The sequence below is a fragment of the Asterias amurensis genome, chromosome 16 (assembly GCF_032118995.1).
Source record: "Asterias amurensis chromosome 16, ASM3211899v1".
Taxonomy (NCBI): Eukaryota; Metazoa; Echinodermata; class Asteroidea; order Forcipulatida; family Asteriidae; genus Asterias; species Asterias amurensis.
The window spans coordinates 5,877,137-6,453,852 of record NC_092663.1 but is presented as its reverse complement, the minus strand read 5'-3'; the positions used below and the strand labels follow the sequence as shown (position 1 = coordinate 6,453,852).

Below are 576,716 nucleotides of genomic sequence, written 5' to 3'. Positions count from 1 at the left end.
TCAACCAGTAACTTCACAAAGCCCATGTTTCTTTGTACAGAATTCATCTCAGCCCAATCTGAGCAATTTAAAAAAAATAAATGTCTCGTATCTTGGTTAGATTCAACGAGTAGCTTCAGACGCCCATGTTTCTTGGTACAGAATTCATCTCAGCTCAATCTGAGCAATTTGAAAAAAAAAAAAAAAAATGTGTCAGATCTCGCTTAGATTCAACCAGTAACTTCACAAAGCCCATGTTTCTTGGTACAGAATTCATCTCAGCCCAATCTGAGCAATTTAAAAAAAATAAATGTCTCATATCTTGCTTAGATTCAACGAGTAGCTTCAGACGCCCATGTTCCTTGGTACAGAATTCATCTAAGCTCAATCTGAGCAATTTGAAAAAAAAAAAAAATGTGTCAGATCTCGCTTAGATTCAACCAGTAACTTCACAAAGCCCATGTTTCTTGGTACAGAATTTATCTAAGCTCAATCTGAGCAATTTGAAAAAAAAAAAAAAAATGTGTCAGATCTCGCTTAGATTCAACCAGTAACTTCAGAAAGCCCATGTTTCTTGGTACAGAATTCATCTAAGCTCAATCTGAGCAATTTGAAAAAAAAAAAAAAAATGTGTCAGATCTTGCTTAGACTCAACCAACAGCTTCAGAATACACATATTCTCTAGTGCAGAATTCATCTCAGCTCAATCTGAGCAATTAAAAAAAAATAAATGTCTCATATCTTGCTTAGATTCAACGAGTAGCTTCAGACGCCCATGTTCCTTGGTACAGAATTCATCTAAGCTCAATCTGAGCAATTTGAAAAAAAAAAAAAAAATGTGTCAGATCTCGCTTAGATTCAACCAGTAATTTCAAAAAGCCCATGTTTCTTGGCACAGAATTCATCTAAGCTCAATCTGAGCAATTTGAAAAAAAAACAAAAATGTGTCAGATCTTGCTTAGACTCAACCAACAGCTTCAGAATACACATATTCTCTAGTGCAGAATTCATCTCAGCTCAATCTGAGCAATTAAAAAAAAAAAAATGTCTCAGATCGCGCTTAGATTCAACGAGTAGCTTCGGAACACCCATATTTCTTGGTACAGAATTAATCTAAGCTCAATCTGAGCAATTTTGAAACTATTCATCTCAGATCTCGCTTAGATTCAACCAGTAATTTCAGAAAGCCCATGTTTCTTGGTACAGAATTCATCTAAGCTCAATCTGAGCAATTTGAAAAAAAAAAAAAAAATGTGTCAGATCTCGCTTAGATTCAACCAGTAACTTCAGAAAGCCCATGTTTCTTGGTACAGAATTAATCTCAGTTCAAGCTGAGTAAATTTAAAATTATTCATCTCAGATCTCGCATAGATTCAACCAGTAAGTTCAGAAAGCCCATGTTTCTTGGTACAGAATTCATCTAAGCTCAATCTGAGCAATTTGAAAAAAAAAAAAAAAATGTGTCAGATCTCGCTTAGATTCAACCAGTAACTTCAGAAAGCCCATGTTTCTTGGTACAGAATTAATCTCAGTTCAAGCTGAGTAAATTTAAAATTATTCATCTCAGATCTCGCATAGATTCAACCAGTAAGTTCAGAAAGCCCATGTTTCTTGGCACAGAATTAATCTAAGCTCAATCTGAGCAATTTGAAAAAAAAAAAAATGTGTCAGATCTTGCTTAGACTCAACCAACAGCTTCAGAATACACATATTCTCTAGTGCAGAATTCATCTCAGCTCAATCTGAGCAATTAAAAAAAAAAAAATGTCTCAGATCGCGCTTAGATTCAACGAGTAGCTTCGGAACACCCATGTTTCTTTAGTACAGAATTAATCTAAGCTCAATCTGAGCAATTTTGAAACTATTCATCTCAGATCTCGCTTAGATTCAACCAGTAACTTCAGAAAGCCCATGTTTCTTGGTACAGAATTCATCTAAGCTCAATCTCAGCAATTTGAAAAAAAAACAAAAATGTGTCAGATCTTGCTTAGACTCAACCAACAGCTTCAGAATACACATATTCTCTAGTGCAGAATTCATCTCAGCTCAATCTGAGCAATTAAAAAAAAAAAAATGTCTCATATCTTGCTTAGATTCAACGAGTAGCTTCAGACGCCCATGTTCCTTGGTACAGAATTCATCTAAGCTCAATATGAGCAATTTGAAAAAAAAAACAAAAATGTGTCAGATCTCGCTTAGACTCAACCAACAGCTTCAGAATACACATATTCTCTAGTGCAGAATTCATCTCAGCTCAATCTGAGCAATTAAAAAAAAATAAATGTCTCAGATCGCGCTTAGATTCAACGAGTAGCTTCGGAACACCCATGTTTCTTGGTACAGAATTAATCTAAGCTCAATCTGAGCAATTTTGAAACTATTCATCTCAGATCTCGCTTAGATTCAACCAGTAATTTCAGAAAGCCCATGTTTCTTGGTACAGAATTCATCTAAGCTCAATCTGAGCAATTTGAAAAAAAAAAAAAAATGTGTCAGATCTCGCTTAGATTCAACCAGTAACTTCAGAAAGCCCATGTTTCTTGGTACAGAATTCATCTAAGCTCAATCTGAGCAATTTGGAAAAAAAAAAAAAAATGTGTCAGATCTTGCTTAGACTCAACCAACAGCTTCAGAATACACATATTCTATAGTGCAGAATTCATCTCAGCTCAATCTGAGCAATTAAAAAAAATAAATGTCTCAGATCGCGCTTAGATTCAACGAGTAGCTTCGGAACACCCATGTTTCTTTGGTACAGAATTAATCTAAGCTCAATCTGAGCAATTTTGAAATTATTCATCTCAGATCTCGCATAGATTCAACCAGTAAGTTCAGAAAGCCCATGTTTCTTGGCACAGAATTAATCTAAGCTCAATCTGAGCAATTTGAAAAAAAAAAAAAATGTGTCAGATCTTGCTTAGACTCAACCAACAGCTTCAGAATACACATATTCTCTAGTGCAGAATTCATCTCAGCTCAATCTGAGCAATTAAAAAAAAATAAATGTCTCAGATCGCGCTTAGATTCAACGAGTAGCTTCGGAACACCCATGTTTCTTTGGTACAGAATTAATCTAAGCTCAATCTGAGCAATTTTGAAACTATTCATCTCAGATCTCGCTTAGATTCAACCAGTAACTTCAGAAAGCCCATGTTTCTTGGTACAGAATTCATCTAAGCTCAATCTCAGCAATTTGAAAAAAAAAAAAAAATGTGTCAGATCTCGCTTAGATTCAACCAGTAACTTCAGAAAGCCCATGTTTTTTGGTACAGAATTCATCTAAGCTCAATCTGAGCAATTTGAAAAAAAAAAAAAAAATGTGTCAGATCTTGCTTAGACTCAACCAACAGCTTCAGAATACACATATTCTCTAGTGCAGAATTCATCTCAGCTCAATCTGAGCAATTTGAAAAAAAAAAAAAAAATGTGTCAGATCTTGCTTAGACTCAACCAACAGCTTCAGAATACACATATTCTCTAGTGCAGAATTCATCTCAGCTCAATCTGAGCAATTAAAAAAAAATAAATGTCTCATATCTTGCTTAGATTCAACGAGTAGCTTCAGACGCCCATGTTCCTTGGTACAGAATTCATCTAAGCTCAATCTGAGCAATTTGAAAAAAAAAAAAAAAATGTGTCAGATCTCGCTTAGATTCAACCAGTAATTTCAAAAAGCCCATGTTTCTGGCACAGAATTCATCTAAGCTCAATCTGAGCAATTTGAAACTATTCATCTCAGATCTCGCTTAGATTCAACCAGTAACTTCAGAAAGCCCATGTTTCTTGGTACAGAATTCATCTAAGCTCAATCTGAGCAATTTGAAAAAAATAAATGTCTCGTATCTTGCTTAGATTCAACGAGTAGCTTCAGACGCCCATGTTCCTTGGTACAGAATTCATCTAAGCTCAATCTGAGCAATTTGAAAAAAAAAAAAAAAAATGTGTCAGATCTCGCTTAGATTCAACCAGTAACTTCACAAAGCCCATGTTTCTTGGTACAGAATTCATCTAAGCTCAATCTGAGCAATTTGAAAAAAAAAAAAAAAAATGTGTCAGATCTCGCTTAGATTCAACCAGTAACTTCAGAAAGCCCATGTTTCTTGGTACAGAATTCATCTAAGCTCAATCTGAGCAATTTGAAAAAAAAAAAAAAATGTGTCAGATCTCGCTTAGATTCAACCAGTAATTTCAAAAAGCCCATGTTTCTTGGCACAGAATTCATCTAAGCTCAATCTGAGCAATTTGAAAAAAAAACAAAAATGTGTCAGATCTTGCTTAGACTCAACCAACAGCTTCAGAATACACATATTCTCTAGTGCAGAATTCATCTCAGCTCAATCTGAGCAATTAAAAAAAAAAAAATGTCTCAGATCGCGCTTAGATTCAACGAGTAGCTTCGGAACACCCATATTTCTTGGTACAGAATTAATCTAAGCTCAATCTGAGCAATTTTGAAACTATTCATCTCAGATCTCGCTTAGATTCAACCAGTAACTTCAGAAAGCCCATGTTTCTTGGTACAGAATTCATCTAAGCTCAATCTGAGCAATTTGAAAAAAAAAAAAAAAATGTGTCAGATCTCGCTTAGATTCAACCAGTAATTTCAAAAAGCCCATGTTTCTTGGTACAGAATTCATCTAAGCTCAATCTGAGCAATTTGAAAAAAAAAAAAAAAGGTGTCAGATCTTGCTTAGACTCAACCAACAGCTTCAGAATACACATATTCTCTAGTGCAGAATTCATCTCAGCTCAATCTGAGCATTTAAAAAAAAAAAAATGTCTCAGATCGCGCTTAGATTCAACGAGTAGCTTCGGAACAGCCATGTTTCTTGGTACAGAATTAATCTAAGCTCAATCTGAGCAATTTTGAAACTATTCATCTCAGATCTCGCTTAGATTCAACCAGTAATTTCAGAAAGCCCATGTTTCTTGGTACAGAATTCATCTAAGCTCAATCTGAGCAATTTGAAAAAAAAAAAAATTGTGTCAGATCTCGCTTAGATTCAACCAGTAAGTTCAGAAAGCCCATGTTTCTTGGCACAGAATTAATCTAAGCTCAATCTGAGCAATTTGAAAAAAAAAAAAATGTGTCAGATCTTGCTTAGACTCAACCAACAGCTTCAGAATACACATATTCTCTAGTGCAGAATTCATCTCAGCTCAATCTGAGCAATTAAAAAAAAAAAAATGTCTCAGATCGCGCTTAGATTCAACGAGTAGCTTCGGAACACCCATGTTTCTTTGGTACAGAATTAATCTAAGCTCAATCTGAGCAATTTTGAAACTATTCATCTCAGATCTCGCTTAGATTCAACCAGTAACTTCAGAAAGCCCATGTTTCTTGGTACAGAATTCATCTAAGCTCAATCTCAGCAATTTGAAAAAAAAAAAAAAATGTGTCAGATCTTGCTTAGACTCAACCAACAGCTTCAGAATACACATATTCTCTAGTGCAGAATTCATCTCAGCTCAATCTGAGCAATTAAAAAAAAAAAAATGTCTCATATCTTGCTTAGATTCAACGAGTAGCTTCAGACGCCCATGTTCCTTGGTACAGAATTCATCTAAGCTCAATATGAGCAATTTGAAAAAAAAAACAAAAATGTGTCAGATCTCGCTTAGACTCAACCAACAGCTTCAGAATACACATATTCTCTAGTGCAGAATTCATCTCAGCTCAATCTGAGCAATTAAAAAAAATAAATGTCTCAGATCGCGCTTAGATTCAACGAGTAGCTTCGGAACACCCATGTTTCTTTGGTACAGAATTAATCTAAGCTCAATCTGAGCAATTTTGAAATTATTCATCTCAGATCTCGCATAGATTCAACCAGTAAGTTCAGAAAGCCCATGTTTCTTGGCACAGAATTAATCTAAGCTCAATCTGAGCAATTTGAAAAAAAAAAAAAATGTGTCAGATCTTGCTTAGACTCAACCAACAGCTTCAGAATACACATATTCTCTAGTGCAGAATTCATCTCAGCTCAATCTGAGCAATTAAAAAAAAATAAATGTCTCAGATCGCGCTTAGATTCAACGAGTAGCTTCGGAACACCCATGTTTCTTTGGTACAGAATTAATCTAAGCTCAATCTGAGCAATTTTGAAATTATTCATCTCAGATCTCGCTTAGATTCAACCAGTAACTTCAGAAAGCCCATGTTTCTTGGTACAGAATTCATCTAAGCTCAATCTCAGCAATTTGAAAAAAAAAAAAAAATGTGTCAGATCTCGCTTAGATTCAACCAGTAACTTCAGAAAGCCCATGTTTTTTGGTACAGAATTCATCTAAGCTCAATCTGAGCAATTTGAAAAAAAAAAAAAAATGGTGTCAGATCTTGCTTAGACTCAACCAACAGCTTCAGAATACACATATTCTCTAGTGCAGAATTCATCTCAGCTCAATCTGAGCAATTTGAAAAAAAAAAAAAAAATGTGTCAGATCTTGCTTAGACTCAACCAACAGCTTCAGAATACACATATTCTCTAGTGCAGAATTCATCTCAGCTCAATCTGAGCAATTAAAAAAAAATAAATGTCTCATATCTTGCTTAGATTCAACGAGTAGCTTCAGACGCCCATGTTCCTTGGTACAGAATTCATCTAAGCTCAATCTGAGCAATTTGAAAAAAAAAAAAAAAATGTGTCAGATCTCGCTTAGATTCAACCAGTAATTTCAAAAAGCCCAGGTTTCTGGCACAGAATTCATCTAAGCTCAATCTGAGCAATTTGAAACTATTCATCTCAGATCTCGCTTAGATTCAACCAGTAACTTCAGAAAGCCCATGTTTCTTGGTACAGAATTCATCTAAGCTCAATCTGAGCAATTTGAAAAAAAAAAAAAAAATGTGTCAGATCTCGCTTAGATTCAACCAGTAACTTCACAAAGCCCATGTTTCTTTGTACAGAATTCATCTCAGCCCAATCTGAGCAATTTAAAAAAAATAAATGTCTCGTATCTTGCTTAGATTCAACGAGTAGCTTCAGACGCCCATGTTCCTTGGTACAGAATTCATCTCAGCTCAATCTGAGCAATTAAAAAAAAATAAATGTCTCAGATCGCGCTTAGATTCAACGAGTAGCTTCGGAACACCCATGTTTCTTTGGTACAGAATTAATCTAAGCTCAATCTGAGCAATTTTGAAACTATTCATCTCAGATCTCGCTTAGATTCAACCAGTAATTTCAGAAAGCCCATGTTTCTTGGTACAGAATTCATCTCAGCTCAATCTCAGCAATTTGAAAAAAAAACAAAAATGTGTCAGATCTTGCTTAGACTCAACCAACAGCTTCAGAATACCCGTATTCTCTAGTGCAGAATTCATCTCAGCCCAATCTGAGCAATTTAAAAAAATAAATGTCTCATATCTTGCTTAGATTCAACGAGTAGCTTCAGACGCCCATGTTCCTTGGTACAGAATTCATCTAAGCTCAATCTGAGCAATTTGAAAAAAAAAAAAAAAATGTGTCAGATCTCGCTTAGATTCAACCAGTAACTTCAGAAAGCCCATGTTTCTTGGTACAGAATTCATCTAAGCTCAATCTGAGCAATTTGAAAAAAAAAACAAAAATGTGTCAAATCTCGCTTAGATTCAACGAGTAACTTCACAAAGCCCATGTTTCTTGGTACAGAATTCATCTAAGCTCAATCTGAGCAATTTGAAAAAAAAAAAAAAAAATGTGTCAGATCTGGCTTAGATTCAACCAGTAATTTCAAAAAGCCCATGTTTCTTGGCACAGAATTCATCTAAGCTCAATCTGAGCAATTTGAAAAAAAAAAAAAAATGTGTCAGATCTTGCTTAGACTCAACCAACAGCTTCAGAATACACATATTCTCTAGTGCAGAATTCATCTCAGCTCAATCTGAGCAATTAAAAAAAAAAAAATGTCTCAGATCGCGCTTAGATTCAACGAGTAGCTTCGGAACAGCCATGTTTCTTGGTACAGAATTAATCTAAGCTCAATCTGAGCAATTTTGAAACTATTCATCTCAGATCTCGCTTAGATTCAACCAGTAATTTCAGAAAGCCCATGTTTCTTGGTACAGAATTCATCTAAGCTCAATCTGAGCAATTTGAAAAAAAAAAAAATTGTGTCAGATCTCGCTTAGATTCAACCAGTAACTTCAGAAAGCCCATGTTTCTTGGTACAGAATTCATCTAAGCTCAATCTGAGCAATTTGAAAAAAAAAAAAAAATGTGTCAGATCTCGCTTAGATTCAACCAGTAACTTCACAAAGCCCATGTTTCTTTGTACAGAATTCATCTCAGCCCAATCTGAGCAATTTAAAAAAAATAAATGTCTCGTATCTTGCTTAGATTCAACGAGTAGCTTCAGACGCCCATGTTTCTTGGTACAGAATTCATCTAAGCTCAATCTGAGCAATTTAAAAAAAAAAAAAAAATATGTGTCAGATCTCGCTTAGATTCAACCAGTAACTTCACAAAGCCCATGTTTCTTGGTACAGAATTCATCTCAGCCCAATCTGAGCAATTTAAAAAAAAAAAATGTCTCATATCTTGCTTAGATTCAACGAGTAGCTTCAGACGCCCATGTTCCTTGGTACAGAATTCATCTAAGCTCAATCTGAGCAATTTGAAAAAAAAAAAAAAATGTGTCAGATCTCGCTTAGATTCAACCAGTAACTTCAGAAAGCCCATGTTTCTTGGTACAGAATTCATCTAAGCTCAATCTGAGCAATTAAAAAAAAAAAAATGTCTCAGATCGCGCTTAGATTCAACGAGTAGCTTCGGAACACCCATGTTTCTTGGTACAGAATTAATCTAAGCTCAATCTGAGCAATTTTGAAACTATTCATCTCAGATCTCGCTTAGATTCAACCAGTAATTTCAGAAAGCCCATGTTTCTTGGTACAGAATTCATCTAAGCTCAATCTGAGCAATTTGAAAAAAAAAAAAAAAAATGTGTCAGATCTCGCTTAGATTCAACCAGTAACTTCAGAAAGCCCATGTTTCTTGGTACAGAATTCATCTAAGCTCAATCTGAGCAATTAAAAAAAAAAAATGTCTCAGATCGCGCTTAGATTCAACGAGTAGCTTCGGAACACCCATGTTTCTTGGTACAGAATTAATCTAAGCTCAATCTGAGCAATTTTGAAACTATTCATCTCAGATCTCGCTTAGATTCAACCAGTAATTTCAGAAAGCCCATGTTTCTTGGTACAGAATTCATCTAAGCTCAATCTGAGCAATTTGAAAAAAAAACAAAAATGTGTCAGATCTCGCTTAGATTCAACCAGTAATTTCAGAAAGCCCATGTTTCTTGGCACAGAATTCATCTAAGCTCAATCTGAGCAATTTGAAAAAAAAACAAAAATGTGTCAGATTTTGCTTAGACTCAACCAACAGCTTCAGAATACACATATTCTCTAGTGCAGAATTCATCTAAGCTCAATCTGAGCAATTTGAAAAAACAAACAAAAATGTGTCAGATCTTGCTTAGACTCAACCAACAGCTTCAGAATACACATATTCTCTAGTGCAGACTTCATCTCAGCTCAATCTGAGCAATTAAAAAAAAAATAAATGTCTCAGATCGCGCTTAGATTCAACGAGTAGCTTCGGAACACCCATGTTTCTTGGTACAGAATTAATCTAAGCTCAATCTGAGCAATTTTGAAACTATTCATCTCAGATCTCGCTTAGATTCAACCAGTAATTTCAGAAAGCCCATGTTTCTTGGCACAGAATTCATCTAAGCTCAATCTGAGCAATTTGAAAAAAAAACAAAAATGTGTCAGATTTTGCTTAGATTCAACCAGTAACTTCACAAAGCCCATGTTTCTTTGTACAGAATTCATCTCAGCCCAATCTGAGCAATTTAAAAAAAATAAATGTCTCGTATCTTGCTTAGATTCAACGAGTAGCTTCAGACGCCCATGTTTCTTGGTACAGAATTCATCTAAGCTCAATCTGAGCAATTTGAAAAAAAAAAAAAAAAATGTGTCAGATCTCGCTTAGATTCAACCAGTAACTTCACAAAGCCCATGTTTCTTGGTACAGAATTCATCTCAGCCCAATCTGAGCAATTTAAAAAAAATAAATGTCTCATATCTTGCTTAGATTCAACGAGTAGCTTCAGACGCCCATGTTCCTTGGTACAGAATTCATCTAAGCTCAATCTGAGCAATTTGAAAAAAAAAAAAAAAAAATGTGTCAGATCTCGCTTAGATTCAACCAGTAACTTCACAAAGCCCATGTTTCTTGGTACAGAATTTATCTAAGCTCAATCTGAGCAATTTGAAAAAAAAAAAAAAAATGTGTCAGATCTCGCTTAGATTCAACCAGTAACTTCAGAAAGCCCATGTTTCTTGGTACAGAATTCATCTAAGCTCAATCTGAGCAATTTGAAAAAAAAAAAAAAAATGTGTCAGATCTTGCTTAGACTCAACCAACAGCTTCAGAATACACATATTCTCTAGTGCAGAATTCATCTCAGCTCAATCTGAGCAATTAAAAAAAAAAAAATGTCTCATATCTTGCTTAGATTCAACGAGTAGCTTCAGACGCCCATGTTCCTTGGTACAGAATTCATCTAAGCTCAATCTGAGCAATTTGAAAAAAAAAAAAAAATGTGTCAGATCTCGCTTAGATTCAACCAGTAATTTCAAAAAGCCCATGTTTCTTGGCACAGAATTCATCTAAGCTCAATCTGAGCAATTTGAAAAAAAAACAAAAATGTGTCAGATCTTGCTTAGACTCAACCAACAGCTTCAGAATACACATATTCTCTAGTGCAGAATTCATCTCAGCTCAATCTGAGCAATTTTGAAACTATTCATCTCAGATCTCGCTTAGATTCAACCAGTAATTTCAGAAAGCCCATGTTTCTTGGCACAGAATTAATCTAAGCTCAATCTGAGCAATTTTGAAACTATTCATCTCAGATCTCGCTTAGATTCAACCAGTAATTTCAGAAAGCCCATGTTTCTTGGTACAGAATTCATCTCAGCTCAATCTCAGCAATTTGAAAAAAAAACAAAAATGTGTCAGATCTTGCTTAGACTCAACCAACAGCTTCAGAATACCCGTATTCTCTAGTGCAGAATTCATCTCAGCCCAATCTGAGCAATTTGAAAAAAAAAAAAAAATGTGTCAGATCTCGCTTAGATTCAACCAGTAATTTCAAAAAGCCCATGTTTCTTGGCACAGAATTCATCTCAGCTCAATCTGAGCAATTAAAAAAAAAAAAATGTCTCAGATCGCGCTTAGATTCAACGAGTAGCTTCGGAACACCCATGTTTCTTGGTACAGAATTAATCTAAGCTCAATCTGAGCAATTTTGAAACTATTCATCTCAGATCTCGCTTAGATTCAACCAGTAATTTCAGAAAGCCCATGTTTCTTGGCACAGAATTCATCTAAGCTCAATCTGAGCAATTTGAAAAAAAAAAAAAAAGGTGTCAGATCTTGCTTAGACTCAACCAACAGCTTCAGAATACACATATTCTCTAGTGCAGAATTCATCTCAGCTCAATCTGAGCATTTAAAAAAAAATAAATGTCTCAGATCGCGCTTAGATTCAACGAGTAGCTTCGGAACACCCATGTTTCTTGGTACAGAATTAATCTAAGCTCAATCTGAGCAATTTTGAAACTATTCATCTCAGATCTCGCTTAGATTCAACCAGTAATTTCAGAAAGCCCATGTTTCTTGGTACAGAATTCATCTAAGCTCAATCTGAGCAATTTGAAAAAAAAACAAAAATGTGTCAGATCTCGCTTAGATTCAACCAGTAACTTCAGAAAGCCCATGTTTCTTGGTACAGAATTCATCTAAGCTCAATCTGAGCAATTTGAAAAAAAAAAAAAATGTGTCAGATCTCGCTTAGATTCAACCAGTAACTTCAGAAAGCCCATGTTTCTTGGTACAGAATTCATCTAAGCTCAATCTGAGCAATTAAAAAAAAAAAAATGTCTCAGATCGCGCTTAGATTCAACGAGTAGCTTCGGAACACCCATGTTTCTTGGTACAGAATTAATCTAAGCTCAATCTGAGCAATTTTGAAACTATTCATCTCAGATCTCGCTTAGATTCAACCAGTAATTTCAGAAAGCCCATGTTTCTTGGTACAGAATTCATCTAAGCTCAATCTGAGCAATTTGAAAAAAAAACAAAAATGTGTCAGATCTCGCTTAGATTCAACCAGTAATTTCAGAAAGCCCATGTTTCTTGGCACAGAATTCATCTAAGCTCAATCTGAGCAATTTGAAAAAAAAACAAAAATGTGTCAGATTTTGCTTAGACTCAACCAACAGCTTCAGAATACACATATTCTCTAGTGCAGAATTCATCTAAGCTCAATCTGAGCAATTTGAAAAAACAAACAAAAATGTGTCAGATCTTGCTTAGACTCAACCAACAGCTTCAGAATACACATATTCTCTAGTGCAGACTTCATCTCAGCTCAATCTGAGCAATTAAAAAAAAATAAATGTCTCAGATCGCGCTTAGATTCAACGAGTAGCTTCGGAACACCCATGTTTCTTGGTACAGAATTAATCTAAGCTCAATCTGAGCAATTTTGAAACTATTCATCTCAGATCTCGCTTAGATTCAACCAGTAATTTCAGAAAGCCCATGTTTCTTGGCACAGAATTCATCTAAGCTCAATCTGAGCAATTTGAAAAAAAAACAAAAATGTGTCAGATTTTGCTTAGATTCAACCAGTAACTTCACAAAGCCCATGTTTCTTTGTACAGAATTCATCTCAGCCCAATCTGAGCAATTTAAAAAAAATAAATGTCTCGTATCTTGCTTAGATTCAACGAGTAGCTTCAGACGCCCATGTTTCTTGGTACAGAATTCATCTAAGCTCAATCTGAGCAATTTGAAAAAAAAAAAAAAAAATGTGTCAGATCTCGCTTAGATTCAACCAGTAACTTCACAAAGCCCATGTTTCTTGGTACAGAATTTATCTAAGCTCAATCTGAGCAATTTGAAAAAAAAAAAAAAATGTGTCAGATCTCGCTTAGATTCAACCAGTAACTTCAGAAAGCCCATGTTTCTTGGTACAGAATTCATCTAAGCTCAATCTGAGCAATTTGAAAAAAAAAAAAAAAATGTGTCAGATCTTGCTTAGACTCAACCAACAGCTTCAGAATACACATATTCTCTAGTGCAGAATTCATCTCAGCTCAATCTGAGCAATTAAAAAAAAAAAAATGTCTCATATCTTGCTTAGATTCAACGAGTAGCTTCAGACGCCCATGTTCCTTGGTACAGAATTCATCTAAGCTCAATCTGAGCAATTTGAAAAAAAAAAAAAAAATGTGTCAGATCTCGCTTAGATTCAACCAGTAATTTCAAAAAGCCCATGTTTCTTGGCACAGAATTCATCTAAGCTCAATCTGAGCAATTTGAAAAAAAAACAAAAATGTGTCAGATCTTGCTTAGACTCAACCAACAGCTTCAGAATACACATATTCTCTAGTGCAGAATTCATCTCAGCTCAATCTGAGCAATTAAAAAAAAAAAAATGTCTCAGATCGCGCTTAGATTCAACGAGTAGCTTCGGAACACCCATGTTTCTTGGTACAGAATTAATCTAAGCTCAATCTGAGCAATTTTGAAACTATTCATCTCAGATCTCGCTTAGATTCAACCAGTAATTTCAGAAAGCCCATGTCTCTTGGTACAGAATTCATCTAAGCTCAATCTGAGCAATTTGAAAAAAAAAAAAAAATGTGTCAGATCTCGCTTAGATTCAACCAGTAACTTCAGAAAGCCCATGTTTCTTGGTACAGAATTCATCTAAGCTCAATCTGAGCAATTTGAAAAAAAAAAAAAATGTGTCAGATCTTGCTTCGACTCAACCAACAGCTTCAGAATACACATATTCTCTAGTGCAGAATTCATCTCAGCTCAATCTGAGCAATTAAAAAAAAATAAATGTCTCAGATCGCGCTTAGATTCAACGAGTAGCTTCGGAACACCCATGTTTCTTTGGTACAGAATTAATCTAAGCTCAATCTGAGCAATTTTGAAACTATTCATCTCAGATCTCGCTTAGATTCAACCAGTAATTTCAGAAAGCCCATGTTTCTTGGTACAGAATTCATCTCAGCTCAATCTGAGCAATTTGAAAAAAAAAAAAAAATGTGTCAGATCTCGCTTAGATTCAACCAACAGCTTCAGAATACACATATTCTCTAGTGCAGAATTCATCTCAGCTCAATCTGAGCAATTAAAAAAAAATAAATGTCTCATATCTTGCTTAGATTCAACGAGTAGCTTCAGACGCCCATGTTCCTTGGTACAGAATTCATCTAAGCTCAATCTGAGCAATTTGAAAAAAAAACAAAAATGTGTCAGATCTCGCTTAGATTCAACCAGTAATTTCAGAAAGCCCATGTTTCTTGGCACAGAATTCATCTAAGCTCAATCTGAGCAATTTGAAAAAAAAAAAAAAAATGTGTCAAATCTCGCTTAGATTCAACCAGTAACTTCAGAAAGCCCATGTTTCTTGGTACAGAATTCATCTAAGCTCAATCTGAGCAATTTGAAAAAAAAAAAAAAAAATGTGTCAGATCTCGCTTAGATTCAACCAGTAATTTCAAAAAGCCCATGTTTCTTGGCACAGAATTCATCTAAGCTCAATCTGAGCAATTTGAAAAAAAAACAAAAATGTGTCAGATCTTGCTTAGACTCAACCAACAGCTTCAGAATACACATATTCTCTAGTGCAGAATTCATCTCAGCTCAATCTGAGCAATTAAAAAAAAAAAAATGTCTCAGATCGCGCTTAGATTCAACGAGTAGCTTCGGAACACCCATATTTCTTGGTACAGAATTAATCTAAGCTCAATCTGAGCAATTTTGAAACTATTCATCTCAGATCTCGCTTAGATTCAACCAGTAACTTCAGAAAGCCCATGTTTCTTGGTACAGAATTCATCTAAGCTCAATCTGAGCAATTTGAAAAAAAAAAAAAAAATGTGTCAGATCTCGCTTAGATTCAACCAGTAATTTCAAAAAGCCCATGTTTCTTGGCACAGAATTCATCTAAGCTCAATCTGAGCAATTTGAAAAAAAAAAAAAAGGTGTCAGATCTTGCTTAGACTCAACCAACAGCTTCAGAATACACATATTCTCTAGTGCAGAATTCATCTCAGCTCAATCTGAGCATTTAAAAAAAAAAAATGTCTCAGATCGCGCTTAGATTCAACGAGTAGCTTCGGAACAGCCATGTTTCTTGGTACAGAATTAATCTAAGCTCAATCTGAGCAATTTTGAAACTATTCATCTCAGATCTCGCTTAGATTCAACCAGTAATTTCAGAAAGCCCATGTTTCTTGGTACAGAATTCATCTAAGCTCAATCTGAGCAATTTGAAAAAAAAAAAAATGTGTCAGATCTCGCTTAGATTCAACCAGTAACTTCAGAAAGCCCATGTTTCTTGGTACAGAATTCATCTAAGCTCAATCTGAGCAATTTGAAAAAAAAAAAAAAAATGTGTCAGATCTCGCTTAGATTCAACCAGTAACTTCACAAAGCCCATGTTTCTTTGTACAGAATTCATCTCAGCCCAATCTGAGCAATTTAAAAAAAATAAATGTCTCGTATCTTGCTTAGATTCAACGAGTAGCTTCAGACGCCCATGTTTCTTGGTACAGAATTCATCTAAGCTCAATCTGAGCAATTTAAAAAAAAAAAAAAAAAATGTGTCAGATCTCGCTTAGATTCAACCAGTAACTTCACAAAGCCCATGTTTCTTGGTACAGAATTCATCTCAGCCCAATCTGAGCAATTTAAAAAAAAAAAATGTCTCATATCTTGCTTAGATTCAACGAGTAGCTTCAGACGCCCATGTTCCTTGGTACAGAATTCATCTAAGCTCAATCTGAGCAATTTGAAAAAAAAAAAAAAAATGTGTCAGATCTCGCTTAGATTCAACCAGTAACTTCAGAAAGCCCATGTTTCTTGGTACAGAATTCATCTAAGCTCAATCTGAGCAATTAAAAAAAAAAAAATGTCTCAGATCGCGCTTAGATTCAACGAGTAGCTTCGGAACACCCATGTTTCTTGGTACAGAATTAATCTAAGCTCAATCTGAGCAATTTTGAAACTATTCATCTCAGATCTCGCTTAGATTCAACCAGTAATTTCAGAAAGCCCATGTTTCTTGGTACAGAATTCATCTAAGCTCAATCTGAGCAATTTGAAAAAAAAACAAAAATGTGTCAGATCTCGCTTAGATTCAACCAGTAATTTCAGAAAGCCCATGTTTCTTGGCACAGAATTCATCTAAGCTCAATCTGAGCAATTTGAAAAAAAAAAAAAAAATGTGTCAGATTTTGCTTAGACTCAACCAACAGCTTCAGAATACACATATTCTCTAGTGCAGAATTCATCTAAGCTCAATCTGAGCAATTTGAAAAAACAAACAAAAATGTGTCAGATCTTGCTTAGACTCAACCAACAGCTTCAGAATACACATATTCTCTAGTGCAGACTTCATCTCAGCTCAATCTGAGCAATTAAAAAAAAATAAATGTCTCAGATCGCGCTTAGATTCAACGAGTAGCTTCGGAACACCCATGTTTCTTGGTACAGAATTAATCTAAGCTCAATCTGAGCAATTTTGAAACTATTCATCTCAGATCTCGCTTAGATTCAACCAGTAATTTCAGAAAGCCCATGTTTCTTGGCACAGAATTCATCTAAGCTCAATCTGAGCAATTTGAAAAAAAAACAAAAATGTGTCAGATTTTGCTTAGATTCAACCAGTAACTTCAGAAAGCCCATGTTTCTTTGTACAGAATTCATCTCAGCCCAATCTGAGCAATTTAAAAAAAATAAATGTCTCGTATCTTGCTTAGATTCAACGAGTAGCTTCAGACGCCCATGTTTCTTGGTACAAAATTCATCTAAGCTCAATCTGAGCAATTTGAAAAAAAAAAAAAAAAATGTGTCAGATCTCGCTTAGATTCAACCAGTAACTTCACAAAGCCCATGTTTCTTGGTACAGAATTCATCTCAGCCCAATCTGAGCAATTTAAAAAAAATAAATGTCTCATATCTTGCTTAGATTCAACGAGTAGCTTCAGACGCCCATGTTCCTTGGTACAGAATTCATCTAAGCTCAATCTGAGCAATTTGAAAAAAAAAAAAAAAAATGTGTCAGATCTCGCTTAGATTCAACCAGTAACTTCACAAAGCCCATGTTTCTTGGTACAGAATTCATCTCAGCCCAATCTGAGCAATTTAAAAAAAATAAATGTCTCATATCTTGCTTAGATTCAACGAGTAGCTTCAGACGCCCATGTTCCTTGGTACAGAATTCATCTAAGCTCAATCTGAGCAATTTGAAAAAAAAAAAAAAAAATGTGTCAGATCTCGCTTAGATTCAACCAGTAACTTCACAAAGCCCATGTTTCTTGGTACAGAATTTATCTAAGCTCAATCTGAGCAATTTGAAAAAAAAAAAAAAAATGTGTCAGATCTCGCTTAGATTCAACCAGTAACTTCAGAAAGCCCATGTTTCTTGGTACAGAATTCATCTAAGCTCAATCTGAGCAATTTGAAAAAAAAAAAAAAAACGTGTCAGATCTTGCTTAGACTCAACCAACAGCTTCAGAATACACATATTCTCTAGTGCAGAATTCATCTCAGCTCAATCTGAGCAATTAAAAAAAAAAAAATGTCTCATATCTTGCTTAGATTCAACGAGTAGCTTCAGACGCCCATGTTCCTTGGTACAGAATTCATCTAAGCTCAATCTGAGCAATTTGAAAAAAAAAAAAAAAATGTGTCAGATCTCGCTTAGATTCAACCAGTAATTTCAAAAAGCCCATGTTTCTTGGCACAGAATTCATCTAAGCTCAATCTGAGCAATTTGAAAAAAAAACAAAAATGTGTCAGATCTTGCTTAGACTCAACCAACAGCTTCAGAATACACATATTCTCTAGTGCAGAATTCATCTCAGCTCAATCTGAGCAATTAAAAAAAAAAAAATGTCTCAGATCGCGCTTAGATTCAACGAGTAGCTTCGGAACACCCATGTTTCTTGGTACAGAATTAATCTAAGCTGAATCTGAGCAATTTTGAAACTATTCATCTCAGATCTCGCTTAGATTCAACCAGTAATTTCAGAAAGCCCATGTCTCTTGGTACAGAATTCATCTAAGCTCAATCAAAAAAAAAAGAGAAACACAGAATCTGAGCAAAAAAAGAAAGATGAAAAAAAAAAAAAAAAAAACAAAATAGAAAAAAAAAAAAATCAAGAGAATCAAAAAAAGCAAAGAATAAAAAAAAAAATTAAAGAACAAGAATAAAAAAAAATAGATACAACCAACAGCTTCAGAATACACATATTCTCTAGTGCAGAATTCATCTCAGCTCAATCTGAGCAATTAAAAAAAAATAAATGTCTCAGATCGCGCTTAGATTCAACGAGTAGCTTCGGAACACCCATGTTTCTTCGGTACAGAATTAATCTAAGCTCAATCTGAGCAATTTTGAAACTATTCATCTCAGATCTCGCTTAGATTCAACCAGTAATTTCAGAAAGCCCATGTTTCTTGGTACAGAATTCATCTCAGCTCAATCTCAGCAATTTGAAAAAAAAACAAAAATGTGTCAGATCTTGCTTAGACTCAACCAACAGCTTCAGAATACCCGTATTCTCTAGTGCAGAATTCATCTCAGCCCAATCTGAGCAATTTAAAAAAATAAATGTCTCATATCTTGCTTAGATTCAACGAGTAGCTTCAGACGCCCATGTTCCTTGGTACAGAATTCATCTAAGCTCAATCTGAGCAATTTGAAAAAAAAAAAAAAAATGTGTCAGATCTCGCTTAGATTCAACCAGTAACTTCAGAAAGCCCATGTTTCTTGGTACAGAATTCATCTAAGCTCAATCTGAGCAATTTGAAAAAAAAAACAAAAATGTGTCAAATCTCGCTTAGATTCAACCAGTAACTTCAGAAAGCCCATGTTTCTTGGTACAGAATTCATCTAAGCTCAATCTGAGCAATTTAAAAAAAATAAATGTCTCATATCTTGCTTAGATTCAACGAGTAGCTTCAGAATACACATATTCTCTAGTGCAGAATTCATCTCAGCTCAATCTGAGCAATTAAAAAAAAAAAAATGTCTCAGATCGCGCTTAGATTCAACGAGTAGCTTCGGAACACCCATGTTTCTTGGTACAGAATTAATCTAAGCTCAATCTGAGCAATTTTGAAACTATTCATCTCAGATCTCGCTTAGATTCAACCAGTAATTTCAGAAAGCCCATGTTTCTTAGTACAGAATTCATCTAAGCTCAATCTGAGCAATTTGAAAAAAAAAAAAAAAATGTGTCAGATCTCGCTTAGATTCAACCAGTAATTTCAAAAAGCCCATGTTTCTTGGCACAGAATTCATCTAAGCTCAATCTGAGCAATTTGAAAAAAAAAAAAAAATGTGTCAGATCTTGCTTAGACTCAACCAACAGCTTCAGAATACACATATTCTCTAGTGCAGAATTCATCTCAGCTCAATCTGAGCAATTAAAAAAAAAAAAATGTCTCAGATCGCGCTTAGATTCAACGAGTAGCTTCGGAACACCCATGTTTCTTGGTACAGAATTAATCTAAGCTCAATCTGAGCAATTTTGAAACTATTCATCTCAGATCTCGCTTAGATTCAACCAGTAATTTCAGAAAGCCCATGTTTCTTGGTACAGAATTCATCTAAGCTCAATCTGAGCAATTTGAAAAAAAAACAAAAATGTGTCAGATCTCGCTTAGATTCAACCAGTAATTTCAGAAAGCCCATGTTTCTTGGCACAGAATTCATCTAAGCTCAATCTGAGCAATTTGAAAAAAAAAAAAAAAGGTGTCAGATCTTGCTTAGACTCAACCAACAGCTTCAGAATACACATATTCTCTAGTGCAGAATTCATCTCAGCTCAATCTGAGCATTTAAAAAAAAAAAAATGTCTCAGATCGCGCTTAGATTCAACGAGTAGCTTCGGAACAGCCATGTTTCTTGGTACAGAATTAATCTAAGCTCAATCTGAGCAATTTTGAAACTATTCATCTCAGATCTCGCTTAGATTCAACCAGTAATTTCAGAAAGCCCATGTTTCTTGGTACAGAATTCATCTAAGCTCAATCTGAGCAATTTGAAAAAAAAAAAAATTGTGTCAGATCTCGCTTAGATTCAACCAGTAACTTCAGAAAGCCCATGTTTCTTGGTACAGAATTCATCTAAGCTCAATCTGAGCAATTTGAAAAAAAAAAAAAAAATGTGTCAGATCTCGCTTAGATTCAACCAGTAACTTCACAAAGCCCATGTTTTTTTGTACAGAATTCATCTCAGCCCAATCTGAGCAATTTAAAAAAAATAAATGTCTCGTATCTTGCTTAGATTCAACGAGTAGCTTCAGACGCCCATGTTTCTTGGTACAGAATTCATCTAAGCTCAATCTGAGCAATTTAAAAAAAAAAAAAAAAAATGTGTCAGATCTCGCTTAGATTCAACCAGTAACTTCACAAAGCCCATGTTTCTTGGTACAGAATTCATCTCAGCCCAATCTGAGCAATTTAAAAAAAAAAAATGTCTCGTATCTTGCTTAGATTCAACGAGTAGCTTCAGACGCCCATGTTCCTTGGTACAGAATTCATCTTAGCTCAATCTGAGCAATTTGAAAAAAAAAAAGAAAATGTGTCAGATCTCGCTTAGATTCAACCAGTAACTTCAGAAAGCCCATGTTTCTTGGTACAGAATTCATCTAAGCTCAATCTGAGCAATTAAAAAAAAAAAAATGTCTCAGATCGCGCTTAGATTCAACGAGTAGCTTCGGAACACCCATGTTTCTTGGTACAGAATTAATCTAAGCTCAATCTGAGCAATTTTGAAACTATTCATCTCAGATCTCGCTTAGATTCAACCAGTAATTTCAGAAAGCCCATGTTTCTTGGTACAGAATTCATCTAAGCTCAATCTGAGCAATTTGAAAAAAAAAAAAAAAATGTGTCAGATCTCGCTTAGATTCAACCAGTAACTTCAGAAAGCCCATGTTTCTTGGTACAGAATTCATCTAAGCTCAATCTGAGCAATTAAAAAAAAAAAAATGTCTCAGATCGCGCTTAGATTCAACGAGTAGCTTCGGAACACCCATGTTTCTTGGTACAGAATTAATCTAAGCTCAATCTGAGCAATTTTGAAACTATTCATCTCAGATCTCGCTTAGATTCAACCAGTAATTTCAGAAAGCCCATGTTTCTTGGTACAGAATTCATCTAAGCTCAATCTGAGCAATTTGAAAAAAAAAACAAAAATGTGTCAGATCTCGCTTAGATTCAACCAGTAATTTCAGAAAGCCCATGTTTCTTGGCACAGAATTCATCTAAGCTCAATCTGAGCAATTTGAAAAAAAAACAAAAATGTGTCAGATTTTGCTTAGACTCAACCAACAGCTTCAGAATACACATATTCTCTAGTGCAGAATTCATCTAAGCTCAATCTGAGCAATTTGAAAAAACAAACAAAAATGTGTCAGATCTTGCTTAGACTCAACCAACAGCTTCAGAATACACATATTCTCTAGTGCAGACTTCATCTCAGCTCAATCTGAGCAATTAAAAAAAAATAAATGTCTCAGATCGCGCTTAGATTCAACGAGTAGCTTCGGAACACCCATGTTTCTTGGTACAGAATTAATCTAAGCTCAATCTGAGCAATTTTGAAACTATTCATCTCAGATCTCGCTTAGATTCAACCAGTAATTTCAGAAAGCCCATGTTTCTTGGCACAGAATTCATCTAAGCTCAATCTGAGCAATTTGAAAAAAAAACAAAAATGTGTCAGATTTTGCTTAGATTCAACCAGTAACTTCACAAAGCCCATGTTTCTTTGTACAGAATTCATCTCAGCCCAATCTGAGCAATTTAAAAAAAATAAATGTCTCGTATCTTGCTTAGATTCAACGAGTAGCTTCAGACGCCCATGTTTCTTGGTACAGAATTCATCTAAGCTCAATCTGAGCAATTTGAAAAAAAAAAAAAAAAATGTGTCAGATCTCGCTTAGATTCAACCAGTAACTTCACAAAGCCCATGTTTCTTGGTACAGAATTTATCTAAGCTCAATCTGAGCAATTTGAAAAAAAAAAAAAAAATGTGTCAGATCTCGCTTAGATTCAACCAGTAACTTCAGAAAGCCCATGTTTCTTGGTACAGAATTCATCTAAGCTCCATCTGAGCAATTTGAAAAAAAAAAAAAAAATGTGTCAGATCTTGCTTAGACTCAACCAACAGCTTCAGAATACACATATTCTCTAGTGCAGAATTCATCTCAGCTCAATCTGAGCAATTAAAAAAAAAAAAATGTCTCATATCTTGCTTAGATTCAACGAGTAGCTTCAGACGCCCATGTTCCTTGGTACAGAATTCATCTAAGCTCAATCTGAGCAATTTGAAAAAAAAAAAAAAAATGTGTCAGATCTCGCTTAGATTCAACCAGTAATTTCAAAAAGCCCATGTTTCTTGGCACAGAATTCATCTAAGCTCTATCTGAGCAATTTGAAAAAAAAACAAAAATGTGTCAGATCTTGCTTAGACTCAACCAACAGCTTCAGAATACACATATTCTCTAGTGCAGAATTCATCTCAGCTCAATCTGAGCAATTAAAAAAAAAAAAATGTCTCAGATCGCGCTTAGATTCAACGAGTAGCTTCGGAACACCCATGTTTCTTGGTACAGAATTAATCTAAGCTCAATCTGAGCAATTTTGAAACTATTCATCTCAGATCTCGCTTAGATTCAACCAGTAATTTCAGAAAGCCCATGTCTCTTGGTACAGAATTCATCTAAGCTCAATCTGAGCAATTTGAAAAAAAAAAAAAAATGTGTCAGATCTCGCTTAGATTCAACCAGTAACTTCAGAAAGCCCATGTTTCTTGGTACAGAATTCATCTAAGCTCAATCTGAGCAATTTGAAAAAAAAAAAAAATGTGTCAGATCTTGCTTCGACTCAACCAACAGCTTCAGAATACACATATTCTCTAGTGCAGAATTCATCTCAGCTCAATCTGAGCAATTAAAAAAAAATAAATGTCTCAGATCGCGCTTAGATTCAACGAGTAGCTTCGGAACACCCATGTTTCTTTGGTACAGAATTAATCTAAGCTCAATCTGAGCAATTTTGAAACTATTCATCTCAGATCTCGCTTAGATTCAACCAGTAATTTCAGAAAGCCCATGTTTCTTGGTACAGAATTCATCTCAGCTCAATCTGAGCAATTTGAAAAAAAAAAAAAATATGTGTCAGATCTTGCTTAGACTCAACCAACAGCTTCAGAATACACATATTCTCTAGTGCAGAATTCATCTCAGCTCAATCTGAGCAATTAAAAAAAAATAAATGTCTCATATCTTGCTTAGATTCAACGAGTAGCTTCAGACGCCCATGTTCCTTGGTACAGAATTCATCTAAGCTCAATCTGAGCAATTTGAAAAAAAAACAAAAATGTGTCAGATCTCGCTTAGATTCAACCAGTAATTTCAGAAAGCCCATGTTTCTTGGCACAGAATTCATCTAAGCTCAATCTGAGCAATTTGAAAAAAAAAAAAAAAAATGTGTCAAATCTCGCTTAGATTCAACCAGTAACTTCAGAAAGCCCATGTTTCTTGGTACAGAATTCATCTAAGCTCAATCTGAGCAATTTGAAAAAAAAAAAAAAAAATGTGTCAGATCTCGCTTAGATTCAACCAGTAATTTCAAAAAGCCCATGTTTCTTGGCACAGAATTCATCTAAGCTCAATCTGAGCAATTTGAAAAAAAAAAAAAAATGTGTCAGATCTTGCTTAGACTCAACCAACAGCTTCAGAATACACATATTCTCTAGTGCAGAATTCATCTCAGCTCAATCTGAGCAATTAAAAAAAAAAAAATGTCTCAGATCGCGCTTAGATTCAACGAGTAGCTTCGGAACACCCATATTTCTTGGTACAGAATTAATCTAAGCTCAATCTGAGCAATTTTGAAACTATTCATCTCAGATCTCGCTTAGATTCAACCAGTAACTTCAGAAAGCCCATGTTTCTTGGTACAGAATTCATCTAAGCTCAATCTGAGCAATTTGAAAAAAAAAAAAAAAATGTGTCAGATCTCGCTTAGATTCAACCAGTAATTTCAAAAAGCCCATGTTTCTTGGCACAGAATTCATCTAAGCTCAATCTGAGCAATCTGAAAAAAAAAAAAAGGTGTCAGATCTTGCTTAGACTCAACCAACAGCTTCAGAATACACATATTCTCTAGTGCAGAATTCATCTCAGCTCAATCTGAGCATTTAAAAAAAAAAAAATGTCTCAGATCGCGCTTAGATTCAACGAGTAGCTTCGGAACAGCCATGTTTCTTGGTACAGAATTAATCTAAGCTCAATCTGAGCAATTTTGAAACTATTCATCTCAGATCTCGCTTAGATTCAACCAGTAATTTCAGAAAGCCCATGTTTCTTGGTACAGAATTCATCTAAGCTCAATCTGAGCAATTTGAAAAAAAAAAAAATTGTGTCAGATCTCGCTTAGATTCAACCAGTAACTTCAGAAAGCCCATGTTTCTTGGTACAGAATTCATCTAAGCTCAATCTGAGCAATTTGAAAAAAAAAAAAAAAATGTGTCAGATCTTGCTTAGATTCAACCAGTAACTTCACAAAGCCCATGTTTCTTTGTACAGAATTCATCTCAGCCCAATCTGAGCAATTTAAAAAAAATAAATGTCTCGTATCTTGCTTAGATTCAACGAGTAGCTTCAGACGCCCATGTTTCTTGGTACAGAATTCATCTAAGCTCAATCTGAGCAATTTAAAAAAAAAAAAAAAAATGTGTCAGATCTCGCTTAGATTCAACCAGTAACTTCACAAAGCCCATGTTTCTTGGTACAGAATTCATCTCAGCCCAATCTGAGCAATTTAAAAAAAAAAATGTCTCATATCTTGCTTAGATTCAACGAGTAGCTTCAGACGCCCATGTTCCTTGGTACAGAATTCATCTAAGCTCAATCTGAGCAATTTGAAAAAAAAAAAAAAAATGTGTCAGATCACGCTTAGATTCAACCAGTAACTTCAGAAAGCCCATGTTTCTTGGTACAGAATTCATCTAAGCTCAATCTGAGCAATTAAAAAAAAAAAAATGTCTCAGATCGCGCTTAGATTCAACGAGTAGCTTCGGAACACCCATGTTTCTTGGTACAGAATTAATCTAAGCTCAATCTGAGCAATTTTGAAACTATTCATCTCAGATCTCGCTTAGATTCAACCAGTAATTTCAGAAAGCCCATGTTTCTTGGTACAGAATTCATCTAAGCTCAATCTGAGCAATTTGAAAAATAAAAAAAAAATGTGTCAGATCTCGCTTAGATTCAACCAGTAACTTCAGAAAGCCCATGTTTCTTGGTACAGAATTCATCTAAGCTCAATCTGAGCAATTAAAAAAAAAAAAATGTCTCAGATCGCGCTTAGATTCAACGAGTAGCTTCGGAACACCCATGTTTCTTGGTACAGAATTAATCTAAGCTCAATCTGAGCAATTTTGAAACTATTCATCTCAGATCTCGCTTAGATTCAACCAGTAATTTCAGAAAGCCCATGTTTCTTGGTACAGAATTCATCTAAGCTCAATCTGAGCAATTTGAAAAAAAAACAAAAATGTGTCAGATCTCGCTTAGATTCAACCAGTAATTTCAGAAAGCCCATGTTTCTTGGCACAGAATTCATCTAAGCTCAATCTGAGCAATTTGAAAAAAAAACAAAAATGTGTCAGATTTTGCTTAGACTCAACCAACAGCTTCAGAATACACATATTCTCTAGTGCAGAATTCATCTAAGCTCAATCTGAGCAATTTGAAAAAACAAACAAAAATGTGTCAGATCTTGCTTAGACTCAACCAACAGCTTCAGAATACACATATTCTCTAGTGCAGACTTCATCTCAGCTCAATCTGAGCAATTAAAAAAAAATAAATGTCTCAGATCGCGCTTAGATTCAACGAGTAGCTTCGGAACACCCATGTTTCTTGGTACAGAATTAATCTAAGCTCAATCTGAGCAATTTTGAAACTATTCATCTCAGATCTCGCTTAGATTCAACCAGTAACTTCAGAAAGCCCATGTTTCTTGGTACAGAATTCATCTAAGCTCAATCTGAGCAATTTGAAAAAAAAAAAAAAATGTGTCAGATCTTGCTTAGATTCAACCAGTAACTTCACAAAGCCCATGTTTCTTTGTACAGAATTCATCTCAGCCCAATCTGAGCAATTTAAAAAAAATAAATGTCTCGTATCTTGCTTAGATTCAACGAGTAGCTTCAGACGCCCATGTTTCTTGGTACAGAATTCATCTAAGCTCAATCTGAGCAATTTAAAAAAAAAAAAAAAAAATGTGTCAGATCTCGCTTAGATTCAACCAGTAACTTCACAAAGCCCATGTTTCTTGGTACAGAATTCATCTCAGCCCAATCTGAGCAATTTAAAAAAAAAAAATGTCTCATATCTTGCTTAGATTCAACGAGTAGCTTCAGACGCCCATGTTCCTTGGTACAGAATTCATCTAAGCTCAATCTGAGCAATTTGAAAAAAAAAAAAAAAATGTGTCAGATCACGCTTAGATTCAACCAGTAACTTCAGAAAGCCCATGTTTCTTGGTACAGAATTCATCTAAGCTCAATCTGAGCAATTAAAAAAAAAAAAATGTCTCAGATCGCGCTTAGATTCAACGAGTAGCTTCGGAACACCCATGTTTCTTGGTACAGAATTAATCTAAGCTCAATCTGAGCAATTTTGAAACTATTCATCTCAGATCTCGCTTAGATTCAACGAGTAGCTTCAGACGCCCATGTTTCTTGGTACAGAATTCATCTAAGCTCAATCTGAGCAATTTGAAAAATAAAAAAAAAATGTGTCAGATCTCGCTTAGATTCAACCAGTAACTTCAGAAAGCCCATGTTTCTTGGTACAGAATTCATCTAAGCTCAATCTGAGCAATTAAAAAAAAAAAAAATGTCTCAGATCGCGCTTAGATTCAACGAGTAGCTTCGGAACACCCATGTTTCTTGGTACAGAATTAATCTAAGCTCAATCTGAGCAATTTTGAAACTATTCATCTCAGATCTCGCTTAGATTCAACCAGTAATTTCAGAAAGCCCATGTTTCTTGGTACAGAATTCATCTAAGCTCAATCTGAGCAATTTGAAAAAAAAACAAAAATGTGTCAGATCTCGCTTAGATTCAACCAGTAATTTCAGAAAGCCCATGTTTCTTGGCACAGAATTCATCTAAGCTCAATCTGAGCAATTTGAAAAAAAAACAAAAATGTGTCAGATTTTGCTTAGACTCAACCAACAGCTTCAGAATACACATATTCTCTAGTGCAGAATTCATCTAAGCTCAATCTGAGCAATTTGAAAAAACAAACAAAAATGTGTCAGATCTTGCTTAGACTCAACCAACAGCTTCAGAATACACATATTCTCTAGTGCAGACTTCATCTCAGCTCAATCTGAGCAATTAAAAAAAAATAAATGTCTCAGATCGCGCTTAGATTCAACGAGTAGCTTCGGAACACCCATGTTTCTTGGTACAGAATTAATCTAAGCTCAATCTGAGCAATTTTGAAACTATTCATCTCAGATCTCGCTTAGATTCAACCAGTAATTTCAGAAAGCCCATGTTTCTTGGCACAGAATTCATCTAAGCTCAATCTGAGCAATTTGAAAAAAAAACAAAAATGTGTCAGATTTTGCTTAGATTCAACCAGTAACTTCACAAAGCCCATGTTTCTTTGTACAGAATTCATCAAAGCCCAATCTGAGCAATTTAAAAAAAATAAATGTCTCGTATCTTGCTTAGATTCAACGAGTAGCTTCAGACGCCTATGTTTCTTGGTACAGAATTCATCTAAGCTCAATCTGAGCAATTTGAAAAAAAAAAAAAAAAATGTGTCAGATCTCGCTTAGATTCAACCAGTAACTTCACAAAGCCCATGTTTCTTGGTACAGAATTCATCTCAGCCCAATCTGAGCAATTTAAAAAAAATAAATGTCTCATATCTTGCTTAGATTCAACGAGTAGCTTCAGACGCCCATGTTCCTTGGTACAGAATTCATCTAAGCTCAATCTGAGCAATTTGAAAAAAAAAAAAAAAAATGTGTCAGATCTCGCTTAGATTCAACCAGTAACTTCACAAAGCCCATGTTTCTTGGTACAGAATTTATCTAAGCTCAATCTGAGCAATTTGAAAAAAAAAAAAAAAATGTGTCAGATCTCGCTTAGATTCAACCAGTAACTTCAGAAAGCCCATGTTTCTTGGTACAGAATTCATCTAAGCTCAATCTGAGCAATTTGAAAAAAAAAAAAAAAATGTGTCAGATCTTGCTTAGACTCAACCAACAGCTTCAGAATACACATATTCTCTAGTGCAGAATTCATCTCAGCTCAATCTGAGCAATTAAAAAAAAAAAAATGTCTCATATCTTGCTTAGATTCAACGAGTAGCTTCAGACGCCCATGTTCCTTGGTACAGAATTCATCTAAGCTCAATCTGAGCAATTTGAAAAAAAAAAAAAAAAATGTGTCAGATCTCGCTTAGATTCAACCAGTAATTTCAAAAAGCCCATGTTTCTTGGCACAGAATTCATCTAAGCTCAATCTGAGCAATTTGAAAAAAAAAAAAAAATGTGTCAGATCTTGCTTAGACTCAACCAACAGCTTCAGAATACACATATTCTCTAGTGCAGAATTCATCTCAGCTCAATCTGAGCAATTAAAAAAATAAAAATGTCTCAGATCGCGCTTAGATTCAACGAGTAGCTTCGGAACACCCATGTTTCTTGGTACAGAATTAATCTAAGCTCAATCTGAGCAATTTTGAAACTATTCATCTCAGATCTCGCTTAGATTCAACCAGTAACTTCAGAAAGCCCATGTTTCTTGGTACAGAATTCATCTAAGCTCAATCTGAGCAATTTGAAAAAAAAAAAAAAAATGTGTCAGATCTCGCTTAGATTCAACCAGTAATTTCAAAAAGCCCATGTTTCTTGGCACAGAATTCATCTAAGCTCAATCTGAGCAATCTGAAAAAAAAAAAAAGGTGTCAGATCTTGCTTAGACTCAACCAACAGCTTCAGAATACACATATTCTCTAGTGCAGAATTCATCTCAGCTCAATCTGAGCATTTAAAAAAAAAAAAATGTCTCAGATCGCGCTTAGATTCAACGAGTAGCTTCGGAACAGCCATGTTTCTTGGTACAGAATTAATCTAAGCTCAATCTGAGCAATTTTGAAACTATTCATCTCAGATCTCGCTTAGATTCAACCAGTAATTTCAGAAAGCCCATGTTTCTTGGTACAGAATTCATCTAAGCTCAATCTGAGCAATTTGAAAAAAAAAAAAATTGTGTCAGATCTCGCTTAGATTCAACCAGTAACTTCAGAAAGCCCATGTTTCTTGGTACAGAATTCATCTAAGCTCAATCTGAGCAATTTGAAAGAAAAAAAAAAAATGTGTCAGATCTTGCTTAGATTCAACCAGTAACTTCACAAAGCCCATGTTTCTTTGTACAGAATTCATCTCAGCCCAATCTGAGCAATTTAAAAAAAATAAATGTCTCGTATCTTGCTTAGATTCAACGAGTAGCTTCAGACGCCCATGTTTCTTGGTACAGAATTCATCTAAGCTCAATCTGAGCAATTTAAAAAAAAAAAAAAAAAATGTGTCAGATCTCGCTTAGATTCAACCAGTAACTTCACAAAGCCCATGTTTCTTGGTACAGAATTCATCTCAGCCCAATCTGAGCAATTTAAAAAAAAAAATGTCTCATATCTTGCTTAGATTCAACGAGTAGCTTCAGACGCCCATGTTCCTTGGTACAGAATTCATCTAAGCTCAATCTGAGCAATTTGAAAAAAAAAAAAAAAATGTGTCAGATCACGCTTAGATTCAACCAGTAACTTCAGAAAGCCCATGTTTCTTGGTACAGAATTCATCTAAGCTCAATCTGAGCAATTAAAAAAAAAAAAATGTCTCAGATCGCGCTTAGATTCAACGAGTAGCTTCGGAACACCCATGTTTCTTGGTACAGAATTAATCTAAGCTCAATCTGAGCAATTTTGAAACTATTCATCTCAGATCTCGCTTAGATTCAACCAGTAATTTCAGAAAGCCCATGTTTCTTGGTACAGAATTCATCTAAGCTCAATCTGAGCAATTTGAAAAATAAAAAAAAAATGTGTCAGATCTCGCTTAGATTCAACCAGTAACTTCAGAAAGCCCATGTTTCTTGGTACAGAATTCATCTAAGCTCAATCTGAGCAATTAAAAAAAAAAAAATGTCTCAGATCGCGCTTAGATTCAACGAGTAGCTTCGGAACACCCATGTTTCTTGGTACAGAATTAATCTAAGCTCAATCTGAGCAATTTTGAAACTATTCATCTCAGATCTCGCTTAGATTCAACCAGTAATTTCAGAAAGCCCATGTTTCTTGGTACAGAATTCATCTAAGCTCAATCTGAGCAATTTGAAAAAAAAACAAAAATGTGTCAGATCTCGCTTAGATTCAACCAGTAATTTCAGAAAGCCCATGTTTCTTGGCACAGAATTCATCTAAGCTCAATCTGAGCAATTTGAAAAAAAAACAAAAATGTGTCAGATTTTGCTTAGACTCAACCAACAGCTTCAGAATACACATATTCTCTAGTGCAGAATTCATCTAAGCTCAATCTGAGCAATTTGAAAAAACAAACAAAAATGTGTCAGATCTTGCTTAGACTCAACCAACAGCTTCAGAATACACATATTCTCTAGTGCAGACTTCATCTCAGCTCAATCTGAGCAATTAAAAAAAAATAAATGTCTCAGATCGCGCTTAGATTCAACGAGTAGCTTCGGAACACCCATGTTTCTTGGTACAGAATTAATCTAAGCTCAATCTGAGCAATTTTGAAACTATTCATCTCAGATCTCGCTTAGATTCAACCAGTAACTTCAGAAAGCCCATGTTTCTTGGTACAGAATTCATCTAAGCTCAATCTGAGCAATTTGAAAAAAAAAAAAAAAATGTGTCAGATCTTGCTTAGATTCAACCAGTAACTTCACAAAGCCCATGTTTCTTTGTACAGAATTCATCTCAGCCCAATCTGAGCAATTTAAAAAAAATAAATGTCTCGTATCTTGCTTAGATTCAACGAGTAGCTTCAGACGCCCATGTTTCTTGGTACAGAATTCATCTAAGCTCAATCTGAGCAATTTAAAAAAAAAAAAAAAAAATGTGTCAGATCTCGCTTAGATTCAACCAGTAACTTCACAAAGCCCATGTTTCTTGGTACAGAATTCATCTCAGCCCAATCTGAGCAATTTAAAAAAAAAAAATGTCTCATATCTTGCTTAGATTCAACGAGTAGCTTCAGACGCCCATGTTCCTTGGTACAGAATTCATCTAAGCTCAATCTGAGCAATTTGAAAAAAAAAAAAAAAATGTGTCAGATCACGCTTAGATTCAACCAGTAACTTCAGAAAGCCCATGTTTCTTGGTACAGAATTCATCTAAGCTCAATCTGAGCAATTAAAAAAAAAAAAATGTCTCAGATCGCGCTTAGATTCAACGAGTAGCTTCGGAACACCCATGTTTCTTGGTACAGAATTAATCTAAGCTCAATCTGAGCAATTTTGAAACTATTCATCTCAGATCTCGCTTAGATTCAACGAGTAGCTTCAGACGCCCATGTTTCTTGGTACAGAATTCATCTAAGCTCAATCTGAGCAATTTGAAAAATAAAAAAAAAATGTGTCAGATCTCGCTTAGATTCAACCAGTAACTTCAGAAAGCCCATGTTTCTTGGTACAGAATTCATCTAAGCTCAATCTGAGCAATTAAAAAAAAAAAAAATGTCTCAGATCGCGCTTAGATTCAACGAGTAGCTTCGGAACACCCATGTTTCTTGGTACAGAATTAATCTAAGCTCAATCTGAGCAATTTTGAAACTATTCATCTCAGATCTCGCTTAGATTCAACCAGTAATTTCAGAAAGCCCATGTTTCTTGGTACAGAATTCATCTAAGCTCAATCTGAGCAATTTGAAAAAAAAACAAAAATGTGTCAGATCTCGCTTAGATTCAACCAGTAATTTCAGAAAGCCCATGTTTCTTGGCACAGAATTCATCTAAGCTCAATCTGAGCAATTTGAAAAAAAAACAAAAATGTGTCAGATTTTGCTTAGACTCAACCAACAGCTTCAGAATACACATATTCTCTAGTGCAGAATTCATCTAAGCTCAATCTGAGCAATTTGAAAAAACAAACAAAAATGTGTCAGATCTTGCTTAGACTCAACCAACAGCTTCAGAATACACATATTCTCTAGTGCAGACTTCATCTCAGCTCAATCTGAGCAATTAAAAAAAAATAAATGTCTCAGATCGCGCTTAGATTCAACGAGTAGCTTCGGAACACCCATGTTTCTTGGTACAGAATTAATCTAAGCTCAATCTGAGCAATTTTGAAACTATTCATCTCAGATCTCGCTTAGATTCAACCAGTAATTTCAGAAAGCCCATGTTTCTTGGCACAGAATTCATCTAAGCTCAATCTGAGCAATTTGAAAAAAAAACAAAAATGTGTCAGATTTTGCTTAGATTCAACCAGTAACTTCACAAAGCCCATGTTTCTTTGTACAGAATTCATCAAAGCCCAATCTGAGCAATTTAAAAAAAATAAATGTCTCGTATCTTGCTTAGATTCAACGAGTAGCTTCAGACGCCTATGTTTCTTGGTACAGAATTCATCTAAGCTCAATCTGAGCAATTTGAAAAAAAAAAAAAAAAATGTGTCAGATCTCGCTTAGATTCAACCAGTAACTTCACAAAGCCCATGTTTCTTGGTACAGAATTCATCTCAGCCCAATCTGAGCAATTTAAAAAAAATAAATGTCTCATATCTTGCTTAGATTCAACGAGTAGCTTCAGACGCCCATGTTCCTTGGTACAGAATTCATCTAAGCTCAATCTGAGCAATTTGAAAAAAAAAAAAAAAAATGTGTCAGATCTCGCTTAGATTCAACCAGTAACTTCACAAAGCCCATGTTTCTTGGTACAGAATTTATCTAAGCTCAATCTGAGCAATTTGAAAAAAAAAAAAAAAATGTGTCAGATCTCGCTTAGATTCAACCAGTAACTTCAGAAAGCCCATGTTTCTTGGTACAGAATTCATCTAAGCTCAATCTGAGCAATTTGAAAAAAAAAAAAAAAATGTGTCAGATCTTGCTTAGACTCAACCAACAGCTTCAGAATACACATATTCTCTAGTGCAGAATTCATCTCAGCTCAATCTGAGCAATTAAAAAAAAAAAAATGTCTCATATCTTGCTTAGATTCAACGAGTAGCTTCAGACGCCCATGTTCCTTGGTACAGAATTCATCTAAGCTCAATCTGAGCAATTTGAAAAAAAAAAAAAAAAATGTGTCAGATCTCGCTTAGATTCAACCAGTAATTTCAAAAAGCCCATGTTTCTTGGCACAGAATTCATCTAAGCTCAATCTGAGCAATTTGAAAAAAAAAAAAAAATGTGTCAGATCTTGCTTAGACTCAACCAACAGCTTCAGAATACACATATTCTCTAGTGCAGAATTCATCTCAGCTCAATCTGAGCAATTAAAAAAATAAAAATGTCTCAGATCGCGCTTAGATTCAACGAGTAGCTTCGGAACACCCATGTTTCTTGGTACAGAATTAATCTAAGCTCAATCTGAGCAATTTTGAAACTATTCATCTCAGATCTCGCTTAGATTCAACCAGTAATTTCAGAAAGCCCATGTTTCTTGGTACAGAATTCATCTAAGCTCAATCTGAGCAATTTGAAAAAAAAAAAAAATGTGTCAGATCTTGCTTAGACTCAACCAACAGCTTCAGAATACACATATTCTCTAGTGCAGAATTCATCTCAGCTCAATCTGAGCATTTAAAAAAAAAAAAATGTCTCAGATCGCGCTTAGATTCAACGAGTAGCTTCGGAACAGCCATGTTTCTTGGTACAGAATTAATCTAAGCTCAATCTGAGCAATTTTGAAACTATTCATCTCAGATCTCGCTTAGATTCAACCAGTAATTTCAGAAAGCCCATGTTTCTTGGTACAGAATTCATCTAAGCTCAATCTGAGCAATTTGAAAAAAAAAAAAATGTGTCAGATCTCGCTTAGATTCAACCAGTAACTTCAGAAAGCCCATGTTTCTTGGTACAGAATTCATCTAAGCTCAATCTGAGCAATTTTAAAAAAAAAAAAAAAATGTGTCAGATCTCGCTTAGATTCAACCAGTAACTTCACAAAGCCCATGTTTCTTTGTACAGAATTCATCTCAGCCCAATCTGAGCAATTTAAAAAAAATAAATGTCTCGTATCTTGCTTAGATTCAACGAGTAGCTTCAGACGCCCATGTTTCTTGGTACAGAATTCATCTAAGCTCAATCTGAGCAATTTAAAAAAAAAAAAAAAAATGTGTCAGATCTCGCTTAGATTCAACCAGTAACTTCACAAAGCCCATGTTTCTTGGTACAGAATTCATCTCAGCCCAATCTGAGCAATTTAAAAAAAATAAATGTCTCATATCTTGCTTAGATTCAACGAGTAGCTTCAGACGCCCATGTTCCTTGGTACAGAATTCATCTAAGCTCAATCTGAGCAATTTGAAAAAAAAAAAAAAAAATGTGTCAGATCTCGCTTAGATTCAACCAGTAACTTCAGAAATCCCATGTTTCTTGGTACAGAATTTATCTAAGCTCAATCTGAGCAATTTGAAAAAAAAAAAAAAAATGTGTCAGATCTTGCTTAGACTCAACCAACAGCTTCAGAATACACATATTCTCTAGTGCAGAATTCATCTCAGCTCAATCTGAGCAATTAAAAAAAAATAAATGTCTCATATCTTGCTTAGATTCAACGAGTAGCTTCAGACGCCCATGTTCCTTGGTACAGAATTCATCTAAGCTCAATCTGAGCAATTTGAAAAAAAAAAAAAAAATGTGTCAAATCTCGCTTAGATTCAACCAGTAATTTCAAAAAGCCCATGTTTCTTGGCACAGAATTCATCTAAGCTCAATCTGAGCAATTTGAAAAAAAAACAAAAATGTGTCAGATCTTGCTTAGACTCAACCAACAGCTTCAGAATACACATATTCTCTAGTGCAGAATTCATCTCAGCTCAATCTGAGCAATTTTGAAACTATTCATCTCAGATCTCGCTTAGATTCAACCAGTAATTTCAGAAAGCCCATGTTTCTTGGCACAGAATTAATCTAAGCTCAATCTGAGCAATTTTGAAACTATTCATCTCAGATCTCGCTTAGATTCAACCAGTAATTTCAGAAAGCCCATGTTTCTTGGTACAGAATTCATCTCAGCTCAATCTCAGCAATTTGAAAAAAAAAAAAAATGTGTCAGATCTTGCTTAGACTCAACCAACAGCTTCAGAATACCCGTATTCTCTAGTGCAGAATTCATCTCAGCCCAATCTGAGCAATTTGAAAAAAAAAAAAAAATGTGTCAGATCTCGCTTAGATTCAACCAGTAATTTCAAAAAGCCCATGTTTCTTGGCACAGAATTCATCTCAGCTCAATCTGAGCAATTAAAAAAAAAAAAATGTCTCAGATCGCGCTTAGATTCAACGAGTAGCTTCGGAACACCCATGTTTCTTGGTACAGAATTAATCTAAGCTCAATCTGAGCAATTTTGAAACTATTCATCTCAGATCTCGCTTAGATTCAACCAGTAATTTCAGAAAGCCCATGTTTCTTGGCACAGAATTCATCTAAGCTCAATCTGAGCAATTTGAAAAAAAAAAAAAAAGGTGTCAGATCTTGCTTAGACTCAACCAACAGCTTCAGAATACACATATTCTCTAGTGCAGAATTCATCTCAGCTCAATCTGAGCATTTAAAAAAAAATAAATGTCTCAGATCGCGCTTAGATTCAACGAGTAGCTTCGGAACACCCATGTTTCTTGGTACAGAATTAATCTAAGCTCAATCTGAGCAATTTTGAAACTATTCATCTCAGATCTCGCTTAGATTCAACCAGTAATTTCAGAAAGCCCATGTTTCTTGGTACAGAATTCATCTAAGCTCAATCTGAGCAATTTGAAAAAAAAACAAAAATGTGTCAGATCTCGCTTAGATTCAACCAGTAACTTCAGAAAGCCCATGTTTCTTGGTACAGAATTCATCTAAGCTCAATCTGAGCAATTTGAAAAAAAAAAAAAATGTGTCAGATCTTGCTTAGACTCAACCAACAGCTTCAGAATACACATATTCTCTAGTGCAGAATTCATCTCAGCTCAATCTGAGCAATTAAAAAAAAATGTGTCAGATCGCGCTTAGATTCAACGAGTAGCTTCGGAACACCCATGTTTCTTTGGTACAGAATTAATCTAAGCTCAATCTGAGCAATTTTGAAACTATTCATCTCAGATCTCGCTTAGATTCAACCAGTAATTTCAGAAAGCCCATGTTTCTTGGTACAGAATTCATCTCAGCTCAATCTCAGCAATTTGAAAAAAAAACAAAAATGTGTCAGATCTTGCTTAGACTCAACCAACAGCTTCAGAATACCCGGTTTCTCTAGTGCAGAATTCATCTCAGCCCAATCTGAGCAATTTAAAAAAATAAATGTCTCATATCTTGCTTAGATTCAACGAGTAGCTTCAGACGCCGATGTTCCTTGGTACAGAATTCATCTAAGCTCAATCTGAGCAATTTGAAAAAAAAAAAAAAATGTGTCAGATCTCGCTTAGATTCAACCAGTAACTTCACAAAGCCCATGTTTCTTAGTACAGAATTCATCTAAGCTCAATCTGAGCAATTTGAAAAAAAAAAAAAAAATGTGTCAAATCTCGCTTAGATTCAACCAGTAACTTCAGAAAGCCCATGTTTCTTGGTACAGAATTCATCTAAGCTCAATCTGAGCAATTTAAAAAAAAAAAAAAAAAAATGTCTCAGATCTCGCTTAGATTCAACTAGTAACTTCAGAAAGCCCATGTTTCTTGGTACAGAATTAAGCTCAGCTCAATTTGAGTAAATTTAAAATTATTCATCTCAGATCTCGTTTAGATTTAACCAATAGCTTCGGAACACACATGTTCCTTGGTTGAGAATTCATCTGAGCTCAATCCGAGCAATTTAAAAAAAATCAAATGTCTCAGATCTTGCTTAGATTCAACGAGTAGCTTCAGACGCCCATGTTCCTTGGTACAGAATTCATCTAAGCTCAATCTGAGCCATTTGAAAAAAAAAATGTGTCAGATCTTCCTAAGACTCACCCAACAACTTCAGAATACCCATATTTCTTAGTGCAGAATTCATCTCAGCCCAATCTGAGAAATTAAAAGAAACTGTCTCAGGTCTCGCTTAGATTTACCCAGTAGCTTCGGAACATTTATGTTTCTTGGTACAGAAATAATCTAAGCTCAATCTGAGCAATTTTGAAACTATTCATCTCAGATCACGCTTAGATTCAACCAGTAACTTCAGAAAGCCCATGTTTCTTGGAACAGAATTCTTCTAAGCTCAATCTGAGCAATTTGAAAAAAATAAATGTGTCAGATCTTGCTTAGACTCAACCAACAACTTCAGAATACCCATATTTTCTAGTGCAGAATTCATCTCAGCCCAATATGAGCAATTTAAAAAAAATAAATGTCTCAGATCTCGCTTAGATTTAACCAGTAGCTTCGGAACACCCATGTTTCTTGGTTCAGAATTCATCTAAGCTCAATCCGAGCAATTTAAAAATTTCAAATGTTTCAGATCGCGCTTAGATTTGACCAGTACCTTCGGAACACCCATGTTTCTTGGTACAGAATTCATCTCAGCCCAATCTGAGCAATTTTTAAACTATTCATCTCAGATCTCGCTTAGATTCAACTAGTAACTTCAGAAAGCCCATGTTTCTTGGTACAGAATTCATCTCAGCCCAATCTGAGCAATTTTTAAACTATTCATCTCAGATCTCGCTTAGATTCAACCAGTAGCTCAGAACGCCCATGTTCCTTGGTACAGAATTAATCTTAGCCCGAACTGAGAAACTAAAAAAATAAATGTCTCAGATCGCGTTTAGATTTAACCAGTAGCTTCGGAACACCCATGTTCCTTGGTTCAGAATTCATCTAAGCTCAATCCGAGCAATTTGAAAAAAATAACTGTCTCAGATCGCGCTTAGATTTACCCAGTAGCTTCGGAACACCCATGTTTCTTGGTACAGAATTAATCTAAGCTCAATCTGAGAAATTTTGAAACTATTCATCTCAGATCTCGCTTAGATTCAACCAGTAACTTCAGAAAGCCCATGTTTCTTGGTACAGAATTAATCTCAGCTCAATTCGAGCAATTTAAAAAAATCAAATGTCTCAGATCTTGCTTATGTGACCCGACAAGATTGGTTCTTTATACAAGTATTTTATTCACAAGCACAAAAGATTAAAAAAAAGGTTGATGCGTAAGTCTATAAAAGAACAGAAAAGAAAAAGATTATAAGCAAACATAAGATTATACAATAGAAATGTAGAAAATACAAACATTAAATCAAAATAACCAAAGTAAACCTGAAACATTAAATTCTATGGCAAAGAGAAAATGTCTCAAGCGCAAGAAGATTAACTTTTACAATAGAGAAACACATTTATTATTATACCCTTTTAGCCAAAGATAAAATAGTTCCTCAGTCCACCTTATTAAATATTCACGATACTCTAGAGTCCAGCAAAGAACACTAAGTTTAACACTGCTATACACAATAGACACAGCTGTCCAGAAAGACAAATACATACTGAGCTAGCAACATGCCTGTAACATAAACAATCTAAGTAGGATTTGAAACTTTGCATGGTGGAGATAAGATATAGAAGAGTTTGCGGTAACACCATGTAATAACAATCTCTAAATGAGTTGGGGTGGTTCTGAAAAGAACCGTTGGGTTAACTCGACGTTTCGATCAGTATGCTCTGATCGTCTTCTGGAGAATGCTGGACTCTGATGCTGCATGCTGCTTAAGTACTAGGCGGTGGATCAGCGGTGATGCACGAAGGCGGGAAATGTAGGCGGGAAGTGAACTCGATGATGCGTGGTGAAACCTGTTGTGGAGCCTTTGGGGGTTGTGTGGGGGGTGTGTGCTCACTGAACCGTGTCAGTAGGAACAAGCACAGGGGACAGTGAGGGTGTGGGGCCTAGGTGACTGAGGGTATAGATGACCCAAAGCAGTCTAATAGTTGGGGCCTAGGGGGGTGACCGTGGATATAGAAGATCCATTGGTCGGGAGAAGGGGGAGCCAGATGTCGCTGATGTGGAAGCCGATGTCTTGGGGTACGGTGTCATGCTTGTGGATCTCGATGGCCTCTCTAATGCGTCTAGGGTGCCACGCCTGGATGGGAGCGATGATCTCAGCAGCATCCCAGTTCACTCGGTGGTCAGCGATGTGGGAATGCTTGACGATGGCGGATTTATCGAAGTCCCCCCTCCTTCCGTGTGCTCGGTGTTCCTTAAGTCTAGTGGGAAGGTTACGCCCGGTTTCCCCGACATAAACCTTACCACATTCGCATGGAATGCGATAGACTCCGGCACGGGCGGAGGGGTCCTTCTTGTCCTTGTGCGATTGGAGAGAGCCATGGAGTTTCTTCGGGGCGGAGTGATACACCTTGATACCTGCTTCCTTGAAGATGCGTTGGAGGCGATGAGAGGGGGGGACCTAGGTATGGTAAACTAACTGTGGGTGTGTGTGTTTGACCTTGGGTATAGGAGACCCTTTGGTCGGGGGGGACGGGCTTGCTAGTCTTGACTTGCTTGGCGTTGTATCCATTCCGCTGTAGAGAAGTGGTGATGTGCTGCAACTCATGCTGGAGGCTATCCGGATCACAAATGGTATAAGCCCGTTGAACCAGCGCACATTTGACTGACGACTTGATGGCTGGATGATGGAAAGACCGCTGATGTAGGTAGCGGTCGGTGTGGGTGGGTTTCCGGTAAATGCTGTGATGTAGGGTGCCGTCTTGGTTTCTTGTAATGAGAACATCCAGAAAGGGTAACTTTCCGGAATGTTCTTGCTCCATGGTGAACTTGATACTGGAGTGTTGTTGGTTGAGGTACTGCAGAAATTCATGGAGAGAGTCCTGACCGTGGGGCCACACGACAAAGGTGTCGTCAACGTAGCGGAGCCACAGGCTGGGTCGGAGGTCAGCGGTGAGGAGTGATGAGGACTCGAACTCTTCCATGAATATGTCAGCTAGAACCGGGGATATAGGGGATCCCATGGAGGTCCCAGCTGTCTGCTCGTAGTACTTGCCCTGGAATTGAAAACAACTGGAGGAAACGCATGTGTAAAGCAAATCATGAATTTGGTCAGGTGAAAGACCAGTACGATCAGGGAGGGATGGGTCATGTGATAATCTCTCCTTGGCCAAGAAGCAAGCTTCATCAGTGGGCACATTGGTGAAGAGAGATTCCACATCAAAACTTACCAAGATATCAGTGGGTTGTAGGGTTAGGTTGCGGGTAATGTCAACAAACTGGGTGGAATTGGAAACATGGTGTTCAGTGAGACCCACCAGGGGTCGAAGTACTTTAGCTAGGTACTTGGCAGTGTCGTAGGTGGGGGAACCCCTCGAGGCAACTATGGGGCAGAGGGGAACTTCCGGCTTGTGAATCTTGGGATTGCCGAAGAACCTGGGACAGGTGGAGCTGGATGGGCGGAGCCTACGATAGAGTGGGACGGAGAGAGCTCCAGACCGGTGGATGGAAAGGAGTTTGCTGGCAACCCTCTTCTCGATGCTAGGGGTGGGGTCCTAGTACTTAAAGGAACACGTTGCCTTGGATCGGACGAGTTGGTCTATGAAAAGCGTTTGAAACCGTTTGTTATGAAATGCATATGGTTAGAAAGATGTTTTAAAAGTAGAATACAATGATCCACACAAGTAGCACTCAACATTGTACGGTTTTCATTTTACATCGCGGACTAACACGGTCGGCCATTTATGGGAGTCAAGTTTTTGACCCCCATAAATGGCCGACCGTGTTTGTCGACGAGGTAACACGAAAACCACGCAATTTCGAGGCATATTTGTGTAGATCATTGTATTCTACTTTTACAACATCTTTCTAACCATACCGATTTTATAACAAACGGTTATAGAACGCTTTTCAAAGACCAACTCGACCGATCCAAGGCAACGTGTTCCTTTAAGCAGCATGCAGCATCAGAGTCCAGCATTCTCCAGAAGACGATCAGAGCATACTGATCGAAACGTCGAGTTAACCCAACGGTTCTTTTCAGAACCACCCCAACTCATTTAGAGATTGTTATTACATGGTGTTACCGCAAACTCTTCTATATAAACAATCTAGATAGTGGTTCTGGATGTAAGCCACCTGTGCAGTGATCACATAGCAATTAACTATACCATGCCCTCACACACACAGCACAGAGTTGTGTGATGATGTAGCTAAACCTAGTATGTCAATCAACCAAACACACAGCCATGAACCTTGGAAGTTCCTAAGACATTCCACAGCTGGTGTACTTAATTACTTAATCTCTACTTCTCTAGCTACTTCTCTGCAATAAACAACCCATAGCATACAGCACTAGGAATCTCATGTGGGGTTTATGCTAGAACCTTACACAAGAAACTGTAAATCTCTGAAGTTTCATGGAGTAGAAACACAGAAATCTAATGTACAAAAGAAACAATAGCTTAATCATAACTGAAAGACCTTTATGGCAAAAAAAGCAAAACAAGCAATAATAACAATTATCAAAAGTGACTCAGTCAAAGTTATCCTAGCAAGAACTTTGCAATGAACTAGGTAAATCAAATAACAAGAAAAACCAATAATGAAATGAAATCCATATAACTAATTTAAACTTCTCTGTGACATGAACACTAAAAGAATGGACATGGAAGAGTCTAAAACAACAAATAACTATACACTCCATCTTCAATGAAATGTTAAGCTAATTATAATAAACCAAACTATTTCTAAAGGAAACTTGTAAAAGAACTCTTTTCCTTTCTCCACATAGCAAGGTAAATTAATCCAAGGAAACATTATCCTCAACTGTTTCAAATATAAACAAAACAGAGTAAAGACAATCCAAAAAGGACAAGTTTGGGCAAAACACTGGCTTAATTAGTGCTTCCAAACTAAAACAAAAGTAACAACATATGCAAAGAACTACAATTGTATAGACAAAGGAAACTTATCCAAACCCACTTAAAATACAAGGAATCTCCTCAGAAATGGCAATAATTATAAACACAATTATGGATTGTAGTCTAGCAGTAATAAGAAACAAAGAAAGATTTGGTACTTACATAACAAGGATGGGAATAACTCTGAAAACTGGAATAGCTCTGAAACTCTTGGAAAATGACTTGTTCACACGATGATAACTTGCAATGAAATGACTTAGTTGCACAATAGCTACTCTATACCTGGGGTAGAGCTGGGGCTGACCATACCCTGGGAAATAAGACCCTCAGCAGGTGGGCTGCTGCTAAGTCAACCATCAGTTAACTTAAGAGGGGGCAGTCACTTAAAGTGCCTGGTCACAATCTCCTCTGCTAACCTATTGGGTTCCACACAAATATTTAACAGTAAAATGACAGAAAAAACGCAAAATATTAATCTTGAAGCGCAACAACAACCTTTTAAAAACTGAGTTTATATAAAACTACCATTTTGCGGTACAACGCCAATTTGTGCATTTTTGCGCATAAATGAAAAGCAAAAACAAAGTCCAAAAGAAAAAAATGTTTCATAAGGAAACTTTTAAAACAAATCCCATTCACCAGGAGTGCCGAATAATGCAAAACCAAAATTAATAAAATACATAGCAAAACTACAATCCCTAAGATGAAGAGTTCTAAGAGCTGTCTTCATAGCTCTGACGTCTGGAGTGGAGTAGTAAGAGTAACCGCCTGTTGTAGGAAACCATCGATCCATCCCTCTAAACGATTGCTCAGAAGAGTAGAGTTTGCTGATATACATGAAGTAGACATAAGTCGATGATTGGTTGTCCTGGGAAGGTTGAAAGGATTGGAGTGTTTACCGGCTCCTTGGCGAGTGGATTGCCTCAATGGCTTGCTCACAGGCTCGTCTGGAGTCGAAGTAGACTGACTGTTGAGTGTCATCTGCGGTGTTAACGATGGGATCGACGTTAGATACGACTGGATCGACGTCAGATACGACTGGATCGACGGAAACTGCTACCATAGCAGGCTCCGCTGCTATGTGCGTACTCTCAGGATGAATATCAGCCTTTGTCGTCTTAGGTTCCGAAGGAGAATCGAAGGAGACTGCATCCACTGCAGGCTCCGCTGCTATGTCCGTTCCTTGGGGCTGAATGTTTAACACAGGCGTGTTGTCATCCTGGTCTTTGGTTTCAGGCATCACTGAATTGACAACTGATGACATGGGGGTCGCTTCCTCTTGTTGGTCTTCCTCGCTAGGGACAACTTCTTTAGTGTTAAGGATCTCCGTCCTTGTAACGCGCTTCAGTGGCCCAGTGCTGTCGGCCAGTTGAATTTCATAAACATTCTGCTGAGGTTGAGAAACAACATAGGGGGTTGCCTTCCAGTGGTCAGCGATCTTGTTCCTTCCAAGGGGGTGACTTCGAAGAAGAACTCTTGTCCCGATGGGTATTCCCCTGTCGTTAACCCTGACGTCATTACGTTTAGACCTACTCTTTGCCTTCTGGTGCATCTTTCCTCTGGCCAATGCAGCAGCATCTTTCAAGTTCTGTTGGTGTTGTTTCACCCACGCGTCTAGATCTGGTGGTGAAGTGGTCACCGTCTCTGCTAAGCCAAACATCAGATCAATCGGTAGGGTTGGCTCTCGGCCCATGTACTCAAAGAATGGTGACAAACCCGTGGATGAATGTGGCGTACAGTTATACATGAAAACCAGCTCTTGCAGGTGCTCAGGCCATCGCTTCTTCTGCTCTGAGGGTAGGGTTAGAAGGAGATTATGAAGGGTCCGGTTGAAACGTTGGCACTGCCCATTTCCTTGCGGGTGGTAGGCAGTGGTCCGGCTTTTGGTAATCCCATACACAGAGCAAAGGTCTCTCACCAGCGCCGACTCGAAGTTCCTCCCTTTGTCGCTGTGAATTCTCCTTGGTACACCGTACTTTTGAAACCATTCCTTGGCAAGTACCTTCGCGACAGTTGATGCCTTCTGGTCCCGGCAAGGTACCGCGATGGAGAATTTGCTGAAAACATCAGTCATGACCAGAACGTTTTCTTTGCCATCTGAAGATTTCTCCATCAGAGTGAAGTCGATCGCAAGGACGTCAAGGGGATGTTCAGCAAGAAGGGTTCCCATGGTGGGTCTGATGTTTGGAACTGGTGCCTTTGCAACAGTACATCACTCACACTTCTTACACCACCTCTCTACGTCTGCAGCAATGCCTGGCCAGTAGAACCTCTGTCTTACCAATGCAAGGATGCGCTCCTGTCCCTGGTGTCCAGCTTGGTTGTGAAGAGCCGTTAGTGCCACTGGCTGTAGCTTGGTGGGCAGAATTAACTGAGTACGATCACCTTCCAAAGGATCTTGGGAATGCAGATAGAAAACACCATCCTTCTCTCTGATTCTATCCCATTTCCGTATGAGGTTTCTCGTGGCTGTCGTCTCTCGTCTCAATTGGGTCAAGTCGGGTTTGGCTCCATGCTTCCAGAACACCAAAAGTCTGGAGATCACTGGGTCCTCACTCTGCAGTCTGGCCAATTCTTCAGGAGTGTACCCTGGGAGGGTAGTCGTTGCTGGGGTAGCCTCTACAGCAATGGCTGAGCGGACGCTTACTAGGTTTACCTTGGGTGCTGCGTCAGAAATCTCCTGTAGTGATGTAGAGTGGGTTACCTCTGGCAGAGTCTCTTCGGCATGAGCTGTCTGGCGACTTAGAGCATCAGCATTCGCGTTGGACCTGCCAGAACGATACTTGATGTTGAAGTTAAATTGGGCAAGCTGGCTCACCCATCTCATCTCCGCTGCAGCAAGCTTGGCCGATTTAAGATAGGACAAGGGGTTGTTGTCCGTATAAACCGTAAACTCTCCTCCCAGAAGATAGTCCCGAAACTTCTCAGTTATGGCCCATTTGAGACCCAGCAACTCCAGCTTCATTGAACTGTAGTTTGACATATTCCTCTCGGGTGGACGAAGACTTCTACTGGCATAGCAGAGAACCACCTTGCCGTGCTTCTGCTCTTGGGACAAGACAGCTCCCAAACCATCAAAGGAGGCATCAGTCTCGACGATGAAAGGCAGAATGAAATCTGGATAACCCAAGATAGGAGGGGACGTCAGTCGCGCTTTCAACTCCTCGAAGGCCTTGGTGCAGTCTACGCTCCACCGTTGTCGAAAATCCTGCCGTTGACTTGACGAAGGACGTTTCCAGGCAGCTCCCTTCTTACACCCATTTTTAGTGAGAAGTGCATGGAGAGGTGCTGCAACTTGACTAAACCGTTTCACGAACTTCCGGTAGTAGCCAGCAATTCCGAGGAAAGCTCGCAGTTGCTTCTCTGTTTGTGGTTGCTTCCATCCACCAATGGCTGCGGTCTTGGCAGGGTCAGTAGCGATACCCTTCGCAGAGACAACATGGCCCAAATACTTGCACTCCTTTCGGAAAAAGTAGCACTTCTTGGGTTTCAGCTTCAGGCCATGCTGTCTAAGTCGTTTAAACACTACCTCCAGTCTCGCTAGGTGTTCCTGGAAGGAGCTGGAAAACACCAGGATGTCGTCGAGATATAGAAGAAGACTCCCAAAATTTAGATCTCCGAGAACAACCTCCATCAGCCTCTGGAAAGTCGCTGGGCTGTTACTGAGTCCGAATGGCATGCGAGCATATTCGTAGAGACCACTAGCCTTGCTCAAGGCAGTCGAATTATTCACTCCGAAAAAAGACCGCCGCTGTATAAAAACCCACCCGTATTCACTGTGCGTAAAACCCACCTGTATTCACTGTGCGTAACATCGCACGACACGATGCCCCCGTACACTATCCGCATGCGGAGGCCGTCAGGCCGACAGCCTTGTAGGATCTGTGTTGAAGCCACTGACCTCATTACTATAATAAGCGAAGAGTTCCCACGGTCAGCTCATTACCATAATGCCCGCGAAAGACGAGACATGTTTACCTCACACACCACCACCACGGACGCATGATAGGGTCCAAAGGTCGTGATAAGGGAAGTGCGTGATTGGACGTCAAAATGAATAATTCATTTGCCTCACATCCTGTGTTGTCTGATAGGTCTGACGAACGATATACATATTCATGAGCTGCATACTAGCATATCCTCGAGCCCCCCCAATTTCGTCCACTATTGGAATTTTTTCAATACAACACATTAAAACGGGAAGGTACAGATCCGACAAGGCTGTCGGCCTGATGGCCTCCGCATGCGGTTAGTGGTGTACGAGTGCGATGACTTGTGTGAACAGTATTCGTGCGATGTGACAGTGTGTATACGGGTTGTTCATTCAGTGTGATCGCACACACCATGCACAGGGTATACGGCGGGTGGGTTTACAGCTGCGTCTTTTCGGAGCGAATAATGCGACTGCCTTGAGCAAGGCTAAGAGACCACCGGTGCCTGCACGGAAGGCTGTCTTTGGGATGTCCTCCTCGGCAACAGCTACCTGGTGGTACCCCTGCACGAGATCCAATGAGGAGAACATTCTCGCACCACCTAGGGAATCCAGGGCCTCGTCAATTCTTGGGATGGGGTAAGCGTCCTTCCTGGTTTGTTCGTTTAGTGCCCGATAGTCTACGCAGAGGCGTATGCTACCATCCTTCTTGCGTACGATGACAATAGGTGCAGCGTATGGGCTGGTAGAGGGTCTAATAACCTTCTGATCAAGCAATTGTTGTAGATGAGCCTTGACATCTGCTATCTGGTGTGGGGGTACTCTTCTGTGGGGCACCCGGACAGGTTGGTCAGTGGTCACGGCGATCTTGTGGGTAACGGTTGTAGTGAACCCCAGGTCATCTGCTCCTTGGGAGAAAACATCTTTGTATCTACCCAAGAGCTCCATCAGCTTCCGCTGTTCGTCACAGTTTAGTTCTGTATCTTCAAGGTCGATTTCGAAGGGCAGGTGTTCTTGCATCTGTGGCTCCGTTGTGGAAAGATGATTGGACTCTACTTCTGTCACATCTAGATGAATACCGTTGCTTGTCGCCGGGGTCGCATCAGTACTGGATTTAAGCATCCGAATGGGGGAAACGATGCCAATCCTGCTCCTAGGCTGCAGCCACACATCCTCTTCGCCTAGGTTCACCATCTTTGCTGACACGGATCCGTTAATTGATGGGGATGGAACAAGTGTCTATGACTGCCACATTTCTTGGGAGGTTGCCATGGTTTCCCTGTACAGCCTGGATCAGAACCGCCGGGTTATGTCGAAGTTGTCGTGTCGTACAAGTTATGACCATGCTGCTACGGGCTGGAATGCAGATCGGCCTTCTCCCCTTTAACCTTGCAAATTCTAGCTTGGGTGACTGTTGTTCGCCTAGCTCGAACGCTAGTAGTGCCTCGGCCCAACAGTGGTTTACGTTCCGCTGCGCTGTCTTTAGGTAGTTCTTCCCGTGCTTCTCCTCCAGTGCTGCCCTCACCTCACTTATCACGTTGCAGCCAAGAAGACCAGTAGGTGGGGCCATCTTTTCAGACTCCTTCGATATGAGTACACCAACACCGCCAAGTTTGACTCCGCAGACGTCCATGTCAAGCTCGGTGTATCCGACATACGGCAGCTCCGTTCCATTGGCAGCATGGACTCGCAGCCAGTTCGAGCCATCCTAAACTCTGGGCGGCTGGGGTGTCTGGGGAATCTCTTGGTTGGGGCGGGTTGAAGGGCGTGGTCTCAGTCCAGGTATGGTGGGAAGTGTGGGTGGCTTTAGGGGGTGTTCCTCTCGGGTCTCTTCTGGGTCTGCGACAAAATCTGGCGATGTGGCCTACTTCGCCGCAGTTATAGCAGGTCTGCGGGCCTCTGTTGACTGCCATGGGGCTGGGGGTCTTCTGGTTTGACAGGAGTAAGGACACCTGTCCACAAAGTTGGCTCAAGGCATCCTGGGTGGCCTTTCAGCTGAGTCGCCTGATGGTCCAGCTGCTTCTGGAGGCTGCTGTCTACTTTGTCTGTCTTCACCCTAGTTGCACGGGCCTCTGCAACAGGTGGTGGTGGGGTGCTCTCCCACGACAGAACAGTGTTCCGGAGGTCGGCAAATTCATCGCCTCCTTCTCTTGCGTGTACCGTCTCACCTCACGCCGTAGAGACGCATCTGCCAGCCCTGATGAAAATCTCTCTATCAAGATGGCGTTTTTGTTCTCCAGTAGGGGGCTGTCCTCTGAAGTGGCGGTCTCCACCTTACGGAGTAACTTCAGGAGATTGAGGGAGAATTCTTGGATGCTCTCCCCTCTACGCTGACGTCTGCCGTAGAACTCCTCCCACCGTGTGGACGGCGTCTCGTGGCATGCATATGTCAGCATAATGTGCTCTATGATGCGTGTGGGGGTACTTCTCACCAAAGGGGGGCAGAGACGTACCTCAGCTCGGGCACTGCCAGCGAGATGATCCAGGACTATCTGGGCGCCCTCTTCATCAGACATGTCCTTTGTCAAACGGAGCATGTCTTCCGCCCACTCACGGACTTCCGGATCTCTGTCGCTTGTTGGCTTTCCGGACAGCTTCGTTCCCCGGTCCCGAGGCATGACAACAATCTTGGGTGTCGCGGCCTTCGCCAACTTCAGCTCCTCCAACGTCGCTGTCAACATCTTCACTTGATCTTGCAGCACCTCCATCCTTGTTGCGTCACACCACCAACCCTTTTTTGTGCTTGCTTACTTGTATCCTGTCTACGACGCCTGTGACCCGACAAGATTGGTTCTTTATACAAGTATTTTATTCACAAGCACAAAAGAATAAAAAAAAAGGTTGATGCGTAAGTCTATAAAAGAACAGAAAAGAAAAAGATTATAAGCAAACATAAGATTATACTATAGAAATGTAGAAAATACAAACATTAAATCAAAATAACCAAAGTAAACCTGAAACATTAAATTCTATGGCAAAGAGAAAATGTCTCAAGTGCAAGATTAACTTTTACAATAGAGAAACACATTTATTGTTATACCCTTTTAGCCAAAGATAAAATAGTTCCTCAGTCCACCTTATTAAATATTCACGAAACTCTAGAGTCCAGCAAAGAACACTAAGTTTTAACACTGCTATACACAAAAGACACAGCTGTCCAGAAAGACAAATACATACTAAAAGGAGTCTATCACTGAAAAAAACTTTGAAATCGGCTGTACACTTCTTGAGATATAGTGCTGCAAAGAAAAACTCATTAAAGCTTCTAATTAGCATAAATTAACACGTGATGACGTCACAGTCTTTAAATTGTGTTTTTCGTACTAATAAATTTCATAAGGTACAAGATGGTATGTAACTTACCCCAATCCAATGACTTCTACAAAAACCCAATTGTGTATAGCACTAACCATAGGGAAGATGTATGAATGCAATGATCAATGCATATTACGTCGTACCCATGATGCCAAGATTTTTAATTAATAATTAATTATTGACGTACTTTGACTGATTTTAATAAACTGAAACATCTTTTATTAGAATCAGTAAATTTTTCTACACAGAATATGAAATTTTGAAAAATGAACAGATAAATTATTTTGAAGTTATTGTCAATTATTGTGTTTTTGACGTGTAAAACGTTTCCACTTTTAGCTCCATATGTTTTGTACACAGAAAATGAAACGTGCAAACGTATGACGTCATGATGACGTGACTGAAATTGTTAGGCTGGAAGTCTTATCTACACTTCAAGACAAGTCCATAACCGAAAAAATAAACTGGATTGGATGTTTAATTCTTGAGATATGATGGGAACAATTATGCCTAATTAAATATTCACACGGCTGTAACTTGAATAATTAATTAAGAATTTTAGTCTAATTAAATCTAAAAATTAAATTAGGCCATAAACTTTCGTACGATATATGATTTGTCACTTTCTGATAATTATAATTTGACATTTGACAATTTTAAAAGTCAAGTGTTAAGTCAATACGATTTTGAGGAAAGAAAGAATACTAATAATAACTAGAGATAGTGATTGTAAACAATCACACAGCTGTTCCCGGATGTTTTGTTAATAAAAGTTCCCTATGCTACAAAAAACACACACACATTACATCTCTATGAAATGTGATTACCTGGTCTTGTATCTGATACGGAATCAAAAGGAGCTTTAACACAAAAAAATAAAGGTCAACATGGCGCCATGGTCATTGTGCTGAATAAAAAAATTGATTGTGTACTTCTTGAGATAGGATCCCACTTCCGGTTAACCCGGAAGTAAAGGTCAATTCTGGGTCACGGAAACCCATGCTTGATTTCCAATGCCCAAAGAGTCCATAACTGAAAAAAGTGTGAAAATCTGCTGTGTAGTTCTTGAAATAAGGTCCCACTTCCGGTTGACCCAGAAATAAAGGTCAACATGGGGTCATACCAACCCGATACGATTGTCCAATGCCAAAGGAGCCCATAACTGAATAAAGTCTGAAAATCGGTTGTGTTGTTTTTGAGATAAGGTCCAACTTCCGGTTGACCCGCAAACAAAGGTCAGAATGGCGGTCTTAGTTTTCAAAGTTAATATTTAATGCCTAAAGAGTCTATAACTGAAAGAAGTTTGAAAATCAGTTGTGTAGTTCTTGAGAAATGGTCCAACTTCCGGTTGACCCGGAAGAAGAGGTCAAAATGGGGTCACGGATTTCCCCGACAAAATTTAATGCCTAGGAGTCTATAACTGAAGAAAAAAATTAAATATGTTGTGTAACTCTAGAGATATGGTCCCACTTCCGGTTGACCCGGAAGTAGAGGTCAAATCGGGGTCACGGTTACCCGAGGCAAATCTCCTATGCCTATGGAGTCTATCACTGAAAAAAAAATTGAAATCGGCTGAACACTTCTTGAGATATAGTGCTGCAAAGAAAAACTCATTAAAGCTTCTAACTAGCATAAATTAACACGTGATGACGTCACAGTCTTTAAATTGTGTTTTTCGTACTAATAAATTTCATAAGGTACAAGATGGTATGTAACTTACCCCAATCCAATGACTTCTACAAAAACCCAATTGTGTATTGCACTAACCACATGGAAGATGTATGAATGCAATGATCAATGCATATCACGTTGTACCCATGATGCCAAGATTTTTAATTAATCATTAATTATTGACGTACTTTGACTAATTTTAATAAACTGAAACATCTCTTATTAGAATCAGTAAATTTTTCAACACAGAATATGAAATTTTGAAAACGAACAAATAAATTATTTTGAAGTTATTGTCAATTATTGTGTTTTTGATATGTAAATCGTTTCCACTTTTAGCTCCATATGTTTTGTACACAGAAAATAAAACGTGCAAACGTATGACGTCATGATGACGTAACTGAAAGCGTTAGGCTTGGAAGTCTTATCTACACTTCAAGACAAGTCCATAACCGAAAAAATAAATTGGATTGGATGTTTAATTCTTGAGATATGATGATAACAATATTGCCTAATTAAATATTCATACAGCTGTCACGTGAATAATTAATTTAGAATGTTAATATAATTAAATCTAAAAATTAAGTTAGGCAATATTCTTTCATATGGTACATGATTTGTCTCTTTCTGATAATTCTAATTTGAAATTTGACAATTTGAAAATCAGGTGTTAAGTCAATACGATTTTGAGGAAAGAAAGAATAATAATAATAAACTAGATCTAATGTGATTGTAAACAATCACACAGCTGTTCCTGAAATGTTTGTTAATAAAAGTTTTCTATGCTACATTAAAACACACACATTACAACTCTTTGACATGTGATTACCTGGTCTTGTATCTGATACTAAATCAAAAGAAGCTTTAACACACAAAAAAAGGTCAACATGGCGCCATGGTCATTATGTTGAATAAATTTAACCCCAGTTCAAAAATCGATTGTGTAGTTCTTGTGATAGGATCCCACTTCCGGTTAACCAGGAAGTAAAGGTCAATACTGGGTCACGGAAACCCATGCTTGATTTCCAATGCACAAAGAGTTCATAACTGAAAAAAAAATTGAAAATCTGTTGTGTAGTTCTTGAAATAAGGTTCCACTTCCGGTTGACCCGGAAATAAAGGTCAACATAGGGTCACACCTACTCGATGCAATTGTCCAATGCCAAAGGAGTCCATAACTGGAAAAAGTCTGAAAATCGGTTGTGTTGTTTTTGAGATAAGGTCCCACTTCCGGTTGACCCGGAAATAAAGGTCAACATGGCGGTCACAGCTTTCAAAATTTAATACATAATGCCTAAGTAGTTTATAACTGAAAAAGTTTGAAAATCGGTTGTGTAGTTCTTGAGAAATGGCCCCACTTCCGGTTGACCCGGAAGAAGAGGTCAAAATGGGGACACGAATTTTCCCCAACAAAATTTAATGCCTAAGGAGTATATAACTAAAGAAAATAATTAAATCGGTTATGTAACTCCTAAGATATGGTCCCACTTCCGGTTGACCCGGAAGTAGAGGTCAAATCGGGGTCACGGTTACCCGAGGCAATTCTCCTATGCCTAAAGAGTCTAATACTGAAAAAAACTTCTAAATCGGCCGTACACTTCTTGAGATATAGTGCAGCAAAGAAAAACTCATTAAAGCTTCTAACTAGCATAAATTAACATGTGATGACGTCACTGTCTTAAAATTGTGTTTTTCGTACTAATAAATTTCATAAGGTACACGATGGTATGCAACTTACCCACATCCAATGCCGTTTACAAAATCCCAATTGTGTATTGCACTAACCACAGTGAAGATGTATCAATGCAATGATCAATGCATATCACGTTGTACCCATGGTGCCAAGATTTTTAATTAATCATTAATTATTGACGTACTTTGACTGATTTTAACAAACTGAAACATCTCTTATTAGAATCAATAAATTTTTCAACACAGAATATGAAATTCTGAAAACGAACAGATAAATTAGTTTTAGGTTACTGTCAATTATTGTGTTTTTTACTTGTAAAACGTTTCCACTTTTAGCTCCATATGTTTTGTACACAGAAAACAAAACGCGCAAACGTATGACGTCATGATGACGTGACTGAAATTGTTAGGCTGGAAGTCTTATCTACACTTCAAGACAAGTCCATAACCGAAAAAATAATTTGGATTGGATGTTTAATTATTGAGATATGATGATAACAATATTGCCTAATTAAATATTCATACAGCTGTCACGTGAATAATTAATTAAGGATGTTAATCTAATTAAATCTAGAAATTAAGTTAGGCAATATGCTTTCATATGGTATATGATTTGTCTTTTTCTGATAATTCTAATTTGACATTTTAATAATTTGAAAAGTCAAGTGTTAAGTCAATACGATTTTGAGGAAAGAAAGTATAATAAAAAAAACTAGACATTAGGTGTTTGTGAACAAACACACAGCTGTTCCGTGTTATTTTGCTTGGATTAAGTGCTAAAATGACCAAGGAGTCTGTGACTGTAAAAAAAGTTTGAAAATCGGTTGTGTACAGGTTAAATTTGGGGCACGGTTGTTCTAATTTTATTTTTGATGCCTAAGGAGTCTAAAACGGTTGTGTAGTTCTTAAGATATGGTCCCACTTCCGGTTGACCCGGAAGTAAAGGTCAACATGGGGTCACGGCCAGCCAATGCGAATTTCCAATGTCAAAGGAGTTAATAACCACAACAAATTGAAAATCGTTTGTGTAGTTCTTAAGATATGGTCCCACTTCCGGTTGACCCGGAAGAAAAGGTCAACATGGGGTCATGGTTTTCAAAGTTAATATTTAGTGCCTAAGGAGTCTATAACTGAACAAGTTTAAAAATCGGTTGTATAGTTCTTGAGAAATGATCCCACTTCCGGTTGACCCGGAAATAAAGGTCAACACAGGGTCACAGTTTTCAAAGTTAATATTTAATGTCTAAGTTGTCTAAAACTGAAAGAAGTTTGAAAATCGGTTGTGTAGTTCTTGAGATATGGTCCCACTTCCGGTTGACTCGAAAGAAGAGGTCAAAATGGGGTCACGAATTTTCCCCAACAAAATTTAATGCCTAAGGAGTCTATAACTGAAGAAAATAATTAAATCGGTTGTGTAACTCTTGAGATATAGTCCCAATTCCGGTTGACCCGGAATAAGAGGTCAAATCGGGGTCACGGTTACCCAATGCAAATCTATCATGACTAAGGAGTCTATTACTGGAAAAAACTTTGAATTTGGCCGTTCACTTCTTGAGATATAGTGCTGCAAAGAAAAACTCATTAAAGCTTCTAATTATCATAAATTATCACGTGATGACGTCACAGTTTTAAAATTGTGTTTTTCGTACTAACAAATTTCATAAGGTACACAATGGTGTGTAACTTACCCCAATCCAATGCTTTTTACAAAAAAACCTATTAGAACGTACATTCGTTTTAACGAAAACCCTGAACCATCGTAGGATTCCAATGTATGCCTATTTGTTGTGTACAAATCCAATAGAGTATGTCCATAACACGGTTAGGAAAAAAAAAATACAATGATGCCAACATCAGGACAGCGTGGTAGACTCCCCTCAAGTAAGTCCTCAATGCAAACAGGTCCACACTGTATTGCAAACACCCATAGAGACAGTGTACAGTCACATGAAAGCGACTGCACCCAGTTTAGTGACTACATCCAGCAGTACTACGTTGTACCCATGACGGCAAGATTTTAAATTATTCGTTAATGATAAACGTCCCTTGATTGGTTTTAATGGACGGAAACCATTATTTTTAGAATCAGTATATTTTTTGACACAAAATATCAAATTTAGAACACAAACAGATAAATGTTTCTGAAGTTATTTAGTTTTTGACCATTTAAATGTTGACATTTGAAGAGCCATTGTGTTTGTGCACAGACACAAAACGTGCAATACATGACGTCATGGTGCTGTCGTCCGGATTCTAAGGCCATGGAATAGTTATACAGTACCCAAAAAGTACAAAATTGAAAAAAAAATTGCGATCGGACGAATAGTTTGTGAGATATGGCAGTCTAAAGATTGGCTAATTAAATATTCATGTCGTTATAACTTAGTTAATTAATTATTTAATTTATGCAAATTACATTTAACTGAAACTTCAAGACCTAAGCTTTAATATGATATAGGGTCTGACTCTTTTATACTAAGCCAAGTATGATTTTTGGCTATAACAAAATGCCCTGGTTAAACCTATGGGCTTTTGACGGAAACAAATAATAACAATAACTAGAGATTGTGAACAATCACAAAGCTGTTCCAGAATGTTTTGTTAAGAAAAGTATTCTATGCTTTAACAAAACCCATACATAACAGCTTTATGAAACGTGATTACCTTGTCTTTTATCTCATACTGAATCGAAATAAGCTTTAAAATTAGAATTTAAGGTCAACATGGCATCGTGGTCATTATTTGAAATAAATTTAATTAATGTTAAAAAATCGGTTGTGTAGTTCTTGAGATATGATCCAACTTCCGGGAAGTAAAGGTCAATACACCTGTACTGGGTCACGGTAAATCAAGTTCGATTTTGAATGCCTAAAGAGTCTAAAACTGAAAAAGATTGAAAATCGGTTGTGTAGTTCTTAAGATATGGTCCCACTTCCGGTTGACCCGGAAGAAAAGGTCAACATGGGGGTCATGGTTTTCAAAGTTAATATTTAATGCCTAAGGAGTCTATAACTGAAAAAGTTTGAAAATCGGTTTTATAGTTCTTGAGAAATGATCCCACTTCCGGTTGACCCGGAAATAAAGGTCAACACAAGGCCACAGTTTTCAAAGTTAATATTTAATGTCTAAGTAGTCTACAACTGAAAAAAGTTTGAAAATAGGTTGTGTAGTTCTTGAGATGTGGTCCCACTTCCGGTTGACCCGGAAGAAGAGGTCAAAATGGGGTCACGAATTTTCCCCAACAAAATTTAATGCCTAAGCAGTCTTTAACTGAAGAAAAAAAGTAAATCGGTTGTGTAACTCTTGAGATATGGTCCCACTTCCGGTTGACCCGGAAGTAGAGGTCAAATCGGGGTCACGGTTACCCAATGCAAATCTATCATGCCTAAGGAGTATATTACTGAAAAAACTATGAATTCGGCCGTTCACTTCTTGAGATATAGTGCTGCAAAGAAAAACTCATTAAAGCTTCTAATTATCATAAATTATCACGTGATGACGTCACAGTTTTAAAATTGTGTTTTCGTACTAACAAATTTCATAAGGTACACGATGGTGTGTAACTTACCCCAATCCAATGCCTTTTACAAAAAAACCTATTAGTACGTACATTCGTTTTAACGAATACCCTGAACCATCGTAGGATTCCAATGTATGCCTATTGGTTGTGTACAAATCCAATGGAGTATGTCAAGAACACGGTTAGAAAAAAAGAATACAATGGTCTAACATCAGGACAGCGTCGTAGACTCCCCTCAAGTAAGTCCTCAATGCAAACAGGTCCACACTGTATTGCACCCACCCATAGAGAAAGTGTACAGCCACATGGAAGCGACTGCACCCAGTTTAGTGACTACATCCAGAAGTACTACGTTGTACCCATGACGGCAAGATTTTAATTTATTCGTTAATGATAGACGTCCCTTGATTGGTTTTAATGGACGGAAACCATTATTTTTAGAATCAGTATATTTTTTGACACAAAATATCAAGTTTAGAACACAAACAGATAAATGTTTCTGAAGTTATTTAGTTTTTGACCATTTAAATGTTGACATTTGAAGAGCCATTGTGTTTGTGCACAGACACAAAATGTGCAATACATGACGTCATGGTGACGTCGTCCGGATTCTAAGGCCATGGAATAGTTATACAGTACCCAAAAAGTACAAAATTGAAAAAAAAAAATGCGATCGGACGAACAGTTTGTGAGATATGGCAGTCTAAAGATTGGCTAATTAAATATTCATGTCGTTATAACTTAGTTAATTAATTATTTAATTTATGCAAATTACATTTAACTGAAACTTCAAGACCTAAGCTTTAATATGATATAGGGTCTGACTCTTTTATACTAAGCCAAGTATGATTTTTGGCTATAACAAAATGCCCTGGTTAAACCTATGGGCTTTTGACGGAAACAAATAATAATAATAATAACAAATAAAAATCTTGACGATTTCAATAGCTGTTCCGACTAAAGTTCGGAACAGCTAATAACAAATAAAAATCTTGACGATTTCAATAGCTGTTCCGACTAAAGTTCGGAACAGCTAATAAAAATCTGGACGATTTCAATAGCTGTTCCGACTGAAATGTCGGAACAGCTAAAAACTAGACATTAAGTGTTTGTGAACAAACACGAAGCTGTTCCGTGTTTTTTTGCTTGGATTATGTGCTTCATTGCCCAAGGAATATATAACTGAAAAAGGGTTTCAAAAAAGTTTTAACTTTTTTGAAAAAGTAGCTCTTGTTATAAAGTCTTACTTTCCGGTTGACACGTAAGTAAAGGTCAACATGGGCCCACAGCTACCAAAGATTAATCTGCAATGCCAAGGAGACTATATAGTCCCACTTCCGGTTGACCCAGAAGTAGAGGTCAACTTGGGGTCACAGTTTTCCAAAGCTAATATCTATTGCCTTAGAGTCTATAACTGAAGTTTGAACATTAGCTTTTTACTTTTTTAGATATGGGCTCACTTCCGGTTGACCCGGAAGTAAAGGTCAACATGGGGTCAAAGTTGTTCCAAACTAATCGTGAATGCCCAAGGAGTCTATAACTGAACAAAAATTGATAATCTGTTGTATAGTTCTTGAGATATGGTCCCACTTCCGGTTGACCTTGAAGTAGTAGTCAACTTGAGGTCACGGTTTTTTAAAGTTAATATTTTATGCCTAAGGAGTTTATAACTGAAAATATTTTGAAAATCTGCTGTATAGTTCTTGAGATATGGTGACACTTCCGGTTGACGCGGAAGTAGAGGTCAACTTGAGGTGACAGTTTTTTCAAATTAATCTCCAAACCCCTAGCAGTCTTTAAGAACAAACAGTTGAAATGTCGGCCGTGAAGTTCTTGAGATATGATGCTGCAAAGATTTCCTAATTAATATGCAAATGAGGGTCACTGGTGGTTAATTAATAAAGAATTTTAATATGTTTTATGATAGGAATTAAGCTAAACATCCTAAAGCTTCCATTTGATATTATTTTACGTGTTTAAAAACACATAATTAATTTGTAGGCTACTCCTTTATTTTCCTACTCCTGCTGATAGGGGGCGCTCTGATGAGACGATTCAATTGCACGATTTGTGCACGGTAATGTCTGTATCTGACTCTGTATTTATATGTGTACGTCGCAAAGCCCAAAACTGTCATAAAATGTCAAGCTACAATTTCCCCTTTAGAACACGGCCCAGTTTTATGGCTCTGTCTGCTTCAACCAAACTCTGCCCATTTATTATACAACCACCATTCTTTGCTTACTGTTCAGGCGCTGAAATATCTGTGCAATTAGTTCAAAGCAAAGATTATATATGAAAAGCTTCCCCGCGCACAAGCAAAAATATCCCTGCTAAGCTGTGAAATATGCAAGCTTGGAAAGCCCACAAACAAAAGAAATCCCTGCTATAAGCAGTCTATTTCACTTGACGTAAGCGCAAAATTCAATTCTTCTGCAGAGCACTGAATCTTTTTCATAAGCAAGTTCCCATCATGACTCGACTAGTCGCACCTCAAACCTAACTACGACACTTGTCGTGATTAAGTACGGATTCTCAAGATTTGTGCCGCTATGCCGCAAGGGCGATATAATTTATGTTGCGAATAGTAGTAAGCAACACAACTGGTTCACCAAACAGGTAGTCGGGACAAATGTTTAATTATGTTGCGAATGGGTGTGCCTAGTGAAATTTACTACTCGACTAGCCACACTTTAAACCTAACTATGACACTTGTCGAGATAAAGTACGGATTCCCAAGATTTGTGCAGCTATGCCGCAAGGGCAATATTAATTTAAGCAACACAACTGGTTCACCAAACAGGTAGTCGGGACAAATTTTGTAGTCGATGTGTGGACACGATTATAACGGGAGTAGAGAAAAACAGTAGTCGCGACTCAAATAATAATTTGTAGTCGCGACTTTAACACCAAGCACACTAGTCGCCCCTGCCTACTTTTGTCTAAAGTAAAGCACGGTTTTTCCTGCGAATACAAATCAAATTTTTAAGTCACTGTTTTCGCAGTGAAAGTTTCGCAGGAGTTGAGCACAATTAGTCAACTGTAGCAAATTTTTTTATGCGCACCTCAAACCTGAATACAACACTTGTCGAGATAAAATACAGATTCTCAAGATTTGTGCCACTATGTGCCGCAAAGGCAATATTAATTATGTTGCGAATGGGTGTGACTAGTAAATTTTACTACTCGACTAGTCGCACCTCAAACCTGACTACGACACTTGTCGAGATAAAATACGGATTGTCAATATTTGTGCCGCTATGTGCCGCAAAGGCAATATTAATTATGTTGCGAATGGGTGTGACTAGTGAATTTTACTTCTCGACTAGTCGCACCTCAAACCTGACTACGACACTTGTCGAGATAAAATACGGATTGTCAAGATTTGTGCCGCTATGTGCCGCAAAGGCAATATTAATTATGTTGCGAATGGGTGTGACTAGTGAATTTTACTACTCGACTAGTCGCACCTCAAACCTGACTACGACACTTGTCGAGATAAAATACGGATTGTCAAGATTTGTGCCGCTATGTGCCGCAAAGGCAATATTAATTATGTTGCGAATGGGTGTGACTAGTGAATTTTACTACTCGACTAGTCGCACCTCAAACCTGACTACGACACTTGTCGAGAAAAAATACGGATTGTCAAGATTTGTGCCGCTATGTGCCGCAAAGGCAATATTAATTATGTTGCGAATGGGTGTGACTAGTGAATTTTACTACTCGACTAGTCGCACCTCAAACCTGACTACAACACTTGATATAGTCGTGATATAGTACGGATTCTCAAGATTTGTGCCGCTATGCCGCAAGGGCAATATGGGCAATATAAATTATGTTGCGAATAGTAGTAAGCAACAGAACTGGTTCACCAAACAGGTAGTCGGGACAAATTTGTAATTATGTTGCGAATGGGTAAGCACACTAGTCGCCCCGCCTACTTTTGTCTCGAGTAAAGCACGGTTTTTCCTGCGAATGCAAATCAAATTGGCCCAGGACAAAACTACATAATAGCTTTTTAAACACAAAAGCAGCTTAACCATGCCTCATGTTTAAGTTGTGAATCCAGATGTTCTGCTCAATTTCTGCAATGTAAAGCAAAATGTTTTCCCTGTTTATTATAAGCAGCTCTATAAAACTGAGCCACTCAACCACCAGAGAAACGTCACCATAATAAAATCTCTGCCTTTGTATACCTGTCAAAGAGTTTTTGTTTGTCATGGTCTAATTTCCGAACGTAACGCAAAATATTGGAATTAGTTTAGGCAAATGGTCCCCGGCGCGAACGAGGTGACTTTACCCGTAAATAACTCCAAAACCCGGGCGGTCTATTTTCGTCGTCCACGCTCGTCGCCTGAAATGAACCCGGTCCACGACGCACCATGTTCAGGCTTGTCAAATTTTTGGAACAAGTTTAGACTTGTGCTAGTCAGTGACCATAAGAAATCTTTGTATATTGAACAAAAAAACGCAATAACACCGGTCGAAAATGGGAAAAGGACTTGGTCAAGTCAACAATTTACAATTTTGACTATTCAAATCAAGTTTTACGCCGTACCCATGATCTTTGAAAAAACTTCCCCGGAAAAACAGGTTTTTTTTAAATAGTTACACTGTTTCTATAAGTTCTGATGCTTTTAAAATGACCATCAATAAAATATATCTTAATCTAGAGCAGTTTTGGGAAGTGTACAACATGTAATTTAATTTTAATCGAATAAACTATGTTTCCGGAAGCTGGGTTTGTTTACACTTCAAGAGCCATTGTGTTTGTGCACAGACACAAAACGTGCAATACATGACGTCATGGTGACGTCGTCCAGAAGTTTAAGTCGGAAATCACATTAACAGGACCTGACTAGTGTATAGCTGAAACAAGTTTAAGGATCGGCGGTCTACTTTTGGAGATATGGTGTTAACTAGGTTTGCTAATTAAATAAAAAATTTTACGATAAGAATTAAGCTTATGTTCTAAGCTTCAATTTGGTATAATAAACTCACTCTTTCGTATTATGGTTTAGGAGATTAGGCTGCCGCAAAAACGTGTACAAACGCTATGGGATTTAGGGAGAAACAAAGAATAAGACATTAAGACTAGACATTAAGTGTTTGTGAACAAACACGAAGCTGTTCCGTGATGTTTTGCTTGGATTATGTGCTTTATTGCCCAAGGAATATAAAACTGGAAAAAAAAAGTTTCAAAAAAGTTGTGTAGCTCTTGATATTAGGTCACACTTCCCGGTTGACCTGCAAGTAAAGGTCAAAATGGGCTCACAGCTACCAAAGACTAATCTGCAATGCCAAGGAGTCTATAACTGAAAAAGTTAAAACAATCGGTTGTGAAGATCTTGATATATAGTCCCACTTCCGGTTGACCCAGAAATAGAGGTCAACATATGGTCACAGTTTTCCAAAGTTAATATTTATTGCCTTAGAGTCTATAACTGAAGTTTGAACATTGGCTTTGTACTTCTTGAGATATGGGCCCACTTCCGGTCTACCCGGAAGTAAAGGTCAACATGGGGTCAAATGTGTTTCAAACTAATCTTGAATGTCCAAGGAGTCTATAACTGAAAAAGTTTGAAAATCGGTTGTATATTTCTTGAGATATGGTCCCACTTCCGGTTGACCCGGAAGTAGAGGTCAATTGAGGTCACGGTTTGTCAAAAGTAATATTTTATGCCTAAGGAGTTTATAACTGAAAAAAGTTTTAAAATCTGTTGTATAACAGTTGAGATATGGGTCCCACTTCCGGTCGACCCGGATGTAGGGGTCAACTTGAGGTCACGGTTTTTCAAAATTAATCCCCAGTCCCCAAAGAGTATTTAGCCACAAACAGTCTTAAAATCGGCTGTATACTTCATGAGATATGGTGCTGCAAAGATTTTCTAATTTAATATGCAAATGAGGTCATGTGGTTAATTAGTTACAAGTTGACATTTTTCAGACACAAATAAAAGATGCCAACATCACGACATCATCTTCTCAGACTCTCCCCGAGAGTCCTCAATACATACATGTCCGCAGTGTGTTGCAAGAGCCATAGAGAGGTTTAAACAATGTAACGAAAGTGACTGCACCCAGTTTATGAAGTACTACGTTGTACCCATGATGTTGTACTCAAAGTTAATCTCCAATCCCCAAAGAGTCTTTAGTTTACAAACAGTCTTAAAATCGGCTGTGTACTTCTTGAGATATGGTGCTGCAAAGATTTTCTAATTTAATATGCAAATGAGGGTCATGTGGTCAATTAGTTAAAAAAGTTGACATTTTTCAAAAACAAATAAAAGATGCCAACATCACAACATCATCTTCTTAGACTCTCCCCGAGAGTCCTCAACCCATACAGGTCCGCAGTGTGTGACATGAGCCATAGAGAAGGTTAAACATAGCATTGAAAGTGACTGCACCCAGTTTATGAAGTACTACGTTGTACCCATGATGCCAAGATTCTAATTGATTAGTTAATTAATAGACGAACATTGATTGCTTTTATGGACTGAAACAAATCTTATTGGAATCAGTGTATTTTTCTACACATAATATGATATTTAGGAAACTAACAGATAAATTATTTTGAAGTTATTGTGTTTTTGACCAGTTTAAAGTATAGATTTGAAGAGCCATTGTGTTTGTGCACAGACACAAAACGTGCATTACATGACGTCATGGTGACGTCGTCCGAAATTTTATGTCAGAAATCACCTTAACAGGACCTGACTAGTGTATAGCTGAAAAAAGTTTCAGGATCGGCGGTCTACTTTTTGAGATATGGTGTTAACTAGGTTTGCTAATTAAATATTCATAAGCTTAATTACGGCTTAGTAATTAAAAAAATTAATATTTTTTTACAATAAGAATTAAGCTTATGTTCTAAGCTTTAATTTGGTATAATAAACTCACTCTTTCGTATTATGGTTTAGGAGATTAGGGTGCCACAAAAACGTGTACAAACGCTATGGGATTTAGGGGAGAAACAAAGAATAATAATAAAAACAATAAAAATCTAGACGAAAACAATACCTGTTCCGACGGACGGTCGGAACAGCTAATAATAATAATAATAAAAATAATAAAAATCTCGACGAAAACAATAGCTGTTCCGACTGGATCGGAACAGCTAATAATTATAACTAGACATTAAGTGTTTGTGAACAAACACGAAGCTGTTCCGTGTTGTTTTGCTTGGATTATGTGCTTCAATGCCTAAGGAATATATAACTGAAAAAAAGGTTTCAAAAAAGTTGTGTATAGCTCTTGTTATAAAGTCTTACTTCCCGGTTGACACGTAAGTAAAGGTCAACATGGGCCCACAGCTACCAAAGATTAATCTGCAATGCCAAGGAGACTATAAAATTGGTTGTGTAGATGTTGATATATAGTCCCACTTCCGGTTGACCCAGAAGTAGAGGTCAACTTGGGGTCACAGTTTTCCAAAGCTAATATCTATTGCCTTAGAGTCTATAACTGAAGTTTGAACATTAGCTTTTTACTTTTTTAGATATGGGCTCACTTCCGGTTGACCCGGAAGTAAAGGTCAACATATGGGGTCAAAGTTGTTTCAAACTAATCGTGAATGCCCAAGGAGTCTATAACTGAACAAAAATTGATAATCTGTTGTATAGTTCTTGAGATATGGTCCCACTTCCGGTTGACCTGGAAGTAGGGGTCAACTTGAGGTCACGGTTTTGTAAAGTTAATATTTTATGCCTAAGGAGTTTATAACTAATAATATTTTGAAAATCTGCTGTATAGTTCTTGAGATATGGTCCCACTTCCGGTTGACGCGGAAGTAGAGGTCAACTTGAGGTCACAGTTTTTTCAAATTAATCTCCAACCCCCAAGCAGTCTTTCAGAACAAACAGTTGAAATGTCGGCCGTGAAGTTCTTGAGATATGATGCTGCAAAGATTTCCTAATTAATATGCAAATGAGGGTCACTGGTGGTTAATTAATAAAGAATTTTAATATGTTTTATGATAGGAATTAAGCTAAAAACATCCTAAAGCTTCCATTTGATATTATTTTACGTGTTTAAAAACACATAATTAATTTGTAGGATACTCCTTTATTTTCCTACTCCTGCCGATAGGGGGCGCTCTTATGAGACGTTTCAATTGCACAATTTGTGCACGGTAATGTCTGTATCTTACTCTGTATTTGTATGTGTACATCGCAAAGCCCAAAACTGTCATAAAATGTCAAGCTACAATTTCCCCTATAGAACACGGCCCAGTTTTATAGCTCTGTCTGCTTCAACCAAACTCTGCCCATTTATTCAACCACCATTCTTTGCTTACTGTTCAGGCGCTGAAATATCTGTGCAATTAGTTCAAAGCAAAGATTACATATGAAAAGCTTCCCCGCGCACAAGCAAAAATATTCCTGCTAAGCTGTGAAATATGCAAGCTTGGAAAGCACACAAACAAAAGGAATCCCTGCTATAAGCAGTCTATTTCGCTTGACGTAAGCGCAAAATTCTATTCTTCTGCAGAGCACTGACTCTTTTTCATTAAGCAAGTTCGCATCATGACTCGACTAGTCGCACCTCAAACCTAACTACGACACTTGTTGAGATAAAATACAGATTCTCAAGATTTGTGCCGCTATGTATGGGGCGCCGTTTGTCCATTAATTGTTTGACAATTTTAAGGCATGTTTTTACCATGGTTTACAGCAATTAGATGTAAACCATAAAAACTGTTGCCACATCCTGTTATGGTTTACATACCAGTAAAGTATTTGTTGTGTCTAAGTTTATGGTTTACAAACCATGAACATACAAAAAACATTTACAAATCGTGGTTCATAAACCAAGAAAATTTACGCATCTTAAAAACATGGTTTATAAACCATAAAAAATAAAGCATCAAATTCATGGATTACAAATCATGGTTTACAAACCATGAAAATTGAGACATCTAAAAACATGGTTTACAAACCATGAAAATTTAAGATAAAAATCGTGGTTTACAAATCATGGTTTATAAACCATAACAAATGAACCATAAAATCATGGTTTGTGACAATGGTTTATAAACCATGAAAATCGAGACTTCTTAAAAAACATGGTTTATAAACCATGAAAATTGAGACTTCTTAAAAAACATGGTTTATAAACCATGAAAATTTACACATCTCAAAAACGTTGTTTGTAAACCATAAAAAAAGTGCACTTACAAATCATGGTTTACAAACCATAAAAAATGTGCACTACAGAAATCATGGTTTATAAACCATAAAAACGTGCACTCAAAAATCATGGTTTGTAAACCATAAAAACGTGCACTCACAAATCATGGTTTACAAACCATAAAAAATGTGCACTCAAAAATCATGGTTTATAAACCATAAAAACGTGCACTCACAAATCATGGTTTACAAACCATAAAAAATGTGCACTCAAAAATCATGGTTTATAAACCATAAAAACGTGCACTCACAAATCATGGTTTACAAACCATAAAAAACGTGCACTCACAAATCATGGTTTACAAACCATAAAAAATGTGCACTCAGAAATCATGGTTTATAAACCATAAAAACGTGCACTCACAAATCATGGTTTACAAACCATAAAAAATGTGCACTCAGAAATCATGGTTTATAAACCATAAAAACGTGCACTCACAAATCATGGTTTATAAACCATAAAAACGTGCACTCACAAATCATGGTTTACAAACCATAAAAAAGTTGCGTACACAAATCATGGTTTACAAACCATAAAATTCTATTACGATCGTCTCTAAAACCTCCTTCCCAACTCTGATCGGTTCCCATTTCACCCCCATTTCCCCCCATGCCACGTGCGAGCCAGCAATATGCAATTCCCCGTGTGTGTAAATGCTGTGATCAATGCACCGTGTGTGTACTGCTGATGCAATAATTATGGTGGCCCTGAAGGGACATCGCATATCGTAAACGTGTGCGCATACGTATGCAATGTCGTGAAACAATTCGCAAATATGTGCGCACACGAATGCAATGTCGTGAAACAAATCGCAAATATGTGCGCACACGTATGCAATCTCGTGAACCAAATCGTGAATATGTGCGCACACGAATGCGATTTGTTTTGCAATGTCGTGAATTTTATTGCATACCATGTTGCATACCATTAGGATGATGTCATAGTTGTGGATAATTTGTTACCGAACTAGGGAGTACTGTGGCGCTACAGCAGGCTCCCTCTGTAAAGCATGTGTATACCCAGGAACTTGGCACCAGGCCAAGGAAGACCACCCGCCTCGCTTGCCTCACAACAAAGACTACTGCTGCAATGACTACCGCTTATCTCACTGTTGGAAAGAAACCCCCCAGATTATTAGATATTTTATTCAAAGGTATGCAACATGGTATGCAAAAAAATTCACGACATCGCAAATAATATTCACAGACGTGTGCGCACATATTCGCGAATTGTTTCACGACATTGCATACGTGTGCGCACATATTTGCGAATTGTTTAACGATATTGCATACGTGTGCGCACATATTCGCGAATTGTTTCACGACATTGCATACGTGTGCGCACATATTTGCGAATTGTTTCAAGAGATTGCATACGTGTGCGCACATATTCGCGAATTGTTTCACGACATTGCATTCGTGTGCGCACATATTTGCGAATTGTTTCACGACATTGCATACGTATGCGCACACGTTTACGATATGCGATGTCCCTTCAGGGCCACCATAATTATTGCATCAGCATTACACACACGGTGCATTGATCACAGCATTGACACACACGGTGAATTGCTATTGCTGGCTCGCACGTGGCATGGGGGGAAATGGGGGTGAAATGGGAACCGATCAGAGTTGGGAAGGAGGTTTTAGAGACGATCGTAATAGAATTTTATGGTTTGTAAACCATGATTTGTGTACGCAACTTTTCTATGGTTTGTAAACCATGATTTGTGTGAGTGCACATTTTTTTAATGGTTTGTAAACCATGATTTGTGAGTGCACGTTTTCATGGTTTATAAACCATGGTTTGTGAGTGGAGTTTTTTTATGGTTTGTAAACCATGATTTGTGAGTGCACGTTTTTATGGTTTATAAACCATGATTTGTGAGTGCACGTTTTTATGGTTTATAAACCATGATTTGTGAGTGCACATTTTTTATGGTTTGTAAACCATGATTTGTGAGTGCACGTTTTTATGGTTTATAAACCATGATTTTTGAGTGCACGTTTTTATGGTTTATAAACCATGATTTCTGTAGTGCACATTTTTTATGGTTTGTAAACCATGATTTGTGAGTGCACATTTTTATGGTTTGTAAACCATGATTTGTAAGTGCACTTTTTTTTATGGTTTACAAACAACGTTTTTGAGATGTGCAAATTTTCATGGTTTATAAACCATGTTTTTTAAGAAGTCTCAATTTTCATGGTTTATAAACCATGTTTTTTAAGAAGTCTCGATTTTCATGGTTTATAAACCATTGTCACAAACCATGATTTTATGGTTCATTTGTTATGGTTTATAAACCATGATTTGTAAACCACGATTTTTATCTTAAATTTTCATGGTTTATAAACCATGTTTTTAGATGTCTCAATTTTCTTGGTTTGTAAACCATGATTTCTAAACCATGAATTTGATGCTTCATTTTCTATGGTTTATAAACCATGTTTTTAAGATGCGTAAATTTTCTTGGTTTATGAACCACGATTTGTAAATGTTTTTTGTATGTTCATGGTTTGTAAACCATAAACTTAGACACAACAAATACTTTACTGGTATGTAAACCATAACAGGATGTGGCAACAGTTTTTATGGTTTACATCTAATTGCTGTAAACCATGGTAAAAACATGCCTTAAAATTGTCAAACAATTAATGGACAAACGACGCCCCATAGCTATGTGCTGCAAAGGCGATATTAATTATGTTGCGAAAGGGTGTGTCACATATCCACCCGCCAACAGAGGGCGGTGTTATTCAACATGGCTGATTAAACAGTTGTAACAGCTCAGAAGTCTCCTCGTTCCTCAATCCTTATTTAGGCCACATGCCAACATGGTGGCAGCGGTAAACTACTATACATGAAAATACATAGTAAAGACAGTACTTTTAGACACTTTCTGGCGAAATTCTCTGTCAGGAAATTGAAGTTTGACATTGTTTTTGTGCACCAAATCATACGGAGCCAACACAGCGTTTTGTGTACATCACTACACGTACACACACAGTCACAGACAACGTGCATCACCCGTTCAGTGGCGACCTCAACCCGATCCCGAGCTCCTGCTAACTTGGTAAGCCGTGCAATCTCCTTCATATTTTAACCACAGTGTCTCAACTAAAGTACCGCCATGTCAGAGAACGCAGGATTAAGCCCCAGAATGAACTGGGAAGATGCTGACCAAGCCAACTCAATACAGTTATTTCAGCAGCAGTGTGCCTTATATTTTTCTGTCAAAGATATACCTGTTGACAAGCAAGTTGATCACATTCTATTGTTCATGGGAGCCACAGGCATAAAGATCTACAACTCATGGAGCCTAACAGAGCCCGAGAAAAAAGACCCTACAGTTGTGTGGTCCAAATTCATGGCACAAATTCAGCCCAAAGAGAATTTTCGTGTGGCTAGGCTGTACCTACAGAAGTTTGCTCAACGTGATAGTGAAACAATAGATGATTTTCTCTCTCGACTCAAACTTCATGCCCAAAAGTGTGAGTTCAAGGATGATGCTGAGTTCCAGGACCGGGTCATTGAACAGTTCATAGCGGGTGTGAAGTACACTGAAGTCCAGAAAGATCTCCTCGGCAAGGACAAAACGCTTACAATACAGCAAACCCTTGACCTAGGACGAACACATGAAGCTTCGATCAACCACATGCGTCAGCTTGCCCAAGTCCAACCGACAGCACCACCTGATGCTGCAACAGTTGATGCCATCCGCTCCAAGCGAACATGCCGTAACTGTGGAGGCACACACCCCTTCCGCCCGAGAGACTGTTGCCCGGCATACAACTCAACTTGCCATAAGTGTGGCAAGAAGAACCACTGGCAAAACGTCTGCCGTTCCACTGGTTCCAATGATAGGCAGCCCAGAACACGTGATAGACCACCCTCTCGTCGTAAGCCCCGTACTCCCTCTAGAGGGCGCAAGAGGCCTAATCCAAAAGTACACTACATCTCTGAGCAAGATTACGAGAGTGAGTTTGAAGATGACTTTAATGAGATGGTCATAAGCCCAATCCTTGTCTCAAACATCAGTGCCATACACAATGCTGAGCAGCACGACAGCCCTGACACACGAGATGAGGTTTTCACTTTCATCGAGGTGAAACGTGACCGGAAAATGCTGGTGAAGCTCCGCGTCAAAGTCGATACAGGAGCCCAGGGCAACACAATACCCCTGAGAATGTACCGCCGCATGTTTCCAGACAGACTTGACTCTGGTGGATTTCCAAGTTCTGACTCTACATCCAACCATAAAGCCATACTGACTGCTTACAACAACACAAGCATAAAGCAATATGGTTCTACTTCCCTTCCCTGCCGGTATGATGGAAGTGCCTGGGTGACAGCAGATTTCTTCGTCGTGGACTCTGACGGCCCAGCAATCCTTGGTTTGCCCACTTCTCGCAAACTGCAGCTTGTGACTCTGCACTGTGCAATAACGACACCACAGTGCCCCTCTATCAGCTGCACTCAGGATCTACAACGCCAATACCCTGACCAGTTTGACAGGATTGGTAACTTCCCTGGCAAATACCACATCGTCCTGGATGAAAATGCCCACCCTACAATCAGTGCTCCCCGCAAATGCCCCATAAAGATCAAAGATGAATTGAAGTCTGAGCTAGAGAACATGGAGCAACAAGGAGTGATCAGACGCGTCACTGAGCCGACTGATTGGGTAAGCAGTTTGACAGTCTCCAGACGAGAGAATGGGAAACTGCGTGTCTGCCTCGATCCGAAAGATCTTAACAACGCAATCAAAAGATGTCACCACAAAACTCCGACCATAGAAGAAATCACCCATAAGTTCTCAGGTGCCAAATTCTTCAGCAAGCTAGATGCCAAGAATGGCTACTGGTCGGTGAAACTGGATGACAAAAGCGCTCTACTCACAACATTCAACAGCCCCTTCGGTCGCTATTGCTACTTGAGACTACCCTTTGGCCTAGTGATGAGCCAAGACGTGTTCCAGCTACGCATGGACCAATTTCTTGAGAGCTGTCCTGGTGCAATTGGCATTGCAGATGACATTGTAGTTTTTGGCGCGACTGAGGCAGATCATGACAAAAATCTTCATCATCTGATGAAAGCCGCCAACCAGTACGGACTGATGTTCAATAGCTCAAAGTGTGCGATCAAGACCCCACAGATAAAGTTCTTTGGTATGATCTACGATAAGCATGGTGTACACCCCGACCCAGCGAAGGTTACAGCCATCAAACAGATCAATCCACCTCAGGATAAGACAGGACTCCAGGAATTCCTTGGCATGGTGACCTATCTCAGTCCCTTCATCCCGAACCTGTCCGACCATACATCTGACCTAAGGGCTCTCCTAAAGAAAGACATTGACTTCATCTGGTCTCCTTCACATCAGAGGGCTTTCGAGAAAGTCAAAGACCTCATCTGTGCTGAGACGATCCTCACTTACTTTGACCCCTCCAAAAAGACGACCATCCAAGTAGATGCCTCCATGAAAGGCCTGGGTGCAGCTCTAACCCAAGACGGCAAACCGGTCGCCTTTGCTTCAAAATCCCTCAGTCCGGCAGAACAACGGTATGCCAACATAGAGCGTGAACTCCTTGCAGTTGTCTTTGGATGTGAACGTTTTCACACATACATATATGGCGATCATTTCACTGTAGAAAGTGACCACAAGCCCCTGGAGATGATTCAGCGCAAATCACTAAAAGCCGCTCCTCCGAGACTGCAGCGAATGCTTCTCCGTCTCCAACCCTACGATGTCACAGTAACCTACAGACCAGGGAATGAAATGCTCCTGCCTGATGGCTTATCTCGTGTCCCTGTACCAGACGCCAATCACATAGACCTTGACCTGCATGTGACCTTTGTCCAGTTCACACAACCGCGCATTCGCTCTCTCCAACATGAAACAGCCTTGGATACCACCCTCATGACACTCAAAGATATAATCATAAAAGGATGGCCAGAGCGACGTCATGACGTCCCCAAAGCTCTCCATCAGTACTGGCCCTTTCGTGACGAGCTTGCAGTCGAAGATGGACTTATTGTTAAGGGTGAGTGCATTATCATCCCCGCTTCACAGCAACAACATGTCCTCCTCCAGCTCCATGAAGGCCACCAGGGTAGCGAAAAAACCAAGCTGAGAGCCAAAGAGTGTGTCTTTTGGGTAGGCATAACCAAAGACATCGACACACTTGTGAAAAACTGCCCAACTTGCCAGCGGTTCCAGACAGCACAACCACGAGAAACTCTTCTTCAACACACTGTCCCCACTCGCCCGTGGCAAGTTGTCGGTACTGACCTGTTCTTCTTCGAAGGTGATAATTTTCTCATCGTGGCTGACTACTACTCAAAGTTTCCATTCATCCGGAAGCTACCAGTGCCATGCACAAGCCAAGCAGTTGTAAACGCCACCAAACAAATCTTCGCCGAACAAGGTATCCCTGAGAGAGTTGTCAGTGACAATGCCAGGCACTACGACTCAAAACAGTACAAAGATTTCTCCGTCTCATGGTGTTTTGACCATATCACTTCTTCACCCCACTACCCCAGATCCAACGGTTTCATCGAGCGCACAATCCAAACAGTCAAGAAAACCATACGAAAGGCTCGATCCAGTGACAGTGATGTAAATATGGCACTCCTCTGTCTTCGAACGACCCCAGTTGACCATACTATTCCCAGCCCAGCTCAAATCCTCTACAACAGAAAACTCAGAGGCAACTTACCTGCGAAAATCCGCAAATTCCCTCGCAGCTCGTGCCAAGATCCAAGAGCGTTTGTATGAGCGTCAGAGTACCCAGAAACAATACCATGACAGACAAGCCAGAGATCTCCCTCCCCTACGGTCCGGTCAAACCGTCTCCATTCTTGACCCCAACAGTGGCCGTTGGACACCAGCCACTGTAGCGGAGAAATGTCATGAACCGAGGTCATACATAGTCCGCACCCCCAATGGAAGTATCCTCCGTCGCAACCGCAGACACATTCGTGACTTGGAACCAGTCAAGAAGCGAGTGACCTTTGACATTGACCCTCAGACACCCTCACAGTCATCGCCCCAACCTCCAGTCACCACCCCCCCCACGTGTCAACACACCAACCCCACCACCTCTCCATCAACCAACGGTTCAACATCCAGAGTACAAAACTCGCTCTGGAAGACTTGTGCGGAAACCTGAGAAACTCTCATTGTGAACATTGAACATTGAACACTCCATCATGATGCCACCCATGATATACTCAAACTTTTACTAAAAAATTTTTTCTTGCAAAAACTGATAATCAGTTTCTTACAAAAAATTCTTCTTTTTGACAAAACCAAAGTTTCTTTTATTTAAACCACACCAGACTCCTCTAGCAACCAAAGACCACAATGCTTCAAACTTTTGAGTTCATTCACAGAAAACTTTTTATTTTATTTCTAAACCTCATGTGATAGACTGGAAAAAACCTCCAGTGGAATCCTAAAATACAGGATCATTAACCAACCATTTTTCTACGGATGAATGCAGTTGATTCATCATGAATTTGATCAAAGAGCACAAAAACCTGTGTTCAACATTATAATTTTGTTGTATTTAAAATCTGTGATTTTACACTGTTCTTGGATTCAAATTTTTTTTTTAAAAGGGGGATGTCACATATCCACCCGCCAACAGAGGGCGGTGTTATTCAACATGGCTGATTAAACAGTTGTAACAGCTCAGAAGTCTCCTCGTTCCTCAATCCTTATTTAGGCCACATGCCAACAGGGTGTGACTAGTGAATTTTACTACTCGACTAGTCGCACCTCAAACCTGACTACGACACTTGTCAAGATAAAATACGGATTCTCAAGATTTGTACCGCTATGTGCAGCGAGGGCAATATTAATTATGTTGCGAATGGGTGTGACTAGTGAAATTTACTACTCGACTAGTCGCACTTCAAACCTAACTACGACACTTGTCGTGATTAAGTACGGATTCTCAAGATTTGTGCCGCTATGCCGCAAGGGCGATATAAATTAATATGTTGCGAATAGTAGTAAGCAACACAACTGGTTCACCAAACAGGTAGTTGGGACAAATTTTTAATTTTGTTGCGAATGGGTGTGACTAGTGAAATTTACTACTCGACTAGTCGCACTTCAAACCTAACTATGACACTTGTCGAGATAAAGTACGGATTCTCAAGATTTGTGTAGCTATGCCGCAAGGGCAATATTAATTTAAGCCACACAACTGGTTCACCAAACAGGTAGTCGGGACAAATTTTGTAGTCGATGTGTGGACACGATTATAACGGGAGTAGAGAAAATTAGTAGTCGCGACTCAAATAATAATTTGTAGTCGGGACTTTAACACCAAGCACTAGTCGCCCCTGCCTACTTTTGTCTAAAGTAAAGCACGGTTTTCCTGCGAATGCAAATCAAATTTTTAAGTCACTGTTTTCGCAGTGAAAGTTTCGCAGGAGTTGAGCACAATTAGTCAACTGTAGCAAATTTTTTGATGCGAACTGTGACGTGAAGAACTCATTCCCTGTAAAATACGCTTAGCGTAAGCACAGTTCCCTGATTACGTAAGCGCTGCGATTCTTTCCTTTAAAAGCCATTGGCCCAGGACCAAACTACATAATAGCTTTTTTAACACAAAAGCAGCTTTTAAGCTGCTGCTGTTAAAACCATGCCTCATGTTCACGTTGTGAATCCAGATGTTCTGCTCAATTTCTGCACTTTTTGTAATGTTTTCCCTGTTTATTATAAGCAGCTCTTTAAAACTGAGCCACTCAACCACCAGAGAAACGTCACCATAATAAAATCTCTGCTTTTGTATTCCTGTCAAAGAGTTTTTCTTTGTCACGGTCTAATTTCCGAACGTAACGCAAAATACTAGAATTAGTTTAGGCGAATGGTCCCCGGCTTGAACAAGGTGACTTTACCCGTAAATAACTCCAAATCCAGGGCGTTCTATTTTCGTCGTCCACGCTCGTCGCCGGAAACGAGCCCGGGTCAAAGACGCGCGACGCTCAGAGCTTAATACGTTTTTACATGCTTTGCTAAAACCATGTGCCATTTCTACCTCCATGCTAAAACCGAGACTTAAATAGTTTTCGTGACATTTAATTTTTACTCCTTAATTTCTCAAAAACTTCAACAACACGGCAAGCTTTCAACTATCATTATCTTCCCTCCATGCTTCGTAACGTAGAACCATGTACATGTATGTAGACTCTCCTCCATACAATAACGTATACCAAAGATCGTGCTGCGCGAGGACAAAATCAGGACCGTTTTATTTTCCAGGAAAGAAGCTTCTCATGAGCCAAAAATTTTGGGAAAAAGAACATGTTGTACAGATCGTTTTAATGTAGGTACATATTTCTGATTGTAAAAAAAAATGTAAAATGTTCACCTTTAAATATTGATTTCGTCGAGGCTCCTGGAGAATTCGAACTCAGATCACCTGGGTAATAGCACCCGCGAATAACAGCGGCCCCGTTGGATCTATCAACACGAAAGTAGCGATTTTATTCCTCATATAATAACTGTATACATTTAATAAAAGTAATTACAAGATGACGTGAGATATAAAATTACTTCATTTTGCATATCTTCAATACCCAGAGAATCAATATATGAAGAATTTTTGAAAATCGGACGTTTATTTTGAGAGATATGCTGTTAACAAGATTGCCTAATTAAATATTCATATTTTTAATAACTCGGCTAATTGATTAAGAGATTAAAAATCATACGTAGAAAAACTAAGTTACGTACTAAGCTTCGATTTAATATAGAACTCAAGTCTGTCATTTCTACCGTTTCTGAGATTATCTTGCCACAAAAAAGTCGTGCGTTAAACCTATGGCGTTTTGAAAAAAAACGTTTCTAAAACGTTTTAAAAATCTCGACGAAAACAATACCTGTTCCGACGGACGGTCGGAACAGCTAACTGTAACTGGCGGCTTGGCGCATTAGCTAAATCATTCACTCGACTTAAGGAAGTCTTTCACTAGCGCCCTCTCGTAATCATGGGTTTATATTTTTTGTCATGCTTGAAGGTTGTAAACATTAACTTTCCGTTAGTTTTGGATGAACGTTTTTGGCTACTTGCCCCCTTTTGAATCGTGTTTATGGGCTAAATAGAGTCGAAGTAGTCATTAAGTGATCAGGGTTGAATGCTGGAAGTTTATCAGCTGGTCTCAGGCGTGAACGGTGAGGATTATGTTGTTATTATGTTAATTAATGACTATACACGGTGTGTTTAAATGATTGAAAAGGTCAAGTCATTAAGATGGTTGTAGAACTCGTAGGTTCAATGCAGACGTTTATTTCTACACTGTATTAGGGAACTTAATTTCCAACTGACTAATGCTAGGTGCATTATAAATACAGTTTTTTAGTAGTATGTTATGATGAATGCATACCTTCTTATTGTTACTTATCAAATGGTAATTTGTTTTCTGTTATTCATCTTGTTACAGTTTTCACGGTGATTTGAAACAATAAACCAGTTTCAACATCAGTAGAAGCTTCACAGCAGATTTGTTACAGACCAGCCCCCCCCCCCCCCTTTGAGTGCTCATAGTGCGCTACAGTGAAAACGGTGCCTTCATGTGAATGTACTACAATTCTACCCTGCCTCACCTTGTGTTTGTTTCTCCATGCTGTTGGCCATGATGTGCTACATGTACTTGGAGCTGCTTACCCCTGTGCTCTGATCTTTGCTGTTATCAACTCGGATGTCCAAGCCATAGTTCTGATGCTAGTCTAAACTCTACCGTCTTGATCTCAAGAACAATATTGGTCTACAGTGTACTATACGGACTTGATGCAGTAAAGTTCCACAAGGACTTGAAATGAGTGACTGATTTGTATTTTGTTGTTGTAAATATACTGCTATAAATCAGTTTAAGCTATAGTTAATTTAGCAGTTCTTGCCTTTTGAACATTCCCAGCAGGCACAAGTTGGTCATAGTAACGTTAAACCGACGTCACATCCCGACGTCGGATGACGGTCGGCTCATGGTTCTATGTGAAAGTTTGTAGGACGTCTGTTACCGACCATTACCGACGTCTGTTACCGACCATGATACAACGTAATTTGTCCGACCACAAACCGACGTCGACAGACGGTCAATAAATAAACGTCATTTAGACGTCGGCAAATTTCCCAAAATATGACGTCAAATCCCGACGTTGGATGATGGTCGGTTCATGGTTCTATGTGAAAGTTTGTAGGACGTCTGTTATCGACCATGATACAACGTAATTTTTCCGACCACAAACCGACGTCGGCATATTGTCAATTAATGACATCGTTTAGACGTCATTGGAATACCCCAAACCTGACGTTACATTATCTACGTTTATTATTTATTAGTTAATTGATTTTTAATTATTAACATTATCAACTAATACGATGCATACTTACATTCAATCCGCTTGATCTCCCTTCGTTGACCTCTAGTCACCGCACCTATTATACTATTTTATGGTACTGCATGTGTATATATACCGATCGGTTTCAAGATTTTTGCATTCATGGGTGTTATAGATTGTAATTAAACTTTGTAGTTTTAATTAATATTTTGGAAATAAGCTGTCAAATTTAGTTCACACATTTAAGTTATTACAAAATCTATTGATATTTAACACATGCAAAACAAAACATGTGTTTGTAGTATCTAATTACCGCTTAATTTGTTGTATAATTGTTGCAGTATGTAACCACATCTAAGTCTGACCTCAAAATTTGCATAATATGCAAATGATGTCGTGACGGTAAATTGCCGTCACTAGCTAACCATAATAAGACGAAATACTGATGTACATATTATGACGTCATAATAACGTCACAGGTTGACCAAAATATAATGACGCTACTAATTGGTTATGATACAAACAATAATATGACGTTTGTTTATGGTCGGCTTATGGTAATACAATTATGGTTACAAAGGGACATACAAAAAACGTCTATGCAACGTCTGCTCAATGACGTTACTATCTGGTTAAAGTACAAACATTAATGCGACGTCTTATTATGGTCAGACTGTTGTAATAAAACGATGGTTAGACTATGACAATAAAACTACGTCTAAGCAACGTCTGATCAATGACGTTACTATTAAGTTATAAATCTACCTAAAATGTAACGTTCATTTTCAGTTACATTTTAGTTATTATAGTCATGACCATCTTACGACGTCCATACGACGTTATTAATTTACGTTTGATTCTTGTCGCCAATCTGACGTTGTATTTAAGTCACTTTTTGGTAATCTGACGTCGCGACTCAAAATCAACCATAATATGACGTCAGAAAGACGTTGTGTGCCTGCTGGGTTAGTTTCCCACATTCCATAACAGTGTGTTTCTCCATTTTAGCCTTAAAGTAACAAAAGGTTTTGCATAATTTTCTCAAGTCATGTCAACTGAAGACCAAGAAAGGGAAATTGCTGCTGCTATGGATCAAGGTCCACGTCGCAGTGAACGAGAGAGAAAGAAGACAGAGAAAGCCCAAGTACATCTTGAGCAAGCCATACAAGACGAAGAACGAAGGTTCAACAACGCATACTCAAGATGGAAGGCCGAAGCACAGTTAGTCAGAGACGCCCTTAAGAACTTTTTGTCAGAAGAAGAACTCGAAGATCAATTACGTAAGATCCACAATCGCCTTCACTTCGTAATGAATGATTATGAAGAACTACGAAACCTGAGAGCACTAAATCCGCAAATTCTTCGTCAAGTAGACTGCGCCTCTCAGATATCGGAGGACATTGAATTACTGATCAAGAAACGACTCAGAGAAGTCAAGGAACAATACTTTAATACAGAAGTCGCCTTGTTCAATGTTCGTGCTAGTCTAGACAAGAAGCATCACCGAGTCTCATGTCTCGTCATGTGTTTCCAAAGCATCACATGCTTCGTCAAGTAAAACTGAGGCAGCTGCTGAACTAGCTGCAAAAAGGGCACAATTTGAAGCAGTCCAAGAAATCCAGGCCCAACGTGATAAATTGGTCCAAATTCAGGCAGAATTTGAAAGAAAGGTAAAAGAAGAGGAACATAAGTTAGAAAAAATCAAGGCAGAGAAAGAGATGCAGATTGCTGCAGCCCGATATAAGGTATATGAAGAGGAAGAGGAAGAGCAATACACCTCCAGTGGTGATAGTCATGGAACACCAGGATGTCAGGAAGAGAGTAGCCCAACTCACACCTCTCTCTGCTGCAAGCTTTCCAGGAAAGTATCTCCCTTGGAAGACTGCCTGTACCGGAGCCAAACATATTCAGTGGAGATCCCATGCAATTTCCTGAGTGGAAGAATGCATTTACAGCGCTGATCGCACGCAAAAATATTGGAGCTGCAGATAAGTTGTTTTATCTCCGAAAGTACACCTCCGGAGCCGCAGCTAAGATGATTCAAGGTGCTTTTCTTCGCTCAGATGAAGCAGCCTATAAGGATGCCTGGTCTAAATTGAACACTACGTATGGAGATCCCTTCATCATCCAGAGGGCCTTTAGGGAAAAAATTGCTCACTGGCCAAAGGTGGAAGATAATGATGCCAAGGCACTTCGAGACTATTCTGACTTTCTCTCAGCTTGCAATGATTCCATACCACATGTCAAGGGTTTATCCATCTTAGATGACTGTGAAGAGAATAGAAAAATGGCAATTAAACTACCTGCATGGGTCGGGAACCGATGGAATCGTCGGGTGACTACTTCACTGAAGAAGCAGGAGTATCCTTCCTTTAAGGTTTTCTGTGACTTAGTAGCAGAAGAAGCTGAGGTAGCCTGTAACCCGATCACATCGCCATTTGGGTTATGTTTCAGGAGAGTAAAAGGAAGGAAGCACGACAAGACAAACCAAAACATCAAGTTATGGTAACACAAGCATCTAATCCAATCGCACCATCTCCTTCAACCACTCCTCAATCTCAGGCATCTACCAACCAAGCCAACCCTCCTCCCCCCTGCGCATTTTGCGATGGCACTCACTCCATCCACAAGTGCTCAAAGTTCGGAGACAAGTCTATGGAGGAAAAGACAAAGTTCATTCAAGAAAATAGTCTCTGCTTCGGATGTTTGAGAAAGGGTCACTACTCCAAAAACTGTAAGCGGCGATCCACATGTGCGAAGTGCAAGCGATCTCACCTGACTGCTCTCCATTATGATAAACCGCTACAAAGTAAGATACCCGCTAAGGAGACGAATGAAAAACACGTCTCTGCTGTGTCATGCGTCACAAACAAGGGAGATAGCACAACATGTACGTCTATGATAGTACCAGTGTGGGTAGCTGCTACCTCGGATCCAGCTCGTGAAGTTCTCACCTATGCCATGTTGGATACACAGAGTGACGCATCCTTTATTCTGAATTCTACGGCAGAGAGTCTTGGAATCAAAGGGCAACCAGTTCAGCTGAAATTAGCAACAATGACTGGGAGTTCAACAGTATCAGAATGCAGTCTCCTTAAAGAAATCACAGTTAGAGGTCTGCATTCAAGCAAGGTCATTTCCGTCCCAAAGGTATACACCAGAGACTTCATTCCTGCTGAAAGGTCACTCATTCCAACTACTCAAACTGCCATGATGTGGTCTCACCTTGAGCCGATTGCTGGAGAAATTTCACCTATGCAAGACTGTGAAATTGGTATGCTGATAGGGTTTAATTGTCCAGAAGCCCTTACACCCAGAGAGACTGTGACTGGTCAACATAACCAGCCTTATGCCGTGAAGACCGATCTTTGGTGGTCAGTGGTGGGAGGCCGATCTAGAGTTACAACCATGTGTCATAGAGTGATGTCTAAAGAGAGCCCCGCTGTTTTCAGGAGCATTTTGTCAGTGCTTGAAAGGGACTTCTCAGACGACAAAGGGGCCAAAGTGTCACAGGAAGATCTCCAATTTTTGCACATCCTAGAGTCTTCCATCACGCAGCTTAAGGATGGTCATCTGCAAATGCCCCTGCCATTCCGCTCTCGTCCATGTCTACCGATTAACAAAGCTCAGCCATCTCTCCGTCTCAGCCATCTCAAACGCAAGTTCGAAAGAGACAAGAAATATAAAGATGATTATGTCAGCTTTGTTCAGGATGTCATCGCTAATGGTGATGCAGAGGAAGCCCAGTCTGATGTGAAGGAGGGCGAAGTGTGGTATATTCCCCACCACGGTGTTTACCACCCAAAGAAGCCAAACAAGATACGAGTTGTGTTCGACTGTTCAAGTCAGCACCGGGTAACATCCCTGAATGATCATCTACTGAGTGGCCCCGACTTGACGAATGCCTTGGTGGGAGTATTGAGTCGATTTAGGATTCATCAGGTAGCCATATTCTGCGACATTGAAAGGATGTTCCATCAATTCATCGTCAGACCCGAAGACAGAGATTACTTGCGATTTCTTTGGTGGAAGGATGGGAACCTCAAACGAGAGCCGACAGAGTATAGGATGAAGGTCCACTTATTCGGAGCTACTTCATCACCAGGTTGCGCAAACTATGGTCTTAAGTATTTGTCTAAGAAGTACGAGAAAGAGTTCCCCTCCGCAGCCCCGTTCATCAGACATCACTTCTACGTAGATGATGGACTGATCAGTACTGAGACCAACAACGAGGCAATCCAACTCATTGATGAAGCCAGAGAGTTGTGTAGCAAAGGCGGCATTCACCTACATAAGTTCATCTCCAATAGTAGAGAAGTACTGGAATCGGTCCCTCTAAAGGAACGTGCTGCATCAGTTAAGGAAGTAGACCTTAACAAGGATGAGCTCCCCCTGCCCACCACACTGGGGATACAGTGGGATGTGGAGAATGATGAATTCTTCTTCAAGATTGAGACCAAGGAGGCAACTTTTACTCGTCGAGGAATTTGTCGTTAGTTGCGTCAGTTTACGACCCTCTTGGACTGTTAGCTCCATTCGTTCTCACAGGCAAATTGCTGCTGCAGCATATGTGTCGCAATGGGACTGGATGGGATGATCCTCTGCCTGCAGAGTTAGGACCACGGTGGGAGAAGTGGATGTCAGACCTTCCGAAAATTGCAGCGATCCGAATTCCACGCTGCCTAGAGCCGAGTCAATTTGGTGAGGTTAAGTCTACTCAGTTGCACCACTTTTCAGATGCCAGCACTTTGGGTTATGGCCAATGTTCCTATCTCAGAATTCAGGATCATCAGGACAGAGTATGCTGTACACTTCTGATGGGCAAGTCGCGAGTCGCTCCAACCAAGATCACAACAATTCCCCGCCTGGAGTTGACTGCAGCTGTTGTATCGGTGAAAATAAGTCAAATTCTGAAGGAGGAGCTCCACCTGCCAAAGGGTGAAGAAATCTTCTGGACTGATTCTAAGGTAGTCCTAGGATACATCAACAATGAAGCGCGACGCTTCCATACATTTGTGACCAACCGTGTGCAAATGATCAGAGAGAGTACAGATGTTGGTCAGTGGTTCTACATTGAGTCTAGTTCTAATCCTGCTGACCATGCTTCAAGAGGGCTCACTGCAACAGCTCTTCAGGAGTCATCCTGGTACACGGGTCCTGATTTCCTGTGGAGCCCAAAGTTCAAGATCCCGACACAATCGACAACTGAACTGTCACTTGAGGATCCAGAAATAAAGAAATCGACAGTACTCAGCACAACCACAATGGAGTCAAATGATCCATTTCTCCTACCACTACTGTCCAAATTCTCCAGCTGGCCTGTGTTGGTTCGAGCTATTGCTAGACTTCGTAGAAGAGCAAAGGGAGATACAGATAGCAATATGAGCAGTGTTGAAGAACGAAAGGAATCGGCCTTATTCCTGGTTAAGTTGGTGCAGAAGTTTGAGTTTAAGGAGAGACCCCCCAGTAAAGATCTTGATCCCTTCACCGATGACTCTGGGATTCTGCGCGTGGGAGGTCGCCTCAGGAATTCCTCACTACCTCTCTCCGTCAAACACCCAGTAATACTTCCAAAGGACAGTCACATTTCTCGACTGATCGCCGCTCACTTCCATGAGAAAGTTCATCATCAAGGACGTGGAAATACTCTGAATGAACTTAGAGCCAATGGGTTTTGGATCATCTGCGGTGGCGGTCTAATATCGAGTCTTATTCGTAAATGTGTGATCTGCAGGAGAAATCGACGACCCACTCAAGAACAGAAGATGGCGGATCTACCTGAGGATCGTGTGGAATCATCTCCACCATTCTCGTATTGCGGCATGGACTGTTTTGGTCCTTTTATAACCAAGCAAGGTCGCAAGAACTTCAAGAGATACGGCCTACTGTTCACCTACTATGCTCAAGAGCAGTTCACGTGGAGTTGCTTGATGATCTATCCACTGATGCCTTCATCAACGGACTGCGATGTTTTATTGCTATAAGAGGAAAGGTTCGTCAAATCAGGTCGGATCAAGGCAGCAACTTTGTTGATGCAAAACATGAACTACATTCAGCCTTGAAGGAGCTTGATGCAGATAGAGTGGAGGCCTACCTAGCAAACCAAGACTGTGACTTTCTCATGAATGCTCCCTGTTCCAGCCATGTCGGTGGAGTATGGGAACGTCAAATTAGGACAATCAGAAATGTCCTTAGCGGAGTAGTTGCACTATGTCCTGGAAGATTGGATGACTCGTCACTTCGAACACTGTTTTACGAAGCGATGGCTATTGTAAACAGCCGTCCTCTAGCAGTCGACACCATCTATGATCCAACCAGTGTAGAGCCTTTTACGCCAAATCATCTCGTCACAATGAAATCCCACGTACCACTGCCACCTCCGGGTAAATTTGTACCACAAGACATGTACCTTCGGAAGAGATGGAGGAGAGTGCAGTACCTTACAGAACAATTCTGGAGTAGGTGGCGAAAAGAGTATCTTCAGAACTTAAATCGCAGACAGTGCTGGGCCAAGCCAAGAAGAAACATTGAGGTTGGAGACATCGTCCTCATACTGGAACCAGAGGTGGCTCGGAACAGATGGCCCATGGGTGTAGTAGTAGTAGCTGCCAAAGACAAGGACAACTTAGTGAGGAAAGCCAAAGTCCAAGTTGGGACAAGGAAGCTCAATCAGCAAGGGAAGCGTGAAGTGAAGCTAACTTTCCTAGAACGCCCGGTGCAGAAGCTAGTACTCCTTCTGGAAAGCACTTAGGTCGTACCCTCTCTGGACAGTGACATTTTGGAATTGATTCTTTGTTGAGTTGTTGTTTATGACCTAGTTGTTTAAACACCTATTGTAAAGAGTTACTTATGATTTATTTCGCAGTTAGGAATTTTAGTTTTGGAAATCATAAATCAGTTAAGTAACTGGTGGTGTGTAACTGGCGGCTTGGCGCATTAGCTAAATCATTCACTCGACTTAAGGAAGTCTTTGACTAGCGCCCTCTCGTAATCATGGGTTTATAGTTTTTGTCATGCTTGAAGGTTGTAAACATTAACTTTCCGTTAGTTTTGGATGAACGTTTTTGGCTACTTGCCCCCTTTTGAATCGTGTTTATGGGCTAAATAGAGTCGAAGTAGTCATTAAGTGATCAGGGTTGAATGCTGGAAGTTTATCAGCTGGTCTCAGGCGTGAACGGTGAGGATTATGTTGTTGTTATGTTAATTAATGACTATACACGGTGTGTTTAAATGATTGAAAAGTTTAAGTCATTAAGATGGTTGTAGAACTCGTAGGTTCAATGCAGACGTTTATTTCTACACTGTATTAGGGAACTTAATTTCCAACTGACTAATGCTAGGTGCATTATAAATACAGTTTTTTAGTAGTATGTTATGATGAATGCATACCTTCTTATTGTTACTTATCAAATGGTAATTTGTTTTCTGTTATTCATCTTGTTACAGTTTTCACGGTGATTTGAAACAATAAACCAGTTTCAACATCAGTAGAAGCTTCACAGCAGATTTGTTACAGACCAGCCCCCCCCCCCTTTGAGTGCTCATAGTGCGCTACACTAACTAGATCTAATGTGATTGTAAACAATCACACAGCTGTTCCTGAAATTTTTGTTAATAATAGTTTTCTATGCTATATTAAAACACACACATTACAACTCTATGAAATGTGATTACCTGGTTTGTATCTGATACTAAATCAAAAGGAGCTTTAACACAAAAAATAAAGGTTAACATGGCGCCATGGTCATTGTGCTGAATAAATTTAACACAAGTTCAAAAATTGATTGTGTAGTTCTTGAGACAGGATCCCACTTCCGGTTAACCCGGAAGTAAAAGTCAATACTTGGTCACGGAGAGCCATGCTTGATTTTCAATGCCCAAAGAGTCCATAACTGAAAAAAGTTTGAAAATCTGCTGTGTAGTTCTTGAAATAAGGTCCCACTTCCGGTTGACCCGGAAATAAAGGTCAACATGGGGTCACGGATTTTCCCCAACAACATTTAGAACCTAGGGAGTCTATAACTGAAGAAAAAAATTAAATATGTTGTGTAACTCTTGAGATATGGTCCCACTTCCGGTTGACCCGGAAGTAGAGGTCAAATCGGGGTCAGGGTTACCCGAAGCAAATCTCCTATGGCTTTCCGTGACCCAGTATTGACCTTTACTTCCGGATTAACCGGAAGTGGGATCCTATGAACTTGGGTTAAATTTATTCAACGTAATGACCATGGCGCCATGTTGACCTTTTTTTGTGTGTTAAAGCTTCTTTTGATTTAGTATCAGATACAATACCAGGTAATCAACTGTCAAAGAGTTGTAATGTGTGTGTTATATTGTAGCAAAGAAAACTTATTAAAAAAATTCAGGAACAGCTGTGTGATTGTTTACAATCACTATCTCTAGTTATTGTTATTATTATTTGAGCAGCGTGAACATGAACGCGGTCAGAAATTGTGTCGTTTTTCGTTAAAATTTCGCGAGATGCAGTTGGCCCAAAGTGACAATAAACAAAACACTTTTTTGACGTGCAGCCTATTGACCAGAAAGATTACAAGACCAGTTCAGATGGGAATAAACTAAGAAGAGGCCTACGCTCTTACCGCCCCCCCCCCCGAAAAAAAAGTAGATAAATTAGACTTGTGGCACAGCATGTTCCGAAAACTCGCTTTACTTATAGTGCTGTAGCAACGCTGTGTATCGTGGGACGTGAAAATCTCATTTTTTGACGATGTTTTTTAAAAAGGAAATGCAAGCATTATGAATGCAGAATGAGTGTGTGGGGAAAGTTTTGGTAGTGTAGTACCAAAGAAACTTGAGTTATTGCTGGCTAACGGTCAGTTTGACCTATCAACGCTGATATGAAAAACGTGTAGCGTTAAATATTAAACCCCTAAGGCTCACAGGGGAGCCTTATAGTTTCTAAAAGTATGCATAAGGTACGTCGTCTAACCCAAAACGAGGTGGGCGCAGCCACTGCAAGTAGTGGCGCACGTGCGAAATAGCTTCATTTTGGGTTATAATTATGACGCCATACATAAATATTGAGAGAGGCGATAACACCCTCACCCACATTACATTTCAAAATATTTGTGTAAAGGATTTTCATCATCTAGCGGGGTGCCGCGCGAAGCGCGGCATCCCGCTAGTAAATATAACGGAGCTTTATAAAATTATGATAAAATCAGTATTGCTTTGTTTAGGTTATGACAGTCTTTGATTGGCTTAATTTGAATGATACCGTATTGATAAACCGTTTAAAGGAACACGTTGCCTTGGATCGGTCGAGTTGGTCTTTGAAAAGCGTTCTATAACCGTTTGTTATAAAATCGGTATGGTTAGAAAGATGTTGTAAAAGTAGAATACAATGATCTACACAAATATGCCTCGAAATTGCGTGGTTTTCGTGATACCTCGTCGACAAACACGGTCGGCCATTTATGGGGGTCATGCAAAAACTTGACTCCCATAAATGGCCGACCGTGTTAGTCCGCGACGTAAAATGAAAACCGTACAATGTTGAGTGCTACTTGTGTGGATCATTGTATTCTACTTTTAAAACATCTTTCTAACCATATGCATTTCATAACAAACGGTTTCAAACGCTTTTCATAGACCAACTCGTCCAATCCAAGGCAACGTGTTCCTTTAACAAATCGACCCGTGGCGTTGATGAAATTGTCAACTGTACGCACAGCAGTGTTCTACACGCGCACAGTATGCTGCAAAGGGACTCGGGATGTGTAACCTTCAAAAATCTGAAATAAATATAACGGAGCTTTATAAAATTATGATAAAATCAGCAATGCTACATGACCGCTTTGTTTAGGTAATGACAGTCTTTGATTGACATAATTTGAATGTACTGATAAACCGTTTTACAAATAATTGACCCGTGGCGTTGATGAAATCGTTATACTCGCATCATTTTTAAACACACGCGCAGTATGCTGCAAAGGGACTTGTGGTCTTTAATTTTCAAAAATCTGAAATAAATATAATAGAGCTTTATACAAAATATGATAAAATTAGCAATGCTACATGAATGCTTTGTTTAGGTACTGACAGTCTTCGATTGGCTTCGTTGGAACATGGAGGTTCCTCCATGGTTGGAATGATAAGGTGTTGATAAACTGTTTTACATATCGACCCGTGGCGTTGATGAAATCTCAAAAAAATGCACAGCAGTGTTGTACACACGCACAGTATGATGCAAAGATGCTCGTGGTCTTTAATTTTCAAAACTCTGAAATAAATATAATGGCGCTTTATAAAAAAAATATGATAAAATCAGGAATGCTACATGAATCCTTTGTATAGGGAATTGCAGTCATAGATTGGCTTCATTTGAATGATACCGTATTGATAGTCCGATTTAAAAATCAACCACTTTTACTTAGTTGATGAAGAGTTCGTATTCTGTGGTTACGCATTGCTTTGTTGTAAATATAAAAATCTTGAAAATAAACTTTAAAAATCAACAATAAAACATGACCCTTTGTATATTAATGGTAGTGAATTAAGTAAATGTGTGAACTAAACAGCGAAACTCCAAGCATTGGTAAATCTACCATAACAATACACAAACAAATCTTAGGGCGAAAAAGCTCAAGGAATTGTAGCGAGTCTACGTATTACATCGGATCGAACTGGCGACTTCGGCTACAGCTACGGCTAGATCAGCGCGTCTGTCAGTGTTGAAGAATAGCAGACGCGCAGCGCCCTAGCCGTAGCTGTAGCCGAAGTAGCCCATTCGGATATGGCGTGTCAAACGTATTATTCGATAATGTACAATGTATGTGCGATGTTTCTCATTTATTCATTGGGGAAGGGGGGGGGGCATGTATTGGAAACTGACCAAGACCTGATTTTGTATTGTGTGACAGAAATCTTGGCAGATGTTCAACTGCGTAGGTGTGAAGAGTGTTTGCCTTTACATTCTAGAGGAAACAACTTTTTAACCAAGCGTGTCTTCAGTTTAGATATAAGTGAAGTTGTTTGTTTCATTACTTGAAATTGAATACATGAAACCATTGCTCCCGGTCCATCACCAGCTATCTTTTTCTGCATTCGTGTAAGTTGTAGGACGACATAACCGAAGGACCATCAAAGGGCGGGTCCTTTTGATAAAAAGTTTTACAAATCGACCCGTGGCGTCGTAAACTGTAAACTGTACACACAGCAGTGTTGTACACACGCACAGTATGCTGCAAAGGGACTCGTGGTCTGTAATTTTAAAAAATCTGAAATAAATATAATGGATCTTTATAAAATTATGATAAAATCAGTAATGCTACATGAATGCTTTGTTTAGGTAATGACAGTCTTGGATTGGCTTCGTTTAATCGATAACGTATTGATAAACCGTTTTACAAATCGACCCGTGGCGTTGATGAAATTGTAAACTGTACGCACAGCAGCGGTGTAAACAGGCAAACTAGGCTGCAAAGGGACTCGTGGTGTGTACTTTTCAAAAACCTGAAATAAATATAACGGAGCTTTATAAAATTATGATAAAATCAGTAAGGCTACATGAATGCTTTGTTTGGGTAATGACAGTCTTTGATTGGTCTAAGTTAAATGATAACGTGTTGATAAACTGTTTTACAAGTCGACCCGTGGCGTTGATGAAATTGTAAACTGTACGCACAGCAGTGATGTACACCATAAAGTATGCTGCAAAGGGACTCGTGGTGTGTAATTTTCAAAAATCTGAAACAAATATAATGGAGCTTAATAAAAATATGATAAAATCAGTAATGCTACATGACTGCTTTGTTTAGGGAATGGCAGTCTTTGATTGGTTTAATTTGAATAATACCATATAGATAAACCGTTTTACAAATCGACCCGTGGCGTTGATGAAATTGTAAACTGTACACACAACAGTGTAGTACACACGCACAGTTTGCTGCAAATGGACTCGTGGAATGTAATTTTCAAAAATCTGAAATAAATAGTTTGGAGAGTTATCAAATTATGATAAAATCAGTAATGCTACATGAATGCTTTGTTCAGGTAATGACAGTCTTGGATTGGCTTCGTTTGAATGGTAACGTGTTGATAAACTGTTTTACAAATCGACCCGTGGCGTTGATGAAATCGTTAACTGTACGCACAGCATTGATGTACACCATAAAGTATGCTGCAAAGGGACTCGTGGTGTGTAATTTTCAAAAATCTGAAACAAATATAATGGGGAATTTTAAAATTATGATAAAATCAGTAGTGCTACATGAATGCTTTGTTTAGGTAATGACAGTCTTTGATTGGTCAAATTTGAATTAAACCGTATTGATAAACCGATTTACATATCGACCCGTGGCGTTGATGAAATCTTAAACTGCGCACAGCAGTGCAGTACACGCGCACAGTATGCTGCAAAGGGACTCGTGGTGTGTAATTTTCAAAAATCTGAAACAAATATAATGGAGCTTTATAAAAAATATGATAAAATCAGTAATGCTACATGAATGCTTTGTTTAGGTAATGACAGTCTTGGATTGGCTTCGTTTGAATGATAACGTGTTGATAAACTGTTTTACAAATCGACCCGTGGCGTTGATGAAATCTTAAACTGTGCGCACAGCAGTGTAGTACACGCGCACAGTATGCTGCAAATGGACTCGTGGTGTGTAATTTTCAAAAATCTGAAACAAATATAATGGAGCTTTATAAAATAATAATAAAATCAGTAAGGCTACATGAATGCTTTGTTTTGGTAATGCCAGTCTTTGATTCGCTTCGTTTGAATGATAACGTATTGATAAACCGTTTTACAAATCGACCCGTGGCGTTGATGAAATTGTAAACTGTACGCACAGCAGCGATGTACACAGATAAACTAGGCTGCAAAGGGACTTACGGTGTGTACTTTTCAAAAATCTGAAATAAATATAACGGAGCTTTATGAAATTATGATAAAATCAGTAATGCTACATGACTGCTTTGTTTAGGTAATGACAGTCTTGGATTGGCTTCGTTTGAATGATAACGTATTGATAAACCGTTTTACATATCGACCCGTGGCGTTGATGAAATCTTAAACTGTTCGCACAGTAGTGTAGTACACGCGCACAGTATGCTGCAAGGGATTCGTGGTGTGTAAATTTCAAAAATCTTAAATAAATATAATGGAGTTTTATAAAAATATGATAAAATCAGTAATGCTACATGAATGCTTTGTTTAGGTAATGACAGTCTTTGATTGGTCTAATTTGAATGATAACGTGTTGATAAACTGTTTTACAAATCGACCCGTGGCGTTGATGAAATCTTAAACTGTGCGCACAGCAGTGTAGTACACGCGAACAGTATGCTACAAAGGGACTCGTGGTTTGTAATTTTCAGAAATCTGAAATAAATATAACGGAGCTTTATAAAATTATGATAAAATCAGTAACGCTACATGATACTTTGTTTAGGTAATGACAGTCTTTGATTGGTCTAATTTGAATGATAACGTATTGATAAACCTTTGTACAAATCGACCCGTGGCGTTGATGAAATCGTTGACTGTACGCACAGCAGTGATGTACACCATAAAGTATGCTGCAAAGGGACGCGTAGTGTATAATTTTCAAAAATCTGAAATAAATATAATGGAACTTAATAAAAATATGATAAAATCAGGAATGCTACATGAATCCTTTGTTTAGGGAATGGCAGTCTTTGATTGGTTTAATTTGAATGATACCATACAGATAAACCGTTTTACAAATCGACCCGTGGCGTTGATGAAATTGTAAACTGTACACACAACAGTGTAGTACACACGCACAGTTTGCTGCAAATGGACTCGTGGAATGTAATTTTCAAAAATCTGAAATAAATAGTTTGGAGAGTTATCAAATTATGATAAAATCAGTAATGCTACATGAATGCTTTGTTCAGGTAATGACAGTCTTGGATTGGCTTCGTTTGAATGGTAACGTGTTGATAAACTGTTTTACAAATCGACCCGTGGCGTTGATGAAATTGTTAACTGTACGCACAGCATTGATGTACACCATAAAGTATGCTGCAAAGGGACTCGTGGTGTGTAATTTTCAAAAATCTGAAACAAATATAATGGGGAATTTTAAAATTATGATAAAATCAGTAGTGCTACATGAATGCTTTGTTTAGGTAATGACAGTCTTTGATTGGTCAAATTTGAATTAAACCGTATTGATAAACCGATTTACATATCGACCCGTGGCGTTGATGAAATCTTAAACTGTGCGCACAGCAGTGCAGTACACGCGCACAGTATGCTGCAAAGGGACTCGTGGTGTGTAATTTTCAAAAATCTGAAACAAATATAATGGAGCTTTATAAAAAATATGATAAAATCAGTAATGCTACATGAATGCTTTGTTTAGGTAATGACAGTCTTGGATTGGCTTCGTTTGAATGATAACGTGTTGATAAACTGTTTTACAAATCGACCCGTGGCGTTGATGAAATCTTAAACTGTGCGCACAGCAGTGTAGTACACGCGCACAGTATGCTGCAAAGGGACTCGTGGTGTGTAATTTTCAAAAATCTGAAACAAATATAATGGAGCTTTATAAAAAATATGATAAAATCAGTAATGCTACATGAATGCTTTGTTTAGGTAATGACAGTCTTGGATTGGCTTCGTTTGAATGATACCGTATTGATAAACCGTTTTACAAATCGACCCGTGGCGTTGATGAAATTGTAAACTGTACGCACAGCAGTGTTGTACACGTGCACAGTATGCTGCAAAGGGACGCGTGGTGTGTAATTTTCAAAAATCTGAAACAAATATAATGGAGCATCATAAAAATATGATAAAATCAGTAATGCTACATGACTGCTTTGTTTAGGTAATGACAGTCTTGGATTGGCTTCGTTTGAATGATAACGTGTTGATAAACTGTTTTACAAATCGACCCGTGTCGTTGATGAATCTCAGCGGTGTAATACACACGCCCAGTATGCTACAAATGGACTCGTGGTGTGTAATGTTCAAAAATCGTAAATAAATGTAATGGAGCTTTATAAAAAATATGATAAAAACAGGAATGCTTCATGAGTCCTTTGTATAGGGAAGGGCAGTCTTTAATTGACTTCATTTGAATGATAACGTATTGATAAACCGATTTAAAAATCGACCATTTTTAGTTGATGAAGAGTTCGTATCCTGTGGATACGCATTGCTTTGTTAAATCTTGAAAATAAACTTTACAAATCAGCAAAAAAACATGACCTTTTTGTATATTAATGGTAGTGAATAAAAATAAATTAAACAAATGTCTGAACTAAGAACGAAACTCCAAAACATCGATATATCTACCATACAAAAATACACAAACAAATCTTAGGGAGAAAAAGCTCAAGGAATTGTAGCGAGTCTATGTATTACTGCTCCGTTTGACGACTACCGATTACATCGGATCCTTTCGAGAAGCAATCGACTCCTGGCGTTTGGAAACTAACATCTACCGAAAACTATGGTTTCAATGACATGGGCGTAGGGTTTAACTGATGAGACTCGAGCCGCGTATTTCCGAAATAGCCAGCCGCGTATTATTGGAAAATATAACACATACAGTACAGGGTGGTGACAAAAGTTGCGTTTTGCTCGTGAAGATCTGTTATTCGAATGAATTCTGAAATAGTATAACTTAGAAATTGTTTATTGATAATGTGTGAATTTCATAGCTTTACATGATTAAAAATATCAGACAGACCAGTAGCAGTAGGCTATCTTTGGGTGAAATGCTATCCCAAGATTTTCTAGTTTGCAAATTCAGTGCCAAAATGCCTGCAATTAATATCCAACGGTCTTTTGAAGACACCTCCGTTTGCAACGCTTAGCCTCCAGAGTTTGTCTCCTGCTAATGGCCGTAAGTTCACTGTCCTAACATGATAAGAGCCTACATGTTCAAGAAAGAGATTGTTTTCTCTTAACCACCAAGTAGAAATGTGGAATTTACTATTTGCTTAGTGCTTCGTTTTTTATTTTTTAACTTAGTGTATTTATAATTGAATTAGGTTTTAGCAAACTGATTCAACGTAATATTTTGTGGCAGAAGTTAAGATTATATGTACATGTATATTGGCATAGTTTTGGTTATTATTTCATATGCTTTTTACCCGGTCTCTACGTGCCGCAGAGACCGGGTAACAGTCCGCGAGACAACCCGATGAAGTACACCGGCACTAGAACCGGGTGCGTGTTAAGAGAGAGCATTTAGAGTGGCAACCCATGTTGACCGGGCAGTCTGGAAAACCTTTTCTTGGCCCCTTTTACGGAAGGGTACCCGAAGCAAGATTTTATGAGAGAAACCTCCAGGATATAGAGGAAAGTTAATATAACTGGCGGAACATTGACATAATTGTATCTACATTGAATTGCGGATTTAACTTAGTGTTAAACGTTGAAAGAGTTGAGTGAACAAACACTCAAGCGAAGGAAAAACTGAATATTACTTTCAGTGAGTAATTTTAACAGCTGTTTTTAGGTTTGGATTGAAGTCAAAACGATACCAAAAAGTAAAGTGTATGGACAAATAGTATTTCATGCAAGCCAGTGTTTAAATTGTAGAACAGTTAAAGTTAGTAAATTACCGAGCTATATCTGAAACACTCATGATTGATTAGTTTAATTGTTGTCAATAAATTTTAAAAGTTGTTGTACTGTAAAAATTCAACTGTGTCTTGTTTGCAAAATCATTTTTCATATTTTTGGAATCTTAGTCACCACATTTATAGTTATGTCAGCCGCGAGCAAAAGGTGGTGACACCCTTCGTTAAGACAAACATTTTCTTTTTATTGCAGAATCAATAATAGTTGACCAATTTAGCCAGCTCAAACTTTGGTACGTCCAATCTACCTTCCTTCAAGATTCTGGAATAAGAAAGCAACTTTTTGTCTTAACGAAGGGTACAAATTCTTTTCAAATTTTGTTTAAGTCCACCGCCTATGTAATTGGGCGGAATGTACATTGACAATGACGTCAGAATATCTGTGGTTAATTAACCACTAATTAGTAAATCAAACTAGCCAGCTCAAAAATTTGTTACGCCCACTATATTTAGTCTTGAAATTTCTGGATTACAAATTAAATGTTTTGTTTTTACGACGGGTATAAATTCTTTTCAAGTTAAGGTTTTGTATTTAAACAGTGATGATTTTTTGATATATTAAAAAACGCAAAAAAAAAATGTTTTTCACTTTTTATAAATTATTTGTCAATCATGTAAAGCTATGAAATTGACATATTATCAATTAACAATTTCTAAATTATGCTAATATTGCAGAATTCGTTCGAATAAAACAGATCTTCACTTTCAGATTTGAGCAAAATGCAACATTTTGTCACCTCCCTGTACTGTATGTGTTCTATTATCCGAATACGCGGCTGGCTGTTTCGGAAATACGCTGCTCGAGTCTCGTACTCTGACTCTTTCTAATTCTCTGTACACAGGAACACTGTAGTACAAAACGAAAGTGTAAGGCCGCCAGGGTTACATAGGAACCATAATATACCGTCCACAGTTTTGTCTGGCCCGATCTGAAACATTACGGATACGGGGATCAAGTGGACAGGTATGGCGTGTCAAACGTTGCATTATTCGATAATGTACAATATATGTGCGATGTTTCTCATATACATGCGATAATTGTCACATATGTGCGATATTCATTTGATGTATGCAATAAATGTAATATATATGCAATAAATGTAATATATATGCAATAAATTGTAATATATGTGCGATAAATTGTAATATATGTGCGATAAATTGTAATATATGTGCGATAAATTGTAATATATGTGCGATAAATTGTAATATATGTGCGATAAATTGTAATATATGTGCAATAATTTGCAATATATGTGCGATAATTTGCAATATATATGCGAAAATTTTTAATATATGTTTGATAATTTTGTAGTATATTATATGCGATCATTTGTATGCGATGTTTTGTGACGGTATACATATGCGATAATTTAATATACATGTGCGATGGTCGTTCTTATATATGTGCGAAAGCGGAATTGTGGGATATAGTATGGCTTCCTGTCCACTTGATCCCCGTATCCGTAATGTTTTAGATCGGGCCAGACTATACTCTGGACGGTATAGTATGGTTCCTATGGTTCAATGAGATTGGCGTAGGGTTTATAGTGATGGTCAGGGTACGAGACTCGAGCAGCGTATTTCCGAAATAGCCAGCCAGCCGCGTATTCGGATAATAGAACACATACAGTACAGGGAGGTGACAAAATGTTGCATTTTGCTCAAATCTGAAGGTGAAGATCTGTTTTACTCGAACGAATTCTGCAATATTAGCATAATTTAGATATGTTAATTGATAATATGTCAATTTCATAGCTTCACATGATTAAAAAAATAATTTATAAAAAGTGAAAAACATTAACAAAACGTCAAAAAATGACCCGCAAACAAAAAGGCAAAAAATTTTATTTTGTATTTTTTGCATTTTTTAATATGTCAAAAAATCATCACTGTGAAATACAAAACCATAACTTGAAAAGAATTTATACCCTTCGTTAAAACAAAACATTTAATTTGTAATCCAGAACTTTCAAGACTAATATAGTGGGCGTATCAAATTTTGGAGCTGGGTAAATTTGGTTCACTATCTAGTGGTTGATTAACCACAGTTATTCTGACGCCATTGTCAATGTACATTCCGCCCAATTACATAGACGGTGGACTTAAACACAATTTGAAAAGAATTTGAACCCTTCGTTAAGACAAAAAGTTGCTTTCTTGTTCCAGAATCTTGAAGGAAGATAGACTGGACGTATCAAATTTTGAGCTGGCTAAATTGGTCAACTATTATTGATTCTGCAATAAAAAGAAAATGTTTGTCTTATCAATTACTAAATAAATTGTTTTATTGTTCGTAAGCATATACTCTTATGTTTGAAAGAAAAACACTTCTATTTCCAGGTGACTTTAAATTGTAGAACAGTTAAAGTTAGTAAATTACCGAGCTATATCTGAAACACTCATGATTGATTATTTTTAATTGTTGTCAATAAAATTTAAAAGTTCTTGTGCTATAAAAATTCAACTGTGTCTTGTTTGCAAAATCATTTTCAAATTTTTGGAATCTTAGTCACCACATTTATAGTTATGTCAGCCGCGAGCAAAAGGTGGTGACACCCTTCGATAAGACAAACATTTTCTTTAAACATTTTCTTTAAACATTTTCTTTTTATTGCAGAATCAATAATAGTTGACCAATTTAGCCAGCTCAAAATTTGATACGTCCAGTCTATCTTCCTTAAAAAATGCAAAAAATACAAAATAAAATGTTTTGCCTTTTTGTTTGCGGGTCATTTTTTGACGTTTTGTTAATGTTTTTCACTTTTTATAAATTATTTTTTAATCATGTGAAGCTATGAAATTGACATATTATCAATTAAAAATTCTAAATTATGCTAATATTGCAGAATTCGTTCGAGTAAAACAGATCTTCACCTTCAGATTTGAGCAAAGTGCAACATTTTGTCACCTCCCTGTACTGTATGTGTTCTATTATCCGAATACGCGGCTGGCTGGCTATTTCGGAAATACGCTGCTCGAGTCTCGTACCCTGACCATCACTATAAACCCTACGCCAATCTCATTGAACCATAGGAACCATACTATACCGTCCAGAGTATAGTCTGGCCCGATCTAAAACATTACGGATACGGGGATCAAGTGGACAGGAAGCCATACTATATCCCACAATTCCGTTTTCGCACATATATAAGAACGAACATCGCACATGTATATTAAATTATCGCATATGTATACCGTCACAAAACATCGCATACAAATGATCGCATATAATATACTACAAAATTATCAAACATATATTAAAAATTATCGCATATATATTGCAATTTATCGCACATATATTACAATTTATCGCACATATATTACAATTTATCGCACATATATTACAATTTATCGCACATATATTACAATTTATTGCATATATATTACATTTATTGCATATATATTACATTTATTGCATATATATTACATTTATTGCATACATCAAATGAATATCGCACATATGTGACAATTATCGCATATATATGAGAAACATCGCACATATATTGTACGTTATCGAATAATGCAACGTTTGACACGCCATAGGCGGGGGGTCAAAAAATTTCAGATCAAATAAACATTCTTGTCCCAGAGTTTTTCTTTTGTCTGTACATAAATTATAACCTATTAATTGCATAAATATTTAAAAGCTGAAATTTAATTAAATAAAATTAAAAAAGTATTTTTGTTCTTCAAGTTTGGTATTGAAACTAATCTAAAGCAAAGATTTGATTTGGTCAAAAACAAGTCTTTCGTTTGTAGTGACTCCGGCGTACGCGTACACGCAAGACTTGCAGTCTATTATTTTTGGCTCGGCTACCATATTTCGGCCACTGCATATAAAAATGCTGTGTCTTTCTTTCGGCCTGAAGTGTGACGTCAGATGTGTGGGCTATGCTTTCAAAAACAATTTAGAGTAAGGCAAAAACCAAGGTAAATAATGCGTTGGATCGTTGGATGATGCCCTGCTGGGGATAGCTATAATTGTCTTGTTTGTTTTATCGGAAAAGTTTCCGTATGGCGCCACCACTTTTTCATTCGAAATAAAATAATATAGTATCTAATTTACCTGATTGATATATCCCTTTTTGTAAAAATGAGTGAACAAGTGGTGGCGCCATACGGAAAGTTATCCTATTATTATTAATAATTAAGTAATAACTCTTAAAATAATTATTTTTTATTGGCATCCTGCCCTGGGCAGCCTGGTTGGTGTCACAGGTTTTTTACTTTAAAGGTCGATGAGGTCGATAGGATTTATTAACCGGAAAATTGTTCACAATAAAAAGCGAAATGATTTTTTTTTTAAATCATCTGTTTTTTAGTTGTGATATAACGTAACCCTCCAGCCTGGTGGCCGTCGCGAGGAGGGTTACGTTATCGCAACTACTGTACTAGTCTAGTCTTTATATATAGAGCACATAGTCGATTCGTTCGCGTATGAATAGCGTGATTAGCTTACTAGGGTTTCATCATCGTAGAGGCTGATACATGAATATTCATCCTGCTGTAATGAATCATAAAAAAGGAAACATGTGCAACGTTCGTCCTGTATCGTAGCGTCATACGTTATCGACCCTCATATGTTTTGATTCCTGTTTCCCGCGAAATTGTGCAAGCTGCACCGGTGACGGAAGCTATGCAGTTTACTCACGATCTGTATTTTCATCAGTGTTAATCATGCTGAGAATAAAGTTTCCTGTCGTTGGTTATGCTCAAACATTTATAAAATGATTGATTTTTGGTACTAATCACTAGTGCATTATTATGCCAACATTCAAGTGAGTCAAAGAAACATCATCCAACCTCGAAAGTTCAAAACAAAATTACTATCTGCTAGATTGAGTTTCATTCTGCTTTAGTCACAAGATGGATCACGTGAGGTGGATACTATTTTGGATTCTATGGTGTGCAAATGTGGGGCAAATATTGAAATATTTTAAGTGAAAATGACAACAATTTTTTTATTTTATGTACTGCATAACTGTTATAAATTCCGATAAGCGTAATAGTTATTAAGTCTACATTAAAGATAAAGTATCATAGATTGGTTTCTTATCTCCTGAAACCAAACATTACTGGTCTGAAATGGGGGAAAAGGTGAAGTGTGAGTGCATCAAGGGGGTGGGGTGTGTTACTTTCATGCCTTATGATATCTCTGGATTCTAATATAGTAGCCATAATGCCTCAGGACAAAAATGTAATTAAATTTGTGAAGTAGTAATTGAATAACAATTTTGATTTATTTTGCCCGCGGTACTAGCTTCTGAATATTCAATAAAATACCAACCAATAAAAGGTGTGAAAACATATGACGTTGCTCCAATGTCGTGCATGCATAAGCACTGTTAATGACGGACTGTCTCTCGCAATGTAAAACCAAAACTTAAAAAATTTCAACACACCATGAAGTGAAATGGTTATTGTTAAAAAATTTGATAGATTATTTGAATTTTCTTTTTTTAGTTTTTGATTGTGAACAATTTTCCTGTTATCCTACTGAAAACGACACCAGGGTATGTATATTGTGGGTGTAGCTACCCAGGGAGAGCTGTTCATTGGCTCTGACGTTGCTGACCGGCCGACGTACCTCCAAAACCTATGAACACTACTACTACCACTAGGCTAGGCCCTATCCAACTTTTTTTTTCACAATGACACTAAGAATAAGATTTCAACACACTACCTCCATGAAATTCATGAACACACGATGAAGTGCACCACTGCAAGTGTCATTCATGTCATTGTATTTGTAAAAAGGTTGGGTAGATGATTTAAAATGAAAAATATTAGTTGTTGATGTGAAAAATTTTCCCGAGTCACTGAAAACTCCTGACACCAGGATATAAAACTTTTATAAAAGATTGTGAGAAACGGCTCCCCCTAAAACCTGAAACGTAGTTTGGAGAAAGAAGTAACTTTCCACTAATTCAGGTGAATTTGATTTTGAGACGTCAGAATTAGATTTTGTCTTTGAGGTCTCCAAATCAAGCATCTAAAGCAAACAACTTTGTGTGACAAAGGATTTTTTTCTGTCGTTATTATCTCACAAATTCGGCGACCAACTGAGCTCAAATTTTCACTGGTTTGTTATGTTATGCATAAAATGTTGAGATACACCAAGTTAGACGATTGGTCTTTGAGTGACAATCACCAATATTGTCCAGTGTCTTTAAGACAGTTTAAATTTTGTTGGCTCCTCTACACTACAGCCTCAAAATGTCCAAATACTGACCGTCATCTCTGCCAAATACTGTCCATAATCTGTCAAATAGGCCTACTGTCTGTGTGCATTCAAACGTGCACTCAGCATGGCGCCACTATTTGCCGGGCGGACGTACTCTTTGTCACGTAAAACTTGCCAAATACTAATAGTGTCCACGAGGGTCCACTGCGCATGCTCAGCAGACACTTATGGCCAGCGGACACTTTTTGTCATGACACCGGGTCAAATAAACCAATATCCTGAAAATTGGTATGGGCACGTCTAGGAGTTTATTCAGACATTCCAAATTGCGGTTTTCCATTTTGGCTGCGCCTATGTCTGACTGCTCGAAGTGTGACAACAGATGTTCAGGCTAACAAAAACCAAGGCCCGTACCGCACCTTTAAGTCTAGCTCTAGCTCTATCTTAGCTAGTGCTAACCTTACCTTATGCCCTGCTGGGTTTAGCTAATTAATTGTCTTGTTTCTTATCTTAGCTGTGTGTCGCCATCGTGTTTGTGTTGTCGCTGCCATCCCACTTAATAAGTCAACGTCACACGGTAAGTATACTTTTAAAAGACAGTTTCAAATTAATGGGCCTTCCTGGTCAATTTCTGAAAATTGGTACGGGTAACGTTTCAGAGTTTTTTAAGCCATTCCAAATTGCTGTTTTCAATTTTGGAAAATTTTCCACACCTCGCCACCAATTTATCTGCCCTTAATTAGCTATAATTACACTGAATTGTGTCTGATAGGAAGAGGGGTTACCTCAAAACATCCGAGTAAAGAAAGAGGAAAAATAACAGATCAATTGAAAAAAATATTGTCAAAATCTGCATTGTTTTGCCTTGCAGTGGGACGAAAATTTGCCATCTTTCTGGTGTGTGTGTTTGTGTTGTCCAATACTCCAATCAGTCGGTCATCGTCCATGCGCAATGGAAGTTTTGCTAGGCTCTGTTCATTTCAAAAATGGGAAGAAAAAGACTATTTTTAGGAGGGAGGGAGGGAGGGAAGTTCGAACAAACTACAAAGTGTTACATGCGTTGATGAATGGGCTAAATCATTGTCTATTGTAGTCTTGGCCCAATACTATGGTGCTTGATTTTGGATAGTGTACTACGTGCGGTTGAATCGCCAAAGCACGTCCGCCACGGTATGATTTAGTTAGATGGACGGTTTGAAATCTAGACTACGCTCTGCCAGCTACCATAGTCTTGATAATCCTGCAGCGCTGTGTTAACTTTTTCATTGTTTTCTGCTTCAGCTTTGCAACGGACCAATCAGCGTGAGATTGTTGTAATAAATTAACATAATGTATTAGTTGACCCCGGGGTCTTTCATGTTATGATTACAAGGCAATGGCAGCTCCGTGTTTGTTGTGGAGGAAAAATCGTAAGAAAATAGGAAATGATATATACAACCAACGTTTGCAACTGAGCAGGTCATGGATCCCAAGTCATTATGTAACTGTCAAGTGTCACAAAGTGGTGAGTGGAGAGAATCTTGTTTATTGATCGAATCTGTATAAAATAAGAAAACGTAAAGTCATTTTATAAGTATAATAGTAATAATAGTAATTGTTTGTCATGTTTGTGAATACCTAATTTGCTCTGAAATGAAAAATACTTCAAAACTTGTTGTTATTTTTGTAGGTAGACCTCAGGAGTCTGCTTTGAGAGAACTGCTGCATGACCACCTTGGAGTACTGATACTTTTTAAGCCTCGTCTTGTCAGATGAATGGGCAATCGACTGCTCTGCAATTAAGGAATGGAGTTCTTGATTCAAGAGAGACAAATCTGTGACAGAATCAAAATTCAAGCATACATGTAGTTGTGGAAGAGATATTTTGCTGTTTTGCAGAGGAAGCGTCAAGAGAAAATGAAAAGATGGAACATATTAACTGAGTACCAATACAGAGATTGACTTTCAAGATGAGTTTACATAGCTTTTTCAACCCTGAGGGAGCTGTGTGCATACGCTTAGCAACCGATGCTTTTGGACTGGGGTTGATGTTTGTCATTATTTTGAACACCAGTATGAAAATGTACAACTAAGTGGAAGAGTTGGTCGATATGAGCAAAATGGTCTTTCAACTGCCATTAAACTATCTAAGACACAGAGAATCAGATGAAAACTGCATTGCACCCCACAATGTAGAATAGTGGTCGTAGGCTCAGCCGCTCACACAAGTAAATGGTACAAACAGTATTGTGTATAACTGCTGTGATAACTTACTGTGCACTTTAAAGGCTGCTGTGGGAAAGCCTGTGATGGGCGACTATAGTCACTGGTGTCACTGAATGTGTTTCGTAAGTAAATTATGTTGCCATGAATTGTCGTGAGCGATACAATAGACAGTTCACCAAACAGGAAGGTGTTACTATTTTTGTTGTACTCTTGGCAGCACGATTATTCAATTAGGAATATAAAAAAAGTAGTCGCAACACGACTAGTGATTTTAATAATTTCGACTGTGCGACAAGTTTGACAGTGTTGTCGCACTAGTCGCCCAGCCCTAGACATAAAGTGACACAATCCTTTAATCCTTTCAGCGTGAGTTTTACTATCTTGCACCGGCAGCAAATAATACGCTGCAGTGCATTTTGGAGCTTGAACAATTTATGACTAGTGTGTTGAAGTTGACACTATTTGAGGCACGAATAGTTGAGAATCAAGTTTCACCAGCCGCTCAGGCTTTAATTGTGGGGTATTTCTTGTTATATAGCCTGTTCTCAAACCTGATCATTTTAATAACCACTGTTCTGTGAAAATTTGTGTTTGGCAATAAAGAAATAAATTTTATGAACAAGTACATTGTAATTTGTGTTGGCCTTTATTTAGAAATATTATGAGTTCATGTGATTGTGACACAATTAGTAGTCCTAACATTAAATACATGTGCAAAGTCGATGCATGAACGACAATTAGATTGTACATGTACAGTGAATAGTGTTTGCTGTAGTAAATCTACTATACACGGTAGTATCATGGAGGTTTCTACCTCCATGGTAGTATTATATGCACTGCGGGCAGCCCGTCTCTGTCTGTGGCTCATGTGATCTGCCCACGACAAATCATTCAGGGAAGTATGAAACCATGAAACAAACACGACATGTATAAACGAAGATGCAAGCATTTTGCCAGACATTCTGTAGTCAGCTATATTTCTTCAGAATAACCACAATAATTATAATATTTGGTTGCCTGGGAAAAGGAGATGTAGAATTTAAATCCCTGCATTTTGTTCGTTTTGTATGGCCAGGCAAACCGTACTATCACTCGTTCGTCCCGTACGTCTGACCATGGCCCAACCATGCGACCGTGGCCAGACTTCATGCTGCTGGGCGCTGCCATGTTGTTCACATATTGAATATGCATTAAACAACCTTGACAACGACCTTATTTACATAGTACGGCAATGCCCACAGTGCACGCAGCGCTGCAGGATTACCAAGACTATGGTAGCTTGCAGAGTGTAGTCTAGATTTCGAGCCATCCAGCTAACTAAATCATACTGTGGCGGGCGCGCTTTGGCGATTCAACCGCGCGTAGTATACTATCCAAAATCAAGCACCATAGTCTTGGGCCAAGACAGTGTCTATTGCTGTATTGGACCGCCGTTGATAAGCTTGTTGAACTTGTCTACAGGACTATAGTGCAACATTTATTTTTGACAGGTCATCACAAAGGCGGACGCCCCGCACCACACAGACAGCCAATTACACTGCCCTGGAACGTTTTGCTAGGATAACTAACTTTGCTATTGGGTAGGAACATTTCATTACACTTGACTGTACACTGAATCAGCCAATGTGCTGAATTTAGACGCAGGCACATATTTGCTATTGTGAACTTTTCGTTCTGATGCGTTCGCTGTGTTCGTCAGTCAACTTCGGAGTTTACTCGTACACAATTAAAAAAGTAAATAGACTCACAATAAACATTTGGATCATTGTAAAGGAATGTTGTTTATTTTTCAGTTGACCATGTATTTTTTTTTTTTGGTAGACGTTAACAACAGTAAACCCAATTAGTCACCTATTACTGTACTCATCAATCATCATTATATTCTCGCCCGTGTCCTGAGCCCCAATCCCATTCTGCCCGACCCCTATCCCCTACTACATAATCTCAGTTGCAGATCAGTTATTCAAGGGCATTCTCGGGATCTTCATTGAAATAGTTGTCCACCACCATCGCTTCTGCCAGGTCTGCCAGGAGAAAGATGCAGATGTCATTGAAAACCTGTGACATAAGATAAGTTTTGAGAAGAGACTTGAATTTTGCGGTACAAACACAAGATCGAAGATGGTAGAGAGTTCCAGATGCATGGGGCGGCTGAAGAAAAAGACCTGTCACCCCATGAGTGTCGAGACTTGGGTTCAATGAGGAGAAGCATGGAACTTGATCGGAGACTCCTTGATGGAGTGTAAACTTGAAGCAGTTCAGAAATACAGTGGGGAGCCTTGCTATGTAGAGCTTTGTACACAATGAGCATCAGCTTGAAGATGATTTGTTGAGAGATAGGGAGCCAGTGTAGTTGTTTCAGAATGGGGGTGATAGAACAGGATTTTCTAGACAGTGTCACAATGCGGGCAGCAGTATTTTGGAGCCGTTGAAGTCGGGAAATCTGGTTGTTAGGAAGACTGTAGAGAAGAGCATTGCCGTTGTCAAGACGAGAAGTAACAAATGCGTGAATGACCTTTTCAGTGGCACTTTTGTCCAAGTACTTGCGAATCTTACCTATATTCCTGATGTGATATGATGATAAACGAACAATATTGTTGATGTGTGGCTGAGGTGTCATGGATGAATCAAAAATAACCCGAGCTTTCAGCGAGGGAGCTATCCGAGCATCACCGATGGAGATGTATGGCACTGAAACCTTAGTTAACTGTTGACGTGACCCAAATAAAAGGAACTCTGTCTTATCATCATTTAACTTTAGGAAGTTTTGTTGTGTCCAACGTCGAATCTCTTGGATGCTGTCTTGTAATAGATGTCTTGAAAAATCATAGCTGAAATGGAACAACTGCGAAGACACTTATGGCCTCCTGGTTTTTAATACTCACCTGCAGTGGATACAGGAATCACCAGAGTTGCTGAGGCTATTATCGCCAAGTTTGGGTAGATCTTCAAAGAATGCAGATGCTGCAGAGTTTCCCTAACGTTTGCTTCAAAGTTACCTTGGTTGTTGATCATGTTCGATCTTAGGGACACCCACTCTGCAGTCGCAATCCTAAGGATCGTCGACAAACCCGGACCTGACCTCATCGCACTGTGAACACTGTGGACTATGTCATGCAATAAGAACTGTAAGAACTGTGATACTTTTAACTCTGAACTCTCGATAATTATCCAAACCAATTAATCTCATGTCATATTGGGAACAAGCAGGATGGGACGTCTGTTGCGACGATACTCTGCACCATCAACATGGATGATGTATTGTAAGAACGTGATGGTCCAGCCGTTCGCATTACTTCTTCCACACTCCACCCGGTTTAGGTGCGGAATCTGACATTGTCTCCCGGTTTTTAATTCATCCAGTTGTTTGCACCATTGGTTTCATTGAAGTAGGATGCACTCTTGGATTTGTACAGTTTGTTGGCTTTCTGTACACTTGTTTGTAGCTAGCGATCTTAGGCTGAAGATTGCGTGGTAGAATTGTTAATGTTTTGCGCATTTCGCCACCCATCATGAGTCGTGAAGGAGACACACCGAGAGTTGGGATGGGTGTGGAACAGTAGGTCATCAATGCTAGGACCGGATGGTGTAGAATCATCTTAAATGCGATGTGGACTGCCTTTTCCGCTTGACAATTAGATTGCGGTAATACTCTTTCGAGAACTCCTTGAATTCGCTTAAAAATTGCGATCCATTATCTGTCACAACCACCTCAGGTAGTATTCCATAGTGTGCAAATGTTCCTTTTATATAGTTGATGATAGCAAGTGAAGTTGTCTTATGTAGCTGATAGACTTATGAAGCTCAGCCATTCCGTGGTATTTGCGCTTCATAGTAAACATTTTAAAATGGTTGTCGTTGAAGTTTTTACATTTATTTTGAAACAAGAACTCCTAGTGCTTCTTCTTCTAAAAAGACTTTATAAAAATATTCTTTATTGTTTTTGCGACAGCCTTGGGAGTAAAGGGTAAAAAATCATTGAAATTCAGGTTTTTAAAAGAAAATCATGAAACAATATAGGTGTTCAGATTTAATCATTATAAAATGTATAAACAACAAGAGTCATTAGTAAGGACAGCCAAAATTAAATATGCCTTTTTGAACTATTAACTTTTTGAAAAATGGGAGTTAATTTTTACCCAAGGTTGTTTTACTCTCACGTGAGTCACCAAAAAAATAATTATAGTATTTTTTCAATTATAGAACCTCAACATTGTTTTTCTTCTCTCTCATAAAAGTGGTCTTTTCAAAGGGTCTTTCAAGAATTAGAAAAAACCACCCTCGAGCATGTCGAGTTTGTCACATGAGTCACGGCAAATGCACTTAATGCACGTGGTTAGCAAAAGCTACCAAAGTATTCTGGGGATGATGTCTATGGAATATTACAAAAGCACCCCAGCCCATTGGAACATACTACTATGCCGATTAATTTATAATTTTGTTTTAGAACAAGGAATTATTACAGTGTACAATACTGTCAGAAGATCATGTTGAACTACATGTACACTGCATTCTGCACTGTGCAATGTGCTCACATCTGAATAGTTTACCTGCATTATTTAAATAATACAAGGAATGATAAACTTGAAACAAGAACAAACAAAAATAGTTGATGAAACTGTGTATTTTAAACAGCTACCTGTGTGGAGTGTTTTCAACATAAATGGTATTTTTACTTGTTTATAATGCACTTGTTCACCATTTTAATGTAATTTTGATATGTGTACACTTCTGAACTTTTCGTAATTATCAAATAAAAAATCAGGCCCCTACCTAAAGGTTTTTTGAAAAACTAAAAACACTTCTGCCGTTGAGAGCGGGCGTCAAAGGACAATGCCGCTGACGTCATTTGTGGGAGTTTGCTTTGTTATACATCCATGCTGCAACAAAGCGGCTTTATCTACTTATGACGTTTTGAGAGTGATTACGTAACAGGGCTTTTCGCAAATCTCGCAGAAAAGCTCTGGACAAGGCCATACAAAATGATTTTTGTTTTACACAATTGAAACCTACATTGACATTTTCATTCAAGCAGGTCTTTAATAGTCTAGGCGATTGGTGCAAAGTACTGTAAGAATTGCTCAGAAAGTGATAAAAGCATGAAACTTGGCACAAGTATTCTTCAACCCATACTGGGTGTTTTTAGGGGTGGAGCCATTGAAAAATGTATTTCCCTTAGCAACAGTTGCTAGGTAACAAATTTACCATAGCAACGGCGCTTTTAAGCCTCCCTAGTGCACCCGAATAGCTTGTTCTCATGTTACAGATTATTCAGAACTATCGGTGGGCATGTTTCAAAGACGACCAGCGGCATCAGTAGACAAAACAATACTTTAAGCGTCACCATAAAACAAGAGAAACAATTGTTTTGTTGCTAGGGAGTTATAAATAGAACAAACCGTCTATCTTCTGTTTGTCAGAATGTTGCTTCTATTTCACATTGCCTCTTGGTCTAGAGAAGAGAATAATTATTGGGTAAAATAATCTTCAAGATTGTCATAATTGTTATTAAAAAAAACATGTTTTTTCTCAATTTTGCGTTGCTTGGTAGCATATTTACCGTAGCAACTATCCTAGTACACATACAAGACTGTCTGTGAACACGGGTTTCACTTTCACTGAACTCATTCATTCTAATGTTGAAAAAAAAAGTGTTTACCTGAATATACCGGGAGTGCAATGGCTTTTGCACACCTTAAGCCTATATGGAATCCAAACATTGTTGATACGTAATACATCAAAGGTAGCAAACAGAAACTAGCAACCGACAAAGTTGCCACCTTTAGGCTTTCACTTAATCATCATCACAATCTCTCCTGCTTGTTCGTTAACAATGTATCTATACAATTAAAAGCGTCATCTTGGATTGAAAATTAGAAGGTCCAGTGGCATGGCATCCTTGTGGAAATCAACATGGTTAAGTGTGTGGAATTCAATACGTTTGTGTGGTTTCAGACGTCTACAAAACCCTGACCCAAACTCCCACTTACCAGTCATCTGATTTGAGAAAGTTTATCAGACTTCCTTGAAATCCTTATGACAGGTGACTCATTTGTTGAAAGATTTAATGGGGAATATTTATAAAAAAAACTATTTACTTCCAAATGGCATTTATAAAAAAGCAGTCAGTTCCAAACGGCATGAGAATTATGGACAAGGCGGATGGGATCAAACGGAAGCTTTATAATTTGGACACATTGGGTAGGGCTATAGGTTGGAAGGAGCCTGAAAGGTGTCTATTAATAACATTTTGGGGTTGGGGGCAGGGGCTTACACAAATAAAGTAAGCATGTGAAATCGAGCCCAACCTCCTTACATTCTGGTCAGTGTATTGTGAGTGGTGTGTTGTCTGGTTTTGAGACAGGCCACCTGTTGTTTGGTGCAGGAGGTCGCTGTGGGACCAATTAAGGTTGAAAGTGGGTGGTGACCTCGGACTTACAATAAATCTCCAAACAGAAATTGCACTATTGATGTAAAACGTATCTTGCTGTTTTTAAACTATAGAACAAATTATTTACAAGAAGAGTGTGCATATACATTCTGATTCTTTTTGCCAGTAAACTCAAATGAGTACATGAATATGGTTTTAGAATACGGTTTGTTCATGGAGGTATAGTGTTGCAGTTCAGAGTTTACCCCATCACAGAAGTTTGTGAATTTGTGAAACTTGTACACGTATGTCAAAGGCTGTTTTAAGGCTGTAAAAAAAGAACTTTGCATTTGGTCAAAGTTGTGGAGCAAAACGACATTAAGTTTCCTTTGAATAAGTCCATTCACAAAATGGGTTAGAGCAGTGTGTCGGTCAGGTCTCAGAATGTACATTTTGCCAAATCCATTTTGTAGCCTCCTTAAGCGATCGGCCCGTCGGGTTGGTTACCGGATATAATGTTAACAAAAGAGCCCTCCGATGCGGATGAATGGGGTACATTTTTAGGAGTTTTACAAATTTGACCCAAACTGGACATAACAAACCCTAAAAATAACTTGACATGCTTTCTGAAAGCGAAATAAGTTAAACAAAATTAAGGAGTGGGGACGAATTTTCCGTGTTAGTTTGTACTATGTAGGGTTCCAGAGATATGGGATGTATTGAGGTTTGTTCCTAGAGCAGTGTGAACATGAACGGTCACTAAATTGTGTCGCTAAAATTTCGCCAGATGCAATAAGCCAAAAGTGACAATAAACAATACACCTATTGGCCAGAAAGTTTACAGGACAAATTCTGATGAGAATAAACTAAAAAGAGGCCTACGCTCTTACCGCCCCCCCCCCCCCCCCCGAAAAAACCCCAAAGGCAGCGGTGGTAAAAAAAACCCCAGTAGATAGGTTAGATTTTTGGCACACCGCATGTTCTTAAATCTCGCTTTATTTAGTGCTGTAACAACGCTATGTATAGTGGGACGTGACGCTCCATAAATTGTGATGATTAAAGTAAAGGGCCCAAGATAGACTGGGTAAACTTTCAAAAAAAAAAAAAAATCAACCCTGAAGGCAAATTGTGTTAATTTATGGCATACAAGTATATAAGGGGTGTAGAGGGGTGCTGAGCTCGAATTTGCTGTTTTGCCAACCTAAAAAGTGTCCCATAATGCCTCAAAACCCCAAATTCAATATGGCCGACACAGTGCGTGCAAGCTTTATGCGTGAATGGCGGGTATTGTAAACGGACAGCACCCATGCACTGCTGCACTGCCTTGTAACACCGCTTTCACAGTTCGACTCGGCCGCCGCTCAGCAATTTGTCGATTTACATGTAGTAGGCTGGTGCGATGCGGCAGAAAAACAACAGTGAGTACCGAGCAGAAAATGTCATTTTTTGATGATGTTTTTTAAATTCACTCAACAAAGAGGAAATGCAAGCATTATGAATGTATATTGAGTGTGTGTGGAAAGTTTTGGTAGTGTAGTACAAAAGAAACTTTAGATATTGCTGGCTAACGGTCGTAAAACTTTCACCTATCAACGCTGATTTGAAAAAAGGTATAGCGTTAACGAGGCCCAAAACATTAGACCCCTATAAGGCTCACAGGGGAGCCGTATAGTTTCTAGAAGTATGCACAAGGTACGCGTCCAACCCAAAACGAGGTGGGCGCAGCCATTGCAAGTAGTGGCGGACGTGCGCAATAGCTTCATTTTGGGTTAGAATGATGACGTCAGAATGCATAAATATTAAGAGAGGCGTATAACACCCTCACCCATATTACATTTCGAAATATTTGTGTAAAGGATTTTCATTATCTAGCGGGGTGCCGCGCGTAGTTGATGATAAGTAACAGTAAACAGTGAAATTGAGGGTACAACAGTGTGTATACATGTAGCCCTTTGGCCCTTTCACACTGCATCTCTTATCCCTGTGGAAAACAGCCCCGGAGGCCCTGGGAGGCCCGGGACTTGTTTTACCCTACGATGACCCCAGCGCACTTTCACACTGTGCCTGGACTCTATGGGGGTCCGGTTGCGTGTTTCAAGAACACCCCAGGATTTTACCTTTTTCCATGCTCCAGAGCAGTTGGAGCAGGCATGGCATTTCACCAAGGTTTGCCCATTTTCAGAAGTAGACAGACTAGAGGGCATACTGAGGAAAAAGCAACCATAGTGTGAAAAGGCCGGCTGTTAATCCCTGGGTTAAACCCTGGGGAATAGAGTAGTGTTAAAAGAGCTTGGCTTCAAAACGAGGCAGTTTGGTCTCGACCTTTGGAACAGTATACTCTGCTCATCTTCAGGGAACGCTGGACTGCTGGTGGTTGCAGCTAAAGCAAAGCAACGCACATTTTGGGCAGAAGGTAGCCAAGTATCCAAGTGGTTGATCGTTGTTGCTTTGGAGTTGTCCGCTGGCTGGATTCGTTTGAGCTGGTGTGTGGTCAGCTGCTGCGGGTCTGCAAATGTCATTGATGAAGACAATGGATTCTTTTTGGTACTGTGTTATGTGCAACGATTTTGAATTCCATTTGATGAGATGATCTTCTGCTTGTGAATGCTAGATGGATGTTTATTTTGTTCAGGTGTCCCAGTGTGCCATGTGATTGATGCTCATTGATTCTCCAAAGCATCAACGATCAACAACTTGGATACAGTGCATATAACTTCCCATAGGCAGTGAGTGCAGTAAAAAACAGTCTTGTCTTGGGTGTCTCGCTTTTCCGTTAGTGTATGAAGTGCTGCATGAATCAAGTTGGGCAATGTGTGGTAAGTCTTGACTTGAGCTTGCATGAAGATTACGTTGTAGCTTGTGTGATTGTCGTTCTGGTGGGAGTCTTGGCTGATGGGCGAAGATCTTGGTTCTCGACAGTTCAAACTCTTCCATGAACAAATTCAGCAGGACCGTTGACAGAGGGATCTCATGGCGGTCTCATAGGTTTGCTGTTACAACTGGTCCCTTAATCGGAAGCTTGATGAAAAAACCCAGGTGATGATAAAATCAGCAACTTCTTGAAGAGTAGGCTATGGCTTGTGTACGGTCAGTCATTGTGGGATCAGCTTGAAGTGACGATGTGCTTCTCTAGTAGGTATGTTGGTGAAGAGAGAGACTTCCTCAAAACTGACAAGAAAGTCGGGGTGACCGAGTTAAATGTCCTTTGTGATTTCGACGATCTGCCAGTTGGTGATAATGGTGATGTGTGAGGCCCACTAAGGGTGAGACTTGAGACGTCTGATGTTGGTGAGACGTTGGTTTGCCAACCGGCTTTGTTGTAGGTTGGTGAACCACCTCCCTGGAGCAACGCTGGGGCAGAGAGAAACATCAGCATTGTGTATCTTGGGTTGACCGAATAAACGAGGGCAGGAGGATGCAGAGGGCTTGATATGACAGTACTTAGGTGGGTCTTTGGCTTGGGACTAGAAGAGAGAAGGGAGCTGGTAAGGGATATGCAACATACATGCTTGCTAAGAGAGGATGCACTTATGGGAAGACTGACTTGTGCCCCCGCTTTACTAGACCTTCAATGGATCGCTTCGACATCCACCTGTGTCAATCCAATTATTTGGCAGCATAGTACTTGTTCCTAACAAGGTTACACACTATTAGTAGACTGACTATAATGGTTAAGAGTGGTACAACTCAATTTCAGCCGTACACAATGAACGCACCAACACAAGTAATTTAAGTTAAAGATATGTGGGCTTGTTGGGCATGTGGGGTACAGGAGACATGGGACACCTTCAAGATTGATTCCACGATGTCAGTTGACATCCCCAAGACATGACCAAACTACATGCAGTCCTCACAACACAGCCTCTTCATAGACGATGTACTGCTTTATATTGGCAAACGGGGCTAATAAACAGTTTTAACTGGAATCTGGCTTAGAGTTGACATGGTGTATGCACGGCTGCCTGATTAACTTCAAAGCAGTCACCCGTCATTGAGGGGTGTGGTCGCCTCAGCAAAAGGGGGCGGCATAGTGTTGATGGACGTGTTGTCTAGTAAAGTAATGCAGCATTCTATAGGAAATTTTTTTACCATTAGTGACGTAAGCATCCAAGGAAATTTGTTTTGAAATTATTAAAAATGTTTATTGCATAACAATCGTATTGAAACATTAGAACGTATAGACATCCTACGTACTGGTTGTTAAGGACAATATGTTGCCTAGCAACCATGTTAAGCCTTCTCTGTTTGCCATGTGCTCAAGATTGATGTTAACATGGTAAGGTTGAATTTAAATTAAAAAAGTGAAATACTTGAGTTAAATTTGTCTGTTGGCAGTTTCTTTTGGTTGCTATGGAAAACTTGGTCGTTGCTATGCAGGATACAATTTACAGTGGCTCCACCCCTGAAAATGTGGAGAATGTTGTTATGATCATGTGTGTCAAGTTTCATGCTTTTATCACATTCTAAGCATTTTTTTTCACCAATCTCCTAGACTATAAGACAAAGAAGTTACTTAACAGATTTACACGTGTACTCAGCCTAACACATTCTAATGCCATTAGAACTTGACGCCAAAATTTGTGGTTTCTTATCATCCTACTGTGCCAAGTGCAGTGAGAAAAAAAGTCCTTTCGCTGATCAGAAAACAATATAATAATTTCTAGTAGGCCTAAGGGTTCTCTCTATGGGTTTGAGTGGTTCTTAAAAGAACCGATGGTTTAACAAATCAACGTTTCGACCAACCGTGTTGTAAAAACCACCAATTTTACCATGGTTAAAGGCAGTGGACACTATTGGTAATTACTCAAAAAAGAAATTATCAGCATAAACCTCTCCTGGTAATGAGTAATGGGGAGAGGTTGATAGTACATGTATAAAACCAGGCCTGGAATTACAATTTTTTTTAGGGCAAGGCCACTTTGGCCTTGGAGCAGGCCAATTTTTGAAGGGCACCAAGGCCAGTAGAAAGGGCACCAAGGCCAAAACAGTGAAAATAAAAAAGGCATCAAGGCCACTCAAATACGAAAGACGAAAACAGAATCAAACTATCGGCGAACCATTTTCAATAAGGCTTTAAAAAAAAAAAAAAAAAAATCTTTTCTTACCCCAAAAAGAAGTCAAGTTTCTTGCATTTTGCAGCAGAGCTTTTGTACTCATCCCTTTCAGAATGCTTCAAACGCTCTTTTCGCGGCATTATTCTATTATGAAGTTGACCAGAAAAGTTTTTGCAAGCGACAGTACCAAAAAAGTTTTTCAGATCACGCGGTGTAACAATGCCACCAGCAGAGGGCGGTCGAAAAACAACAGCGCCCGCTGTCGTTTAATGATTCATGTAATAGACGGGTCCCCTGTGAAAATGGGACGTCAGATGTGCGGGCATTGGAGGATTATATTTTTTTACACTTCACAAGCGAAGTTTCGTTGGACGAATACTAAACACGTAAAATATATATATATTTTTTTTAATGAAAATAAAGGCATGACGGCCCTTTTTTTTAAGAAGATAAAAAAGGGCCAACGGTCAAAAGGAAAAAAGGGCACGGCAATTATGGCTGAGAAAAGCGGAAATTTTGGAAGGGCATCACGGCCAGTTGGAAGGGCATCGACGGCCATGGCCATCGTGGCTGCCGTGTAATTCCGGGCTTGTAAAACAATGTGAGAATAGACTGTGCAAGTCTCTCGCGCACCGGAGCGAGAAAACACGACAACTGAAGAACTTTATTTTTTGTATGAATCAAATCTTTGCTTTAATTTATTCTTAATGCTGAATCTGAACAACAAAAATACCCTATAGAGCTTGTTTAAATTAGTTTTAGCTTTTTAAACAAACACAATTATCGCTTAAAGTCGACAAAAGTAAAACTCTGGGACAAGGATGATTGTTTGATCTTAAATTTTTTGAAACCCCCATTTGTAAATGTACGCCCGAATGTGAAACTACTCAAAGCTGGTTTATACGCGGACGCACGATGATCGCAAGGGCGTTATATAAACGCGTGACGCAGTTTAAAGAGGAAGCCGACGCCTAAACGACCAATGAAAAAGCTTTTCACCCCGCGCGACCAAAACAAGCGTCGGTGTACGTTTCGTGATCGGAGATGGGCACAAATTCTTAATTTTTACCAAGTAACCTGACCTGAGGTCAAGTTTAAATATCGGTTTTTCTTCGTTATTATGTTGACTTATTTTTATTTTCATATAAGATGTTAATTAGTATTACATTTGTAATTTTTATGGTCATAAACTACATTGAACTAAAGTAATGGACGAAACAAAATCTCCCCAACGTAAAACTCCATAAGGTTGGGACCACAATGGTCCCGGAAGTTCAAATCCGCGCGAGACTTGCACAGTCTATTTCTGTCAAACGAGTCAAGTGCATTTTAAAAAAAATCAATTTTTTTTCAACTTTTTGTTTGTACTTCTTATTGTATAATCTAATGCTTCTCTTGTACTAAAAGTTCCGTGATCTGGAACTAAAAAGTTCCTCTGAGTTCTCACGAATGGGCAACGGCATACAGGGATGCAACATCTTTCATTTTTTGGCATTCACGCAAGTCACATTTTTGGAACTCCTATAAAAACATGATACCTGTACACGGTACACAATTTGTTTTCATTTTTTTTCAATATTATAGGGCTCAATCACTAAATTGAGTTAAATGAGAGCCAGTTATATTTTGGAGTATAGATCTTTCAAAAGTTGAAAAACCAGTAAGATTGTCATGCGAGTCACAATGGAGTGGCTGATCTGATGATCCTTTTGGAGTAACAATCCACAAGAACAATGAACTGCTTCCCTTTCACATCAGCTAAGTCACACGCTACTCGTTGCCATGGTCTCTCTGGCGTTGGTGATGAGATCAGTGGTTCAACTTTTTGGGCTGATTGTTTCTGTTGGCAGTGGTAACACATTTTGACATATTGGGCTACAATGTACGTGTATGTCTGTTCCAATGCTTGGCCACCAAACTGCTTGGCCAGCACGGAGTCTACATTTGGAGATTCTTTGTTGACCCGCATGTATTCTTGTCGCATCTTTAGTGGGATTATCATGCAATCACCATATATGTCAGGATTCCATGGATTTCACTGATGTTGTCTTGTTCCTCCCAGTAGCGAAGAACACTTGTAGATTCAAGATCTTTCGTATACTTAGGCTATCCATTTGTGACGTAAGATTTGACATGTTTCAAGCTGTCGTCAAGCGCAGTCTTGTGCTTTATCTCTGCAAGTTTTCCGTCGGAGACTGGTCAGTGCTTCGTGATAATGTCAATGTGGGCCTCTATTTCCTCTTCAAGATGATCAGTCCCATCTTCTGTTGATTTCAGGGGTTCTCTTGAGAGGGCGTCCGCTACAACAAGAAAGTTCCCTGGTGTATACACAGCTGTGCATTTGTACTTCATCAATCGCATGAGAGGACGCTGACACCGTAGGGGAATGTCACAGAGATCTTTGTTGTTTATGAGAGGAATAAGCGGCTTGTGATCTATTTCCACTGTTAAGTGAAGGCATCTGAGGTATATATACATAAAACCTTTCACATATGACCACACTGATTCGCAGCGAGTAGTTCCTTCTCTATTTGGGCTTTTCGGCTGAAGTAAAACTTCTAGAGCAGTATGCAACAGGTTTCCACTGTTCATTGTGGCGTTGAAGGATACAGCGTTCAATCCCAGAACTGCTTGCGTCTGATCAATAAGATATGAACGGAACCATTTTAAGGCTGTCCCATCCAAACCGTAGCGATGTTCCAAGCGATCGAGTTGAATGTCATGGTCGATGGTATCGAATGCTGAACTAAAATCAAGTAAGAGAAGTGCTGCTTCACAATGCTCATCAATGGCTCGTAAAACATCGTTTTGGACCCTTGAAGTAGAGCTGTTTCAGTAGAGTGATGAGACCGATACGAAGATTGTGCACTTGGGTACAGATCGTGAGATGCAAAGTAGCCTTTTATTTGCTCCATACAGCATCTCAACAGCAGCTTAGACATGAAACTGGGGAGTGACACCGGTCGATAGTTCAGGACTATGATCAGGATGTTTTGATCAAGCTTAGGAGTCTTAATAAGTGGTACAACTCTTGCAGATTTGAAGCTTTGTGGTACAATCCCAGACATGAGTGAAGAGTTAATTATACAAGTGATAACCGAAAGCAGACTGTCTGTACACTTCTTGAGTAGTGTGGTTGAGATCGGGTCGAGTTGGCAGGTCTTTGGTGGTGAATCTATTATCAACTTCCGCACCTCGTCCTCTGATACCGTGTCAAACTGTGAAAATGAAAAGGTGCACAGCTCTTGGGAGGAGATTAGCGATCCTGGATTGTTCGCTGCATCCAATGTTCTCAGCTCCTTCGTGCCACTACCAGTAATTCCGGGAGTTTAGGTAGATTGCGTTTACCTCAAGGTTTTTTCTTGTAGACTCTGCAGTGCTCATAGTCTTGGTGCAAGATGTTTCTCGTTTCCCTTTCACGCACACCGTTGGCAATTCGCGGACAGCGCGCGCACCGACTCACCTGACTAATAGTCCACTCACCATCCTGGAGAAACGTCTTGGTCTGTTTGCTGATCGCCTGGGAAATTCCGAGCACAGAAACAGCCAGGCTTCCTCGTATGTTTGTTCTTGTGTAGGGCTTACAGTATATTTACGATCATGTATGTTTAATTTTTGTAAACATTATTGCTGCTGAACGATGTGCAAATTTTAGTTTGTCCTAAAATACGTTTTTGGGGAAGATTTGGGGAATTTTTGTAAGTGCAATTAATTGAGGGGAATAGAATCTAAAAATGTTATGAACGAGGATGTTTGGCAACAGAGCCAACAAAATTATATCGATGTACACGAACATGGGATTTTCTGGCATCTATAGTCTTAGTCCAAAGGGTAACTTTGTAGGTAAAAATAATTATAGGGTCACAGTGCCGGAAAGTACTTATTATGCAGAAAAAACTAACAGAATGTACATACGAAACTTCCGTATCATACTCACACAGCTTGGTCAAAATCAACCGGTGGTCGACCACCATTAAATATCTAAGCCTATGAGTAATTTGACAAGTCTTCGCGAAGATTAAAAGCCCAGCCACAACACCACGTTGTCATTCGGTTGTGTACTGTGCATGTGTACAAGAAGGTACATGTACTGTCAGACATCCTTTGCCCACGCACTTGGCCACAAGTAGATGTGACATTGTTCACAAGGTATTCATGGAGGACAATTTTGGCGAACGATTGTTCGCCCAAAACTGTGCTTTATAGTTAAGTGCCGATAGCCATGCAGGATATCTTTCTTTATTTTCGAAATAATGTGCAAATATACCCATACAAGTTATAAGTTCTCTCATCTGCAAACAAAACACTCGACTCCTCGAGTCTTGCCGATGCGGTCAACAATATTGTTATAATATTTTTTGCATTGACTGACAATTTCTTCCCTCAAACAATCTATCGCAACTGCTGATCTCGAATTAATAATAACATAAAGAACAGTGATCCCCTTTGCATGCGCAACAAAACGCACATGGTGTGTATTTCCCCGGGTTCCCGCCGTAGCATGATGCAGCGAGGCAATTTTACTCGACACGGACGGGTGTATGCAAGTAACCAGGCTGGCCCGCTTGTCTGTTTCCAGTTGTGTGGGTGCGTAGTATTTTGTTAACCCACACGTTGAATATGTGTGTGAGGTCACATAACTCAAACATAACTGTGGAAGGGCAAGAGCAGAAATGAATTACGAATGTTTTCTGGTAAACTAGACCACAAAGTCTGGGGAAAAGATAAGGAGCAGACAAATGCAAAGCATCGGTTCAAGCATACAGGTGTTTGAAGGTGAGAACATAAGGATATCTATGGTTGACAGAAATGATGTCTGCCACATCACAATGAATAAGGTTCAACTTACACTTGGTGATAAAATACAAAACAGAAAAACAGAAAAATTAGGACATGTGTATTCCCTGCGAACATTATCTTTGATCGTAAATCACAAACAGCTTGTATACTCGATATCCAGTAATTAGGTATCAGGAAAACACTTTGAGCACCTCCTCTCTTCCTGTGACCTCCCGACCTGGATCTGGGGCAATAGGCTGAGACTGTTGACTACTCTCCCACTGACCAGTAGCTTCACCAACATGATCCGTTCACTTACTCGCTGAAACCGCCATCACCTGTGGTCAATCCACGCCATGAGATGTTCTGTACCCTCATCAGAAGCCTGGTGTATGTGCCTTCGAGGCGATCTCCAAACTCCTTAAATTCATGGTCCAGGTTTCCGCTCCATACAGAAGGATGCTCTCTACACAGGCTCTGAAGGAGACCAGCTTCGTTGTATTCACTATGTTTGAATGCCAGATGTTATGAAGCTTGTTACAGGTATTCCAAGCTAAATCCGTGCAAATCAGGAAATCCTTCTTGGTATCAGCAACAAAGGCCGCAAGGTATCTGAAGTCGCTGTCATCTTTGATTGGTGTGCCATCACTGGAACATATTGGCAGGTGGTTATTGTCTTCATTGATTGTCATACGTACTTGGTCTTCTAAATGTTGAGAAACAGACCGGCCTTGGCTGTGGCAGTCTCGAGGGATGTTAAGAGGGCCTGTGCATTGCACAGTTGATCGGCCATGAGGGCAAGATTGTCTGCATAGTCAAGATCAGTTAGGTGCAGTCCCTGATGACGTCTGGATTGCTTGTGATTGATGGTAAGGCCTTTGTGTTGGATGGGGGTCAAGACTTTTGCCTGAGGATAAGCTTGGGCGATATCGATTTATTTTATTCACGATATATCGCCAACAATATATCGCGATATTCGATATAATCACGATTAATGAAATTTGACATCATCAGTCCAAGTGAAACTCCAAGTGAAAGTTGTAGAAGAGACAGTCCTAGCATAAGAGAGGTGTTCTAATGACCTATTCTTCTGGTTTTATTCCAAACCTATGGGTTGCAAGGTGTCTCAGCTAGCAAATACATCGCGATATTTAATCGATATATCGCGATAATCGCGATATATCAATATTGCGATTAAAACCAAATCCATCCAATATCGAATTCATGTCCAAATTAATATCGCGATATTCGATAATATTGTGATATCGCCCAAGCTTAGCTGAAGATCATCTTTGGAAGAGGAATGGTGGCAGATAACGAGAAGGCTGCTGGTTTATTTCCCTTATAGGTCTTGTTACAGAAGTTTAATAGATGGCTGTGATTCCAAATGAAAGCTGGGATGTTGTCGGGACCAGGTGTCTTGGTGTTGCTTAAAGTCACCTGGAAGTGGTATTTTGTCAAAATAAAGCTTGTGTCACTAAAATATGTTTTGATGAGTGAAATATGAATAAACAATTAACTAAGGTTTAAGAAAATTAGTTTCCATGTTATTTACAAATTTGAAAAAAAGCCTGACCCGAGAGGGCGCTGTTCGTGATGTCATTCGAGGCGTGATGAATCGCATGCAGTGCCAACACAAGATAGTGACGCTTGGCGCAAGCTAAAAACATGCCCTCGAAGTTGAAACAATACCTGATTTTTCACGTTAGGCAAATGCTCCTTTAGTTTCGGTACTTCTTTCAGGTTCCTTCTTTGGCTTCCCCACTAGCTGGAAAAATTGTGTGGATGGCGTCATGTTTTAGAAAAGAACTTTTCTTTTCATGTCAAAATGTGTAGTGTATTCCGGATTCTCGAAGCACAATGGCTCGAAGTGTTTGCTGCACAGCGCTGGAAAAGATGTTGGACCGGACCACTTTGCCAACTGACCCCATCTTTTGTTGTTTTGCTGCATCCAGCAGCAATACACCTGGTCAACATTGCTGGAAAATTGCAAGAAAAAAACTGTTTTGAAACGTCAAACTCACGCCTAGGACTTTCATGTACTTGCACGTACGTGTGTTCTGTGTTCGATTGAGGCAAAGTGTGCCTCGATTGACATCACAAAAGGGGTAGGCGGAGTCACCCCCACATATAAATCATTAAAAACAATTACTCAAAAAAATTATGTTATTGTTCAGAAACATAAACTCTAATGTTTGAGAAAAAAAAAATCTATTGCCAGGTGACTTTAACCTTTTCAGACAGGTGTTAACCTCCGCCCTTGTGAAAGGGCCAGTCTTGATTGGCAGGTTATCTGCTACTTTGAGACTAAAGAAAGGATCATCGTCTGGCTCGGAGTGGCATTGCACTTGTTTACCAAGAAGTGAGCTGAAGTGCTGAAACCATGTATCTCAGGCGTTGTTCCGTAGTTTCATCCGCAACGCGGATTACTGGGGAGGATTACTGGGGAGGCCCTTTGGTTGGTAAGCTCAGAATCACCTAGGCAGCAGCATGTTTGTTTTCTTTGTGCAGGATGTTGAGTTCCTCAGATTTGGACTTGACTTGTGCTTCCAGAGTTTTAGTGTAAGCTTCGTCGAGTGAGACTGTTGCTGTGTTAAGGTTCCTCTCAGTATTTCTAGTAGATCTAGACTGATGTTTCTATGCTGCCTTCTTCAGTTCTTCTCTTGCCTTAGTTACAGTCTCGTTGGAGGCAAAGGGTAGTGACTTTTCTCTCTTGCTTTACCTAGCTGGGCTGCCTTCCATGGTTAATGAGCCCCACCAATCAAGGGTTGAAATCAGAGTTCTCCTTCTCCTACACTTCCATCCAAGGCCTCGAGCCTCACCAACCCGAGTTTGAAATCCGTGACTCTCTCCTTCCAAGGTTAACTTGCCTTCATACTTTGGCACACCGTTTGCAACAGGATCGACACACAATAGTTGCTCAATCCACCTCTCATTTGATCCCTTTAATAACATTTCTTCTCAAAAGTTATTCAAGAGTGTACATTTTAATTTAAACGGTGTTCACCTTAAATAAAAAAGTTCAACCAGATTGTGCATTTAAGTTTAAATGAAATACATCAAGAGCAATAGCGAAAATTGATTAGATTTGTTTGCAAGGTGTATCACATCACTGTTTACCCCCCCACCTCCCAGTAAAACTAAATTTATAGAAACAATCACTTACTGACATTGGCTTGATTGTAAACCAGCTGCCTATCTTTGTATTATTGCCATATTCACCTTTTATACCAGCATAAATGAGTTTATGCCAAAGGAATGTACATAAACTGCACCAACAAAGTATCTAAACACTTGCAAATTGTCAGAAATATCGGAACCTCAAATAGTAACAAAAAAATGAATAAATTAACCCGATACAAATTTTCACTGTTTGTTATTTCATGCATATGATTAGATACACCAAGTGAGAAGACTGGTCTTTGACAATTACCAATAGTGTCCAGTTTCTTTAATGGGAAAACACAAAACTAAGAAAAACAGAGACTGAACTACTTATTTGGAGATGCGATCACATGTACATGTATTTGTACTTAATTTGATGCTATAAAGCATTTGGTACCATTTATTTTTCGCTACCTCAGGGGGTACCAATATCTGGTCTGGCCCATGGACAACTGTACATTGTAGCATCAGTATTTTTGCATGATGGTTGTAGCATTGAAACACAAAAACTAAATTCTCCGAAGCTGTGAACCATTTTGTTGATATTGTCCTTAAAACTAGGGTAATATATCTGTCTTGTACACATTAACGATCTCACCACTCCTTGCCCAAACTACAAATATTTGTGGATGATAGTATCATCTTCCAGATCTGCAAAAAAGGTTAAGCATCGATACTGCAGGAGTCAGCCAACATGTCTGTCTGTCTGTCTGTCTGTCTGTCTGTCTGTCTGTCTGTCTGTCTTTGGTTGTGTGTAAACATATCGTGTTTGTCTTGTTTTTCTATCAAACAAATTAAGTACATGTTTTAAGAAAGTTTTTTTTTCTTTCTAGTATTTTAAATTTGTTGCTGTTTATCTCACTTACTATATAATATTGTAATATTGTTACTAGTCATTCTTTGATATTTTTCATTTACTTTTTGTACCTTTTTCCTGTAAACACATAATTTAATGATTTTAAAGTTTTTGTGATGTATTTTGTAAGTTTTAGTATTTTTTTATATAATGAATCCAACCGTATGTGGTTGCAAATAAAATGAACCTTACTTTACTTTACCTTACCTTACCTATGTAGATAGAGTATATGAAAAAGGTTGTACCAAAGCAGAATATCACTTTTTCAATTTCGACCCCGTGTCACACTTTTTGCCTGAACTAAATGGACACTCCTAAATACTAAGTACTGTTCTGATGGCAATGTGATATGCACTGACATTGATGTATCCAGTGACAATTAAACATGTAGGAGGTTAATGAAACTTGTCATACATGTATCTGTAGATTGGCACCTATGGGCGATTCCACGGTACGCTTTTGAGGGTCCTTCATAATTCTCCATTCTCTGGCTGCAAGACTACTTTGATTTAAGTGTTCATCTTTTGTATTTTAAAACCTGAATATCTAGGCTAGATCCCCATGTTCACACAAAAGTGAAAGATCAACTGGTTTAGCTGAGAGAGCTCTGCAAAAATCGGTAACAAGCGTTACGCTGAATGGAAAGACCCCAAAAATACCAAACTTCATTTCATCTTTGTCCTAAAACTAACCAGTCACTACAAATTTGTTTCTATTGTCATCAAGTACTATGCTAAGGTTTATTATACCATAACAATTACAATAATCCAAGTGTAACTTTGTTAGTAAATTGCAAAATAGTCGGTAACACGCGTTGCGGTAATACGCCGCGAGACTTTTTGAAAGCTCTGCCACTAGAGGGCAGCAGACCTACCAACTAAGGGTGCACAACTCCTATAGAAAACAATGGTAAATGCTAACAATTCAAAAATACTCAAAAAATATTTAGAAGTCTCTCAGCCTCTTGAGAATTAAATCAGATACATTGTCATACAACTAAACTTCAGATTTCTTCTCAAGTTTTGGTAGGCCAGCATTTTGGAATTTTTGTTATACCCTAGGAGAAACACTCCCCAAAACTCATGCACACCGCTTGTTATCCTTGGGGAACTTGTGTCCAGTACGTCCTGTTCCAGAACAATTTGGTTTATGCTGGCAATGCTGTATGAAAAACAAAGTTGGCTAAATCTAAAATCTAAAAACACGCAAAACACAAGGTATTTGCTGTCAGTGACCGTCACTCAAGCTTCTCCTATTCCTAAGTTGTTGACATTACCTGGTGAAGAGCGCCCTCTCTTGGTGATTGGCAGATAGTCAAAAGTTTCCCATTGTTAAGTTACAAATTCTCAAAAAAATATTAACTGATATCAGTTGCACATCATATTTAAAGAGCAAAAAAATAATTAGACCTTTTTCTTAACGTTTTGCTCTACATATCACAAAATTTAAGGTAACACACGTTACAATTTGTCTTGCTACATTATTGATGTTATTTCAATTGTTGAGTTACAATTCTCAAATTTATCAACCAATATCAGTTGCACATCATACTTGAAGCGCAAAACAGTAGCTATAAAGCTTTTTATTTATTTATTTTTTTAGTTGCTCTACATACCCCAAAATTTGTAGTGCATGGGAATTCTCGGGTTCTCAAGTTTCCTAATAATATGATTCCTAAAACAAAATGTTTTGTCATCTTTAGGACTTCCAATTCCTTCAAGCAGGGGGCATCCCTAAAACACTGAAAGTCACCTGGAAATAGAATTGTTTTCTTTCAAACATAAGTGTATATGCTTACGAACAATAAAACAATTTTTTTAGTAATTGTTTGTCACGATTTATACGTTTAAAAAATATATCAAGTTGTTTGGGGGGCTGACTTTTGTGACGTCAATCGAGGCAGATTTTGCCTGCAATGCTTATAGTAATGCAAAGTACATGTACGTCCAAGTCGTGAGTTGGTACATTTCAAAAGTGTTTTTCTTCATTCAGCAGCAATACACCTGGTCGGCATTGGCGGAAAATTATAATTATTTTTTTTTAAACGTACAAACTCACGACTTGGTCCGTACATGTACTTTGCAATTGTGTTAACTCTACGCATTACAGGCAAAGTCTCCCTCGATTTACGTCGGGGTCTACTCTTAAATTTGTAAATAACATAAGAACTGATTTTTTAAAACCTTAGTTAACTGTTTATTCACATTCAACTCATCAAAACACATATGTGACAAAAGCTTTATTTTGAAAAAAATACCACTTCCAGGTGGCTTTAAGTCATTTCTTCACTTACTTGCATTACTTCACCACGGAAATATCCCAATCATTAACCACAAAATACTCCCCACGCTTAAAACCGTTAATTTGACCCCCCCTATTCCATCCAAATGTCCTTTGCCATGGGATGTTTAAAAGTAATTCCACCTCATTCAGATTATGCTTGCCTACCAGGTCATGGAACGTGGCAGGAATATTTTAGTTTTTAAACTGTGCTGTGCCCATCTGACCATTGTATACAGTGTATTGAGCTCGGTAACACGCATTACATTGGTAACACGCGTTACATTGGTAACACGTGTTTCAGTTTTCGGAGGCTCATTGTGAAGCGGTGGTTAAGAATTCATCTAAGATTTTACTGTTTTTACATTAGCCCTTTTTAGTAGGAAAATTAAAAGTAGCAGCATTTGAAACCAGGTTGTTTAGTAATTATATTTAAAAGGGTGTGTTTTGGTAACGCGCGTTACGCTCTCTGAAAGTACCTCAAACCACGTGTTGACATAAGTGTATATTGAGTTGTATTGAAATTTTCCATATTTTTTCTAAAAGAATACTGCCCATACTTGCTCTCATTTATACTTTTTTAAAGAAAATTGATACTGACTATAAAAAAAGGTCAAATTGATAAAAACATAAAAAACATTACTTTTTGCCCACCAAAGTGCATTATTGGAAAAGTAATTTTTTTCCTAGTTAACAATTTCCGAACAGAATAAAAAACATTCCCCTGACACTTGGACATGTTTGGAATGATATAAAGATAAAAATTCAATTCTGGGAGCAAGTTTTAAGAAAATTCCACCTTTTCATGGAATTGCCCCTATGTACATGTACTTGGCAATGGGGTGGGCATTAAAGGAATGCTGGTTGAATTAACTACTGGTTTAATACTGCCAAAGATATGGACTTTTAAATTTTTGTGTGAGAGCATTATCAAAAAACAATTTTATTTTCTAAAAACAACAGCCAGTAAGTTTTATACAAAACAATACTGTATGGCTATGTAGGAAGTTTTTGAAGTAGGGGAAATTTGGAGGAGGCTAAAATCTCAGAGAAAGAAAACAAAACGGGGGAAAAACAAAAAAAAAGGGAAAAGAAAATAGCTGGCAGCAAGAGAACCGAATAGCATGTCAAATCCCTAGCAGTCGGTGCTTCTGGGCAACACTGGAGTTGTCTAGCCTCTTTTACAATTTGTACTGATATTTGTTTAAAAAAATAGATAAAATTTGTTTTGTGTTGAGCTGTCAATATAAAATTTCCCTATAGGAGCACATTCAATGAATGAATGAATAAATGATGAAGGTATGTATATGTACCTAAACAGGGAATGACTTTTTCAACCACTTTTTTTTTTTTACTTAAGGTGTATACAAGCAGGTGAAGTGAAACTGGTTTGAATGTTTTTGGAACTACACGATCATCTGTGGGTTGAATATCTTTGTGTTGGAGGGTATCATGGCTGAAAAAATGGAGTTTGAATTTGATAACCCAAGCAAGGTAAGCAGTTTCTTGTAAAGGCCGGTTTATAGTCGGTCGCGCGATGGAAATTTTGATGCGCAATCAGAAAAAAACAACACAGTTTTTAGGCCTCATTCTTAGGATCACGCGCAAGATTTCCATTGCACGACCATCGCGCTACCAACTATAACTGGATTTAATGATCAAATTCTCAATGTAAAATGCTGTACCACCTGTCATCGTAAAAAACAAACGGATGAGTCGGCATGGGGTGTTGAATTCAATGGAGGGTTTCAAAATATAGTATGTAGTTAGCAATGACATGAACAACAATGTAATTTTCAGACTATAAAACAACATTCTCTGGTTTAAAGGGACACGTTGCCTTGGATCTGGCGAGTTGGTCTTTGAAAAGGTCTCTTGGGGATTCCAAAACCAATCCAATTAAATTTAGAAAGTCCAATCCACAAACCAAGTCTGAAGTTGGGACTTGTAAGTACTTTTCTAGGTATTGCACAGACAACAGTTTCTTTGTTTTAGCCATAAATGACATTTGTTTGCCTATAGTGCAAAAAGGACAGACCACTTGGTAGGGGTTGGGGATCCCAGGACCAATCCACATGAACAGTTTTTAGTCTTTCTGAGTTAAAATTTGTACACATGCACCCAAGTGTGTTTACACCTGCAATCCACATAAACATCCTTTGAAATTGCACAGTTTTCTGTCTACATCGGTACTAACATGGTTGGTCATTTTATGGAGTAAAAATTTTGACTCCACAAAATGGCCAACTGCGTTTGTTTGCGATGTAACATGAAAACCCAGCAATTTCTAGGCTTGTTGTGTTAATCTAAAGTCACCTTGAAGTGGTATTTTGTCAAAATAAAGCTTTTGTCACTAATGTGTGTTTTGATGAGTGGAATGAAAATTAACAGTTAACTAAGGTTACAAAATTAGTTCTTATCTTATTTACAAATTTAAGGGTAGGCCCCGATCAAGAGGGCACTGTTCGTGACGTCAATCAAGGCACAATATTTTAAGAGAAAATGCTACACAGCGCTGAAAAAGACGTCAGACCGGACCACTTGGCACTATTGCTCTTATGATTCTGACCAGCCATGTTTTGCTGCATCCAGCAGCAATAGACATGATAGACTGTGCAAGTCTCGCACGTAGCGAAAACGAGAACTTAATTTTTGTACAAAACCAAATTGTATTGAAATTGTTATTTGTTAAAAAATTCTAATAGATTATTATTTTTAACGTACTTTTTGTGCTCTGTCTCACGCTCACACGCACAGCAACCATTTTCTCACGCATTGGAGCCAGACAGGGAAATGATAAAAATGAACGACAATGTATTGCCAAATCGCAAAATCCCAATCTAGAAAGTTTGCACAATCTTCAGATTGAAAAATCTTCAGCTTTTAAGAATCTCACGCATAGCTGGCCTCTGGACTTGGCATCTCTGTGAATTGGATTGCATGTTATTTGCACATGTGTTTACTCTATGCATCAAGGCAGAGTCTGCCTCGCTTGACATCACAAAAGGGGTAGGCGGAGTCAACCCCCTAAATAACTTTATCGATTTTGTATACATATAAATCGTAACAAACAATAACTAAAAAAAATGTTTTATTTTTACTAAACATAAACTCTTATGTTTGAAAAAATAAAAATTATATTTCCAGGTGACTTTAAGGGTAGAATAAACTACTATATCCATATATATGAATGTCGCAACACACAGTTTCAAAAGCTTTTCAAAGACAAACTCGACTGATGCAAGGCAACGGTTCCTCTAAGCATGATTTAATTCTTGATTTTTTATGGCATACTGTTTCCGAAATGTCCTTCCGTGTGTGGCGGGGTAGGTATCCACGTTCAAACTGTAGGTCACAAAGAAAAGCATTGTAAGAGTTGAACAAAGGAGGGTCCACAACTGCAGATGTGTTTACACACTTTTAGTTTATTAAGACTAAAACAAAGAAGCGTTGTCAGTGCAATATCTCGAGAATTACTTGTCAATTAACTCCAAACTTAGTTTATGGATTTGTCTTTGTTTGTGGATTTGTCTTTTGTCTTGGGATCCCCCATGTACCTCATAGGTCTGTCAATGGTGGACTATAGTAGTATACATGTACCAGCCAAACTTGAAAAAGTGCTCCAGAAAAAAAAAACACGGAATAGTTTGTTAATGGCTGACATCCATGCTAGATTTAAATCATGGGCTCGGGAAGACAATTAGGGTGGATGGCCAGCTTGTGTTTGAGTTTTAAGGTTTGTTGGGTGATAAGGTGTCGTGTGGCAGGCCTAGAAATCCGACGCGAATACGCGAACCCGCAAATCGATTCGCGCCCGGCAAGGACGCCGCGAATCTGAGTAGATTTGCGTGAAATTGCCAGCATTTAGAAGGGGAAAATCACTTTCTCAGCCTTATATTTGGGTCAACATGAATTTATTTTTACTTAGACCCACTATTTTTAATATTTTTATTCCGTTTATCCGACACACAAGTTAGTTTTTTAAACCATTCACGTCGCTGTCGAGTCGAGTTGTTGTCTGATCCTTAACCCTAAACGGCCGTCATCGTTCGTCACACACCACTCACTCCCTGCCTGTAATACATGATGTAGTTCGGTTGAATTTAAGTCGCCGGTAAACACAAGCCAAGGACTGAAACAGTTATTGGTTCCAGCTGCAAAAATGAACCCCATTACATTTTGTTGTATCCTGTCCGCGGATTGGTTGATAGCCCAAAAGATCCCGTTTTGGACCAATAGTCTCCCTGGATAGTAAGCTCACAGAATCAATCTGTTTGTCAAAAACTTGGGCAATTGTATCCTGTTGTGACAGTACTGCCTCAAAACTAGACTTTTTTCCCAAAAATGTGAAAAATGCCTTTTTAAGGGTCTTTTCACATAATATCGAAATACGTGTCCACGGTAAAAATAAAAGAGAATATTTTTCTTATACTTTGTGGATGGTAGGGACTTGGGGTCCAAATAAACAACATTTACATTTCAAATCATAATATAACACGTTGCCATGGTAACAGTTCATTTGTGTTTAGGCAACTTTAGGCCGATCTTTTGGCGGGTATGAAAAACTGTTTTTTTTAGTTAATATTTACAACTCCACCCCACCAAAAAACAAAAATATTTCATAAAACCTTTTACATCACTACAGTGTATCATCCTTGGCTTTACTTGAGACAAAAAAAATATTGCTATAAATTTTACCCTTGTGCTATTTTTAGAACGTGCATTAGAGTATGTTTTTAGAACTTGCAAAATCAACATTTTTACCATATTTTTTGCCCTCAAAATTTCATTTTTTTCAGGGGTCTCAGAATATTTTCCTTTCGGTTTTGATCAGGGCCAAAATTTGTCTTTTTTATTTCTGGTAAGAAAAACTTGGGCAAGTGTATCCTGATGTTAACAGTACTGTCTCAAAAATAGACTTTTTTCCCCAAACAGAAAAATGCATTTTGAATTGTTTTTTCTTCATATTGAATTTCTAACAATAAAAAGTAATAATTCTATCAATCTTGCGGCTTTTCATAAGCACTAGTGGATTACCCAACATTGATCAGGAACTGTTGATGACCTTAATTTTACAATTTGCCCAGCCCAGCCCCAATCATATTTCTTGACATTGCATAAAACAATGTTTTGTGAATAGCGCCTCTTTTTTTGAAAGTGTTCCCTTTCGGTTGTTTCATGTCTTCTGGGTAGAAACACTGTGTTTATTGTATCCTGTTGTGACTGATCATGCCTTAAGTATAGTAATTTTTCCAAAAACAATGCATGCTTGTTAAAAATCTGGCACTGTTTCCATGCCCTTTGAGTAATGAATACAAAGTTTTTATTCAAACATAATGGTATCCAACCAAACCATAACCAATGCTTTGCCACTGAGAGTTCTTGATTTGGCTACTTTACCTATTGTACAGGTATGATTCCCATTGCAAGTAGAGTGCGATGAGCATTCTTTACAAGTTGTCTTTAATACAGGGCCTACTCTCCTTGGTCCCTGCCTGCTACCAAATGTAAAACTTTTCATAGAGATAGAGATCATAAACAATGTAGTTTCTGTGCTTGAGGCAGATGGTTTGGAGCATCCAATCATGTCCAACACAAATGTGGGAAATTAAAAAGCCCGCTTAAAAGTGTTGGAAAAGTATGCCAAGATCTTATTAAAAACAATGATACTAACGATTTGCAAGATGAGCATAAGAGATCATTTAAAAGGAACACGTTGCCTGGGATCGGTCAAGTTGGTCTTTGAAATGCGTTTGTAACCGTTTGTTATAAAATGCATGGTTAGAAAGATGTTTTTGAGTGATACTTGTGTGGATCATTATATTCTACTTTTAAAATATCTTTCCAATCATATGCATTTTGTAATAAACGTTTACAAACGCTTTTCAAAGACCAACTCGACCGATCCAAGGCAACGTGTTCCTTTAATGAAACAACATTGAAAGAAGTTGTAAATACTTGCACCTGCTCAACATAAATAAGTAAGATGCATTTGCAGTGACAAAAGTCTGTTCAGGCTAGTTTGATTATTTTTTCCATTCACTATCTTACTAATTCATTATTATTATATATGTCTCTGAGAACGATCAACAAAAAACATTGTCAAACATTACCTGCTTTTATTGTTTGCAACAGTACAATTGAAAGGAACCCCACCATAGATGGGGGAACTGCTTACAGAAGGCCAAAGCAGGTGAATGGCCATTTAGATACTTTGGATACAGTACTTGCTCACTTTTAGAGCCTCTTGGTTCTGATAGGGATGAAAATGTTTAGTTTGGTAGCGGGCAGGGGACCAAGAAGACTGTTATAAGGCCATGTATAGACAAGAATAGTAAAGGATGCTCATCGCACTACTTCTCTTCTTGCAATGTGAATCATACCTGTACAACTAGGTAAAGTAGTCATGACAAAACAAGAACTCTCAGTGGCAAAGCAGGGTTATAAACTTTTTATTTGTTACTTAAAGAGCATGGAAACAGTGCCATACTTATTTAACAAGCATGCTCGTTTTTGTTTTTTATCAATTCAAACTAAGGGATAACTTCAAAATGCATGTATATTGTTTTTGGAAAAATTACCATGTTTGAGGCAGAAGTGTCACAACAGGATACAATAAACCAAAGTGTTTCTCCCCAGCAGACATGCAAACCATAACGATAGCCCAACCACAACAAAAAGGGAAATATTCTGAGAACCAATAAAACATTAAGACAGTACAAACTTTCTTGATGTGCAAGGGGAATTAAAAAATGTGACTTTCAAAAAAGAGGCGCTGTTCACAAAACTTTTGTTTATTTTATGCAATGTCAAGAAATATGATTGGGCCGGGGCCGGGGTGGAGCAGGGGCGGGGCAAATTATAAGATTTAGGTCATCAACAAGTCCTGATCAATGTTTGGTAATGCAATAAGCCTACTGAGTGCTTATGAAAAGCTGCCAGATTGATGGAATTATTACTAACTTCTTAATGTTATAAATTCAAAATGAAGCAAATATTTCAAAACGCATTTCTCTCTGTGTTCGGGGAAAAGGGTCTATTTTTGAGACAGTTCTGTTACATCAGGATACAATTGCCCAAGTTTTTCTTACCAGAAATAAAAAGACAAATTTTGGCCCTGATCAAAACCGAAAGGAAAATATTCTGAGACCCCTGAAAAAAATGAAATTTTGAGGGCAAAAAATATGGTAAAAATGTTGATTTTGCAAGTTCTAAAAACATACTCTAATGCACGTTCTTAAAATAGCACAAGGGTGAAATTTATAGCAATATTTTTTTGTCTCAAGTAAAGCCAAGGATGATACTTTGTAGTGATGTAAAAGGTTTTATGAAATATTTTTGTTTTTTGGTGGGGTGGAGTTGTAAATACTAACTAAAAAACAGTTTTTCATACCCCAATATCGGCCTAAAGTGGCCTAAACACAAATGAACTGTTACCATGGCAACGTGTTATATTATGATTTGAAATGTAAATGTTGTTTATTTGGACCCCAAGTCCCTACCATCCACAAAGTATAAGAAAAATATTCCTTTTTTTTTACCGTGGACACGTATGTCAATATTATGTGAAAAGACCCTTAAAAAGGCATTTTTCACGTTTTTGGGAAAAAAGTCTAGTTTTGAGGCAGTACTGTCACAACAGGATACAATTGCCCAAGTTTTTGACACCAGATATGGAAAGACCAATGTTGGCCCTAAACACAGCCGAAAGGAAAATTTTCTGAGACCCCTGGCAAGTTGACATTTTGGGGTCCAAAAACAGGGTAAAAATGTTGATTTTGCAAGTTCCAAAAACATACTGTAATGCATGATGCAAAAATAGCACAAGGGTGATATTTAAGAGTCCCTGCCTGTAAGAATGTACCAAATTAGGGGGGGGGGTGTGATTTATGGGTTCGCAGATCTTCTTCCAAAAAATTAGAGTGATACACCATCATACCAAACGAATAAATCCAAAATTTTAGTTTGCTGACGCTTTCGGTTTTGGAGTTACCAGTTATCAAAGTTTGGGCCAAAAAGCCCTCGAGAAACGAATAGTACATTCCCTGTAAACACAAAAACCAGCGCCAAGGTCATCCCAAAAAAAGTAAAACATTTTTTGAAACCTCCAGTCGGGCTTATATCAAAAGTAAAAAAAAAAAGTTGGGATCTCGTTGGCGCGTCATGTTACGCGCACCTGAACCTTTGACGAACAGTGCCCTTGTGCCATTTTCAACGCCTCATAACTCAGCGCGCCTATAGGATCCCATGAATTAAACAAGTTCAAATGAAAGAGCTTGCATCCCTAAAACAAATTTAAGTGCAAAGTGAGTGGGATCTCGTTGGCGCAGAGAGATAATAGAGGTCAAAGTTCAAATTTTACCAATATATTGCGTTTTCGCACCTCCGTAACTTCGCGCGCCAACAACAAAAAATTGTTTTTATGGCAACTGGGTATTGGAACAGTTTTCATCTAATGACAAATGGAAAAAGAATCTTGGGATCTCTGCAACTTGCATGTCAAAAGATTTTTTGAAAATTTTCTAAAGTATTGCCATTTCACACATTTTTGCCTAAATTGGGACAACATTCACTTTTCTCATCACTGTAAGTATCTGTGCCAAACAAGATCCCATCAATTTTTTCTTGTATTTGGTTAAGTTGAGTGTTCCTTAACAGAATTCAATTGAAAAATAATTGAGATCATGTTGGCCCAACAATATAACAAAGGTCAAAGGTCATATGAAACTACACTACTGCCTATTTTGGGCGATTTTGCGTCGTCTAGAAATCCACGCGCCAATATGATCCCATTAAGTTGTCTGCATTTTATGATTATATAGATTCTCTGCAACACATAAAAAGCAAAAATCAAATGGGATTTGAGTGGCGCTAACAAATATTACAGATCAAAAGTTTGCAATACATGCCTATACTTATGCATTGCTGTGGCAACCGAAAGCGAGAAATATCCCCCAATTTGAAAATGTTGGCAAACCATAAAGGGGATAGGTCTCCAAAACGAATTTTGGTCAAGAGATAGACTGGACTTGTTTTTACAAATGGTGTTAGTTTAATGTTGGTGGGTAACTGTTGCCAAGGTCAAAGGTTACAAAGAATATGGCTGTTTTTGATATTTTCTGTCAAGAGTCAACTTCAGAGCCTTTTCAAGATTTTATTTAATGAACAAGGGCTCTATCCTTTATGTTGGGGAAAACCACTTATAATATCTAGGCACATGTGATTGTCCCAAATTAATTATAGAGCCCTTGTTCATTTGATAAAATGTTGACATGGCTTTGAAGTTGGCTCTCCACAGAAAATATTGGTGTTTTGTAATTCATTTTCTGTGGAGAGCCAACTTCGAAGCCCTGTCAACATTTTATCAAATAAGGAAGGGCTCTATAATTAATTTGGGACAACCATATGTGCCTAGATATTATAAGTGGCTGTCCCAAACTGAAAGGATAGAGCCTTTGTTCTTTAAATAAAATCTTGAAAAGGCTCTGAAGTTGGCTCTTGACAGAAATATCAAAAACAGCCATATTCTTTGTAACCTTTGACCTTGGCAACAGTTACCCACCAACATTAAACTAACACCATTTGTAAAAACAAGTCCAGTCTATCTCTTGACCAAAATTCGTTTTGGAGACCTATCCCCTTCATGGTTTGCCAACATTTTCAAATTGGGGGATATTTCTCGCTTTCGGTTGCCACAGCAATGCATAAGTATAGGCATGTATTGCGAACTTTTGATCTGTAATATTTGTTAGCGCCACTCAAATCCCATTAGGTTTTTGCTTTTTATGTGTTGCTGAGAATCTATATAATCATAAAATGCAGACAATTTAATGGGATCATATTGGCGCTGGATTTCTAGACGACGTAAAATTGCCCGAAATAGGCAGTAGTGTAGTTTCATATGACCTTTGACCTTTGTTACATTGGTGGGCCAACATGATCCCAATTATTTTTCAATTAAAATCTGTTTAGGAACACTCAACTTAACCAAATACAAGAAAACATTGATGGGATCTTGTTGGCACAGATACTTACAGTGATGAAAAAAGTGAATGTGGTCCCAATTTAGGCCAAAATGTGTGGAATGACAATACTTTAGAAAATTTTCAAAAAATCTTTTGACATACAAGATGCAGAGATCCCAAGATTCTTTTTTCATTTGTCATTAGATGAAAACTGTTCCAATACCCAGTTGCCATAAAAACAATTTTTTGTTGTTGGCGCGCGAAGTTATGGAGGTGCGAAAACGCAATATATTGGTAAAATTTGAACTTTGACCTCTATTATCTCTCTGCGCCAACGAGATCCCACGCACTTTGCATTAAATTTGTTTTAGGGATGCAAGCTCTTTCATTTGAACTTGTTTAATTCATGGGAACTTATAGGCGCGCTGAGTTATGAGGCGTTGAAAATGGCACGAGGGCACTGTTCGTCAAAGGTTCAGGTGCGCGTAACATGATGCGCCAACGAGATCCCAACTTTTTTTTTTTACTTTTGTTATAAGCCCAACTGGAGGTTTCAAAAAATGTTTTACTTTTTTTGGGATGACCTTGGCGCTGGTTTTTGTGTTTACAGGGAATGTACTATTCGTTTCTCGAGGGCTTTTAGGTCGAAACTTTGATAACTGGTAACTCCAAAACCGAAAGCGTCAGCAAACTAAAATTTTGGATTTATTCGTTTGGTATGATGATGTATCACTCTAATTTTTTTAGGAGAAGATCTGAGAACCCATGAATCACCACTTGGTACACTCTTACAGGCAGGGACTCTTAAAGCAATAATTTGTTTTCTCAAGGAAGGCCAAGGATGATACTTTGTAGTGATATAAAAGGTTTTTTGAAATAATTTTGCATTTTGGTGGGGTGGAGTTGTAAATATGAGCTAAAAACCAGTTTTTCAGACCCCAAAATCGGCCTAAAATGGCCAAAAAACAAAATGAGCCGTAACCATGGCAACGGGCTATATATAGAATTGAAAATGCAATTTTGTTTACTTGCACCCCAAGGCCCTTCCACCCACAAAGTATAAAAAAAATTCATTTTTTGACCGTGAGCAACTATGTCAATTATTTACCTGAACTGACTCATACATGTAATTGCTTTATTTTAAACACACTTGTGGATTAGGTCACTTGGGGCTGGCCCGAGGTGCACTGACATCACCACGGGAAGGCTCACGCGGTGACGTGTCTGGTTTTTTTTTTCTGGTTTGAAGACGAACGTGGGGTAATTGTGTGTCAACGTTCGTCCTGGGAAAAAATAAAATACGCAACATCGGGGTCGACCCAGGGAAGCTAAACGAACGCACCCTGTATCAATTACCTCCCCTGTGTGGGAGCCTTGTGCACCGCCTCGCCGCCGAACTGCAGACCACATTGGGATCATATTACACAAACCACAACCCATCCACAACCGTTTTATGAATGAGAGGTCACCCCATGTGCATTATGGATGCTTATTGGTTGAAATGGGCAGGATATACACACGTAAGAACAGCCATGCGCAGTAGACACTTTAAAAGACACTTTATGTGTGTGTAACTCATAGAGCCACAACACCATGGGTAGACAGTACACTTCACAGATCCATACTTCGATTTGTTTGAACTTTCAAAGTATGGAAATTGGGCATAGTAATTGACAGAACTTTATACTTCAAATATACATCGCGATTTAATCAAATATCGCGATACTCTTTTGACGATATATCGTGGGATAATCGCCCAATATCGCCCAAGCTTAGTCATTCGTCACCCGGTAGAGGACATTGTTGGTAACCTGGAGCTTCCCCCAATCAGACACAAGCCACTTGGACATGTGAGCTAGCTTCGCTTGTTCTTCTGCGTCCGGTCGTCTCCTTAATATGTTGTATAACTGGGCCAATGATTGAGTCTTTGTGTTGTTCAGTAGACATCTGATGGAGACTTATGCCTTGAATGGTGCTCATGACGTTGACACGAGCTGGTGAATCAGGAGAAGGATTGGGACAATAACCATCAAGGCAACCTCAATCGTCACTTGTCCCTCCCACACGTCTGTCTCCTGATCTTCTACTTCAGGCTGGGGGAGTCTAGAAAGGGTGTCAGCATTGTCGTTATTTTTCCCAGGACGATATTTGATGTCAAACTGAAAGTTTGCCAACTGGGCAATCCAGCGCTGTTCTACCGCTCGTAGTGTGGCTGTCTTCAAGTGTACGAGTGGGTTATGGTCTGTGAAGACTGTGAACTTCCCTCTCATCAAATACTCTTTGAACTTATCCGTAATAGCCCAATTCAAGGAGAGAAGCTCCAGCTTGAATCACTATAGTAGGCGTCATTGCGTTCAGCCTTGCGCAGACCTCTACTTGCGTAGGCAATCACTCGCTCCTTTCCACCAAGGCCTTGATTGCTGGCATCCGTTCACAATAGGAACGGCTTGGTGTAATCGGGGTAAGCAAGTATTGGTGGGGACATCCGGCATTGCTGGAGCTTGTAAAATGCCTGTTGGCACTCTGTGGTCAATTGGAAGGGGAGCTATGTTGAGGCTTCTTGTTTTTCTTTGGTTGACCTGTCAGGGCAAATAGTGGTTGGGAAATTTTTGAGAAATCCCTCACAAAACGCTTGTAATAACTTGACAAAGCCAAGGAATCACCTCACTTCTTTTAGGGTTGAAGGAGTTGGCCAGGTCTCCAATGCTAAACATTTTTCTGGGTCAGTCTAGATACCCGGTTCTGTTGCCACATGACCGAGAAAACTGATGGACTTCTTCAGTAGGTGACACTTAGAGGGCTTAGCTTTCAGTCCATGTTCAGCGAGTCGGGAAAACACCATCAAGCCTCTCCAGATGTGTGTTGAAGTCAGGGGAGAAAACAATAATGTCATCTTTAGAACATCGGGGTTTCACAAGATTGATCTCCAAAATATCGCTCCATAAATCGTTGGAATGTGGCTGGTGCATAACTAAGGCCAAAAGTAAGCTTGGGCGATATTGCTTTTATTATCCCACGATATATCGTCAAAAAAGTATTGCGATATTCGATTAAATCGCGATGTATATTTGAAGTATAAAGTTCTGACAATATACTATGCCCAATTCTCATACTTCAAACAAATCGAAGTATGGATCTGTGAGGTGTACTGTCTACCCATGGTGTTGTAGCTCTATGAGTTACACACATAGTGTCTGTTAAAGTGTCTACTGCGCATGGCTGTTCTTACATGTGTGTATATCCTGCCCATTTCAACCAATAAGCATTCATAATGCACATGGGGTGACTCTCATTCATAATATGGTTGTGGATGGGTTGTGGTTTGTGTAATATGATCCCATTGTGGTCTGCAGTTCGGCGGCGAGGCGGCGCACAAGGCTCCGTCACAGGGGAGGTAATTGATACATTGTGTTACTTCTTAAGTGTCTGTGGGAGACCGCCTGGGGCGCTAAAGTGTTTGATGTTATTTTTTTTTCAATTGGGGGATCTTGGGGTGTTGGTTCTGGGACTTAAATTTTTTTTAAAACAACCAGTTATGGTTGCAAGACGTCTCAATTAGGGAAGACATTGTGATACTTCATCAAAACCACGATATGCCGATAGTTCGATTAACAAAAAAATCAAGATGATATGGTAATCGTTTTAGAAATGGTATCGCGTATTTCAATTATATCAAGATATCGCCCAGCCTTAGCCAAAAGGCATTCTATTGAATTCGAATAGACCCATCGGTGTGGTGAATGCTTTCTTGGACTGTTCATCGGATCCATGGTTATCTGCCAGTAGCCACTCACAAGATCGATAGTTGAGAAACATTTCGCACCGTGCAGGGCATTAAGGGACTCATTGATTCGGGGGAGGCGGTATGCATCAAGGACTGAATTGAGTCGTCGATAGTCAATGCATAGGCGAAGTCCACCACACTTCTTCCGTACCAGCACTATTGGGGATAATAGGACTGGACCTTCTCTGGATGGGGACTATGGAGCCTCCCAGGGATTATAACTTCTGTACCTCCAGGAATCACAATGGGTCGGTGGTTAGCAGCATATATGAAGTTATCAAGGTCATCTTCGGCTCGGTCATTAGGGAGGGGAACATCTGTTTCCACTGTTCTCGGGAGTCGTTGCCATGCCTGCATTGGCTTTGACTGTGGCTTGGACTGGAAATGGGTGGAGTGAGGGTTCTTGAAAAGGACATCTTGGCATTGTGGTAGTATATTCATGCCAATGATACATGTACTTGTTGCAGTTGATTTTCTAAGCACAAAGAACACCGCTTTCTCAATGTTAGTCCATGGGATGTCTAGTCCATTTGTTGCAACAAGACGAATGAATGGGTTAGCTACATCTACACTGCTAGAGTCGATGTTGTTGAGGACCATGGATAAATTAAAAATGCGGCCGCCCGCGGTCAGACTCGTTCTAGAACGAGTCCATCCCAAAATTGTCACGCGGCTGTCCCCAGATGGATTATAGCGCTTCATTGATTTTTAAATTCCCTCATTATCGAACTCTATTGTTGCTACCTTTTGTTGTTTAGATTACATGGACAAGGCAGCTCGTAAGTAAGATCAAATATGTACATGTACAGCCAACCTTCGAGTTTGCCAAAGCCAATACAATGATATGCTACTGCTATAACAAGTTGAACTGGTGACAGTTCTTAAATTTGAAATCCCTGCCAACTTATTGCGACTTTTTGTTTCAGATATCAATATAAACCACAAGGGAAACTGACTGGGTAAATTTTTAAATGATTTTTGGGGTTGAACAAAGAATTGACTAGAGTGGGATTCGAACCAACGACATCCGGATTAACGTGCCGGCGCTCTACCAACAGAGCTATCTAGCCCTATATTGGCGGTGTCCCTATTTTGTCAATATCTTAGTTCGGGGGTGCCAGTCAGAAGCTATACAACCGTTAACTGCCGTGTAGCCAGGGATCACACCCAAATTACGATACAACCTGGGAAGCGGCAGCTAGGGGACCACCTTAAGGGGATGCAACTTTTTGTTTCAGATATCAATATAAACCACAAGGGAAACTGACTGGGTAAATTTGTAAATGATTTTTGGGGTTGAACAAAGAATTGACTAGATTGGGGTTCGAACCAACGACCTCCGGATTAACGTGCCGGCGCTCTACCAACTGAGCCCGAACAAAGATATTGACAAAATAACGATAACGATAACGATAACGATAACGATAACGATAACGATAACGATAACGATAACGATAACGATAACGATAACGATAACGATAACGATAACAGTATTTATATAGCACAATGTGAATTGGCATTCCTCAGAGCGCTTAACAGCAAAATGAACAGCATTACAAACAAACAAATACTTTAATATTTCCCAATAAAAGCCCAAAACAAACAAACAAATACTTATAAAATTAAGCCAGACCAGCTGTTACCTAAATGAAACCATTAAAAATACTACAAACAAGTTAAGGATCTGAACAATTACTCTTAATACTAAAAGTTAAAATTTCAAGTATAAAAAGCCAAAAAGATTAAAATGGACTACACTGTAGCTCGGGGCATTTGTGTTTCCTTATATAAACACAACTCTCTTCTTTGATTTTCTATGTTTGATTTTGCTACCAGTGAGGTTGGAAAAGGTGTAGATAAAAAATAATACTTGGTGTTTAGAGTAGTCCTCATTCCATTGAGTTTAGTGTTCATCATTGGTGGACACGTGGGTTAAATGATTTGAAGGGTAGAGATGTATGTTTTAGCTGTGTTGCATGTGGTCAAGTACACATGGTTGTATTTGTTGCTTGCAAGTTGTTAATCATGGTGATAAGACCAATGTTTATTCATTCATGTTTCTTACACCTAACTCCATTCATTACACTATGTAGGACAGTCAACAGTTTCAAAGTTGTGAGGAGCAAAGTACAAGTTCACAAAGTTTGGTAAGCAATTGTGTGTGTTACATGTACATACGATGCACTTCAAGCAATTGTGTGTGTTACATGTACATACGATGCACTTCAAGCAATTGTATGTGTTACATGTACATACGATGCACTTCAAGCAATTGTGTGTGTTACATGTACATACGATGCACTTCAAGCAATTGTGTGTGTTACATGTACATACGATGCACTTCAAGCAATTGTGTGTGTTACATGTACATACGATGCACTTCAAGCAATTGTGTGTTACATGTACATACGATGCACTTCAAGCAATTGTGTGTGTTACATGTACATACGATGCACTTCAAGCAATTGTGTGTGTTACATGTACATACGATGCACTTCAAGCAATTGTGTGTGTTACATGTACATACGATGCACTTCAAGCAATTGTGTGTGTTACATGTACATACGATGCACTTCAAGCAATTGTGTGTGTTACATGTACATACGATGCACTTCAAGCAATTGTGTGTGTTACATGTACATACGATGCACTTCAAGCAATTGTGTGTGTTACATGTACATACGATGCACTTCAAGCAATTGTGTGTGTTACATGTACATACGATGCACTTCAAGCAATTGTGTGTGTTACATGTACATACGATGCACTTCAAGCAATTGTGTGTGTTACATGTACATACGATGCACTTCAAGCAATTGTGTGTGTTACATGTACATACGATGCACTTCAAGCAATTGTGTGTGTTACATGTACATACGATGCACTTCAAGCAATTGTGTGTGTTACATGTACATACGATGCACTTCAAGCAATTGTGTGTGTTACATGTACATACGATGCACTTCAAGCAATTGTGTGTGTTACATGTACATACGATGCACTTCAAGCAATTGTGTGTGTTACATGTACATACGATGCACTTCAAGCAATTGTGTGTGTTACATGTACATACGATGCACTTCAAGCAATTGTGTGTGTTACATGTACATACGATGCACTTCAAGCAATTGTGTGTGTTACATGTACATACGATGCACTTCAAGCAATTGTGTGTGTTACATGTACATACGATGCACTTCAAGCAATTGTGTGTGTTACATGTACATACGATGCACTTCAAGCAATTGTGTGTGTTACATGTACATACGATGCACTTCAAGCAATTGTGTGTGTTACATGTACATACGATGCACTTCAAGCAATTGTGTGTGTTACATGTACATACGATGCACTTCAAGCAATTGTGTGTGTTACATGTACATACGATGCACTTCAAGCAATTGTGTGTGTTACATGTACATACGATGCACTTCAAGCAATTGTGTGTGTTACATGTACATACGATGCACTTCAAGCAATTGTGTGTGTTACATGTACATACGATGCACTTCAAGCAATTGTGTGTGTTACATGTACATACGATGCACTTCAAGCAATTGTGTGTGTTACATGTACATACGATGCACTTCAAGCAATTGTGTGTGTTACATGTACATACGATGCACTTCAAGCAATTGTGTGTGTTACATGTACATACGATGCACTTCAAGCAATTGTGTGTGTTACATGTACATACGATGCACTTCAAGCAATTGTGTGTGTTACATGTACATACGATGCACTTCAAGCAATTGTGTGTGTTACATGTACATACGATGCACTTCAAGCAATTGTGTGTGTTACATGTACATACGATGCACTTCAAGCAATTGTGTGTGTTACATGTACATACGATGCACTTCAAGCAATTGTGTGTGTTACATGTACATACGATGCACTTCAAGCAATTGTGTGTGTTACATGTACATACGATGCACTTCAAGCAATTGTGTGTGTTACATGTACATACGATGCACTTCAAGCAATTGTGTGTGTTACATGTACATACGATGCACTTCAAGCAATTGTGTGTGTTACATGTACATACGATGCACTTCAAGCAATTGTGTGTGTTACATGTACATACGATGCACTTCAAGCAATTGTGTGTGTTACATGTACATACGATGCACTTCAAGCAATTGTGTGTGTTACATGTACATACGATGCACTTCAAGCAATTGTGTGTGTTACATGTACATACGATGCACTTCAAGCAATTGTGTGTGTTACATGTACATACGATGCACTTCAAGCAATTGTGTGTGTTACATGTACATACGATGCACTTCAAGCAATTGTGTGTGTTACATGTACATACGATGCACTTCAAGCAATTGTGTGTGTTACATGTACATACGATGCACTTCTTCAGCAGACCTGCCTCCCAGTATTTTATACTTTTTTTTTGGTTTAAAATCTAAAATGTATAAATCAGATAAAAACAATGCATATTTCCCCGATTTATGCTTCCAAATTCTGTGTTTTTAAATTAAAAAAACTTGAAAATCGCTGTTAAAACCATTGCGAAACTAACACAGTCCTGTCTGGTATCATCCGCAATCATGCGATTCACAACGCATTGCACCGGGTCTTACTAAGTGCCATCAACTCGCCATCATTTTGCTTGTGTCGTCAACTCTCAACTACAACCCTGCAGATGGCAGGCATGGGTTAGTTTTAATCTTGACCCAAGACGGCACCGAACAATTTACAAGTAGTGCAGTAGATAAAGCGCCCTCTGTTGTCGTGTTGTACAAGCATAGGCTTGTTGTACAAGCCTATGGGCATGATAGGCTTGTTGTACAAGCCTAGCCTGTGAAAATGCAAGATGGCGGCCGACTGCTCTGCTGAGAGATAATTTTTTCACGAGAAAATAAACCCCATATTTTACACCGAAGTGTTACCCAAAACTTATGAAACTTCTCCTTTAGCCAACACAGTTCAGTTCTATGCCTCTTTTGTGGATTTTAAAAACATATCGGAGCAGTTGACGGCACCAAGCAAGTTGACGGTGAGTTAACAGCAAGGAAGTAGTTTAGGTACGATCCTATGTATTTCTACCGTGTCTTTGATTGGCTATCATATACGCGCAAAATTTGAAACGCCGTGCGTCTCCAAAAAGCTCTATATGCCGAAACGTGTGCGTACGTATTCACTTTTTTTGTCACACAACACTGAACGCCAAGGCAATTTTATGACTTTTATTACACACAGCGCATCCAACGCCCAACACAGAACGAATTAACCACAGGACTAATTGTAATATCCCTTATGTTTGGATATTTTGGTGTTAAACTTCCAGGGGTTATGATCAAGCAAGGCATGCTGGGAAAAAATGGCGCGGTGAGATCGATCACCCCTGGGAATAAGGTTGACCTCGGCGCTATTTCCAAGTGAGCTATGCTGACCGAACATTTTTATTCCAAAAGAAGTTTTTTATACAATCGATCCTCAAATAATAAATCCATACAAATGACTGTTATTAAGGGGAGAAATTTGAACCCTTATCGTCCAAAAATGGAAAGAAAAAAACCTCAAAAACTTTTTTTTTTAATGTTTTGAAAATTGTTTGCATTAATATTACAAGTGGGCTAGTGAAACTTTTGTTGCCAACCAAAAGTTTGTTTGACCCTAAACTAGCAAAGTATACAGATTCTGTATGTTCACCTCTGGCGACTGCAACAAAATCAGTCCAGGTTTGTCCCTACTTTTGGGATACATTACTGGCAGGTCTGTAAGGTTGGGAGTGTCCAAAGCGTCACCACAAAATTTTTCTATTTTTTTTTTCAACACCTGGTTGCATCTCTGCTCTATTAAGTACGATTTTCCAAAAATCTAATTAGCCAATTCTGATATACACATTTACAAATTTGTAGTTGGAATACAGGTAAAAATATTCACTCTAAACTGCCGCAAAACGCTGACCGCACTGCACAACACATCGCACACTCACCCACTCACAACATAAAAACCCACACTACACACAGACATCATTTTCAGGCCTGTAGTCTCTTTTACTCTGCGTGCGCCAAAAAATGCAAGAATCTAGAGGGCGTTTTGGGAACCAGCAACAATTGCTTTGAGGCAAAGACACGTTTGCGAATGCTCTGGAAAATAGTTTATTCCCCCATTATTTGTCCAGCATGGTAGTCGCATTGTCTGGAGCAGTAACTTGTGAATTTAAGCATCCTTACGAAAAACTTTAGAATAAGTACTGTAATTTACTGTTGATAAAACGTTAGGCGGACAAGAACCAGTACCCAAAATTTCAGAAAAATATTTAAATTCCAATGAACAAGGCACTCGCCGTACAAGACGCAACATGTCAACTAACGGAGGCTAGCAAATTTTTGTTTATGCTTGCATAGGATCCAATTAACTGCTTGCTTTTACTTTGCTGCAAGTACATCTGGCGATGTTTTGCTGCTGCCAACTAGCTCTTAAATGACATGCTTTTTCAGCTGTTTTTTGGGGTGGGTACACTGCTTCGTAAAATTTTAACAGGACAATTAACAGGAAACTTTTCTCTACCATGTCTACTGGAAAATGGCATGTGAAGTTTTAACATAATTTTGATGACTTTTCTGACTGTGAATATACACTACTACAGCTTGCATGTATTCATACAAGCCCTTTTTGTTCATGCTGTCACTCACAACATAGGAGTGCAGCAGCTAACTACAGCCATTGTCCTAAGGATTCCAATTGTAAATAGATAACTAGACATTGAGAGTTTGTGATCAAAAAGTGTAAAAAAACAAATGTTGCACCTTGCTTTGTTCTCAAGACTCATAATAAATGATCAAAATTGCAATTATTGTCAAAACAACACGATGACGTTATCATGATGTCATTTCGAGTTCAAGATGTTAATGTCCTTTACTAACAATACACCAAGTTTCACCTCAGTCAAACTTTTGGTTTGGCAGACACACAGCTTTGAAAAGTGCTAGGAAACCACAAATAGTATGTTTCTATTATGAAGGAAAATATGAATAGAAATTTTGAAACAATTATTATAAACTCTGACACAGACATCTAGTAAAGTGAATTTGTGTATTTTTTAATCTGCCGTAAAAGGGCACACTTATATTTGTTGACATCATCGGTATATTTGTTTTTTACCCTGACCTTTGCCCGACTTGTGTTATGTGAAGGTAAAGCATCAAAAGGTGTACATTTAAACATAAAACCCCATTAAATAATGCCTTTTCAAAGCATTTTACAGTCATTTCCGGTTTAGACAGATCAAAAGGTCAAGAAAAGGTCACCAACATATCAATTTTTAGGTGAAGTTAGTAAAGCCCTTTCATGTGATGTGAAAAGATTGACAAAATAGCTTGTGTGATTGAGGAAATAATTATGAAATATTGAGGACTGTAGAAGAGACTAACTAACCGTGAGGGACATATACGTTTAAAAGGCCTGGAACGAAGGCTATTATGCACGAAGCATCGCGCTGTATGGATATGAGCAGTTGAGCGTGACCCTGCACTGCTTACTACACGTGTTGTACATGTACAATTTTACACACGACAAATGGTGGAATTTCGTAGTTCTTTAGACATGAATTTTTGAATTTTTCAACGTCATATTTTATTGTTAGAATCCCTAGTGTGGATCAAAAGTTATGATTTCTTGAAATAATAAACTTTGAGTTTTCATAACTCAAGAATTGATGATGTCATTATGAGGTAACTTGAACGGTTTCCTCTCCTAATGAATATCTAACAATGTGTGAAGTTTCAAGTTCATACGCTCTTTGGAAAGTTGTTTCTATTAGCAGACAAGGGACGTAGATAAGAAGAAGAAGAAGTATCAACTAGACTTAAGTTTTTTTCATAACAAAAACAAGGTGCTCGGCTTCTGGGAGTACAAAAATACACCCTGGTGGACAATTATCAAAAGAAAAACCCATGAAATTAGGCCTTTTCAAAGCATTTTATATGCACTTCTGGTTTAGACAGGTCAAAAGGTCAAGAGAAGGTCACCAACATATCTATTTTTGTGAAGTACGTAAAGCCGTTTCATATGATGTGTAGATTGCTAAAATAGCTTTTGTGTTTGAGGACATAGGAAGTTATGAATAATGACGACTGGAGAAGAGGTTAACTAAACGCAAGGGAAATGTTTATGGAAAACGCCTTGAAAACAGCCTACGTACGTCATTATTTATTGAGTTCCTAGTTTCCTCGACCACAATTCAGCAATCATTTGATCATCATAAAACAAAGTATTGTTTAAATTATTGGCACTTCATTGTGACATTATTCTTACTATTATTTATACAATCTATTAATCCCAAGACTGTCACAACGTACAATCAAAAATAACTTGTAGGCCTATGGGATAAGCTTGCATGAACTTTGGCCTATAGTGAGGTGCACCCCTCTGGCCTTTCTCAAATATTATTTCCATTTTTTGAGACAATTTTATAACACTGGAGGCTGTGTTATTGTTACAATAGTGTTTTTAAAATAACAGGTTGTTTTTCCGTCCTTAAATCTGGATTGTTTTATATACTTGTTTGTATAAAAGTTTTGTTTAATCCGGCAGTTTATTTTAGCATGACCCCTCCTAAATGCTTGTGCCTTACACTTAAACCATTCTGTTTTCTTTGAATGTTTTGTATTGTAACATCCATGTCCGTGCATGGAGGTAGAAATAGATTAGTTTACAGAACATCTTTTCCTACATAGAGAAAGTTCAAAAGGGCTTATGTTATTCCAGAGATTTTTTTTCTGCAAAATATTTAACTCAGAATAACGTGGATGGTCGTTTTAACAAATAATCAATACAATTGATGGTTATGCTAAGTTCAAGAAGTAATAGATATTGTAATACTGTCGTGAATTCCGTGGGTCCAAAACGCCCTTCACCCGGGGGGAGTGGTCGATCGATGTAACGTCTCTGCTTCCAGGTGTTTAACCAAAACATGACCAATGTTCGTCATTTTGTACTGTTGTTTTCTCACATAGTTAAAAGTCCCATGAATCACTGAAGTAGGTGGCCATCTTAGCGAAACTTCGTCTTCAATTCCACATTGACCACTCAGCCATCAGAAGGGTAACATTTGAACAATTTGACGCCGTTGAGAGGAAATCGTTTTCGCAGCTTTCTGCATAAATAGAGCTATATAGCTCTATGCATATCACGCTATGGCACAGAGTACAATTAACTTGGCCGCATGCCACCAAAATATACCTAATACACTACGCGTGTATTACTTGTTGGTATAAAAATTTCGAAAGTTGAACAATTTGACGCCAAAGATTTTGAGTAAATTATTTTCGCAGCGTTCTTCATGCCCATAGAGCTATATCGCATATGGCACAGAGTAAAATGAACTTGCCACCCCACCAATGAAGGCCTGTAATATGCACATACATACACCAGAAACCGCGTGACTGCATCGCATAAATGATGTACATGTACACGAGAACTCTTTATGCGCAACCAATGGGGGAATCTCGTAGTTCGTTATACATGAATTTTTGAATTTTCAACCTCGATTTTGAACCCGATGACAAGGTCAAAATGGGGTCATGTCTGTGAGGCGTTTATGGAGTTTCTAATAACCTTTCAGATGATGTATCGATTGTAAGAATCCATTGTGTGGATCAAAAGTTATGATTTTTTGAAATAATAAACTTTGAATTTTTATTACTCAAGAATGGCTGACGTCATCATGACGTATATGTACAATGTAACTAACACAGTATTCCACTCCTAATGCATCTACATTGTAACTAGTGCAAAGTTTCAAGTTCATATGAGTTTTAGAAGTGTACTTTTAGAGGACAAGAGAAGAAGAAGATGAAGAAGTAAAAAAACAACAAAAACTAGATAGTGTTTGTAGAAACAAACACTAAGTGTTCAGCTATTGTTAGGTCAGTGTTTGATGGTAAAGCATCAAAAACTGTACATTTCAACATAACAGCCTTTAAATAATACCTTTTCAAAGCATTTTACAGGCACTTCCGGTATAAAAAGGTCAAGAGAAGGTCACCAACATACCCATTGTGTTGAAGTACGTGAGGCCCTTTATATGATGTATAGATTGTCAAAATAGCTTTTGTGGTTGAGGAAATGTGAACTGATGAATAATGGCGACTGGAGAAGAGACTAACTAACCTGAAGGGAAATGTTTGTTGACGCCTTGAAAACAGACTACGTACGTAAAGCCCTTTCATATGATGTAGATTGTCAAAATAGCTTTTGTGGTTGAGGGCATAGGAACTTATGCATAATGACGACTGAAGAAGAGACTTACTAACCGGAAGGGAAATGTTTGTTGAAAACGCCTTGAAAACAGACTAAACACTTAAAGCCCTTTCATGTGATGTATAGATTGTCAAAATAGCTTTTGTGGTTGAGGACGTTATGCATAATGACGACTGAAGAAGAGACTAACTAACTGGAAAAGAAATGTTGGTTGAAAATGCCTTGAAAACATTTTGGTTGAAAATGCCTTGAAAACGGACTAAAAAAGAAGCTATTTATAGGACCCGAAAAAACAAAAACCAAAAAATAAAAATATAAAAAAAATTAAAAATTTGGTCGCCAATTGGTCTCCCATCCAAGTACTGACCAGGCCCGATTTTTTGAAATAATAAACTTTGAATGAGTGTATCTCGTCAACTGATGACGTCATCGTGACGTAGCAACTTTTGCATCATCTACTGGTTATTGTTTACCTGTGTGCAAAGTTTCAACTTTATGCAAGCTTCTCATCGATGCTTTTTCTTGCGGACAAGCGACTCTGAGAGGAAGAAAAAAAAAAAAAATAACTAGTCAAGTGTTTGGAGAAACAAACACTAGGTGTTCAGCTTATGTTTGGTCAGTGTTTGAATCAATGAAAAGAGTGTTGTTAATAGCTCGTTAATGGCTCGTCAAAAACATAACAGTTTTCTCGATGTGTAATAATTTTATTGTAAAGCATCAAAAAGTGTACATTTCAACCTAAAAGCCTTTAAATAACGTGTTTTCAAAGCATTTTACAGGCACATCTGGTTAAAAAAGGTCATAAGGTCAAGAGAAGGTCACCAACATACCCATTTTTGTGAAATACGTAAGGCCCTTTCATATGATGTATAGATTGTCAAAATAGCTTTTGTGGTTGAGGAAATGTGAACTGATGAATAATGACGACTGGAGGAAAGACTAATTAACCGGAAGGGAAATGTTTGTTGAAATCTCCTTGAAAACAGACTACATGTATGACGTAAATCTCTTTCATATGATGTATAGATTGTCAAAATAGCTTTTTTGGTTGAGGAAATGTGAACTGATGAATAGTGACGACTGGAGAAGAGACTAACTAACCGGAAGGGAAATGTTTGTTGAAAACGCCTTGAAAACAGACTTGTAGCGCCTTGTAAAGCCCTATCATATAATGTATAGTGAATCAATGAAAAGAATAAAAATGGATTACTTTTATACATTTCAATTTTTTATTTCTACCACCATATTCAACAGGAACTGTAAACAACATGCATACAACAATTATTCACAAGAAAAAGCCAAGCTGAAAATCTTTTTGCTCGTGACAGGATTTTTCAAATCAACAAACTTTCGTTAAACAGATTTTCTAAACTTTTGATGTCATAGCTAAGTTCTTATTGAGAGATTTGATTGTATTTGTATTTACACACTTGCACACATTTATTTCATTGCTGCCCTACATTTAAACTTACACATTTTACAAAGTTTTATAAGTATATTCAAATTATGAGTGAGTACGTTTACAGTATTACTTAGTATCTTAGGATATGAAAGTTTACAATGATTTAGATAGTTATATATTAGGAAGCTTTTAAAGTAGGATTAGGTTAGGGTGAAGTAGAGGCATAGTGCCTTTACCTATGGACAGACAAACAACATAAAATACTATACAGAAGAAAGAAAACACAAGACAGACTAGACAAACAAAATACACGACAGAGGCTAATATATGATGGTGAGTAAGTTAACAATATACTTAAATATGAATAAGCATCAAGAAGTTTTTTTTTAAATTTTATTGTGAATGCAGGAAGAGTGATTGAAGATTTAATTGAGTAACTCAAATGATTCCAAAACATAACGCCATGTTGAACAAGACTTTTTTGGTATAATGTTGTTCTCTGGCGGGAAACGAACAGGGTTTTCTTGGCAGTGCTACGAGTATAGTGTGAATGGATGTTGGAAGTTAGTGTGAAAAGTGAATTAATGCAACTTGGCAATGCATTATTCATAGCTTTATACATAAATTTACCCAAATTTAGTTGGTAAAGGTCAATAATTTGTAGTAATCTAAGATTACAAAATAATGGAGCCGTATGGTCACGGGCACCAGCATTAGAAATAATATGAACAACTCGCTTTTGCAAGGTGAGAATTCTACTGTTTTGTGTTAAGGAACCACCCGAAGTACATTGTAAGAATGGAATAATTTAAAGACGGTAGAACCAAAGAGTTATACAGGGTCAGCAAAATAAACCCACAAACGAATTTTCTTAGACGGTTAATTAGACCAATTTTTTTAGCTACTTTATTGGTAACGTGTGATTCTTCCAGGATAAATTCTCATCAATTTCTACACCAAGAAACTTGGTATGTGTCACTTGTTTGAGCACTACACCATCCAAAACTAGGGGTACAGATTGAATATATCTACATTGAGCTTGACAGAATATAATATAATTGGATTTTAGGAAATTAAGACAAAGTTTGTTTGCTTTAAGCCATTTACTTATTTTTGCGGCTTCAATATTTAAAATGTTCACAGCTGCATCAACGCATCTGTAACTAAGAACTAAACTTGTGTCATCAGCAAAAAGGCAAAATGATGTAATATCGGATGTGTTACAGATGTCATTAACCCTTAGCATGCTACGAGGCTGTACACACAGTATTCCCCTGGTGCTGAATTTCCTGTGTGGCGCTACTAAAATGCACATACATTTTTCCTCAAAGACCTTTACTCTGTGAAGAAAGTGTTTTGGGCTAAATTACAAAATAAGTTTTATACTCAGTATTTTATTCCCAATCCAATGCAGTAAACATTATGTTTTTTGGATAAAGAATAACCGAGATACGCTTGTTTCATTACCACTATTCTATCACCGGCCGCCAAGCCTAGTTGCTGGCGATTTTTATCGGGGCCATCGACCGATCCAGACCCATCGCTGCTGCCATCCGACCCATCACCGTGTTCATGTACATCGTTATCGTTGACACATACACAGTACACGTACACAGTACACATACAGCATTCTCAACATATCAGAATCTCTCAAAAAAGCTCTTCAAAGAATGATTCTCCGGAGTCCTGAAAATTTTCCAGGAATGCCGCATGGACGTCCATTGTGTCCGCATTTTGTCTTAGCGTACAGCTTTTTGATCGGAAATTGTGAGAAAATTTGGGACAAAAGATTGTTTTTTCAAGATGAAATATCGTTGCATACATGTACAGCTAGATACATGCAGCTGGAGGAGGGTCAGGGGTCAATAGTTTCCCAGATTTCCTCATCTATTTACTTGCAGTACTGCTGGGCGACTGAAGTCGCCGACAGCGCGCAGGGAATAAACACGCTCGGCGACTGCGGTCGCCGATAGCGTGCAAAGGGTTAATATAAAGAATGAATAGCAAAGGTCCTAAAACAGAGCCTTGGGGCACTCCACAGATGATATTTTGTTTTGTTGAAGTTGTAGAATTATATGAAACAACTTGTGTTCTGTTAGATCCACTGTTTAAACCACTCCAACGCTATTCCGCGAATTCTGCGAATTCCGCGAATTGTAAGTGCATGCAAAAATTGTCAGCAGACGAAAGCAAAATAATATTAATTTGTTCACGCCATTATCAGTAAATTTAAAAGATGGGTCAAACTTTGTTTCATACAGTGCGAACTTGTCGAAAGTCCAGATACTTTACACCGCTCACCAGATTTTGTTTAAATCATCTTCAGAATTGAAGGGGTCAATAGTCATAAGTCATACAGAGCAACATGATTTTCGACTTCCTTTTTATCATCTTCGCTGCATGCAGATCTTGAAATTACCCTTCAGGGTTACTCACAAGTACATGTACATTGTATCACGTTCAATGAAGCTTATAGTATATAATTTTTCAAAATAAGCCATGCCATGGTTAACTTTAGACTATTGAAAGAGGCACTTGTTTTAAATCAAAATGTAAAACGAAGACAAATCGAGGAAATGGCAAACCTAAGCCCCTCGTGAATTTTGACTTAAAGGGAAGGTACACTATTGGTAATTGCCAAAGACCAGTGTTCTCACTTCCACATATGCATAAAATAACAAACCTGTGAAAATTTGAGCTCAATTGGTGATTGGAGTTCGGAGAAAATGATGAAAGAAAAAAAAACCTTGTTGGACAAATCCGTGTGCTTTCAGATAGAAATAAAAGATTTCTACTTTCTAGCTAGAAGTCATTGATTATTTTAGTGAGACATTACAGCTTTCTCAAAAACTACGTTACTTCAGAGGGAGTCGTTTCCCACAATGTTTTATACTATCAACAGCTCTCAATAGTTTTTAAGTTAATATTTGTTTTGAGTAATGACCAAACGTGTACCTTCCCTTTAAAACATTTAATGAGTTAAGCAATATTTCTACCAGTGGCTGTAGGTTGTATCATGGAAATAAGTAATGCAACACAGCGAGTGGAAATCTGTCACTGGATCAAAAACCATTCGGCTGAATTTTTCATAATTTGCTGTATTCTGAAGAGGCAAAAATAACAAGAAAGTTAAAGTATCTCAAGGAAAATCAATTCAAGCTGAAACTGTTAAAAATAAAGTCTTTAAATTTAATATGATAGATAAATCAGTAAACCAGCTGTTTGAGGGGCTAGTAAAAAAAATCAAAGTTAGAAGTTGACACAAGGAAAAGTTAGTGGAAAATGCAAGTATACTGTTTTTGAAATGAACAACTTACAAACGATACAAAAGGAAAACGTAACCGCAGGCTTTTTTAAACACGCTTAATTGTCATAAGACATGACTGACATAAAACTTAAAACATGCTGACCATTATTTCTTACAAGTCACACAGTTTTACCTCACCGTTCGACATCCAATGGTCATGAATACCAAACGTTCCGTAGTTTAAAAACATCACCACATTCACCAATTAATAAAGGATAGCCTTTATAACGCTCGTTTTGAAAGCATTGATTTTCACACAAAGCTTACCATTATCACCGTGTAGACTGCCGTTACTGACAGATTGATAGCTGCTCACACCTCTCTCTGATATAATTCGCTGTTTTGCTGAGTTTCAATGCTCTCCACATTAATTCTCATGTACCAGCTGAATTGTAATGTAGCACTGGTACCACTGGACTATTGTTCTTCCGAATATTTCACTACATATTTAACTGTGATTGAATCATCGATTTTGAGCAACATCAACCACTACTCCATGTAGTAGCCATTACTACCTTTTCCATATCTGCATGGTATACATTGTTGAGTGCCTTTAAAGACCCGGCTACTTGACAATGAGGATATCACAATGGCTTTCTATGTACTGTGTGCTTCTATTGGGATTTGCTCAACTCTACAATGGAGGATTTCCAAGAAACACTCAGTGGATTAAACCCTCTTTAAGCAGATGCATTGTCCTTTCACAATACACTGGCAGGAGGGTTTCCTACTACAGCAACTCCACTTGTACACTCCAGGTACCTCTAATTCGATCTGGTGATGTGCATCCAAACCCTGGTCCAGGGCGTCATGAGGCTAGTGCCTCTCATGACAACAACTCCACCTTGTATCCACAGCAGCTGGGAACCAGGCAACAACAGTCCATCATAAAATATGATAAGGCAGCACTAATCAATCTCAACTATCATCCGAGAACTGAGTACACTGTTTGGGCCACCATACGATCTCTTGGAATTACTGCCAAACGTCCAACTCGACGAGGGAAAAGAGGTGGACAAGGAAACAGAAAGAGTAAACGCAACCGAAATGAACTTCCTGTCACAATTGCACATGAACATTGCCAAAGATCTATGTTTTCCAACTTTGCACTGTGGAATGCAAGATCTATGAGAAATAAAATTCCCTTGATTTCTGATCTTATTATCTCCAACCATCTCGATATTCTTGCTCTGACTGAGACTTGGTTGAGTGGAGATGAACGGGACAATCGATCACTTGCAGATTTAAATGCTACTTTACCTTCGCACCAGTTTCTCCATGTTCCTCGGAAGATCAGGTGGTGGCGTTGGAATCTGTTTACGCAAAACTTTCGATATTTGTTCAAAGGAGTTTGGAATACTTGAGTCATTTGAGTATGTTAACCTTCTTATTTCAGCTCGTAAGCAAAAACCGCTTCGCTTAGTTATTGTCTATAGACCCCAAATTACAAAAGATCGTCGATTGACTGGTCCTATATTCCTTCATGAATTTGTTTCTTTCATCGAGAAGTTATTAACAGAACAGAATTACCTTCTCATTGCAGGTGACTTTAACTTTCATGTTAACGACGAGAGTAATCGTGAGGCCCAGAAGTTTCTTGATTTGGTTAATGCATTTAATCTGAAGCAACATATAAACTTCCCCACTCATCAACAAGGTCACACGCTTGATCTTATTTTAACGCGTGTACCCGATGAATTTGTTTTTGGTGTTTCTGCAACTTGCTCTGATTTAAATCAAATTGTCATTCATTATGAATCTGTCCTTACTGGTCTATTGGACAAACACGCCCCACTTACAAAGAGATTGATAACTTGCCGGCCACACGCACCTTGGTTTTGCAAGGACTTGCGCACTGTCAAACAAAATCTTAGGCGACTAGAACGTCGGTGGCGATCTTCAAAGCTGGTCATTGATCACCAAATCTTCAGAGTTGAGTGTAGAAAATACAGTCACTTACTATCCGAGAAAAAAACAAACTACCATTCAGGACATCTGCAAAACTGTGACTCACGGCAGTTTTTCCAAAGAATTGATCGGCTCTGCACTCCAAAAACAACTAAAGTTCTTCCTTCAGACAAAGACAGCATTGTGCCGCTCACAGAACGCTTTCTAAAATATTTCTCTGACAAAATTGAAGTCATAGTCAGAGATCTGAACGAAATTCCTCATCGTGACATTTCTGGAATAGCTATCTGTTCTACAGCTGCGGAAATTTTCGACTCTTTTTCACCAGTTCGAGAAGAGCAGCTGATAACACTTATTGCAAAATCTAAGTCCACAACGTGCAGTCTTGATCCTGTTCCTACCTCCTTGATAAAGCTGTACATCAATGAACTGGCTCCCAAACTGACCCGCATCGTCAACATGTCATTAGAGACAGGTTATTTCCCAGACCCACTCAAACATGCTCACATTTCTCCGCTCTTGAAAAACCCCAAACTTGACCACGAGGAACTCAAAAACTATCGACCCATTGCCAATATAAAGTTTTTAGGGAAGATAATAGAACGTCTGGCTGTTCAACAAATTCAGGATCATCTGTCCTATAATCATCTACATGCGGCTACTCAATCAGCCTACAGGAAATATCACAGCTGCGAGACGGCTTTGCTACTGGTGTATAATAATCTACTTCTTGCACTCGACAAAGGACAGGAGGCCATTTTGGTACTCTTGGACTATTCGGCTGCTTTCGAACACCATCAGTCATAACACCCTCGTTCACCGCCTTAAGGAGAGATTCGGTATTTATGGCAGCGTGCTGAACTGGGTCAAGTCCTACCTTATAGACAGATCTCATTCTGTGGTGATTGGCAAAAACGAATCTCCATTGCATTATCCGGGTCAAGGCGTTCCACAGGGGTCAGTAGTCGGACCTTTGCTATTCACTTTGTATTCTTCTCCATTGGAAGACGTCATTAACCATCATAGCATCGGCAGCATGATGTATGCTGATGACACTCAAATATACATCACCTTCAAGCAAAGGGAAAAATCTTCAAGCATCTTAGATATACAAAATTGCTTGAAAGACATCAAAATTTGGTCAAACAACAATGGTCTGAAACTCAACGATAACAAAACCAAATTCATTCATGTCACCAGTCGCCATAGATCCTGCTCTCCAATTAGCAATATTGCCTTAGATAATATCTCCATTTCCTCAGTTCCTAGGGCTCGCAACCTAGGAGTGACCTTCGATGCTCATCTTTCTATGAATGATCATATTAATAATGTTTGCCGGGCTGCTTCATTTGCCCTTCACAAAATTGGTAGCATTAGACATTATCTAGATCAGAAATCTGCTGAAAAACTGATCCATTCATTAGTTATGTGCCGTATTGATTCTTGTAATAGTTTACTGTATGGTTTACCTGATCTTCAAATGAGTAAATTACAACGGATTCAAAATACTGCTGCTAGGCTTGTCACTCGTTCTCGCACTCATGATCATATCACCCCTATACTGCAGAATTTACACTGGCTTCCAATTAGGTCTCGTATTGCATTTAAGATATTGGTGTTAACTTATCATTGTCTTTATGGTACAGCCCCTGCTTATCTCCAGGATTTAATTCAACAGTATCAACCGGCTAGAAACCTACGTTCTAAGAACAAACATCTTCTCTCAGCCCCGGCTATCACATCAACATCCTATGGTTCTCGCTCTTTTCAGAACGCTGCTGTACATCTTTGGAACAGTTTACCCAACAATGTCAAGCTGGCTGAAACTACTGACCTATTTAAAACCCGGGTTAAGACACATTTGTTCAATCAATGTTATCACAATTAATTTATTCTTTTTCGCCTTTTCAGTTATTTCATTCTCTTTCTAAGCGCATAGGGACCTCACAGTGATATGCGCTATATAAGAACCGTCTATTATTATTATTATTAATTCGGTCCAAAGCACCCTTCACTTTTGGGGACTGGTTGCTCAATGTTACGTCTCTGCTTCTCTGTGTTTGATCAAAACACGACCGTCTTTCTCTGCTTGTATTTTCTTATGTAATCAGAAATCTTACGAACCACTAAAGTAGGTGGCCATCTTAGCGTACCTTTGTCTTCAATTCCACCCTCACCATTATGCCATCAGAAGTGCAAAAAAAGAAACAATTTGACGCCGAAAAATTTAGTGGCATTCGTTTCCGTTGCGTAAGTTCCGCCATTTGATATAAATGATCATCGTTACAGTGTAAAACTTGCCATCGCGCCAATTCAGTGAATAATACGCACGGAGTTATAACAACAGCGTAAACAGATGACATTTTCATTACTGTTTTGTTCGTGCTGTATGTAGGCGCATCCAACAGGCGTCGGCTATAGAGCTGTTAAATCTTCAACTAGTGTTTTGAACATGAAGTGAAGGTCAAAGTGGGGTCATGTCTGTGAAGCGTTCAAAGCTCTTTGCAAGACCTTTCCGATGATGTAGTGATTGTAAGAATCCTTCAGTTAGATCAAAAGTTATGATTTTTTGAAATAATAAACTTGAATTAGTGTATCTCGTCAAATGATGACGTCATCGTGTCGTAACAACTTTTGCATCATCTACTGGTTATTGTCTACCTGTGTGCAAAGTTTCAACTTAATGCAAGCTTTGCATCTATGCTTTTTCTTGCGGACAATCGACGAAAAGAAGAATAAGAACCCCCCCCCCCATAAAAAAATGAACAAAATGAAAGAGTTGTTCGGGCTGTTGCCCGAACATCTAACTAGATATAGTGTTTGTAGAAACAAACACTAGGTGTTCGGCTATGGGAAACTTTAGACTATCTGCCAATCACCAAGAGAGGGCGCTCTCCACCAGGTAATGTCAACAACTTAGGAATAGAAGTAGTATGAGTGACGGTTACTGACAGCAAATACCTTGTGTTTTGTGTGTTTTTGATTTTGTATTTAGATTTAGCCAAACTGTATTTTGTTTCTCAAAACACAATGCCAGAAATGTTTTGTCACCATTTATATGTTTAAAAAATATATAAAGTTGATTGGGGGGCTGACTCTGCCTACCCCTTTTGTGACGTCAATCGAGGCAGACTTTGCCTACAACGCGTATAGTAAACACACTTGCAAAGTACATGTACGTCCAAGTCGTGAGTTGGTACGTTTCAAAAAGTGTTTTCTGCATTCAGCAGCAATACACCTGGTCGGCATTGCCAGAAAACAAACAAAATCTTTTTTTGAAACGTACAAACTCACGACTTGGTCCGTACATGTACTTTGCAATGGTGTTTACTCAACTCATTACAGGCAAAGTCTGCCTCGATTGACGTCACGAACAGTGCCCTCTCGGGTCGGGGTCTACTCTTAAATTTGTAAATAACATAAGAACTGATTTTTTAATGTCGTATAATAATCACACAGGGTTTCTTGAGGAAGTGTTATATTTGTACTAGAGTTAATGTAACTCACATTTAAAAAAAAAAAAAAAAACTGCAACTTAAAACATCTAAGATCAAAAACTCACCCTGATCTATGGCTATGATAACCAAAATCTTCCATCTCACAGGTTTCAATTCACCACTGTGCTCGTCAATTCGAAATGACTCCTGCTCCTCTGTGCATCGCCTTTTAACCCCTAACTTTACTAGTCACTGACGCTAGACCAATCTTCAATTGGTTAGTTTGAAAGTTCACTGAATATGTATACAATTAAGTTTGAATTTGATGTTTGCTATTGGTCAACTAATCGCTGACAAAGGAATTTCTCCTTGTATCAATTTACCTCAACTTGACCCACAAAGTCACTGTAAAGGCCATGGCTCAGGACTAGCAGTCCTTGAGGGACACTAAACCTTTCCAATCGACCAAGAGAATATATAGCAATAAGGAAGTGGGTTTTCTCTGAAAACTCCCTTAAAACAATGAGTTTACATAGAAGTTGTTCTAATAAGCTTGTCGGGAGTAAAAGCCTGATCTAAAAAACAAACATTGCACCTTGCTTGTTTTCAAGATTTGCAATAAAATTATCAAAATTGTCAAAACAACATGATGACATCAACATGGTGTCTTTTTGAGTTCAAGAAGTCAATATCCTTAGTTAAACTCTGACACAAACATCAGTAAAGTTTTTTTTTAGAGGTTTTTAATCTGCCGCTAGAGGGTGCACTTATCTTTGGTGGCGTCATCGTTATCTTTTTTTAAACCAGACTTTTTCCAGACTTATGGTAAAGCGTCAAAATGTGTACATATCAACATAAAATCCATTACATAGCTTATGTGATTGAGGAAGTAGGAACTAATGAATGACGACTGTAGAAGAGACTCAAGGCAAGGGGGAAATGTTGGTTGAAAACGCCTTGAAAAAATACTAAACACGAAGTTTAAAGGAAAATAATAATAATGTCAAAATGTTAAGAAATCCTAATGGAACATGTAGGATTTTAAAACTCTAACTTTTCATTTCTAACACAATGGTTTCCGCGAGAACTAAAAACGAAGTGCATAAAACAAATATTCACAAAAATGCCAAGCTTAAATTCATAATACATGTGTTGCACGTGTATTTACTTTTGTTAAATGGATTTTTAAACCTATGACGTCACTAAGTTATGTTTCTATTGAGTCGGGAGATTGGTAAGTAAAATGTCGTCAGCAAAGAAAGAAATATTTAAGTGGGTGCTGCTCACGTCATTATCTTGAAAATTAAAGGCTGGGTTAAACTGTATTTCATACAGTGAGAACATTTTGAATGTCCAGATATATACAGACCTTTAAAATGGGGCGCAGGAACATTTTGTTAAATTTATCTTCAAATTATCTTGAAAGGGTCAGATTGTCATAAATCATACAAAGCAATATTATTGTTGACTTCCTTTTTATTTCGCTGCAGATCTCGAAGCTGCCCGCAGAATTTGTTACTCGGCTATTAATATAATTTAATATTTTTCAATGCCTTTAGTTTGATTCGTTATTGCTTTGATAAACCACAACTTTACATTAGCCATGCTTACATGTACGTTTACATTATCAAGTTATACTTCAGATCAATGATGTCATCGTTGGTCATGTGACGCGGCATTAAAGGTGCACTGTTTGAAGTCATATAACTCTCAAAGTAATGATACGATTACATGTATGTTGAAACTTTGTAGATTGCTAGATATTGGCAAGTTCCCGTGAATGGTTAAATGACGTCATGATCACATGATTTGTTATGATTTTTTTTCATTTTTGCACCTTTAACACAGAAATTGCTATCTGAACATGGTATGATCAAAATGTTTGTTTTTATTTATGCCACATTGGGCAAATGGCTTTATATACACTACGAATTTCAAACTCAGTTGAGAAATCTGAAAATTTTATTGACGAAACAGCCCTGCATTTGTGCACAAATGCAATCATGTCTAGTTTTTATTTTATTTGTCTGATTCAGTACTCGCATTTATTTGAATAGTTCTCAAAGAGAAATTGCTATGAAACTTTTAGGGATTGAAGGTTATGGTGCAATTATGATCCTAAAGCAAAGATGTCATGATGACATCATCACTGGTCACGTGACGTCATCTTGAAGGTGTTTTATGTTAAATAATTGAAAATCTTAATCAAATCGGCCAAAATAGACCGTAGGTTTCTGTTTGCGGGATTGGGTAGGGATAAATTAGATCTTCATTTTGTTTAGTGTGCGTGACCTCACATGACCTCTACTTCCAGTCGTAACCGGAAGTGCCCTTTAATTCAAAAGTGGCAAAAGTTATGAAGTTGCTTTCCAAGACGTAAGTGTTTAGCAAACAGAATATCGATGACGTCACAAATTGCAACAGCGCCCTCTAGCGCCAGGTGGAAAACTCTTCAAAATTGACTTTGAAGATGTCTGTGGTGAAGTTTTTTTGTAACTTCAAATTTTACACACACGTTAACTGTCAGGCAGGCATCATATTTGTGAAGTTTCAGACCAATGGCGTTGTGGGGGGGGGGTCACATGACGTGGCCTTTAATGTGCACTTTTTAACCTAATATAACTCCCGAAGTAAAAATGTGATCATGTTGAAACATAGTAGGTTGTTAGATATTGGTAAGTTCTTGTGAATTGTGAAATGACGTCATGATCACATCATCATGTAATTTGTTATGATTTAAAAAAAAATTGGCGTCATCAATTCCTAACTGAACATGGTTTAATCTGAATTATTATATTTTTATTTATGCCAGATTGAGCAAATTGCTTGGAATACACAACAAATTTCAAACTCAGTGGAGAATATTGGAATTTCATTGATGTTTAGGTATGCATTTGTGCACAAATGCAATCATGTCTAGTTTATATATTTTTGTTTCTTGCTGTTTCAGTGCTCGCGATTTTTTGCATAGTTCTTAAAGAGCAATTGCAATGAAACTTTCAGGGATCAAAGGTTATGGTGCAATGATGATCCTAAACATGCTAAAGGGCGATTCCAAGCAAACATGGACATGACACCAAAAAGTAAAAATTGTGTAACAACTTTCTTTCCACATAAAAGTTATAGCTAACATATGAAAGGAAAAATTCAAGCTGTGAACAGACCCTAAAAGTGAGCACATTAAGGTGATTTCTTCAAAGTTAAATATTGTCCCCCACAAAGGTTCTTCCAGCAAAACTTTATTAGTTGTGATTAGCAGCAGGTACAACTATTTAAAATCCAGAATGAATTTTAATTTGTGTTTCTCATTTAAGCAATATGTGAGTGTACTTGTGGGAGCTTCAACAGGGCCACTCAACTAACCGAGAGGAAGTTATTTCATTTGCACGAAAAATTCACTGGCTATCTTCATGGCAATTCAAAATATGCTTCTACCCTTATTACCAAGTCTGAAATGAGTAAAGAAATCAACACTCTAGTTGGTGTATTTTAATAACGAGTCATCAAAAAGTGTAATGCAACTAACCGGTAATGCAACTAACCATGCAATGTAATGCGACTAACCAAATCTTTTTTCAAGAGGAGGACGCTAAGAGGTCAGCAAAGCTGTATATCTTGGTTTTGACTTACTAGAGGACAGTATTACATGAATTAAGAGATCTGGAGCTCTGCAGATGCCACTCATGCCCTACCCACAATGCATTTTTCCATGCTGAAAACTATAAAATGTGTTGTACATGTGCCACTCCAATCTAGAAAAGCAACATTTCTGAGAATTTTGAGTAGAAAAGTGAAGTAATGGAACTAATTTACTCCACAAATTGTAGACATATGTACATGTTGTACCACTGCCTAGGCTGAAAAAGCAGAATGATGTTAAAATACAAGGGTCTACTTCACTCTACTTACCGGTAGAGTCGAATTACTAATTTGCATATTCCCTATGCCGCGAGGCAGAATGCTAAGACTTTTACACACAATAGCGCCCTCCACCGTCCTACCCATAACGCCCCGCGACATGCCCGTCACAGAGTCGTCCTCTTTTCTCTTAGCCGCGAGTGAGTGAGGTTGTGTTTTAAATCTGTTCCACAGTTCAACCGTTGTCTAAACCTTTCCTCACTAAGAGTGCTTAAAAAGACTTGAACAATTGTAGAGTTGTAGTTGTTATTGTTGTAGTGGGAGGTTGCTTGGGGTGTGCTGGATCAGGGTGATGTGCGGTCACGCACGGGTGCACGCCCACAATCCCAGACGGGGATTAGCATACACCCCTCTGGATCCTTTGTATCCGATCGGGATGCAGAACACCATGATTTGTTAGGCACAGCCCTGCCTTTGGGTAAACAATCAGTGAGTGTATCCGACGCCCCCGGGTCCGGTGACTCGTCCCCGGAAGAGGACGAGTTGACCACGGCAGTTCAACGGCTTTCGATTGCCGAAACTGAATTGTGCCTTGTCCAAAGGGACATGGCCCGGGTCTCCCCGCCAAGGAAGCGGGGGACGCCCCCAATGAACGATGGTCTTTTAAGAGGAGTCTTTAAGAGGAGGACTGGCCCCGCCCCGAGGAGTGGTAATATTTTCCCGGCGATACCGCTCGACCGTGTATGCGCGAACCGCATCGAGGGCATCATGTCGGACCCTCTCAAGCACCGTGCCCTCGAAGGGGAGATCAGTTCCCTTCTCCTAAAACGGGCAATACGCGTTGTCACCGACCAGGGGACACGGACGGGGTTCATGTCCACTTTCTTCTTAGTTCCCAAGAAGGAGGCGGATGCTTGGCAGCCGATCCTAAATTTAAAGCCCCTAAACCGTTATATCGGCCCAAAGCGCTTCCGCATGGAAACACTGCGGGCAATCCTCGAATCAATCGAAACGCCGGCATGGGGGGCGAGCTTGGACCTTCGGGACGCTTACCTCCATGTCCCCATCAGGGCCGAACACCGCAAATTCCTGCGCTTCCTCTACAACGGAACACTATACGAATTTGGGGTGCTCCCCTTTGGGCTGTCGACCTCCCCTCAGGTTTTCACCCGAGTGGTACGGGCGATCGGGGCAGCACTTCAGAGACGAGGACTGCTGATTTTTCAATACCTCGACGATTGGCTGATTGTGGGCCGATCACAGGAGGCAACGGACGCGGCACTGACACTTACTTGGCGCCTCACGTCCAGACATGACCCCATTTTGACCTTGTCTTCTGGCTCAAAAGAGAGGTTGAACATTTAAAAATTCATGTCTAAAGAAAACGTTAATCCCCCATTGGTACATGTATGTGCATACACATTTAACACGTAGGCCTGCACCACGTGTATTGAACTAGCCATGCAGCAGAGTCACGCCCCAGTGATCACCGTACAATAGTCTTCGTTCAAGGCATTTACGGTTACTTGGTCTCTTTGTTAGTCTCTTCTACGGTCGTCAATATTTCATAAGTTCATATTTCCTCAACCACATAAGCTATTTTGACAATCTATACATTATATGAAAGTGCTTTACAAACTTCACAACAATGGATATGTTGGTGACCTTTTCTTGACCTTTTGATCTGTCTAAACCAGAAGTGACTGTTAAAACGCTTTGAAAAGGCGTTATTTAAAGCTTTTAGGTTGAAATGCACACCTTTTGATGGTTTACAATCACTACATACAAGTCTGGCAAAGGTCTGGTTTAAATAAAAATAATACCGATGACGTCACCAAAAATTAGTGCGCCCTCTCGCGGCAGATTTAAAACATCTAAAAACACACTTTTACTAGATGTTTGTGTCAGAGTTTATGACAATTGTTTCAAAATTGGTAATCATAATCTCCCACATATTAGCAACATATCTGTGAAGTCAACCTTAGCTTTATGGCATCATCATGTGTCACGTGGTATTGCTTTTAAGGTGCACTTTTCAAAGCTGTGTGTCTGCCAAACCAAAAGTTTGACTGAGGTGAAACTTGGTGTGTTGGTAGTCAAGGACATTAACTTTTTGAACTTGAAATGACGTCATGATGTCGTCACGTTGTTTTGACAATGTTTGCAGTTTTGATCATTTATAACAAATCTTGAGAACAAAGCAATGTGCAATAATTGTTTTTTTAAACCAGGTTTCAATGTACTTCCGGAAACCGAACACCTAGTTTTTCTCAAAAACTGCCTGGGTATATTTACCTTTCAAAAAAAGTTGTTTGAAACCAATATATGCGTCAATGAGGATGAGGAGTGCAAAAGCAATTGGTGTACTCAAAATGTACCCTTTTCGAGATAATCACACTTTTACATTTTGTTTTGCTATACATTTGTGTACAAGGTCAAAGTTTATACTTAAATTACACTAGCGGGATGCTGCGCTTCGCGCGGCACCCCGCTAGATGAGGAGGATTCTAGTATACAAATGTTGTAAAAGGTAATGTGGGGGCGGGAGGTGTTCTTACAGGTAATAATCCTTTCGTAGGATTGGATACGAAATTGTGTTTATGATCGGTATGGAAATTTGTCATTAATGTTGTATTTTTATAAAAATTAATTGTTGAGCGTGCACAACTTAGTGAAACGTCGCGACGCGTCGCCTCCTCTCCTCACCTTCTATCTTGCGTTCTCCAACTAAAGGAATTGGTGTTTATTTCTGGAATTGAGCTTTAATATTGGGGATGGGTATACTTGGCATGATATGTAGGGTATTTCGTAATATTTTAGTGTTGATCGAGCGGGCCAAAGCATCATCCGTAATGTGGATTATGTTTCGCCTCTTTTACGCATAGTTTTAGTTCAATCGGCTTTTGTCATTGTGTCAATTTTATCCACTGCACTGAGTATTTCCCAGCTAAGATGACTGTAAGGATAATAATGCTTAGTTGACTAAAAATATAGCACGTACACTGCTCCAATGACACACTTATTTTATTGTTTTGAGCACATTGGTATAATTCAGTTACACTTTTGGCAAAAATAATGTACACACTGAGTCCCACCCAAACTGCTTTCATTATAGCTACGAACTTTGTGAAACATTTGCTTTGTTATGTTGAGGGTCTGTACATCCAGTTTTGGTTAATTTATATGGAGATGGTCCAATCGGACAATGTATAACACGCTGAATGTGGAATCAGGAGTGGTACAAAATTGGTTCCCTTAGCAACAAATCCATAGTCACCGATAGCCACGAATTTGAGTGGTCTAAGTCTGGTCTCCCCCCGCAACAATATTATCACCGCTGCTAATAGTAATAGCAGAGGGGAAATCCGACTAAAAAGGCTTGTATGAAAGTGGTACCCTCTTTTAAAACAAACTCATAATCACAGCCACTAATAGCCGCGGAGGTTATCTGACTAAAAAAGGAAGCTTCGAAGAAGTTCTGGTATACAGCAGAAAAGAAAAAAAAACGCGTCAGTTGGTATGGACTTTAACCACAAAGTCAATTTCTGCAAAATTGTATTGAAAATAAAAATATTTAATGATTGGTTGCTATAACTGTTGAATGATTTTTGCTTTGTTTCCAATGAGGTGTACACGATTTTAGAATCTAAGGCCCCATTCATCGTGATTTATTGAGCGTACGTCCAACGACACAAACAAAGTTGTCTGAGCACCAAATAAAGCGAGTTTTCTGAAACATGCTGTGCAACATCTAATCTACTGTTTTTACCACCGCTTTTGTGAGTAACAGTGCAGGGGCCTAATTAATTTTTAGTTTATTCTCATATCAATTAATTCTCATGTAAACTTTCTGGTGAACATCCGCCGGGGCGCGCGCCCGCGTGACGAAGTCCCCTGATAAAGCATCCAATTATATATGTTATCATAATTATCCGTGGAACCTTAAACGAACTAAAATAATAGAAATGGTAATTTTATTGGTCTTTAATAACTACTCCGACATTCTCTCACTTGATTCACTTTCAGAAAACATTTGCCTGGTTATTTTGAGGGTTTGTATGCCAGCTACCCCTACATCCTCTCACTTAATTCACCTCCAGAAAACATGTGCCTTGTTGTTTTAAGGGTTTGTAGGCCAGTTTGGTTAATTTTGTAAGGAGAAATTCGTAAAAAGTACCCGATTCAGCTGCACATGAGGGCTCTTTCGAAATTCGATAACAAAACCCGATGGCCGATTGCTTAATACAAAACGGATTTGGCAAAATCTACATCCTGAGTCCTGACCAAACTACGTTCTAACAATTTTGTTGGTTCAGAACTTTGAATGGAATGTTCGTTTACAGCTTCAAAACAGCCGTTGATGTTTCACAAAGTTCGTAACTATGAAAGCATACTATTCTTAAACGGTGATTTCATGTACTCGTTTGTAGGTTTAACTTGCAAAACCTATACAATGTATATGAAAAGAATCAGTAATGTATTTACTTTCTTTTTGAAAATGTTTCAACTTTTGCGTGTGTACGTTCTGTGTGTGTGTGTGTGTGTGCGGGGGGGGGGGGGGGTCGACGTATGGACTGTACCACTAATGGTGCAGAGTTAAATGGAACAAAATAAAGTTTCACAACAATGGGTTGCTGATGTTTGATGCGTTTAAAAAATGCTGGAAAGTTGGGTAGGCCTACATGAGTGACTTAATGGTAAGAAACACATACGTAACAGATGCATGTATTCAAGCCTAATGTTTTTTATTTAACACGCGAAATTACCCCCCCCCCCCCCCCAAACCCGACGTCTGTAACGACACAACCGTGTTGGATATCACAAGGATGCCATACCACTGGACTTTCTAATTTTCAATCCAAGATGGCGCAGGTTACGCTTTTAATAGTATAAATAGGTTTGTAGTATCAATATCAAGTTGAAAATACATTTTATTGATAGATGTATCAAATGTGATCAAACTTGACTCAAATTTTGAAAATATTGATTTTTGACCTTTTTTGACCCCAAAATTGTTGACCTTAAAAATCAAAATCAAGCTGGGCATCCACACTAATTGTCTATCTGAGCCCATCATCTATAAATCTAGCATGGATGCCAGTCATGAACAAACTAAGGTGTCCAAATTTCACACTTTGGCTGGCCTACTAGAATGCACTCTCCATACGTCCAATCCAATCCGTGTCCTTGGCCCCTTCACCTTTGATATCAAATTTATTGGGATTTTTGGTAGGGTTTTCATAACAACTTATCAACAATGGTACGATTAATTGCAACAATTGAAGGAACCCGAGTTGCTATGAGAATGTCCCTGTGTGCACTCCAAACTTGAGAAAGTTCATACTCAAAATTCAATCGATTTTTACTCAAAACGTGTGATGTTATTTTGAACAAATCCAGGCGTAGGGCTATATACAGCTTCATAACCATAAGATTGGTAAGTTTCATGATGCAGATCGTTGCAAAGAATTTTATATCAAGGTGCATGCTGGGGCCAAGTATACGGAGTGGATTGGACCAATTTATGGGGCTAGTTTTTCCCCATCCGTGACCCTGCAGGTAGATGGCAATCAGTGTTATGCAAATTTTATAATTGCGATCTCAAAATTTGAACTTCAAGACAGTTTCTCTACTCCTATTGGCGGAGAGCCCGTCGCGTGGGGGTGTTTAAACGGTTGATAATGACCAGTGTTTATAACCGACTGTCAGGCATGCAAGATTATCACACAGAATGCAATTCATTAGTAACTGCGTGTAATCTACTTCTAAGCGTGCACGCGTAAACCATTTCTAAGTGCAGGTGCGTTAACAAAAGGGCATTTATGAATGGGAATAAAAGAATAGTGACTTGTACGGATAAAACCTTGCAGGGTCATTGCCGTGCACTAAAGGCCCTCGCCTTTGACTCGGGCCTTTAACACACGGCAATTCGACCCTGCCGGCTTTAAACAGCCTTGTAAGAACTCGTTGCTACCCTTTTATTCCCTCGTTACTGATAGAAAATAAGTTTTATTCGCACAAGTGTGGATCCTCCTTAAATCAGGGCTGGTCGCTGGAAGTGGAATGGTGATCGCAAGCAATGAATTCACGCTGGTAAATAGAGCTGAAATTAGGCCCAGGCGTTATGCCCTAATGTTCATTTTGGGAAACACGCTGTCCACACGCACACATCCACTCTCAATTTTTCATGAGACAATTTATGTGAGTGAAACAACAGTGGTCCACATTGAAACAGTGTACAAGGTAGGCCTACGACGGAATGTTAATAGCTTTTTTGATAACAAATACCCAGGTAATTTATACTGTGTCGTCCCTCATCCCTTTTTTGGTTAAAAACAGTTCCACGACGCTATAGTAGCCGAAACCCAATACATGCATTAAATGAACACACTCTGTGTTAACACTACAATATTTTCTCATGTACAGTGTATAATATTGAAAAAGGTCATCATAACCCATTAAGCATCATGAAAAGGGTCTTTTATATTAAATAGCAATTACGTAAATACAAATAGTAAATAAATGAAATGCTACACAGAGTATTACTCCATTTGACTTTGACTTCCTTTCTAAAGCAAAATTTGAAAAATCTCAAATGACAACATTTTGACAGTGTTAAAAGTGCACGTTTGTGTTCACCAACATATGAATACATTCAACAAAACTGTTGTATGTTTTATTGACCATCCAAAAAGGTTTACACAGAACAACCTTCTTGTATACACAATCTTATAACTTAAAAAACAAATTTAACTGAATCTGCAAACTTATCAACAATTAAACCTCAATATCAAGACTGCACCTGAATGTCATGATGGCGTAATCAGTGTCAAATAATTTTACCTACCGAACAGACGATTAGATTTTTACAACCCCTTTTGCATTTTAAATTAAATTCACATAATTAAAAAACAATAAGTTGCATGTCTCCTTTTAGAAAATATGTTTCAGAAAGCACGTTTCAGTTTGCGCATCTGGTAAAAAAAAATACACTTACTTTCTGTGTAATGAAACTTATAGGATACAATTTGTTTTTATCTTCAAAGGACTTGGGCTCCTTTGCAATGCCGTTTCTGGAGAGTGAGGAACATATGGAAGAACTGGATGGGGAGAAGAAACCACTTGTTACTAGTGGAGGAAGTCCAAGTGGCTCATCATCACCACAGAGTCCATTAGAAACAAGAAGATATACATTTCCTTCTAACCCTAACAAACATGTAAGTATAGCAGTTTCATTCTTGGTAAACTTGGAGTTTTTATTTATTATCTTAATGTAATCTAGTATAATCTAACATCTGGGTGCTGTTGTTGCATGCTAGGGTCTGGACGTGTCGTGTTTGTGCTCGTGAGAAGTGCTTCTTTTTTCACCTTTCTTAGCTTCAGCCATCATTTACACATGGTTAATTAGTGACATTTAAGTCTGGTCATCATCCCTGGCTGTTTTTGTCTCTGTAGTGTTTCATTTTTGGCAAGCTGCAGAGCAGTGCGAGCCTATGTAAGACCAATTTCCGTCCAGCGTCCGTCCGTCCGTCCGTCTGTCCATGCCGCCCGCATGGAAATGTAAAAGTTTTGTTTTAAGTTTAAGTCTTTGAGTTGAGTTGTTTTTGGTATACAAGCCAAAGTGAGATTGTTGTATATACAATTGACAGTAATTTTCAGAAATGTTCAGCTATGTTTTCAAATAACGTTGACGTTTTTGGAATAATTTTTTGTTAAAAAGTTCTTTTGGAATAAACAAAAGTGTTAAAGTTTTTGAAATAACAACAATGTTTAAAAGAAAATTTCAGGCTAAAACATTGACATCTGGATTTAAAAGAAACAAACTTAAATGTACATCTTAAATTTTTGAAATTATGTATTAAAACAAAAATCAAACTCTCTGTCACTGGTTCCAGTTGAATGGGCTGCAACAATGAAAAACATAAATGGACATAACTCCTGATTGCAATGGTGTACTGACTTAAAAAGCTTAAGTCAAATATTGTTTCTTACATGTAGATCATATATGAAAAGAGATACTTAAAGAAATAATCACAGGTTACAGTTGAATGAGCTAAAACAATGAGTCTAGTTCACTCATACTTAGCTGTAGAGCACAACACTATTTTTGCATATTTCCATTTACCAGCAGGTAATATCGCCAAGAATTAAATAGTGCCCTCTATTGGCTGCTCCATATTGCCCCACGGCGTACTGAGTGATATTCTTTTATTCTCTTAGCGGCAGAACGGTGAGACGTGTTATTAGAAACTAGCGAAGATTTGCTCTAAAACGTCCCCATATTTGCTTAGAGAAGCTCGATAATATAACTCTACGACCACAAACAGTTCGTGGAACTGTCAGAGTTACTGTCTTTTGATTGTTGTTGTTGTTGATTGTGAATATGAAGCGTTTTGGGAGGGCAAAGTCTGTCGTTACAGAGGGAAACTACACCCCCTCGGGACAGTCTGAGTCCTCCGTAGGCTGTTTTGGCGACACTACGTTGCCGACCCAGTCTACCGCCCATTATCCACAGCCACCGGTGATGTTGCAGGGCCGAGTACTTGATCCCCGGCGTCAGCCAAGGATAGTGGAGTCTGGAAAACCAATGCTGTTTCGAAGGGGCGAGTTACCCGAGCCCCCAAAACGGAACATAAGCCGAAGAAAGGTCAAGTGGGCAAGCAAGACGTTGTACCGGGTATCCTTCCCACCGACCAAACCCAGAGCACCAGGCAGCCCATTGTGGCTAGCCGTCATGGGTCAATGGGTTCTGGCCCCTTGGGCCCCCCCCCCCCCAGCACAGTGCAATAGACCGTTCCGGCTTTCTACTAAGCTCCGCCCACAGCGCACTTGAGCAAGACATGTGTACGAGCGATCCCAATGACATTCTGCACGATTCTGCTGCGCGTGCCAAATATACGCGCAAGCATGACCGAGTTTGTCCGACCACAATTATTGCTGTGAGTGGTCAAATGGGTGAGCGCGCACAGTTTAATTGACTGGCCGAATCGGTCCGTACAGCACGGGTGATCGGGGTGGGTTGTTAACCGGGTTTCCAGACCACTCAGCGCCCGCCAACCCAATGGGTGTTGGGGCGCCGGGGGAGGGCTAGGCGGACAATTGTCCCTGAGCGGGTCACGCTCTGACGGGCGCTCCACGGCATCGGTTTTGGGGTGTTCGGGGGTGCCTGTTCTTCAGCCATCTGACGTGTCTTCGGGGATTCCCTAAGACAATACGTCACACAAGGGCGGAAGAAAAGAGAAGTCGCGGCATGCATGCTGCTCTTTTTCTTCGAGTAGCTCAAGTTACGATCCGTCTACCCACGGCAAACACCATTAAGGGGGAAGACTTGATATTAAAGGCTGATCTTTTTCAAGCTTTTCAGTCCTTTTCGGCACCCCTGACTGGCCTCTCTGCCCCCCCCCCCCCAGCAGATGCCCGTCGGGTTTGGGCCGCCGATTGAGATTACTCAATCCCCCAAAACATCGTTCGTTGGCCATGGTTGGTTCGGGGCGGTGCAGCGGGACTTACCGCACACGGTTAGCCGTGTTCGGGTTTCCCAGCCAGCGTTGAGCATCCACCCATCGTCTACCTCTCACGCTAATGTGGCGTCTGGTAACTGAGCTGGGGTTTCTCATCAACATCGAAAAATCCCAGCCGACCCTATCCATTGTGGTTCTCAAATGTGTTTTGATAGCTTTGAGCTTGCTGAAGCTCCTCTCACAGCCTACTGTACTTACTGGGAGGGTCATGGAGATCTTGATCGCTTTATAAAGTTCTGTGAAAGCCATATGTAGAGGTTTCAGGTGTTCTGCCAATTCCTCCACTCTATGGAACTTTGCCCCTGGACGTTCATTCATTCGCTTTGATTGTCTTAGTTCCATTATTATGTCTTCAAGATTGAGTTTATAATTGGTCGCTAGAGGTCTAATGCTCTCAAAATTGAGAAACCATTTTGACGTTGAATCTGTTGCCGTGATCGGAATATTTGGATGTTTTCCCCACTAAATCTTTTGTTGAGTTCTAAAAGAAAATTGTCAATAGTTGGATACAATATAGCTCGTTTCATATCAGATGAATCCGTTACCGTGTCCCAATTTCCAAGTGCACTCAGTACTAAAAAATAGTCCATCTTTGAAGGGGTAGACTTTTGGCGGCTCTTTCTCGAATTGCAACACTTCAACCCATATTATTATTATTATTATTATTATTATTATTATTATTATTGGTTTATTAAAAACATCCACCTTGGCAGCCAGAGGCTGATTTGCATTTAAAATTACAGAGCATAAGAAAATATATATACTTCAACCCATATTATTATTATTATTATTATTATTATTATTATTGGTTTATTAAAAACATCCACCTTGGCAGCCAGAGGCTGATTTGCATTTAAAATTACAGAGCATAAGAAAATATATATACTACTTTTAAAATTACAGAAAACCATTAGGATATAAAAATATTTAAGTGCAAATACAAAATAAAAAAATACAAAATGACAGCAATATCACATGAGCACTCAAAATATTCATTGGCCTTTTCATCACATCTACTATGAGTTTGCAGTTCTCCAATGAGGCTTTTAATTAGACCTGCTGCTTTCAGGTAGTCAAGTTTGGAACTTTGTAGCACATCAGAAGCTCCCTTGGCTTCGTGTAGAGTGTCATTCATGAGAAGCATACAATGTGAATGTCTGGTCTAGCTGTGCTAAGATTGATCTGGCATTTAATGCACGGTCTCGATTGCTGTCGGATAATTCTACATGCTGCAGAAATTTTACAAAACAGCCAAACCTTGATAAAATTGCACTTACAGCATGCACTTGCCATGCCTATCGCGTGTCCGACATTGTCTTGGTTTTTCTTTTGGAAACATGTCTTCTCTCTTTTGAAAGGTGATCCATTGGGCGTGTACATTAGAGCCGCTTAGAAAATTGTAGCAGGTTTGAAACGTTGAAAAAAAATCAGCCACGGGAATAACAGATTTCACGCTGTCAACAATAACCAAACTGAGACGATGGGCAAAACAATGGATGTATATTGCCTGAGGGACAATTCGCTGTATCCTCTCTTGAACTCCAGAACACCGTCCGCTCATGACAGAAGCGCCATCGTAACCCTGACCAACTAGGTTCTGGACGTCCAGCCCATTGTCCTCTAACTCTTGAAGAATATATTGTGCCAAGGATTCTGCATCAAGTTCATCGGCTACTTTAAATCCAAAGAATTCTTCCCGAATTTCAGGATCTTCAAAGTATTTAAAAACAAAGCTCATCTGTTTTGTTTTACTTTAAAAAAAAAAGTTTTTTGCTCATTTGGATGCAAGCCTGACAAAAAGTGAAGACAGACAAAGCAGTAACCTTTGTCTGTAGTTGCTGAATATAATAATAATAATAATAATAATAATGATAATAATAATAATAATAATAATAATAATAATAATAATAATAATAATAATAACAATAACAATAACGATAACGATAACGATAACGATAACGATAACGATAACGATAACGATAACGATAACGATAACGATAACGATAACGGTAACGGTAACGGTAACGGTAACGGTAACGGTAACGGTAACGGTAACGGTAACGGTAACGGTTACGGTAACGGTAACGGTAACGGTAACGGTAACGGTAACGGTAACGGTAAGAAGTTGCGAAGGGCACGACGGCAATTTGAAAAAAACATAACTTCAAGATGCCAGTAAAAAATAGTTCTTTATTTTTGTCCACTTCAATTTATTGCCTCATATTATACCCAATGTCAATGAATGCACTAACAACTAACCCACAGAAAAAGAAAGCATTCATCCAACTCAACAAAATTAACAAGATAAAGAAAAAATCTTACAAAATTACACAATAAATCAATATCATGGAGATGCTAAAATTCCCATGTACATGTAACTGCTCCATTTTGACACAATGTTGACAAAATGAATACACATCCATGCGGTGCGCGACTACTATGCTGCATGTACATGGTGTATGTTACATGTACTACTATGCATGCATCGTAGGGAGCATGTGCAGACACGTCAAGTCGTTGTCTCAAGGCGTGTGTTGCTGGTTCGCGTAATTTTACCAATAGAGGGCATTTAGTCTCACGCTATCGCATTGTTCTTAAACGTCCTCTAGCGTTCAGTGTTTCTTGTATTATTTTGTAGCACGTAAAGAACAACGACTAGCAGGCTTGAAATCTGCTGTCGTTGTGCATTACGAGCGTGAAATTGGGTGCGATTTCTACTGTGCGTGAAATTTACACAAACATAGTACATCGGGACTTTGTGGCTTACTTTTGAACTCGGAAATCGTTGAATATAATTTTTTTTGAGAGAGAAAGGGCACTGCCGTCGTCCCCGTCGTGAAGTATCAGGGCTGATTATGTGCCCGAGGTCAATCCCTTTATCTCAGCAGACACATAAGGAACAGTAGACAATATTTTGATCTACATCTGTGGAGAAATCTGCGCTGGTCATGGTCCATTGTTATGCATGATACTGTATGCGCTGCACTGAGCCGAGGTTTGTCGGGCTGCGGCCTGCCGACCCTTGGCGCTTCTCCCGCCGATAAAAATACTTTTAACGCTGTCCCTAAGGGTAATGGCAATGCAGTCTGGCACACGGAACAAGACCAATAGACCGATCCAGTATGAGAAAGAACGTGAGAAAGAACACTTGGGCTCTCCAATGCCTTTCTGCACAACTCTGCTGTGCGCGCCAAAATACGCGCATGCATGTCGGACCTTATTTGTCGGACCTTCGTTGCATTGTGATTGGTCAATACGCAATGGGGCGGAGCTTAGTGGATCGGTCTATCGTTTGGTGTGTCAGAGGGAACTAGATAAAACTGTTTGCCGCACTATGGGCAGATTAGTGACTGTATGGGAACACTGGGCAGTCTTGCAATACGGGGTCAATGGTTTTACTGCCACTTGGGTCGTATGCCTTTCAGTTTTTTCCCGCATGACTTTAAAAAAGAATGTATACACACATGCTGTATGTATAGCCAAAAGTGATCTTCTAAGTCACTAAAATTGTTACATCAAAAAGTCATTCAACCCATTTTACTGATGAACAACCCAGATCAAACCTCAAGATCAAATGCATAACATGTTCACCTGTCAGTGATTACTATGCTTTGCATTGAGAATATCCTCTTGTTCTGGTTTGAGACTTTTTTAAGTATTATTTTAAAAAAAGGACGTTCCTAATTTGTTTTTTAACCGACAAAGTCATCGATTGATACTTTTTGCTTTTTACTCTTTTTTTTTTCAGAGTAAAAAAAGATGGCACAGTGGTCCTTCTGCTCAAACTTCAAGTTTACCAGGCAAGGTTATGTATACAAGCCCTCAGCCTAGAACAGGTAAATAGTATGGAATTATTGACTGCTATGAGGGGCACAGTTAAAATTATAGGCCCTTGGTGATGTCAAAACAATGACTATGCCCGAAGCGAAGCTGAGGGCATAGTCATGGTTTTGACATCACCGAGGGCCTATAATTTCAACTGTCCTCGAATAATAAGCAGTCAATATTACTTTTATATACCAAACAATATAGATTCTTCTAATCTGATTGGTTAAAAGATGTCATGAACTGGGCCTTGATTTTGAAGTTTATACAAAAAAGTGTAACTAGTGACTTACCAAAATCATGTCTTTCATTTCGTATGAAGATACCAACAATGTTGGTAACAGTTAAAATCCAACACGGGTAAAAGTTAAAATCCAACACGGGTAAAAAATATACCAATCCAACTGGGATAACAGTTAAAATCCAACATCAGTCAACGTTAGCAGAAACATTTACTTGTGGTTGATTTCACGTGGTTGTCAACGAGATAAAATCTTGCTTCAGCCATTTTACGTTGCAAGTTTAACATGAACACAAACAACCAAATTTCCCACACAAACTACGTTGAAAAGTCGTCTGCGAAGAAAAGGTCACAGCTATAGTTCATGAACGAGTAGTGTCATTACATTTTTCTGATCACGTTCATACTTTCAACTTGTCCGACGTGTTCCAGTCCGCATACAAGCCTTTCCATGGGACCGAGGCTGCACTAGTCTGTGTGAGCAACGATATTCTCTCTTCTATGGACAATGGTAACCTTACAGCACTAGTCCTGCTAGACTTGAGTGCTGGTTTTGACACTGTTGATCATAACATCCTTCTCTCTCGGCTCCAGAATCACCTTGGCATAGTGGACACAGCCCTAGCATGGGGCAAATCGTATCTCCACAATAGAACTCAGCATGTATGTATTGGCACTGCGATATCCGACCCTTTTGTTTTGAACTACTCTGTGTCACAGGGTTCGGTACCCAGCCCGCAGTGGTTTACGCTGTACACCTAACCGATTCGTGACATCATTCTTAAATTTAATCTGAATTACCATGTGTACGCAGACGACACTCAGCTATAGATCACGTTTAAATCTTCTCAATGCATCTATTGCAAGACTTGAGAAATGCATCCAAGAGATTCGACGTTGGACACAACAAAACTTCCTGAAGTTAAATGATGATAAGACAGAGTTCCTTTTATTTGGGTCACAGCAGCAGTTAACTAAGGTTTCAGTGCCATACATCTCCATCGGTGATGCTCGGATAGCCCCCTCGCTGAAAACTCGGAACTTGGGGGTTATTTTTGATTTACCGATGACACTTCAGCCACACATCAACAATATTGTTCGTTTATCATCATATCACATCAGGTTTATAGGTAAGATTTGCTTGTAAAAAAATGTTCCCCAACTCGAATACCGTCAATGTTAAAAGTGGGAAAACGTACATTCTACCTTTTAAAAGAAAATTGTTAAATGCATTTTCCCACAAGGGCAAAAATATAACAACAAGGGTAGGTTTGGCATTATTAGCTTGATGAAAATGTTCCCCAATACTGGAATGCCGGCAATTATAAAAGACGGAATACGGACATTCTACCATTAAATGCATTTTCCCACAACAGCAAAAATATAAACGAGGGTAGGTCCGACATTATTAGCTTGTAAAAAAATGTTCCCCAAACTCGAATGCAGGCAATATCTAAAGACGGAGTATGGACATTCTACCTTTTAAAAGAAAAATATTAAATGCATTTTCCCACAACGGCAAAAATATAACAAGGAGGGTAGGTCCGACATTATTAGCTTGATAAAAATATTCCCCAATACTTGAATGCCGGCAATATTAAAAGACGGAATACGGACATTCTACCATTTAAAAGAAAAATATTCAATGCATTTTCCCACAATAGCAAAATATAACAACGAGGGGAGGTCCGACATTCTGAACAAGTAAAAAAATGTTCCCTAACTCGAATGCCCGCAATATTAAGACGGAAACGGACATTCTACCTTTTAAAAGAAAAACATTTAATGCATTTTCCCACAATGGCAAAAAATATAACGAGGGGAGGTCCAACATTATTAGCTTGTACAAAAATGTTCCCCAATACTGGAATGCGGGCAATATTAAAAGTTGGAAGATGGACATTCTACCATTTAAAAGAAAATATTAAATGCATTTTCCCACAATGGCAAAAATATTACAACGAGGGGAGGTCCAACAATATTAGCTTGTAAAAAAATGTTCCCCAACTCGAATGCCAGCAATGTCAAAAGTCGGAAAACGGACTTTCTAGTTTTTAAAAGAAAATTATTAAATACATTTTCCCCCAACGGCAAAAATGTAACAACGAGGGTAGGTTCAGCATTATTAGCTTGTAAAAAAAACTGTTCCCCAACTCGAATGCCAGCAATGTCAAAAGTCAGAAAACGGACTTTCTAGTTTTTAAAAAAAAATGATGTAATGCATTTTCCCCCAACGGCAAAAATATTACAACGAGGGTAGGTTCGGCATTATTAGCTTGTAAAAAAATGTTTCCCAACTCGAATGCCAGCAATGTCAAAAGTCGGAAAACGGACTTTCTAGTTTTTAAAAGAAAATTATTAAATGCATTTTCCCACAACGGCAAAAATATAACAACGAGGGTAGGTTCGGCATTATTAGCTTGATAAAAATGTTCCCCAATACTGGAATGCTGGCAATATTAAAAGACGGAATACGGACATTCTACCATTAAATGCATTGTCCCACAACAGCAAAAATGTAACAACGAGGGGAGGTCCGACGTTTTGAACTTGTAAAAACATGATCCCCAACTTGAATGCCGGCAATATTAAATGTCGGAAGACGGACATTCTACCATTTAAAAGAAAAATATTAAATGCATTTTCCCACAACGGCAAACATAAAAACAATGAGTGTAGGTCCGACATTATTAGCTTGTAAAAAAAAATCCCAAACTCGAATGTCGGCAATATTAAAAGACGGAAACGGACATTCTACCATTAAAAAAATTTCACACAATTAACGAAAGTTTGCGTCATTGGTACAGTGAAAACAATTAATAACAACATTCCAATAATTCAATTATCTCATTGGTTCTGTGATGAAAAATTGAAATGTGAATAAAAAAATAATCATGAGTGACATTTTTGGTACAAAATTATTAATTAAAACTTGAATTATTAATACTTACAACAATGGAAGATCTTATAGGGAAAACTTGAAGTGAGATGGATTTAACTTGTACAGTTCTCCTGCAAAAGCAATCTTAAGCCAGCTCGTTTTCTTGTTTCATTCATCTTGGGATGTTTCCATCTTTCCCAGAGTTTCTTTCCTGCTTGGAGTTTCATGGCGTAAAGATCACTTGCTATCTTTTCTTTACTGATTCTATGTAGTATGTGTTCAGCCTGGGTAGTTGTAGGTCAATCTGTCTACCGGTTTTCATAGTCGCTTCGGTCTCGGTTTGTTTGAAGAAGATAGTTCTGACTCTTCAGATGATGTGTGACTGTACAGATTTTCATCTTGGTTGACGGAGATATTGTCTTCAACTTCTTTTGATGTGTGTGATACTTCAGTTGTGTCTTTTGATGGAGAACAAGTAGTTGAAGGAGAATCGACGAGTGTTGTTGTTTGCTCAGTCTCCATGGTTACAGATGGAGAATCCATAGACTTGGGAGAGTCGGTGACTGTTTTGTCAACTTCTTCGTATGTAGTTGACTCATTCTGACTATCAATGGTTTCTTCATCGACTTGTTTAGGTTGGTCATCTTTGAAGTGAGACTGTGTTGGTTCTTCTCTGCTTTATTCGATCTCTTCATTGATGGGAGGAACATGCAGGGTGTTATCAAATTGCGATGTACTGTTCACTCTCTGCCGTCATCAACACAACGAACTGTATAGACAGGAAGGTCTGGTCTCTTAGCGATGATTGTGTACGGTTCTGCCTCCCATCTATCTGCGAGCTTTTGTGTTGCGATTATGTGTTTACGTTGGACTAGAACTCTGTCCCCAGGATGAAGTGGTGCTTCTCGCGTACCTCTATCGTAAAGATGTTTCTGTTTCACTTTTGCTTTGTTGGAGTTTTCATTGGCTCGTTTGTATAACAAACATGGTCCTAGAACCGTACCTTATGAGGAACCTCGCCACTATCCAAGGACTGCTGAAAGATGGATGTGAGAATAGGTGCAATTTCATCTGCCATCTCTTTCAAGATCCGAGCTGGGATTGAGTCAGCACCTGTTGCCTTGGAGATGTTAGTTTCTTTCAGCAACTTGTGCACACCTTCCACTGAAACCTGTATGTGCTGGGTATCAAGAAAGGGAGACTCACCCAGTGATGGTAAGTTGGATAGAATTTCTGAGGTGAGTGCAGATTTGAACTGCGTGTTTAGAATCTTAGCCTTCCCTTTATTGTCAGAGACTGTCTTATTGTTGTGTATTGGGGTGAAATACCAGTGTTTTCTTGCCGTTTGGCTTTGATGAAGTGTTTATCATCAGGATCATTGTAGCATACTGATGGTGTATGACCATTAGGAGGAACAGATCTTCTTCTGTACACTCTTCCAGAATGACTTGAAGTGGTCCCAGTCGGTTCTAGAGTTTGAAATCTTCACCTTCTTGTACATTCTGGTCTTCTTTCTAATCATACGTTTGATGGAGAGAGTAATCCAAGCTTGGTTGGCACAAGATTTTTGGAGTTTACTAGGAATGTCTGCCCCATCGTCCAATGGATGAAGTTTTTTTATCAACAACCAGTTCTCATTGGTGGACCGTTGAGATAGCTGGCTGAAAAAATTTCATGAAATATTTTGAAGTCAGAATTTACACCTGCCATATTCGCCTTGCCGTAGATTCTTCTAGGTTTTTTCTCTTTGATTTTTGGATGTAGGTCAAAGTCGCTCAGAACAGCATCATGATCACTGATTCCTTCCACTACGTTGGTTTTCTTGATGGAGTTATGATGAGTCGTTAGGATCAAATCCAAGATGATGCTGGCTCGATCCTTGGTTCCTGTGGGTTCAGAAACCTGCTGTTCCAACGTGTGAGCATTACAAATATTTAGGAGAAGTTGACATTTAGTGGATTCGTTTGCATACTGTTTGACAGTGCTGTTAGACCAGTCAGTGTCACCCAAGTTGAAGTCACCTTTAAGAAGGATGACAGTAGATTTAAACTTGGAGTGGATGTCTGATAATGCGGCATCAAGCTGTCTCAAGTTGTTGGGACTGGGCCCTGGTGGTGGATGGAAGGATCCTATCACAAGCGCCTCGATCCTTGAATAGTGATGTGGATCTATATCAGTTCTGCACTACTGACTGCATGGTTACTTCTGTGACAATAAGATGGTCTTTCACCCTCACAAAGACGCCACCGCCATGTGTGTTTCGGTCTTTTCTCATAGTGGTGAAGCCGGGAGGAGTGATCTCTGGACTTAGGATAGAATTATCCAGCTTTGACGCAGTACCTACAATGATATCAGGTTTGTGGGCTTCAATCATGGCTTGTAGTTGGAGGACTTTATTCTTCAATCCATAGCAGTTGATGAGTAGTGTTCTAAGTTTACCCTTTGCTTTACATGACTGACTCGGATGCATACTACATTGTACATGTATGTTTCTTGCTTGCACTGAGGCCTTTGGGAGATGAGGTTGCAAGGGGTGGGTTTTCTGAAGTAATGGAGCAGGACAATAAAGAACCATCATCATTGGCATTTGAGTCAGACAGTCCGCTAAAGGAGTTTGATGTTGAGATACTAAGTGAACTATTAAACGATGATGTTGACAGGTTTGGCATACCACTGGAACAGCAGATCCATGTAAAATTAGTATTACAAATGGGGTTGTATACTGCATCTGGAATATTCATGCAGCTGGCATGGAACCATTCTTGACAATCTTTACATTCAATAGCTCTCTGACCCCACTTTGCAGCCTTACCACAAAGCATACATGGATAAACAATCTTACGTGGAGGGGAATGACTTTCAACATCGGCGCCAAGTAGGAGTTATATAGCCAGCCCCTGATTTCACAAAGCACTGCGACGCGTCGCAAGTGCAGGTTGCGACCGGTTACACGTCGTAAGTTGAGAACTCGTCGCAGCCGCGACGTGTCTTACTAGGTCTGCGACGCATCGCAAACCCTACGATGCGTCGCTACTTGCGATGAGTTTCGTGAAATCGGGGGCAGGTAGCGTAGCTCACGCCTGGAATATTCTGTAAACCGGATTGGGTGATGCTTATATGGCAAAACAGAGCACGACAAATGGAGATGTTTTCAACCCACTATCAGAGTATGATACAAGGTGGTTGGATTCAATCTTGTTGTAGTGAAGGAGATCACACTAGTTTCCATCAATAGGTCTAAAGTTCAGATTAGTGGGTGGTCTACTGCTGGACTGCAGAAACTCCAGTCTACATATGCCAATATCCAGAAGCATTCAGAATCATGAGTATTTGCACAGCAACGGCTACAGTTAAATTGAATGAGAATTTATGCTCAGGATTAGTACCAGTCATGAAGGGAAATATATTGACAGGCAAAACAAAAAAAGGATTGGTCTCACCCACGATGTAGAATTTAACTAAGGATGAAGTCAACAATGGACTGCAGGGTTATTAGCAGGATCCCATGATGAGTTGGTAGCCATCGTAGAAGTCGCCTTGTCACACCACCATGGAACAATAGATTGGCGATTCAATAGACTGATGCCTAGGATGCACCAAATGGCAACCACGCACTTGCACACAAGACAAAACACGATTGATCCTAAAAAGCCTCAAGAAATGATCAGAAAGAAATGGAAATCACTGGAAAAGCTCCTAGGTACTGGTCAATGATGATTATGGATGTAAAACTACAAACATAAAATGGATTTAAGATTTAAAGAGAGAGACAGCACAACACGTCCACACCGCTTCACGCACATTTCTTTTAACGCATAACCAGCAGAAGTCAAACTGAGACAGGGCAGCAACCCATCGCTGACCAATAGCATCTAACTTAGCTGAAGTTGTGATGTAGATCAATGGGTTATTGTCCGTCATGATGGTCAAGCGGTGACAAAGCATTTTACAGCAAGGAACTCAAGTTTGTGTGGTGGATATTTGGCTTCTGCCTTGTTCAGACTTCTGCTGGCGTAAGCAACGACTCTTTCTTGACCATTCTGCATCTGGCTTAGTATGGCTCCAAGCCCAGTCCCTGAAGCATCAGTCTGCAAGATGAAAGGCAGGGAATAGTTGGCAAATGCTAGGATAGGAGCCAATACCATGTTATGTTTGAGGAGTTCGAAGGCTTCTTGGCACTCATCTGTCCATACGAAAGGTTCAGCAGGATGCTTTCTACTGGTTTTCTTGTGTTTTCTTGGGTTTCCGGTAGTCAGCTTGTACATGTATCTCCTTTAGTAACCAGTGAAGCCAAGAAATTGAAGGACTTCTTTTCCATAGGTAGGTGTTTGCCATTCTTTTACTTGTTCTATTTTGGCGGGGTCGGTTGATATCCATCCTGTGAAGACTATATGGCCTAGGTAATTACTTCTTCCTGAAGAAGATTGCATTTCAATGGCTTCAACTTCAGGCCCTGTTGTCGCAGGCAAGCAAACACTTTTCCCAGTAGCTGGATGTGTTCCTCGAATGTTTCCGAGAATACAATGGTGTCATCTAGGTAGAGGAGTACAGTCGAGTAGTTCTGACCTGCTAGGCAGGTTTGCATGAGTCTCTGGAATGTGGCGCATTTTGAAGGCAGAATGGCATGCAATTACATTCGAACAGCCCCATCGATGTAGTAAAATAATGCAGTTTGGGCGTTGTCTTGTTCTTCCATCTCAACTTGCCAGTAGCCGCATGACAGGTCCAATGTTAAGAAGAATTTGGTCTTGCCCAGCGCATCCAGAGCCTCTTCAATTCGCGGAAGTGGGTATGCGTCTCGAACTGTTCGGTTGTTCAGCTGATGATAGTCAATGCAAACTCGCAGTGATCCATCCTTCTTGTTTACCATAACCATTGGTGATGCGTAAGGGCTGCTATTACAACGGATAACTTCTGTCTTATCCATGATACTGAGCAGGTGGGATCCTTCGGTGTGGAAGTCTAAATGGGTGGTTGTCTGTCAGTGGTATCGTATGTTTCACCGTGGAGGTTCGGCTGCAGTCAAATGAATTAACTGAGAATATATCTACGTATTCACAAAGGAGAGCATGAAGTTGATCCTTCTGATGAGACCCTCCTTCTGGATAGAAATTGGTGAGGTTCAGTGAGTTGAGCACTTGGGTGAAATCTTCGGTTTCTTCAGCATTTCTTAGTTGTCTGCATGGTGTGTTTTCAGCAGAGGGTAAGACGTCGCTTTCTCCATGTTTGTTACTCTTTAAGTCTTAAAGGCGGTTTGTAGTTGGCATCTTGCCACTCTTATCTCCGTGGAAATTTGGGCTAGCTTGCAGTTCCTTGGCACAAAGATTGGTTTAGCTGTTGCAGATTCGGACTGGTACTCGTCGATCCTTGACGATATCGGGAACAAGGTGTGCAATTATCAAGGAGGCGTTTTGGGGAAGGTCCTCGACAACAGCTGTATAAGGTAGGCCACTTGGGTTTGGTGGAGCTTGACAGATGATGTAGACTTCACTACCAGGTTGAATTTTGCAAGAATAACGTCCCGCATATTTGGCATAGCCAACTCTTCCTTGTTTATCACCAGACTCGGGTACTACAGTGTGTATGTATGCAGTTTGCCATGCTGTGTTCTCCAATTGTTCTTGCTGCATGAAGTAGATTCCCCGTTTGCTGATCTCGTTTTGATGCTCGTATAACGTTTGTACCGATGAGGACTGGCACTCTTCTTCTGTAGCTGTCTGTCCTCACTACAAACACAAGAACCTCATCAAAAGTTATACCTAGGATTGTTAGAGATATAAAATAAAAATAGCCCCAAAACGGCGATTGGCAACAACAACAAAAACATCACAAACATGGTACATGTATGATTGAAACATATTTTTATGTATTGTGCACGTAGCGGCAGCATCACTCATACCATGCACATCCTGTTGCACCTTGGTTTGTCCGGGTCAAGTTTTGAATCATCGTGCATCAAAACTAGTTTTCTGCTCGATATTGTGAACAAGAAATAATGGCAGGTTTCCCTATCGACCTGCAGGTGGGGCCTATCGGCCCACAGGTGCGGCCTGCAGCGCTGAAACGTTGAGTTTGCCTAGGGGTAATGCTGCTTAGACATTTGAAGTGATTTTCCATTGTTAAATAGTGCTGAACAATGGATTTATTTTAGGTATGTACATGTAGGCGTACATGTAGCTTCCATCGTGCCCCATTCGCATTTATTTATTTGTTTATTTCCTTTGTTTACCCAGGGTAAGCCAAATCAGTAAAAAAATAACTGGTTTCCATTTGGGCCTTGCAAACAAACTAACATATTAAAAGTAAACAGAAAATCACGTGATAAAATTATGATATAAAATTTACGTAAAATTAAAAGCAATATGAACAAAAATAAAAGTTTAAAATATCACAAGATTAAATTTTTATAAAACTCACAGTAAGAGGAGGTTAAAAAAAATAAAATAACTGGTTCCTATATAGATATTCAGGAACTTAAATAGAATTTGATTTATACGAATGTACAATAATAAAATGCGATTAAGAATTGAAAAAGCTCAGTTTTAAAAACATACAGAGACTCAATTTTCCTCAGACTAACTGGCGGATCATTTCACATTTTGGCCCCAGAAAAGGCAAAGCTTGAGCACAAGCTATCTTTCTTTGCCATGGGAACTCTCAGAGTAAGGTTGTCATTTTGTCTAGTGGAACAGCTATTGGTGAAATGACTGAATAGTTTTGCCATGTACTCGATGTAGACGATGAATGCATTTATACATGAGAACGATTATTTTCAAACAAAGTCACTCGGCAAAAGCTAACCAGTTCAAATCATTACATGTAAACATATCAGTCGAGGAAGCTCAGTAGGGGCAACCAAGGATTTATCTGGCGGCTCTTTTCAATAGGTTGTTCAACAGGTTACTATGTGTGTTGTATCGACCTCCCCAAACCGTACAACAATAGTCCAAACTCAGTAACACAAAAGTTTTAACCAGCGTGTGCAGACTACTTTTTGGGATGTTGTGGCGAACTCTACTTAACATGGCTAATTTAGAAGAAACTTTCTTTTTAATGTAATCAATATGAGGAGACCATGTGAGTGATTCGTCAATAATAACACCTAAACACTTGTAAGAGGAAATCTGTTCAACTGGATCATTATTAATGACAATGTTGAGGTCAGTTGAAGCTACCTTGTGTTTAGAGCCGATGATCATTGACTTAGTTTTGGTAGCATTAATTGTCAATATTGGCATGTTGTTGAATCTCACTGTTTTTATTATCACAGCTCATTTCCTTCAAATAAGTTAAAGCATTAGTTTTGTTTTCAAATTGAAAATTGTTTGGAAAATACGAAGAGTATAGAATGTTCTGAAAATTTACAATAACAAAATATATAGGCCTGCCCATGTTATAAGCCGGCTCTGTTTTACAGAAAAATTTCCTAATTTTTCTTAACTGAAAGATCATTTACATCTTTACAATTGTTTTCCATATAGCAAATGTACAATTTTGTGTTTATCAGGATTGTTGATATCATATTTAAGTTGCTGCTCTAGTGAAGCATAACAACCATCCTCCTTCTATAGTCAAGCTTTTAAAGGAACTGGACACTATTGTTAATTACTCAAGTAACCTATTAGCATAAAGACTTTAATCGGTAACGAGCATGGGAGAGCTGTTGATAGTATAAAACATTGTGAGAGACGGCTTACTCAGAAGTAACATAGTTTTTGAGAAAGAGGTAACTTCTCACTCAAATAATAAATGACTTTAGCTAAAGCCTTGTATTATTCTTCTGAAAGCACACAAAGTTGTGCAACAAGGGCATTAACCTTCATGATATTTTGCAACCTCAACGACCAATTGAGCCCAAATTTTCACAGGTTTGTTATTTTATGCAAATGTTGTGATACACCAAGTGAGATTACTGGTCATTGACAATTACCAAATGTGTCTAGTGCCTTTAAGTTTTAGATATGCTTAACAAACTAGTCTTATTCCCTTGACCAAAGATAAATTCTTATAAATTTCACATTTCATTTTACACTGCTGCTGTAACAACTGTTAATTTTAAAGATGTGCCAAACTAATTGTCCTGTTACAGCTGGAAACTCACCTCAGGCGCTTGGCCTAGAAAGACTGAAACTGAAGGATTATCAAAAAGAGCCAGAAAGACGAACACCTCGAAAGAATCTGCAAAGACAATTTTCAGAAGGGGAGAATTTTACAATGGGATTCCATCCGGTAAATTATGTGTTTTTAAAGACCTACATGTACACATGTACAAGAATTTGACTTACTAAGAGTCAGTTCAGGTAAATAATTGACATAGTTGCTCACGGTTAAAAAATGAATTTTTTGTATACTTTGTGGGTGGGGTGGAAGGGCCTTGGGGTACAAGTAAACAAAATTGCATTTTTATGCCCCGCCGGCAAAGCCAGCCGAAGGGGCATATAGTGTTTGCCTTGTCCTTCCGTACGTGTGTGTGTGTGCGTGGGTGGGTGTACTTGTCATCGCTGCAAACCGAGCTCTTCGGTGTGAATACACACTCGCGAATCGAGGACTTTTAGCACAGCGAGGACGTCCTCGCTTTGAAAAATTGTGATAAATGCAGCATTATAGCCAGTTTGGACGCCACTGAGATATCTAAGCTTTTGGGACTAATCCTCGGTTTACGTCATTTACGAGAGGAGTATGTGTGAGTTAACACAATTCTGTTGCCGGAGCGGTGGGTTAGCACTCTTGGATGGTTACATCGCCCTCTGTTGATATGAAGTATCCTTCTTGTAGGTAGTAGAGGCGGCCATTTCTAAATCTGAACTCATTTATGCATGACGGTTAGCTTATTCGATTTGAGTCGGGTAGCGTGGCCGGTTGCAGCTGTCATGGGGACGCATCATAAACATTGAGTGCATTGCATCCACCAGGACCCTAGAGTCAACCATTCGACCCATGGCAGCTCTCGAGAGAAGACAAGAAATGGTGAGTGATCTGAGTGTAAATAAATTTGCATGTGATGTAGGCCTAAATAAATCCTTACTGTACTGACTACATCACTATACTATATACAGTCGTTTGACCAGTTAACAATTCCTTACACTTGTCAACAAACACATAGTTAAATGATTTAGGACATGACCAATTAATGTTTATGATTGTTTCTTTCTTGTTAGTAACTAAGCCGCCACTCTGGAATTCGGAGTTAAAAGGGGAAACTAAAACATAATATAGTTTTAAACTCCATGAAAGACATTTTTCACAAGAGGAAATACTCATGTTGCATATTGTATCACCTCTGCGGTATCATAGAATCGTCCAAGTGCGTTGAAAGACAACGTGGCGGATATTGCCGTTCGTTACTAAATTCGAGGTCACAAACACCTTTTCTACAGTTAAAAATACAATTGTTTCCACAGTTTTAAAGTGATTTGGGTGCATATGACTCTTGTGCATATATTGAATGTTTGACTTATGTTAAAATGTTCTGTGAAAGTGCACTGAAATATTGTTGTCGTGAGGGGTCGTGAGTTGTCGGTATTTAGTGCGACCCTTATGACATGTTCCACTAAACCGATCGACTTTTGTTCGATGAATAACGTATATGTGACATCATTTTTATGTCTTCTTTCTAGTATGAAGAAGGGGACAGCGTCATGGCACTGTGGCCTCCAAACTCGTCATGGTATCCAGCTGTAATCACCTCCATAACCAAAGGTATTTAAAGCCATTGCACCCTTTCGGTACATAAAAAAAAGGAACAGTTCACAGATTTACAAATAATTTACAGGGTTTACAGAAGGTAATGGTGAAAGACTTCTCTTGAAATATGAGTCCATGAAATGCTTAACTTTTTGAGACAACGGTAAAACTATATAAATTCTCGTTAACGAGAATTACGGATTTGTTATAAACACATGTCATGACACGGCGAAACGCGCGAAAACAGGAGTGGGTTTTCCCATTATTTTCTCCCGACTCCGATGTCCGATTGAGCCTAAATTTCCACAGGATTGTTATGTTAGATATACGTTGTGATACACGAAGTGTGGGACTTGGACAATACTGTTTACCAAAAGTGTATAATGGCTTTAAACAAGTATCATTACTTTTGTACTGTGGACACACGAAATGACAGTTCCACACCCTTATTGTGATCCACATTACGTGAAGAGCACGTTTTAAAGATGGCACAAAGTTGTATGTTTCCCCCACCCCCCCCCCCCCACCCCCCCAAATGAAATGAAAATTAATCAACCGTTTGCCTTTCATTTTTCAGGGAAGTCACTAATCAAGTACTGTGTGCCTTACACTGATGATGGCATCACACGCTCCTTATTTGAGCACCAGGTGAGTAAATGATGATGTCATGTATTAATTCCGTCGATATTAATTGAATAACATGCTATGTGTCTTCATAATATTTTATGTTCTGTACAATTGAGACGTTTTTCCAAGGTTGACGTGTTGAGGCAAACAAATGTCCTCTCTAAATGTAACAGAGTGCAAAAACACTTGCTGTTTACGGCAAGCGGCTCGCTTTATAGTAACAGCTGGATAATAACCAATCCGTGCCACATTGAGTACAATGATCAACACAAATATGGCTCACAATTGCGTGGTATTCGTTTTACCTCGTCGACAAACACGGTCGGCCATTTATGGGAGTCAAAACTTGGACTCCCATAAGTGGCCGACCGTGTTCGTTCGCGACGTAACATGAAAACCGTGCAATTTGGAGTGATACTTGTGTGGATCATTATATTCTACTTGTAAAACATCTTTCTAACCATATGCATTTCATAAGAAACGGTTTCAAACGCTGTTCATAGACCAACTCGACCGATCCAAGGCAACGTGTTCCTTTAAGTTCTGACTAGCTTAGTGCTTATGTATTATTTGCCTATCAATTTAAGGGCACGCTGATCCACTCAACCGTATATATTTAATTCGTGTCACAATCCTAATCATATCTCAGTGGTGTTAATTATGTCATTTATCTTTTCCTTGCTAGCTGGCCCATCAAACATCAGGTTTTCAGTCTGATACTTCAAGGTGTGTCAACCCCAACACCAATTGCAGGGATGACGATGACCCACAAGCTATTTTTCAGTCTGATCCTTCAAGGTCTGTCAACCCCAACACCAGTTCCTGGGATGACGATGACCCACAAGCTATTTTTCAGTCTGATCCTTCAAGTTGTGTCAACCCCAACACCAGTGCCTGCGATGACGATGACCCACAAGCTATGTTAGAAACTGCCGAGCTTCACCAAAGCAATGAAGCTGTAGGATGTGAAACAAATGATTCGAGTGAGAAGTGTGCCGTAACAGTCATGCAGACCGATAATGTCGGTAGACAAAGGAAATGGGACAAAAAACACTATTGCTTTTACTGTGATGAGCCTCAGGCCAAGTTACCCCGTCATCTTCAGTCGCGTCACAAAGAGGAGAGGGAAGTTGTAGAGATAGCATCGGAGAACGACGTTAGTGCCCGCAAGAAACTTCTGTTATACATCCGCAATATTGGTAATCACAGACACAATTGCCAAGTCCTTAGAGAGGGAAAGGGTGTCCTTATTATAGTATACAGACCAAATCATGAGGCATCTCCACACGCATATGGACCATGCATACATTGTTATGGCTATTACGTGCGTCTTGATCTTTGGCGTCATCAGTGCCCACTTAAGCCTGCGCTCCCTGCACAGACTGATGGTAGCAGTAGGAGAGGTCGTGTTAGGGGGCGAGTAGCTAACAAGAGTGATTTGTTAAAACCACCCCCTGCTGTGAAATAAAGTGGCCAGAACTTGTGTCAACGCACGCCCACAGAACACTGTACCAAGGAAAGCGCAACAAACCTGCTGATCTCCCCACAAATGCAGATGTGGTGAAAATCTCATCGTTCCTTCATGAAACTGGCAACCGGGAAGTGCAGCTCCTACACTCTGCTAAGGGCCATGAAATTACACCAGCTTGGAAGAAATTGAATGAAGTCACACTGTGCCATCTCATTATCTTCAACCGCAGACGACAGGGGGAAGTATCCAAAATGAAACTTGAAGATTTTCAGAAGCGAAGTAGTGCAGCCATTGTGAATGGTGATTGCGTGATGACTGATCTTGAACGGCACCTCTGTAAAATGTTCAAAGTCATTGAAATAGTTGGTAAGAGGGGCAGAACTGTTCCTGTGCTTCTTGGTACTGATGTGATGTGGCGTGGTTGAAGGCTCTGGTCGCAAATAGAAATGCAGCTGGAGTGGCACAAGACAATATATTCTTATTCGCACGAAGTTGTTACGGAGGCTCAGGTCATATACGAGGAAGCGACTGTCTACGAGCATATGCAAATCAGGCGGGCCTTGAGAATGCTGATAGCATGCGGTCTACAAAGCTTCGTAAACATGTAGCGACTGTTTCGCAAATTCTGGCCTTAAATGAACATCAGCTTGAAACACTTGCAGACTTCATGGGTCATGATTTGCGGGTCCATCGTGAGTACTACCGGTTGCCAGACACTGTCCAGAGGGTTACCAAACTGTCTAGACTCTTCCTCAGCTTGGAGAGAGGCAACTTGGTTTTGCAACATGGCAAATCTTTGGAGGAGTTGCATGTTACTGGAGGTAAACAAACCCGTTTTTAACTTGTCTTTCCAAATTAATTCAAACTGTGGTAACTCCCCCCCCCCCATAACATTCATTCACTGTACAACCTCCCCCCCCCCCATCCCCCCCCAATGGATTGGCCAACATGTTTAGGTGTGTGCGCCAAAAAACAAGCATACCTAAATGTTACAATTGCTCTTTGTTTTTGGGGCATGATAACTCGGCCTGTGGCCGTCATCACCTAACCCCCCCCCCCCCATTTTGAACATCATTCACTGTACACCCCAAACCCCACACACCCAACCCAACGGATTGGCCCACATTTTTATTTGTGTGCCAGAAAGCAATCAAAGCTAACTGTAGAAGTTTTATTTCTTTTTATTGCAGAAGGCTTCAGCAGCGATGAGGACAGCAGTGATTCAGGTGACTCGTGTGACCCAGCTTTGGAGGACAGTGTTGATGACAGTAAGTTTGTAATATTTGTGACTGCCTATATCTCTTGTAGGTCTCTTGCATATGCTGGTCCTATTCCCTGTTGACCGACCCCCCTAGACCCAAATGCGATAAGATGCCAGACTCCGTTTGCTGTCAACAAATTTAAGGTGTCATGCACCACCAAAGTACAGTCATAACCTAAAGTCACTCTGTAGGCACAGCTGAGTGATTAGCCCATCTCGGCAACTCATTTTGTACGGTAGCATGAAACAAGATGGCTGCTTCTTGTCAGGCATTTTCTGCAGGTACCTTTATCGCATTCTTTTGTGCTCAGTTGCGTATTGATTTACTCGAGGAGTAAATGTCACATCGGTAACTTGAACATATTTAGGTTATGTATACGCCCCATTTGATTATGTTGACTAATTTACCTCTTCTTTCCTGTGTGTTGTAGGAAGGCCACCAACCCAAACGGATCCAGCTCCAAAAGATCGACAAGTCAAGCGTCGACAATTCAAGCGACGCCCCTGGACTGCCCAGGAAAAGAAAGACGTCACCGAGGGCTTGCAGAGATTCTTTTTGCTGAAGAAGATTCCAGGGAAACGTGACATTGAATCGTCCTGTCCTGTGGCATTGCAGACCAGAACTTGGAGAAACATTAAGGACTTTTGTAGAAACACAATGACACTTCAACAAATTTAAGGTCTCATGCACCACCAAAGTACAGTCATAACCTAGAGTGACTCTGTAGGCACAGCCAAATTATTAGTCTAGACCTTTGGCCTGCCCCCCCCCCCCCCAAGAACAAGAAAATACATGTACCACCCCCAACAACATTTCCTAGAAGGCCAGTATACACATTGACATTAGTGAACCGCAAGAACAAGGATTCATGTGTTATGTCCTCACATCGATAGGTACCATTCGACTTTTGGCAATGTCCTCCATTGGATAGTATGAAAAGTATGTCCTCAATCTGCAGTGTACACATGTATTGGTGTGTGTGTGTGTGTGTGTGTGTGTGTGGACATCATCCTTGTCGAGCGATATCTCAAGAAGGACGTGGCGTATCGACTCCAAACTTGGTTTGTGGATTGGTCATGGAATCCCCTAGAAGCCTATTGATTTTGGACCCCCTCAGATTACAATTAAGCTCGTTATGGCTAAAACAAAAGAAATGTTGTCCAAGCGATATTTCAAGAAGGACGTGGCGTATCAAATCCAAACTTGGTTTGTGGATTGGTCATGGGATCCCCTAGAAGCCTGTTGATTTTGGACCCCCTGAGATAAACATTAAGCTAGTTATGGCTAAAACAAAAATAATGTTGTCCAACGATATCTCAAGAAGAACTTGACATATCAAATTCAAACTTGGTTTGTGGATTGGTCATGGGATCCCCTAGAAGCCTATTGATTTTGAACTCCCTCAGATTAATATTAAGCTTGTTATGGCTAAAACAAAAGAAATGTTTCCTAGCGATATCTCAAGAAGGACTTAGCGTATCTACTCCAAACTTGGTTTGTGGATTGGTCATGGGATCCCCTAGAAGCCTATTGATTTTGAACCCTCTCAGATAAATATTAAGCTCGTTATGGCTAAAACAAAAGAAATGTTGTCCTAGCGATATCTCAAGAAGGACTTAGCGTATCAACTCCAAACTTGGTTTGTGGATTGGTCATGGAATCCCCTAAACACCTATTGTTTTTGGACCCCCTCAAATATTAAGCTCATTTTGGCTAAAACCCTAACTAAAAAAGGACTTGGTTTAGGAACTCCTATCTCAGCGGGGCATTTGTGTAGTTATTTCTATTTATAGCCCATTGCCATGGTTACGGCTCATTTTGTTTTTTTGGCCATTTAAAGCCGATTTTAGGGTCTGAAAAACTGCATCTACATCTCCACCCCACCTAAATGCAAAATTATTTCATAAAACCTATCACTACAAAGTATCATCCTTGAAAAATTAAATTATTGCTTTACATATCACCCTGGTGCTATTTTTGCAAAATCAACATTTTTAACCTATTTTTGGACCCCAAAATGTCAACTTGCCAGGGGTCACAGAAAATTTTCCTTTCTTCTGTGAGTAGGGCCAACATTTGTCTTTTCATATCTGGTGAGAAAAACTTGGCAATTGTATCCTGTTGTGACAGTACTGCCTCAAAACTAGACTTTTTTCCCAAAAACGTGAAAAATGCCTTTTAAGGGTCATTTTACATAATATTGACATACGTGTCCACGGTAAAACAAAGGGAATATTTTTCTTATACTTTGTGGATGGTAGAGACTTGGGGTCTAAATAAACATATTTTCCTTTCAATTTTGATTAGGACCAAAAGTGGTCTTTTTATTTCTGGTAAGAAAAACTTGGGCAAGTGTATCCTGATGTAACAGTACTGTCTCCAAAATGCATTTTGAACTGTTTTTGTCTTCATATTGAGTTTATAACATTAAAAGTAATAATTCTATCAATTTTGCAGCTTTTCGTAAGCACCCTGTAGGCTTAGTGCATTACCCAACTTTGATCAGAAACTATTGATGATACATATATTTGCCTGGCCCAGCCCCAACCATATTCCTTGACATTGCATAAAACAATGTTTTGTGAATAGCGCCTTTTGAAAGTGTTCCCTTTCGGTTGTGATTGGGGCGATTATTTTTGTTTTCATGTCTTCTGGGGAGAAACACTTGGGTTTATTGTATCCTGTTGTCACAGTACCTGCCTTAAAGCCATTGGACACTTTCGGTAAACAGTATTGTCTAAGGCCCACACTTCCTGTATCACAACTTCTATATAAAATAACAAACCTGTGAAAATTTAGGCTCAATCTGTCATGGGAGTCGGTAGAAAATAACGGGAAAACCCACCCTTGTGTCCGCACGTTTCGCTGTGTCATGACATGTGTTTAAAATAAATCTGTAATTCTCGCTATCGAGAATTGATATTGTTTAAATGTTTTCTCAAAAAGTAAAGCATTTCATGAAATAATATTTCAAGAGAAGTCTTTCACCATTACCTTCTTTAAACCCTATAAGTAAGTAACTTGTAAATCTGTGAACTTTTTTTTTCCTGTACCGAAAGAATAATAATAACAATAATAGCTTATTCTTACATAGCGCATTTCATAACTGAAAGAAATACCGGTGCCCTTTACAAAAAAACAATAAGCAAATAAAAAGCAACCAATTATTAACAAAAAATACACTAACAATAAGCAAACAAAAGGATTAAACTGAACAATAGGCAATAGAAAACAAATGTGATTTAAGCAGAGTTTTGAATTGTTCCATGCTCTGTGGAGAGCGGATGTAGCCGGGAAGAGAGTTCCAGAGTTGGGGGGCGGCACTAGAGAAAGTCCTTGAACCGAAAGATTTAGTTTGTACAGATGGTATGGTGAGAAAGGGTCCAATGGCTTTAAATATAGTAATTTTTCCAAAAACAATGCATGCTTGTTAAACATCTGGCACTGTTTCCATGCCCTTTGAGTAATGAATGGTATCCAACCAAGCCATAACCACTGCTTTGCCCACTGAGAGTTCTTGTTTTGACTACTTTACCTATTGTACATGTACGATTCCCATTGCAAGTAGAGTCTTCACAAGTTGTCTTTGCAAGTTGTCTTTAATACAGGGCCTACTCTCCTTGGTCCCTGCCTGCTACCAAATGTAAAACTTTTCATATATAGATAGAGATCATAAACATTATAAGTATCTGAAAAAGTTTGCCATGATCTTATTGAAAACAATGATACTAACTATTTGCAAGATGAGCGTATGAGATCATTTAAAAGGAACACGGTGCCTGGGATTGGTCAAGTTGGTCTTTGAAATACGTTTGTAACCGTTTGTAAAATGCATATGGTTAGAAAGATGTTTTCGGTTGATACTTGTGTGGATCATTAAATTCTACTGTTAAAATATCTTTCTAATCATGTATTTTGTAATAAAACTCGACCGATTCAAGGCAGCGTGTTCCTTTAATGAAACAACATTGAAAGAAGTTGTAAATACTTGAACCTGCTCAACATAAATAAGTAAGGTGCAATTGCAGTGACAAAGGTTTATTCAGGCTAGTTTGATTACTTTTTCCATTCACTATCTTACTAGTTCATAATTGTTATATACGTCTCTGAGAACGATCAACAAAAACATTGTCAAACATTACCTGCTGAATTGTTTATCACGTTGAATAAACCAATTCTTTTATTGTTTGCAACAGTACAATTGAAAGGAACCCCACCATGGATGGGGGAACTGCTTACAGAAGGCCAAAGCAGGTGAATGGCCATTTAGATACTTCGGATACAGTACTTACTCACTTTTAGAGCCTCTTTGTTCTGATGGGGATGAAAATATTTTGTTTGGTAGTGGGCAGGGACCAAGGAGACTGTTGTAAGGCCCTATATAAATAACTTGTACTTCTCTTCTTGCAATGTGAATCATACCTGTACAACTAGGTAAAGTAGTCATGACAAAACAAGAGCTCTCAGTGACAAGTAGTGGTTATGGCTTATGTTTTAATAAAAACTTTGTATTTGTTACATAAAGAGCATGGAAACAGTGCCAGATTTTTTAACAAGCATGCTCGTTTTTGTGTTTTATCAATTCAAAGTCAGGTATAACTCCAAAATGCATTTTTCTTGTTTTTGGAAAAATTACCTGTTTGAGGCAGAAGTGTCACAACAGTCACAATAAACCAAAGTGTTTCGCCCCAGCAGACATGCAAACGACAATGATAGCCCAATCACAACCAAATGGGAAATATTCTGAGAACCAATGAAAATTAAGACGGCACAAACTTTCTTACTCTACAAGATGTGCAAGGGGAATTAAAAGATGTGACTCTCAAAAAAGAGCAATGTTCACACTGAAATTTTGTTTTATGCAATGTCAAGAATTATGAGTGGGGCGGGGCCGGGGTGGGGCGGGGCAAATTATAAGATTTAGGTCATCAACAAGTCCTGATCAATGTTGGGTAATACACTAAGCCTACAGAGTGCTTATGAAAAGCTGCCAGATTGATGGAATTATTACTTCTTAATGTTGTTAATTCAAAATGAAGCAAAATATTTCAAAATGCATTTCTCTATGTTTTTGGGGGAAAGGGTGTATTTTTGAGACAATACTGTTACATCAGGATACAATTGCCCAAGTTTTTCTTACCAGAAATAAAAAGACAAATTTTGGCCCTAATCAAAACCGAAAGGAAAATATTCTGAGACCCCTGAAAAAAAATTAAAAAATTTGAGGGCAAAAATATGGGAAAAATGGTGATTTTGCAAGTTCTAGTAACATACTCTAATGCACGTTCTAAAAATAGCACAAGGGTGAAATAGCATTAATTTTTTGTCTCAAGTAAAGCCAAGGATGATAATTTGTAGTGATGGAAAAGGTTTTATGAAATATTTATGTTTTTTGGTGGGGTGGAGTTGTAAATTTTAACTTAAAACCCGCCCCAGTTTTTCAGACCCCCAAAATCGGCCGATAGTGGTCTTAACACAAATGAGCTGTTACCATGGCAACATGTACCCACTACAAAGTATTATAAAAATATTCCTTTTTTTTACCGTGGACACATGTCAATATTATGTGAAAAGACCCTAAAAAGCATTTTTCACGTTTTGGGGAAAGAAAAAAGTCTAGTTTTGAGGTAGTACAATGTACTGTTACAACAAGATACAATTGTCAGGTTTTTCTCACCAGTAATGAAAAGACCAATGTTGGCCCTACTCACAGAAGAAAGGCAAATTTTCTGAGACCCCTGGCAAGTTGATATTTTGGGTCCAAAAATAGGGTAAAAATTTCGATTTGGCAAGTTCTAAAAACATACTGTAATGCATGATGCAAAAATGGCACAAGGGTGATATTTAAAGCAATGAATTCTTTTCTCAAGGAAGGCCAAGGGTGATACTTTGTAGTGATATTAAAGGTTTATTGAACTAGTTTTACATTTTGGTGGGGTGGAGTTGTAAATATGAGCTAAAAAGCAGTTTTTCAGACCCCAAAATCGGCCTAAAATGGCCAATAAACAAAATGAGCCGTAACCTTGGCAATTAGCTATATATAGAATTGAAAATGCAATTTTGTTCCACCCATAAAGTATTTCTTTTAAATTTGACGGTGAGCAACCATGTCAATTATTTACCTGAACTGACCCTTAAAAGGAATTTGACTTCTTTGATTTTTTAATTATGTTCTGGAGCCTTATTTGCTTACCCTTATCAACTATTGCAAGAGCTTGAAATAAATTATTGCGTAAGCTCTAAAAAATCATTTGCAAAAGCTTTTCGTACATTCACAAAATGAGTTTCCTAAATGTTTTATTCCAAGCTCCAATAATAAAAAAAAAACACATCAGAACTCTTTTTCTTTAGCTGTTTCTGGAATCTACTGCTTTGTTTGCCTTTCATGATACAAACTTACATAAATGTTGTTTTAAAAAAGAGAAGATATCAGCCACAGGACAAATGTGAAATGCATAGAGACAAATATTCAACAGTCTGTAGGGTGACATAGTGCAAGGGTGCACCAAGTGCGACAAAAAAAACATGAGAACTTTTACTTGCATGTGCAACCAAATAACCCTTCGGTCATTCACTATCAACTATATTTGTTGGTTAGCAGTTTGCAATTCTTTTTCCCTGGCCAAGTAATAACTTAACAAAGATTAAGAGTAAAACTACTTTAAGTGATTGCATTCAAGTTGATATTTAGTACAGTATGATAACCTGTGTGTATACATTGGGCCAGATAAATAAAAACTAGCATTTGCTTTTACTAGTCTTTTACTTAAATCCTTATAAATAAAAGTAAGGCTTAATACTGCTAGTAATTGGTCCAACTAGTAGGTAAAATCAATGCTTGAGGGACTCTTCTTATTGAGATGTAAATAAAACCAACATTTTACTATTATCTGATAGTTTCACAAGATACTGGGACGTATAAAGGCCAGCATTAACAAAATGTCGATAAGTTTAAGATCAGGCATGAGAATTTGCTCAAATCTCTATAAATAACCTTTTACTGGAAAAACACCATTTACTTGAACGGATTAGTAAGTGGTCGGAGAAAAGCACAATAGCGGGGTATTCAGGAGTATAACAATAGAGGCATGGACTCGCAGATCAATAGCGATTAACTGCAGGCGGGCAGTTTCCACTTAGTCAAGTTTTTGATGGCGGCAGTGGCTATGAGGAAACAGCCTCTCCACGCCAGCGCTCCAGAGATTGGTTCTTTTAGAGCAATTAAAGTACACAACAAATTTATAAGTAACATTTGAAGTTGGATCATTAGGCCAAGGGAAAAAAACCTTAAATACTGACCCGATACCGAGCCATATACATGTATGCAACACTGTTGTGTAAGTAAAATCTCAAGCTCCTCATGCAGTAGCTTGTAAAAATACAAGTAATTGCTACAGTATGTTAGTAAAATGTCGTTTTTATTTATATGGCTATAAGTGAAAGGTAATCCAGCGAGCAAAATGTTCATGCCTGATCTTTTACTTTTTAGTCTGCTTGCTAATGCTGAACCTTTAACTTGATAAGTTATTGCTAGTTTTTATTTATCCGGCCCATTGTATGCGACTTGTCTTGTTTTTATTTGTATAATTATTAAATGAATGATAAATTTATTTTAATGTATTAATTAATAACAAACCCTTTTATTTCAGGTGAAAAACTACCTTCCCTCCCCTCCCCCCCCCCCCCAAATTCAACATGCAAGGTTTCTATTTGAAAAACTTTGACAGATTAATCCTTGATGGACGTTCACACGAATGGCAAAAGTTTTCTGGCTACAAATTGAAAACGAAGCATACCTGATTCGCTTTTGCTTTTGCATGAAGTGTTTACCAGGCTTTTGAAAACTTAATGACCTTTGACCAGGAGCTATACCCTTGTTGTTTGTGGTTTTACTTTAGTATCTTTAGGATGATTGCAAAAATCATGATTAGAAATTATTATAACGATGTGAAATAAAAAAAGTCAAAAACAAGGTTGAACCTAAGACATGTAAGATATACTTGTTGAGTTGCAATGAACATCAAACTTTTGACTGAGGGGACACAAAGAATTCAACATGATGTATGTTTGAATTGCTAACTACACAACATTTTCTTTATTGCAGCGGTGTTATTCAGAATCTTATGTGAAAATCAAAGGTCAGTTACTTGATTTCTTTTGTGTAGTAATGACTACCCACTCATAACTGCTTCATTGTCACTGCGCTTAGCTCCATATTCCCACTATTCCACTGTTAAGCAGTCACTCACCTTCATTCCAATCTGACAAATCTTTGATTTTTTTTTACCAATGTTGGTGTTTTGTTTGATTTTCTACCACCTCATGACCTTCCTCGTTTCTGTTTGTTTATTTGTTTGTTTGTTGCAGTTACAGGCCATTGCTGATAATGATATAGGAAGTATGGAAGTAGATTTCTCAGGTAATAACCTCCCAACCTCATTCTAACACATGACACAATTGTTCAAACTAACTCATTATTAACGATGCATGGAATGGTTTTGAGAAACATATTTCTGCACAAATGTTTTGAGAGATACCTGTAATTGCCTATTGGAAAACATATTTTCCCGCTTTTTGCAGTAAAATACTTAGCTACAGTTCATTAAATATGCTTAGCCCAACTGGACTATTTTGATTTAACCTGGGGTGTTGTGTAAAGCAGACATATGTCAATGCAAGTTACATTAACACAGCTAATTGAAGGACTTGATCTGGCATGTGTGATTGTGCAGGGGCGTTGTTTTACTGATGTGCCATCTGACCCTGCAGTGCAGGGGTTGTAGGTTTTAATCCAACCCTGCCAATTTTCTCTAGGACTCTGAAAGCACCAAGTACGCAGGTTTTTTTTTTTTACAAAAACAAAACAAACACAAAATATCAACAACATGTAATAGTCGTTTTAAATAATGGCTACTTAACGTAATTGATCAAAATATGAATGGTTGTTTAACATAACGAGTAAGACTTACAATGTTAAATACCGTACTAGTAACTTACATAGAATGTTTTCATAACCAATGGAAGTGTATTGCCAGCATTCAAAATATTATGTCCTACAATAAACTAACTACAGCATAGCGTGCAATATTGATTTCCGCTGATCACATGTAGTAGCCTACAAAGAGGGTGCCTCTCAACGATTGAAATAATGAGTACAATTGACATCAGAGTAATCCTCCTGCAAACTCAATTTTTATGTACCGATTCCCTTAAATACTGCCAATACGCCATTGTACAGTTACTGTCACGCTCAGTAAATTCTGTGGTCGTCCGGAACACGTCAGATACAATTGACCTAGGTTCAAAGCAGGTTACCTATAGGTTATAAATACCATTTTGAGTCTGCTAGACATTTTCTTGTCGTACGTCGACTTATGATGAACTTACAAGTTACGTTTGTCAACAATGGAATAACTTACCTACTACTATGCGGAACTTATGAGCCACACGCTGGTATTCGTCAAGAATTTTTGTGCATGCACAAAATTTCTCAACGACCTCATCTTACTTCGACTTGAATCAGTGTGTTTCAGCTTTCAGCGTGCTCTTAACTTAAAAAAAACTTACCCGTAACTTATCAGCGTGCGCTAGTGTATTCGCAATTTTTTTTATACGACAGCATATGCTTGCCAAAAAGTGAAGGTGTGACAGGGCTTTGAGAAAGGGAGTGAATGATACATGTATGTATCTTGAAGCTAACTTCCAGAAGAAGGTTTCTTTTTCTGAATTCCATAAACTACACTGTAAGAAACTGAAAGAAGGCTACACGGCATAGTTTCTCTTCGTACATGTACCTCACTTGCATATGGTAAATTTCTCTCGGCGGTACTTCAAGACATGTTCAGGGGCCATATTTGAGCTTTTTATGGTTCCCATCTCTTTCATGCGTTAATCACATTACTGATGTTTGAGATCAGTGACTCTTTTAAATAATGATTTGTTCAGCGCCTTCGCTGGGGTCAAAGGAGGCAAATGATTGGACGATAGCTGTTCCTTGTGCATTAAAATGCGCACATGAGCTCGGCGTTAGTTCATACATGCGCACATGTTATACGTGCGCACTGAAAATTGATACATTTTCAGCGCGCGTACGTGTAAGTGTGCGAAGTTGCAATGAACTAACAGGGTTATAAATAAGCGTGCGATACAGTGTATCGCGCAAGGTTTACACAATGTATGCTGATTTAGTGGCCACTTACTCGCTATTTTTCAAAGCGGTCTTTATACCACCGTTAACACTCCCACACATGACGGGTTTTTACCAATCAGAGATTGGAACCCGTCCAAGGTATTTATTAATATAAGCTAAAACAATGTGTTTACCCCAAATCTGCCTAAAGTGGCCAAAACACAATTGCAACAGGCTGTATAGTGATTTCAAAAGTTTGTTTTGTTTAACAAGTCCCTTCCACTCTCAAAGTATATACAAACAATCATTTACCAGGTAATAGCTAATATTAAATGTAGAATTTTTGCCCATTTGTTTCATTTGCCTCTGCCAAAGTGCTAACTTTCCGGCAACACTGTTTTCACGCACTTGAAACACCAAACATGTTTTGTAGGTTGGGTATCTTCCAACTTTAAAAGTGGCATTAAAAGTGGCGTTTAAAGTGGCATTAAAAGTGCCACTTTTAGATTTATGAGCCACTTCAATACCCAAATTTTTCACTATAAGATAATATGACAAAAACACCCCTATTTGAAATAACAGTTTGATCCAAAGTTTTCAATATGTTTGTGCAATACATGTATGTGTGTAAGACAAACCCTTACTTTTCCCTCTTCAGACGTACCAGTGCTTTCATGTTATCTATATTTCAATACTTAACTAGTTGTATTTTTGTCCCAGATCAAAAACATTTCCCACGGAATTGCTTTCACTGGTATCGTGCTAGATATTGACAGATTATTTAAAAGTTATTTGCACGCAAACAATGAGAAAATGCAGTGTTTTAAGCATGGGGGCTCTATCAGTTATGTTTGATATAAAAACACTCATGATGGATGCGAGTGCACTCAAATAAAACATACATGTACCAATAGTTTGTGAAACAAAAATCCAACACGCAGTTGGCGTGAATGGATACGGTTATCATATCCGTATGTGTATTTGTACCCACGCTTGCAAAAACTCTCTAATACATGTGCCCACACCTACTAGGAGTTTTGCCAAAATCCATTTTGTTTTAAGTCTGTCACCTTTTTAAAATTATCTTTGATTTTAACAGCGACCCAGTCCGGGAGTATTCTAATGTGTTCATAATGCACCGCTTTTGATGTAGTGACTACCAGTTGTTTGTGTTTCTTAAAACCTCATGTCTCTTACAGATGTATCCACCTTTTGTCAACAGTCATCTGATAAAAGTTTAAGTTTAGGGGGGTTGTGTTTCTGAAATTTGCACTCACCTTTAGAGGTTTCTTGTAAAGTTTGATTTACTAACATCTCTTTTGCACAGAACAGATTTACATTAGAAGGATATTTTAGCATCAAACTTTTAATTTCAAACCTTTCAATGCAATTTTACACATTGTGTGCACATATGACAAGATTTCTATATAAAAACATAATTAAAATTTCTCTTGCCATCGGAAATTGCAGGAATATCACATGGTACAAGACATGGAACGATGGATAAACACAGGGTAATACATGTACATATGCAAATAACGTATTGGACTGTAACAGGTCTCCCTCCCTCCTTCAGTTACTACAATAATGTGAACATTTAACATAATAGGATAACTGCAAATAACAGGACAGAAAATTAATTTGTAGTGAAACCTAAGCCTCCTAAATACTAGTCTTCAAACTGTCAAGTAAATAAGTTTTTTATTTCCTTTGGGGCAAGAATAAACCTGACAATTTATGTAGTGGCTTATTCTTTTAAATTCAATTAAATCAGAAGTACAGTGTATTTGACTTGGTTAACACAGCTAAATATGACAAGAATATAAAATAATCACTTACAGGGGCGACACACAAAGTCGAAATTTGCACTGGCTTTGCAACTACGGTTCATGAGAGTGAATTGATGCTGCTGGAGTAGCATAGACTATCGCATTAACCTGTTGTTTTGGTGTTTCATGGTTGCCAGGAGAGTGGTTTTTGATCAAACTGGACATTGAAATGTGTGCAATAAAAATAGTATACTTGCTCTGTTCATTAAAATAGATTGCGTAAAGTTCGCATTCTATTGTTGACCACTTTCATTTGTGTCTCGTAAAGTTTCTATGATCTAAATGCTTCTGGCTCAGCACAGCACCATTTCAACCAGGCATAGCACCTAAACTGAGCTTGTGATTAGCAATTAGGAGAACTGGAACTTTGGTCAAATCCATGTTCCTGCCATCAGGGTACCAGGCAACTTGATTAGGCTGGTTCTTTTTCAAATAATCAGTCAGAGGGGCAACTTTTGAAGACTGAGTTTGCAAGTGATCTTTGTAATATTTTAACCACCCCGAGGAAGTATCACTTGTGTCTTGGTCTTAGGCCTTGGGAACTGGCAAACTTCTTTCATCTTACCAGTCAGAGGACTTTCTCCCTGGCCCACTAACTTCCCAAAATGCTCAGTCTGTGTTGCAGCGATGTAGCACTTCATTGGGTTAGTTGTTAGTTCAGCCTTATGCAGTCTGCACAGTGTTTCAGTAAGCCTTGCCAAACTCTTCCCACCTGTCATTATAGATGATCACATCATCAAGAAAGGCTGGACTCCCCTCGACCCCCTCAAGAATGTCATCCATCATACGCTGGTAGCATGCATGTTTTAAGTCAAAAACCATCCGGGTAACTGGAACTGCCCATATAGGCTGTCACTCGCTAACAAGTATATCGGGGGGTTGAGTTTCGGAGTTTGAGTTGGCAAGCCTCTAATGAGAGTATAGGCCAATCCTGGCAGATGTTTGACGGCCACAGTATCTGCATTGGCGGGTATGCTTCTTTGGAATAAACAGCTCTCTCGTGACACTCCATCTGCAGCTTCTGCCCTGGCATCCTCAGCTGACGCAGCCCCACTCTTGGTTTGTGAATGCCATGTGGGCCTCTCCTTAGCCATGTCTTCCCAGGTGTTGGTTGGAATGCCAGCTGCTTGGAGGTGACGTTTCGGACAGTCCTTGAAACGAAGTTGAGGGCCGCCTCTATGACGAACCCCATCCACCAGTTTTTCGTAGAGTATCTGCTTGGGTAGTCGTGAGTCGTCCATACGTGACCACTCCAACGCAGCTGTCTGGCAAGCAACATGGACTCAACACTGGCCATACCAGCCCTGTGAAGAACCTCGTTAGTGATATGGTCAGACCACTTGATGTTCAGGATGGTACGAAGATGGCAGAGTTAAATTTGATTTAGTTTCCGGATATGTCTTTGGTATACTGTGTATGTTTCAGTTGAGTAGAGAAGAGATGATAGTACCACTGCCCTGTACACCATACATTTAGTAGAGGTTTTGATACCACAAGGTTTTGGAACTGCCCAAATGGTGTGACAAAGGCTCTTTTTGGTTTTGCGTCTTAACAGATAGGTATTTGGTAGTATCCCTTTGTAAAGTCAAGAGTAGAAACGATTTTCGACTGTCCAACTTTATTCATGATTTGGTCAAACTGAGACATGGGTTACGCATCAAGCTTGAAAGTATTCTAATCATAACCTTCAGAATCTGGAACATACGTGTATTCAGTACCAATTTGGCATGTTTCTGTTGCAGCGATCAGCAGTGAGTCAGTGCATTAAATTTGAGAAATCCCCAACTCCTGAACTGAATAGGCTGTCGATTTAAATAAAATAGTTGATTATCTGCATTTCATATGTTAACTCATTTTGATCATCTTTTTATCTTACTTTTTATCATCACCCTTGTTCTGCTGAAAAGGGTTTTACATGTATGTATTCAAATTAATCAACAAGAAAATTTACAGTATTTTTCAGAAAAATATCAGTTTAGTTTAGCATTTAGGGAGTCAGCAGTGTAACTTATACAAATGTTATGTTGATAATTGACACCGGGTATTTAACAACCTTTTATCTAATTTAAAAACATGAACAGAATTTATTGTGTAGGAAATGGAATTTGTACTTTTCTGAAACGGAAAATCATTGGCCCTACTTTGGATTCACACCAGTGTATACTCGATGGAGAACTAGCATCAACTCATGTTTAGATTTCTCTTCCGTAGTGCATGTAATACCCCTAGTTGATAATTCGCCCATCAATTCAGAGACATTCATTGTGGAAGAACGCCAAATCATTAACACCACAGTTAACATGTCAGAACTCATCCACAAACACGCGAACGCCACAACATACGTACCCCTACCACAACAAACGTACCCCTACCACAACAAATACACCCCTACCACAACAAACGCACCCCTACCACAACAAACGCACCCCTACCACAATAAACACACCCCTACCACAACAAACGCACCCCTACCACAACAAACGTACCCCTACCACAACAAACCCACCCCTACCACAACAACTGTACCCCTACCACAACAACTGTACCCCTACCACAACAAACACACCCATACCACAACAAACGTACCCCTACCACAACAAACGCACCCCTACCACAACAAACGCACCCCTACCACAACAAACGTACCCCTACCACAACAAACGCACCCCTACCACAACAAACGCACCCCTACCACAACAAACGCACCCCTACCACAACAAACGCACCCCTACCACAACAAACGCACCCCTACCACAACAAACGTACCCCTACCACAACAAACGCACCCCTACCACAACAAACGCACCCCTACCACAACAACTGTACCCCTACCACAACAAACGCACCCCTACCACAACAACTGTACCCCTACATGTACCACAACAAACGCACCCCTACCACAACAAACGCACCCCTACCACAACAACTGTACCCCTACCACAACAAACGTACCCCTACCACAACAAACGCACCCCTACCACAACAAACGCACCCCTACCACAACAAACGTACCCCTACCACAACAAATGCACCCCTACCACAACAAACGTACCCCTACCACAACAACTGTACCCCTACCACAACAACTGTACCCCTACCACAACAAACGCACCCCTACCACAACAAACGCACCCCTACCACAACAAACCCACCCGTACCACAACAAACGAACGCTTGCCACAACAAACCCACCCCTACCACAACAAACGCACCCCTACCACAACAACTGTACCCCTACCACAACAAACGCACCCCTACCACAACAAACCCACCCCTACCACAACAAACGCACCCCTACCACAACAACTGTACCCCTACCACAACAAACGCACCCCTACCACAACAAACTTACCCCTACCACAACAAACACACCCCTACCACAACAACTGTACCCCTACCACAACAAACGTACCCCTACCACAACAAACGCACCCCTACCACAACAACTGTACCCCTACCACAACAAACGCACCCCTACCACAACAAACGCACCCCTACCACAACAAACCCACCCGTACCACAACAAACGAACGCTTGCCACAACAAACCCACCCCTACCACAACAAACGTACCCCTACCACAACAACTGTACCCCTACCACAACAAACGCACCCCTACCACAACAAACGCACCCCTACCACAACAAACGCACCCCTACCACAACAAATGTAACCTTACCACAACAAACCCACCCCTACCACAACTAACGCACCCCTAACACAACAAACGCACCCCTACCACAACAACTGTACTCCTATCACAATAAACGCACCCGTACCACAACAAACGTACCCCTACCACAACAAATACACCCCTACCACAACAAACGCACTCCTACCACAACAAACGCACCCCTACCACAACAAACGTACCCCTACCACAACAAACCCACCCCTACCACAACAACTGTACCCCTACCACAACAACTGTACCCCTACCACAACAAACACACCCATACCACAACAAACGTACCCCTACCACAACAAACGCACCCCTACCACAACAAACGCACTCCTACCACAACAAACGTACCCCTACCACAACAAACGCACCCCTACCACAACAAACGCACCCCTACCACAACAAACGCACCCCTACCACAACAAACACACCCCTACCACAACAAACGTACCCCTACCACAACAAACGCACCCCTACCACAACAAACGTACCCCTACCACAACAAATGCACCCCTACCACAACAAACGTACCCCTACCACAACAACTGTACCCCTACCACAACAACTGTACCCCTACCACAACAAACGCACCCCTACCACAACAAACGCACCCCTACCACAACAAACCCACCCGTACCACAACAAACGAACGCTTGCCACAACAAACCCACCCCTACCACAACAAACGCACCCCTACCACAACAACTGTACCCCTTCCACAACAAACGCACCCCTACCACAACAAACCCACCCGTACCACAACAAACGAACGCTTGCCACAACAAACCCACCCCTACCACAACAAACGTACCCCTACCACAACAAACCCACCCCTACCACAACAAACTTACCCCTACCACAACAAACACACCCCTACCACAACAACTGTACCCCTACCACAACAAACGTACCCCTACCACAACAAACGCACCCCTACCACAACAACTGTACCCCTACCACAACAAACGCACCCCTACCACAACAAACGCACCCCTACCACAACAAACCCACCCGTACCACAACAAACGAACGCTTGCCACAACAAACCCACCCCTACCACAACAAACGTACCCCTACCACAACAACTGTACCCCTACCACAACAAACGCACCCCTACCACAACAAACGCACCCCTACCACAACAAACGCACCCCTACCACAACAAATGTAACCTTACCACAACAAACCCACCCCTACCACAACTAACGCACCCCTAACACAACAAACGCACCCCTACCACAACAACTGTACTCCTATCACAATAAACGCACCCGTACCACAACAAACGCACCCCTACGCAACAAACGTACCCCTACCACAACAACTGTACCCTTACCACAACAACTGTACCCCTACCTCAACAAATGTACCCCTACCACAACAAACGACCCCTACCACAACAACTGTACCACAAATTCCCCCAACCCCAAAATTCCCGATCCCCCCTTAAAAAAAAAACCCAAAACCAAGCAAACACACCACCACCACAAACAAGATGCAAAAACACAAACAAGCCAACACCTACAGAACACCAAATCATTAACACCACAGTTAACATGTCAGAACTCACCAACAAACACGCGAACGCCACAACATACGTACCCCTACCACAACAAACGTACCCCTACCACAACAAATGCACCCCTACCACAACAAACACACCCCTACCACAACAAACGTACCCCTACCACAACAAACGTACCCCTACCACAACAACTGTACCCTTACCACAACAACTGTACCCCTACCTCAACAAATGTACCCCTACCACAACAAACGACCCCTACCACAACAACTGTACCACAAATTCCCCCAACCCCAAAATTCCCGATCCCCCCTTAAAAAAAAAACCCAAAACCAAGCAAACACACCACCACCACAAACAAGATGCAAAAACACAAACAAGCCAACACCTACAGAACACCAAATCATTAACACCACAGTTAACATGTCAGAACTCACCAACAAACACGCGAACGCCACAACATACGTACCCCTACCACAACAAACGTACCCCTACCACAACAAATGCACCCCTACCACAACAAACACACCCCTACCACAACAAACGTACCCCTATCACAACAAACGTACCCCTACCACAACAACTGTACCCCTACCACAACAAACGCACCCCTACCACAACAACGAACCCCTACCACAACAAACCCACCCGTACCACAACAAACGAACGCTTGCCACAACAAACCCACCCCTACCACAACAAACGTACCCCTACCACAACAACTGTACCCCTACCACAACAAACTTACCCCTACCACAACAAACGCACCCCTACCACAACAAACGCACCCCTACCACAACAAACGCACCCCTACCACAACAAATGTAACCTTACCACAACAAACCCACCCCTACCACAACTAACGCACCCCTAACACAACAAACGCACCCCTACCACAACAACTGTACTCCTATCACAATAAACGCACCCGTACCACAACAAACGCACCCCTACGCAACAAACGTACCCCTACCACAACAACTGTACCCTTACCACAACAACTGTACCCCTACCTCAACAAATGTACCCCTACCACAACAAACGACCCCTACCACAACAACTGTACCACAAATTCCCCCAACCCCAAAATTCCCGATCCCCCCTTAAAAAAAAAACCCAAAACCAAGCAAACACACCACCACCACAAACAAGATGCAAAAACACAAACAAGCCAACACCTACAGAACACCAAATCATTAACACCACAGTTAACATGTCAGAACTCACCAACAAACACGCGAACGCCACAACATACGTACCCCTACCACAACAAACGTACCCCTACCACAACAAATGCACCCCTACCACAACAAACACACCCCTACCACAACAAACGTACCCCTACCACAACAAACGTACCCCTACCACAACAAACGTATCCCTACCACAACAACTGTACCCCTACATGTACCACAACAAACGCACCCCTACCACAACAAACGCACCCCTACCACAACAACTGTACCCCTACCACAACAAACATACCCCTACCACAACAACTGTACCCCTACCACAACAAACGCACCCCTACCACAACAAACGTACCCCTACCACAACAAATGCACCCCTACCACAACAAACACACCCCTACCACAACAAACGTACCCCTACCACAACAAACGTACCCCTACCACAACAAACGTACCCCTACCACAACAAACGCACCCCTACCACAACAACTGTACCCCTACCACAACAACTGTACCCCTACCACAACATACGTACCCCTACCACAACAAAGGCACCCCTACCACAACAAACGTACCCCTACCACAACAAAGGCACCCCTACCACAACAAACGTACCCCTACCACAACAACTGTACCCCTACCACAACAAACGCACCCCTACCACAACAAAGGCACCCCTACCACAACAAACGTACCCCTACCACAACAACTGTACCCTTACCACAACAACTGTACCCCTACCACAACAAATGCACCCCTACCACAACAAACGCACCCCTACCACAACAAACGCACCCCTACCACAACAACTGTACCCCTACCACAACAAACGCACCCCTACCACAACAAACGTACCCATACCACAACAAACGTACCCCTACCACAACAAACGCACCCCTACCACAACAACTGTACCCCTACCACAACAAACCCACCCCTACCACAACAAACGTACCCATACCACAACAAACGTACCCCTACCACAACAAACGCACCCCTACCACAACAAATGCACCTCTACCACAACAAAGGCACCCCTACCACAACAAACACACCCCTACCACAACAAACGTACCCCTACCACAACAAACGTACCCCTACCACAACAAACGTACCCCTACATGTACCACAACAAACGCACCCCTACCACAACAACTGTACCCCTACCACAACAAAGGCACCCCTACCACAACAAACGCACCCCTACCACAACAAATGTACCCCTACCACAACAAACGTACCCATACCACAACAAACGTACCCCTACCACAACAAACGCACCCCTACCACAACAAATGCACCTCTACCACAACAAAGGCACCCCTACCACAACAAACACACCCCTACCACAACAAACGTACCCCTACCACAACAAACATACCCCTACCACAACAAACGTACCCCTACCACAACAACTGTACCCCTACCACAACAAACACACCCCTACCACAACAAACGTACCCCTACCACAACAAACATACCCCTACCACAACAAACGCACCCCTACCACAACAAACGCACCCCTACCACAACAACTGTACCCCTACCACAACAAACGCACCCCTACCACAACAAACGTACCCCTACCACAACAACTGTACCCCTACCACAACAAACACACCCCTACCACAACAAACGTACCCCTACCACAACAACTGTACCCTTACCACAACATACGTACCCCTACCACAACAAACATACCCCTACCACAACAAACGCACCCCTACCACAACAAACGCACCCCTACCACAACAAACGTACCCCTACCACAACAAATGCACCCCTACCACAACAAACGTACCCCTACCACAACAACTGTACCCCTACCACAACAAACGTACCCCTACCACAACAAATGCACCCCTACCACAACAAACGCACCCCTACCACAACAAACGCACCCCTACCACAACAAACATACCCCTACCACAACAAATGCACCCCTACCACAACAAACGTACCCATACCACAACAAACAGACCCCTACCACAACAAACGCAACCCTACCACAACAAACGCACCCCTACCACAACAAACGCACCCCTACCACAACAAATGCCTCTGTCACATCAACACCTCTACCTCTAGGACACACAGATACCGGATTGAATTGGGCAGAATTATGTCCTTGCTTTTCAACTTATATCTTTACCTGTTCAAAGCACCTGTTTTGATCCTTTAAACATGATCTCATACATTCTTCATTAATCTTTCATTTATAACAAATTGCAGACTTTAAAAACCGTTTGTATTCAAGCAATTACATTTAAATGTATGTTTTGCACCAGTAAGTATCAAAAATAATTGAAAAAGAGTTGCAAAAGTTTAAACAATCAGTGATTGTCATGATTTGCAACAAGAGTACACACAACTTGACACATACTACCAAGTGGTAACAGTCTCAGATTAATTCAACAATTTGAACCCTCCTTCAATATTGATTTTGTAAAAAAAATTACAATTTAATGTTCAATTGACTGATGCTCTGTAACATTTCCTTTCACAGAAGCTGAAGAAATGACCTTTGTTCGATTTATGAAGAATCACAAATGTTATGAAATTATTCCCACAAGTGCCAAACTAGTGGTCTTTGATGTGCAACTTCGGGTGAGTATTTAATTGTTGATGAGTTGTTTTTTTACTGTAAATAAATATGAAATGCATTGAAAAGAATATTACAGGCAAATTGACTACATTTACAATATATAATGGATTTGAATTTATGATCTGTGGATTAATCTGCCGGCACTCTACAAACTGGCCATCTACATTGTAGCCCTAACATTGCTGGTTTGGGATGCCAGTCATGGCATAGACCGTTATGAATGTCCCGTTATGAATGTCAGCAACATTCCAATAGTTTAATACACGGATAGATTATTTAATATTCTTCCTGGAAATGTTACAAGCGAGACAGGATCGTACCTAGTCAAGTTAGGATACAGAGATTTCCACCTCAGGTCTGAGACCAGTCCTGGAGCACTTTGGTATAATCTACGGTCTTACAGAAAAACAAGTCCACTTTTGCAAATCCCTGTGTCATATTTTATCTGCAGGTCAAGAAAGCTTTCTTTGCATTAGTGTACAACGGAGTAAGAGCTGCTCCTCTTTGGGATAGTGAAAAACAGGATTTTGTGGGTAAGTTAAACTTAAATGTACAGAGGAAAGATTAAAAAAAAACATGTATAAATAGACCGGATTCCCAAATAGAAGCTATTTTAATCAAGTCGGTAGATTACTAGGACAATATTTAAAAAGGTAACGGGTAATTAAGTCCATCATCAGCAATTTTGTTGTTGTTTGTTACCTGTTTACAGGGATATAAACTACTGTGTCTTCTTCATGGAAGCTTTTAAAACAATATCAGTGCTTTATCAGCCCTATTATAATCACCCAACAGGCGGGCATTGTTGGGTGTCTGTCACACATGACTAGTCATGCTCCACACTCCCCTACTGCCCAACATCCCTCAATCTTCTGCCATGGTGGGTAGCCAGAGAGGCAAACCCCAGACAGCTACATGTAGCTGGCTCCGGTGTCTGTCCATTCATTTAGCCTTTAGTCATCTATGGTGCTTGATACCAAGGTACATGTTGCTACACAGACACTGACCCATGTCTCTGTGAAATGTTCTCGCTCTGATACACTAAGTTGCCGGGGGCATATCAACCTTCCCTATAGGGTACTCCAAAGTGGAGGATGAAGAAGTTGCTCAGCAGATGCAACAACTTTCCATTTTGTTGCAACTACCCTCTACTACTGACAAACCACCACAGTCTGGAAAAAAAGTTGTTCAAGCAGAATGACATGTATGTTTCAAGGTTTATCCAAATGATTTTGTTCTTACATGTAGTACGCAATTTTTTTCAAGAAACAAATTTCTTTTGTATTTAAACAGTTTCTTGAATTACCCCCCCCCCCTCCCCCTCAATAGTGACATTATGGACGAAAGAGACTAACTTGTCATGTAATATTATAGAGATTGTGCATTAACTGGTACATATACTTTTAATCAACAGGTATGCTGACAATAACTGACTTCATCTGCATCCTTCAAAATTACTACAAGTCACCACTGGTAGGAAAATGCATGTTGTTAATTGGATGAAAAAATTTGTTTTGTAAGAACCAATGTTACTACAAATAATTGGTATATTTTGAAGAGACCTTTTAATCATTAGTTACGACACTATATCCATTAATAGAAAAAGAGAGGGGAAAGGGATTGAGGGAAGGATCCAGAAAGCAGCAGGAAAAGTATAACCAATCAAAGTTTCTATTTCAGAAACAATTGATGGCTATGAACCAATAGGAGTAAAGTGGTGAGGACAAAGGATGTTTAGTTTGAAAGGATGGATTACTGGACTATAAAAGTGGTAAATGCATTGTTCGATAACAATGCAGTGAAACACGAAAGGGTAGGATTAGAGAGCAAGTTGCATCATGATGCAACTAACAATGGTCAGTTAATCAAGAACTGCAAGATCAGTGGTTGGAGGATATTAAACATAGGTGTGAGGGACCTGTGGAAAAAAAGGTTGCTGCTTGAGATAGCTATAGTAACGAATTTATAAAAAACAATTAAAAAATGATTATTTATACTTATGTATAGAATATATACACGCATCGAATCATATGGAACAAAACATGCACGGTGAATAGAACAAAAAATGCATGGTGGACGAGTAACCTACATGTAGCATGCAATAGTATTTGAAAGTGGAAAGTTATTAATATAAGTTGTTGGGTCTGCATTTTCAAAAGCCTACGAGAAGAGGAATTACAATCGCTCATATTAGACATTCTAAATTGTCTATTGACTCCCAAGGACAGCAGAGATTTTGACCAGATATCTTCTGCCCTTTGGAATGTCCAATCCATACGAAATAAGATGACAACGTGTTCTAGCACATATTCTTGAGAATTTAGTCGACTTGATGATAATAACTCCACAACTTCACATTTCACATTTCATCCAAGCTGATGACATTTTTCTATTCAGAAATGTCTGCTCTGCTGACCCTGACACTGTATTTTTTGACATTATATCTAACTGGGCCGACCAAAATTCCCTTCAACTTAAATCCAACTAAGTTCAGAGCAATTGGTTTTACTTGGAAAGGATGTCTCAAGCCTGCCTACCAACACTCCGGAACTTTGGTAGAGTGTGTGGAAAGGATGTCTCAAGCCTGCCTACCAACACTCCGGAACTTTGGTAGAGTGTGTGGACTCTATCAAACTGCTTGGATGCAATGTTCAGAGCAACCTATCCTGGGATCGGCAAGTTGAAGAAACTGTCAACAGATGTAGTTGAATAATTGGCCTAATTCGTCTCGTAACTAGTGACTGCTGGCGAGATGAAGCACTGTACATGTATTTATAAACGTTGGTAGTCCCACTACTGGATTGCTGCTCCCCGGCCTGGTGGGTGTACCTCACCAAGCATGTCAATGAGTTTTTAAGACAAAGGTACCTGGAGCAACCCTATAAAGATCACCTTCAATCACTTGGACAAATGTATTTGGACAACAGGAGACAATACACAGCCCTAACATGTATTTTATGTCAAATGTACTTGATTATTTTCATGTTAATTGTCGTCACTTAGATTCACTTACATTCCACCCTGTCAATCCTAGGGTCAATACATTCAAATTTTGTGGACTTGTTTGATTTCCTAAAACATTTTCTGAGCTTGATCGTGATCTGCGTAACTGTCTTGTCACTGAGCGTTTTAGTGTTTTCAAATGTAATTTACATGACCATTTTAGTTCTTAGGGTAAATCTGTTATTGCCAATCTTCCACAGCTGCTAAATAGTGTGTTTTGTTCTCATAATGTTGCTCTATTTTTACATTCGTCCCATATTTGTTGTATTTACTTTGCTTGGTTTGTTTCTATGGGTGATATTTTGTAATATCTACGAGTGTTCAGTTTTGGTCTTATGTCATTATCTTGCCATAATGTGTGTGCCAGCTCGGTGTGTCATGATTTTAATTAATGTAGTGTTTTGTACTTTTATAGGTTATTATCTATATATTGTAAGTACCTGCTTTTATTTTCTGTATTTTTGTATGTTTTTTGTTGGATGGGTCTGGGAGGGCTTGTCGCTTTGATGACAGTTTTATAAGCTTTTGCCTTACCTGCACGGCCCCTGCCAACAAAGAACTATGTCCAAAGATTTTAACTAAAAAATAAATAAGTTAAGTTACCCCGCCTGGTTACAAATTCTTGAGCCTTCCACGCAGTTGGAGTTCCTTTGGTGGTGGCTTGGGAGTTATATTCATGGAAGAACTTGGTCTATGATCCTACACTACTGGATACAATTTACAAACATTCGAGCATGCATGCTTCACAGACATGTGCAAAAGTGTGTACTACTTTGCAATCTACAGACCCCCACCCTCCCCAAGAAACGGCTTTACACTTGCAGAATTTCTCTCGGAGTTTGACTCTTGAACAGGAAGTTAATCATAGCAGGGGATTATAATCTGCATGTGGATGACGTTTCACGTTTTCTGACTACTGTCTTGAGTGCTAGTTTGACCCAGCATGTCATTGGCCCAACCCATGATCTACATGTAGGACATACCTTTGACCTTGTAATACACATGTATCTAGGGAAAGTGATCATCTTATTACTGACTGCCACATTGGTTCTCTGCTGTCTGACCATTTTGTTGTAAGCTGCACAGCTCAAAGCCAAAGCCACAACCTGTGAAAGCAACAGTTAACACACGCGAGCTATTAAATTGAGTTGACTGTGAATCCTTCAAATGTGATTTGCTGCCACAGTATGTTTTCATTCCCGCAGCTTTTCAAATATGAAGATTCCATCAGAGACACTCTTGATTGTCTTGCTTCTCTTAAGACATCTGTACGCTCTGATAGACCTCGCCAACCATGGTACAACAATGAAATCGAAACTGGACGAGACTGGAGGAAATCAATACTTCAGGTTCATCGGCAGCTCTATGTGGATCAGCGCAAACGTGTAAATGACATGATTGACCATGGCAGGCCATACAAGATCACTACAGGAAAGAGATTGAGGGGGCTAACACCAAGACAGTCTTCAAGAGGGTAAATACTCTTTTGAACAAACCAATCAAACCTGGAGTCATCTGAATTGTGAAAACAGTGATTTTGTGTTGGAATTTTTGTTGAAAATTCTGGTGTACAAAAAGCTATCTCACTGTTTGGAGTGGCTGCCTGTGCAGTCATCCACCTAGTCCATGGACATTGTTCGCCCATCTGGGGACAATGGAGGTACAATGTAAGTATCCTTTTGATTCTCTCCCTGCTTGCTAGACCATTGTACTGTACTGACTCATCTGTGGTCAGCTTTGTTCCATCAGCATCAATTGTGCTTGGTGCTTCCATTCTACCAAAGACACAGTTAGGTCTCATTCAGCACAGTTAGGTCTCATCATGACTGCTTGGATTCCTATGTCAGCCAATATGAGAGTACTTTCTGTGACATCTTGGATAAGGACGCGCCTTGGAAAACAAGATCAGTCAAGGTCCAACTGAAGTCTCCTGGTTTAATGATGACATTCGTACAGCAAAAAAGATCTGTTGTCAACTGGAGCGGGAATGGCGGAAAAATGGCAAACTGGAAATACAATGACAAGAAAATCGCACCAATGTAAAGTAGTCAGAAATTTTATCAACCAGGCAAAGATCATCCATTATTCATCTCAAGTACAAGAATCCTCAGGAGATCAAAAGATGCTCTTCAAGATAATAGGTAAGTTGTTGCTCAAACCCAAAACCCGTGTCCTTTCATCCACTTACAATGATCCGGACTTGGCAAATGAATTCCAGAAATTCTTTGTCACCAAGATGTCAGACATCCGCTCATCATTTTCATCAGTCCCTTACAAAGTGCCGCAGACATTGCCACAACTTCAACCAGAGTGTAGACTATTTGTGTTTGAGCCTGCCACTGTTGCTGAGATTCAAAGGGTTATTATGAAATCTCCTTCAAAATCCTGCGAGCTGGATCCATTGTCAACATCCATGATGAAGCAAAACATTGATATACTTGTACCCTACATCACTAAGCTTGTAAACAAATCTCTCAGTTCCGGTTGTTTCCCCGATAGCCTCAAAGTTTCCTACATCAGGCGCTCATCTAAAAACCAAACCTGGACAAGGAGGTATTCAAAAAGTACAGACCCGTTGCAAACTTAAAAAATCTTGGAAAAGTCATTGAACGGGTAGTCTCACCACGCATTTCTGATCACATTCATGCTTTCAACCTGTCCGTCGTGTTCCACTCAGCATACAAGCTTTTCCATGGGACAGAAGCTGCACTAGTCCGTGTGAGCAACGATTTTCTTTCTGCAATGGACAATGGTACCCTAACAGCACAAGTCCTGCTAGACTTGAGTGCTGCTTTTGACACTGTTGATCACATCATCCTTTTCTCACAGCTCCTAGCATGGTGCAAATCGCATCTCTACAATAGAACTCGGTATGTATGTATTGGCACCGCGGTATCCGACCCTGTTGTTTTTAACAGGGGTCTATACTCGGCCCGCAGTGGTTTACACGATATGCTTTACCGATTCGTGACATCATCCTGAAATTTAATCTGAATTACCATGTCTATGCAGACGACACTCAGCTATACATCACATTTAAATCTTCTCAAGAAAATGCCAATGCATCTATTGCAAGACTTGAGAAATGCATTCAAGAGATTCGACGTTGGACACAACAAAACTTCCTGAAGTTGAATGATGATACATGTATTAAGACAGAGTTCCTTCTATTTGGGTCACGTCAACAGTTAACAAAGGTTTCAGTGCCATACATTTCCATCGTCGATGCTCAAATAGCTCCCTCGCTGCAAGCTCGGAACTTAGGGGTTATTTTTGATTCATCGATGACACTTCAACCACACATCAACAACATCATTCGTCTGTCATCATACCACATCAGGAATATTGGTAAGATTCGTAAGTACTTGGACAAAAGTGCCACTGAAAAGGTCATTCATGCATTTGTTACTTCTTGCCTTGACAATTGCAATGCTCTTCTCTACAGTCTACCTAACAACCAGATTTCCCGTCTTCAACGCCTCCAAAATACTGCTGCCCGCATTGTGACAATGTCTAAGATATCCTGTTCCATCACCCCCTATTCTGAAACAACTACACTGGCTCCCTATCTCTCAACAAATCATCTTCAAGCTGATTGTCTTTGTCCACAAAGCACTTAATGGCAAGGCTCCTCTCTATATTTCTGAACTTCTTCAAGTTTACACTCCATCATGAAATCTTCGATCCAGTTCCATACTTCTTCTCATTGAACCCAAGTCTCAACACTCATGGGGAGACAGGTCTTTTTCTTCAGCTGCGCCACACATTTGGAACTCTCTACCACTTTATCTTAGATCTTGTCTTTGTACCACAACCTTCAAATCTCTTCTCAAAACTTATCTTATGTGACGGGTTTTCAAGGACTAATTTTGTTGTGTCTGTTTTGTTTGGTTTTGTTTGGTGTTGGTTTTAACTGCGCCTTGAACACCCAGCAGGGTGGATACGTGCGCATTACAAGTCTTATTATTATTACTAGCGGGATGCCGCGCTTCGCGCGGCACCCCGCTAGGATATAAAAATCCTTTACACAAATATTTCGAAATGTGGGTGAGGGTGTTATACGCCTCTCTCAATATTTATGCATGGCGTCATAATTCTAACCCAAAATGAAGCCATTTCGCACGTCCACCACGACTTGCAGTGGCTGTACCCACCTCGTTTTGGGTTAGACAACGTACCTTATGCATCTAGAAACTATAAGGCTCCCCCGTGATCCTTATAGGGGTCTAATATGTTGGGCCTCCCTAACGTTACACGTTTTTCAAATCAGCGTTGATAGGTGAAACTGACCGTTAGCCAGCAATAACTAAAGTTTCTTTTGTACTACACTACCAAAACTTTCTCCACACACTCAATATACATTCATAATGCTTGCATTTCCTTTTTAAAAAACATCGTCAAAAATGACATTTTTACGTCCCACGATACATAGCGTTGCTACAGCACTATAAGTAAAGGGAGTTTTTGGAACATGCTGTGTGCCACAAATCTAATTTATCTACTGTTTTTTTTTCGGGGGGGGGGGGGGGGCGGGGGTGGTAAGAGCGTAGGCCTCTTTTTAGTTTATTCTCATCTGAATTGGTCTTGTAAACTTTCTGGTCAATAGGCTGCATGTATAACGGGAGCACTTAACGTGAACGTCAAAAAAGTGTTTTGCAGGCAGAGATGCCAAGGCTAGCTATGTGTGAGATTTTTCAAAGCTCAACCCCCATCCCCCCGGAAAAAAATTGCCAGTTTAAGAAGGCCTTTTTAAATCGCCGCCCAACCTTTTTTTTTTTTTTTTTTTTTACAAATTAATAAAACAATGTGAAATTTAATTGTGGACAAAAAGTGTTTCATAATGCATCAAAAGCCTCCTCAGAATAATTAAAACTCACTTGAGGTACACAGGAGATGTTGATGGTTAATGTGGAGGTTCGATTGTGTCAGATTATATCCTTCCAAACTTGAAAAAAATAGACTAAAAATGATGTCCAAAATCAATCGCTCACTTCTTCTGCCTGTTGTGTCTTCGCTAGTGGAGCGCATTTCAACGAATTTGCTAAAAGAATCGGAACAAACTTGTGCGCAATAAGCGTTTTGCGCTCTGCCGAATTTGAGCTGAACCTACTGGATGAGCAAAAGCGTGCGCAATCTGCAAATTTGCGCTCTGTTTGTACAAATTTTGTACAAAAAATGTTGTTAATTTTTTTTTCCCGATCTCGCCCCAATAATGGTTGATGTGCGTGTGAGCGTGAGACAGAGCCCAAATGCGTGAGTCTCACGCCTAATGCGTGAGACTTGGCAGGTCTGGTTTTGTTTTATTGTCACTTTGGGCTTATTGCATCTCGCGAAATTTGAACGACAAACGACACAATTTCTGACCGCGTTCATGTTCACGCTGCTGTAGGAACAAACCTCCATACATCCCATATCTCTGGAACCCTATATCGTACAAACTAAATAAAAACGATACACTCGTCCCCACTCCTTAATTTTCTCTAACTTATTTCACTTTCAGAAAGCATGTCAAGTCATGTTTAGGGTTTGTTATGTCCAGTTTGGGTCAATAGACAAACTCCTAAAAATGTACCCCATTCAGCCGCACGAGGTCTCTTTTGTTAATATTATCTCCATCAGTAACCAACCCGACGGGCCGATGGCTAAATTAATCTTCATAATGGATTTGGCAAAATGTACATTCTGAGACCTGACCGACACACTGCTCTAACCAATTTTGTGAATGGACTTATTCAAAAGGAAACTTAATGTCGTTTTGCTTAACAACTTTGACCAAATGCAAAGCAAAGTTCTTTTTTTTACAGCTTCAAAACAGCCTTTGACGTGTGTGTATAAGTTTCACCATAGAGTAAGGAATGGTTTCACAATTCTACCGCCATGGTTAAACTCTGAAACTGCAACATTATACCTCCATGAACAGACCGTATTCTAAAACGGTATTCATGTACCCATTTGAGTTTACTGGCAAAAGGTCCAAGGTCGCCACCCACTGTCAACCTAAAGTGGTCCCACGGCGACCTTCTTCACCAAGCAACAGGTGGCCTGTCTCAAACCAGACAACACACCACTCACAATACACTGACCAGAATGGCTCTTTGTGTAAGGCCCCCCCCCCCACCCCCAAAATGTTATTAATTGTAAAGTTCCCTTAGACACCTTCCAACCTATAGCCGGCCCTACCCAATGTTTCCAAATTATTAAGCTTCCGTTTGATCCCATCCTTGTTCATCATGATAATTCTCATGCCGTTTGGAAGTGAATGCTTTTTTATAAATATTCTCCATTTAATCTTTTCAACAAAAGAGTCACCCGCAGAAGGATTTCTAGGAAGTCTGATAACAACGTCGACCAGTGGTTGACACATGGTCACCTGCGAAACATCAATCTATGGTACTTAATCCATTCAATGCAAATTCGGTCAAATTCGTGAGATTGGTTTCGGATTTGTCCTGGCACCCAGCCTCTTCGACCCTTTCGACCCTGCGCGGCAATGAATGGACCAATCCGGAGAACCATGCTTAGTACAACACAAAAGTAACCTGACCAAAAAGGGCGGATCGAATGGCGGGTGGGCGTTCAAGGGGCAATGAATGAACCAATCCGGAGCACCATCTGCGAAACACTGTCCAATGAGTCGCCTGTCAGAAAGATTTCTAGGAAGTCTGGTAACAACATCGACCAGTGGTTGACGCACGGTCGCCGCCCAAACTTCCTCAAATCACATGACTTGTAAGTGCGAGTTTGGATCCGGGTTTTGCAGACTTGCAACCCGACGTCTGAAACCACACAAACGTATTGAATTCCACACAAACAACCGTGTTGGATTCCACAAGGATGCCATACCACTGGACCTTCTAATTTTCAATCCAAGATGGCGCAGGTTACGCTTTTAATAGTATAGATTATCTTACAGTTTCACATCTACGCAGATGATATACATGTACAAGTGTATTCTTCTTCTGACCCTGGCAATTCCAATCCCAACCACAATTGCAGGATTTCTGCACTCTCACAGATGTCGACATGCATTGATGAGATCATGTCTTGGATGATTGTCAACAGGCTCAAGCTCAACGAGGAGAAGACCGAGTTCCTTGTGGTAATCTCTGATCACCTTAAGCACCTCCTGCCTGCAGTGACTCTCCGTATGGGTGCCAAGATCATCCAGCCCTCTGAGAGTGTGCGCAATCTCGGTATGTGTTTGACACTTCCTTGAGAATGAATGCTCAAGTAACATCCCCGTACAAAAGTCTCAACTACCAGATGCGCAATACCTTTTGAATCAGCAGATTCCTCAATAAGGACACTTGTCATTTGTTGTCAGTGCTTGACTATGGTAATACCTTGCTGTTTGGGTCCAACTCAACAGACATACAAAACAGACATACATGTACAACGACTGCAACGTTTACAAAACTGGTCTGCTAAACTTGTCTGTGGTGCCCAAAAGCATGACCACGCTACACCATATTTACAAGATCTTCACTGACTGCCGATTAGGGAGAGGATAGCCTTCAAGATCTTGGTTTATGCGTACAAATGCTTCAACAACACAGCACCTGGCTATTTATCCTCTTGCCTGTCTCTTGGCCGTCCAAGTCTACGATAAGTATCTGCCACTACTCACCTCATGGAACCTAACTCGATCAAACTTCTTAAGTCAGCTTCAAGTCGCACATTCTCTCATTTTGCTCCACACACCTGGAATGCACTCTCTACCTCAAACAGGAAATCTGACTCTCTTTGAACATTTAAGAAGTGTATCAAATAATCTCTGTACCCTATCTATGCGCTGCCTTCTTGATGTAGTGGCGCTATACAAATGCCCGATATGTATGTGTGTTATTTGCTATCACGTGAAGGACAATCCTCCAATCAAATGGCAAATTGCAATGGCAATGCTCTTCTCTACAGTCTTCCTAACAACCAGATTTCCCGTCTTCAACGCCTCCAAAATACTGCTGCCCCCATTATGATGTTTGGCGCGATCGGTCAATCTGCGCGATCGCTTGATCGCGCTGCAATCGGTTGATCGCGCTGCGATCGCGCTGCGCTATCGACCGATCGCGCTGCGCTATTGAAAAATTTATCGGTCGATTGCGCAACAATTGGTTGATCGCGCAACGATCAGTCGATCGCGCAACATTTGGCAACGAACATGCGCGATCAACCGATCGTGCGGGAATGGCTTGGCGCGATCGGCCGATTGTGCAGGAATGATTTTGCGCGAGTGGCCGATTGTGCAGGAATGGTTATGAGTGATCGGCCAATTGTGCAAGAATTGTTTGGCGCGATCGGCTGATGTTCAGGGGCCGAATTTACAAAGATGTAACATTGATTGTAACTGCAAATTAATCAGAGTGTGACGTCACTATTTAAATCACTATGGTGATACTAAAAATTTGTCCTGCTATGAATTTTATTGCTTTGAGAAATCGGGACACAGCCAGTCGTGAATATTTGTGCGACATCGTGAATATTTTTGCTACGTCGTGAATTATTCGTGACAAGTCGCGAATATTTTCCAGATTAGTCGCGAATATTTTTACGGCTAGTCGTGAATAAATTCGGAACTAGTCGCGAATATTTTTTCAGTAGCTTGAGAGTGCGTATTACCAAACGGGCGATAAAGGGCGGTGACGGCTGGCTGCAGCAGCATGTACACATGCATTTGCGTTACATAACCGTAGTTTTCACCTGGGTTGAATAAATAATAAGCTCTAATTAAAAGCTGCTCTAACGTTGCTTTATGTGCAGAATGAATGGAAATAATGTTCCTCTTAATAAAAACTGTATGTATTAACAGACATTATGTTAGGTTTGGACAAGTTTGTATTAACAAAAGTCTACTGTGCATACACAATCAACAGGAATGTGTTAAATTAAAGATGCATTTTTTGTTTATAAAATATGAATAGTGAAATTTGTTTTTAAAAATGTTGTTTTGGTTACTCTTCTTTCAAAATAAAAGCCATGAATACGAATAGTGCATTTACCAAAACAACTCGGTGACCCTTCTACGTATACATAGGAACATGCAAACAAACGTCTTGCATGGAAATTACATGGTTTATTTGTCTATTATTATGAAGAAATTACATTTTATGATTCAACTGAAAGGCAGTGGACACTACTGGTAATTGTCAAAGACTATAGCCTTCACAGTTGGTGTATCTCAACATATGCATAAAACAACTAAACTGTGAAAATTTCAACTCAAGCGGTCATCAAAGTTGCGAGATAATGAACGAAGAAAACACCCCTTGCAGGAAGTTGTGTGCGTTTTAGATGGTTGATTTAAAGACCTCAAGTTCTAAATCTGAGGTCTCGAAATCAAATTTGTGGAAAATTACTTCTTTCTCAAAAACTATGGCACTTCAGAGGGAACCGTTTCTTACAATGTTTTATACCATCAACCTCTCCCCATTACTCGTCACCAAGAAAGGTTTTATGCTAATAATTATTTTGAGCAATTACCAATAGTGTCCACTGCCTTTAATCATGAGCACATGTTTAGATCAACATATATTCAAGCATGTGAAATTCAATGCACATCAAAACAACTGTCATGCGAAATGGTCATGTATACCCTCCCCCCCCCTCAAATTTTACCAAACATGGCTACTAGTGCACCTTATAGTGACTAGCCGGATGCCGCGCTTCGCTAGATGGTGAAAATCCTTTTCACAAATATTTCGAAATGCAACGTGGGGTGAGGATGTTATACCAAAACCTTTTTCTATCCTGATGAATTTGGCATCAGTGGTATTTTGGTTTCCTTCTCAACAACTCATAGGTACCTCCATAAACAAATCCATAGTCACCGTCAATAAACGCGGCGAGTTACTCGACCAAAGACTCATAAGAGACTGGTATAATATCCTCCTCAACAATAATCATTGGTACTAAATAGCAGAGGAGATATCCGACTAAAAATGCTTGAATAGTCACAGCCAATATCCGCAGAGTTTATCCGACTGAAAGGGAAGAAAGAAAACACCTTATAAAAAAAACGCACTGGTTGGCGGTCCACAAGTTCAATCGTGTTGAACAGAACTGATGGTAGCAAAAAAGTTCAAAGTTATATCTGCAAAATTGTATTGAAAATAAACACATTAAATAATTGGTTGCTTGCGTTAAATTATTGATTGCTTTATTTCCAATAGAATCTTGGGCCCTTTACTTGTGCATCGCGATTTATGGAGCGCCACGTCCCACGATACACATCGTTAAGTTGTTACAGCACTAAATAAAGAGAGTTTTTCAGAACAAAATCTATCTACTGTTTGTTTACCACCGCTTTTTGATGGTGGGGGGGGGGGAAGAGCGTCGGAGTTTATTGGAAGTCCGCAGGTCGCCACCCCTAATGTGATCCCACTGCGGCCTCCTTCACCAAGCAACAGGTGGCCTTTCTCAAAACCAGACAACATACAACTCAGAATACACTGACCTCCCGACCCCAAAATGTTATTAATTCCCACAGGCTCCTTCCAGCCTATAGCCCTATAGTTACCCAATGTTTCCAAAATTATAAAGCTGCCGTTTGATCCGGTCCTTGTCCATTTCTCATGCCGTTTGGAAGTCAATGCTTTTTTATAAATTATTCTCCATTTAATCTTTCCAACAAATGAGTCACCTGTCAGAAAGATTTCTAGGAAGTCTGGTAACATTATCGACCACTGGTTGACATAAAATATGGTCGCCTGCGAAACATCAATCTGAGTTGTTTCATTCATTCAATGCAAATTCGTGAGATTTTGTTTCGGTTTTGTCCTGGCACCCAGCCTCTTCGACCCCCTGCGCGGCAATGAATGAAACACTCCTTAGAACCATGCTTAGCACAACACGAAAGTAACCCGACCAAAAAGGGCGGATCGAATGCCGGGTGGGCGGGCAAGGGGCAATGGGTGAACCAATCCGGAGAACCATCTGCGAAACACTCTCCAATGAGTCGCTTGTCAGAAAGATTTCTAGGAAGTCTGGTATCAACATCGACCAGTGGTTGACGCACGGTCGCTGCCCAAACTTTCTCCAATCAGATGACTTGTAAGTGGGAGTTTGGGTCAGGGTTTTGTAGACTTGCAACCCGACGTCTGAAACCACACAAACGTATTGAATACCACACACTTAGCCGTGTTGATTTCCACATGGATGCCATGCCTCTGGACCTTCTAATTTTCAATCCAAGATGGCACGGGTTTCGCTTTTAAAAGTATAGATAAGAAATACAAGTATTTGTGTTCAGTAGATATTAATACAGGCATTGTTTGTGTCAATGGGCTTTATTCATGAGTCAGTCATATATTACATTGAAAGCGAGGTAAACAAATTTTGTTTAATGAAACTGAGGCTAGAATGCATTTCATTTAGATAGCCTTGCACAATTATTCAACAGACCACAATTAAAAATACATTCAGGGAGCATGTATTTTTATTAATAGAAGAAAGTACTATTTGAATGGCAAAGCAATTCACTTTTACCAGGGTAGGGGTGTCAATGTGCTGATCAAGAGTACTTCTGTCATGAGAGGATTAAAACTAGCTTTATCAACCTACTTAAATCAATGTCAGTCGATATCTAAATGTTTTGCCATCATTTCTGTTTTTTTCATAAAGTCTTTAAATGAAAAAATAAGCGGCAATCATGATGTTGGTAATTGGATATTTCATAGAATAATTCAGTGCGTCTGTGCACCACATACATCACAAGACCGGACCTTCAAATAAATATTGAATTAATACAAGATAATACCTAGTCTGGCAAGACATCTTCTACAAGATGTGGACATGGTGGACAAATGCACACAATACATAAAATCTACATAAAAAAAACGAAAAAAAAACGTTATTAGTATACAGTTGACGACTTCATATGGTGCTACAATAATTTCTGAAATTCTATTCTTAGTGTTAACAAATTTAACAATGCCATCATATTCATAGACAGGTTGTATGGCAAAATGTAAAGTTAGGTTAGGACAACTTTTTCATTTTTTGCTAACTAACAATGTTCAATTTGTTCAATGTTCAATTTGTGAATCAGCAATAATGTTAACATGGTGGCACTCGGCCTTGGTTAAGGCACAGTCTCCCCAATAGTAATAAAAGCAAGGGAAAAAAAAATGAAAGCCCAACTTAATCTCGAATAATAATTAATATAATAATGTAAAGTATTTAAATTTATTAACTCTCACGAACTCTACCGTCTGGGCAAATTCAGGCCTCAGGCGCTAACTTTGAAATACAAACCATTTTTATTAAAAACACCATGGCCTGACGTTACTCCTGATCATATCTCTGTTATGTGTACTGTACCATAGCATGCATATATAGAGCATGGTTTGTCTACAGTCATGTACCTCCACGAATCCTCCATGCATAGAGCATTGAGGTATTACTCCCGAGTCCTAACGCTAGATTAGAACTTAACATTTTAATTAGGTGTTCGGGCCACAGCCCGGAACACCTCTTATTCAAATAGAAAATTCTTGCCAACAGAAACAAGACACTTCTTAGTAAATACACCATGTCATTCAATGCAAAAGGTTCTTCTAAGTTGGTCAACGTTCCCCTGCCCATCAGCCGATCCACGGTAATTTACTTAATTGCTATGGCACCAAAGATTGATCATACACAGCGCCGCGTGTAGTATGCTATCCCATCATGCACAGAATGACAGAACCCTTTAAGTTATGCAAAAAATATTTGCGACGTCGTGGAAATATTCGCCGCTAGTCATGAAAGTATTCGTGACTGGTCGTGAAAATATTTGCGACTAGTCGCAGAAATATTCACGACAACAAGAAAATATTCACGACTAGTTGTGACAAAATTCGCGACTTGTCGTGAATAAATTCACGACGTCGCAAAAATATTCACAGCGTCGCAAAAATATTCGCGACTTGTCGTGAAAAAATTTACAACGTTGCAAAAATATTCGCGACTTGACGTGAATAAATTCACGACGTCGCAAAAATGTCCACGATGTCGCAAAAAATATTCACGCCTGGCGGTGTCCCTTCAGGGCCACCATACTAATGGCCAGTCATTTGCATAAAGAGCATAGTATATAATATACTGACGGCCAGTCAATTGCATAAAGAGCATCAAATATAATATACTAATGGCCAGTCGTTTGCATAAAGAGCATCAAATATAATACATGTACATGTATACTAATGGCCAGTCAATTGCATAAAGAGCATCAAATATAATATACTAATGGCCAGTCGTTTGCATAAAGAGCATCAAATATAATACATGTACATGTATACTAATGGCCAGCCAATTGCATAAACAACATCAAATATAATATACTAATGGCCAGTCATTTGCATGATTTGTGAATATTTGCTGTACATGTGTGCAATATTTTGATAAAGAGTGTTGACCTGTTCAAACTGGACGTTGACGCTCTATTTGATATTTTGTTATGTTCATAAATATTTTGTTTTGTAGGACTGATTTTTATCCGCTTTTCACAAACCTGAACATCTTGTGTTTTTAATCAAACAAAGCACTACATTTCTAGTCTTTTTGTATTTGTTCATAAATCATGCAGGTCAAAATGGATGAGTTGGAAGAACATAAAATAGCAACCTGGAGAGGTATGTATGAAATGTCTTTTCCAAAATTACATTCAGTTAATGATTTTGAACTGCTTTAAAGACACTGGACACTATTGGTAATTGTCAAACACCTGTCTTCTCACTTGGTGTATCTCAACATACTCATAAAATAACAAACTGTGAAAATTTGAGCTCAGTTGTTGGTCCTCAAAGTTGCAAGATAACTATGAAAGAAAAAACACCATTGTCACACAAAGTTGTGTGCTTTCATAAACTAAATGCTTGATTTCGAGACATCAAAATCTAATTCTGAGGTCTCGAAATCGAATTCATCAAAAATTACTTCCTTCTCAAAACTATGTCACGTCAGAGGGAGTCGTTTCTCACAATGTTTAATACTATTAACCTCTCCCCATTACTCGTTACCAAGTAAAGTTTTATGCTAACAATTATTTTTAGTAATTACCAATAGTTTCCACTGCCTTTCAGTTACTTATCACAATGTAAATTATGAGGCAACATCAAAGCCATCATCATCATCATTCAGCATAGACTTGCATTCGTGGCCGCCTCGTCCTCAGGTTATAATGGTGGCGCACTCCTGGAGTTGCCGCCCTCACCTGGTGTCTTTCAATCGCTTCTCGTCTCAGTTCTTTGACGCTTCTTCCACTCCACTTTGTGACGTTGTCTATCCAGCGCAGCTTAGGGCGGCCTCTGCCTGGAAATGTGCCTGTAGGCAGACCATCTATAGCTGCGCTGGGTAGGCCTCCCTGTCTCATCACATGAGCACACCATTTCGCCTTCCGCTCTAAGACCTCATCACTCGTGAGACACCACCGTCCACCAATCAGTTTAGCCAGCCTTTCATTTGTGATGACATGCAAAAGAAATTCAAAGTGTCAAATGTAAATGAACTTAGTTTACAGACTATGATGCTGATATATAGATGGGCTGATGTATGCACATTATCAATGGCTCAGACAATATCATTGTACATGTACTTGTGGTATTTGGTACATGTAGACAACAAACAGCATAGGCTATGGTCAGGTAGAATACAAAAGTTAGGACCAAACTGGTTTAGGATATTAGCTTATACATGTACATCGAGACATCGTACACAATGTTAAAGCCCATCATTTTCCAAACTGAATAAGGGTGAACATTTATGTCCATTTTGTCCCCTTTTGTTTGCAGTTGGTCAGCGTATTATTATGCCTGGGCTTTGTTTTTCCATCATGCACTTTGCATCTGACAGTGTTGCGCTTCATTTGACCCAGATAAAGAGAGTGGCTCCATGAACTATGGTGTGGTTCTGCTGTGTCTACTTGCAGTAGTCTTGGTTTCATTCTGACAATGATATTCTCTATAACGAAAAACGCATTTTGCTCAAAACATTTATAAAACGATCTTGCTAAAAGGCATAGAGATTTTGTTTGTGATAATGCAAGGGTATATTCAATGTATTAAAAACCTGATTCCGAACCACAGAAAATAGAGTTGACTTAGAGTAGTGAGATCCTTGTCAGATTGTAATTGTACTCAGTGACAGTCAGGCCATGAGATATACATGTATGTGAGTTAATATTCAAAAACATATATTGAGTCTCTTCTTGAGAATGAGATTTAGAATGATGTCACAGACATGTACATGTACATGTAATTATACTAAATAACCGAATTAAGCAAAGGATATATTCAATGGTGTTTTATTTACAGATTGTAATTGTACTCAGTGACAGTCAGGCCATGAGATATACATGTATGTGAGTTAAGATTCAAAAACATATATTGAGTCTCTTCTTGAGAATGAGATTTAGAATGATGTCACAGACATGTACATGTACATGTAATTATACTAAATAACCGAATTAAGCAAAGGATATATTCAATGGTGTTTTATTTACAGATGTCCTAAGTAAAAAAGCCAGACCTCTTGTGTGGATTGACCCAGACGCAAGGTAATGAAAGAAATAATTATTCATTTAATGCATTGTAAACGTGGCATTCCTGCTTATTTCAAGTGTAGACTAATTTTTGAAGAAAAAAAAATAGTCTTGTTTGTAAATAAATTAACACACAGCGGTCTTTGACTTAAGAGATGTTAAATTTGCAGGGGATAAAGAAAATTAATTATGGGTGAAAACCAAAATTCATAAACACCTCAGACAGTTTCGCTATTCCTATTGGTGGAAAGCGTGTCACACGGGTGTGTATAAACCCTTCTTTATGACCAGTAAAAAGTGTTGAAACATGGGCGTGAAACGTGAGTTTGCACCTGTGGGTATAAGACAGTTTCTTCATTTTTATTGGGCGAGAACAACCGCCGAGACAGTTGTGCCACATCATGCAATACGTGCAATGCGCACAGCATTCCCTTATAAGGAGTTGTTTACCTGAGGGCCTTGACTGGGCCTTACCATTTCATAGCTGGAGGGGTGTTGTGTTGAAAGAAATCATTGAAAAATTACAGGTTTTGCATGAATTTTACTTTTTGACCATAAGTGTTGATGTTTTTTGACCGAAAAGGTATTTATGAATGGGAATCAAAGTGGGTTGAATCGGTTTTCAACTAGTGGTTTAAACCCGACGAGGCCTGGTTCTTGATAATTTACTTTGACCTTGTCTCGGTAAAATTATCGAGTACCAGGTCTCGTTGGGATTAAACCACTAGTTGAAAACCTCTTCACCACACATTGATTCCCTTTTAAATGGTCTTTGACTTACCTAAACTCATATTGGGGATTGGTATACATACATAATATTTCTCCTTAAATTTAATGTTCTACTTGTATCTCTTTTAAATGTAGATTATTTTGTAATAAAATCTCTTTGAAGATGAGTCAAACAGCTTTTACTGTAGGTCATAGGCAGCGGTTCAGTGGTTAGGTCCTGTCAGTGCAACTGAGTTTGGAATGTGGTGATCTGTTTGTTGAGAATTATATAAAGCTTTTCAATGATGAATTATTCTGGAATGGAATTGAGGATCTGGCTACCTTGAGCAGGGTCAAACTACCCAAACAACTTGAGAATATCTGGGTATGTTAACGCGAGTAGTTACATTCACTGCTACATATCTTGGCTGCTACATGTACATTGTAAATGTACGTGTACATGTAAATACTCACTTTGCGGGTTTACTTGATAAAAAACCAGCTTAGTCAAAATTTACCTTACTTTCATACTAGTCATGGTCACAGTTAGTCAGCACAGACAGGACTCGATTTAGACACAAGCCCGACGTGCACTCACTAGTGAAGAGTGCTGCGGGCTAGTCAAAGACTGGTTAGTCAGAAATTAGCAACTTTAATGCACTTGTTCACTGTTACACATTTGATGCAGTACCAACATATTTTTAACCCACGCATTGCTGCTACAAACTTGAACAAACTGGAATATGATCAACCGTTGTGTGCATCGTACAGAGAACAATGCACATATTTTGGATAAAAATAGTGTGGCGAGAGTGATTTGTTAATAAATACTACATGTACATGTAGGTTGAACTTTTGGATGAAATTAAACTGAAAGAAAGTTGATATTGCATACATGTACGTCGGCTACATTTCTTCAAATCCAATCCCTGGAAATTTGAGTTTTGTCTTTCCCCTCATCACCTACATATTTTTTCGAATGGAACAATAAAGGGGAGAGCTTTTTTAAACTGCATGTCACAGTTTCTACCCGCCACTGCATGCCTAAAAGCTACACGAAAAATTAACTGTCTCATCACGCGCCTTGGCATATATTTAACGGAGTTTGCAAAATAAAGTGTAAACAAATGTCTTCAGAAACTAATAGCTAGTTTTTTATCTGAAATTCCAAGTACTAAATGTCACTTTTTAAAGTGTAAAAACATTGTCATCGACACCGAGCCTGCAGGATCAGCAGACGGGGGGAAAATAATCAGGTTCATGGCATGTTCATTACACTCTTTTACCCACTCAATTTACATTTTCCTTGCCTCCTTTTACTCTACAAAACAGCCTACATGTACATGTACTTCTGCTTTTTACAAACACACACATTGATTGTTCACTGATAAAGGTTTCAAAATTAAACATGTTAAAATCACCTGGAAATAGAATTTGTTTTTCAAACATAAGATTAACAATAAAACAGTTTGTTTTAAGTATTTGTTTGTCACAATTAATATGTTTAAGAAAGATAAAGTTGTTTTGGGGGGTTATACTCCACCTACCCCTTTTGTGACGTCAATCAAGGCAGACTTTGCCCCGATCAACGGGACCTGGGACCTGGGACCTGACGTACATTGTATAGAGTTTTTAAAGTTATGTTTTATAGTTAATGGCAATGCTATTTCTAATAACTGCAGAAAGTTGTTAAGGAACATGGAATATTTCCTGGAGATTTTTGTTTGATTTTATGGTCCATGTGTGAAGGAAAACAACTGGATGCATAATTCTTAGGATAATGTATTTTTTGTTTTTGTTTTTGCTAGTCTATTTGAAGCTGTAAGGATGTTAATTCAGTCAAAGATTCATCGATTACCCATTGTGGATCCAGTAACGGGTAATGTTATCTACATTCTAACTCACAAGAGGATACTCAAGTTTCTTGGATTATTGGTAAGTCAGTCAGAGACTTTGTTAGTTTTTATGTTAAACAGCCAATAAAGGATGATCTCAAATGTATAGATATTCAGTGTTTTTACAGCTGCACTCCATAGAAATATAAAAAATATATCGAGTCTCTTATACCTCATGTTAAAACATGGTAAAAATGGGTTTTTCTCCAGAATGCTCGGAGCCAAATATCTGAAAAACGTGGGTCAAACAAACCCGCGCGACAAAGGAATCGTGGCGTCAGTGGCGGCTATTTGGTGTGGAAATGCCAAAACTGGAGAACTGTGTTCAAAACCAATAGGGGAAATTTGTCGGTGGCGTCCAGGGTCATTATAATAGATAAGCCGTTTTTGACTCTCGGCTGAAAAAGCCGTGCGGCCGGGTGCATTTTTGACTCGAGATATTTATTACTAAATGCAAAGTTTGAGAGTAAAATGTTATTAATCGGTATCTGCGAAGTCTATTTGGCCACAAAAAGGTAATAGTTGACATATTGAGATCGTCCTTGCAAATAGCACCATACATGTATGTGTCAGTTTTTCCCGATACTATTTACAAAAAAAATTTGTTCTGGTCATGCAGACAAAGTTCATATTGCCTACAATCCCGGCCATACCTCGTTAGGCCCCCCCTGCCCCCTTTCAATGTTGGTTCCATTTGCTGACTGTGTTCCGATCGAATTACAGTCAACATTGAGCAGGGAGCTGCGGGCATGGGGCAAATGTTTTGAATGTGAATGTGAACATGGTGAATGAGAAGTGCACAGGGAACTGTTGTATCAGGAAAGGGTGGCCCAAGCACTTTGGCCGGGATTGTCTGAGTGATCTTGTGAATTTTTTTTACATGCAAAGAACGCTTCGAAAAGTTATGAATGTCAAAAGAAAGTGAATATCTATTTGTAAAAGTGATTATTTATGAGGGTAGTGGTGTTTTGGGTTAGGTTTTAACAAAAAAAATTGGGGGGGGGGGTGGGTGCGGGTGGCGGGTGAGGGTTGGGTTATTGCTGGGTCAATTGGGTGGACAGTGAAAGCATACATTCATATGTTCAATCTTGATAGCAAAGGGGTGAGGCAATAACTGATGGACACATATGTGATTGCACATGAAATAATAAAGACTAGCGGGATGCCGCGCTTCGCGCGGCACCCCGCTAGGATATAAAAATCCTTTACACAAATATTTCGAAATGTGGGTGAGGGTGTTATACGCCTCTCTCAATATTTATGCATGGCGTCATAATTCTAACCCAAAATGAAGCTATTTCGCACGTCCACCACTACTTGCAGTGGCTGTACCCACCTCGTTTTGGGTTAGACGACGTACCTTATGCATCTAGAAACTATAAGGCTCCCCTGTGAGCCTTATAGGGGTCTAATATGTTGGGCCTCCCTAACGTTACACGTTTTTCAAATCAGCGTTGATAGGTGAAACTGACCGTTAGCCAGCAATAACTAAAGTTTCTTTTGTACCACACTACCAAAACTTTCTCCACACACTCAATATACATTCATAATGCTTGCATTTCCTTGTTAAAAAACATCGTCAAAAATGACATTTTTACGTCCCACGATACATAGCGTTGCTACAGCACTATAAGTAAAGCGAGTTTTTGGAACATGCTGTGTGCCACAAATCTAATTTATCTACTGTTTTGTTGTTGTTTTTTTTCGGGGGGGGGGGGGGGGCGGGGGCGGTAAGAGCGTAGGCCTCTTTTTAGTTTATTCTTATCTGAATTGGTCTTGTAAACTTTCTGGTCAATAGGCTGCATGTATAACGGAAGCACTTAACGTGAACGTCAAAAAAGTGTTTTGCAGGCAGAGATGCCAAGTCCAGAGGCCAGCTATGTGTGAGATTTTTCAAAGCTCAACCCCCATCCCCCCGGAAAAAAAAATTGCCAGTTTAAGATGGCCTTTTTAAATCGCCGCCCAACCTTTTTTTTTTTCTTTTTTCTTTTTTTATGAATAAATAAAAAAATGTGAAATTTAATTGTGGACAAAAGGTGTTTCAAAATGCATCAAAAACCTCCTCAGAATAATTAAAACCCACTTGAGGTACACAGGAGATGTTGATGGTTAATGTGAAGGTTCGATTATTTCCTTCCAAACTTGAAAAAAATAGACTAAAAATGATGTCCAAAATCAATCGCTCACTTCTTCTGCCTGTTGTGTCTTCGCTAGTGGAGCGCATTTCAACGAATTTGCTAAAAGAGTCGGAACAAACTTGTGCGCAATAAGCGTTTTGCGCTCTGCCGAATTTGAGCTGAACCTACTGGATGAGCAAAAGCGTGCGCAATCTGCAAATTTGCGCTCTGTTTGTACAATTTTTGTACAAAAAATGTCGTTAATTTTTTTCCCCGATCTCGCCCCAATAATGGTTGATGTGCGTGTGAGCGTGAGACAGAGCCCAAATGCGTGAGTCTCACGCCTAATGCGTGAGACTTGGCTGGTCTGGTTTTGTTTTATTGTCACTTTGGGCTTCTTGCATCTCGCGAAATTTGAACGACAAACGCGTTCATGTTCACGCTGCTCTAGGAACAAACCTCCATACATCCCATATCTCTGGAACCCTATATCGTACAAACTAAATAAAAACGATAAATTCGTCCCCACTCCTTAATTTTCTCTAACTTATTTCACTTTCAGAAAGCATGTCAAGTCATGTTTAGGGTTTGTTATGTCCAGTTTGGGTCAAGAGACAAACTCCTAAAAATGTACCCCATTCAGCCGCACGAGGTCTCTTTTGTTAATATTATCTCCATCAGTAACCAACCCGACGGGCCGATGGCTAAATTAATCTTCATAATGGATTTGGCAAAATGGACATTCTGAGACCTGACCGACACACTGCTCTAACCAATTTTGTGAATGGACTTATTCAAAAGGAAAGTTAATGTCGTTTTGCTTAACAACTTTGACCAAATGCAAAGCAAAGTTCTTTTTTTACAGCTTCAAAACAGCCTTTGACGTACGTGTATAGTTTCACCATAGAGTAAGGAATGGTTTCACAATTCTACCTCCATGGTTAAACTCTGAAACTGCAACATTATACCTCTATGAACAGACCGTATTCTAAAACGGTATTCATGTACGCATTTGAGTTTACTGGCAAAAGGTCCAAGGTCGCCACCCACTGTCAACCTAAAGTGGTCCCACGGCGACCTTCTTCACCAAGCAACAGGTGGCCTGTCTCAAACCAGACAACACACCACTCACAATACACTGACCAGAATGGCTCTTTGTGTAAGGCCCCCCCCCCCCACCCCAAAATGTTATTAATTGTAAAGTTCCCTTAGACACCTTCCAACCTTTAGCCGGCCCTACCTAACGTTTCCAAATTATTAAGCTTCCGTTTGATCCAATCCTTGTCCATCATGATAATTCTCACGCCGTTTGGAAGTGAATGTTTTTTTATAAATATTCTCCATTAATCTTTTCAACAAATGAGTCACCCGCAGAAGGATTTCTAGGAAGTCTGACAACAACGTTGACCAGTGGTTGACACATGGTCGCCTGCGAAACATCAATCTACGGTACTTCATCCATTCAATGCAAATTCGTGAGATTGGTTTCGGTTTTGTCCTGGCACCCAGCCTCTTCGACCCTTTCGACCCTGCGCAGCAATGAATGAACCAATCCGGAGAACCATGCTTAGTACAACACGAAAGTAACCTGACCAAAAAGGGCGGATCGAATGGTGGGTGGGCGGGCAAGGGGCAGTGAATGAACCAATCCGGAGCACCATCTGCGAAACACTGTCCAATGAGTCGCCTGTCAGAAAGATTTCTAGGAATCTGGTAACAACATCGACCAGTGGTTGACGCACGGTCGCCGCCCAAACTTCCTCCAATCACATGACTTGTAAGTGCGAGTTTGGATCCGGGTTTTGCAGACTTGCAACCCGACGTCTGAAACCACACAAACGTATTGAATTCCACACAAACAACCGTGTTGGATTCCACAAGGATGCCATACCACTGGACCTTCTAATTTTCAATCCAAGATGGCGCAGGTTACGCTTTTAATAGTATAGATTGACATCTTGAGAACACCCTATGTCTAAGGTAAAGTTAACCTTTTATCGACTGTTCAGTTACTTTAAATCTGTAATCTCCTTTATTTTTAAGAAAAATGAGTTGAGTAGCCCAACCTTCTTGAAGAGGAGTCTGCAGGATCTTGGGATTGGTACCTATACCAATATTGCCACTGTGAGTGTTGTTCAATCAGCCTTTCACACCTGTAAATTCACTACCTGAACTTATCGCATAGAGACAAAATTGTATAGGGGCATATTGCATTTCACCATTTAAAAGGCCTTGTCGTTTAAACAGTATTTTTCATCAAATAAACATTTTTCCATTTCCATATTGTTTCCTTATAAATATTTCTTGACATCATCTTGAATTAAATTGCTTAAATATGCAAACATTTGGATTGATTCCCAGACATTCTTCAAAATTTGTTTTTTGAGTGTGCTGATTTAGTTATAATGTGTAGAAACCCTTTTATCTTTTGTTTTGATTGACAGGCTAAACGAGACACACCACTTATCAAGGCTCTTCAGATCTTTGTAGAGCGTAGAGTATCAGCTTTGCCGGTCATTGACGATAACAACAAAATCATTGACATATATGCCAAATTTGATGTGATCGTAAGTTTGAAATTACAAATTTGTATTCAGTTATATACAATGTGCACCTCTTGATGCTTTTTTTACCAAAGTTTCCCCTTATTTATTTATTTATTTATTTATTTATTTATTTCCTTTATTTACCCAGGGTGAGCCAAATCAATAAAAAACTGTATTCCATTCGGGCCCTGTGAACAAACTAATATGTTAAAATAAAACATAAAATCACATGATAAAATTATGTAAATATTTTAGAATGTTATGGAAAATTAAAAGCAATATAAACAAAAATAAGAGTAAAAAAATAATACTCTTTTTGATCATTGCAAACTATCAAGAAAATCACATGAATCTTGCTACAACATCAGCCATTGTTATCATACTCTTGCTATACAACTGGCATTGTTATCATATGCATGCTATACAGCTGCCAACAACTGCCATTGTTATCATATTCTTGTTGTACCTTCAGCCATTGTTATCATATTTTTGCTTTACAACTGCCTTTTTTTATCATATTCTTGCTATACAGCTGCCATTGTCATACAGCTGCCATTGTTTTCATATTCTTGATACAAAAAATTCCGCCATTGTTGTCATATTCTTGCTACAACTTCAGCCAGTGTTATCATATTTTTGCTATACAACTGCCATTGTTATCATATTCTTGCTATACAACTGCCATTGTTATCATAATCTTCCCACAACTTCAGCCATTGTTATAATAATCTTCCCACAACTTCAGCCAGTGTTATCATAGTCTTGCTATACAACTGCCATTGTTATCATGTTCTGGCTACAACTTCAGCCATTGTTATCATAATCTTGCTATACAACTGCCATTGTTATCATGTTCTGGCTACAACTTCAGCCATTGTTATCATAATCTGTACCCAGCTTAGATGCCAGTGTGGCAAGCCCAAAAATCATTGGCCAGATCACTCATGACTGCCCTGACTTCAGATCACTAAAGGGCGAGTAGGTCATCAGAGACCTTGATGAGGGCACCATCAAGTGGCTTGAAGTTACTAAATTAACAATTTTATTTTATTCAATGTCTACCTTGGTCCATAGATCAAACAAAACAAGAAGTATTCTAACATGATTGTATCACTGTAATTCATCTTGAAAACTAAACTGGGATGACCTGATATTTTGCAACAACTTTTTGTATCAATTTCATTTTGTGTAAAATACGTGAGTCTGGGAATTAGAAACAAATGTTTAACTTTTTACAACCCTCCTTATGACGTAATAAGATCGGTTTCAACAAGTACAATGTAGTGATGTATTATATTCATTCTTAAATTGTCATTATTTTCCTCAGTACCCATGTCGATATACAATAACATGATTGATTCAATGTATTATATATATGTAGAATTTGGCTGCTGAGAAGACATACAATAATTTGGATATTACCATCCAGCAAGCATTGCAGTTTAGACAAACCTACTTTGAAGGAGTCCATACATGTCAAGCCACTGAGAAATTAGAAACTATCATGGAGAAAATCATCAGAGCAGAGGTAAATATCCTTTTATATTTATAGGAATATTTCAGTACTTTCCCGAGTCCTGTGAAAAAATATCACAGGCATGTTACTCGGGTGGGATTCGAACCCACGACCCTTGCAATTCTATAGCAGTGTCTTACCAACTAGACTACCGAGGTTGCCTGGCAGCTAGAGGCAGTTCGAATCCTATGTTTTGGCAGCGAGTACCGCAATGATGTAATAGATGTTAAACTTGCATCTGGGATAAAGACTATTAATTTTGGTTTTTACCCATATACCGATGTGTGTTAGTACTTAAGTATACAGTGCTAACACACGTCGGTGTATGGGTAAAAACCAAAATTAATATTCTTTATCCCCGATGCAAATTTAACATCTATTATGTGAATATTCTTGCGAATATGAATATTTGAAATTCGCGATGAATTCCCCAAAAGCTGCGATTTGATAGTGAATATGTTCTGGGTCATTCCTCAACCTCTCCTTACTAATATCTTAAGCATGATACGTACGCTTTACCAACGGAACCAATGGCTTACCGATGCTAATATCTTAAGCATGGTACGTACGCTTTACCAACGGAACCAATGGCTTACCAATGCTAATATCTTAAGCATGATACGTACGCTTTACCAACGGAACCAATGGCTTACCGATGCTAATATCTTAAGCATGATACGTACGCTTTACCAACGGAACCAATGGCTTACCAATGCTAATATCTTAAGCATGATACGTACGCTTTACCAACGGAACCAATGGCTTACAGATGCTAATATCTTAAGCATGATACGTACGCTTTATCAACGGAACCAATGGCTTACCGAAGCTAATATCTTAAGCATGATACGTACGCTTTACCAACGGAACCAATGGCTTACCAATGCTAATATCTTAAGCATGATACGTACGCTTTACCAACGGAACCAATGGCTTACAGATGCTAATATCTTAAGCATGATACGTACGCTTTACCAACGGAACCAATGGCTTACAGATGCTAATATCTTAAGCATGATACGTACGCTTTACCAACGGAACCAATGGCTTACCGATGCTAATATCTTAAAGCCATTGCACCCTTTCGGTAAACAGTGTTGCCCAAGGCCAACACTTTGTGTACCATAACTTCTATATCAAATAACAAACCTGTAAAAATTTAGGCTCAATCGGTAATCGGAGTCGGGAAAAAATAACGGGAAAACCCACCGCTCGTTTCACCGTTTCATGACATGCGTTTAAACTAAATTCATAATTCTCGTTAACGAGAATTTATATTGTTTTGCTGTTTTCTCAAAAAGTAAAGCATTTCATGGAATAAAATTTCAAGAGAAGTCTTTAACCATTGCCTTCTGTAAACCCTGTAAGTTATTTGTAAATCTGTGAACTTTTATTTTTTTTCTGAACCGAAAGGGTCCAATGGCTTTAAGCATGATACGTACGCTTTACCAACTGAACCAATGGCTTACCGATGCTAATATCTTAAGCATGATACATACGCTTTACCACCGGAACCAATGGCTTACCAATGCTAATATCTTAAGTATGATACGTACGCTTTACCAAGGGAACCAATGGCTTACCGTTGCTTACGAAAATTGATGGCGAATTACCGTCCTCACAACATTCGCTGAAATTTAGGAAGCGCTTCATTTGCCCCTCTCACAGAGTGGCGAATGTTCTTGCGAAGATGAATGTTTAAACTTGGCGTTGAATTCGTTCAAAATGGCGGTTAGATAGTGAATATTTTCATACGGTCTCATCCCTCGATCGTCCTCGGTCGGCCTTCCTTTCAAATATCTGATGAACATATTTAAAATGCTTACCAACACTTGCCAAAGCCTTTACGAACGTTGCCAACGCCCAGCACGCTTTACCAATGTTAACAATTCACAAGACGGTGAATGACCGTCCTCACAACATTCGCTTAAATTTAGAAAGCGGTTTGACCGATCTTTGTAAGAAGGTGGGGAATAATTTGTGGACGTTCAGAATTTGTTGCCAACGCTTACGAAGACACGGCAAATGTTGCGAAGTTTGAGCCATTGTCAAATATTTCCTTTCGTTTGCATATTCGCTAGCATATTCGTCGTGTGACCAATTTTTTTTTTTTATTTTTTTTTTGTTTTTGTTTGGTTGTTTGTTTATTTGTTTGGTTGTTTGTTTTATTGGAGAAGGAAACATTCAGAGAGTATTTTACTTGAATGGTGGCAATGGTCATGCTCACGTGTTCAATTAGTGAAATATTATTGGGTTACTTTATGACAGTACAGGGATGCAACTTTTCCGATTTAAATCGGAAACCTGACTTTTCTCCCAAAATCTGATTTTTCAGGTTTTGTTTTGTTTAAAATCTAACATGTATAAATCGGTAGTCTAGTTGGAAAGACGTTGCTCTAGAATTGCAAGGGTCGTGGGTTCGAATCCCACCCGAGTAACATGCCTGTGATATTTTTTCACAGGACTCGGGAAAGTACTGAGTATACAGTGCTAACACACATCGGTGTATGGGTAAAAACCAAAATTAATATTCTTTATCCCCGATGCAAATTTAACATCTATTATATGTATAAATCGGGTAAAAAATGTCATATCTTTCACTATTTTTAAATTAAAAAAAACTCGGAAATCGCTGTTAAAACCATGGAGAAACTCCATCGTAACGTCAGCAATCGCGCGCGAATCACACCCGGTCTTACTATTGGCGTAAACTCGCTTGTGTTTGTCAGTCCGTCAACTCTCAACCAGCAGGTATGGCAGGCATGGATAAGTTTTAGTCTCGTCCCAAGACGGCACCGATCAATTTACATGTAGCACAGTACATCACACACCATGCAGTACTGATCATTGACGACTTAGGTCAAGACTATTCCAAATGCAGAAAAGCGCCCTCTGTTGTCGTGTTGTACAAGCCTGTGCAAATGCAAGATGGCGGCGGACTGCTCTGCTGAGAGATAGTTTTTTTCACGAGAAAAAAACCCTAAATTTTTACACCAAAATGTTAAAGCCATTGGACCCTTTCGGTTCAGAAAAAAAAGAAAAAGTTCACAGATTTACAAATAACTTACAGGGTTTACAGAAGGCAATGGTGAAACACTTCTCCTGAAATATTATTCCATGAAATGCTTCACTTTTTGAGAAAACAGCAAAACAATACAAATTCTCATTAACGAGAATTACTGGTTTATTTTAAGAGCCTGTCCATGAGAGGACCATGCAGTCCGTGATAAGGTGGGGGTCAACGGATTTGGCTGAAATTTTGGTCGTAGGTGGGTCATAGGTAGCCTTGAGGCTGTGCACAATATTTGGCCAATCTGACCTCCCTAACAAAAAATTGCGTTTTTGATGATTTTTGACTACAAAAGTTTTAACGCTTGCTGCTGAAAGGTGGAATACAGTAGAGCAATGAATTTTGCAGGGTCTTTGGTTAGTATCCTGACCTAAACCACGAACTCAAAATTTTGGAAAACCAAGACTCTTAAGAGGCAACAGTAACTCTTCATTTAAGGGTACCCCCAAAATTGCGTCACATCTTTGAGTCGCTGTAGAGTCACTAGTGCAGGTCTGTGAGCAATGACATTCAGGTGAAAGAGAGGTCTTATTATGGTCCTTAGGTAGCATCAATAAAATATTTGCCAGCAGTTTTTTGTTTGAAATGGCAGGTGCCTGTTTTTGCCTTATAATGGCGGTTTAGCATTGCATCATTCAAAACTGGTACCTCTTGTGATTTGCGATTGCCTCGTTTTCAACGGTAGTCTCGATGCATTGGACATGAAGCAAACCTCTCATCACCCTACATGAAACAATTATGTTGGTCCCTGAATCTTTAATTAAGTATTTTTGGTAAACATGACCAATTTCCTCAGGATTCAGACACTGACCTTATATTTAAATGCTTTGTTTAGTTTGTCATACTCAAATCCTGATTTATATTTTAATTATAGCCCCCTCCTCCAAGCCTTTCACCCTTTCTGATTTGTATGATCACATGAGTAGCTATCAGTGCCAGTTATTTGGTCCTTGTCAGGCATTTGCAGTACTGCAAAGCCAATATCCTCTTCAGAATAAGTTAATTAGAAAACATAAGATAACAAAATAAACACACCAGGACTTTATTATAGTTTAGAGAATAACACAATAAGTGTCAATGGTTTTATTTATTGACATCATGAGTGCAACAGTTCAATATGTTTTAGTTTTTACCTTCACACTACCTGTGTGTGGTATTCCCTGACTACATGTACATGTATACAGTCAAGATAGAGTGGTAGAAGTATTTACACCATAGATAATACTCAAACGGCATCACAGTTGAAAGCAGTACTGGCCATTGAGTGATGGATTTTTTGGGGTGTGAAAATCAGCCCTGATGGTAACGAGACAATTGGAAAGCTAATTGGCTAGGTGTAGTTTGAGAACATCAACATTTTGAGATTTAAAAAAAATAAAAAATGGAAGAGTAGTACTGACTGTTTAATCAAAAACGAACACTTGATAAGCGTCCGATGGCATCATGCATTTAAATGCCTCAAAGCTCACACTGGTTCTGTACAGCATCCACGAGAACCTGTCTTTCTACCAATTCTACAGATATTATTTTGCACATCAGTCCAGCTCTTTGATGGCAGTGTCCCAGATTTTTGTAGGAGAGCAAGACGTGAAAAATAGCTGGCTATCTGTTGGGTAGTCAACCAGTCATCTCTGTGAAAGTGACTTTTCAATCGCCGGGACACAGTTTCTGGGTTTTCCTTTTTTCCTGTACTGGCGCCAATCATGAACTGAGCAAGCAAAAAATCCTTCACTTGCTGTGAAAACCTCTTCCTTGCCTTGGAAATCTTGCGAGCCCAGCCAGGAAGGATTGCCTGGGACATAGAGGCCAAAGCTGCTCCAGAACTGACAGTCTCAACACCTGTACTGGAACAAGAAGGGCCAGCTTGCATCTCGCCAATCTTTTCAGCCCACTGACGTGCAAAGTAACAATGTAATGTTTGTCATGTTGTGGGCCAATATTGATAAAATCTGTCGTTTGGTACACCAGTTGTCTGCAGCTTGATAGCACACAACTAGAGAGCTGGTACTGCTGTCAACATCTTGATCACTTTGTGATAAGTCAGCAGCTTTTTCACCAACTGTGATCTTCATAAGCCCATCTTCTTGACCAGGTGCCAAACAATTGAGAACTAAACCAAAAGCTTCCTTTGCCTTTCTTCTATAATAACGGATGGTACTATCAGATGCTTTTTCTAATGGTCGACGAAGCTGTCCATCAACAGGAGACCTTCCACTCTGGATAAGGAAAGTGTTCAGGGATTGCAACTCCACATTCTTTGGTCGGGGGGTTGGAGCCCAAGAAGAGTCAAATGCACCTAGATCATGTGTAACATTGTCATCAGTTGATGAAGACTCGCACGTTTGCTGAAAATTTGAGAAATTGAATAAATCCAGTGAGATATTGTATGCTGCATAAAGCAAGGATGAAACAAGTATGTGCTTATGAAGAAGCGTGTTTACAATTCTGTAGCGGACACTTTGTATTCATACTTTACTATTGAGAGGTACTTGCCCATTAGGCGCACCATGAATGCCAAATACATTGTGGGATTGAATACACGGTGTTGACAAGATGGCTCCTGTGAGCTGAGCACAGGTATATAATAAATCATCTGTAATTATTGTATTTTGTATCGTCAAATCCGTTGTAGCCTTTGTCCTGTTTGCGGAATCCGAACAATAAAGTAACGGAGAACCCGTTATAACAACACTCACACACACAAACAGCATAAACATGGCGGAGTTCAATGTCACTGGAAGTAAAAAACGGCCCAATTTTGACCATTGTTTACAAACTGTTGATGTATATATGTGGTAACCCTTCTTCTCAGGTAAGAAACAAATTATGTGGTTTTGGAGTTAATTAACGGCGGATAAATTGGTGGCGACGTGCGGAAGATTATCCCACCTCACGACTAGTTGTTTTATTCGCACCACGACATGGTTTGCCTTTCCCTTCATGGAGTGGATGACAGCATTTCCTTGTTGATGTCCAACTCAACCCTAACTTGTACCGATGTGCCGGGCATATCGTCTTATCACTGTTGTAAGCATCAACGTCGAATAACCCACATCGCAGGAGGATCAACTTCCACTCGACATTCACATCATGTGCAGCAACTTTCCACTTCTGCAAATGGCTCCGTATGTTTTTTGTGCATTGACGAAGATGCACGGTATTGCTCTCTCGCGGATAAGAGGGATATACACCACACTCGATGTCTTTGCAATGCTCAAGATTATAAAAATCACACTGCAGCGATACAGCCGCCATATTCATGGCTGACATGTTGACATCGCTCGCGATTGGGGGGGGGGGGTTGCAATGCAATGTGGGGCGCAATCTTGCGGTACTTCGCGCTAACTGGGTGGGCGGTTCTGGACGTTCCACTTCCATTATCACGGTCTTTGCTGCAAACAAAACTCTCCCACCTTAATCCACCTTAATACACACAATTTGCAAAAACTTATGTATCATCTTTGTTGATGTATTTGTTTAATGTTATATAACATCCTATTCCAGACGTAAATTAAAGGCAAGCAATACTTTACTCAGGACTGTATGTAGGTTTGATACAGATACTTATGAACTTTTCCATCTTTGTTGACCCTTGGCAATCAAAATCAAGAAGAGCTGGCAATGTTTTTATTGTTTATTATTGTAGTTGGATATCTAAACTATACTTCCACCAAGTTTGTTGACACTCAGCCCTGCACTAATTAAGTTATGGTTAACTGCGTAGATGGCTTATTTCCTTAGTAGAACTGTCAAGTGTTTTCCTAATGCCTAGATATCTAAAGTGAAAATTTTCACACATTTTTGTATTATTTCATCGTGAAGAGGACGATGAGGTCTTTCTTTTGATGTATATGTCGACAAAAATTGATACAGTTTAATGGAATTAACGGGGCTCTAACAGTACGCCAGAAACACTACAAATAAACTCCCCGGAAGTGTCAATTTTGCGCTGAAACTAGTTGGTGCCCGTACTCGGCCACTGTAAGATTTTTGAGCGAGCTGCTCCACCAGGTGTTATGGTCCCAGGTGGGGATCAAATAGCCAAGATTTGAGTTTAAATCGCTGACCCCCCACCTTGTCGATTTTTGAAGATTTTGCATGGTCTTCTCGTAAACGAACACTTAAACACATGTCATGACACGGCTGAAACAAGGGTGGGTTTTTCCGTTGTTTTCTCCCGACTCCGATGACCGATTGAGCCTAAATTTTCACAGGTTTGTTATTTGATATAGAAGTTGTGGTACACAAAGTGTGGGCCTTGGACAACACTGTTTACCGAAAGGGTCCAATGGCTTTAATAATAATAATAATAATAATAATGATATTGCAACGCGCACATATATCAACCCTGCTGGGTGTTCAAGGCGCAGTAAAACCAAAAACAAAACAAAAACAAAACACAACACAAAGAAAAACAGACACAACAAAATTAGTAATTGAAAACCTGTGACATAAGACAAGTTTTGAGAAGAGACTTGAATTTTGTGGTACAAACACAAGATTGAAGATTAAGTGGTAGAGAGTTCCAGATGTTACCTAAAACTTATAAAACTTCTCCTTAAGCTAATACATTACAGTTCTATGCATATTTTGTGGATTTTAAAAACAAATTGGAGGAGTTGATGACGAGTTGACTGCACCAAGCTATGTAGTTGCGAGTTAACGGCAAGGAAGTATTTAGGTAGGACCCTACCAGCCTACAAAATATCTGTACATGTATTTCTACCTCCACGCTATTTCCAAGTGTGCATTGCTGACAGAACATTTTTATTAGGTGTTCGGGCCAATAGCCCGAAACACCTCTTATTTTTGTTCGGTTTTTTTTTTAATGATACTTCTTCTTCTTCTGCTTCTTCAGTACCTCCCTTGTCCCCTAACAGAAACATCTTTCTAAACATCGTATGAACTTGAAACTTCACACATAGTTAGATATTTATTAGGAGAAGAAACCGTGTGAGTTCTGTCATGATGACGTCATCAATTTTTGAGTTATGAATATTCAAAGTTTATTAATTCAAAAAGTCATAACTTTTTATCTACATGTAAATGAGGGATTCTTACATTTGAAACATCATCGGAATCGTCATTGAAAACTCCGTAAACGCCCCACAGACTTGACCCCATTTCGATGTTGTCTTCCGGCTCAAAAAAGAGGTTGAAAATTTCAAAATTCAAGTCTAAAGAACAACGTACATGTAAATCCCCATTGGTATGTGCATAAACATTGCACGTAGGCATACACACAACGTGTAGTGTATTAGCGGTGCAGTCACACTCCAGTGATCATCCATAGAGCGCGAAAAAGCTTCATGAAGAATAGTCTTCGTTCAAGGCGGTTAAAATATACATGCCCCTTACAGTCTTTTCTACAGTCGTCAATATTTCCGAAGTTCATATTTCCGAAACTACATAAGCTATTTTGACAATCTATACATCATATGAAAGGGCTTTACAGAAATGGCTATGTTGGTGAACTTTCGTTGACCTTTTGACCTGTTTAAACCGGAAGTGACTGTGAAATGATTTGAAAGGGCGTTGTTTATTGCCTTTTAGGTTGAAATATAACATCATTTGATGCTTTACCATCACAGCATACAAGTCTGACAAAGGTCTGATTAAAACAAATATTACCGATTATGTCACCAAACATACACTTTTACTAGAGTAATCATGTTGTTTTGACAGTTTTTGCAATTTGACTCATTTATTACAAATCCTGAGAACAAAGCAAAGCAAGGTGTAATATTTGTTTTTTAATCCAGGCTTTTACTTCCGGAAACCGAACACCTTGAGTTTGTTCACAAACTCTCAATCTCTAGTTGCAAAATAAGTTTTTTGTACATTAGATCTTCAAATCATAAATCCATGAAAATGGCTGTTGACGAAAAAAGTGTTATTAAGGGCAAAAATTAGCCGGTAAGATCGTCCAATTTTTTTTTGCATCAATGTTAAAATTGGGCTAGTGAAACTTTTGTTGTGCGACCCAAAGTTTTTTTGACCCCCAAATTAGTAAAACATACATATTTTGTATGTGCACCTCCGGCGACTGCAACAAATCAGTCCAGGTTTGTCCTTGTTTCTGGCTGCGAGGTTGGGGTGGTTTACTGCGTTAAGTGTCCAAACGTCACCACAAATTTTTTCAGATTTTTTTTTTCAACACCTGGTTGCATCTCTGGACAGTAGCAGCTTAGAAATCCTACTGATTAGGATGACACTACATGTATATGACCTCTACTTTTGGTCAAAACCAAAATTGGCTTGTAAATTAACAGCGATATAGTGTTCATGTACATATAGTCCGGCAAGGTTCTTGTTTAATAGGACCAATGGTGTCATAACATCTAAAAGCGTTCCGTAGCCATAAGATAAAAACAATTCAAAGTACGATTTTACCAGACTTACAAAGTAGGCAGTGAAGTTTATGATAAGCCTTTAAAATTTGGTGTACATTGACCTGTATACAGACAACATTGTGAAGTCATAGGTTGATGGGGCTATCAGGTGTTATGTGGTTTTGCTTTAAAGGTTTACTTTTGTATCTACCAAACCACAAGTTCAAATGATAAGAGATGTTAAGTGTTCAAATGAGTTGAATATTCCTAGGCGAGATGAATTTTGTGACTTCTGCATCTGTTTGGTACTGCACACAAACTCCACTATCAGGATATTAATAGTGCAGGCGCTTGGTGGCTAGTAGTGAATGTCAGAGAGATGGGTCTGTAGTTACCTGCTTCTCAACAATTACCTTTCTTTAAGATTGTCATGATTGGGGAGACGTTTGCTTTTAACCAGTCGTCAGGTAACTCTCCTGTATCTATGGACTTTTGAAAGACTTGCTGCAATCACGGTGCGATACTTTCAGTGCATTCCTTCAGTACTGCTTTATGCGGCTTCAATTCCTTCAACAGTTTAACAATTCCTTGACTTGTGAGTGTCACTCAAATGTCCTTGAGACCGATGGTTTCCAAAATTGACTCGTTGGAGATGAAGTCTGACCAACGGACGCTGAGTATCAGATGTTGGCATATGGTATTAAATGTTTGAAGCCTACGCCCTTCTTCTACCAATAGTGTCAAGGTTTCTGACCCGTAAAGTAGGAAGAGAAAAATGCATGTTGTGTTCACACCCTCACCTTAGATTTGAGGTTGAGGCGTTTGTGTTCTGCCACACAGGATCTAATGGGCCAAAGGTTCTAGAGGCGAGCCCTAGTCATTTATAGATAATGGGAGAAGGGTGACCTTCAGAACAAATGTCGTAGTCGAGGTATTTGGACTTTTCTGTGGTTTCGATGGGCTGGACCTCAACAGACGCTGGGGCAGAAGGTGGTCCGAGGCTGGTGCAGTTCTGGATCTTGGTTTTAGCCCAAGATGTATGTAGACCCATTGTCCCAGCTTCTTCCTTGAACTTCTGGAGCTTGGTAGACCACTATGGGCTCTCTTACGAACAGGACGGCATCGTCAGCGTAGGATAGGTTGGTAAAGGACGTTTCTACAGCCAATATCATACCTGCCAACATTGGTATCCCAGAAATATGGACAAATCTGGACTGATTTCTTTTTGTTGCCGGAGGTGAACATTGGAAACTGTATACTTTACTTTTTTTTGGGTCAAACTTTGGGTCACTTGCAATGTCTTGTTTACTACCCACTTGTAACACTAATGCAAACTTAATAAAAAATTCTTCTTCTGTTTTTTTGATGATCTTACCCTCTTACTTCTACCCTTGATAATACTTTTTTTTTCGTCAACAGCCATTTTGCATCATGGCTTCGTAATTTAAGGATCGGTTATGATAAAAACTTCTTTTGCAAAATAGTGTTCGTTTTGATCAGTCAGCAATGCACATATGGAAATAGGGTCCAAATTTCTACCATCAACTCGCTGCCGTCAACTCCTTAAAACAGAAGTTTAAAATCCACAAAAGATGCATAAAACTATGAAAAGTATTAGCCAAAAGAGAAAGTTTTAAGTTTCATTTCTGTTTAAAAAATTTAGTTTGTTTCTCATGAAAAGATCATCTCTAAGCTACGAGGCCGTCGGCCGCCATCTTGCATTGTGAGAGGGCTTGCATGACATCGACAACAAAGGGCTCTTTCCTGCATTTGAATTAGTCTTGGCTCAAGGCGTCAATGATCAGCACTGCATGTGTGGTATCTACTTCACTTTATATTATTTGAAAGCTGATACGTAGTCCTGACTAGTCCAAGACTAGTCCATCTGTATAGTGGTTGAGTTGAAGGCGAGTTGACAGCACAAGGGAGTAGACAGTGAGTTTGCAGCAAATAGCAGAACCAGTGCATGCATTAATATATTCGCAGTCAATCCCAGCCACATAAAATACAGCACAAATCAAGACTTGTCAAACCATTTATGAATTTTAAAACATTCGTAATGCCGAGATCAGTCTGACAGTGGTTTAGGACCCAGTCAATGGCACAGCAAAATAGGGCTAGGGCCAAAATGCAGCCTTGGTGAACTCCGAAGGTACGATGGAGGTGCTACCATTATGTAAGTCCTAGCTGAATCAGGTGAAGAAGAAACGGTGGCACTCCGGTTGCTTTCAGGGCTTTCCATAGGGCTTCCAAATCTACAGAGTCAAAAGCTGCCTAATGTCGACATAAACAACATGGAGAGGTCTTTCAGACTCGCGGTGCAGTTCTGACAGGAGTCGAAGAGCGAGCACTGCATCCATTGTTGAATGGCCCCTTGTGAAACCAGACTGCTGGGGTCGACGGTGACGAGTGAGTAGAGGTTCTATGCGAGTCAGGAGTACATGACAGAAAACCTTTCCAGTGACTGAAAGTAGAGTAATAGGCCTGTAGCTGCTGCATTGGTTTTTCTGACCCTTTCCTTTGTATAGGGAGATGATGACACCCGTCCTGAGGACCATATTTGAGGAAGAGTTTGTGAAGGGCTTTGCTTATCGGGTTCTCGACACACTTGAGCAGTTTGGGAAGAATTCCATCAGGTTCTACAGCATGTCTGTTTTAAAAGTCACCTGGAAGTGGTATTTTTTCAAAATAAAGCTTTTGTCCTTAAAATATGTGTTTTGATGAGTGGAATATGAACGGGATGGCATTATGTTTTAGAAAAGAACTTTTCTCTTCATGTCAAAATGTGTATTCAAGATTCTCAAAGCACGACGGCTCGAAGTGTTTGCTGCGCAGCGCTGGAAAAGACATCGGACCGGACCACTTTGCAAACTGACCTCATCTTTAGATGTTTTGCTGCATCCAGCAGCAATACACCTATTTGACATTGCGTGAAAAATGCAAGAAGAAACCTTTTTCGAATTGTACAAACTCACGACTAGGACTTAAATGCTTGTAGGTGTGTTCGATGTTTGATCGAGGCAAAGTCTGCCTCGATTGACGTCACAAAAGGGGTAGGCGGAGTCACAACTATTTATTTTTTAAAACATAAAAATCGTTTAAAAAAATGACTCAACAAAATAACTTATTGTTCAGAAACATATACTCTAATGTTTGAAAAAAAAATCTATTCCCAGGTGACTGAAGCCGGAGATTATTTCTTTGCAGCCATTTTTCAGCAGTGTCTGCAAGTTTTCCATAGGTCCTGCATTGCCTAGGCATTAAAAATGCCTGTCAATGTACATGCTTCATTTGTGGCCCCTCACAGATGCGCTTGCCGGCGCTTCTCGTCAAGAAATCCAGTGTGCCACTGGTTAGCCACGGATGCCTCTGGTACCTGAGGACGCCTATCATTTCTGAAGCGGCGGTCAGATTTGCTGAGTGTACATGTATGGTGGGCCAAGAGGACTCCAGATCTTCTTCGAGGGCACTGAGGACTTGTTGCTGACAGCGATATTGTAATTAGTGGCGATGTTTGGGCTTACTTTGAGGGATCTGACCTCAAGATGCTTGGTTGTTGGTTTTGGAGGTTTTAGGTAGGGCTGGAGTTTGACCGTGCCAACAACTTGTTGATGGTCCGTTATTGCTGGGGCCTCTGCACCCATGAAGACACGATAGGTGCAGAAGATCGAGCAGTCCCTAGTCAACATATGGTCCAACTCCTTTCTGGGGTTGCCATCATTGGATAACCAAGACATTCAGTGAATTTATTTTTCGTCTTCAAAAGAAGGAGCCAACACTATTGGTAATTGTCAAAGACCAGTCTTCTCACTTGGTGTATCTTTACATATGCATAAAAGTAACAAACCTGTGAAAATTTGACCTCAATTGGTCGTCGGAGTTGTGAGATAACAATAAAAGAAAAAATACCCTTGTAACTTGAAGTTGTGTGCTTTCAGATGAGACCTTAAATCTAATTCTGAGGTCTCAAAATCAAATTTGTGGAAAATTATTTCTTTCTTGAAACTCGTTTCTCACAATGTTCTAAACAATCAACAGCTCCCCATTACTCGTTACTAAAAAAGGTTTTATGCTATTAATTATTTTGAGTAATTACCAACAGTGTCCACTGCCTTTATTTGTCCTTTATCATTTAACTGTTAGAAGTAAAATTAAAAAACAAATTAAAAATTGATCCTTGCCGCCTATACCAAATTATGCCAATCAATATGCGTTGTATAACGTGGCATGTAATCTAGCTGGAATGTGTCACATCTTAACTTTTAGGTCGTGTAACAGTAACAACACCAGATTTGACATGAGGTCAACTATATATATGAAAATCATTTGTGAAAATGTGATGTAATTATAAAATATTTGAAAAGCTTTATTTAAATGGGGTGGTTTTATTTTGTTGCAGGTTCATCGCCTTGTAGTTGTTGATAGCGAGAATCATGTTGTTGGAGTTGTATCTTTGTCTGATCTGCTAACTTTCCTTGTGCTTAGACCAGCAGGTAAGTTGCATTGGGTTTATTGAAAGAAAGAAAGTCCTCAAGGATAGAAGGATATCTAAATGGCAAGAAGGGTCATGCAGAAACTGACACGTTGCCTTGGTCATGTTGGTCATTGTATCATGCAGAAACTGACACGTTGCCTTGATCATATTGGTCATTGTATCATGCAGAAACTGACACGTTGCCTCGATCATGTTGGTCATTGTATCATGCAGAAACTGACACGTTGCCTCGATCATGTTGGTCATTGTATCATGCAGAAACTGACACGTTGCCTTGGTCATGTTGGTCATTGTATCATGCAGAAACTGACACGTTGCCTCGATCATGTTGGTCATTGTATCATGCAGAAACTGACACGTTGCCTTGATCATGTTGGTCATTGTATCATGCAGAAACTGACACGTTGCCTTGGTCATGTTGGTCATTGTATCATGCAGAAACTGACACGTTGCCTTGGTCATGTTGGTCATTGTATCATACTTAAAATGCCTTGGTCAAAACGGACACATTGCCTTGGTCATGTTGGTCATTGTATCATGCAGAAACTGACACGTTGCCTTGATCATGTTGGTCATTGTATCATGCAGAAACTGACACGTTGCCTTGGTCATGTTGGTCATTGTATCATACTTAAAATGCCTTGGTCAAAACGGACAAATTGCCTTGGTCATGTTGGTCATTGTATCATGCAGAAACTGACACGTTGCCTTGATCATGTTGGTCATTGTATCATGCAGAAACTGACACGTTGCCTCGATCATGTTGGTCATTGTATCATGCAGAAACTGACACGTTGCCTTGGTCATGTTGGTCATTGTATCATGCAATAACTGACACGTTGCCTTGATCATGTTGGTCATTGTATCATGCAGAAACTGACGCGTTGCCTTGGTCATGTTGGTCATTGTATCATGCAGAAACTGACACGTTGCCTTGATCATGTTGGTCATTGTATCATGCAGAAACTGACACGTTTCTTTGTCATGTTGGTCGTTGTATCATGCAGAAACTGACACGTTGCCTTGGTCATGTTGGTCATTGTATCATACTTAAAATGCCTCGGTGGAAACTGACACATTGCCTTGGTCATGTTGGTCATTGTATCATGCAGAAACTGACACGTTGCCTTGATCATATTGGTCATTGTATCATGCAGAAACTGACACGTTGCCTTGGTCATGTTGGTCATTGTATCATACTTAAAATGCCTTGGTGGAAACTGACATATTGCCTTGGTCATGTTGGTCGTTGTATCATGCAGAAACTGACACGTTGCCTTGGTCATGTTGGTCATTGTATCATACTTAAAATGCCTCGGTGGAAACTGACACATTGCCTTGGTCATGTTGGTCATTGTATCATGCAGAAACTGACACGTTGCCTTGATCATATTGGTCATTGTATCATGCAGAAACTGACACGTTGCCTTGGTCATGTTGGTCATTGTATCATACTTAAAATGCCTTGGTGGAAACTGACATATTGCCTTGGTCATGTTGGTCATTGTATCATGCAGAAACTGACACGTTGCCTTGGTCATGTTGGTCATTGTATCATGCAGAAACTGACACGTTGCCTTGGTCATGTTGGTCATTGTATCATGCAGAAACTGACACGTTGCCTCGATCATGTTGGTCATTGTATCATGCAGAAACTGACACGTTGCCTCGATCATGTTGGTCATTGTATCATGCAGGAACTGACACGTTGCCTTGATCATGTTGGTCATTGTATCATGCAGGAACTGACTCGTTGCCTTGATCATGTTGGTCATTGTATCATGCAGGAACTGACACGTTGCCTTGATCATGTTGGTCATTGTATCATACTTAAAATGCCTTGGTGGAAACTGACATATTGCCTTGGTCATGTTGGTCGTTGTATCATGCAGAAACTGACACGTTGCCTTGGTCATGTTGGTCATTGTATCATACTTAAAATGCCTCGGTGGAAACTGACACATTGCCTTGGTCATGTTGGTCATTGTATCATGCAGAAACTGACACGTTGCCTTGATCATATTGGTCATTGTATCATGCAGAAACTGACACGTTGCCTTGGTCATGTTGGTCATTGTATCATACTTAAAATGCCTTGGTGGAAACTGACATATTGCCTTGGTCATGTTGGTCATTGTATCATGCAGAAACTGACACGTTGCCTTGGTCATGTTGGTCATTGTATCATGCAGAAACTGACACGTTGCCTTGGTCATGTTGGTCATTGTATCATGCAGAAACTGACACGTTGCCTCGATCATGTTGGTCATTGTATCATGCAGAAACTGACACGTTGCCTCGATCATGTTGGTCATTGTATCATGCAGGAACTGACACGTTGCCTTGATCATGTTGGTCATTGTATCATGCAGGAACTGACTCGTTGCCTTGATCATGTTGGTCATTGTATCATGCAGGAACTGACACGTTGCCTTGATCATGTTGGTCATTGTATCATGCAGGAACTGACACGTTTCTTGATCATGTTGGTCATTGTATCATGCAGAAACTGACACGTTGCCTTGGTCACGTTGGTCATTGTATCATGCAGAAACTGACACGTTTCTTGGTCATGTTGGTCATTGTATCATGCAGAAACTGACACGTTGCCTTGGTCATGTTGGTCATTGTATCATGCAGGAACTGACACGTTGCCTTGATCATGTTGGTCATTGTATCATGCAGAAACTGACACGTTGCCTCGATCATGTTGGTCATTGTATCATGCAGAAACTGACACGTTTCTTGGTCATGTTGGTCATTGTATCATGCAGAAACTGACACGTTGCCTTGGTCACGTTGGTCATTGTATCATGCAGAAACTGACACGTTGCCTTGGTCATGTTGGTCATTGTATCATGCAGAAACTGACACGTTTCTTTGTCATGTTGGTCATTGTATCCTTATCATGCAGAAACTGACATGTTGCCTTGATCATGTTGGTCGTTGTATCATGCAGAAACTGACACGTTGCCTTGGTCATGTTGGTCATTGTATCATGCAGAAACTGACACGTTGCCTTGATCATGTTGGTCATTGTATCATGCAGAAACTGACACGTTGCCTCGATCATGTTGGTCATTGTATCATGCTAAAAATGCCTTGGTCAAAACGGACACATTGTCTAGGCCATGTTAGTCCATGAAAAGCATTTGAAACCAATTGTTATGAAATTGATATAGTTAATAAGATGTTTTAGAAGTAGAATCGAATGTTCCCCACAAATGTCTGTGAACTAACACTGTCGACCATTTTATGGAGTCAAAAACTATAAATTAGCTCCACAAAAGTAGTGTGTCGTGACATTGTTTGCCCAAACAAGGGAAGATCATGTTACAGCAGACAAGGTCTGTGTCTTAAAGTCCTCCACATTGTGTAGTAGTTTTTTGTTTGTTTTTTCAGTTCTGGGTGGATGAGTTTCTTTGGCTATTTGTGAAAACAATTCACATACACTGTACATAGCAAGGATCCATTTCGTCTGTGTATTGTTACAGAGTGTTTCACTCGCTGAAATTGGGCTTTTCCGTTTTTTTGCCTTGTGAAATGAAACATTAGAGTTTACCTCCTGATTAAATTCTGTGAAAAATGTGCTTATATTGTATCCAATATTTGTAGAATTATATGGATATTTCATAAGAACCTTCTGAAAGCCTGCATGTTTATGCATATTGCACAGTTGTGCGTTAAAAATTCAGATGGCAACCACCTATTCTGCAGTTTTGCTGCCAAAACTTAAATAAAGTCCATATCTTGACTCTTGAAAATATTTTAGTTTATCATTTTTAAAATACACATTGCATAACCATTTTGTTACAGGAGTTACAAGTCGAAAATCCAGCATTAATTCACCAGACAATGAGAAGTAAACTGGAGCAAGTATGATGCCAAGCCACATGTTGAATCCAAGAGATAACTTGCACCTTGATGTACAACCATTTAATGGTAATTGGTGTAATTTGAATATGAAGTGGAAGCTACTTGTAAAATAGTGCCAGCATTAAGTAGATGTAGTTTGATGATCCATGTATTCTATAGATTAATAAAGGTACTAATAATCTAGAAATGCTGTGGTTGTAATTATAGGTCTGCTCTCCCTTATAGACAAAATAATAAATCAGCTACATGTCACACATTTTATTGATGTTAAAGGAACAATCCAGAATTGGTAAGAAGAAAAAACCCCATCTAAGATCACAGGTTTACATACAACTTACATCATACATGGTCTAATGATGATGATAGTAGAAACCATCCCTTGAAATATTTCTGTCTGAAATTTGATGTTTAGATGAGAAATAAATAAACAAATTTCCAGTTTGCAGTTTATCGCTCAGTGAGCGTTTCATTAAATTTCTTTTTAAATCATTTCATGCAAAATGTGTTAATGGTTTTTTCACTAGTTTCTTTTAACAGTAATAATAATAAGAGACATTGATAAATACCTCAGACTGTTTTGCTATTCCTATGAATGGAGAGCGCTTCACGTGGGGGTGTTTAAACGGTTGATAGTGACCAACTGGAGCACTGTTTATAACCGGTTGTTTTCGGATACTATGTGCTAGTCTTGGTGCGAGATGTTTCTTGTTACGGGCGATGTGGGCGCTGTTGGTAAGTTGACCTTGCTGTGTGCGAAAAGAAAACTAAAGCGTCTTGCACGAAGACTATACGCTTACGAACGGATCCTGAAACTGTCCTCTCATTTATAACAATGCAACATACGGACGTAGCCTACAGAGCTCAAGAACGTCAGAAACGAATAAGTTTGAAAGGGTTTCTTACTTTTTTACGCCTTTTAACCAAAAAGGCATTTATGAATGGGAATAACAGAGTATTGACTTGTCTAAAACGGCCATTTAATGCCCTGCAGGGTCGTTGCCATGCGAATTATACGACAACGACCCTTCCAGTTCTAAACGGCTGTTTAAGAACTCGTCGCTACCCTTTTATTCCCTTGTTCGCATAGTGCTCTTACACGAGGTACCACAGCGCTTTACAAGAAACTATACAATAAGCAAATAAATAATGGCACTGATAATGGGAAACAGTCAATGAGCAATCAATCATTGAACAGGAAAGTTATGTGACCCCTGCGGAACGGATTTGATGAAGGAGACAGTTCCAAAGGCGCAGAGCATGTGCGTATAAAGCACGATCCCCAGCAGTGGAATGCACCTTTGGAACTTCCAAGAGTGTACTGTCTGAACCAGAGCAAAGGCCAGGTCTTCCAGGTTGGTAAATCTTGATGAGACTGGTGAGATATGTAGGAGCGGTATGGTGAAGACATTTGTATACAATGGTGAGAATCTTGAAAACAATACGCTGATGGACTGGGAGCCATCAAAGTGGTATGGTCGTGGTCGTATTTACGACACTTTTTATCGGTTTTGCAGCCCGGTTTTGGACGCCCTGAAGGCCTTTGGTATCGGATAATGAGATCCCATGTAGCAATGAGTTAAAAAAGTTCAATCTTGATGTGACAACTGCCCGAACTGCCCTTTTCGCATGTTGAATTGTCCGCAAATGGCCTTATGCATCCTATATTGCGAGCGACAAAGAGAAGACACGTGATGGTTCATCTTCAGAGCAGAGTCAAACTCCACCCCAAAGTTCCAAACAGTAGTGGAAGGTGCAATGATCTCGTTGTTGATTCGAAGTGAAATATTTGCGAGTTGTGGAAGAGCGTGGGAAATAGCGACAACCATGAACTGAATTTTGCTGCAGTTAAGTTTCAGCATGTTGTGAGCCATCCACGTCCGTAATGCACTCTGACAATGACAATAGACCAGCTTTGGTGGAATTATGACTCCGTGGGTCGACTGCAATGAATAGTTGCACATCGTCCGCATAGGAATGGTATTGCACGTCCTCATGCTGCTTGATAATGATGGCGGTTGGACTGGTGTACATGGTGAACGGTTGTGGGCCAATAACAGAGCCTTGTGGGGACGCCAAAGTCAAGAGATTTGGGTTCTTTTGACCCAGAAGGCAGATCGATCTCAAACTTTTGCAGATTTGTCAGATGGATTATGTAAAGTTCTTATGTACACTGCCAGCAACTGTTTTGTTAGCAAAAAGCAATTCTGTAATGTTCCTTTTTGTGAATTTCTCCACTTTGGCTTACTGTTTGAATTGTTATATGTACGACTCGTAATGCAATATGATTATACAAAAACCAACTGAATAATTATGCTCTTGCGTATGTACATGTATGTTGTACAAATGTCCATGCTTCCTGTGTATAATTACAACAAAGTTAGGTTTCAGAGTGAAATTTTAAACACTATTAATAAATACCTTGGACGGTTTCAAGTCTCTGATTGGTTAAAACCCGGTCATGTGTGAGAGTTATAAAGACCGGCTTTGGAAAATAGCGAATAACTGGCCACTAAATCAGCATACATTGTGTAAACCTTGCGAGTTGCACTGTATCGCACGCTTATTTATATCCCTGTTAGTTTCATTGCAACTTCGCGCACTTACGTGTACGCGCGCTGAAAATGTATCAATTTTGAGTTTGCGCGTATAAACTGACACGGAGCTCATGCGCGCGCTTTAATGCACAAGGAACAGCTATCGTCCAATCATTTGCCTCCTTTGACCCCAGTGAAGGCGCTGAACAGACCATCAAAAGCTCAAATATGGCCCCTGAACAGGTCCGGAGGTACCGCCGAGAGAAAAGTCACAAATTGGACAATTTTAGCCGTTTAATTCGCTAAAAAAAGTTTTTTTTAATGGGAATACATGTAGCAGTGTTCATACCCAGTCTTCACTGCGTGGTAATGACCTTGGTTGGTGGCTGGCGCTGTTAACGGCGCCAGCCACCAACCTGGTCATTACCACGCAGTGAAGACCGGGTACTCGCACTGTTGTTCCCTAATTACAAAACCTCATGTAGCAACTTGTAAATAAACTAGTACTCTTAGGCATTCATGGCTGTGTGTAGCATTTAGTACGTTAATCTGGAGGTCGTTGGTTCGAATCCCACTCTAGTCAATTCTTTGTTCAACCCCAAAAATTGGGCATCTTATTAGATTAAGCAGATTCTATGTTTGAGGTTTTATTATTGTACAAATAAGTTGATTCTGTTTAGCTCTTAGTACGTTAATCTGAAGGTCATTGGTTCGAATCCCACTCTAATCAATTCTTTGTTGAACCCAAAATCTTTGTGTCTTGTTAGATTAAGCAGATTGTATGTAAGAGGTTATATTATTGTACAAATTAGTCGATTCTAAAGCGGTCAATTTGCCTAGTGCACCACTAACATTTCACTCTCTTATCTACATGTATGTCATAATTTTGGCTATTTTCCATGAGATTATCAGCAATAACTAGTGTGGAAATCTAGTGTTAAAGGACTGCACAGACCCTACTAGTAAAAATCATGTGTAGCCTGCCAGTTGACTACAATTTGTAGAAGACCTTTTTTCTGTCAGGATTTTGAGTGAACCCGAGATGGAAAATTCATGAAGAATAGAGCTGACTGCTGGGATTCACAACAAATCCCCTTTTTATAGTTTTGTTTTATGAAGGGGTTGTAACACTTGATCAGCCCATTGCTTTGATAAGCAATGGTAAATTTATGACTGGACATTATTATATGCAAAGCTGATTGGGTTGCACATTAGCAACAATTTGACATAACCAACCCATGGTGCTTGGTAAGGGACACGTACTGTAATTTATGCTCTAATTCCTAATCGTTGGCTTAAAGGAAGGGGGGCTAATGTAAGTTATCACACAAGCCCGTGTTGAATATTGAAAAATATAGAGCTCCTGCGTCCAATATCCAATGAGGCCGAAGGTCGAGTCAGAAATGGGGCGCAGACATGCTATATTTTTCCATATCCACGAGGGCACGAGTTGTAATGAATTTATCTTCCAGTGTCACATGCAACGCGCAACGGTTCAAAATTCAGAACGTTGTTTCGTGACAAAGCTGATTTTTTTGTAACTTGCTTATTTGTATCTTGTATCTTTCTCTAATTGTTTATTTTATTGTTCTCTTTATGGGCTTAGAGGCTTTTTGCATTAGGCGCTTTACAAATGTCTTTTTATTATTATTATTATTATTATTATTATTATTATTATTATTATTATTATTATTATTATTTTAACTAAAGAGGACGTATGGCTTTATGACAAAAATGTGAATACTACAATGTAGCTCCTGTACTAGCACATAAGTTGTCCTTTGTAAGAGGTGTTGTATGTATTTTACATCATTATTTACATTTTGTGTGTTTCTTAATTGAAATAGTTATTCCTTTTGCATTGTTACCCTTCCTTAAGGTTATATCTGCACCCGATAACTTTGAAATGAAAAACTATTACTATTATTTTGCTTTAGCCTTGATGTTTTTTTGTTGCCCTGGCTATGTTGTTGTTTTTCTGTAAATGTCAGAACCATTTCCAATCAGAAATTAACAAATTTTTCAAAATTTTTAACCAATCTCGCCCTATCTTCATGTACATTATTTACTGCTCTGTACTGACCTTGGGCAGCCATCTTATGAGCCAAAACTGCATTGGCCTTCACTTGGAGATATTGCCAGATAAGTTTCCCTCAAAGTATAGGCAGCTCATCCAATCAGAAAGCACATACAGTAACATATAATTTGAATCTGAACGCAAACCTTTTGAAAATTGTTTGCTCATAAAAGGAAATTGAATGGTTGACCAGGTCTTGCTGCTGGCTTTTACAACATTAAATGATTCTTGTGGTTCTAGTGAAATTGAATGATCTGACTTGACCAGTGAATTACTCTTGAATGTTGAAGGCTGATTCAACAGAGCATTCGTTTTCAAAAAAAAAGTTGAATGAGCCTGGATTTAAAATGAATGGATTTTTGATGAAATTGGCTGGGAAAACCTATACTTAATAGACGAATGCAGTGTTTATGTTTCACGACAGAAACAATGCACAAAAACTCAAACGGCTTTTACACATTAATGTGTATTTATTTTTGCCAAGGAATATACCATAAGCTTTTTAAAGAAATAACAAAGCATTTTTTTTCCTCTCTAAAATGTACGTGTCGGTCATTTAGGCTTATTGACCATGAAATCGGAGGAAACATTAGTAAGAGCATTTCAGTAGAATGTTGTGCATAATGTTGTTTGTGACCCACTCTGTGAAAATGAGTCATATGTCGCGCAATGCAATGTTAAGTTATGGAAAGTTTAATGTGGAAATGTAAAAAAAAAAAAATCTTAAAAAAAAAAAAATTTTCTTTTCTTTTTAAGATCTTTAATTGCATGGTTATTACCTTTAGAACACTTACTTTGAGGCAATAAAGCTACTAATACAACAGTTTTGTGATCATACTTACATGTATGTCTAATTTGTATCATTTTGCAATGGTAGTTTAAAATATCATTTTACTTGTAATTCGTTTTTCACAAAAAACGGTGTAGTGGCTAACTTCAAACGGGAGTAACTCAGCAATGCGATACACCCGAAAGCTTAGACACATACCAAATTACTGCTGCTGATGTGTTCTTTCCAGCCATGCATACATGTATAACTCAATTCTTGAAATTGCCGACATGTGACTCATTTTCACAGAGCGGGTCACATTTAAACTTTAAAATTTTAATTAAATATTTAGGCTCGTGTTCAGCTCTTCACTTCTCTATAATAACACTCTACTGCTCCACTTTACTCTCTGCTTGTGCTTTGGTCACTATGGTGTTTCAGTAGCTTAACAAAAACGTTTTGGTTTGATTTGTTGAGTGTCATGGCCACGTGGTTAAGAAGAGCATGGAGTTCAACTACTGGTACTACATGTACATGTAAGTCACCAGAGTGTGGGTTCAAATCCCGGTCATGACACTTGTGTCCTTGAGCAAGATACTTTGCCAAGGGTGTTTACCAGGAGCTTGTCCTATTGTCCTGTAGCATTTAATTTTAGTTTTATCATGTATAGTTTTTAAGATAATAAAGCCCTATAAATGAAAACTAGCAATTGCTTATCACGTAAGAGGTCCAACATACATGTGTAAGTAAATGATCACGCTGAAGCGATTGCTTAGATCTCTACAAATAACCTTTAAAGGCAGTGGACACTAATGGTAATTACTCAAAATAATTCTTGGCATAAAACCTTACTTGGTGACGAGTAATGAGGAAAGGTTGATGGTATAAAACACTATGAGAAACAGCTCCCTCTGAAGTGCCATAGTTTTAGTGAACATGGTGAAAGACGCAATTTTCCATAATTTTTATTTCGAGACCTCAGATTAAGACTTTGAGGTATCAAAATCAACCATCTAAACGCCCACAACTTCGTGTGACAGGGGTGTTTTTTCTTTCATTATTATCTCGCATGTTCGATGATATTGAGCTCAAATTTTCACAGCTTTGTTATTTTATGCTTATGTTGAGATACACCAACTGTGAAGGCTAGTCTTTGACAATTAACAATAGTGTCCACTGCCTTTAACATGACTTAAGACATTTTACTGGATTGGAATAGTGAAATGGTCGGAGGATAGCACAATTATAGCGGGGTAAGTAATCAGGAGTACATGTATAACAATAGTAAGGTACATGTATTAAGATGAATTTGATGAATTTGAAAAGTCTAGTTTAAATACAGGAGTTGTGAATGGCCGAGGATATTAAAACATCAATTAAAATTGCACACAAATGGTTAAACTTGACCTTGGAAACCTGCATTATAAAAAGACTTGTGATTTACCTTTAATGGTGGTGAGAAACTTCAACTTTATATCATTTAAATAATAAATATTTAGAATAATTTTTTTTTTTTTTGATTGGAAACTTTTAAAGAACCAGAAACAAATAAATTCAGTTGTAAATTTCAATTCTTCCTTGTCAGGTGTTCATGCAATATGAGCATGTGGCTCCTCCTGATTTTGTTGTGTTTTAGGTGTTTGGCCGACAGTCAAAAACCTATTTTTCTTGTTTTGCCTTGGGTCCCTCCCCCCACTGAACCTTCTCACACAATTTTCACAATAAGTGAATGTTGTACTGTGTTGAAACTTGGCATGTACTTAGACCTAAGTGAACACACACAACCAAATCATTTTAAAGATGATGTCATCATTGACGCCATAACATTATTATTTTTTTTAAAATAACATTCAATGTTTCAATTGCGCATATCTTTAAAGGCAGTGGACACTATTGGTAATTACTCAAAATAATTGTTAGCATAAAACCTGTCTTGATTACAAATAATGGGGAGAGGTTGATGGTATAAAACATTGTGAGAAACAGCTCCCTCTGAAGTGACGTAGTTTTCGAGAAAGAAGTAATTTTCCACGAATTTGATTTCGAGACCTCAAGTTTAGAACTTGAGGTCTTGAAATCAACCATCTAAACGCACACAACTTTGTGTGACAAGGGTGTTTTTTCTTTCATTATTACACATGTATCTCGCAGCTTCTACGACCTATTGAGCTCAAATTTTCACAGGTTTGTCATTTCATGCATTTGTTGAGATACACCATAAAGATATGAAGACACCACAAAATGAACTGAACGTTGAATGTTTTTATTTTAATAACAATACATGTATATCTTAAAAACTAAACATGGTAACAACAATCCATACATTTTCCGGAAGCCATCAATAAACAAAGTTTTCTTTGGGACCCCATTTGACCTTTACTTCCGGTCCAAGCCGAAAGTAGCATTTCGGACTTAAACTTGTATCTCATGAACTTACTATGTACCTCCAAAAATTGTAAAAATATAACTCCTGAAGAAGTTGTCATAAATTCATTCAATTATATGTAATTGGTTTTTGTAGTTTTCTTCTCAAACTTCCCTACATTAGCATAACTCAAGATTTTCATTTTTCATGACGTCACTTTGACGTCGTCAGATGTTGAATTACAAGGTTTTTAAAGCTGTCTTCCATTTGAGCTCATTCAGCCATGAGTTCATGGACATCTTTCATTTTTCAACAACACTTAGGAAACATGTCTTAGAATGATTTCTTAAATAGTTGTATTGGTAAAATGTTTTACTTTACGATGTTATGACGTACTGTTGAGGGGGGATATGACTTTTGTTGATGTGTTTTAGAATAGAAAATCCCCGTGAATTTTGGGGGTTCCATTACATAAAATATCTCACCTCCAATACCTACAAATGCAGAATAGCACCCTTAAACTGCAAGATAGGGTGGGAACAGAACATGCAGTGTAGTGCTCAGAGAGTACAAGTTTTAACTAATTATGCCTGAAACAAATGAAAAACAGGAGTTGTTAAGACATACCAGTTTGCTGTACTTCAGGTGCTGTTAAGAGGTCAAGTCTGCAGTTTTACTGTGTCTCCGGGGTGTTAACTGCTCTGAGTGTCGGACTTGTCTGCCCATGCAGCCGTCTGACTGCAGCATGTTTCACAGGTACACGTAGCACAAAGTAAATGTTGATGGATTTTTCCAGCAGGCTGCATGCATAATCTCTGGAATGGCCACCCCCTGAAAAAGAGCTAAAGAGGTTGTTATATTGTTTGGTGAGCTCGATTTGGAACCTGGTTAGCCTTTGCCTCTCCACTCGTCTTTGGCATACTCGAGGCTTGCAGAGAGGGTCTACGAATAGCCAGCTGAGATGTCGTTTGCATCTGTGGTGGCCAAGACTGAACCTGGGCGGATATTCATCCTGTTAAAAGTTCTTCTGGAGTTGGTAAAATGGGTATGGCCAAAGGAGATGCATGTAGCACATGTGGCGGCCTATGATGAGCCTGAGACGCTTTCCTCGCCGTTAACAGTTCCCCTGGCAGGTTTTCATATGCTCTACTTGGAGGACCAGGCATTGACCCAGGAGGCTGAGTGGCAACAAGCTCTGGAGTTGTTGTTATGCTCATAGTAGCTTCAGCAATCCACCGGGAAATAGATGTTGTCGAGGCCGCATGGTATGATAGCTGTTTTGTGTCTCACCACAGTTCCTTCGTCCGATCAATGTAGACTTTCGGAGTGTGGACAGGGCATCATAGCTTGTCCTCCTTGATGCTTGAAAAACATATTAGACTTGGGACAAAGATATCTGGGGGTGAAAATTTGGCGACTGGTTCTTAGTAAGGAAGCTGATGTGTGGAATTAGCCAAACGCCCCCTGGTTCCAAGCACAAGTGGCCTGGTTCTAAGGACAGATTGTGAAGTTCACTTCTACGGCGGGCAGTGGAAGCTGCTAGCAAAAAGGCTGTTTTGACTGTCAACAGATGAAGAGAACAGGATCCAGCTGGCTCAAAGGGAGACTTTGACAAATGAAGAATTACGCTTCCAAGGTCCCAGGAAGGAGTAAGCCTTCAGAAGATGTGAACTGGAAGTGCTGTTAGAAATATTGGTGTTATCGTCAAACCCTCTATGTATAACCCCAATTGCAGATCTGTAGCCACAAAAAGGTTGTAATTTGGAGGCCTGATTGAAACAGGTGAAGAAGAAAATCCCCGGCCTCTGTTAAAGATGCAGACTGGGGACTGAAGCCTTTCTTGTTGCACCATTTGATGTCATGTTGTAAGCGATTGTCATATGATCTTCTGATAAATCCTACACCAGTCAAGGCTCAGGGAGGCTGATGCCCAAGCTAGAGGATAAGCGTGGTGTGTGCAAAATTTTGGAAGCTGGTGGTTGAGATGTGATGCAAACACCTGTGAGGTGTGTCCAGAATGTTGAATAATTGTCGGACTGTGGGATGGTGGAGGGACCACTCTGTTGGCACTGCTAACCCCGTAAGAATGCATCTGCGATGATGTTATCTTTCCCGGACAGATGGTGCACCTGTAATAAGATCTGATGAGGAATGCACCACTTCAGGAGTTCCCGAGTGTGCATGCAGACGGAAGGTGAGTGGGTAACCCCCTTGGCGATTAAAGTAGGAGACCACTATGGAATCGTCTGTCTTTATAAGCACTGTACGGTGTATGACTCTGTTCTTTATTTGCTGAAGAGCCCTTTGGACTGCTAGAAGTTCCAGCAGGTTGATGTGAAGTAGCTTTTCCACAGGTGACCAAGTTCCCGCCACTGAAAGATTGTCCAGGTGGGCACCCAAACCTGAAAGTAAGGCATCAGTGTCACTGATGGAGTGGGTTGAGGAAATGTTTTGCCGCAGAGAAGGTTCTGATGAAGATGCCACCATTTGAGATGGGATTGGATGAAAGAGTTGACCATAACTGGTTTTGTTATGGCATCTGTTCGGGGTCGGTAGTGAACGAGCAGATGAAGCTGGAGAGGGCGCATGTGCATTCTGCTCCACGGTACAAGGTCCACAGGCTGGCCATAAAGCCAAGTAGGCAAAAACAGGCTCTGGCTGGGAGCATTGATGAAGAAAGGAAGATTTGAATGCATTTCTTGAGAGTGAGGCAACATTCCATAGTGTGGGAGGCTTTCCCGGTCAGCAAGTTGAGGGATGCTCCTAGAAATACTGGGCTTTGGGATGGAATTAGAGAAGACTTCTCTACGTTGATGATGAACCCAAGTTCTTGTGTAAGCTTTATGGTCGTCGACAGTTGACAAGCTCCGAAGAGTGTCTGGGTAAGTGGGGCCAACAATCAGCCAATCGTTTAGGTACATAAAAATGTTAATCTGCTGTTGAAGTAGAGCTGTCCCAACGACTTTGGTGATTCTCGTAAAGACCCTTGGAGCAGTAGAGAGGCCAAATGGGAGGCATCGGAACTGGTAAGTTTTGCGTCGGTAGGTGAACTGGAGGTATCTCTGGTGATGTGTATGGATGGGGACATGGAGGTAAGCATCGCGTAAGTCGAGAGAAGTGGCCCACCAACCCTGGGGATACATTGTAGGACAGTTCTTAGTGTTTCCATACGGAAACACTTGGGTCAGATGAAGGCCCATACAGTGTGTATAAAGCTGTGTTGTTTTCATAGCTGTGAAAAAGAACGACTTTACACTATGGCTTACCTGGATGAACATCATCTGTTTCCAAAGAATCAGTCCGCTTATTGTCATGCACATTCTCCTGAAACAGCACTGTTGAAAACTGCAAACGATCTTCTTCTCTCAGTGGACAAGGGTCATGAGGCTGTTCTTGTTCTCTTGGACTATTCAGCTGCATTTGATACACTTGATCATGTCACTTTTATACAGTTTCTGGAAACTGATTATCACGTCACAGGGATAGCTCTCCAGTAAACAGTTCTTGTTCCAGAACCTTCCCACTTACTCATGGAGTACCCCCAAGGTTCAGTCGTTGGGCCTCTGCTGTTTATCCTGTTTACCGGCCCTCTAGGGAGAATTATAAACTCTCACAGAGGTATACATTTTACAGTCTTTGCTGATGACACTCAAATATACATGACTATCAGACTATGAAACCTAATGAGCAACGCATAATCTTGCAGAGACTCGGGAAATGCATTGAAGATGTCAAGACCTGGTACCTGGTCTGCTGTCAATAAGCTACAGCTCAACGAACTTAAAACAGAAATGCTGCATGTTTCATCACAATTTAGAAACTCCTGTAATCTGCCATGTCTCATCCTTGAATCGGGAAGTTTTCCATGCTCAGGGATGTCCTTGACCTTGGAACTATATTGAACAAGCAACTCACCTTCAACAAACTCATAAAAAAATATCTGCCGCTCAGCTTCATGGGGGATATGTAAAATCGGGAAGATTAGAAAGTATCTTGATAAGACATCCACCGAGCGCATTGTACATGCTTTTGTTTCTTCCCATCTGGACTACTGCAATGGGACTGGCAGGTCTTCCTAACACTCATCTCGCTCCTCTACAAAGAATACAAAATTCAGTTGCCAGATTAGTCACCCTTACCAAAAAATCAGAACACAAAACACCAATCATTCGCTCTCTTCATTGACTTCCAATTCACCAACGCATCCACTTCTAAATTCTTCTTCTTGTGTGTAAAGCTGTTCATAGTTTGGCTCCAGTATATCTCCAAGACCTCACAGCCCTTCGTTCTTCTTCACTTTCATTAGCTACTCGACGCCTTCGCTCTTATTCAATTGCCCATTTCCAGCTTTCCCCGGGACCCCGTACCATGACAAGCTATGGCGATCGGGCCTTTTCAGTCATAGCTTCAACACTTTGGAACAAGCTACCCACTCACAGTTGGGTTAAGTTTTATCAAATTATTATCAAATCTGATCAAATTTTTAAATTTGTGCATTCATGCCTACAGTTTCTACTCCTTGTTAAGTCAGAGTTTGTTGTCTTGTAATTTTTAATAATAATGAATTGTCAGTTTTATCAAATGTTTATCAAATTTAATCAAATTTTTATCTTTTTTTGTGCATTCATGCCTGGAGCTTTTCTTCTCTTCTTTTAATGTAAGTCTGTGTTTTTTGTTTTTTGTCATTGTTAACAATAATGAATGTAAACACGCCAATTTAAGTCTTTTTTAACTTCTGTCGTGTATTTTGTGATTTTTTTAATAAACCTTTATGAATTGAATTGAATTGAATTAAATTCAAGCAGCTCCTTCATTGGACACTTTCAAATCTCAACTTAAAACCCATCTGTTTTGTCAATCTGGTATTGAGAAACATCCGTATTTAGCGCTCTATAAATGTTGTAATTATTGTTATTATTATTATTACTATTTCATTTTATCACAGCATGCAAAAGAAAGATCGTATTTTCCTTTGTGCCGGTAATTCCTCGAGTCGGGCTTCGTCTCGTAGCCTTAGATCTCAAGGGTCTTTCTCAGGATCCTCGCTGTTCCCCAAAAGCGCTGCCTTCTGTAACAGATCTACCCTCACATTTGTCCCTATTTCATCTAGATGTTTCCCCAGTACTTTGGGAATGGTGCCAAGTGCTCCAACCACCACGGGGACTACTTTTACCTTTACCTGCCAAATCTTTCGAAGTTCCCTGGCCAGGTCCTGGTACTTCTCGATCTTTTCCATCTCCTTCGAAGCTACCCTTATATCACCTGGCACAGCTATGTCAATGAGATGACACATCTTCTTCGTCTAATCTAATAGCACAACATCCGGACGCCTATGTGGTATAACATAATCGGTCTGAATGTTAAAGTCCCAAAGGATCTTGACCTGGTCGGTCTCTACAACTTTTTCCGGAACATGTTCGTACCATTTCACAAGCACTTTGACATCATACTTCTTACACAGATCCCAGTGAATCACCTTGGCCAGCTTGTCATGTCTTCCTTTGTACTCCGTTTGGGCCATCTTACTGCATTTGCTAACAATATGAAATACAGTCTCCTCTGCTTTATTGCACATTCTACACATAGGAGAGACATTTGCTTTCTCTATCCTTGCCTTCATTACATTTGTCCTTAGAGACTGGTCTTGCGCCGCAGTAATCAAGCCCTCTGTTTCCTTCTTTAGTTCTCCACTCTTCAACCAATTCCATGACTTGCTGCTGGCCACTTCCTCAGTACACCTCAAGAACCGACCATGAAGTGGTTTGTTCCTCCAATCTTGATGTCTTTCCTCCTTCCTTTCCCTCTTGTATTCCTTCGGCCTAACTTCGTCTGCCCTCGTGTACCTTTGTGCAACTTTCAACAAGCTCTCCTTGGTCCTCCTGACATGACAATGCAAGCTTCTGCGCTCGATGTTAACACTGTCCGCCACGCTAAACAACCCCCTTCCGCCCTCTGACTTCGGAAGATAGAGTCTATTAACATTTGACCGCGGGTGTAGCATGCCATGCATGGTCATTAGTTTTCTTGTCCTCCTGTCAGTGACATCTAGATCTTCCTTAGTCCACTCGACAATACCTGCACTGTACCTCATCAAAGACACAGCCCATGTGTTAATCGCCTTAATCATGTCCCCCCCATTTAGTTTAGACTTCAAACATTTCTTTACACGCCTGATGTATTCTGCCTTCAGCCTTACCTTTGATTCCTCGTGAAGGACATATTATTATTATTATTTGTGTTATTTGCTTTGTTTTGTTCAGCGGAGTCGCTTGCCCTTACACATTGTAAATGCATTTGTATCGGATATGAGATATTTTCTATAAAAGAATAATATTCATCAACAAATAATAACTCTTAAACCACATGTTGGGTTTTTACAATCTACATGTACATATCAGACAGGTCATTAGAAGGTCAACAAACGCTACCTTTCCATCTTGACCTCCAGTAAAAATCTCAAAAACTACTTATCATTTAAGCAATGGTGCCTTCTTCTATTGAATATCTATGAAAATATTCAGTAGAAGTTTTGTAGAACCCTTATCAAAACTTTATCTCCCATAGAAGTGTTTATAAATTAAACTATGCCCCTGTACTTAGAATTAATCAGAAGGTGGTTAAAAAGTAAACGTACATCTATGGAAACTAAAAAATGATAAGGCCTTCCCTTTGTGTGGCTGAGTGCTGCAGAAGGTGGGGGTTTACATTTCCTTAATGTATGCTGCTTGACAATCTACACAGGTTAAACAAACACAACCACAAAAATTCTGACCCCAAATGTCTTGAGGTCAAGTGTGAGTTTGTGTGTGTATAGCCTACATGTACATGTAGATGTACAACTTGCAAACAGGCAACAGTACATGTAAGTGATCAACCTATATTGTAAATAATCACTTGCATGTATAGCTTTGCATAAAACCTATAAGAAAAACAGGTATCAATGCTGAGGAGAAAGTTTATAAGCAAATTTGAAATAACTCATTTTACTGTTTGTTTGATAATACAATTAATACTTTTATTTATATCATATAATTGTACAAAAGTAATTTTGTAAAGCAGAACACCTTCTATCATTGTGGTCTTGGTAGCCTTGAAATTGTTTAAACATGACAAGGCACCTTACAATATTAGTCCTTTTTTTATATAAAAGGCGGGCAAAAATAATCCTGATCTTTTTTGTCACAGAACAATGCTCTTGCTTTGAAATTTGACCTTAAGCCACTCAAGTGCCTGTAAATCCGCCAAACAACATCGTAGTGCAACAAGGTACGTGTAGGTGTCAAAATGCGCACAAGATAACTGTCAATCAAATTAATTCATTATTTTGTTAAATACTATTTCAGGTTGAACAATTAAACTAGCAGGAAATCAAATCAGAGCCATATCAGTGAAAGACAAGTACTTTACACACTGACAGCCACACATGCCAACCCCTATAGTCAAACACAGTTTCAAATTTTAAGGAGAAAGCTTCCCAAATTAAGATGAAGTTTTCTCTGTGAGTTTTTATTTTTTAACATAAACATCCAGAATAAATGGTGTTGTTATGGTGAGCACAAAAATTGGTGCTTAAAGTAGCAGGAACAGCCACGCATAACAAAAGAATATGTCACAGATTCTCAAGGATCATTTGCTTGTGCTTATTTTGACTTGGCTTTCACAGACAGCACTTCAGAGAATTAGACCTTTCACATGATATCTGTAAATTGCACATAGCGCGTGCGACATTTTGGTTGGCAAAATGAGGTAACATCACGCCATTTCGTACACGGCTAATGGCTGCGTGACGCAATTGCGTCTGCTTAGTGCACAACTGTATGGCGTTTGCCAACCAATAGCATCTGTATGCATGCGTGGATGTAATTAGCGTACTTCACAGGAAGGGCCCATGGTATTAAGCCAATTAATATTGTTTGGAACAGCTCTCTCTTTGTAGTAGTCATTCTCACCGTGATCATACCTTTGTGCATTTATTTGGTTCAAGCAAGCTAAGCAATAGATGGGAGCCTAACCAAAGGGTTGCATACAATGAGGTTTAAATTAGGCAAGTAACACATCCAAACAGCCAATGTGTAATGCTACATGTAAGTGTCTGACTTCGTGTCAACTCTCTAATTGTAGATACTCAAATGCTATTTATGACACATTTGTAGACACAATGGGAATGACTCTAATTAAAATAATTGAGACTTCAAAATCTAACCAACAAGTTTGACTTTAGTGCAGTAACATTTCAGCACACATTTTACAATTGTATGTAATTTTACATGTAAATAATTGCCTTTTAATTGTTCAACTTTCAGTTGCATACTAAATATTTACTAATTGGGAATTCAATTGACCTTCTTACTAGCAGTTTTAACTCATTTAAAACAAAATGAAAAGTAATGGTCATTCATTTTAAGCCCTGTTCATATAATTGCTTCTCTCCACCCAGAGGTAAATGGGTACCTGTGAGGGCAGAGATGGTTCTTGTGATTGATTAATCCGAGTAGCGCATATTAATGTTGCACAGGCTGCATACTCCCCACCAGAGAGCTGAGATGGTTTAAGGAGTGAATTATTAATGTGAAGCGCTTTCGGACGCCCTCCGGGTGTGAAAAGTGCAATATAAAAACGGGTTATTATTATTATAATTATTATTTTAAACTGCAGGTCAATCTTAAATGCTTAGCAAAGTTTGATGTCACAGTACAAATCACTATGGTGATACTGTCATCTTAAGATGAATTGTATAATGTGCAATAACATACATCAACAAAATGTTGGCAGACGGTTTATTTATTTTAAATTTTTTTTGTTGTAGTTTTGGTTACAGTTTCGACTGGTCAGTACATCTGTGGGAACTGTCGAATGGACCAATTTGTCCTTCTTATAGAACCACTATTGCATGGTGGTGAGGATTCAATAAAAATGTTGTTACATTTGGTGTACATGGTATTACCGCATACCAATATATCTGGTGAACCAAAGGGTGTCATGTTATAAAGGGTTTCAATTATGAGCCAAACGGCTTAGAATCAATCAAACAACTTTGGTCAATTTGGAAGTCAGTTCAATGATAAGATGTTTTCCTGAGGTCAAGAAAAATCTGAAATTACAACCAAGATTTACCAAAAGTTTTTTGTATACAAACTTATTTATATCCATACCAATTTGTTCTCTCGATGTTGATTTAATTTCATAAACATGATAAATGAAGTAGATTATTTTGACTGAATGTAAACATCAACATTTACAACGCAGGAGCATCTTGCCGGCTGGTATAGGATAAGTACCATTCTTTAATTGGAAATATTACATTTTCAAGTTTCATGTGGGTGGCAGTAGGTGATGGTGATGCATCTATAACAGTATTTTTCACTGCTCTCCAGAAGGTAGCACAGATATTGTTTTCAGGGGTATGTATTTCAAAAATACACTAAGTATGATATTCTGCAGTGAAAACATGTTTTTCCACTAAGCCTTTGACATTATAACTACATGTACACGTAAGGGGATATGGATAAAAAAATGATGTTACAGGCACACCCGCGACATTTTGCATTCCTTCGTGTGACAACTCAAACAAAAGAAAACCTACCCAATGTCACACAATTTCTCGCAATCGCTCAGTCTTGGGCAGAATCACTGTATAACAAGAAAAAATGGTGCTGGCCAAATAGCACTGTGTGGTATGGTATCGCTGAGCTACAGAGCACAAACACTAATCCTCCACTCCTCTGAGGGCTACTTAAGCCCTGCCTTGTCCATGTCATCTGAACATCAGAACACACCAACAATAGATGGATTGCACATGACAATTTTGGAAGGACCGCCTGCTGTCAAGTGTCTGCACGCAAGCGACTGCGTTCTTAATTTATCCATGGTCCCTAATGCACACATTGCAAAATGCAAAGAAATGCTGCCGTAGAAACGGGCATTGGATCCAAATTAGTTGAATACAAACTAGTTACTGAACAAATTCCAATTCAAAAAAACCCTGCACTGTACATAGTGTCCATGTAAAAATTACTGTTGTAAAATGAGAAGTATTATGTCAAAACACATTATTATAAATATCACAATTTTTTTTTTCTCCATTTTATGGAAATTGAAGTTGGTGTTTGATACACAACAAACTCAGAGTGAGGAATTTTAATCATGGAAGTTCAGTCAAATATAGAAGAGAGCCTGATACATGTAGCTGTTGCAGATGAATGACCATTAATAAATACTTCGGACAGTTTCCAGGCTCTCATTGGTCATATGGGGACGTATTAACAGATGATAAAGGACTGGCTTTGGAAAATAGCAAATAAATGGCCCCTAAACCAGCATACATTGTGTGCAACTAGTTTGCGCTTTGCAATGTATATCTTGTAAGTTTCATTGCAACTTCATTACATGCCGGACGCGCTGAAAATGTTTCAATTTTGATGTAACAGATACGCGCGTATAAACTCATTTGTCCATATATGGTCTTGTGACAGCAACATGCCACATGGACGCTGAGCTCATGCGCGCGTTTTACGCACAAAGAACAACTATCGTCCATATAGAAGAGTTTGCGGTAACACCATGTAATAACAATCTCTAAATGAGTTGGGGTGGTTCTGAAAAGAACCGTTGGGTTAACTCGACGTTTCGATTGATGCTCTAAACGTTCTTCTGGAGAATGCATTCTCCAGAAGACGATCAGAGCATACTGATCGAAACGTCGAGTTAACCCAACGGTTCTTTTCAGAACCACCCCAACTCATTTAGAGATTGTTATTACATGGTGTTACCGCAAACTCTTCTATATCTTATCTCCACCATGCAAAGTTTCAAATCCTACTTAACTATCGTCCAAACATTTGCCTAATTTGACCCCAATGAGGTCTCAAACTATCAGTAGTGGGTGCGTTCGTTTAGCTTCCCTGGGTCGACCCCGATGTTGCGTATTATATTTTTTTCCAGGACGAACGTGGGGACAAAATTACCCAACGTTCGTCCTCGAACCAGGAAAAAAACCCAGGCGCGTCACCACGTGAGCCTTCCTGTGGTGACGTTAGTGCACCTCGGGCCAGCCCCAAGAGCCCCACTTGTGGATTGGGTCACTTGGGGCTGGCCAGAGGTGCACCGACGTCACCACGGGAAGGCTCACGTGATGATGTGTCTGGGTTTTTTCTGGTTCGAGGACAAACTTGGGGTAATTGTGTGCCCACATTCGTCCTGGAAAACAATAAAATACGCAACATCGGGGTCGACCCAGGGAAGCTAAACGAATGCACCCAGTGTGATTATCACACGAAAGCTATCATGTGGCCCTGAACATGTCTGGAAGTATCGCTGAGAGAAAAGTCAATACATTTGGACAGTTTTAGCTGTTTTCTTTAAATAAAAAAAAGAAGGTATTTATTAATGGGAATAACAGTGTGGGACCCGGTCTTCACTGCGTGGTAAGGACCTCGTTTGGTGGCTAGCGCTGTTAACAGACCTTGCCAACCCAGTCATTAACATGCGGTGAAGACCAGGTTATCGCACTGTTGTAATTCTTTTGTTCCAATTAAACAACATTCATACCAATTCAAATGTGTTAGATTTGCCTTTAGCACCATACCAAGTCCCCTCTCCAGTTAGACAATGAAACACTTTTTGCTCACGAATCAGTGACTTAATCATTGTCTATGATGAAGCTATCATAGGTGGGATACTGTTATGCAATATATGCATACTCATCAGCAGCTGATGTTCGTTCTAAGTACTGCTTGTCGATAAGAATCTCCACACACTTCTTGATCATACTCACACTGGGTGAAAACCGGGCTTTGGCTTGGCTTATCACCTACATGTACATTGAAAACAAACAAACAGGGATTTGTTGGATGTGACAAGAAGTGTGACTACAATGGCAGAGGTGTGGGTTCCATCCCAATTAAATAAATAGTATGTACATGTATATGGACTTTTTTCTGCAGTGTACTCGGGAAAGTGCTTATACACGTGTTGCACAATGGTGTAGGGGAACAACCAAAATAATACTTGGTTAAAAAATTGTAAACGAATGTTGTTTCATGTTGCTTTTTTTTAACAAAATAAAACGGGGAAAAGTAGACCTAAAATTAACGTGACTGTAAAAACTTTCAGCAAAATTCCAAACTATCTGATCCCTGGTAATACATGTATGATGAAAAAGACACGTACCTCTTGTATGAGTATCATATGCTTCAGCTGTTTCCGTGCCTTCATGATTCGTACAATGGCAGCCTGGATGTATAACTTACGATCTTCATCAACAGCAAAATGGGTCTGTTCAACCTCCTTCAATCCAAATCAAAACTAGTCTATATTATATCAGCACATACACATAGATAAATTGTTATCACAAAAAAGGGTAAAAATGGTTTACGATTCCTGATAATTATGATTGTTTGCAGTTTACACTTTAATACAAAATAGTAAGCATATTACATGAACAATGTACATGTATAAGGAGCAGCCATAGCGCCACCACTCCAGTTCTGATCAAATCTAACACCAAAGCGGCTGAAGTTTTTTTTTTTATTGTGACAGCTGGGGCGTGGTTGCCATGGTTGTTGGTTTGATCATACATGTACTCCTGTATGAAGGGTTAGAGAATACCATCATTCCCTGTTGGTTAGCAGACCTGGTAATGGTAGCTGTCTTCTCAAGCAGCTGCTGGAATGTAATCATCTTCTACAGTAAGTCAATTGTAAGAAGAAAGAAAACTCCGAGTTCAAACATTCCCACCGAGTCAAAACGCCATCTGTAGGAGAAGTACAACTCTGATCAAACCTGGGTGGGTGTGGTTCGTAAGCCATGGAAGGCGGCCCACCTAAGAGAAGGGAAACTCGAGGGAGAATTCAAACCCAATATGATCATCGCTTCCACAGCATGACGTAGGAGTCGCCTTGTGGTTGGCGTCAGGAAGGGCATCCGACTGTGAAACTTTAATCCAATATTCAAACTATGGCTAGAAATAAAAATAGGTGGGGTACTGCCTCAAGTACTCCATCCCCTTAGCCTACGTCAAAACAGGAAGGTGGAGGAGGCTAAGCCGCAGAAATTAATGACAACTACTCACCCGACGTCCTGATGAGAGTTTAAGGGTGGCAACTTCGAACATTGGCAGCATGTCGAGGAGGTCTGGAGAGGTGGTGGATGCAATGGTGCGGAGGATGCTGTGTGCAGAAGTTAAGGTGGAAAGGAGGTAGTGCAAGGTGGCTTGGTAGGGGTGAGGGGTACAAGTTCTTCTGGATGGTCACTGATGGCGTGAGTGGAGGTGTCGGGATGTTGCTGGCGGAGTGGTGGGTTAACAAGGTGATGGCTGTTCAGCGAGTCAGTGAACGGATCCTAGTGCTGAAGCTACTGGTCGAGAGGAGGGTGTTCAACATTGTCACAGCCTATTGCCCTACAAATCAGGAGGTGACAGGAAGAGGAGGATTCCTTCTGGGATCAGAAGGTTAGGGTTGTCTTGAGGCTGACACTGAGAGAGACTGTCATTGTGGAAGGTGATCTCAATGGCCACGTGGGTGTGGCTGGAGATGGTTATGATGGCATGCCTGGAGGCATGGGTTACGGTGACAGCAATGTTGAGGGAGAGCGGATTCTCAAGTTTGGTGACTCAGACGGGCTGATGATTTGTATCACATTCTTAAAGGAACACGTTGCTTTGAATCGGTCGAGTTGGTCTTTGAAAAAGCGTTTGTTACCGTTTGTTGTCAAATGCATATGGTTATAGAAAGTAGTTGTAAAAGTAGAATACAATGATCCACACAAACATGCCTCAAAATTACACAGTATTCCTTTTACATCGTCGGATAACACGGTCCGCCATTTATGAGAGTCAAATTTTTGACTCCCATAAATGGCCGACTGTGTTAGTTCGCAAAGTAAAAGGAAAACCACGCTATTTTGAGGCAAATTTGTGTGGATCATTGGATTCTAGTTTTACATCTTTCTAACCATATGCATTTGATAACAAACGGTTACAAACGCTTTTTCAAAGACCAACTCGACCGATTCAAGGCAACGTGTCTGCAAAGCCGTTGGCCGCCATCTTGCATTTTCACTGGGCTTGTACAACATCGACAACAGCATTTGGAATAGTTGGTTGGTACTGCATGTGTAGCACGTACCGCACTTTATGTTAATTGATCGCTGACACCTTGGGTGGAGACTAGTTCATACATACCATCTGCGTAGTGGTTGAGTTGACGGCGAGTTGACGGCACATATATTTTCTCCGGCCAGATGAAATACACAGCGCCGGAAATCTCTTTTCAAGAAATAGTGTTTTTGTTGGCCAGATGAAACACGAAGCGCAAGGAAAATTTGGGAAAATTTGAAAAAGCCTGAGCTCCGGCAATAGCCATAAAAAAACTGGCATCCCTGTTTAGGCTGCCAGTGTCCTGTAGGAGATGCGAGGTTGATGGTCCACGGCTGGAGGAGAAGCAGGTTTGGAGATCTGTGGCGACAGGTATCAGATGGTGGACTGGTTTTGCTACCTTAGTGACATGCTGGACATGCCTTTAAACCGACATGATGATTTATTAGTTGATTGGCTGCTCAGCTATCATTCTGTAAGCTTTTGTTAAAGGGGAATTTATAAGCGCCACTCTATTACTATATAAACTTTTACTAGAGAATAAATGACACATCATAAGCACACAATAAAAAAAACTTCAATCAAGAAAACAGGTGTAAGCTTAAGTACATTGTAGTATACATTCTAGAAATGCTTTAAGCTCTTAAAATACACAAAACATTACAACTGCTCCTGTGACATCAGCACAATGGTACATGTATGTTCAGGATGGTTTGGTGATTTATTCATGTATGAATTTGATATCTGCATTGTTTTGTTAATCAACAGGCAACTTGGAGAGCAGGGACTTCAGTTTTGATAAATACATATCAGTTGTAACATGTTCTTAGTTAAAAATGACTTTCAACAACACTTAAGATATGACCAGAAAACATACCTGAGGTGTGTCTTTTTGTACTGCAGCAGTGATTTTGAATTTAGTTCTCTTATTGCTGTATCCATTATTGATTGTGTAGTGTGTGGTTGCAGTCAGATCACCCTGTAATAAAATACAAAACATTCTATTCAACTGTAACACATAAAAGCTACTTGTGACGTTTTGTTTGCAGTAGTCAAGGGCCCCACTTAGACCAACAGTAAACAATTTCTGCTCATTTGTTTCAGTTTGTTAAAGGCTATTGTGATAAAAATTGTAATTGAAGGTAACTTTTTCTTTTATATTAAATAAACTGTTCATGTATATCATCACTAGGCTTGGGTGACATCTCGTTATAATTGAAAATTGTTGTTTGGTTTTGATGAAGTATCACGATGTCTTCACTAATTGAGCCATCTTGCAAACACAAAGGGCTGTTTCAAATAAATATACATATACAGTAGTCCCAAAACCAACTGCAAGATTCCTTGGCTGATTTCGAAATTACATGGTTTCTTTGTAAAAAAACATCAAAGACTTAAGCGCCCAGGCGATCTCCCACAGACACTACAGAAGTAACACAATGTATCATTTACCTCCCATGTGTGTGTGCCACAAAATGCACACATTATTTGAATCATACACATGTATTACACAAACCACAACCCATCAGTACTGTTGTAATCACCTCATGTGCATTATGGATGCTTATTGGTTAGCTAGAATGAAATGGGTGGGATCTAGCTAAATATGCATTATGTTAACACAGTCAAGCACAGTAGACACTTTAAAAGACACTTTATGTGTGTGTAATATAAATCTATGGTGTATTTGAAAGGCCATGTTTTCACACCTTGATTGGTTGAGTTTTGTTTGGGTCAGTGCCTTGATTGGTTGAGTTTTGTTTGGGTCAGTGCCTTGATTGGTTGAGTATTGTTTGGGCCAGTGCCTTGAATGGTTGAGTATTGTTTGGGTCAGAGCCTTGATTGGTTGAGTATTGTTTGGGTCAGTGCCTTGATTGGTTGAGTATTGTTAGGGTCAGTGCCTGAGTTGGTTGAGTATTGTTTGGGTCAGTGCCTTAATTGATTGTGTATTGTTTGGGTCAGTGGCTTGATAGATTGAGTAATGTTTGGGTCAGTGCCTTGATTGGTTGAGTATTGTTTGGGTCAGTGCCTTGATTGATTGAGTATTGTTTGGGTCAGAGCCTTGATTGGTTGAGTATTGTTTGGGTCAGAGTCCGAGTTGGTTGAGTATTGTTTGGGTCAGAGCTTGATTGGTTGAGTATTGTTTGGGTCAGAGCCTGAGTTGGTTGAGTATTGTTTGGGTCAGTGCCTTGATTGGTTGAGTATTGTTTGGGTCAGAGCCTTGATTGGTTGAGTATTGTTTGGGTCAGAGCCTGAGTTGGTTGAGTATTGTTTGGGTCAGAGCCTTGATTGGTTGAGTATTGTTTGGGTCAGTGCCTTAATTGATTGTGTATTGTTTGGGTCAGTGGCTTGATAGATTGAGTAATGTTTGGGTCAGTGCCTTGATTGGTTGAGTATTGTTTGGGTCAGTGCCTTGATTGATTGAGTATTGTTTGGGTCAGAGCCTTGATTGGTTGAGTATTGTTTGGGTCAGAGTCCGAGTTGGTTGAGTATTGTTTGGGTCAGAGCTTTATTGGTTGAGTATTGTTTGGGTCAGAGCCTGAGTTGGTTGAGTATTGTTTGGGTCAGTGCCTTGATTGGTTGAGTATTGTTTGGGTCAGAGCCTTGATTGGTTGAGTATTGTTTGGGTCAGAGCCTTGATTGGTTGAGTATTGTTTGGGTCAGAGCCTTAATTGGTTGAGTAATGTTTGGGTCAGTGCCTCAATTGGTTGAGTATTATATTGGTCAATGTCAACTTTCTTTAGATAATTGCTTGTGATAAGTGCACCAAGCATGCAGTGTTACAACTGTAGACCATACACCAGTGTAAAGCACCAAACATGCAGTGTTTGACCATACACCAGTGTAAAGCACCAAGCATGCAGTGTTAGACCATATACCAGTGTAAAGCACCAAGCATGAAGTGTTTGACCATACACCAGTGTAAAGCACCAAGCATGCAGTGTTTGACCATACACCAGTGTAAAGCACCAAGCTACAGTGTTTCACCATACATGTACACCAGTGTAAAGCACCAAGCATGAAGTGTTTGACCATACACCAGTGTAAAATACCAAACATGCAGTGTTTGACAATACACCAGTGTAAAGCACCAAACATGCAGTGTTTGACCATACACCAGTGTAAAGCACCAAACAGGCAGTGTTTGACCATACACCAGTGTAAAGCACCTAACATGCAGTGTGTGAGTATACACCAGTGTAAAGCACCAAGCATGCAGTGTTAGACCATACACCAGTGTAAAGCACCAAACATGCAGTGTAAAGCACTGTACAAAGCAAAACGTCTAAAAAAGTTATTTCTAATTTAATAAAAATGATGATTATTTAACCTCTGGTTCATGGTCCACCAGCTTGACGTCTACCAGTGACTGTATTGTTCTCTGTAGTTCCTTTTCACTTAATTGAGTGCTTTCTAGTAGCTCATTGTAGCGTAGGCAGGACTGGCTGTTGAACTGCAGTAACACAGCCATCTGAAATGTTGTTGCAGTAACAATGTAGGACTTTTTCAGATAGTTCAGTTTGAGTTCACCTGAGGCATTGATAAAATAAAAAAATAAAACAAATGAATACAAGTAGGGAATACCGTACTTCTTCCTGATAAGACGCGTCTTATTTGGCTGTCAAATGTCAAACAAAAATCACTTCAGATGCGCCCTATCATACCGATAAGTTCATTGTGATGATTACTTTTTGAAATCTGACATTTATAAGGTCAAATAATACCTTTATTTTGTCCAGGATAATTTGACTTGTTATAATTTTTCCTCAAATAAAACCTGCACTGTTTATGTTGTGTAGTTTAACCATGCTTTGATGAATGTACCGCCACCAAAGAACTAAGTGACTACATTGCTGCTGCCCGCTAAAATAATAATGATAATAAAAACGCAATCTTTGAAAAGGAGGACTTTTTCCACAATCGCACAAGCTGCAATTTTTTACGGAGAAAGCGTACGCTAGAAGGCATTTCCACTGAGCGCGGACTGACAGACGAACGGACACAAATGGGTATTACATAGGCTCGCATTCTGCTAAAGCAGCTCTCCAAAAATACGATTATAATAATAAACAAAAAATAGAAGCGATGTTTTATTTATCATCGTAATTACAAAACAGCATTCATCTGCACGATAACATTCCCTTTAGGGAGTGTTCTTTTATCATCACAGTGATCCCTGTATATGAGGGCGCTGTTTTTGCTGCTGCCGCTTATGAGAATTTGCTCCGGAAATCTCACTGAAATATTCTTATTATGCTTGGATTTTTTCACCCAATTCTTGACATAGCTTTGAATATGGTGTAGTGCTAGGAGCTAGGACCTGTAAAAGAAAAATCGGACCTTGTTTTGCTGAAATATTCTGGATGTTTTGCATGATGTTTCCAGTCACCTTGCTATCAGTAAGTCTTGTGTACGCTTTGTCTGCCTATACTCCGTTAGGCATTGTTATCACCATGGACACGACAATGCTTGACTCTGCTTATTACGTCACTATGAATGAAAGTGTACAGCTTGAACAAACAAACTCAAAAAATCGTTCATGTACACTAGATCTAAACTTCTTGCTGTAAAACCTTGTGTACAAGCAACAACTTGTGTACATTGCCAACCCATGTACACGTACATGTATTCCCAAATCTTAAGGACCTGGGAGTGCTTCATCTACGAAGTTGGTGGGCTGGTTCTCATATCCGCCACAGTAAAATTAAGAGCACTATTCCAAATGTCCGAAATGGTCTGCAACCATCTATTCAATGAACCAACTCTGCAATGAATCAAGCTATCTTAATGTAGCTCACTGGAACGTCCACTCTGCCTGCAACAAATCCCTGATCATCTGCGACTACATTATATTCCAGAACATTGATATAATGTTTTTAACAGAAACTTGGCTTGACTTTAATGATCAAGTAATCATTAACGAGATAACCCCACCTGGGTTCATGTGCATTAATATTCCAAGCCCCGGGGACAAGCATGGAGGTATTGCTGTCATCTTTCGTGACGAGCTTCACTTGATACATGTTCCATGTGACAATTTTGAAACTACATTTAGTACATTTGAGCATGCTCTTATATCTGATGAGCAACCTGGAAAACTAATCTACATTGGTGATTTTAATATGACTGTCCTCACAAACCTGATACATCTCACGTCCACACTACACTAACAGCCTATGGATTCAAACAATTTGTTACTGGCCCTACTCACAAACTTGGACACACTTTAGAAGGCATTATCGTAAGATCTAATAATGATGACCTTGTCAGTGACTGCACAGTTGATATGAATGACATCTCTGACCACGGTGTTGTCAACTGCAAACTTCACTTCATTAAACCTCAACCCGTGCTCCTGGCATCAAAGTTCCATGATTTTCGTACGATTGACCATGATGCTTTTCCTCGTGAACTAAAAGAACGCCTCCACGATGTCACCTGTGAAGGCGACGTTGACACGGCAGGCATGAAATTAAACTCTGCAGTAAACCTTGCTCTAGATATCCATGCACCGTTGTTGACTTCTAAACCAAAGCCCAAACGCGCTCAACCAAAATGGTACAACAACGATGTTGATGATGCGAGACGCGGACGTCGTCAAGCGGAACGCAAATGGCGGAAGTCCAGACTACCCAGTGACCGCACGAACTACGAACAATCCAAACGCAAACTTGCAGTAGTGCTTGTCAAAGCCAAATCTGTCTTCTATAGAGAGTCGTTGATAAGATCCAGTCCAAAGTAAGTTTTCCGAATCGTCAATGATCTCACTGGTAAACCCCGGTTAACCCCATCAATCCAGGACTCGCCCACAGTTCTTGCTCAAGCTTTCAGTAAATTTTTCACTAACAGAATTAAGAATATCCGAGCTCATATGGATGACGTTCAACTTGATTCAACTTCATCAGCTGATAAGCATACATGCCCTCTAACTGTTCAGTTCCCGCATTTCATGCCGATCACAGAAGATTACCTCCATAAAGTGATCAATAACTCAGCGACCAAATTGTGCCAGCTTGACATAGTTCCAACTTGGGTATTCAAAAAGCACACGGCTACATTCTTACATTCTCACTGAAGCTAATGGAGATTGTAAATACCTCACTGACATCAGGTGTTTTCCCAGAGATCTTCAAAAAGGCCGTCATCACTCCTAGCCTGAAAAAACAATATCTTAATAAAGAACTACCCCAAAATTATCGCCCCCATTTCTAATCTCCAATACCTAGCCAAACTTATGGAAAAGATCGCCTGCGAACAACTATCCGACATATTGTTCAACATCAGCTAGCAGAGCCTCTACAGTCAGCATACAGGCCCAATCACAGCACCGAGACTGCTCTGCTTCATGTACAAAATGACATCCTTAGAGCAATCGACAAAAACAATGCCATTTTCATGGTCATGCTGGACCTCTCCGCCGCCTTCGATACCATAGACCACCAAACCCTCCTGCAACGCTTCCATGACAGATCTGGTATAACTGACACAGCGCTCGACTGGTTCACGTCATACTTCAACAATCGCAAGAGTCGGTTATCCTACCTGACGGGTCACCTCTGATGAAACTGCTCTTCGTTTCGGTGTCCCATAAGGATCTGCTATAGGTCCTCAGGCTTTCACCATGTACCTGTCCCCAATCGGTGATCTTCTTCATCAGCCTGAGGTCAAGTTTTACATATGACATCCAAATCTACATAGAATTTGTCCCCAAAATCCCCAGTGATGCAGAATGTTGGCTGTTCAAACTCAAAGTGCATCAGTGGCGTGCAACACTGGATGTTAAGCAACAAGCTTCAGCTAAACAAAGAGAAAACTGAATTTTTCATTGCCTCTTCAAGCTGTAACTACAAACATCTTGCCCATCTGACTCTCACTATCAACAACAGCACACTCCACCCATCAACTTCCATCCGGAATCTTGGTATTGTCTTCGACAATACTATGCGATGAGTGATCATGTCACATCAGTCTGCAAATCAGCTAACTACCACCTCCGAAATATCAATAGAATCCTAAAGTACATTGACGCTGAAGCCTGTCACGCCGCTGTTAGGGCACTTGTACTCTCCAGATTGGACTACTGCAACTCTTTGTTAAGTGGACTCAAGAAATACAAAAGATACAAAACAGAGCATCCTGTGTCATCTTCTCCTACCCAAACCATGTCCCCACTTCACCACTGATCAAACAGCTGCACTGGCTCCCAATAGAAAAACGAATAATGTTCAAATTGGCCTTAAACATATTTAAGTGTATGTCTGGTACTTTTCCCACATACATTTCCAACTTATTAGAAACCAGGGCTGCGAAGAGCAACTTACGTTCACAGGGCAACTTGTATATTCCCCGTACCAACAGAAAATCAGGAGACAGAGCATTTTCAGTTGCAGGCCCTAGGATGTGGAATTCCCTTCCAAACTCAACCAAAAGTTCTAGCTCTGTTACCTTTTTCAAAAGGTCTCTGAAAACATTCATTTTTCAATCAGTAAATCTCGCATTGCTTGGCCTACGGTTTTAGTCAAAGAGAGACCGGCTTTGCGCGGGACTTTCTTGGCTAAATGCTGCTAGCTTTGCCTAGTTGTGGTTTTCCTATTGGTTTTTGGTTTTTGTTTGCATTCTTTTTTTGTTTTTTTCCTGTCATTCTCTGAGCGCTTTGTAACCTTAGGAAAAAGCGCTATATAAATGGTATTATTATTATTATTATTACTATTATTATTACTATTGCTATTGCTATTGCTATTGCTATTGCTATTGCTATTGCTATTGCTATTGCTATTGCTATTGCTATTGCTATTGCTATTGCTATTGCTATTGCTATTGCTATTGCTATTGCTATTGCTATTGCTATTGCTATTGCTATTGCTATTGCTATTGCTATTGCTATTGCTATTGTTATTGTTATTGTTATTGTTATTGTTATTATTATTGTTATTATTATTATTATTATTATTATTATTATTATTATTATTATTATTATTATTATTATTATTATTAGAAAGCGTACGCTAGAAGGCATTTCCACTGAGCGCAGACTGACGGACGGACAGACGGACGGACGGATGGACACAGTTCGGTATTACATAGGCTCGCATTCTGCTAAAGCAGCTCGCCAAAAGTTGTAATACTAATAAACAAAAGTAGAAGCCATGTTTTATTTATCATCGTGATTACAAAATCGCATTCATCTGCATGATAACATTCCCTTTAGTGAGTGTTCTTATATCATCACAGTGATCCCTTATGTGTTGATGTACAAGAAGTGAATGGGATCCTAACACAGAAAAACAGTTTGCGATCCGTCAAGCCTGCGTTATTTGTCATGTTACATCTTGTACAACGTTGTGCCATAAACGTTGAGCATAACAAATATTTTGTTAGTAATTTGGGGTGTTGTGTCTTGTCTGCTGAGCGTCTTATCCGCAGGAAATTACAGTAGTTCTTTTAATAACTACTGTAAAATGATTTATTAAATAAACATACAAAAACACATTTGCACTGAAATGGATTTCCTCGAGTATTATCATCTGCATAAGGGAAACCTTTAGACAAAAGTCTCATTTTTTCTGAGTGCCATAACAAAATCATTATCTAAGTTCTCTAAGAACAAACTCTACCTGGAAAGTAGATACACACATGGTGTTACCGCAAACCAAATTTACACGTATATTGATCCTTCACCATGTATGCCTCTAATCCTATTTAAAACTATTTTCACTATATGTTATAATATTAACATTAATAACAATAAATACTTGTAATGCGCACATATGTACATGCACTTGTTATACTTCGGTAACAAACTGTGAAGTTTGATTGGTCGAGAACCAATCACGTGACATGCAACAAATTTCTCCCCACAGTAGTATGGATGGGGTTTACGAACGAATACTTACCAGTAGAGTCAAATTACTAATTTGCATAGACTCGCACCGAGGATAGGAGGTGGGTATACGCGGTGCTACTGCATGTCTTCTAAGGGCGTAGGACCCAGGCGCACTCCTAAGTTCAGAAAACGCCTCCCGGACCCTAGGCCCGATTAAGGTCCATGCCCGAATGAATGGAGGTTTCGTCTCCATGGATGAACAAAACTTAAGTATTTTTAGCACTCTGTTATATGGAAAAATCACCCATCAGAGAGATCCCTGACGAGGTGGAGCTTGTTCTAGCTTCACAGCTCGGCTGGCTGGCTGTAACACAACCCGACCTGCTCTCCCTTCCACCTGCAGAACGCCCTTCAGGTAGCGGTCGGAGAACATGGAAGGGCTCTTCCAGAAAACCAACCTTGTGATATCCTTCATGGGGACACCTTTAAAGAAAATCCATGAGAAAAACATCCCCGCATCTCGTGGGGATGAACTGGACCAGTGGCCGCAGGCCACCCGCACTGCACTGAATGAACAGCCGTGATTATCCGACATGCCATCATATCGCGAGACGTTGGTCGGAATAGTGCAACCGTGGACACAAACAGTTGTTCGTGGCCGGTTCGGATTGACTTTGTGCGGGTCTAAGTACCCCCTTATGCCCATACAGGGCACCAAAGTCTGTCGGCTGTGACCTTTAAGGTTAGGGACAAACCTGCAGTAGGTATTAGGCGGACTGCGTCCAGCTGACACTGTAAGGGAGTGGAGTTCGCTTTGTTGGCAAGGCTTAGCGACTGCCACCAAAAAAGCCACCTTGACTGTATGAAAATCGTCTCGGGTGCCATTTTCCCCCTCGGAAAAACTGACAACCAGAGGGCGCACTCTCGCGCCCACGCAGCATGCTACGCAGTAGCTCCGCCAAATACGTCCATCTTTTTCTCATCTTACAGGTAACCATGAACATGAGCCATTAGTGGGGAAGGAGGGCGGGAAGGCTATTTGGGTAAGTATCAATCACAGACTCGTCCCACACTATTGTGGGGGGGGGAGAGTCTATTTCATTCACTTACCCAAATAGCCACTACTTATGCATAGAATAGCACCGTAACATGGAGGTTGGGTAGGCGAGGCGCCTTTATGAAAAATCAGACTATAGTCAGCAAGTACCCAAGACTTAAAACTACAAAATTTTGGGGGCTCACCTCAAGCTCTGTCCTGGCGGTGCCTCACGGGTTGCTTGCTGTGGGCTCCCTTCTGGGTTGAGATGCTAACAGCACTGCTCTCCCAAAAGCCCCTTCGTTCTGGAGCACATCACGCAGATAGCAGGTGGTGAAGGTTGATGGGCCCTTTTAGCAAGCTGCTTGTGAGATCTCTGCAAAGGAAATTCCCCTGAAAAACGCACCCAGGATGTTGACACGGCACGAACGTCGTGTGCACGTATGGGTCCCTGACTGCCTATATCCTTATCTGACAGCCAGTCGGGGTTTGCTGACTTTATTGCTGATACAATCCACCGTTTGATTGTATCTTTGGAGGCTTGACCATGCGGGGGAGTAGTCGAGATAAAAAGTTGGTCGCAAGTCCCTCTAAGTGGTTTGGTACGTTCCAGATACCATTTGAGGGAGCATATGGGGCACCAGAGCCTGTCTGACCGGACAGATGAAAAAGAGGCAATTCGGGAATGAAGATATCAGGCGAGGTGAAAACTGCCGTCTGGTTCTTAGTAAGGAATGAAGCCTTGAGTACAAGGCGAACCCCTCCCGGTTCCCACCGGATGTGTCCCGGTTGGATCATAAGTGCCTGGATTTCACATCCCCTCCTAGCTGAAGCTGCAGCTGTGAGGAAGGCCAGCTTGATCGAAAGTTGCAACAGTGAAGACCGGTGTGCCGGCTCATAGGGGACCGCTGCTAAGTTCTCTAGCACCCGCCCCAAGTCCCAGGATGGCACCAGCCTCTGTCTAGGGGGCCTTTCATTAAACATGCCCCGAGGTGTCTGTGTTTGCACGGGGCTCGATGAGATTGTGGAGCCATCGGAGAAACCTTTGTGGACTGCCCCAATGGCCGATCTGTAATTCTTAATTGTTGTCACCTTCAGTTGGGAATTAAAGAGGTGAACCAGAAAATCTGACACCATTGCTAAAGATGCAGTGGTCGGATCCACAGCGCGGTCGTCACACCACCGACAAAAATGTTGAAGTCGGTTGTCGTAAGCCTTTCGTGTCAAGAGGCGACGCCCCTTCGCTGCAAGGGTCGCAGCCTCTTCAGAAAGACCAGCTGTAACGAGCTGTCATTGTGGGAAAGGCCATGCCGTTCCGAAGGTCGACGACCGCTCCTAGGAAGGTCTGAGACTCGGTTGGTATGAAACAGGATTTCTCTTTGTTTATAATGAAGCCTACAGCCCTCGTTACCTCGCAGGTGGTCTGCAGATATTGGGCTGTTTCCTCTTCCGATCTGCCGAAAATCAGCCAGTCGTCCAGGTACATATAGATCATGATATTCCAACGACGTAGATAGGCTGCGATTGCTCGTGTAACTTTTGTGAACGCCCTTGGTGACGTGAGTCCAAATGGGAGGGCTGTGAACTCCAGGGTGCGCCCCTGATATCTGAATCGGAGGTATCGGAAGTGCCCCAAAGAGATTGGTATGTGGAGGTAAGCGTCTCAGAGGTCGATTGACACTGCCCATACCGCCTTGGGTAGCGATTCCAGGATCACTTTTAGTGTCTGATGAACCAATTGAGCGGTTTGATTTGATCGATTATAGGTCGCCATTCCACAGTTCCCTTTTTTGGTGTAAGAAAGAACGTCGAGAGGAACCCCTGGAACTGTTTTTGCGTCCGCCAACGGATGCACTGCCTGCTTTTCTAGTAGGGAGGATATCTTCTTCTGTAGAGCCAGGTGCTTTTCCCTGTAAAGCGTTTGCCTCTGTCTCAAGAACCTCTTGGAATTGCCCTTCAAAGAAATCGTTCCCAAGAAGAGATATATCCTCTAATTTCTTCTTAGTTCCTTTGTAGGGATTGTACAGTGTCTCAAGTACGTTTGTCCTTCTCGAACGGGTAGTCTGGAGCAAAATTCTGGTGAATTGCTCCAGGGACATCCTAAGGCCTACCTCTAGACAGCGAAAAGCTATGGCCAGCATGTCCGCTGGGGTGGATGCGCCCTCCTCACAGGCGCAGACAATGTATTCCGAGAGCAGTAGAAGAAAAGCGTTGGCTTTGGCGCCGAAGCGAGCTGCCTCAACGATTTTCCTCATCTGCTCCTCAAGTCGGGCTTTCCCGACAGTCCTTTTGCAAGTACTGGAAGTAGTTCTTAGACCTTTTGGATGTGGAATCCATTTCCTTAGAGCGGCTGTGCTTTTGATGCAGTCCATGTTCTAACGGGATGGTTGGGAACGGCGTGCTGCGCGTTTCTTCCCCTCCAGTTCTTGTCTTAAATGAGTGACGATCCGATGAGTCCCCTATGGTAACATCGGTCGGTAGCTTGAGTACCCGAACCATGTCCCGTTGCACCAGTCGGAGCTGAGTTTCAAAAGAAGAAAAACTGCCCGGTTCTGTGGGCTCGTCTTCCTCTGAGCATGCATCACGTGAGCTCCTCTCCCCCTCAGGCTCCTCCTCGGGTTCCTCCCCGTTGGATGCCTCAAGGGCAGTTGAAGGGTGCAGCGAGATGGCCGTAGGGGAACCTCTCCAAAGCCATTCATGCCCCAGAGTGCGAGGCACCTCCGTCCCACTATCGATTACCTCTGCCAACTGTGGAGGTTCGGTAACGACTTGGGCTGCTCTGATAGGCCCCTGAACAACCAATCCCTGGTCTGGGTCCGGGAAGGTGGATTGTGGGGGAGCCCGCTGTGGGGTGGGTGCCGCCCCCCATCGCTGTTGGGCGATCGTTGCCAATGAAGCGTTGATTGAATCGAACGCCTTCATAAAGGCTGACGGGGATATGGTTTCTTGTTCTTTCTTCTTCTTTTTGACCTTCAGTGTAGCTGAAGAATCATCAGACGAGGAGACTGAACGCTTTTGCTTGGTCTTCTTGATTGAAGCCACGCTGGCCAGGGAAAACTCTGAATCAGTCATTGGTATTCCTGAGCAGCGGTCCGTAAATGAGGTGGACTGTGATTCCCTCACTCCTAGTCCCTGGTCCGTCCGCCCGATGGGCGGGGGACCAGAGCAACCGGAACGCGAAGATTGGGCCAGAGAAAAATTTAATTCTGAGCCCACTCATTCCAGAGGATTGTTGAGGCGTAGAGGATCCTGAGAAAAGCTTCGCCTGAGGACTGAATGAAGTTGCAGTCGTTGTCTTCGAGTGTGATGTACTTTTCATGGGTTTACCCTTGGTACTACTCGAGCCCTTAGCTGTGCTCTTTACCATTGTAAATAGTCCCGCGTGGAGCGCTGTGATATGTTGTGGTAAGTCGCGCACTTCTTATTTACTAATTATTTAGGTAAAAAAAAATTATTATCATTGTTATTTTTTTTATGTTTTTATTTATTATTATTATTTGGATAATTGCGCGAAAAAAAAAATCGCTAATGCTTTAATATCACGTGGATAGTGATAGGAGATGCTAGGGCACGTACGTACAGTAGCGCGATCTTTTTCAATTTTGACCAGTACTGAAGTTTGTCCCTCTTTCCGGGCGGTACGGTGTATGTGGGAAGAAAAAGAAAGACCGTCCGATCGATGTTCTCACAACAGCTCCCTCAATAGTCGATCCAAGTCACCGCGGTGTCGAGGAAGGAAAATGGCTGACCATGGAATTTATCAAATGGCCTTACCGGCGTAAATTCCTTGTAGCTCGGAAACCGGCTCAGTTCGAAAACAGAGGGGCAAGGGAGAGGCCGGTATACCCCGTATATATTTTCGTTTGCGCCCACGCTCTCCGCTGGAGCGAGGGGGAGTGAGCAGGGGAAGGGAACGGATTTAACCGGTATACCCAAGCTCTCTCCGCTAACTTCCTGCGCCGGGCCGGGAGTACTTCTCTTGGGCGGGGGGAGTTCCACTGGTCGCGACCAGAAGAACATTAACCAGTCGTAAAATTATTGAGCTCTGGAGTCAGCCACCTACTACAACGGCTGGGAGTACTTCTCTCGGAGAGTAGGGAGTCCCACGAGTGTGGAACACTGACCCTAAAAAAATAGCTTTTCTACCATGGACGGGAGTACTGCTCCCGGAGGGAGTCCCACGGAGGTGAGACGCTAGTTAATTCATATATCGTAATTAATTAAATTAAGGAAGACACGGAGACACAACAATAATGTATGTACACTTGGAAAATAAGGTAAGGGGATGTACTCGATCCCCGAGAACCCCGAGTGCTACTCGCGCTCGGGTCTCAACAGAATTCAGAATATATATCTTAGCAAATCATGCAATAATTCTCAAGAATTTGGGGATAAGTGTAACAGAAAGGGCTCTTCTAAAACGTCACTCAAAATTACTGAAAACTCACTAATGAATTGGTTGTAATCTTATAGGATTAAAAGCAAACGTACCAGTACTCTAGCTAAAGCAAGATTATACGCCCGCGGTGACACACATGGAACCTTTGAAGACGACTAGTTGGAACTCCTTCTGTTCCTTGCTTTATGGTGTGGGTAAATGGACGTAAGAACCAAGAGCCTGTTCTTACACATGGGAACAATGTATTTCCAAAGAAAATATTTCTCATGACATTCAGTGCTCGTGTAAAGAGAAACATTTGTTTTACTCATTTGCTTACTTTTTGTTGTTTTATATAAACTGATGGTCAGAATAACCCAATAGTTGTCTCACCTGTGCATAAATGATGTAGCCATGTTAGCTTTCTACCTGGGAACTTTTCACTGTAGAACTCCTCAAACTGAAAGAATATTCAATTCACTAAAATATTATTAAACCATTAAAACAGTTTAAGAAATAATTTGAAGCCTGTTTCAACAATCCTCTACATATAGATTGGCAGGTTAATGGAAGTATTATCCAATTATTAGAATTGATTCATTACATATGTGCCATGACAAGCTGCGAATCATGCTTTCTTACTCAAGTCTCAACCTACTTTATGCTGGATACCTGAAACAATTTTTGCCATTTAGACAGAGAAAAAAGTCAAAGGAAATTGTTTCGTTGTTGACTATTGTATGGTACATGTAGAATGGTACATGTGGACAAGTTATGTATCATTTTGAAGCCTAGGAAACACTCTCCCAGCCATGATACTCCTGTCAAATTTGGTTTATGTTCAGAATCAATTTTGTTGTCTTCACTTGTTCAAGTATCTACTTTTCTTGATTTTTCATGTAAACCATGTATGGCACCTACAGTGTATAAAGTGAGACAAGTTTGACACAGATTTTTGTCCTGTTTTTTTTCCAACGGTATAATACAAAGTGTTTCTGTCAGTTATTAGATTATTTATTAAATGAATGTTTCCAGATAAATGTTTTTGCAGGCCCTTAAGGCATATAAAGTCTTTTTTGATAAATACTCCCTTGGCCGGATATGGGTAAAGTTGAAACTAATACAAACATACTGACCTTGCTAACACTCTGCTCCAATTCTTGTGGGATTGCAAATGGTGTGAGTGTGGATTGACCAAGTGGCCATGAGCCAGTCTGCAAGAATAAAAACAATCAACATACAAACATAACATTCTCCACACATGGGTTTTCGGAGGACAGGGTGCCTTCTAACATTTCAGGCAGTCGCGAGGCAACAAACTTGCCAACCTTTTAAAATTTGACAAATCATGGACAAATGCAACTTCAATCCTATTACAGAACGCAGGGATAAGTTTCTTCTACACAGAATTTAGCCGCCATGAGCTCATTCTAGCGAGTAGTCATGTTGGGTGGCTCAGTGACTGACAAGCTGCTGCCATGAGATCACCCTAGACCAGACCAGCCTGGCTGTGCACTCGCCAATGTATGCAAAATATCAAAACATACGCTGGTGTATGCTGATGTGTGCGGATGTAAGCTATGATTTTTTTCCAAATGGGGCATCTCAGTTCATTGCCAAACGAAATCAACAGAGCATCTTTTTTAGTAGGGATGCAAATAATCATGACCATTGTCATGGCGATAATGAACTCATACTAATGGGCACCAACACCGCTTACGTTATACGCCTATGCCCCCCCCCCCCCCTGGGAACAGCATTTTATTAATAAGCTAGTCTAGTTTGACTACTTTGACAGGCGTTTCATACATATTCCAGATGTGTTTAGCTCATTTCACCAAAGAAAATATGAATAGTAACAAACAAATTACCGGTACTGTTCTCTTGCACACTACGGTAATTTAGATATAAATGTTTCTGAGGACAAATCATTACATAAAGAACAGGTACTAATTATGGTACATATTAAAAAACTTACTGTTAAAACGTAAATAGAGAAGTTGACAGCAAGGTCCACTTGCTTGGACTGACAGTAGGTGTGGAAGTTTGTATTGAGTCCTTCACTGATTCCAATATCTGTAAACATTCTATGAAGCTTGTTGGTGAACTCATAACCAAAGGCTTGCTAAAAGCACAAATAAATTATGGATTTCAATCAGTTGATGAAAAGTAAACAATCCCATATTCAATTAAGTATAAAGCATATCCTTAAAGCGTTAATACATTTTTTGTTAGTACTTATTACTTTCCATCAAGTATTGCATCAAGTATTTTTAGACTCTCTCGGATGTTGACAATCTAGGGGTCAACACCACAGAGACAGTATCCAGTTATGGATAAAAGAATCATCTGTGACTTATTGAACAGCCTGCAGTGGCTTTGGAATGACAATTCTGGCTGTGTTGATTCAGTTTTACATATCACTGTCCAATTGACAAGTTGTGCCGTTTCAAAAAGTGTATTATATGCCCTCTATTATTTTAAGAAATTTTCTAGCGGAAATTTTTTAGTGCACATCTGATATATTTTTCATGGACATTCCATGACACATTTGTCCATGCCTGTTGGTTTAACAGTGCATTCATAAATACCTCAAACAGTTTCGCTATTCGCTATTCCTATTCACATGGGTGTGTATAAACCTTTGTTGATGACCGGTAAAAAGTGTTAATTCATGGGCGTGACACGCGATCTTGCAACTGTTCTTATAAGACAGTTTCTTCATTCCTATTGGTCGAGAGCAACGGTTGAAACAGTTGTGCCTGCCACATCACACAATACGCGTGACGCGCACAGCATTCCCTTATAAGGAGTTGTTTACCCGAGGGCAGCGGAGGGCAGCGGAGGGCTTTACCATTTCATAGCTGGAGGGGTGTTGTGTTGAAAGAAATCATTATTTAGCAGTGGTGCTACTGATGTTTAGCTGTCTTACATTCAAGTTATACAGTAATATATAATATATATAATATAATAAGGGAATCAATGTGTGGTGAAGAGGTTTTCAACTAGTAGTTTAATCCCAACGAGGCCTGGTTCTTGACAATTTTACCGAGACGAAGTCGAGGTAAATTATCAAGAACCAGGCCTCGGCGGTTTAAACCACTAGTTGAAAACCGATTCAACACAATTTGATTCCCATTCATAAATACCTTTTCGGTAAAAAACATCAACACTTTTGGGTCCAAAAGTAAAATAAATGCAAAAATTATGATTGTTCAATGATTTCTTTCAACACAACACCCCTCCAGCTATGAAATGGTAAAGCCCTTTATCGCCCTCGGGTAAACAACTCTTTATAAGGGAATGCTGTGCGCTTCGCCCGTATTGTGTGATGTGGCACAACTGTTTCACCTGTTGCTCTCGACCAATAGGAATGAAGAAACTGTCTTATAAGAACAGGTGCAAGCTCGCATGTCACGCCCATGTTTCAAAACTTTTTACTGGTCATAAACAAAGGTACAACAGACGTGACGCGCTTTCCATCGATAGGAATAGCGAAACTGTCTGAGGTATTTATGAATATAATATAATCAGTAGGGTAGATGGCCTTAGCTTTCAATCAAAACCGGACCTTCTTCAGAGGCATAAAACAAGTACAAACAAATACTAGCCATTTTTTATATATTAAAAAAAAAGGGGAAAGGGATTAAGGAAATGATCCAGGAAAAGCAGGAAAGTTATAGACAATCAAAGTTTCTATTTCAAAAACAATTGGTGGCTATGTACATGTAGAGGACCAGTATTAGACTTTTGAGTCACACTAATTGCAAAAGTTTGTTTTATTGTTGATTCTTGTTTATCGGGTGGTTATTGATGACATATCCAAAATCACACAAGAGTTTCAAGCCAGAAGTGACCTAATTTGCATATTTAAATTAGGTGGTAATTAGCAATCTTTCAGGTCAATTATCTCTAAAACTATTCATTTTATGGACAAGGTAGACAAGACCCGAGTTTCTTGGTCTTTATGGAAGAGACATGATTCGCAAAGCGAAGACTGAGTTTGGTCTTAGTCTCTCCCACATATTGTAGCCCACATCTCTTACATGATATGACATAGACTACATGTACATTACCGTAATTTTCAGATTACAAACCGCCCGGCGTATAAACCGCACTTCCCCAAAATAGAGAAAAATATTGAAGTGTCGGCGTATAAACTGCCCGGCAAATAAACCGCAGTCACGAGCGCACAAAGAGAGGGGACCGTGCGTAAGTGGGGTCCTACTACTTGCCGTCAACTTGCCTTTAACTTACTTGGTGCCGTCAACTCGCCGTCAACTCCTCCAATAATACATTTAAAATCCACAAAAGAGGCAAAGAACTGTAAAGTATTAGCTATAGGAGAATTTATAGGAGTGTTAGGTTACGTTTCGGTATACAAAATTAAGTTTTTTCTCATTAATAATTATTGAAGCAACAAAACCATCGGCCGCCATTTGCTTTTTTTTTACAGAGCTTACACAATATGGTCAACAGAGGGCACCTTCCTGCATATGGATTAGTCTAGGCCCAAGATGTCAATGATTGGTACCACTTAGTGTCTTGGGAGAAGACTAATTCATACATGCCATCTGTGTAGTGGTCGAGTTGACGGCGAGTAGAAGGCACAAATGAGTTGATGGCGAATTGACGGCGCAAGTAGTAGGACCGAAAATAACAAACTCCGACCGGCATTAATTTATTTATAGTTGTTAACATTTCCATTGAAATATTGTGAACAATAAAAAAAGAACTTTGTTGTAAACTCCTTATTTGTTTCTGTTAAAACAATCAAACAAGTTTATTCTCCAAATCCCTCGATTATTTGCTTACATCCATGGGTCGCTTGATGAGGGGTGAGTTGGCAGACGAGTCCAACCATCAGACGATCGTTTCAAAGTCTGCTCTAAATAAAAAAGAATCTCCCCAAAAACATGCACCCACCATCTGTACATGGCAGCCGGTACCCAGAGGTAAGCAATTTGGCAATGACACTTAGCATGTGTTTCTCTTCTGTGTTGAAGGGCAACTTTTGCAGCTATCCTCGTACTCACGATCTTGCCTTGCGCTCGACCCCAAAATATCGTTACACATCCAGATTATATTGTGGGTCCATCATTTTGATGTTCAAAATGTGACATAAATATGGACAAAAAACGTCTTGTTGGACAGATGGATTTTTTTATGGAGTCAAACTAGGACTTTTTGTGACCAATTCATCTACGAATAAAATCAAGGCCTTGTAACGGCAGACAAGGTTGGTGGAGTCGTCCATGTAGCAATAATTTCTTGTTAAAGGATTTTCAGAGTGAGTTTGGCGCGCCGGTGTATAATTTTTCCTGTCTGTTTTGTATTTGTTTTAAGAAGTTTTTTTAAACGATGTTTCTTTTTTAAAAAATGTAGGCTGTTTTTTTCTTCTTCAATATTAATAGTTCGGTGTACAAGCCGCCCGACGAATAAACCCCAGGAGTTCAAAAAAATGTCAAAATCAAAGTATAAACTAGTTGAGTGTCATGGCCGGGTGGTTAAGAGCATCGAATTCAAGTTCTTCAGCTGATTCACCGGAGTGTGGGTTCGAATCCAGGTCGTGACACTTGTGTCCTTGAGCAAGATACTTTACTATAATTGCTTCTCTTCACCCAGGGGTATAAATGGGTACTTGCGACGGTAGAGGTTGATATTGTCTATGAAAAAGCCACAAGCGCCTTACAGGCAGCTCAGGGATGTATACTCCCTAGGGAGCTGAGAAACATTACAGGGATGTTATTGGCCCTATGACCAGGGCACTAGTGTAAAGAGCATTGATACGGTTATTGTGAAATGCGCTATATAAGAGTTTGTTACTATTATTATTATTGATATTTATAAACTGCGGTTTATAATCCGAAAAGTACGGCAGTTGTACAGCACTATATACGCCTCTCTTAATATTTATGCATGAGGTACGTCACAATGCTAACTCAAAACCAGGCGATGGGTGCAGCCACTGCAAGTGATGGGGATGGTGCGCCCATAGCCTCATTTTGGGTAAGAATTATGACGTCATGCATAATTATTAAGAGAGGTGTATAGGACTCTTTCTCTGTACACAGATACAGAGTCCTAACTATTGAGGCCCGTTTCTGGGGCGGAAAATTTTCAACGCTTCATAACTCAAATCTTACCTGCAACAAGCCACTAATTTCAACAGATTCACATTCACATTCGGCATACATTTTTCTCTGGTGGGTTTTGGTCGTCATATATTCTTCACAAATTTGTAATTTTCGTGAAATAATGCAGCTCCCAACGTTAAAAAATTTCCTGTTTTGGTCGTTTTCTCACAGTGTTGTCTGCTGCCGTGCGTACGCATATACATTCATATAACAAGCCACTAATTTCAACAGATTCACATTCCATGGCGGCATACATTTTTCTGCGGTGGGTTTTGGTCGTCATATATTCTTCACAAATCTGTAATTTTCGTGAAATAATGCAGCTCCCAATGTGCTTTCTTGCAGGTAAGATTTGAGTTATGAAGCTTTGAAAAATTTTCGCCCCAGAAATGTACCCTGATATCCAGGACGTCACTGTAGTACAATACGAAAGTGTAAGGCTGCCAGGCCTAGGTAGTTGTGCTACATTGGGAGTCGGTCTTGATGGAGTGATTCAGTCGGTTGAATGAAGAGCCAGTGATATGACTCTTGACCTTAAATGAGGGCTTAATGTATGACTCTTGACCTTAAATGAGGGCTTAATGTATGACTCTTGACCTTAAATGAGGGCTTAATGTACAGACACGTTTGGAATGGGTACATTTGTGACAGCCCAGTAAATCTGTAATATATAACATACAATGTATATAATAGGACTTTTGGTTCAAATCCCGCTCAAGTCAATTATTGTGGATCACACCCAGGTAACGATACAACCTGGGAAGCAGCAGACAGGGGATCACCTTAAGGGAATGCGACTTTTTATATCAGATATCAAATGATAAACCACAAGGGAAACTGACTGGGTACATTTTATAAATGATTTTGGGTTGAACAAAGAAAAAACTGCAGTTTGCGGTTGAATGGCTTCTGACAGGCACCCCCAAACAAAGATATTGACTAAATAGGGAGACCGCCAACATATAGGGCTAGATAGCTCAGTTGGTAGAGCGCCGGCACATTAAACCGGAGGTCGTTGGTTCAAATCCCGCTCTAGTCAATTTTTCTTTGTTCAACCCAAAATCATTTATAAAATGTACCCAGTCAGTTTCCCTTGTGGTTTATTATTTGATATATAATAATAATATATAAGTTAACTCTTATGAATGAGATGAAGAATATTTTATCATCTTGAGGTCTGGTGTGGTTTTAAATTCCTTGAATAACTGGATTCATTCCCTCTGTAGCCATCTCTGCCGACAGTATTGGTTTTGTTCCCTTTGCCATGTTTTTAACAGTTTTACTTTAAAGTCACCTGGAAGTGATATTTTGTCAAAATAAAGCTTTTATCACTAATATATGTGTTTTGATGAGTGGAATGTGCATAAACAGTTAACTAAGGTTTTAAAAAATCAGTTATTATGTTATTTACAAATTTAAGAGTAGACCCTGACCCGAGAGGGCGCTGTTCGTGACGTCAATCGAGGCAGACTTTGCCTGTAATGCGTAGAGTAAACACAATTGCAAAGTACATGTATGGACCAAGTCGTGAGTTTGTACGTTTCAAAAAAAAAAAAAATGTTTTCTCCGGCAATGCCGACCAGGTGTGTTGCTGCTGAATGCAGAAAAACACTTTTTGAAATGTACCAACTCACGACTTGGACGTACATGTACTTTGCACGTGTGTTTACTATACGCATTGCAGGCAAAGTCTGCCTCGATTGACGTCACAAAAGGGGTAGGCGGAGTCAGCCCCCCAAACAACTTTATATATTTTTTAAACATATAAATCGTGACAAACAATTACTAAAAAAATTGTTTTATTGTTCGTAAGCATGTAGTACTCTTATGTTTGAAAGAAAAAAAAATCTATTTCCAGGTGACTTTAAACTCTCTTTAAAATTGTTTCTATTTATTAGCTGTTTCGTAGCAGAGCACAGCGAAACAGCTCTTGTTTTTGTTTTTAAAATGTTCAGTAGATGCGCTTGTTTGCATAGTTCCTAAAGAGCAATTGCAATGAAACTTTCAGGGATGGAAGGTTATGGTGCATTAAACGCAGTGGACACTATTGGTAATTACTCAAAACATTTATCATCACAAAATCTTTCTTGATTACAAGTAATGAGGAGAAATAGATGGTATAAAACATTGTGAGAAACAGCTCCCTCTGAAGTGACGTAGTTTTCAAGAAAGAAGTAATTTTCCACGAATTTGATTTCGAGACCTCAAGTTTAGAATTTGAGGTCCCGAAATCAAGCATCAGAAAGCACACAACTTCGTGAAACAAGGCTGTTTTTTCTTTCATTATTATCTCGCAAATTCGACGACCGGTTGAGCTCAAATTTTCACAGGTTTGTTATTTAATGCATATGTTGAGATACACCAACTGTGAAGACTAGTCTTTGACAATTATCAATAGTGTCCATGATCCTAAAGCAAGGATGTCATGATGACGTCATCACCGGTCACGTGACATCATCTTAAAGGTGTTTTATGTTAAATGTTTGAAGATCTATATCAAATCAGCCAAAAGAGACCATAGGTTTCTGTTTGCGGGATTGGGTAGGGATAAATTAGGTCTCCATTTTGTTTCGTGTGCGTGACCTCACATGACCTCTACTTCCGGTCGAAACTGACCAAAAACGGAAGTGCCCTGTAACTCAAAAGTGGTAAAAGTTACTTTTCAAGGACGTGAGTGTCTAGCAAGGGTGGGCAGTTAAAAATAAATATTGATGACGTCACAAATTGCGATAGCGCCCTCTAGCAGCAGGTTGAAAATTCTTCAAAATGGACTTTTTGAAGATGTCTGTGGTGAAGTTTTTGTAATCACTTTAAATTTTACACACACGTTTACTGTAAGTCAGGTGTCATATGTGTAAAGTTTCAGATCAATGACGTCATCGGGGGTCACGTGACGCGGCATTAAAGATGCACTTTTCGAAGTCGTATACATGTAACTCTCGAAGTAATGACGCGATTATGTTGAAACTTCGTAGATTGTTAGATACTGACAAGTGTTAGTAAATTCTGAAATGACGTCATGATGACGTCATCACATGATTTTTTATGATATTTTTCATGTTTGCACCTTTAACACATAAATTGCTACATGAACATGGTATAATCTAAATTGTTTGTTTAAATACGCTGGATTGGTCATAACTGCTTTGATGCCAATAGAATTTCAAATTCAGTTGAGAAATTTAAAAGGTTATTATCGAAACAGCTCTGCATTTGTGCACAAATGCAATCATGTCTACTTATTGTTTTTGTTTTATTTGTCTGTTTCAGTACACACAATTTGTTGCATACAATGTAGTTCCTAAAGAGCAATTGCAATGAAACTTTCAGGGATGGAAGGTTATGGTGCAGTGATGATCCTAAAGCAAGGATGTCATGATGACGTCATCACCGGTCACGTGACCTCATCTTAAAGGTGTTTTATGTTAAATGTTTGAAAACCTATATCAAACCAGCCAAAAAAGACCGTAGGTTTCTGTTTGCGGGATTGGGTAGGGATAAATTAGGTCTTCATTTTGTTTTGTGTGCGTGACCTCACATGACCTCTACTTCTTTCGAAACTGGCCAAAAACGGAAGTGCCCTGTAACTCAAAAGTGGTAAAAGTTATGAAGTTGCTTTTCAAGGACGTGAGTGTCTAGCAAGGGTAGGCAGTTAAAAAAAAATATTGATGACGTCACAAATTGCGATAGCGCCCTCTAGCAGCAGGTTGAAAATTCTTCAAAATGGACTTTTTGAAGATGTCTGTGGTGAAGTTTTTGTAATCACTTTAAATTTTACACACACGTTTACTGTTAGGCAGGCATCATATGTGTGAAGTTTTAGATCACTGACGTCAGCGGGGGGTCACGTGACGCGGCATTAAAAGAACAGTTTTTGAAGTCATATAACTGCCGAAGTAATGATGCAATCAAGTTGAAACTTTGTAGGTTGTTAGATATTGGCAAATTATTAATAATAATAATAAACTACAGCAATTATAAGGCGCATTTTACTGAAAAAGATAAACATTCAAAGGCGCCGGTCAAATTTTGTCAAGATGTTGGAAAGCAAGCAAGAACAAGTGTGTTTTGAGTTTCTGCTGGAAGAGAGTAATGTTGTGTATTTGTCTGGATGTCTGATGTACAATGTATTCCGGAAGTAAGTTCCAGAGTCTGGGTGCTATGTTGGAGTTAGCCCTGTCCCCGTAACTGTCAAGAGATCGTGTATGTAGGGTGGAGCTGAACCATGTAGTGCCTTGAATGTGAGTATGATTATTTTAAATTGAATTCGCTGATGGACAGGTAGCCAGTGTAGTTTATAGATTATGGGGGTGATGTGATCGAACTTTCTAGTACCAGTTATGAGACTTGCTGCAGCATTCTGTACCGACTGGAGACGATTAAGTGTGCTCTGAGGAAGACCGGTAAGAAGGCTGTTACAAAAGTCAAGTCTGGATGTGATGAATGCGTGTATGAGCTGCTCTGCCGCCTGCTTAGACAAAAGGTGTCTGATTTTGGCAATGCGTCTAAGGTGCATGTAAGAAATTCAAAAAAAATTGTAAAACTACGCAATGATGACGTCATCACATGTTTTTTTATGATTTTGTTTAATTTTGCATCTTTAATCATAAATTGCTAACTGATGCGATTCTTCCATTACAACATCCAGAAGAAATCTCCTTGTCATGTTTACCAACTCACACTTCTTATCCACTAGTAATCTCATGAATAAACACTGGCTTTTAATCCCTTTATAGTCTAGGCGGATTCCTGAAAAACAGCTCTAATTAAGGCGATTGAGGCATTTTGGGGTAAAAGCAGGGAACCAGACTTTTTAATACATTTCAGGCGTGCTGATTCCGAAAAAAAATGGTTCCCAAGCGAAATTTTGAGTTTTTGACCATCTAATTTGCATAATCATATTTTTGACCTTTTTGAACCATTTTAAGCAAATCTCTGTAACATGACAATCAAAAATGACAAGTGATGCACCAGTACCTAGATGTTGAAGGTCACAGAGTATGATTAAAACAGTTCTGAAGTAATTAGTGCTATTTAATACTCATCAATATGCAAATTAGTGGGCGCCATTACAAAAACATGATTTCTCTTCAATATCTCTGTAGCTAGGCAAGCAAACATGATAAACGAAGGGTTTTTCCTTTGTTCTGAGGCTGAACCAATGTGATCAATTATAAGGAAGATGCTTTTTATACAAACGAGCTAGTAAAATAGCTTAAAATGCTTATTTATGCAAATCAGCTAGTATGACTACCAATGAATTTCATAACAATTCATTAATGAATGCTTAATGTTAAGGCCCCTTAACTTTACACCGAATAACTACTTGATGCTAATACAGGCCGAAAGATAGTCTTGGTTCCAAGACCATTGGTGTTGCGCGGTCACACACAACCAACGTTCCGATTATGCACGACAAAAACTGTCCACGCTTGTAATGAACGAACGCTAGCGGGCGCTCTGTTTCTCTGATTTAGATTTCACCATGTCCTGTGCTCACCATGGTCTTGGATATTTGCGAATTGAAGGCGTGGCCAGACTATGTAAATTACTTTTAATGTATGCAATATTCATATCACGTGACGAATTGAAGATGACTATTCAAACTAGATCGAGTCAAAGGTCAATATGATCGGCGGTCTATTTTTAATAATCTTTGCTCAAAGAGTGATTCCGTGGTCATTATAGGCCTATTAAAAGGAAAACAGTGAAATTTTAAGTATAGGTACCTATTCAGATTATGGATACGTGACGATTTGAAATCGTAAATAATGGTCAAAAATCGAACGTAAAATTAGCATTCAGAGAGTCCGTGTATCGGACGCTGTATGGCCCCACGGCGTGGAGCAATCGGAACGTGAAATAAGCCTTGTGGAATATCACGTACCGCCCATGTCGTGTCTCGTGGGGGTCGGAGGTGTTAAATCCCAGGCGCTATGAACTCCCAGCTTGCGGGTGTCAAATCCGTTATTTTGATGATGTCAAAACGTAGGAATATCGCATATTGTTATATTGACAGTGTTATTGTGTGAGTAGCTTAAAAAAATTATGAGAATTTTTTATAAAAGGTTTAAATAAAAATAATGCTAAAACAAAATTCCCTCAAAGCATAATTTTGTCAAACAAAGTATTATTTTTTCTCATGAGTTATTCCAAAAAATATTGTTACGACTACATTCCCAAAAAATTTTATATGGTTACGTTCCAAGCTACGCAGCTACTTGGCTACGTTTACGTTCCAAGATACGCTTAGGTCTACGTTCCTTCAAGTTACACTATAATATCAAAAGGTATGTTTTCAAGCCCGAGTCAAGCTACGCTTACATTCCAAGATACGCAGCTACGTTTACGTTCCAAGATACGCTTATGTCTACGTTCCTTCAAGTTACACTATAATATCAAAAAGTACGCTTTCAAGCCCAAGTCAAGCTATGCCTACGTTCAAAGATACGCAGCTGCGTTTATGTTCCAAGATGCTACGCTTCAGTCCAAGATATGCTTACGTTCCAAAAGATGTCAACGTTCCAAGCTACACAGCTACTCAGCTGCGCTTACAGATCTGCTTTTGTTCCTTCAAGTTATGCTATAATATCAAAAGGTACGCTTTCAATCCTATGTCAAGTTACGCTTACGTTCCAAGATACGCAGCTACGAATTACGTTTCAAGATATGCTTACGCTCCACCAAAAGATACTGTTACGTTCCAAGCTACGCAGCTACTCAGCTACGCTTACACACTCCAAGATACTATTAGGGTATGCTACAATATCAAAAAGTACGCTTTCAACCCCGAGTCAAGCTACGCCTACGTTCCAAGATATGCAGCTACGGTTACGTTTCAAAATACGTTCTCACAAAGACGCTTTTGAATCCCTCAAGATTTCCTTCCCCCAAGATTAAAAAACTTTCACTGTGAATAACACTACAGGGCCCACCAGTTAATACCTGTTTGGCAGAAAATACTGTACAAAATTTCTTTACTATCCAAAAATTTACTTGGGCACTACAAAATTTCAAATTTAATTAAAAATTGGCTGGCAACCAGTTTCTGCTAAGCAATACTATTTTGTGCTAACTATAAGCAACTATCAGAGAAACAGAGCGCCCGCTAGCGTTCGTTCATTACAAGCGTGGACAGTTTTTGCTGTGCATAATCGGAACGTTGGTTGTGTGTGACCGCGCAACACCAATGGTCTTGGGACCAAGACTAGCCGAAAGAGCAATTGGTGTCACTCACCAACCCCTCATATTAAGTTGGGTATAGAATGAACTGCTGTTGCCTAGGAACATTTAGCCATACAGCGAGTTTCATTACCAATCTGTTGCTGAAATGCACACATTGCTGTGCATTGAAACCCATGCTTCTGACATGAACACAAAGTATCTTCCAGCAGGTAACTTTTAGGGACTTGACTCACTGACATCAGTATGGGCTGTGGTTCTGAGTCACCATGTTCCCATCCATTGTACATGGGCTCAGGAAGCTCAGGTATGGAGCAGTGAACATTTCACCAAATAATGATTGATAGGAAGTACGCATCAAATTGAAACCGGGAGCATCAATCTTTCATAGTTTACACCTTGAATCAAATCAAAGAGGTACAGATTCGACTGAAGCCACAAAAAGAAATATATTGGTGTTGTTGGTCAGACCAGGGGTGGATTTCACAAAGAGTTAGGACTAGTCTTATCTTGAGTTAGGACTAGTTACTCGTCCTAACTTAGGACTATCCATGCAATTTGTATATCTCCTAGGACTAGTCCTAAGTTAGGACTAGTCCTAACTCTTTGTGAAATCGACCCCTGATCTCTTCCACACACACTCGCCAATGCCATAATGAAGGGCCTTCCATTCCAAAAAGTTCCTCACTTTTATGTCGCTCAATCCATCCTATGAGGGCACCAAGGTACTTGAACTTCTCAATGACGGAAGCGCCATTTAATCCTTACCTTCTTTCGAGATGCATGCCATCGCCTTGGTCTTCCTTAAGTTTAACTGAAGTCAGATTTAACATCTTAACTTCTCTTATGAAGTCATACTCTACTAAATTGGAGCTGCAAGTAATTCTCGTGCCAAGTCCGCCATGTAGAAGAGGATGCCATCAGTGCAGTCAAGGTCAGTGATACCCATTGCTGGCACTCTCCGACTTAAGCAATTTGTTTTGCTCAATGACATTTTCCAGGAGGACATTTTGGTAGGTTCAGCAAAGTTTGTCTTTAGTTCCTTATTCAAACTTTTCAGTAAGTGAAGTGGACTTGGCAGAAGCCCAACATGCTTTAGGACAAACGGCAAGTGAACTGGACGACCTGCTCCATCATCATGTCGCCGGAAGGCGGGATCTCCGGCAGCGTCTTTTAGCCTCCCTGTCCATTATGCAGGCAGCCAACTCTGATGTGGTCTCTACCTCAGCATCTCTCATCAGGACAATGACAAAGCTCAACCTCAAATGTGGTCAGGGGTGCATGGTCTTGGAGGTTGTATGTAATCACCTGTCTTTCTAGCATTGAGTGGAAGTTCTTGTGCCTGGGCTGTGGTGTTAAAGAAGAGACTGATGTCATCAGCAAAGTCAAGGTCGGGCATGGCTACTACGGGATAGAGGCTCGATCTCCTTGGCATCAATGTGAATCCAAGATCCACCTTGTGTCTGCCGATAGCACGTCTGAGGGCGAAGTCAATGATGAAAATGAACTGAGGGGAGGGTATCCCCTTCATGACTCCTGCCAAGATCACTGCACAATGGTCCATCTCTCTGACCCTCGCATCCTTCCTCACTGTGTTTGTTGAAGGTAGGCATAATGAGCGGCCTCCTTTATCGCAGATCGCGTTGGACTTTGGGCTGTCGTCGGATGACCTCCGGGAAGGGGGGGGGGGGCAATGCCATTCTGTCAGGCCAAGACCTGGCCAGCACACTACCAATCTAGGCTTACGAGTTCTACCTACCCGGAATGGTGATCAGAGAGGTCCTTCTCCTAGGTATACTACCAATCTAGGCTTAAGTGTTCTACCTACCCTGGATGATGATCAGAGAGGTCCTTCTCCAAGGTAGACTACCAATCTAGACTTAGGAATTCTACCTACCTGGAATGGTGGTCAAAGAGGTCCTTCTCCTAGGTATGCTACCAATCTAGGCTTACGAGTTCTACCTACCCGGAAGTGTGATCAGAGTTTTTCTTCTCCTAGGTGGCCTGTCAACCATAGCTGACGAGCCTAACCTGCTCGAAATGATCTGTTTTTTCGGCACCATTTAAAATTGCCTTTTACACCTCTGCCAATCAGTTTAAAACAGGGTTTGGCGCATCAAACCAAGCAGTAGGAGTCCGTTTAGAAGAGGATAGTTCTCCTGGGTTTGTCTTTATTATCATTGCTAAAACTGCATACAGAGATGCAAATGTTTTGCAAAAACTCTATTGTAGGGATGCATCGATTGAGCAAAAAGTGATGAATGGTGAAATGTATTGGTAGTCAGACTAGCTGATTTGCATAATAAGCACGTGTAGCTATACCAACTCATTTGCATAAGCATCTGGCTTGCCAATGAACACATTACATGCATTGCCTGACCCTCAGAACATAGGTAACAACATTTCATAGGTAAAAACATATCGTGGTTATTTGCCTAGTTTCAGAGATATTGGAGAAACTCATTTTTCTGCTATGGCTGCCACTAATTTAAATATATTTTGTTAAAATTGCCTACCACTAATAATAACTTCATAATTTTTTTAATCATTTTATGAGATCTTCAAAACATGGGTGTAGCACTTCAATTGTCATCTTTGCTTTCCTAGTTACCGAGATATTAAAGAAAAATTATTTTTCTGTAATGGCGGCACTAATTTGCATATCTATGATTATTAATTACCACTTATGTCTTTGGAAATGTTTTAATTCTTCTCTGTGACATTCAACATTTAGGTACAGACTCATTGCTTGTCTTTTTTGCTTGCCTGGTTACAGAGGTTTGCTTAAAATAGTTCAAAAAGGTCAAAAAGATGATTATGCAAATTAGATGGTCAAAAACTCAAAAATTCGCTTGGGAACCATTTTTTTCAGATTAAGCACACCAAAAATGTGTTAGAAAGTCTGGTTCCGCACTTTTACCCCAAAATGCCTCAATCAGTCACTTTTTCCAGAAATCCGCCTAGACTTTTATCTCAGCAACAGGCAATTAGCTGTAGCTGGTACTGCTTTTAGCCACTGAAGCATCAAGATTGATCTTCCAGCATGAAAACCACTGTAGTTTTGGACAATCTGCTTTGAATACACAAACAATTTCAAATTCATGTGATTAACCAAACAGCTCTGCATTTGTGCACAAATGCAATCATGTCTAGTTTTTATGTTTTATTTATTTGTTTATCAATTTAAATTTGTTTATATATTTTTATTTGTTTTCTTTTTTACTTATCTAGTCATTTATTTATTTATTTATTGATCTATTTATTTATGTATTTTTTATTAAAGGGCCTACATTGTATTTGTTTATTTATTATTATTTTGTTGGCATTTAATTATTTTTCATATGTTTTTCTATTAGTTTATAACTCTTTTAAAACTGTTAGGGGAACCTGTTAAACCTTTGTCTCTCTTGCCAATTTATGGTTTTATATAAATGTTTCTTTTTTTGTTAAATTTTTGATGGTGAAGTTTATTATTTGCCTGGTGGGAGATGGGGGATATGTTGCGTTTTTACTCATTCTGCGTCATTGCTTTTTTATTGCTGTCATCAGACCTGCCAACCTGTACGCATTTTGCGTACCATGCACGCATTTTCAAAAAAAGGTTGAAAATGTTGAATAGTGTCTTGAGTTAAGGTGCCACTTCCGGTTGACCCGGAAGTAGATGTCGACATGGGGTCACAGTAACCTAAGGCTAATCTCCAATGCCCAAGGAGTCTCTAACTAAAAAAAGTTTGAAAAATCGATATTTTCCCACTTCGGGTTGACCCGGAAGTAGAGGTCAACTTGAGGTCACGGTTTTTCAAAGTTAATCTCCAATCCCCAAGGAGTCTTAAACTACAAACAGTCTAAAAACCGGACGTGTACTTCTTGAGATATGGTCCCACTTCCGGTTGACCTGGAAGTAGAGGTCAACTTGAGGTCACGACTTTTCAGTAACTCCTAAGGGGTCTAAAACTGGAAACAGTATAAAAATGGGCCGTTTACTTCTTGAGATATGGTCCCACTTCCGGTTTACCCGGAAGTAGAGGTCAACTTGAGGTCACGGTTTTTCAAAGTTTATTTTTAAGACCTAAGGGGTCTAAATCTGAAAAAAGTTTGAAAATCGGTTAAATAGTACTTGAGATAGGGTCCCATTTCCGGTTGACCTGAAAGTAGAGGTCAACTTGTGGTCACGGTTTTTCAAAATTAATCTCCAATCCCCAATTTTTTAACATTTTAAGTAAAGCTTATGTTCTAAGCTTCAATTTGGTATAATAAACTCACTCTTTTGTATTATAGTTTAGGAGATTAGGCTTAAAGAAAAAACGTGTACAAATGCAATGGGGTTTTGGCGAGAAACAAAGAATAATAATAATAACTAGACATTAAGTGTTTGTGAACAAACACGAAGCTGTTCCGTGTTGTTTTGCTTGGATTATGTGCTTCAATGCCTAAGGAATATATAACTGAAAAAAGTTTTCAAAAAAGTTGTGTATAGCTCTTGTTATAAAGTCTTACTTCCCGGTTGACACGTAAGTAAAGGTCAACATGGGCCCACAGCTACCAAAGATTAATCTGAAATGCCAAGGATCAGTGTATAAAATCGGTTGTGTATATCTTGATATATAGTCCCACTTCAGGTTGACCCAGAAGTAGAGGTCAACTTGGGGTCACAGTTTTCCAAAGCTATTTATTTATTGCCTTAGAGTCTATAACTGAAGTTTGAACATTAGCTTTGTACTTTTTTAGATATGGGCTCACTTCCGGTTGACCCGGAAGTAAAGGTCAACATGGGGTCAAAGTTGTTTCAAACTAAACTTGAATGCCCAAGGAGTCTATAACTGAAAAAAAATTGATAATCTGTTTTATAGTTCTTGAGATATGGTCCCACTTCCGGCTGACCAGGAAGTAGGGTCAACTTGAGGTCACGGTTTTTTAAAGTTAATATTTTATGCCTATAAGGAGTTTATAACTGAAAATATAAATAGCCCTGCTAAGCTGTGAAATATGCTTTATGAAGCGATAATATCCGCGCTTCTGATGTGTCAATTCTTTGCTTACGCAGTGAAGCAGAGTCAAATTGGACCAGTTTCACAAGATTTCCCCTCATGTACTAACAATCTTATTTTACTTTACATGTTTGAAGTGTAGGCCTTACCAAACCAATTCTTACAGGGCAAAATTACATGGTTCTCATGACCACCAAAGTCTGCGCTTACGATCACCATTTTCCGCTTAATGTGATGTGCAAGCTTGGAAAATAATGTGCGAGCTTGGAAGCACACAAACAAAAGAAATCCCTGCTATAAGCAGTCTATTTCGCTTGATGTAAGCGCAGAATTCAATGCTTCTGCAGAGCACTGAATCTTTTTCATTAAGCAAGTTCCCATCATGACTCGACTAGTCGCACCTCAAACCTAACTACGACACTTGTCGAGATAAAATACAGATTTTCAAGATTTGTGCCGCTATGTGCCGCAAGGGCAATATTAATTATGTTGCGAATGGGTGTGACTAGTGAAATTTACTACTCGACTAGTCGCACTTCAAACCTAACTACGACACTTGTCGAGATAAAGTACCGATTCTCAAGATTTGTGCCGCTATGCCGCAAGGGCAATATAAATTGTGTTGCGAATAGTAGTAAGCAACACAACTGGTTCACCAAACAGGTAGTCGGGACAAATTTTTAATTATGTTGCGAATGGGTGTGACTAGTGAAATTTACTACTCGACTAGTCGCACTTCAAACCTAACTATGACACTTGTCAAGATAAAGTACAGATTCTCAAGATTTGTGCCGCTATGCCGCAAGGGCAATTTTTATTTTGTTTTAATAGTAGTAAGCAACACAACTGGTTCACCAAACAGGTAGTCGGGACAAATTTTGTAGTCGATGTGAGGACACGATTATAACGGAGTAGAGAAAAACAGTAGTCGCGACTCAAATAATAATTTGTAGTCGCGACTTTAGCACACTAGTCCCCCCTGCCTACTTTTGTCACAAGTAAAGCACGGTTTTTCCTGCGAATGCAAATCAAATTTGTAAGTCACTGTTTTCGCAGTGAAAGTTTCGCAGGAGTTGAGCACAATTAGTCAACTGTAGCAAACATTTTTGATGTGAATTGTGACATGAAGAAAACATTCCCTGTTAAGCTGTAAAATACGCTTAGCGTAAGCACAGTTCCCTGATTACGTAAGCGCTGCGATTCTTTCCTTTAAAAGCCCAGGACCAAACTACATAATAGCTTTTTAAACACAAAAAGCAACTTAACCATGCCTCATTATCAAGTTGTGAATCCAGGTGTTCTGCTCAATTTCTGCAATTTTGTAAAGCAAAATGTTTTGCTTGTTTATTATAAGCAGCTCTATAAAACTGAGCCACTCAACCACCAGAGAAACGTCAGCATAATAAAATCTCTGCTTTTGTATTCCTGTCAAAGAGTTTTTGATTGTCATGGTCTAATTTCCGAACGTAACGCGAAATACTGGAATTAGTTTAGGCAAATGGTCCCCGGCGCGAACAAGGTGACTTTACCCGTAAATAATTCCAAATCCCGGGCGGTCTATTTTCGTCGTCCACGCTCGTCGCCTGAAACGAACCCGGTCAACTCGGTCCCAAACCAACTCGGTCCCAGTCATACGTTGACAGTTTTTTCACTCATTTCTCAAAAACGAACCAGGTCAACTCGGTCTCAAACCAACTCGGTCCCAGTCATACGTTGACAGTTTTTTCACTAATTTATCAAAAACTACAACACTACAGCAAGTAATATTTTAAGGGAAGCTTTCAACTATCATTATCTTCAAACTGTTTAAGTTTAGTGTAAATCTGTGGACACGATGGTGTGTCGTCGTCGTCAAAAACCCCTATTCAATTACGCACGTTCGTTTGAACGAAATCCGTAAATCTTCGTTCTTTGTCGCGTGCAAAGTATATGGGCCCGGAACTCGGTTAGATTGTTATGGGTCCTGAACGATGGTAGGAAAACAGAATAAGTACACTTCCTCTCAAGAAGTCACAACTCATGATAGTTACATACTGCATGGCATTTACCATAGAGAATGTTTAACAATAACATGGAAGTGACTGCATCCAGTTATATTCAAACGCGTAGACTCATCTCAAGAAGTCACAACTCATGATAGGTACATACTGTATGGCATTTACCAAAGAGAATATTTAACAATAACATGGAAGCGACTGCATCCAGTTATATTCAAATGAAGATTACGTGGTTAATTAATTAAGGTTTTTATTTTTTTTTACATTTAGAGTAAAGCTTATGTTCTAAGCTACAATTTGGTATAATAAACTCACTCTTTCGTATTATGGTTTGGGAAATTAGGCTTAAAGAAAAAAACGTGTACAAATGCTATGGGTTTTAGGCAGAAACAAAGAATAATAATAATAATAAAAATAATAAAAATCTCGACGAAAACAATAGCTGTTCCGACTGGATCGGAACAGCTAAAAATAATAAAAATCTCGACGAAAACAATAGCTGTTCCGACTGGATCGGAACAGCTAATAATAATAATCTCTTATTTAGACATTAAAATTAATGGTTTCTAAAGACGAACAAATCAAGTAATTGGATCCAACTTTGATTCATGTACACGTATATGTACTCCCAAATCATTACCCTATGTTGACTCTTATTTTGTTTACGATGGGAGGTGAATTATTCATGTTATTGATTATAACAAGTTCAGAAGAAGCTAATACCTTGAGCTTGTTGATCATTGATTCTTCTGTATCCATCGATGTTGACAAACCATGGATTAATCTTTTTGCTAGCATACGAGCATAGAACTGCAATATAATCACACAAAATGGTTTAGGAATAATCAAATAAATTTACAACTATTCAGACACACTAGCTTGCTGAATACACTACATTTACAACCGCAAAAAATAGTTAATGGCCTGACGTTTCGACCCTAGCAGAGTCTTTCTCGAAGGCGAAATGACAACACAACAAACATGAACAGGTAACTAAGTGAAACATAAGCAGTGAAGTGGAAATGAATGTCAGACAACTCGTCTGTCGGACAACTCGTCCGCTCGGACAACTCGGCAGTTCAGACAGCTCGACCGTTCGGACAACTCGCAGTTCAGACATTTCGACTTTGAGACAACTCGACGGATGGCCAAGGTTGAGCGTCTGACCTCCGTTACTGTCATGTTTACACGAATTTTCCTGTATAGCTAATGTCCTGCGATTCTATAATTTATCATTATTATTTATCAATTATTATTTATCACAAGAAAGTGTGGCGTCCCAGTGAAGCCATACGTGGAGGAAACATCATGTTATCACTATGTCATGTGATACTTTGTGTACAATGTATGACTCTGTTACTTAGCAAGCGGCAGTTCTCTTCAATTTATTCAAAATAACAAGTAAAACAAACAAAAAACAATTTAAACATTAAAATATTAAAACATCATCAACAGCTCTATAGTATATAAGAAGGTTTACTTATTTACTTTACTTATTACAACAACAACTTATAACAGCTCGATCATGTATGAAAAAAATAAAATGAAAATGGTAAATAAAAAAAACTTTATTATCCATAATGAAAATGGTAATGGTAAATAACAAAACCGCTATTATTCGTTCACCCAGGTATTATACCCACCCACCATAACCCACCCACAACATATACCCCCACCCCGGGGGACGCCCGTGCATGTGCCAAGTCAGTAACCCCCTCCCCCCAGATCGCTATCCCCCCCCCCCCCCCATTAATTAGTGAATGAGGCACAGGTTAAAAGGGCGATATCTGTGGGGAAAAAGGAGATGGCAAAACAAAAGGTTTATTAGTAGTTTCCTTCTTGGATGTTCACAGACCATGGGGTTGAATGGTCTGAAGGCGTCTAATCCAGAGTGTCTCCTACTCAAATACATTTTTAACAATAAAATAGCATCATAGAAATTCATTTGTCTTCTCCTTTAGTGAAGTTAAAATAGTAGAGATTTTATCTTTGGGTGTTTATTTTCCACAAGGCAGTTTATTACTAAATGAAGTTGAGATTTATATAAACGTGTTTATGTATGACATCCAGACAGTTTAACAGTCCCTTAACTCTATCAGGACCAACTAGAAATGAGTTTATTACAAAAAACAACTGGGGTTTTGTTTTTTTGTTTTTAAATCAGTAATATCGTGACGAGAAAAACAAAACAAAAAAACATTTCAAACAACTGCTGCATGATCTAACTTAGTTAAAGCACATGCCTTATCTTTGTGTCTTTTTAAGACTTGTTTCTGATAAAATGTCACGTGAGAATGCTATGCGAATTTCCGGAAAGAAGTATTAAAAAAGAAGAAAAACAAATCTGGACAGAAACAAGGATGGTTTCGGCATATAGCCGAAACCCTCCAAAAGCCTAGTAAAATAGAAACACATAGTTAAATGACCTACCCGTTGGAAGACATCCTTGTCATCTATATATCTAAAGACTAAGATGGACTGCTGTAACTTATCATCTATCTCAGATTCACTGACTCCTTTGGCACTTTTCTTGAGTAACGTATCACAGTGTTTTGCTAACTACAAAAAAAAGAAAAAATATTAAAAAGGTACAATAAAACACAACCATTACCAAGTTCTGCTACATTAGTTAAAAACCCCAGGGCAATGTTTTCAGTTGAGGCGCGTTAATGTGTTGCACATGCTCAACAAAGTTGTTGTCTCACCAGCTCACTGGGAAAAATTGTTTTTTATGTGAAATTGTTTTACTAATTTAAAAAAATAAAACAGCATCTCGCAAGTAACATTTTAAGGGAAGCTTTTATCAATATGTAAATCTATGGACATTTGAGTTTTGTGTCCTTCAAAAAGTACCCAAACCCATTAATTGGACTAAATGAAAATTAGTTTAGCTAATGCATAATCTGATCATTTGATTTCATGTGACGAACACACCTGATAAATATACACAGACACAAGGATTTGTTGTTGTAGTGAACTCTGCCAAGAGTTAATTTATTCCGTACTCTGAATTCCGTGGTAAAACGCCAATTCATAATAATATAAGGGATTTCCCTTTATTTAATTCCATCCAGTGATATCCACTCATAAAGAAGTATACCAATTACAATTATAAATACACTTTGCGGCCAATTCGCAAAGGTTCCCAATTCCTCACTTTGCGAACAGTAAATTTCCAATCCACAAAGGTTCCCACTCATCAGCGATTTGCCAAAGAAGGTACCAGACCATTTACAATTATTATAATTATAAATGCACTCATTGACTGGAGAAAACTCCGGGTCAATGAGGTTCCCACTTCCAGCGAGTTGCCAAGAAGGTACCAATTTAATTTACTTCTTTATATACAATCACATCATTGTATTACCACCATATTTATCCATATCAATTCACATAAATTAATTTACCACTTTCCTCACAGGCTTCCATGCCTATATATTAGCTTGTTTATAGGAAAAACCTAAACTTACCTCCAAAGCAAATTTTGCTATAAAAATTTGCCCAAACACCCCCCCCCCCTTTTTGTTTTTGTCCAGGTGTGTAGTGAAGAACCTCAACCCGTCCGATAAATTTTGATTGAACCAAATGAATCATGTCTTGCCAGTACGCATCTTCCTCGGAAGAATTAATGAGATGGGGGTGTTTTATAACATGTGCGTTTTGCATTTCCGGAAGTATCTTCATTGCATACATATTTAAATCCCAAGTGCACCGTTTGCCCGCCCCTCCTTTAGCTTTACCTTGATACTTCGCCCTTAACAAAATGTCTGACCAAATTAACCGTGTGTTGGGTAGGATATTCCTAATTACCTTTAGGCTCTCTTTTACCCTATGTCTAATCTGTCCCAAAATTTCCTTCAAGATATCTTTAGTCCCTAGATGTAACACTATTGTCGTTGGGACCTCGCCTTTTGCCAGGTATCTCCTGCGCCTAGTCCCAGTCGTCTAGGCGTGCCCCAGACACGTCTTTCCATGTCACTGTACCACCACTGTGCCGCTGCTGTGGCGAATGATACTGTCCCCCGGTACCCAGGTTCTTGCTTCAGATTGATAAACATCTGTTTTTAATAAATCAAAGAAAAAAAGACTGGGTAATCTGTTTTGACTAACATTTTATCTTGTCAAAGTCTTGTATGTAGTTGAAAATGTTGTACACAATTTGTTAACAACCAACTCAACCTTCACCAATCTTGTAAATGATGATTTATCTTAAAGAGCAATATGCTAATTAAAGAAGTGGTTGCTCTACACTGCTTATCTATAACCTTACTACTAGCTAACCCCTTTTAGACAATTGAAAACATTAAGTCTGGCGTAATGTAGGATTCTAGTGCTCCAGACTTCCATCTCCCCATACTTTTGATTTGTTCCTTCCGAACCCCACACATATCATGCAACTATGAGCTGAACAAAGGGTGTGGGGGAAACCCGATGGCCTTAATCCCTGCTTTAAGATGTGATTAACTTGTGTGGCTAACAAAGGGTCCCCCAAAATGTACACACAGTTCAGTATTGGCATTCCTGTCAATAGAAATGATTGATGCTTTACCCACTTGATCCGTTTTTGAATATCTTAGAACTACTTGCAAATTCCCTTCCTGATTAAAGGAAATATCACCAATACGAAATGCCCGGGAATTTGCCAGCATGCGTTGTAAACTCGATCACCTTCATAAATTTGAAAAGGGCAACCAAGAATGCTGCTTTTAAAAGCAGAGCTTCATATGCTGTTTTGCAGACTGGCTGTAAATTACTAACCAGACTGCTCAGCACGGGAAATGTAATGGGACATCCTGAATATTGCCGAGGGTCCAAGCGTCTACAACCCTCTCTCATCTTAGAAACAATGAAACTACCCGTGGGATCCTCCCAATTGTTCAATTTATGAACGTATGAAATAGCTGATACATATGTGCCAATGGAAGAAGATGCAAAGGTCTTTAAATTGAATAATGTGCAATGAGCTATACCACTTGATTTATGGAAGCTGGCCATTTAGTGCCTAATGATCAATCATTCCAAAAGGCTATATGAAACTTGCTATTGCCCTTCTATATGTACACTTTGTTCTAGAGCTTGATTAACCCATGGGGCTGTGACGTACAATGCCCATAACTCACCATCAATTGATGCCCATGATCTAACTGGTGTTAATTGCTGCCTCATTTTAAATTGACAATCATACGTGCGCCATCCCCACCCTATGTGACGAGCTGCTGCTGTGCGTACAATCTGACAATATTTCAATAACTCTTGTGTTCTATGGGGACGACCTCGCAAATACACTGCTGCATACATGTATGTCAAAAGTGCAGAGGTCCATGTATGTATAGAAGTAATTGGACGCTTGTGTTTATTATCTTTCCATATGATAGAACCCCCCTCGTTTACGGCCAGCGAAAATTCTTGTATGTCTTGACCACTACTTGTACTACTAGGCTTGCTTCTTCTCTAAGATCACAGCGTAATCCACATACTCGCTATGAATAATCTTAGATTTTAAGGTTAGCGGTAGACCCTCGCCCAATTCGCTACAAACCGATATCAATGGATTAAAGGGAGTTGATGGAAGTTCATATGCTGCATGTTATTCACCATCGGTAGCCTGCTGTGCAATCAATGGATCCCAACATGCTACTTCTCCCTGCACCCTGCATTTGAAAGTTGGGCACCACCCAGTCCTATTGAAGATGATGCCCTCCTAACCTACTACATGCCCCATCCCTGTTATGTATGGAATACCCTGATTATTGACTATATAGAGTTTGCCAAGTTGTACACTAAACTACTAGGGTTACTTATTCCTGACTGGCCTGACTGACACAAGCTCTGACTAACTTTCATACTAAATGGCAAGCTGCCAGAAAAATTATGATTGTCCGCCCTTTCTTGTCCTTGTGTACCTGTACTCGTGCTTTGAGAATGTTGGCCCATTATACCCTGAGTAACATACAAAGGCCCTGAAATATCGTGACTATTAATCTGTGGGATGTCGCAATTATTGACCCTTTATACACACTTGATGTTTGAAACCTTTCCGTGTTCACAGTACTCGTGTTACCTACTAGCGTTACTGTTGGGGCTGTATTTGCCCCAGCATTAGGTCTGAATGCTAAATGTAGCGACTCACCCGATGGGCCGATTGGCCCGGCTAGTAAGCAACCGGCTTCACCACTCTCTGTAGCCGCCCCATCTTCGCCCCCATCATCAGATATCACTTGGATTTCCTTCCAGGATCCTCCTGTGATATCTGATTATAGGTGCCGCCCTGACTGCGGGTTCGTGTGTGGACGTCTGCTGTGACTGTGACGGTGTTTGCAAAGCTAAGTGCTGCCCTGGCGTTAGCCCGGGCTCTGGTCCGTCCCTCACTGCTGGTGCTCATACCCCGGCCTCTTTTTGCATTGGACACTGTCACTAAGTTTCTGCGGACTCCTTGTCCGCCACGTCCCGTACCCCGCCTTCGATTTCTGCCTCAAGACTGGACACTTAAGAAATTTTGCAAAACTATACAATCTATCTTAACTCCTTGGTGGCAGAATATTCAATGACGGTTCCCAGAAAGACAAGCACCCTTCCCCCGAAATCCCTTGCTTTGGTTGGTTGAAAAGAACAATGGAAACACGTCTGAATGCACCCTGACAATCACACTTGCTTAGCCCCGACTGTAACATGACTATGTATATTTCCCGGTGTTAAATCAGTTTACTGCGTTTCGCCTTAAACCCTATTATGTGAGTATGCATATTTTTTCAAAACCCCATTTGGGAACCACCCCAGAATTTGTGCAACCATTACAAAGGTTTGATAATAAAATGAACATCAGTTGGGCAAAATGATTAACTATTTACAAGTACTGCAACCAGCACTCAAGTCTTTACTCAGATTTTCTTTATTGATGTATGTAAACTTGTTTTTACTTTCACACATTTGATGGCTACATTTGACCTTATCAACAATATGATATAAGTTGTATAGCCATAAACTATGTTAAACTAAAGTATTTGAAAAAAAAAAAAAGAATGGTTGGGACGAACGTGCTCCGAAGAGTATGAACACATGCAAGACTAATTTAGACTTGCAAAGTCTATAATGAGGACAAATGTCACATAAATCATCTGAATACAAGTGCATGTAGTGTGCAAAGTAGGGCACAGTGTGCTCAAAAGCCAAAACAAAAGCTGTAAAAATCCCCTTAGAATCTCCTTTTATGCCTAAACTTGAGAAGTAACATTTGAAGGTTGACAATGCCTCTCGGTTTTGCCTTATACATGTAAAGTGAGTTGCTTTTACTAATGCTGTAAGAATATTAAGTTATGAGTGCTTGTGGAACTGATTTAGATTTTCACAAGTCTTCATGGATGATTGTCTTTTTACCAGGATCTCCATGTTGGCCCTGTCTGTTTAGTCAGGCAAATGCTTTACATAGTGATTCTCCAATCGGAAGGAGCTCACCTCAAGACCATTTCAATTTTCGGCACTGACATTTTTAGTGGCGAGTTTCAAGACCTGTTTGAATTGAAGCGTGGCATAATGAAGCGACTGAAAAAAATGAACTTCGGGAAGGTCCCAGGACCAAAGGGGTCTTGGCCTGTGCCATGTGGAACCAAGACACAAACTTCAGTTGGTCAAAGCTTCCCCCGTAAACAATATAGCCATTTCTTGTGAAATCAAAGACACAACAGAGTAATCCATCAGCCCAGCCTCCAACTGAACAGGGGCAGTAATTAAGCTGGCCAGCAACCAACATCTTTTACCTTCCCTTGTCTGGAGAACTTTGGGGGATATGGGAGAGGCTTTGTTCAAAATGACATGTACATGTATTGGTAGCTGCACGGATCCCTAGTCTTGGGCTTGTTGGAATGGCCTAAGCCCTTTGAAGAGAGCTGGGCCCATTTCAGTTCCAACCAATGGGTGCCTACATGCTTATTAAAATCATATTTTAATTACTATTTAATATATATGCTTTATTCTCTTTCTTTATAAATGTGTGTTTTAGGGACACTTTATTTTACTTTGAACAATGAAATATATAAAGCAATTTGCTTCTTTAAAAAATCTTTAAAAGCTGTTGTTTATTAATGTTTGTTTGTGTTTTTGTTTGTTTGTTTCATTGTTTTAGGTTTCACATTGGGCACAGAGGCTCCTGCATAGTGCCCTTTATTTTTATTTTTATTTAAAGCTATGGACTGTTAAAATAAAAATGAACATAAATATGTCATAACATGTGGAAATGTTTTTTGAGTAAATTGTACAGCACAATCAAGTGGAAATTTCATAAAAACTAACGATGTACATTCAATCGTTAGTTTTTACCAGCTCCAGTGGAGCTGGTAAAAACCAGCTCCAAAAACCAGCTACAAAACCAGTTCCTTTTGTGGGAGTGTCGTGGCCGAGCCGTTAAGAGCACCGAATTCAAACTCTGGTGTTTCTGATCAGCAGAGTGTGGGTTCGAATCCCGGGGGGGGGGGGGGGGGGGGGGGCACTTGTGTCCTTAAGCAAGACACATAACCATTGCTTCGGCGTCCGGATGGGACGTAAAGCCGTTGGTCCCATGTGTTGTGTAAACGCATGTAAAGAACCCAGTGCACTGGCTGGATTGGCAGCATATTGCGCCATAGCACCATTACATGGTGCTTAAGGATTAGGTCTTATATCTCAAAATTCGCCCCACTCCTTGCAGTAATGATACCTGGCGCTTTGTATCCTTTGGCAAAAGGCGCGTTATAAATATGGTCATTATCATTATCATTATCATTATCATTATCATTATCATTATCATTATCATTATCATTATCATTATCATTATCATTATCATTATCATTATCATTATCATTATCATTATCATTATCATTATCATTATCATTATCATTATCATTATCATTATCATTATCATTATCATTATCATTATCATTATCATTATCATTATCATTATCATTATCATTATCATTATCATTATCATTATCATTATCATTATCATTATCATTATCATTATCATTATCATTATCATTATCATTATCATTATCATTATCATTATCATTATCATTATCATTATCATTATCATTATCATTATCATTATCATTATCATTATCATTATCATTATCATTATCATTATCATTATCATTATCATTATCATTATCATTATCATTATCATTATCATTATCATTATCATTATCATTATCATTATCATTATCATTATCATTATCATTATCATTATCATTATCATTATCATTATCATTATCATTATCATTATCATTATCATTATCATTATCATTATCATTATCATTATCATTATCATTATCATTATCATTATCATTATCATTATCATTATCATTATCATTATCATTATCATTATCATTATCATTATCATTATCATTATCATTATCATTATCATTATCATTATCATTATCATTATCATTATCATTATCATTATCATTATCATTATCATTATCATTATCATTATCATTATCATTATCATTATCATTATCATTATCATTATCATTATCATTATCATTATCATTATCATTATCATTATCATTATCATTATCATTATCATTATCATTATCATTATCATTATCATTATCATTATCATTATCATTATCATTATCATTATCATTATCATTATCATTATCATTATCATTATCATTATCATTATCATTATCATTATCATTATCATTATCATTATCATTATCATTATCATTATCATTATCATTATCATTATCATTATCATTATCATTATCATTATCATTATCATTATCATTATCATTATCATTATCATTATCATTATCATTATCATTATCATTATCATTATCATTATCATTATCATTATTATTATTATTATTATTATTAATCGTGATGTAGTGTGACTCGCAATAATTGATCCATTTTTAAAAAAAATTAGAAATTAAAGTAGGTCAAAATATGATTTTTGAAGGGTGTGGTATTATTTTTAAGAACATTTTAAAACCAGCTCCTCACTACTTTAACCTTTCTGTACTTACATATCTGGATCACAATTTTCCTTGAGTTAAGCTCAATTCTGCAGGTTAAATTTAGAAATACACAAAGTGCTTGACTCTACAAAACTCATTGACTTTAATTAAGTTAAAAGTGGTAACATACCAGTTCCGGTGATCTACATGGAAGTCTTGGGTTGGGTCTATCATTGACTATTGAAGCACACGCCTAGCGAAAAGAAACAAGGCACAAACTTACTATTGACATGATATCTCATTTACATCATTCAAATCTTATTAGACCAATTGGGTGAATAGAAAACAAGAATAAATATTAAGTTTTAGATGTGGGAGGAAAACCCCAAAGGGGGAAACCAGTGCAACCAGGTAGGGACTGAAAACCCAATCCACACGCAAGGCTCCAGTATGTGGTTAGATTTGAACAGGGGTCCACAGTGCAATGGTTAAAGGCCACCCTGATCAACTAAATCGTAGTCTAATAATGTTTAATACTCTTACATGTACATGCAAGTGCAAGTGAAAAAATGCATCTTGAAAAAGAAACAACATAAAAAAGGCAGTTAACTAACTTTCTACAAAACAACATTATGATGAAGTCTGTTTTAAAAGGCTGACAATATTATTTCAAATAAAAACAGAAGTACCGTTACAATGTATTTCATGATAAGAACACACAGTGTTAGTTGGACATTTTGAAAATGGAACCTAATTCCTTATTGTTTGGATATCAGGTAGCTTTGTGTCTAGATGTCAATTGAGGGTCATTGAAGTCCCAGTGAATGGGTTACGTTTGTACAGGTATTGCTTCTGTAAAAAGTATACATAGTGAGCGTACTCACTAGGCAGGTAACTTACAGGTAGGGCTCAGAAAACTTTGTTTTAAAATCCATTGCAGACGGCTATTAATCTAGTGCATGTAAGGAGGAGTTGAGCCCACTGGCATTAACCAGCATGTCAAAGAGAAATTGCGAAACACAAAACAAATCCTATACTTCCAGCAGCAGGGAGGAGGGATTGATACATGTGGTGTTTAAATACAGTTAGAATAATGTAAGCCATTTGTGTGTTAGATAGTTGAATAGTGTCCGTGTGCGTGTGCGTGTGTGTGTGTGTGTGTGTAGGCTTATGTTATTGGATCTCCTCCCTGGACACCGCATCAAACATCGCCCGATTTCACACGGAAGAAAGAGTACTTCGTCTTAACACTCGTCTATTTTTGAACAAAATCTGTTTAGAATTGACAGATTTATGAGCAAAACACACCAATATTTGTGGGGTTTTGTGCACCATTTTCACTGTTGCTATGGGCGTTTCCTGAATATTGTTATTTTTTTTAAAGTGACAGTTGACAGTAAAACTAACACTAACACTGATTTCTTGATGTGATCTGATGATGTCATCGCAACTTTACTGTTGTCATGTGGTCATTGTGTAACGCATCACCCCTTGCTACATGTATGATCAGATCATCATCAGTGCACATTGTTATGCGTAGCAGGTATTCAGGTGTGCTATCTGCCCAGTTTACCTGTCTAGCGGGACCCGCAGTACAGTAATTGGCACAAAACAAAAAACATTGCAAAAACACATACAAGTGCGCAAACGGGGGATAATGAACGGGACAGGAACAAAATTTATTTGACTGACAGATAATAAAAAACGGGGAAAAACAGGGCGATAAAATATTGATTAGGATGGAAAAAATTATGGGGCTGGGGAAACAATACGAGAATGGAAAAAGAAAAGGGACTAATAAATGATAGGGGACAGAAAAAAAAAAACGAACAGGAAAAAAATAAATGAAATGTACAAACAGGGACAGGGTTATTTGGTTTGGTGACGTCACTCTTTGCTTAGTAATTAAGATTTACACAAAGTTAAGATCAATCTTAGTGCTTTGTGAAATCGGAACAGCACGTAGCGCGGGTTTCCCGCTAGATCCTAAAACAGTTCAAGATGTTCAATTTAAACATCGAATCACGGTGCTCCCAATCTGGGGAGGTTTCACAAGCAGCCACTGGGATAGTTTTTTTCTAATAAAGTATGTCATTCAAAGTTACAAAACGCATACTGAGGGCTGCCTTCCAGAATAATCTTTATGCAGCTACATGTACATACAGCAGTAACAATGAAAGTAAGGGGTTGTATACTACTAAGCTTTTTAATTCAGTCAAGTACATGTATGTGAACAAAATGGGCAGTGGCCTATACCCCAAAATTCTCTTTAGAAGGTCACAATGCAGGTAACCGACCCAGGAAAACGTTGGCTGGAAAACATCAAGCACTTCTGCGAAGAGGCTGACATACCATCTGTGGCAGCAGCAGGACCTATGTAGCAAGGAACAGAGGCCTAGAGAGACTCATAGTTGGGAAGCTATCTCCTAGACCTACATGTACCTCTGGAAGCCGGCTATAATGATGATTATGTTCCAGCCCATAACTATCTGATGATTTGGGATGACTTTAATGCTTGAATGGGTAAGAATGATCGTCCCTTTCCTCTTTATAACAAATCAAACAGGAATGGTGACATTCTTCATAATTTCAAGAATGAGAAACAACTGGTGGCTACTACTTGTTGTACATGTAACACCATGTTTCAAAAGCCCAAGGGAAAATACTGGACGTTCCTCAGTCCCTGTAGCTGCAAATATCAAATCGACTGCATTCTGGTGTGAGGAAGAATTGGTAGAAATGTGTTCTCAACTCTGAGATGTTTAGTTTGTTTTTGTAGTAAAGGCTCAAAAACTCAACCAAGTCTAGGGCTGCTAACAAGCACACAAGGATCAGGTACGATTGGAAGGCTTTTTCTGTGAACAGAGAGTTACAAGAGGTGTATGAGGTTAAGGTTAAGAGCAGGTTTCAACTGCTCTAAGCAAAAAGGCAGGAGGACACAACAGAGAGGTATGATAGATTTATTCAGTCTAAGTCTGGCAGCTAAATAATGTGTCCTAGTGTGGGAAAGAACAAGATCTGCTCACTTCCATGATCACACTGATGTCAAAGAGGCCTGGTTGACAATAAAATCAGATCATAAACCCCACATGGAAACAGCTGCAGTGTTCTTCACAGACTTTTTTTTTAGGAGGGCGGCATGACAAAATTCAAAATGGCCCCCGTCGATATGGCTTAGTCAAAATGCCGCCCATTTTTATATGGCCTCAATTGTGAAAGCAACAATTGCTTGAGAAACACCTTTCTTAAAGATAATGTTATTATCCCCAATTTGTTATACATTTTGCTTTGTACACTGTGCCAATAACCTCAAAGGGATGATCTGCATGCCGCAGTCGCACACACATTGTAGGAATTTCGGATTCAGAAGCAGGAGATTGGACGACCTTTATGCAATTTTCAAGGCGGAAAAAAAACCACCAAAAAACCCTACATTTTTGGACGATCTTATCCCCAAATGTTGGCCCTAAATAAAACTGTTTTCCTTAAAAATTCATTTTCATGAACTAGTGTTTAGCAGTTCTGTCTTTAAGAACTTTGTTTGCATTCATTATCATCGAGATTCAACCATCGAATGCATGAAACAATTTTGACCCGCATCGCGCACGCCCTCTATGGACGAAAGTTATACATGTTTGAATATGCTTCAAGGCTGTACATTGTACCATTCTGTACATGTAGATGGCACACTGTGTGGCAATTAATTCATGGTTCGTGAACGTGCGTTTTATGTTAAAGTCTATCAACGCCAATCACAGCGTGCGGACTTTTTATGCACTATGCATGCAGTGGGTATTTCCATGTTATGGGCAACGTTAACAGTGTGCGTGGTGTGTGTGCATGGTTGATACACTCGGCATACGAACCATGTTGCCGTGTGTACATTGTGTTCGTTTGTTTACGATCGCATTTCTGATGCTGTAGTTTTGAAGTAGATTTTGGCTTGTCAGGTACTCGTTTGATCTTATTAAATGCATATCAATATATTTAAATTATATTAAATGCAGTCTAAAAATAGTCTGCTTGTCCTTTAAATATTTTTGGACAGGGCGGCCAATAACTTTAGGAGGGCGGCCTAAATTTTAGGAGGTTGGCCAGCCTTTCCAAAACACCTGTGTGGAGAACACTGAGCTGATAAAGAAAGTATACTACTGTAGCACAGCATAAAGCCAAAGAGAGTCTTGAGAACATCTGGAGATTAAGAGAGGAAGATGCTCTCTGCAAGATTGCTCAGGTTAAGGCAGCTCGTCATGGTGTGGCATGAGCAGTCATCAACAAGGTACCTGGGAGACATACCATCAATGAAGGGAAGATGTAACACCTCATCAATTGACACAAGCCTGGTATAAGCATTGGAGTGAATTCCAGGGGTAGCCTTACATCCCTCAAAGTGTCCTAATCGATGACTCTCAATTCACTCTCTTGAATACAGAAAGGTAAAACAAGCTTTCGAAATAGGCAAGAGCTGTGGACTGAATGATAATTTCGCACAGGTTGTCAAGCTTTGTAATCTGAATGATATCATCCTTAATAATAATATAATAATATGAAGCATTTATATAGTGCGCTACGGAGAACAGAGCGCTTTCCATGAGACAATGACAACAAAAGAAAGCAAACAAACTAGGATGGGTGGGGGAAAAGAAATGTCTTGAGGAGGCTTTTGAATACAGACAACGAGATCGCCTCACTCAGACCCGCGGGGAGCTCATTCCATAGGCCAGGGGCAGCTATGGAGAATGAGCTATCCCCAGCTTTCCGTCTAGTTCTAGGAACGGAAAGCCGGGTCTGATCAGCTGATGAGCGGAGTCGTTGCCTGTATTCATCAGCAGTATTGGAGTTGTGGGAATGAACAAGTACAACCAGATATGATGGAGATTGGGTGTGGGGAATTTTGTATACATGAGTGAAAATTTTGAAGTTTGTACGTTCTTTAACAGGGAACCAATGCAGCGATGCAATCAGGCCGGCAGAAGGCTGGTCACGGCCACACGCAAATACTGTAATAAACCGGCGAATACGCCATAGATTACGTATGTGGAAATTAACAGTTTTACATACAGAGCTAATAAGATGAGACATATTCAGAGAACAATCAAGCGAGACTCCTAGGTTCTTAACAGATGTGCAAGCAGGAATCCTTCATGTGCAACACATCATTTTAAGAGTAGGACCTGATCAGAAAAAGGGGGACCTTGACAAAGAATAACAACTACAAGGAATCATGCTCAGTTCAATAGTTGCAAAGTTGGTCTGGTCCTTCCCTGAGAACTCACTCCCCATTGAACTGAGAAATGACTTCCTACCTTGCATTCAATGACAAACTCAAAATCCAACACTTTCAATAATATGTTTCATCTTCTGGGTTTTGTGTGTGTATATGTCTTCTCAGATTTAACTTTGGTTAAGAGATATTTTCCCCCAGGAGTAGCACTATGTGAAAGTCTCCATTATTATTAATACAGGATAAGACCTAGTGAAGGTAGTCATGGCAATCATTGCAAGCAACAACAAGAGGGCGCTGTTCGTCAGCTTGCCTGCATGTTTTAAGTTGCTCTTCAATATCTATTTAAAATCTGTGATTTAAACTACCTTCAACTTGCCATCCAAGCTCCATTTTTACTGCAAGGTGTTACTAGTGATTTTATTAGTGTGTTTGGTGATTATTGTGAGTTTTCAACGTCGGAGATCCTGTTTTTGAGTGAAGATTGTGTGCGCGTACTGTTACTTTTGTAATTGCCTATATTGCACATATATACACACAGTGTGTACAACATGGCCGCCACCTGTTTTCTACCAAAGGCTATGCTTTGCTTAGCGTTGCTGCTCTCTTGTCATTCTCCAAAACTACCGAACATTACTGTGGTTGATCTTACAACCATAGCATCATTGAACTTTCATCAGAAAATGACATTCCATCCTGCCATTTTTGTTGTACCAGGCATCCGCCCATCAGTATCACACCTGTGCTCTACGGGATTCAGCCATTCCCGCATACCATTGATGAAATGGTCAAAACATGGTTACACCAGTCTTTGTGTACCTGGCCATGATCCACCTGATGATATTACAATTTATATGGACATTTCATCGAACCCGGGTCCAATCACTGATGAAACCCCTACATGTTCTAAGCCTCTACATCAGACAGTTATTGAAGCTACATGTAAATCACCCGTGATGAACAAAAGTCTGCAAGAAATCCCTTTTAGTGCTGCAATGGAAAGAAGGGTGTATTCTCAAAACTTTATGCTCGGACTACGTGGTTCTACAGGACGACCTACATATCACGTACTACAACAGCTCAAAATGATAGTATACTTCGCCGATACAGAGGAAAGCGTGGTGGAAGGAGGAGGAAGAATTTGATCAGCTCCATTCCAGTTCGCATATCCAGTTATCCGTCCCGGTGTGAACTATATCAATCTGGGATAATGCAACAAAGTTTCCTTGGACGCAATGATAACTTCGAGAGACAATCCGGTGCTAATCTTGCAAACCTTGTGAAGATCCCCAAGGTTAAATCAACTCCACGACCCCCAACAAGTCAGCGTTTACTAATTGAAAACCCATCACTTCCTGTACAACTTCAAGCAGATCAACTCAGTGATGTTCCTTTGCTCCACAACTCCACTAAAAAACCAATAAGCTCAGCAGTGTCCAACATTAAGAACATAAAAGGCATTAAATTCCTGCATTTAAATGCCCAATCCTGTGTCAATAAGCTAGATGAGATACGGCTACTTGTGTTGGAGAGTAATCCTGACATCCTTGGAATCTCCGAAACTTGGCTTCATGATGGGATCGACAGCTCTGAAATCAACGTCCAAAACTATGAACTACTGCGCAAGGACAGAGATGACCGACACGGCGATGTTGCAATATATTTTCACAGTAGATTGGAAGTCAACCAAGTTCATCTCCCAAATATTGAGTGGGTAAAATTGGAAACCCTGTGGATTAAGCTGAAACTACCAAATACAAGACCAATTTACACCAGTATAGTTTATAGACCGAGTATATGCAATGAATTTTTTGAGGAACTTGAAGCAGTCTTTGACGAAATCTTGGGGAAAAGTTCTGGCCACAGAACACATGGTGAAGTTATCTGCCTTGGTGATTTTAACTGTGATTCTCTTAAACCAAATGACTGGCAATGGAAAAAGCTTCATGGCATAATGTCAATGCGTCAGCTATCTCAAGTTATTTCAAAACCTACTCGTATAACTTGTACCTCAGAGACACTAATAGACCATATCTGGACCTCTCGACCTGAAATGTACGGTATCAATGGTGTTATTACATTAACCGTAAGTTATCATTCTCTTATATATGCTATACGTAAATGTAAAAATATTCCCAAGGGGCCTGCTCGTAATATCAGGGCACGGTCTTATCGTACCTTCAAAGAAATTGATTTTATCAATGATCTCAGAAATGCTTCTTTTAATGATGTTGAGTTGTCCAACAGCCCTGACCAGGCGTGGTCTGTTTTTGAAGGTATTTATATTCATATATGTGATAAACACGCTCCTTTTAAACAAATTAAAGTTCCTAACAAGGCTCCTAGCTGGCTCAATGATGATTACCTTGTTTTTAGGAAAAAGTTGGAGCAAGCTAAAATTCATGCTCAAAGCACTAAATCTCCCACAGATTGGGACGCCTATCATGATTTTAGAAACACGACCAATAATCTGGCCAAAAGGTTGAAACGTGAATTTTATGAATCCTCTATTAGAACTGCTGGCTCTGACACAGGTAAATTATGGAAGGTCATTAAAAGTATTCTGCCTAGCACTAAAAAGGTCAGCATAAACAAAATTAGGTCCGGACATGAAATTTTAACTGATGGATCTGCCATTGCTAATGAGTTTAACAAATTTTTTGCTAGTATCGGCAGGAAATTAACTGATACCCTGATTCAGCAGAGTTAAGTTGACTTCATCAGCTTATGTACCCAGCCGTCGATTTCACCAAACTTTTCCTAACTTAGGATTAATCTTAGGACTTAGGACGGGTTCAGTTACGTATAAAAATACGTAGGACGCATTGAACTCATCCTAAGTTAGGACGGGTTACTCGTCCTAACTAGTTAGGACGAGTTACTCGTCCTAACTCGAGATAGGATTGATCCTAGCGTTTCGTGAATTTTTGTGCTGTTGAGTGTTGTGGTATAATTATCCATAGTCTTTATTTAAGTTTGGCTGTTTTTCTATATTTAATATTAATTAATATTTTTAGATACATATTTTTATATTAAAACAATTTGTTTATTTTAATGTGTATGTAGTTGCTGGGCACCTCTGAAAAACAGTGTTTCACTGAGAGGTTTCCCCAGGGTAAAGAAGAAATAAATAAAGAGGTGGGCTAAGGTGGTCACCACAGACTAGCACCTTTCTTGTTCGAGCTTGTATTGGATTATAATTGGAGGTGAGCGATCAATGGAAGGGAGGAGGAGCTAGGCTTATCATGCTTGCAAAGCGCCGGAGGAGAGTGCCTGCTGTAGTGATTACAGTGACCTTGACTATGCTGATGACATCAGCCTCCTCTCAGACACATTGGATCAGGCACAAAAACTGCTTGCAGCTGTTGAGCTCATGTGTAGCCGAGTTGGCCTGCAGCTAAACTCAAAGAAGACAAAGGCAGACCTGCCAACCTTGTAATTTTTTTTTGAGTACCACTATCACAGCGGCATAAACATAATCGCCCAGTGCACAACGACATATGGCACAATGCTTACGGTCAGTCAGCAAAAACCATGGACCACTTCATTTTAGATGAACCATTCATTTAATGTAATTATATATCATATTCACACAAAATACAGGCTACTTCATAATAAAAAAAGTTGTATCATGATATCAGTGGTTATTTTAGGGGTGGTTGATGTGGCCTTTTCTGACTTTTTGTGTTCGTGACCTTAACAGTCTGAAAAAAAAATGAAAAAGAAATAACCAGTTGACTGCTGGAACCATGTTCCAAATGCCTAGATCAAGGATTTAAAACTGAAGGAGTTAAGGGGCAAAAAGTTTTTTTTTCTTTTTTTTTTTTTTAATATCACAAAAAAAATGGCCAGGGGTTTCCCTACGGGCAGTGAGCCCATTTTGACACATTTCTGATCCATAACATATATTAATTTCATTGACAAGCTCTGTTGAACAATGTTCCTAAATTATGAGTAACTTAAACTCGGAATGCAAATATTATAACTTGGTATCCATCTTTGGTTGCCCAGTAAACGGACAAACGAAAGCCCACCGTAGAGTTTTCAAGTTCCACTTCAATTCAGGCATGCTTCAATTCATCATTTGTTTCCCTTATCAGGCTTATACAAAGATTACAGGCCATCAAATTCCCATAATTCTCCCCAAATTCTCGGGAGTTGGGAAAAAATCGTGACGTAAATAATAACATGAATGCTACCTCCTGACCTAAACTGCTGCCGCTCTTTGAGATGTCTAAATGTCAAAGTGTGTGCACTGCCGACTGCACACGTGCACTGTGCAAAATGCATTATTTTCCACGTTGAGGAAGAAACTTCTTTGGAGCATGCATTCTCTTTTTTCTGGGTAGAGGAGTACTTTTTCCCCCATCACTGACACTTCGCCTTCGATCGGCGTCCATGTTGCATAGTATATAAACACACGGCGACGCCGAACGAATTCGAGCCGAACACGTGCGTTGTGTGCACGTACATGTACATGTACATCCATGCATAAGGCTGTACATGTACTATACCAGGTTGACCGAACTGGTATGCGCCATTCCCACCCCTTCTGTTACGCATTGGTTTATTAGTTTTCCAGCGGGAGTAAGAATTTAAAAATAATTCTAAGCACAACCTCTTTTTTATCGAAGCGCATAATGATCACTCAGATGTGGGGTGTGTGGGGTGTTTTTGATCTGTTGTTTTTGCACTTGGGGTCGAACGAATAACAGTTGATTAAATTGAGAACAAAATTGTCCGTTCGTGCTGCAGTTTTAAAACACCGCGATATAGATTTTGCTTTTTGCGTACGTTCTGCAGAATATCTCGTACCACCGTACTCAGGGGTGAAAATGCGTGCATGGTATGCAAAATGCGTACAGGTTGGCAGGTCTGCAAAGGTGGTGGAAATCAACTCAGTGGACAGTAACCTTTAAGACCGGAGATGACGCTCCGCTAGAGGTCATTGGAGAGTCTAAATACATGTATTGTGTACATGTACCTTGGCGTCCTCAAAGGATCAACTGAGAGTGAGATGAGAGTGAGGAGAGCTTTGGAATGGCATGAATGGAAGGCCCTTCATGGCATGAGGTGGGTGTGGAGAGCTGGTCTCAAAGATGACATCAAGAGACGTCTGTCCGCTGCTACAGTTGAGTCTGTACTTTTGTAGGGAGCCAAGACATTGATTCAGACAGCTAACCAAGAAAGAAAAATAGAGGAATGCTATAGTTGGCCCTGGGAAAACCATATGCCCAACTTCCAGCCCAACTTCCAGCCCTACAATGCCCTTCCAAGAGTGTCTGTCAAGATCGGGGAACGAACGATGAGGTTGGCTGGCCACTGTGTCTGCCATTCAGAGCTAGCTGTAAGCCCCCTAGAACCCATCAATAGAAACAGGAGCAACGGCAGGAGACTTTCGTAGATCAGCTGAAGAAGGGCACAACACAACAAAAAAACAACTTAGCTGGACCAGGCGTCGGCTGAAGACAACCTCTCGCTCAACTGTATTAGCTGGGTATTGCAAAGTCACACGGTTACTTTTAATCATTTCATAATTGTACTTTGCACTCATTACCTGATGATGTTGGACTCATCTCACGTAGGGTGGTGCAGGCACAGTGGATACAGGAAAAGGGAGAGTTGGACTGGGGCTCAAGACGAAGAAGACAGAGGGGTCCAACAATAAACACTAAAACCTACAGTGTAGGAGAATCCATGAGGTCCAGAAGAAAAACAAAAAGTTCACAGTCCAAGTAGTGATGGCGGGCTGACATGTCAAAATCGGGGGTGAATGGCTGCTTAATGTCCAGGGAAGATGATACAGAGAAAGATGTAAGAGTGCACTCGGCCTCCAAAGCTCTTAATTCCATGAAGTCAGTCTAATAAAGTCATTTGATCTAAAACCTAAAGCTCAGATTCTTCTTCACAACAGTGGAGTCAGTCCATGGCCCCATTTCATAGAGCTGCTTAATGGCTGATATTGTGCTTACTGTCCGATTTCAATTTCATAGCGCTGCTAACTGTAAGCCAGCAAAAATGTTTGCTAACCTTCAAGTGATCACTTCCTTACTAACCTGTGAAATACGTTTACTCCTTAGCAAATTTTTCTGCTACAGTAATCTACGAGTCAGTTGTAAACAGCTGTTTGAAACATTGCTAGATAGTGGCCGTGTAGTACAGGATCTCGCCTTTGACTTGGTTCATTATTACAGTTTTAGGCCTCAACGCCTATGGTGTGACATTTTAAAATAATGTTATTTGCACAAATAATGTTTAAAATACACAAAAACACTCAAAACAAACAGAATAAAATGTAGTACCTTATCTAATGCCATAGTGAAGACCTTATCCTTTCCCAGTGTTTGACTCACCATACTGCTGTACTTAGTATGCAATGCTAAGATAACATCAACAAAGTGAGCATGGACCTGTCAATATCAATATTAAAACACAAATAACATGTGATCACCAACAATCACACACTCATCACAGTAAACACATTTATACAGCCTGTTATTAGAAAACAGACTTGTTTTACTCATTTCTCAAAAACTACAGCACCTCTATCAGCAAGTAATATTTTAAGGGAAGCTTTCTACTATCATTATTTTCAAACCGTGTAAGTTTAATTTAAATCTCTGGACATTGTGTTTGTGTTACAAAAAGTAGCCAAATCCTTTAAGTGAATATGTTCCTATATTTTATATGCCTCTATCAATAAATTTGGTAACAAAATAATCTTTTCATTTGCTGAAAACTTACCTGTTTAACTCATTAATTTTTGTAAAGCGCTTCAGGACTTTTGTGTGAAGTGCTAATATAAGTACCGTTCATAATTATAATTATTATTACAAAAAATAAAGTGATAGGAAACAATACGTTTTCAACACCTCCCTTCACTGATAACAAACGTATGTACAAAATATATTCACACAAGCTGGAACCAATGTTAACTAATATGTAAATTATTCAAATTAATCAAATTTGCAAAATAAATTCAACTGGTCTTTGGGTTTTTGTTAAACAACAGAGAAAACAAAAACCTAAGTTTGTTTAATATTAGCCGCGAGTTATGAATGTTGCTTTAGTCCAACAATGAGCTTGCCAGCTATAATTTGGCTCTTATTGTGTGTGGTTTATCCTCATATGCATCTTATTTTCATGACTTTTAATTGCCACGACTTTTCTTGTGACACACTTCCACACCAAAAATGGTGATACAGCAGGCATCTGGGATAACAAACTAAGTGTGCGGAATAGTTGCCCCTCAACCACACCTGCTTTTTGTTCATACAAAATCCTGGTTGCACTGTTATGCCCCCCCCCCCCCCCAATCTACGAAACGTTGTGGTACGGTATTCTTAAGCAAAACTGCTCAAGGTATCTTGTAAAACTACCTTTTTGGCAATGCTAAAAAAATAATTGTGAATCCTGAACAGGTAGAATAAACATAAGAATGATCCAATGAGGAAGACGGTTCCCTCCGTCACCAAGTGTTTGAGCCTGTAGACAGAGAAATGTTGCTAAAGGACTGTTCATAGCAAACATGTACACTGTACAATCCATACTGTGTATCTCTCATGTGAGGAAGACGGTTCCCTCCGTCACCAAGTGTTTGAGCCTGTCAACAGAGAAATGTTGCTAAAGGACTGTTCATAGCAAACATGTACACTGTACAATCCATACTGTGTATCTCTCATGTGAAAAATGTTCAAATATTTGGCATGATAGTATGTAGTGTACACATTGTATTGTAACTTACATTGTCACCCTGTAGACTTGAAACTGACTGTAAACCTTTGGAAGTTATAGGATAAACAAATAAATAAATAAAGGTTAATTCAGAGACAAAATCAACTCAACTAGATTTTAAAATTGTGTGCATTGAGCTTGTCAACCCTAATTACAATTTACAGGCACAGTCACCTCAAAATAAATTGTGGGTGCAAACATGTAAAAAGTGTACCTAAGTATCTTTTCTTTTGAAATTTAGAAGCATTAGCCAGATAACATGGTTTGTGTTACAATTTTAATCATACATTTGGTAATCGTCAAAGACAGGTATTCTCACTTGGTGTATCTCAACATATGCATAAAGTAACAAACCTTTGAAAATTTTGACTCAACTGGTTATCAAAGTTGCAAGAGAATAATGGAAACTAGAACAGCGAAGCTGCCATGACGAGCTGCTGATCACCAGACAGAAAAGCCAATCATTTGATCAACTGATGGTCAAAGGGGTGGGGGACATTGACAATTATGAAGTAATGACCATTTAAGGTTTTCATTACTTTAGCTCATTCAACTGGAACCAGTGATCTTCGAGTTTTCTCTGTTCATATTATATACATGTAACCAACAATGTTTGATTAAAGTTTTGCACTCTTCAGAGATGCATTTTTTTAGTTATCATTTCATATGCATCTTTACGTAAAAAGCAATATTTGATTTATGTTTCAAGTCATTATTACATCATTGAAATTACCCCAAAAATGACTGGCCATTATATATAACAATCTCACTTGTGCTTGTTCACACCAAAACAACTCAACTCAAAAACTTAAACTTAAACCAAAAACTTCAACATTTACAAAAACTTCGAACGGCCAGACGGACAGACAGACTGACGGACAGACGGACGGAAAGTGGTATTACATAGGCTGGCACTGCTCTGCAGTTCGCCAAAAAACTATGTTGTTGCACAGTTTTATGTGCTTTCAAATGCCTAACAGGGGCTTCTGGCCTGAAATCTTGTAACATTTGAGTGAGAAATTACCTCTTCCAGAAAAAAATACACTACTACTTCAGAGGGAGCCCTTTCTCACAATGTTGTATAAGCTCTCCGTTGCTTGCTACCAAGCAAAATTGTATGCTTATAACTATTTGTTAGTAAGAACCAATAGTGCCCAGTGCCTTTAAGCCGCAGGTTTGAATGTTCAATGTACAGGTGTGTATCAATACAATTGTCAACTATGTTATTCCTTGGTAAGTTTATTTTATCATACCAGGTAAGGTAATGGAAAGCACTGAATGCAAATATACTTCTAAAAAACATACAAAACTATGTAATAATAAATCTACTTTCGGATAAACAAAGACAAATTGACTAGAATAGAATTTGAACATGCAATCTTGGCACACATGTGGGTGCTCTACCAATTCAACTACAAGGTAGAGTCGCCCCAAGATTGGGGCTCTCACAATCTTGTCAATATCTTTGTTCACGGGCACCAGTGAGAAGTTGTGTATAAACAACAATTAAAATAAAACCAACACAGGTGTATTCACATGACTTAGGCGCCTTGTCAAAACCTCCCAAGCGTTCCTCCACAGACAAGCCACAGATCGGACAGCAAATACCGTCGTTGCTAAGGACCTCGGACAGTCCGCTGAAGAACCGTTATGTGCGTTGAAGCGCGGCGAAGTGAATGAGCTATCCATGCCAGGCGCTATTGTTGGTATAACAATGAGCTTCATGAATAAACAAGTTGTATTTTAAGGTCATGAATATCAGCGGCTTGGACGCAGACCGACCGTGCTCTCCCAGAATAATATATTTTCAACTCATGAATACCATCGTCCTGGAAGCGGAAAGGCCCCACCGACAAGACAATTTGCACCATGCACGTTGGGTGTGCCAGCCGACCCTCCTGCTCACATGTAATAATCGCGTACTACATGTTTAAACAATAAACATTGTAGTCAACCAAATCGGCAACTTTGGAACTCAACATATATTTTGTGGCATTCAACAGGCATTCAAGAGGCACAGAACTGGCTTGTATTTTTAAAAAGCACAATGTTGAGTCCTAGCTTAATAACTTTAACCAGCTTTGTTCGGTCCATGAGAATTATATGGTGCCAAAATTAGTGAGTGGTGTGACGAGTCAAATTTCGTGAATAGGGTCCATATTGGTGAAGTCAATTTTCAGTTATGCTACTAATTGCATCATACACATGCCATCTTCCCCTATGATAAATATATCCTCACCATATGTTCCCAGATCTTCTCGTATTAAAAAACAAATTCTCAAATTTATTTATTCTCATCCCGGCCCTGTAGGCCCATTTAACTTGTTCCAATCACATTGTTTTCACGTGAACTCTCGTCTGGTCCCGTCGCGTCCCGTAAACACATGCCAGTTTCATTTTCCCGTATGATAACTTTTCATGTAGGCCTATATTAGTAACTTTATGCTAATCTTGATCGCTGCAAAATGATATCTGTTCAAAATTGTCCCCTAAAATTTTCACTGCTATTCTCTGATGACGCCCACTTTTGCAACTGGGTGGGATAACATCGTAAACCACTAAAACTATAAACCGGAGCTTGCATGTAGCTTTCGAGTTAATGGCTGAAACTTTTGTCAGTCGAAGCCGGGAATAAAGAAAACCGTTTCTAGAACTCACACATACATGTATAACCCAGTCTTAAAAATCACATATTGGAGGAAATGGCTTTTAGTTACAAATCTATCCTCACTTTGCTTTTTAAGCTGTAAAGGTAAAGCCATTGTTAACCACCTGCGTTCCTCCGCAGTTATGCCGGTCAGCGAATAAGCTGGACCTAACCGGAGCCGCCGGAATATTCATGTTTATTGACATGTAAATGAGCCGTCGTGGCCGTGGACCTGCCCGGTTGCTACGGGTTCTTTTGTTATAAAAATCCGCAGACTCCCACAGAATGCACGCGGAATGGCAGCTTGGAGGTTTTGACAAGGCGCCTTACATGCATTGAACATGTTAACAGACAACATCACCTCAATTATAATTGTATTGAATCTATAGAACTGAGTTTATTGACAAACATGACAAAGCTTTGACAACAAATTCAATTCTATGGACTCAATACAATTATGATACATGTATACTAAAAATGTTGTCTATTAGCTTAACTATTTGATGATCTTATTTGTTGACTAGTTGTATATTATCCACTACTATACATACCCGTTTGCTTGATGTGTTCTTGTAATTCTGTAACCATGATGTGAAGACCATTGGGTACTGGTTTTAGCAGCTTGTACATCCTTGCAAGATCTTGGAACAAAGAACGACATTAATCATGTTAATGTTTACTAACATACATTTAACAACTCATAACCTAAAATTGATGTATCTTTACCTAAGAAGTTACTATTTGAGTCCTTAATCCTCGGCAATGTGTATATGTTCTGATTTGAAAATCACAACTAATTCCACCATACAAAGACTAGATGGAAATTAAATGCACTTTATTATCCTGTACCATTTGTACATGGAAAATAAATTGGTATTCCACTTGAAAAGTTAAATAAAATTACATGTACAAACACTACATGTACATCCCCCTAATGTTTGTTAAATAAAAAAAGAAAATAACTATAGAGTGCCACAATTTGAAAGACTCGTTAGTTAGCATTACAGTGCTCCTACGGATGTCCCTTAGAGTCCATAGTATTTACCTGACAGCATCTCTGTGCGAACCATATTCCTACATTCACCATGAAGGAAAGACATGTGATCAGCTACCATCCGTGTCCGACACTCATGCATCACTTTATTGTACGAACTAGGATGTAAGAACTTCCGACTTCTAAAATTTTCCTCTTCCAATCTTTGAAGGACCTTAAAAAAGGAAGAAAAAAAGGTTATCCTTGCTTATTATAAATCTCAAACATTTTATTAACAATCTATCAGCAGCCCGTGCATTAATGGGGTAAAATCCTGATGTTTATCTGCACAAAAATCCATGAGTTTTCGTACATGACCTTGGTATGAATATTTAATTACAAAAGGGCTTTGTGGATTCATTCTTTTTCGGCCTTTTCTGAAAACTATTGACAGAAATAATGCACCAGTAAATTGAAATGAAGAGCATATCTGTTGTTTTGTATGACAAAAACGGTGCAACGCTAATTTAAAAAAGAGAAATTTGTACATGAAAAATGGCTTCAAAAAGAAAGAAAACAAGTCACACAAACACGGCAGATTGTCCTGTTATAAATGTTGCCAACAGTCCTCAAATAGTATTTGTTTTCTTTCTTTTTGAAGCCATTTTTTACGTACAAATTTCTCTTAAAAATTTAAAATTGGAGTGGCACCAATTTTTTTCATACAAACAGCAAATATGCTCTTCGTTTCACTTTACTGGTACAATTTTGTTGTTGAGACTTTTCAGAAAAGGTCAAAAAATACTGAATTCCAGAAGCCCTTTTGACTTACTAAATATTCATACCGAGGTCACTCATTAATACCCATGAATATTTTGCAGATAAAAGAAACGGATTTTGTGTGTGCTGAGGATAGACTGTTAAGTAGTGCTGCAAATACATAAAATTGCACTACTTTACACTACTTCTGTAACTTTTATTTTAAATGATTTTTGGGGTTGAACAAAGAATTGACTAGAGTGGGATTCGAACCAACGACCTCCGGATTAACGTGCCGGCGCTCTACCAACTGAGCTATCTAGCCCTATATTGGCGGTGTCCCTATTTTGTCAATATCTTTGTTCGGGGGTGCCAGTCAGAAGCCATACAACCGTTAACTGCCATGTAGCCAGGGATCACACACAAAAAATATCCAAACTTTCAAACTTATCAATGACTTATCAATAACTTATCAATGACTTCGAGCTCCCTGTTTCAATTTCTAATTGGATTTTAGACTTTTTATTAGAACGTTTGTCAGGTTGTAAGAATTGGTAGTTGCACTTCACATTCTCTTGTGTTAAATACTCAATACTGGTACTCCGCAAGGTTGTGTTCTGCCACCACTTTTATATTCATTGTATACTTATGATTGTAAAGCTACATGTACCAACCCCAATTCGCTTGTTGTTAAGTTTGCAGATGATACTAGTCTAATTGGTTTAGTTGACGATGAAAGTGCTTGTCTTGCTCAGATTACTTTTGTTGTTAAATGGTGCGAGGAAAACAATCTTATATTAAATGTAGACAAAACCAAGCAGTTGATTGTGGACTTCTGTAGGAAACATAAGAACATTAAAGAGCCTGTTTATATCCATAACAACGTTGTAGAACAAGTAGATAAATTTAGATTACTCGGTACGTACATTGCCAATGACCTTACTTGGAACATTAATTGCCATGAAATTCTGAAAAAGGCCCGTCAACGTTTATTCTTTTTACGTAAACTGAACTCATTTGGTGTTCGTAAGTGTATTTTAGTAAATTTTTACCGGGCTATAATTGAAAGCATCCTTTGTTCATCCATCATTGTTTGGTTTGGTATATTTTTGTATTTTCTTCGTTATATTTTTAATGTAACTTTGTGATTGTTTAATCTAGAGAGCTAGAGGTACACTACAATTTCCGATGTTTTAGGAAGAAGCATGCAACATCGCCAAACAAGGCCTTCAAGCCGATCCTACACTGACAGACCGCACAAGCCTCACTCCAGAACAAGTACACGACCTTCTCATCACCTGCGTCGTCGCTTCCAGCTTGAAGATGAACAAGCCTCTGGGACGGCCATGGGATCTCCTCTATCCCCGGTCCTGGCGGATTTGTACATGGAGGACTTGACAGCATCGAGAACGCAATTCTTCGCCCCAACCCCTGGATCTGCTACATTGACGACACCTTTGTGGTTTGGCCCCACGGCAAGACAGCACTCCAAGAGTTCCTCCATCACCTGAACAGTCAACATCCACGCATCCAATTCACCATGGAACAAGAACAAAACAACACCATCTCCTTCCTAGATGTCCAAGTAACAAGACAAGCTGATGGCACTCTAGCCCACACGCTCACAGCAAGCCAACACACACCGACAGATACCTTCACAACTCTTCATTCCATCGTCCACACTTCAAGTCTGCTTCCTGCAACACCTTGGTCCACCGGGCCTTCGACACCTGTGACAAGGGCAGCTTGAAGCAGGAACTACATCACATCAAGAAACCACTTCAACTCAAACGATACAAGACATTCAACCTCAGCAAACCCAAGACAAGCCTCACACCAGATGAACGACGAGCGTTCAAGGCTGCAATCACCCTCCCATACATCAACCACACTTCTCACAAGTTTCAAAGTATCTCCAGTCAAGCTCGAGTCAAGACCTTCCACATCAGTTTATCCAAGTGTAGGCTCTGGTACCATGTTCAACTCAGCATTGCTTACATGAAACTTTATCTGCAAAGTCCTCGCATCTAAAATACGGTCACATGCATCGCAGGGAACTGCATTTTTTTTACGTGGACATACACATGTAGGAAAGAAAGGACATGGAATTACTTAGGAATCTTATCAAAACCTCCAAGCTGGTGGAGGCTGCAGCTTTTCCGCAGAATTCTGCAAACTTTTTAATCTTTTGAAAACAAAAGGACCCTTGGCAACCAAGCAGGTCTGCGGCAGAATGATTCATTTACATTTTAATAAACATGAACATTCCAGCAGCTCAGCGGAGAGATCGGTCGGCTGCTGTGAAGTCTAACTTATTTAAATATTAATGAGCATGACCTGACAATACAACTTGTTTACACAGACTAATTGTTATACCAACAATAGCGCCCGGGCATGGATAGCTCATTAAACTTCGCCCATGGCCATTATTCCGCTGACTATCTGCTGTCCTTAAAACGTTGTATTTGCCGTCCAATCCATGTAAACACAGAGGTGTCACCTGGCTTTTCACCAAATACTTTGAGTATGGTTCTGTTTGACCTATGTATGGCAATGTACATCAGAAAATTTACAACAATAACATTCAGATGTACAAAATTAGTGGTGGATGTACACGCGACAATGGGCAAAATGGGACCACATAAAACATGCAAATGACCACATCAAGCGCCTTTGTGGAATTTTAAAAACTTGTTGTTCACTCAGCCTCATCGTCCTTGGTTAAAGCACTGGAGATGAACATGTAGGCTGGTTTGATGATGATAAACCTGTGAAACTACACGCCCTAATACAACCTGTGGGAAAAGGAAACCAGGAAGGCAATGCACATCATTCAGAAGCTATTTTCAACGCCTGCTAGGAGATGGTGAAGACATAGCTAGCCCTGGCGGCTTTATACTTCATTGATTGTATTCTCACAGTCTACTAAGTCTTGCACGTGAATGTATACTCGTACGCACAGCAGCAGACAACACTGTGAGAATACGTGAAAACATGAATTTTAAAGTTGACAATTTTCTGCCCCAGAAACGAGCCTTAATATTTAGGACTCTGTATCTGTGTACAGCAGAGAAGAAGAGTCCTATATAGGGCTAACTATATGCGGGTAGTATGACTGGCAAGTTGGGGATAAACAGTAACATTAGGGGGGGGGGGGGTCCAAACATAGAGACTACAGGTATGTTCAGACAGCTTACTAAGTTACACCCAAACCTGTTTAACTTTTAAGGTGGTCGTAAAAAGTTGTTTCCCTTACGTTCAGACAGCAGTGAGTTAAACCCGATACGGTTTATCTTTGGTGTTAAGAGGTCAAAGCAGACGCGACCCCATTACTCTAACATCCGGTTTATTGTCGTGTTCATTGGTCACCGTGTGTTTACGTAATGATCTTGTACATATAGGTCAATGGGTCATCTGTTGTAAATTAAACAGGATGTGTTATTTTTTATTCTGTCCACACACAGTGCTAACCCGAAGCGGTCTAAAGATAAACCCCCAGCTCGACGGTCTACTTTTATGGGTTGACCCCATTTCTGTCTTACTTTAGAACCGTTCAGACACGATCAAGTTGAACTAACATCCGTCGATGTAAGTTTTTTTAATACCCGATATACCCGTATATACCCGTATCGAAAATTCAATATCGAGTATACTCAATTTTTTTAGTTTTTCCCCGTCAGGATGAAGCATAGCCCAATAAATCGGTCCGATCCGAAAGGAGTGGATTGGACAGATTTATGGGGCTAGATGAAGCCTAACTAAAAACAGTTCTTCATAAATCAAGGACCGACAGTTTAATAGGATTTATATTTACCGGTTTTCGGCTTGATCCTTCGCTTAGACAATATCAAATTGCCTCACCACGCTCTGTTTTTTGTTCCTTTTTTTTCTTACCAACAAAGAAAAGACGTGATTACTGTTGCCATTTCTGCTTGCCAGGGGAAGAGAACGTCCGCGCCACCACCCGCATCACACCATGAGACATGCTTTGGTTTCCGGTAGTTTGTTTACACACAAAGGTACCATTATGCAGCTAGAACACAATCTCTTCAGACAGCATACGTTCTACACTTTTTTTTTCGCAGTCTGGCTCTGTGTGTTTTTTAGCTCGATGTACCGTAATTTTCGGATTATAAACCGCGCGGCGTATAAACCGCACTTCCCCAAAATATAAAAAAAATATTTAGGTGTCGGCGTATATGCCCCGCGGCAAATAAACCGCGACCAAAATACTTTAAAAAACATGAAAAAACTAACCTCAAAACACGGAAGTTAAGTACGCAAACCTGCCGCGGGTGATTTTTTATCTCACACTATCAGTCCTGAATTATACTTTTTTTCCATCAACAACCCTTTTCAAGAATTTGCGATTTGATGATCGGTTGTGTGACCATGTTTTGTAAACTTCTTTGGCAACAAACTCTCCGTGAATCAAAGATCGGTCGACAACGCACACCGACAAATAGTTAAACTTTGCCCTCTGTTGACAAAAGTTGTTCACGTTTGATTAGACTGGGCCCCGAGCCTCGAAGCGTGGGTCAGGCGTTCAAGCTATTTGTTGTCCAATGGGCAGCCGCTCTACTCGATCCGTCCGAGGTCTAGCCAGGATTTTATGAATGGAACTATCACCGGCCAATCAACAACGGCCAACCATCAAACGGCCTATCACCGCATGCGTACACACAAAGGGGCCGTGCTTGTTTGCGGTCCTCTTTGTGGCGATGTGCAGTGACAGGCAGGCGGCACATCAGTCAGTATTGTATAGTTGCCGCAATGTGGGAGTTGCATCGTAGTTAAAGTGGAAATGTATTGAAGTTTATACTATTGATCGTAATTGAAATGATCTATTATAGGATAGCATTCTTTTTGTAAGCTGGCAGCACCCCCTGCGGGACCACATTATTGTTTGTGTTGGATAATTATTGATGAAAAACTGAAAACACGCTTATTATTGTGATACTGAAAAAATCCAATAACAATTTTAAAAATTGACAAAGTTAAATCCTACTTTATTTGTAGGTAAGTGAGTTCGTGTTGCAATAAAAATTAACTTCAGACAGTGCGTGGACCATCGTTTCAACATAGGATTCGTATACAGAAGCAGTGATAAAGAAACAGTGCAAAGATTTATATCCAAGGAATCCTTTGCCTTCCGTTTTGTTTAAATAGAAAATAGACAAAACCAAAACCAAACAGTCCTTTTCAGGGCTACCACAACACAAATGAGAGTATTGTCTATGACTGTTGTTTCTGTTTACAATGTATATAGGAACATTTTTTAAACATGTAAACAGTTCCTAACAAAATTCCTTTATAAAATATAAAAGAAATAATAATGGGGACGGCTAAAGTTTTTCCCTCATCTTATTGTATAGCGGTAGTAATGAAACAAAATGCGCTACCTTATTGTTTGCGTAATCACAAGGACAGAGGATTCACTTTTATTAAACATCGGAGTAGACGGGAAATAAGGTTGAAATGAGTCTTTCAATAAGGGAATTAAAGAAAAGTGGTTGGCCAGTGTTTCTCCCTCCCTTTTATTGTAGTCCCACAACGAGGATCCACAACAGATTTTGCAACGACAGACGGGCGGACGGACGTAGCGTGTGTGTAGTAATGTATCCTGCAGCGTGCACATTATGCACATGTACACATGCGAGTTCGTAAAGCTAGCAATCTTTTAATTGCGCTGCTCAATTTCAAGATTGCACAACAGATGTTGGGGGCACCATATTGAGCGATGTTCGCTGATGGGTTGCGCAACGTCCTCGCATTTGCGCCGCCTGGAAATAAAATTCCCAATGTTACTGGACTCAACAATCAGGGCGGTTTGAAAACGTTTTGTTTGACCCCCCCCCCCGGCGCGGCATAGTTCTTTGTGTACGTCCATTCACCATTCTGCTGTTGCGGTGTGCGTGGTTGAGCTGAAGAAACCGCTGGCTGACACGAGTGTAGCCTGGATGTATGACGTCAGTATATAAAGATCATGGAATAAATAGACAGGGGACGAGTCTATTTCGCTGAGACAGGAGTATAGCCTGAATGTCTGACGTCAGCATGTAGAGATCGCTAGGATAAATAGACGGGCACCAGTCTAGTCTAACTCGAGTTGCACTGAGAGGGGGAGCTGAGGGCGGTTGATAAAGGTTTTACAAAGGAAACACGGAATACAATTGTGGTGGGATTTTCAACAGGATTTTGTCATCACACAGGCAGGTTTTTGTTCTCATTTAAGAAAAAAAAACATTATTTAGAATATTTTACAAACGATCTTTCTTTTAAAAAAATGCTGTTTTTTCTCTTAAATATTTACACATCGGCCTACAAGCCGCCCAGAGAATAAACCGCAGGAGTTCAAAAAAATGTCAAAATCAACATATAAACCGCAGTTTATAATCCGAAAATTACGGTACCGCATACCTTCTACACTGTTTTCTGCACAGGCAGCACAGTCTGGCTCCGGTTGTTTTTCGCTTGTTGTATTTATTTCCCCTTATAAAGGGATGCGGTGCCTGAACCGGATGAAAAAGGGTCAAATACTTGGCTCTCTTCAGTCTGCTAGGCAAGGCCACTTACACTTAAGGTTTGGGCCCTGCCTAAACCTGCTAGGCAAGGCCACTTACACGTAAGGTTTGGGCCATGCCTAAACCTGCTAGGCAAGGCCACTTACACTTAAGGTTTGGGCCCTGCCTAAACCTGCTAGGCAAGTCCACTTACACTTAAGGTTTGGGCCCTGCCTAAACCTGCTAGGCAAGGCCACTAACACTTAAGGTTTGGGCCCTGCCTAAACCTGCTAGGCAAGGCCACTTACACGTAAGGTTTGGGCCCTGCCTAAACCTGCTAGGCAAGGCCACTTACACTTAAGTTTTTGGCCCTGCCTAAACCTACTAGGCAAGGCCACTTACACTTAAGGTTTTGGCCCTGCCTAAACCTGCTAGGCAAGGCCACTTACACGTAAGGTTTGGGCCCTGCCTAAACCTGCTAGGCAAGTCCACTTACACTTAAGGTTTGGGCCCTGCCTAAACCTGCTAGGCAAGTCCACTTACACTTAAGGTTTGGGCCCTGCCTAAACCTGCTAGGCAAGGCCACTTACACTTAAGGTTTGGGCCCTGCCTAAACCTGCTAGGCAAGGCCACTTACACTTAAGTTTTTGGCCCTGCCTAAACCTACTAGGCAAGGCCACTTACACGTAAGGTTTGGGCCCTGCCTAAACCTGCTAGGCAAGGCCACTTACACGTAAGATTTGGGCCCTACCTAAACCTGCTAGGCAAGGCCACTTACACTTAAGGTTTGGGCCCTGCCTAAACCTGCTAGGCAAGTCCACTTACACTTAAGGTTTGGGCCCTGCCTAAACCTGCTAGGCAAGGCCACTTACACTTAAGGTTTGGGCCCTGCCTAAACCTGCTAGGCAAGGCCACTTACACGTAAGGTTTGGGCCCTGCCTAAACCTGCTAGGCAAGGCCACTTACACGTAAGGTTTGGGCCCTGCCTAAACCTGCTAGGCAAGTCCACTTATACTTAAGAATTGGGCCCTGCCTAAACCTGCTAGGCAAGTCCACTTACACTTAAGGTTTGGGCCCTGCCTAAACCTGCTAGGCAAGTCCACTTACACTTAAGGTTTGGGCCCTGCCTAAACCTGCTAGGCAAGGCCACTTACTTGTAAGGTTTGGGCCCTGCCTAAACCTGCTAGGCAAGGCCACTTACTTGTAAGGTTTGGGCCCTGCCTAAACCTGCTAGGCAAGGCCACTTACTTGTAAGGTTTGGGCCCTGCCTAAACCTGCTAGGCAAGGCCACTTACACTTAAGGTTTGGGCCCTGCCTAAACCTGCTAGGCAAGGCCACTTACTTGTAAGGTTTGGGCCCTGCCTTTCTTTTAAATAAACTATTTATAAAGAAGTACAACTTGATTGAACAATGTAAATTGAATGCATCAGATGTGTTTAAAAGTAGGAACTATTTAACCAATCCACCATGTTAACACATCCAATTCAAGTAAAAAGCAATCAATTATACCAAAATGTTACAAAAGTACAGTTGAAACCCAGTCCAGAAATATCACATACCTTCTCCATGTATTGTGCACAGTTATGGTTTTGTAGAAGATTTGCCGACTCTTTTCTGTAGTACTCTCCAGTATCATGTATAAGCTTTTCCTCCAAGAGATTTTGGTAGAACTGAATAAAACAAATGGCAAATAAATTTTAAGGATTTGGGAATTTTTTTTAAATGTCCACATATTTACATTAAAAGTTTACGTTGAGGGTCATGGCCGAGTGGTTAAAGGAACACGTTGCCTGGGATCGGACGAGTTGGTCTATAAAAAGCGTTTGAAACCGCTTATGAAATGCAATGGTTAGAAAAATGTTTTAAAAGAAGAATATAATGATCCACACAAACATACCTCGAAATTGCATGGTTTTCCTTTTACTTCGTCCACTAACACGGTCGGCCATTTCTTGTGGGAATCAAATTTTTTACTCCCATATAGCCGATCGTGTTAGTTCGCGACATAAAAGGAATACCATGCCATTTTGAGTGATACTTGTGTGGATTATTATATTTTACTTTAAATAATAATAATAACAAGACTTGTAAAGCGCACGCATCTACATTTGTACCCTGCTGGGTGTTCAAGGCGCAGTTACACCAAAAACAAAACAAAAACAAAGCAAAGAAAATCAGACACAACCTGCTAGGCAAGGCCCCTTAAAGCAGTTCATGTGATCAGTTCAATCACGGTTAAATATAAATCGTAAGCCAGGAGACCGTGAATATTTTTTTCGCCAACCACCGATTATTTTGCACCAAGCAGGGCCTAGCAAAGGCTGGCAAACAATCTGAAATAGCTGCGGAGGACGACAAGGCATGGCTTAAATTAAAACGAGGAAACATCGGAATGGGCTTTGGAGAGAGCATCTCGACGACAAAGAAGAAGTTGCCTAAACACAGAACAAACAGATTGTCCACGTGTCAACAGATAAAAAACAATATGAATTTGAAGGAAACATTTATAATGAAACAATTTTCTTAGACAACCTAGCCCTCTGGTTTCTGACATGTTTAAATATAAATGAAAGAAGGGGAACATTAAAATTAGACATCTTAAAGCATGGAGGTATGATTAGTAGAAACAAGGCTTAGCACTCAGCTGCCCCAATGTAATTTGCTTGTTTTTGTTACGGATATGTAGACACAAACGTAGGTGCATAGAGCAGCCAAGATAACATTGACTTAATTGACTTAAGTCTTTTGAGATGACACTTGAGTTTTGAACTTTCATTCCAGTCCCAAATATTTTTTTGTTCAAGACACTGGACACTATTGGTAATTGTCAGAGACCAATCTTCTCACTTGGTGTATCTCAACATATTTTTATGCAGAAAATAACAAACCTGTGAAAGGTTGCGCTCAATTGGTCGTCGAAGTTGCATGGTAGCAATAAAGAGACAAAACACACAAAGTCGTGTGCTTTCATATGCTTGATTTCGAGACATCAAATTTAAATCTGAGTTCTCGAAATCAAATTCGTGAAAAATTACTTCTCGAAAATTACGTTACTTCAGAGGGAGCCGTTTCTCACAATGTTTTATACTATCAACAGCTCCCCATTACTCGTTACCAAGCAAGGTTTTATGGTAATAACTATTTTGAGTAATTACCAATAGTGTCCACTGCCTTTATCATTGTTTTCTCTATAATTTCACTCTCTTAAATTTTGACTAGCTTAAGACATCTTTGCTTTCTTCAATCTTGTCTTTTGTATATTGAAGTTTTTAAATGTGTACATGACATGTAGAAAAATGTTTTTCGGCCTCTGGCTGAGAATATTTTTGTTGTATTGTGAATAAACCATCTAAAATTAAATCAAATCTATGCCAATGCATTTTGTCAACGTGAATCGCACCCTTCAGAATACCAGAGTGCCGATGAAGGCCAGCCAAATACCGCACTACCATTGCCGAAAAACAAGTCATACATTTTGCTGAAATCCCAGTTCCGATTTGAACAAAAATAATTTGTTTTCTACAGTAGTGGTACCGTGATGTGGTAGGTAGTTGGTCCATGTCCACGTCCATACAAAAAAAGTAATGTTTCGCAATAAGTGCGGCCTCAAGAGTGAAACTGCAAAGTTTGTTTACCTTCACGAGCAAATTTTCCTCGATGTGCACCTTTACCTCCGTCGCCCATCCAATTTGATTGTATAGTGCATCAATGGACTTAAATGCGCTCAGAGTAACGGTATTTAATAATATCTGGCTACGACACTGCTGAGAAAAGTTCAATGTTTGGAGACCAGTCGGCAGGTTTGAATTCATGTGGATCTTTGTTGTTTTAACAATTTTTGTTTTAACGAATGAATTTGTTAGTATTTTTCTCACAGTATCGACCGGCGTTGACTTGCATTATCCAGAGTTAATATTATGTGCTTGATGTAATTCATTATTTTACCAAATAAAACACTGAAAGAAAACCTTCACCAAATATTTGTCTATCGGAGAAAAACCAACTTTCTCGTTTTACAAACGTGCGTTTGCTGTTGCAAGCAGACGACGCGTTACCAACAGAAATAGTACTCAACATGGCCGACGGCGCGCACAAAGAACTTTTGGTGGGGTCACGCAACCTCTCTATATACATATCCGAATAGCGCCCTCTGGAGGCTATAATATGTATTTATACATGACGTCTTTTTTAAAAACCCATCTCTAACCAATAATTTGACCAAGTTTTATCATTATACAGCAAAGCATAGTGGTGTAATTGCCAATTGTGCAACCATATCCTTACCCTAGTGCTAAGGATTTGTGCAATAAGCTCACTGTGACTAGGCTTAAAGAGTGGCCATTTACTACCACTAAGCTACCACCCTGGGATTGCTATCACATCAATTTATCATCCCTAGACATAGACCTTTCCAAAAAATGTATTTAGATTTTGCCACGTCAGGTGGTACCAATAAGTTTGGCCTCTGGCCCATGGACTATTACTGAGGTATGAGATGTTTAATTTGCATCGGGGATAAAGAATATTAATTTTGGTTTTTACCCATACACCGATGTGTGTTAGCACTGTATACTCAGTACTTTCCCGAGTCCTGTGAAAAAATATCACAGGCATGTTACTCAGGTGGGATTCAAACCCACGACCCTTGCAATTCTAGAGCAGTGTCTTACCAACTACATTTGTAGACTACCGAGGTGTATGGGTAAAAACCAAAATTAATATTCTTTATCCCTGATGCAAATTTAACATCTCTTATATCGTTGCGGTACCCGCTGCCAAACATAGGATTTGAACTGCCTCTAGCTACAGGGCAACCTCAGTAGTCTAGTTGGTAAGACACTGCTCTAGAATTGCAAAGGTCGTGGGTTCGAATCCCACCCGAGTAACATGCCTGTGATATTTTTTCACAGGACTTGGGAAAGTACTGAGTATACAGTGCTAACACACATCGGTGTATGGGTAAAAACCAAAATTAATATTACTGAGGTGCTGTAGTTTTTGAGAAATGAGGGAAGCAAGTCACAAAATAATTTTCATCTCAGTGAGACAAAAATTATTGTAGGATGTAAAACCGTATTAACCAGTTATGATTTTATAACATAACATATGTTCATGTATATAACTGGTTAATACGTTTTTACATGCTAAAACTGAGACAAAAACTATTTTTATGACATTGTTTTACTAATTTTTTTCAAAACTACAGCCCCTCAGTATTAGTAATATTTCAAGGGAAGCTTTCTACTATCATTATCTTCAAACTGTGTAAGTTTAATGTAAATCTGTGAACATTGTGTTTTGTGTTAGAAAAAAGTACATAGACCCTTTAAACCATATCTCGTTTAACAAAAACAAAGTTATCTCCTCACTCCTGTTCTGCGCTCCTTACACTGGCTCCCTGTGTCTCAAAGGATCCAATTTAAAGTTCTCACTCTTGCCTACAAAGTTAAACATGGTCTAGCCCCTAAACATATCTCAGAATTACTTATTCCCAAAAAGCAACCTATGTGCATCTCATGTTATCCGATTATCATCTACCGCCCACCTTGAATTAAACTCTGCCAAGATCTCCAAGGTTTTTTTGGCAACTTCTACTAAACTTGCAAAGTTTTGTGCAAAAAAAAGCTTTGCAGCATCAGTTTACCCAGATCCTTCACCGAAGTCTCCAATTGGGTTCCTTTATAGAGCAATCTCGATGTAAAGACCACTATTGTCAACATACATAATGCATAAATAAACTCATACATGTTTCATACATGTGTGTATCCCTTATTTGTATACAAATTTGCTATGAATGTGTACCCTTCAGATGCTTGCTTTTCAGTAGAAAGGCATATTTGTAAAGAAAATTTGGAACTGGCCGGTGACATCTTAAACAAGAATTATTCCTCATTGAATTTGTGCTATTTATGTCAGTGTTTCAAATCATATGAAGTCTTCTTGCATGTACATGTATTATTGCATTATTTGACCACTGTAAAGCTATTTGTATACATACCTGAACCTGGTCTTTTTGTCTGTACTGCTCTACATCAACAAGTGAGTTTATAACACTGTGAAGTACAGTCTGATTAGTGTCTTCACCACAACGATCTCTGCCAACCAAAAACAATAGCACAATTAACTTCAACTCATAAATACCTCAAACAGTTTTGCTATTCCTATTGGTGGAGAGAAGGTCACGTGGGTGTGTATAAACCTTTGTGTATGACCAGTAAAAAGTGTTGAAACATGGGCGTGACACATGAGCTTGCACCTGTGATTATAATACAGTTTCTTCATTCCAATTGGTCGAGAGCAACGGCCAGGACAGTTGTGCCACATCACGCGATATGCACGACGCGCACGTCATTCCCTTATAAGGAGTTGTTTACCCGATCTCTCCTGTGATTCAGCGTGAATCTAATAGCGGGAATTTTGAAAAGCTGCTCTTGTCAAAAGGAGTTACTGCAACAATGGAAATGGGCACTTTTCACCTGTAAGCACATACCGCGACAACAATACTCGACTGATTGTAACAAACAAGGTGTCAAAATCACAGTAGTTAAATTGTCCGTCTCCTGGTATATTCATTTTTAGAATACAAGTAACAAGTTTAAAATTATAGGTGCTTTTACAACAGCCGAGTTACTTTTTTTGCTGTCTTTATTTATGTACGACTAGCATTCCATGTCACGGCGGACACTTTCTTCGCAGGCGACCTTTCACCGTAGTCAGGGTTGTTGATTAAAAGAATCTTTATTCGGTATATAAAAGAAATAATGACTGCTTAAAGACAGTGGACACTATTGGTCATTGTCAAAGACCAGTCTTCTCACTTGGTGTATCTCAACATATGCACAAAATAACAAATCTGTGAAAATTTGAGCTCAATCGGTCATCAAAGTTGTGAGATAATAATGAAAGAAAAAACACCCTAGTCACACCGAGTTGTGCGCTTTCAAAACCTCAAATTCTACATCTGAGGTCTTGAAATCAAATTTGTGGAAAATTACTTCTTTCTCGAATAACTATGTCACTTCAGAGAGAGCAGTTTCTCACAATGTATTACATGTATACTATCAACGTCTCCCCATTACTTGTTACCAAGTAAGGTTTTGTGCTAATAATTATTTTGAGTACGTACCAATAGTGTCCACAGCCTTTAACAACCATGGTTATGCCCTCAGCTTCGCTTCAGGCATGGTCATAGTTTTGACATCACTTTGGGCCTATAATTTTAACTGTGCCCCTCATAGCAGTCAATATTTCCATATTAATATAGCAGATATTTTGCTCAGGGTGCTGGGCAAAAATTGTGAGTCCTGGGCCGGTCGCCCAACACCGCCCACCATGACTACAACAAAGCTGACCTAGATCATTCCCAACATTGGTCGTTTGTAGCACCCTGTACGATACTATGAATAGGCCCGGGTATGAGCAGAGCAAGGGGATGAGGTTGTAATTACGCTGGTACTAGGTAAATTGATATACATTCCTCTGCGTTGTGCTGCCGGGAATAGTGAAGGAACATTTGGGGGAATCTTTGCGCCATCATCTGCTCTTATTGCACATACAGTAATTCACTCATTTAATGTTTGTTTCCTCCTGCAATATTATTACCAAGGTATAACAAAACAACTGTTGCATGCTGTTACAGAGTCCATGGGTTTTGTACACCCGAGGGGGCAAATGGCACCCTCTGGCCCTCATGCAATGTTAAACAGAGCATCGTGCACCAATTCAAAGATAATAACACAAGATTTCGGCCAGACCCAGAAATCTTCAGATAACTTTTGCTGTAATTATTTATTTATTACTTCTTCACCGAGCAAAGGTTGCGATCATTAAAAAAAACACTGGTACATGTAGTAGAGTGGATAAGCTCCCATATTATGAAGATAGAGTGCACTTTTTGAGAAAAGCATGAAACTTCTTGCATATGTAGTTAGTTTAGACCATAAGGATCAGTTTTAGATGTGGAGAGAAATCAGATTTGACCTCTGATAACCTTGAGAGGTCAAATTCAAAATGGCCGCCAATCTGCCTATTCGAATGTAAAAACACGCTTAACTTTTGAACCAAATAGTATAGAAAAATGCTTAAGGTATCAGTTCCCACTAAATTGGGGATGCCAATTCATTTGGTTATACTTGCAAGATCACCAAAACTTTAGGTTTTGCTTTAAGGTCAAGGTCAAAATTGACCCCAAAAATGCCAAATTTGAATGTTTACAACATGTTTAGCCATTATTTGTCATGTGTTCTCCCCTATATTCTAAAATGTATCTAAGGGTGATTCCCCTGCATAGTCCCTCATCTTAATCCCTTTCAACATGTTCAATTAGTTCATTCCATTAATTAGCAACTGACCGTTCTTTTTCTTGTAACTGACCATATGCATATAGTTCATTCCATTAATTAGCAACTGACCGTTCTTTTTCTTGTAACTGACCATATGCATAGCATGGTTAGTGGGCACTATATGCGCGATGCATGCACATAACGTGGAGTCGAGTTCAGCAAATCATAGATGCAGCTGAGAAACTCCCAATCTATTTATGCATCAAGGTCCATGCAGCAACAAGCTGTTCAATCTAGGAATGTGTGTCTCCTATGACAGGCTGTTGCAACACTCATCAGACATTGCCAATGGTGTCTCCCAGCAGTCTTAGGGTGGAAGATGTAGTGTGGCTGTGGACTACATCGACTACAATCCAAGCTCTGCCTGCAACTGCAAAAGATTCCTTCCACGGCATTGGCATCTCACTTATGCAGCATCCATCGCAGGGTGGAACTGAACGTAGTGTACCTGTGTTTAGTCAGGGTTGCTCTTCCACCAAGTCAGTACGGTCACCTCTGCCATCAGCCCACATAATTGTGCCACCAGCAGCCCTCTAGACAAAGTACTTGAGTGCGCTGGGTGTACAAAGTTCCGTGAGGCCTTCTAACCTCTAGGCAGCTGCATCTGCTACAAAGGTGTACAATGAAACGGCACTCCATGAACATTGTTAAGGCAGCAGTTCAGACTTTGAACCAACGTCAAATTATGTCCTTGCTGCTGATCAACCCCTGTATGCTCGTGCAAAGGAAGTTCAGTGGACCTACATGTAGCTAGCCAGACACTCACGCAGAGGATTGTTTCATAATCATTTTTGGTCGTTTACACAGCAAGATGGCCACATTGAAGTTGCTGGGAGACTGATTTGAATATGGTGGCTCGACAAAAGCCCTGGTGTGGCTGACATTGCAAGTTCTGGAATATCCAATTCTTTCATACCATGTTACCAAGACCAGCCATGCACATTAGGTCACAGCTGCAAACCTTTTTACACTCCTCCAACAAGCTTACGATGGTAATGATGCCATTAAGCCAGATAGTCCGCCTCTTGAGGAGTGGTGCACATGGCGAGCAAAGGACTGTGTCCACTTTGACTACTGGCTCAAGAACCTGTCATTAGAGCTTCAGGTCTCTTCGCTTCAAGCTGTACGTAGAATCTCTGGCACAGATTATGCCCTGGATGTTTGCCCTATTAGGAATTCTAATAACATGGACAACAGAAGACGTTGCGTTTTGCCAACAGAAGGCGTTGCGGGCCAAAGTTCATTGAGTTATTTCTCAATGTGTGTTGTTGACCGATCCTTGATTCACAAAGATTGTGCTGCAAACGGAGATCAGAACATGTTCAAAACAACTGATTCTTAAACCACAAGTTCATTCAAATGGTTGGTGATGGAAAATGGATAATTAAGGGCACAAAGTAAGAGATAAAGTTGTCCAGTTTTAGGGACTTCCCTTTTTTTGTTTTAAGTTAAAAAAAAATTGTTTACCATACATGCAGCAGGCTAGTAAAAAAACCTTTGGTAGACCCGTCCGGCGGGCGATTGAAAAGACAAATTAATCTGATGGGTGGACAAGGTTGGTGGAGTCGTCCACGTTGCACGAAATTTTCAGGGTGAGGGTAGGATTGATCATTTTTCCTCTCTTTTTTTTACTCGTGCACAAAAAAATTTAAAAAATGAAATGACAAGAATCAATTTCAGACTTTTTTGCATGCACTTGGTTCGAAAAATAATTGTCAATGAATATCACAAAGTGAAATATGGCTTTTCTATAATTTTACAAATTAATGTGCTCCTTTTTGAAATGGAATAGTCTAGATTTTGCGGCAATGATCGGACATGTGTCCAATCATCCCGAGATGGGCACAAGTTCTTAATTTGTTTCAAGTAACTTGACATATCCGCTTATTAAATATCCGTTTTACTCCGCTATATTGTTGACTTTATTTTTACTTTTATATCTTGTTAATTAGTATTACATTTTCAACAACATATGTAATTTTTATGGTCAGAAGGTACGTTTAACTAAAATAATGGCCAAAACAAAATCTCCCCAACGTAAAACTCCATAAGGTTGGGACCAAAATGGTCCCGGAAGTTCAGTTTCTCGCGAGACTTGCACAGTCTATTGCAGGCAGTACGCAAAGTAAAAGGCCCCGCTGCTGCGGGCAGTATGCACGCTGAAGGGTTACACATGTAAAAAAATAAACCGTGGAGAATAGACTTTGTATGTAACCAGTGCATGTAGCATGGTATGAAACCCTTGTTTTAATCCTTGTCAGGAAAGTCACTTTACCATGAGATATTGTCAAATGATGAGAAGTTTCAAACTATGGTGTTTACTGTACTTACTTGTCTATCTCTCTAAGAAGCAGGTCTTCAAGATTCTTCCTTAGTGGTTTGATCATCAGTCGCTTCCATATATCCAGGGCCAACTGCAAATACAAAATTAGAAACTACAGTTGGGTGATATCAACTTTGCTTTCCAGTTTGTAGCTTGTGTAACAAAGAGTGACAACAGGTTCTGTGAAAACCCATGGGATTTATGTTAAACCCCCAACTCAACAGAAATGTGCCAAGTAAAAACTACTATCCTGTATGATACAGTTCTTAAGAAGAGTGCCATGGGTTAACCACTAAATAATTTTCAGGAAGTTACATGTATTGTAAAAAACCCTGACCTTTGTCCCTCCTCAATCACTTGTTTTAACTCTCTTACGGTCCATAATCGGGGATAAATGACCCAAGAGAAAAAATGACAAGTAGAATTACTGTTGCAACATGTTGCTGATGTGGAAGGTGTTCAAAAGATAGTTTAATAGCCATTGAGACAATTAAATTGTATGACTGACTGCACAAAACCTCTACATTCATTGATTGAAACACATTTTAATTGAATAAATAAAATGAATTGGAGAAAATCAGTTCAGAAAGTCCACCCCATTGCAATGAACAATCACTGAAGCCCGTTTCAAACAAGGTTTCTAAACGATAGTCATTGGGTATGAAATCGCATACAGTGTGATGTATGTCTAATAAATTGCATAACACCCACACAGCAACTCTTAAAATGTGTACCTTTCAAGGTGTACATTGTAAATATTTTCCAAAGGGGGGGCACAGCTAGCCCATTAGACCCACCACTTATTGCCGCTTATTGGACCTCCCACTTATTTCTGCTAACAATTTGGACACCCTGTTTTTCAATCCAGTCAAAGTTTGACACATTTTTATCAAATCCTGGCTAAAAGCCTGCAGACATGCACGCACATTATTACATGTAGTGAGCAACCCAACGTAGTTCAGAGTGTGACAGGTTCAATTCCTAGAGTGGTGTCTTTGACAGCAGGGTGTGTACTCAGTGTTTTTACTATTTACATTAGTGTTGGGCCAAAAACAAAGTGAATGTTGCTCTACATACCCTACTGCAAGAAAACACTAGGCTGTGCTTTAAGTTTTCCCCTAGTAGCATCATTAAAATGATGCTACTAGGGGACCCCTTAGAATTAAGATTTTTAATTGTTTTTTTTACAAATGACACTGTAATTTGACTCTTGTTGAAGGTCTTTACCTCACCAATATCCATGAGTTGCTCCTCCCCAGTATCCAACATGAAACCAAATGTTCGATCAGCTTCACTCATTTTCTGTCTCTTTATAAACTGCTGATTTAGGTAACTATGAAAAAGCAACAGAAACTTTCTCTTTATTATCAAACCATCAATTAGACAATTAAAACCATCAGCACAGCTGCATAAGAATAAAATGCCATTTAAACCAAGCTCTCAATGCAATACAAATTACTGAATTTCAACTTATATAGGCCTACATGTACATCAACAGAAGATTTTCCTTAAAAACTATCAAAAAACTGTTATGAAATTCAAACAGCTCTCCATTGCGTGTTACCAAGTAAGTTTTTATGCTAATAATTATTTTGAATAATTACCAATAGTGTCAAGTGCCTTTAATGGTATGGGTATTTTTTGTCTTCAACATATTAAGATGGGCTATACAAAAGATTTGAATCAATATAAGACCATGATTATTAAGGGAATAAATATGTGCTTGGCTGGTTTTAAACACTATGTTTAATACCGATTGCAATCTGGATGCGATAATTACCCGAGCCATAGGCGAGGGTAATTATCAGCATCCAGACTGCAACCGGAGTGTTTAAAACCAGCCAAGCACAATTTTATTCCCATTCATAAATACCTTTTCCGACAAAAAACATCAAAACGTTTTGGTCCTAAATTTAAAAAAAACGCAAAAATTATAATTGTTCAATGACAAAACACCGCTCCAGCTATGAAATGGTAAGGCCCTCTGGTGAAAACTCCTTATAAGGAAATTGGCGTGCGCGACGCACGTATCACGTGATGTGGCACAGGTGCTCCAGCGATTGCTCTCGACCAATAGGAATGAATAAACTGTCTTAACAGCACAGGTGCAAGCTTGCGTGTCACACCCATGTTTAAACACTTTTTACGAGTGGTATATCATCTGTTAAACACCCCCACGAAGTGTTCTCCACACACATAAATTGGGAGGGCGGGCCGCCCTCCTAAAACTTAGGCTACCCTGCCCAAAAAAGGACTAAGAGACTATTTTTAGACTGCATATAATAAGATCAAACGAGTACCTGACAAGCCAAAACCAACTTCAAAACTACAGCATCAGAAATGCGATCGTAAACAAACGTTAAAACACGATGTACATACGGCCACATGGTTCGCAGTGCACACAAACCAAGCACATTATCGACGTCGCCGCCACCATGGAAATACCCACTGCATGCACAGTGCATGAACAATCCGCACGCTGTAATTGGCTGTTGATAGACTCCAATACAATACGCACGTTCACAAACTGAGAAATAATTGCCACACTGTGTTCCGCACGTTGGTACAGAATGGTACATGTACAGCCGCAGCCTCAAAGCATATTCAAACATGTCGACTTTCGCCCATTAAGGGCGTGTGCGATGCGGGGCAAAGTTCGTTGATAAATAAATTGTTCGGTGCGTTACCGATCGTTAAATCTCTATGATTTTATTGCAAAATGAAGTTCTTAACGACGGAACCGCTAATCACTAATTCATGAATATGGTTTTGGATAAAAAAAGAATTATTTAGGGCCATAAATTTGGGAAAAACATCGTCCAAAAACGTGGGGTTTTTTTTCTTCCCCCGTTTTGAAAAGTGCACACGAAGGCCGTCCCGATCACCAGCTTTCTAAATTCCGATGAGCAGCATGCCGATCATTCTTCTGAGGTTTATTGGCGCAGCATACAAAGCAAAATGTTTGACAAATTGCAGTCATATCAAAATGGGTGCCATTTTGATTATGTCATATTGACATGCGCCATTTTGATTACGTCATGCCGCCCTCCTAAAAAAAAGTCTGTGGAGAACACTGCTTACGTGATGCCCTCTGGACCAATCACACTGGATAAACTGTCTCAGGTATTTATGAATGCTGAACTTAAGTCAAGTAAAGAACAAGCTTACGAATACAATTGGTCCAAATAGCTGGCTCCTTTACTATATTCTTCCCAATGGCGGTGATAAATGGACAAAAGACTTTCTCCAGCTTGACTAACATCCTGTCAACATGTGAAATATCAAAATGAAGAAAAGGAAAACACAAAAACAAATATTCAATAGAATTGTGGAAACAAACACTAGGTGTTCAGATTTCATTGGCAGATTGGGGTCAGTGTTATGTTAAGTTTTGGAAGTTTCACATCCCGGCTTAAATACATGCAATGTTTCAACTTTATCACACATTATTAAGCGTAAATATAAATCATTGGAAACTGCACAGGTGTAAGTCATGTGATTGATGTCATCAAGATGCCACTTCATATTGTAAATGTAACAATGTAACACATCTTGGCCTCATTAAATGGAAGGTTTCAGCTTGACCAGATATTCTGTTACATGTGTATTAAATAATGTACTATTATCATATCAATACTACGTTTGATTCGGCCAGAAGGTTATATTGGTAGTTTCCTGTGGAAAAGTTTGCGAAGGCTGATGTCAACATTTTGATCAAAGTCTTGGATAACTTAACCATGACACTGGGTACATTCCGACAGCTAACTTTCCAACCGTCTGCTCTTGGAGTTGTTTGACTCGGGCAAAATTACCGAGACCCTTGGAGTGAACTAACCGAGCTGGCTCCTGCGTAACATTTGACCACACTTTATGAACTCAAGTTCTTTGTTTTCTTTGATTATTTGTTGATAAGAATTTCGTAACGTCCATCGTTGTCAGTTTTATTTTTAAATAACTGCTTATAAGGGAAGGTACACGTTTGGTAATTACTCAAAACAAATGTTAACTTAAAAACTGACTTGGTAACGACCATTGGAGAGCTGTTGATCATATAAAACATTGTGGATAACGAATCCCTCTGAAGTAACATAGTTTTTGAGAAAGAGGTAATTTCTCACTAAAATAATAAAAGACTTCCAGCTAGAAGTCTTTTATTCTTATCTGAAAGCACACAAATTCGTCCAACAAGGGTGTTTTTTCTTTTATCATTTTCTCGCAATTTCGATGACCAATTGAGCCCAAATTTTCACAGGCCTGTTATTTTATGGTTATGATAGATACACCAAGTGAGAAGACTGGTCTTTGACGATTACCAAACGTGTACCCTCCCTTTAATCAAAAATTTAATATCAAGTATAATTGAGTTTTTATCCGTATGCAAGATGAAGCCTAAAAACAGTTTTTAATAGGGTTACACATTTTCTGGTTTTCGGCTTTATCTTTCGCACTTACATTATTGATAATCTAAATAATTCCATATCAAATTGCGCCGTTCCGTTTTTTTAAAACAACTTGTAGGCGAAGAGCATGCACACCCGGGCTCCCCACATGAGGCATGCTCCGACACAAAAGGTCCCATTACGTGGCTAGGAAAATCTTCCCCCTCCAATCGTGTTTTTATTGCTTGTTGTGTAACATGTATAAGGGGATGCGGGGCCACAATCAAACACAAAGGTACCAATACTCGGCTACCTTTAGTAAATCTGATCTAGTGGTTGTTGACTGCATTTACTACAAATCGCCGCCATATTGAAACTTTTGATCGCAACTTCCGAACGGGGCATTTTCTAACTAAATAAAACTGTGTATCCGAAAATTTCCACTTTTTTTTCTGCTGAAGAGTTGCATTCCTGATTTTTGCTACATCAAATTCTTCGATAATCTCAGCCTTTCAAGATAAAATGTGTCAGCTTCTTTGCGCCTGATCTCGGCCGGTGTAATGTCACAGACGGATGGGAGATTTAACCGAGACATTGCGCCTGCACTGGAATTTCGGGCTCGGTTAATTTGACCTAGTCAATGCTCCTGGGCACCTTTGGCTCAGTTAAACTAACTATGCGGCGTGGTTAAGTTACCTTTCAGGAAAGTTACCTGGGCTGTTTGCACTAGACTTGAAATTGGTAAGTTACTAATTGGCTCGGTTAGATTGCCCAAATTAAGTCCAGTGAGAACACGGCTTTAGTGGTTCTTGAGATATGAATGTGGAAATGAAACTTTCAACTTCCTGTCTGAACCGTAAGTCAAATGGGTTCAAACATTATTTGTTGTAGGCCTCTTCCATGATTTATAGATTGATCAAATAGCTTCTGATGTTTAGTTTTGATTTTTTTAAATAATAAACTTTCATGAAATGTATTTCGACAAATGATGACGTCACAACTATTTGATGATCTTCAAGTTTTAGTCTACATGTAACTACATGCAAAATTTCACGTTGACGCAAGTTTCACAAGTATGCCATTGCTAACTGACAAATAACTCTTAGGAAGAATGAAAAATAATCATAAGACAAAAAAATGAACAACAATAATACATGTAGATGTTCCGCTTTTGCCAGAACACATGAAAAGGGTAAAGTTATCCATACCTTGTGTAATGCTTCTATGTGTTCTTCCAGAAAAATCTTAGTTTCTTCATACAGGCGGTTACTATGTGGCTCAGGAAAGGCTACGCACAAAGCATACACATCACTGACAATACTGTACATTAAGGATTGTTTGTTTACTATTGGACAAGCTGGGCTACCTCCAACATTATACAACTTAATGTACGTACCATCAGGGTTTCAGACATTTTTGTTTGCCCAGGGAATCGATTAATTTTTCAGAACTGATGGAATTCATTTTCAAGTACATTAGATAGGTTTCGCAAGTGTACGGATACACATACAGATACCGATATGTCAACACTTTGTGTGTTCACGTGATGCATATCCGCGACTATCGTATTTTGTACACACGTTAGCAATGGATATGGGAGTTCATACACATCGTAGAAAAAACGGATACTGTTTCGCAATTGTATTTTTGTCCCAGATCAAAAAACATTTCCCATGGAAATTCTTTCACTGGTATTGTGCTTAATATAGATAGAAAATTGTTAGTCATTTGCAAGCAAAACAATGAGAAAATGCAGTGTACAAAACACAGGGTCTCTTTCGGTCATGTTTGTCAGAAAAAATTATGAATGCGAGTGCACTCAAGTGATACATACCTTAAGTTTGCCAAACAAAATCCAACACGCGGCTGACGTGAATGAATACGATTATCATACCCGTATGATCTCTATCTGTATCCGCACGCTTTCGAAACCTCTCCATTGTTAATTTTTGGTTTTTACCCATACACCAATGTGTGTTAGAACTGTATACTCAGTACTTTCCTGAGTACTATGAAGAGGAAAAAACCAGGAATTTTACTCGGGTGGAATTTGAACCCACGACCCTTGCAACTCTAGAGCAGTGTCTTACCAACTACCACCGAGAATGCCCGGTAGCTACAGGCAATTCCAATCCTATGTTTTGCACCTGGTACCCCAACGATATATGATATCTATGTATTTGCATCGGGGATAAAGGTGTATGGGTAAAAACTAAAAATGAATGTTCTTTATCCCCGATGCAAGTTTAACATCTATCTCTCTATCTATCTCTCTATCTCTAAAACAGAAAATGCACCAGTATTTCATGTATTTGTTGTTCTCATGCCAGAAAATGAGATGTATTTTGATGGTTATAGCTTATCATTGGATTTAAAGATGAAAATCAGAATCGAAGGAAAACATCTCTAATTCTAAAATGTATTGTTTAGTTTGTCCAACATGTGTAGAAGGGTCTCTTCTCATTTTAGGGTAGGTATACAGTGTATAAATAAAATGAGCAACTTCGGGCGAAGAAAACAACATTTTTAAGAACTAAAGCTCTAAATCAGTTTCATCAAAATAAAAGAAGGCGCACATATCTGACTTAAAAGAGACACGCTTACATCAAAATTGTACTGTAAAAATTCATCCGTAAAATGCGGTAGCATGTGCAAGAAATAAGAGGATAGTTATTATTTGCGCGGAGTAACTAGCACACCTGACTCAAGGTCAGAGTGTATAGTGGGTTGAGGTTCCAGCAACTTGGGTTACTAAGAAAGACGACGAGCATCTATCACTCAGATGGCCAGAGTTGTTGTGCAACACAAAAATGAACTCAGTGAACAATAGTTTATGTTCCTTCTACTATTAGAAAATCTCACTTTACACAACAAAGTTTTAAAAGGATACGAGAAACGATCATTCCATGTTTTCCTCTTGACATTTCCCAGCTGTATGACTCCTTTTACAGTCTTGAGTAACCTGTCCCAAGTTTCATCAAAGTTGACAACCCTGGGCTTCAAAGACATCACTATAACGTGTTCCCTTAACGTTCAAGTTACACTGCTGAACAAATTTTCGCTGAAAACAAAAGCAGTGTTTCAAATGGATCATACAACAAATGAACAGAGTACAAATGAAATGAGTACAGAATGTGCAAATCCCTTGGCAAAATTCGATGCCCCAATTAACCTATTTTTTACATTATTATTATGAATCATTACCGGTACAGTAACTTTTGCAGTTCTAAGAGAAAATACCATCTGAGTTACTTTTAAATGGTACAACACAAATCATCTGGTTATAATCGAAGTGTCATGGCTGAGCGGTTAAGAGCAACACTCTGGTGTTTCTGATCAGCAGAGTGTGGGTTCCAATCCCCAGCCGTGACACTTGTGTCCTTAAGCAAGACACTTAACCAGTTAACCATTACTTCGTCCTTCAGATGGGACGTAAAGCCTTTGGTCCCAGTGCACTTATCAAAAAGAGAAGAGGTTTCCCCTGTGTTTATGGCCATGGCTGCTGTTATGTAGTTTCCCTTCACTGGTTGTGTTTCCCTTATAACGGTTTACAAGGTGCTACATAATTGAGTCTCAGAATCCATCACAGCAATAACCTAGGCCCCTATATTTCTGAAATTTTGTATATCTTACCGCCCTGAGTACCTTTTTTGGTAGATACGTGCGCTAATACTTTGGTATTATTATTATTATATTATAATAATGATTGAAGATGACAACAGATTCACTTCTTAGAAGACACACATGGTATTTAACAAAACAATTGTTTTAATATATGTTAATTTTGCATTGGGAATAAAGAATATCATTTGGGGTTTTTACCCATTTGTACACCTAGATGTGTTAGCACTGTATTGTAATATCCACTAGTGTTATTATTATACAATGCTTCAACACTACTGTTTGTTATTGATGTTAAGTGCTTCAACGCACATGTGAGAATCTAACATGAAAGCACACACATGACGTTAGAATATTGTCCGTGTCATTTTACTTAAATGCGTCCTAAAGTACCTGTCAGATCATTACATGTATAATCAGGACTTTCCCCGTATTCTTTGAAAAAAACACAAGCATAACTTGGATGTGATTCTTAACCACGACCTTTGCAATTGCAATTCTAGAGTCAGTGTCTTACCAACCAGACCACCGAGATTGCCCGGTGGCAAGAGGAAGTTCAAATCCTACTGTATGTTACGCAGCGGGTACTGCAATATTGAATAGATGTTAAATTTGCATCTACAATAAGAATATCAATTTTGCCTGTGATATTTTTTCACAAGACTCGGGAAAGTACTGAGTATGCAGTATATAATTTTAGTGATTTACGTTTTTGTCCCACCATGTTGCAAAAGTGAGTGTCGGAGTTTAGCAGTGACTGCCCCTGGGTAATCTTTTGCAGCGATCATGATTAGCATAAAAATACTGTACACATGTAGTAATCATACGGGAAAATGGAACAGGATGTGTTTATTTATGGGAGGGTTATTTAGATATCATGCTTATGACTCTTGTGCACATATTTAACGGTAAAATTACGTTCAAATGTTCTGTTCAGTGCATTTAAAAATTGTTGTCGTGAGTTGTCGTGAGGGGTCGTGAGTTGCCGGTATTTAGTGCCACCGTATATAAATTATAAGGTAATTTACAGGTGCAGGAAAAGAAGGAAAGAATTTAATGATGGTCAATGACACACATGCAAGAAGAATTGAAAATTAATATCTTCTCACTTTGTAAATTGTAGAATTATTTAAGAAGGCAACAAAAAAAGCAAACTATATCGTAGGAGGTTCTGTTTTCGAGGTGTCCCTAAAATCGTGGCAAATCTTTTACCTCTCTGTGCGCGATGTAAACAGTCCCTAGATAAAAATTGTGTGGTTTTATTTGCCAAGCAAAGAGTCTCCTCTCCCTTGACCAAAACTTATTTGCCCACCGAAAAAGTTTCATCAAACACTATTTCAATTCACAATTCATGATGATCAAAATTATGTGACTGAATGTTTTGCTGAGCATTCTTGAAAAAAAATACCGAGGCTTAAAGAAGCCATGTGCCTTATATCATATTCTAATATTTTTGGAGATTTTTATTTTTTAACCCTCATATATCAATATTATTATTAATATTAAAATTTAAACATCAGCTTGTTAATTCAATTATCACTGTTTATTTATACGCTGTATTGTAAATATTAAGAAAAAAAATTATTTAAAAAATAAATAAAAATTTGATTTGGAAGCCAGTAATTATTCACACATTTTGTAATTGTTTTATTTTTTTTTATTTTTTGCAAGTTACCATGGCAATTTTTAAAATTTAATAAAAAAATATTTTGAATAAAATGAAGGCAACTGCTGGCTATAGAGTCATACACAGAGTCTCAAAGAACACTTGTAGTCACTGCAGATGTTTCTTCCATGTATGGGTTCACCGGGAAACCATACTTTCTCGTTTGTCGTGAAAACAGGAAAAACTCAAAACAAATGGGGACAGTTGAAGTTACTCCTAGAACTGTTTCGGTTTCGTCCGGCTATCGTCTCCCGTTGCGAGAGGCTATCGTCTCCGGTAACGGGAGACGATAGCTGGACGAAACCGAAATAGTTCTAGGAGTAAGTTAAAGTCATCGAAGATCGGTGTGTGGTGTGGACATTTCAATGTCCATCAAGTTTTAATATATGTTTGCATACTTCATATAAACAAACGAAGATAATTAGGGCATCGGTTGATAAATGGCATCATTATTTTTTTCCCAATTCAAAGAAAAAGGCATAATAGCGTGAAAACTGGTAAGCGGAGGATATAATAAAAATTTGGTTACAAAAAACAATTTTAACATCCATCCCATGGCATGGTCCTGGATGATGATGATTGATGATCACATCTTTAAATAATAATATAGGAATGATTAACAGATTAAGTAGTATATACTTGTCTTTACTTCACGTGGAGATTCTGCTCTGCCCTGCTCTCAAACTAAAGTTGGGTTCTGTTTGTGTCGTGTGATCCTCCAAAAGAAGAAGATGCAGTATGCCGTGGGTTTAGCTAGCTCATTTGATGAGATGACCACCACACACACAGCAAGCAACAAGAGAGACAGGAAGAAACTGCGTGGATAGCGCCCTCAATCTTCAGTACTTATAAATTATTATCATTTTGTTTTGTGCTACGGCAAGTGGCGGCATGCACATCACACACTCGTACTCCCTTGTTTAACCATGGAGGAAAGTTTGTATTGATAAATAATCCTGTAATAATGCGGTCTCGCTTACTAATAAATTAATGAGTTTTAAAAAAAAATGAATATAAATAGGAGTACAGTGTCAGTTTGTTCTCTTATTTTGGTTCAATTGTACATTAAACACTAAAGCAAAGTTGCCATTTTAGCCCAATTACCACTTGTAATGGTAAGAATAAAAATGTATGCACTATTTACATCTAGCTAGCTATAGCATAAAGTTCGTCTGGTGTGTGTCGTCGTGTCATTTTACTGCAAGATGGGAAGCAGTAATATAGTTGAGTACGGACGACGTGTGGAGTGTGGCCATGATGGAGCAAAACACTAGCCATGGTGTGATCAAACTGCATACATCAATCAAGTCATGGAGGTAAAATCTATTTCTACTCCACTCCATCCATATGATACTACTTATCCTGTCACTGTGTCATGTGTTTTCAGTAGGATAACAGGAAAAATTTTCACAATCAAAAACTTTTTTCTTTTTATTAAAATCATCTATCCAATTTTTTAACAATAACACTTTCACTTCATGGTGTGTTGGAATTTTTTAAAGTTTTGGTTTTACGTTGCGAGAGGCAGTCCGCCATTAACAGTGCTTATGCATGCACGACATTGGAGCAACGTCATATGTTTTCACACCTTTCATTGGTTGGTATTTTATTGAATATTCAGAAGCTAGGGGTATGGCGTGCAAAATAAATCAAACAAAACTACTTAACAAATTTAATTACATTTTTGTCCTAATAAGGCATTATGGCTACTAAAAATGTTAGAATCCAGAGATATCATAAGGCATGAAAGTAAAACACCCCCCCCCCCCCCCCCAGATGCACTAGCACTTCATAACAATCCGTTTCCCCCCATTTCAGACCAGTAATGTTTGGTTTCAGGAGATAAGAAACCAATCTATGATATTTTATCTTTAATGTAGACTTAATAAATATTTATTACGCTTATCGGAATTTACTACAGTATGCAGTAAATCAAAAAAAAAATGTTTCATGTCATTTTCACTTAAAATATTTTTATATTTTCCCCACATTTGCACACCATAGAATCCCAAATAGTAACCACCTCACGTGATCCATCTAGTACTAAAGCAGAATTGTACTTTTTGGATGGAACGAAAAATGCACGGTGAGTGACTCAGCGTGCAATAATACTTTTATTTGCTATCACGTGATGGACAATCCTCCAATACAATGGCAAGAATCTGCTTGGGTGTTATATAAAATAGACTAATGGAGTATAGGCACATGACATTGATTCCAATAGAATAGTCCCAGTGTTTTTTTTTATGCGAGTGTAGCGAAGAACTTTCAATGTTAGATGTGCCATCTTGTTTAAGAGGCTGATTTTGTAACATATTTCGAACACTCATTGTGGTTGCAGCCTGCTGTGACTCAGTGCTTGAACTTCATGCACAGGTCTGGAAGGTGCGTGGAAGTTCGAGTGCCTTGTCACCGACGGCAAAACATGCCACACATGTTCAAAGTTAACATATCTGCCCCGCCTGAAGAAGATGGCACATACCATTAAGATGCTTATTTAGACATGTTAGAGCCTGATCATGCTGGTTGGTCCATTTCCTTAATAACTGGGAATGGATTGTTTTGCTTTTTTTGTAAACTGTGTAGTCAGTCTAGCTATGGTGCCGACATCTTGAAGGTGCTCTATGATCTCGAAAATAGTTTTTGTCTCGGGAGACAAACATAATTTATCATGTACATTGCCTACAGTGTACTAGCACTAGTAGCATACGATGATAAAATAATTTCCGTCTCCTGAGACAAAAACTTTTGTGACATTTAAGGTTGGGCGATATCACGATACTATCGAATATCGCGATATTAATTTGGAAACGATTTTGATATCGGATGGATTTGGTTTTAATCGAAATATCGATAGTCGCGATATATCGCGATATATCGCGATATCGATTAAATATTGCGATGTATTGCTAGCTGAGACATCTTGCACCCCATAGGTTTGGAGTAAAACCAGAAGAATAGGTCATTAGAACACCTCTCTTATGCTATGACTGTCTCTTCTACAACTTTCACTTGGAGTTACAAGACTGATGATGTCAAATTTAATTAATCGCGATTATATCGAATATTGCGATATATTGTCGGCGATATATCGTGAATAAAATAAATCGATATCGCCCAAGCTTAGTGACATTGTTTTACCAATTTCTCAAAAACTACAGCACCCCAGCAAGTAATATTTTTAGGGAAGCTTTCTACTATCATTATCTTCAAACCGTGTAAGTTTAATGTAAATCTGTGGACATTGTGTTTTGTGCTACAAAAAGTACCCAGTCCCTTTAAAGCCATTGGACACTTTCGGTATTAAAAAGTATTGTCCAAGGCCCACATTTCGTGTATCACAACTTATATATAAATTAACAAACCTGTGAAAATTTAGGCTCAATCGGTCATCGGAGTCGGGAGAAAATAACGGGAAAACCCACCCTTGTTTCCGCACGTTTTGCGGTGTCATGACATGTGTTTACTATAATCCGTAATTCTTGTTGTCGAGAATTGATAATTGTTATAATGTTTTCTCAAAAAGTAAAGCATTTCATGGAATAATATTTCAAGAGAAGTCTTTTACCATTACCTTCTGTAAACCCTGTAAGTTGTTTGTAAATTTGTGAACTTTCTTTTTTTTCTGTTCCGAAAGTGTATAATGGCTTTAAGGGATGCGACAAAGAGCTGCGATTATTGCAGCTAATGTTATCGGAGAGTTAAATAACAGTATTAAAGTGACTGTATTTATTTTCTACAGATGGTGACCAAATTCGTCCAGCAAACAAACAACAACAGTTTTAGAGTGGTGTGAGATGCAGGATTTGAAGAGATGGCCAGCCGACATCTGCGTTGTTTCTGCTTTGGACTGGTGGTATCATCTATTACATGGGCTATCATCATTTATATGTTTTTAGCTGAAGTAAGTCAACGTGAACATGATGCTGTACAAGGCAGCAGGCGTTTTCCCCATCGATTGGTCATCAACCATAAACTTACAAACAATATAGAATTACCAGCTGAAGAACTTTCCAAAAATGATGTTTACGATGACTTTATTAACAAAAACATGATAATTGGGAAAGTGAACATTTCGAATGACCTAAACCCAAAACAAGGTATCAGCCTGAAAGATAGTGACATTACGGATTTGGGAATAATAAAAACAGATGGAGATAGACAATTGCGTGATGAAGGATTCAGAAAACATGCTTTTAACGAGCTTGTCAGTACGCGAGTGGGTTATCATCGTAATGTCACAGACACTCGAAATCCTTTGTAAGTATTACTGTATGTAACACATTGTACTTTAAGACTGAATCATACTTGCCACTATTATTTCCAATGTCAAGGGTAATATCTTTAAAAAAACATGTTTTTGTTTTTACTTTGGTGAATTTTTATCTGAAAGTTTGTGGTGTCGAGTTGCTTTGAGTTCCCTTAAAGATGATTCTTCCCTTCAATATATGGCAATATGACTAACTGTTTGTTTCTATGCGATAGTCCTAACATACACATGTAGGAGGAAAATACATGTAGACTGTGAGTCTCGCACATACTGGAACGAGAAAACATGTCAAAAGAAGAACATGATTTTTTTCTGAAGTCAAATGATTGTTTGAATAAAAACAGTCATGACAACCTTTTTGAAATATGTTTTTTGCATTTATTTTAAATACACAAATAGTTTGTTTTAAATTATTAAAACAAAATTAATTAACATGTATACATGATCTTAACTTTTTAGAAACCCTCTTAATGTACATTTACTAAAACCTTGTTTTTGTACACAATACATTAATGCTTGACACAGTTAGGAGGATACCTCAACGACAAATGAAAATGCTTTTCATCCCACACGTCCAAAACAAGCATCCACATAAGTTTTGTGATCGGAAATTGGCAAAATGCTTAATTTTTCGCAAGTAACTGGAAGCTGAATTCAAAATTAATCATCATGCTTTCTTGGTTATATTTTTGAATTTATTCTACTTTCATATTGTTTATCACTTATAATATTAGTTTTATATTCACAACTACATGTAATTTCATGGTAATAAACTACGTTAAACTAAAATAACTGCCTATACAAAATCTCCTCACAGAAAACACGTAAGGTTTGGACCATAATGGTCCCGGAAGTTCAAATACGTGCGAGACTTGCACAGTCTATTGGTCACCTGTAATAATAATAACATAATAATTTATTCATTTATATTGCGCCCATTCCATAAAATGTACACAAGCGTATAACAAAATAATTGTAGGCAAGTGGGCCTATAGGAAGTTGGGTTCAATCAATCAATGACATAAAATAAACTGATAATTACAGTGTATAAGCTATTAAGATGCTTAATTGTGTTGGCTCTTTGAACAAATGGAACTGGAAGTATACACCCAAAAAATGAAACGTGCAGCGATTTTCTTTGCGGATCTGTTCCGAGCAATCAATTTACAAGCACTTGGTGTAGTTAGTTAGAAATACTATTGCTTTTGTTGAAGCTATGTAGCTATGTAATTAAAAAACTTGATTGACCTGCAAAGGTGTAAGCTTAACTTTTACTTCGCTAATTGGCAAATAAATTACAATAACTCACAGAGAAAGGGTCTATAAATTCCTTTAATGCTGTTGGAAAACGCAACGTAATTTTAATGTTTACCAAACTGTCAAGGCAGCTTTGCAAAATTGTCAACAACTGATACACGGACTTCATTTTGCTATTTCTGTTTGTGTTTTCCATAGATGTAAATACAAGGTATACTCAACAGATCTACGTGCAAGAGTAAGTGTGATAATTTGTTTCTACAATGAAGCATGGTCCACTTTGCTACGCACTGTGTATAGTGTACTGGATAGGACTCCAAGGAATCTCATTCATGAAATCATTTTGCTGGATGATTTCAGTGATTTTGGTAAGAAGCTTTATCATCTTACACTGGGCAAGCAAATCGTTTATGAAGGGGCAATGTGGTGCTGTCTGATCATGTTTCCTGAAGTCGTCACTGTGTAGGATGCATGTTGGAATTTCATTAATGGAAACCAAATATGTGTACATGTAGCTAAACCAAAAGAACTATCATTGCAGTCACTTACTTTGTGTAGGCTCAACTTTAAATACATAACAGGTACACGTAGTTTCATCCTGGATCGCTAAAGAAGCCTGTTTATTTTGGGCCATAATTAATATTACCAAAGGTCCATACCATGGGTTGTCAAAGTATGCTAAAATTATCTTTTCATATTGTGACGTCACTTTGCTTAGACAGTTAAGATCGATTCGCACAAATGCTCAATCTTAGCTCTTTGTGAATTTTGTGTGTGTAAATAAAAAAATTCCAGATACAATGACTGCTAGTGTCAAAGCAACTGACATGTTATATAGTTTTGAACATTTCATTTTTAGAAATAAAGAAGTCAGCCCATCTTTGTTACATTTATACTAGGCATATCCATTTAAACGATAATAAAATCCACAACTAGGACACAATTATGAACAGCCTTATAGGGTAAAAGGTAGACCTACATTGCTTTAAGATGAAATTACAAGGGAAGACAAATAAAACTCTTTTAAAGTCTTTAAAAATGTATTCATATAATGAAATAAGTTATCTTTCGATAGGGCCTTAGCAATGAGCTTTTTTTCTCTGGTCAACATGGTCAATCTGCTGCGTGTAAAAAAAACCACCTTGAAGCCTTTCATGCTTGAAAAAATTTATTTGTTTTATGAGTGATAAATAAATTTTTCAAATAAAATATCTTACAATAGGGCCTTCGCAATGAGCTTCTTTGGCCTATCCGCCGCGTGTAAAAAATATACACTATCTTTTAGCGTTTTTTTGGCTGAATGGCGTCAGTGCAAAGGTTAATGCAAAAACCTCAACTTTGAAATTAAAAGAACATGAAAAAATGAATGCATTATATATTCATGCCATTTAATATCACCCCCTTTTACTCGCCTCCTGGTCAAACAAAAATTAGTGAGCAAGTGTAACACAAAAATTAAATGAAAAACTAGACATTGAGAGTTTGTGAACAAACTCAAGGTGTTCGGTTTCCGGGAGTAAAAGCCTGGATTAAAAAACAAATATTACACCTTGCTTTGTTTTCAAGATTTGTAATAAATGATTCAAATTGCAAAAACTGTCAAAACAACATGATTACGTCATCTAGTAAAAGTGTATTTTTGGTGACCTTATCGATAATATTTTTGTTAAACCAGACCTTTGCCAGACTTGTATGCTGTGATGGTAAAGCATCAAAGGATGTATATTTCAACCTAAAAGGTTTAAACAGGTCAAAAAGTCAACAAAAGTTCACCAACAGCCATTTCTGTAAAGTACGTAAACCCCTTTCGTATGATGTATGGATTGTCAAAATAGCTTAGTTTAGGAAATATGAACTCAGGAAATATTAAAGACTGCAGAAGAGACTGTAAGGGGCATGTATGTTTTAACCGCCTTGAACGAAGACTATTCTTCATAAAGCTTTTTCGCGCTCTATGGATGATCACTGGAGCGTGACTCTGCTGCACCGCTAATACACTACACGTTGTGTGTATTCTATGCACATACCAATGGGGATTTACGTTGTTCTTTAGACGTGAATTTTGAAATTTTCAACCTCTCTTTTGAGCCGGAAGACAAAATCAAAATGGGGTCACTTCTTTGGGGCGTTTACGGAGTTTTCAATTAGTATTCCGATGATGTTTCGATTGTAAGAATCCCTCGTGTAGATCAAAAGTTATGATTTTTTTGAATTAATAAACTTTGAATAATCATAACTCAAGAATTGATGATGTCATCATGACGTAACTCAAACGGTTTCTTCTCCTAATAAATCGCTAACTATGTGTGAAATTTCAAGTTCATACGAGTTTTGACAAGATGTTTTTGTTGGGGGACAAGGGACGTAGAGAAGAAGAAGAAGAAGTATCAACTAGATATAGTGTTTGTAGAAACAAACACTAGGTGTCCGGCTATTGTTGGGTCAGTGTTTGAATCAATAAAAAAAGTGTTGTTAATAGCTCGTCAAATTGCAAAGAAATCAAAACCAAACAGTTTTCTCGATGTGAAATAATTTTATGGTAAAGCATAAAAAAGTGTACAACCTAAAAGCCTTTTCAACCTAAAAGCCTTTTAATAATGCCTTTTCAAAGCATTTAACAGGCACTTCTGGTCTAAAAAGGTCAAAGGTCAAGAGAAGGTCACCAACATACCCATTTTTGTGAAGTACGTGAGGCCCTTTCATATGATGTATAGATTGTCAAAATAGCTTTTGTGGTCGAGGAAATGTGAACTGATGAATAATGACGACTGGAGAAGAGACTAACTAACCGGAAGGGAAATGTTTGTTGAAAATGCCTTGAAAACAGACTACGTACGCAAAGCCCTTTCATATGATGTAGATTGTCAAAATAGCTTTTGTGGTTGAGGGCATAGGAACGTATGCATAATGACGACTGGAGAAGAGACTAACTAACCGGAAGGGAAATGTTTGGTGAAAACGTCTTGAAAATAGACTATGTACTTAAAGCCCTTTCATATGATGTACAGATTGTCAAAACAGCTTTTGTGGTTGGAGCCTTATTCATAATGACGATTGAAGAAGAGCCTAACTAACCGGAAAAGAAATGTTGGTTGAACACGCCTTGAAAATAGACTAAAAACGAAGCTATTTATAGGAGAAGAAAAAATTAAATAAAAAAATAAATAATACAAAATTTGGTCGCCAATTGGTCTCCCATCCAAGTACCGGTACTGACCAAGCCCGATTTTGCTTAATAACAGTGATCGGACGGGAACCGGTGTTATCAACGCAGTACAGTCGTAGTTAATATACAATAAATTCGATTTGAACCAGAAGACGAGGTCAAAAGGTTAAACACCTTGAACGAAGACTATTCTACATGAAGCTTTTTCGCGCTCTATGGATGATCGCTGGAGTGTGACTCTCCCGCACAGCTAATACACTACACGTTGTGTGTATGCCCAAGTGTAACGTTTATGCACATACTAACGGGGGATTTACGTTCTTTAGACATGAATTTTGAAATTTTCAACCTCTCTTTTGAGCCGGAAAACAAAATCAAAATGGGGTCATGTCTGTGAGGCGTTTTCAGAGTTTTTAATGCCCTTTCCGATGATGTGTTGATTGTAAAAATCCCTCATGTAGATCAAAAGTTATGATTTTTTGAAATAATAAACTTTGAATTAGTGTATCTCGTCAACTGATGACGTCATCGTGACGTAACAACTTCTGTATCATCTAAGCTGGTTATTGTCTACCCACATGCAAAGTTTCAACTAAATGCAAGCTTCGCAACTATGCTTTTTCTTGCGGACAATCGACTCGGAGAAGAAAATTAAAAATGAAAAAAAAACGGAAAAAAAAAACGAACAATAACAAAGAGTTGTTCGGGCTGTTGCCCGAACACCTAATAATAATAAAAAAAAACGAACAAAAATAAGAGTTGTTTCGGGCTGTTGGCCCGAACACTCAAAAAATGGTATGGGGTGCAAATAATGTTAAGATTTGTTTAAAGACTTGCTCGCCCGTCCCCCTCACTTTTCAGTAGCAATCAACGCCCTTGGCCTTGTATGCACATGTTGGTATATTTCTTTTAAGATCCTTTGTCCTACATCTACACATAAAGGAACTTTGTTGGTTGACCTTCAATTTTATATGTGGAAATGAAATATGGCGTCTGAATTATTAACTAGAAATATCTCTTTTTCAGACCATTTGAAAAATAAACTTGATGATTATGTTTCTGCAAATTTGTCTCCACTGGTAAGAGTACTTCACAATGATCAGAGGGAAGGTTTGATCAGGGCACGCACCATTGGAGCAAGGCTAGCTACAGGAGATGTACTCATGTTTTTAGACAGTCATTGTGAGGTGAGCCTCTTTATTGTTCTTATATTGCAATAACATTGATAACCATAGTCAACAACAAACCACCCCATAATGTTAATCGGCAGCAAACAACACTAGTGGCAGACATCCATCAATCAACATGTGAAAGTATAGTTCACTTGTAATGTATTTTTGTCTTGGTTAAAGCATAGAACATTGAAACTACATGTATGTTACCACTAGGATAATGATGTAGCATATTTACACATTAATGTGGTGCACAAGGGATGAACTTCCTGGTAGGTTGGCTAATGGGTTTAAATTTGGAATTCCGGTTCTTAAATCTGTTTGTTTATGCCTTTTTGTACAACTTCAATCCCTGGATATTGCAATTGTGACATTGCTGGGCTTTCCAGTAGGGGGCAATATAAACATATAAAATAGCTTGAAAAACAACCATTGGGCTGAAATATGGACACACTGTACATGTACAGTGACTTAAATGCAAGGTAAGTCATATACATGTACATGTAACGGAAGTTTTTAAAACTAATGCAAAAGCTCAGGATTCTTCTGTGCCCTAACCTTATATTTCAAGGATGAAGTTTGTGCTAAGAATCCCTAAGATCCTTCAATATAATAACCAAGGCTTTTAGGCCAACTTACATGTGTGTAACTAAAAAATGGTTGTTACTGTGTTACTGTGTTACCTGGTTACTTTAAGTTATTCTCATCCATACAATTAATTACCCTAGATTGAATGTTCAAATAATGTTCACAAGTTTCTGGGGCCAGGTGATTAAATGTTTGCTTCTAGTATTGCTCATACATGTTCTACCGCTTGTTCAATCTTCAGGGATGAAGCTAACAGCTGTGTATGCTACAAGTACATTTATGTTTTTTTGATACGTGTTGAATTTCCGAATCTTTTCCAGTTTTTTTCTAGATAAATTAGGTTTTTTTTAAGGTAAGATGACATCTTTTGTCAGAACAGCAGCCTAACATTAAGAGGGAATTATGTGATCATTTTATTTTTATTTTAGTGGTTTTCCAGTGATCTCCAGTGCTGGAAAAGTTAATGGTAAAAGAGTTTGCATTTTATGAAAACCCATGCAAGAAGCCATTTGCGCACGCACGATTCACGGGACATTCCCATCTGTCTCAGACATCATTCTTGTTGGCTCTCCCAACCACGCTAATTGGAATTTTGGGAATGATAGTGGACGGCCGTGCCAGCCAACCTTGTCGTTTTGATGTAGGGCTTGTTCGAACTCCATTTATTTCCTTTCTCCATGGTAAGACTAGCTCTGCCAGTCTATTGTAAGCAAAAGATCACTCAGAATCTCAACTGAGAACCAAATAGAAGTTGCCTAAAATGTTTGACAGTAGCCTGTTTCCTGACCTACTGCATGTATGCTTCTCATAATGCAATTCCTTTAACTTGTTTTAAAGATTTGATGTAAACAAAAGTTGTTATCATTAAACTGCACACAATATATAAACCACTTTTGGGGGGCTTAACTTCTAAGTTAGCAGAATTCAGCAATATTTGGAAACCGGTTGGCAAAAAACTAAACCAACTGTTTTTTGTTTTGTTTTTTTCTTCAAACACAAACAGTACAACACTTTTATAGGCACTGGACACTTTTGGTAATTTCTTAAAATAACTGTTAGCATAAAAACTTACTTGTTATTGATCAAGGGAGAGCTGTTGATAGTATACAAATATTGACTGCCTTGAGTGCTATGGTTAAAACTATGACTCCCGTGGTGATCCCCGGAGCGTTCTATTTTCCCGAGGCGAAGCCGAGGGAAAATAGAAAGCTCCGGGGATCACCGAGGGAGTCATAGTTTTTAACCATTGCACGAGTAAAAGCAGTCAATATTTGTTTTATAACACCCCAAACATTTCTAAATACTGTACTATTATTATTTATAACACCCCTTGCAAGTATTGTGCCTGCTCATTGGTTTAGAGCGCGTCACATGACATGTCTTAGTTTTGCTAGACGACGGCCGTGTGATAGAGCGTCGGTTTGCCATGCGCTAGTCCGAAGACTAGCACATGGCGCCGTGCGCTAGTCCGACAGACTAGCCCACGGCGTGCAGTACCCAGACGTCCGTTGCGTGTACGAGGATGATAAATTAATAGTCTGTAACCATTTCGGATTGTCCGACACTACATGCAACACAGTAGGTAAAAGTGTTTGCAATCTGTGTTCGCGTCGTCCGTGGACTGTAGCATTCAGGTCTGTAACTTAATAATAATAATACAGGTTTTAGAAATGTTTGGGGTGTTATAAAACAAATATTGACTGCTTTTACTCGTGCAATGGTTAAAAACTATGACTCCCTCGGTGATCCCCGGAGCGTTCTATTTTCCCTCGGCTTCGCCTCGGGAAAATAGAACGCTCCGTGGATCACCTCGGGAGTCATAGTTTTAACCATAGCACTCGAAGCAGTCAATATTTGTATATAAGTTACAGACCTGAATGCTACAATCCACGGACGACGCGAATACAGATTGCAAACACTTTTACTTACTGTGTTGCATGTAGTGTCGTGCAATCCCAAATGGTTACAGACTAATAATTTATCATCCTCGTACACGCAACGGACGTCTGGGTACTGCACGCCGTGTGCTAGTCTGTCGGACTAGCGCACGGTGCCGTGTGCTAGTCTTCGGACTAGCGCATGGCAAACCGACGCACTATCACACGGCCGTCGTCTAGCAAATCTAAGACATGTCATGTGACGCGCTCTAAACCAATGAGCAGGCAGAATACTTGCAAGGGGTGTTATAATATAAAATACTGTGAGAACCTGCTCCCTCTAAAGTAACTTAAAGTGATTTTCCACTATAAATTAGAACTTGATTTCAAGACCTCAGAATTAGATTTTGAGGTCTCAAAATCAAGCATCTGAAAGCACACAACATCGTGTGACAAGGGTGTTGTTTCTTCCATTATTATCTTTTAACTTCGATGACAAATTGAGTTCAAATGTTCACAGGTTTGTTATTTTGTGCATATGTGGAGATGCACCAAGTGAGAAGACTTGTCTTTCACAATTACCAAAGGTGTCCAGTGTCTTTAAACAAACTTTAAAAACAAGGTTTTAAATGTTTTCAATGTACATGTAGCACTCATTTCGAGTTCAATGTTCTGTCCAGTTCATTCAGTTAAAAACATAGTCTTTGTATTTCGGATGCATGCCACACTGTCTTTTGGGTCTGCAACTGTGTAGGAAAGAATATTTGTCCATGACAGCTAGGGTCGCGACAAACTCTGAGTCCGGGAAACCGAAATCCTTTCAGGGGCAGCACTCCCATGATCCTCTATGGATGGTTGAATGGCAGGGTCAGACTACAGGGCATATTCACGTCATTTGCAGTTTGCATTCAATTTCTGCACATGGCTAGTGTTTCACGAATACTCCTTTCACGTGGGTGACTATGACTTTCTCACCAGTTTTGACCACAATTGTGAAGGGTTCAGGGCTGTACGAAGTAGAAAACTTCATAGTGACTTGCGTTCTGACGAGCGTCCGTGTACAGGTTGGATTTGTCTTTGTTTTCAGCATGGCGGTCTCGAATTTCCAAGTCAGATGATTGTCTGCCTGAAACACTGGTAGTTATCCATGGATGCATTTTCCGATTTAAACAACTCGGCTGTCGTTTTCCTTGTAGTGCAATATTTTGTGACATAGTGTCTTAGTTCCTCTTGCCTGTTTTGACCTTGAGCCTGTGCGTTACGGATTTGATTAAAGATTGAGTCAGTCGTTTTGGCATCCACTTGGCTATTTGCTTGCTTGTACATAGCTGTAACCTTTACATGGTCTATACTGTTCTCCTCACAGAACTCTCCAAACTCATGTGGAACCTTTGCTATTAGCCACAACTTATAATCATGAATGCTTATGGTAAATATTCTTTGCCTACAATGTCAGCCCTGATCTTCTGCATTTGGCCATGTAAGTGACAAAGCTAAGTAAAGTGAAGTATGCATTCCAACAAGCCAAATCTTTGCTAGCATGGTGTAAGACACATCTATTTTAACACACTGATAATATTTTCATCTCTTTTGTTTGCATAAAGGTTAATGAGAAATGGTTAGAACCTCTTCTTGTGCGCATTCAGAGTGATAGACACAAGGTGGTGTGTCCCATCATTGATATAATAAACTCAGATACATTTACCTACCAAGCATCACCAATGGTTAAAGGGGGATTCAACTGGGGCTTGCATTTTAAATGGGAGAATCTTAATAGCAGTTTGTTGAAGGGCAAGGAAGATTACGTCAAGCCATTCAGGTAAGCTACCAACCAATCATGTATGTTTCAATGGTGTATTTATGGTCAATGTTTAATAAGAAAACCATACTTTTTTGTGGGCTTTTGGCATCAGCTGGCCGTTACACTTACAGTCACCTGGAAATATATTTTTTTTTCTTTCAAACATAAGAGTATATGGATACGAACAATAAAACAATTTTTTTAGTAATTGTTTGTCACGATTTATATGTTTAAAAAATATATAAAGTTGTTTGGGGGGCTGACTCCGCCTACCCCTTTTGTGACGTCAATCGAGGCAGACTTTGCCTGCAATGCGTATAGTAAACACGTGCAAAGTACATGTATGTCCAAGTCGTGAGTTGGTTCATTTCAAAAAGTGTTTTTCTGCATTCAGCAGCAATACACCTGGTCGGCATTGCCGAAAAAAAACAAAAAATTTTTGAAACGTGCAAACTCACGACTTGGTCCGTACATGTACTTTGCAATCGTGTTTACTCTACGCATTACAGGCAAAGTCTGCCTCGATTGACGTCACGAACAGCGCCCTCTCGGGTCGGGGTCTACTCTTAAATTTGTAAATAACATAAGAACTGATTGTTTAAAACCTTAGTTAACCGTTTATTCACATTCCACTCATCAAAACACATATATTAGTGACAAAAGCTTTGTTTTGAAAAATACCACTTCCAGGTGACTTTAATGTTTTCATCAGGATTTGTTGTTTATTTTTTATTATTAGGGGTTTTAGCCTTATAGCCAAAACACCTTTTGTCCAAATGTTACTGAGGGGTTTTGGCCATTTGCCAGTAGTCCACCTTTCTTTTCATTAAGAGATTTTTATTGTTTGATTTTATAATTACTTTAGAGAGTCTCTGCTCTCTACTGGTCAAAAACGTTTGAGGCATTAACATATGGCATGTTTGGCTTGTGCGTACCATTACAACACAAGGGTTTTTCTCATGGCCCTCAAGTATTTATACCTCTGTAAAAATCAAACAATTTTGATCTCATGCTGTGTTTCATGGCCATACACGTACATGTATATGGCTCGTTGTGGGTGGCTGCCAAGACCCCCCTTCTATGCCTGCAGCTCAAACACATAGTCGCGTCTTCCACAATTCAGATTCTATGCTGTTAAGGTTGATAAGCCTCCCAAATTATTGTGATTATTTATAAAGACCGACTCAGTGAGCTAACAAATACATGGCCCCTATAAACCAGAATAATATTGTGTAAGCACTGTGCTTGGTGTGCGGGAATTATTAGGTCAAATTCATGTAAAATAGATGTTTAATTTGCATCAGGGATAAAAAATATTCATTTTGGGTTTTACTCATACACCGATGTGTTTGTTGCATGTGGAACGCTTCAAGGCCTTGTGTGGTCTTTCATATGTTTGTTGCGTGTTGGAACGTTTGGCCCTGTGTGCTCCTTCATATGTTTGTTGCGTGTTGGAACGTTTGGCCCTGTGTGCTCCTTCATATGTTTGTTGCGTGTTGGAACGTTTGGCCCTGTGTGCTCGTTCATATGTTTGTTGCGTGTTGGAACGTTTGCCCCTGTGTGGTCCTTCATATGTTTGTTGCGTGTTGGAACGTTTGGCCCTGTGTGGTCCTTCATATGTTTGTTGCAGGTTGGAACGTTTGCTCCTGTGTGCTCCTTCATATGTTTGTTGCGTGTTGGAACGTTTGGCCCTGTGTGCTCCTTCATATGTTTGTTGCGTGTTGGAACGTTTGCCCCTGTGTGGTCCTTCATATGTTTGTTGCGTGTTGGAACGTTTGGCCCTGTGTGGTCCTTCATATGTTTGTTGCAGGTTGGAACGTTTGGCCCTGTGTGGTCCTTCATATGTTTGTTGCAGGTTGGAACGTTTGCCCCTGTGTGCTCCTTCATATGTTTGTTGCAGGTTGGAACGTTTGCCCCTGTGTGCTCCTTCATATGTTTGTTGCGCGTTGGAACGTTTGGCCCTGTGTGGTCCTTCATATGTTTGTTGCGCGTTGGAACGTTTGGCCCTGTGTGCTCCTTCATATGTTTGTTGCAGGTTGGAACGTTTGGCCCTGTGTGCTCCTTCACATGTTTGTTGCAGGTTGGAACGTTTGCCCCTGTGTGCTCCTTCATATGTTTGTTGCAGGTTGGAACGTTTGGCCCTGAGTGCTCCTTCATATGTTTGTTGCAGGTTGGAACGTTTGGCCCTGTGTGCTCCTTCACATGTTTGTTGCAGGTTGGAACGTTTGCCCCTGTGTGCTCCTTCATATGTTTGTTGCAGGTTGGAACAATCGCCCCTATGTGGTCATGCATTTATATGTTTGTTGCATGTTGGAACGTGTCAAGGCCCTGTGTGGTCTTTCGTTTGTTTTCAGGTTGGAACGTTTGCCCCTGTGTGGTCCTGCATATATGTTTGTTGCGTGTTGGAACGTTTGGCCCTGTGTGCTGCTTCATATGTTTGTTGCGTGTTGGAACGTTTGGCCCTGTGTGGTCCTGCATATATGTTTGTTGCGTGTTGGAACGTTTGCTCCTGTGTGCTCCTTCATATGTTTGTTGCGTGTTGGAACGTTTGGCCCTGTGTGGTCCTTCATATGTTTGTTGCGTGTTGGAACGTTTGCCCCTGTGTGGTCCTTCATATGTTTGTTGATTGTTGGAACGTTTCAAGGCCCTGTGTGCTCCTTCATATGTTTGTTGCAGGTTGGAATGTTTGCCGCTGTGTGCTCCTTCATATGTTTGTTGCAGGTTGGAATGTTTGCCGCTGTGTGCTCCTTCATATGTTTGTTGCAGGTTGGAATGTTTGGCCCTGTGTGCTCCTTCATATGTTTGTTGCAGGTTGGAATGTTTGCCGCTGTGTGCTCCTTCATATGTTTGTTGCAGGTTGGAACGTTTGGCCCTGTGTGCTCCTTCATATGTTTGTTGCGTGTTGGAACATTTGTCCCTGTGTGCTCCTTCATATGTTTGTTGCGCGTTGGAACGTTTGGCCCTGTGTGCTCCTTCATATGTTTGTTGCAGGTTGGAACGTTTGGCCCTGTGTGCTCCTTCATATGTTTGTTGCGTGTTGGAACGTTTGCTTCTGTGTGCTCCTTCATATGTTTGTTGCGTGTTGGAACGTTTGCCCCTGTGTGGTCCTTCATATGTTTGTTGATTGTTGGAACGTTTCAAGGCCCTGTGTGCTCCTTCATATGTTTGTTGCAGGTTGGAATGTTTGCCGCTGTGTGGTCCTTCATATGTTTGTTGCGTGTTGGAACGTTTGTCCCTGTGTGCTCCTTCATATGTTTGTTGCGCGTTGGAACGTTTGGCCCTGTGTGCTCCTTCATATGTTTGTTGCAGGTTGGAATGTTTGCCCCTGTGTGCTCCTTCATATGTTTGTTGCGCGTTGGAACGTTTGGCCCTGTGTGCTCCTTCATATGTTTGTTGCGTGTTGGAACATTTGTCCCTGAGTGCTCCTTCATATGTTTGTTGCGCGTTGGAACGTTTGGCCCTGTGTGCTCCTTCATATGTTTGTTGCGCGTTGGAACGTTTGGCCCTGTGTGCTCCTTCATATGTTTGTTGCGTGTTGGAACGTTTGGCCCTGTGTGCTCCTTCATATGTTTATTGCGTGTTGGAACGTTTGGCCCTGTGTGCTCCTTCATATGTTTGTTGCGTGTTGGAACATTTCAAGGCCCTGTGTGCTAAGCTTGGGCGATATTGCTTTATTTTCCCACGATACATTGTCAAAAAAGTATCCCGATATTCGATTATATCGCGATTTATCTTTTGGACTAATTATAACATCTTACGATGCCTAATTTCATTATTAAATCAGCATGATTTACAAATCGGGGTATGGCTCTGTGGGGTGTACTGTCTACCCATGGTGTTGCACATGGGCCTGTCAGTTACACCATAGAGTTTTATTACACACACATAAAGTGTCTTTTAAAGTGTCTACTGCACATGACTGTTCTTACATGTGTGCATATTTAGCTAGATCCCGCCCGTTTCATTCTAGCTATTACCAATAAGCATCTATAGTGCACATGGGGTGACCTCTCATTCATAAACGGTTGTGGATGGGTTGTGGTTTGTGTAATATGATCCCATTGTGGTCTGCAGTTCGCGGCAAGGCGGCGCACAAGGCTCCCGTAAATGACACATTGTGTTACTTCTGCAGTGTCTGTGGGAGACCACCTGGCACTAGAGTCTTTTGATGGTTTTTTTTCAGAGAAACCCTGGTATTTCCGGATCAATTGTGGAATCTTGCGGTTGTTTCTGGGACTTTATATTTTTTTAAACAGCCCTTCGTGGTTGCAAGAGTCTCAATTAGGGAAGACATCAAGATACTTCATCAAAACAACGATTTGCCAATAATTCGATTAACAAGAAATCAATACGATATGATATCGTCTTAGAAATGGTATCGCGATTTTCGATTATATCGAGATATCGCCCAAACTTACTGTGTGCTCCTTCATATGTTTGTTGCGCGTTGGAACGTTTGTCCCTGTGTGGTCCTTCATATGTTTGTTGCAGGTTGGAACGTTTGTCCCTGTGTGGTCCTTCATACATGTATGTTTGTTGCAGGTTGGAACGTTTGTCCCTGTGTGCTCCTTCATATGTTTGTTGCAGGTTGGAATGTTTGCCCCTGTGTGGTCCTTCATATGTTTGTTGTGTGTTGGAACATTTGGCCCTGTGTGCTCCTTCATATGTTTGTTGCGCGTGGGAACATTTGCCCCTGTGTGCTCCTTCATATGTTTGTTGCAGGTTGGAACGTTTGCCCCTGTGTGCTCCTTCATATGTTTGTTGCGCGTTGGAACGTTATGCCCTGTGTGCTCCTTCATATGTTTGTTGCAGGTTGGAATGTTTGCCCCTGTGTGCTCCTTCATATGTTTGTTGCGCGTTGGAACGTTTGGCCCTGTGTGCTCCTTCATATGTTTGTTGCGTGTTCGAACATTTGCCCCTGTGTGCTCCTTCATATGTGTGTTGCGCGTTGGAACGTTTGGCCCTGAGTGCTCCTTCATATGTTTGTTGCGTGATGGAACATTTGCCCCCGGTGCTCCTTCATATGTGTGTTGCACTTTGGAAAGTTTGGCCCTGTGTGGTCCTTCATATGTTTGTTGCGTGTTGGAACATTTGCCCCTGTGTGCTCCTTCATATGTTTGTTGCGCGTTGGAACATTTGCCCCTGTGTGCTCCTTCATATGTTTGTTGCGCGTTGGAACGTTTGGCCCTGTGTGCTCCTTCATATGTTTGTTGCAGGTTGGAACGTTTGGCCCTGTGTGCTCCTTCACATGTTTGTTGCGTGTTGGAACATTTGCCCCTGTGTGCTCCTTCATATGTTTGTTGCGCGTTGGAACGTTTGGCCCTGTGTGCTCCTTCATATGTTTGTTGCGGGTTGGAACGTTTGCCCCTGTGTGCTCCTTCATATGTTTGTTGCAGGTTGGAACGTTTGGCCCTGTGTTCTCCTTCATATGTTTGTTGCGCGTTGGAACGTTTGCCCCTGTGTGGTCCTTCATATGTTTGTTGATTGTTGGAACGTTTCAAGGCCCTGTGTACTCCTTCATATGTTTGTTGCGTGTTGGAACATTTGGCCCTGTGTGCTCCTTCATATGTTTGTTGCGCGTTGGAACGTTTGCCCCTGTGTGGTCCTTCATATGTTTGTTGCAGGTTGGAACGTTTGCCCCTGTGTGGTCCTTCATATGTTTGTTGCAGGTTGGAACGTTTGGCCCTGTGTTCTCCTTCATATGTTTGTTGCGCGTTGGAACGTTTGCCCCTGTGTGGTCCTTCATATGTTTGTTGATTGTTGGAACGTTTCAAGGCCCTGTGTACTCCTTCATATGTTTGTTGCGTGTTGGAACATTTGGCCCTGTGTGCTCCTTTATATGTTTGTTGCGCGTTGGAACGTTTGCCCCTGTGTGCTCCTTCATATGTTTGTTGCGGGTTGGAACGTTTGCCCCTGTGTGCTCCTTCATATGTTTGTTGCAGGTTGGAACGTTTGGCCCTGTGTTCTCCTTCATATGTTTGTTGCGCGTTGGAACGTTTGCCCCTGTGTGGTCCTTCATATGTTTGTTGATTGTTGGAACGTTTCAAGGCCCTGTGTACTCCTTCATATGTTTGTTGCGTGTTGGAACATTTGGCCCTGTGTGCTCCTTCATATGTTTGTTGCGCGTTGGAACGTTAGCCCCTGTGTGGTCCTTCATATGTTTGTTGCAGGTTGGAACGTTTGCCCCTGTGTGGTCCTTCATATGTTTGTTGCGCGTTGGAACGTTTGGCCCTGTGTGCTCCTTCATATGTTTGTTGCGCGTTGGAACGTTTGGCCCTGTGTGCTCCTTCATATGTTTGTTGCGTGTTGGAACATTTGGCAGCAACAATCCTAGTCCCTAAAACCCTTAAACAGCCAATAAAGGATGATCTCAAATATATAGATCTTACAGTTTTCCAACATCTGCAGTCCATCCAGGATACATAAAAAATATAACGAGTCTCTAACCTCATGTTTAACATGGTAAAAATGGGTTTTTCTCCAGAACGCTCTAAGCCAAACTTCTAAAAAACGTGGGGTCAAACAAACCCGCGCGACAAAGGAATCGTGACGTCAGTGGCGGCTATTTGGTGTGGAAATGCCAAAGCTGGAGAACTGTGTTCAAAACCAATAGGGGAAATTGTTCACTGGCGTCAAGGGTCATTATAATAGATAAGCCGTTTTTGACTCTCGGCTGAAAAAGCCGCGCGGCCGGGTGCATTTTTGACTTGAGTTATTTATTACTAAATACAAATTTTGAAAGTAAAATGTTATTAACCGGTATCTGCGATGTCTATTTGGCCATAAAAAGGTAATAGTTGACATATTGAGATCATCCTTTATTGGCTCTTTAAAGTAATGTTTTAGTGGGCTGGTTTTAATTACCCTCTTGATTGTATAATTGTACGATAGTTTTTTTATTGTCTGTACTTTTGTGACTGTTTGTAATGAGTGTTTTTTTACTGGAAAAATACTGTTCATGCTTACATGATGACTAAATCTAATCAAATCTAACTTGAATTGTGTGCAGCTCACCTACAATGGCAGGAGGGTTGTTCGCCATAGATCGTTTGTACTTCCATCAACTTGGGGCATATGATGAAGGAATGGATGTATGGGGTGGAGAAAATCTAGAAATATCCTTTAGGGTAAGAGAATTACCTAATTTTCTATTCAGTGTGAAATACATATTAAATAAAAAATATGTTTGACATATAGTATTAAAAAGATTGCTTGAATTTTTAATTTTGTGAAGCATTATTTCCGTCCTTGAGTTTGGAGTAAACACAACCGATGACTAACCAGTAGTGCTGCCAGGTTTTTTTTACATATAAAGAATGAATGGAATCACAGACAAAGTATTGTAAATAATTGGACTGGAATTTTAATTTGAAGAAAAACCCATGTAAACAAATCAGTAAACTTACATGTGCTTAAAAAAAGGGAACTTTCTAAAGTCTTTTATAACTACATTTTTATCTTTACCAGAAAAAAAAGTGAATAATGATCAGGCAATGAGGGTCAGTCCCAATTAATAATTAGGATTGTAAGAATGAAGAGTTGTCAATTGATACATAACAACAATGGTTGTGCACTGTCATGACTGTGGTAGATTACTGAGGTATCAGCTATTCAGAAACTGTTGATAAATTTATACATCTATAAAGATTATTTACTTGTTTTTCTTTATGTTCTACAGATCTGGCAGTGTGGAGGTTCGCTAGAGATTGTGCCATGTTCAAGAGTTGGTCATGTTTTTAGAAAACGGCGTCCTTATGGTTCTCCGTCAGGCAAAGATACTACATTACGTAATGCACTAAGAGTAGCACATGTCTGGATGGATGAATATAAGGTATTTTTTCATGGTTTTGTAACTTGCATTTTATACTGTTCTTTCATAATGGAACATGACTCAAAAAAATGAATTTGTTTACAGTGCAAAAGTTGAAAAACAAAACAAGGATAGGCCAATGTAAGAGAAAACAAATTATTATTGAAAATGTTAAGTTGAACAACCAGACTCTGAAATCAAGTATTATTTATAAAACATGTATGCCATATTCATAAACAGCAAATCTATTTGATGTAATTCCTTAATTTGATATGTATATGTGTTTTCTACACAGGAGTACTTTTTTCAGACAAATAAAGCAGCACGTGACAAGGAATATGGGGATGTGTCTGACAGGGTCTCTTTGAGAAAGAAATTAGAGTGTAAATCTTTCAAGTGGTATTTAGAGAATGTTTATCCAGAGTTACGATTGCCTAACGACACCAGCAGTCTAGGAGTTAATAGTGCTTGGCGTACACACAAGAGACCACCACTGGCAATACGCAAAGGACTGGTAGGTTGAAATATCTGTAGTACAGTGTACTATATGTACCCAGGAGACAAGTGATTGTGACAAATTGTTCTTTAAACTCGTTATTCTGCTTCCATAATCAATTGTTTGTTATATTAATTTTGGTTTTACCCATATACACCGATGTGTGTAGCACTGTATACTCAACACTGTTTGAAGTGTTGTTTGAATCTTTGCTAACAAGGGAGAACTTTAATTTGTTGCTTTTACCCTGACTGTCACAGGAAAAAATTGTAAGTCAAAACTCCTGGTTCATCCAAATACATCGTCCATCATTTGAATGTTTATGAGTGCAATTGTGCGAATATGTTCATGAGTTGAAAGATGGATTAAATGGAACATTCCATCTTTCAACGAATGAACATATTTGCACCATAGCACGAATGAAAAACATTCATTATTTGTTTTATATAACATCCAAGTAGATCTTTGTCATTTTAATTGGAAGATACAACTTTCAAAACAAACAAAGCTAGGCCTACAATTTATAGTTGTGAAATTACACTCGTTTCTTTTGGGTCGGCCTATTTGACAATGTGCGTTCTGTACAGCTATTTTGAGACACGCAGAAGCCGAATGCTAGTAATGTGCCTTGCAGTAACACTGCTGCGTTACCAAAGACATGCGCACACGCGGTGATGTTTTTACTCAGCGTGCAATAGTACGCTGTGTGACGCAGCGTGCAACAGTACTTTTATTTGCCAAAACGTGACGGGCAATCCTCCAATCAAATGGCAAGGATCTGCCTGGGTGTTAAATAAATACCATTATCTTATTATACGCATGATAAATGTTGAGGTAGGATTTCCTGCTTTCTAACTGGGGTAAAGTTTCTTTGGGGAGTTGGGTCTTTATTTGTTCATTCTCATAATGTTTTCTTTGGATGGATTGCAGATTCACCATATCTCAACAGCATTGTGTATGGTAGCTCAAACCTCAGCCATGCAGAAAGGAAGTAAGCTCGTATTGCAAAAATGTAACAGAAGAGATAAAAACCAGGTAAGTCTATTAGTGAATTAAAACTATTGAGTTTTCCTGTTTGGATAGATGTGACAAAAACCTGGATTAAAAAAGTGACACAAGTTGAACACCACTCAATCGTATTACTGAATGTATGGTAAACTAGTTGCTTGCTGGAAGAGTGAAATTATTTCTTAACTTCTTCTTTTTAAAATGAAATACACCATACTCTGAGAAAAGTTGATACACAAGTTTGTTTGACTATATATGTGTCTATTAAAGAATACGTCATGGAAAAATAGCTAAATTAGCAATCAGTTCAACTGCGATTAATACAGTACATCTGCTATTATGCTAATTATGGGAAAGAAACTGACAAAATTTTACAAGAACTGTGTAAGAATGTGATATTTTGGTTTACTGATGTGTAAATTTGAAGTTTTTTCAAAATTGCCTCGGTGCACGGTGCAACTTTTTATGATTGCCATTGAAATTTCCAAAATAACCTTGGTGCCCTGAATTTAAAATAAGTTGAAGCGAACTGCCTCATTTTAGCTGAAGTATCAGGGCTGTACATAAATAATGTACATTTACTACTTTCTGGTGATTGAGTGATTGTTTGTGCTAAATTTTACCCTAAAAAATGGATTCATCAAAGATGGACCTACATGTACCTCAAATTATCCACAGAGACTACAAAGAAATGAAACTACAAAAAAAACAATTCTCAGAGAGTTTGGTTATGGACTGGTCTCATGTGGGGGGGGGGGGGGTCCTTTTGGTTGATAAGTATTTTGCACAGCTGCAGGTAACTCTATTTCCTGGCTGTGGCTGCTGAATGCACCGCAGCACCTTGTAAACCCTTATAAGGTGCTTTATAAGTGGGAATTCATCACTTCATGAACCTATCTTCCTGTATAAATGTATATAAGCGTCTTGAGTACCTTGTTTGGTAGACCTGTTCGTTATAACACTTTGATATTATTACTGAAAAGCAACCTCAAGCATTTCATGTCTCTTACACTGCAAGAAAAACAAGACAACAAAGACTTACAGTCAATTCATTATGAGTTGGGAGAACTAAAAAATTTCAATATAAAACTTAACAAATGTTTAAAAAAGTAGAAGCAATTCCTTTCATTATGATAAGTGTTCTTAAAGGCAGTGGACGCTATTAGTAATTACTCAAAATAATTATTAGCACAAAACCTTACTTGGTAACGAGTAGTGGGAGCTGTTGATAGTATACAAATATTGACTGCTTCGAGTGCTATGGTTAAAACTATGACTCCCGAGGTGATCCCCGGAGCGTTCTATTTTCCCAAGGCGAAGCTACGGGGATCACCGAGGGAGTCATCGTTTTAACCATTGCACGAGTAAAAGCAGTCAATATTTGTTTTATAACACCCCAAACATTTCTAAATACTGTACTATTATTATTAAGTTACAGACCTGAATGCTACAATCCACGGACGACGCGAATACAGACAGAAAAAACTTTTACTGTGCTGCATGTAGTGTCGTGCAATCCGAAATGGTTACAGACTATTAATTTATCATCCTCGTACACGCAAGGGACGTCTGGGTAATGCACGCCGTGTGCTAGTCTTCGGACTAGCGCACGGCAAACAGACGCACTATCACACGGCCGTCGTCTAGCAAAACTAAGACATGTCATGTGACGCGCTCTAAACCAATGAGCGGGGAGAATACTTGTAAGGGGTGTTATAATACAAAGGATTGTGAGAAACGGTTCCCTCTGAAGTGACGTAGTTTTTGAGAAATAAATAATTTTCCATGAATTTGGTTTCATAACCTCAGAATTAGATTTTGAGGTCTCGAAATCAAGCATCTGGAGCACACAACTTCGTGTGACAAGGGTGTTTTTTCTTTCATTGTTCTCTTGCAACTTCAACGATTAAATGAGTTCAAATTTTAACAGGTTTGTTATTGTATGCCTATTGTGAGACGACTGGTCTTTTACAATTACCAATAGTGTACAGTGTCTTTAATCATCAAAGTGACCCCTGTATTTGTTGATGTGCAAGCAGGAAATGGGATATGGCAAGCCTGACTTAGTTATCATGTTGCGTCTGGATGCGATAATTACCCGAGCAGGAGGCGAGGGTAATTATTGCATCCAGACTACAACTGGTTTTAAACAGAAGGTTTAATATCGGCCAAGCACATTTTTATTCCCATTCATAAATACCTTTTCGGTTAAAAAAAACATCAAAACTTTTCGGTCCAAAAGTAAAACAAAAAATCAAAATTTTTATTATTTGTTCAATGATTTCTTTCAACACAACACCCCTCCAGCTATGAATGGTAAGGCCCTCAGGTAAACAACTCCTTATAAGGAGATTTCCGAGCACGTCGCGCGTAACGCGTGATGTGGCACTACTGCTCCAGCCGTTGCTCTCGACCAATAGGAATTTATAAACTGTCTCGCGTGTAAGCTTGGGCGATATCACAATTTTATTGAATATCGCGATACTAATTTGGAAACGATTTTGATATCGGAACGATTTGGTTTTAATCGAAATATCGATATATCGCGATATATCGCGATATCGATTAAGTATCGCAATATCGCGATGTATTTCCTAGCTGAGACATCTTGTACCCCATAGATTTGGAGTAAAACCAGAAGAATAGGTCATAAGAACACCTCTCTTATGCCATGATTGTCTCTTCTACAACTTTCACTGGGAGTTTGAAGACTGATGATGTCAAATTTAATTAATCGCGATTATATCGAATATCGCGATATATTGTCGGCGGTATATCGTGAGTAAAATAAATGGATATCGCCCAAGCTTACTCGCGTGTCACGCCCATGTTTAAACACTTCTGGCTGTGGTTATATCATCCGTTTTAACACCCCAACGTGATGTCCTCTCAACCAATCAAAATGGAGAAACTGTCAGGGGTATTTATGAATGTAGGACACGCAAGCTGTATCACACAGGCTTTGGATTGCAAATGATTGGCGGGTTGGCTTTGTCACGCCCCGAGTCTTCCTCCGACCTCGGCGGCCATGATCTTCGGTAGTTGTGGACAAACAAAGAATTGAACGGCACAGGAAACAAGATTATATTTACAAGAAAATATACAGATTTATTTACAATTTACATTAAGTGTATCTTCACAAAAAAAAATATATATACATTGTCCTATCAGTGACTTTTAACAATGGTTGCCGGTTATTACAATTCTTCTTCGTTCTCTCTGTGTCCCTCTTTCGGTTTCTAGCTATTACGTCTTCGGAGTCTTCTTTAAGTTCAGATTATAGTCTTCAGGCACTGGGTCGTACTCTCTGCCCGGCCTTTTGTTAGCCCTCAGCTAAGCACATCAACTTCAAGTATGGCGTTTTAACCCTTGCGGGGAAAACCCTGCAATAAGCAAATAAACCCAAATCAATATTTACACAACTTAAAATAAAATAACACATAATCAACTTATGATCAATGTTTTCTTCACGGTAGTTCGACAATGCATTCCAAATCTTTAACACATAAATTCAAATCAATGCTATATACAAAGCTTTCTTTCCACGACTTCTTTGTACAATTAAATTAAAGTAAATCACGGTTCTATTGAGAGGTGGTTCCACAATTAAATACAGCAAAACTGAATGTTATTAATACAATCTTCTTGAAAACTGAATGTTATTAATACAATCTTCTTGAAATAAACAACATTATTTAAAAGCTACTTACAGGTCGATTTGTCGATCCTGGTTTATATAGTGGCGGGTCTCTTCAATTAAATTTCGGTGTGTCTCAGACGTCAGATAAAACTGCTTTTGCAATAAACTCAGCAACTATTGCTGGATGACTGTATACTTAGGGCTCTCAATAACCCATCATCATCATGTCGAGCGCCATCTAGAAGCTCGAGCCTGCCCAGTGATTTTTCTCCAGATTTTCCGGTCCAGCATGCAGGAGCGTAGTTCTTCAGCGCTGGTCAAGCCAGTGTCTGGTTTTAGTGTGTCTACAAAGGAGAGACATCTTCTTCCACGCGAAGCCTTGCCTTGGGTGGGCTCTCAGAGGATGATTGGGCAAGGGGCAAGCTCTGAGTGGCGGACACAGTGGCCTGCAAGCTTGAGGTGGCGTTCACGGATCTTCTCTGTGGCCTTTGGCCAGCCAGCATACAGGTTGGAGTTTCTCATGTGGTCCTGCCAGGGGATGTTTAAGGCCACACGCAGCATCCTGGTGTAACAACCATCCAGAGAGCCAGTTATTATCAATAACCCATAAGCAAATACAAGAGTTCTTAATAACTCGATCGTCGAGGCTGACAGAGTCCTCTCCTCGGAAATCTCAAAATGCAAAGTGACTCACCTAAATTTCTTCTCCCCTTAAATTAACACAAAATAAATCCCGCGGTGACTTGCACGCATTCCAAACCTCAAACATAAAAGAACTATTGGTCCGATGCCTTCATGGCCAATCAGAACATTTAAATGGCCCAAAAGTTTACTAACCTTAACAAAACTTGAACACAATGAAAAGAAAATGCCAAGTCATGATTGCGGCGCTTTGGCCATAACTATTTAGAACCTTGTTTCTTCCTGTAATATATACAACTGCCAGCAAACTGAGGAAACTTAAGTAATTCTTTTAAAAAAACTGATATCACTCTGTGACAGGCTTTATGTCTTGTGCGTTTACATTACAGGTACAATTCATTATTCAACTATTGAAATCTGGTAGAGGTTTTATTCAGGTTTCTATTCTATACCAGTTAGATTCTATAAAAAATACTTCTATAGATGGCTCTATAAAGTTCTATAGAGCTCTATAAGTCGTTCTATAGAATCTATAAAACATTGATCAGTTGTCAAAATTAAACCCAGTCAAAGGATATTGTTTACAATGTAGAATTTTTAAACGCATGTCATACATTCTTAGTTCTGCAAAATATAATTGTTATCACTTGTGACACATGTCATGTTCACTCAGGAACATGAAAGTGGCATAGAATATGATTGTGAGTTTAGAAGCTTTTTTTCTATTGTTGATTTAACACAGCTATGGTATGAGAGTCAAACTAATGAGCTGCGCCTTGCTGATTCTTTATGTCTTGATATGCCTGAGAGTAATAGTGCTGCATTACCAAGATTGATGAAATGTCATGGATCAGGAGGCTCACAAACATGGAAACTGCAAAACCAGGTCAGTTTGGTACTCCTCCATTTACATAGGTCATTTCAATATTCATCTCTACTACATGTAAACCAGGTCAATTATGTTTTAAAAGATGTTAAATATGCATCAGGGATAGAGAATATTCATTTTCGGTTTTACCCATATACACCGATGTGTGTTAGTACTGAAAACCTGGTACTTTCCTCGAGTTCTGTGAAAAAATCGCAGGAATATTACTGGGGTGGGACTCAAGCCCACGACCTTTGCAATTCTAGAGCAGTGTCATAACAACTAGACTACCGAGATTGCCCGGTAGCTAGAAGCAGTTCATAAAAAGATAAACTAGTGGCCCCTGTTGGCTCTTCTTATATTATGTACATTGTATGCATGCTGCGCATGGTGGCACTGATGACACATGGGTTAATATTGTTTGCGACCGGCGATGTGAGCTCGGTAATAATGCCAGGGACTCGGCTCCAGGTGGGTGTTATTTTCGGTTAATGTAGGTTGGATCTTTGTGCGTGTATGCTCGGACTGAGACCGCTTATATTTTTTATTGAACTAATGGAACTGGGTACGACTCAGAACCAAGTCTTTTTTGAGAACCGGAACCGAGTCCGAAATTTTTGCAACTGCCCAAGCTTATTCCTAATGTGTTGATTTAATGGTGTGCACTAACATTTCATATTCTAAACTTGATTTTGGCAGATGCTTTACCACCCCAGCACAGGACAATGTCTGGTCAATAAGTATGACATGCATGTCATCTATGCAGCTCTTCATATATGCAATGATGCAGAAGACCAGAAGTGGATACTACAGACATGACAAACACTCCATTCCAATCACACTGGAGGAACACAACATGCCTTATGATATTACTTTATTCAGTTGCTACTGGTGTGTTGTTATGCTATCAGGTTGACACCAAAAGCACAAGTTACATGTAGGTGGTTCACATTGCAGTACACCACCATTTTATATCTGACAGTGGAACAATAAAACAATTATCATAATAATAGTAAAAACTAGTTTTATATAGTGCGTTTCACTCCCGAAGGGCATCACAAAGCACTTCCAACATTATTACCCATGGTCACTGGGTCATTTAATTTTTTCATTAAACCATCTCATTTCCCTGAGGGGTATACAGCCTCTGCTGCCAAATGTGTAGCGCTAATCAATTACAAGAACCATCTCTGCCCTCGCAGGTACCCATTTACCCTTGGGTGGAGAAAAGCTTATGGTTGTTAGTGTCTTGCTCAGGGACATGACCGGGATTCCAAGCCAGAAACACCAGAGCTTGAGTTCGTTGCTCTTACTCGCTCGGCCACGACATCCTAAGTGTCATGAAGACCTCCTTCTCAAATTGTTAAAATGCTGTATAAATTGCAGAACTGAAATCATTGTTGAAATGTAGCTTTATTTGATAGTTATTTTGTCTTTTTGTTTGAACACATACTGTAACATGTACATATTTGGTTTTAGTCCTTCAATGGATGTGTATTAAGCAATGTGTTTTCAGTACTTTCCCCATTTTTTGTGGGGATATAAATACAGACATGTAGTTTGGGATGAAGTTTTTATAAACATGTACTGGAATGCTTTTGTCAACACAGCACATTTCCACTGACTAAGCTAAGACCGTCCAGTTAGTTATCATGGTTACATCTGGCTATTTAGCCGGCATAACTGACTTATCTTAAGACTGCTGACTTAGACCATTTAATAGACTGATTGTGCTGCCAATGTTTACATGTGATCACGTGACCTATAGTGGGTATAGTAAAATACAGCTACACAGTTGAGACATGGGAAGACTCGTACTGATTTAACTAAAAACGGAGCCCTTTTATAAAGTTGAATATTGTGACATTGATTTAAATCACATTTGCTGTTTGATGTTCCCAGTATTCTACTACAAACGAGGTTTCTTTTGAGAGTATGGTTAGACTACAAAGCTTACTGAGGTTTGAGCGAGCTCACGTGCCGTGGATTTTGCGTTGTGCACGGCGTGAAGTTGGGCTGTGATGAAGGAGATCGCGAATTGTCCAACTCATAGCTGACTGCTACTCCTTCTAATCAAATATTTTGAGGGTGAAAATAAAGGGATTTGCAGCTTCTTAATGAGATTTTTATTGAAAATATTGTCAGCAAAATCATTACAATGAGGGCAATGTAAAACCACACTTTCCGTGCACAAACACATGACATCATGTGAACATTCTCGTGGAATATCCTATTAAGTGGAACTGTGTTTACCCATTACTGGCATTGTTCAGCTAACAGTAAGGTCACATGTTACAAACTCCGGAATATTCTTCAGTGATTTTGAGCCAAAATTTGCAACAGTATTCATGTCTTTTTAACGCACGCTTACATGCAGTACGCCTTGTTTGTTTACATCTAATAGCCACTATAGGTCACGTGATGCACGGAGCGCAATCTGCCCATGGTCTATTAGTGTGTGCTGTTTCCAATTCACCTACGTCATCACCACAGTAAGTCTTGGTTGCACCATGTGGGAGTTATTTTCCCAGTGTGTTCCTCTGAAAATTGCAAACTCCACTATCATTACGATGTTTAGCTGTGTTTGCATTGGACTTTAAATGGTAAACTTATTGCAGTAAATTGTTAATTTACCGATATTAAAGGGTCTACATGTATGTACTTATTCCTAACACAAAACATAATGTCCACAAATTTACATTAAACTTACACAGTTTGAAGATAATGATAGAAAGCTTCCCTTGAAATTTTATTTACTGAGGTGCTGTAGTTTTTGAGAAATGAGTAAAATAAATAATTTTCGTCTCAGTTTTAGCGTGTAAAATTGCATTCATAAATACCTCAGACAGTTTCGCTATTCCTATTGCGCGTCACGTGGGTGTGTATAAACCTTTGTTTATGACCGGTAAAAAGTGTTGAAACATGGGCGTGACACGCGAGTTTGCACCTGTGCTTATAAGACAGTTTCTTCATTCCTATTGGTCGTGAGACGAAAATTATTTTGTGACTTATAACCTACAGAACCTCAGTTAGTAATATTTGATGGGAAGCTTTCCACTATCATTATCTTCAAACCCTGTAAGTTTAATGTAAGTCTGTGGACATTTTGAAAAAGTACCCAAATCCTTAAATCCTTAATTTGGCTTGTTAAGGTAAAACACCATTCTGGTTTATCAAGAAAGCTCGTCTATGAAATGAATCATACATGTACATTGGTCTGCTTAAACATGGTTGGCCTCTTGGTCTACTCGCATGTCAATGCTCAGCTTGAAGACGACATGAACAAGCATCTAGGAGCTACTGATCGTCTCCATGAGGGATTCGGACTACATAATACTCTGTGCATGGAGGTAGAAGTGTGAATTCCCTATTCCCTATTTTTATGATGGCCATTAGAAATTTCCTTCCGAGGTATTGGAAGTTGACAAACTAGTTCAGAGGCGAAGCTGAGGGAACTAGTATGTCAACTTCCAATACCAAGGGGAGCTCATATCGACTAGTCACCCCAAACAAACCATGTTATATTTGTTTTACTATATACTGTACTTCATACATAGTCAGTTGTTTGGAGCAAGGGAAAATGGCGACTGAAATAAAATGCACCATGATAAATTTGTTCATGTGTTGGATGTCGCTAGAGCGATGTTCATGAATGTGTACAAAACACTCAGTACCACGATCTTAAAGTGCATGACAAGTAGAATAGCGCCCGCGCTGACCGGTCGCACATGGTAAATGCGCATGACAAGTAGAATAGCGCTCGGGCTGCTATTCTACTTGTCATGCGTGTTTACCATGTGCGTGTTTACCATGTGCGTGAATACTCCCATGCTGTCTTGGTAAATAGCAAAAATAGCACCTGGCACGTGATGATGAATGGACCAGTAAGAATGGATATGTATGAGGTATATTAGTAAAATATAGATGATTTGTCTTTGTTATGTTTATTAGTGGGATGATTAGACTTGTCAGAACCTTGGTTTTCATTGGCCCACTTTATTTTGATACACAGTACATCAACTGGATAGTCAAATAATAAACACTCTTTGTTTTCTTGTTTAAAAGAAGACATGTAATGTAACATGTTACTCTGCTCCCCTGTAGTTGACTTCCTTGATTTAGTTTGATAAAATATTATAAACAAATCCCAAGTAACTGCTCATGAGAATGATTTCATGTTGTAATAATTCCCCCCTTGACAAAGCATGTTTACAATCATGTACCATGTAAAACATCTTTGTGAAGATATTTCCACATTTTATGTTTGGAGTTTAAGGGTGATTGTGTTCATATTAAAGTCACCTGGAAGTGGTATTTTTTCAAAATAAAGCTTTTGTCACTAATATATGTGTTTTGATGAGTGGAATGTGAATAAACGGTTAACTAAGGTTTTATAAAAACAGTTCTTATGTTATTTACAAATTTAAGAGTAGACCCCGACCCGAGAGGGCGCTGTTCGTGACGTCAATCGAGGCAGACTTTGCCTGTAATGCGTAGAGTAAACACAATTGCAAAGTACATGTATGGACCAAGTCGTGAGTTTGTACGTTTCAAAAAAAAAAAAATGTTTTCTCCGGCAATGCCGACCAGGTGTGTTGCTGCTGAATGCAGAAAAACACTTTTTGAAATGTACCAACTCACGACTTGGACGTACATGTACTTTGCACGTGTGTTTACTATACGCATTGCAGGCAAAGTCTGCCTCGATTGACGTCACAAAAGGGGTAGGCGGAGTCAGCCCCCAAACAACTTTATATATTTTTTAAATATGTAAATCGTGACAAACAATTACTAAAAAAATTGTTTTATTGTTCGTAAGCATATACTCTTATGTTTGAAAGAAAAAAAATTATATTTCCAGGTGACTTTAAGTTTCATTGTTTGAAATCCGATTTGATTTTTTTTGTTACTGGGGGGGGGGGGGGGGGTTGGCGGTTGGTTTTACTACATCACCTTGTGTTTCCAAGTAAATTTCAAGTTTTTGTTTCCTCGACACAGTTTCTTTGAATATGAATATACACCTTTCGTCATCTTCAATTTGAATTTGAATCGGCTCTAAAGTTGTACCGTGAAACAAAATGTGATGATAGAATCAGATATAACTTGCTAAAGGCACACCGGCGTTAACTGTTTGTCAACAATTGTCACTTTTAAATTTTAGAGACTACCAAAGTAAGATGCAAACATTCAAACAATTTCATGAACATCTTGTTTTATTGCATGACATAAGAGCACAATTGAAAATAAACAGATTTAAGATATTTTAAAAAATAGAATGGTTATATATTGTTTCATATTTAGCCTACAAAATCCAATGATCATTATTGTTTTTTTCTTTGACACTTTTTGTTACAATTCAAACAATGCTGAAAAAAGGTTATCTAAATACATGTGTGTCTTTACTCTGAAGTACAAAATATTCTCTAGCATGTATACAAAAATGGTCCTAACACTAGGTCTTCCAATTCTATTTATAATATGCACAGACTTTTTAAGAACATTTCAAATTTATACAGATAATTAGCAAGTACAAATACCCTTAATATATATATAAGTTCCAATAAAATGGCACTTTGTTTCACACAGTGAGACACCAAACTGTGTCTTTCTTATTAACACACCACCACAAAGGTTTTTCAATCAAATTTAACCTAATATTTTTCTTAGTTCTTCCAATGTTTGGACAAATCAAATCGACGCAAAATTGTCAAACTACCAAGATGCTTTTTGTTTTAGTCCCGTTTTAGTAAGTAGCCATGCTTAAAGGCAATGCACACCTTAGGTAATTGTCAAAGACCAGTCTTCTCACTTGATGTATCTCAACATATGCATAAAATAACAAACCAGTAAAAATTGGAACTCAATTGGTTGTCAAGTTGCGAGAGCGAAGTTGATTGCTTTCAAATGCCTTGAATTTAAGACCTCAGCTGGTGTAAAATTCAACTCAAATATTTTAGTGAGAAATTACTTCATTCTCATAAACTACAATACTTCAGAGGGAGTCGTTTTCTCACAACAGCTCTCCATTGCTCGTCACGACCAAGTCACTTTTGATGCCTCCGGCTTGGTCCGTTAACAGCGCCAGCCACCAACCCAGTCATTACCACGCAGTGAAGACCGGGTACTCGCACTGTTATTCCCCAAGTAAGAATCAATAGTGTCCAGTGCCTTTAAACACACTACGGGTTTAATCTCTCACAGTCCACATTGATGTGTACAGGAAAAAAGACAAATCAGTTGAGATAGAAAACAAACTGAACAACCTACCCTGACTTTGTCTCAACAATTATGTACAATGCATTGTATGTATAAATATTATACTATTTTTATTTTGTCTTTGAATATAAGTGTACCCTGAGGTGTTACATTTACCTGATTCTGACTACAATAAAGGTGATTCAAACTATGTACTCTAGCAGTAGTCTTGGAATAAAATGAACTTGTCTTTGCATTCTAAGAAAAGTTAAGTGTCTATTGCCCATCTTGTTTGTGAATTGTATGTTTTGACACTATGTGCACTGAGAAACACCTGAATGATTTCAAGCTTTTGTCAACTACCAGTTGTCTGGCAATCAAAGCGTACCCCTATTATATATGTGTATATATAGAGTTGGATATCTTATTTAAAAGCTTTTCTAATACATTATGAATTTTTATTCTACAAGTTTTTTACATATACATAATAACATGAAGCTGTAATACAAATAACAGCCAGGCATAATACATGTAGAAGGACTTTCTCCCAAGGTAGCCTTGCTTAAGGCAGTCGCATTATTCGCTCCGAAAAGAGGCAGCTGTAAACCCACCCGCCGTATACCCTGTGCATGGTGTGTGCGATCACACCGAATGACCAACCCGTATACACACTGTCACATCGCACGAATACTGTTCACACAAGTCATCGCACTCGTACCACTAACCGCATGCGGAGGCCGTTAGGCCGACAGCCTTGTCGGGTCTGTATCTTCCCGTTTTAATGTGTTGTATTGAAAAAATTCCAATAGTGGACGAAATTGGGGGGGCTCTAGGATATGCTAGTATGTAGCTCATGAATATGTATATCATTCGTCAGACCTATCAGACAACACAGGATGTGAGACAAATGAATTATTCATTTTGACGTCCAATCACGCACTTCCCTTATCACGACCTTTGGACCCTATCATGCGTCCGTGGTGGTGGTGTGTGAGGTAAACGTGTCTCGTCTTTCGCGGGCATTATGGTAATGAGCTGACCGTGGGAACTCTTCGCTTATTATAGTAATGAGGTCAGTGGCTTCAACACAGATCCTACAAGGCTGTCGGCCTGACAGCCTCCGCATGCGGATAGTATACGGGGCATCGTGTCGTGCGATGTTACGCACAGTGAATACGGGTGGGTTTTACGCACAGTGAATACGGGTGGGTTTTTATACAGCGGCGGTCTTTTTTCGGAGTGAATAATTCGACTGCCTTGAGCAAGGCTACTCCCAAGGTCGATTGTCTCAAGTCATTCTACAATGATGCTCAAATAAAAGTGTAGGATTATGCATACTGTACACCTAAATGTTCACCAAAATCCTGTCCATGTAATTGCATTTGTAACTCATTCAAATGTTGTCATTTGACAAACTAAAGAGTCACCTATTGGCAGTTCAAAATAATATTACCACGGCTTGGAAGGGAAATATGTTTTTTTTAGATGGGACTTTGTGAGCGTGTTTTTTTAATAAGAGAGTAGACAACGAGTTCTCAAGGGGCCGTTTAAAATCTCAATAGGAGATAGGGTCATGTTGGGCGGCCTTTAGGTATCTACTCTAGAATGGGGGTTCAAATAACATCGCAATTGTATGCCTGTGCATTATCATTTCGCCAATATTCTCTAACACAGCTATAGCACAATCCTTTTAAATATAATATTTTATGTTGTAAATGTAAGCCCATTGTTTTCAACATAACAAAGACTGCCTTGAACAAGTAAAAGACAATGATCCCAACAATCAGCAACCTATGCCTGCACAACAGAAGGTGCATCAGCAGAGATAGGTTTAACATCAGGATCTTCAGGGTAATTATTTGCAGCAGCAGTAGCAGACAGAGTGGCTGTTGGTGTGTCACATACATGTAGAGATACATCACCTGATTTCTCTGAACTACCATTGGCTTCTACATTGTCATGGATATCACCACTGATGCTCACTGCATGACGATCTTCATTCGACATGTTGTGACGAGAATCTTTCTTGAAAAAATGACGAAACTGCAAGGACAAGCATTTCAGTACAAATTAATAGATTGTGAAAATATTATGTGTTGGTCAGGAGTTATGATTTTTCCAACATTAAACTTCAACGTGCCAATTAAGGGAAAGTCTTTTTAAAAAAATGCATGATGATCGATTAATGAGTGCTGAGAGCAAGGTGTGCAGAGGAAAAAAAAATAGAGCAGTGAGAATGATCAGTTTTAAGTACAAGGTTATAACTTTGCATGAGATATAACAAGGAGGTTGAGATAAGACACCACTATTAAAGTGTCTTCCAACCCTGGAATTTTGAGTTGAGTGTTTCATGAAGTAGAGAGCCAGAATAATATGTGAATGTGTATTTTAATGATTGTATACTGAAATGATTAAACCCTGATTGTGATTGTGTTCAAGGCAACATTAGATCTTTATCAGGCCGTTTCAACAGTGATATTTCCCTTTCATAATTTCCCTGAGCAAGACACTTCACTGTAATTGCTTCTCTCCATTAGCGCTACATATTTGGCAGCACAGGCTGTATACTCCCCAAGGAGCTGAGATGGTTTAAGGAATGATTTAAGGCCCAGTGCCAAGGGGTAATAATGTTGAAGCGCCATGAGCGTCACTGCATGACGGACCTGGGCGCTATATAAGAAGTCACTATTATTATTGTTATAAAAACAACCAACTGGATCACCTCTCACTCCCCTTACCCCCCCCCCCCCCCTTAGATTTTAAACTGGAATCGCAATGAACTCAGAGAGGGGTATATTTTGGCCTAACAAAACCCCAGGAAACCACAAAAACACTGGAAATTCTTATGCCTGTTTGACATTCAGGTACAACCGGAAGCTGAAGTAAAGGTCATACCATTTTGGTGTCAACTTTTTAGATATTGCCCCAGTCCTGATCTATCAAATGCCCAATTATAAACATCATAGCTGTACAAATTCAAGGAAGTACAAGGATTAGAAAATTGTCATTTTTTAAACTGAAAAACCTTGTACATGTAATTCAACAGATGATGATGACAACATGACATGTTTGTCCAGGTGCCAAATTTCAAGATACAAGTTACAATTCAAATCTTGAATTATATTTGGAGAAAGTTCGGCAGAAGTACATAGAATTTTTTACTTTTTTTTAATGTTAACTCAAACAAAACAGAACATTTTCGACTTTTGCCAAAACACCTGGGGGAAAAAAATGGCATAACTATATTTTTGAATGGATTAGTTTCCAAAGATGACCTACATGTACCTCAATAAGAAATAATCCAGAATTGGATGTTGGATGTGTGTAGCTGTAGCCAAGCCAGAGTACCAATGCAATGATGGCAATCAGAACCAGTATGCCAATCAGAATACCAATTACTCCTCCTGCAGACACACCTACAATATCAAAATTACAAAAATACATTACTGACCCAAAATAACAACCCAAGTTGAATTCACAAAGAATATCCCAATACAAATGAAGTCATTAAAACAGTCCTATTCATTTAGATGCCTCTCTAATAACACCTTTCAGGTACAATCAAAGTGACCACCATTTTTAACAGCTGATTCTTTTGCTTTAAGGTGAACACAAAAGTAATAATTGTTCAGCCAATTTGCCATTGGCACTGGTTTGACTGAAGACCACAAATTATCCATACATTTACGCAGAACCTACTAAAGATATCTTCACCTAAGAAGTTCTGGGCAAGATGGTTTTCAAAATCACTTTCATTAGCGGAGTTTCAGCCACCGATCAAGCTGATTTTGATGCTACTGTTAACAGAGCCATGAAAGAAGAGTCGGGATAATGACATTAGTATATTTCTAAGTGTTGGCAACATTGGCATGTGTTGGAAAGCATTCAAAAAATATTCGTAAGATATTGATAAGGAGAAGGCTGACCGAGGACGACCAAGGGGCTAGACCAAGATGAAAATACTCACTATCCGACTGAAGCCGAACTCACCACGAAATTCAAATATTCAAATTCGCAAGAATATTCACCACAGTGAGAGCAGCATAATTCTCAACAAAAACAGCACACTACCAAGTAGTATTTGTTTGGGTAACATTTTATGAGCTTACTGTCAGAATTGGAATAATAAATGATATTCTATTACCTTTTAAATTATTCCTCAATATATGTAATATCCATTTGAATATTGCCTAGTCGCACACTTTCATACCGTAGAACAAAGTACTGAATGATAATTCACACGCAGTGTAAATACATAGTCCTAACAGGTTAGCTCTGGCATGCTTCACTGCAGTCATCCCAATTAATAGGTATATTGGATGTACATGTATGTAATGTTAATTTGTGCATACTGACCTTGACAGCATTTTCCATACAAAACATATCAATAGCAACAGCTTAGTCCAAAACAACAAAGTGCATCAACTATGAGGTTGCAAGATGTATCAAATCCCACCAAAGTGGTTGCTACCCACCAAACAATGACATGTGCTTTTGTCTACATCACAAATTTGTCCCCTTTTTGGTACGCGGATTTCACCCCTTATTTCTGCTATTATTTGTTTGCAATATAAGCCTCCTATAAATTTTGGACGAAAGTACATTACATTGATGGGTAAATAAGTGCTAGTTTGAAAGTTTAAGCGGGAAAAAATTCCAATCATAGGACCTTTAATAAGTAGATGAAAGATTTATATTTACCACTTGAACAATCTGACACATCACTATGTTTCTGAAAAATAAATAACAAAATAACACTTTAAAAGAACAAGGCAGTAAAAGCAGCCTGTCTGGCAGGACAAATCAGTTTAGCAAAACCACTACAAATAATTGATAATTTTGATCATTTTCAATCACTCTTGAACACTTATTACATGTAGTACTGTGCAACTACACAACAACTTTCATGAGATTTAAAATGTTTCAGAAACACACTTTACATTTACACCAATGGTTGCCAATCCAGGTTTAGGCCATCTTTTATAGTCTACATTGGCTTCCCATCAAACAACGCATCAAATTCAAAATAACCATTCTCACTTTCAAGGCATTCCAAGGTTCAGCCCCACTCTATATTCAAAACCTGTTGACTCCCCGTACTACAAGACCAGGTCTTAGATTCACAAGCAACATGCTCCTTGTTCTCCGGTCTCGTCTAGCCAGCTACGGGGATAAAAGTTTTTCCATTACAGCACCCAGGCTCTGGAATTCATTCCCTGAAAACCTCAGGGAAATACATAACATCTCCATCTTTCAGCAGCAACTCAAGACACACCTGTTCACACTTGCTTTCCCGAACACTTGAGAATTTTCCCTCTTTCCATCTTGACCAGCGCCTTTGAATGGTTTTACACCAGATTTAGCGCGCCTTTACAAATGCTGTGTTGTTATTATTATTATTAAAAATGACCACTTACATGTGCATGTACATGTATCAATGTATCATGCACAAAATTAGAAATGGAAAGTTTGTTAACACACTTGAGCTTATGTCATGCAGTGGACACCCCAAATGTCAGCAATGTGAATCAGACATTTATAGATCACCACAGGTTTTAGACTCACTGCAACATTGTATGTTGAACACAATGGACATAGAAATAATTACATTTAATACTAGCCATATACAGTGTATACACATGTAGGACTCTTCCTCTGTGCTGTACAGAGAAACAGAGTCCTAAATATTAGGGCCTGTTTTGGGGTGGAAACAAATCAAAGCTTCATAACTCACATTACCTGCAAGAAGCCACTAATTTCAACAGATTCACATTCCATGGAAGCTTTACATGTACATTTTTTGGCGGTGGATTATGGACGTTATTTATTCATCATTAAATCGTCATTTCCGTGGGAAGCTCTCAATGTTAACAAATACCCAACTTGTTTGGCTTCTCATAGTTGTCTGTCATTCATGCATACACAAACACTTGCGTGTAATACAGGATGTACTAAGTGCATATGGTACGTTGGGTTTGCATGTTAACAACGCTGTGCAGTCAAGATACTGTGACCAAAAAGCCCAGGCACGCGTCTTGGTTTTACTTGTATAAAGTTTGTAAGAGTTGAGAGCTGCATTATTTCAAGAAAATGACGGATTAATGAGAAATATGAGCATCAAAAAACCACTGCCAAACATTTTATTCATCCATGGGAAAACCCTGGAATATAAATTGGATAGATTTCAAGGCAATGTTCAAGTAAAACCCTGCTCTGGATGTAAAACAAAACAAGTATTGTGGCCTCACTTTTAGCTCATTCATGTATCTTCCTTGGAAACACAATCGTTAGTGTTTGTCTTTCTTGTTTGGTCTTAGGTTCTAGGTTACAATCTTTAATATTGACCTTAATATCTTTAAATTTTATCTCTTAAAAAAAAAGATATCTATTGCAGTATGTAGTTGTTATTTTTCATAACCTGAAATGTGTTATGTACTATGCCCTGCAATTCATGCACATCAGCAAAGTCATCAATGCGGTACATTTTAGCATAATTTGATGTTGCATGCTTTACTTACTGCAACTACATGTACGTGTCATGAATCTATCTTTGTTTCATGCATGTTGAATATGTTTTTTCTTACCTCATTGTTACATCCAGAGTCTGTCCAATCTTGTCTATTACGGTCAAAGCCAGATGAGCAGACACTTAAAGTATTGCACCATCCACATTGAAATGTTGGCAAAGGACTTCCTAAGCAGGTCTTACAAGACTGACTCAACTGGTTGCAAGCTACATTAATATCAAGTAACAATTCAATATTGTATTACAAGTTGAATTAAATGACAGAAGGCTTGTAGTGTTTCCATGCAATATTAGTAATTTTTCAAGAAAACAGGCACGAGGGCTTAATAAATAAAAGAGTAATTTGATGTTCCACAGTTGGCATGATGAGTGAGGTATGAGTGATATTACCCAAGACAATTCATTGTGTAGCATGCTCTATGCACTCACACTGTCAAGCACAGACAGAGAGAAATCAGTCTAAATCACTCCTTCTAGGGAGTTACATTGTAATAGACTGTTTGTAATTCATGCGCGTATTAAAACATTGATAGCGGTTAAAGCATGAAAAGTGTGTGAGTTTGTTTTCTTCATATGTTAAAGGGAGTGAGTAATTACTCAAAATAATTATTAGCATAAAACCTCACTTGGTAACGAGTAATGGGGAGAGGTTGATTGTATAAAACATTGTGAGAAACAGCTCCCTCTGAAGTGACGTAGTTTTCGAGAAACAAGTAATTTTCCACGAATTTGATTTCGAGACCTCAAGTTTAGAATTTGAGGTCTCGAAATCAAGCATCTGAAAGCACACAACTTCGTGTGACAAAGGTGTTTTTTCTGTCATAGTTATCTCGCAACTTCGACGACCAATCAAGCTCAAATTTTCACAGGTGTGTTATTTTGTGCATATGTTGAGATACACCAAGTGAGAAGACCGGACATTTCTTTTTGTTATCGAAGGAAACGCTGCGCACTTTTAAGTGCGCAGCGTTTCCTACGATAACTAAGCGCTTAAAAGCGCTTACGCATATCCCTTTGTTAATGCTCACTGAACAGGGTATATATAAACCCTGTTGCGTGCACAACTCCTCATTCTCTATTGAGTAATTACAACTAGTTCCCCTTAATAGCCCTCCCTCCTAAGATTTATTGCAAGGAAAAGGGACTGCACCCCCACTTGGTGTCCTTGGACGCAACCTTGTTCCCTCCTAGAAATTAGGGGGGTTTGAGTGGCCTCCGAGCGCCAGCAACCGCTGGCCTGATACCAAGTGCCTTGTTGTTGTTAATGATACCGTTGTTATTGTTGTTTATTAGATGAGTAGTTCAATTTGGCAAAGTTTTGTGTTATGAAGGTAGCGAAATGTATACTTTGGCTTTCTTGTTTGTTTGTTTTTTTATCAACAAAGATATGGAAATCTTTCCGCAACTCGATCCAGGCACACACCCTGCAATCACTCGCCAAGTCCCTACCTAACCTGCTGATGGCAGCCAAGGCATCATCCACAACCAAAAAATATGTCGCCTCATGGACAAAATGGGAGAACTGGGCGAACTCAAAAAACGGAATCCAGACGATACCAGCTGCCAGCTGAGTGAAAACTGATGCAGATGCTTTCGCTGCAAGCATCAAGTGGGTACATAACCTAGCCGGGCTCCCATCTCCTACGAACGATCCCATATTCAAACTAGCACTACAGGTTACAAACGCTTCCACGCCACACCAGTCAAGAGAAAAGAGCCCATTTCACCCAACATCCTAGAAAAATTACTTGTCTCACATGGCCATCCAACCGCGACACTGGCTGACCTTCGAACTCTTTTTATTTGTTTCATTAGTTATGCTGGATTTTTGAGACTTGACGACATTAGTCAGATCAGACGACAGGATTGTACATTTACACCAGATCGTCATCTACAGAAATCTAAAACTGACCAACTCCGTCAAGGTGACAAAGTCATAATAGCAAGAACATACAAACCAACGTGTCCAGTCACCATGGTACTACGCAGGCTGACACCTTCAAAAAGAGGACTTGTACCCACTAAGCACAGCCTGAGTTACACTAGGGCATGTGAAACCGTCCTACAAGCCTTGCAGCCATTGGTTCCCGACATTGGACGATACGGACTCCACAGTCTCCGATCAGGTGGAGCAACGGCTGCGAGTAACGCTCATCTCCCCCCCACTCTGATATCTCGTCACGGTAGATGGAAAACAGAAAAAGCTTGAAATGCCTACATCAAACCTAGCTAATCGGAGGTTCGTGAGACTTCTCAGTTCTGAAAAGAACTGTCCTGCTTTTTAACTATTACCAGGGCGGATGGTATAGAAAATTAGACTGGACAACCACTTTAGCTTATAGGATCGTAATTAACTGTACTGCCGCGGAGTCAGTTCTGAATTGGTCTCAACGTTTCGACTAGCTTGCTCTAGTCCTCCGATTATCTACTCCGCAGCAGTAGAATAAAGCAAGACAGTTCCCTAAGAACAACTCTACCTGGCAAGTAGATACACACATGGTGTTACCGCAAACCAAATATACATTGATTATGCCTGAGTTAGGCAATTTGCAACCAACTTGTATTGTATTGTATTGAATTTGTATGAATTTGATTGAATTTGATTGAATTTGAGAAGAATTTAAATGATTTTGATTGATTTTCGCAATTTGCAACCAACTTGTATTGTATTGTATTGAATTTTGTATGAATTTGAATGAGTTACGAATAAAGCAGGTGTTTTTGCCAAAGCGAGTCCAACTTGTTAACCAAACAATGCATCTTTGTGCTATTTATTTGTTGTTTGCTTGTTTATTTATTTACCGTAAGGTAGATTTAGAAAAGAAATACATTTTCTGACGTAGGAACGTAGGAAGAAATGGTTTTTGACAATTACCAATAGTGTCCAGTGTCTTTGATGGACATTATTAAGAAATCCAGGTCTGAATTGGTTAACCCTGTCATGTGCTGACTGATTTAGTTCCCTTCACTTGTAACTGTGTAAAAAGAAAACCTTAAATTCCAAGACCATAGAGTTGACTTTCATTAATATGAGGTCTGCCGGACTGCCCTGTTTTCCTTGTAAAATCCGATTGCAGTAATAATCACTGCACTATGCACAAAGTGCATGATATAATGGCCGCATAGTGTTCACAGATAAGGCTGCAGCAATGGATAACAATGTGCATTATAGTGGTGTGTGCATGTACCGCACACATTTTGGGTAATAAAACTGTTCTAATTGAGTAAGTTTAGTTTGAAACCCCCTAAAAATCATTTCACATTTAACATGTCTGAAATAGTATGTCTGAGATTTTAATTTGCTGTTCTTCGGTGCAAAACTAGGGTCCTAGGCAGTCAACAAAAAGATTCTTGTTTTTCATTGGTTATCACCAGAGTATACGCTAGATGGTAAATTGCCAACGCAAGATACCAGGGAAATCTTGCTGTTGCATTAAATATTGATAGTGTAACTATTTTTGCTTTTCAACTTCGGTGGGGTTTTTCCTGCTGAAAATGTACATCATGCGCTTGTTAAAGTCAATGATTCAGTATTTCAAGATTTCACATGAATTGATAAATGCTGACTTATATTAGTATGGAATCTGCTCCATTGTTTGAACCTCGCAAGCCTCCTAATTCCACCATTGTCCGAAGTTTGGAATTAACAACCTTGCTGGCCGATCGTGACTCCAGTTTCAGATTAGTATTTCTAGTGTTAGCGTCCAATAAGCGCCTTAATTGATTGTCTTACAAGCAATAAATAACGACTTTCAGGCTGTTAAAAGGTATTTCCTTTGTTTTGTTCTTTGTTTTTAAAAGAATGTTTTGCTCATACATTGTAATAGGTCGACCATGTTACATGTACCTTATAGTAACCATGTTCTCGCAACTACAGTGCTCGTATAATCCATATTTAAATGCATTAAAACATGCACAGGCAGCTTTGGACCGGCAAAAAACCTTGTATTAGTGGGAACCTTGTGTTGTAATATGCCAGCTCGTTATAACACAAGTCAACTGTAGTTTCCAGAATTTTAAAGAACGCTTGATGGCACTATTTCACCAGTGTCAATATATGCACAAAATGTATAAACTTTGAATTTGATATACATTTTGCATTTCACAATGGAACAGGTATCTCAAAACGTTTACAAACACAATGTATCAAAACAGAATTTTCTCATGTCACTTTGAGCTCAAACATGTATACTGTCAAGAATAAGTAGCCCCACATTCTTACAGGATAGTGTCTTTTCCAAACACATACTATTACTCATACTATCCACCATTTAAATTAAATAAATTTATCTAATTGTTAAGCAAACTCTTTTCTTTGGAACTACATAAAGCTTACTTTTGAGTGGAGTCAACACAAAGGCAGTGTTGTCCTCTACAAGCTGTTCATCAAGCTCTATAACATGGTAACGATAGATGTAACGCTGAATTACAGATGATCCTACAATAAGAAAAGAAAATTCATATCAACAATTTTAACCTATCAATTAGGATAAACTCACAGTATCCAGTCTTAATTGACCTTACTCTGAGCGGCCCATGGTCATGCAGCTCTATCTCAGTACACAGACTGCCAGGTAGGAGTATTTGTTCATCAAATTTGTCTTGATTGGCAACTCTGGTTAATTTGTCCTTTCTCAGTCCTTTCTCAGTCCTTTCTCAGTCCTTTCTCAGTCCTTTCTCAGTCCTTTCTCAGTCCTTTCTCGATCCTTTCTCGATCCTTTCTCGATCCTTTCTCGATCCTTTCTCAGTCCTTTCTCAGTCCTTTCTCAGTCCTTTCTCAGTCCTTTCTCAGTCCTTCCTCAGTCCTTTCTCAGACCTTTCTCTGTCCTTTCTCAGTCCTTTCTCAGTCCTTTCTCAGTCCTTTCTCAGTCCTTTCTCAGTCCTTCCTCAGTCCTTCCTCAGTCCTTTCTCAGTCCTTTCTCAGTCCTTCCTCAGTCCTTTCTCAGTCCTTTCTCAGTCCTTCCTCAGTCCTTTCTCAGACCTTTCTCAGTCCTTTCTCAGTCCTTCCTCAGTCCTTTCTCAGACCTTTCTCAGTCCTTTCTCAGTCCTTTCTCAGTCCTTTCTCAGTCCTTCCTCAGTCCTTTCTCAGTCCTTTCTCAGTCTGATCAATGTTAATAGCAGACATTCCTACGCCCATTTTCCCCATCTGTTTGGTTGCTCGCACAGATACATTAAAATACTCTATGCCATGTCTTGTTATCAGGAACTCAAGTTCTTATCCAGTAACCATTTGTAAATACATGTAGATTTACGGTGTCAGATTGTCTTACTTTTTTACTGAACTTAAAATTTGTCCATGTTTGCCAATTGTGGTAATGTGGAATGTGCATTGTGTAGTTTTCTGTCACATCAGATGCCCATAACAAAGGCCAGTCATACTTTTCACTATGGAGTAAACCACAGTGCTCACCATGCTATGATGCAATGCTCCGTTTCACCCACACAGAGGACAGGCACTAGACAAAATAATGTTGGAATTCTGCTTTTTGTGTGTGCTATTGCTTGCTAGATCTAGATCTTTGTCTTATTGTTGCAAGAAAGGGGTGAAGTGGCAAGTCCCAAAGATTCCAGCCTTGGTTATGGCAAAAGACCCAGTAAGCACCCACGACTCAGGGCAGAGGTTTTACTATTTAAATGTATAATATGTAAATATGGAGATAACATCTTCTTGGAGACTGAATTTCCAGTGCCCTTTAGCATGTTTAGTCTCTCTTACAGTGGAAATGAAGCATAACATGGTGAGCATGCTACACACATGTACACAATGGTATTGACAAGACTTACGGGATTACTTGTTAAAGTCATCTTCCTCTGCAGAAGAAAAGGCAACAAACTTATCATTTAGAGAGATAAAGAGAGTCCGTTTTGGACATGTGTCCATTATTGAACTAAAACTTTGCAAGTTTGAAGACCTAAATGTGTAACTTACCTTCTAAATACTTGTCAACATAATAAGCATCAGACACACCAACTGTAACCTTGTGGCCATTACCACCATGGATTGCTAATGGTGATACAGGTACCTGCAATATGTACATCATACATCTAATGTCAACATTTTTCCAACTCTCAAACCTGATTCTATCCTCATATGCGTAACTATAAAAGTCTGGTCAACCATCGGTACCACAGTATTAAACACTTTCATTGCCTTCGCCTTTTTACTATAGTGTCACTGGTCCCCTTAGTAGGACCCAGGCTATTGGGACTGCGGAAGAAACCATGTTTAAGAGGCTGGTTCCAAATGGTCAACCACAGTAGTTAAAAAATGGTCGGCCAGCCTGGGTTTCACTCATTCGTTCAACCTTACATTTATTTCCATACTTCATGAAAACAGTACAAAGAATTTTTTGAAAGGAGTAATCAATAAATAATGCTATTTAACGAGGGCGAAAAAAATAAATAAAAAAGTATAAAGGTTGGAGTCAAAACAGTCAACCTTTATTCATAAATACCTCAGACAGTTTCGCTATTCCTATTGGTGGAGAGTGCGTCACGTGGGTGTGTATAAACCTTTGTTTATGACCGGTAAAAAGTGTTAATTCATGGGCGTGACACGCAACCTTGCACCTGTTCTTATAAGAGTTTCTTCATTCCTTTTGGTCGAGAGCAACGGCTGAAACAGTTGTGCCACATCACGCGATACGCGCAACGCGCACAACATTCCCTTATAAGGAGTTGTTTACCCGAGGGCGGCGGAGGGCTTTACCATTTCATAGCTGGAGGGGTGTTGTGTTGAAAAATCATTTAAAAATTATAGCTTTTGCATTTATTTTACTTTTTGACATAAAAAGTGATGATGTTTTGACCGAAAAGGTATTTATGAATGGGAATCAAAGTGTGTTGATTCGGTTTTCAGCTAGTGGTTTAAACCCGCCGAGGCCTGGTTCTTTATAATTTACCTCAATTTCGTCTCAGTAAAATTATCAAGAACCAGGCCTCGTTGGGATTAAACCACTAGTTGAAAACCTCTTCACCACACATTGATTCCCTTATTTAACCACAGTGCACACTCAAACTTGATCTAAGTTGGTGATGGAGTGTTGGGTTTAGGCAAGGCATGTGTCTGTAATGTGTGAGAAGATGGCGTATGGCAGAATAAAATAACGTTATTCCATTTCAAAATGTAATAATATACATGTACATGTATGGACTAGCATGAGGTCACTAGTGCACATCTATTCCCCCAAGGGACTTTCAGGGTTTTACTAAACCGTTTTAATTCAACAATTAACCCATGAGCAGCTAAATCAAAAGCAATTTAACAACTTAAGTTTGGCATTATAGTTTCCCAAGGATTCACTTTTTTAGTTGCAGTTCACGGTTTACCTTTTGATAGGGCGCTGTAACCAGTCAAAATTGCAAGTCAATTGCCTGCTCCAGGATCTATTTCCCTTAGAACATGTCCCTACGAAGTTTTGACATGCGTCTAGTTCACGGTGGCACAAATGACCGTGTTTCAGCCAGCCGGAGTGCAAAACTAGCAAGAAGTGTGTTATATAATTGATTATAACGCACCTCTTGCTACATATAAATGTAGATATGTATTCTGGTTGGCTGAAACAGGGTCACTGTTGGTCACTCAAAGTTCCTTAGGGAACAATACAATTTCAAACTAACTTTTGTGGTTGTACAGAAGGCATGCTCTGCATTAATACAGGCCATGCAAGTTCATATTAAGCACTATTCAATTGACAAATTGACAGATGTTGTTGTGCAGAACCATACTTACTCTCTTGTAGGCAAATACTATACGTCCATCATTCAAGAGGGTTGCTTGAAATGTGAAACTCCCAACTGCATCATCAGGTAATGTGTGGTGTTAGACAAAGCAATAACAACACACAAAACAGTTAGTATTTTAACATGATGCAAAAACAAAAACTATCAATGAAACAGCAGTTCCATGCCTAAAATCATGAACTATTTATAGGATTATCATGCACTTTTTCATTCATAATGCTTAAAATAGAAGTTTGAGCAGTGACATTTGTTTGGTTAATGTAAAGAAACTCTTGAATTTCATGCAAAGAGTCTCAGCGTCAAGCAATGAAAACAGCTTGTTTTATTTTCAAGTGTTACCAATAAAACCATATTTGTATACATTTCTTCATTTATCAGTAACTAAATTGAGGCAAATTGATGGATACCTCCATTAAAACAACCCTTGTACCTCTATCAAGCAATGACAATCCTCAAGAAATTTTGACAGTCAATTTATTCTAAAGAAAACTGTACTGTTGATCTAGACTTGCTCAAGACAGTCGAATTATTCATTCCGCTTTGAAAAAACCACCCGTATACACTGTGCGAAATGCGTGTAACCACATCGCACGACACGTCGCCCCTCGTACACTAGCCGCATGCAGAAGCCGTAAGCCGACAGCCTTGTAGGGTCTGTATTGAAGCCACTGACCTCATTACTATAATGCGCGCGAAAGAAGAGTTTCCACGGTCAACTCATAACCATAATGCCCGCGAAAGACGAGACCCCATTGGTCAGTAGCGGAGGTCATGTTTATCGGACCAGCCAGCATGATAGGGTCCAAAGGTCATAAGGGAAGTGCGTGATTGGACGTCAAAATGAATAATTCATTTGCTTCACATCCTGTGTTGTCTGATAGGTCTGACGAGAGATATCAATATTCATGAGCTGCATACTAGCATATATCTGAGAGCCCCCCCCCCCCCCCCATTTTTTCCCAATATTGGATTTTTTTTTCATGAAACACATTAAACCCGGAAGTTACAGACCTTACAAGGCTGTCGGTACGAGTGGTACGAGTGCGAATGACTTGTGCACAGTAGTCGTAGACAGGTGTTGAGCGATGTGACAGTGTATACGGCTGTGTAGTGCGGTGTGATTACTCACACTACGCACAGTGTATACGGGTGGGTTTACTGTACAACTGCATCTTCTTTACTGTACAACTGCATTTTTTCGGCGTGAATAAAGCCCTGTTCATACTTTAATCGAATGCGAAACGAATGTTGACGTCACAACGTTGCAATACTTCGCAGGCTGCGCAACTCGCTTGCGAATATCAGTGCGAAAGGAGGGTTGTGACGTCAAATTCACTTCGCATTCGCATTCGCAGGAAGTAAGCACCGGGCTTAACGCGACTGCCTTGAGCAAGTCTACTATTGACCCTGAATATAACAACCTTTACAATCCTTCCAAGTGCTGGAGGAAAAGGAACAGCGACGTACATGTAGTTGAAACCCCTCATCCCTTGTCCAATAATGATCACAAACCATGTGCCTATACCTGAGCACTGTGACCTTGAAATTTGGCCTACTCACTTTAAAAAATGTGAAGTTTCCTCATATAGGGCAACCCCTATCCAGTGCGGCCTCGACCTTTGACCACCCAAAACAAACAATTACAGAATGGAAATAGCTATAACTATAACATAGTATAACATAATGGATAGCTATAACTCACCACCTGACCTGGACCTATCACCTTTTTATCCTCCAAATAATCATAATTTTTCTTTACCCGAGTGAATTACCCCCAACCCCCAGTTACAAGTTCAAATGTCACTTCTAACTCAAGTTGCGGTCCAAAAACAAAAGTCCCCCCACACCAATAGAAATACGGAACATATATAGGCAATGACCCCTGAAGGTTTCACAATGATAATGCAGGGTTAGTAGAGGGTACTATTGCCAAGAGAAATGCATTACATTACATGAACATGCACTACTGAGTACCTCGAGTCCTCATTAGGAAATGACCCTTTACGGGTACATATCAGAGAAGGGAATTGAATTATCAAATTCAAATATCAATTGAAACTAGTTCTCTTACCTTCAATATTATGCTGGACATGAACACCACTCCACTCCACTGTAAATGCAGTACCTAATGTTTACACGAACAAAACAGCCATAAATCTAGGTAAGTGTTGTGTAATTAAAGGTTGGTGTGTCTGTTTGGTGGAGGTAATGTAAGTGTAAAGCCCTAATGATGTCAACAATGTTAGATACTCAATGCTCTGTGGTGCAACCTCAGGCTATTCCTTGCCCCTTTCCCTTTACATGTTTGGAGCAAAAGCTTTCAAGATAATAGGGAGAATTCCATCATTGGTTAACTCTTGCTCTCACAAAGCTACTTAGGTACTAAAAAATAGAAGTGCTATTTACCACTGGACATGATTTGATGCATGGGCTATTTACAACTGGGCCCAATTTCATAGCGCTGCTTAACGGTAAGCAAACTTGCATGCTTACTGTAGCAGAAAAGTTTGCTTAAGCCTTAGCGTAATTCACAGGTTAGCAGAAAAATTGGGCGGCCATATTAGGGTTTAATGCGTAACGCAGTAAACCGATTTAACACCAGGAAATATGCATAATTATAGTCAGGTTGCACAGTCGGGGCTATAAGCGATTGGGATTGTCAGGGCGCATTCAGACGTGGTTCCATTGTTCTTTTCAACCAACCAAAGCAATGCGTTTGGGGAAAGGGTGCATGTCTTTCTGGGAACCGTCATTAAATATTCTGCCACCAAGGAGTTAAGATAGATTGTATAGTTTCGCAAAATTCGGTACCTTCTTGGCAACTCGCTGGAAGTGGGAACCGCATTGAAGAATCCAAGTGATACCTGATGAGGAGGGCGAAGATGGGCGGCTACAGAGAGTGGTGAAGCCGATGGCTTACTAGCCGGGCCAATAGGGTGAGTCGCTACATTTTCAGACCTAATGCTGGGGCAAGTACAGCCCCAACAGTAACGCTAGTAGGTAACACGAGTACCGTGAATACGGAAAGGTTTCAAACATCTAGTATGTATAAAGGGCCAATAATTGTGAACATCCCACAGATTAGTATAGTCAGGATATTTCACGGCCTTTACACGTAACTCGGGGTATAACGAGCCAACATTCTCAAAGCACGAGTACAGGTACACAAGGACAAGAAAGGGCGGACAATCATAATTTTTCTGGCAGCTTGCCGTTTAATATGAAAGTTAGTCAGAGCTTGTGTCAGTCAGGCCAATCAGGAATAAGTAAGCCTAGTAGTTTAGTGTACAACTTGGCAAACTCTAGTCAATATTCAGGGTAGTCCATACATAACAGGGATGGGGCATGTAGTAGGTTAGGAGGGACATCATCTTCAATAGAACTGGGTGGTGCCCAACTTTCAAATGCAGGGTGCAAAATAAGTACAGTAGGGAGCAGTTGCATGTTCGGGTCCATTGATTGCACAGCGGGCTCTTGAAGCATACCGATGGCGAATAACATGCAGCATATGAATTAACCATCAACTCCCTTTAATCCATTGATATCGGTTTGTAGCGAATTGGGCGAGGGCCTACCGCTAACCTTAAAAATTTTAAGATCATTCATAGCGAGTTTGTGGATTTCGCTGTGATCTTATAAAGAAGAGTGACCCTATAGTAGTACAAATAGCCTACCGCTAACCTTAAAAGTTTTAAGATTATTCATAGCGAGTTTGTGGATTTCGCTGTGATCTTATAAAGCAGAGTGACCCTATAGTAGTACAGATAGCGGTCAAGACACAATAATTCTTGCTGGCTATAAACGAGGGGGGTTTTATAATATGGAAAGATAATAAACACAGGCGTCCAATTACTTCTATACATACATGGACCTCTGCATTTTTTGACTTATGTAGCAGTGTATTTGCGAGCTCATCTCCATAGAACACATAGAATTATTGAAATATTGTCAGATCGTACGCACAGAGAGCAGCAGCTCGTCCAATAAGGGGGGATGGCGCACTTTTAGAATGAGGCAGCAATTAACACCAGTTAGATCATGGGCATAATTGACGTTGAATTATGGGCATTGCACGTCACAGCACCATGTGTTAATCAAGCTCTAGAACAAAGTGTACATAAAGAATAGAAGGGCAATACCAAGTTTCATTATGACCTTTCGGAATGATTGATCATTATTAGGCACTAAATGGCCAGCTTCCATAAATCAAGGGGTAGCCTATTCCATAAAATTAAAATTAAAGACCTTTGCATCTTCTTCCATTGGTACATACGTATCTGGTATTTCATATGTTTAATGAATAGGGTATAGATGGCCTTAGCTTTCGATCCAAACCGGACCTAGTTCAGAGGCATAAAACAAGTACAAACAAATACATATATCCATTCATAGAAAAAGAGAGGGGTAATGGATTAAATGAAGAAAGAAGCGGGAAAGAAAGAAGCGGGAAAATAACAGCCAATCAAAGTTTCTATTTCAGAAACAATTTGTGGCTATGAACCAATACGAGTAAAGTGGCGAGGACAAAGGAGGTTTCATATGAAAGGATGGATTACTGGACCATAAAAGTGGAAAATGCATTGTTCGTTAACAATGCAGGGAAACATGAACGGGTAGAATTAGAAAACAAGTTGCATCATGATGTAATGAACAATGGTCAATTAATAGAGAAAAGCAAGATCAAAGGTACGATGGTATTAAAAATAGGTTTGAGGGACCTGTGGAAAAAAGAAGGGGGGTTACTTACATGAGATAGTTATAGTAACAAATATATAGGACAACTTTTAAAAATTAATTTATACTTGAGTTACAGAATATAAACAACATTATAGTTCTCACGCAGAAGTGAAGTGGGGGTAACGGGAAGTTATTTAACACCAGTGTTTGTGTTAAGTCCAAAGGGTTTGACTGTCTTGAGTTGGTGAATCCAGTGTGATTCTCTATGCTTGCAGTTATATTTCATATGTTCATAAATTGCACAATTGGGAGGATCCCACGGATAGTTTCATTGTTTCTAAGATGAAAGAGGATTGTAGACGCTTGGACCCTCGGCAAGATTCAAAATGTTCCATTACATTTCCAGTGCTGAGCAGTCTGGTTAGTATTTTACCGCCAGTCTGCAAAATATTGAATTATTCGGTTGGGTCCTGGGGCGAATTAGAATAAATCTGCTTTATACTTGTTATGTATAAAGAGTTACACGGTTCAATGGTTTGGCGGGAACATTGAATAGGACTGGGTGCGGTACCCAGGGTAAGGCTTATCTGGCTATGCTATCAATATACACATTAAAGCTTTGTTAATTTAGTCTTTTTTTAGTCGTTATATAGTTTAAGTATCATCGGTAATAGTAGCAGCTACCATAGCTTAGCAGGGAGGTCAGTAGTAGCTTGAACCTGAAAGCGTTGATTTGCATAGATCAGGTGTACGTTTCCAATATCGGTTGGTTTTTCGTATCTGGCGGTCAACACAGCACTGATGTTCCATGGCAATGACACGTTGTGTCGTAAAAATGTCGGTACAAAATGTAACGAACAATGGAGGCGGGCTAAACCGTTAAGCTTACGTATATGAAAAACAAAGGCGCATGATTAAAAATTATCAGTTGATCCGGTTATTCAAGTTACAGGGTGTAATTATTGTCAGTGAAGACGAAAATTTGGTCGTTACAAAAAGTAACAAACATTATAATGTGGGACTAAACGTACAGAGTATGTACATGAGATGAGAAGAAGCATGACTAAAAATGATCGAGTGATCCGGTTATTCAAGTTACAGGGTGTAATTATTGGCAGTGAAGACAACAATTCGTAAAGTGGTTACAAAAAGTAACAAACATTATAATGTTGGATTAAAATGTGACAGAGCATACACATGAAATGACAAGATGCATGATTAAAAATAGGTTCAATTACAGGGTGTAATTTTTACAGTGAAGACAAAAATGTTCGATGCAAACGTAGAAGAGTGTGAAGATGAAAAGAGAAGATGAATGATTAAAAAGGAATCAGTTGCTCCAGTGCAGCATAGCTTGCAGACATCTTCATCCGGTTGCAGCATAGCTTGCAGACATACCATATTTGACTTATATGACCTTTATTAAAGTAGCATAGTTAATGTTTAAAGTATAATCAGCATATGAAGCTCTGCTGTTAAAAGCAGCATTCTTGGTTGCCCTTTTCGGTTATTCTGAGGGTGAGTGAGTTTACAACTCACGATGGCAAATTCCCGGGCATTGCGTATTGGTGATATTTCCTTAATCAGGAAGGGAATTTGCAAGTAGTTCTAAGATATTCAAAAACGGATCAAGTGGGTAAAGTTCAAGCATTTCTATTGACAGGAATGCCAATACTTCACTGTTTGTACATTGAGGGGGGACCCTATGTCAGCCAGACAAGTTAATCACATCTTAAAGCAGGGATTAAGGCCATCAGGTAAACCCCACACCCTTTTCAGTTCATAATAGTTGCAGGATATGTTTGGGGTTCGGGAGGAACAAATCAAAAGTACGAGGAGATGGAAGTCTGTAGCACTTGAATCCTACATTAGGCCAGACTTAATGTTTTCAATTGTCTAAAAGGGGGTAGCTTGTAGCAAGGTCATAAATAAGCAGTGTACACAACCGCTTCTTTAATTAGCATATTGCTGTTTAAGATAAATAATCATTTACAAGATTGGTGAATGTTGAGTTGGTTGTTAACAAAGTGTGTACAACATTTTCAACTACATACAAGACTTTGACAAGATAAAATATTGGTCAGAACAGATTACCCAGGCTGTTTTTCTTTGAATTTGTTTTTATACAGATGTTTATTGGGGACAGTATCATTCGCCACAGCAGCGGCACAGTGGTGGTACAGTGACATGGAAAGGCGTGTCTGGGGCACGCCTGGACGGCTGGGACAGGCTCAGGAGATAAGGCAAAAGGCGAGGTCCCGACGACAATAGTGTTACATCTAAGGACAAAAGATATCTTGAAAGAAAATTCGGGACAGATAAGACATAGGGTAAAAGGGAGCCTAAAGATGTTCATCAATCCGATGCAAGAACGTGGGTACCGGGACAGTATCATTCGCCACAGCAGCGGCACGGTGGAGGTACAGTGACATGGAAAGGCGTGTCTGGGGCACGCCTGGACGGCTGGGACTAGGCTCAGGAGATTCCTGGCAAAAGGCGAGGTCTTGACGACAACAGTGTTACATATAAGGACCAAAGATATCGTGAAGGAAAAATTCGGGACAGATAAGACATAGGGTAACAGGGAGCCTAAAGATGTTCATCAATCCGAAGCAAGAATGTGGGTACCAGGACAGTATCATTCGCCACAGCAGCGGCACAGTGGTGGTACAGTGACATGGAAAGGCGTGTCTGGGGCACGCCTGGACGGCTGGTACTAGGCTCAGGAGATACCTGGCAAAAGGCGAGGTCCCGACGACAATAGTGTTATATCTAGGGACCAAAGATATCTTGAAGGTAAATTCGGGACAGAGTAGACATAGGGTTAAGAGAGCCTAAAGGTAATTAGGAACATCCTACCCAACACACGGTTAATTTGGTCAGACATTTTGTTAAGGGCGAAGTATCAAGGTAAAGTTAAAGGAGGGCAGACAAATGCTGCACTTGGGATTTAGATATGTATGCAAAGAAGATACTTCGGGAGATGCAAAACGCACATGTTATAAAACACCCCCATCTCATTAACCCTTTCCCGGAAGGTGCGTACTGGCAAGACATGATTCATTTGGTTCCATCAAAATTTATCAGACGGGTTGAGGTTCTCCACTTCACACTCGGAGAAAAAAAAAAAAAAAGGGGGGGGGGGTGTTTGGGCAAATTTTTATATCAAAATTTGCTTTGGCGTAATTTAGGTTGTTCCTATAAACAAGAAGCTAATAGGCATTGTAGCCTGTGAGGAAGTGGTAAATTAATTTATGTGAATTGATATGGATAAATATGGTGGTAATAAAATGATGTGATTGTATATAAAGAAGTAGATTAATTTGGTACACTCTTGGCAACTCGCTGGAAGTGGGAACCTCATTGACCCGGAGTTTTCTCCAGTCAATGAGTGCATTTATAGTTATAATAATTGTAATTAGTCTGGTACCTTCTTTGGCAAATCGCCGTGAAGTGGGAACCTTTGCGGATTGGAAATTTACCGTTCGCAAAGTGAGGAATTGGGACCCTTTGCGAATTGGTCGCAAAGTGTATTATAATGGGAACTGGTATACTTCTTTATGAGTGGATATCACTGGATGGAATTAAATAAAGGGAAATCCCTTATATTATTATGAATTGGCGTTTTACCACGGAATTCAGAGTATGGAATAAATTAACTCTTGGCAGAGTTCACTACAACAACAAATCCTTGTGTCTGTGTATATTTATCAGGTGGTAATAGGGTTTAATGCGTAACGCAGTAAACCGATTTAACACCAGGAAATATGCATAATTATAGTCAGGTTGCACAGTCGGGGCTATAAGCGATTGGGATTGTCAGGGCGCATTCAGACGTGGTTCCATTGTTCTTTTCAACCAACCAAAGCAATGCATTTGGGGAAAGGGTGCTTGTCTTTCTGGGAACCGTCATTGAAGATTCTGCCACCGAGGAGTTAAGATAGATTGTATAGTTTCGCAAAATTCCCTCCCTCCCTCCCTGGGGTTAATGGAAGGGTCAGGGTATTACGGAATACGTGGTACAGATTGAGTTGACTGATAATCTTACAACTTACACTTAAAGCGGTAAGTTTAGGTTGTTCCTATAAACAAGAAGCTAATAGGCATTGTAGCCTGTGAGGAAGTGGTAAATTAATTTATGTGAATTGATATGGATAAATATGGTGGTAATAAAATGATGTGATTGTATATAAAGAAGTAGATTAATTTGGTACCTTCTTGGCAACTCGCTGGAAGTGGGAACCTCATTGACCCGGAGTTTTCTCCAGTCAATGAGTGCATTTATAATTATAATAATTGTAATTAGTCTGGTACCTTCTTTGGCAAATCGCCGAGAAGTGGGAACCTTTGCGGATTGGAAATTTACCGTTCGCAAAGTGAGGAATTGGGACCCTTTGCGAATTGGTCACAAAGTGTATTATAATGGGAACTGGTATACTTCTTTATGAGTGTGGATATCACTGGATGGAATTAAATAAAGGGAAATCCCTTATATTATTATGAATTGGCGTTTTACCACGGAATTCAGAGTACGGAATAAATTAACTCCTTGTGTCTGTGTATATTTATCAGGTGGTAATGCGTGTTTACCGTGGATTTGCATTGTTACGTCATTTATTTTCGTGCGGTAAGCACCGGAAGGTTAGCATGCCTTTTCGTGTGCTTACGGTTAGCAGCGATATGAAATAGAAATTGCACAATAAATGCACAGTATGTAAGCACAAAATCAGCCGCTCAGCAGCGCTATAAAATTGGGCCCTGGACATGATTCAGATCTAGGAGTAAAGCCATTGGTCCTGCGTGATGTATCGCAAGTAAAAGAAACCAGCACAATTATCAGAAAGTGGAGGGGTTCGCCCAGGTTTTCCTGGTCTGATCAGCAGCATATTGCACAACAACACCTTGTAAACCATTACATGGTGCTTTAAAGGAATGGGTCTCATACTTCCAAATGTTGCTCTACATACTTGCAGGACAAAATACTGTGAGCTTTGATACGCCCCTTCATGCCCTTAGGGGTGTGATAAGGCGCCATAAAACAACCAAGTGTTATTATTATTATTATTGTTGTTGTTGTTGTTGTTGTTGTTACCCTTAATTATCCTACGTAAACCCCTTCTAGGATCGATTTCACAAACCCGTCTTAAGCAATACGAGTCCCAAGTAATATTTACCCACAAACAAATTCTTGTATGAGGCTAAAAATGCTATTTCATGCCTGTATCGCCTAGTTAATGAAACGGTTGTAGGATTTACACATCACGTGATCGTGTACTCTCCTCAAGAAAAAACAAAACATCTGACATTTTCTTTTCGCTTAGTGGGGACAAAATTTCAAATGTTACGGTTGATTTTTAAGACCTTTATTGGTAAACAATCAATGTGTATGTTTAAAGAAAGCCTTTAAAAGCTGAACATTTTGTGTTTGGATGTTGAGTGAAAAGAGGGGAAACCCAAAACTGAGTGGAAAAACTGTGTAAGAGTGTGCCGTAAGTGTGACAAATTTCCCCCGTCACCCACTGCCACTCGTCTGCAGGCCATGGCTCGGTAAACGACAAATGTTTTGCTCATTATAATTGGGATACATGTACACACTTAAAATTGGTTAATTTGGTCGACCTAAAGTTATCATGATCAAACTTACACACAAAAAAACAATTGAACATGGCTCATTTATTCATTTTACAAAAGATTACGGGAACATGTCCAGGCAGTTAAACCCCATTAGTGATAATAATGAATGTAAACTTACCATTATTTGCATATCTTATAATAGCTGAGTCATTGATGCTAGGATCAAAGTTTCCCATCAAAGGAGCAACATACTGGTTGGCTGATATGTACTCATGAAAAAAAGTACCAAGATATATGAAACCTGTGAAAATGTGACACCAAGCAATTAGTTTGTCACAATATAAACAGATGTTGTACACCATCAAAAGATGGAACATGCATAACCAGAACAAAACAATTCAGAGGTTTCTCAAACCTATGGGTTTGTGTACAGATACAGATTCCTCAGTTTTGCAAGGCCATTAATAACAAGGGAACCAAAAGATCATACACAATCGTTTAACAACAGAAACCACTTCAAATCAAATGATTTAATGATAGATGTACATGTAGGATGGAAAGCCTGAATAATCAAATGATTTAATGATAAATGTAGGATGGAAAGCCTGAATGATCAAATGATTTAGTGATAGATGTAGGATGGAAAGCCTGAATGATCAAATGATTTAGTGATAGATGTAGGATGGAAAGCCTGAATGATCAAATGATTTAATGTTTGATGTAGGATGGAAAGCCTGAATGATCAAATGATTTAATGATAGATGTAGGATGGAAAGCCAGAATGATCAAATGATTTAATGATAGATGTAGGATGGAAAGCCAGAATGATCAAATGATTTAATGATAGATGTAGGATGGAAAGCCTGAATAATCAAATGATTTAATGATAGATGTAGGATGGAAAGCCTGAATGATCAAATGATTTAGTGATAGATGTAGGATGGAAAGCCTGAATAATCAAATGATTTAGTGATAGATGTAGGATGGAAAGCCAGAATGATCAAATGATTTAATGATAGATGTAGGATGGAAAGCCTGAATAATCAAATGATTTAATGATAGATGTAGGATGGAAAGCCTGAATGATCAAATGATTTAATGTTTGATGTAGGATGGAAAGCCAGAATGATCAAATGATTTAGTGATAGATGTAGGATGGAAAGCCAGAATGATCAAATGATTTAATGATAGATGTAGGATGGAAAGCCTGAATGATCAAATGATTTAGTGATAGATGTAGGATGGAAAGCCAGAATGATCAAATGATTTAATGGTAGATGTAGGATGGAAAGCCAGAATGATCAAATGATTTAATGATAGATGTAGGATGGAAAGCCTGAATAATCAAATGATTTAATGATAGATGTAGGATGGAGAGCCTGAATGATCAAATGATTTAATGATAAATGTAGGATGGAAAGCCTGAATAATCAAATGATTTAGTGATAGATGTAGGATGGAGAGCCTGAATAATCAAATGATTTAATGATAGATGTAGGATGGAAAGCCTGAATGATCAAATGATTTAGTGATAGATGTAGGATGGAAAGCCTGAATGATCAAATGATTTAATGATAGATGTAGGATGGAAAGCCAGAATGATCAAATGATTTAGTGATAGATGTAGGATGGAAAGCCTGAATGATCAAATGATTTAATGATAGATGTAGGATGGAAAGCCTGAATGATCAAATGATTTAATGATAAATGTAGGATGGAAAGCCTGAATAATCAAATGATTTAGTGATAGATGTAGGATGGAAAGCCTGAATAATCAAATGATTTAATGATAGATGTAGGATGGAAAGCCAGAATGATCAAATGATTTAATGATAGATGTAGGATGGAAAGCCAGAATGATCAAATGATTTAATGACAGATGTAGGATGGAAAGCCTGAACGATCAAATGATTTAATGATAGATGTAGGGTGGAAAGCCTGAATGATTGAATGCATGTTGAGATAATTAATTAAATTATTGACTTTTTAAAGCTACTACCGATTCCTATTCCCTATTTACAAAGTAAATGAAATGCCGAACCTACCTCCAGTAGCAATGTATGCCTTTGTAACATTATGGCCATAGAATGGAAATACAAATGGTAGATTAACCACCTAGAAGAAAACAGTCATTGAAAATTATGTTGTTGTATTAAGCTCTGTTAAAGTTTGGTACCGATGGCATCATCAGACTTGGGCTTTAAGACAACTTCTTCGCAAAACAAAATACAACAAAAACAGCAAAAGTCTCAAATAGATGATTAATGTCCATCGATGTCAGTTTTTTAATAACCGATATATCAAAAATTTAATATCGAGTATACTCGATATATCAAGTTTTTCCCCTGTGCAAGATGAAGCCTATAATAACAGTTCTTAATGAACCGAAAACAGGACAGTCTAATAGGGTTGCACATTTACCTGTTTCAGCTTGATCCTTCGCACTTATTGTTAGTCTAAACATGGAGGAAGGAAGAGAAGGAGATCGAACGACCCGCAAAACTGCAGAGTAACAAAAATATACCCTGACAATGCCCCTGTCTGACCAGTGGAAAAAGATAGGAGACCTCCAGCTGGACGGCCGATTAACGAGCAGGATTAGATCTCTTTGTACAGAATGTGCGGTACCGCCGCTCTGCACCGTTGCCTTCGTGTAAAGTTGAATCATTGGGGACATTTACCGTTTGTGGTGTTTCACTGAAACATCATGGCATATTTTTACATTTTTTGTGACTTTCCGGTCACTAGCGGTGGTTCAAAATTTGGGTATTAGCACACGAGGGTGGTTGGTATTCAATTGTGTTTTTCGATTTGGTGGGCACAAGTGTACACAATTTTTATCAGGTCTCAAAAAAGTTGTTTTTCTGTATTACGTATATCCATACGACATACGACACCATGGTTGAGTAAAGAACCAAGTGCGCACGCGCAAACTCACATACGCCAGGTCGCCCATTGTCTGTATAAGGTATGTGGGTGATTATGAGGTGTCGTTAAACGACCGCGGTACCACGGGTTTGACTTTTGAAGTCCCTTCGTTCAAGCTCCTTCTCTTCCTTCCTCCATGGTCTAAACAATATCAAATTGCCCCGCCATGCTCCGCTTTTTTGTGTGTAAATGAAGCAAAGATGTGATTAGGGTTGCCGCTTCTGCTTGCTAAGCGAAAAGAGAACGTCCGCTCCATGGGGCATGTTTTTTACACACAAAGGTCCCATTATGCGGCTAGGACACAGTTCTTCTCGTACAGAATAGGCTCTACACTTTTTTTTGCACAGTCTGGCTCTGTGTGTTTTTAAAACTCAATGTATGAGGGAATGCAGGGGAACCAGACGCTTAAAAGGTCCCATTAAGCGGCTAGGATACAATTTTCCTTGTACTGCATGTACCTTCTACATTATTATCCCCACAGTCTGGCTCTGTTGTGCTTCAATTGCTTGTTGTATTTAGGGCAAGTGGGGTCGGAACCAGACAAAAATGGACAAATACTTGGCTATCTTCAATTTATGCAATAAATGGGACATTATTTTCCGTACTTTTTCCGCTGGAGAATTGCATGCCTGGTTTACGCGACATAAAAATTTTAGAAAATATCGAAAATTTTCGATATATCAAAAAATTGGATAATTCGATAAGATTTTTAAGAAAAGACATCGGCAATTTTGATGTAAAAAAAATATTGAGTTTTTGAGTATTTTCGATATATCAACGGACGTTATAGATGATACATCTTACCTATTCCCTTTGTTCATTAGAAATTTGAGCAATCTTTACAATAAAAGAACAAATGTTGAAATAAAATTAAAAATTAATGAGAGACTAGTGAAAAGAAACTGTTATAATTCATATAAAAATCTTCAAACACACATTATTTATTGTAGTTTTAAACGCGCAAAGTGAAAGCAGTCACTGACCCTGGAATCCTTCAGCATCAATGAATCATCTAATGACACAGTATAAACAAAGTCCTTAATTTAACAACTGAGACTATTGTGATGACGTCGGGTGAATTTTGCAATAGAAACTTTCCAAATTTTGGAATAGGGAGGTTAGAATGTCTAGAAAGTTTCAAAGTGAACCTTAGACAGATCATAAAAGGACATCTATACTGAAAAAAGTGCACTACAACATCAACAATAGTAAAAGGTAAAAACAACAATGTAGTTAAAACCCGAATGATACCACAGCTCACTGTTCCAGCTGCCCATTGCATACTTGTGTTTACTTAATGGCAGATGGAACAAATGAACTGCCATACTTCCGGGTTGAAGGAACCAATTGATTGTTTCTTAAGCTTTTCTAGAATTTCAATTGAATTTGGGTGTGAGCTGTCAGAACTAATTAAATTTATTTTATTTGAAACGAGAGATTTGTATTTACAAATCATCCGGTACAGCCTGCTGAAAACCGATAATTGTGTTAGCGTGTTTGACTACTCTATCCAATCAACCTTATCTTGAGCCCTCATGTTCCCATACACAGATTAAACAGAATGTCAAAATAACCTGTAGGACAGATTTGTAGAACAATTGTAAAATTGCATGATCAAGAGTAAAGCTTTTGTAGGAAAAAACAAGATTTGTTGGAGCTTGTTAAACTTGGATTCAGCACAAGAGTCAAATTTAGTTGATTGTCGATTTCAACTTGGACCTTTTCAACAACTTTGCCCTTATTACTTACGGGATGATCCACAGTCTTGTTAATTTTTAATCAAACGTCATCTCTTTTGTTTTCTTAACATTCATTTCTAAAAAAAATTAAAACTAGACATGATTGCATTTGTGCACAAATGCAGAGCTGTTTCGTTAATAAAATTTTCAAATTGTCCCTCTCAATTTGAAATTCTCTTTGCATCAAAGCAGTTGCGACAGTCCAGCCTATTTAAAAAAATAATTTGGATTATACCAAGTTCAGATAGCAATTTATGACTTAAAGGTGCAAAAATTTAAAAAATCATAAAAAATTAAGTGATGACGTCATCATGACGTCGTGTTACAATTCACAAGAACTTGTCAATATCCAACAACCTACCAAGTTTCAACATAATCGCATAATTACTTCGGGAGTTATATTAGTTCAAAAAGTGCACCTTTAAGGCCGCGTCACGTGACCCCCAATGACGTCATTGATCTGAAACTTCACACATATGATGGCTGCCTGACAGTTAACGTGTGTGTAAAATTTGAAGTGATTACAAAAAACTTCACCACACACATCTTCAAAAAGTTCATTTTGACGAATTTTCAACCTGCCGCTAGAGGGCACTGTTGCATTTTGTGACGTCATTGGTATTTTTTTTTAACTGCCCACCCTTGCCAGGCACTAACATCGTTAAAAGCAACTTCATATCTTTTGCCAATTTTGAATTAGAGGGCCAGTTCCGGTTTCGACCGGAAGTAGAGGTCATGTGAGGTCACGCACACGAAACAAAATGAAGACCTAATTTATCCCTACCCAATCCCGCAAACAGAAACCTACGGTCTCTTGTGGCTGATTTGTTATAAATTTTCAAACATTTAAAACACAACACCTTTAAGATGTCGTCACGTGACTTGTGATGATGTCATAATGACATCCTTGTTTTGCAATGATCATTGCCCCAATACCTTTCATCCCTGAAAGTTTCATTGCAATTGCTCTTTGGGAACCTTGCAAATCAGCACTTATATGACATTTTTCTGAAGATGACAAATAAAAAAAATAATAATAATAAAAAAAACTTTAACAAAAACAAGAGCTGTTTCGCTGCGCTGCGCTGCGCTACGAAACAGCTAATAATTAAGTACAGGTACATAAATGTAAATCAGTGACACAAAAGAATAACAGAAACTTACTGCTGCGGTGAGATGACTTTCGGATAATGCTTTGTGTGGAATCACAGTAAAAGAAGGTTCTCTTTCCAAGTCAATATAATGCGTGCTTTGCCCTTGATAATACGATGAATTATAGTATAAATGACCCTGATCCTGTAAAACAAAAAAATATGACAGTAATCAGAATAGAAACAATGATACCAATCAAATGTTCATCTTTACAGGGGTGAGAGTCATTACTAACGAAAAAGTCTGAAACTTGGATACAAATAAAAGGTATGTTGAAATGATGCCATTTCTACTGTTTGGTAGCCCCTGGGGTTATAGATTCCAAGGAGCTTTTGGAAACAGTATCCAAAGCCATAGAGAAGTAGACCAATGAGCAGGATTTCATTAGTTGTGGAAAAAAATATTGTCTGATTTTCTTCACCAGGCCTACATAAAAAGTCTGAATTCAGCCAAAAGTCTGAACAATATCATCCCTGTCTTGACTAGAATGTACAAGGCTCAAAAGCACATTGACACTTCCACAATACTATCAACAAAAAGTGCTGTCAGTGCCTTTCCAACAGAAATCTGTTTATCTTAATTGAAATCTTCCCTCAAACTCACCTCATCTATAATCATTGATTGAGGGGTTGTTGTTACTCCCTGTCGTTTTTGTCTAGATGAAAGAATATTGGGTTCCAACTGGTCCTCTCTGATAGAATGTACATGTATGTTAGTGTGCATAGCTTCATCAATCACTGTGTATCCCGGCACTAAAAAAAGGGAGAAATGAATCAAGAATGATTTAAAGGTAATGTTTCAAAGTATCAAAGTGTTTCAAAGTGCTCTGGACTCCAGTGACAAACATTGGCGTCAATCAGGGCGGAGGAGGGGGGGGGGGGTTGAGGAAATGGGGGAGATGTCCCCACAACTTTTCAAGGGTCACCTGGCCAGCAGGACCAGTTGGCTTGATTGTTCACTGGTCCACCAGGTTTTTGACTGGTCCCTCAATTTTTTTTTTTAACTAATAGTACTGTTGTATACCAACTGATACATTATCTCGATTATCTTTGGGTTGCTAGTTAACAAAGGCGAGGCACCCACAGAGCGAGCTAGCGTCAAGGGATCACCGGGACCCTGGGACGGGGTGACCAGCCATAGGCTTTGATAGATGTTGCGATGATGCTCTGGGATGATTCTCGGAGTGGGGGCAGAGGCGATTTGGAACACATTGTTAAAAGATCATCAAAGTACACGTATTTAAAGTCACCTGGAAGTGGTATTTTGTCAAAATAAAGCTTTTGTCACTAAAAATGTGTTTTGATGAGTGGAATATGAATAAACAGTTAACTAAGATTCTTAAAAATTAGCTTCCATTTATTTACAAGCTTAAAAGTAGGCCCGACCTGATAGGGTGCTGTTCGTGACATCAACCGAGGCGCGGTATTTGAAGAGAAAATGAGTTACCTGGCCCCGTACACCAGCCGTACACTACGTGTTGGTACCTGAATGGTATGATGCCTACGTACAGAACTACGGTCACGGAGCAGACTGAATGCACTGTATGGCTGCTGTGTGGAAGGTCCACTCGGATTACCCAGCACGGTAAATCGCATGCAGTGCCAACACAAGATAGTGACGCTTGGCGCAAGCTACAAACATGACCTCAAAGTTGAAACAATACTCATTTTTTTCCACGTTAGGCAAATGCTCCTTTAGGTTCGGAACGTCTTTCAGGTACCTTCTTCGACTTCCCACTAGCTGGAAAAAATTTTGGGATGGCGTCATGTTTTAGAAAAGATCGTTTCCGGATTCTCAAAGCACGACGGCTCGAAGTGTTGCTGCACAGCGCTGGGAAATATGTCGGACCCACCGGACCACTTTGCAAAAACTGACCCCATCTTAAGTTGTTTTGCTGCATCCAGCAGCAATACACCCGGTTGACATTGCCGGAAAAATGCAAGAAAAAAAACAACTTTTTTGCGAAACGTACAAACTTTCATGTTACCACTAGGACTTGAATGTACTTGCACGTACGTGTGTTCGATGTTCGATCGAGGCAAAGTCTGCCTCGATTGACGTCACAAAAGGGGTAGGCGGGGTCACCCCCAAACAACTTTATCTATTTTGTAAACATATAAATCGTTACAAACAATTACTCAATTTTTTTTTATTGTGCATAAACATACTCTAATTATTAATTATCTAATGTTTGAAGAAGAAAAAACTATATGTCCAGGTGACTTTTGAAGCTTTCTCTGATGTCACAAGCTATGTTTAATTAGTGGACTAGCCTATTCATCACCACTAAAACCCAAATCAATCTATTCAATAAAAGCACCTTTATGGGCCTGGAATATTTATATTTTTTCCACCAGCCGCAACTCCTGCGATTTTCCACTTTCCCCATCTTCCAAAGAGAGATAGTGTTATTTGTTTTTTGTTAAATGAATAATTAAACAATAGTATAGGCCCTAATACGGCAAATCTAAGTATTAGCCTACAATTGAATCAAATAAAGGTATAACTCTTCTTTCATAAGTATGACTAAACGAAAGTTTGATGAATGAACACACAGCTCTCAAAGAACAGCCAACTTTTCACACACATGCTCCAAATGTAAACGGTTCAACAGAATCATATTCTTAACTAAACAAATGGCAGAAGAAAGTGAACGTTTCATAACCAACCTATCCAGGGCAAACCTAAAAAATTGCTTCAAAATTATCAAAGGCATAAGCCCCCTATGGCTTAACATCGCTCAACTAGACACTGGGCGACTTTGATAGGGGGCGACTATGTCGGGGGGTGACTTTGTTGGGAGGCGACTCCGTCAGGGGGCGACTTTGTGAGGGGCGACCTTGACAGGGGGCGACTTTGTAAGTGAAGGGGCGACTTTTTAGTGGGCAGCTTTGCTGGGGGGCGATTTAGTAGTGGGCGACTTTGCTGGGGGGCGAGTTGACTGGTTTCCATTCCAGCCATTGCTCTTGACCAATAGAAATGAAAAAACTGTCTTATATTATCGTAGGAGGTCCTGTTTTCAAGGTGTCCCTAAAATCGTGGCAAATCGCAGGCCTGATACTTCACGGAGGCAACGAAGGCGATTGCCTCTGTTGCCCCTTGTCATTGCCTTGGTGCCCTTGAAATGCTCAAGTAGAACTTTACAACTTCCTCATAGGGTGCCCTTTGCCAAAGAGAAAATGCCTTGGTGCCCTTGCCCTTTCAAAAACGAAGCATATAGCCCTGATTAATCGTTTACCTCTCTGTGGGCGATGTAAACAGTCCCTAGATAACAATTTTGTGGTTTTGTTTGCCAAGCAAAGAGTCTCCTCTCCGTTGACCCAAACTTAGAAACACGTAAGGCTCCACTGGTTATTTGCATTTGTAATGCAAAAAGTTTGGTATTTTAGGCATTTCTACAAGGTACAAAAATATGTCATAATGTTGATGCCATATAATAAAAAATATTTGCCCACCCAAAAAGTTTCATCAAACACTATTTCAATTCACAATTCATTATTGATCAAATCATGTGACTGAATATTTTGCTGAGCATTCTGGAAAAAAAATACAGAGGCTTAAAGAAGCCATGTGCCTTATATAATTTTCTAATAATTTTGGAGATTTTTATTTTTTAACCCTCATATCAATATTATTATTAATATTAAAATGTAATCATCAGCTTATTGATTCAATTATCACTGTTTATTTATACGCTTTATTATAAATTTTAAGAGAAAAAAACGGGAAAAAAACTAAATATTAATCAGATTTGAAAGCCAATAATTATTCACACTTTTTATTATTTTTTTAATTTTTTTTATTTTTTGCAAATTACCATGGTAGTTTTTTAAATTTCATTAAAAAATATTTTGAATAAAACGAAGACAACTGCTGAACAGCAAGAAAGAACACTTGTTTTTTGTAGTCACTGCAGATGTTTCTTCCATGTATGGCTGCACCGGGAAACCATACTTTCTTGTTTGCCGTGAAAACAGGAAAAATCGAAAAATCAAAACAAATGGGGCCAGTTGAAGTCATCGAAGATCGGTGTGTAGTGTGAACAATTCAATGTCCATCAAGTTTTAATGTTTGCATACTTCATATAATAAAGATAATTAGGGCATCGGTTGATATCTATATGGCATCATTATTTTTTTCCCAATTCAAAGAAAAAGGCATAATACCGTGAAAACTGGTAAGAGGAGGATATATGTATTAATAAGCACAGGTGCAAGCTCACGTGTCACGCCCATGTTTAAAGACTTCTGGCTGTGGTTATATCATCTGTTTAAACACCCCCACGTGATGTCCTTTCAACCAACCGTTCAAAATGGAGAAACTGTCCCAGGTATTTTATTTATCAAAATCTGAGATGATGAGCATGTCATGATGAACAGTGTACAGGTGTACACGTACAGTACCATTTTCATATAATACTTTCTTACTAAATTAATAAATAGTATTTAAAATTTAATAAATAGAATAGTTTGAAAAGCAAAGATCGTATAGCGCCGTAACTATAGGCGTAAACAAACATGACATGAAATGAAAGAGTGACTTGACTTACCGCTCCTTGAGCTTGCAAAGCAAAAGCATTGCAATAATGACACCAAACACAACATGTAGGTAATCAAATAAATCTGATGATGGTGGGTACGACCACGACGTAGCACATTCAATTTAAATAGTTTTGGAAACATGCACAACGAAGTTCTGACTGCCATTTTGAGATGTCCGTTCGTTCGGTTTTCGTGGATCCAAACCCCCCAAAATCCACAAATGAAATTAATGGAAATGCAGGTATTAAAAATGCTGCAGCAGCCCGTCTGTGTTTAGTCTTGGCCCAAGACGATGGTGCTTGATTCTGGATAGTGTACTACGCGCGGTTGAATCGCCAAAGCGCGCCCGCCACGGTATGATTTAGTTACGTGGACGGCTCGAAATCTAGACTACACTCTGCAAGGTAGCTTGCAGAGTGTAGTCTAGATTTCGAGCCGTCCACGTAACTAAATCATACCGTGGCGGGCGCGCTTTGGCGATTCAACCGCGCGTAGTAAGGCCGGTTTATAGTCGGTCGCGCGACGGTCGCGCGATGGAAATCGTCGGACGCTGAGGATCGCTGGACGCTGGCATTTTTTGCACAGTTTATAGTCGTCGCGCGATGGGATGCAGTTTGTACAGTATACACATACCCAATTAATTATGTTAAAAAGAAAACCATCTTTCTCAAATTGTTATCAGCGTTATGAACAACCAAAAACGAAGAATTTTAGTTTATTTGATATGAATTTTCCTTTAGACTGGACTCACTCGGGGATAAACAAAAACACATCATTTTCACTTTGTTTTCCATGTTTTTACATTCAACCAATTTAATAAAATTAAAAAAAAAAATAAAAAACCCGTTGCAGCCACGTCCTTTAAAAAACTCGTTAAGTTGAGTTTGTGAAAAAAATCTCAATAATGTCACTTAACCAGATCAGATATCAAATTATTAAGTCTGCGAGCATACAAAGAGTTGTTTTCGAAGTTGTATCAATGAATTTTGAAATTAAGTGTTTACTTAATATTCTGGAAACAGCATAGTATTATTTGAAAAACATGTTTGGGTTTCTTTTTTTCTGAAAGGGAACATCGATGGGAAGCGTTATATATTGTAAAGCAACAATTCCGTTAGTTTTTCTCAACCATTGCTGTTCTGAAGTGTACCAAACATATGACAGGCATTAAATCGTTCGGTTTTACAAATACAATTCCCACACTTCGAATCAGCGGTGCAGTCAGCAGGGAGGGGGGGAGTGGCTACCCCAAACAAATAAAATACCCCCCTCCTCTGAAAAAAAGGGAAAATGGACACGCAGCCACAAAATGCCATAAGCACCCCCCTCCGCACAGCATACTCCTTCCCGACTAACAAAGCAACCCCTGCCCACATGTTAAAACTACTAACCCCTAGCCCTCCCCATGAAAAGTCATAGCCATACCACTGCTTCCGAATCACTTTGTGTCAATATTGGTATGAAAAAGATACAAGCCACACAATTTAATAAAGTGTCCAGAATTTAACTATTGAACTTTGTGAACTCAACAGGAGAAAAGAAACAGACTACTGTTTTTTGACTTGTTCATTTATTTATTTCAAATCAACTTATAATGAAATTAAAGGTACGATTTACTTATTAAACATAGCGAGCAAGAGAGTGATCAGTATGTACAGAAGAGGACAACGAACATTAAGCTATAATTTTGCATAATTAATGCAGCGGCAAATTTATAAATTTTTACCGATTATATTTTAAATAATGTTTTTTTTTAGAAAAGCAAGTGCACAAATCATCAGGAATGACTTGAGTAGCTGTAGAATGTTTGTAGTAAATACAATGCAAAGGAAATTTAAATTGATGGGCTATCATTGTTAAAGTAAAGTTTTAAAGTTAAGGATTTCATCGCAGCTTTTCTTCAACATTATTATCATTGATGTATCAGATGTCTGTGTCAAAGGATGTCCTTCTTGTGTCCATTTGTTTTTATCACAGATGCTGCAAGTGTGGCTGACAAACTGGAGGTTTTGTTTTGTGTAGAAAGTATGCCCACTGTTCTAATACAGGGAGACAAAAAAACAAACCAAAACATTGTAACAAAATCCTTCAATTGTTAACATAATACTCTTTTTCAATTTGACCTAAGATTGGGACTTTAACAAAATACAAACTTCACCTGCAAACTTGCAAAAAAAACAAATTCATTGTGTTACATAGCCCTATCTTCATGAAGAGTTTTCCAACAGTTTGTTTACATGGTTAATACAACCAGGGCTCGATTTGGGGGAAAAAAATCACAAGACTTTTACTGGACCAGAGAATCTGACAAGACTGGGATCGATATGAGGAGAACACTTTCTACACACTACATTGAAACTGCTGTTGGAACAAGCACTAAAAGAAGATATATTGGCATTCAATAGACTAAAATGCAATGAGGTGTTACTATTTAAATTAAAAAACACAATACCACTGGACTTGTACGGTCGTAAGTTTACTGGCCCAACGCTATAACCACTGGACTTGGCCTGTGGTCCAGTGTTGATTTCGAGCCCTGAAAACCGACACAATCAATCATTGTATGACTTGGAATTGTTTTGTGCATATTCTACTAACTGTGTGTCAAGAATACATTAAGCAATGCCATTGTCCCTGGATGTAACCATCATACCTGTTTCTATATGATGCTGATCAGTTGGCAACTCAATACTTGTTGGTTTTCCCTGAACCTCTGATGGCCTGCTCCTTTTCACAAAGGGATGTGTACATCAATCTCCCATAGCATTTGCCACTTTATGCTGTTTAAAATGCAAAAGTTAACAATTGAACATGTAAAATTTAGCTTTATATTAATTTGAAAAATACAAGTATCCATAATACCTAACAATCTGCAAACGAACTAGAATCGGTAAACATGAGATCCAAGTCATATTCAGTATAAAATTTATAAAAACAGCCCACTGTTTTTTGTTCCACTGTTGGGGACCTTTTAACTTTTTAAAAACACTAGTTGTTCCTCACTAAACTGAGAAAAAAATAATAATAATAATGTGCAATTTCACTCCAAAAAGGGTTCTAGTCTTGGTATGGGCAACAAGAAGAAAACAGTTCAAGAGTCAGACGAAAGTTATTCGGGGGAGTTGCGGTCAGGAATTAAATTAGTAAAATTACTTCATACAATCAAACTGGGTACTACCCTAAGTAGACCAATGGACCGAAAAATCAGTATATCAAATGTATGTAGCATTTTAAATAAACATTTACCTGTTTACCAAAATACTACTACTACTAAGCAGTAAAGTACCAAGAGTTGTTTTGACTTGGGTTGGAACGGAACAATTTTTTTTATGTAACATAACATTTTGCAGCATATGTATTTGTCTTCGTCTGCTTACAACAGGAAATAAAATGGTGCACCGATTGTAAAGATAACAACTTGCCGTTAGCCTCTCTATCCTTTACGACTCATAGTATTTGAGAGGGTCACATATATATATATAAATGTTTCAAAATACCGTCCGACCGTCTGTGTGTTCAATTGTAAATTTGGATTACATGACTGTTTCTCCTATGTTAAAAAACAAGCTAGTACTCGTGTTTATTATCAAAAAACTAAGTTGTACTGCTGTTGCTAAGTTAAAGTAATGTCAAGTGATGAGTCGTGAGATCAGTCAAATCAACTCGACCCAAGAAAGTTTAATTAAGCTAAGAAGGGTAAAGCAAGAACATGCAGCATGCAGCTGTCGTATGACATGCAGTAACACCCAGTTTTGTTCGATGAAAAACAATGTATTACAATACATTTTAATAGTAGTAGTGGGGGTACGTGTGTGTTTGTATCAAGGATTCAAGGTATTTTGTTTTTAGTGTGATCTGTATTCTTTGTGCATACGGCTACGCATACACAAAAAAACTGCCCCACTCGGTAGACGTTTTTTCGTTAATTTTACTGTTTAAAATACTCACACATTGACTGCAATGTTACTGTAATGATTGCCCATGCAGTTTCCTTCCTGTCGACATGTTCGTAACTTTTACCAGCTCCAAAAATCGAACGTAAACAAGAAAAAACTAACTTTTTAGGACACCGCTCAGCGAACAAAGTTACGGTCGTCCATTTTGTTTTATTTGTAAGCGGCCTCTTGATAAATTTGCATATTCATCGTTTCTCGGTAATCCAACGATTCTATTGGTTCACGGATGAAAAGTGAGGTCAGCGATCGTGTCAAAGTTCAATTAGTTGAACTCTGTAGCGACGTCGCCAGCGCCTTTCAGCGACGCATCGCTGAGCATCGCTGAGGTCTCGACGATGACTATAAACTGTGTTTTTTAGGATCGCGCGTCAAGATTTCCATCGCGCGACCGTCGCGCGACCGACTATAAACCGGCCTGTACACTATCCAGAATCAAGCACCATCGTCTTGGGCCAAGACTAGTCTGTGTTTGGTTACTCTTGAAAAAGACGTCGTCGATGTCGGCGGCCGAGAGCCTAGACTTGATGACAAGTCGTTAGACGCTGCCCATTTGTCTGCCTTTCATGCAACAGTCACAGTGCGATGTTACACATGCAAAACAGTCGTAGGTAGCGCGAGATTGAGACTGACCATAGCGATTAGCCCATCCCAGCGGTCCTCTGGTGGATTTCACAAAGGTAGTCCTAACTTAGGACTAGTCCTAGGCAATGCTAAGAGATAGGACCAGTCCTAAGTTAGGATGAGTTACTGGTCCTAACTTAGGACCAGTCCTATCTCTTAGCATTGCTTAGGACTAGTCCTAAGTTAGGACTACTTTTGTGAAATCCACCCATAACTGGCCGCTGGGGCCGAGCGAACACCGCGCTTAACAATTACCGTCTTGACTTCAAGACTACCGAGAGCCTCACGTAGTCTCCTGATTCTGTCGTCGTCGTCATGTATGAGGTTGGCGCTGTGTGTGTATTATAAAACCTGGCAGAGGGCGCAACAGAACATACGACGTATTGGATGGACGGGTCAACTTGGTCCCAAGTCAACTCGGTCCCAAGTCAACTCGGTCCATAAAGCTATCTAAAAGTGACATCTTTCATATATAGCTCTATGACTCGGTCCCAAGTCAACTCGGTCTGTAAGGTTGATCGATGGGAAGCATGGTTGCATCGATGGGCAGTAATTGGTATGTTTTTCTTTGAAATGGAAATGGGAAACAAAAAAACAACTAATTGGTCACGAAACGAGATGAGTGTGCACCATAGAGCTATATAAGTGGTGTGCACCGATCGTCGAGGTATATTAGATGCCTTCAATAGCGTCCCATTGGTTTTTATATTCAACATAAAAAATTATGTTTGTGTTTCACTTTTGAAAATTACCATCTGTGTTGGGCAATAAATTATGCAACTGAAAAACAATGTGTTCAAATGCTTCTTTGTTTTCAACCAGCGTATAGTGTTTTCTTTAGAGCTCTCGACAATAACATAAATTGACAATTGCATGAATCCTCTTTCTGTAAGTGTAACATAGATTTTTATTTTATCAACCAATTTTCTCCAAAAACATAAAATAATATAAAAGCAGTACACTTTCCGAGAGTTAAAGGCAGTGGACACTATTGGTAATTACTCAAAATAATTATTAGCATAAAACCTTTCTTGGTGACGAGTAATGGGGAGAGGTTGATGGTATAAAACATTGTGAGAAATGGCTCCCACTGAAGTGCCATAGTTTTCGAGAAAGAAGTAATTTTCCACGAATTTGATTTCAAGACCTCCAGATTTAGAGCCTGAAGTCTCGAAATCAACCATCTAAATGCACACAAATTAGTGTGACATGGGTGTTTTTTTTTCTTTCATTATCTCGCAAGTTCGTTGACCGATTGAGCTCAAATTTTCACAGGTTTTTTTTTTATGCATATGTTGAGATACACCAAGTGTGAAGACTAGTCTTTGACAACTACCAATAGTGTCCACTGCCTTTAATACATGAGGAAATTCAGTTCAAAATAAATATGAATAAATATTATCAAGTCATTTACACGTAATGATAAATAATATCTAATCAGTACCAACAAAATGAAGAATAAAAAATTAAGGTTGGTTGAAAATAAAAAAGTAAATGTAAACTTACAAAGTACATAATAAATATCACAAGTTAAATTGCGCGTAATAATAAATGATACTAAAATGTACTAATTACAATTTAAAAAATAATCAGGAAATTAATGTTTAATAAATAACAAATAATATTGTTCAAATAAGTGGTGGACATTTCGGATTCAAGTTCTCAGGCGCTTTAAGTTGGGACCTAGTTGACTAAAGCACTGTAAATAACGGACTATCTCTCTCGCAAAGTAAAACCAACAATTTTAAGATTTCAACACACGATGAAGTGCAAGTGTCGTTGTAAAAAGGTTGGATAGATGATTTTTTTTTTTAAAATCGTTTAGTTTTTGATTGTGAACAATTTTCCCGTTATCCTACTGAAAACCCATGACACCAGGATACGCAGTGTGGCTTTCCAAGTTGTCACTCATCGGCAGCAGCATGCTACCACACTTTTAAAGTTGGCTTTATATAGCAGTTGGTCAGTCCCTATTTGGCATCATAAGCATGGGCCTTAGTCTGGATTTGAAGTATGCAAAAAATAGCTATTTGACGTCAAAATTATGCGGGCTAGAACACAAAACAAAATATCCACACTAAAAACTTACGTTTTGATTGACTAGCTTCTATAACGTAACCGATGTAGCTCGCTTCATGAACGTCAACCCCTAACCATAAGAGGTGCTGTAGTTTTCGAGAAATGAGTGAAACAATAATACATGAATAATGTTCGTCTCGGGAGACGAACATTATTTTAGCATGTTTAAAGTATTAGCTTCCTAGTGAGCATAGAGATAGCGCAGCTTGTGGATCGGACGGACGTGTGTTTTTTAGCGCCGTGTTTAGTGTCCATTTTTTTTTCTTCTTTTGAGTGTGTTTTAACATATAGTTTCGTCTTTTTAACAAGTAACACTAGTTCAGCAAGTACAAGTGACTTTCGTCGTTCTATATTTTTTAGTTTTGGAGGATTTTATGACTTTTAAGAGACATTTTTATCGTCGGATTTTTCCCGCGGAAAACAGCCAGCATAGGACCACTCCTTCTATTGTTATTTTAAACATGAGTGACGTGACCCGGTGACACAGCATCACGGCTGCTGGTATTATAGCGACCCATTCCCGGGAGAGATTAAACTTCAGTAATTTGTTTTTACTACTAACAGCACTAACATATTTTCGTTTTCTTATGAGAAGAACCACCATTTTGAATTTGGCAAGCTTCGGAAAACCATCTCCTTCAAACCAGGCCAATTTGATCAGGATGAACAATGTAACATTGCTTTAAGTCGTTATCAAACGGATGATGGGCATCAAATCGGGTTATTTGTGTATAGCGATATCACCTTCACATCACAAGCAGAAATCATGGCGCATGTTAATATTCTGCCTTGCCTTATCTGGAGATGTAGAATTAAATCCAGGCCCAAACACCTCGAACTGTACTACAGGCCAGAACACTAAAACCACTGCAAGGGACATTTGTAGCAAGTGTACCAAAATAATTAGATCTTATGGTTTGAAGCTCTCGTGTCAAGAATGCAGTTCATATACACATCAAGTGCGCAGGAGTCTCTCGCACCGAGTACTTCAAAGGCAAATCAAATCCCACACCATGGTTTTGTACCAATGCTCAGCACCATGCGGTATTTGCAATGGACATGTTCTAAATGAGCACAAAGCTGTTCAATGCGACCGTTGTGAACTATGGATTCATACAAACTGCTGTGACATTGATGACCAAACGTATGAAACATTAATTAACTCTTCATGCTCATGGGCGTGCCCAGGGTGTGACTGCTATAATTTGTTAGATTCTTTTTTCGACTCCAGTGCCAAACTCATTACCTCCAACTCTTTTGACTTACAGCTGATAACAGTCAACACACTTTGCAAAGTAGTATAGGTACCCACGACAGACCAGGGAAAAAAACATTTCCGGCAACCATCAAATCGTTCTAAGAAAAGAGATAATTTCAAGTGTATTCTTATCAACTGTCAAAGCATCCGGGGAAAATCAGCTGTCATTAAAGGCAGTGGACACTATTGGTAATTGTCAAAGACTAGCCTTCACAGTTGGTGTATCTCAACATATGCATAAAATAACAAACTTGTGAAAATTTGAGCTCAATCGGTCATCAAAGTTGCGAGATAATAATGAAAAAAAAAAACACCCATGTCACAAGCAGTTGTGTGCGTTAGATGGTTGATTTCGAGACCTCAAGTTCTAAACTTGAGGTCTCAAAATCAAATTCGTGGAAAATTACTTCTTTCTCCAAAACTATGGCACTTCAGAGGGAGCTGTTTCTCACAATGTTTTATACCACCAACCTCTCCCCATTATTTGTCACTAAGAAAGGTTTTATGCTAATAATTATTTAGAGTAATTGCCAATAGTGTCCACTGCCTTTAAAGTTATTGATGAGCTACACAAACCAGATGTTATCTGTGCCACAGAATCTTGGCTCGACCCTTCATTAAACAACAGTGAGATATTTCCCTCACATCTCAGTGTTTTCAGGAAAGACCAAAACTCTAACTCCACGGCTCAATCATAGGACTGTCCTAGATACAGACTGTGAAAGCGTCTGGACGGAAACTCAAATCAAAGGCAGGAAATCAATTACCATTGGAACATTTGAGCGTACCTCATCAGACAAAGCAAGGTGACACAATTTATGAACTTGAATTAGCCGTGTCTCGAGTTGGAGATAAAATCAACGCTCATGACGTATTTCTCGTTGGGGACTTCAAATTCTCAAAACATTAACTGGGAAAATCATCAAATCAACAGCAGAAGTGGATACAACCACCCGCTGCAAAAAAGCTAGTATCCCTCACTGAAGAATATGGTCTGTTCCAACATGTTAATCAAGCAACAAGAATCCAAGGTGACACAGAGAACATATTGGACCTTGTATTCACAATACAATCAAACCCGACTTGATTAAGAGACTCTCTATAACCGATGGACTGTCAGATCACAACAGGGCTCCTAAGCTAAAACGTCGACTAAAACGCACAATCTTCATCCGTAGTAAAGCAGACCAAACAGGTATTCAATATGCTCTGAATTCCTTCCTTAAGGAGTATATGTCTTCTGCTTTGGATACGTCAGTGGATGACAAATGGAACATGATTGCCACCAAAATCACTGAAATAATGAACAAAATTGTCCCTACCCGGATGACCTCATCAAGACACAACCTACCATGGTTTACAAACGACCTAAAAAAAAAACTATGTACACTTAAAAAACGGTTGTACAACAAGGCAAAGAGAGCAAACCTTCACGGCGACTGGCAGAAGTTTTGTGACGCAAGGAAAATCGTCCACAAGAATCTCAAATCTGCTCACGCCAGAAAAAAACAAAGTCATTTTGGAACTTCATCTCCAAACTCCGACAAGACAACCAAGACATTGGTGACATTGAAAATGAAGGGAACATCATTAGTGAGGACGCTCAGTAAGCAGACATTCTAAACAATCAGTTCAAAAGCGTCTTCGCTGAAGAGGGATCCTCTCCAATGCCAGACATGGGGGAAAACCCATACGGATCAATCGTGAAACTAATCATCTCACTTTAATAAGACCAACTACTTAAGATAAACCCATCTAAAACACAAGGACCAGACGGTATCCCACCTTGGTTTTTACAAAACATTTGCATATCAACTAGTACCAATTCTTTAGGAATTGTTTCAGTCGTCAGCTGATTCGGGCCAAGTCCCCAAAGGTTGGAAGGAGGTCAATGTTACGGCATTATTCAAAAAGGGAAGTAGATGTGATCCAGCGAATGATAGACCAGTTTTATTAACACCAGTTATCTCCAAACTCCTTGAACACATTCTACATAGTCACATCATGAAACATTTTGAAGATCATCAAATACTCACAGATTATCAACATGGTTTCATGCTAAAAGGTCTACTGAGACTAAACTTATACTCATATAAACGACAAAGACGCTCGATAATAAGCAAATGCATGGTCGACGCAGCTATCTAAGACTTTACCAAAGATTTTGATAAAGTTCCCCACTCCTTCACAAATTAAACTACTATATGGAATCAACGGCAATATTGCCAAATGGATAAAAAGCTTTCTCATTGGAAGAACTCAACAAGTTGTCGTAAATGGGACTTCATCCTCGTCTGTTGCCGTCACCTCGGGCATACCTCAAGGGACTGTCCTCGGACCGCTTATGTGTTTGGCTAACATAAACGATCTTCCTAGCAAACTAATCTCTTCGTCAAGGTTGTTTGCAGATGATTGTCGTTGTATCACACCAGTAGTCAGCTCAGGATAGATCCATTCTACAAGATGACCTGAAGCGACTTGAAGAATGGCAAGACACTTGGTTCATGCAATTCAACCCCAGCAAGTGTTTTACTATGACAATTGCTTCAAGAAAAGTCACCCCCACCAGCTACACCTTTTGTGTCAAACAACTAGCATCTGTGGAAACTCACTCGTATCTTGGCGTTCATATCACCAACACATTAAACTGGGACGTTCAAACAGCTTCAGCTATACTAAGTAAAAGGAACTCAATGCCCTGTTCATGTAAAATCGCTAGCCTACACAAGTTTGGTTCGTCCCATCCTAGAGTATGCCACATCAGCCTGGGACCCACATAGTTCAAAGAACTGTCAAGCCCTGGAAAGAATTCAAAGACAAGCAGCTCGCTTCACCACAAATAATTACAGTAGAACGCCAGGTGGGTCACCATTATTTTAGAAAAACTTAGCTAGAAACAACTAGAAATAAGAAGGAAAGCTAGAAGATGTTCTACAAACTCGTCAATTATTTTGTTGAAATCCCTCTTCAAGACTTTGCACAACATTCCACTCGACCCTCCAGAAAACACAATCTCCAATTTCATCAACTTCGTCACTCAACCAAAATCTACGGCAACATTTTTTTTTTCCGGCTACCATCAAGGACTGGAACGCCTTACCCGGTAGTGTGATTTCCAGCAACTCATTAGATATCTTCAAAGACACTCTCGCTAAGCACTTCAAAAATTAAGCAATCCCCGGTCACACAATGCGCAAAGCTGGTGTGTTGTGTCTTATAATAGGGGGCAAAGGATGAAACAACCTTTTGAAGGGTAGGGGACACTATATCAAAATGCCCCCCTCAAAATTGGCCCTAGATTGCATCACAGAGCATTAAAATGCAAAATTTTCCCGGGCTCTTAAGCGGTCCCGGATCCATGCCGTAAACGCTTCACACTCGCATGCTCACTCGTCGACAGATTTACCCCCTAAAACTTTTGTCTTCGATCCGCAACTGAAGATACTCAAAAGGTTCTACTGCTGTTTACATTTTAAAGGCTAATGGGTCGTATGAATTAAAAACTAGTATTTTCTTTTAAATGACAAATTCAAGTGTTTACTACCATCCATGAATAAAAGGAAGTAAAGGCTTTTACTGGAAAGTATTTACTAAATTGCTAAAAGTATCTACTTTTAATGAAAAGTAAATCACTTTCTGTTTAGCACTTACTTATACTTCCATTTTAAGAATAAAAAGGAGAAAATACTACAAAATGCAAACAAGTACTGGTCATTTGTCAAGGTAGCTCTCAGAGCAGAGCTATACCTTGGACTAAAACACTAAATAGACCCATGCACAGTGTTTCACAACAGAAACACCGTTTGAAGATACTGATAGTAGAACGCGTACCTTAAAATATTAGTTGCTGATGTGCTGTAGTTTTCTGAGAAATGAGTAAAACAATGGGTCGTATCAATAAAAAATAGTATTTACTGACAAGTACTAAGCAAAAAGTAAAAGCATAAACTTCTAAGTAGAAGCATTTAGTAAACGCATCTTCTGAATTCCGTATGAATAAACCTATTCTTTTACTGCAAAGTATTCACTTAATGCTTTGGAGTAAATACTCCTGATATACCATGGCTGAATGGCTCTTAACAAAAGGTTTCCTTTGTATTACAACTCCCATTCACATCTACGTACGCGCTCACACACACAGCCAAAGCAGCATTTGATTTAATAGAAACATAGAAATCTTCAAGTCAGCCATGAGGTTTTTATTCTGACAACATTTTGATGAAGACGACTCATCTGGACACACTTGGAGTGCATGACAGCGCTGTATAGAGAAGATGAGAGCTGGATATGAGCATAGCTATTTAAATTAAACTTAAAAGTTTTAATATAGCACGAACAACATTCTATTGAAATGCATTTAATTGTTTAAAAAATTACTTCTTCTGATTTTATGAACAATAAGCCCTAATGATCGAGGCATTCATTTCTGAGTTGAAAAATTCTTTATATCTTTTTAAAAAGCTTACTGTAATGATACAAAACCTTTTTTTTTACAAACGGTTTTATTTTATCCTCAGCATATTTAAACAAGTTTGATTAAAAGCAGTTTGAGTTTGTGTGTATTGTTTCTGTTGTGAAACACTGTGTATGTGTCTATTTAATATTTCAGTGATGTCGTTCCTTTGGACTAAAACATTTATCCTGTGAGGAACATTCATAAATACTGTCATTTCTTCGGACGAGCCTTTTACTTCTGTGCCCAAGGTAGCTCTGGAGCTACCTTGAAAAATCACTAGTATTTACTTGCATTTTGTAGTATATTCTCCGTTTTATTCATATGGAAGTAAAGTAAGTGCTAAAATTAAAAGAATTTACTTTTTGGTAAAAGTAGATACTTTTAGCATTTTAGTAAATACTTTTAAGTAACAGTTTTTAACTTCCTTTTATTCATATGGATGGTAGTAAATACTTGAAATTTTCAAGTAAAAGTAAGTACTACTTTTTATTCATACGACCCATTGTCACGAAAATACGTTTTTACATGCTAAAATAATTTTCGACGTCAATCGAGGCGCGATGAATCGCATGCAGTGCAGTGCCAACACAAGTAAGTGACGCTGTGCGCAAGCTTAACACATGCCCTCAACCTTCTTCGACTTCCCCACTAGCTGGAAAAATTGTTGGGACCGCGTCATGTTTTAGAAAAGAACTTTTCTCTTCATGACAAAATGTGAAGTGTATTCCGGGTTCTCGAAGCACGACGGCTCGAAGTGTTTGCTACACAGCGAAGGAAAAGACGTCGGACCGGACCACTTTGCAAACTGACCCCATCTTTAGTTGTTTTGCTGCATCCATGCAGCAGTACACCTGGTCGACATTGCCGGAAAAAATGAAAGAAAAAACCTTTTTCGAAACGTACAAACTCACCACTAGGACTTGAATGTACTTGCACGTACATGTCTTCGATGTTCGATCGGGACAAAGTCTGTATCGATTGACGTCACGAAAGGGGTAGGCGGAGTCACCCCCACACAACTTTATTATTTTTTTTAAACGTATAAATCGTTAAAAACAATCACTCAAAAAATTATGTTATTGTTCAGGAACATAATTATACTCTAATGTTTGAAAAAAAAATTATTTCCAGGTGACTTTAAATTAAATAGCTTTGCTCATATAGCTCTCATGTTTTCTATATAGCACTCTCTCCTGCTCCAGTTTAACTTTTGATTATACTTGCGCTTTAGTCACATTTTTTGTTAGGTACAATAACCATGAAAGCAAAAATAGGTGGATCATAGCTTGAAATAGGCATTAAATTTCAACATCTGAGAGGGAGGAACATCACCCCTCAGACTCCCTAGATTGCACCAGAGAGCATCTACGGCCTAAACAATTTCCCGGGGCCCAAAAGCGGGCCCGGACCCCACTCCGTAAATGTTATGGTCCCCCCCCCCCTTTCAAGACGGATTGACGCCCCTGCTTATATACCCTCAAAACAACAAATTGGTGATCAGAAGACATATTCGAAGACCTGTTGTATCAATGTGGGCCTGTACAATAATTAACGTTGCAGCTTTACCTTCAGAATAATTATTTTCAATATGATTTCCACATCTTTTCGTGAAAAACGAAACGGAGTTGGATACACCACTTAAGGTAGTTCCGATCGGCCATCCCAACGAATATCGACTTGATTCCAAAACTATAATATTGGAAGTAGCTATGCCTACTTCCCAGTCTTATCTCCACGTCGGTATTTGGAGGCCCACACGAAACAATACTATTGCGCACATTTGCAGGCAGCCTACGCTGCACATAGTTCCCCAAAGTTGAGCATTTTTAATGAAAAGGAACAACAAATGTCTTATTTTATTGTTTGAAAAGATTACATGAGTCAATTAGACGAAAACAAATGATATAAAAATATAACTACAAATTTGGTCTAAAATGAGAGGGGGACAAATTCCCCCGGCGGACAGAAAACCTAGCCGGGTGGACAGAATCCCCTAGGAGACTCTGTTCCCCCGTTACATTGTGCGGGGAACAGAGTTCCCCATGACACCGGTATCCGCCGAGAGCGGGGCTTATGGCGCTAAGGTTGATCTCTGATGATATTTAGGTCTACTGTTCACATTCAAATAAGATTACGTTCATCTGTGATTTCACATTCAAATAAGATTACGTTCATCTGTGATGATATTCAGGTCTGCTGTTCACATTGAAATAAGATTACGTTCATCTGTGATGATATTCAGGACTGCTGTTCACATTCAAATAAGATTACGTTCATCTGTGATGATATTCAGGTCTGCTGTTTGCATTCAATTGAGATTACGTTCATCTGTGATGATATTCAGGTCTACTGTTCACATTCAATTGAGATTACGTTCATCTGTGATGATATTCAGGACTGCTGTTCACATTCAAATAAGATTGCGTTCATCTGTGATGATATTCAGGTCTGCTGTTCGCATTCAAATAAGTTTACGTTCATCTGTGATGATATTCAGATCTGCTGTTCCCATTCAAATAAGATTACGTTCTTCTGTGATAATATTCAGGTCTACTGTTCACATTCAATTGAGATTACGTTCATCTGTGATGATATTCAGGTCTGCTGTTCACGTTCAAATAGTGATCATTCGTTTTACACGTTCATTGCACCGTAGCACGTCCAGATCTTGCCAATGCCCAATCACAAGCTGGATACTGAAGGCTCCACCCTACTCGGACCGTTGTCTTTGTTAAACGCTATACATATTCATGTATACGTTATTCAATAGAGGCAGGAGAGCTGGAGGCATGTGTAAGCCCCAGGAAAATTATCTTATTGTCTGCTCCTTGAAAAGCATGCAGGTAGCGGACAATCACTCAGAAGGTAGTGCTAGCATTCACTATAGAGGAATGATTTACTAAGCAAGCAGGGTGTGTAAAAAAAATGCAACAATAGCCTATTATACAGTATAATACCACTATTTGTGAGCCCAATACAATATGTGTAAGTCCCTTTGGTTGGGCAGTTGAGTCTAACAATGTAGGTGTACTCAACTTGTAAAGAAAAAGTCTGCTGTTCACATTCAAATAAGTTTACGTTCGTCTGTAATGATATTCAGGACTGCTGTTTACATTCAAATGAGATAACGTTCATCTGTAATGATATTCAGGACTGCTGTTTACATTCAAATAAGATAACGTTCATCTGTAATGATATTCAGGACTGCTGTTCACATTCAAATAAGATTACGTTCGTCTGTAATGATATTCAGGACTGCTGTTCACATTCAAATAAGATAACGTTCGTCTGTAATGATATTCAGGACTGCTGTTCACATTTAAATAAGACTACGTTCGTCTGTAATGATATTCAGGACTGCAGTTCACATTCTAATAAGATTACGTTCGTCTGTAAATTGATATTCAGGACTGCTGTTCACATTCAAATAAGATTACGTTCAGCTGTAATGATATTCAGGTCTGCTGTTCACATTCAAATAAGATTAGTTGGTCACTTACAATATTATATTTTTTTCATTTCTTTTTAAACCCTACTTTGTGTGATCCCTACTGGATTGTGGAGTTTCAATCCAACACCCGAGTGATATGAATATCGTGTTTTTGTGTTTGCACATAATAACAGTAAGTAAAGGACGCTGGAGTATCAGCTTTAACAGTTATAAATAAATCCTTATGTTATTCGGCCACAGTGACACCCAACATGCTTCACCCAGCCCCTTCTTAACATACATTTCTTTGCAAAATAGTTTAAGAGGGTACTTAAAAAAAAATCAAAAATGTGCCCCTTTTCGCCTTTTCCTTTGGTTATATTTGGCCGGGCACTCGTGGACAACAGCAATTCTTAGTAAATCATTCCTCTATAGTGAATGCTAGCACTACCTTCTGAGTGATTGTCCGCTACCTGCATGCTTTTCAAGGAGCAGACAATAAGATAATTTTCCTGGGGCTTACACATGCCTCCAGCTCTCCTGCCTCTATTGAATAACGTATACATGAATATGTATAGCGTTTAACAAAGACAACGGTCCGAGTAGGGTGGAGCCTTCAGTATCCAGCTTGTGATTGGGCATTGCCAAGATCTGGACGTGCTACGGTGCTTTGAACGTGTAAAACGAATGATCACTAATAAGAAGATTACGTTGATCTGTGATGATATTCAGGTCTACTGTTCACATTCAAATAAGATTACGTTGATCTGTGATAATATTCAGGTCTACTGTTCACATTCAAATAAGATTACGTTCATCTGTGATGATATTCAGGTCTACTGTTCACATTCAAATAAGATTACGTGCATCTGTGATGATATTCAGGTCTACTGCTCACATTCAAATAAGATAACGTTCATCTGTGATGATATTCAGGTCTGCTGTTCGCATTCAAATAAGATTACGTTCACCTGTAATGATATTCAGGTCTGCTGTTCACATTCAAATAAGATTACGTTCATCTGTGATGATATTCAGGTCTGCTGTTCACACTCAAATAAGTTTACGTTCATCTGTGATGATATTCAGGTCTGCTGTTCGCATTCAAATAAGTTTACGTTCATCTGTGATGATATTCAGGACTGCTGTTCACATTCAAATAAGATTACGTTCATCTGTGATGATATTCAGGTCTGCTGTTTGCATTCAATTGAGATTACGTTCATCTGTGATGATATGCAGGTCTACTGTTCACATTCAATTGAGATTACGTTCATCTGTGATGATATTCAGGACTGCTGTTCACATTCAAATAAGATTACGTTCATCTGTGATGATATTCAGGTCTGCTGTTCGCATTCAAATAAGTTTACGTTCATCTGTGATGATATTCAGATCTGCTGTTCCCATTCAAATAAGATTACGTTCTTCTGTGATAATATTCAGGTCTACTGTTCACATTCAATTGAGATTACGTTCATCTGGGATGATATTCAGGTCTGCTGTTCACGTTCAAATAAGAAGATTACGTTGATCTGTGATGATATTCAGGTCTGCTGTTCGCATTCAAATAAGATTACGTTCACCTGTAATGATATTCAGGTCTACTGTTCACATTCAAATAAGATTACGTTCATCTGTGATAATATTCAGGTCTACTGTTCACATTCAAATAAGATTACGTTCATCTGTGATGATATTCAGGTCTACTGTTCACATTCAAATAAGATTACGTTCATCTGTGATGATATTCAGGTCTACTGCTCACATTCGAATAAGATAACGTTCATCTGTGATGATATTCAGGTCTGCTGTTCGCATTCAAATAAGATTACGTTCATCTGTAATGATATTCAGGTCTGCTGTTCACATTCAAATAAGATTACGTTCATCTGTAATGATATTCAGGTCTACTGTTCACGTTCAAAGAAGATTACGTTGATCTTTGATGATATTCAGGTCTACTGTTCACATTCAAATAAGATTACGTTCATCTGTAATGATATTCAGGTCTACTGTTCACATTCAAATAAGATTACGTTCATCTGTAATGATATTCAGGTCTACTGTTCACATTCAAATAAGATTACGTTCATCTGTGATGATATTCAGGACTGCTGTTCACATTCAAATAAGTTTACGTTCATCGGTGAAGATATTCAGGACTGCTGTTCACATTCAAATAAGTTTACGTTCATCGGTGAAGATATTCAGGTCTACTGTTCACATTCAAATAAGATTACGTTCATCGGTGATGATATTCAGCATTGCAGTCAGTAATTGGTCACTTATAAAATTGAAACCCTACTTTAAGTGAACAATCAATAGTGTCCACTGCCTTTTATTCTATTCAGCTCCTTTATCTACTTCAACAACTGTGTGTGATTCCCTGAAACAAACAAAAAACTTGTGTAAGTACAGGTACAAAACTGACGAGGCGAACCTTCCTTATTTATAGGCAGTGGACACTATTGGTAGTTACTCAAGATAATTATTATCACAGAACCTTACTTGGTAATGAGTAATGGCGAGAGGTTGATAGCATAAAACATTGTGAGAAACGCTCCCTCTGAAATAAACGTATTTTTCGAGAAAGAAGTAATTTTCCACGAATTTGATTTAGAGACCTCAGATTTGGAATTTGAGGTCTTGAAATCAAGCATCTGATGAAAGCATACAACTTCGTGTGACAAGGGTGTTTTTTCTTTCATTATTATCTCGCAACTTCGACGACCAATTGAGTTCAAATTATTACAGGTTTGTTATTTTTTGCATATGTTTAGATACACCAAGAGAGAAGACTGGTCTTTGACTATTACCAATAGTGATCAGTGTCTTAAACCTAGCTCACCTGTCTCAACGTGTGCAAACAAACTAGAAAACCCTGACAGCAAAAATGCCCAGCAAGAATCAAGCATAAAGGCAAAACACAAAACAGCAAAATGATAAATCCCCCAGCTTTTGCTGTGGTGCCCCATCATGTTTTTTGTATAATCTGGCTCATCGATAAACATAACCGTTAATATTTGGAAATTAATTGAATCTTTTGTTTCTGGAAGAGACCGACGCTTCTTGTACAGGTTGTCTTTGATCTTGGCTCCCAGTGGCCTCAGGTACCCCAATGAAGTGTGTTGGGCCCACTTGTGTTCGTTTTATACGACTCCACTGCGTACCTCTCATATCGCTGTAGGTCTATAGTATTTGCAATTAATGATAAATATATATATACTTCCCCCCCCCCCCCTTGGAGGGGGAATTTTATTCAAGTTTCTTCAATGTACAGAGCTACACAAACTACTGGTAAAACCAACTACTCATAATAACGATACGAAAATAGAATTGGCAAATGGCAAAAGCAGGAAATTGATATGCTTGACATAGCAATACAAAATGTTCCCATTTGGTATGGAACGTGTCTAAGTTGTTATTCTTAACAAAGGCATTTGTTTCCATAACAAAATAATTATTGTTTTGTAAGAATAAACGAGGGCTTTCTGTCATTCATCTTCATGCGATATGAAAACGGCAAAGAATAAGAATTAAATTAAGAGCAGATAATTTTCTATTAAGGACTCCAAACAGCTTGGTCGTGTTGTCAAAATTAATATCAATGTTCAGTGAATTAATCAACCAGTGTTTTATCTGACGCCAAAAAAACAGAGTGGACTATACTGTCTCTTCTTCCGTTTTTACAAAAAGTACACACATTATAATCCTTCCGACCAATTTTAGAAAGAAAGGAATTTACACCCAGAATTCTATGCACCAATCTAAGCTGGAACCAACGTAGCTTAGTGTCACATGTACAATTAAAGGGTAAACCACAGATAATGTGCCATTTTGGAGTCGGAAAATTCACACCAATTGGTTCTTCCCATTTGTTTGCTGGACTGTACAGACGGGTGGAGCCCTTTTTGTCCATCAACAAAGTCTCAAATTAAATGGTACAAAAGGGCGAGCAATTTCTGTAGTTTCTCCCTTCAGTACGCTACGGAATGAATGTTTGATTGCATTAACCACGCACCCGTACTCTAAAAAAAATGTTCTGACCCTGAACTTTCTTTGAAAGGCCACAAGAGAAGGAGCCACACCTAGCGAGTCAGGAGCCACACCTAGCGAGTCAGGAGCCACACCTAGCGAGTCAGGAGCCACACCTAGCGAGTCAGGAGCCACACCTAGCGAGTCAAAAATGTCACACACGAAGTTCACACCCTTTTTGGCCCAGTGTTTATAGTTAATGTGTTTCAAAGGAGCCTTCTGAGCCGTCAAAAAAAAAAAAAAAACTGTGTCATCGGCATATTGGGAAAGCCTGAACTCACAACCGCTAGCCATTATGCCCTCACTTTGTCTTTTCGGATCAACATTCCGAACACTTCTGCACATAACAGGAATAAGTAGGAGCTCAAGCCATCGCCCCGTCTACAAACCTCTTTCAATCTTAAAATATTCGGAAAGAAAACCATTCACCAGAACGGAAGCCTTCGCCCCGCTATAAAAAAAAATCTAAACCAATTCTGAATTGGAGGGCCGAAATTAAATTGTTCAGGAACCTTCAAAATGAAACTGTGTGAAACTGAATCAAAGGCTTTCATCAAATCAATTAACAAAAACATACCGGGAATATTATTGTTTTCTGTAAAATTGTAAGCAAGTCATACTTCAGCCCAGCCTAATGTTTTCTCCAATATAGCGGCCACTAAGAAAACCCTTTTTAAAGACAGTGGACACTATTGGTAATTGTCAAAGACAAGTCTTCTCACTTAGTGTATGTCAACATATGCATAAAATAACAAACCTGTGAACATTTGAGCTTGAATGGTCGTTGGAGTTGTGAGATAACTATGAAAGAAAAAACACCATTGTCACACGAAGTTGTGTGCTTTTTATAGATGCTTGATTTCGAGACCCAAACTTCTAAACTTGAGGTCACGAAATCAAATTCGTGGAAAATTACTTCTTTCTTGAAAACTACGTCACTTCAGAGGGAGCCGTTTCTCACAATGTTTTATAATGTCAACCTCTCCCCATTACTCGTTACCAATTGAGGTTTTATGCTGATAATTATTTTGGGTAATTACCAATAGTGTCCACCGCCTTAAAAGTCTATCACAATTGCAAGAAGAGGCTAGTTTAGAGAAAATGATGAGTTTTGATGAGTGGTATGTGAATAAACAGTTAACTAAGGTTTTAAAAAAATCAGTTCTTATGTTATTTACAAATTTAAGAGTAGACCCCGACCCGAGAGGGCGCTGTTCGTGACGTCAATCGAGGCAGACTTTGCCTGTAATGCGTAGAGTAAACACAATTGCAAAGTACATGTACGGACCAAGTCGTGAGTTTGTACGTTTCAAAACAAGAAGTTTTTTCCCGGCAATGCTGACCAGGTGTATTGCTGCTGAATGCAGAAAAACACTTTTTGAAACGTACCAACTCACGACTTGAACGTACATGTACTTTGCACGTGTGTTTACTATACGCATTGCAGGCAAAGTCTGCCTCGATTGACCTCACAAAAGGGGTAGGCGGAGTCAGCCCCCCCAAACAACTTTATAAATTTTTTAAACATATAAATCGTGACAAACAATTACTACAAAAATTGTTTTATTGTTCGTAAGCATATACTCTTATGTTTGAAAGAAAACAAATTATATTTCCAGGTGACTTTAATTGCCGCACTTTTGTCGCGCGAAAATCATTTGATGTCGACACGGCAAAAGAGTGACGTTTTAGCTCGCAGGCCTTTAATACTCTGTAAAAAAAAACCTGGTGCTCCCATGTACAATTAACAACACTCATCTTGACATTGTATCTAGTGTAATTATAAATACATGTATAAACACTTTACTTTTTGTGCAAATCTAACGGCACAATGTTTTGTTAGCAACCTAAATTACTACGTGGTAATCAACTACATATCTGCAAAACTCAAGTTGAACAAACCTAAATACTACCTCGGAACGAGCGTCTTGTAAAATACCTAAGTTTTACGTATTTGACAAAGTTAAAGCCATTGGACCCTTTCGGTACAGAAAAAAAAAAAAGTTCACAGATTTACAAATAATTTACAGGGTTTACAGAAGGTAATGGTGAAAGACTTCTCTTGAAATATTAGTCCATGAAATGCTTTACTTTTTGAGAAAACGGTAAAACAATATAAATTCTCGTTAACGAGAATTACGGAGTTGTTATAAACACATGTCATGACACGGCGAAACGCGCGAAAACAGGAGTGGGTTTTCCCGTTATTTTCTCCCGACTCCGATGTCCGATTGAGCCTAAACTTCCACAGGATTGTTATTTTATATATAAGTTGTGATACACAAAGTGTGGGACTTGGACAATACTGTTTACCGAAAGTGTATAATGGCTTTAAAACAAAACGTCGCGACAACCTTTTGTTTCCCACAAACAAACTACGTGTTGAGTAAATATAAAATACGTCCGCACAACATTTTGGCAATTAATAATGCTACGTGGTAAATGAACCCTAATACTACGTCGACATAGCTTCTTATGAGTTATCTAAATACTACGTGGTGAACCAGCTTAACTACTATGTCGTCACAACGTCTTGTTAGCATCCTAAATTATTACGTATTGGGAGAACCTAAATACTATGTCGTCACAACGTCTTGTTAGCATCCTAAATTATTACGTATTGGGAGAACCTAAACCATGTCGTCACAACGTCTTGTTATGGGAACCTAAATTATTACGTATTGGGAGAACCTAAACACTATGTCGTCACAACGTTTCGTTGTCAACCTAAATTATTACGTATTGGGATCCAGAGAACCTAAATTAATACTAAGTCGTCCCTCACGTCTCGTTGGCAACCTAAATTATTATGTATTGGGAGAACCTACATGCTATGTCGCCACAACGTCTCGTTGGCAACCTAAATATTACGTATTGGGAGAACCTAAATACTATATGTCGTCACAACGTTTTGCTAGAAACCTAAATATTAGGCCCCCTCCGTGGTGAGAAAACAAAAGTACTACGTCGACACAATGTATAGAGAGAACCTAAATAATACGTCGGCACAACGTATTTTATATCTTAAGACAACTAAAATACAACGTTGAGAGAACCTAAATACTACGTCGACACAGTTATTGGTCTTGTTGCAAACCTAAATATTACGTAGAGAAAACCTAAACTACTTGTTATCGTTAACAACCTAAATAATACATGTTGAGAGAACCTAAATACTACGTCAGTACAACGTCTCTTTGGCAGCCTAATTATTAAGTGTTGAGAGAACCTAAAATACGTACTACGTCGGCACAGCGTCTTATTACCAACCTAAATATTACGTGTGCTGAGAACCTAAATACTGTACGTCGGCACAACGTCTCCTTGGCAACCTAAACATCAGGCTACGTATTGTGAGCGAACCTATATACTACGTCAGCCATCGTCGTGGCAGCAAACTACGTGTTCAGAAAACAAAAAAACAACGTCGGCAAAACGGCTACTTGCAGAGAACCTAAATACTGTACGTCGGCACAACGTATTTTGTAGTATTTTAAGACAACTAACTATAAATATAATGTTGTCAAAACATTTGCTTTAAACCTATACGTAACGTCGCATTTTTAAAAGCAATGTACACTGTACTACCAAATTGAAACATTAATTTGAAAAAAGAGAAAAATTCTGACCTATCATGTGACTTTGTCAGGGCGTTGCCCTCGGACGCAACACGCTAACCTTATCAGACATTGCACGATGTTTTAGCTACGCAATGTGTTAGCTGGGAACTTCTTGTAGAGATGACAGATATGTTAATAAATTTTTCTCATTACATGCAATTGATACATGTCTGAACTGAACAAAATGCCTTTTTAAAAATTTTATTCCAACTCTTCAAACCCTCTGAAAGACCTTCACGGAATGTCTGTCTGCGACCATCAGCTCACCAATTGGGCTTAAGGAAATTCCAACGGGATTGTATAAGTTTTTTGTCACAAAGCCAACATAGCTTCCCTCTGCACTATAATGGTGGATCTCACCGGTACCCCGCTGCAACCCAGTGTGCACTGCGATGTAAATCTCACCAGTCTTATCAATGCAGACACCAGTGGGCTTCACAGACTTTTTATTGACAACTGTTGAAACATTAAAATTTTCTTTTCCCGAAAAGTCAACGGATACCAGTCGGGACTTCTCGTAGTTGGTGTAGATCAGGGACTGTGTTTTGTTGCAGATAGCGATGTGTTTGTCTATCAGCTTGGCTGGTATGGAGATTGGGTTTGATCCGTCTTCGTCAAAGAGCAGTATCGTCTCCTGGGCACCTATGGCTATCTTCCCGCCCCCTGCATCCATGCATTTGGCCGATGATACACCCTCTGATAACACCAGTCTGGAAATGAAAATCCCATCCTTGTCGAACACCTTTATTGCCGAGTCCAAAACCAGACTGTGCTCCGAGCTGGACAAGGCGATGTCGACAGGGCTGATGAAAATTCCCCTAGGGTCCTGGCTTTTAATGGTACCCTTGTTAACACCTTTTGAAGTTAATGTCACCACTGTGTTGGTAAGACAATCCAAAACTACCATGTCACCGTTCAAACGGCCAACAGCAGCCTTCACCCATTCAAAATTAATGTCAAGGACGGAGTTGTTTCCAAATTCATTCTTAAGGCCCCATAATTCTTCAAAGACCAATTCCCCAAGGTTGTTACCACTAGATAAACTTTCTGTAAAGTCAATGAATGTTAGATCAAGAGGGACACTCTCTGCTTTCTTCTTGGAAATACAATTCAGGCTCTTCAAGATTTGTACCTTCAGAGTGATGAGGTCATGGCAGTCTTCGTCACTGATCATGCTTCTTACCCTTTTCAAGATAAATTCTGCTTTAGTTGCATTCGTGTTCGCAACCCAGCACTTGTCTAGTACTTCACTCCTCTCTTTTGCCACAGACTCTGCCTTGTCCTTGAGGATCTTAAGTCTTTTGGTGAGCTTTCCTAGCTCTGACTTCTTCTTCTTTGCCATCTTTTCAAGCACTTCCGCCACATTGGATTCCAACTTCTTTTTGGTTTGTTCCGCTAAGGTCTTTGCAGCTTGGAGCTTCTTAGCATTTCGCTCAAGTGGTGTTAAGACCTTTAGGATATCAGAGCGGCAGGATGCTGCTGCTGTTTTTATTTCAACATAGTCGTGATTGGGCTTACAGTGTTTGAAGGCCACACACTTCAAACATATCTTCTCTTGACAGGTATTGCAGAACATGCAAAGGTCATGCCCCGCGTGATGTCTGCACTTCTCCATTTGTGCATGCAGGGGCACCTTGCCAGATGATAGATCTTCCAAACTGTGGAATATATGCGACTTCATCTTGTTGAATCTCTGATGTGCCATCTTGCAAGTGAAGCAAACAAACTCTTCACAGTTCTTGCAGAGAGCGACGGCAACTCTCTTTTCTTGGCAAGCTTGGCAAAGAGTTGGATAACCCTGGGGCAAAAGCTGTTTTCCTTGCTCTTCGACTAATTTATTGGCAATGAAGTCTTTGCAAAGACCTGACACTCCCATCAGTGGTACATCGGTATCCTGGTGACAATCTGGGCAACGTAGTTGTTTTCCCGAGCTGGTCTTGTAAACCTCAGGCTTGTCAAGGCACTTCAGACAGAAGCTATGAAGGCAGTCAAGAAATCTTGGGTCGATGTATTGGTGATTGCACAGTTTGCAGAGGACGGCCTGCCCGTCGTTGCTTTGTAGAGATGTTGCATCACTCTGGTGACTAGTGGAAGGTTTATACTCATCTGTTAAAGATAAATAGAAAGAAGAACAATATGCATTTGAAGGTTAAGGTTAAGTTACACAGTCAACCCTCCTAATGCTTGACCATTCAATGTCATTCACTGTGATTTTTAATGATAGATAAGGCGTTACTAGATCTTTTCTTCCCAGGTAGAAACAAACGCCCCCATATCCCACCCTGTGTCTCGAAACCAGGTGAGCAACAGGGTGTATTGGCCCAGCTTTAAGCTGTTCCCTTTTGGGCCTTTGTTACAAAGTCCACAACCATGGCTCCTCTACTGGTGGAACCAAACAATAGACAAAGCTTCAGCTGGGATAATCCACCCTAGTCAGGGAGATGGCTCAAAAAATTCAAACAGCTTCGATAACTTTATACTAACAGCTCCAGACAGGAAACCGGTCTGGAAGATCAATACCTGATGGAATGGTAATCAAAGCCTGCAATATGGTATCATATGGTGAATGCATTTTACCCAGTACCTTCTATTCCTACTATCATTCAGTCTGGTTTAAAGTGGTTATACACTATGCAAGCCTGAAATATGATGTCAAGTGGTAAATGCATCTTAACAGTTCACAGTAAACCCTCCTACAGTCTGACCATTATAAGACAGTCAATTTGTTTTTGAATGATAGGTAAACTTTACCAGCCAACACCATAGATAATGTTGTAAAGGCATTTTTCACTGTACAAAGTCACCCCTCCTACTGTTTGTCTAATTAATATCATTCATTGGCTTTTGAAAGATATGAACATAGGTAAACTAAACCAGCCGGCAATATGATATGATGAATGCATATTTTGTATTATAACACCCCTTGCAAGTATTCTGCCTGCTCATTGGTTTAGAGCGCGTCACATGACATGTCTTAGTTTTGCTAGACGACGGCCGTGTGATAGTGCGTCGGTTTGCCATAAGCTAGTCCGAAGACTAGCACACGGCGTGCAGTACCCAGATGTCCGTTGCGTGTACGAGGATGATAAATTAATAGTCTGTAACCATTTCGGATTGCACGACACTACATGCAGCACAGTAAAAGTGTTTGCAATCTGTATTCGCGTCGTCCGTGGATATGGGGCGCCGTTTGTCCATTAATTGTTTGACACTTTTAAGGCATGTTTTTACCATGGTTTACAGCAATTAGATGTAAACCACAGAAACTGTTGCCAAATCCTGTTATGGTTTACATACCAGTAAAGTATTTGTTGTGTATAAGTTTATGGTTTACAAACCATGAACATACAAAAAACATTTACAAATCATGGTTCATAAACCAAGAAAATTTACGCATCTTAAAAACATGGTTTATAAACCATAAACAATGAAGCATCAAATTCATGGTTTACAAATCATGGTTTACAAACCATGAAAATTGAGACATCTAAAAATCATGGTTTATAAACCATGAAAATTGAAGAATAAAAATCGTGGTTTACAAATCATGGTTTATAAACCATAACAAATGAACCATAAAATCATGGTTTGTGACAATGGTTTATAAACCATGAAAATCGAGACTTCTTAATAAACATGGTTTATAAACCATGAAAATTTACACATCTCAAAAACGTTGTTTGTAAACCATAAAAAAAAGAGCACTTACACATCATGGTTTACAAACCATAAAAGTGTGCACTCAGAAATCATGGTTTATAAACCATAAAAACGTGCACTCACAAATCATGGTTTATAAACCATAAAAAATGTGCACTCACAAATCATGGTTTACAAACCATAAAAAATGTGCACTCAGAAATCATGGTTTATAAACCATGAAAACGTGCACTCAGAAATCATGGTTTACAAACCATAAAAAATGTGCACTCAGAAATCATGGTTTACAAACCATACAAACCTATATGATCGTCTCAATTAAACCTCCTTCCCAATTCTGATCGGTTCCCATTTCCCCCATGCCACGTGCGAGCCAGCAATGATGCAATGCACCATGTGTGTCAAGCTGTGATCAAGGCACCTGTTGTGTAATGCTGTTGCAATAATAGCTCTATGAATGCTTGCTATGGCTGGCAGCATAACACACGAGGTGCATTGATCACAGCGTGATGGTGCATTGCATCATTGCTGGCTCGCACGTGGCATGGGGGAAATGGGAACCGATCAGAATTGGGAAGGAGGTTTAATTGAGACGATCACATAGGTTTTTGTGGTTTGTAAACTATGATTTCTGAGTGCACATTTTTTATGGTTTGTAAACCATGATTTCTAAATGCACATTTTTTATGGTTTGTAAACCATGATTTCTGAGTGCAAATTTTTTATGGCTTGTAAACCATGATTTCTGAGTGCACAATTTTTATGGTATAAACCATGATTTGTGAGTGCACACTTTTATGGTTTGTAAACCATGATTTGTGAGTGCACGCTTTTATGGTTTGTTAAACCATGATTTGTGAGTGGAGTTTTTTATGGTTTGTAAACCATGATTTGTGAGTGCACGTTTTTATGGTTTATAAACCATGATTTCTGAGTGCACATTTTTTATGGTTTGTAAACCATGATTTCTGAGTGCACATTTTTATGGTTTGTAAACCATGATTTGTAAGTGCACTTTTTTTTATGGTTTACAAACAACGTTTTTGAGATGTGTAAATTTTCATTGTTTATAAACCATGTTTATTAAGAAGTCTCGATTTTCATGGTTTATAAACCATGTTTTTTAAGAAGTCTCGATTTTCATGGTTTATAAACCATTGTCACAAACCATGATTTTATGGTTCATTTGTTATGGTTTATAAAACCATGATTTGTAAACCACGATTTTTACTCTTCAATTTTCATGGTTTATAAACCATGTTTTTAAGATGTCTCAATTTTCATGGTTTGTAAACCATGATTTGTAAACCATGAATTTGATGCTTCATTTTTTATGGTTTATAAACCATGCTTCTAAGATGCGTAAATTTTCTTGGTTTATGAACCATGATTTGTAAATGTTTTTTGTATGTTCATGGTTTGTAAACCATAAACTTATACACAACAAATACTTTACTGGTATGTAAACCATAACAGGATTTGGCAACAGTTTCTATGATTTACATCTAATTGCTGTAAACCATGGTAAAAACATGCCTGAAAAGTTTCAAACAACTAATGGACAAACGGCGCCCCATACGTGGATTGTAGCATTCAGGTCTGTAAGTTAATAATAATAGTACAGTATTTAGAAATGTTTGGGGTGTTATAAAACAAATGATGACTGCTTTTACTCGTGTAATGGTTAAAACTATGACTCCCTCGGTGATCCCCCTCGGGAAAATAGAACGCTCCCGGGGATCACCTCAGGAGTCATTGTTTTAACCATAGCACTCGGAGCAGTCAATACTTGTATATTATAACACCCATTACAAATATTCTGCCTTTTCATTGGTTTAGAGCGCGTCACATGACATGTCTTAATTTACTAGACAGCGGCCGTGTGATAGTGCATCGTTTGCCTTGTGATAGCGCGTCGTTTGCCGTGTGATAGTGCGTCGTTTGCCGTGTGAGTGCGTCGTTTGCCGTGTGATAGTCCGACGACTATTACACAATGTGCAGTGCCCAGACGTCTTTTTAACCAACTCAAACCCAATCAGTTGTGCATCTGTATATCTGAAATGCGCGTACGAACGTTACGTGTACGAAGATGATAAATAGTCTGTTGGTGTGTTAAACAATATTGACTGCTTTAACTTGTGCTATGGTTAAACTACGACTCCCTCGGTGATCCCCGAAACGTTCCATTTTCAACGCTCCGGGGATCACCTCGGGAGTCGTAGTTTTAACCATAGCTCTCGAAGCAGACAATATTTGTATATGCACATTATTAGTTAAATTTTTACTGAGATGTGGCACCCAATAACCGTGAATTTAGTATGTAACTGGTTAACTCGTTAGACATGTTTTCAAAAACAGGCGATTATAAAGGTACCACATACCTTTGAACGCTGGCAGTAGTATAAATGTTGATTGGCCTTGTTCTTCTTGGAGATTTGATTCTTGCTTGACTTGATGCGTGGGTTGCGAATCCATCATTTTCCTTTTTTTGATCTCAGGCTGGCCTATCAACTCATTTACTACAACGTTACGGTTGTCCATGGCTGTCACTGCGGTCACGATTGAATAAAGCTACAAAGACAAAGTAACAATGTTCGAATTCATTACACTATTCCAAAAAAAGGCAGAGAGGGCGCATTATTACGCAGCGTTCCAGAAAAACTGGGATAAAAACCACTGATCTAACTGCGTGGTGTCTGTTTGAGATTGCTATGGCCAGAGATGCTGTCACCGACCGCAAAGCAGTTAGCTAGTTGCTTAACCAAAAATCGAGCTAATAAATTGTTTCAGGGTAGTTTTTAATCGTACAGAATAAAACAGAATAAAATCATTAGGTGTTCGGGCCAACAGCCCGAAACACCTCTTATTTTCAACTTGTTCATTTTAAAACTAAATAAAAACCTACTTTACTGCAGCAGTCCTTCACCATACTATAGGTAAATTTCAATTCGGTGAACCACTGAATTTGCCATAAAAATATGCACACCATTATTCCTTGTTTGTTTAAAATTCAGGCAAAAACAAGTTCGCAGAAAAAATATGTTCCCAGATTCAGCTCATGCTAGACAGGCTCTTTAGGCTGAACATCAATATCGGTGCCGCATCATCAGGCAATTACCATGCAGAAAAACCATGCTGCATATAATAATGGTGGCTTTTTGCGTAACGGAAGTTTTTAGTCAGGTGGCTTAGAGAAATTACTGTTACACGGCGGACAAAAGCACTATCTTTTGGCACAGGCCTTCTTAAAGTCACCTGGAAGTGGTATTTTGTCAAAATAAAGCTTTTGTCACTAAAATATGTGTTTTGATGAGTGGAATATGAATAAACAACTAACTAGGGTTTACATCAATTAGTTACCATGTTATTTACAAATTGGAAAAAAAGCCCGACCCGAGAGGGCGCTGTTCGTGACGTCAATCAAGGCGCGATGAATCGCATGCAGTGCCAACATAGCATAGTGACGCTTGGCGCAAGCTAAAAACATGCCCTCAAAGTTGAAACAATACCTGATTTTTTTCACGTTAGGCAAATGCTCCTTTAGGTTCGTTACGTCTTTCAGGTACCTTCTTCGACTTCCCCACTAGCTGGAAAAATTATTGGGATGGCGTCATGTTTTAGAAAAGAACTTTTCTCTTCATGTCAAAATGTGTTGTGTATTCCGGATTCTCGAAGCACGACGGCTCGAAGTGTTTGCCGCACAGCGCTGGAAAAGACGTCGGACCGGACAACTTGGCAAACTGATACCATCTTTAGTTGTTTTGCTGCATCCAGCAGCAATACACCTGGTTGACATTGCCGGAAAAATGCAAGAAAACAACTTTTTCAAACGTACAAACTCACGTCCAGGACTTGAATGTACTTGCACGTACGTGTGTTCGATGTTCGATCGAGGCAAAGTCTTCCTCGATTGACGTCACAAAAGGGGTAGGCAGAGTCACCCCCCACACAACTTTATTTAATTTGTTAAACATATAAATCGTCAAAAACAATTACTCAAACAATTATTTTATTGTTCAGGAACATATACTCTAATGTTTGAACGAAACAAAAAATCTATTTCCAGGTGCCTTTAAGGGTCTGTTAATTAATATTAGCCGAGGAGAACTCTAGAATTGTCTATATTTTTTATGTAAATCAAAACAAAAAAATTGAAAATGGCCGCCAACTTACTGGCATAATTTATCTCAACAAGTCGACTTAGATAAAATGATAAGTCATCCTACTGACATAATTTATCTCAACAAGTCGACTTAGATAAAATGATAAGTCGACTTAGATAAAATGATAAGTAAACTTACTGACATAATTTATTTCAACAAGTCGACTTAGATAAAATGATAAGTAAACCTACTGACATAATTTATCTCAACAAGTCGACTTAGATAAAATGATAAGTAAACCTACTGACATAATTTAACTCAACAAGTCGACTTAGATAAAATGATAAGTCGACTTACTAACATAATTTATCTCAACAAGTCGACTTAGATTAAATGATAAGTAAACTTACTGACATAATTTATCTCAACAAGTCGACTTAGATAAAATGATAAGTCGACTTACTGACATAACTTATCTCAACAAGTCGACTTACATAAAATGATTAGTCATCCTTCTGACATAATTTATCTCAACAAGTCGACTTAGATAAAATGATAAGTCGACTTACTGACATAACTTATCTCAACAAGTCGACTTACATAAAATGATAAGTCATCCTTCTGACATAATTTATCTCAACAAGTCGACTTAGATAAAATGATAAGTAAATTTACTGACTTAATTTATCTCAACAAGTCGACTTAGGGTATGTTCAGACAGCGTACTAACTTAGACCCGAACCGGTCTAACTTTTACGAGCAGCGGGGGGTGGTCGTAAAAATAAAAACCCCTTGCGTTCAGACAGCACAGAGTTAAACCCGATCCGGTTTATCTTCGGTTTTAAGAGGTCAAAGTAGACGCGACCCCGTTGCTCTAACATCCGGTTTTATTCATCAGATTCATGCACCGAGTTTGCCGAGATACTGAGTGCCCCATGCCCTGGATGATCATCAGGGCATAATTATTGGATACAAATGGCCAAATCGAACGCGGTAACAGTTTTACCGTTGGGATGATATGGGCACTTAAAACAAACATGAACACGACTCGAATTTTTTTTTTTTAAACAAACAAAATATTGATACAAACCGCCGAGAAAACTCACCAAAATATTGTCCATATTCCATGAAACAGAACACGTTTCATTTGTGCGTTTTGTTTTATACCACTGTTTCCGATTTAATAAATACTTTTAGTTTGTACTTCAATCGATTGGAAGCTGTGATCTCTCAAAAGCTGGTGCCGCGATTTTTATTCCGATTCGTTCATAAACACAACTATACACGTGCAAGTTACGTAAATACATGTACTTCGCAGTATTTTCCCAACTTCCCAACAACAACGTGGTGATATTGCTGGCGTAGGGAATTTTCCCTACACACAGCCTCGCGCCCACTGCAGTTCATTCTCCTAGATTGAAAGTACAGCACGCTAGTAACGGTGACGGCAATAGAAAGGCACATCCACGGGATCGGTGATGGATAACTATGGGATATCAGAGAGTGATCACTATGGGATGGCAGCGCTGTACATGTGAGAAGCATTAAAAAATATGCTTCTTCGCTGCGCTCGTAGTATACTAAAACAGTTTCAATTTATTATAGGACACTCAACAAAAAAAGCTTGGAAAATATAATTTTGTTTCAGAATTTAATAAATCATGGGCGTGGGCCTGTGTTAAACTGCATACACCGATCGAGAGGGTTTCGCCAACTCGGTAAGCGGCAAGAAAGTAATACTAAATACTCGGTGCTTTTCAGCATCAGAGGCAACAGAAACCGTATACAAGCACTCCGGGTCCCGGGCGTGTGCATTGAACCACACAATGGGTCGTCCGTTGTGAGTTAAAACCGGATGTCATTCTGTCCACACGCAGTGTTAAAAGATAAACCCGAACCGGTTTAGACTTAGACCGCCTCGCTGGACGGTTTAAGTTTTGGGGTTTAAACCCGATCCGGTCTAACTTTATTTGCGTTCACACGCACAAAAGTTGAACCCGAACCGGTCTAAGTGGACTTAGACCAACTTTAGTACGGCGTGTGAACGACCTCTTAGATAAAATGATAAGTCGACTTACTAACATAATTTATCTCACCAAGTCGACTTAGATAAAATGATAAGTAAACTTACTGACATAATTTATCTCAACAAGTCGACTTAGATAAAATGATAAGTCGACTTACTGACATAATTTATCTCAACAAGTCGACTTAGATAAAATGATAAGTAAACTTACTGACATAATTTATCTCAACAAGTCGACTTAGATAAAATGATAAGTAAACCTACTGACATAACTTATCTCAACAAGTCGACTTAGATAAAATGATAAGTCGACTTACTGACATAATTTATCTCAACAAGTCGACTTAGATAAAATGATAAGTAAACTTACTGACATAATTTATCTCAACAAGTCGACTTAGATAAAATGATAAGTCGACTTACTGATATAATTTATCTCAACAAGTAGACTTAGATAAAATGATAAGTAAACTAACTGATATAATTGATCTCACCAAGTCGACTTACAGAAACTAAGACGTTGACTTATACACAGCCTGAACACGCGTTGCAACGTGCGTGTATCAAATCTTGCACACAAGCACTATATGAGAGCACGTTATCCGCACCTAGTCCAACTCTGATTGTATAAGTCAACTCAGGCATCCTCTTCAATTTTATTTTATGTAACAAGCAAACTGATTAATTTATTGATTTTATTTAAAAAGGTTGTTAGCAAACTGCGTCCAACTAAAACTATATGATGTACGTGCAAAATATTGTTACCATGGCCTCGCGTTTTGACCCTATAGATAGCTACGTGAGAAGAATTAGATAATAAATTATGAATTCAATTCAAAAGGATCAAAGTTTGTTTTCGCCTTAATTCATCAAACTATAAGTCTTTACAAAAATAAAATAATATTCACAAGAAAATTTATGAATGGAAGGTAGCAGACAGCACACAATGGAACCGAGTTTGATAGTTACAATACAAAACGTGGACCATGAATCTATGCACAAATAAAATATATTCATAAGAATATCCAAACATAGATTTGTCTGGTGCATAAAATGATGTCCCAGCCTTGGGATTGTTTGTGTGTGTTTTGCTACTTTCCTCGCTCCCCAACCAAAATGACTATAGTACGTCTCTATTGAATAACAGTGGTATATTTTGACATGTATTGTTTTTTCTTCAGCGGAGTTGTGGGCCCATTTTCTCCAGTATTATTTTTATCACACACCTTTTTTGTCATGTTCTCTTTTATACCCAGTTCAGAGCACCCCCTATGGTTTGTTTGTGAACCGTGCTATGTCGCGTTTGAGGATGCCTTGCTTCCCACTCCCCCTTTCCGCGTATTATTAGGGCTCGGATATGAGTAATTTATTTCACCATTTAATGAATAGTGCAAAGTTGAAAAGGAATCTCCGGCGTCGGCGGACAGAATTCCCTGCAATTTTACAAGTTGAAGAAAAAAGTCTCTTTGACGGCATTCAGACTTCGTGCTGAACACCAAATATAACGAGCGAACATGGTTCTAAATTATTGTTCGTTCCAATATTTTGCTAGTATAATTTTGAAACGATGCTCGTTTCGAAACGTTCTTTCCAGGTGTCGAGCGGATTAAAGCACCGAACTCAAGCTGGTGCTTCTGCTCGAGTCCTGGTCGTGATACTTGTGTCCCTGAGCAAGACACTTGACTACTGGTTCCATGTGTAAATGGGTACATGTGAGGGCAGAAATGGTTCTTGTTATTGAATTAGGGAATAAAAGCGTATCTACTAGTTCTTTCACGGCCGTTTAAAACATGCAGGGTTGATTTGCCGTGTGATAAAGGCCCGAGCCGATTCTGGGCCTTTATCAAACGACAATTCGACCCTGCAAGGTTTTAAACGGCCGTGAAAAAACTAGTAGACACACCTTTATTCCCATTCAAAAATACCTTTTTGGTTAAAAGGCGAGTTACATGTACATGTACGACGTCCATACGAGTGTGTTGCATGCCTATTTCCGACAGTTTCCGGTTCCGTCCGTGCGCATGCGCGTATAGTCTTGGTGCAACACGCTGGTTTCCCTTTCACACACATGGTCAACTTTCACACAGCGCGGCCATGCCAACTCACCGACAGCGCCTGCATCGCCCGTAACAAGAAACGTCTCGCATCAAGACTAGCGCGGAATATCCGCTCACATCCGGTTGTAAACACTGGTCATTATCAAAGTTTTAAATACCCCACGACGCGCTCTACGCCAATAGGAATAATGAAACTGTCTATTTATGAATAGCCGATTAGCTGTACATGTACTCCCCAGTGAGCTGAGATGGTTGGTTTTAAGGAATGAAATAAGGCCCAGTGACCAGGGCCTGCAAGGGTGATAATGTTGGAAGGCGCGCTTTGAGACGCCATTCGTGTGAAAAGCGCATTTTTAAGTAGAAGTTTGCTTTGGTCCTATAACTTTTATTCGATTTTCTCCTAGTCCAAATCTCGAAATTTGCGTTGCACACTATGAGACCGCCGCTATTTAGAAAATGTAAAAATCTGAATTTCGGATATAGTATGGAAATATTGACTGCTATGAGGGGCACAGTTGAAATTATAGGCCCAAGGTGATGTCAAAACCATGACCATGCCCGAAGCGAGGCTGAGTGCATAGTAGTTGCGATAACGGGTTACGTTATCGCAACTAAGGGCATAGTCATGGTTTTGACACCACCGAGGGCCTATAATTTCAACTGTGCCCCGAATATTAAGCAGTCAATATTACTTTTATATACCAAATAGTATAGATTCTTCTAATCTGATTGGTTAAAAGATTTCATGAACTGGGCCTTGATTGTGAAATGTATAAAAGTGTAATAACTTACCAAAATCATGTCTTCGTGTTCGCATACACGGGTAAAATATATCGTAAGAGTTCCTGTTTTCGAGGTGTCCCTAAAATCGTGGCAAATCTTTTACCTCTCTGTGCGCGATGTAAACAGTCCCTAGATAAAAATTGTGTGGTTTTATCTGCCAAGCAAAGAGTCTCCTCTCCTTTGACCCAAACTTAGAAACACGTAAGGCTCCACTGGTCATTTGCACTTGTAAATGCAAAAAGTTTGGTATTTTAGGCATTTCTACAAGGTTCAAAAACATGTCATAATGTTGAGGCCATATAAAAATATTTGCCCACCGAAAGAGTTTCATCAAACACTATTTCAATTCACAATTCATGATGATCAAAATCATGTGACTGAATGTTTTGCTGAGCATTCTGGAAAAAAATACCGAGGCTTAAAGAAGCCATGTGCCTTATATCATTTTCTAATATTTTTTGAGATTTTTATTTATTAACCCTCATATCAATATTATTAATATTAAAATTTAAACATCAGCTTGTTGATTCAATTTTCACTGTTTATTTATACGCTTTATTATAAATATTAAGAGAAAAAAATATATAAAAAAAAATAAATAAAAATCAGATTTGGAAGCCAGTAATTATTCACACATTTTATTATTATTATTTTTTTTTTTTTGCAAGTTACCGCGGTAATTTTTAAAATTTCATAAAAAAAATATTTTGAATAAAATGAAGGCAACTGCTGGCTATAGAGTCATACACAGAGTCTCAAAGAACACTTGTAGTCACTGCAGATGTTTCTTCCATGTATGGCTTCACCGGGAAACCATACTTTCTTGTTTGCCGTGAAAACAGGAAAAACTAAAAACAAATGGGGCCAGTTGAAGTCATCGAAGATCGGTGTGTGGTGTGAACATTACAAAGTCCATCAAGTTTTAATATATGTTTGCATACTTCATATTAACAAATGAAGATAATTAGGGCATCGGTTGATATATGGCATCATTATTTTTTTCCCAATTCAAAGAAAAAGGCATAATAGCGTGAAAACTGGTAAGCGGAGGATACCAATCCAACACTGAACAAATCCAAGTACGAGAGATAAAAGATGCCGCCGACAGCAAAAGCACAAAGCAGCTGATAAAATACGCCGTAAAAGTCTTTGAAGACTATCTAAAGCTCATTAACAACCACATGAATCAACTTCTGTTGACGTAGATAAAAGTTGCGAGTTTGACATGAACACAAACAATTAAATTTCCCACACAAACATCTACGTTGAAAGGTCGTCTGCGAATAAAGGTCACAGCTATAGTTCATGTAGTTCGCGCCATGACACGACGAGCGTATACAACGCATCAAACACTTGCGCGACCTACATTATAAGTTATCACACAAGCGCGAGTGGAATACGGAAAAATATAGCGCTTCTGCGTCCCATATCCAACGAGGCCGAAGGCCGAGTTGGATATGGGACGCAGACGCACATCGTAAACGCACACGTATACGTTTTTACTGAATACCTAGTTTTAAAATACTGAACCTACACGACCTGAACATTCGTGCTTTTTGTGTGTGAGTTTGGAAGCCCCTTTACATCTTTTGACCTACGGTGTTGTCCTGTCCGATGCATCAAACATAATTTAAAGAGCAGGTCAAGTCCTGTAAAATTATAGAGCATTGTTAACACATGTAATGTTATTTACATAAATAAAGAAAATACGGGAACCCAGTCTTCTCACTTGGTGTATCTCAACGTAAGCATGAAATAACAAATCTGTGAAAATTTGAGCTCAATTGGTCGTCGAAGTTGCGAGATAGTGAAAGAAAACAAACATTGCCATATCTATAAGTCGACAAGGTCGAGTTACCAAAACTGAATGGCCTATCTGTTGGTGTGGACGAAAAAACGAAAATGACGAAAGCTAAAAAAATAAACGGCTTTATAGGGTCTATGTACTTTTTGGGGGACAAAAGAACCCAATGTCCGTAGATGTACATTAAACTTACACAGTTTGAAGAAGATAATGATAGTAGAAAGCTTCCCTGAAAGTATTACTTGCTAAAGTGCTGAAGTAAATGAGAAATTAGTAAAACAATGTCATCAAAATAATTGGCGTCTCACTGATCATGAGACGAACATTATTTTAGCATATAAAAACGTATTTTCATGACATTGTTTTACTCATTTCTCAACAATTTCTCTAATATTATTTTCAGGGAATAATCATCATCTTCAAACGATGTAAATGTGTGGACATTGTGTTTTGTGTTACAAAAAGTATCCAAATCCTTAAAGATGTGATGTAAGGGCCTACAATGAAAAAGTTCGTCCGGCAAAGTTGAAGATAAGGGCTAAGGATTACTGATTCCGGTATGTTTCAACTGAATGAATTTGAAGATGATTATATACGCTGTCCTGCTGGCTCTCTCGATTAGGAATCCGCGTAGAGCAGGACACGAAATGATCATATAACAATTTTGATGAACTTGGCGGGCGCAATCCAACGCAGATATCCGACAGAGGCAAAGTGTACTTCTTGAAGAAACTTGGAGGGTTAAATCTAACAAGTTTCCTCTGTCGGTGCCCAGTGGCCAAGTTTAAAATTACTACTCGCCATTCAAAAAATACAAATAAAAATTATACTAAAATTAAACTCTTGAAATAAATACTGTAGCCATTTAAGAAGAAGGAAATCACTAATCTATAAATTAAACTAACGTGTGGTACTGTAAGACATTCCATTAACCCCACCGCCACCCCAGCAACCGTTTTTACTATCACAATTTGGTAACTCCTGGGAGTACTATTTCCCAGGAATATGCACGGTCGTTTCACATACGATCAAACCCCAGCAAATGTGGTTAACAGGTCAGCCTATGCGGAAGTTACAAAAATTAATGTTATAATATTAGCGGACGGAAGTCCGTTCCAACAATGCCACGCGCATGATGTTGTTCACGGCGGCCGGCTGCAAATGTAGACCTACTTCCCACATGCGGCCTAAAATGGCTGCACATTCGTGTATTTTCGTATTGTTATACAAATATTTATATATTTACGGCGGAGAAGAAGTCTTGCAGTTCGGGAAAGACGTCGCTGACGGCTTTGTCAGTAGCCTTGATCAAGGCTGTTGACGTACTGTTCCCCGGCCCGGTTCGCTGCACACGCATGCAGTGCATACACAAATGTACATTACCATACATTGTACAGCGAGAACAGTATAGCGTAGTCGTGAGTACGGTCGTGTCTTTCTACTTTCAACCTCGCACACGTGGCTCAAACAACAGCCTTGATGGGATTGTAAAGCTTTATCGGAATTCCGATAAAAGGGTATTCATGATGTGGGCGTGTCATTCTAAACATTGGCCAATCACAGGCGCGATTGAGAATGACGTATTACTGCGAGCAATCATGCCACGTCCATGCATGCATGCGTGTGTGTGTGTGTGTGTACGCTGTACGCTAGCTGTATGGACATGTACTGTAATACGTGCTTTTTATAGCAGTGTCGAGAGCGTGGTGTGTGTATATTAGCTATAATTGTAAGGGGTCTGAATGCGCTGCCGGACGGGTGAGCCGGACAAGACTCGCCCGGTCGGTAATGGTGTTGAACAACTTCGAACAACTTCCGTTGTCTTGCGTTTCATTATAACACGAGGACTAGCATCATAATTACAACGTAGCTGATAGATTTGTCCCTGAATTTAAAGCTGCTGTACTATAAGTGTAACGTTGTAGTGTAGTACTAGTAGTATGGCAAGAGTTTGTTTATGAATGTGAACTTTACTTGTAGTTGTTGTTCAGCCACACGCCATCTTCTACCGTCTGGTATGTTTTCGACAACACATATTTTCGATCCTCAACTTTGATTTACCGCGAGAAACGTAATAAATAATATATGTCTACATTAAGACAAAATAAACAGCTGGGTTTCTTATCTCATCTGTTCTGTGTTTGTGCTTCAAGGGGATGGGGTGTGTTGTACTGTCATATGCCCAACACCTAAGAATTCTTACCAAGTAGCCATCTTGCCGGAAACCCATGACACCTGGATACTTTTTTAACCTTTCTCAAACACATTTCACATGTTCTAATTTTCTTCCTTCTATTTCTAAACCCATGATTGATGCATTAAACGCGGTTGTTATATTTTGTTGAAAGTTTCTGTAGTTGTGTTGCAAATTATACACCACTGATTTCCAGCGACTTACTGTTTTGTTTTACTAGTAGGGATTTCTCCCTCGCCCGCCGCCATTGCAACTACAACCACGGTTTGTTTACAATTACGTCGACGAGCACATGTGTGCGAGTGCTTGCAGAACGTTGTGATTGACATCGCATCGAGAGTTTATAGGTCAACCAACAACCAATGAGAACGGGTTGTTAGTAAACATTAGCATAATGAGCTCCGCCCTAAATTTTGGCAGATACAAAACCATCAAGGCGCTACTTAGGAGGTACCCATGTACCGTAAGTGTACCGTATACAGATGGTACATGTACATGTACAGTACGTATGTGTGTACATACGCTGTATACGTATTATATGCACTGTGTTATGTATGGGGGTGCACTGGTGGAATTCAGTGATGGGGACTGGGATTTTGCAGATCGCGGCTGGCTGTAGCGCCTTGATCAAGGCTACTTTGTCAGGAGAAGACGATTGTTTGAAGGCAGTGGACACTATTGGTAATTGTCAATGACTAGCCTTCACAGTGTATCTCAACATATGCATAAAATAACTAACCTGTGAAAATTTGAGCTCAATCGTTCATCGAAGTTGCGAGATTATGAAAGAAAAAACACCCTATTCACACGAAGTTGTGTGCGTTTAGATGGTTGATTTCGAGACCCCAAGTTCTAAATCCGAGGTCTCGAAATCAAATTCGTGGAAAATTACTTCTTTCTCGACAACTATGGCACTTCTGAGGGAGCCGTTTCTCACAATGTTTAATATCATCAACCTCTCCCAGTTACTCGTCACCAAGAAATTAATGATTTTGAATAATTACCAATAGTGTTCACTGCATTTAAAATGACACGCAGTATAACAATCAGATGGAATTTGTGGTACCGTTTAACGATTCTTTAACGGATTACGTGGCACTTGCCGGAAGTAATGGTGAGGGGTCAATCGTGGTCTACCAAAAGAGCGGCCACGTGGGAGCAAGTTGCTAATAGGAAATGCGAAAGGGAGCTCTTTATATTACTTTGCGAGAGCTTTTTATTTCTTTTGAGAACTGTAATTGAATGGACTTTTGTGTCTATACGTTTATTTCAATTGTCGTATGTTCATACTAGAGTTACTTCCCGGGAAATTCCCGGGAACTTTTAGTCGATCTGTTCACACTACAAAAAATACTACTGGGAACTTCCCGGTAAATATTTTTTCCCATGGAAAGAAACCCTGCTCAGGGGGCAGGGGATTCAACCCCGGGGTAAGGCCTAGTTATTTTCTGTATGGCATTTTGGAAGGATTGCATAAAAATGTCCAGATATTCGGGATAAGTTAATTAAAGGTTTTATACAAAAAATACCGCATGGTGAATTTTGCACAATCTGAAAATGCAATAGAAATAAAAAGAAGCATTCTTCCCTTCCAACATCAACAGTCGTGTTTTCCCATTGTGTAAAGAAAGGATACTGAATAGGCTTAAACCCTAGTGGCAACCATTTGTTTAATGGCTTAAAATACTTTTAAATGTATGTTTCGTCTAAAACATTTTTTGCAGGAGAACAATAGTTCATTTTATAGACATTCCGGCCTTTAAAAAAACTAGTATCCTCACCGACCTTTTTTCTCTCTCAAGGTTTTCAGTTTTTCGTTGGGCAGAGGTCCGTTCATATCCGGCACCACGCAGGCAGTCAGCCAATTTTGAGAAAACTTTCCCAATTCTTGTATGCCCATCTATCTGGCCCAAAATTGAACTATAGTTTCAAAAGACATTAACGGTTATAGGTGGTAGACAACAATGTCGATCGAAGAACTCAAATCTGACTCTGGACAACAAGAAATACCACACACGTGGCGTGTGTACGAGAAGGAAGCATGTTCACGCCAACTATTTATTCTATTCCTATTCCATTCACCTGGTCAATTTCTTTTAGTCATAATTTTATTTGTAAATCTCACTTATAATTTCGTATCTAAATGTAAACACTTTCAGAAGGAGAAAACAAAAAAGGGCTCATTGTACAGCGCGAATTATTTGGCGCGCTATTTTTGACGTCTGTGACAAACGTCTCAACACAGTGGAAGCAAAAGGTGGGGTAAGTTAAACCCGCTTTCGTTCTCACTAGCTGCTTTTCCCGGGGAAAAAAACGCTTTTCCCCGGGGTTAACTCATTAACATTAACCCCGAGTAGGGTTAACTATATTTCCCGGGAAAGCTATATTTCATGGGATTTTTTTGTAGTGTCAGATCGACGAAACGTTTTCATTTCCCAGGAAATACCTATAGTGTGATAACGGTTTAAAAGTTATACAAAATGGTAAACTTTCAAGAAGTCTAAAATAAAAGTAAATGTCAAATGTCAAAAGCAAACATTAGTAAGTTATATCAAACCAAAGAGCAAGCCTATGCCCATAATCATCTGACTATAAGTATTTCATTAAACCAAAACTAACCAAAATTCATAAAATCAAATCTTGAAATACAACTCTTTGCCTCTCGTCACGCTCAAATCGAAAAGTTGTTTCTAATAGCCAACAGGTGGAAGCACACAAATCAACCACTCAATAAAACAGACTCAGTAAAAGTATCAGTCCCGATGCTACAGGACACGGTGTTCATGGCATCAGCAACAACAAAATCCCTGTTCGCATTGGACTGAATTTGGGTAAACTAACCGAGCCAATGGGTAACTTGCCCATTTTAAGTTCAATGCGAACAGCCCAGGAAGTTTTCCTCCCAGGTAACTTACCCAACCCGTATGGGTAGTTTAACCATGGTTTAACCGAGCCAGAAAGTCCAATGCGGACGCAGCGACTCGGTTAAATCTCCCATCTGTTCGTAACCCGAAGAAGCTGACATGTTTTCTCATGGAAGAATAAGATTTTCGTGATAAGACGATGTGACCTATGTTACATTCAAACCGCCCTCTATTGGCAAAACACTATATACGTCATGTTTCGCCGGGCACCGAGTTGCGTAGTCATAGTAAGATTGCTTACACTTTCTAGCTGGCTGCCAAAACACAAAGGTTTTGCCCGGCGGTATGCGCGCGAATCATGTTATGGTTTTCGTGTGACGTCAGAGGTCACATCGTCTATACGCAGTGGGCCAGCTCGACTAGTTTTCCCACGGTCTCGGCAAGTTTACCCGAGTCAAATAAATCCAAGTGCAGACGGTGGGAAAGTTAATCCGTCGGAATGTTACCCAGCGTCATGGTTAAGTTACCCAAAATATTAATCCAGTGCGAACACGGCTTTATATTGTACAAGGCTTGTATAAATCTGCATACAAAGTTAATAGTTGAAAAATGTTGATGTTTAAATCAGTTTCTTTACTTACCAACACAGTTGAAGTCTGTTCACATGAACTTCTCAATTAAAACTTTAAAACACATTGGCACTCTGCTATAGCCAGAACATCAATGTGTTAATATTATTAAATTGAAAGAACCTATAACCTTGTCTTTGTTTAAAGGCAGTGCAAAGACCAGTCTTTTCACTTGGTGTATCTCAACATATACATAAAATAACAGACCTGTGAAAATTTGAGCTCAATCGGTCATCGAAGTTGCGAGATAATAATGAAAGAAAAAACACCCTTGTCACACGAAGTTGTGTGCTTTTAGACGGTTTATTTCGAGACCTCAAATTCTAAACTTGAGGTCTCGAAATCAAATTCGTTGAAAAATACTTCTTTCTCAATAATCTATGTCACTTCAGAGGGAGCCGTTTCTCACAATGTTTTATACCATCAACCTCTCCCCATTACTCATTACCGAGTAAGGTTTTATGCTAATAATTATTTGAGTAATTACCAATAGTGTCCGCTGCCTTTAAAATAATACAAAGTGGGAATATTCAATTGAAAAATAAATTACTATTATGCCTAGTACACTAAAACCTAAATCGGGCCAGCGGGTCACGAGTTCAACATTTGAGCCCTGTTGTGATAATGTAACACAGCATTGATAGGTTTTACATTCGAGGCAATCACTACTTTTATTAGAAACCCTCGGGGAAAAAAACACTCACCCAGTGTTGTGGTAAACGTTGTAAACATAATCCGCAGTGTGAAATTTAAAGTGGGATGCTTTGAGCTACGGGATGTTGCCAATACTGGTTGCAACGGTTATGGTTTTCCCCGTCGGCCTCTAACGTACCAGCCGCAACAGACTACGACACACACTGTGCCTTCATTTGCAAAAAGCATGAGGTGTAGATACATGTACATGCATTACATGGGTAGGTGTGGAACAGCGGGGAGCCCCAAACCTCCATTATTTGCGTATGTATGAATGTGCCATGGCCTTGAACTTCAGTCATAGCCTATAGGACTCGATTCAAGTTCCTTTCTTGTGCGAGATGTCCCTATATATATCCGCACTCCAAATAATATTTGTAGATATTGTAATGTATTCACCGCGGTAACTCGTTGGGTACCTCGGTATTTGAGCACAGAGACCCGAGGAGGAGGGGAACTCGACGTTTGGGGCATTGTGACCCAAGGCGTCTAGATCAGTTCACGCGCAAACACCACACAGGGCTGAGACTACAATATTAGTTTACACTTCACACTGATTACTGGACAGGTTTATTTAATAATTACTGGCAGATTATGTGAAAGAGGTCGGTTAATTGGTAATCGTAACTTTTATCGGTTAATTGGTAATCGTTACTTATATCGGATGCCAACTCACCCAAGGCCTGCGGTACGTCCACACAGCAATAAATATCAGCTAGGGCTCTGACTTCGACAATACACACTCGAAGAGAGTCGAGAGAGGGAAGAGAACAGCGATTGCGTGCGACTCGATTTTATATCCGCGCCGCGGGTACGTGGCAGGGTCCGGTATCACCCACAATCATGCACGTGACCAAAAAGGAGGAATTCTTCCTCTTTCGAAGTTATCCGAAATGTTCCGAACGTGTTGTCGTTAACATTCGGACAGTATCGTTGATGTTCGGTACGGACTCGTAATGTCAGTCCTGTCGGCCGTAGATCCAGGAGTTTTTATGCCAGTTATTGCCAATGTAGGCAGGCGTTGTGCCTAAATAAAGCGTTTGCAAAGCGATGCGACAAGTTCAAAATATATAAACCTGGGAATTCGCTCCGGGATCTGGTAAGTTTTTGTCCTTTTTCTTCAAAAATATTTTGTCAAAGGTGTTTTGACTTGTGAGTGTTCATTAGACATTGATTGAGGATTAAGTTTCATGATTTTTAAAAGTGGTAAAAATGGGGCAAAATCTGGTGACTAGCTGTCGAAATTATACGTGTTGAACCAGATTGTAATTAATTGACGATCAAAATAATCTGGTAACCCTCCGGCCTGGCGGCCGTTGGGAGGAGGGTTACGTTATCGCAACTAGTAGTACGTGCAGACATTGTTTCCCTGGAGATGACCCCCGACCCTGACAAGTTGCGTCATGCTCTATTTTAACCGTGGGTGATACCTGACCTAAGATTTTTAACAAGAGATGTCAAGGAATATTTGGTCAGGGAACCAGACTAATTGAAAAGGAGCCTATTTTAGGGGTTCCGTGGTCCCCATCTCCGGACCGCATGAAATTTGACGCAGAAGGGTTTTCAATGGTACTGAATCCGAATTTGGTTGTTGCTAAGCTCTAAAACTGCACAGTTCGTGAACAGACCAATTTTTGGGTCATGTTAGGTCAAAACAGTATTTTTTGACAACGTCTGTATACACTGGGACTATTTACCAATCGTTCACGGCAATGCAAGAACCTTTTCCAAGTGTTTAATCTGAACGAAGTAAATTTTCCCCTTTTCTGTCGGATTACATGCAAAGGCCTACAACAAAAACCCATGATTTTTATTAATTGAACATCAAGTACAATGCCATTTGTTTTTCGTTGCTACGACGTGCGCTACAACGAACGAAAGTATTACATAAACAGATTCAACGTTACGGTCTTATGTTGTAAAGATATTTTTTTTGTTCAAGTTCTAGGCCAACATACGATGTTTTAACAGCCTAAATTGGGTTGATAATTTGTTTGTCGTTGGTGATGATTTCTGGCGTCATAAGCCATAACATAATGCTGGCAATCACGTCATGATTGCAAGCATTATGTTATATCGTAGTCATCACGGACGTATAAGACTATAATTTGCTCGTCCATCCAATGATTTATGCCGTCAACATTTACTGCGTCAACTGTAGCCCCAGCACCCCACTTGTGTGGCCAAGGCTAGCTGAATCCTTAGCTGATTCAGCTAGCCTTGGCCACACAAGTGGGGCTACGTCAACGGCAGACCTCACAACACGTAAGCATTTTATTAATTTAATGTAGGGCGTATGCATGTTATAAACGTAGGCCTACTTCACTTGTTTTATTGTTCACTATTTTTCACATCTGCAAAAAGTAACAAAACTTGTTTTATGGCTTCAGCACCGTAGCACTAGCAGTCATGGCAGTGGCACCTAGCACTGCGTTCAGGTTTTGTGCCGTGCCTACAATTTGTTTATCTTTTGAACTACACATTAATAACTTTACCCAAAAAAAATCTGGTACCCCTGTAGCTGTTTCTACTCTATTGGTTACAGCTGTTGTGCCAAGTACAGTACAATACTAAGTGAGTAAGTTTAGTTTAGTTCCAGAGAGCCAAAAGCTTGTGTTGTCTGATATTTAAAGCCGAACATGCTAAAGCCTGCCTAGACATTATCAGGTATAACTATTTCTGCAAAATTCTTTACTCAGTTCTTGCATGTTAACTATATAACACAAGAAATAGCTAATGTGCTGTCACTTAACTGCTGAATCAAATAAACATTCAACTATTTGTTTGATGTTTGTATGTAGTGTTGCTGGAGGGAACAACAAAACAGCAGCTCAGTGTAAGGATCGATACAGAAATTTGGTCCAAGCAAGTAAGTACATCCTGGCTGCCAATTATACCAATATCATTGAAGACAAAATGCACCCATGTATACAAAACATTTATTTCCCTATTGCAAAAATGTACAGAACAACTAGGTCTAATAAAAATATTTATCTTCAAGTACGCCCTAATTCTCCAATCAGATTCGCAGAATGGAGTGGTGATAAAAACCTATATTGCATGGCTAATATAGCTTGGCTAACCTGCGTCTTTTGTGTTCTATGTCACGCGCCAAATTTGCTGCAAGATAAATATGTTATCCCACGCGCAATCTTGGGAATACGTAAATATAGCGCATCTGTGTCGCATATCCTTCGATGGGTATGGGACGCAGACTGCGCTACCTTTTTTCCTTATTCCACTAGCGGTTGTGTGATAACTTATGGAGTCTCTATCTTCTTCCAGTACACGCTAATCCACCAATTCGATGCTCAAACTGGAGGGTGGTGCTAAAATCTAAACACTACCTTCAGTGTTTTTATTGCACAGTGCGTATTGTGAGTGTCAATGCCTCACGCTGCGTATACGGACAGTGCAAAAATTACATTCTAAACTTTGTGAGCGTGCATGCTGTTTGTCGCGGAATATTGTTCTGAAATTTAAAACTCTGCGCGATTCATGTGAGCCTGGAAGACTTTTTCGTTATAACACGTGTGCTCGTGGAATACGAACAAATATAGCACAGCTGCGCCCCATATGGGATGCACATACATACATTTACATAACACATACATACATTTACAGAACACATTGTGTAATATTAGTAAGGAAAACTGGAGAGGTTGATTATCAACTGGCAACTTTAATGAAGCACAACAGTTTAATCAGCAAGAAATATGGCTGGCAAAATAGTTACAGCAAAAATTATTCATAAATAAAAGTAGCCTTCATTTTTAATCTCAAAGTGAATGCATATTCTTTTCGTAGAAAAAACAAACACATAAAAAAATGATACATGGTACCTTTAACTTTAGAATTTTTTATACAGAATAAAGCTTTGTAACTAACTGCTCATTGTCACATTAGTCAAAAATTATCCCCCTTCTTTTTTTCAGTCACAAAACGGAAATGGCAAATTCGGGCCACAGGAGGTGGACCAAACCCTCCTCCTTTGAGCCAGCCCCAGCTACTCATTGAGAGTACACTGTCTCAAGTGAAGCTGGAAGGGATCGACTCGCCAGTTGACACCTTCAGTGGTAAGCGATGAAAGATTTCACCTCCTTCTTTTTAATGTTTTTATTGAAAATCCATGGCTTTCCAGACAGTTGAGGGCGTTAATGGTCTAACGCCAGCTATTCTTTAGCTCGTTCATGTGCATCATTGTGTGTGTGTGGGTGGGGGGGGGGAGGGCTCATGCCGGGTGCTCCCCTCCCTCCATTTGTGTACTTATAATAACACCAAATAATTTTTTGTCTAATTTTTCATCAGATTCCTTTGGCAACTCCAGCACTGCTGACAACCCAGGTAATAACATTACCAAAAAAAATGTGTTCAAGTTCACCTGTACCTGTTGTCTTTATGTACATAATAGTGAACACATTATCTACAACTATCAACTTATCTGCAAAGCAAAATGTGAGAAACTTCAAGTGTTCTTTAGGATACTTAAAAGAAATGTTTGCCCATAATAAGATAAATCTTGAAGGCCTTGTTTTCACTTTCAGAACTTCCAGTCCAAGCGGACCAACCAAAGGTATCGGCATGCGAGGTTGTAAATCTAGACCCAGGTAGGCCTATATGATGTTTTAAAACAGCAGATACAGGTTATCATCTTCATGCAAATGTGTATCCTCGATTCTGAGTAGTCGTCAATCCATGGCAAAAAACAATGATATTATCCTGGATTGCACAGCCATATCGCACTCAACATGTTGCGTAATTCCACGACCACAAGTCACACCCCTCTTCTTTTTTTAAAGTAGAGATACAACACAGTTTTTATTCAATATGCTGTAAACATCTTCAGGAAAAACATGTAAATTGAACATGTGTGATATACTACACATTCTTTGAATACAAGTTGAAGTTCTTCTAATATTTTGTTGTTGTTGATTGTTTTCAGTTTACAGCATGCCGATCACCATTGCTGATGATGGTGAGTAACTAAAAGTTTACAAATTGCTATTGGTTGGTAGAAATTATCACATGGTTGATTTTGAAAGGTTGATTTTAAGAACAATTTTGGCTGTGTACGTGAAGGTATTATAAAGGTCTCACCATGGTAGCTCATGGCCTTTTCTGATCAAACAAATCTCAGAGGTGACGCATGGTTGATATCCCTCAGGCGTGGAACCATACATGTTTTTCAAGCCTGGTCCATTCGTTGGCAGTCCATTATATTGATTTATAACTTGTTTACAGTAATTTGCATATAGTAACATTAACAATATGAGTTTTTTTCTATTTCTAGTTGTGTCTATGCCGATCAACTTGCCAGTCAATGTCATGAATTTTGGTGAGTCAGTTAACATGCTTCTGTTCTACTGCAAACCAAAACAAAATATACTTTTCCCATTTCTTAAACTTTTCAGAAAATGTATCACATATTCAAAATGCCCCTCTTGGCAAGATCTAAGATGGATGTACTGATGGATTTTATATTGTCTGTGGCAAACTGCCATAATACGTTGAATGTTACACATATTGATGTTGGATTATATTTATTTGTCAGGGACATCTGGTCAAGGATTGCTAATGCAAGATACCTCGTCCAATATCAGACCACCTAAACGGAAGTGTGCCAGTGGTATCACTGAGGCTGAATACCTGGAAAGAAAGTTGGCCCTCATCGAGAAGGAACAGGGTGTTAGGATGAGAGCATTACTGGCTCAAGCCAGGTATTACGAGCTGAAGGCAAAAGTCCTTGAGAAGCAGCTGCCATAATCCTTGACTTAAGCCTGAGGCCTATTTAGCTATGTGAATGTATGCAAATGTAACATTGCTGGAGGTTGGATTAGCCCTGGCGGCCTTACATTTTCGTTTTGTACTACAGTGATGTCCTGGATATCAGGGTCCGTTTCTGGGGCGTAAATGTTCAAAGCTTCATAACTCAATCTTACCTGCAATAAGCCACTAAATTCAACAGATTCACATTCCATGGCGGCATATATCTTTTCTGCGGTGGGTTTTGGTCGTCATAATTTCTTCACAAATCCGTCATTTTTGCGACATATTGCAGCTCCCAACGTTTAAAATCTCCCGTTTTGATCGTATTCTCGTACGCATGGCAGCAGACAACACTGTAAGAGTACGATCAAAACAGGATGCTTATTATGTTGGGAGCTGCATTATTTCACGAAAAGTACGGAATTGTGAGGAATATATAACGACCAAAACCCACAGCAGAAAAATGCATGCCGCCATGGAATGTGAATCTGTTGAAATTAGTGGCTCATTGCAGGTAAGATTTGAGTTACGAAGCTTTGAAAAATGTTCCGCCCCAGAAACGGCCTTAATAGCTAGGACTCTGTATCTGTGTACAGCACAGAGGAAGAGTCCTATAACGGGCTAAGGTTGAACTGTCTATATTCGTTCCCTAAAGTATTGTATGCTGGAAACTAGTTCCTTCAGCAACTATCCAACCTCAAACCATGTTATTTTTGTGTACCGTCACATAGCTAGGTGGGTCTAAAGCCAGTATGGTCTCATCCTAACCGTGCAATTTCAAGGCAAACATGTGTTGATTATTGTATTCTACTTTTAAAACATCTTTCCAACCATATGCATTTTATAGTCTAGTCAATCTATGGCTTGACCTAGACAAAATTGCAACAGAAATGATTTTTTTTGCAAGTGTCTCCTGAAACCCTCTAAAACAACATATCCAAAGAGTAGAAAAAAAGTAAGCAGGGGAAATATGCATAATTTGCATATTATTAAAAATTACCGTTTTCCCCCTAAAATATGTATGCACACCTTATACAAAGTAGAAGTTTTATTTTTTCACATAATTTGTTTTCTTGGGAATGGTCACTGCATTGTTAACTTGCAATAAGACGGTTTTGGCGGGAAAATTGCGGCCTTCTTGGAAAAGGCCGTCATCTTGGATTTGTTCTTGCTCATAGATTTTAGTGACCATTTCCATGACAAAAAATCTTGCTACAAAAATAAAAGTTCTGTTTTGTATACGGTGTGCATTTAAGGGGACCCGGTTATTTTTCGTTTCTGCAAATTATGCATATTTCCCCTGCTTACTTTTTTTCTACTTTTTGGATATGTTGTTTTAAGGCAGTTGCTAATTACTCAAAATAATTATTAGCATACAATATTTCTTGGTGGCGAGTAATGGGGAGAGGTTGATGGTATGAAACATTGTGAGAAACAGCTCCCTCTGAAGTGACACAGTTTTCGAGAAAGAAGTAATTTTCTACAAGTTTGATTTCGAGACCTCAGATTTAGAATTTGAGGTCTCGAAATCAAGCATCTGAAAGCACACAACTTAGTGAGACAAGGGTGTTTTTTTTCTTTCATTAATACCTCGCAACTTCAACGACCGATTGAGCTCAAATTTTCACAGGTATGTTATTTAATGCATAAGTTGAGATACACCAACTGTGAAAACTAGTCTTTGACAATTACCAATAGTGTCCAGTGTCTCAATACACTTGCATAAAAAAATCATTTCTGTTGCAATTTTGTCTAGGTCAAGCCATATTTTGGCTGAGATAAACGCTTTTTATAGACCAACTTGTCCGATCCAAGGCAGTATTCATTTAAACATGCTTCTAAACACTTTCTTGCTATCGGTTTGAAAATAACATGGTTAAATAGTTAATGTTTACGTTTAGAAATCAACACCAAATGGTTATCTGCTAAACATACTGTAGCAAGATTATGTTAACTGCTTAACAAAGCTTTGGGATTGAAGTGTGTATAGTATATTGAAAGAGCTTTTAATTTCATCACTGTGCATTTAGTTGTCTGCGATGTCTGGAGATGGATGTAGCTAGTCGATCTCTCATTGCCTGCCCAAGTGCTGTGTCAGTCCCTGCTCCTCTGTAATCCAGACGCAGAATACCCTCTGGGTCATCCCTCTCATTGTTAGCCTCCTCAGGCATGAGGTCACCTTCAAACAAATTACAAAAGTGGCTTTCAAGTTACACATGTTAATACCAGTTCACTCCAAGGCATCATCGTAAGGAAAGCTCATTGAGAAATTTACACATTCGGGACCTAGTGTACGACATTGGTAAAGTTGAAAAGTTCACAGATTTGCACATAACTTACATGGTATGAAGAAGGACATGGTGGAAAATTTTCTGCTGAAAATGCAAGTTTTAAGGAAATAATAAAACAACTGTATTTATCCTGCAAAACCAAATTGTATGTCTTGAAAAAAAAGTAAAACCACATTTTTGTGTTCACTCTTTCTCATGACTCTAAAGACCGATTTAGCTTAAACTTTCACAGGTTTGTTATTTCATGTACATGTTGGGTCACATCAAGTGTAGATACTAGTCTTTGACAATTACCAATGTTTCACCCAATTACCAATGTTTTACCCACCCTATAAGATAAACGCACTATCGGTCAAGAACTTACCTTCATCTATCCCATAGTTGTGGAGTATACAGCATGCAAGGATTTCACTGGCGGCCTTGCCCATTGAGCGAACCCTGGTGCCTGTTTTCATCAAGGCAAACCTTCTTTTAGTTATGCCGAAGGTCTGCTCAATGAGTGATCTGTAAATACATGTAATTGTATGAATTATAGCTGGTGCTTCATTTGTGTATAAGGAAACGCATGTTTGCACAGGTTTTTCTGTCTTTTCACTTAGGGCACCGAAAAACGAAACACAAGTCTCATTAGAATTGTCAATATTTTTTATCAGTTTCAAGAGTTTGTCTGGATGTTCCCTAAATTTGGAATTTATACACAAAAATGGAATTTGGTGCACTGAATTTTTACCATAAAGGTGTTTTGTTTTTTAACCACAGGTTGTAACGCAAAACTAGAAACTTATTTTTTTTTCTTTAGGGATGCCTTTGTGAACTTACTTCTACAAATGATGAAAATGGGAACTCAACATCAAGATTGTTGGATTATGGTGAGATGCCTGCTCCATGGGTGGTATGCCTAATCCAAGTAAATCTGTATCACTTGATGTAAAAACTCTCGCCAGCAGATATCGACAAACACTCGAGTGGAAGTTTGATTGAATGAGGATTGTTGGGTTTAATGCTGTACCTTGTTACGGCATGCACAGTATTGTAGTCCGTTTCTTGCTCTGTTGCTGGGTTTGGGTAGGGAGCCATGAGAAAAACCCTCTGGTAATAGCCAGAATCTCCCAAGATTAGACAATGTGGCCATCTGCCTAAAAAAATATATCAAAAATAGGGATGTAAACCATTTCCTCTGTTTCATTTGACTAGATATCAATTTATCAATTCATTTGTTAAATTTGCAAATTTTATTTCGACTTTGTATCCAAGAAAAAACAAACATCTACCAGCTTCCATTGCCACGCCCAGAGAACTTTCCCGCCAAACTCTGCTATCATGGGCAGCACCGGGGAATTTGACTACTACGTTTGTGAACCGCTTGCGGTGGTCACATACCATCTACAGAAATGAAAAACACCAACAAATCCAAAGTGAGACAAAAGTAGTTTGGAATTATTTGTTTTTAATAGCAATAGCAATATTTGTCATGCTTGCATATATTTTACAATTGTTAAATCACCTGGCAGTTGAGGGATGTGTATCCCTTTCTGTTGACGAACTCATTTCTCAACTCGGAAGGGGGTTCAACACGAACATGGGTGCAGTCCACGGCTCCAATGACATTGGGAAATCCTATCAATAAAATTGAACAATTTTGAAAATAATGTTCAAACCCACTACAGTATAAAAACATTTTTAAGTCATAATCGAAAGGTGTCCCTATTGTGTTAACCTAAATGCTAGCGACTACAATGTATACTTCTCATTTGGCAATAAATTGTAAAGCTCAACTCGTGGTTAAATTATTATATGGATGCCATTAAGTATTTGTATACATGTATAGGCCCTATTGGTTATTTATTCAAAACAAATCTTACAAAAATATATCTGAATATGCTTGTAATTATTGTAAATAAAAACTAATAATTGTTATAAATTATTTTTTATATCAGCAAATCGATGCCAATGGTTCTCCAAGCTGTGTGTGATTATGTCAATTGTTTATTGTTGGCTAATATTAATAATAATTGGATGAAGTGCTGACGTTTTAAAGTGTTGGCATGGTTTTTCTCAGAGAATTTACTATCTGTCCGTCACTCATGCCGAACTTAAAATAATATTGCCAAGAGATGCGGACATTAACTTTCCTACACCCTCATTTTACCAATTAATAATAATTCAAGAAACCCACCAATTATTATCTTACCGGCAATTTTGAAGAAGCCCTGTTGTAGTGCCTGTGTGGAGATTTGATCTTGGGGATCTGGGAACTTTATTCGAATCCCAAGAACGCGATTGATGGCTCTGACGGTGCGATCTATGGCTCGCCAAGCCGTCGGGGGGCTAACCACGGGGCATGTGTCGCCAACAACAATGGCAAAAGTCCCCGAGGACAGGTACCGCAATGCGAGGCACACTTGAAGTAGGGGTGGCAGTGCGTGGTTGTTGTCAGTTGGATGTTCCAATTCAGCCGACAATGCTTGGGCAAGTCCTACAATAGTTGCCGGGCGAAATCTGTACCGCGCCCAAATTTGAACGGGAGTAAACAGCTCGAGGGGGTTTTGTCTGTCTCGAAAAACCCGCCTTTGTCTTTGAATGGGATAATTTCGCTGATTTTCTTCAACGTGACGTCTCCTCCGCAGTAAGGCAGCCATTTTGACTGAAATTTTTGCTTAAGCAAAAAAATGCGGTAGTTAAGGCTCCTTTTTCCTTGCTTATCCCGTTAAGCAAATATTTTTGCTTAAGCAAGGCTATGAAATGAAAATTTGCTTAAGCGCGCCCGTTAAGCAAAAAATCGGCCGTTAAGCAGAGCTATGAAATTGGGCAAAAATTTTTGCTTAAGCAAAAAATTCATTGCTGAGTAAAATCAGATTACCAGCCAAGACTCCACTCAATTGTTATGCTAAGTAAACAACAGCTAAATACTAGTCATAAGCAATGTATATGGCATGACATTTTGGCCAGTAACATGTGAAAAATAAGCGAGCTATTTTCGTGCTTAAGCAATTTTTTTGCTTAAGCAGCTCTATGAAATTGGCCCCAGATCATTATTTAAAAGAGTCACTGGTCTCAAAGATCAGTAATGTGATTAACGCACGAAAGAGATGGGAACCATCAAAAGCTCAAATATGGCCCCTGAATATGTCTGGAAGTACCGCCGAGAGAAAAGTCACAAAATGTGGACAATTTTAGCCATTTAATTCGCTAAAAAAGGTATTTATTAATGGGAATAACAGTGTTCGTACCCGGTCTTCACTGCGTGGTAATGACCTTGGTTGGTGGCTGGCGCTGTTAACGGACCTCGTCTCCGGCTCGGTCCGTTAACAGCGCCAGCCACCAACCCGGTCATTACCACGCAGTGAAGACCGGGTACTCGCACTGTTTATTCCCTAATTATCACACGCGCGGCCGAGTTATGGGACGCAGACACACTATTTTGTTCGTATTTCCACTCACGCTTGTGTGATAACTTATAATGTTGTCGAACGAGCCTGTAAATAGGCATCCTTTTGTTCAGGGGTTTAAAGAATTACACTGTATGTTATAACGGTACAGTGTGGGAACGAAACACGATAATGCTTCGAATGACGTCACCCACATCGCAGGCTTCCGAGGATTTTTAGATCACTATTTGTCGCCGTAATTGTTTCTTTCGGGATACGGTGCAGGATTTTCGCCAAGCAACAGCAAGAAATGGATGTTCTGTATTTTATTTCATACCTACATACAAAAATTGCCTGGTCCAAAAGTGGGGACTACGGTTTTGAAAAATTCTAGCGATCATCCCATGGTCTAACAGCAAAAGGGAAACTCCCCAGCACGCAATTAATGAGGTCCCGACTTGATGGGGAGTGTGGAAGCGCTGCATGCCCGTCGGTAAATATTCATTCATAAACACCTCAGACAGTTTCGCTATTCCTTTTGGTGGAGAGCGCGTCACGTGGGTGTGTATAAACCTTTGTTTATGACCAGTAAGTTTCTTCATTCCTATTAGTATGGTGGCCCTGAAGGGACACAGCCAGTCGTGAATATTTTGCGACGTCGTGAATATTTTTGCGACGTCGTGAATTTATTCACGACAAGTCGCGAATATTTTTGCAACGTCGTGAATATTTTTGCGACGTCTTGAATTTATTCGCGACAAGTCGCGAATATTTTGGCGACGTCGCGAATTTTTTCACGACTAGTCGCGATTTTTTTAACGACTAGTCGCGAACATTTTCATGACGTCGTGAATATTTCTGCGACTAGTTGCGAATAAATTCGCGACTAGTCGCGATTTTTTTTCAGTAGCTTGAGTGTGTAATTACTGTATTCACGTTGACGGCTTAGAAAGACTAAGTAAAAGCTTTCCCGTACGATGATGGATCCGGAGGAGAATTCCGACTGATGCAAATCGATGGTGGGTTGTTTAAACAATACTAACGTTATAGGAACACGTTGCCTTGGACCGGACGAGTTGGTCTATAAAAAGCGTTTGTAACCGTTATAAAATGCATATGATTGGAAAGATGTTTTAAAAGTAGAATACAATGATCCACACAAATTTGCCCCGAAATTGCGTGGTTTTCCTTTTACTTTGCGAACTAACACGGTCTGCCATTTATGGGAGTCAAAAATTTGACTCCCATAATTGGCCGAACGTGTTAGTCGACGAGGTAAAAGGAAAACCGTTAAATTTCAAGGCATGTTTGTGTGGATCATTGTATTCTACTTTTACAACATCTTTCTAACCAAATGCATTTTATAACAAACGGTTACAAACGCTTTTCAAAGACCAACTAAACCGATCCAAGGCAACGTGTTCCTTTAACGTATGGCCCTAACGGTAGGCCTAGGCCTAACGTTATAGTTTTACTAGTACTTTAGTAGGAGTAAGCTATTCTATATGGAACATCCTATGCTATAGGCAATAAACGTTGGCACTTTCACTCTTCAGAAAAACATAACGTTATATGTCACCCGCTCCTTCGTAATGTTGAATATCGAGTAAATTTCATTTTTGAGTTTATATCATAATAATCCCAACTAGCAAATCTCAACATTTTAAATTAAATAAAAATCATGATCATACGACCTTCCTATCCAAAATAATATGTAGTTTTCGATGACCTTGACACTATAAATTTTACGACCCGTTTTGAAAACATAAACGCTAGAAAAATTAACTTTTAAAATTGCGACGTCTCACACACTCATTAAAACAACTATTTTTTACGAAATGAAAACATCAATTTTTAACCCCGGCCCGGCGTAGTCGGACCAACAATAGGTAAATTTTACAAACAACCCAATGATAAGTTTAATTATAATGTGTAGACAATTTCAGCAACAAATTTGACAATTTTTACATGAAATGTTAGAGCAATTTGCGTTGTTATTTCCAACTTGAAATGCGAGTTCGTTCCGTCACGGCAGGGTGCAACGCATCACGTAATCCCCTACCAAGTTTAACTGAAAGATTAATCCTTTAGCATTCAGAATTATTTGGGTTTGGAGTAATTCAGCCTTGAAAACCCCCGAATATTGATGGAAATCAGACACTGTTTTTTCGAACTTCGATAACAAAAATAACTACTTTACTAAAAATGTGTTCAAATGTTTTTTTGCTTTCAATCAGAGTAGTTTTCTGTATGGCTCTCAACAATTAACATTAATTGAGAAATATAATTGAATCCTCTTTGATTTCTTGAAGTGTAACAGATGTTTATTTTATCCGCGATTAGTCGTGAAAATAATTATTCGCGACTAGTCGTGAAAATAATTATTCGCGACGTCGCCAAAATATTCCCGACTTGTCGTGAATAAATAATATACGACGTCACAAAAATATTCACGACTGGCTGTGTCCCTTCAGGGCCACCATATTATTTGGTCGAGAGCCGGGACAGTAAGTTGTGCCACATCACGCGATACGCGCGACGCGCACAGCATTCCCTTATAAGGAGTTGTTTACCCGAGGGCGGCGGAGTGCCTAGTATACAAGTATTGACTGCTTCGAGTGCTATGGTTAAAACTATGACTCCTGAGGTGATCCCCGGAGCGTTCTATTTTCCCGAGGCGAAGCCGAGGGAAAATAGAACGCTACGGGGATCACCGAGGGAGTCATAGTTTTTAACCATTGCACGAGTAAAAGCAGTCAATATTTGTTTTATTACACCCCAAACATTTCTAAATACTGTACTGTTATTATTAAGTTACAGACCTGAATGCTACAATCCACGGACGACGCGAATACAGATTGCATACACTTTTACTTACTGTGTTGCATGTAGTGTCGTGCAATTCGCAGTGGTTACAGACTATTAATTTATAATCCTCGTACACGCACAGGACGTCTGGGTATTGCACGCCATGTGCTAGTCTGTCGGACTAGCGCATGGCAAACCGGCGCTCTATCACACGGCCGTCGTCTGGCAAAACTAAGCAGTGGCGTAACTAGACATTTTCATTTGGTGGGGCAAGTGGGGGCAAAGATTAAATTTGGGGGGCCAAAGAAGTGCAAGATTATTATTAAATATGTTAACTGATATATAGTTGATACACACCAATGCAGTTCTAAAACAGTCTATAGTCAGCATGTAACAAAAGATTGCGAAAACAACAAAATCTTAGAGAACATGTCATTTTGTATAAGATAAATCTTTTTGACTGTATAAAAGGATTAAATTACCAACTGTGGTCAACAAGTACCAATTTAGAGTTGTACACGGTATTCTCAACTAGGCTTTGTGGGTGTGTAAATACCCAAAACATAATAATATTAGGCCAAGTAAAAATAGAAAAATAGAAATGTTTAGCGTCCCCGCCCGCTTCCTTTTTACAGGACACCTCTTTTTTTTTCTTAAGTTTTTTTATGCACATTTTTTTTTTCTTTTTTTTTTTGAAAAAGGGTTATTTTAAATGATCTCAGCAAAAAAAAAAAAAAAATCTGAATGTCTTGTCTGAATGCCTTGACCAAACTGTTTCATTAATGTTTTGTGTATTTCAGCAGCAGAAAAAAAACCAGTTGATATTTGACATTCATGGCGACCATCTTGAAATAAAAAATAAAAAGCCCCTCCTCCTTCCTTATTTTTGAGAAACCCAGACACTAAACATGTTTCTTTTTTTACTCGGCCTTATTGTAACAAGTGTGGGTGTTTAATAATCACATTTTAGTTACGAAACGGATATTTAAAAATAATAGGCCTACCTCTCAATTGCACCGCTTGCTTCAAAGGAGAAGAAATGGTCTAAGCAACCTTTTTCGCTGGCCATTGTTGTGCTGTAGTAAATTTCTCTGTAGTGCATCTGACCATGGAGGTAGAAATTTCTACCTCCATGATCTGACTTTGTGTTTACGGAGCTATTGGTCTGCGTTCAGACCACCACGTATTTAACAGAACTTTGTCACATCCTGCACTCTCTGTAACCGCAAAACCACAACAAACATTTACCGCCAATACGATCGCGCGCGCGTTTCCACGCATTTTTCATGTTATAGTCCACATAGGGCCTACTGATAAGGAATAAAAGTTTTCCGTTTTACGGCAGCATTTGGTTACGCCACTGAATCTAAGACATGTCATGTGACGCCCTCTAAACCAATGAGCAGGCAGAATACTTGCAAGGGGTGTTATAATATACAAATATTGACTGCTTCGAGTGCTATGGTTAAAACTATGACTCCCGAGGTGATCTCCGGAAAATAGAACGCTCCGGGAAAATAGAACGCTCCGGGGATCACCGAGGGAGTCATAGTTTTTAACCATTGCACGAGTAAAAGCAGTCAATATTTGTTTTATAACACCCCAAACATTTCTAAATGTTATTATTAAGTTACAGACCTGAATGCTACAATCCACGGACGACGCGAATACAGATTGCAAACACTTTTACTTACTGTGTTGCATGTAGTGTCGCGCAATCCGAAGTGGTTACAGACTATTAATTTATCATCCCAGTATACGCAACGGACGTCTGGGTACTGCACGCCATGTGCTAGCCTGTTGGACTAGCGCATGGCAAACCGACGCTCTATCACACAGCCGTCGTCTGGCAAAACTAAGACATGTCATGTGACGCGCTCTAAACCAATGAGCAGGCAGAATACTTGCAAGGGGTGTTATAAAGCTTACCATTTCATAGCTGGAGGGTATAGCCCTGGCGGCCTTACACTTTCGTTTTGTACTACAGTGACGTCCTGGACATCAGGGTACGGTTCTGGGGCGGACAATTTTCACAGCTTCATAACTCAAATCTTACCTGCAAGAAAGCACCAATTTCAACAGATTCACATTCCATGGCAGCATATGTTTTTCTGCGGTGGGATTTGATCGTCATATATTCTTCACAAATCCGTCATTTTCATGAAATAATGCAGCTCCCAACGTTAAGGAATTCCCATTTTTGTTCGTACTCTCACAGTCTGCCGTGTGTACGCAAGACGCACGACGCGCAAATTTGAATTGTGTTGTTAACGCTGTGCAGTCAAGATACGGTGACCAAGAATTCATGCGTCTAAGCTTGCATCATGCGTCTTGCACGCGAATGTATACGCGTACGCACGACAGACAACACTGTGAGAAAACGATCGAAACTGGAATTTTTTAATGTTGGAAGCTGCATTATTTCACGAAAATGACGGATTTGTGAGGAAAATATGAGAATGAAAACCCACCGCAGAAAAATGTATGCCGCCATGAAATGTGAATCTGTTGAAATTAGTGGCTTGTCGCAGGTAAGATTTAAGTTATGAAGCTGTGAAATTGTTCCGCCCCAGAAACGGGCCTCAATAGTTGGGACTCTGTTCCTGTGTACAGAGAAAGAGTCCTATATAGGGCTAAGCTGGAGGGGTGTTCTTGTGTTGAAAGAAATCATTGAACAATTATAATTTTTGCATTTATTTTACTTTTTGACCAAAAGTGTTGATGTTTTTTGACCGAAAAGGTATTTACGAATGGGAATCAAAGTGTGTTGAATCGGTTTTCAACTAGTGGTTTAAACCCGCCGAGGCATGGTTCTTGTTCGTCTCGGTAATATTATCAAGTACCAGGCCTTGTTGGGATTGTATTAAACCACTACTTGAAAACCGATTCAACACACACTGATTCCCTTATTAAACTCTGTGTCATCACAGTGCAGAAGACATTCTAGTACGCGTCTAGACCAAAGTTATAAACAATAATACCTAGGTATTATTCCAGTATGTCTATGGTTTGCAAAACTCGAATATTTGAGAAGTACATTTCTCAACGACTTTTAATACAATGGACCTTTATCATAATAATATTATGATAAAGGTCCATTATTGCTGCCCCCATCTTGGTCATGTTCCTCAAATCGAATAACAATAATGAATGCTAACAATCCTTTTGAAAATAGGAACCAGACTATTTAGTTCGTCCAGCCTCGGTTTGGTAATTGGTAAAATTGATATTAAAGATGGCTGCACCGTGATGAAGGTCTATATCCAACACCAACCCCTTATTGCATGACTGCTGATGAGTTTACCCGCCCTGGGCACGCGCGCACACCACGTCTTAAAGGAACACATTGCCTTGGATCGGACGAGTTGGTCAAAACAAAAGCGTTTGTAACCGTTTTTTATAAAATGCATAAGGTTGGAAAGATGTTTTAAAAGTAGAACACAATGATCCACACAAGTTTGCCTCGAAATTGCGTGGTTTTCCTTCTACTGTGCGAACTAACATGGTCGGCCATTTATGGGAGTCACAATTTTGACCCCCATAAATGGCCGACGTGTTAGTCGACGAGGTAAAAGGAAAACCACGCAATTTCGAGGCATGTTTGTGTGGATCATTGTATTCTACTTTTACAACATCTTTCTATCCCATATGCATTTTATAAAAAACGGTTACAAACGCTTTTCAAAGACCAACTCGACCGATCCAAGGCAACGTGTTCCTTTAAGTAGACTATAACGATAATATAGAATATAATATTATTATTTTTATTCTGATTGGTCGATCCATAGCAACAAGTGTGATATTATTCACATATTGACCATGGAAGATATAGGGGACATCGTAAGCCATAAAAATAACGGCGTGGAGTCCGGGTCCGCTTTAGAGCCCAGGACAATTTTAGGCCGGAGATGCTTTATGGTGCAATCTAGGGAGTATGAGGGATGATGTGCCCCTCTCAGATGTTGCAATTTAACGCCTATTTCCAATGATGGTGCACCATTTTATTCTCTAACTGTTTATATAAAATAAAATAAAAACTGCAGAACGCAAAACCTTATACGACGTGGGGTCCGGGCCTCTCAAGGGCCCGGGAAAATTTATCGTTGTAGATCCTCTGTGGTGCAGTCTTAGACCAATTTTGAGGCATAATGAAGCAGAACATAAAGCCTTTAAAATGTGTGCAGCAGTAGAACCCTTTGAGTTAACAGCATCTTCAGGTGTGGATCTATGACACGAACTCTAGGGGGCAAATCTGTCAAAGAGTAAGCATGATTGTAATTGTGTTACGGCGAACGAAACAATACAAATTTGAGCAAAACAACTTTGGCCCTTTTGGATTTTGAAAATACTTGACTTTTGATTAAAACAAAATTAACATAAAAGGGTATGTTTAGTCGATTGCTTGCAATGTTTGTACGCAAGGTTTACGGAAAATGAAAACAATCTCAGAAACGTCTCAATGAATTTGGTGTCAAAATGGAACAGAAATAACACCACTGGGTGCGCAGCCTGAGGTTAGGAGAGGACCGATATCGCTCGAGCTAGTCATGGGGGCCGCAGAACGGCAATTACAGACAGAGACAGCGCTATAATTACAAAAGAACTAAAAAGTATGGAAATGACTTGCACGTGCCCTTATAAGTTTATAAGACACACGAGCTAACATTAATTGGGGGAAACACCCCCCCCCCCGGATTGATGCCAATGACGGGGACAGGGTTTGATCTTAACAGTGCAAAAACTAAGATGGTCAAAAACATGGAGGGACATTTGATTTGTGTCCCTTTATTTACAAAGATTCATGCCCGTTACGTGTAAGTCTTACCATGGAGGAAGGAAGAGAAGAAGCTCGAACGGCCCGCAAAACCGCAGAGTAACAAAAGAATACCCTGACCAAGGGGAAAAAAATAGGAGACCTCCAGCTGGACGGCCGATTAACGAGCATGATTAGATCTCTTTGTACAGAAGGTGTGGTACCACCAGCGTATTTTTTTTTTCCTAGGACGAACGTGGGCAATTTACATTAATGGGCGTAGTTAACTATACATTTTCCCATGCACATGCGTACTTCGACGTAATAATAATTGTGGAAATACACTCACGCATATTAAACATGTACACATACACGCATACACATACACATGTTACATGTACAGTGTACATGTATATTTTAGTACCATGTAAAACTGCGTATTTGTACAACTCTACCTTTTGTCAATAAAATGCGTCGCGCTTGCTTTCATTGCCAAGTCTTAATTGCTCAACAAAATATGTCTGGATATGGTTGGGAGGGGGAGGGAGGGCAATTATGAAAGTAGACTGACGGTCATAATGAACAGTTGTGGTCCGGAATGTTTTTTGATACCAAATCAAGTGAAAATACTGGTCTTCGACAATTACCAAATGTGCCCAGTTTAAAAATAGACCATGGATGGTATATCTCCATAGACCATGGAGGAAGAATTAGGAGGTAGACTGGTTCATCACAACCTGTACACCATTGTGTGAAGTGATAGTAGAAGAAAGGCAGGTTGTGTGGTCCCCATTTATTTACCACAACTATTTTCATTCCACATACCACCACCAGTGGCCCAAGGTCCCTTGCGGTCATCACTAATGCTGGTGCATGCGCGAGAGTGTTTTTCGGGCAAAAACACGCCCATTTTATGTTAATTGCCCACGTTCGTCCTAGGAAAAACAAATACGCGTACCAAATGTGCCCAGTTTAAAAATAGACCATGGATGGTATATCTCCATAGACCATGGAGGAAGAATTAGGAGGTAGACTGGTTCATCACAACCTGTACACCATTGTGTGAAGTGATAGTAGAAGAAAGGCAGGTTGTGTGGTCCCCATTTATTTACCACAACTATTTTCATTCCACATACCACCACCAGTGGCCCAAGGTCCCTTGCGGTCATCACTAATGCTGGTGCATGCGCGAGAGTGTTTTTCGGGCAAAAACACGCCCATTTTATGTTAATTGCCCACGTTCGTCCTAGGAAAAACAAATACGCGTACCGCCAGACTGCACCGTTGCCTTCGTGTAAAGTTGAATCATTGGAGACAAGAATTGTGAATATTATACACGTTTTCATTTACCGTTTGTGGTGTTTCACGGAAACATCATGACATATTTTCACATTTTTTGTGACTTTCCGGTCACTAGCGGTGGTTCAAAATTTGGGTATTAGCACACGAGGGTAGTTGGTATTCAATTGTGTTTTTTGATTTGTCGGGCACAAGTGTACATAATTTTTATCAGGTCTCAAAAAGTTGTTTTTTTCTGTACTAAATCCATACGACATACGACACCGGCCATACACATAGTTGAGTGAAGAACCAAGTGCGCACGCGCAAACTCACATCACCAGGTCGCCCATTGTCTGTATAAGGTATGTGGGTGATTACGAGGTGTCGTTAAACGACCGCGGTACCACGGGTTCGACTTTTGAAGTCCCTTCGTTCGAGCTCCTTCTCTTCCTTCCCCCATGGTCTTACACAGTGCAATATTTGAGTTCAATGATAAAGACGGTCAGACATAAAGGGGACATTATACAATTGTTGCACGCTGTGACGGGGTACATAGTCTTGGCCCAAGACGATGGTGCTTGATTCTGGATAGTGTACTACGCGCGGTTGAATCGCCAAAGCGCGCCCGCCAAGGTATGATTTAGTTACGTGGACGGCTTGAAATCTAGACTACACTCTGCAAGGATCATACCGTGGCGGGCGCGCTTTGGCGATTCAACCGCGCGTAGTACACTATCCAGAATCAAGCACCATCGTCTTGGGCCAGGACTACGGGGTACATGGCGTTATGTATACGCCCGAGGGGAAATGGCACCCGAGGCGAAGCCGAGGGTGCCATTTGTGTACAAAACCCATGGACCAATAACAACGTACAACAATTGTTTTGTTATACATTGGTAAAATGATTAATCCCCTTCTCAAAGTTATGTTGTCATCTTCAAACATTATAACGACGGAGTGTGCGTAGTTTAATAAGTAGGCGAACAGTTGTTCACTGTTCCCTCAAACCCGCGACCGTTTCGTACTTAGCTCTGGAAATCGTCCAACGGTTGGAATGATCAAGTTGATGTACACCGGTTCACATCACTCATGTTACCCGCCGCGCTGTGCAGCCATGGTATATTATGCGTATTTGGTGCACGGCACGTGATTGGTTCTCGACCAAACTTACTTCACAATATTTGTTACCGAGGTATAACAATTACAATTGTGTCCCCCATCCTTCAAAAAGGAGTTTGGGGAAACGTCCCTCTTCACTCTTTTGAGCATCGGGTGAACGCTTTACGGCGTGGGGCCAGGCCTGCTTTAGGGCCTGAGAAAATTTTGCATTTCATATGCTCTGTGGTGCAATTTAATAGGCAAATTTTGAGGGGAGGGGGGACATTTGATATAGTGTCCCCACCCATCAGAATGTGGCGTCATCCGTTTCCCCCATGGATTGATGCTGGCGCGGGACACAGTGTATAGCTGAGCTGGCCAAAAACATGGGGGACGTTTAATTCTGTGTCACCACCATTTTAAAGTTGGGGGGGGACATGTCCCCCTGTGTCCCCCCCCCCCCGATTGACGCCCATGAGTAAATAGTGTAGGCTACGTCTATTCCCCCGACGGACTTTGAGTGACAAGAAGAGGGGGACCGTCCTATTCCTTGACTTAGGTCCCTTAGAGGCCCGAGGGGGAATAGACGTGCACTATTTCCCGAATTATGCCAGTCTTTAAATATGGAAATATTGACTGCTATGATGGGCACAGTTAAAATTATAGGCCCAAGGTAATGTCAAAACCATGACTATGCCCGAAGCGAAGCTGAGGGCATAGCCACACATTTTTAACTGTGCCCCGATCATTACAATTCATAATGCGACACAATTCATAATGTTAGATTCAACAGTTACCGTCCACTTTTGCGTTTTGTACAGGTATTTTAAGACATACATACGCCGAATAGAATGAGCACATGTGCCTTTCAGTAGTCTTGGTTCCAAGACTCTCAGTTGTGCACGAAAATCTAACCGCTATCTATCTAAACCGACAGCACTATCACCCCAATAACCACTCGCCACTAAAGGGCGCTCTCATTTCTCTACTACAGAGCCGTATCTTAGGCCGTGTCCGAATTGGCGACTTCGGCTACAGCTACGGCTAGGGCGCGCGCGTCTGCTATTCTTCAACACTGACAGATGCGCTGATCTAGCCGTAGCTGTAGCCAAAGTCGCCAATTCGGACACGGCCATAGGCCGTGTCCGAATTGGCGACTTCGACTACAGCTACGGCTAGGGCGCGCGCGTCTGCTATTCTTCAACACTGACAGACGCGCTGATCTAGCTGTAGCTGTAGCCAAAGTCGCCAATCGGACACGGCCTTAGGCCGTGTCCGAAACAGCGACTTCGGCTACAGCTACGGCTAGATCACGCGCGTCTGCTATTCTTCAACATTGGTAGACACACTGATCTAGACGTAGCTGTAGCCGAAGTCGTCGTTTCGGACACGGCCTTATGTACATGACGTCATTTCAGTAGGGCGCCCTCACCTAGAGGTCAAAAGGAGGTTGTTCATTGGCCAATCCTGTGTGCCGCGCGTACAAATCTGTGCGTTTCGATTGTTTCGTCACCGTTTTTCCACTAAGATGGCCGCTGGATGACGTCAATGCATAAGGTCTATTGGGTATACGGCTCTGCTCTACTAGTGCTACGGCTCTGCTCTAGTGGCGAGTGGTTATAGACTGTGCAAGTCTCGCGCGCACCGGAGTGAGAAAACAACTGAAGAACTTAATATTTTTATGAATCAAATCTTTGCTTTTATTTTTTCTTAATGCCGAATCTGAACAACAAAAATACCCATTAGAGCTTGTTTAAATTAGTTTTAGCTTTTTAAACAAATACACAATTATCGGTTAAAGTCTATGTATAGACAAACGTAAAACTCTGGGACAAGGATGACGCATTTTAAAGAGGAAGCCGACGCCTACTAAGCGACCAATGAAGGCTTTCCACCCGGCGCGGCCAAAACAAGCGTCTGCGTAAGTTTCGTGATCGGAGATGGGCACCAATTCTTAATACTCGCACTGTTATTCCCTATAATTAGTATGAGCATTGTTTACAACAAGACACGAACCAGAAAGAGCATATTTTAAAGGCAGTGGACACTATTGGTAATTGTCAAAGACTAGCCTTCACAGTTGGTGTATCTCAACATATGCATAAAATAACAAACCTGTGAAAATTTGAGCTCAATCGGTCATGGAACTTGCGAGATAATAATGAAAGAAAAAACCACCCTTGTCACACAAAGTTGTGTGCGTTTAGATGGTTGATTTCGAGGCCTCAAGTTCTAAAGCCGAGGTCTCGAAATCAAATTCGTGGAAAATTACTTCTTTCTCGAAAACTATGGCACTTCAGAGGGAGCCGTTTCTCAAAATGTTTTAAACCATCAACCTCTCCCCATTACTCGTCACCAAGAAAGGTTTTATGCTAATAAATATTTTGAGTAATTACCAATAGTGTCCACTGCCTTTAATCAAGTTTGGACTTTTTTCTTATTTTGAATTTTTTTTTAAAACATTTTGGCAGCCTTTTGTCGGCCGTCTGGAGTGTTATGCAAGTAGGTGCGCAATAAACTCGTACTTTATTCAAGTTCATTCATGCCTTGTTCACTTTTGGCCTGTTATACAATTTTTCATAAATTATACTACTTTTGGGCCAAATTGGTCACCATGGCCGCCATCATGGAATTGAAGCATGATAGGAAAAAATGGATACCATAAAGGAAGTGGGATAAAACAATACAATAAACATTTTAAATCGTGTTTCTATGTTGTTATTTGGATGATAGTAAATTACATTTCCCAATTTTTACTAATTTTTGCGGCCATCTTGGCGGCCGCCATCTTGGATATCTCTATAGTTCATCCGGGTTGTCTTCATCGTTGAAGGACCACAAAAACCAACCCCAAAACATTGGTGTGGTTAAGTTAGGGGGTGCATGGGGGTCCCCGGATACTCCCCTAAGACGTAAGCTTTCTGTATCTGTGTTGTATGAATGGAGGTGAAACATGCCAATTTATTTTTACGATTAACAAAGTATTTAATCAATTCTGCGCGCCATACTAAACCTAAGGTCTTTCCAATCCACGGCCCTTTTCGAAACTACGCCTTCACACTCTCGGCTGCTCAGGCTAGCTTGGCCCCTGTTGGTTTGAGTTGCACGTGCTTTGCGTATATACGTGCTCATGGCTTCAGATGAGAGGACGGAGCCTGAAGCCGAAACCATAGATTCGAAAGGAGCCCTATAGCTGAGCGCCTATGCAAATCCCTCTGCCATGCCATAAATAGCCTTGCTCAAGGCAGTCGCATTATTCGCTCCGAAAAGCAAAGACGCAGCTGTAAACCCACCCGCCGTATACCCTGTGCATGGTGTGTGCGATCACACCGAATGACCCACCCGTATACACACTGTCACATCGCACGAGTACTGTTCACACAAGTCATCGCACTCGTACACCACTAACCGCATGCGGAGGCCGTCAGGCCGACAGCCTTGTCGGGTCTGTATCTTCCCGTTTTAATGTGTTGTATTGAAAAAATTCCAATAGTGGACGAAATTGGGGGGAGGGGGGGGGGGCTCTAGGATATGCTAGTATGCAGCTCATGAATATGTATATCGTTCGTCAGACCTATCAGACAACACAGGATGTGAGGCAAATGAATTATTCATTTTGACGTCCAATCACACACGCCTATCATGCTCGCTGAGCGTCCGTGGTGGTGGTGTGTGATGATGTAGACATGTCTCATCTTTCGCGGGCATTATGGTAATGAGCTGACCGTGGGAACTCTTCGCTTATTATAGCAATGAGGTCAGTGGCTTCAACACAGACCCTACAAGGCTGTCGGCCTGACGGCCTCCGCATGCGGATAGTGTACGGGGGCATCGTGTCGTGCGATGTTACGCACAGTGAATACGGGTGGGTTTTACGCACAGTGAATACGGGTGAGTTTTTATACAGCGGCGGTCTTTTTTCGGAGTGAATAATTCGACTGCCTTGAGCAAGGCTATGCCATAAACATCACACCATTGATATCCATTATACTGACTGTATAGGACATCGCGTCCAAACGCAGGCCGCGCGCGTATTTTTTGAAACGGGTGAAGACCGTTCATCACACGAAGAGCGTTGTACACTTTTAAACGGAGTTGCTGCAAACAGGGAGAAGTTTTCGTCCTTTTAATTGTCATTTTGGGGATTTAAAATTTTGGAATCGGATCAAACAAACTAAAAATGCTTGTGGTGAAGGTGTGCGCGGCTGTTAATCGCCGGAGGAGGGAAAACTGGGTCGGCAAATGGATTGTCTTTCCATAAAAGTAAGTAGGCCTTTGCATTTTGTGTAATGATTCATATTATTATAATATCTAACGTTACAAATATTAGGCAGGAAGTTTAAACTATCATTCATAGAAATAATTATTAAAGGCCAAGTATTTGTTATTTTATCGAGCAATTTTTGTTTTCACTCCGTTACAGATGGTTTTCTGGAATCGACGAGGACGGGAAGCTCGGATTCCGACAATGGATTCGGCTGACATAATGATATAACATCAATAATTCAAAGGTTCGGAAAGCGACAAGTATACGAATTCGATAGCATTTAAGACGGTACAGTAATAGAAGTTCGTTGAGAGGATCAGTCGTCCCAGAAATGGCCAGCTTCGTTATTTGTGACCGAAATAAAAGTATTTATTTCTTGCTGAACAGTAAAAAGGTTATGGAAGTTTTGCCACGCGTTGGGATTGTTTTTCAATAAAAGGGTTAAATTCGTTAATGGAGGCAACTCTCAATTATCACATTGTTGTTATCTTTCTTGTCCTTTTCCCTAAATATTAGCGAGTATGTAGTACTCCAGTCTTAGTTTGCATAGGCCTAACCCCTCGAATTTTTAATTATAGGAGCGACTCTTGTTTTGTCTTTAAGTTTATATGGTTTATTGTCAGTTTCTCAATGAACTGAAAGAATTAAAAAAACATGTACCTGAATCCCAATACAGTTTCTCGTCCGAGTTTTTGTTTAGAAATGTGTCATTGTCATAATATTAATAGGGCATTTGATTGACAAAAAGGTACAGTATCATTAATTTGCTTTGTTTGCATTTCAATCAGAAACTTTTTCATACTTATCAATGGGCGTGGTCCATTTGATTGGGAAACTTCAGCAAAAATACGATAGCAATATATCAATTAATAATCTCCTTATTATTATTTCTATTCTCAATTTACAAAAATTAGCAAATTAGACGACGCTCTCCTGACCTCTTTGTTAAGTTCCCCAGCAGAAGCTTTAGGAGGAAAATCTACCACAAGTACAACTTTAACTGATAGACTCAAACTCGACCAAGTGCAAATGTTGGAAATGTTTGATTTTGAAATATTTTCCCGTTATCCTGCTGAAAACACATGACACCCCACGTGCCAGGATATTATACAATTACGGTTTTTGAGTTACTACTTACGATCGATAACACTAACAGAAACGATAGCATCAGTATCATGCACACGTCCTGTTTTGGGTGAAATACAAACCACCCATCAGTCTTTTTCAGGGCCATTATCAAATCACACATTTTTGTCGAAGCCTGTTCAGCCTGAGGAGTATGTTTTTAATTTTGGGGTTGAACAAAGAATTGACTAGAGTGGGATTCGAACCAACGACCTCCGGATTAACGTGCCGGCGCTCTACCAACTGAGCTATCTAGCCCTATATTGGCGGTGTCCCTATTTTGTCAATATCTTTGTTCGGGGGTGCCAGTCAGAAGCCATACAACCGTTAACTGCCGTGTAGCCAGGGATCACACCCAAATTACGATACAACCTGGGAAGCGGCAGCTAGGGGATCACCTTAAAGGGATGCGACTTTTTGTTTCAGATATCAATATAAACCACAAGGGAAACTGACTGGGTAAATTTGTAAATGATTTTGGGGTTTCCCTTATGGTTTATATTGATATCTGAAACAAAAATCTAGTCAATTCTTTGTTCAACCCCAAAATCATTTACAAATTTACCCAGTCAGTTTCCCTTGTGGTTTATGAGTATGTTTTTAAAAACTCTTTTATAGATGCATCCATCACGACTGAGAAAGAACAATGTTGAGAATTTTAAAAATTGTGAGGCATGTACATTTTATGTATGTTTATAAATTCTTTTATAGATGCATCATGGCGCATGTGAAGGAACATCTTGGAAAAGATGCTGCAATAGTTTTACACAAGTGCCCGAGTCAGTGGTATGGCAAATGGACCAGGTTGATCAATTGCAAGAACTACAAGGTCACCAAGTATACCCGTGTATGTTGTAACCACTTTCAGTATGGACAACCAAGACTCCAGTCCCCTCACCCTACCCTCTACATGAAGGGATACATGGTACAAACAACCACTGTTTTTGTTATATTTTTCTTTTAGGATTATACCATGTGTTTGTCTTTTTAAATTACATTTTGTCTTGTTTCCTTTTTAAGCATGAGCATGCTAAAAAGCACTTTTTTTGCCTTGGGGTTGGTTTTGCTTGATGCGTTTAATAAATCTATTTACTATTTTTATTATTAATTTAATATTATTATACACACAGCACAAAACAAAAATTCATCAAAGGCGACCTCTGGTAAGAAAGGAAATCAACAGCAGTCCACAACCTGAGCAGACCACAAGCCAGCCAGACCAACCCGACCATCCAGACCAACCCGACCATCCAGACCAACCCGACCATCCAGACCAACCCGACCATCCAGACCAACCCGACCATCCAGACCAACCCGACCATCCAGACCAACCCGACCATCCAGACCAACCCGACCATCCAGACCAACCCGACCATCCAGACCAACCCGACCATCCAGACCAACCCGACCATCCAGACCAACCCGACCATCCAGACCAACCCGACCATCCAGACCAACCCGACCATCCAGACCAACCCGACCATCCAGACCATCCACCAAAGGATCCCACAGAAGAAAAACGTGAGAGTAACATATCCAAGTGTCTGCATAATGATTCTCTCATGAAGACATACACAGGCCTACCTTCATGTGCCCTTTTTAATTGGATATATGAAGCGATTAAAGAATCAGCTAGTAACATGCAATATTACAGGGGGGAACAATCATTAGATACCAAAACATATCAAACATACAATCACAAAAAACCTGGGCCAAGACGTGCACTATCCAAAAAAGAGGAGTTGCTACTAACACTAATGAAACTGAGACACAACTTTACTCTTGATTACTTAGCCTCAGTATTCAAGGTTTCTACAGGGGTAATTTCTATCACCATAACTACATGGCTTTGCTTGCTTTCCATAGAACTTAAACCACTAATCTACTGGTCATCAAGGGAACAATTAAGCCAATATTATCCTCATTGTTTTGATAAATATGGATTCATTCATGCAATCATTGATTGCACCGAAGTTCAAACTGAACGCCCTTCTCTAAGTAGTACAAATTCGGCAATGTATTCTTCCTACAAAGAGAGGCACACATTTAAAGTGTTGGTTGCTTGTACACCAGGAGGCACTGTATCTTTCATTTCAGATGTGGTAGGGGGTGACATGTCAGATGGAGACCTGGTGCGCAGATGTGGCATTCTTGACAATCTCAATAAGGGGGACAAAATTATGGCTGATAAAGGATTCAAGAACAGAGATGATTTTTTGATGAGGGGTATAAGTTTGATAACACCAGAATTTAAACGAAAGGATACCCAGTTTACTCTAAGAAAGAATGTCACAAATGCAGAAGTAGCAAATGACCGCATTCATGTTGAGCGAGTGATTGGTCGTATGAAAAATGTTAAAATACTTCAAGGGCCAATTCCACTTTCATTAGCAGACATGGTTGATCATATATTTACTGTTTGTGGGTGTTTGGTTAACTTATTGGGTATCTTGGTCCCTCTCACTGGCTGCAAGCAAAAACTTTCATTTTAGTTGAACTCTTCATCCAACAGCGGATATCGTTACAGGAATCATTAAAAACTATGTATATAACAGTATACAACACTAAAAATTAAACAGCTCATATGTGATTTAAATCAATGTCACAACGTTCACCTTTATTAAAAGGGCTTCGCTTTGAGTTAAAAAGAGTTATTTATCGGAAAATACACTGTCTTAACTGTGTAGCTTTGTTTTTCTATACCCATCTCGGGTCACATGATCAAATATAAACATTGGGTGCGCAATCGGTCTATTGAAGCCATATTTATCAAAACAATGAGGATAATGTGAAAAAATTAAATGTTTGATTGATTGACACTTCACCATAAGCTTTCCTGTCTTTTGCAACCAATCCTATAAGTTATTATCATTAATGTTATTATTATTAATATCTTAATGCAGCCTTGGATCCTTGATTCTGAAAGGTGGAACTAGTGTGACATGAACTTTTATCTTCAAGTACGCGCTAATCCTCCAATCAGATTTGCAGAATGGAGTGGTGATAAAAACCTTTATAACACCCCTTGCAAGTATTGTGCCTGCTCATTGGTTTAGAGCGCGTCACATGACATGTCTTAGTTTTGCTAGACGACGGCCGTGTGATAGAGCGTCGGTTTGCCATGCGCTAGTCCGAAGACTAGCACATGGCGCCGTGCGCTAGTCCGACAGACTAGCACACGGCGTGCATTACCCAGACGTCCGTTGCGTGTACGAGGATGATAAATTAATAGTCTGTAACCATTTCAGATCGACACTACATGCAACACAGTAGGTAAAAGTGTTTGCAATCTGTGTTCGCGTCGTCCGTGGATTGTAGCATTCAGGTCTGTAACTTAATAATAATAATACAGGTTTTAGAAATGTTTGGGGTGTTATAAAACAAATATTGACTGCTTTTACTCGTGCAATGGTTAAAAACTATGACTCCCTCGGTGATCCCCGGAGCGTTCTATTTTCCCTCGGCTTCGCCTCGGGAAAATAGAACGCTCCGTGGATCACCTCGGGAGTCATAGTTTTAACCATAGCACTCGAAGCAGTCAATATTTGTATAATATTGCATGGCTAATATCACTACCTGCGTCTTGTGTGTTCTATGTCACGCGCCAAGTTTGCTTGAAGATAAATACGTTATCACACGCACGCTCTTGAAAATACGGAAAATATAGCGTGTCTGCGTCCCATATCTTACTCGGTCTCGTTGGATATTGGACGCAGAAGCGCAATATTTTTTATATTCCACTATGCACTAATCCTCCAATCGGATGCTCGAACTAGAGAGTGATATCAGATGATCCAACTATAATGTTCATAACAAAATTAGAACCTTTGACGCTGTTAAAAACCAAAACACAAGTTGCCTGTACTGGAAACTGTAGACCTTGATCGCGGGTGCAACTTTGTTTTTTTCTGCTATTTAAAGTTATGTTACCAAACTGAGGCTGGCAGGGAAAAAAGTCTGATACATGTACCTTTTGAGTGTTCTTAAATGTTCCCTCGATGCATTCAGCAGGGTGCTTCTGAACTCAGGGGCAGGGGGATGGGATTTAGGATTTAGGCCAAAATATTTCAACAAATTTGCAAGTGAACGAAGTAGAGATGTATTTACAGATAATTTATTTCAGTATAAACTATGTTTTTATTATGAATATATATATTTATTGCAAAAGTTCATACAACTGGTTGTTGATTTTTAAATATCTCTGCATACAATTGTGACAAGTGGTGCAAGTTAGCAAAATAGACTATAATCTATTTCATATATTACAAATAATTTATTTCAGTATAAACTATATTTTTATTATGAATATATATATATTTATTGCAAAAGTTCATACAACTGGTTGTTGATTTTAAATATCTCTGCATACAATTGTGACAAGTGGTGCAAGTTAGCAAAAAAGACTATAATCTATTTCAGTGAACAAAATGCATATATTACAGATAATTTATTTCAGTATAAACTATATTTTTATTATGAATATATATATTTATTGCAAATGTTCATACAACTTGCTGCTGATGTTAATTTACTACAAGTCAACAGTCAACACATACATTGTCACTGGATGGGAGAGCATCACCATTTATTATCCGTGCCTTTATGTTCAGCAATGAAGGCAAACTTGTTAGGTTTATAACATATTTTTAAAGGCACTGGACACACTTGGTAACTGTCAACACCAGTATTCTCAATTGGTGTATTCCAACATATACATAAAAAACAAGCCTTTGATATTTTGACTTAATTGGTCGACAAAGTTGCAAGAGAACAATGCACAAAGACACCCTTGTTGCACATGTGCTTTCAGATGCATAATAAAAGGATAAAGTCTTTTATTATTTGAGTGAGAAATTACCTCTTTGTCAAAAACTATGTTACTTCAGAGGGAGCCATTTCGCAGAATGTTTTCTCCATTGCTACCAAGTAAGCTTTTATGCTAATAATTATTTTGAGTAATTACGAATAGCGTATAGTGCCTTTAACACCTTTCACTTCACATGCTTCAGTGCAAAATTATAATATTTGGAAGGCGAATGAAATTCAGACTGTATCTTATACAGACGTTTTTCATTGATTGAAAATTAACACACATATGCTATTTGACAGAATGTACAGACTCAAATATTATCTAAAATAAGATATCATTGAGTATCTTGGGACGTCAACAGATTTTACACTGGAACAAGTAGAGTTGTGCATCATTTTAAAGTTAAGTTGTAGACTGGTCAAGACTATCTTATTCGGAAAGTGAAATAAATTATTCACATAAACTGACCAAATTTACCGTTTCCTTTTCATTTTACAGTTTTTACAGAACCATGTACTACATGACAATTTTAGAAATCTCTCGGTCCCCACTATACCCACACATTGATAATGGTACCACAAACTGCACCTGTCACATCCAATGCTTTGGTCTTTGGATGAAGAAAGACTGGCCTTGCAAATTTGCTGACATGCTGGACATGTGTATTTAGGGTGTTGGTTAACACTGACCAATCTTGCTGGTCTGTTCTCAGAGTGCAAGGGGGGACCTTGACTTTGGTCACCAACACTAGTCCGTCTGGCTGGTCTAATGTTCTCAGAGTGAATGGGGGGACCTTGACTTTGGTCAACAACACTAGCCCGTCTTGCTGGTCTAATGTTCTCAGAGTGAATGGGGGGACCTTGACTTTGGTCACCAACACTAGCCCGTCTTGCTGGTCCACTGTTCTCAGAGTGAATGGGGGGACCTTGACTTTGGTCACCAACACTAGCCCGTCTTGCTGGTCTAATGTTCACAGAGTGAATGGGGGGACCTTGACTTTGGTCACCAACACTAGCCCGTCTTGCTGGTCCACTGTTCTCAGAGTGAATGGGGGGACCTTGACTTTGGTCACTAACATTAGCCCGTCTTGCTGGTCCACTGTTCTCAGAGTGAATGGGGGGACCTTGACTTTGGTCACCAACATTAGCCCGTCTTTCTGGTCCACTGTTCTCAGAGTGAATGGGGGGACCTTGACTTTGGTCACCAACACTAGCCCGTCTTGCTTGTCTACTGTTCTCAGAGTGAATGGGGGGACCTTGACTTTGGTCACCAACACTAGCCCGTCTTGCTGGTCCACTGTTCTCAGAGTGAATGGGGGGACCTTGACTTTGGTCACCAACACTAGCCCGTCTTGCTGGTCTAATGTTCACAGAGTGAATGGGGGGACCTTGACTTTGGTCACCAACACTAGCCCGTCTTGCTGGTCTAATGTTCACAGAGTGAATGGGGGGACCTTGACTTTGGTTACCAACACTAGCCCGTCTTGCTGGTCCACTGTTCTCAGAGTGAATGGGGGGACCTTGACTTTGGTCACCAACACTAGCCCGTCTTGCTGGTCCACTGTTCTCAGAGTGAATGGGGGGACCTTGACTTTGGTCACCAACATTAGCCCGTCTTGCTGGTCCACTGTTCTCAGAGTGAATGGGGGGACCTTGACTTTGGTCACCAACACTAGCCCGTCTTTCTGGTCCACTGTTCTCAGAGTGAATGGGGGGACCTTGACTTTGGTCACCAACACTAGCCCGTCTTGCTGGTCTAATGTTCACAGAGTGAATGGGGGGACCTTGACTTTGGTCACCAACACTAGCCCGTCTTGCTGGTCTAATGTTCACAGAGTGAATGGGGGGACCTTGACTTTGGTTACCAACACTAGCCCGTCTTGCTGGTCCACTGTTCTCAGAGTGAATGGGGGGACCTTGACTTTGGTCACCAACACTAGCCCGTCTTGCTTGTCCACTGTTCTCAGAGTGAATGGGGGGACCTTGACTTTGGTCACCAACACTAGCCCGTCTTGCTGGTCCACTGTTCTCAGAGTGAATGGGGGGACCTTGACTTTGGTCACCAACACTAGCCCGTCTTGCTGGTCTAATGTTCACAGAGTGAATGGGAGGACCTTGACTTTGGTCACCAACACTAGCCCGTCTTGCTGGTCTACTGTTCTCAGAGTGAATGGGGGGAACTCGACTTAGGTCAACAACACTAGCCCGTCTTGCTGGTCTAATGTTCACAGAGTGAATGGGGGAACTCGTCTTAGGTCACCAACACTAGCCCGTCTTGCTGGTCCACTGTTCTCAGAGTGAAAGGGGGGACCTTGACTTTGGTCACCAACACTAGCCCGTCTTGCTGGTCCACTGTTCTCAGAGTGAAAGGGGGGACCTTGACTTTGGTCACCAACACTAGCCCGTCAGTGATCAGTCACACTGGCCAGTCTGCTGTTCTCAGAATGCACAGGGGGATGGTTGCTTCGGTCGACAGCCACACTGGCAGGCCATGGTGTTCTCTGCACAGACTCTGCCGGATTGCCAGTGGTATATTTCACCAGCCTACTTTCAACAATATCAATTGCATTGCCAACTACTCTGTCTAAAAGTGTGAAGACAAATTTCAAGTCATATACTTTCTTGACTGAAGGACAAAACAATTCAACCAAAATAACAGATTTGAAAAAGATTCCACACTTCTTTGTCATAACTGCTGCGAAGTTTTCATCAAATGTTACCCTTTCAATATGAACATTGTCTGTCTTACAAACAGTTCTTACAAAAAAGTCACAATATTTGGTGTTGGTGACAAACATTTCACACTGTGTTTGTGCATAATAAGGATGTCCTCTCTTTAGCTGTATACCTTTACCATCATCAGTCACTTCAAGACATGAGGTCTTAATCTTTGCCAACTCAGTAATAGATACCCATCGCAAACTGTACGGATTTTTTACCTCAAGACAACCCCGACCACAGCACTGACATGACACAAGAGCATCTGGAGACCCAGCAATATATGGGTACCCCTCAGAAACATGGAGACCTGTTGACTTTACTTCAAGTTGATCATGTTTACCCTTCTGTAACACAATGTAATTATCAATGCTTTTTTGTTCATTCTCAATTCCCCATCTCATACCCTGAGTTTGATACACCTGCCCATATCCCATTACTTTGCCAACAAAACTTGTATTTCTATCAGACACTTTGTCATGATTATCAACCTTTCTAATGCACTCATGCACATTGGAAGCAGTTATTCTACCTTTCCTCATCTCAAACCACTCTCTACAGTTTCTCTGTTCAACTGTAGATGTGGAGATGTGGTCAACTCGAGACTGATCAACCTGCATACGATTGATTAACTTATCTTCAAAATCTGAGAGACAAATGTCTACATTGGTCTCCAATATGTCACTTGCAATACATGGTACACTGGGCACTAATATTACGGTTTCTTCATTGTACACACTGTAATCATTAAGGTCAGGAGTATCCAAAACTCTTAGTTCTTCAGCTGACCTTAATGCGTACAGAAGTGTACCACACTTCCCATTTGTTATATTTGCCAAAGCTTTTAAGTTGAAATTTGATAGTTTCTTTGGTCTGCGATTAGTCAATGCCCTTGGATCAAAGTTTATACGTCCTACTTTTGGGGTTTTCTCCTGTTGACTAGTAAATGATCCTTTCACCTTTCTGATGGTTAAGTTTTTGACGAAGTCTGGGTGGTTGACCTTTGTCCCTTTCTTGTGAGGTTGCTGCCATCTCTGAGGCTTGGACGTGCAGCTTTTGTTTGAGCCCCGTTCAACCTCTCTAACAATATAGTGCAGAAGGGACATCACATGTTTGCAATAACCCTGTAATCTGAAAACAAAGTTGAAGGGTAAATAAGAAATTACAGAGCAAATGGTGGCCTTTAACATTATATTTTTGAGTAAACTAATATTGTCCAGCTAATGTGAATTTTTATGAGTATTGAAGAGACCAAAATTTTAACCTGAGAACTTATATCACATATCTAAAAGTTACGCAGGTTTTGGAGGAGCCAACACTCCGTATTTCTACACTATTTATTTAATAATATATTATACTGATTTTCAACAATTTATGTAACACCCACATCAATGAGCGACAGTCATGGCGGATACCGTGCCTTATAAATTTTCATTATTATTTATCGATTCTTTTGAATTTAAAATCACAAGGATGCTCTACAAGGTAGGCTGACAGAAAGAAAATCGTTGGATCTAGAGTTACAAGGCATTGTTGTTTTTTAGATGTTGTGACTAAGATTATTTAAGCATAGATAAGAACAAAAATTGTGTGAGTCCTGATTCACACAAACAGTGCCATTACTCACCCAGCTGGACATGTGCAGTAGGCAGATTCCACAATGGCTGTGTATTTCTGAAGGGCAATCCAAACAGCATACGGGCATTCCGTCTGTGCCATCTGCCTCTGATAGTTGCCTTAATGAAGCAGTAGCTTAGACTGGGGCTGATCCGGTGGTACACTACACCACTAACATGACCTGATACGTAGAGGCTCTCACCTTCCTTCTTTGTTTTCTCAGTAGTTGAAGTGGTATTATTGAGCATCAGACCTTAATATTTACAGAGTAAAAAATACGGGATGTAAATCAAAAGTCAAGTGTATGCCTCCTGAATTGGAATTTTAGCCCCATGACTTGACCTAGCCCCATAAATTGGTCCAATCCTGTCCAGGTACGGAGTGGATAGGACCGGTTTATGGGGCTAGACTTGACCCACCCAAAGTAATAATACGTAAATTTAATCAAGAACCAAATTTAATATTGAACGATTTGTACTGCATGCTTTCTTCGAAATATGAACACGACAAGGTAATATCATTATTTTTTGTTTACTACTTTCGAAGTTTCGTAAATAAGAAAAATGTCGGTCACGAAAAAAAAATCACAATCATCATAGCCATACGAAACTTGTTGTTTATACTTACGTTTTTCAAGGTATTGGGAAACTTCAATTCCAGTTATGCTGGGAAAATTCTCGTGTGACTTTTTCCCAACCTGTCACCATTTTCACCGGATCTGGGAGTTTTATCACACCATCCTCCAATTCAAGTTTCTTCGCCCTTTCCTCGTTCACTCTCATCTTGTCTTGCGCGACAGTCGTGATCAAAGGAATACCAGAACTCTCGGCCATCTTAGCAAGTTGGAGTCGTGTTTCCTGGAGTGGGAATTCCTCTTTCGTTTAGAAAGCCGATCAATTGCTTGTTTGACATCTTATCAAGCATTAACCCCCCACTTTGTGCGACGGACGTCGACATTTTAGTTGGTTTGTTTACTTTATTTGATCACGATTGTCACCTGAGGGCCCACCTGACAGTGCACGTATGCTGGCGTGACGAACATCGCATCCTATCCCACAATTCCAAGCGGAAGTTCCTATCTGTAAAGGGGTCTATATCCAGTCAGTATAATGGAGATCAATGCATCACACACATAATTTCAAAATGGCGTACCTCCACACGGTAGTTGAGTGATAAGGTTTACCATGTTTTGCACACAATCGAACGTGTAACTTTCGTAACGGTAAGTTTGGAAGGTACTGCTAGTGTTAGTGAATGCTATTAACATTAGACCATGATCATCATGGAGGTAGATTCATAACTGATGTAACTTGAGCTAGCGGACTTTATCATTGACTTAGCCCATCTAATTCTACCTCCATGCTTACCGTGCTTAGCTCCACTTGTGTGGCCAAGGCTACAGCAGGATTGTGGGGCCATCATTGACTTTGACTACTGTGTATCGTTAGGAAGTCCTGTTTCAACAAGTTACTGTTTCAACAAGTTACAATGTGTCCCTAAAATCGTGGCAAATCTTTTAACTCTCTGTGCGCGATGTAAACAGTCCCTAGGTAGATACAAAAATGTTGGTTTTATTTGCTAAGCAAAGAGTCTCCTCTTCCTTGAGTCAAGGCTTGACCAAAACTTAGAAACACGTAGGCCCTAAGGCTCCACTGGTTATTTGCACTTGTATTTTTTGTAAATGCAAAAAGTTTGGTATTTTTGGCATTTCTACAAAAAAACAAGGTAAAAAAATATGTCATATAATGTTGAGCTTTTGAGGCCATATATAAAAAAAATTGCCCACCGAAAAAGTTTCATCAAACACTATTTCAATTCACAATTCACGATTGTCAAATCATGTGACTGAACATTCTGCTGAGCATTCTAGAACCAAAAATACAGAGGCTTAAAGAAGTCATGTGCCTTATATCATTTTCTAATATTTTTGAGATTTTTTTTTTAACCCTTGTATCAATATTATTATAAATATTAAAATTTAAACATCAGCTTGGTGATTCAATTATCACTTTTTATTTTTTTATTAAGGGGAATTTTTTTTCATAAATAAAAATCGGGTTTAAAAGCCAATAATTATTCACACTTTTTATTTAATTTTGAATTTGTTTTTATTTTTTTGCAAATTACATGTACCATGGTAATTTTTTAAATGTCATAAAAAATATTTTGAATAAAACGAAGACAACTGCTGGCTATAGAGTCATACACAGAGTCTCACAGAACACTTGCAGTCACTGCAGATATTTCTTCCACGTATGGCTTCACCAGGAAACCATTCTTTCTCGTTTGCCTTGAAAACAGGAAAAACTCCAAACAAATGGGACCAGTTGAAGTCATTGAAGATCGGTGTGTGGTGTGAAAATTTCAATGTCCATCAAGTTTTAATTTATGTTTGCATACTTAAGATATGGAGGAATTCCTCCATGCTTAAGATGAGCAAATGAAGATAATTAGGGCATCGGTTCATATAGCGCATCATTATTTTTTCCCAATTCAAAGAAAAAGGCATACGTAATACCGTGAAAATTGGTAAGAGGAGGATATGCACTTGAGTCTTCACTTGACTTGTCTCTTGAGACAATAATTAAATAGCCTAGTATGATTAATAATTTTTTTAAATTACAAAAAACTTTTGAATTTGAAAATGTTATCGTTCCATTCCAATAATTGTTCTCGAATTAATTTATAAACAGAACTATACTGACTACTGTACTACATGCTAGACCCAGTAACTGGGGCGTTGTACTTCTTTTTTCGAAATGTTGTCATTATCGGTGTGCTGCAGTGACCTTGTTTTTCATTGAGCTGTAACTTAAGTGTAAACAAAAATGGCTCTCTTTAAAGGCAGTGGACACTTTGGTAATTACTCAAAATAATTATTAGCATGAAACCTTACTTGGTGACGAGTAATGGGGAGAGGTTGATAGTATAAAACCCTCTGATGAAGTGAAGTAGTTTTCGCTAAGAAGTAATTTTCCACAAATTTGATTTCTAGACCTCAGATTTAGAATTTGAGGTCTCGAAATCAACCAACGAAAAGCACACAACTTCGTGTGACAAGGGTGGTTTTTTCTTTCGTTATTATCTCGCAATTTGACGACCAATTGAGCTCAAATTTTCACAGGTTTCTTGTTTTATGCATACATTGTAGATACACCAAGTGAGAAGACTGGTCTTTGACAATTACCAATAGTGTCCAGTGTCTTTAAAAAATCGGTCTCATGTAATGGCAACTCAACTGTGATGAGATCGATTTTTTAAAAGAGAGCCATTTAGTGCTCAACAAGGTGGGGTAGTAGTAGTACCAAGACGTAGGCCTAGAGGCAGAGGTATCAGAGTCAGAGCGCCCCAGTTTAAACTCTAACTAAACTCTGGGTCTAAACTCTAACTGACTACTTACGCTACTTATCTGTAGCTACTACTAGCTGTTGTAGTGTTGACGTACATGTACATGTAAACACACACTGATGCTAGCCCTAAGTAATAGGTTTTTCATATTTTTTAAGAATTTGTTTATTTTTCTATTTTATTGTCGAGCAAGCTGTTGCTTTATTTCGTTGCATAGGGTAGACTGATCCCTAATCACTGTTCAACTAGTTGCGATAACATAGGCCTAACCCTCCTCCCGACGGCAAAGCCGGAGGGTTACGAACTAGTAATCGGTATTGTCCTCAAAACGGGAATTTGGTCCAACACAACCAATTTTGACAGCTAGTCACCAGATTTGCCCCTAAACATTTAATATAGTCAACCAAATCGGTGACTTTGAAACTCAACATAGATCCAGAGGCATTAAACAGTCATTCAAGAGGCACAGAACTGACTTGTATTTTTAAAAAGCATTATGTTGAGTTAACGGATATTCATGTTTATAACATATTACCCGCAGTCCCATCTTACCGTACTAAAAAACAAATTCCCAAATTTGTTTATTCACATCCCGGCCCCGTAGTGCCAGTATATAACTTCCAATCCCGTCGTTTTCCACGTAAAAAGCTCATTCCCGTCCATGTTTCTGTCCCGTAAAAAAAACATTCCGGTTCCATCTTCCTGTATGTTTTGTTATATATATATTTTTATACAGTAGTTTTCTGCTAATCATAATTGCTGCAAAAGATTATCAAAACTGTTAAATTGTCTCTGACGCCCACTTTGTCAACTTGATGGGACAACATCGTAAATCACTAAAACTATGGAAATAAATCAGAGCTTACACGTAGCCTGCAAGTTAATGGCTGAAACTTTAGTCAGTCGAAGCTGGGAGTAAAGAAAAATATTTCTAGGATTCACATGTTTTGATCATGTAACCAAGTCTTAAATAGTACACATGGATTTGCAGAAAACTGCTCTAAGTACATGTATGGCATCCACCCCCACTTTGCTTTTTGCCCTGCAATAGTAAAGCAATTGTTCACCACTTGCATTCCTCAGCGTTCCTTAGCGGTTCGGCCAGTCAGCGAGTCACTTAACTGCTGTGGCAATCATGCTTATTGATATATAAATATGCTGGACCTCACAGAAGCCGGCCTGTCTCTCCGCAGAGTCGCTGGAATATTTATGTTTATTGACATATGTACGTCGTTATGGCCGTGGACCTACGCGTTGCAATGCGTTCTTTTGTTATCAAAGATGCAGTCTCCCGCGCTGGACCTCCCAGAAGCCGACCTGTCTCTCTGCAGAGTCGCTGGAGTATTTATGTTTATTGACATGTACATCGTTATGGCCAAGGACCTGCGCGTTGCAAGCGTTCTTTTGTTATCAAAGATGCAGTCTCTCGTAGAATGAACGCGGAATAGAACGGCTTTATATTAAAACAATTTTAAATTACATTTTTGTCCCAAGAATGGCTACATTGTACTTACAAGCCTGATACTTCACGAGGGCAAAGAAGGCGATTGCCTCCGTTGCCCCTTGCCATTGCCTTGGTGCCCTTAAAGGAACACGTTGCCTTGGATCGGTCGAGTTGGTCTTTGAAAAGCGTTTGTAACCGTTTTTTATAAAATGCATATGGGTAGAAAGATGTTGTAAAAGTAGAATACAATGGTTCACACAAACATGCCTCGAAATTGCGTGGTTTTCCTTTTACCTCGTCGACTAACACGTCGGCCATTTATGGGGGTCAAAATTTTGACTCCCATAAATGGCCGACCATGTTAGTTCGCACTGTAGAAGGAAAACCACGCAATTTCGAGGCAAACTCGTGTGGATCATTGTATTCTACTTTTAAAACATCTTTCCAACCATATGCATTTTATAAAAAACGGTTACAAACGCTTTTGTTTTGACCAACTCGTCCGATCCAAGGCAACGTGTTCCTTTAAAATGCTACAGTAGAAATTTACAATTTCCTCATAGGGTGCCCTTTGCCTAAGAGAAAATTCCTTGGTGCCCTTGGCCTTTCAAAAACGAAGCATACAGCCCTGTACTTAGAATTTTGGGATTGACACGTTGATTCAGTTTACAAATAGTGTATAATACAGAGCATATCACAAGGTATGGCAGTATGAAGCACAAACACTTCATCACATTCGGTTTCCCCCATTTCAGACCAGCCATGTTTGGTTTCAGGAGATAAAAAACCAATCTGTTTATATTTTCTCTTTAATGTAGACATATTATTTATTACGTTTGTCAGAATTTATTAAAGTCGTCAGTTAATCCAAGATTTTTTCACTTAAAATATTTTAAATTTCCCCCCATATTGGCACGCCATAGAACCCCAAATAGCAACCACATCATATGATCTAACCTGTAGGGTTCATCTCCAGCCCCCTTACTCATCTTGACATCTTGGACTTGGGCTTTGAAGGCAGAGATGGACTGGTGGAAGATGTCAATGGAAGGGTTGGTTTGGGTGATGGAATTAAACAGGGAGGTGAGACGGTGTATGAAGCCCTTTGTAGTGGCATTGACTCTGTATTTAGGGACAATAAACAGATCAGGATAACAGAGGTTGGGACTAGGGAATTTAAGGGGGGAATGGGAATAATGTACAGGTAAAATTAATTAGATAGAATTAACACATTGTTGTGTGAGTAACTCTTTTTTCTTTTTTTGTATATTCTGCAGGATTGAACATAGCTCGGAATACCACCAAGGCCTAACATTGTAATTTAAATGAAAATGACATAATGTCATCATTAAAACCAAAAAGTACTCGACCAAGGTTGACCAGCCAGCAAACTCAGGAAAAAGGTACAGTATTTATACCTAATGCTTCAAGTTATGGATTCTGAATTGAATTCTTTTTACAATTAGATGATGATAAAGAGAAGTCTGTAAATCAGGAAGGATGTTCCCACTATTCACTATTCTAGGCAAAACCACCAAGAGTATGACATTTGATACATATTGTCATTTAAAGGGTTTGGGTTCTTTTTGCCATCACAAAACACAAACGTCAACAGATTCGCATTAAACTGACACGATTAAATGAAGAACATTACAATAAAAATAATAGGCGCTGTAGTTTTTGAGAAATCAGTAAAACAATCGCCAAAATAATTTTGGCATAAACAGCGATTTTAAGGATACTCTCCTGAAAACAGTGCTCTGCTATTTTCAGTTTTTTTTTCGTGAAGCTGAAACACAAAAATGGTAAACTAGATACATCTTCATTCACAGCGAGTAGGGATTCATGTCATGGCAACAAAACTTGATCTACTTAAAAAAGGTACCAAAACCCTTGACAAATATACATGTAGGTAAGAAAAGGGACTTTTAAATGAAACAGGACAGGATAATAATAAACTGAACAGGCGAAAAAATAAGCGAAACAGGGGTTTAAGTTGGACTGGGAAAGAACCACTAACGGGAACCGCGCGAAACTGGATTATGGATGAGACTGACAATATAGTAAGCAAGGGACAAAACAAGACGGCAAGAGTAGATTTCACAAAGCACTAATATTCGCCTTAACTTGTTTTGCCACACTGTGATTTGTATTGTGACTGTGATTGTCCCTCCACTACCCTTACCCCTACCTGCCTTACACCACGCTACATTTGCATTATTTTTTCATTATTCTCTTGCAACTTCGATTTAGTTTAAATTTTCACAGCCAACTTGCATATGTTGGAAGTGAGAATACTGGTCTTGGACAATTACCAAAACTTATACCATGTAACCTATACCCTAAAATATATGAATATTTATCTTCACTCACATTGAGTACGATTCATGTCATTGCAAAAGAAAATTGATTTTTCCAAAATATCAAAACTTTAACAAAAATAGGTTGTTTGAGAAATAGTTCTGGATTTTTAAGTCTAGTGAGCTAAATAAGGGATTAAAAGAGTAGGAGACGAGTTCTTAAACAGTCGTTTAAAACCAGCAGGGTCGTGGCTGTTTGATGAAGGGCCGAGCCGATGGCGAGGGCCTCTGTGGCACAGCCACATCCCTGCAAGGTTTTAAAGGCCGTTTTAGAACGAGTCACTAGTCTTTCATTCCCATTCATAAATGCCCTGATGTTAAAGGAACACATTGCCTTGGATCGGACGAGTTGGTCTTTGAAAAGTGTTTGAAACCCTTTGTTATGAAAAATGCATATGATTAGAAAGATATTTTAAAAGTAGAATATAATGATCCACACAAGTATCAATTGAAATTGCGTGGTTTTCCTTTTACATCATCGACTAACACGGTCGGCCATTAATGGGAGTCAAATTTTGACTCCCATAAATGGCCGATCGTGTTAGTTCGTAAAGTAAAAGGAAAACCAAGCAATTTCGAAGCAAATTTGTGTGAATCATTGTATTCTACTTTTAAGTCATCTTCCTAACCAATGCATTTTATAACAAACGGTTACAAACGCTTTTTAAAGACCAACTCGACCGATCCAAGGCAACTTGTTCCTTTAAAAAGCGAAATAATCTCAAAATTATAGACAATGTGACACTGTTTCTTTTGCGAATTTGTTTGAAGTCTGCAAATTTTCAAAAACTTTTGTAAAACTGGTTGGTGCGTGTCGTTCGGTGTGTATACGCGCGCACGTGTACACACACATTATGCGCTGTTACTAGCTATGAATTGAGTTCCGCGTAATTTAAATTGGCGTACATTAGCTTGCGCGCCCATCATCCGAAGCCAGCCGCTCTTAAAGGATTTGGGTACTTTTTCAAAATGTCCATAGATTTACATTAATTTTACAGGGTTTGAAGATAATGATAGTGGAAAGCTTCCCTTCAAATATTACCTACTGAAGTTGTGCTGTAGTTTTTGAGAAATGAGTAAAACAATGTCATGAAAATAATTTTCGTCTCATGAGATGAAAATTATTTTAAGCATTTACAAGTGTATTTTCATGAAATTGTTTTACTCATTTCTCAAAAACTACAGCACCTCAGCACGTAATATTTTCAGGGAAGCTTTTTACTATCATTATCTTCAAACTGTGTAAGTTTAGTGTAAATCTGTGGACATTGTGTTTTTTGTCCTACAAAAAGTACATACACCCTTTAAACAGCTTCAACTGTGTCTTTATCAACCGTTTAAACACCCCCACATGACCACTCTCCACCAATAGGATTAGTGAAACTGTCCAGGGTATTTATGAATAAGTTATGTCTGTATTTTTAAACTGCTTCATGATGTTATATCTACACAGATCAAGGTCCAAGAGGTTGCAGAAAGCTTCAATTTGAGGCGCATAAGCCCCTCAAGGGTAAATCTTTCTACCTTGATGTAAGGAAACAAGTCACTAAACTAAAGAAGGATCTTGAAGACCTGGGAGGTGTAAGTTGAATAAGTACACATTATTTTAGGTAGTATAGGCTTTCCTTGTATTTTCCTAGAACATTACTCAAACTGTACCATGATTTGAAACTTGCCTGTAAAGAGTTCCCATTGCACTTTTTCTTCTGCTGCCACAAGGAAAGTTACCGTGACAGGCTTTGGTGAAATTCTGCGCTCCCACCTGGACTTATATTCCCTTATGTTTTACAGCGTGGTCGCGTTAGGTTTATAACGCGGAGCCAACCCCATTGGACTTTAAGAAGCCCTGTTTAGTTACTGTGGCTGTGTGACCTCTTTTGGCCTGTTAATTCTACATCACAGTCGCTGTAAGTGGACTGGGATGTCAGTTTACCATGTTTCCCCATTGGACTTAATTTTGTAATTCCACAGAAAAGTTGCAGTACTTCAACAAAAAAAGTCTGTCGAGAACACAGCTTAAAACACTGTTGATGCTAATTGAACAGGTATTCCTATTTTGTTTTTGAAAATTCAAGAACTGACTCGGCGGTAGTGAGGTTATACAATTCTATAAGTAGTCCTGCCAATTTTCTATACCTTCCGCCAGGGTAGTAGTTAAAAAACTGGACAGTTCTTTTCAGAACTGAGAAGTCTCCCGAACATCCCGTAAATCTAATGCGGTAGTAGAATAAGGAAAGACAGTTCTCTAAGAACCAACTGTACCTGGCAAGTCGATACACACATGGTGTTACCGTACACCAAATATATATTAAAATTGTAATACATGTACATTATATGCTGTTTCCAGGTGGTTGAGACATTTCTGAGCAAGGATGTGAGTTACGTTGTGTCAGATCGACCTGAAGTCAAGCTGGAATACACTAAGAATGCAGGTTTGATCGTACCTTCTGGAGCTAGCCCTGCAGTCTCCACACCAAGTCCATTCCAACAAGGCAAAGAGTAAGTTTGGCCATCTTCAAAGATTGCGCAAAGCACCCTCTTGCATTCTCTATCTTCAGTAGCTTACAGTAAATTTTTGGGGAAAACGTTTGGAAAGTGTGTGTGTGTCTGTGTGCTCAGTGTATGACAATAATCTCTATAAAACTATATTTTTTAGAAAAAAATCTTTAAACAAAAATGAAAAAATACACAATAGAAAAATACAAATTTTTATTTTATTTTTTATGATGAAAACAAAAAGCAATCTCTTTACGTACGTTATGGTAAGTGTTCTTATCTCATCACAGTGGACTTGTATGTGTTAATGTACAAGCAGAGACTGGGATTCTATGACAGAAATAACAGTATGTGGTGTGGCAAGCCCACATCGGTTGACATTGCGTCTTGTCTGGCGGGGCAGGGCGCCTGTTCGTTGGACTTTGAATAATTTTTTCGTAAATTTTGGGTAATGCATCTTGTCCGCCAAGTGTCTTACCCGCCGGAAATTATGGTAAAATGTCTTGTACAATGATTTGTGTAGTCACAAGTTACCACTTAAAGTTTGAATTCCTCAGACAATAGAGACAGTTGCAATGTGGCATGGTTTTGGGCAAGCCTTTGTATAGCAACTCCCAGATGAGCAAACCCTGGTACCATTGTGTCATTCAAATTCATTCACAATTGTGCATGGGTGTTTACCACCACTTATGTAACAACGCAAAAGCTTGCCCTAATCATGTGACATGTAGCAACTGTCTCTAAAGTCTGAGTAATTAAAATTGAAGTGGTAGCTTCTGATCAAACACGTCATTCTTCCAGACAATATTATACAAATAATGAATGTTTATGAGTGCAATGGTGTGAATATGTTCATGAGTTGAAAGATGGACCGCCGAGTTGAATGGAACATTCCATCTTTCAATGAATAAAACCATTTGCACCATTGCACAAATGGACACGATCATTATTTGTTTTTATATAACATCCACGTAGATCTTTGTCATTTTGATTGGTGGATACAACTATCAAAACAAACAAAGCATAGGCCTACAATTTATAATTGTGAAATTACACTCGTTTCTTTTGGTTCAGCCTATTGGATTCAACAGTGACTATGTGTGTCTGTTCAGCTGTTGTGAGACACACAGACGGCGAAATAATATGTGCCTTGCAGTAACACTGCTGCATAACCAAAGACACGCACACGCAGTGATGGTTTTACACTTTGTGCAATAGTACTTTTCAGATGGAACGAAAAATGCACGCTGAATGGAACGAAAAATACATGCTGAGTGATGTAGCGTGCAATAGTAATTTCATTAACTAACACGTGACAGACAATCCTCCAATCAAATGGCAAGGATCTGCTTGGGTGTTATATAATCAAATCTATCATGCAAATGGCTTATTGGGATACGGCTTTAGCTTTTACGCACTGTGGTTGACCTACAATGTAAAATGTACTCAGTCATTTAATACATCGAAAGATCCAAGAAGTTGAAGTGATAATGATGAATTGTATCATGCTTGTATTTTAGTTCCACACATGGAGCAACAGATTCACCAAGTGCATCAGGAGAAGGCATGGTAAGCAGATATTCATTATACCTGGTTGTTTGCATCCTTCAATGACATCTTCCTCTCATCTTGTTGTCAGTTTGTTGGTGATCGTGTCTCATCCCATCATACAGCATAGACATCCAGCTGGAGTGGTGGCTAGCCAACTGAGGCCATGACCTGGTGGCAGTGTTCTCCAACCTATAAAAAAGACGTGGCGCCCGCCACCCTTTCTGGGGCGCGCGCCGCGCTTTATAATCATCGCCAAGCTTTAAAATACGGAATATACCCTAAAAAAGTCTACGGGAAGTGGCCAGGATTCACCTTAGAATGCACCACAGAGCATCTAGGATCAAAAAAATTAACGCGGATCCCACGTCGTAAAGGCTTTGTAGTCACATTGTTGTCCCCACGAATAAGCCCAACCCCAGCACCAACCTTTAATTTTAAGAGTTGGAGAACACAGGATGGGGATGTCTACCAAATCTCTCTTCAAGACATCTTTGAGTTTGGGACGACTGACTGGTCGGTCTCCATTTTCGAGGACTCCATTAAGTATGGAGCGGGGGATTTGACGTGGTTCCATAGGGGTCACATGACCAGCCCAGCAGTGACGGATGAATTTTAGCGTTGATGACAACGGCTGAGACTTGGTTATCCTGATCAGTTCCATTGGGAAGTTTGTCCTTCCAGGTGACTGCCAGAATGGAACGGAAACAGCTTGTGTGGAATGCACTGAGTCTGCCTTCTTGTCACTGTATGTCGTCCAGGTTTCAGCACCATAAAGCAGAACACTAAGCACACAGGCATCATAGATGCGGACTTTGGTGCAGATGGAAAGTTGTGGGTTATTCCATATACGCTAAGAAAGGCGCCCTAAAGTAGAAGCAGCCTTTCCAAGTAGAACAGAGATTTCTGGGTCAAGAGTAGCGTTGGAGGTAATTGCTGAGCCGATGTATGCAAACCTGTTAACTCGGTCCAGTGTAGTGTCATTGATGGTGAGCTGGTGGTTGTCAAGTAGCTCAGAGGACAGGGTCACCGTCTTCTTCAGGCTGATGGTTAATCCAAAGTCTGTAACTGGTGGTTGTCAAGTAGCTCAGAGAACAGGGTCACAGTCTTCTTCAAGCTGATGGTTAATCCAAAGTCTGTAACTAGTGGTTGTCAAGTAGCTCAGAGGACAGGGTCACAGTCTTCTTCAGGCTGATGGTTAATCCAAAGTCTGTAACTATTGGGTTGTCAAGTAGCTCAGAGGACAGGGTCACAGTCTTCTTCAGGCTGATGGTTAATCCAAAGTCTGTAACTGTTGGTTGTCAAGTAGCTCAGAGGACAGGGTCACCTTCTTCAGGCTGATGGTTAATCCAAAGTCTGTAACTGGTGGTTGTCAAGTAGCTCAGAGGACAGGGTCACAGTCTTCTTCAGGCTGATGGTTAATCCAAAGTCTGTAACTGGTGGTTGTCAAGTAGCTCAGAGATCAGGGTCACCTTCTTCAGGCTGATGGTTAATCCAAAGTCTGTAACTGGTGGTTGTCAAGTAGCTCAGAGGACAGGGTCACAGTCTTCTTCAGGCTGATGGTTAATCCAAAGTCTGTAACTGGTGGTTGTCAAGTAGCTCAGAGGACAGGGTCACAGTCTTCTTCAGGCTGATGGTTAATCCAAAGTCTGTAACTGGTGGTTGTCAAGTAGCTTAGAGGACAGGGTCACGGTCTTCTTCAGGCTGATGGTTAATCCAAAGTCTGTACAGGACCTTGAGAACCCATCAAGCAGCTCCTTAAGTTGTCCGGTACTGTTTGCACATAGTGCTGCATCATCAGCATAAAGTACATGTAGTTCTCTTGTGACGAAATGTTGCACACCGGTTTTTGCTTTGAAGCGAGATACACTGAAGAAATTACCGTCATCCCTTGTATGAAGTGATACTCCAATAGAGGCAGGTAGATTGTTGGAGGCCCTCTGAAACATGAAAGAAAAGTATAAACCAAACAGCGTCGGAGCCAATACACACTGTGCATTGTTTATTCATAACAAGATTGTTTCATCACCATTATTAGTATTTAGCAAATAAAAAGGAATTGTAATGAAAACAAGTCTGTTTCTTTTTTTTGTCAGGTCACTCGAGGAAAAGCTATTGTCCAGAAAGCCACTATATCTCAGGTAGGTCTATAGTACCATTTTAATTACAAACAAGTTGAAGCGAGTAATTTTGACAATTTGGCATGGCAGCTCCAGCTGTTGCCTAGGACCAATTTCATAGAGCTGTTGAGCAGAAAAAAAAACTGCTGGGTGAATTTCTTTGCCAAGCTAAAAATGAGTGGGGCACCGGTTGCAATAATGTTACACTAGTAAAGCATAGAATGCCTAGTGATGTGCAATAGCAAGCACATAAACCAAAAATTCCCGCTAACCCGTGAAATTAGCTTGACCTAAGCGCAGAGATTCCGGCTTCCGTAAATGCGACATTGGCCTCTGTTCTTGTTGTCTGGTACTGGTTTCAAAATGTAGTGAGTCTGTATGCTGGAATCAGAACCAAGATTCTCAGGTTAAAAGACTTTCCAAAAGAGGAGAACGTGTGAAATTGTGGGTGAAAAATCATCAACCAACGACTAGTGATCTACTGAAGTCAAAATGGCAAACAATTCGTAAGACTATATGAATTTAACCAAAGTGAAGAGGGGAAAATTAGCTAAATAAATCTAATGGAAGATTGATATTTGTTCTCAACACTCAATGAATTCATTTTAAACTGCTCCTGCATTTTGCTGTTGAGTTACTTATGTCTGGATGATACGTTTCAACAAATGTCTTTCTTTGAATCTTCTCCTACTGGTTTCAGCTCGGAATGGGTTAAAGCCATCGGACACTTTCGGTAAACAGTATTGTCCAATGCCTACACTTCGTGTATCACAACTTATATATAAAATAACAAACCTGTGAAAATTTAGGCTCAATCGGTCATCAGCGTCGGGAGAAAATAACGGGAAAACCCACCCTTGTTTCCGCACATTTCGCCGTGTGATGACATGTGTTTACGCATTTCATGGAATAATATTTCAAGAGAAGTCTTTCACCATTACCTTCTGTAAAACCTGTAAGTTATTTGTAAATCTGTGAACTTTTATTTTTTTTCTGTTCCGAAAGTGTATAATTGCTTTAAACAGCAGCTACAGAATGCTCAGAAATATAAAGTTGTTAAGTTTTTGTAATAGATGCAGTCCATAAAAAAAATATATAACGAGTCTCTTACCTCACTTTAAAACATGGTAAAATTGTTTTTTCTCCGAAAAACACTCCCAAGCTAAAATTCTGAAAAATTTTAGGTAAAACAAACCTGCACGACAAAGGAATTGTGACGTTATCTGCGCTATTTTTTGTGGGAAATAGCGCCCTCCATTGTCCAAAACTGGAGAACTGTGGACAAAACTTTTGGGAAAAATCGCCAATGCCGTCAAGGGGTCATTGCATATCATTATCATAGATAAGCAGTTTTTGACTCTCGGCTGAAAAAGCCGTGCGGAAAGGTGCATTTTTGACTTGAATTATGAACCAGAACTGGATCCTAAATTCATGGAACCACCCAAGCTGAATGTCCAAGAGCTAGTAGTAATATTATAATTTAAATGTATTGTTCAATGGAGTGTTGTATGCTAATGTTTTTTACTTTGTGGTATTTCAATAAACATGTTTATGATTAGACCTTACAAGCAGATTAAAAGCTTAAATAGAATTTTTTCTTTCAGACATACGGAACAAGTAATGTGTTGGCCAATGCACACAACTGGAACGTCAACATCCGATATATTGACTGTATCCTTTAAGTTGCAGTTCACTGCAATATTACACAACTTACTGTGGAAATATTAATTTGTTCAAATAATTGACTGGTAGGTATTAAAAATTCTGAGTGCCCTTTTGAAGGCAGTACAAATATTGATCAACGCTAGCTCAGATTTGTAAAGCACATTCTGTAATAGTCAAACCCTAAATGTTATTATATATTTCAACGGTAGACTAAGCAGTTGTTGAAATTGAATTGTTATCCTGCTATATTAAGAATATTAGAAGAATCCTTAACATTGTTGCTTTAGCTGTCATTAAGTACATCAATAAGGAGAAGAAAAAGATCAAAGAGGCTGAAGTTCTATCACCAAAGGTAAGGATAAACCACTAATTGGAATGTTGGGATGATTTTCCATTCCCAAAATCAAAGGCTGGCAGCAAGCAGCCAATTCAGGAAAATTAGAATCCATAAAGTACAAGGCGGTGAAATTTCTGTCTCCCCTTCTTTCTGTTTTAAAAAATTGTTCTTGAAAATACTGTGCTGTCACTATAGTCTATCCATTATTCACTGTGACATTTAAGGAATATAAGTTTGGCCCACATTCAAACCTGCTATTTTGTGCTTGATATGAAATTCAGGCGCTTTTTCACATGGGGCTTATTTTCTCAGCGGCTGATATATTCTGGCCCAGACACCAAAATAACAGTGTTGTAATGGGAGTTCCTTTTGTGCTCTTAAGTTAAGTTATTAGCGAACAAAATACTCGCCATTAAAAATAGATGGATTCCAACATCCACAGCCATCAAGATTGTGCAATATCGCACCCCCCCACCCCCGGTTAAGCCAGTTGAATTATAAGAGATATTTAACTCACTTATTGACTTAAATAATTATTGTTTATAAATTTGATGTACCTATCCACAGACTGGCTCCCAACACAATCGGGTAAAGCCTGGTACTACAAAAGGTATGTTGGCATCATGTTAGATTATAACAATGTCAATTCGGTTTTTACTTCAAATAGCACTTTTGACAAAATGGAGCCCAAGTGAGGAAAGCAATTTGTGCAGAGAAAGCACCCGATGGCATTTGCCATTGTCTAGTTTAGTTCTGAATCTCTAATGACTGTCTTTGCTGTGTCTTTGCCCTGCTCCACCCCTACTCACAATCTCTCAGCTTGCGAATGAATTTCACGCTGAACCTGAAATAATCTTTGTTTAACAAAATAACTATAGTTTCTGAAATACTCTGGTGTACCTTGGTCAATTGAGTTAGGGGAGTTTGTTTTCTTGAGCGAAGGAAGATTTTAAAGAAATTTAAGTATGAAAAATGTAGCATTTCTGTTTACATTGGCAATTGTTTTGTATTTACAACTCTTGTTTAAAATTTGTTTTGTCTGCAGAAAGAAAATTAAGCGAGCCTGCGCTGAAAGCTGAAGATGCATCTCGGTGAGTGTTTCTTTGAATTCTTACTACTGTTGCTGCAAACTTGAACTGGAGTTTAATTTCAATCTCAACCCTCGCAGGTATCAATTAAATTTATACCCCTGGGTGAAAAGAAGCAATTGTTGCATCTTGCTCAAGAAGAAAAGTGTCATGACCGGGACAACCCACACTCTGATGACTTTATTTCAGTGCTCTTATCCACTTGGCCATGACACTTTAAAGGTAAAGTACACGTTTGGTAATTATCAAAGACCAGTGTCCTCACTTGGTGTATCCCATCGTAAGCATAAAATAACAAGCATGTGAAAATTTGGGCTCAATCGGTCATCGAAGTTGCAAGAAAATGATGTAAGAAAAAATTCCCTTGTTGGACGAATTTGTGTGCTTTCAGATAGGAGTAAATGACTTCTAGCTCGAAGTCTTTTATTATTTCAGTGAGAAATTATCTCTTTCTCAAAAACTACGTTACTTCAGCGGAAGTCGTTTCCCACAATGTTTTATACTACCAACAGCTCTCCAATGCTCGTTAACAAGTCAGTTTTTAAGTTAATATTTGTTTTGAGTAATTACCAAACGTGTACCTTCCCTTTAAATATGAATGGGATAATGAATGTAATGAATATGTGAATGTGATTTGTTTGCAGCCATTATAGACCATCCACCCAGGAGATGTCTTCCTGGCCAAGGCTTAGTATGGATGGACCATCAGGTAGCTGCCCATTTGATGTGACAGTATCTAGAGACAAACATATGAACAGCCCTGAGACACACCAACCCAAAGGCAAGCAACAGCGCTTTGATTTATCTAGAAATATGAGGAGTCCTGAGGCACACCCATCACGCCTTGGCAAGCAACGCCTTATTGAGAAGGAAGTCACAGTAACTACACCTATTCAAAGGTCAGTAAGACATTAACATATATTCCCTGTTTAGATGATCTTCCCATCAAGGAAACTTGGCAAAATCTAACAAACGATTTCTCTTATACAAACATTGGTTTAACATCTATCTATACTATTGTGATGCTTAAATCGCGTGGGGGCCGCCATGTTCTCACACACATATAGTGGTGCCCGCACCCTGCTGAATTGATGCGTCCTGGGGTCAATTTCGGGGTAACCGTGGGTTGTGGGTTTGTGTTGTTTGTGACATTTTAGTCAAGACGCGAGCGTGTAGTAACTTCAGGGTTGCTCAAGGATATCCCCGTCAGGCGCCCTTTGTGATGTCGCAGTCATAGCGCGACCATCCAGTAACTTCGCATGTACAGTGGAAACAAAGAACAATGCACAGGATCATCAGGGGGAATTAACAGAGGCACGACGGAGGTGGGGGTTATTAGAGCACGTGGGACATGGACAAGGAAGGGGCACACAGTGGTACGTCTGTGGGAAGGGGGATGGGGAATGGCAAAATATGATAAGAACATATCGTAGCGTCATACGTTATCGACCCTCATATGTTTTCGGTCCCCAACTTTGATTCCCGTTTACCGCAAGATTGTGCAAGCTGCACGGGTGACAGAAGCTATGCAGTTTACTCACGGTCTGTATTTTCATCAGGCTTAAAGTCACCTGGAAGTGGTATTTTTTCAAAATAAAGCTTTTGTCTCTAATATATGTGTTTTGATGAGTGGAATGTGAATAAACAGTTAACTAAGGTTTTAAAAAATAAGTTCTTATGTTATATACAAATTTAAGAGTAGACCCCGACCCGAGAGGGCGCTGTTCGTGACGTAAATCGAGGCAGACTTTGCCTGTAATGCGTAAAGTAAACACAATTGCAAAGTACATGTACGGACCAAGTCGTGAGTTTGTACGTTTCAAAAAAATAACTTTTTGTTTTTTTCCGGCAATGCCGACCAGGTGTATTGCTGCTGAATGCAGAAAAACACTTTTTGAAATGTACCAACTCACGACTTGGACGTACATGTACTTTGCACGTGTGTTTACTATACGCATTGCAGGCAAAGTCTGCCTCGATTGACGTCACAAAAGGGGTAGGCGGAGTCAGCCCCCCAAACAACTTTATGAATTTTTCAAACATAAAAATCGTGACAAACAATTACTAAAAAAATTGTTTTATTGTTCGTAAGCATATACTCTTATGTTTGAAAGAAAAAAAAAATTATATTTCCAGGTGACTTTAATCATGCTGAGAATAAAGTTTCCTGTCGTTGGTTATGCTCAAACATTTATAAAATGATTGTTTTTTGGTACTAATCACTAGTGCATTATTATGCCAACATTCAAATGAGTCAAAGAAACATCAGCCAACCTCGAAAGTTCAAAACAAAATTGCTATCTGCTAGATTGAGTTGCATTCTGCTTTAGTCACTAGATGGATCAGGTGAGGTGGTTACTATTTGGGATTCTATGGTGTGCAAATGTGGGGAAAATATTAAAATATTTAAAGTGAAAATGACCCAAAAATTATTTTTGGATTTACTGCATACTGTAATAAATTTTGATAAAGCGTACCAAATATTAAGTCTACATTAAAGAGAAAATATAGATTGGTTTCTTATCTCCTAAAAACACATTACTGGTCTGAAATGGGGGAAAACGGATTGTTATGAAGTGTGTGTGCTTCAATGGGGGGGGGGGGGTGTGTTTTACTTTCATGCCTTATGATATCTCTGGATTCTAATATAGTAGCCATAATGCCTTGGGACAAAAATGTAACTAAATTTGTTAAGTAGTAATTGAATAATATTTTTGATTTATTTTGCACGCCATACTAGCTTCTGAATATTCAATAAAACACCAACCAATGAAAGGTGTGAAAACATATGACGTTGCTCCAATGTCGTGCATGCATTTAGCACTGTTAATGGCGGACTGTCTCTCGCAACGTAAAACCAAAACTTTAAAAATTTCAACACACCATGAAGTGTAAGTGTTATTGTTAAAAAATTGGATAGATGATTTGAAATTTTTTTTTTAGTGTTTGATTGTGAACAGTTTTCCTGTTATCCTGAAAACGCATGGAAAGTAGTAAAACTGAACAGGAATAATACACGGAAAGGAGAAAGATCCACTAGCGGAACCTGCGCGGAATGGGAAAACATGATATATGGGCCGGCAAACAGTGCATGCAAAGAACCTGATCACGGGGGCGAGAGTTAGATGTGGGACCGGGAGAGGAGGAAGGGGCACACAGTGGTACGAGCAAGACATCATTTATTAACTAACTGTATCAAGTTTTTTACACTTGCAAATGAATTTTTACATTTTACGTCCTGAGAACCTGCATTGGTTTGATAGTCACTCTACACAGGTGCTAGCTGACACTAGTCATACCAGTCACTGAATCAGTCAGAACAATTAAGGACAAATCCTAATTGCTTGATTAGATTGCTGGATTGTTAATCCTAGTTTGGCAAGGACAACTAAGCCTAGGTGACTAGTGAAAATAATCAAGCAATTAGGATTTTTCCTGTAACTGTTCTGACTGATTCAGTGACTGGTATGACTAGTGTCAGTTAGCACCTCTATTATTTGCTGCAGGCGCAATAAAGTAAAATTCAAGCTGAAAGGATTGAAAGATTGTGTCACTGATGTCTGATTGTGTTTTGTAAGTAAATTATGTTGTCGTGAAAAGTCGGGAGCGACAAAATTGGTTCACCAAGCAGGAAGTCAGAACAGCGCGATTAACCGTGAAGTTGAACAACGGTAGTCACGACTCACTAGTTGGGACTTTGACACTAGTCACACTAGTCGCCCAGGCTTAGTGATGTAGCAGTTAATGGCAAACAATTGATACTACGGCTGTTGATGACAAATGCTTTGATTTTGTCTTAATTGATTTAGATCTACTGCACGGAAAGCAACGTCTCATACACCAATCAGACATAAGGATACAGGAGTTAGAGACAGTAGAAGAGGTTATTGTGAATGCTGTCTCACTAAGTATGCAGATCTAGAAAAGGTTGGTTGGCAACTATTACATAAGTTCAAGCTATTGTAGGATAACCCACTTCCCTGACATGTTTGCATTGAAATACATGCACCAGCATTCTCCTTTAAAGGCACTGGGCACTAATGGTAATTACTTAAAATAACTGTTAGCACAAAAACTTGCTGGGTAAAGAGCAACAGAGCGCTTTTGATATTATAAACATTGTGAAAAACGGCTCCCTCTGAAGTAACACAGAAAGAGGTAATTCCCCACTCGAATATTAAAAGGTTTATTGGGTATCTGAAAGCACACACAGGTGTGCAACAAGGGTGTTTTTTTTCTTCATTATTCTCTTGCAACTTCGATGACTAATTGAGTCAAAGAATTATTGAATTTATGCATATGTTGGGATACACCAAGTGAGAATACAGGTCTCGGACAACTACCAAAGGTGTCGATGCCTTTAACAGTGGTCCACTGGCCACATGCTAGTTATAACACATAATCAGTTAGAATTCTCTTCAAGTGGTCCAGCTGGCTAGTGGAGTGTTGACAATCATTTCTATTTAATATGAAGTATGGACCAGTGAAAAACTTGTGGATGAGTGAAATGACAAGGTAACTGGTCCTGCCTGGCTAGTCACTGACAACCCTGGACAAACTTCTGATCATTATGAAGTTCCTACTCTTTTGTTTCTTGTTTAGTGTCAATAGGATTTGAAACTTTGCGTGGTGGAAAGGTTTAAAGTACCACCACTAATGAGTTTGGGTGGTTCTGAAAAAGAACCGTTGGTTTCAACTCGACGTTTCGATCAGTATGCTCTGATCGTCTTTCTCCAGAAGATGATCAGAGCATACTGATCGAAACGTCGAGTTGAAACCAACGGTTCTTTTCAGAACCACCCAAACTCATTTAGTAGTCATTACAATGTGTTAGCGCAAACCTTTCCGTATGTTTAGTGTCAGTTGTGTTTAAAATAAAAATCATTCATGTTTAGTTAAAGTTAAATTAAATTAATTTCACCGATGACGGAACCGGGGGGGCCAGTGTTCCCCCCACTTTTGAAAAGTGTAGATTTTGCCCCCCCCCCCCCCACTTTTTATTGAGCTTTGAAAAAAACACAAAAAAAACACCGGAACACAAGGGTTTGTGTGTAAGGCTTGCAAACATTTGATAAAACCCTGATGTCCTCTTTATAAAGGCATCTAAAATATTTCTACTGTACTTAATAGTTAGGCGTTAGCAGTTCATACTATTAGTAAGAATTGTCATAAAATGATGAAATATTAATTATTTTTCCGGGACCATAACCCCCACCCCCATTCTCTGTTGACGCGCGCACAGACCTACGCTGACGACTACATGTATGTAACATTATATAAATGTGTTAAAACCCCCAATGTGTGTTATGCACTTCATTTAGTGGTCAGCGGTGGTGACACCATAATTGAAGGTTGAGTGTTCGGGAGTCCACGCTCGTTTCATTCGAAGAAACAAAATTATTCTCCAAAATTAAAAACATTGGTTTTTTTTTATAATGTTTAAGTTTGATTCTTATCTTTAAATCAACAGTGTTACCTTTTCTTTTTCTAAATTGTTAGCCCAACATAACCTGTGTGCATGCATGATGATGTTTGAAAAACACATACTCTGACTAACATAGGAAAAAAATTGCCCCCCCCCCCCACTTTCAAAAGTGTTCTGCCGCCGTTGATGAAATTGCACTAGTTGAACAATGACTTGCAGACAGAGTCCTACTCATCACCTTCTGTGCATTAAAGTTTTCCTCACCTAAATACATCGCTTCTCTCATCATCGTCCATAAGCCATTTCGCTCTGGTCTCCTTTCTTCAAGTCATCTATCTCTAGCAGTCCCAAAATTTAAAAGATCATGGGGAGCATTTGCCACTGTCGCCCCTTGCTTGTGGAACAAACTTCCCATCTCAGTGATGACATGTGCGACTGTTGATAATTTCAAGACCATATTGAAAACACACCTCATGACACGCCATTCTTAATAACTTTCCTTCTTGTTAGCGCCTTGAGCACCCTTTGAGTGGATATGATTATTTCATTTCATTTTATTAGTATCACATTTCGTTGCCCACAGGCCTATTTGGACGTGATTTACAATAATTAAATAGAAATAAATAGTAAGTAGGATTTAAACATGATGTTAAAAGCACACATGTTTAGGACTGGGGGAATGCAATCAATAAAACAGGACAAATAGGACGTGAAGATTTACAATAAAAAAATAGCACTACATGTATATATAGAAAAAAAACTTAATCAAATAGCAGGTAGGATTCAAACACGTCAACAAAAACACACATGAACAGGACTGGATGAGGAATACAATCAATAAAACTAGCAAAATACAACGATTGTAAAAACATGGAATACATAATGCAACCAGAGAAAGAGTTAAAACTATCCACAGTTCATTAGGTGTTAAGCAAATTAAAAATAATAAGGAATTAGACTAATTGAAAACGATTGGTTCTGACACAGAGCTGTGCGTTATTATTATTGCTTTCTTCAGAGGACGATCAGAGCATACTGATCGAAACGTCGAGAACCACCCAAACTCATTAGAGATAGTCGTACATGGTGTTACCGCAAACCTTTCTATATCATATTTCCACCATGCAAAGTTTCAAATCCTAATTATTATTAATGTTGTTATTTTTTATTATTATGATGTATTTGATTGTTATTGTTATTATTTTTTATTATTATGATATATTTGATTTGATTTGATTTGATTTGAAGCATCTGGTGAGTGAGCAGCATAGAAACTTTGTTCGTGAGAGTAATCACTACGCTAATTTAGACGTGATGATTGATGAAGGACCTAACATGGGTCAGTTCCTGGATGATGTCATGCAGAATCATGAATGGCAGAGACTAGAAGGAATACGGTAAGAGGCTCCTTCAATCATAACTTCATCTGCTTCAGTTGTGGTGTATCATGGCCTAGGTGATTTCAAACTCTAATGTTTCTGATCAGCAGAGTGTGGGTTCAAGTCCCTGCCGTGTCACCTGTGTCCTTAAGCAAGACAGTTAACCATGATGCTCCGTCCTTTGGATGGGACGTAAAGCCATTGGTTGTGTAATGCACATAAACAAAAACAGTGCACAGGTGTTCCTGGTTTGATTGGCAGCATATTGCGCCACAGCACCTTGTAAACCATTGCATGGTGCTATGTTAAGGAGTAGGTGTTCCTGGTTTGATTGGCAGCATATTGCACCACAGCACCTTATAAACCATTGCATGGTGCTATGTTAAGGAGTAGGTGTTCCTGGTTTGATTGGCAGCATATTGCGCCACAGCACCTTATAAACCATTGCATGGTGCTATGTTAAGGAGTAGGTGTTCCTGGTTTGATTGGCAGCATATTGCACCACAGCACCTTATAAACCATTGCTTGGTGCTATGTTAAGGAGTAGGTGTTCCTGGTTTGATTGGCAGCATATTGCGCCACAGCACCTTATAAACCATTGCATGGTGCTATGTTAAGGAGTAGGTGTTCCTGGTTTGATTGGCAGCATATTGCACCACAGCACCTTATAAACCATTGCATGGTGCTATGTTAAGGAGTAGGTGTTCCTGGTTTGATTGGCAGCATATTGCGCCACAGCACCTTGTAAACCATAAGTCTCATAATTCAAACATAGTCCCACAAACCTTGCAGGAAAATACTGTTTGTTGAAGTGCCTTGGGCGTCACTGAGTGACAGATATGCGTGTTGTATAAGAAGCTGCTTTTATTATTATTATTATTATTATTATTATTATTATTATTATTATTATTATTATTATTATTATTATTATTATTATTATTATTATTATTATTATTATTATTATTATTATTATTATTATTATTATTATTATTATTATTATTATTATTATTATTATTATTATTATTATTATTATTATTATTATTATTATTATTATTATTATTATTATTATTATTATTATTATTATTATTATTAATATTAATAATTCAATTCAGTTAAGGATTTGGTTATTTTGTGTACGACACAAAACACAAACGACAACACGTTCACATTAAACTTACTCGGTTTAAAGATAGCAATAGTAGAAAGCTTCCCTTGATTTATTACTAGCTGAGGTGCTGTACATTTTGAGAAATGAGTAAAAACAAGTCACAACATTTTTTGTCACACTGAGACGAGTGTTTACTCATTTTTAAAAACTACAGCACCTCAGCACATAATATTTTCAGGGAAGCTTTCTACTATCATTATCTTCAAACTGTGTGGGTTTAATGTAAATTTGTTGTCATTGTGTTTTGTGTCCTTCAAAAAGGACCCAGACCATTTAAATATTTACAATACAAAACACATATTTTCAAATTAAAGCCTGGGGATTGGCGCAAAGCGAAACCAACTACTAAACAAACGAAGCCATTTGTTTATCATGTACATCTAAAATATTTATGAAAACAAGACACACTCAAATAAAGTCTAAATTCTAAATAAGACTTGAATCCTATATTTTAGGAGGGAAAGGACTGAATAGTGTACAGTGCAAACACACATCGACGTAGGGGTTACAACCAATTTCACTTTCTTATCTAATGCAAATTTAACATCAATGAAATTGTTGCAGTACCTGCTGCTAAAATAACGGATTGAAACTGCCTTAAGCCACCAGGCAATCTTGGTGGTGTAGCTAGTAAGACATCTGCTCTAGATTGCAAAGGTCGCGGGTTTTAATCCCAACCGAGTATCATGCCTGTGATTTTGTTCACAGAACTCTGGAAAGTTCTGAGTATACAGTGCTTACACACATCGGTGTAAGGGTAAAACTGAAATTTATATTCTTTATCCTTGATGAAAATTTAACATCTTTTATATGCTGAATACATGTAGATTGTTGTACTAAACATTTGTTGTTGCTTTGTATTTACTCACAGGAGCATGGGAACAACTGATGGAGTGAATCTTATCTCATCCCCTAGTAAACTTGTCAACAGTGGAAAAGACGTGTGTGTGCAAAGACATAAAACCAGGCAACAAAATGAAGAAACACTGGACAAAGATACTGCACAATCTACAAGTGTAATTAGTAAGAGACGTCCTGTACAAAGTAAAGAGTCTGCTGTACATCAATCCTTTCCTGCTACAAACACTCTTGAGTCAGTTGCTCATGCTGCAACTACATCCATTGCTGTACATCAGGAGAACACAGTGCCAGTTGGTAACTCTGATCAGCATGATGGTGTGTGTCAAGCCTTAACACCACCAAGACGCTCAAGCAGACAAAGGAGTACAAACCTCATCATTATGTCATCAACAGATGCTAGCAAACAGGATGAAATGTTACCATCGCCACAGGGGGAAGAGAAAAGGTTATCAAGCAGTAGACCAACAAACATTGACAGTACTCAACAATCTCCAGCAACCCCTGGTAGAAAGTCTTCAAGACTATCGTTGTCCGCTAGACGAAGACAGCTACAGAAGACTAGGATTGGTTCCCCTGAGATTACATCACCCATAGAGGTTACTAGTAAACAAGATAGTCAAGTTTCTGTTAATACACTTCCTACGAAGGACAATAGACCCAAATGTCTACGGCTATCACTGACAGCGAGGAAACGACTGTTGAAGGAATCAATGAACAACAAATCACTCCCTGTTGATGGAGTAGAAGAAGCTTCAGCCACACCTGACCCTAAAACATCCCAGCAGGAAACTACTACTGATGTTGTACAAGGAGTAACCAATCAACCTAGTACATCAATAAAACCAAAACAAGGTGGTAACAACCAGGGAATCAGTCAATCACAAATGAACAAGACTGGTGCATCTAAGACTCTGTCACTGAGAAAGAGGAAACTATGTGACCTTCATGATAGCGTCTCCCCAAAGCATATAAACAAAACGGGTATTAACACTGATCACAAGCAGCATACACAGCCGGACAGATATGACAGACAAGAATCTACTAAAGAACAGAGAAGAAAGAAAAGCAAGACCAGAGTGACTGTTGTTGACAGTCAAGAGTCACCTTGTGATTCAGATTGCAACATACCTGATGTAAGCAAATGCCCTGTAGGTAAGCAGACACAAGGACCTGCCAAACAAGCACCAGCCCCAACAAGTAGACAATCAATGCATCATGCCAACTTTGAAACCATATTTCAAAGTGATCCAAATGTAGAACAGTCAAGTTTCTTGGGGTTCAGTACTAATGACATTACTGAGACAGAGCAGCGCCTGCAACAATTGAGTGCTTCATCTCTATCCTACACAGACAAACTTGAGGAAGCTGCTCTTAATGTCTGCTGTATCCCCTCATCTGAATTGTGTTTACCAGAACAGGATGATGACTCCTGGAGTGGTTCTTCAGATGAAGATCATGTGGAGGAGGTATTTGTTGGCATGGCACTAAGGAATCTTGCTAACTTCCCTTCGGATGGATCAGATTGGGAAGCCAAAGTAGGAGGGTTTATGTCGGTCAGACTGGACAAAGCTATGCAGGTTAAGAAGAAAGAAACCATCATGCCACAAGTAGGTATCCAAGGCAAGGAGAACATCCATGGACATCTATTCAGACAGGATGAGAATATGCCTGATAAGATAATCACAAGTGATATGAGTAGACAGCTGGAACAGTTGCCCAATACCTCACAAAATATACCAAGAAGAAAGGACGAAACAGTGTCAAGGAAAACAGAACGTAGGTCCAAGCCAGTTGATGCTGAAGTTCCTATGAAAAATCATACAATAAACTGTGTTCCTAGTCATAAGACGAAATCAATAAAGCAGAGTACACAAGCATCTTTATCATCAGGATCAGTGAATGTGGAAAAGAGAATAAACACCCATCAACATCCAACACCTTTGAACGGTCCTTGCAGAGTTGCTTTCTCAAATGCAGTGTCAGTTTCTTCGCCTGGCCAGTCTCAAAAGCCTGTATGTAGCACTCCCCAACAGAACAAGTCACAAACTACTGGGAAATATCAGCTCGTGTTTTCTCCTGACACTCCTGTGGATGAGCGGCAAATTATTTTGAATCATTACGTTCATGATGTATCAGAAGAAGATATTGATTTCCCTAAGTTTTCAAGCCCTGGACAGTCTGATTTTATTGTATCTCCAATTAAGAACTTCACCAAGAATAGATCTCCAAACCTAAAGAGAGGCTCCAGATCATCTTACAAGTTGAAGGCCCCCAAGGCACTTAGTGATTTATCTCCTAGAGCAAGCTCCTCAAAGAAGTCTCTATTTACCAAGAGACCTACCAAGAGGAGGAGAAGAAACTCCACTCCATCACAACCAGGTAGAGTTTTTCATCTTCATTTAAACCCACCAGGTTCACCCAGAAAAAGAGATGTATTGCCATCTGGGCTTTCCTCACCCATCAAGCAGTCAGTGGCTAATATTAAGCAGTCATTACATTTCCAGTCTGGTTTGGAACCTACACACCCACAATTCAGCTATATGCCAATCAACGAGTACAATAAAACATCACCCACATTTTGTGCTGAAACAAAGCCACACTTTTCCTCTCATATTCTTGATCCTGGCAACAAACGGCGACGTAGTGATAGACTCAGAAGGCATAGTCATCCCCAGCAAACGCTGCAACGACCTTCAAGAACATGGTCACTTTGTGTATCTTTTGATGATGACATTTGTCGCAGTGAAGATGTGTATGAATTTATAGATGAAAGCACAGAGTTAGAGACGGGAAACAGCAGTCAACAGTCAAAGGATGGTGCGGTCAAAAGAAGCAATACACCTAAAAAGACTGCATCTTCAAAGCTACGTGCACCTAGAGATAAAGCATGTACATCAGTGCAGAAATCAAGTGAGCATTCCGATGATCTTGTTATGAAAGATTATGGCTTACCTTTTTCATTTTTTATGTAACTTGTTAATAACATTGATGAGCAATCAGATGAAGTACTCTACATAAGGATGCAATGTAGGCAACTTATACCTCATAGTCTATATTTTCTGTACTTGATGTTTTTGTATGATTTTGTTGATATTTTGAGGAAAGGTAAAAGAGGATGAAATTGTGATAAGATTTTTTACTTTAAAGGTTATTGTTGTTGCTTATTTAGTTTGGTTTTATTTAAATATCATGCTATTAAATGAAGTGTTAGACTACAGTATTCATTATTTATCATGAGGGCAATAATTTTAAGGGCATAGTGAGGCCGTATCCAAATTGGTGTCTACAGCTACGGCTATGACTGTTGCTAAGGGTGTTGCTAAGGATGCCTATACTTCAACGCATGATGACGCATAGCCGTAGCTACAGCTGCCAATTGGGACGTGGCCTGATGGTGTCTACAGCTACGGTTACGACTGTTGCTAAGGGTGTTGCTAAGGGCGCCCTATACTTCAACGCATGATGACGCGTAGCTATAGCTGCCAATTGGGGCGTGGCCTGATGGTGTCTACAGCTACGGCTATGACTGTTGCTAAGGGTGTTGCTAAGGATGCCTATACTTCAACTCATGATGACGCATAGCCGTAGCTACAGCTGCCAATTGGGACGTGGCCTGATGGTGTCTACAGCTAGGTTACGACTGTTGCTAAGGGTGTTGCTAAGGGCGCCCTATACTTCAATGCATGATGACGCATAGCCGTAGCTACAGCTGCCAATTGGGATGTGGCCTGATGGTGTCTACAGCTACGGCTACGACTGTTGCTAAGGGTGTTGCTAAGGATGGCTATACTTCAGCGCATGATGACGCATAGCCGTAGCTATAGCTGCCAATTGGGACGTGGGCTGATGGTGTCTACAGCTACGGCTATGACTGTTGCTAAGGGTGTTGCTAAGGGCGCCCTATACTCTAATGCATGATGACGCATGGTCATGATGGTGTCTACAGTGAACAATTCAGTTCACAAACACACACTGACAAATGGTCAAAAATGTGGCAAATTTTAATCGTATCTTAAAGGCACTGGACACCTTTGTACAGTTGTAATTGTATTCTCACTTGGTGTGTCCCAACATATATGCATAAAATAATAAATTTGTGAACATTTGGCCTTAAAGGAACACGTTGCCTTGGATCGGTCGAGTTGGTCTTTGAAAAGCGTTTGTAACCGTTTTTTATAAAATGCATATGGGTAGAAAGATGTTGTAAAAGTAGAATACAATGATCCACACAAACATGCCCCGAAATTGCGTGGTTTTCCTTTTACCTCGTCGACTAACACGTCGGCCATTTATGGGGGTCAAAATTTTGACTCCCATAAATGGCCGACCATGTTAGGTCGCACAGTAAAAGGAAAACCACGCAATTTCGAGGCAAACTTGTGTGGATCATTGTATTCTATTTTAAAACATCTTTCCAACCATATGCATTTTATAAAAAACGGTTACAAACGCTTTTGTTTTGACCAACTCGTCCGATCCAAGGCAACGTGTTCCTTTAATTGGTCATCAAAGTTTCAAGAGCATAATGAAAGAAAACACCCTTGTAAAATTACTTTTTCAAAACGAGTATGTTACTTCAGAGGCAGCTGTTTCTCATGTTTTATGCTTTCATCAGTTCTCCATTGCTCGTTACCAAGTAAGTTTGTATGCAAGCAATTGTTTTGAGTAACTACTAATAGTGTAAAGTGCCTTTCAGTGTTATGATAAGTTGGTAGAGGACTATTCACATACGCACAGTTACATGGTTTTTTTTAAGGGTCTTTTAGTTTTAAGAAGTGGTGCACAAGTTAATTCCAAAAGTGTGAATATCTGCACAAATTATTGACCAACTTAGACATGAATAAACAGAGAATGCTCAACAATGAGTTTATGTCTGTAAAGAAATAATGGACATAGTGAGCAGGGATTCATCTCGGCCAAAAACTTGATTTACACAGCGCACCAAAACCCATTAGACTACAGAATGTCACTGAGCTACCTTCCATTGGGTACATGTAGCTATAGCTTGTTGAGTCTGGTATGGTGTGCAAACGTGGTGTATACTGCTAGCCAACGGGCTCAGTCGATAGGTCTGTCTAAACACTGTATTCATCCTTGGTTATTTCCATGGTGTTACTTGTTTTAATTGAAAGAAATACATTTCACTTTTGATTCTGTTACGGTTTTTTCTCTAAAAGCTAAACCATTCTGTAAAGGAAGTAGATTAGTTTCAACCATCTGTATTAAGCCACAGCAGGGCCCAACTTAATGAAGCTGTAAGAAGATAATGTTGATGAACTAATTCCTTTGTTTAGCACAATATGAGTGGGGCACCAGTCTCTACAATGTAACTACAAGGCCTTTTGACTGGAAACCAGTTTCTGCTAAAGCAATATTTGTCAGTGCTTCTAGCTTGTTTTATGAAATTGGGCTAAGCGGCAAAAAATGTACATGTAGTACCGTCCTTCAGAAAACAATGACTTGTCCACATGATAACAATGTTATTTTCTAAGCTTGTTCATTTCTATCAAGTGCCTTATTTAATGTTGAAGCTGCATTTTAAAGTTGTCATGCTCCTGTATGGGAAGTAAGTGTCAAAATAACAGGGAGCACAATGAATTGAAACATTGGTGTAGCTTTCTAGGTATTTGTGTGCTATATACCATTGCACTGCCATTGAACATTTTGAGTTCATGTCACTTGAATTTCTTCTTCATGTATCTCAGGTTGCACAAGATGTGGTTATTTATTAAGGTTTATCTAGTGCTATATTTCTCCTTGACATTGTAGATTTATAAGATATTTTATAGAGTTTAGCTATTGTTTCCCTTTCATATGACTTTCAGAAAGGAATCAGCTTTCGTTGTATAATTTGTACTATATTTGTCTTTGAAATTAAGAAACCTAAACTTGAACTGATATTTTTCCTTGTGTTTTCCTTTACAACATTAGTTTGTACAATTATTGTGTTCTGTAATTACAGAACGATCCTTCAAACATGTTTCCTGTACACAATTATAAATATACTATACAAAGATAAAGTTGATCTGAGTTCCTTTGTAGCAAGCATATAATCACAAAAGGAACACGTTGCCTTGGATCTGTCGAGTTGGTCTTTGAAAAGCATTTGTAACCGTTGGTTTTAAAATGCATATGGTTAGAAAGATGTTTTAAAAGTAGAACATAATGATCCACACAAATTTGCCTCGAAATTGCGTGGTTTTCCTTTTACTTTGCGAACTAACATGGTTGGCCATTTATGGGTGTCAAAAATTTGACTCCCATAAATGGCCAACCGTGTTAGTCGACGAGGTAAAAGGAAAACAACAATTTTGAGTGATACTTGTGTGGATTATTATACTCTACTTTTAAAATATCTTTCTAATCATATGCTTATGATAACAACTGGTTACAAACGCTTTTCAAAGACCAACACAACTGATCCAAGGCAACGTGTTCCTATAAGCCCGGTTCTTACTTCCTGCCAACGCGAATGATATGCGAATGTAATGCGAATTTTGACAACAAATGGCTATTTTTGCAGCAAATGTTTCACAGGAGTTAAACACAGGTCAACTGCTGGGAATTATTGTTTGCGTCAAAATTTGTTTCGCATTTGCAGGAAGTATGAACCGGGCTTTATCCACATATTTGCCTCGTCATTCGAACATGCCTACCAACAAACACAAAATAAAGTCGGAAACTCTTGCTAAAAAAACTTGCCATGTAGATAGCATCCCGGTAGGCCCTGTTTGGACAAACATGGGATTGATTGTTTTGGGAACAAAGCTGAGATTGAATGGCATTGAACATATCGTCAGCACTTTCACGAAGGGCTAAAAAGTCCCCTGCAGCCAAATATTTCTGTTTCCAGAAAACAGCGTTTTAAGTTAAGCTAATTTTGAAACTACTAGTTCGAAATTTAATCTTTTGGAATATTTTTACATGTCAGGGAAGTTTCACTTTTAGGTTGCACACTAACACGGTCGGCCATTTTATGGAGTAAAAATGTTGACTCCATAAAATGGCCGACTACCTGTTTATTTGCGACATAAAAGGAAAACCATGCAGGTTAGAAGCATGTTTGTGTGGATCGTTATATTCTACTTTTAAACTTATCTATCAAACCATATTGCATTTCTAGCAAATGGTTTCAAATGCTTTTCAAAGACCAACTCGACCGATCAAAGGCAACTTGTTCCTTTTAAACAATCACCAAAAGCAAAAGCAATGTTTGAAATATAGAAATAAAAAAAATGAAAACCTTTAGACCGATATGGACAGACTTGGGACCTTAAAATTCATCTTTTCCGAAACATTAAAAAGAGACAATTGCAAGTGAAAACACAGTGCCAAAGAAAAGTTGCAAATCAAAATAAAAATGGCTTGAAAATCGAGTCCATAGCTCTATGATAGCAGTTATAAAATGACGCAGGCAAAACTTAGAACATCAAGAAGAAGTGCATACAAATAATAAAAGCTTGTGATGGGACACAAATGTTGAATGTTCAACTTGTGCTGCCAGGCTGCTATCCTAGTTTATTCTAGGCCTACTGGGTGAGATTTTTCTGCATCTGTCGCACATTTTATACAGAACTGTGGCTGCAGAAAAATGTATACATGTCGTCTATGGAGCAGGCTGGTGGTGTTGAGTTGGGATGGGAGAGAGGGATAGCTTCATCAGCTCCAATGACTTCGTGAAGCATTCACCCATCTCAGAGAAGCATATTCCTTTATATTGCAGATGATTTGTATGCAGTAGCTCGCTGTGCTCAGCATCTGGTATCTTAGTGATGACCTTCCTCATCAGTGTCCAAGTAGATTCTTTAAACAAGAATTTGTTTGTGTTGCTTATTTTGCAGCCAAATGTTATGATTTTTGTATAAAAAAAGGTGTAGCGCTGTGTGGAATGGTGGTGTTATGAACGCATTACTCCAAAAAGGCTGCCAATCTTGGGTTTTGTGTCTCCAGTCAATATTTATGGTTTCAAAATAAATATGTGTATGCTAATTTCCATCTTTTAATGCCAAAAACTAGGTTTTCTTGGCCAACTTCAGCAAAAAAAAAGCTTTCAATTTCATGAACATGCATTCAAATTCATGCATTTTCCTCTAATCCTCTCAAACAAGGATTTCCTTTAGCTCTTAATGCATTCAATTTCATTTAATGGCATTCAAGACTACAATTTGATCATTCTTAAGTTGAATTTCTACCACCCATTCACAGTTGACGCATTCAAATTAAGACTCGCCGAAGCGAACATGATTTTGCTGCTAGTTTGCACTTTCTTTTTCGTTTATGTGCAATGAATTTCAATTTCTTGGCATTCAAATTTAAGATGACTTTATGAGTAAAATGCAAATTAGACTATCTCCTTTACTAGCACACAAGGTGTCCTTTGTAAGAGGTGTTTCCCTGTTTACCATGTATTGTACATCATCATTTACATATGTTTTTTTCATATATGAAAACGTTGTTCCTTTTGCGTTGTTACCATTCCTTAAGTTTAAGTCTGCACCCGATAACTTTTAAACGCAAAACTAATTCTTTTGCTAAAGCCTTGATATGTTTTGTTTGTGCCCTGGTTATGTTGTCTTTGTTTTGCTGTTAATGTCAGGACCATTTCAAATTAGAATTTAACAAATGTTTCAACGGAATTAAAGTCTTACAATCTTTAAGGGTTTCTCATATATGTCTCAACCAGTGTTGCCCAATACAGATACTTAATTCACTGCTCTGGACCAAACTGGGGCAGTCATCATTTTTATCAAGAATTGCATTGTCCTTCACTTAGAGATAATGCCTAATACGTTTCCCTCAAAATATCTGCCTTTAAATAGGCAGCTTATCGAATCAGAAAGCTCACATAACATAGAATTTGAATGCAAACGATAAGAAAACGTTTGCTTATATTGTTAATGAAATTGAATGATTGACCAGGTCTTGCTGCTGGCTTTTACAAAATTGAATGATTCTTGCGGCCTAGTGAAGTTGAATGATCTGATTTGACCTGTGATTGCTAAACTAGTGAAATTGAATGCTGATTCAACAGTGCATTCGTATTAAATACAAACAAAATGGAATGAGCCAGGAGTTAAAATTAGTAGATTTTTGATGACATTGGCCGGGAAAATCTATACTGTAGAATCATGCATCAGGTTTCATCGTTGCACCCTGTGGGCCCTAATGGGGGTGGAAGTGGAAGAGGTATATAACAATTGGAGCTCTACAATGGAGTACTGATGCAACAAGATGAGGACAAGAAGGCTGAGATTAGCAGGTGACTGTCTCAGAAATGCTGAGCTGGCAGTGAGCAGGCTGGAGCTATGGACCCCTACTCAGGGTCACTGTTCCCGAGGCAGATCACAAACCACCTATGTGGACACCTTGTGCTGGGACTCTGGACTGCATTTGGAAGAGCTGCGTACAGCAATGCAAGACCAACGTGTTTGGAGGGCCATCAACCGATGCTCCGCATCGACTGAATTGAATGAAAATAAAGAGTGGGGGGGGGGCTGGGATGGTGATCCAACTCTCTCCTTCTAGTACTGAATGGTCAAGGGAGGTTTCCACAATAGGAGACTTTCCAACGCTAGGTGGCGGCAGACATACCAGGTAAATTTCCATTGTTTATGTAGTTCGCATACATGCGCATAATTCTGAGAACAATGGATTTACCCGGTAAGTCTGCTGCCCTCCATCATCCCAGAAAATCTTCCATCACACAATTTTTTTTTCTTTTCTGTTCAAAGTTCTTGCAATATTAGAACTAAGTCAAGTTTGTTTGTTTGTTTGTTATACAAAAGACACATGAATTACAAAATTAAAGAATACCTCAGGAAAAATTAAACGCCTCAAAAAAGATATCAGCCAAAGTTACATTTCATGTTATTTAGTGTTAATCAATAAGAATGGGACAACAATTAACTTGAACTAAATAATACATACACGACCTTAGAGTACTAATGGTTGGTGGTCTTTGTAGAGTAGAGATTGGATAACAATATTAAGCACAATATGTGCAACGAATTACATCAACTTGATAATATTAAATTGAATTAATATGAATTTATATTCTGTGATAAAGAGCTTCTGTATCCAATGAGGCCAAAGGCTGCACTTGGATATGGGATGCAGCTGCACTCACCAAAGTTTGGTATTTCATGAGCAGGCATGCGGTAGCAAATTTAGCTTCAAAGGCCCTGTACACATTTGGTAATATTCAAAGACCAGTGTTCTCTAGACGTTTGGTAATTGCCAAAGACCAGTGTTCTCACTTAATGTATCCCATCATAAGCATAAAATAACAAGCCTATGAAAATTTGGACCAATTGGTCATCGAAGTTGCGAGAAAATTATGAAAGAAAAAAACACTCTTGTTGGACGAGTTGTGTTCTAGCTAGAAGTCTTTTATTTTTTTAGTGAGTTCTCAAAAACTACGCTACTTCAGAGGGAGTCGGTTCCCACAATGTTTTATACTATCAACAGCTCTCCAATGCGCGTTACCAAGTCAGTTTTAGGTTAATATTTGTTTTGAGTAATTACCAAACGTGTAGCTTCCCTTTAAGCCAAGTGCAGCTTTATACAGTTATATTTTCAGAAATTACAATGGCAAGCACTTGGCATCAACATGAACAAAGAGATTTTAAATGATGCTTGATATATTTATTTGTATAATAAAATATTCTAAAACTGATTAGAAATGTAGTTGAAAAAAATGTGTTTACTTTCTGTATTTAAATATCTTTTGAGCATAACCTGTAAACCAAAGACTGATTGGAGAATATGTCCTCATTAGTACATCAACTATAATATAAGGAGCAACAATCAACATGAAATAACAACAATCAACATGTTTATGTATGTCTTGCAATTATTGTAAATGGTTTTTCTTTGTAAAATAAAAATGTTCTCCAAATTTATATCTTACCCTACTCCCCCCCCCTCGAAAAAAAGAAAAAAGAAATAAATATATGTCTAGTTGAAACCACTAATTGACAAGATGCATTGTTATACCTCGGTAAAAAATTGCAAAGTTTGATTGGCCGAGTACCAATAATGTGACGTGCAACAAATACGCATGTACCATGGCTAAGGATGCGCGCTGCGCGTAATGTATAGCGCGGTAGGTAACATGAAAAGTGATGTACACCGGTTCAATCACCTTGATCGTTCCCAATGTTGGTCGATTTCCAGCGCTGTGTGCAAAACACCCGCGGGTTCGAGGGAACAGTCAGGAATTGTTTCTTGTTCATATGCTTATTAAACAATGGATACTCTGTCGTAATAAAGTATGACGATTACAACAGAACTTCGAGAAGAGGACTATTAATGTTACCAAGGTATAACAAAACAATTGTTGCTGAGGGTGCAATTTCCCTTTAACAGATATATCGGTACCTTGAGTCTTAAAGCATGGACTACCAAACTACTTGAAAGTTTTTAGGGGATGATGTTGTCCGTTCTTTTATTAGTGTCCATGATGCACAAGTTCATCCATGTCGTTTGATTGGAGGATTGTATGTCACCTGGTATTAATTAGTCTAACCATAACATGACCTACATCTTGCATCAACACCTTAAATGTATAATTCTCTGCATGAGTAGAAAGAACCAATTTAATAGCAAGAGTTGTTTAGATACGTTACTTATAGGAACGAGTTGCCTTGAATCGGTCGAGTTGGTCTTTGAAAAGTGTTTGTAACCGTTTGTTATAAAATGCATATATGGTTAGAAAGATGTTTTGAAAGTAGAATACAATAATCCACACACAATTGCCTCAAAATTGCTTGGTTTTCCTTTGACTTTGAAAACTAACATGGTTGGCATTTATGGGAGTCAAGATTCATGGGAGTCAAGAATTTGACTCCCATAAATGGCCAACCATGTTTGTCGACGAGGTAAAAGGAAAACCACGCATTTTCGAGTGATGCTTGTGTGGATCATTATATTCTACTTTTAAAATATCTTTCTAATCATATGCATTTTATAACAAACGGTTACAAACGCTTTTCAAAGACCAACTCGACCGATCCATGGCAACGTGTTCCTTTAATTTCTGGTTTTTCATTTCGGTTTTACCCATGTACACCGATGTGTGTTGGCACTGTATACTTTCCTGAGCTCTGTGACAAAAATCACAGGCATTATTTAGACCACAGAAATTGCCGGTAGCGAGAGGCAGGTCGAACCCTACACACCTCTAGCTATTGAGCAATCTCGGTGGTCTAGTTGGTACGGTATGAACTGCTCTAGATTTGCAAAGTTTGTGGGTTTGAATCCCACCCAAAAAGATACCTGTGATTTTTGTTCACAGAGCTCGGGAACTTACTGAGTAAACAATGGGTAACACCAACATTAATATTTTTTATCCTTGGTGCAAATTTCTATCTACTTTCTTGTTATCATCCAAACTGTTGAAGTGTTTTAAATGAAAACGATAGTTACATGACAACTAGACAATGTTTCAAGCCACAAATATATATATCTTGTAAACTTACTATCACATAGATTATTTACATTAAATGAATGCTGGAATTGAAGATTGCATCTGCATTGTTTTCTCAGCCAACTTGCCACTGTTAATGTCAAAAGGAAAAACAGGTTAAAATCAGTGGATGAAATATTACTGCTAAAGGGAAGGTACATGTTTGGTAATTATTCAAATAAAATATTAACTTAAAAACTAACTTGGTAACGAGCATGGAGAGCTGTTGATAGTATCAAGCAATCTGAGAAATGTCTCCCTCTGCAGTAGCATAAATTTTGAGAAAGAGAAAACTTCTCACTAAAAAAATAAAATACTTCTAGCCAGAGGTCTTTTATTTTTATCTGAAAGCACACAATTCAAACTGGTCCAACAAGGGTGGTTTTTCTCTCATCGTTTTCTCGCAAATTCAATGACCAATTTAGCTCAACTTTTCACAGGCTTGTTATTTAAATATTATGTTGGGATACACCAAGTGATACGTCTGGTCTTTGTCAATTACCAAACATGTACCTTCCCTTTAACATGTCACACACAAACACCAAACTGCAAAGTTTAACAACCTTCTCCACATAAAAAGAGCCTTATAAGATTCTTAGGAAGATGCTCAACTTACCGCTAGTTGGTTTTCTCCTGCTCCTTGTTGCTGTAATGCTTCAGCCTGTTTATCAGCTTCATCTTTTTGTTGCTGTCGTCTCTTCAAACCCTCAGGGTCTTTAATACCTCGTGATTCCTCCTGTTAATTTTTTTCACAAAAGGTAGCTATTAATAACAATGGTGGTTCATATAATATTAAACCACCTGATATGTTTTTCTAACTTCTTTAAATCAAGTTAAAATTGAGGCACATCAGTGTATGGATATTCCAAACCATAATCCACGTACAGTACTCACTTTGCCTCACACGGAATTTGCAACATCAAGAGAAATTAACCTGAGGGAGTATACCGCTGTGCCTCATAGCTCAGTTGGTAGAGCATCTACCTGGAGTGTCAGGGGTCTTGGGTTCAAATCCAAATGAGGATAATTTGATTTGTTATTTACTATTGATACCCAATAGCGGACAGGCACCACTTACAGGTATCATCCAAAGTTTGTTTATTTGTTGTTTGACTTCTATTGAAGATTTCAAGAGGTAAATTTCAAAGAGCTGGTACCTGTTTGATGCGTTTTTCAGCTGCTTCTGCCTGCTGTTGGCGCCTTTCTTCCTGTAATATAATGAGCAGACATACGTTTGTTGTTGTACAGTCAATCAAGCCATATGAGTATATCATAATAACATAACAGAATAGATGTTAAATTAATTTGCATCAGGATATAGATAAACGTGGATTCAAATTGCCTGTATCTACCGGGCAATCTCGGTAGTCTAGTTGGTAGACACTGCTCTAGAATTGCAAGGATCATGGGTTTGAATCCACCCCAAGTACTGTGACTGTTATTTGTTCAAGAACTCTGGAAGTAATGGAAATACTTTTTGTGTTTATGCTTATCATTAATTATGTTGATTTATACTATTGGTATTTTGTATTGTTGTTTTTCTTGTAAAGTGCTTCGAGACTTTCTGTGTGAAGCGCTATATAAAAGCTTTGTATTATTATTATTATTATTATTATTATTATTATTATTATTATTACTATTATTATTGCTATTATTATTTCCATTGAATACAATGAATACTTATATAATATTGGATGGCTTTGAGGGGGATACAAGAGTATATTGCACGAGCTATGACAATATTGCACTCGTCTTCGACTCGTGCAATATTGTCATAGCGAGTGCAATATATTCTTGTATCCCCCGAAAAAAAGCAATCCAATATTATTATTATTATTTATATCAGGCTGAGGACTTGATCAAAGCAACACTATTTTGGCTCACCTGATTCCAGATTTTCAAATTCAATTTTATTATGTTTTTTTATTTATTTCAATGCTATTGAAAATCTTGAATGCGCCATACTGTGGGCAATTTCACTGTGCGTTTTTACATATAACTTTATGCTGTGCATTATGCAGTGAAAATGCAGTGAAAATTTTATGCGACGCGGCATTAATACACGTAAATCTAACTTACGTGTGACGCCCGTGCAAGTGTTAAAATACCCGGATGGAGCAACATTGAAGCAATATTGCTCCATCCGGGAACTTTTACTGACACAATATTGCTGTCATCTGGGTACTTTTTACAAAAGCGTTCAATACGCTGATATATTTTTGCCTCTGAAAGCCTGATATAAATAATAATAATTTTTATTATTCGACATAACAAAAAGAACAGTACAAAATACAGGAATAACAAAACAAAACAGCAAGGACAATGCCAATTGCACATGCCTGAACTAAAAAGGTTAACTCAATATGACTCGGAAGTCCAATGCCACTGTTGGATATTACATTGGTGTAGATGTTGGTGTGGGGTTAGCTGCAAATGGAAAATATTTATAGTATGGTATTGTAACGATTCCGGGGTGGGGTATGATGGTTCTTATCGATTTAACCAAGCCGCCACTCTGGAATCTGAAGCCACAGGGACAAGATGAAACATATGGGGGATTGGGGGGTTGTCCTTTAACTCCACTTAAACTGAGGCACATTGAAATAAATCCACTGTTTCAAACAGAGGGTTGACATTAACCGTAAGGAACTACACAGTGTGTATTTTATTCAATCATGTTCAATTACAAAATGTACATAGCGCCCTCTCTTGATGTAAACGGTATTAACTTAAGGTAATCTCTGTATTCAATCAGTCCGCTGGGTCATAATTGTATTGGGGTGATTGCACGAAACAGTTTTGGTAGCCGTGGCTGAGTGCACATCATCTAATAAAAGTGTGAGTTATAAGAGTATCTTGTGTTTTTTTGTCGCTGGCATCTGTTACATCTTGTAACGTCGTACTCGTCTGGTAGACTGAGCCCTGAGCTTAAGTTTTCATCGCTTTATATAGCCTAGAAGAAATGCGCGCTGCACGCAGCTTGCCTAAACCAGGGAACTGATTGGTTAACATGCAAATAATAAGAACATAAATGTAAACCCATTCAGTAGCCTGCGCGTTTTCAGTAGTCAGCGTGCGCGTTTGCGTGCACGCGAACACACCGTCCAAATCACACAACCAAATGTGTGAACACTCAGTTTATAAACACAAAGGGAAAAAGCAATGAATTAGCAGAACATTATAAGGTTTAAAATAAGAGATAATATAAATTGTCTCAACAACTCTATAAGGTTAAGCAAAAAGCGGTTTCCGCCACAGTATCATAGTATTTCAAGTACACAAAATTGCTGTGGTGTATTTGGAATAGGTTTACAGACAATGAATACACACACTGTGCAAAGGAGCTGCCATCCTGGAAAAACATTTCATTTACTAAACCTGGGAATGCAGGTCATGGTGTGACCTTTGACATGAGGTGTATGCAAAATTATATAATGTAGCCAAGCGGGCCAAAGCAAATATATCACACACGTCATATGAAGCTACAAATAGACATGACAGAATAGTGTTATAGAAGCACTGTACATGTACCCTCATTTGGTATTTGTCAAAGACCAGTATTTTACTTGGTGTATCCCAACAGATTCATGAAATAAAAAACCTGTGAAAATTTGAGCTCAATTGGTCATCAAAGTTGAAAGAGAATTTAATGAAAGAAAAAACACCCTAGGCCTAACATCTAAATACTTAAGTGAGAAATTACCTTCTTCCCAAAAACTAAATTAGGGAGCCGTTACTCACAATGATTTGTACTGCTTGTATCACCAGCTCTATAGTGCTCATTACCAAGTAAGTTTTTATGCTAACAATTATTTGTGAGTAATTACCAATAGTGATGGGTGCCTTTATACTTACAGGATCTGTTTCTTCATAGTCGTCTGCACTCCCAAACAGGCAAGGCATGCATGCACCCATAATTAATCATACACTGTCAAATCTGCATTGAATGAAAAAACAAGAAATGAACGACAATATAAAGCATACCGGCTGTGCCCTGTTGTACAGATCGTTGGCCTCTACATAATAGTTGCACATTCAATAAAATGATATCACAGAATAATTTTAAAACAACTCACCTTTAATCTTACAATAAATATATAAAAGTACAGAAAGATGAATGTTTAAAAGAACACATTATGGATCGGTCAAGTTGGTTTTTGAAAAGCGTTTGAAACCGTTTGTTATAAAATGCAAACTTGGTTAGTAGAATGATCCATATCCACATGCCTCGAAATTGCACGGTTTTCCTTTCATGTCGCAAACTTACACCATCGGCCATTTTAGGGAGTCAAAATTTTGACTCACCAAAATGGCAGACCGTGTTTCTTTGCGACATAAAAGGACAAAAAATTGTAACTTTGAGGCATGCTAGTGTGTATCATTATATTCTGCTTTTAAAGTATCTACATGGATCTAACCATTTGAATTTCATAACAAACAGTGTCAAATGCTTTTCAAACACCAACTCGACCAATCCAAGGCAATGTGTTCCGTTATGGAAATACTTCTGTGATGCTCAACTGCAGAGTACCAGCTAAGAATAATTGTTTGCAATACAATTTACATGTAGTTTTGGGAGAGTGTTGAATCAAACTATTGCTATCACAATTAAAAACTGAAGTATTTTTTGTTATCATCTATCCAACCTTTTTAAAGACACTTGCACTTCATCATGTGTTGAAATCTTAAGTAGAAGTTTTGGTAGTACGTTACAAAAGATAGTCCGCTATTTACAGTGCTAATGCATGCACGACATTGGAGAGACGCCATATTTTTGTACATGTATGTTTTCAAACCTGTCATTGGTTGGTATTTTATTGAAAAAGCTAGAGTTTCGGGTGTGTAGTTTAAAGGAAATTTTAGTTATTGATGGCGAACGGTGTCGTAAAACTTTCATTGTGTATCAACGCCGACTTTAAAAACGTATAGCGTTAAGGAGGTGTAGTGTATGCAGACTCAGTGATCTATTTATAGAATATGATGTCATTGTTTCACGCAAGATCTCGTTGTACGAGAGCTCTGTTGTTTTGCTTGTTTTTAACCACGTGAATAGAACCTAAGTATTTGATGCAACGTTACACCCGTTTCCTTGTCTGTTATTACCTATATTGACGACGTAAGAACACAACAGGAGGTCTCACGGGAAGCCTCTTATAGATTCTAGAAGTACCCTTAACCTACCCCTACCCCTAACCTTATATTCTAAGTACCGGTCACTTCGGCACCTTGCAAACTCGGCACCTACAACCCGGCACCTTGCAAACTCGGCACCCACAAACTCAGCACATTTTCACACTGTGTGGAAGGCCTCATTTTTTATGTAATTCAGTCCATGGAGGAAGATATAGAGTCCCACTATAGTCCCATTAAAAGCTTGATTCTGTTACAAATTTGTTAGTAATAACATTACAAATATTATTGGAATATAAATATCGTAAAGTTTACCAGAAAATAGAAGCGACGTTCGGTCACACTAAATACAGACACCTCACGACTCCTCGCGACAAAATTTTTTAAATGCACTTTAATAGATCATTGGTACATAAGTCGACCGTTAAATATGCACAAGGCAAGAGTCATATGCACCTAAATCACTTTCAAACTTATGAAAAAATTGTATGTTTAATTATAAAAAAGTGTTTCAGTAACAAACGGAAATATGCGCCATGCTGTCTTTCGACTTCCACTAAGTCCAAGTTGTCGTGCGGGGTCGTGAGTTGTCGGTATTTAGTGCGACCCGCGACGTTATACAAAAATAGCACAGGCCTGAAAAAAATAACACTGAAGTGTGCACCAACGAAAGCTATAGTCACAGAGCCGTCGGGAAATTGGCCCCATCACGGCTGGTGCCTTTTGGCAAATAACACTAGACTGTTAAAAAGCCAAATCCATTGAAAATCATTAACCAAACTTAACAAACCCTTATTAAAATTGTTCAAAGCCCAAAACATAAAAAAATTGCGCCGCACTTCACCGACATGGGCGCAATTTCAGCAGGCCTGTACTGGTAGGCGGCCTCATGTTAACATTTTAAAAACTTGTTGACTGATTACGGCATGTGCCGGCGGACAGTAAATTTCCTGGGGGCCCAAAGCATTCTGGGAAGCCATCTCAACTAGTCGTCCAGCCGTTATCATAATCAACGAAACATGGCTGAAACCAGACATGACCAGTGCCGAGATGATGCCTCCTGGCTACAATGTTCCTAACAGGAATGAGTGTTCTGATGGCTATTGGGGAGTCTTACTCGCAACCAGTAGTGACCTAATCGATACTACACTTACTATAGACATTGACTGTGAGATAGCTGCATCTAAAATAGAACTTGCCCGCCAGAAACCCCTCATCAACATGTCAGCCTACCAACCTCCTAAGAATGATCTGCCCTACGCACAACGTCTTTGCCAAGCCATCCGTAACATCGCCCTCAAATATCCCTCTGCTACTCTATGGTTCAGCGATGACTTCAACTTACCAGACATCGACTGGACGACAGACTCAATCAAGGGTCACCAATACACCTTGGCAATCAACAACTGTTTCCTATACATTCCATGACCTCAGTTTATTCCAAATGGTTGACTTTCCTACAAGAAACTACAACACGCTGGACTTATTCTTAACCAATCATCCATCCCTTGTGAATAAGTGTATCCCTCTTCCAGGAGTAAGCGATCACGAGATGGTACTCATGATGTCAAACATCCGTGCGAAGCGTCAGAAAGCAATACGTTGCAAAGTCTTTATGTGGAAGAAAGCGGATATAAACAAGATCAAAGCGGACCTACGTGTTTTTTCTTCCAAATTCCTCGAAACCAACAACGTTGATTCTCCAGTAGACGACATCTGGAACAAGATAACTGCAAAGATCCAATCACTGCTTGTCAGTTATGTACCCTCCAAGATGTCCTCAACAAGGTTCAACCAATCCTGGATTAACCGCGAACCCAAACAAGTGTGAAGTTCTACGTGTCACCAACAAGAAGAAAAACATCTTGTCTTCACAATACACCATCCATGGGACTGTTCTTCGCACCGTCGCCCAAGCCAAATACCTCGGTGTGACGATCCAAAGCAACCTCAATTGGAAGCCTCACATTAACAACATCTGCAAGAAGGCCACAGCACCAGAGCTTTCCTTCAACGCAACCTGAGGAAGTGCCAACCCAAAATCAAGGAACAAGCCTACAACACCTATGTCTGACCTACCCTGGAGTATGCCTCAACAGTCTGGGATCCACACACTCAAGACCCCATCTCCAAGATTGACATGGTACAGAGACGAGCAGCCCGCTTTGTCATGCATTATTACGACCCACGTCACAGTGTAACCTCAATGCTACAAGATCTGCAATGGCAGACACTGTGCGAGAGACGAGCAAAAAGCAAAGTCATCATGCTTTACCGAATCACTCATGGCTTTAGTGGCAATACCATCCTGTCCACCACACCTAGTTCCATCTACATCACAAACCAGAGGTCACCCGTCCAGTCCCAGATACAACACTACCGGATCTCAGCATTCCAGTATTCTTTCTTTCCAAGCACCATCTGCCTGTGGAACAACCTGCCAGCATCAGCTGTGACTGCCCAAACCATGGAACAGTTAGGAGCAGGCTGAGTCCACTGACCCTACAATAGGACAGATGGGTGGCGTTATTTACTTTTTTCCACTGGTAAATAGAGGATGTCATGTTCCTTGTCGCGCACTTTGCACCTTTCACAGTACGACTATACTCTACTACAAGAGGAATGTACTTCACCATATAAATAGATAGATAGTATGTAGTAGTGATAACATCCCCTCCTCCCGACGGCCGAGGCCGGAGGGTTATGAGTTTGTTTCGAGCGGAAACGGTTGATCTGGTCCAACACGTACAATTTTGACAGCTAGTCACCAGATTTGCCCCATTTTTACATCTTTTAAAAATCATAACACAAATTCTGAGGGTACGAACTTAATCCGCAATATCTAATGCAGCCTGCCATAATACTCAAAACACCATTTAGGAAATATTTCGAAAACAAACTGACAAAAACTTACCAGATCCCGGAGCGAATTCCCAGGTTCATATTTTGAACCTGTCGCATCGCTTGGCAAACGCATTATTTTGTTGTTGGGCTAAACCATTCTGTAAAAGAGGTGTTACAATGTTGCAGTGCATGTGCGCGCTGTCCGTGTGTTTTGCACGCCGTTCACTCATAATGGCGTGCACGCACTGTAGCACTGCAACAGTACCCTCAGAATTTGTGTCATGATTTTTGAAAGTGGTAAAAATGGGGCAAATCTGGTGACTAGCTGTCGAAATTGTACATGTTGGACCAGATCAACCATTTCCGCTCGAAACAAACTCGTAACCCTCCGGCCTGGCGGCCGTCGGGAGGAGGGTTACGTTATCACAACTAGTAGTATGAAGCCACACAACATGGTTGTGGCACAGAATTGGGCAGCATAATAAATTAATATGTCGGTTTGTATGATCTTTGGTCGAGTACACAGTCTCACTCAGTCTACATGTACTCTCAGTCTTATAATTGTGTACTTAGTCATGTTAGTTGCGTACTCGTAACTCGTATTCGTAACCCTCCGGTCTGGCGGCCGTCGGGAGGAGGGTTATGTTATCGCAACTATCTCCTCAGTCTCAGCTTAGCCTCACTTGTGTGGCCAAGGCTAGCCCCATAAATCGGTCCAATGGTCCAATCCACTCCGTATCCTTGGTACCATGGACTGGAGGAATTTATTCCTCCATGTTGGTACGGAGTGGATTGGACCGATTTATGGGGCTACTAGGCCTATAGACATGTCATGATAGAGTACATGTAGGCCTAGATATCAGATTCAGATAAACAAAAAAAAACCCATTGAAAGTCATTCCATACCTCAAAAATGCGATGGCAACAGTACACAGATTAACGCAAAAACTAGTGCCAATTCTTATAAAATATATCGATGATTTTCATATTTTCGGAAGAAAAACGACACACAAATTGATCGGTGTGACTGTGAGGCTGTGATTGTGAAGCTTGAAGTTTGTTTCTTGTTTTGTGTTGCCTTGGGCTCAAAAGTGGGGCTAGTTTCTTATTTGACATTCGAATGTCAAAACAAGAACCAGTTACTTGTTTGACATTCAACATTCATTTGTGCATAAATTCGAATTCCAATTTCTTTGCTAACAATTATCTGCTAAGCAGCAATAAGCAGGATATCAGTCACAAATTGTACATGTAACGTTGTTTATTTGGCTGGTAACCTTTTCCTACTAAGCATAATTTTTTGTTGTGCTTAGCTCTGTTCCGTCCCAACTTGATAATCGTCCCAACTAAACCATAGACTTGTGGACAAGTCGTTAATCGTTAATGGTCCCACGCGATGAGATAGTCGTGTTGTGGCGGTGCTTTCGCGAGAACACTGCTCTCGCGCGAACACCACCAGCGTCTTGCACCAAGACTACAAAAGATAGACTGTGTGCAGATATTTTGGCATTGGGTCGTCGTGCGTCGTACGGACGGCGGACGGACGGGGGTTGTCGTCAATGCAGCTAGCAGAGAAAGCTAATGCTAGCGCGCATAGCCAAGATGTTGATGTCATTTTAGGTAGCTAGCTAACGATAAACAATGAGTAAATCAAGGCATTTGCTGGACCATGGATGCCATCTGTTTTTCTGCTGAACTATCGTGTTCAAATTAGACTCTCATACCAGCAAGAAAATAGATAGTGTGACGTTTGCTGAATACAGAGTGGTTCATGGTTACGGTGTGGTGGAAAACTTCACGAAAGAACGTTTATTTTGGCTGTCACTGGGCCGTCACTGTGCACTGTGGCGTAATAGCATACTGTTTAGTGTAGTGGTTTTCTCAATTTGATACTTGACAGTGACATGACATCGCGTCTACAATACACTAAACCTTCGTTCGGGCGGTAGCCACATTTTTGGTAAGTATAACCATCTAGCTAGTTCTCCACATGACTGTTTCATTGAAATAACAAATAATAACATTACAATAACATGACTAAAAATGTTTCGACCATCCATCAGCCGACCATGCATTGCTACATTACATTTGAAGATGATGATTGGTGCTGAATCTCACTTCTACTTCCTATGCCTACTTCTACTTGAATACTCGGTAGGGTCCATAATTTTATAATAAAGCGTATAAATAAATAGTGATAATTGAATCAACAAGCTGATCGTTTAAATTTTAATATAAATAATAATATTGATCGGAGTGTTAAAAAAAAATCTCCAAAAAATGAAAATGATATTAGGCACATGGCTTCTTTAAGCCTCTGTATTTTTTTTCCAGAATGCTCAGCAAAATATTCAGTCACATGATTTGATCATCATGAATTTTGAATTGAAATAGTGTTTGATGAAACTTTTTTGGTGGGCAAATATTTTTATATGGCCTCAACATTATGACATATTTTTGTACCTTGTAGAAATGCCTAAAATACCAAACTTTTTGCATTTACAAGTGCAAATATCCGGTGGAGCCTTACGTGTTTCGTAAAAAGGGGAGGAGTTACTGGGGCGCTGTACTCCTTTTTTCGAATTTCGACATTATCGGTCGTACCTAGTACGATAGAGAATGTCAAAATTTCTTAAAAAGGGGAGGAGTTACTGGGGCGCTGTACTCCTTTTTTCGAAATTTGACAATATCGGTCGTACCTAGTACGACAGAGAATGGCAAAATTTAGAAAAAAGGAGCTACGACCAATAATGTCAAAATTTTGAAAAAAGGAGTACAGGGCCCCAGTTACTGGGTCTAACCAATAACTACAACTGTAAACCTCATTACAATCAAGTAACTATTGTTATTTTGCTAACTTTTTGCAGATAGAATTTCCTACATTTTTTGCTGAGTGAGTGAAGAGTTCGTTTGCAGGAATCACAATGAATTCTTCTTTGATGAAGCCTCTTGCGGCTGGTTTGGCAATTCCAGGACTGTACATAATGTACAAATTCCACGAATACAGAGAAAAGGAAAGAAAACGAGAAAGGAGAAGATTTACAGACAAAGACCTGCAAACACTGAACCGCAAAATTGTAAGTATAGGCCTACTGGTTATTTTTAAAGCCAAGTTCATACTTCCTGCAAATGTGAATGTGATACAAATTTTGAAATGACAATGGTATTCTCAAAAACGGCCATGTGACGTCAAATTTGCTTTGCAAGTATGAACCAGGATTTACTACATGTCTCAGACTCATTCTTGTGTCGTCTCTATTACAGCATTTGGCAAGAGGACCTTGTCAACTTTTGATATGTCTCAACTTTTGATATGTCTACTGCTACAAACTAAATGTATGTGATCAATTAAATTAAAAACTTGCCAAAGTTTACACTTTCGAAATAACACGTTCACAGGCCTAGAGTTACATCTTTGATAGGGCAAGGCCATATTTATTGCAAGGGCACTTTAAATAAAAAATATTTAAATCTATGGGGAACTTTGAAGGGTCACCAAGGCCAAGACCAGTCGATGGAGGCCAAGGCCTCTGTTGTCTCTAATTAATTCCAGGCCTACATTAAGCGTGATGGGTTTTCTTATGGAACCCATTCAGATTGTTCATCTTACAGAGTGTTACTAACTTGATTATCAACAGATTGGTATGAATGAATTGTTACCAACGGATGAATAAATTGTTATCAAGCGTCCTTCATGAATTGAATTCCTCAATAGATTGTATGAAGGTCAAGGTTAGGATAACGGAGCAGGTGGTTTGAGATGAAGAAGTGAGAAATATCATTACTTAATATCAATCAACATAGACTCATTGCTCAACAATTAGATGAAAAAAAATTAGGTGAAATCGTCATGCAACCAATTGTAAAAACTCATTACGCTTAATGAAGAAAACAAATAAGTAATATACTTAGCAATACACATTATTTAATAACCCTGCATTTTTATGAATACAATTTTCAATTCCTTAACAAACATGTAATGCACGTTTTCCTGTTAAATCACTCAAATGTGTCAGTCATGAAATTTAAAATGGTTGGAAAAGCAAGTATTAACAATTGTGTGTTTTGTTGCTGATGGGAGAGATTGTTTGTTGTGTATTTTTGTCTGAGGTTTTTCTAATGTTTGTGCATTTTGTCTTTCACAGCAACAGCTTTTAAAAAAGTTAGAGAAGTATGAAGTGACTGAGCCGATATCTTCCAAAGATGAGGAGGTAAGATTACTTACGATCAATGAGGTCTCAATTATTCCAATGTTTGAATGCATTCTTAATCCCTATGACATAAACATTGTTTGAAGCTGACATTAATGGCACTGGACAATATTGGTAATTACTCAAAGTAATTGTTAGCATAAAAACTTACTTGGTAACAAGCGATTGAGAGCGGTCTTAGACTGTAGTTTAAGACCTGCCAGGGTTGTGGCCCTGCAAATTGCAACGCCACAACACTGTAAGGTATTAAACAAAGTTCCCCTGTTTAAGACTGAGAAGACTCTGTTAAAAAGTATAACAATTTCAAGATAAACTGTAATTACTTTGAATTTGAAATGTTCAATTCCTGTTACATCCCCGGGCTACTGTTTGTGAGGGGTCAGCTTGTTGGCAATGTTTAATGAGCGGGTATGCACACATAATAATAGATTTTACATTGAGTACTGGTACATATTGATTGCGAAACGCATAAATTAGCCTCTCTGCCAAGCTTAAGAAACCAACACGCAAAGTCTACGTGCCGAATTACCCAACCCATCTTAAACAGCTTTATAGCAACATGTACAAGTGTATCAGCCGTTTATTACCGGGTAAATATGGTCATGTGACAACCCTTTAACCAATAGGACTGCCTAAGCTATTTGGGGGACATTATTAATTAAATGTCAGTTTTTACGAACAGAGAAAATTAGACTGCCTAATGTGTACACAGTAAACATCATATTTTGCATGATGTACATACAATTGTAGCACAGTGTCAAATACTTTACTTATTTGTTTCTTCTTACACCTGACCTGTTTCTTCTCAAAATGAACCTACAATATTAATAAAACTGAAAAATATGGATTATTTCCCTTGAGCGTAATGTACACTCTTCTCCGACAATAGTGTTACATGTATATTGGCCAAGCTATTCGAGACTCATTTTGAATATGGTAGAATTCAATGATAGCTAAATCAGATAAGACTGGCTGAGTCCGTGAACATTGCAGAAAGTCAGGAACTCACTGCAATATCCCTTTAGGCTTCAAATGCCTTTTCTGTCAGTAAAACCTAAATCATGGATTAGCTGATGAGATAGCCTTGGATTGGAACACCCACGTCATCGCTGCATAGCCCATGGACACACAAATTGATTGAAGAGATGTCTGGTAATGCACTGTAAACAGACAGCAGTCAGTGGGTTATAATTTAGTGTTGGCCATGATAACCTTAGATAGGTGCAGGTGTTGATTTTAGCAGGTGTATAATATCCCCATCTGGAAGAGTGTTGAGCACATCAATTCATACAAAGTGTCAAAAAGGCTGACTCCTCTTGAATATTAAACAGGGTTTTAAACTTAACTCACAGAAGGTTATTTGTTGATATGATATTATTCTTGATGAAGAGCTCACTTCACTACTGTGGAGGAATTAAGGTTCTATCTAATACGACATAATTCCACAGTAAAACATGCTCACCAACTACAATTTGTTTCCAAACAAAGGGTTATCCTGTTTCCTTAAACACAGGTTTATGTACAGTGCACCTTTTATTGTAAATGTAATGTATTTTTATCTTTTCTTTTTTTAAGGTCATTTTGAAAAATAAAAAAAATAAAAAATAGAAAATAAACAAATAATATTTAAAATATTTCCAGTGCAGTAGTCCACCTATATATTGTTTTCTATTTGTAGATTTTGCATCTTTTTATGGCAAAAAAATGAACACAAAATAAATATGTATATTTAATATACTGGCCTATCTTCTGATTTTGAAGTGTATTTTGACTGTGTGCATTTCAGCCTGGCAAATGTTAAGCCCTTGGAGCGCTGTACACTAGAATGGCAAGTCCATCACATTATACTAGTCCTGATGGCAAACAGGCTGCTTAATTCAATTGAATCCAACCCAATTAAATGGATGTGTGAACAGCAAGCGTATTGGAAGCGCATTAATTACTGCATGGAGGAATACGTACGTACGTACATGTTGAGAGTGTTTGTTAGAATAGGCAATGGCAAGTGACTCACATACATGTAGTGTTTACCATCAGTACCCAATACGTGCACATTATCACAAAACAATTTTGTACACACTCCCTAAAGCACAAATTGACTTCTCTGAAATAAATTCAATTCAGTTAAATTAAATAAATGCCATTTACCTCGTACTGTTCAATTAGCATTGTAAACATCTAACATTCAGGTGGACCATGGTTTTGTCCTTTTTCAATAAACCAAAATTGAACAGTTTACAGTAATACAATTTTAAATTTGCATCGGGATAAAGAATACTAATTTATGCAAGTTGAACGGTTTGTCATCAATTATTGTTTTGTTTTGCTGTGCATTTGCTTGGTTTAAGCGCAATATTATTAAGTCTATGCCAAACTTTGAACATCATGCACTTTCTGAACTGAATACGTGAATATTAAATCACAGAAAAACACCATTGAATACGGCGGAGTATTGACAGCTGTGAAAACAATTGCTCTTTAAAAAGGGGTTGGCTACTTTTAGATTAACCCAGATTTACATTAAACAGTTTAAAGATAATGATGGTAGAAAGCTTTTCTAAAAATATTACTTGCTGAGGTTCTGTAGTTTTTCAGAAATGAGTAACACAACTTCACAAAAATAATTTTGTCTCAATGAGACCTTCCTCTATGGTGAGCCAAACAATTATTTTAGCATGACGGCAGATTTACGCAATTATCCTGAAAACATTTCTTGTGGTTTTCACCTTTTTTCCCTGAACTAAAACATCTACAGGTAAATTATATTACATCCTCATTCACAGTGAGTGAGGATTCATGTCATGGCCAATAACTTATTACGAAAATTATCAAAAACCATAAGAAATAAATTGCAATTCTGCATGCTGACATGTCTGAGGTTACACACATTTATTTTGAGATCGTTCAGAATTTGCTTTAGGTCGCAGAGTTGGGATCTCAATTTATGTAATGTTGAAAAATATTGATGAACAAATTAATAGTTCCATTTAGAGTGTTAATAATTAAAGTGTAATTCATCATTGTTTAAAAACCAATTCTGCTAAAAGTAAAACCTTGTTTTATTTTAAGTGCATCAATCTATCTTGATTATCAATGGTTTGCTTTGTTTACAGTATTTAACGGGTATATTACCCTATACAATGTACATTGATGATTATTACAGACTACAGACTTAAAGGCAGTGGACACTATTGGTAATTATGCAAAATAATTAATAGCACAAAACCTTACTTGGTAACGAGTAATGGGGAGAGGTTGGTAGTATAAAACATTGTGAGAAATGGCTCCCTCTGAAGTGGAGTAGTTTTCGAGAAAGAAGTAGTTTTCGAGATAGAAGTAATTTTCCACGAATTTGATTTTGAGACCTCAGGTTTAGAATTTGAGGTCCCGAAATCAAGCATCTGAAAGCACACAACTTTGTGTGACACGAGGGTGTTTTTTTTTCTTTCATAGTTATCTCGGAACTCCGACTACCAAACAAGGTCAAATTTTCACAGGTTGTTATTATATACATGTTGAGATACAACAAGACTGTTGAGATACAACAAGACTGGTCTACGATAATTACCAATTGTGTGCACTGGCTTTAATGTGTACAGTAGGCCTTCGGGTACCATACCTTGAAATTTAATTCATGTAGACAAACAAATAATCAATGCTAATAAAAAATAAATTCTGGCTTGAAAGTTTAACAGGTCACTTGAAATTTGAAGACATGCTCTGAGGACGTTTTGCCTGCTGCTACATGTAGCTCTTATAATCCTGAAGGGTGCGAGCTTACAGCTCATTGAAGTTTCATGGGAGCTCAGTCTAAAAAGAGCAAAATGGAGCACTATTTAAAACATTCATTTTGTGCTGCTTGTCACACACACACATACATGTACATGTTCCTGATTTGTGTACACAACTATAGAAAAGGGCTTTAGGCCTGGTCCCACTGCAGCGATAACGATAATGACGCAAAGAGAACACAATCTATTGGTTGAAGTGCTCCACGCAGAATACGCACCCGCTCATTCAACCAATAGAATGCGTTCTTTTTGCGTCATTATCGTTATCGTTCTCGTTATCGCTGCAGTGGGATCGGGCCTTTAGACAATCACCGAGTTTCGCTAACAATTTGACCCCCCTCACCCCCACTGTGAAACTGAGTCTGAAAATAATTACAGGAATAAAAAACGTACAAAACAGACAAGTTTCACTGATTTTCTTATATTACGCTTTTTAACAAAAAGGAATATTTATGAATATGAATGAAAGAGTAGTGACTTGTTCTTAAATGGCACTTTAAGATCTTGTAGGGTTGTGGCCTTGAGACAAAGGAATTTGGCTTTGGTTCAGTTTGGATATACAGTATTACATGGCCCAGACCCTGATGTTCTGAAACTGCCAGGTACAGACGTAGCCACCAATGAATTGAATCAGCCCATCCTATTGTCAAATATAAATGTACGATACTAATTTGTTGACTGTTTTTTTCATCAGTGTGTAGTGTGTATGAGCAGTCGGGCATCTATTTGTACCAAGCCATGTGGTCATCAAGTGATCTGCCGACGTTGTTTTGTCAAGACTATTCAGATGGCTGTCTCACAAAGATTATTACCTCTAAGATGTGTAGTATGTAGAGCTAAGGTAACTCAGCTTCAACAAACCACCTTTGCTACACACACTTCTTCTTAGAATGGGCTTCCTTTTCACAACTAGCAATGTACATTTATTTAAAACTTAACTTTATTGCACACTTAATCCAGATTTCCAGAGGAAAGCATATTTTATCTGTAAGTGTGGTAACTATTGACACACGTGGAGAAGTCTTTCATAACTTTTTCAAGGGTTTTCTGATCTGTTTAAAATGTGTACATTATGTACAGTGTATTTTGTAGAATATTGGAAGCTAGTGCTACAATAAAGAAGTAAATTATATCAATTAGGAATATATATTGCAAAGTAATGTACATGTATTGTACCACTATAATATTTAGAGGGGTCTTTCAAATAGTATGCAATCTGTTTCTTAAATGTCCGTGCTTTAAATGATATATTTGTTTTTTTATACTTGCGAATAAAATGTTCCTTTAATAACAACCTGGATATGCTGGAGTTAAAGGTACTGGACACTATTGGCCATTACTCAAAACAATTATTAGCATAAAACCTTACTTGGTAACGAACATTGGAGTGCTGTTGATAGTATAAAACATTGTGAGAAACAGCTCCCTCGGGAGTATCATAGTCTTTTAGAAAGAAGTAATTTATCAGTAAAATATTTGAATTGATTTCGAGCGCTAGGTCTCGAAATCAAATGACATGATTTAATAATCCATTCTTGATGTGTTTTATTGTCTTTTAGACATTGTTACATTGTTACATTGCTTCTGAGGTTGCATATATAACATCGAATTACAGACTTTTTGTTTTGTGTGACCCAAGAAATCTGACCAAATGAATCTAGTATGTGGGCGAATACTTACATGCACTGTACATTGAATAGAACTCTAAATGTATTTTTGAGGAAACTCATACATTATTATTGTAAGCAATAACTTTTCAAAAGGTGAGATTATCAAGTGGTTGCATTGACAACCAGAATTGTATCTAGTTTGTGAACCGCTGTATAGCTATTTTGTTTGTACATTGTAGTTAGTTTGCTGGCATTTCTATAAGTGTCCGGCCGATCAAGTCCGCTAACAGTAATTTAACGTGTACAATTAGGGATGAGACACTGCAGATATTGTGTTGGATTTCAGCAGACATTTTAACGATTGGTCCACTGTAGAGAGTTTGCCATTTCATTGCAGTCATTGTGTTAAAGCAGAGATTTTGGCCCTTGTTTTTATAGCACCGTGATGTACTCGCACATTTTACACGTTTTTAGTGTAAAACATCCTAGTACAATCATTTAGGATAACAATAATTCTTCCATGTTCAACAATTTTGCTATGCATACTTATTGATTGAAAAAGAGATTTAAATGAACTGTTAATAATAAACTATGTCTTGTTAAAGTGTAAATTTGTATTAAGTACAAGTTATTATTGCATTAAAGCACAGTATTTAGGTAGAATGGAAGTCTATATACACCTCCAAGACAAGTTAAAAGATTGTTAACCACTTTGCGTCAGATAAAGTGTGTACAGGGCCAATTATTCTAGGCTTGCCTCTGGGGGTGTTTTCATGGAGCCCACTAGTTCACCCTTACAAAGAGGGTAAGAAGGTTCTGGAAATAATGCTCTGAATGTCTCTGAAGTAAATTCAAAGCTGTCAATTTACTTACCAAAAAGCCCTTATAAAATGACCATTCAAGTCGCCCAAGTGCCAGTCACGGGTGATGGTCAAACAAGCAGTAGAACCAACGTACTGAGAACCACACAAATTGCAGCTAGGAGTTTTTTTCAGTCCATTTTCCACAGATAAATTACGCTTCAGATTCTCCCAAAATACTTGAGGCGAAGTCTGGTAGTATAATGAACAGTCTAAATGAAGCTTAAGTAAAGTTGTAAAGTCAAAGGTACACAGGAACAAAGAACTGTTGCATCAAAATACTATCCTCAAGGCAAGCAGTGAACTCACAAAACAAGATGGCATTGCTCAAAGGTCAACTGCTGTTGCATGGCACAAATGATATAAAAATGTACAAAATCAACTGCTGTTGCATGACTTGCTTTTAACAATATTAGTCACAACATGTACATCTGTTCAAAAGGCTGAAGCTATGTGATGCCCTGTGGGTGCCTATGCTCACATTTCTCACAAGACAAAATCAAATCCGGTCGGGTGCGTATCATGAGAACCTTTGTTTTTTTGTCTGCGTTAAGTCAGGGTTTGAATGTGGCAACAGTAAAAAAAAAATATATATTTCACAAAGCTCCCAAAATTCCCAACAATAGTACCATGCTGAGGCACAGACGTTGTTTTCGTAACACTGACACAAAGTGGTTAAAACAATTGGAACATGTTCAGCATTAGACACACACATTATTTACATTCAATTTCTTCTTTGAAGTTCATGCAACATAGTACATGAAGTTGTATTGCCTGAAGCCAGTGATTTTCAGATGGGATTACAGTAAATTTGCTTAGTAGTTTTAACATGTTTAATGGGGTAAGTTTATGGCAAGTATTTGTAATATCAAGATGTTTGCAAGAAGGTCAAGTAATACTCCTAAAGCAATTTCATGATTGTTTGTGTTTCATTGACAGTAGGATTCAGCAATCTGGTTTTATCATTTTGTTGAAATAAATGTCAAAGGTAATCTTATGGGACCTATCTTGACATTTTAGGTAAAAACAAACAGTTAAGGAAAACCCCAGAGTTCTAAGTAAAAGAGTCAAGTTATGGTCAATGGAGCATAATTAACCATGGAGTTTCTTCTGTTGAAGAGATGGTTTTCTTAAAGATCCATTTGTAGATCAGTTTTGTACTTTAATCAATTCAATAAGTGATCATGTATTGAATCATTTGAAATCACAACATCCATTGTTTATTTAGATGTGATTGCCATATAGCATCATTGTAAACATCAATAGTGTCAAGATTTACTATATCTGTAAGAGCCCTTTTTGATATACATAGTTTATGTACAGGGCTGTTTTTGTTTTTAAATAAAAGTCAATTAACTTCCAAGACAGGTTAATTTGTTAACTGTACTTTGATTCCGAGTCTGACTAAGTGTTTGCTGCCTTCTTTGGGTTTATATAATATCATGGGATGAATTTGAATAGCCATCATGATTGGGAAACAACACTTTGTAAGTACATTGTAGCATTCCTTAATTCACCATTACACAGACCCATCCCATGAAATATGCATACTATGTACGTTCACGCATGGGAACAGACCCTATTGATTAGCAGCTGTACAGATAAGCAGTTAGGAGACGCACAATCGCACAGACAAAACAGCGCAATGTTCCCTCATATTGCAAACCAAAATGTTAGTGATCCCAACCATAGTGATCCCGACCATGGTGATCCTGACCATGGTGATCCCGACCATGGTGATCCCGACCATGGTGATCCCGACCATGGTGATCCCGACCATGGTGATCCCGACCATGGTGATCCCGACCATGGTGATCCCGACCATGGTGATCTCAACCATGGTGATCCCGACCATGGTGATCCCGACCATGGTGATCCCGACCATGGTGATCCCGACCATGGTGATCCCGACCATGGTGATCCCGACCATGGTGATCCCGACCATGGTGATCCCGACCATGGTGATCCCGACCATGGTGATCCCGACCATGGTGATCCCGACCATGGTGATCCCGACCATGGTGATCCCGACCATGGTGATCCCGACCATGGTGATCTCGACCATGGTGATCCTGACCATGGTGATCCGGACCATGGTGATCCTGACCATGGTGATCCCGACCATGGTGATCCCGACCATGGTTATCCCGACCATGGTGATCCTGACCATGGTGATCCCGACCATGGTGATCCCGACCATGGTGATCCCGACCATGGTGATCCCGACCATGGTGATCCCGACCATGATGATCCTGACCATGGTGATCCCGACCATGGTGATCCCGACCATGATGATCTCGACCATGGTGATCCCGACCATGGTGATCCCGACCATAGTGATCCTGACCATGGTGATCCCGACCATGGTGATCCCGACCATGGTGATCCCGACCATGGTGATCCCGACCATGGTGATCCCGACCATGGTGATCCTGACCATGGTGATCCCGACCATGGTGATCCCAAC

At 39.1% G+C, this 576,716-nt stretch overlaps 15 protein-coding genes, 1 long non-coding RNA gene, 1 other non-coding gene and 3 pseudogenes across 24 annotated transcripts; 11 read left to right on the top strand and 9 right to left on the bottom strand.

Annotated features, from left to right (window-relative positions):
• Positions 1-38,838: 38,838 nt before the first annotated feature.
• LOC139949195 (uncharacterized) lies at positions 38,839-42,964 on the bottom strand. Its single transcript, XM_071947589.1, has 2 exons — positions 42,852-42,964; positions 38,839-40,789 (listed from the first exon to the last, which is right to left on the bottom strand). The coding sequence occupies exons 1-2, from the start codon at positions 42,962-42,964 to the stop codon at positions 39,550-39,552; spliced, it is 1,353 nt and encodes a 450-aa protein (XP_071803690.1). The 3' UTR covers positions 38,839-39,549.
• Positions 42,965-75,206: 32,242 nt separating this feature from the next.
• Positions 75,207-81,351, top strand: LOC139949091 (uncharacterized). Its single transcript, XM_071947494.1, has 2 exons — positions 75,207-75,687; positions 75,957-81,351. Exon 2 carries the CDS (start codon positions 79,300-79,302, stop codon positions 81,349-81,351), a length of 2,052 nt encoding a protein of 683 aa, XP_071803595.1. The 5' UTR covers positions 75,207-75,687; positions 75,957-79,299.
• Positions 81,352-81,422: 71 nt separating this feature from the next.
• On the top strand, positions 81,423-82,838 carry LOC139949193 (uncharacterized). Its single transcript, XM_071947588.1, has one exon. It carries the CDS (start codon positions 81,423-81,425, stop codon positions 82,836-82,838), a length of 1,416 nt encoding a protein of 471 aa, XP_071803689.1.
• Positions 82,839-97,220: 14,382 nt separating this feature from the next.
• On the top strand, positions 97,221-264,728 carry LOC139949116 (5'-AMP-activated protein kinase subunit gamma-1-like). Of its 3 annotated transcripts, XM_071947520.1 has the most exons (19): positions 97,221-97,383; positions 100,152-100,214; positions 103,333-103,422; positions 125,707-125,840; positions 169,281-169,451; positions 175,504-175,591; positions 186,792-186,931; positions 200,114-200,165; positions 212,607-212,707; positions 213,157-213,238; positions 214,120-214,178; positions 229,270-229,315; positions 231,186-231,237; positions 233,739-233,865; positions 237,986-238,066; positions 238,387-238,509; positions 239,870-240,016; positions 253,806-253,899; positions 257,718-264,728. In XM_071947520.1, the coding sequence occupies exons 4-19, from the start codon at positions 125,799-125,801 to the stop codon at positions 257,765-257,767; spliced, it is 1,455 nt and encodes a 484-aa protein (XP_071803621.1). In that variant the 5' UTR covers positions 97,221-97,383; positions 100,152-100,214; positions 103,333-103,422; positions 125,707-125,798; the 3' UTR covers positions 257,768-264,728. The 3 variants fall into 3 exon arrangements, with proteins under 3 accessions (XP_071803621.1, XP_071803620.1, XP_071803622.1); XM_071947519.1 differs by lacking the exon at positions 103,333-103,422; XM_071947521.1 differs by lacking the exons at positions 103,333-103,422; positions 200,114-200,165 and adding an exon at positions 199,851-199,884.
• On the top strand, positions 187,207-190,481 carry LOC139949117 (uncharacterized). Its single transcript, XM_071947522.1, has 4 exons — positions 187,207-187,669; positions 188,320-188,401; positions 188,964-189,034; positions 189,699-190,481. The coding sequence occupies exons 1-4, from the start codon at positions 187,640-187,642 to the stop codon at positions 190,479-190,481; spliced, it is 966 nt and encodes a 321-aa protein (XP_071803623.1). The 5' UTR covers positions 187,207-187,639.
• Positions 190,729-193,574, top strand: LOC139949119 (uncharacterized; annotated as a pseudogene).
• On the bottom strand, positions 243,401-245,791 carry LOC139949139 (uncharacterized; annotated as a pseudogene).
• A 7,496-nt stretch (positions 264,729-272,224) lies between the features above and the next one.
• Positions 272,225-369,043, bottom strand: LOC139948722 (cullin-2-like). Of its 2 annotated transcripts, none has more exons than XM_071947003.1 (22): positions 368,896-369,043; positions 365,860-366,030; positions 364,178-364,280; positions 361,759-361,853; positions 359,818-359,923; positions 358,599-358,681; positions 353,924-354,020; positions 349,485-349,595; positions 340,736-340,898; positions 340,242-340,331; positions 337,054-337,088; positions 335,612-335,719; positions 324,276-324,338; positions 316,587-316,715; positions 314,880-314,966; positions 295,831-295,977; positions 294,989-295,066; positions 294,246-294,312; positions 282,946-283,145; positions 280,492-280,593; positions 277,691-277,807; positions 272,225-277,331 (listed from the first exon to the last, which is right to left on the bottom strand). In XM_071947003.1, exons 2-22 carry the CDS (start codon positions 365,976-365,978, stop codon positions 277,203-277,205), a joined length of 2,229 nt encoding a protein of 742 aa, XP_071803104.1. In that variant the 5' UTR covers positions 365,979-366,030; positions 368,896-369,043; the 3' UTR covers positions 272,225-277,202. The 2 variants fall into 2 exon arrangements, with proteins under 2 accessions (XP_071803104.1, XP_071803103.1); XM_071947002.1 differs by having other exon boundaries at positions 368,906-369,043.
• Trnan-auu (transfer RNA asparagine (anticodon AUU)) lies at positions 300,956-301,028 on the top strand. The gene has a single exon. It is a non-coding gene; the product is annotated as a tRNA-Asn (tRNA).
• A 96-nt stretch (positions 369,044-369,139) lies between the features above and the next one.
• On the top strand, positions 369,140-402,686 carry LOC139948982 (polypeptide N-acetylgalactosaminyltransferase 11-like). Its single transcript, XM_071947367.1, has 11 exons — positions 369,140-369,572; positions 371,999-372,516; positions 373,982-374,151; positions 377,976-378,136; positions 382,191-382,405; positions 389,397-389,514; positions 390,066-390,218; positions 390,493-390,711; positions 391,624-391,728; positions 396,726-396,869; positions 397,551-402,686. The coding sequence occupies exons 2-11, from the start codon at positions 372,071-372,073 to the stop codon at positions 397,668-397,670; spliced, it is 1,851 nt and encodes a 616-aa protein (XP_071803468.1). The 5' UTR covers positions 369,140-369,572; positions 371,999-372,070; the 3' UTR covers positions 397,671-402,686.
• Positions 402,687-403,458: 772 nt separating this feature from the next.
• On the bottom strand, positions 403,459-438,170 carry LOC139948983 (plexin domain-containing protein 2-like). The gene is made up of 13 exons (XM_071947368.1): positions 437,935-438,170; positions 433,989-434,137; positions 433,398-433,529; positions 429,612-429,681; positions 427,745-427,867; positions 419,387-419,440; positions 417,305-417,369; positions 415,502-415,595; positions 413,909-414,010; positions 409,631-409,779; positions 407,748-407,778; positions 406,332-406,462; positions 403,459-405,089 (listed from the first exon to the last, which is right to left on the bottom strand). The coding sequence occupies exons 1-13, from the start codon at positions 438,089-438,091 to the stop codon at positions 404,838-404,840; spliced, it is 1,509 nt and encodes a 502-aa protein (XP_071803469.1). The 5' UTR covers positions 438,092-438,170; the 3' UTR covers positions 403,459-404,837.
• LOC139949138 (uncharacterized) lies at positions 409,938-411,805 on the top strand (annotated as a pseudogene).
• A 1,309-nt stretch (positions 438,171-439,479) lies between the features above and the next one.
• LOC139949268 (uncharacterized) lies at positions 439,480-442,250 on the bottom strand. Of its 2 annotated transcripts, none has more exons than XR_011787538.1 (3): positions 441,875-442,250; positions 440,580-440,706; positions 439,480-439,960 (listed from the first exon to the last, which is right to left on the bottom strand). It is a non-coding gene; the product is annotated as an uncharacterized lncRNA (long non-coding RNA). The 2 variants fall into 2 exon arrangements; XR_011787537.1 differs by having other exon boundaries at positions 439,480-439,965; positions 441,875-442,247.
• A 16,973-nt stretch (positions 442,251-459,223) lies between these two features.
• Positions 459,224-483,264, bottom strand: LOC139948980 (uncharacterized). Of its 3 annotated transcripts, none has more exons than XM_071947365.1 (3): positions 482,874-483,264; positions 467,426-467,615; positions 459,224-463,490 (listed from the first exon to the last, which is right to left on the bottom strand). In XM_071947365.1, the coding sequence occupies exons 2-3, from the start codon at positions 467,583-467,585 to the stop codon at positions 461,599-461,601; spliced, it is 2,052 nt and encodes a 683-aa protein (XP_071803466.1). In that variant the 5' UTR covers positions 467,586-467,615; positions 482,874-483,264; the 3' UTR covers positions 459,224-461,598. The 3 variants fall into 3 exon arrangements, with proteins under 3 accessions (XP_071803466.1, XP_071803467.1, XP_071803465.1); XM_071947366.1 differs by lacking the exon at positions 482,874-483,264 and adding an exon at positions 480,927-481,686; XM_071947364.1 differs by lacking the exon at positions 482,874-483,264 and adding an exon at positions 470,254-470,415.
• Positions 482,862-490,128, top strand: LOC139949189 (uncharacterized). The gene is made up of 10 exons (XM_071947585.1): positions 482,862-482,885; positions 483,235-483,296; positions 484,999-485,066; positions 486,133-486,273; positions 486,506-486,541; positions 486,742-486,804; positions 487,140-487,172; positions 487,488-487,532; positions 487,749-487,914; positions 489,994-490,128. Exons 1-10 carry the CDS (start codon positions 482,862-482,864, stop codon positions 490,076-490,078), a joined length of 723 nt encoding a protein of 240 aa, XP_071803686.1. The 3' UTR covers positions 490,079-490,128.
• A 1,319-nt stretch (positions 490,129-491,447) lies between these two features.
• LOC139949187 (putative nuclease HARBI1) lies at positions 491,448-492,893 on the bottom strand. Its single transcript, XM_071947584.1, has 3 exons — positions 492,549-492,893; positions 491,759-491,971; positions 491,448-491,637 (listed from the first exon to the last, which is right to left on the bottom strand). Exons 1-3 carry the CDS (start codon positions 492,891-492,893, stop codon positions 491,452-491,454), a joined length of 744 nt encoding a protein of 247 aa, XP_071803685.1. The 3' UTR covers positions 491,448-491,451.
• A 23,123-nt stretch (positions 492,894-516,016) lies between these two features.
• LOC139948683 (uncharacterized) lies at positions 516,017-518,324 on the bottom strand. The gene is made up of 2 exons (XM_071946928.1): positions 518,109-518,324; positions 516,017-517,612 (listed from the first exon to the last, which is right to left on the bottom strand). Exons 1-2 carry the CDS (start codon positions 518,198-518,200, stop codon positions 516,169-516,171), a joined length of 1,536 nt encoding a protein of 511 aa, XP_071803029.1. The 5' UTR covers positions 518,201-518,324; the 3' UTR covers positions 516,017-516,168.
• A 405-nt stretch (positions 518,325-518,729) lies between these two features.
• LOC139948682 (uncharacterized) lies at positions 518,730-549,392 on the top strand. Of its 2 annotated transcripts, none has more exons than XM_071946927.1 (14): positions 518,730-519,320; positions 524,168-524,293; positions 526,704-526,831; positions 527,598-527,749; positions 529,267-529,315; positions 531,391-531,435; positions 533,019-533,085; positions 533,367-533,431; positions 533,984-534,026; positions 534,462-534,507; positions 535,149-535,403; positions 538,314-538,431; positions 541,178-541,326; positions 543,348-549,392. In XM_071946927.1, the coding sequence occupies exons 2-14, from the start codon at positions 524,230-524,232 to the stop codon at positions 546,307-546,309; spliced, it is 4,143 nt and encodes a 1,380-aa protein (XP_071803028.1). In that variant the 5' UTR covers positions 518,730-519,320; positions 524,168-524,229; the 3' UTR covers positions 546,310-549,392. The 2 variants fall into 2 exon arrangements, with proteins under 2 accessions (XP_071803028.1, XP_071803027.1); XM_071946926.1 differs by having other exon boundaries at positions 533,004-533,085.
• A 5,904-nt stretch (positions 549,393-555,296) lies between these two features.
• On the bottom strand, positions 555,297-564,867 carry LOC139949127 (uncharacterized). The gene is made up of 5 exons (XM_071947532.1): positions 564,684-564,867; positions 559,659-559,740; positions 556,961-557,011; positions 556,420-556,539; positions 555,297-555,894 (listed from the first exon to the last, which is right to left on the bottom strand). Exons 2-5 carry the CDS (start codon positions 559,716-559,718, stop codon positions 555,880-555,882), a joined length of 246 nt encoding a protein of 81 aa, XP_071803633.1. The 5' UTR covers positions 559,719-559,740; positions 564,684-564,867; the 3' UTR covers positions 555,297-555,879.
• Positions 564,868-565,306: 439 nt separating this feature from the next.
• Positions 565,307-575,879, top strand: LOC139949003 (uncharacterized). Its single transcript, XM_071947391.1, has 4 exons — positions 565,307-565,737; positions 566,645-566,854; positions 567,923-567,988; positions 572,474-575,879. Exons 2-4 carry the CDS (start codon positions 566,702-566,704, stop codon positions 572,666-572,668), a joined length of 414 nt encoding a protein of 137 aa, XP_071803492.1. The 5' UTR covers positions 565,307-565,737; positions 566,645-566,701; the 3' UTR covers positions 572,669-575,879.
• Positions 575,880-576,716: the final 837 nt, after the last annotated feature.

What these genes read in the sequence shown, in the direction of transcription:
- LOC139948682 (XM_071946926.1), top strand. Translation starts at nt 524,230, where the DNA reads ATGTCATCATTAAAACCAAAAAGTACTCGACCAAGGTTGACCAGCCAG. An exon ending in AAAGCCTGGTACTACAAAAG is followed by an intron (nt 534,027 to 534,461) that starts GTATGTTGGCAT and finishes TTTTGTCTGCAG; the next exon opens with AAAGAAAATTAAGCGAGCCT. An exon ending in CAGAGACTAGAAGGAATACG is followed by an intron (nt 541,327 to 543,347) that starts GTAAGAGGCTCC and finishes ATTTACTCACAG; the next exon opens with GAGCATGGGAACAACTGATG.
- LOC139949116 (XM_071947519.1), top strand. Translation starts at nt 125,799, where the DNA reads ATGGCTGAAAAAATGGAGTTTGAATTTGATAACCCAAGCAAG. An exon ending in ATGCCAAATTTGATGTGATC is followed by an intron (nt 238,510 to 239,869) that starts GTAAGTTTGAAA and finishes ATATATATGTAG; the next exon opens with AATTTGGCTGCTGAGAAGAC. An exon ending in CCTTGTGCTTAGACCAGCAG is followed by an intron (nt 253,900 to 257,717) that starts GTAAGTTGCATT and finishes ATTTTGTTACAG; the next exon opens with GAGTTACAAGTCGAAAATCC.
- LOC139949193 (XM_071947588.1), top strand. Translation starts at nt 81,423, where the DNA reads ATGTGTCGCAATGGGACTGGATGGGATGATCCTCTGCCTGCAGAGTTA.
- LOC139948980 (XM_071947364.1), bottom strand. An exon ending in ACTACTGCCAGCGTTCAAAG is followed by an intron (nt 463,491 to 467,425) that starts GTATGTGGTACC and finishes TATCTTTAACAG; the next exon opens with ATGAGTATAAACCTTCCACT.
- LOC139949127 (XM_071947532.1), bottom strand. Translation starts at nt 559,718, where the DNA reads ATGGGTGCATGCATGCCTTGCCTGTTTGGGAGTGCAGACGACTATGAA. An exon ending in ACTATGAAGAAACAGATCCT is followed by an intron (nt 557,012 to 559,658) that starts GTAAGTATAAAG and finishes ATTATATTACAG; the next exon opens with GAAGAAAGGCGCCAACAGCA. An exon ending in CTGAAAAACGCATCAAACAG is followed by an intron (nt 556,540 to 556,960) that starts GTACCAGCTCTT and finishes AAAAATTAACAG; the next exon opens with GAGGAATCACGAGGTATTAA.
- LOC139949195 (XM_071947589.1), bottom strand. Translation starts at nt 42,964, where the DNA reads ATGGATCGATGGTTTCCTACAACAGGCGGTTACTCTTACTACTCCACT. An exon ending in AGGGATTGTAGTTTTGCTAT is followed by an intron (nt 40,790 to 42,851) that starts GTATTTTATTAA and finishes CCCCACCCCTAG; the next exon opens with CATCGAGAAGAGGGTTGCCA.
- LOC139949003 (XM_071947391.1), top strand. Translation starts at nt 566,702, where the DNA reads ATGAATTCTTCTTTGATGAAGCCTCTTGCGGCTGGTTTGGCAATTCCA. An exon ending in AAACACTGAACCGCAAAATT is followed by an intron (nt 566,855 to 567,922) that starts GTAAGTATAGGC and finishes TGTCTTTCACAG; the next exon opens with CAACAGCTTTTAAAAAAGTT. An exon ending in TATCTTCCAAAGATGAGGAG is followed by an intron (nt 567,989 to 572,473) that starts GTAAGATTACTT and finishes TTTTTTCATCAG; the next exon opens with TGTGTAGTGTGTATGAGCAG.
- LOC139949091 (XM_071947494.1), top strand. Translation starts at nt 79,300, where the DNA reads ATGTTTCAGGAGAGTAAAAGGAAGGAAGCACGACAAGACAAACCAAAA.
- LOC139949189 (XM_071947585.1), top strand. Translation starts at nt 482,862, where the DNA reads ATGCCAACTCACCCAAGGCCTGCG. An exon ending in GGTTGTAAATCTAGACCCAG is followed by an intron (nt 486,805 to 487,139) that starts GTAGGCCTATAT and finishes GATTGTTTTCAG; the next exon opens with TTTACAGCATGCCGATCACC. An exon ending in AGTCAATGTCATGAATTTTG is followed by an intron (nt 487,533 to 487,748) that starts GTGAGTCAGTTA and finishes TTTATTTGTCAG; the next exon opens with GGACATCTGGTCAAGGATTG.
- LOC139949117 (XM_071947522.1), top strand. Translation starts at nt 187,640, where the DNA reads ATGGCAGCTCTCGAGAGAAGACAAGAAATG. An exon ending in AATCACCTCCATAACCAAAG is followed by an intron (nt 188,402 to 188,963) that starts GTATTTAAAGCC and finishes TTCATTTTTCAG; the next exon opens with GGAAGTCACTAATCAAGTAC. An exon ending in GCTCCTTATTTGAGCACCAG is followed by an intron (nt 189,035 to 189,698) that starts GTGAGTAAATGA and finishes TTTCCTTGCTAG; the next exon opens with CTGGCCCATCAAACATCAGG.
- LOC139949187 (XM_071947584.1), bottom strand. Translation starts at nt 492,893, where the DNA reads ATGGCTGCCTTACTGCGGAGGAGACGTCACGTTGAAGAAAATCAGCGA. An exon ending in GGCGAGCCATAGATCGCACC is followed by an intron (nt 491,972 to 492,548) that starts GTCAGAGCCATC and finishes GCTAGCATTTAG; the next exon opens with GTTAACACAATAGGGACACC. An exon ending in ACACATCCCTCAACTGCCAG is followed by an intron (nt 491,638 to 491,758) that starts GTGATTTAACAA and finishes TCATTTCTGTAG; the next exon opens with ATGGTATGTGACCACCGCAA.
- LOC139948683 (XM_071946928.1), bottom strand. Translation starts at nt 518,200, where the DNA reads ATGGCACAGACGGAATGCCCGTATGCTGTTTGGATTGCCCTTCAGAAA. An exon ending in TACTGCACATGTCCAGCTGG is followed by an intron (nt 517,613 to 518,108) that starts GTGAGTAATGGC and finishes CTTTGTTTTCAG; the next exon opens with ATTACAGGGTTATTGCAAAC.
- LOC139948983 (XM_071947368.1), bottom strand. Translation starts at nt 438,091, where the DNA reads ATGGCAGTCAGAACTTCGTTGTGCATGTTTCCAAAACTATTTAAATTG. An exon ending in ACTCTGGATGTAACAATGAG is followed by an intron (nt 407,779 to 409,630) that starts GTAAGAAAAAAC and finishes TTTATTTTTCAG; the next exon opens with AAACATAGTGATGTGTCAGA. An exon ending in CTGGATTATTTCTTATTGAG is followed by an intron (nt 405,090 to 406,331) that starts GTACATGTAGGT and finishes TTGTCCTTGCAG; the next exon opens with TTTCGTCATTTTTTCAAGAA.
- LOC139948982 (XM_071947367.1), top strand. Translation starts at nt 372,071, where the DNA reads ATGGCCAGCCGACATCTGCGTTGTTTCTGCTTTGGACTGGTGGTATCA. An exon ending in GGATGATTTCAGTGATTTTG is followed by an intron (nt 374,152 to 377,975) that starts GTAAGAAGCTTT and finishes TCTCTTTTTCAG; the next exon opens with ACCATTTGAAAAATAAACTT. An exon ending in CATGGAAACTGCAAAACCAG is followed by an intron (nt 396,870 to 397,550) that starts GTCAGTTTGGTA and finishes TGATTTTGGCAG; the next exon opens with ATGCTTTACCACCCCAGCAC.
- LOC139948722 (XM_071947003.1), bottom strand. Translation starts at nt 365,978, where the DNA reads ATGTCTTTGAAGCCCAGGGTTGTCAACTTTGATGAAACTTGGGACAGG. An exon ending in GCTACATCATTTATGCACAG is followed by an intron (nt 283,146 to 294,245) that starts GTGAGACAACTA and finishes TCAATGCCTCAG; the next exon opens with GTGAACTCAAACTGAACTAT. An exon ending in TGGTGGACCATGAACCAGAG is followed by an intron (nt 280,594 to 282,945) that starts GTTAAATAATCA and finishes ATTTTATTACAG; the next exon opens with GGTGATCTGACTGCAACCAC.